The sequence below is a fragment of the Camelus bactrianus genome, chromosome 10 (assembly GCF_048773025.1).
Source record: "Camelus bactrianus isolate YW-2024 breed Bactrian camel chromosome 10, ASM4877302v1, whole genome shotgun sequence".
NCBI lineage: Eukaryota > Metazoa > Chordata > Mammalia > Artiodactyla > Camelidae > Camelus > Camelus bactrianus.
In genome coordinates, this window is record NC_133548.1 from 67,995,596 (window position 1) to 68,572,311 (window position 576,716).

General features: G+C 39.4%; 2 protein-coding genes, 1 long non-coding RNA gene and 1 other non-coding gene across 14 annotated transcripts; 3 read left to right on the forward strand and 1 right to left on the reverse strand.

The window, feature by feature from the left end:
- The first annotated feature begins 74,219 nt into the window (after window positions 1-74,219).
- Window positions 74,220-325,533, forward strand: ARHGAP42 (Rho GTPase activating protein 42). 7 transcript variants are annotated; one of them, XR_006721255.2, is made up of 24 exons: window positions 74,220-74,916; window positions 139,820-139,915; window positions 166,356-166,417; window positions 218,067-218,138; window positions 253,729-253,830; window positions 260,507-260,617; window positions 269,569-269,673; window positions 271,377-271,506; window positions 277,024-277,124; window positions 278,837-278,946; window positions 281,618-281,696; window positions 283,088-283,127; window positions 294,509-294,571; window positions 295,520-295,594; window positions 296,308-296,392; window positions 296,940-296,998; window positions 299,513-299,618; window positions 303,326-303,485; window positions 304,677-304,821; window positions 306,043-306,426; window positions 306,806-306,962; window positions 309,184-309,246; window positions 319,684-319,782; window positions 320,147-325,533. XR_006721255.2 is itself a non-coding variant. In XM_010973325.3 (24 exons), the coding sequence occupies exons 1-24, from the start codon at window positions 74,763-74,765 to the stop codon at window positions 320,233-320,235; spliced, it is 2,628 nt and encodes an 875-aa protein (XP_010971627.2). In that variant the 5' UTR covers window positions 74,221-74,762; the 3' UTR covers window positions 320,236-325,533. The 7 variants fall into 7 exon arrangements, 6 of the variants coding, with proteins under 6 accessions (XP_010971627.2, XP_074229030.1, XP_045364999.2 ...); XM_010973325.3 differs by having other exon boundaries at window positions 74,221-74,916; window positions 319,703-319,782; XM_074372929.1 differs by lacking the exon at window positions 74,220-74,916 and adding an exon at window positions 75,843-75,861 and having other exon boundaries at window positions 319,703-319,782.
- Window positions 325,534-339,423: 13,890 nt separating this feature from the next.
- On the forward strand, window positions 339,424-339,496 carry TRNAP-AGG (transfer RNA proline (anticodon AGG)). Its single transcript has one exon. It is a non-coding gene; the product is annotated as a tRNA-Pro (tRNA).
- A 3,061-nt stretch (window positions 339,497-342,557) lies between these two features.
- PGR (progesterone receptor) lies at window positions 342,558-437,443 on the reverse strand. Of its 4 annotated transcripts, XM_074372923.1 has the most exons (9): window positions 430,778-437,438; window positions 429,385-429,536; window positions 394,918-395,034; window positions 382,368-382,661; window positions 372,510-372,654; window positions 371,110-371,240; window positions 362,778-362,935; window positions 359,979-360,130; window positions 342,558-357,741 (listed from the first exon to the last, which is right to left on the reverse strand). In XM_074372923.1, the coding sequence occupies exons 1-9, from the start codon at window positions 432,391-432,393 to the stop codon at window positions 357,705-357,707; spliced, it is 2,802 nt and encodes a 933-aa protein (XP_074229024.1). In that variant the 5' UTR covers window positions 432,394-437,438; the 3' UTR covers window positions 342,558-357,704. The 4 variants fall into 4 exon arrangements, with proteins under 4 accessions (XP_074229024.1, XP_074229026.1, XP_074229025.1 ...); XM_074372925.1 differs by lacking the exon at window positions 394,918-395,034 and having other exon boundaries at window positions 430,778-437,441; XM_074372924.1 differs by having other exon boundaries at window positions 342,558-360,130; window positions 430,778-437,437.
- Window positions 430,353-570,112, forward strand: LOC123613808 (uncharacterized). Of its 2 annotated transcripts, none has more exons than XR_012509801.1 (4): window positions 430,353-430,782; window positions 486,726-486,864; window positions 491,127-491,317; window positions 566,358-570,112. It is a non-coding gene; the product is annotated as an uncharacterized LOC123613808 (long non-coding RNA). The 2 variants fall into 2 exon arrangements; XR_012509800.1 differs by lacking the exon at window positions 430,353-430,782 and adding an exon at window positions 431,059-431,196.
- The last annotated feature ends 6,604 nt before the right edge of the window (window positions 570,113-576,716 follow it).

Here is a 576,716-nt window from a genome sequence, read left to right on the forward strand (position 1 = left end):
AGCCAGATACCACAGGGAAGCGCTTGTCCCTCAGAGCTCTGACCAGTCGCACTTCACCATTTAAACTCAGAACAGAACAGAACTTGGCACGTGCATTCAATATCCATTTGACTTGCACCTTTCTCTTTGGCTTCAGCCCTTTTCATTTGCTAACCAGAGTATCACTCAATAAATGCTCAGTGAATGAGTGAGTGCCCTTGCTAGACAAGGTAGGGGATAGGCTTTGCCTGAAGACGGCTCAGAGGAGAGAATCCAGTACCATTCTTTGAGTTAGAAAAGACAGGAATAAAAGGTAGGTTTGGATGGAGCAATGAGATCCGCTCACGACACATGGGATTTGCAGTGACTTTAGGACCCCACCCAAGAAAAGCGTCTAGACTCAGCCTAGTGAAGTGATGCCAAGGACGGCCGACACTTCCCAGGTCACCTTTGCATAAACTCCCTGGATAACAGCCACATCACCTACTGTGAACTTTAATCATGAATTAAGAAAAAAAAAAAAAACCTACATTTAAGAGTTATCCAGGACTGGAAAGGGACTATTTCCTGCTGTGTGTTGCTATGGAGAGTGGGTGATTGCTCAGAAGGATGGAAAAAGGAATGTTGCACCAAGGAAAAGATTGAACTCCAAAATTGTATAATCCTGTAATTACGTTATCCAGTAACAATAGGCTATATTTTTGGCTAATCTTAGACCCACTATAAAAAACAAACAGAAGCCTCAATTTAAAATATTTGGGTGGCCAGAAGGGGGAGCTCTCCCAGAATCCAACAGGAAGAAGAAAGGCTCCTCTTTGCTGGCAAGGACTCAGTCAATGAATAGCCATGGACCCTCTGTTTACTAGAACCCTCCCCGACTTTGTTTTCACCTAAATGAAAGCATTCTCCTGCCCTTGCCATGCAGGGGCTTGCACATGACTGGCCATGGTTGCAGACCCCAAATTGCAATTCTTTGCTGATCCCAAATAAATCCATTTTTGGCAGGAGAAATAACTGGCAGTTTTTTAATTGTAGGTCAACACACCTCATGCTCACAGGATTCTAACTAGGAAACAAATGTAAAGTTTCCAAAATTGTGGCTGAATTTAATGCTGGCATCACATGCACTGACGTTCAGGGCAAAGGAATTGGAATGGAGTGCAGAGAGGGTTTACAATAATTTCACCAAAGTGTTCCAAAGACTTTCTTGAGCATTAATCCATTGTTTCAAGACAATAATTTGATGACTTAAGAATAAGTAAATCAGAAGCATATGGATTAAATTTTCCTTGAAGTACACTTGAGTTCCAAAGTAAGAAAAAAAGGCATTTGGCAAAATCAAATCTGCCTCTGCCAAACCAAAAGTGTTTGAAAAATAATTTGAGAGGTTTTGCCAAACCCCAAATGCCACTGTGTTCTTGCATCCCACCCAGACCTCCAAAAGTGCAAAGCTAATGTCTCTACTCAGCATTCTAAGTGGGCCCGGGCATCCTGGACAGACACCAGACTGCTTCATTTAGAGCCTCTGATGAGATCTCTTAACATTTTTAGAAAGAAATTTTTTAATTGAATGATATTTGCTCCCCATCCCTGCTCCGATCTCTAAAATCTCCATCTCAGATTTTTTTTTTTTAATTGACTGGTGACATTATTTTGAATTGTTAGCAAAAGGAATTTTAAGCAGAAAAATTATTAACTAAACTTTACCTGAAGTGCAGCCATGTCTTCCTATTGGAATCGTGTAAATGTGTGTGTGTGTGTTTCTCTTTCTGTGTATTCACAGTGCTAACAACCTGAACAGTTTTTATTTAAATCATCTCTGAACTAAAATTAAATTTTGCAATTGAAGCTGCCAACGGGGAATTCCCAGGAGCCTGAATCAGGTCATGATTGAACCAGCAAACAAAACCTTTGAGAAATCTACAGCATGTATTGGAATGTGTGTGGTACAGACAAGTCTTTTCACCTTGCAATGACTCTTTATTTTTAAACAGTAATCTTAGCTGTGTTGAATTTCCACCACATAAGGGTACTTGTTTCTGGAAGATTGCCAGTGAATGTCTGTCTAACACACTTCGCATTTGCAAAATGGCATTTCCTCACCTAACAATGAGGAATCACTGCGGCACAGCTCAGAGGGCTGTCAGTTCTTAGGGAAAATATTCACGAGCTTTTAATTCTGGGCCTGAGGCAGTTGACAGTCTTTGTTATTTTCTTGCATTTTATTTATTTTTAATTGTAATAAAGGCCTGAAATTGTTATACTTCATATTATCATGTCTCAAACGTTGGTTGAAATTTCGATGAGAAACCCCAGAGACATTTTGATTGTTCAGAAATAGCTCATCTGGTTTTAAAATCATTTTTGGTTGAAATAATTCATTTTCCTCAGAACTTAAGATTGCTTAGAACACATTTTACTCAAGAAAGAAGCATATTTCTATTTTTTTTAACTCAGTTATGAATGACTATTCTTCACCTTGGACTTATATCCCTCCAGGAATGGTTTACTATAAAAATAGTTCTTTCTATAAGAATAGTTCCATGTTGTCCAGTTTTGTGTTGTAAGAACTAGCTTTGCTGAAAATGTGACCCCAAAGGCAATTGCTTCTGTTCCCCACATGCTCTTATAGAGCCAACACAAGGGATCAGCAACATGGCCTGCAATGCTGTCTTACAGAGATCATTTGGTTGCAAAGATGAAACTATTCAAATTAGCTCAAATATAAATAGAGCAATTGGAAGGATACAGTGGAATCGCACAGAACCCAAGTGCAGAAAATACAGTGGGTCCTCCTGCAAACTAAGGACTTCAAGTAGATACTTCCCCGCTCTTCAAGGAGGCAAATAATCTCTTTTCTCATTCTCTCAGCTCCATTCTTCCTTCTTGTCTCCAGACTAGCTAGCTCTTTTATATCGGCTTGGCATAACTAAATATAGTCCCAGGTCCTGAAACCACATGACATTTCTAGGGCTTACCATCATCAGAATGCGAGTTTCCCAAGGCCAGACTCCCAACAACCATGGAGCAGGGCAGAAGAGGAAATGGTTAGAAAGGTCCTGGTGGCCTACAGAGCCCATAAGCTGGGGTGTATGTTATCATTTTCTATTATATTTGGTGCCCCTGTTGTTGTTGGTCCGCATGATATACTACCCAGAGGGTAAATAGAGTCATATTCTTTTATTTCACCAAATTTTATTAAAACAAGCCTAAGATTCCATCTTTAGATTGGCAGATACACTAATTACCTATTGCTGCATAACAAATTCCTCTAAAATTTAGTGCTTTTTAAAAACTATGAGCACGTATTATTTCATAGTTTTTGGGTCAGGAAGTCGAGAGTTGCTTAGCTGTGTGGTTCTGCCTCCAGTCTTCCCATCATGTTGTGGTCAAGGTGGCAGTGGAGCTGCTGTCATCTGAGGGCTTGATTGGAACTGGAGGATCTGCTTCCAGGTGGCTCATTCACACAGATGTTGGCAAGATGCCTCAGTTCTGTTCCTTGCTGATTCTTGGCAGGTAGGCTCAATTCCTTGCCATATGGACCTCTCTGTAAGGCTGCCTGACAGTCCTCATGACTCAAAGAATAAGTGTTCCATGAGAGAGCAAGGAGAAAGCCTCAATGCCTATTACAATATGATCTCAAAAGTCACACATCCTCACTTCCACCATATTTGATCAATGAGAAACCAGTCCTAAGGACAGTCCACAGCCAAGGTGAAGGGAATTAGGTTTCACCTTTTGCATGGAGTAGTGTTGGAGAATTTATTGACCTGTTTTAAAACCACCACATCAGAAGATCCATTTTTATCCTTTTGTGCCTGCCCTTGTCTGCTGTACAATGTAGTACCCCAAAAGGACACAATACAAACATGAAATCTAGTTAAAGGTCTAGCCAAACTGGGGAGAACTCTGGCATCTCCCTGGCTATTATGATGGTTATCTCTGCTCCCCTAGGCTTTGCAGAACCTCTGTTGAATGTTAGATGGGAACCACTCCACCATCTCCTTGCCTCACATCTCCACATAGCCATCTGCAGAGCAAGTGACTCCTACATGTCCACTTTTGGTGTTGATCATGCCGCCACAAGCCCCCTTGTAAGTTTCCCCATCCTCTTTGTCCCTCACGCAATATTTCTCCTCCCAGGCCCACTGTGCCCATGTTCAGATTCTCCAGATTCCACTAGTGCCCTCTGCTCCCCCATGGAACCCTCAGCCACTATCTATTCTTGAAGTTCTTGGGATTTCTAGGGGAAAATAAGATTCTTTTTCAATATTAAAGTGTCCAGGGAATCTCTATCTCACACACACACACACACACACACACACACACACACACAGAGGGCAGTTTCACACAAAACTTCTGCTGGGCTAGGTAATAATTTGCTCTTTGGATAAAAATAATAAAAAATCTTTTGTTTAAATGACAGGTGATTGGGACTATTAATTTGTGTTTTTGGAAAATCGCACATGGACTAGAGAGAGAAAAAAAAATGCTCAAACGCTTAGATGAGGACCTAAATCTTTTTCAGCCAGGCAGCTTAATTAGATTAAAAATCCCCTGGTTTCAGAGACTTTTTGTGGGCCCATGATGCAAGACATTCCCCGTATTGCAGTAAAGCAGCTTAAGTATTAAAGTTCACTGGTTAGCCTCAGCTTACCAGGTTTTGGAATCATTTTTATAACCACCACCCAAAAGCTGAAGTCACAGGATTAATTTTGGGCTGGGAAGGAATTTAGAAATCATCCGTTTTAATTATTTCATTTTACAGATGATATTAACTACACTGCTGACTAAGCTGATGCTCTCTGCTGTGCACATGAACTTGTGACTCTGTGTCATGACAATTTATTACCATGTGAAGGTACTTTATATTGTGGCTAATGTGTAGAACAGTCAACTATCCTGATTTACCCTGACTGAGGGATTTCTCAAGACATGAAACTTACAGTGCTAAAGCCAGGAACCTTAATTAAGGGCAAAAAAGGATGATTTAGTCACTCTACTGACATGTATTTGTTATCAACTGCTACATAACAAATTATCCCAAACCTTAGTGGCTTAAACCAATGCATATTAATTTATCTCTCAGTTTCTGAGGGTTACAAAGTCAGATGCAGCTTACCTGGGTGGTTCTGGCTCAAGGATTCTCATGATATTGTTGTTAAGTGGATGACCAGCAGTGCAGCCATTGGGAGCTGAAGGGTTTATTCTGAAGATAGTTCTTGACTATGATGGTTGGCTGGAGGTCTCAATTCCTCACTATCTGAGCCTCTTTTCCGGATGTGGCACCAGACTCTCCCCTGGTTGTCCACATGGATGACTATGTGGAGACCTGGGGCAATGAGTTGGTGCAGAGTGAATGATCCAAAAGAGAAGCAGAAACCATGAACTTTTTGAAAATGATGCGACCGACAAGGGATTAATTTCCAAAATGTATAAATAGCTCATAGCTCAATAAAAAAAAAAAAAAAAAAAAAAAACCACACAACCCAATCAAAAAATAATCAGAAGACCTAAACAGATATTTCTCCAAAGAAGAGCAACAGATGGCAAACAGCCACATGGAAAGATGCTCAACATCACTAATTATTAGAGAAATGAAGATCAAAACCACAGTGATACATCCCCTCACACCAGTCAGAATGGCCATCATCAAAAAGTACAAATAATAAATACTGGAGAGGATGTGGAAAAGAAGGAAACCCTCCTACACTGCTGGTAGGGATATAAATTGGTGCAGTCACTATGGAAAACAATATGCAGGTTCCTTAAAAAACTAAAAATAGACTTATCACATGATCTAGCAGTCTTACTCCTGGGCATATATTTGGAGGAAACTCTAATTTGAAAAGATACATGCACCCCAGTGTTCATAGTAGCACTATTTACAATAGCCAAGACAAGGAAGCAGCCTATGTGTCCATCAACAGATGAATGGATAGAGGACGTGGTGTATATGTATATATAGTGAGGTATTAATCAACCATAGAAAAGAGTGAAATAATGGTATTTGCAGCAACATGGATGGACCTAGAGATGATCATACTAAGTTAGTCAGACAAAGACAAATATCATGTGACATCATTTATATGTATAATCTAAAAAAAAAATGAACTTATTTACAAAACAGAAATAGACTCACAGACATAGAAAACAAACTAATGGTTATCAAAGGGGAAAGGACATAAATTAGGAGTTTGGGATTAACAGACACACACAACTATATATACAATATATAAACAATAAAGGCTTCCCATGCAGCACAGGGAACTATATTCAACATCTTACAATAACTTATAATGGAAAAGAATCTGAATATATATATATATGTAAAACTGAGTCACTTTGCTGTACCCCTGAAACTAACACAACATTGTAAATCAACTGTACTTCAATGAGAACATTTTTTTAAATTCAGTATCATTTCTGTGATATTCCTGCCAATCCAACCTAATCTTAACATAATCACACACACAAAAATAAATATCTGACATACCCAGAATGAAGGATATTCTTAAAAAAAACAAAAAACAAAAAACTGAACCTGTGTATCTTTGGAAATGTCAAGGTCATGGAAGCCAAGGAAAGACTGAGAGGCTGCTGCAGACTGAAGGAGACCAAGGAGACTTGCTGTGATTCTGGACTAGACTGGACTGTGGCATAATTGGTGAAGCTTGGAGAGGACCTGAGGATTAGATAGTAATCCACTTTATTTTCTTTTCTCTTCTGTTTTAATTTCAGTTTTTGAAATTGAAGTATAATTGGTTTACAACATTATATCAGTTTCAAGTGTACAACATAGTGATTCAAAATTTTTATATATTATACTCCAAAGTTATAAAATGCTAGCTATGTTCCCTGTGCTGCACCATATATCCTTGTAGTTTATTTATAAAGTTAATTTTCTGATTTTCTATATTGTGTTATATTGGAAAATGCCCTTATTGTTTTTTTTTTTTAATACACAATAAAGAATTTGGAGCTGATGAGGCATCTTATCAACAATTTACTCTCAAATGGCTGGGTACGTAAACATTCTTAATACTGTTCTTAAATAATTTGTGTAAATTAAGTTTCTTTTAAAATAAATTATTTTTACAAAGTAAAACATTTTCACGACATCTTTTTGTTTCCCCTCTGTGATGACTGATTTCTTTAACATCAAGCCTCTACATCATGTCCATTTCTGGTATTCTTAGGCTGTTGGGGAGTACATTTATTTGTTTATTCATTCATCTGTTAAACAATTATTGATCACCTATGTCCCAAGTAACTGGCTGGACACTGAGAATTTAACTAAGGACAAGATTCGGCATCTGACTCTGAGGAGTTTGGGATAAATGGGAGGCAGACAAGGAAGCAAGTGACCATTGCGTGTAATGTGACATGTGCCATGTTTGGGGAAATACCCGAGGATACTGACACCCAATATTAACTTGTGACTCTGTGTCATGACAACTTATCACGGTGTGAAGGTTCTTTATGTTGTGGCTAATGTGTAGAACGGTCAACTGTCCTGCTGACTCCAGCTGTCTCCACATTCCACTAGTGGTATGAGAGAACAGAGGGGAAGTATGTTAGGATGTATTCAGAGAAAACTTTCTTTAAAAAGATGGATCTGGCATCCCATCACGGTGTACTTCTGAGACTTGAAGGAAAACTAAAGAATTACCGAGGAGGAGAAGCACAGCACGTGTGTGCCAGCAGAGGAAGCAGCATCCAGAGAGGAGCTGCAGGGAGAAGCAGGAGCCTGTCCTATTGCAGACACTGCCAGCAGCTGAGAATAAGTGAGGCAGAGAAAGTGCAAAAGGAAGTGTCAGGACACAAGCCTGGGGGCAGGGAGCCCAGAGGATGACCTTCCGGAAGCGCCTGAAGCACCATCAGCACGTGCACCGGCTCTCTCACCCAGGTGATCACTGCCAGCTCCAGTCATCCAGCCCCAGAGCCTGCCGCACACAGACCTCCACCCGCACCCCCTCCAAGAATGTGACTCTGTGGAGAGCGTGGCTTGGCCAGCTTAGGAATGTTTGATAATAGCAAAGAGAAGCACATCATTTGCAACAACTTCCTTGACAATGTTAGGTTTCTTAGCCAAGTTTAGACAAGCGTTTGTTGAAAGAGTTACTGACATCCTTGTTCACATATAATCTTTCATCCCTGGATGGAAAGATATTTACAAATGATGTCTGGCAAAATAGAATTGGGTATTTTTTACTCTTCCTAAAATACTCACTCTGTTCTAAACAGCTCATCACAGTGCCTGTCTCCTTGGCAACCCTGTGGTTCCCTGAATACACGCATCCAATTACCCCAGCGGTTGCTCTTGCACTGTGGCCAGTTTTCACTTTGGATGGTAGACCTTCGTTCCCTGCTGTTCACCCAACAAGACGTGTGCTAATTCCAGAACTCCTGAGCAAAGAATTCCTCCAGGTTTAGCCGTGAGCATTATTGTTAGCATAAAAGATGTTTGCTTAATAGAAAGACTGCTTTTGTGTACTTAGAGTCGTTAGAAACGAAAAAGAGACAATACTTGGTGAACTGATCTTTCCATCTGGTTAGGGCAGGAGTATTCCCTGTGACAGATTGGCTGTGGTCAACTATACAAACTAAATGAAGTGAAGCCCAGACCATCTGTGCATGAAGCCATTTTTGAGTGGTGAGAGCAGACCCCCGGATAAGCACTTGCCCTGAGCAGTGGGGTTGGGAGCACCTGACGTCTTTGTGATTTGTCCATCCAGCAGCTGTGGTCAGTTGCTCACTGGATCCAAGACCAGACTATAAACAGAATGTCCCGGGTTTCTTCCAGTTCAGTTTACAGCGTGTCAATAGCTTGTTGCTGGCTTCCTCTTCTTACTATTTAAGCTACATAGTGTAAATGTGGGTCTTTGCCACTCCGTTACTTAAGTTTTAAGAACTAAAGAAAAAATGATAACTGGGACATTGTGCTGTATGCCAGAAACCGACACACTGTAACTGACTATAGGTCAATTTTAAAAATTACATTAAAAAAGAACAAATGGTAAAGCAAATAATAACAATAATTGCTGCCTTTTTATTGAGCATTTACTATGTGCCAGGCTTTCTGCTAGATGATTGCATCATTTCTAATTTTCCTAACAAGTCTGTAAAGCAGTTATTATCCCCATCTTATAGTTAAGGGAACGGAATTTCAGGGAGGTTGACTAGTTAGTCTGAAATCACAGAACTATGATCTGATTATAAGCTGTGTTTAAATTCAAGGCTGCCTAACTTTAAGCTTAGGGTCTTTCAGTATGCCACTGCATCTCAAAGATATCATTTGGTAGCTCTCCTTTGTTTACTTTGTATTTTTAAAATAAATATTATTGAGCAATTATTATATCCATCAGTCTCTGGTTTAAGATACAAAGAAATTTAAAACGTGGTTACTCTGTCTGAGGATCCTACAAATGAAATGAGGTTGGTAGACACACAAACAATCAGTGAAATCATATAAAACATGATGAAATCCACAAATGTTGTGCATAGTACCAGAGACATTCAGGAACGAGACATCAATTCTCAGCGAAGTGACCAGAGAAGGCTTCCCAGGGGAGCATTTGAGGTAGATCTTAACTACATTCAGATGGTAAAAAGAAGGAAATTCTGGTAGAGAGGCAGAGCGATTGTGTAAAGGCAGGAAAAAGCAAATGTTTACCATCCAGGAAACAGCCAGTACGTTGATGTGGCCGGGATATAGGAGATGCCTTATCTAGCACTGTCTGGCTTACCTGCTACTCTTTGCTTCTCCACTTCCTTCACAAATGCATCCGCGGTAAGCACTGTGTCTCAGTGTTGAAACATAGCTACTGATAAACTTGGAAAACACGGACGAGTTGAGAACCAAACAGCACGCAGAGTGGGTGCTGGACATGAGAAATGAGAGGTAGGGAGGCTACTGTCAGATCGCTCTTGCGGTCTCTCCCGTAGTTTTTCTTTCAAGCAGGCAGCTGAGCCCTGAGAAAGATTTTCGGAATCACGCTCAAAGGTCTTCTATGAATTCCCGGTAACTGACCCCGAAGGAGTGCTCGCTCACGTTCCACGACGCTGTCGGTTGTCGCTCACTGACTCCCAGCCTTCTCCCCACCACCGCTAAGCCAAACCATTGCCATGAGCGGTAAGTGTGTCTCCGGGAGGCAGGTACTGTCCTCACGAGCTGCTGGGACTCCACCTCCAAGCTCTTCTGCACTTGCTGTCTCCTTTCCATATCAAGTTCCTTTTATCTTTCTCATACGAACTTTTCCTTCCCTCCTGTCTTAGAGAAAAGGACTCATTCATAGTCATTGTTTCCAAAATCAAACTCGACATTTTTTTTTAATTATCTCTATCTTTTTCTAGCGAGCCTTCTGAGCCCTTCATTCTTTAATTGTTCTAATTCCTCTCTGGTCTCCAATCTCTCCCTTACTACTTCTTCTCAGTCTACCAACATGCTTAGATCTCATTTACAATTTTTAAAACTCATTACAAAACTTCCCTTTATCCTGTTGTTCCTTCACCAGCCACCATGTTTCACCTTCCTCTCCCTGCCAAAAGTCTAAAAATAAAACTGGCCTAAACCAGAGTTTTCCACTTCCTCACTCCTCCTCACTCCTTGAAGCCCTTATAATTTGGCTTGCAGCCTCCCGCCCCTCACTGAGGTCGCTCTCTTGACACCCTCCAGTGGCCATCAAATCCAGGGGCTTTGCCTCATCCATTTCCTTAATTGCCCCTCTGAAAATCCGGCCATGCTAAATCGGGCAGGGCCCTTTCATCGGCCATTTGTACCCTAAGTTACAGCACTGTTCTTGCTTGGAATATTGCAACAGCCTCCTAATTGCACACTTGCACTCCTGCTTCTTGTCTTGTCCTCTAATAATCCATTATTTAAAAGTCTGCCCTATGCGTGTATTTAGTCACCTCGTGAACTCTCCAACATGCGTATCAGGAACTTCATGTTCTGGCCTGTGACTCCCAGCTCAGTCCAGTCCCCTTTACTCTCCCCCTCTGCCCCCACTTGTTATACCACACTCCATGTCTTAATTTACAGCTCCCTGAAGGTGCCATGCTCTCTCGTACCTTCAAGCCTTCACATGTTCTACATTCTCTACCGAAATTTCTCTTTCTAATGCCTTTCCACTGGGTGATTCACACTCGTTCTGTAAGAGTCAGTTCAGGTGTTATCTCCTCTACCACATCCAAACTGACCCCCACTCCACTCCGTCCCAGAGCCTCAGAAGGGAAATGCTGGTCCTACGTAACCCCATGAATCTCACCGGGTATCTCTGTCCTAGTCATCATCACCCTGAATTCTGATCATCTGTGAAGGCTAGTGGTTAATGGCCTAAGTCATTGGTAAGAACACCAAAAATTAATTTGAAAAGAGATTTGGTGAGTAGTAGTGTTACTGAGTCCAAACTCATTCTGCTCGCCGCACAACAGGCCAATTAATCAGGAGACGAGGTGCTGGGGCAAGGAATAACTACTTTATTCGGAAAGCCAGAAGGCTGAGAAGATGGAAGACGAATGTCCTGGAGAACCATCTTCCCCAAGTCAGAATTCAGGCTTCTTTTATACTATAAAAGGGAGGGGGTGTGCTTGTTGCAAACGTCTTGGTGTGAGAATCCTTGTTCCTGCGCCTTTTCTTCTAAAAAGGGAAGGAGTGTGGATGGTTGTTGCAAACCTCTTGCTGTAAGGATCCTTTGTTCTTGCAGCCGTCCACGTGGGCCAGGTCATGGTGTCCCCGTAAACCTCCAACAAAACGGATGTTATTTTCTCTTCTGCAACTTTCTATCTTTATATGAATGGAAAATTGTTAATACCCTTAAAGGTCAGAGCCTTGAGAACAGGCTCTCCTGTCTATTTCAGGCTCTAGGCAGCATTCTTTCACAAAAGGTGCAGAACCAGCCCAGGAAACAGAGCAAAGGGTTAAAGCCAAAGGAGCAGATCTAATATGGAGTCAGATTTGTTGTTTTCTGTTACAATAGTTTAGAAGTAGTGGTCCCTAACAGATACTGGATGCCAAAATTAAGACAGTCCATCTACCCAATCCAAGCTTTCTCAGGGGAGTGGCAGGGCAGGGGAGAGAGAACACTCACACCCACACACATGACTGTCTTCTCAGGTGGCGCAAAGAAGGCTCCCAATCTAACATCTAAACTCTGTGAAATGAGTTCATACCTCATGTAATAATGGATCAGCCTGGCGTGGGTGGGGAGGTTATTTTGTTCTGCGATTTCTTGTCATTCCACTTCGGATACATTTTCAAAGTGCTGGGATTCTTGCAACAGCTTCCTCCTACAAATTAGGCACCTAATTCATGAACACTACTGAATAGAATTGGTGTCATATCTCTGCACACAGTGACTACTTGCTGAACAAGTTAGTGTTGGCATTCCTCATTCTGGCAGATAAGGCAGTTGAGGAGACCCCCTGGGTGTGATCTGTTCTTGTGTTGCATCAAATGTAATGCTTCTTGTGTGTCCCCCAGTATAGCCCGCAAAGTATTGAGTATATGGAGGGGCTTAAGAAACGCTTGGTGTTTGATTGATTTCAAATAGCACCTGAAGCAGAAAATGCATTTTGGCAGCAGATTAGACAGGAGGCAAAGTGAAATCAAAAATGGCTCTGAGGTTTCAAACCTGAGACACTATGAGAAGGATGCTGAAAAGATAGAAAAATCAGATAGAGGAGTGGTCTTCAGGAATGCAAATGATAAGTTTTGACTACAGAAATATTATATTTGTAGTACCAATAGGATATTCAGATATAGGTAATATATGTAATATAATATATGGAGATATACATCTCATTGGTTTTCTGCTCACAACACTGCTGATGCCAAACGTGTGGGTTTTCCACACCAAGTGATTCTCCAGTTCTCTGTGGACACCAGCTGGATTATCCATAATTTATTTCATTCTGACACGCCCCAGAGTTGGTGCAGACAAGTTAGGGCTCAGTTTCACAAAATATCCTCCTCTTCAAACACTAATTGCAAGAACTCGGTCCCCCAGGTTACCCACACTGCTATCTGACTTGGCTATGACCCCCTCCTCAGGTTCAATAATTTCCTATAATGGCTCACAGAACTCAGGGAAACACTTTACTAATTACCAGTTTATTTACTATTACTGATTTATTATAAAGGATACAAATGAACAGCCATATGAAAAGGCACATGGGAAAAGGTCCAGAGGGGTCCTGGGTACAGGAACGTTTGTCCTCATGGACTTTGGGGTGCACCACCCTCCTGGCATGTGGGAGGTTTCCATACTTCTTCATTTAGGGTTCTTAGGGAGTTTCTGTAATGTAGGTATGATTAATTAAATCACTGCCTGTTGGTAACTCAGGGGATGGGGCTGAAGTTCTAGTCTTCCACTCACAGGGTTGGTTCCTCTGGCAACCAACCTGCATCCTTCATCACCTCATTAGCATAAAGTCAGGTATGGTTCAAAGGGACTTATTATCAAAGAACAAAACATGCTCCTGTCATCTCTATCATTCAGGAAACGGCAAGGGTTTTAGGAGTTTTGTGCCAGGAACTAGGGACAGAGACCAAATACGTACTTATTATATCACAATATCACAGCTGGCGTTTGCTAAGAGATGGTATGCAAAGTCCTGGGCATGGACGAATACAAATTTTCAAAAGTAGAACATATGTGTACATGTATCCTTCATGAAAATTCTTATTTTTAAAGCTATTCAAAAACATGGATTTTTTAGCTGTAATACAATAACTGTACCCCCAAAAATGTCAATATACAGCAGACATTTTCAAAGTAGACAAGTCAGATTCCTGAAAACCTCAATTTTGAAGAAGATAAAAAATGATAGAAAACAGCGGTAAGGAAACTGAAATCATAACTGATTTTGTTAAAGTGATTTATAGACGTGCAAATATAACAACATTCATTCAAATAAATTAATATAGAGAGCACATTGAATAAAGAAAATATCAATGATTCTATTTTATATTCAATTACTAGCAATGGAAACACTAAAATTAATTATTTATTATTTCTTCGTTACCAGGAAATTTTATAAACTTCTCCACAATGCCAATAAGATGCTTGTAATTTCATTGCTTTTGTAACCAATAATATGACTAAGGCATTTTTCCTATCTCTGTCTCTATATGCAAATGTTCATTGCCTGTCTAATATCATGGCTGCCTTGATTGCTAATTCCTCAATTTTAGCTTTTCAAAGAAATCCCATATAGAGGTAAATCATATTTTGATTACAGCGGCTGTGAAATTCCCAAGGCTGCTGAAAAGGTATACTGACATAAAAGTAATATATTGTAATTTCAATAAGGAAGACTTCATAGAAAGGTCTATAGGTCTAGTGTTAGTCCTTGATCAACTGTGGTTAATTGGTAAGAATGGTGATGTTTAGCAGACTGAACTGAACTCTTCTGGAGAACTACAGAAATGTTCATGGGTCAGAACTCAGTTCTGGATTCAAATTCACATCTGTAGAAATAGCACTCAATTTTGAGTTCTGTAAATTCACAAGAAAATACACTTTCAGAGAGTAAATTAGTTCAAACATATCTCAGTGTTTTAGCACATAGTCAGAAATGCCAGTGTAACCTAAGGACTCATTAACTTCGTCCAAAAATTATGTGAAAACTATCTCTTCTTGATAAACTGAGATCTCCTTCACCTCTTTCGGATTCTCTTGGAAGTAAGTTATGCTGTTTGGAAAGATGCATGGTAATTCAGAAACATCCAGGGGATTGCAGAATAATGTAATAGTGTCTTTCATTCTTCAGATCTATAAATAACTTCTGAAATTGTAACGCTGTATTTATCAAATAATTCTACATTAGTTCAAAATCCATGTTTCTTCAGAGAAGAAATGGAATTATCAAATGGAAACTTATCCTCCAACTGCCATTTGTTCTAAGCTGCATGGCCCATGTGTGTTTGAATATGTGCACTTCCACAATTGAATTATCACCACTCCTTTTTGAAAAAAATGTAGCACATTAAGGTACTGTATCAGTTAGGATGCTTTGGGTTGCAAGTAAAAGAAGCTTAACAATAACTTTAAAACTGTAGAGAATTCATTTTGTCACATAAATAAAATATAACAGGTCTCCAGAGTTGGTCATTTCTAAACTTGATGACATTATCAAGATCTTGAATTCTTCCTGTATGCCACTCTGCCATCCTCAGAGAATTGGCTTTGTCCTCAGTCAAGATCAGACAAAATAGCTGGCATGTTTCCAGGAGGAGAAAAGCCTATTTCTTCCTAAGGATTTCTTTTTATGTGAGGAAACCATTTGCAAAAAAAATAATAATCATCATCATCATACTCTTTTATATTTCACTGGCCAAAATTCTATCACATGCCTATCACTAGGACTAACACTGGCAAGGAGTGGCTTGAGCTAATGAGAATTTATCCTGAGTTGGGGCTAGGATCACCTTCCCTCAGCAAAAATCTTGAGTTCACTAATGAAAACAAAATGTGAAAAAAAGAATATGTCAGCTACAAGTGTCGTGAGCCAGTTAAGATCTAAAAAGCTGATACTCTCAAAGCAGCTTGCTTAATTTCCTGGACATCATTTATTTAGCAATGCGTATTGATGGTTACTTTGCTCCATACCCTCGACCGACCATTTGACCTACCAATATGACTGCATGAAAATAAACCAAATTCTTATACTCTGATTCAGCCACGTCCAGTTTTGCCATTAACTCCTGATGGTGACTGTAGAAACAGAAGGAAAAGTCACAATCTTTATTCTTTCCCTTCTCACATCAGGGGGTAAGACTCACAGGAAGAAATCACAGTAAAGGCTGTGAGAATGCTGCCAAGAAACCTAGAAAAAGAGCTCCTCTCTAAAAAAATAACTCTTGAAACCTCTTTTTGTTTCCCTCTTTGCAGTTTGCTGATGTGTAGCAAGTAAACTGCTTTTCCTATGTTTCAAACAAAAGCTTCTAATTTCTTTTTTGTTTGTTATCTTTTTTATTATTTTCTTTTTTAATTTTATTTTGTATTGAAATGTAGTTGACTTACAATGTTAGTTTCATGCTTACAGCAAATTCAGTTGTACATATACATACATATATATTTTTTCTTTTCAAATTATTTTCCATTACATGTTATTACAAGAAATTGAATATAGTTCCCTGTGCTATACAGTAGGTCCTTGTTGTTTATCTATTTTATATATAGTAATGTATAGCTGTTAATCCCAAACTCCTAATTTCTCCCTCCCCCTCCCCTTTGGTAACTAACCATAGTTTGTTTTCTATGTCTGTGAGTCTTTTTTTGGTTTGTAAATAGAATTTGCATCACTTTTTAAAATACCTCATATAAGTGATACCATATATTTTCTTTCTCTGTCTGACTTACTTCACTTAGTATGATAATCTCTAGGTCCATCTATGTTGCCACAAATGGCACTATTTCATTCTTTTTATGGCTGAGTAATATTCCATTGTGTGTGTGTGTGTGTGTGTGTGTGTGTGTGTGTGTGTGTGTGTGTGTACACATCTTCTTTATGCATTCATCAGCCTGTGAGCATTTAGGCTGTTTCCATGTCTTGGCTATTGTAAATAGTGCTGCTATGAACATTGGGGTGCATATGTCTTTTCAAATTAGAGTTCTCACTGGATACATGCCCAGGTGTGGGATTCCTGGATCATACGGTAGCTCTATTTTTAGTTTTTTTAAGGAACTTCCATACTGTCCTCCATAGTGGCTGCACCAATTTACATTCCCACCAACAGTGTAGGGGGCTTCCCTTTTCTCCACACCCTCTCCAGCATTTACTTGTGGACTTTTGAGTGATGGCCATTCTGGCAGGTGTGAGGTGATACCTCATTGTAGTTTTGATTTGCATTTCTCTAATAATTACAAAAGCTTCTAATTTCTTATCAAGTGGTTATGTTGGACTAATTCTTGTGAGTTGGCAAATGTTGTAAAACATTCTTTTTTTTTTTTGCCAGAAACCTCCAACAGATCACAACGTTGGTTTAAACGGACTGCACTTGACTGCAGGTTCCATGAGACATGTCCTTGGAACAGAGAAGACAGTCTAGGGAAAGCTGACGTTTACTGGCGTTCTTCCGAAAGTAGAAAGAGAACACCCAAACCTTCTTGCATAGTTCTTTCTTTCAATTAAAAACACCAACACTTCTGTAATTCCCATAATTAGACTTGGCATGTTTTCTTTTTCTCCTAAGATGTCAGAATCATGGAATCCCTGCGATCATCTGGAAAACACAATATACAAAAAAGGAATATGACAACTGTTCTTTATCTGCAAAATAAACATATTACGTGTAAACAATTCTAGAAGGAAGAACACTCATGCTGGCTCCAACTTTCCCAAACATCTGAGAGTTTAACTAAGAATAAACACGGATAGATTATATGTTATAAAAAAGATTTTAAGACTTCTGTGGAAATTCACAATTTACCGACATGATTTAGAAAATATCATTAAAACAGTCTTCCACTAATACCGTAGAAATCTATGAAATGATGAAGAAAAAAAAAAAGAACAAGGAAGCACTTTATGTCCTTGATAAAGAAAGCTTTCTAAAATATATGGGAAAATGGAGTGAGAGATAAAAGGATCAGGACAGTGTATATATTAGGCCACCTTTTTTGTAAAAAAGCAGGGTAAAAAAATCTGTATTTATCATTTCCTCATATACATATGAGGAAACTCTGAAGGGATAAAAAGGACACTATAGGCAGAGGCAGAGTAGAAATAGGGCAGAAGAGGAAGAAAAAGAGATTTTTTTTTTTTTTACTAAATATTTTGTTACACTTTGTTGGACTTTGATCATGTTAATGCACTATTTATTCAAAATATGAATTAGAAAATTTGCAGACTTCAGCTCCAACAAAAGTGAAGCAAATGTACATTTGCTTTCACCAAATATAACTAAAAACCCTGGATATTATCTGCAAAACACAGGTATACCTCGGAGATATTACAGGTTGTGTTCCAGACCACCACGATAAAGTGAATACTGCAATGAAGTAAGTCACACAATTTTTTTGCCCAGTAAATATAAAAGGTATATTTACACTATACTGTAGCCTATTAAATGTGCAATAGCATTGTGTCTAAACAGTGCACATACATTAATTTAAAAATACCTTATTGCTAAAAAAAGTGCTGTCAGCTGAGCCTTCAGTGAGTTGTAAACCTTTTGCTGGTAGAGGATCTCTCCTTGGTGTTGAGGGAGACTGACTGATCACAGTGCTGGTTGCTGAAGGCTGGGGTGGCCGTGGCGATCTCTAAAAATATGAAAACAACAAACTTTTCTGCACCGATTGACTCTTCCTTTCATGAACCATTTCTCTGGGGCATGCAGTGCTGTTTGATTTCAACAGTCTCTACAGTATCTTCACGAGGAGTATATTCCATCTCAAGAAATCACTTTCTTTACTCACACGTAAGAAGCAAATCCTCATTTGTCCAAGTTGTGCCATGAGATTGCAGCAACAGTCACATCTTCAGGCTCCATTTGTGATTCTAATTCTCCCACTATTTCCACCATATCTGCAGTTACTGCCTTAACTGAAGTCTTGAACCCCTCCAAGTCATCCATGAGAACTGGTTTATTTCTGGGCTCCCTCTTCTGTTCCACTGGTCTAGGTGTCTGTTTTTCTGCCGGCACCATACTGTTTTGAGGACTATACTTTGTAATATGGTTTGAAATCAGGAAGTGTGATGTGTTCACCTGTCTTAAGATCACTTTGGCTATCGAGGGTCTTTTGTGTTTATCTCTTTTTCAGAATTCTTCCTTCACTATCCAGTTGCTGTAGTTTCTTTTCTTTTTAAAAACTTTTGAATTATTGGGGGGGTAATAATAAAACAGTCGCTGTAGTTCCTTAAATTCCTTTTTCTAGTTCTTCAGTCTATAAGGCCTATCTATGGGTTTTCAATAAACAGTTTTAGTAACCCCACTAGGCACTGACTGTCTCCACCCTCAGGTTAAACGTCATTAAAACAGGAAACTCACCATTATCATTTCTCTTCCCCTTTGTCCACATGCTGATTTCCTTCTTTCTTTTGATCACTCTCCAGTACCTTCAAGTTTTGTTTGTTTGTTTGTTTTACTTATTTGTTTTATTTTTGTTTTGTTTTTGTGTGGAGTTTATCATTGCTATCTGCAGGAGACTTGACATAATAGAGGTGTGTTTAGCTATCCTGGACATTGAGTTTCAAAGAATACTCTTTCAGGAATAAAATTTACTTAAAATTTGTGTTTCCTTGATTTCAAAGCACTGAAAATGTATTTTAATGAGGGACAATAGTTAATGTTTATTATCAGCCAATATCGAAGTCTTTTTTTCCTTCAAGACTTTGGTTGGACTTTTAGAATTAAAGATTATAGAAGAGTTTCATAGTTTATCCTTATCTGTAACTTGTTAAATAGTATTTTCTTTACTGGGTTTAATTCAGTGACTATTATGCATGACATAGTCTTTGCCCTTAGAGATACACTGAAGGGTAAATTAGAAAATCTGCCCCTTGTGGAGAAAAGGTAACCTTCCTACGCTGTTGGTGGGAATGCAGTTTGGTGCAGCCATTGTGGAAAACAGTATGGAGATTCCTCAAAAGACTAAAATTAGACTTACCATATAACCCAGCAATCCCACTCCTGGGCATATATCCAGAAGAAACCCTACTTCAAAATGACACCTGCACCCCAATGTTCATAGCATCACTATTTACAATAACCAAGACATGGAAACAACCTAAACGTATATCAACAGATGACTAGATAAAGAAGTCGTGGCATATTTATACAATGGACTACTCAGCCATACAAATGACAACATAATGCCATTTGGAGCAACATGGATGTCCCTGGAGAATGTCATTCTAAGTGAAATAAGCCAGAAAGAAAAAGAAAAATACTGTATGATATCACTCATATGTGGAATCTAAAAAAGAAGAAGAAGAAGAAGACAAGTTAACTTATTTATAAATAGAAATAGACTCACAGACATAGAATACAGACTTGTGGTCGCCAACGAGGAGGAGGCTGGGAAGGGATAAACTGGGAATTCGAGATTTGTAGATACTGACAGGTATATATAAAATAGATAAACAAGTTCATACTGTATAGCACAGGGAAACACATTCAATATATTGTAGTAGCTTGTGGTGAAAAAGAATATGAAAATGAATATATGTATGTCCATGCATGACTGAAGCATTGTGCTGTACACCAGAAATTGACACAATATTGTAAACTGACAATAATTCAATTAAAAAAATTAAATTAAAAAAAAAGAGAATCTGCCCTTAAGAAGCTCTATGTAATAGAGGCGACCAATACATCAAGTGTTTTAACACAGGTTATTAATTGTTATATCATAGGTAGGTCCAAAGTGCTTTAGGTACATGTGGAAAGGGAAAATTAGCTTCAACTGATAGAGCAAGCTGTGTGGTGGTATTAAGGAAGACTTCATAGGGAAGATAATATTTATAAACTGAGTCTTGGAAGTTTATAACAGTTTACAGGTATTTCCGAAAGTGATTTATGTATAAAGGATCAAAAAACATGAATAGTTTGGCCCTACCTTTTCACGACTCTGTGCATATTATGTAGCTGTGATTTTAATTAATTTGATACTGTAATTGACATTTTAGGAGAGAACGGGATTTCTTTCTGGAAGGCAATGATTTCTTTAATTCGATTTAAAACCTTTCAATTTTGAACTATGATACATTTGCAGGAAGTTGCAAAGATAGTACAAAGAAGTTGTGTATATTCTTCACCCATCTTCTCTCAATGGTGGCATCTCACGTAATTACAGTACAACATAAAACCCAGAAATTTAATATTGGTCTAATGTGTGTGCATAGCTCTGTGCCATTTGAACACAAGTATAGATTTGTGAAGCCACAACAGCATCAAGATAGAAAATTATCCCATCACCACAAAGACGTCCCTCATGCAACCCCTTCAAGCACATGACCGTCCCCCACCAAGTACCCCTAACTTCTGAAAACCACTAATCTCTTTTCCATCTTTATCATTTTTTCATCTTGAGTTATATAAATGGAATCACAGTACATGACCTTGTGAGACTGGCTTTTTTCACGTCACACAATGACCTTGAGACCCAGCCAAGTTATTGCATGTATCTATATTTATTGCTACACATTTTTTCCCTCAACATTAAGTGCATTCCTAAATTTTGATAAGTTGTGTTCGAATCTCAGTAAGTTCAATATATATTTTTATTTCCCTTTAGACTTCTCCGCAACTCAAGGATTATCGTCAAACTGTGTTATTTAGATGCCAAGTGTTGTAGATTTCCTGTAACCATTCTGATAGTGATATTGACTTCATTCCATGGTGTTCAGAGACCATACCCTATACAAATCCAATTCTTTTAACATTTGTTGCGGTTTGTTTTATAACTCAGAACATGGTCTGTGCTGGTGTTTGCACTGGTTTTACTTTTTGCCAGGTATGTGCACCAGGTGTGGTCAGAGACTAGGTCGGGACTGAAGGAGTTGGAGCCATACTGCTGAGCTGTTTCCACTTGTTCCCAAGTCTGCACCCAGATGCACACATGCAGTGGCAGCCTCTGCCCTGGAGCTGGTTCCACTCCCTCCCAAGTCTGTGCACAGACTCTCGCTCTGGCAGTATCTGCCTTGCCCTAGTCAGAGGCAGAGTCAGAGCCTGAGCCAGCTCCACGCCCTCCAAGTGTGCACACTCTCCTTGGCAATGGTTGCCTCCACCTTGGTGGGCTACAGAGCCGGAGCAGGAGATGCTGGAGCAGGAGCGCGCTGTGGGCTGGTGGGTGTGCTGGGGTGGTCCTGGCAAGCTGGCCAGAACGCCAGGTAGTTTTCAATCTGCTGCCTCCGTGCTGCTCCCGTGAGTGAGCAAGACTGCGTACGTGCTCTTCCACAGCAGATTCTCAGTTTCTGACAGCTCTCCTGTAAGCCCTTCTGGTTTTCAAACCAACTAAGGGGCTTGTCTTCCTGGTGTCGGACCCCATGGCCAGCATGTCTCATATATGGCTTGAACCCCTCTCTGCCCAGGGAAGATCCCCCAGCCTGTGACATCCCCTTCCTCTCCTGGGTCACCTGCTAGGAATATAGGTCCCAACTAGATCACTTCTTCTCCCCTCCTATCAGACCCAACGTGGTTCTTTCTTTCCAGCCTTGGTTGTAGAGGAGCTGGTCTGCTAGTCTTCAAATCAATTTCAGCCAGAGTTGCCGTGTATGTCGTTGTGGTTTTCATGTGTTCATGAAGGGAGGTGAGCTCAGCATTCTTCTGCTTCACCACCCTGATCCCGCCAAGTAATATGGCCTTCATTTTGAAGGCTCACTCTTCCTATGACTTAGCGCCATCCTTTTAGACTGTTCCAGACCACTGCTCGCTTTATTAGTCCCTCACTCGCTTGCGTCTTCCAGCCAATTTACTTCTGTGGTGCTTTTCTCGGGGTTTATAAATATGCACTGGGTCTAGTTCCTTCTGCTGCCACTGAATGCGATTACCTTCCAGAAGTCTGTCCTTGAATCTCTTTTAAGATCCATATGTCAGTGAAATCAGTGCATCCTAAGGCAGACATTTCTCAGAAGGTTGTCCCCAGACCAGCAGCATCCGCACTTGCCTTGTTAGAATGGTAACTTACCTGGCTTCACGATCTATTGCATCAGAATCCTTAGGGGGGAGGCCCAGCAATCTGGAGTTTAACAAGCCTCCAGGTGATTCGGACGCATGTTAACATTTGAGAACCACTTCCCTGAAGCACAGGGCACAGACTACCTGCAGCAGAATCACTGGGGCGCCAGTGGAAGGTGTGGATTTCTTGGCCTCACCCTAAGCCCACTGAGTCAGAATTTCTGAGGTCACAGCCAGCAGCTCCGAGGTGTTCTCATTCCCACTAATGTCTGAAAATCTGTCCTCTCTACCTTCTCTCCTGGAAATCTGCTAATAAACCTTCAGTTATAGTTTCTGCACAAATGGCACCTCAACATGTACCTCCAGGCTTTATTTTCAATTTCCTATCAGATGTGTCCACAGATAACTTTTGCTACCACCTCAAAGCCAAATATTCTAAAACTATGCTCATTACTCCTCTCTTCCCTCCCTCAGACGACTTCTGACTTTATTTCTGCTTCCAATCATTCTGGCCTGAATCTCATTAACCAGGAGCTGGATTTGTGAAATACAGCTCCCTTGATCACAAATCCAATGGGTCCTATTGATTTTTTTGCTTAATGACTTTTCTAAAATACCATTTGCTTTTCATGAATACTGCTATTACTCTATTTCTGGGCTAGAAATTACATCACATTTTCTTTCAAGAATATTTTCTGCGATGAGAGTAAATAAAATGCTAAGATACTGAGTCCATTGGACCCAACTGGATTTAGGTACAAATGATGAATTGTTGAATCCAGGACTGAAACCCAGGTCTCAGCTTCCAAATCTCAGTTTCTCTGCAGGAACCCACGCCCTGCAAAATGTTTGGTTTTTGAATAGCTGCTCTTGACTCATCATTTGATGCAGAACAGAGTCTGGTATATAACCACCTGGCTGGACTCATCCATGGGGCTTGGTCATGACAATACCAACTAGGCCTCAGACTATCCTCCATAAGAAATGTTAGCATGTATTATTTTGGCCAGAGCAACCTTAAATTTGAATATAGTACTGCATGGCAATTAAAGAAAAAAAAATAGGGTAAATTTCTCCATTGACAAATAGTTTGGGGGGGAGGGGAGAAAAGAGCTTCATAAAAATATAAGAAAACTTATTGACATGGAGTGTTTTGCAGCATTCATGATGTCGCTGTAGTATTACCACAAAAATGCTTCATATTTTTGAGCAGCTTTCCTTTATTTATATCTCTTACTACTGTTATAGTAATTACATTCCAGGTCCGTCAGAGTCACAGGTGTCAGGGTCGAAGAGTACGTTGGAGGTCATCTATTTCCCACTCCGCTTTGAATTGATGAAGGAAACTCAGGGTAAGGACGGTAGGTGACAGGACTTGCCCAAAGTGAGGCAGCTGGTCAGTGACAGAGCCGAGATTATAAGAAACCCAAGTTTCTTGACTGTCAGCTTTCTGCTTTATGGGCCTTCCTTTGTGAACAGGCAGGAAACATGACAAACACAGAAGATAGAGAGGAAGAGGTCAGGGGGACAAGCTGTGAGGCAGAGCGACGGACTGGATAATCAGAGCAAAGACAAAAGGAAACGTGTCACTTACGTCACCAATTATGAGAACAGAGATGTGGGGGGCAGTACTGAAATCTTCAACAGTTCTGCCTTCAATTTCCCAAAGTAAATAGAGAAGACAAAAAAATATCTGCACTTCACCCTAAAAATACCCAGACGTGTCTCCACGGTGTGGGATTGTGCACATGTGACAGCCAGTGCTGACTGCCACCAGCCCTAGCTCTGTACTGTGGCCGATAGACCAAAGTTAGAACATTAATTTGACCTTCCACAGAGAGCCTCAAAGGAGCTATTACAGGTAGTCCAGGAAATAATGTATTTCATGGAAAGATTGTAATTACAGTGTTCCTTATAAATAATGTGTGCTTTTAAAGTCACAATTATGCGTAGAATAACACAATATAATGACTAGATACTTTCCTTTCCCCATGTGTACACAGATTGTGTTTTGCAATATTCTTCAGATTCCCAAATTAGATCCCCAAGGTAACTGTCTGTATCTTTCTCTCTCTGCTTTTTATCAGCCCCTTGAGTACAGAGACATAACAAGAGATAGTTGCTCTCTGCCCTTCTCCAAATACTGTAAATAGCAAACGGGGTTAAGATTTTCAACGTTTGTGTATTCTGTCTCTCTGTCACACACATACACACAGACTCACACATACATGCACACATACACTCACACACACCAACAAATCTATTGCCAAGACTCCTGAAAACCAAAAATCTTTTAAGACATGGTATTGGTTCTACACTGACAGGCCTGGACATCTTTCTGAAGGCAAGCATCTCCTGGGACATTGCTCCTAGCCCTCCACTGTACGTGCTGTCAGATGGTAGAGCTAGGAGCCAACATTAAACTCACCATTTGTCTTTCCACAGTTCATGACAGACTGCATGGAAACGAGTCATTTTTATTCCTCTACCTACGAGGGAACACTGTGAGGAAAAGTGCAGAGGCAGGAAATTTGAAGCAATATTCAGTTTCTCCACGGGTCGATAAGCACCTACAATTCCTCTTCAATTTTGTTACTGAAGTCGGTGGCCCAAAATGCAGATCTAATCAGCTCTGCCATTTCCACGTTCACAAATTCAGTAACTTGCCACTACCTGCAGGAGACAGCTCCACCCCCTCACACATCATCTTAGGTCCTCCTAACCTACCCGAGGTCCGCGTCTCACAAAATCCCCAGAGGCCTCCTCACCACACCAGCTTCTCACTCACAGCAGCGCTCACCCACCCCTTTGCTTCTGCCCACCCGTCACATGTGCGTGCTCCCTTCTTTCGTACTTCACCTGTGGGAGTTCAGAGCTTAAGTGCCCTTTTTTCACCGGTCGGAATTAACCTCATCCTCATGCTCACTCCCAAGCCTTTCTAAGAGTTTCCTTTCTAATGTAGGCATCCAAGCCCGTGCATGCATCCAAACCCATGTGTGCATCCAAGCCCGGGGGCCCCAAGGGGGAAATACACAGGCTTCAGACTTATGGCCCAGACGTCCATACACATACACGCCGGGTACCTCATAGTATGGGATGGTGCCAAGAAGTAAGGGGAAAAAAGCACTAACTTTTGTTTTCTGGCTTGAAGGATTTATTTTAAATATTTAGGCACATAGTATGTGGGCTTCCTGCTTTGTCCCCCAAAACGTTAAAGGCAGACATGGATGGAATAGGGAATTTCGGGAAAAGAGTAAGTTCCTTGCTTCTGCAAGCATTCAAGCACGGATTAGGCAGCCCCTAGGCTGGGATGGTTTTCTTTTTCTTTCTCTTTCTTAAAACTTGTGGATCTAGCATCATGGGGACCTGAAAGGCCAGGTTTGAATTTAGAATTCTCTATGGCCCATGGACCGGCCCCCAGGCCCACGGCGTGGCTTCCCCTCATCCTCTTTCCCTCTTTGGTGCCAATCCAAGTTGTATATACATGTTTAGTATTGAAAATTTCACATAAACCTCCAAATACTTGTAATTCCATCATATACAAAGATACATGTACAAAAAAGTTTTTTTTCATTTCTTTCTCAAAAAAATGGAAAGAACTAGATATCTATCAATGAGTTAGATAAATGAAGTATCTTACAGCCATTCAATGGAATATTGTTAAAAACTTAAATGTATATTTCACATAAAAAATCCACATTATATTGTTACATTTTAAAGTTGGTTAAGTAGAATACGCATTCTATAATAAAGGCTCAGGCTGGTTTGTCATAAATCAGAAAATATACAAAGCAGAAACAGATTTGCAGACATAGTAAACAATCTTACGGTTACTGGGGAAAGAGGGTGGGAAGGGATAAATTTGGGAGTGTGAGATTTATATAAAAATAGATTTTAAAAATTTTTTGTTCTGTATAGCACAGGGAACTGTGTTCAATATCTTGTAATAATCTTTATCGAAACAGAATATGAAAATGAATATGTGTAGGTATATGCATGACTGGGACACTGTGCTGTGCACTGGAAATTGACACATGATAATTGACTGTACTTCAATAAAAACATAGAAAATATCATTAAGCAAAAGTAAACAAACAAGCTAAAATTAACCCTGAAATCCCACTGCTCTATTTGTTAAATAGGGTTTGTTTAATCTCATTAAACCAATATTATTTGTTAAATCTTTTGATCTGTCCTATTTCACTTATTGTGTGGTGTGTGTGTGTGTGTAGGAGAGAGAGAATGAGAGGGAGATACTATGCTAGGCACTTTACATATATCGTTTCCCCAGAAAGAGAAAGAAAAATACCATATGAGATCGCTCATATGTGGAATCTAAAAAACAAAAACAAAAACAAAAAAACAAAGCATAAATACAAAACAGAAATAGACTCACAGACATAGAATACAAACTTGTGTTTGCCAAGGGGGCGGAGAGTGGGAAGGGATAGACGGGATTTCAAAATTGTAGAATAGAGAAACAAGATTATACTGTATAGCACAGGGAGATATACACAAGATCTTATGGTAGCTCACAGAGAAAAAAATGTGACAATGAATATATATATGTTCATGTATAACCGAAAAATTGTGTTCTACACTGGAATTTGACACAACATTGTAAAATGATTATAAAACAACATATATCATTTCCTTAAATATTCACAAAATTTTGTGAGATAAAGTATGATTAATTTCATTTTATAGATGAATAAACTGGGGCTTGGAGAGTCCTACAGTGTTACATAGCTGCTAGTTAAGAGGAGGAACCAAAGAAGTCTGATCAGTCTCAAAGCCAATACCTTTCTCACCATATCATAACACAGCCATGAGAGCACGCTGCACACAGCATAACCAGCCTTTTAACTGAGCAATATAACGTGACTATTTATGATGCTGAATGTGCATTTTACAAACGTGGGGTCACAGTAAGCACAAGAAGCACCTCAACAGGTGCCTCCAGGCAGGTGCAGGTTCTCTTCTCCTCCTTTCACTTTCTTCCCTTATGTTTTGATGGTTTTCTTTAGTCGTTTGCTCGTGTCCCTTTCCCTTTGGTCTTTGCGTACCTACTGGAGGTTTTTAAATTTGTGGTTGCCGTGGGATTTGTATGTGGTGACCTATAACGATATCTACTCATTTTAAACTGATAGTCATTTAAGTTCAAACACCTTCTAAAAGGTTTCTATTTTCTATTTCTTGCCACCCTCCTCAGTATTTTGTGTTTTTGATATCTTATTTTACATCTTCACATTTATCCCTTCACTGATGATTGTAGTTAGAGTTGATTTTCACTTATTGCCTTTTAATCTTTGTACTAGTGTATTTAAATCATTGGTCCTCAGCCTTTATTACGTATTTGCTTTTACTGGGTTTTTTTTCCTTTCCTATAGATATTTAGTTATATTTATAGTCTTTTCTTTTTCACTTAGAGAAGACCTTTTGACATTTCTTTCAGGGTAGGTTTAGTACTGACGAATTCTTTCAGTTTTTGCTTGTTGAGAAGTTCTTTATCTCTACTCAAATTCCAAATGATAATCTTGCTGGGTAAAGTATCCTATGTTGCAGGTTTTTCCCTTTCAGCACATGGAATATATCATCTCATTTCCTTTTGGCCTGCAAAGTTTCTGCTGAAAACTCAGCTGATAGCCTTATGGGAATTCCTGTATATGAATATTTGTTCTCCTCTTGCTACTTTTAGATTTCCACCTATGTTTAACTTTTGTCAATTTAATTATGATATATCTTATCATGGGTTCATCCTTTGGGGACCCTCTGTGCTATACGCGGATATCTATTTCCTTCTTTGGGTGTGAGAAGTTTTCAGTCATAATTTTATTAAATACATTTTTGACACTTTTCTCTCTCTTTTCTCCTGCTGGAACCCCTATAATGCAAATATTGGCATGTTTGATGTTGTCTAAGAAGTCCCTCAAATGGTTCTCATTTTATTTATTTATTTGCTTTTCTTCTTGTTGTTCTTATTTGGTCCTCTCCATTGTTTAATCTTCCAGATCATGTATGTAATCTTCTGCATCATCTAGTCTGCCATTAATTCCTTCTAGTGTGTTTTTTGTTCCAGTTATTGTATTCTTCAGTTCTGACTGGTTCTTTTTCATATATTCCAGTTCCTTGTTAAAATTCTCACTGTGTTCATCTATTCCTTTCCCGAACTCAGGTAACATTTTTACCATTAATGCTTTGAACTCTTTACCTGGTAAATCATGCAATGCTGTTTCATTTGTTGTTTTTTTCAAGGGTTTTCTCTTGTTCTTTCAATTGAAACACATTCCTCCTCTGTCTTCTTATTTTGCTTAACTTTCTCTTTCTCTATGAAATTTGATGAAACAGTTACCTATTGAGATTTTGAAGGGGTGTTCTTGTGTAGAGGTGGCCCTATATAGTCTGCATGCCCAGCAGCTTTGGTGGGAGAGCTTGATCTAACATGAGCATAAGTCACATCTTTCCCGTGGGTTGCTGGCAGCTATCGCCCTGGTAGGAGGTGGGGCTGGAGATGGAGTGACTGGAGCTTGAGCCAGGGCTTCTTTTCTCCTAGAGGCAGGGGAGGGTCCCCAGCTGCTGGAGCGGAAGCCATCAGGATCAGATCTGATTGCTCCATTCCCTTTAAGTGTGTGTTCTCCCCCTGTCAGCACTAGTGCCCTTGCCCCAGAGGGGAGCGATGCTAGAGCAAGAGGGGCTGGTACAGGTGCTCAGTGTCGGACTGGACATGTGCTTTGATGGCTCCAGCTGCATTCAGATTGCTGGGTTGCTTCAGATGCACTGTCTCCTTAAGCACCAGTAATGGCTGCCCCCACCCTGAGCCTGAGCCTCAGCCCAAATTTATGAGGAGAGAAATCAATGAAGGATGAAGACAGAGTAGTTAAAATAGTGATTCATAAATTGGTAGCCCAGAGGGGAAAAATTCTTCTGTGCTCACATAATGGAGCAGGTTAAAAAATTTAACACTTTGGTGTGCAAAATATGTAAATTTTTCCCCGATATTGCTTTTCTTAAATAATACTCTAAGTATCTAAGTATCTCGGGAGGAGTAGGGAGGGAAAGAATATTAACTTACTTATTAACAGTACATATCTTAGTCTCTTTAGATAAGTGTTCTTTCAGGCTCTTATTTCCTCCCCCATCCCTTCTTAATTTGGCTTCCATGTATAGTTTCTGCCTAAAAATGGGGTTTACGTGAGATGATTATACACATCTCTTCCCAACTCTGTGTTCAGTGATATAACGTTGGTAGCTTAAAATCAGGCCTGGTGTATTTATACCAGAAGCTGTCATATGCTGTAAGTCAGAACTTTTTTTTCTTTTTTTCTTTTTTTTGAGAGCTGGTTAGACATTTACCAGCACGTAACTTTTTACTTGCCTCATGGCAGTGAACAACAGAAGGGTCTCTTACTGTCTTCTAGTTTCTCTGATCTCCTCGGAGATGTCCCTTGTCTGCCCAGTCAGGGGTCAGCCACCGGGGAGCCACTGGTGATGCCTGCAGCTGGTCAACCTAGCCTCTTGGCTTCGTCAGGATCTGGGGGTCTTCCCTTGCTGACTCAGCCTCACCTCACTCTAATTAGTAAAGATAACTCTGAAAACTCACATGTGTCCTCTTGCTGGCAAGTCTCCTCTGTCGGTCTCTGAGATGGCTCACCCTGCCTAGTGGCCTGCCTCACTCATCTTCAGCAGGAGGCCTACTGGCTCTGCACAGAGCTATTGGCCTCTTTCCCCACTGGTCTTATAAATACTCCTGGGACATTTCTATGCCATTTGGGAACTAAAAGAGGTTCCAAGGTTAGACTAAAAAGTCTGCACAAATGCTCCACACCGCCATTTTTACTCCAGTGACAAGCCTCCAGTTGGTATAGTGATGTTCTCCCCGAGTTCTGACCTGAACACGGTGCACAAGACCTTCTGGTTTGACTTTTCCTCATGGCAGAGCTTCCTAGCAATCCTCCGCCATAAGATCTTAGCCCAACGGTGAAGCCATTGCAGACGTGTTCCTCTTCCCTTCAACTCTCTTCTTCCCCACACTCCTCCATTCAGAAGACTCAGGCTTTCTTCCTTAAGACTAGGACGACTGTACCTCATCTCTTTAGATCTCGCCACCAATGGGGTATACAGGAATCTCAACTTTCAACAAAGTGTGCTTCTCAAGACTGTTGCCTTTCTAGGTGCCCAAAGTAAATGTTATTTGACAGTCAGAACTGCCTTTATAATTCTCATTCATCCCACCCCTCCCCGAAGCACCAAAACTCATTGCTTCAAGAGGTAGGGACCTTGAAGCAGCAATAATTACAGGTATGGAAAAACCTCTGTAAATATTTTTTAATATTGTCCCTTTATATAAGTTCTGGAAATGAGCTACTAAGTAAAGTTAAATAGATTTCTTTAACATGCCAAACTTTTAAGGTGGTTCATATGCTAGTGTGCATTGTAAATTTCCAAGACAGCAATATAGTACGCAGTCTTTTCCAAACTTATTTCGTTAAGGAAACTTTTTAAAAGATCACCTTATGGAATTAATTTTCCATGGAACAAATTTTTGGAGACACTGAGTTACTCAGTAGAACCGAAATAACATAATATCCAAAGAGACAAGAAGGGAGAATTTTCTAGAAGCGAAGAATAGCTTTTTGTTGGTGGTTTTCACTTGTCTCCTCCTTGGTCTCAAAAACCAAAATTATTTCTGTTAGGGAAGGTAAAGTGACATCGATTAAACAGATCCTCCAAGCAAATATATGTGCTACTTATTACAATATTAAGGGCTTTTAATAGCTTCATTACTTTTTTTTTCTGCCATAAAGACTTAACAGTGTAGTAAGTTACCCCTTAGCTCATCAACAGTAACTTCACAGATTGAATATGTTAATGGAACTTTAAAAGTGCTTAGTTTAATCCCATTGAGCAATTTAAGCAACGGGAAAATGTGAAATAAGGCAGCTCTATCAGGGATTAGACAAAACTTTCAATTATCTGCTTTATGGATTACTTTCTTGGAGCCAGGATCACTGTTTTGCGTTCATCTTCTCCGACTTTCTCACTTGCTGATTCCTACTGGTATCTGCAACTCGTAGGCACTATACGCGGAGGTGTTAGGTGGCTGTTATGGTCGACTTTTGTTTTAGTAAACGGAACGATTCAACTATCCTGCTGGCATTCAAATGAATGTGCACAGCTCTCCCCATCCCCCAAAGTGTTCAACCACGGCAAGCCTGGAGCAGCATAGATTCACTGGTTTGGTAGTGTGGTCATGTCCCCAGAACCAAAGTTAGAGTTGAACTTCTACTGAAATCCCAACTTTGCCATTTCACTGAGTCTCCCCTTCACTCCAAGGAGAAGCATCTGAGTTCAGTGCCTGTTTCCCTCTAGTCTCAGCTCTGCTGTGCGCCTCAGATTGACCTGACACGTGGGACAGCTGCCTCTCACCCACCCTGTCCCCAGAGGGTTGCCGCGGAGCAATGATGCTGGCTATCGGCCCAAGCTCACAGAAAGGAGGCATTCTGGAGAGAACTGCAGTGTTCCAGGGACAAAGGGAAACCCTCTTAGCATGCGAGACATCCCTTGCACAGAAATACTAATTTTTTTTTAAAAAACAGTCTTCTGCCACGCTATTGCTGGGCATCCAAAAATGTCAACAGAGCATCAATAACTATATAATTCTGATGCATCCAGCTAGAAAACACTGGCCTTCACTGGTAGTTTGGCCACATGCTTTTTCCAGAGATTATACAAATACACGACATACATTATATACAACATCAAAAATGTGTGAATAAATGTACGACTATGCAAATGTTTTATAGATAAATGTGTTTAAATGCTTGCCTAGGTCTTTAGAGTTTACAAATCTCTAGCTCAATGACACAATATTGCATAAAAAAGAAGGAAGTTTGTCAACCCAGATCACACTGAGGACCCTGAGAAGAGGTGTTGCCAAACTCAAAGTGCAACTCAGGCAAGATACTCTCATATACGAACGTGCAATTTTTCAAAAAATGTGGGTGATATTGTCACGAAAAGAAAGTATTAATTTATTTTAAAGCCGTACTTTAAAATATCACAGTAGTTCTGTGTCCATTACGTGTTTGTTCAATCACGATATTAAAAGTGCAACTATTTTGCGGAGAATCCACATGAGAAGAAGCAATTTTATAATATGATGAAATTAAAGTTGATTTCAATTTTCTTCTTTTCATTTGTCTGCATTTTCTAAAACTAACATGTGATACTCTTATCATAGGGAAAAAGCTTTACTCAGAAACTTTGGAAGCCAAGACAATAGGTATCAGGACTGAGGCCACGAAACCCACTAGGTGGAAGGATTCTTTGGTTTGAGGGTGTTCTGAGCAAATGGGCCAGCGTAGGAAACAGATCACCAAGATGTGGGGAGTAGGTGTGGCTTAAGAGGAATTTTCAAAGGAGGGAAAAACAGCAACTAGAGAAGTGATAAGAGATTAGTTTTCAGTAGATGAAACAGGGGCAGAGAGGCGGTTCTGCCTGGAGACCAAAGGATTTTGGAAATTTTCAGCGTGCGTATGTTCCCGTAGGAAGATAAAGACACGCTGGTTAGGAGTGACCAGACTCAGCTGAGCCGTGAGTGCATGGCATTAGGGGATGGAGGGCTATTAGAAACACTTTTATCCAGACAGTGATGTATATACAAATGAAAAGGTCAAAGGGATAATAAAACACACACAAAAAAAGAGACAGCGCAGCTCCAGCCAGGCTGCTATTTCTCGTGTGTGAGGATTGAGGCAGACAACCACCCACGTGACTTAACCACTTTCGTGAAGTACACAGGAAATTCCCAGCCACCTCTGGGTTAAATTATAGAGCCTCTTGTTCTGCTTTTAAGACTTTCACTGACTTGCCCCCCACAGTCTCCAATACCGTCAAATCTCCAGGGTGCCTCTCCATTCACCCCAGGCATTATATTAATCACTCCTGGCCGCCCTCCAGGACCTTCCCCTTTCTGGAACGCCACCTCATGTGTTTTCACCCATCTGGATCCACACAATTCCAAGAGCAGTCTGAAGAGTGGGACAAGTAGTCTGGAGAGAAGACGCCAGGAAGGTGTTCCAAGCAGGTGGTCCAGCCTGGAAAACAGATCACAAGGGGGAGAGGAGATTACTGTGTCTCAGACAATAAACTTTGAGCAGATACTCTGAAAGAGAGCCAACTTTTCATTAGCGGTAGAGACGGGGGTGGAAGGGTGTGGAGGCCAGGCAGCTGCCATCAAACCACCAAAGAATGAAGTTAGCCTTTATGAATTTCATATCACCTTTTTTTTGTCTCCACTCTTTTAGTCATTCATGCATTCAGAGTCCATTTACTGGGTATCAGAAGTCACCCACAGAACACAAAGCACCATCTAGCTGTGGGAATAACTAATTAGAGTAATGCCTAGAAAGATTACTCCTGAATGACTTTATTCTTTCTAAAATATTTATTTATTTATTTATTTTAATGGAGGTACCAGGGATTGACCCAGAACTTCGTGAATGCTAAGCATGTGCTCAACCACTGAGCTATACCCTCCCCCTCAGATGACTTTATTCTTAATGCAGCTTCCTTTCTACGTAATGGCAGCCATAATAAATCACAGTCATATTTGTGAAATGCTCTCATATCTATCAAAAGATTGCATCTCTGTTAGAATGCATAAAGGGTAAAATGAAGGTCAAAAATTAAAATGCGTTTCACACACGCACTGCACAAGTTCACAGTCCCGCTCACATGGCATTCTGTGCGGTAGAATTAGAAAGTCACAGCCTGCAAGATAAACCATGGGACAGTTTCTACAAGAGAAAGTCGAATATCTTGATGAACCACAAAGGATTCAAGGTAAAGTCAAAAAAAAAAAAAAAAAAAGGAGCAAAGAACTGGACGTCATACATCTTTGTGAAGGAGAACAAATCATTTATATTTGCTGAAGTGCCTTGTGCGTGGTAGGTCTTCAGATATTGATTAAATAACCCAAACTAAGTCCCAAGCAGCTCAGGGGCCAGCAAAGGAAAGGAGGCGGGAGAACCAAACTGACCAAATGAAGTTTCTGCTATTCAAGGGAATGGTGCCTGCAATGAAAAAATAAAGTTCAATTTCTTACCCCTGATATTTCGGACTGAAATTCACACCTGCTACAACGCAGTCACATATATCATGTTAATCACTATAGTAACTCTGAAAGGAAAGTGTGACAGATATTGTTATTACAGAAGAAAAAGCTGAGGCTAAAGGACTCAAATCCAGAACTCCTACTCACTTTTCCTTCTGGTTACACCTGCTTTGTCCTGTTCTAGTCACCTGCGTCCTGGGGGAGCCCAAGCTTCACGGCACAGTACTCCCCTGTGAAGGGAAGACTTTGTCTCTCCAAGCCTAGCCCAAGTTCTCAGTTTCACCCCCTGGATCTCTAGAAAAGGAAGGTGTTTTGTTTTGTTTTGTTTGGGTTTGGCTCCAAAGTTTACCTGTCATAACATAGGAAGGCTTAGTTATGAGCTATTTTGCAACATCATTGTCATGGTCCAGAGGGAAGGTGGAAAGTACCAGGAAATTGAGGGCTGGGGATTTGCAATAAACCTAATAACAGGGTACAAAGAGGTGTGGTGAACTTGTCCTTGATTCTATCTACTATCTAGTTCATGGGGATTCATTCTGGAGAGCAGACCACAGCAGCAGACAGCTCTACGCTGTCTAGGCAGTGGAAACAATGGAAGTCATACAGGCTGCAGCATATCAGAGTTTAAGAGCTCAGTCTGTTGAAAGAAGGACCGAGCCAGAACCAGCAGGTGGGAACATATACGTTCAGGTCTGGCCATGAAAATAAAAGAACTGCTCTGAGCTTGGCGTCCTGCCAGGTCCCCAGACAAATGAGTTGATATTCAGGACAGCATTGCAGTCCAAGTGCGGACAAGCATACTCAGTAGGGAACGAGGTAGCCTGGACGAAATCCCCACACACTGTGCGCAGGGGCTAAGGGTCTGTGTTAAGAACACATGATCTTAGCAGAATTCAAATCCTGACATGGGAAAGAGAGGCCAAAACACGCAGAAAAGAAACACAAGCAGACACTATTGAGAAGATGGGGCTCAAAAGTGGGGTGAGTATGAACGCCAAATCCTTGTTTCCCATAACAGGAAATAATTAGATACTGTCAATACTTAGAAATATTAAGTATTTAGAAGTATAGAAGTGAATGCCAGAAGGAAACAGAGTAACAAATGGTTAACTCTAGGGACTGGAGCTGGAAGACGGGAAGGAACATGGAGGAGGGAGGCAGCTAGTTTCTCTTCCATGCCTTTCAGGACTATTTGTGGTAAAATATATATGACATAAAATTTACCATTTTTAAATGTACAATTCAGTGGCATTAGTATATTCATAATGTTTTACCATCATGACTACTACTCTTTTCCAGAACTTTTTCATCATCCCAAAACAGAAGCTCTGCACCCATTATATAGTAATTCTCCATCCTCACCAACCCCCAGCCCCCAGTAACCCCAGTGTTCCATTCTCTGTCTCTCTGAACTTACCTATTCTAGGTAGCATGTATCAGTGGAATCATTACAATATTTGTCCCTTTATGTCTGACTTATTTCACTTAGCATAATTTCTCTAAGTTCATTCCTGTTGTAGCGTACCTCAGAAATTCATTCTTTTTTATGGCTAAATAAGATCCCCTTGTATGATTACACTGTATTTATCTATTAATGAACATTTGGGATGTTTCTACCTTTTGGAAAATATGAATAATGCTGATGTACAAACATCTGAGTCCTTGCTTTCACTTTTTTTTTAACATATAGCTAAGCTTTATTTCATTTAAAATGTTTTTCAAAGACATTATGGAGGTTCCTTAAAAAACTGAAAATAGACTTATTATATGATCCAACAATCCCACTCCTGGGCATATATCTGGAGCAAAATCTAGCACTATTTACAATAGCCAAGACATGGAAGCAACATAAGTGTCTATCAACTGACGACTGGATAAAGAAGTTGTGATGTATACACACACACACACACACACACACACAATGGAATAGTACTCAGCCATAAAAAAGGAATAAAGTAATGCCATTTGCAGCAACGGGGATGGACCTGGAGATTGTTTTTTACTAAGTGAAGTAAGCCAGAAAGAGAAAGAAAAATACCATATGATATCGCTTATATGTGGAATCTAAGAAAATGACAGAAATGAACTTATTTACAAGACAGAAATAGATTCACAGACATAGAAAACCAGCTTATGGTTACCAGGGGGGAAGGGGATGGGGAGGGATAAATTGAAAGTTTGGGATTTGCTGATACTAACTACTTTATATAAAACAGATAAACAACAAGGTCCTATTGTATAACATAGGGAACTACATTCAGTACCTTGTAATAGCCTATAATGAAAGAGAATATGAAAAGGAATACATACATAATTGAATCTCTATGCTGTACACCAGAAATTAGCACAACATTGTAAACCAACTATACGTCAATAAAAAAATAAAATATTTTTCAAAGAATAATTAAGGAAGGGAGGAGGAACTAAGGAATAAAGCAATGAAAGAACAAAGGAGGAAAGGAATGGGTTGAACCTGTAAGTGAAGACCCCAGATTACCAGGTTGGAATGTCCCGGCATGTTGGAGAGAGGAGGAAATGGTGACCTATGCTCCTACCGTCCCCTAATTCCACCCAGAGCAAGTAACTGACACAGCCGTGAGACAGGCTATCTCAGTTTTGAATCTACATAGTACCTGTGGGAATACAAGCAAATTACTTAACCTCTGACACACTCACTTTCCTCATTTGGCAAAATGTTCAAGTACTTTGTTTGTTTCTGGTCAAGCCTGCATTCAGTCCTCTCTGATATTTCTTACTTTTAATGCCAGTAAACATTAAGAATCTCTGTGTTCCTTGACTACGGCTAGGTTCTAGAAATAAAGAAATGAATAAATACAGTCCACGCCCTCATGAGGCTTACAGTCTGGCAGGAAGATGGCCCTGCGTATAGATACATGCCAATATGTGTGCTGGGTCCAGCGGACACCACACAAGGATGGGCAGATGCACTCAGGGCTGACATGCGTGCTACTGGACATCAGGTTGTTTCCATCCGGTGTCTATCCTGATTCCTTAGGGCCCATGTTGTACTAGCTGTTAAGTTCAGCACTTTAAACATTATCAGTTTCACCAGTGCATTATCAAGGAAGAGATAACAGAGAAGGAACATGAGTGAGAGTGTTGAAAGATAAGCATCATCAGCCAGAAGAGGGAAAGACTAGGAGGATACTTTCTAGGCAGAGAGGTCGGTAGGGTTGTCTGCACTTGAAAACAGAGTCAAGGAATAAAGCTGACAAGTGAGGAGGCTGGAGAGGAGCATCAGGTCCGAGGGGCCACCATGAACTACCTTGTACGCCAAGTTAATACTCAACATTTTCCTAGAAATGCAGAGGAGCCTCAGAAGTCTTTGACTGCAAGGTACGGAATGTCTGGTGGAAGAGGCCAGCTGGAGGCTGCAGGGGGACTTCAACTGAAAGATGAAAGGTTCCTGCTGCCTCCAGAGCGACAGCAGTAAGCGACAATCAGATGACCCCTGAAAAGAGTGTGTCTGGTCTGGTAATTGCAGAGTCATTGTTGCCCTTGGCCAGTGGTGAAGTGGAAGACACATCGCTGAAGGCTGAAGATGATTAAATGGCCCAAAGCCCACACCAAGCGTTCACCCCTGGGCCTCTTCTAATCTTTCACGTGTTCTGGGGGCAGCTGACATGTTTCCTGGGAACCTTTAGCTCTTGAGCAGCTACTCAGATTGAATTAGTTCAACGTACAGATCTTTTCACCATCTTGTGTACACTTTCACATGGAACCAAACTTCCAGTTCCCCATAAATTCTGACCTTGCCTTTCCCGCTCCAAGACAATACCAAAATTCTGTTGAAGTGAGTCGCTTCCTCACTGAGGGAAGCAATAAACTCAGCTTTGTCTTGTCAACAGGTTGTGTAAGTGATATCTGGGGACCCAGACCTGGACCACTCCAGCCCAGCCATAGAACTGAGGCCCTTTCCTTCACTCACATGCACACGTTACTAACACAGGGCGTTTGTGTAAATAGCTGATATCATTAGGTTGTGGTTTACATCATAACACTGCTTAGATCCCACCCACCTCAAAAGCCTCTGGTCTCTTGCTTATCCTGAACTCGCAGACAAGCCTGTCCCCTCGGACTCCATTTGATACCAAAAACAAGGCGATGTAACTCTCCAACCCCTCCCTACCACTACAGCCACTATCACCAGTCTTGGGATCTCCATTTACAAATCTAGGGACCATTTAATTAAGAGCCTTGCCAAATAGCAGTTCGCCATCCTTTAGCAGGCCTAATAATCTGTCAGGGGGCTGGAAATTTCTGCCTTGAGCTCCTTACAAGGGAAAACAATAGCATGGATATTCATTTTCCCATTCAGATCTGCCAAATTCAGTAGCAGTCCTTAAGCAAAAGTGGCTACAAGTCATTTTAGGTTTAAATTATGAGTTTGATATATATTTTTTCTGTTATACCACTCAGTATAATTGCTCTAATGGATGTGTGCACAAGCTCAAAGGAGCATAAAAGAAGTTACCCAAGGCAGCCTGCAAAAGTCTGGAAAAGCTTCTCAAGGAGCTGAGATGTGGAAAGTGAATTGGCCATTTGTAGCAGAGGCAAGAACAGTCAAAGGATTAGAGATGGAAATAATAGAATTGCTAACGCTTGCTGAGCACTTCAGGTGTCAGCTCTGTCCTAAGCATTTGATTGTCACTCTTTTAAGCAAGCCATTGAGTTCCCTCAACCACCACGGGAGGTCAGTACCATTTTATCATTCTCATTTTACGGATGGGAAAGTTGAGGCAGGAAGGTGCTTTGAAACCAGCTCAAGGGCACACATGTAATTTCTTGAGTCCAGGATTCAAAGCCAGGAGGCAGGTGTACGCTGAATCACAATGCAAATCTTCCTCCTACTAAAAGAACAAGATGAGATTTTTAAAAAATTAGAGACCACTAAGGGGCTGGAGCATCAAAGACAAGAGAAATAAAAGAGGGAGATAAAGTTGTAGAGCGCTATCTTGCGTCTTCGGGGTTTTGTCATTTACAGACTTCGTAGATTTTTCCTTGTGATTCTTTTCAATTATTTTAGGAAAAGAAAAGAGCGCAGGATTCTTGTCACAAGTTGAGACCAGGCGGAGACGCGCACGATATAGGGGAATGGTTGACTGGGTTAGGTAGGAGATTCGGGGCTGAGACAGAGCAAACTCTGGGACTATTAGCAAATCTCAACTCTCTGGTGTGCAGTTTCTTTACAAAAAGGCAAGGGTTGGAACTCAGCGGTCTCTAAAATCCCATCAAGTTCTGTATTCCTGTTGCCTCCCGGCAGCTTGCACTTGGACCTCTCTGCTTGCCGGCTGAGTTTCTCATATTCGTACGCTCCTTCTCCTCCTCTCCCTCTGCTCTCTGGCATCTGCTGTCTCCCACTGTTCCGGCACCATCTGTTGTTTTCATATGTCCTGATAACTCAAGACAGAGTTTTTACGTGGGAAGTTCCTCCTCTGTGAGATTAGGCTGTCCCTAGGAAAGATACTTCAACCAAAAAAAAAAAAAATTATGAAAGGACTCTTTTCATCATGGTCATTTTCTGGCCTTCAAATCTTGATTTTTCTTCTTTGTAGCACTTACGATATCCAAAATAAATATACATATTTATTATAGCAAAGTTAGAAAGTATACGTAAGAAAAAATTTTTGCATGTCTTTTAGACTGATACACATTTACTGTTTGTTATTTTCAAATCCCAATTCCTGAGAAATTTGTAAAAACTCCTATGTTAATTGTAAGCAGGGTTTCTTCTCAGAAGTTAAAAGGAAAGTTAACAAGAAAAAGCAAACAGACAGGCAGAAGAAATGTATGAAATCTTGGATAAAATCATTCCCAAAAAGAATGGATCAAATTTTGGTCTTAGAAATGCACGCCTCACTTTAGCATTTGTAGTCTTGTAAAAAAATGAAGACTGCGCAGTACGTATGCATGAATGCCCTGTACCACGTCCAAGAAATGCAAAGTGCAGTGTAGATAAGATCTCATTACTTTTCATCAAAACCGCAGAGAGCCCCTGCCTGCAACACCCGTTCTCCCCGCTTCAGAGGTGTGTCACGAAGCTAAAAGTCACCAAACCTGTTTCTGGCCTACCATTTTATGCTACTTTGGATTAGGGAAAAAACCCTACAACTTTATTCTCTCTACTGTTAAAATAACCTTGAGTCTATACTGTCTCTCTTTTTGAAGGATAAATTCCATCGAACTGCCGGACAAGAAACAGATCACAAAAACATTCCAATTTATTCCTGTCTCGGGGACTCCAAGCAAGCTATCAATGTAAATGTCACTAAAACATTCCTAGGTCCTTAGATGAGAGGTGTTAAATAAACACGTTTTTTTTCACTGAGTCTGGAAAATGTATTTGCTTACAAACTTCCTCTGCTATCCCGTCTGCTCTCCAGGAAGCAAGAGACACGTCTCTCTCCATCGCCACAGGCTTTCTCCGGAGACTGCCTGCGCTCGCTCCTCGGCTCTCTCGACATGTGACCCACTCTTTGAGAAGGCTGTTTGTTTATGCTGTGATACATCATCAATTTTCCCACTGCTAAGGCTGCCTCCGCTCTCATGTGAATCCCAGGCTGTTGAACCAGCCCTGACCCAGAAGTCGGCCCTGTTCACCCTCCCCGCCATCTCCTATCTCCTTAATAGATGACTTGCTCTTATGTTTTCTTTGACTCTCTGTCCTGCTTTCTCCCCCAACCCCGTGCTCGCTCTTTTTTTTTTTTTTTCGATTAAAGCATAATCAGCTTACCATGTTGTATCAATTTCTGGTGTACAGCATATTATTTGAGTCTGACATATTCATTTTCATATTCTTTTTCATTACAGGTTACTACAAAATGTTGAATATAGTTCCCTGTGCTATACACTAGAAACTTGTTATTTATCTATTTTATATATAGTAGTTAATATTTGCAAGTCTTGAGCTCCCAATTTATCCCTTCACACTCCCTTTCCCCCAATAACCATAAGTTTGTTTACTATGTCTGTGAGTCTGTTTCTGTTTTGTAAGTGAATTCATTCATGTCTTCTTCTTTCTTTTTTTAAGATTCCACATGTAAGTGATATCATACAGTATTTTTCTTTCTCATTCTGTCTTACTTCACTCAGAATGATGATCTCTACGTTCATTCATGTTGCTGCAAATGATATTTTTATTCTTTTTCATGGCTGAGTAGTATTCCATTGTATATATATACCACAACTTCTTTATCCAGTCATCTGTCAATGGACATTTAGGTTTCCTTTATGCTCTTTCTTTTGGCCCAAACTTCTCTACCACTTCTGACTCTGCTTTACCCTACTTTATTTTATTTCTTTTAAGTGTCAATAAACTTTATTTTTAGAGCAGTTTCAGGTTCATAGCAAAGTTGAGCAGGAAGTACAGAGATTTCCCCTATGCCCTCTGTACCCCTCCCGCTGTACACAACTTCCCCCACTATGAACATCATGCACTACACTGGATATATTTATTACAACTGATGAACATACATTGCCACATCATTATCACCCAAAGTCCATAGTTTATATTAGGGTTCACTCTTGGTATTTTACAGTCTCTGTGTTTTAATAGATGTATAATAAGATGTATCCGCCATTGTAGTATTATACAGAATGGTTTCACTAAAAACCTTCATGCTCTGCCTAATTACCTCTACCTCCAAACCCCCCACTCCCCAGAAACCACTGATCTTTTTACTGTCCACGTAGTTTTGCCTTTTATAATGTCATATACTTAGAGTCATACAACCTTTTCTTATTGGCTTCATTCACTTAGAAATATGCCTTTAAATTTTCTCCATGTCTTTTCATGGTGTGATAGCACATTTCTTTTTAGTGCTGAATCATATTCCATTGTCTGCATGTACCACAGTTTATCCATTCACCTACTGAAGGATATCTTGGTTGTTTCTAAGTTTTTGCAATTGAAATAAAGGTGTAACAAATATCAATGTACATGTTTTGTATAGACATATGTTTTCAACTCTTAGGTAAATACCAAGAGCATGATTACTGGATCACATGTTAAGAGTATTTTTAGTTTTATAACAAGCTGCCCAACTGTATTCCAAAGTAGCTCTACCATTATGCCTTCCCACCAGGAATGAAAGAGAGCTCCTTTTGTTCCACATCCTCGCTAACATTGTTCTTCTTCAATATTGAATTGGTTATTCTGGGTCTTTTGATCTTCATATAAATTGTTCTCTCGATACCACTAAATATCTGGCTGGGACTTTGATTAGAATTGTGTTGAATTTATAGAACAAGCTGGGAAGAACTGACATCTTGACAATTTTGAATCTTTCTATCCATGAACAAGCCATCTCTCTCCATTTATTTTATTCTCTTTAGATACCTTTCATTGGAATTTTGTAGTTTGCCTAATATAGATCTTGTACATGTTTTGTTAGGTTTATACCTAAGTATTTTCATTTTGGGGGGTGATGTAAATGGTAGTGTGTTTTTTAATTTCAAATTCCACATGCTCATTCCTGGTATAAGGAAGGCAATTGATTTTTGTATATTAATCTTGCATCCTGCAATCTTGCTATAATCACTTATTAGTTCCAGGAGGATATTTTCTTTGTTTTATTTTTTATCAATTCTTCTAGATTTTCTACATAGAGAATTGTGCCATTGGTGAACAGAGACAATTTTATTTCTCCTTTTCTAGTCTGAATGCCTTTTATTGTTTCCTTTTCTTGTCTTGTTATCTTAGCGAGGACTTCAAGTATAATTTTAAAAGCAGTAATGAAAGTAGACATCCTTGCCTTATTCCTGATCTTAACAGGAAAGCTTCAAGTTTCTCACCATTAAGGGTGATGTAGCTGTTGGGTTTTTTTCGTAGATGTTTATTTTATTGAGTTGAAGATGTTCCTCTATATTCCGGGTTTGCTGACAGTTTTTATCATGAATGGGTGCTGGATTGCGTCAGATTGTGTCAGTGTTCTTTTTAATGTGACCATGTGATTTTTCTTCTTTAGCATGTTGATGTGATCGGTTACAGTAATTGATTTTTGAATGTTGAACCAGCATTACATACCTGGGATAAATCCCACTTGGTCATACTATATAATTCTTCTTACACATTTTTGAACTTGGTTTGCTAATATTTTGTTGAGGATTTTTACATCAATGTGCGTGAGAGATATTAATCTGTAGTTTTTTAATAATGTCTTTAACTGGTTATGGTATTAGGGTAATGCTGGTCTCATAGAATATGGTAGGAAGAATTCCCTCTGCTTCTATCTTCTGGAAGAGATTATAGATAAATGGTGTAATTTCTTCCTTAAATATGTGGTAGAATTCACCAGTAAACCCAATCTGGGCCTGGAGCTTTCTATTTTGGAAGGTTATTAATTGTTAATTCAATTTCTTTAATGAATATAATTTCTTCTTTGATCCATAGGTTATTTAGAAGTGTAGTTTTAATCTCCAAGTATTAGGGATTTTCCAGCTATCTTTCCATCGTTGATTTCTAGTTTAATTCCACTGTGGTTTGAAAGTAGGCATTGTGTGATATCTACTCTCTTCAATTTATTAAGTCGTGTTCTGTGGCCCAGAATGTGGTCTAACTTGATGAATACTCCATATGAGCTTGAGCAGAATCTGCTGTTGGATGAAGGAATCAATAAATGTCAATTACATCCAGTTGACTCTTGGTGCTGTTGAGTTCAGCTATGTCCTTACTGATTTCCTGCCCATTAGATCTGTCCATTACTGACAGAGGAGTGTTAAAATCTCCAACTATAATGTATTCATCTATTTTAGTTCTTGTCTTAAGTATTTTTACACTGTTGTTATGTATATACACATTAAGGATTATTATGATTTCTTGGAGTAATCACACTTGTATCATTATGTTATGTCCATCTTTATCCCTATAACTTTCCTTGCTCTGAGTCAGCCCTGTCTGAAATTAATATAACTACTCTCACTTTGTTTTCGACTAGTGTTAGCCTGATATATCTTTCTCTGTCCCTTTACTTTTGATCTATGAGTTTTTATATTGAAAGGAGGGTTCTTGTAGACAACATACAGTTGGGCCTTGGTGTTTAATCCATTCTGTTTTAATTGGTTTATTTAGATCATTGATATTTAAAGTAACTGATATAGTTAGATTAATATCTACCATATTTGTTACTGTTTTCTATTTGTTGCCCTTGTTCTTTCTTCCTATTTTTGTCCTCCACACTTTTTTTTGCCTTTTGTGATTTTCTTTTTATCTTTGTATTTTTATTTATTTTTTTAACTTTTTTTTATTGATTTATAATCATTTTACAATTTTGTGTCAAATTCCAGTGTAGAGCACAATTTTTCAGTTATACATGAACATATATATATTCATTGTCACATTTTTTTCTCTGTGAGCTACCATAAGATCTTGTATATGTTTCCCTGTGCTATATAGTATAATCTTGTTTATCTATTCTACAATTTTGAAATCCCAGTCTATGTCTTCCCACCCCCTGCCCCCTTGGCAACCACAAGTTTATATTCTATGTCTGTGAGTCTACTTCTATTTTATATTTATGCTTTGTTTGTTTCTTTTTTTTTTTTTTAGATTCCACATGTGAGCAATCTCATATGGTATTTTTCTTTCTCTTTCTGGCTCACTTCACTTAGAATGACATTCTCCAGGAGCATCCATGTTGCTGCAAATGGCATTATGTCGTCAGTTATTATGGCTGAATAGTATTCCATTGTATAAATATACCACATCTTCTTAATCCAGTCATCCGTTGATGGACATTTAGGCTGTTTCCATGTCTTGGCTATTGTAAATAGTGCTGCTATGAACATTGGGGTGCAGGTATCATCCTGAAGTAGGGTTCCTTCTGGATATATGCCCAGGAGCAGGATTCCTGTGCTTTACCCTACTTTAATCATATCAAGAGATCACTCCTCTTCTCCTCACCTGCTAAAAGAAGGCAGGTGAAATCTCCAAGACTCCTGCACTTGTTTTATCTCCCCAAGCTCTCCCACCTCCCAAACAAAAAGAAAAGAAAATTGTACAAAGTTCCATGAGGGCAGAAACAGTGAATTAGATCTTATTCAGATTTACATCCCATCCCCGAATCTCTGAGTAAGGTGACTTGCAAGTAGTAAGTAACTGACATTCAATTAGCTCTTGGATTGAATTTGGATATCTTGGTTTGGCCAGATAATAAAATTCACCACAAGTTATCACAGTATAGATTATAACCTGATATCTACGGTTCTGCTCTTTCCTTTGTTACAATCATCTTTTGCATGTAATGCACCATTGTTGAAAATAAACTTTTTACACTAAGAGATAAAAGAATTTAATGTTCATTTAGGGAGCCAAAATCCCCTGCCAGTTGGATGCTCACAATTCCTTCAACGTAAAAAGCGTGATGTCACCATGTATCCACAATACTAAGGCATATCTTTCACAATTTAGCATTTCTAAAATGGTGATGAATTTTATGTTTATAATTTATATGATTACAGTTAATGTGATAGAGCTGATTTTCCTCCTCAAGCATTGGTGCTCTTTTTAATAATCAGTGGAGTCTTAGAATCAACAAATACAGTGTAAAGTTTGGATTTCGGTGCTTCAAAATAGCTTTTTTGAAAGAATGCTCCTTTTTATTTTTTTTTTCATTTTTCCCTCTGCTCAGTGAATATTTTTCTCAGCAATAAGATCATGAATTTTTAGTCCTTGATTAATTTACCCTGAAGTATAGAATTAAATGTCACCTCCTCATAAAATAACCAATGACACCTCTTTCATTTAGTGCCATCAATTGTTTTCTGCATTTCTAATTTTCCAAAGCGTGCTATAAACTGATATATATTGTTAGGGCCCTTGCCAGCTTGTGCTCCGTCCGCAGCTACATTTGACATTTAATTTAGGGGTTGAGTAAATGCCAGCTGCTGCAGGCTGTGACTACCTGTAACACGGAAGCTAATTTAGATCGAATCAATAGCTTTTGCTTTTTTACTTCCCAAAGAATTATCAAAATTACAGGGATTCTAGAATTAAATTAAGGTATTAAAACCCCGCTTTACCCTCTTGCTGATACGAAATAGGTATCATCATGCCCAGAATATTAAATTAAAAAGCAGCATACTAAAGCGCCTTGCTTTTGTATTTAGAAAGTTATGTATTAAAAGACAGAGGGTATTGTTATCCTCCTTCCTAAGGAAATACGCAAATCATTAAGAAAGTTTTGAACACGTTTTAAAAGAAAAGAATGAGAGACACGACAAATAACTCACCAAAGAAATGTAAAGGACCAATACATATGGATAAAGGAAAGCACAATATCAATATTAATTGAAAGCCACTTACCACAGCTACCACTTTTCCTTTTGCCAGTCTAGTTTTCCACTAATTTTTTTAAATTGCTTTACTGAGAGAAGTAAGCCAGAAAGAAAAAGAAAAATACCATATGACATCACTCATATGTGGAATCTAAAAAAAAAGATATAAATGAACTTATTTACAAAACAGAAACAGACTCATAGAGAACAGACTTATGATTACCAAGGGGAAAGGGGGTGGGAAGGGATAAATTGGGAGTTCGAGATTTGCAGGTACTAACTACTATATATAAAGTAGATAAATAGCAAATTTCTACTGTATAGCGCAGGGAACTGTATTTAATACCTTATAGTAACCTATAATGAAAAAGAATATATGTGTTTGACTGAAACATTATGCTATATACCAGAAATTGACACCATATTGTAAACTGACTATAGTTCAATTTAAAAAAAGAAGAAAAAAGAGCTTTACTGAGAAAAAGTCACCATTTTAAAGTTCACAGTTCAGTGGTTTCGGTCACCAATGTCTAATTTGAGTGCATTTCATTGTCCCTGAAAGAAACCACGTGTCCACTAGCAGTCTCCCTCCATCCCTCGTTCCCCCCAGCCCCTGGCAATCACTGACCTACGCTCTGCCGGCATGGCTTTGCCTGTTTTGGACATTTCACATAAAGGGAATTGTACAACATGGGGTCCTTCATGGCTGCTTTCACTAAGCACAGTGTTTTCAGGGTTCACGTATGTTGTAGCATATATCAATATGTCATTCTTTTTATTATTCCAGTGAAGCTTTGACAGTGTTCTGGTGAAGTTAAACTTTCCAATATTATTGTTGGGATGATATACTGATTCTTTAAGAAGTCCTTTCTGCGGGGCACTCTGACAATCTGTATTTAAAGGTCTTTTTAAAAAATATGTAACTTTTTACCCCAGAATTCCGTTTTCAAGAAATTACTCCAAAGAAACAATCCTGGATGTGCACATAAATCACCTGCAGGGGGATTGTCTGCAACACTGTACTTGACCAGGAAATACTTAGAGCAACACAATGCCCAACCATAGTGAGTATGTTTGGTAAACCATGACATGGAGATACTGTGGGATACTCTGCAATCTTCAAAATGATGTTGGGGACTGTGCTGTAGGAACTCGCGTGAGTGCCCTGCAGCTATGGGGTTGCCACCCCATAGACTATAATCCCTTTTCTAACTAAAGAAGATCAGTTATGCTTTTTTCAAAATGTAGTGTAAAATCTGACCACATAATAGATAAAAGGGTTATGCTGCTTTAAAAATTAATTTGAAAACAAACCTTATAGATGAATATTTAAAATTGCAGAAAAAGATTAGTGACATAAAGTTGAGTGACAAAAGCAATTTAATACGCACTATGTACTGTTGGATCCCATTTTTTATTAAAAAGAGGTATATGTGCTTATGTGTATTAAAGATATATAATAAAGACGTATGTTTTTCTTTTTTGCCTTTCTGTGTCTTCTGTAACATTTATGACTATGAAAAAATTCAATTTTTCTTCACTCTGTAATTCAGACATATAGAATATTTTGCTTCTTTTTTTAATATATCTTTTCTTTTGTGCACCATAAAGAAGTTTCTTAGATAGTTTATTGCTTTCAGAAACTGAAATTTGAATTCAGATTTCACTGATTTTGAATCAGTTGGCTTCACTTCAGTATTCTCCTCCACGTTCTGGCTAATCATAAAATTTTCTTCAGTCAGGGTCGAAAGAAGATTTTCCCCCCAATTCCATAAGACAGTTTGTACACACATTCTAAAGGGGACCTTGGTCCCCAGAACCCAGGCCTGTACCCTGACATCGCCAGGGATTTTTCAGTCTCTTTAAAAGGGCAAGGAAAGGGAATGAGGGTACAGCTCAGTGGTAGAGCATGTGCTTAGCATGCCCGAGGTACTGGGTTCATTCCTCAGTCCCTCCATTAAAGATTAAATGAATAAGCAGGGGAGGGGTAAATTAGGGTTTGGGGATTAACAGACACACATTACTATACATAAAACAGATAAACAACAAGGCCCTACTGTACAGCACATGGAACTATATTCAGTATCTTGTAATAGCCTATAGTGGAAAAGAATCTGAAAAGAAAAAATACATATGTGTGACTGGGTCACTTTGCTGTCCACCAGTGTGGTTCCTCTGCACAGTGCTTTCGCGAGTGAGACACTGTTTTGCGGGCTTTGGCAGGCTTCCATGCTGCGATGTGGCTTTTGGCTGGCTCACCATTGCTGTTCCTCAGTGAATTAGGCCCTGCCCTGATCTGGAGCTCTCCACCTGATGCTTCACCGCCCACCTGATTATATGGGGACTAAATCGGACTTACCTGCCTGGACCTCATCTAAGGTCACATCCTGTTCTCTTCCATTCAACCCCCATCTTAGGTATCGTCTCCCTCCACAGGGACTGGATATAGAATGATGTCTTTCTGCCTCTAATCTTGATCCAGTTCTATTATATATAAAATCTATATCTTGTTTCCTCCAGTGCAAATCTTTATTCTTGATTTTTCTAAAAAGCTATATGGAGACCAGAGAATTTCTAAGCTATAGATAAAATTTTGAATGGTGCCAGCTTTATCGCTGATAACTGAAGCTTTTGTTTTGGATGAGTTTTCCTAAGAAAAGAGCAAAATGAGAAGGCTAGAAAGCCTTGAGGGTCTCCGAATATTCAACATATTAAATATTTAATTACTTATTAAATTATAGACATCATATATATTTTAATAATAAAATTGAAGTCTTCTTTAGGACGCTTCACAGTCCCTTCTGATCTAGAGATTCTATGATTTCCTGAGTTACCCTCAGATTACCTGAAAATTACTTTCACCCTTGAGGAGGAAGAATTGATCGAAAAAATGAACCACAGGGATCGGTTCAGCTGACTTAATGACTTAGTTTGATTATTGTAAGTTGACAGTTGCTGTAAATCTCACTAAATCACAGCAAAGGAAAACTCGTGCTGTGATAGTGGCGAAACTAGTAGTATTAATTAGGGGACTGGAAATAACTTCCTTTTTCTTACCGCAAAACTAAAAATTTCTTACAGGAAAAGAAACTAGAAATGCAGAATATTATAAAGGAGAAAATAGTCACCGTCCACAATTCCACTCCAGAAATAACCTCTCGACATAATTAGCTGTTACTTTTCCATGATTTATTCTAAAAAAAATTAACTAACATGAACAGTAATGCAAAAAGATACATAGATATAGATAGATACGATATATGTATATAACATATATATGTTTATTATGGTATCATCATACTGAAAAATTGAAAACTACCCCATATATAAGGGTAAAGAAATCATGGGCCATCTGTGTAAAGGACTATAATGTTAGAAAGCATGGCAGGTTTGCCTGAGTTAGCACTTCATCACAATCAACCAGGGAAGACCTTAACTGTGATGGCACTCGGCACTGCGTGCCGTGGGTTACTAGTACTTCCCTTCTTCTTGGCGATGAATCTAGCACCACATTCAAGACCTAGGACATGGCTGAGCCAATCCCCAAATTCCATCTTTGTCGGGTTTGGAGGAACCACTGTATCAAGTACAGAATCAGTCTGAGTCAAAGCAAGAAAACAAAAACCACAGCAGGTATGACAATAGAGAAATTTTAGTCAAAGGAATTGAGTAGATACTGGAGAACTGAAAATGTGAAAGAAGGACCCTGAGGTAACAGAGAGCTAGCAATTTCAGGAAGCCCCGTCACCCCAGCGGCAAAGGATACAGAGAGAAAAGGCTGAGTTAATTGGCACCCAAAGCTCAGAGGAGAGACCCCACAGAGCTGCCACGCAGGTCGCCGGAAGAGAATTCTGCCCCTCTGTGACGGTACCTGTGGCTTGAAGGAGGGGGGCCTGCAAAGTGGGAGCATTCCATTTCTTATTGTTAGGTCTCTTGTGTGCATTAAATGAAGTTACACACGTGAAGCTCTTAGCCATTACCACTGGTGGGAGGTAATGTAGGCCAGTCAGACCGCCTGCGTTCAAACCTCATGTCTGAGAATTACTAGCCATTTGTCATAGAAAGTCTCTTTGCTTTCTTGTTATTATAATGACTGTAAAATTTATCAGTATTCATTAAATCTTACTAGAATATCAATCTGGATCATTTGTGATAAGATGGTATAAATTCTTAAAACAACCCCAAAATGTCAGTAGGATCCTTCTTTCCATTTCGCAGATCAGAAAACTGAGGCACGGTGAGGTCAACTACTTTTCCCAAGGATACTTAGTTCCTAAGTGGTAGAACTTGTATTGAATCAGGATTCCCCATAATATTAACCACCATATAATACATTATGTATTTTACTTATCTCTCCCTCTCCACTAGGATATATGCTCTGTGAGAATAGCAATTGTTTCATTTTATTTGTTTGTTTGTTTATTTGTTAGTTTATTTGTTCACTGCTGCTTTCCCTGCCCTTTGAACAGCATGGCACATAACAGGCACTGAATAAATATTTGTTGAGTGGATAGGAACCAAGCAGGGAGCCCAAAAAAGAACCACCTACGCATGTCCCCTAACTTCATGATGGCCACAAGGCTGAGAAATAGTAGGGTACATATTATTTTATTTACTATAGAAAACAATTTCAAAGAAGTGAAAGTAATTCTTTAAGTCATATACTTAGAGGACCCACTGCCTCTGGATAAGCAGCCCATTGCTCTAGTGTATACTTTTAATTTGGGACAAAGGTCAAAAGAGAGAAGCAGAGAAAGGGTTAAAAGGAGGAGCTGGGCTCACGATAAAATCTTTGTGAGGCCGGTGTCCTCTGTGGGCCAGTTTGAAGCCTTCCAGGCTGAGTGCTGTGGAACACAGTACAAAGAAGGCGGTGTCTCGCTACAACCACTGCAGCAAATTGAAGATGTCAACAGAGCTTTCCCACAGACCTGAATGTTCGTAAAGATGTCATTTCAACCGTAAGTCAGAGTTACTTGGTCAAATTTTCTCTGGCTCTTCCCAGAAATCATGAATAAAAACTTAGTTTGAAAACCATGGGAACCAGATAAGAATGAGTCTACTTCAAGCTTCCCATTTAGCAACATGAGTTATAATCACTAGTTCAACATTCAAAGACTTCAAAGCAGCATTTAGGGAAATAAGTGGTTAAACACAACCTGGCCATTGTACTTGGAACTTCACAGGGTTTTGTAAATCTCAATTAATTAGTGTTTATAAGCTACCATGAGATCATTGGATAAATAGTAGATAATAATAATTAAGCGTTATTACATGAAATGCATTATCACATTTAACTATCGTGAAAATTGCCAAAATGAAAAAGGATGCCAAACAGCAAAGCTCATAAAAAATTATTTTTAAACGTCTGTAGCTTCTTTAGTCTGAGCCCTGAAAGATGTTTGAAACTGGTTACCTGCCATGAAACGTTGAAATGTTTTCACGGATGTTGAAATAGAAACACAAAAGAGATAAACAGAACAGCTAGAAGCAAAGCATCATTTTCCTTGATCCCAGTCTTTACGTGAATCTGGAGCAAAGACTACGGAATCATAATTGAGGCGAGACCAGTAACTCACACAAGAATAAAGAAACAAGTTTGTGACTGTTGTGGGATCTAGTTGATCGCAATAAGCGTACATTTTCTTTGCAAAAACTAGTAGGCTCTTGTTCTTAAAATAGCTGTTTCTACTGCTAAAGTCAGAGTTACTGGGAGTTTTCACCTGCTTCCACTGATGTTGGAAACAAATGCCAGTGTCGGCATGTCTGTTTATGAGCTGTAAGCTTGAAAGGTTTTCCAGTTTTGTAAAACTGAATGCAATCATCTGTCTCAGTGTAGTGCTCAGATGGTTTGAAGAGTGACTGGGGCTGGCATAGCTCTCAACTACCGCCCGGTTCCTCAAACAATCCTCATGACACATCCGCTCTTCTCCCTGCATCCCTTAAGAAACAGAGAAATTCCTCTATTTTTAAACAGGTGAAATGCCAAGAAACGTATGAGAGTTAAGTTTTCGTTAGTCCACAGTGCTTTCTACAAACGATGGCCAACGCCGTGTTCCAAGAGGGATCAGGAATCTTCTGTTCCTACCTGGAAATCGGGGGCTTGAAAGTTTATCAATCAAGGGAAGCACTGAGCAACAGGTGAGCTAAGTTGTCAGGCTCCGTCTGCTAATGCTTTGTCCTCAGGTCACTCCAGGTGTGTCACTTGCTGTGAACATCCGTCAGCCACCACCTGGACGCTTGAATACGTAGTGTTGCTTCAGGCAGCAGAGAACTCTCTGGCTGTACCAGAATGCAAATAAAACTCCAAGGATGAGACTGAGGTGATAAACCTTAAACTTTTTTTTTGAAGCACTGTTGGTTTTCCTCCTGCTGATCTTGGAAATCAAAATTGATCTGATTTACACAAGAAGAGTTGGCATAGACCACCGTCAGCTACTAAAAAGTAAATTTCAGAAATATTTTGAAAGATTGATAAATAAAAGGTGAAATAACCAAGATTAAAATATAAAATAGGTAAATAAAGATCTACTGTATAGCACAGGGAACTATATTCAATTTCTTATAATAACATAATGGAAAAGAATCTGAAAAAATATATGTATGCATATATATAACTGAATTGCTTGGCTATGCACTTGAAACAAACATTGTAAATCAACTACATTTCAATAAAAAATAAAATTAAAAAAGAAATAACCATGACTCATAAAAAATGTCCATTCCTTATTTAAAGTTATGTTCATGGAGATTTGAAAATACGTGAAAACATTTAAACCAACACATCTGTAATTTATTGTTGTATATAAACTTACAGACATTGTCCAATTTCTACGGACAACATGGCGTCAGTGTATCTTTCCCCCAACTGATATTGAAAATAGTATTTATTTTAAACCACGTGTAGCACTTTTTGATTCTCATGTGCCCATTTTTCTGAACACCGAAAACATTGTCCCATCTCCAGAGTAAAAAGCCACGAGACTATTTTAAGTACTAGTCTATTTTTGAGAAGTCTCCCTAATTACGTGGTTAAAAAGCTCTTACTGCTTATGGAATATTTCTAAATTATGGTCATTTTTTTTCTTGGTCAGACCTCAAGATATGTGACACAGGAATTTGCTTCCCCAAAACCATATACTTAACAATTTATCTTGGTTTTTTATTTAATAAGGTTTTTCATAAAGTCTAACTCTTTACAAATCAACATCGTAAGCCCACTGCAGGGAGTTAGGCTCTTTTTTTCCGCAGTCTGATCTAACACTGGTATTCTTGTCAGTTACCTTTTTCACAAAACTTCTATCAATGACTTTCCCAGTTTTCATTTTTAACTTCCTTCTAAATTTCCTGAGGAGATAGGCTGATGCTTTTGATGCTTGTTAGGGAATTTTATAAAGCAAGATAGCTTAATGATACAATTGTACAATAATCATTGTGTTAAATTTGAATAAATACTTCTTGATAATTAGGCTTTGGAGATTCTAGGATTTGAGGAAGAACAATCCACTGGGTTCCTTCTTTGTCTCCAGGAGCAGATAAAGCACAAGTCAGGTGTGTACACTTAGCTTTCTGACCAGACCCTGCTTGACCTCTGTTACTACCTTTGTTCTCCTGGACCTGGGCTTCCCCTGGCCCCAGATCTGCATGAAGCTACACTTTAACAAAAAAAAAAAAAAAAAAAAAAAAAAACCCTTTCTTTACCTGGTTCTGCCCTTTCTCCTATGTATTTTGACCCATCTCTCTCTGCCGCCCCACCCAGATATCCCAGAAGAATATTCATGGGAAAATGAAATCAATGCAATAGTTTTTTATAAAGCACATTGTACTGTTTTTACCTTTTAGGCACATTGTGTCCTGAAAGGGGCTTTATTTTTTCTGGTGGTATCATTTTTCAAATGTATTTTTAAATGATACTAACAGTAAAACTTGAAATTATAATTTTTTTAACAGATCGTTACTATCAATAAGTAGAAAGTTACAGCAGAATTTTTGTACAATTCCGTTTTTCTTTTTCACAATGCTGTACTGTATTTAAAATGAACTTTTGTTGTTGTTTGCAACTGCTTGCAAAATATTCCAGATTTCTTCCTAAGTCATAAAGTGCAAAAAATTACTCTTTTACATTAAAATGGTAATTTTATGTGCCTATCTACTTGTCCCTTCCATAGAGAAGCAGAATTTTTTAAAGTGGTTACTGTGTTCTCTTATCTGAAGATCAGCAAAAGAAACAAAGTAAGTTAGAAGATTTAGTTTAGCTACTTACCAGCTGGGTGAATTTTGGCAAACCAATCTCTCTGAGCCTCTAAATTAGGAAAAACAGTACCCCTCATAGTGTTTATGATAACAGAGTAGACATCTATTGTCAAATTCCCAGCAATCCTTTCTCCCTCAGAGGACTGACCCTCTCTAGCCCATGCAATTCTGATCTAATGGTTAATTCCAAGAGCCTCACCAATCTCCAGACCACAAGTTTTGCAAGTGACAACAACCTGGCCAATCAGAATACCTCAACCTTCTCTCCATCGTGATTGCTCCCAGAGGTGGGCGCATGACCCACAAAGGGCCAACTGGACTCCTCCTTTGAGCTTTGATCTACGAAGGCACAGACAGAATCTCTCCTTTTCTAGGATAACAAACGCCAGGAAACATGTGAAGCCAAAGCTGGTGACTTTGAGTCATCAGAGAGAAAAGCTGACTGCGAATTATGCAGTTAGACACATTAATCCTGCCATGTTTAAAGTCAGCTCCGCCCCGGAGGTTCTCAGTTAAGCCATGACCCTCCAAAAAAGACCCCCGCCTTTAATGCTTACACTAGTTCAGGATGGTCTTTCTCACTTGCATCTGAAAGAGTTCTGACTCACATAGAGGATTAAGTGAGACAAAGTATGCAAACTATAAAGATACGTACAAACATTGATGTCCAAGGACGACAGGCCCCCAAATTATCATGAGTAGAAACTGGCATCTGAGGAATAGAGTCAGGACCGTACCACGTGGGGGTCACTTGACAAATACAAGTATACTCAACACGTGATCTGCTATCATATCCCATAACCAAAAATAAGGGAAAACTTCCCTCCTGGAGAGCACTTTGGAGAGCATTTCTGGAGATAGCATATGGATAAAGAAAGTTCCAGCTGAGCTCTGATGAACCACACCACAGGATAAAAGGTTCAAAAGCCGCCTTAAAAAGCCATCATCTAGATAGGCTGTCTACCACAGAATTGCTCCTATTCCCTTAAACAGTGTTGTATAAACATTGTTTTAGACTTCAGTGCAACTGTTCAAAGAACACAGATTGCTCTGATGTTTTGTATTTGTGTTTCTCCTATGACCGTGATGGCTTTCTTCCTCCTCTCAAGTATTAAATTGGGTTGTTACCTTAAAAGGCAAAAATTAGTGACTATATTTGTCCCTGTTGTAATAGGGGATAAACAAACAGTTGTGGTTAGTGCGTGGGCATCTAAGATGTTCAGAATGCAGATTGTGGTTTAGATATCTATCTCAAAAATGGGATTCCCAGAGCAGAAGTCCATTTGGAAACGTACACAGTGTACAGGTAGGGCAAAGACATCAAGAAAAATGAAGTCTGGAAGTCTCGCTCAATTCTGTTATAAATACAATGCTAGACAGTAAAATACACGGTGCCATTAAATAACCCTTCTCCTCTGGCATGTGGGTTGAACAATTTTCTGACACATCAGAAAATAAATAGGACGAATCTGTTTTTGTTCTGTGTGTTTACCTCTTTACCAGATGGAAAAGGGCCTGTGATTTTGCACCGAGGTCCTGTGTGACGCAGACAGCAGTGCTAGTGCAGTAACAGGAATGCCACGTCCGATTTAGCACGATGTAAGGAATATCTGAACACACGCTCGCTGTGTGACTGGAGCGGGAGGGGAGAGCAGGCACACAAACTGACTAATAGTCTATTCCTGAAGAGAAGAATCAACAGATGGACAAAAGAGAAATTTCTCTGCGTGGCCATATGGAGAAAAGAGGGTCTGATACACCTTTTGACTCTTAATCAAGTGCTCTTTCCACTGTTGCATGGGTTTAAGATTCCACATGTCTCGGGGGTTGGATGTATAGCTCAGTGGTAGAACTTATGCTTAGCATGTATGAGGTCCTGGGTTCAATCCCCAGTACCTCCATTTTAAAAAATGTGATTTAAAAAAAAATTCCGATGTCTACATTTATGAACTCCGTCTCTGTTTAGATCAGCTCAACAAACAGAGTGCTGCATGTTAAGTACCCTATGAAGCCTATTTTATAAGACATAAAATGAGCCTAGAGGAGACACTGAGTAACTCTCCCTGGGGATGGCTGGGAAGCTTTCTGAAGGAAGTCATATCTGGGTAAGGTTTTGAAAATATGATTCTTCCTTGGATGATGTATTAGGTTTCTCCAGGGAAACAGAACCAATAAGATAAATATGGAGATTTAGAATAGGCATTGGCTCATGTGATTGAGAGACTGAGAAGTCCCATGATCTGCCATCCACAAGCTAAGCTGGAAAACCAGGACAGCCTGTGGTGTAATTTGGTCTGAGTCCAAAGACTCAAGAAGGGAGGGCAATGGAAAAGGAAGGGAGCAATGATGTCGGCTTCCATGGAGTCCAAAGACTCGAGAACCAGGAGCACCAAAGTCCAAGCGTAGGAGAAGGTGAAGGTCCCAGCTCAAACCCAGAGAGCAAGCTCACCCTTCCCCCAGCTTTTTGTTCGTTAGGGCTCTCAGTGGATTGCAGGAAGTCCACCTCCTTGGGAAAGGCCATCTGCTTCTCTTCGTTTGCCAATTCAAATGCTCATCTCTTCTGGAAATACCCTCACAAATACACCCATGAATACTGTTTTGCCAGCTCTCTGGGCATCCCTTAGCCAAGTCAAGTTGACATGAAATTAACCACCATAGATGGAGAGGGACATCCCAGGAAGAGGGATCCGGGAAGAGGTAAGAAAATCATGATGAGCTTGGAGTACATTTTGAGACTAAGAGAGTAAAATAAGTAACTCTGAAGGAGTTGGAAAAGAAATTTCCTTCTTCCATTGTTTATTCTAAGTTGAGAAACGTCCAATTGAAGCCATAAATGAATTAACTCTACTCCAAAACCACTGAGCCGCACAAGTTTCTATGGCTTCTGGGATCAAAGGAATATTGTTCCGGTAATGAAGTGGCAGTGGCTACACATGAAATAAAAATCTAGTTTTGTACTCTACCAGCCCAACTTTCTTCCATCAAAGCCATTCTCTCGAAAAGTATTTGCTAGCACCACGGTCGTATTTGTCCATTAGAGACAGAATTGAGTGGAATCCGCTTTAGGGTTTTCAGCTCCTCATCCCGACCCCAACGCCACACTGTTCATCGTCCTGGTTAATGACAGAGGGTCTTCTCAGGAAGTAGACCTCTTTCTCTATATAGACCAGGAAATTCGTTTCATTATCAAATAAGGGCAAATGCACTTCAGGCTTTGTCCTGTTCTTAGAGGTGAATTGAACTTCACTCCATCTTTTAGCTCCAGTGAAGATGCTAACCAAAGTTGAATGGCAAAACCAAAGCACAAGGAAGTTGGGGCCAGGAGACTCTATGGCCTGCAGAATTTATCCTGCATCACTGAAAGCTGAAAGTTAGCCACAATTCCAGCTCACCCATATTGTTTAACCATAATTTGGCTGGAAGTTCGAGTAAAGACTTTTCAGTCTTTCCATTTTTTTTTTAGTTCTGATGATGCATCACGAAAATGTAATCACAACATTCTCTTCACATTATTTTAAAACTCTCCAGGCTTTAATGTCAATAAGCAGATCTCTTATAGCACAGGGAAATATATACAAGATCTTGTGGTAGCTCACAGGGAAAAAGAATGTGGCAATGAATATACATATGCTCATGTATAACTGAAAAATTGTGCTCTACACTGGAAATTGACACAACATTGTAAACTGACTATAACTCAAGAAAAAATGTTAAAAAAAAAGCAGATGTCTGAAAAATTAGTGAAAATACAAACCTTTCAGCAGATTCTCTAGGCATGAGTAAGGCGTTTGAATGACCATATTGAAAGGAAATTAGATGTTGAAGGGTATTATTATTATTTTATACTTTTAATTTTTTCACCCGCAAATGTGAACGCATGGTTTGTTGATACACTCTTTCTTTCTGTCTAGGAAGGAGCGAGCCAAGTTTTATATCCATCCATGCATTCAAAAAATTTTATCAAGCGTTATGTGCCAAGCACTGAACAAATACAAGGAAAACAAGAAGACAAGGCTTTTTTTCTTGGGATACAAGAGAGAGTCAACAAAATAAGGAAACACTTGCAGCCAAGCGTGCAGCGACATGTTATACAGGTTATGAAAGAGAATAGAATAAACACAGTTGCAGCATGACACTGGCCATGGGTCTCTGCAAAGGGGCCATAAGGAAAAGTAGCTGTTTTCTAGGTGTGACGGAAGGGCGGCAAGGTTGGCAAGGGCTTAGGGAAGGGCACTCCAGGCAGAGGTGACAACAGGAACAAAGGCCAAGAGGTGTGACTGGACTTAGTCCAGTGTTTCTCAAACTTGGGTCACACTTAGACCCCTTATAACATTTCTGCTGTACCGTAACGTCAAACTAAGTTGTTTTCTTTAATGGAGACATAACACTAAGCAAAAAAACCCCTAATGTTTACAGCTATTATATAATTATAAAACCAAAACAGATGGACAAATTAATTATAAAGAAAAATACAAAACTAATGTCATTGCAAATAACAATTCAATTCAATGGTATAAGGGATACTTTTTGTAGCAGCAATATTGTCTAGACTGCTATGAATCTTTCAAGACTGACATGCCTATATATTGCTTTGTGCTAAATGTCATCACTTTTTTTGCCTAGAATCATTGCCAGATCTTTATTCATACAGAAAGCTATGACATCACTTGGTCTTCACTCATAATGAATGTGTCATTTAAAATATTGTCTATCTCTCTTCTTTATTCATTAATCCATGACAATGGGACAATTTTGTGGTCACAGTAAGAAAGTGATTGTTCTGGATCCCTGGTACGCAAGATGTGGTCCACAGTGGAGCAACATTGGCATCACCTGGGAGCTTGTTAGAACTGCTTCAGACCCCACGGGACTTACTGAATCAGAGTCAGCCCCGATACGAGATCTCCAGGTGATTCCTGGATACATTAAAGTTTGAAAAGCACTGTTCTGGGTGATTCAAAATACACTTACATATATATTTTTAATCATCATCAGAATTAAAACAAAATAGGAAGCTTATCATCGAGACCCTTTGAACTCCTGATGGTCTCTCTCACTAGCCCATTAGTGGAATTTAAAGAAATCCAGCTGGACTGAAGCATAATTCCAGGGGCAAAAGACATGGTGATCAATAAGGCTGGAGAGAGAAAAGGGGCTGGTCTGTCAAACCAGGGAGCTTGGACTCTATCCCTTAATCAATGAGGAGCCACGGAAGGATTTTAAGACCCAGAGAAAATGATGAGATTTACTTTTTTAGAAGGATTACTCTGGCTGCAATCATGGATTAGAGAAAGGCTGACTGGAGCCATGGAGCCACGCGGAGGGCTTATTTTAATCGCCCAGGCAACACGGGCTGACCCAGTGCTGGAGAGAGGAGGGGGCGGGCACCAGAGATAACAGGGTGGTAGCTTGGTGTCTGATTGCATGTCACGTTTCTTTCTCAGCTAATCAAGGCAGGAAAAGCAATCTGCGGGGCAGGTTTAGGGGGAAGGATTAAGCATAGCAAAGTGTACGTATTGGGCTTGTGGTAACTTTGGAATGTCTGCTGTGGCAAAGTCCAGGGAGCAACAAGGGTCTGCCTGGACGTACAGATTTGGGAGAAGAGAAAGCCATTATAAACACAGGCATTGGGGAATCACTTATGGAGAAGATGTGGGATTTTAAATGATTGCCTTGCTTTGCCATATAATCTACATATTAAAATGGATTCTTTGTGTTTACAAAATATCTACTTTAGTTTTATACTCTTGACCAAAATTATGATACTTTTCATACTGTCACAGTTAAGGGTCTTGTTTCCTACATTAACAGGAGTAAATGCATTTTTAAAGAAATGATTTAGCTACTAATTGGTTTTCTCATTTTTGAAGATGCCCTGAAACAGCTTAGTAGAAAACTGTGATTTTTTTTTTCTTATTTGAGAAAAAAAAATTAACATTAGGTGATACTTTTTCCTGCTTAAGAGGAAGGAGTAGCAAGCTTCTTTGTACATAAACCAGCCTTTACTTACTCTCTGGAAGGGCAGAAAGAAACTATTATCAGAAATAAAATCTCAGCAACAGATTAGTAGGGATGCTACTAATGACTTCTAAGAATGGTGCAAAACCATCCTTCACTTTTCCCGTTAAGTCACCACCAGTCACCTGGAGTCCACCTGAGATGCAGGGATATCCTGGAAATCCCTCCTTTGTGTTCTCCTGTCCTTGTCAAATGCCTTCTTTCAGTATTTTTATCCTCATTTTTCCCCATCTTCAACTGTCCCCATCCCCAGCATGAAAGGAAAAGGCAGGACACTCAGGTTTGGAGTCATCCTTCTCCCCTCTGAGTGAAGCACCGACAAGACAAGATCTTAACATACCAGCTTCAAGCTGACACTGACCTTCAGCCTGACCCAGGGAGTCGTGGAAACAAATGTTCTTCCTTCCCTGTCTTACCTAAGTTTTCTTCCCAAGGGAAAGGACTGGGTCAGGAAAAGAAACCCATCCTGTCACCCAGCTGCACCTGTCATTGCTGCCTAGTCCCAGTCTCATTCTTCTTGTGCCTTCCTGGCCTCTCTTCCAGAACGAGTGGAACCCAGCTGGATGGCAGGTCAATGATTCATAAGGCGTCTTCTGCTTCCCCACGCAGTAGCCTGTGAACACCTGGAGGGTGGCCCTGTCCGTGTTTAAGGGACAACTTAAGACACTTTAGGGGTTAGCTTGGGTCACTATGGTCAGTCTACTCCTGATGCGGAAAAATGCCTCACGTTACCTCCATCCTTCTCATCAATGAAAGAACTGCCTTGTATCAAGGAAACTGGATGAACTACACCACTCCTGCCTGTTCCATTTCCCAGGGTTTCACCTGATTCCTGCCAACCTCAGACTCGTCTAAACAGATTTTTTTTTTTTTTTTTGGATGAGCTGGTTACACTCCCAGTGTGGGTCTCACACACCAAAGCTGTTCTCCAAAACCGACACCTCTCTATGGTTTTAAAAATAGGCACACTGCAGCATGATAAGAGATGAGACACAGATGGGCACGTAAAATAGCCTCATGAATTATGATTGCAAGTCAGATTGGTTTGCATGAGATATTCACAATTCAATCAGATGGCATTTTAAGAGTTGTAAGCCCCAAAACATAAGAAAATGCAAGAGTTCAATTAAGTTAATTTTTGTATTTATGCGTTTTTAACAGAGTCTGTCTTAGTCTGCTCAGGCTGCGATAACAAAATGCCATAGATGAGGCGGCTTAATAAAGAGAAAAGTATTTTCTCACAGTTCGTGGAAGCTGGAAAACCCAAGATCAAAGTTCCCGCAGGGCTCGGTTTCTTGTGAGACCTCTGCTTTTGGCTTGCAGATGGCCGCCTTCTTCCTGTGTCCTGACAGGATGAAGACAAAAGAAGCTCTTTTTTTTTTTTTTTTTTTTAAATCAGGACTCCAGTCCTATAGAACTGACCTCATTTAACCTTCTTAAAGACCCTATCTCCAATATGGTCACAATGGGAGTTAAGGCTTCAACATATGAATTTTGGAGAGACACAGTTCAGTCTGTAATAGCATCTGAAAATACAAATTCAATTTAAGTGATCACTCTGTACAGGCGGTGAAGACTTCTTTGAATAGATATAAAAAATGAAGCATCGTGGAACTTCTCACAAATGAGAATTGCTTCTTACAAATCTATTTTGTGAGCTGGAACCAGCAACAGCTTGTAAAAATTTACATATATATATAATTATATGTGTATAAAATAAACCTCAATCATACGAACGTGTTCATTTCTTTTTATATGAGTTGAGTCAAACATTTGGAACGCCCCTGATACAGTGTGTATAATTTTAATTCAGGTTCATGGCTCATGACCACCTACTTGAGTTTGGAAGAACAACAGAGTAGCTATGAAAAAGATTACCCAGTGAGTCCCATTCTGGTTTTGAACAAGAATCTAGTCAGTATCAGGGCTGAACTACCTGATCTAAATAACCTCCGATAACTGAGATGGTAAGCGTTCCTAAGTGCTAAATGTATCTTTTAACCCCAAGGGAATTTAAAATTTAGTACATTGAGGAAGATTTAAAAGTATGAAAGCTGTAGTATTAAATTTTTAGGTAAAAAGTAGTTTGTTAGATTTTTATATACTTGTAATGTTTATGAGAATTTGGTTTTTAAAAATAACTTCAATGTAGAAGGTTTAATTGACATACAGAGTTAAATTAAAATTTTAAAAAATTTATGGAAGTATTAGAATGCTTAAGAGAACCTACGGTTGGCCATTTTATAGTTGGGGTCCTGAATTTATATAACTGTTTATCATTTAGAAAGATTTTGTTTAGGTAGAAGGTTGAAGACCTAAAAAGGGGAAACATAAATATGAAATGTTTAAATGTTGGCCCATTAAATTGATGTTAAGTGGAAGAGTATTTAAATTTGTAAATGAAAACAAGCATGATTCATAAGTTCTTTAAGAATGATTGCTAACATTTGCTATGCTTAAATAAATAGAATAATACCATTGGTGATTTGAACCCAGAAACCTATTATAAAACCAAGTTTGTAAAATAAATTGTACAGACACACCCCAGAAATATTGTAGATTTGGTTCCAGACCATTGCAATAAAGAAAATACCACAATAAAGCACGTCACACAATTTTTTTGTTTCCCAGTACATATAAAAGTTACGTTTACACTGTACTGTAATCTATTAAGTGTGCAATAGCATTATATCTAAAAAACAATGTACATATTTTAATTAAAGAAATACTTTATTGCACCCCAATGTTCACAGCAGCTTTATTTACAGTTGCCAAGGTATAGAAAAAGCCTAAGTGTCCATCAGCAGATGAATGGATAAATAAGACGTGGTATATACGTATGTATATATGTATATACACATAAACACACACACGCATGTGCATACACAATGGAATACTACTCAGTCACAAAAAAAAAATAAAATTTTGCCATTTGTGACAACATGGTTAGACTTGGAGGGCATTATGCTGAGTGAAATAAGTCAGACAGAGAAAGACAAATACTGTATGATATTACATGTGGAATCTAAAAAAGACAACAAACTGTTGAATAAAACAAAAAAGCAGATTCACAGATGTAGAGAACAAAACCACTGGTTACCAATGGGAGAGGGAAGGGGTAGGGGGCAACACGGGGGAAGGGGAAGGAAAAAGGGTTACTATGAGATCATATAAAATCATGTGTGTGAAATTTTTGAAAACTGTAAAGCACTATAGAATTTAAAGAAAACTTCATTCAATTAAAAGTATGTTATTGCTAAAAATGCTAACTATCATCTGAGCCTTCAGAGAGTTGTAATCTTTCTGCTGGTGGAGGGTTTGTAACACTGTGAGAATTAATAAAATGTGACACTGGGACACTGAGGAAGCAAATGCTGATAGAAAAATGGTGCTGATATCTTTGCTCAAGGCAGGGTTGCCACAAACCTTCAATTTGTAAAAAACCGTAGTATCTGTGAAATGCCAATAAACATAGTAAAATGAGGTGTGCCTGTAATTTTAATAGTGTCAGTTATTAAAATTTTTAAAATAAAACACTATGATCATCTTTTCTGCAGATAAAAACTATCCTGAAGTGTACCAACACTTCATGTCAACAATGAGAGTGAAAGGGAGACTATGAGATACAAACAATTACAAATAGTGTGGTGAAGGTTGGCTTCTTTATCGCCAGCTCCCAGACCGCGTTGGCGTCTGCAAGCATCTGCTCATCATTCCACTCACCTTTCCTCCCCTTGTGTAACCTTTAAGCTATGCCCTCCACTCCCTTTTCTAAGACCCCTCACCTATCCCAATGCCTACTAGGGATTGTTCTAGATCAGCTGCTCTCACACGTTAGCCAGCATCGGTACTACCTGGAGAGTTTGTTAAAACAGACACCAGGTCTCACCTGGAGCTTTTGATTTCATAGTCAGAGGATGGAGCCCCCAAATGTGCACTTCTAACCAGTTCCCAGGTAATGTGGATGCTGTTTGTCTTACGTTCCCAGTACTCCATTCATGAATTTAGTCAGAAAATATTTACCGAACCCCCACTCTATGTCGGACAGCGTATTTTGTGTAGCACTCTCTTTCTCTGGGGCAGTCCTCTCCGAGAAGCCCCCAGGGACAAATTCAGGGGTTCAGGGATTTTGAAATGATTCTAGTCAAGACAGTCTCATCCCACTAATCTGATTAGCAGACGTTTTCTTCTGGACAGTGTGACGGGAAACCTCATATAACTTGGGCTCATTTATTTCAAATTCTGAATCAGTGGAGTGATGACTGAAGGGCTTGTTTTTGACCCTCTGAAATAGTATTTTGCCGTTATAGGGGCCATTGATTAAGACTGAGTTTGGAACATTGGCTAGATTGTTTTACTTTTTTTTTTTTTTTCATAAGCTATGGAGAACATTTTTGGAACAACTGGATATTTGATGACACTTTTATCACATGTTAATTTTCTTTAAGTTTTAATTATAGTTTTAATTATGTCTATTGTTCGGTAATGTGTGTGCCAGGATGTGTAATATTTACTTTAAATTTTTCAGAAAAAATATACATATATAGTATATCTATATTTATATATCTATGATATATATAATAGATAAAATGTTTTATATATAGATATTCTAAGATTGATAAGTGTAATACATTATATATAGCATAACTATATATATATGAAATTGATACCTACATGCTCCCCACCTAGATTCAACAAATGTCAATATTTTGCTATATCTATTTATCTCTCTTCTCATTTTACACATATATGCAAGTGGTTTGAGCATTTCAACCAACTATATATTTATATGTACACACATAATGTTATTTTTTCCAACTTTTCTGTATGTTTGAAAATTTTTATACTACAAAGTTTAGGGGGGAAGTAGGTTTGGAAGAGTTACAGTCGTTCATCAGATATTTACCTCTCACACCAAGATTTTCGCTACATGGCAAATGTTGTTCTATTTGACACCGTGATGTAACAGAGCTCAGAGAGCTTCACAAATCTTTGAAACATTCTTTGAAAGATCACAGAGGAAAGGATTAGACACGTGAAATGTGCTGCAGCATTAAGTGAAATTGAGGCTACATTTACTATTATCTATCTCGTAAAGTCTAACCTGTGTAATTCACTTCTGTCTCAATAAAAGTTTGATAAACTGGCAGCTGGAGGAAAGAAAAAGGAATTCACCAATAAATGTAAACATAAGAACTCACCCTTTCTGGAAAAAATAACTGTCATTATTACACGTAATTTTGTAAAATTTTCTAATTCCATTTTCAGATACAGTTCACCCCGACAGAATCAAGGTTAATGCACATTTTCTGGGATAACAGCATGTGCTTTATTTCTCATAAAGGAAGTTGCCCCTGTGACTAGTGGGTGCAGATTCTCTCTCAGATTTGGTCTCTTTTCCCGCCTGAAATGCTCAGAGCATCCAGACTGGGGCTCTGCTCTTTGTCAACGGCCCTTCTTATCGCGTTGGCTAGCGTGCTTCTCTCTGATTGAGTTATGGCTTTTCTCCTTGCTGGGCGTGGACTTGTTTATTTGAGTTAGTTTCCGTGAGCTCCTTCCGGGCTTCTTGTTTCCTCAGCACCCTTCTCACCGCCTTCCCCGCGGGCCTCGGCGCCAGCAGCGGGAGCCGGACACGCTCCTGGCCCGCAAGCGCGGATGATGCGCTCCACGCTGCCGCTCAAGCCCAGAGCGCCCTCCGCGCCAAGCACGAGAACCCTTCCTCTGGGTGCCTAAGTATCCGCCCAGGCGCCTCCACCGGAGAAGCCAAGAAACACAGCTAAGAAGATTCTAAGGCACTCATGCATTCAAACATTTGATGGGTGTCCTCTGTGGGCTGACAGTGTGTGAGGTGCAAGAGATACAAAGCAAGACGTGGTCTACAAGTTGAGAGTCTAAACAAAGGGTGTCAATACTATAAAAATATAGTATATGCTTGTATGTTCAGTGTTCTAACAGAAACGTTCACTGTGGGTCTCGGAGTCAGAGTCAGCTCTATTTATCCTGGAGGGTTTCTTTGCTGTTGGTGGGTTGTCTGTCTCAGTGTCCTCAACCTCACCGCAGAATATCTCCCTCCAGAGTCAGAGTGAGGCGTGATGGGCCTCGGTGGGGCAGGGGCACCATAGCTGCTCAGTCCTAGCTTGCTTCTTCCTGTGTGCTCAGGGTTGCTGTGGAATCCAGCAGCCACCACCATTTAAGGGTTTCAGTGAGACGTCGGCAGGCACAAAACTTCCTCTCCAAAACAGCTGCCAAGTCCACTATTTACAATAGCTAAGACATGGAAAAAACCTAAACAGATGACTGGATAAAGAAGATGTGGTATATATAAACAATGGAATACTACTCAGCCACAAAAAGAAGGAAATAATGTCATTTGTAACAACATGGATGGACCTAGAGTATATTACATTAAGTGAAATAAGTCAAAGACAAATGTCATATGATGTCACTTATATGTGGAATCTAAAAAAGATAATCCACATTTTATTTACAAACCAGAAATAGACTCACAGACACAGAAAACAAACTGTGGTTACCAGTGGGGGAAAGGGATGGGGAGGGATAGACTAGGAGTTTCAGATTAACAGACACACAGCACTATATATAAAATAAACAAAAAGGACCTACTGTATAGCAAGGGAACTATATTCAATTTCTTGTAATAATATATCATGGAAAAGAATCTGAAAAAAATATATGTATGTTTGTCTATTATAACTGAATCACTTTGCTATATACCTGAAACTAACATTGTAAATGGACTATACTTCAATAAAAATAAAAATTAAAAAAAAAAAGGCTGCAAGTCTCGAAGTACACACGGATGTCAAAAACACTCTAGCCGTGGTTAATTCTTATCCAAAAGTGTGGAGGAGATGCCTCATCCTGACTCTGAGGCACAGCAATGTCTCAGGTGTAGAGCTGAATAGGACCTGAGGGAAATAAGAAATGTGAAGAGGTTAGGACAGTGACTGGCACGTTGCAAGCACTTAAGAAATAATAGCCATTATCTCTGTCACCCCTGATCTTATAACTGGGGAAGACAGAAGGCTTGAAAGGTAGATCTCCCTGAATCACACGGCTAATCAATGGCCTTTGTGCGGCCACTTAATGCGTGTCTCTGCTATGACTCACTAGACTGAGAATTTAATTTGAGCAGGAATGAGGTGAGTGTTTACCCTTGTCTTCTCAGCATCTGTGGCAGCACAGGCATATAACAGATCCCTATAAATAGTTGTTTAATGCATCTGGTTCTTTTGAGCATGGCCTTTGTAACTAGTTAGACCTGAACTGAAATCCCAACTTCAGTACCGCCTAGCTACGGAAATGTAGGCAAGTTAACCACGTTCAGTCATAATTGGCCCCCCTGTTAAAACTGAGGCTCGCAGTCCTTACACAGCACCTATTTCACAGGCTTGTGGAGAGGCTTGGGTGAGGCGATATACGCAAGCCCTCTGAGCGTCAAACCCAGCACGTGGAGGTGCTCAGGACGTCTCAGATCCCTTAGCTTTGGCGCTTTGTGGTTTTCTGCCATTTTTTGTCAGCAAACATCACGGTTTGCCACAAGGGGGCAACACTAAATGGAAATCAAAATCTATACCTAAAAAAACCAGCCCAAACCAAAAACTTCTCTAAATTCAATCAATTTATTTCTCTCTCTCTCCTCCCTCATAAATGTAGTTAGTTCATGGTGCTTTCCTACTTAGAATTCTGTTCTTTTCCTTCAGCCTTTTCTTCAGAAACCTGTCATCACAATAAAATCTTAGCTCTAGACAGGACTCTGGATGCCCTATTGTCAGGGAACAAATCCTACCATCTCCAGTTCCTCCTGCTCCCTTAGTGGGTGCTTTTGACTTGCTGGTCCCATGTCCCCTCTGATAAGCAACTCTTACAGTCCAGAGCGTTAACGCTGCTCTTCCTTCCGCCCCCAGACAGCACCGCTTAGTGAGACTTTGCCTCAAACCTGGAGTTATGTTGGCTTTCTGACTCATCGTGAAATCATACAGTGTGTTTCCTTCTTTTATTTAATCTGCTTATTGCCCATTTCTTCCCCATTCTCATGTCTGCGTACCTTGCCCAAATCCCCTCTTCTTGTCTCCGAGCCATTGCTCTTCAGTCCAAGTGGATAAGAAGCACTTGGAGTCAACACTTCCATACAATGTGGTCTATGTTCTGTGCTCTTCCCAGGAAAGACTCAATTCTTTCCTCCAGACAAAGTGAAGTTTCTTTTTCAACTCAAGCTACATTTAGCATTTGTCTGTGTTTCATGACAGCAGTGGACAGGAAGCAGGGAGAGTAGTATGCACTTGAGAGGAACTCCACAATTTATGAGAGCATTTTTTAGCTGCAAAAGATGATGTTAGCAAGTCATATGTGTTGCTGTCATTGGTGATAAGATAAATGTGTGTGCCCGTCAGAGAATGCAACGTCATGTACATCAACCAATCAGACAAGAAACAGTGATGTTAAAAGCATTGTGTGGGACCAAAAAAAATTTTTTTGATAACGCAAAAATAAATAATACCTGCTATGGAAGGGCTTAATCTGATCTTATTTTTTCTGCTAGCAGAAAAATATCTCAGGAAGTCTCTTGAGTCAAAATGGTTTTAAAAACAAATCTGAGGGAGGGTATAGCTCAGTGGCAGAGTGTGTGCTTAGCGTGCACGATGTCCTGAGTTTAATCCCCAGTACCTCCATTAAAATTAAAATAAAAAAACCTAATTACCTCCTCACCCAACAAAAACAAATCTGATTATTATGTCTTCTTTGCTTTTCCAATTAATAATTAAATCATTGAAGTGAAATAAGACAGACACAAAGACAAATACTGTATGATTTTACTTGTATGAAGTACCAAGAGTAGTCAAACTCATAGAAACAGGAAGTAAGATGTGGGTGACCAGAGACTGGGGAAAGGGGGGCGTGTGGGAAGCTGTGGTTTTGTGGAAGCAGGGACTTAGCTGAAGAAGATAAAAAAGTTCTGGAGATGGATGGCGGTGACGGTTTGCACAACAGTGTGAAGGTACTTAATGCCACTGAAATGTACACACCTAAAAATGGTTAAAATGGTCAATTTTATGTTATATATATTTTTTACCACATTAAAAAAGTTAAAAAATTGAATCACGTGTTTTGCTCATTTGGATCCAATGTTGTTTCTCTAGATGTGACTTAAGGTTGAACTACAATAATACAAAAGCTACTCTCAAGGAGAACTTTTTTTTTAAATTTTTAATTGAAAAAGTCAGTTTACAATGCTGTGTCAATTTCTGGTGTACAGCATAATGTCCCGGTCATACATATACATACATATATTCCTTTTCATATTGTTTTATTATAGGTTACTACAAGATATTGAATATATTTCTTTGTGCTATACAGAAGAAACTTGTTGTTTATCTATTTTATATCTAGTAGTTAATATCTGCAAATCTCGAACTTCCAATTTATCCCTTCCCACTCCCTTTCCCCCTGGTAACCATAAGTTTGTTTTCTATCTGTGAGTCTGTTTCTGTTTTATAAACAAATTCATTTGTGTCTTTTTTTTTTTTTTAAGATGCCACATAGGAGTGATATCATGGGATATTTTTCTTTCTCTTTTGGCTTACTTCACTTAAAATGACAATCTCCAGGTCGATCCATGTTGCTCCAAATGGCATTATTTTATTCTTTTTTATGGCCGAGTAGTATTCCATTGTATAAATATAACCACAACTTCTTTATCCAGTCATCTGTCATCTGTTAATGGACATTTAGGTTGTTTCTATGTCTTGGATATTATAAATAGTGCTGCTGTGAACATTGGGGTGCATGTATCTTTTTGAATTAGAGTTCCCTCCACATGTGTGCCTGGGAGTGGGATTGCTGGATCAACCGGTAAGTCTATTTATAGTTTTTTGAGGAATCTCCGTACTGTTTTCCATAATGGTCGCACCAAACTACATTCCCACCAGCAGTGTAGGAGGGTTCCTTTTCCTCCACACCTCAAGGTATATGCTTTGAGATAACACAAGGGTGGAAATGCAGTCAGTGACTGTTCACGACATTCTCACCGTGGGAAGGGCTATAGCTACCTTCACCTTCTGTTTAGTCATCTCTTACCAGGCCTGAATTTAGCCTCAGAATATCTGAATCTGCAAGGCCTATGTCTATAAAACTAATTAAAAAACAATAAAATCCCAACAGTGACACTTACTGAGTACAAATTAAGCATGAGGCTTCCGTGCCAGACATGAAATAGGTCAAGAAAAAAGTTGTAAGAAGATTTACAAATATCTATTAGTTTACTAGCCTAACCTCACTACTTTGCTCTTTAAAATAAACAAAGCCCCACACATCCCATTTCAGAATTAAGAAAGCCAACAGACATTGCTCTGTGCCCGTAACCATGCCAAAGAACAGGTCAGCCAACAATATTTGTGAAACTCATCCTGCAGCTGACGGGGTCACATATTGTGAAGTGGAAATTTTTGAAGAAGTTGTATTTCAATCCATTAAAATTTCCTATGAAAAAGAGTTTGCAAGTATAGACACTGTTTATGTAGAAGGGCTATTCTTTTAGAATCTGGTTCCATTATTATGGAAGGGAAATAACACATGAAAACAACAGTTCAAAACGAACCATAAATCCACCTTAAAGCAAAACCATGTCTGGTGTCTCTCCAGTGGCTGGATTAATGTGGCATACGAGGAAGCCTGACTAGCAGGTATAATTAAAGCATGAATCACAGGAGTAAGTCATGGGTAACTCTGAAAGCACCTACAGGGAAAAGTCCATTCGAACATACACAGCTTTAGAGACTAAATGATAAAGGGTAGGAGGAAAAATCGTAATTCCATGTAAATGCAATAATAGACCAAAAAAAAATTTTTTTTTTAAATGGGGAGGGCATAGCTCAGTGATAGAGTGTGTTTGGTACACAGGAGTCCTGAGTTCAATCCCCAGTACCTCCATTAGTAAAAAAATTTAATTACCCACCCCTCACTTCCCCCAAAATGACAGCTCTGAGTGGAAATACATTGATAATGGCCTCAGTGCTTTATTGGTACGGCGTCTACGTGAGGCACTGTCACACAGCATAACCAGCTGCACGTGATACAGGTACTCATTTTCTGTTTTCTATTCCAAAAACTGCTTGAAGTTAGGTAGGATGCTTCGTGTTTTTTATCTTTCCATGTAAATCACTTCTCTGCCTAGATCCTAATCATGTATTGAGTAGGCATAAAGCGTGCAATAACCTACATGAATGGGTAAATGATAACCTGTATCTTAGAATCTAGAATCAATCTGTCCTAACATACAAGACTTTCAGAAAAAAAATGAAAATGGACACCCAACTTATTAAATGCTCTTTATCAAAGATTGTTGATACATTTTTAAAGAATTAATCACAGGACTTTCATTGAATGAGAAACAGGAAGAGATTGTTATATTTGACCCTGTTTCATATCTCAGCAGGTGGCATTGGATTTAGTTGCTTGGAATGGCAACATGGCAAAAGTTGAAAGGAAACTATTTGTTTGGCCTAATTTTTTGTCTTTCAAGCTGTGTGACGAATAGATGTAAAATCACATCAGGTGACAAACAGCCCCTCTGCATCTCCTATGACTCCATTAACTGACAAATAGCATTACTGCCAATAACCCCACCCCACCTTCCCAAACGAGAAGTATTCAACTGACAGACAAGAGTCAGGCAGATAAAGTTAAAAGGACTCTAGTGATATTGGCCATTTTGCCAATATTTTGAGGTCTAATGATGTAAATATGGATGGAAAGTTAAGTTAAGCCAACTTCCCTGGCTCATAAGAATTAAAATCCAGACCATCAAATATACTGTTTACATCCTCTTATCAGTCTTAGTTTAAGGTTTCCATGTTATTTTTAACGTTCATGCGTACTTAAAAAAATGAAACTAAAAGTCTTGACAGATTCTGACACTTAATTGGGAAAAATGTAAAACACTTTAATGGAATTTTTCCCATGATCTGCAGAAGAGTTTTTAAACAGATGGTTCAAATGGACAAAGCAATGAAAACATAGAAATTAAAAGCAGATCCTTAAGAAAAATAACCGACTTCTCAGAAATCCTATAGATGCTGGTGGGACTAGATGTAAAGCAGCAGTTTCTCTTGCTGTCAAGGTTTCGAGAGAACAGAAATTTATTAGGTGATCCCTACCAGAGGAGGGGTAACTGCCTCTTGGTACGAATTAACTATTCATTTGGAACTTCAGCCAACTTCAACAATCTGAAAATCTCCAGGCTTGTAGGGCAATTCCATCCAGATGGTGATAAAAGATACAGTATTGTCATACAAATAGGTATTCTTCTAGAAGAAGAACGTCTAAGTCCAAGGTGCTTATTTGGGAAATAAAAATGACCTAAAGTCTTCCCACCTTCACAGCAACTTGGAAGAACTACAGCACCCACGAGCAGCCCAAGGCCCATGAAGCTTTTCGTTCTGAATAGGAAAAAACCTGACATTCCAGGATGAATGCAGTGAACGGTGGGAAAGAGACAGGAGAACTTTCCGCCTGGAATTTACATGCGTTCAGTGGAGACTCTCAACTAAGTAAAATCTAACCAAGTAAAATCTAATTAAACCTAAGTGAAATCTAAGTAAAATCAAATAAAATCTCAACTCTCTGAAGTAACATCTTCCAACAGGCTTCAAACTTCAGGGCAAGGTTTCTCTCCCAGACAATTCTAGGGAGTGGGTGGCGGGGGCGGGCTGGGAGTTTGAGACCGTTCTGTGGAGTGAGGACCCCCGCAGTGTCCCGGCGGGTCAGTGGGAGCCGGGCGCCCCGGAGAGGCAGGGTTAACCGCCCCCCGGGCGCGGGCAGGAACGCAGCGGCGCCGCAGCCGCGCGGAGCCCGGGAGCGAAGTGCGGGCGGGCGGGGGCAGGAGGGTAACTGGGAGGAGGGGCGGGGCGGCGCGGGGTGGGGGCGCGGCGGCGGCGGGAGGAGGGTCTCCGCGCGCGGGCCCGATCTGCGAGCGCTCTGAGCCTGCGTCCGCCGAGGGGGAGGGTTGCCCCGGCCCGGCCGGAGGGGCGGCTGGGCGCTTCAGGCTCACAGCGCGAACGACTGTCAAGGGAGCAGGAGCGCGGAGCTGCCGGAAGTGTCTGCGCGCCGCGGGGGAACTTTCCTGCCCCGGCCGCGGCCCGGAGCCTCCGCCGCCTCCGCGCTCGCAGCGACGATGCGCCCGGGTGACAACGACCTGAGCGGACCCGCGCCTCGGCCCACCGCCTGTGTCTGCGCTCGCCTGGCCTCGGCGGAGGAAGCCTGAGCCCGGAGGCGTCCGCGCGCCGCGGAGCCCGGCGCAGGCGGCGCGACGCGCGGGACCCGTTTTCCCCGCGCGTCTCCTCGCGTCCCAGCTCGCTCCCCGCGATCGCGCGTCCCCGGCGTCGGCCGCGGTCGCCGGCTGTCCCCGCCTCGACCGCCGGCCCGGACGTGCCCCCTGCGGCCGCTGGCAGTGCCTGTGCCATGGGGCTGCCGACTCTGGAGTTCAGCGACTCCTACTTGGACAGCCCGGATTTTAGGGAGCGCCTGCAGTGTCATGAGATTGAGCTGGAGCGAACCAACAAGTTCATCAAAGAGCTCATTAAGGACGGCTCTTTGCTCATCGGGGCGCTGAGGAGTAAGTAGAGCTGGCGGGGAAGCGCGGAGAGGGTGCGGGGATCTGGAGAGGCTCCACGGGGTGCGGGTCTGAGGGGTGGGTTGGAGGAAGCCAAGCTTCTTTTGTTTGAATGGGTTTGGGGACAAAAGCTGAAGAGCTCCCCTGCTGGTGGCCAACAAAGTTTGTTCGTAGGTGTTCTTGACTTATTTACTTCCAAGTCTACAGAGAAGGGAAAGTTCTCTACTGGACACTGGAGCGTATCCCGAGGAATGTTGTTCAAAGTCATCTGTTTGTATTACGCTCCTGGAAAAATGTGGGGGACTATTGGTCTTTTTTGTAACTTTATTGTGCCTAGTTTGGACACTTTAAAAATGAAGACTTTAAGGAGGGATTCAAGAGTCTGTCTTAAGGATAAAATGAAGCTAGTTTATTTAGTGGTATTCAGAGAAAGTGATTCATTTCTTATGTACATCAGTGGCTTTTCCTTGGGCACGATCAATCATTGAATGGGCCTTTAAAAATTTATATATGTAGATAGGTTTGTGGTTTTGCGATTTAGTAAGATAATTGAAGACAGCATGGCACTCGTGGATTTTATCTCTGTACAAGATTGTGCGTCTTATTTTTGGTTTGTATTGTAACCATGGTGTTCATCAAAAGTCATTGACTAAAGACCAATCGTTACTGATGATGGACTGCAGAGAGTAAAGACCGCCTCTAGGGCTTCTCCCACGTCCTTTTCCCACATGCCTTCTGATTCCCTCCTGCATCCTCCAGATCTTAACTTTCAGTGACTTAAGACCTAAGGGTCTTAGTAAAAAGAAACTCTGGAGTTTCTCTTACAAGATTGACTCACTAAATAAGGCTTAATTTGTTACCTACCCCAGGACCTATTTGCACTTTAATAGAGGCTTCTGAAAGTCTTAGCCGCTGAAATGAAGTCTTGGAAACTCTGACCTCTGATAGGTAAGTGAGTGAGGGCTTAAGGTGGAGAGGCCTTTGGGTGACCTGGCTTTCCCCAGGACAGCTGTAGGGGAAGCATCATTGAATATGTCAAGTGCAGAGTCAGTAACAACTTGATGGAGATGTGCATGTGTCTGAAACTAAGATATTAGCATCTAGTCTGTCTTTGAAGCATGTATTATGGTAAGGATGGAGCTTAGCAAAATGTCTTCAAATTGGTGTGCTCCCAAATCCTTTTTATTTGAACCGTCTCAATTGCTAAAACATTTACTTATCACTTTTATTACTTAACCTGGGTAAAGAAAATGTTTTATGTCTACATTCACTTCATTTCTGAATTTGAGGCCACTACTGATAATAATAGTATTTCCTGATTTGTGAAAACATTACTAGTTTATCTGCAGTTTTTTCCATCCTTTGTGTGCACAAATGTGAACACTGGTTTGCAAATCCCTCTTGAGGTCTCCAGACAGCCTCTTTGCATCTTAGCATGATGCCTCTCCAAAAAGTTTCCCCATCTAAGAGCGCTGAATGCCAGGCTGACTCTTGCTGGAGCTGCCAGATGGTCTGCAAATGACATTTTCTCCTCCCTCTGCTAGAGAGCAGGCCTAGTGTTTCAGAAGGTGAACACACTTAACATAGCTGGGATAAAAGCTCTGAAATGCACATCATTTTACTAGTAATATTATAAACTTTATTATGATTATTGACATCTAGCCTTTCAAAAAAGCAAGTGATTCCCATCTTTATAGAGTTGTTCTTGCATTTATAAGTGAAGAAACCATGAGAGTGTAAATTCCTTGAACATACAGACTGTGCCCCATAAACCTGGCCTTGTACGCTTAAATATGCAACCTCCCTTTCTAGGATTCTTAGGTTTTTGATGAGAGTGTGTATTGTGTTAACTAACATTTGATTATTACTTCTCTCACAGTGGAAAGAAAACGTTTTAGCCCTTGTTGAAAGAATTCCCAGCATTAGCTTCCAAATGGGAGAATTTTGGAACAGAGGAACCCTTGAAGTCACACGTGGCCCTGCTTTTTCCCACCAAGCCACCTTCTGTCCCTTGGGGAGGATGCCCTGTCCCTTGGTGAGGATGCACTGAGGCTAGCCAGCAGCTGCTAAATGCCTGCTCTCTGAAGCTGCTCCTCAGGGACTTCAAGCTGGCGTCCTTCCCTCCCCGACCCATCAAGGAGCCCTCCCTTCCCCAGTCCTGACCCTTCTGACTGGTTTTCCTTTCTGCCCGAAGAAGCCTTCACTTTCCAAAACTCTAAACTAGGCCTCTCCATTCTTCAGTGTATCCATTGCCCTTTCAGTCTTATTTTTAGCACTTTGGTGTCATTTTCCTTTATAATGAATGCTTTCTTAATCTGACTTTCCTGAGCTGACAATCGCTGATGCATTTCTAAGCATCTTACAGTATTTCCAACCTAGTTGATAACTTTTCTGGTTAGAGTCTCGGCATGCTCTCTTGGATAATACATGCTTTACTGTTCCAGTAGGAGTCACACGTGCTCCTTAATCTTTGATTCAGGATGTGCATTTCTTTAGTAGAGAATTGTCAGGATCCATATAAGTGAAGAATTTGACTAGATGATTTGAATTGTAAATAATATATGTAAGATACTTCATGTATTTTTAAGATGTATTATTGCATTTCATATACACATCCACTCTGAGAAAATGGATGACAGTTAACTGAGTGAGTTAACGTAGTGAGTTAATGAGGACCTGAGTTTAAGTTCTGGTGCTGTCAAGTGCTGTGTGATAACTGGCAAGTAACTTAGTCTCTGGGCCTTACCTTTCCTATAAAATGAAGGAACATCTATAAAAATCTTATCACTAGCATTACTTGTTCACTTTGTTACGTGCCATATTGACATTTGGTGAGTGATGTTTGAGGATGTTTGATGCTGGTGAATCGGGTTTTAGTTCATGCTGTGTGACTCAAAATCTCCACCCTTTTTATCAAACATTACTCAATGAACTTTGTTCCTTTAACAGGTGCCAGTCTTAAAATTTGGTGAAATTACAGGCTAGTTTTGCTGATTAATTTTCTCCTTTACAGATCATATCCAAAGAAACATTTGAAAATGGCTTTCTCACATAATTCTTTTTATGCTTTTGAATTCAAAGAACCATCTTTAAGTAGATCTTCGTCTTTGCAAAAATAGACAGACCCTCCCTCCCCTGAAGAAAAGAAGGAGGGGGCGGAGACTAAATTAGAATTGTACTCCTGGAATGGAATTGATTGAATTGACTGGGTGGAGAGAGCATATTAACCTTCTTTCCTTCCACCTGCCCTGCAGCTTCTCGGCCTTCCTTCCTTTCTAATCACTCTACTTCCCCTCGTTGCCTTAAGGTGGAATCGACCAGCTGCTTCCTCTACCTTTAGCCTAATGTTTCTCAAACTCGTATGTCTGGGCTTCTTTTGAAGGAAAAAAACATGTCAGCGGACTGTACTATAATTTTGTTTATTTATTACAGTGAAATAAACATATACACCCATGAAACTACAATTCTTATGTTTATTCATACAATCTTAAAAGCAAATCCGTTTACAAGTTACATATAAATAATACTGTGAAACCAGTACAAAACTACATGTAAGTGATCTAATGGATTTTTTTTTTTGCTGAAACGAAGTTTCCTCTCATATAAAGACTGCTGATAATACCTGTGTATTGTCGATTCATTTTTTCCACTGCTTTTCCTGATTGAAAGTGAAGTTCTTCAAAATCTGCTTTCCTGATGATGGCCTTCTGTCTGCCACAAATTTTATTTGTTGGTCGTATTGCCTCTGTTCTTAAAGCATTTGTTTCTGGCACTCGCGATCCCTGACCCTGGTAAGAATTTTGGGCACCTGTTTGGGTGGCAGAAGTTGGTTGCTCATAAATTGATGTAGAATGCGCAGTTAATTAAGACATTAGCAAGAGGGAAGTTCCTTAAAGGGGTCTACCCTCTGTGTCCACAGACCCCAGCGTGAAGTGAGTGCGCTGCCGTGGTACCCTTGTGCTCCGCGGATAAAGTCGTTGTTTATAGTGAAAGAAAACCCTTAATGCAAAGGCCACATGGAAATACCTTGGAAAGGCTGAGCCACTGCTGCCTTTCATTTGCTGTGTGTTTCATTTGGTTTTCACTTTAAGCCAGCCTCTATTTTGTGTGTGCTCAGGGCCCACTTTGCCACCAGTTTTTGGTGGTTCAGGGAAGGAGTTCAATAAAAGCGGGGGGGGGGGGGAATGACAAGCTTAAGAAATCTGACAGACTTCCTGTAGTTATGGCACTATTGGTCATCCTTCAGTTTTTGGTGAGAGCTGCTTTTATTTTAGGCTCCTTTCGGTATTTAAGCGTGCACCTAGGATTTATTTGGTTTTCTGACACTGATTGTAGAATCTTGTTAGATTCTTGTTTACCCTGCAAGAGCTACCTCACTGCTGCTTACTCCACTCACGTTGTTTTGGTTGTCTGACTGACTGGGCAGCCTAGTCAAAGATGTGAATGTGTAATTACTTCCACCATTCATTCGCTTCTTTTAGTCATTAGAATTTGAGTTAAATGAGCAGAAGCAACTGTATCGTTCAAATGAACTGTAATTAATTTAGGAACTGGTAGATTAGGAAGGTGGTGCTTGAAGGTTCTGCTTCAGAGGCGGTACAAGTGAGAGCATTTCTACTTGTGTTCATTTAAATGGGAGCCTTGGGGCTCATCAAGGTGGAATTAAATTGGGCTGGCTCAGTACTTCCACCTGCCTCTCTACACAAGCTTAACAGGTGCCCTTTAACATCATCTTTACTTCCATTGGATTTCCTTTTTCCACAGGTAGTAATTGAGGGGCTGAACTGTTAGAAAGCCAGGGAGTTGGGTTGCTGGGAGAACAGAGAATGTTTCCTGTCTAGCGGAGGAGAGCGGCTTAGCAGTAACCACCTCTTACCCTGCCTGCTGTGATCAAGATACTCTGAGCGGGCAGAAAACTCAGGTAACCACGAAACTTTTACGTCACTGCAAAGCCTCTGTGACAAACCTGCTTTCAGTTATTAACATTTCTTAGAGCACAGTGTTAATTGTGTTCTCAACGACGCGTGAGCATTTCTCAGATTATGTAAGAAAAAATAATCGAGCTTAACGTTCATTGCTTTGGTGCCAAGTGTAACTTTATTCAAGTAATGTATACGGAGAGTGTGGCAAATCTCTTCTCTCGGTTTATAAAGAAAGAGAAATGGTACAGTTTTCACTGTTAAGCCATATTCAGTAAACATTATGCAACAATGAAATGTTTCTTGTGGACAGATGAGAAAGGGTGAAGGAAAGGGGGGTTTGAGGCTTGGATCTCGTTCGTGAGTATTGTTGCTTGCAGAGCTGCGGTTGCCACCTGTTCTGGCCCCAGCCACCCCTCTGTCTGGATGGTAATTTCTGTGCATTTCAGCCTTGTTGGCAGGTGCCAGATCCCCATGGCCCGGCCTGCTGCCCGCCCGGTTCAGTTTGCTTTCTGCCAGTCTGCCTTTTCCCTCCAGCCTGCTGAACCTCCGCCCAGCCTCTCATCATCCTTGCAGCCTACCCCCAGTGGACATGGCCTTATCAGCCAAGGACTGGCTACCTGCTTCTTGCTGATTTTCATCCCGAAAATTAAAACCAGTTGCCGAGCACCTGGCTCTCTCTCGTTCAGGGACTCTGCGCTTCATCTTTTGCAGCTGCCAGATTCTGAGTTTAATGGCTGGCTTTTGTAGAAGTGCAGGACTTCCATAATGTTTGTTAATCTTAATGGTCCTTAGGGCAGGATGATAATGGGACAGGCAATAGAAATGTAGTTATTTTATTTTATTTTATTTTTAAAAATTTTGTTATTTATTGAAGCGTAGTTGATTTACAATGTTAGTTTCAGGTGCACAGCAAAGCGATTCCGTTATACATAAGAAATGTGGTCATTTTAAATGTTTTGTCTTTGGTCTGGATGGTTCCCGTAACGTAGAGACTATTTTGTAGGATTACATCTACCTGGAATGATTGGTTAATCAGAAGACGCCACTGTTTGCATCTGCGGTTTTCTGATTTTATAATCAAGACTCCAGTTGTAATGCCGAAGAAAGTGTTACAACAACACGCGCATATGCAATACTCTGAAAAGGATGTGATGTGTTTCAGAAAAAGTGACTTGGGGAATGCATAGTACAGTTCCAAACAGCAGCTGATAATCTGCCCATTTTCCACCCTTTTTCCTTTGTTACAGAGGAGTGTATGCATCAAAAAGGAAAATATAAGCCCTCCTTTTTGAGGATTTCAAGTCTTCCATTTGAGAATAATTTGTCTAATTGTACTTTTTACATGGAACATGGTGGGAAAAGATGAGGATAAGACTAATAGTTAACTCTTTGTAGATCATTTTATGTTGATTATTACAAATTTTTCACTTCCAGTTTTTAGATTTTTATGGTAGAAGTCTCCATTCCTAATGGTATTTTTAAAAATACTCAAACATGACCTTTTTATTATGTTGTTGGTTTATCTGGTTTGGGTGGTTATCAGGTAAAAATGGAGAGCGTCTCGTATTTTGTGAAGGTTGAGGAATTATCCTGGGATGGTTCTGTGTCAAGTGGTGTGAAAAAAAAATTGGGAGAAATGCACCATGTGTGTAATTTTACTGTATTAATAGTCCTCCCTCCTGAACCTTGGCTTTACTCTGGGAAAGTGGGTAGTCCCAAAATGACCCCTTTCATTTGGAAGCCTGATGCACTTCTCAGTAGTGGAATTTCTGCAATATTTCCTCATGCAAATCTAAAAAGCAATACCATACTGCTTGCTAGTTAATGAAAAACATGCCAGTATTCCCTTATGTGTAAATATATACTGGAGGTTATCCAGACAAAAGACCCAGCTTCAGTTTTCTCTTTAGTACACAGGAAAAGTGATGATTTAATTTAGAAAATTGGTATGTGTTTGTGTGTGGAGGGGAATAATGCTAATAGAAATCAGTGTTCCATACAGCGTATTAATCCCCTTTCAAATGGAAGCGTGTAAATTGATTTTGCTTTGCTGTGGTGAGAATTTTCTTTTTCATTTATTTAGTTTTCTTAAAATGTCTGAATGAAAGATGTGGCCAACAACACAGCAAAACAAATACGAAAGGAATGGTGGTAGTGGTGGGAGGGGTTAGCAAGGAGAAGCAGATTGAAGTGAGCTGTGAAAACAGTTTAAATATGGTGGTTTGGGAACTTGTATCACACTTTGTGTGCCTTCTATGAAAAAGCTATCATGACACTGGAGAGTCGAAGAAATGAGAGATTCTAGTTGTTTAAAAAGTTGCAGATTTGAGGGCCAATGAAAAATTGTCAGCATAAGAGAGAAGAGATGTGAATTTTTAAGGGGTGCGCTGTTTGGGGAAGATTTGGGGAAGTTGTGCACTCGTGAAAAAACGATGTCAAGGGAGGAGGGACTTCCTCAGACTCGTACGGACTGCGTATCAGTCGTGGTTTTCCTTCCGTGACCCTTTCTAATGTTTTAGCTTGGTCAGGGTCTCAGCTCCATCACCACACCTTTTTCTCAGCACGTGCTGTTTGCCAAGTTCCTCTCCCTTATTTCCTCCATCTCTTAAATGTTTGTAGTGTGCAAGAATTCCTTCTTAGCCCTTTTGCTGTTGGCTTTCCTTGTGTGACGGCAGCATCTGCTCCCCAGGCCGCAGCCCTGACCTCACGCCCCTGGGCTCTGGGCCTGATTTTCACCAGCTGGCTACCTGTCACCCCCTGGCTGTGCCGCCAGCACCTCGGACTCTGTGCCCAGGTGAAGCTCTTCCTTCCGCAGCCCGTGCTCTGTGCTCTCATCGGCTCCGTTATCCTCATCACCTGGTCACCTTAGAGAGCAGCCTCGGAGTCTTTCTAACGCTGCCCGTGTCCTTCCATGCCAGTTTTTAAACTCCAGTTTTAAACTGGAGTTTTTTCATTCCTGCTAGATCCTCACATTTGGTTAGTCCTGCAGCTGTAAGCTCACAATATCTCAAATTTGATCTTCTCTGCCTGCATTAATACTCCAGTGTGTGTGTCTCCGTGTGTGTGTATGTATATATGCGTGCATGTATGTAGATAGGAAGTAATTTTTTTCCTCAGCTGAGAAGGACAGAAATTTGATCTCAGAGTTCTGGAGGCCAGAATCCGAAGTCCGGGTGTCGGCGGGGCCATGCTCTCTCTGAAGGCTCTGAGGGAGGACCTTTCCTTGTCCCTAGTCTCGGTGTTGTCAGCAGTCTGAGACGTCCCTTGCCTTGTAGCTGTGTCACTCCGGTCTGTGCCTCTGTGGTCACACCGAGCACTCACTGTGTCCCTGCTTATCGGGTTTTACTAGCCTTTTCAGTATAAACTTCTAGGTGCCAGAGTTTTCTGTATTCTAATTAGCTCTGATTGCGTTGTGGGTACTCGGTAATTGTGAACGCGAACGTGTTACTAACAAGATGATACAGAGGAGGGTTTTGATTATCTGGAGTGAATGAGCCCGGGAATTGGGATGGTAGGTTTGTTCCTTAATATTTCACCCATCAAGCTTCAAATGGTCATACGGACATGCAGGGCTGGGTAACCCAGGGGACAGTAGGGAGTAGCACTGTTAGGTAGTTAGGTAGAAATGAGCACTGGGCAGGGGGAGAGGCAGGGTAGAGGAACAACCCAGAACACAAGGGGCCTGAGCTGTCAATTAACCAGAGCAGGTGGAACTTGAGCTGTCAGTCAACCAGAGCGCAGGGAACCTGAGTTGTCAATCAATCAGTCACTCACTCAATCAATCAATCACAAAACCAGTATATAAAAACAGGAGAAACAAAGGAACGGCGCCATTTACCCTCTCTTGGCTTGGCCCGCTCCCAATTCTCAGGAGTGTACTTTCACTATTTTTTTTTTACTTCACTACTAAAAATCTTGCTTATATCACGCTTTTTGTCTCTCGTCAAAAACTTTTTTTTCGGGGGACTAGGAACCGAGGTGATTCTTATTTCCTTTTCCCGGTAGCAGCGCCAGGAGTTAGAACTTCACTCTGGTCCTGCTGCTGCCGCTGACTGCCGCTGTGGGTACCAGCTGTTTGCCCCAGACCCTATTTTCATCAAAAATGGGACTAGCATTTGCTTTTCAGTCCTTGTGGGGTTTTCATGTGGGCCAATGGAAAAGATGCGTAATAGCGTAATATAAACATGTGGCATTATTTTCGTTTGCTTTCGGCAGGATCGTAGTAATCCAGATGATTTCAGCTTTTTCAAGGCATAACTTTAACCTGCTAAAATATCTGTCAAATATTTCTGTTAAAATATCTCTTGTACTATCTTACTGCGTAGTAACGTGATTATCAAGGTGGAGAAGCTTTCCTGAAATGCTAAAGCCTGTGTTGGTTTGTTTCCTAAGGTAACTCTTCTCGGTAGGAAGTGATTACAAGATATGGCATGGTTTTGATTTAGCCTTTTCTCTTTTAAACAAATCAATAATTATCTATTGTGATCTGGGAACCAAAGAACAAGGAAGCATCTGGTTGGCACCTAAGGATCATCCTGAACGGGCAGTGTAGATTTTTGAAACTATGGATGTATCTGCTGCTGCTTTGATTCTGCGGGCTCAGGTCAGCGGTCTATAAAAGTTGTTAAAAATGGTGGTCAAAACTTGCACTTGTCAGAAGTGAAATAAAAACTTGGGCAATTTCACGAAATATAACAGGCCGGACTGCAGATGAGAGATCTTTTTTCCAGATTGACTTCTGCATTGAAGGCAGACAGTGGCTTAGAAAAGTGCTTTCCTAGGCGTTTCTTATGCTGCACAGATGTTTTGTAAATGTGATTATGTTTGGCTAGTGGTTATTGGTGAGAGAAGAAAATGATGAGATTGGTAGGGCGTTGCTGGAGGGTCGGTGAGTGAGCAGGCAATGATGGGGAAGAAGGACGTTGAATTGGGAAGTGAAGAGGGAGAGTTACTTGGCCCAATGAGAAAGCTGAATTGAACCTGTGGACTAGTTGATCCAGGAAAGGTGGTGTGATTGAGTTGGTGTCAGAATTGGCAGGAGAGGATATTTAGATGGTACCCTAAGGACAAAACAGATTATTAAAAATATATATATATATATTTCTTGAGGGGTTGGTGAGCTTCAGGGAAGCTCTGCCCTGGGGCTGGGGGAAGTAGGGAATGAAGAACAGGAAGTCTGGACTTTCGGGGACAGTTTGGAAAGCGAAGCAAGGGCTGAAAAAGACCAGTCTCAGGGGATAAAGAAAGAAAACGCAGATCCTGAATTATCCTGAACAGGAATAGTAGGAGCAAGTGAGTGAGGACTTTCAGATTTGTCAGGTTTAAATTCTGTTGGATGCATGGTTTTTTCCTTCCCATTATTGCCTCCATGCCTCACACTGACTGCTCTTGTGGAAGTTAGAATTCATTTGGTTTTCAGGCTGGTGATGTTCTTTGACACCCACTGATGAGGGAAGGAGTTGGGGTGAAAGGAGGACACAGACCCAAGATGTCAGTTGCGAGACGCTCTTCCCCATTCAAGTCCTCAGGTTATGGCTGAGACTGACCTGTTTCTTGTTCATTGCATTTTGCATTTCCCTCAGAACGTATGTTGATTTAAGCTAATCCCAATTTATCCAAGTTACCTGAATATTAAATCTGGCTTAAAGCAACAGAGGGGTTGCTCTTCAGCTAAGCTTAGCGTTGTCATTTGCACGCGTGCTGTGCTAATCACGTTGACTTTCATCATGAGAACATTTTAATGTGAAGTAGGTTCACTGATGATTTAACATCAACAGCGGTCAGCCTGGTAATAGAAAGAGCCTGGGCTTTAAAATCAGAGCAGCGCCCTTTTTTGGTTTGTTAGTGGAGCTACTGGGGGTTGAATCTAGGACCTCATGCGTGCTAAGGATGTGCTCTAGCCCTGAGCTGTACCCACCTGCCTCCATCCCCAGAGCAATGCTTTTCAGCCCCAGTTCTGCCACTTATTAGCTGCATGGCTGTGAGCAAGTCACTTGGCTTCTTTTGTGATTTTCCTTGTCTATATATGGAAATAATACTTATTTCGTATGCATATTTGCAGGATTAAATAAGATAACACATGTAAAGTAGCTAGCACGATGTATGACACTTGGTATTAAATATTAATTTCTCGTCTATCTCATTTCTAGCTAATGTTGAGACCAAGTTATGAACAACCACCACTGCCATATTTTACTCAAAAATGGGCGTGATGTACCTTTTCTAAGCAAAATCTTTACCTTATCTGGGCAGAGGTACAGTAGATGTTGAGAGAGCACTGTGTTTAATGTCGATGTGGGCGCTGCGGACCGGCTGTCATCACCTGGCACCATGAACGTGGCTTGCAGTGAGAGAAAGCCACTGCTTCTTTGGAATGGTGTAGCTGTCTTTTTGAGGACCTTTCCACATCAGAGATTTTATGATCTTGTCAAAAAAAAAAAAGGTGTTCATCATGTTTTATTTTGCTGATTTTATTGTTTGCCTGTTTTTCTCTGTAGAAAGTCAGGGCCTTAAGAGTTGGTACCAAGTCTTCAGGACTCTGGAGCCAGACGCAGGATACATTTTTTGTCAGTACCTATTACATAACTAATGGGCACTTATGGGAAGTCATGTCAAACTAATGTTTGGAGATGCGGAAGTCCACAGGTTGTCACTGACCATTTAATATCGAAACTAATTCCAAAATTTTCTTTATAAGATATATATCATAGTGAAAAAGCCAATAGCATAATATGTAGATTTGCCAGAATGAGAGTTAGTAGAGTAGGCTTATTCAAGGAGTAGAAATTTGTATTAAAGAATGGATTTTCTCTTCAGCAGTGACAATAATATGTTAGTACCTCAAATACAAGAGATGTTGCTAAGAAAGTGTAATTGTACAAATGATATGTGTTGTTTCCTGTTTGCGTTATTTTCCAGATGCCATTTCAAAGTGTTGATTTTAATTGGATGAAAATGCCCTTTTTTAAAAATGCCATTCATTGTTTTGTTTTTTTAACTTTTTGGGGGCGGGGGAGGTAAAAAGGTTTATTTATTTATTTATAATGTCAGTGCTGGGGATTAAACCGAGGACCTCATGCATGCGTGGCATGCACTCTGCCACTGAGCTGTACCCTCCCCCTGCCATTCATTTTTTAAACAGGATCCTTGAGGTACAGTTCAATGCCATAAAATTCATCCTTTTAAAAGTGTACAATCCTGTGGTTTTTCTTATGTTTACAGAGTTGTGCAACTATCACCACTGTCCAGTTTTGTTAAATTTTTTTTCAGCTTTATTGGGGTATAATTGACAAATAAGTTTAAAGTGTACGTAGTGGTGATTTGATACAAGCATGGATTGTGAAAGAATTCCAAAGGATTCCTGCCAGCTAGTTAGCCCATCTATCATCTTGCATATTTATTTTTTAAATTTTTTACTTTTTGGTGAAAACATTTAAGTTCAGCTCTCTTAGCAAATTTCAATGATATAATGCAGTGCTACCAACTGTAATCACTGTGTTTTTTGTTACCTTCTCATACCTTATTCATCTTATAGCTAAAAGTTTGTACCCTTTTACCAACCTGTCCTATTTCTCCTACCCCGTAGCCCATAGCCACTCCCAATCTATTTTCTGTTTCTATGAATTTGATTTTTTTTTTAAGATTTTACATAAAAGTGCTACCATGCAGTATTTGTCTTTCTCTGTTTGGCTTACTCCACTTAACATAATGCCCTTACCGTTCATCCGTGTTGTCACAAATGGCAGGATTTCCTTTCTCACGGGTGAGTAATATTCCATTGCACGTATGTATCTCTGTCCATGCATCCATTGACGGACACCTAGGTTGTTGTCATGTCTGTAAAGAATGCTGCAGTGGAAATGGGAGCACGGATCTCTCTTTGAGGTCTTGTTTCATTTCCTTTGGATGTGTATCCAGGAGTGGGATTCCTGGATCATATGGTAGTTCTATTTCTAATTTTTTGAGGAACCTCCATACTGTTTTCCCTAGTGACTGAACTGATTTACATTCCCATCAACAGTGCACAAGGGTCCCCTTTTCTCTACATTCTTGCCAACAATTATTATCTCTTATCTTTTTGACGATGGCCATTATAACAGGTGCATCGTTGTGGTTTTGATTTGCATTTCCCCAGTGATGAGTGGTGTTGAGTGTCTGCTCATGGTCCTCTTGGCCATCTGTGTGTCTTCTTTGGAAAAATGTCTATTCAGGTTCTTGGCTTATTTTTAAATCAGATTTTTTTTTTTAGGTTATTGAGTTGTATGAGGTTTTTCTTAAAATTAAAAAAAAAAATTTTATTTTGGAACCACTGTCTAATTTTAAGATAATTTCATCCCAAAAAGAAGGCCCACACCCATGAACTGTCGTCACTCCTTACTCTCTCTCTTCCCTGGCCCCTGGCTGCTGTTACTCCCATTTTGTTTCTGTACATTTCCCTGTTGTAGACTTGTGTAAATGGAACTGTACAATCTGTGGCCTTTTGTGACTGACCCCTTTCACTTAGCATGTTTTCAGGGTTCACCTGCATGTAGTATGTGTTGGTGCTTTAGTCCTTTTTATTGCCAAATATTCAGTTGTGTGAACATCCCCCCACGTTTTGTTTATTCACTTATGAGTTGATGGACATTTCGGTTATTTCCCTTTTTCTTTTTTTGCTATTATGAATAATGCTATAAACATTCGTGTACCTGTTTCTGTGTGGACATACGTTTTTATTCTCTAGGTACGTCTCTAGGTGTGGAATTGCTGAGTCATATGGTAACTGTTGGAACTCACTGTTATACAATGGAAATTTAATGGGCTTATGAGCATTTACATTACATTCTTATGATGGAAAGCAGTTTGAGAGCTAAATGTACATTTAAAGCAAAGTTATAATAACTTCCCACAGCAAATTCAGATATGGCCTTTATATTTTGTTGGAGAAAACAGAATAACTTGGTAGATACTTAAGGAGGAAACATTCCCCTTCAATTTTCCTTCTAGATGGATAAATATTTAAAAATCTCATAATGGAACTATGGGACAATAACAGCTTTTACGCGTGTGCCAAGAATGGCAGGAGTGGAGAGGAGAAATGAGCATGTAAAGAGCATGGTGTGATGGGCCAGAAGAGGGGTGGAGAAGAAAGAACACATGGCATATTTACTCACAAGCCCATTCAGCGTGTTTAGTTAGCACTTGCTGTGTGTCTGGTACTGTTGTCGGCCTTGGAAATGCAGAAGGGACAGAGGCCCAGCTCCTCCGGGTTGGGTCACTGAGGGCATGTTGCTAACACTGTGCGGAGTGTGGGTTGTGACTGCTTGGCGTTAGGACTCAGGAGGTACCATGTGCGCCCTGTCTCTCCTTGACCGCCTTTCTCTGCTTCGCAGGTAACGTGTACATACATCCATTATAGCAGCCAACACAGCGTAGGGATGTCATCTGAGAATGCGAATGTCCATCCTTCTTCCATCCAGGTCTGTTCAGGAAACACTTAGGGCTCACCTGCCGCACTTGGGGCACTGATACACTGTGTGTTAAGTACCGCGTGTGTGTGTGTGTGCTTGTATGTGAGTGGCCCCAGTAAGTCACTCTCCCTCCTAAGCCCTGGTTTCCTCATTTTTACAGTGGGGATAATAATAATAATGAATCCCTACTTTTTTTCCTGAGGATGAAGTCTCTCGGGAGATATACTTAGCATAGTGCCTGGTACATGAGAATCAGCAAGATGACTGACATTATAATCCCATTATATCTTTTAGCAGAAAAAGTGAAATAATCTCAATGTAAAAAATATTTAAAATGGGAAACATTTTCACTGCCCTTCTATGATGATAAACTTTTTTCATTTAGCCTTCCATGTCCACATGAATAAACTTGATTTATGTATAAACACTGTATATATATATATATATATATATATATATAGTTATTATATTTACTGTAATGTCAAATATTTTCCTTCTGCACATTTTTATTACTAGCATGTTTATGGCTAAAAGTCCTCAGGTTGAAGGTGGTACTTATGTGCAAGTAATTAAAAGCAGTCTGCATATGAAGCGTAAGCGAAACCAGAGTGGGTCCCCTTTTGAGGAAATGTAAGTGAAACCAGAGTGGGTCCCATCTGCAGTTTGCTGCAGCTCAGCGAAAGGAAATTGGATCACGTATCAGCTATGTGAGTGAAGAGAACTTTCATCTTTTAAAGAGTTTTTCCTGCCCGAAATCTGCATTCATCTGTTGTTCTGAAATGAAGCCTATGATATATACATTGTGACATGCATTTGGGGAGCCCCAACATATTCTGTTGTTGGAGCCCAGCTGTGGCATCCACTGAACTTGACCAGAAATCAGACATAGCTACTTTTAAAGCTTTTTCAGACTCACATGTTTAGATTGCTTCTTTTCTTCATGTGGACAACGTAGTTCTTGTATGTTTCTTTTCAGGCGCAAAATTATTAGTTTATTTGAATTATAAATTACTTCATCTTTTATATATTATAAACACTGTACTTTTTAAAGGAGTTGCTTACTACATTAGTCTGAGAGGAGAAACTCGTCCCTTAAGGGCATCTTTTGGCTTTAGGTGCTTTCTGACACTGCTGTTCCAGCCCCCTCAAATATTACTCGTGTGCGCACAGTCCTATCTGGGTTCCTCTAAACTGTGGTCTGTATCTCTTTATGTCTAGCACTCTGCCAGGTACACATTTATGGCCAGGCAACTATGGAATGAATACATGCTTATGTTGAGTTTGTGGAAACTTAACACAGATATTCTAAAGCTTAGGGCTCTGGTGACCACTTGTCAAATCCAAGGGATGCTGTGGCCATGATGCTTCTGGATTGTGGCGTGTTTGACCCTTCTGGCCACTCCTTGCTTCCTGAAGCTGCTTCTCCCTTGGCTTCTGTGGAGCCGTGTTCTCTTACTGATCTTTTCATCAGTTTTGTAACTTTTTCTGCGTAGTCTTTCAGGCTTCCCTTACCTCTTCCCTCCTCTTGAATGTAGGTGTTCATATTGCACAACGAGAACTTTTTCTCAGTAGATGTAAATTGGCGAGGAATGTACATCTGAGACCTAATGGTTTGTATCTGTAAGATAAGTGGGGGAAGAGGAAGATTAGGAAGCCTGTAGGTGAGTGAGCGCTGGGCACAGGACAGCCGATTAGCCAAAGGATAAACACAGCTGTTAACCTTTACCAGGAGTCAGAGAAATGCAAATGAATATGAGTAAGGTGTCTATTTTCTATCTATTAAATTAGCTAAAAAATTTTAAAAATGCCTTTTGCTAGTTATGGTTACCAAGACTCTTACTTTCATTATGTTGCTGATAGTATTGTAAATGACTAATATGTTTCAAGAACCATGAAAAGTTTATACCCACTGCTGCAGTGATCCCTATTATGGTACTTTTCCTGCAGTGGGTAATACTGATTTTCCACCCAGATTCTGTGCCCTTTCATTCTTTCTGTAAGAACCCTGAGTTTGCACAACCCCAGATCAGGCATAAATCCTGGTTATCTGAGTCATTCACAGTAATCCATTTTTCTTTGCCCATGACCCACTTCTAACCCATTTGACAAAAGGGACATCAGCTGTGTTTCTGTCAACTTTAATGAACAGCGCCCCCCTGAGTTTGTTGTGATACTGCATGCAGTTGGGGAACCGTGGTCCCAACCTATACAGATAGATAATTAAAATTTACTTAACAATAGAAAATAATTACCAATGACTTAACCGGTGTAGTAAACTTTAATAGTAATTGCTTCACTAGCCAATTAAACGCAACACTTGTGACATAAATCAAAGGTAGAGAAAAACAGTGTACAGAAATGTGTACTGCTTTTGTTATTGTATGAGGACAAAAATATGCTTGTGATCAAATTTACTACCAGGAAGAAACGCTGTATGTAAACGTACTGGGGTGGTGATACAGAGGGGTCCTGCTGCCCCTCCTTCCCCGCCCCCAGTAAGGGGGTGGAGGAAGTTAGTGAGGACCTGGTGGGAGGTGTTGGAGAGTGAGTCCTACTGGTTACCCCCTCACCCACACTCAGGGCTTTGCAACTGTGATTCCAGGCGTGCTCACTGTTTTCTGGCGGGGCTGGAGGGGTTACATTCCCTGTAAGGAATTTGCTCTGTCAGTGATTATTTGTCAATCATTTTCCTTCATTTGTAGTCCTCACACCCTTTTCCCACCTGCTTCCCCACCTCCTGTTTCTGGCTATTTGCTTTGCTTTCTCCTCTTTTATCCAGTTCCCTTGGAGCAATTTCCCTTTGGCTTTCTTTAAAAATATCATATTGAGGCTATTGGAAGACACACACATCCAGGCCTGGACTCTTCTGTTTGGTTGTGGTAAGCACACTGTTTTCATGGACAAATAAATTACACCTGGTGTTCTGTTACAATATAAGTAGTGTTAATAACAATGAGGGTACTCCTGGAAGACAGATTGAGCTCTTAAAGGTGTTGAGAATGTAGTTCTGGTAAAGGTTTAAGCAACAGAACCTATGGTGAGCTTGGTTTCTTTTGTAATGTTTTATGAACTGTCAGGAGCAAGTCTAATTCCTGTGAAAATGCCTTGTGGGAAAATGTGACCCTGTTATCATCTCTGAGGTAATAAGACACTGGGGCAGTTGGGTCAGGACTGGAAGGAGAAAGCTTGATAGTTAAATCCATCCATTTATCAGATCACTATGAATCACCTACTGTGGATCAAACATTGTGCTAGAAATATAGCATTTTAAAGTAAATCCAAATGATCATCTATTGGATAATAATAAAATGATAATTGGGTTCTCTTTAGTTTTCTGCTAAAAAAATCTTGGAAATTTTAAAGCGTTTGGTTGAGAAGAATTTGGAGTCATAAAACATCAGTTATTTATTGGCTATACTTTTGGGAATTTTTTAGGAGATCTGCAAAAATTTGTTCCTTTGGAAGTATTACCGTAAGTGGTCTGCTGTATTCATTGCCTTTCCATGCCAAGCTTAAATTTGATGCATTCTCTTTCCTTTGGTAATCCATGGTTTTGTATTCTTAGTGTGGTTTGAATTTTGTTATATTTTTTTAGTCATCCTTTCTAACAAAGTTATTATGCCACAGTTGTCTTACCCATTCTTTTTTTTTTTTAATAAAAAGGAAGAATAATCTCAGGCAAGAATTTTGGCCACTGGGCTGTGTCTGGCCCCTCTGAACAGGTATGGTTTTGTAATACTGTGTCAGTATCCTGTGCATTCTGTTATTTAAATCATGAGCAACCGTAGTGGGCAGAGTGATGCAAAGATTTCTGAAATCCTGTTTTTGTGGAAATAGGCAGAATCTTTTTAGCAGAGATTTTAAATGATCTAGAGAGACTCTGAAATGATTTGCTTACAGAGGATCAAAATGTATTGACCTGTGAAGTCAGTTCTTAAATGCTGCAGTGTGAAAAGGTTTTTCTTAAGGGCACTGCACTTTCCTAAATCTGCTAAAGTTTATAAAAACACTTCAAAAGATGAACAGAAAACTTACAAATTATTGCATATGTGATATTTGGATAACTTCCTGCCATCTAAAGCAGCCACTCCCTCGAACCCCTGCTTCCAAAGTTACTGAGAGCCTTTATCTTTCTTCCACTGCCAGCCGGAAGGGAAATTCCAGAAGTCCAATGTGAAAGGAATTTTCTCGAGCAGCTGTGACAGCCGGTCCTCTAACATCTGGGGATGGTTCCTGGGCCCGATGAAGGGCTGTTCAACAGCAGTCGGAGAAGAGGGGAGATTCCTAGTGGGGCTTCCCAGATTCTTTTTTCCTGGTCGGGTTGAACTCCAGGAGACAGACCTACACGATTCTTATTTACCTTTGACTTTGGGTCCCAAGTTAATTACGCCCTCGTGCAATCTTGTTTAGTCTTGTCTCCAGTTGGAGGATGAGGGGAAACGAACTTTCCTCTTTCCATCCTCAAAGTCCTCAAATGTGTGGGGCTGGGACTAGACTTAAAACATGGGGAAGTAATAAACGCCCTTCGGAGGGACTCTCCTCCGCATCCCATTTCCTGTTCTGCTTAACGTGCTGCTTGGGAACATGTTTATCTGGAGACGGTAACAAGAATAAACAGTGCGTTTCCTGATGGCTCTAGGTATATGTTCATTCCGATTTATTAGATAATCATCTCTTTTTCATACCCCGGGCCATGTTAAAAAGTTTTTTCTTTGTTAACCCCATAATTGAAAGGGATAACAAAAATCCCAACACAAGGAGAACTAAGTACCAATAGGAATCACCTAGTCTTCACCAGGGAGAATAGAACTATGCCAGTTGTTAGGGACTATGTAAGAATTAGGAAGCAGTGATTTCTGTTCCTGAAAAACCTGCAGCCTAAACAGAGCACAGATACGTGCACAGAGCTAAAGCGGATGGTTTTTGGCGGGTAGATGTCACTGGGAGAAGTACTGTCAGCATAGCTTGGAGCAGGTGATGCGCATGGACTGGACAGGCGTGGGGAGAGGATGCAGCCGGGTAGGACAGCGCGGGAAAAAGCACCAAAGTAGAAATGCAAGGCAGACAGGTTGATTTCTTGTGTTAACTCAAGCAGCTGAGTAAGAAATGAGAAGAGAACTGGGAAATGTGTACTGTGAATGTCTTTGGAAGGTGGTCTAAGCTAAGAGTCCACTGGGTGTAAGCTTGCTGGGGACCTGTGCCCGTCCTGTATTTTGATTCACTGCACTTCCTGTCTCTTGAATTGAGCTGGGTGCCCGAGCAGTGCGGAGTCGGGTGTTGAATGCGTGCCATGACCCAGCAATGCAGCATCTGCCCGTGTGTGCGTTGTCGTTACAGCTTCATTGTGGTTCGTGTTTTTAAGCTTAGATAATTAAGACACCAGTATTTAATTATAGGTAAGTAAATGAAAAAAGTGGGTCCTGGGTCAAAGAAATGCTATAGGTAATTAATGGAGATAATGAACTTGAGTACTTAACTCAAGAAATAAATCAATAGAAGTTTTCTAGTTAGTGAATTTACTAATTGTTGATTTCTGAAGCATCAGTTCTTTCTCCTGGCTTACTCACATGTCTGTTACATGAAATAGAACTGTGCTCTTACAGTTTCATATGCTTTGGGGTTAAAGCATGTTTCATTAGGGTGAAGATGATTAGTAGGAAGTGACCCCAGTTTCTTTGTAAACACGGACCAAAATGTAGAAACTCAGCAGTTTTATTTTGTTGGTAGGTAGAGCTATAATAAAGAAGGACGTTAGTTTAAAAAAATTGTTTCTTGGGAGAAACTGGAGAAATTTCAGGAAGGATAAGAAAGCCCGCACCCCCTTAAGCTGTCTCAAGGTTATTTTGAGAATGAATGTGTTGAATGGAGCAATAAGAGATACTGAATAGCAAAGAGAGGAAGACAGTGGGTATCGGTGCAGAGCCCCTGAACGAAGGGCGGCCAGGAGGAGAATTCCAGGATGAGCTGTTGAGGTATTCAGGCTACAGAGTTAAGTGTTCATGGGGGATTTCAGCAGCTTGGACATCTGTTGAATAGCAAATATCCCTAAACATTTATCATCTCGGGATGATTCTGGGTTATGCAGAGGACAACTTCAAAAAAAGGAAACCATGGACCAGCAGTCCTGGTTTTGTTTCTTGCAAGTGGGGAAGGAAAAATAATTTGAGCTTGATGTGGATTTAGTGTTTACTCTTTACATGAGCTGCCTTGAGTATATTACCCTGGCATTCAAGTTCGCTCACATAGGATATTATACATTCAAATGTCCCAGTGGTTGTCAGACTGTGGTTTGTGATCCTAGAAGGTTCTTGAGATGGATTTAGTGAGTTGAACTGGTAATAGGAAAAAAAACAGAATAAGTAAGATAACACCGTGTAATGAATGTATTAAGGGAAAATATGGTTTAATGAAACTTGTTCCTGTTTTATAAGTACGTATGAATCAGTCGACAATGTTGCGTTGTAAAATGTAGTTCTTATTGAGCCACGGTCAAAAATGTAAAAAAAAAAAAAATCACAATGATTTTTCAAGAAATGTAAAAGAAAAAAAAGGGGGGTGATACTATTTCATGAATTAAGTTGTATCTAGGATGTATGTGGTGAAGCTTGATTTAAGTTTTCTTCGGGCAGGTGTGTGGGCAGATGCGGGGGAAGAGAAATTCTCTGGTGCCGTGGAGATGTTTTGAGGTCGTGGGGTTCTTGACAAGTGGCACATCGCATGGGTCCCGTGTGGCTCTTCAAAGCAGGTCCTGGTTGACCCCACTGCAAAGAGCTCTTGAAGGTGGTCATAGCCACTGTATCAAGCAACTGATATTAAGGTCAAGAAAGAGAACTTATCCAGTTCTTGGAAACAGACATTTCCTGTGCAAAGTCTTATACTTCTGAAAGAAACCGTGTCTTTTTATCTTGTTCAAGTGAGAATATTTCAGTTTTGGAGGAGCATAGCTGGGTTGTTAGCAAAAGGAGGATTGAACCTAAGCGAACGAGTTTGAAACAGAGCGAAAGGTCATTTTTGAAGGTTAGCTGAGGATAATAAATTAGACAAAGTTTCAAACACAGCAAGAGTGAAAAAAATATAAGGTTACATGTAGATAGGATATTTAAAAATGGATTTCAAAGAGGAAAGTAAAAATGAGTCTCTGAAGAATAAGAATTTGATAAAACAGAAATAGTAATTTCTCACTTAAGGATATGCTTATGTATTATAAAAAAATGTGAACTAAATTGAAGCCTACATGAGTCAACTATCATGTAAATTAGTTTCTTGCACAAGTAACAGTTCAGTATTTTATTTAACATAATTTCTTTAGATATGCATTGCATTTGATAGATCCTATGTTACTTGATTCAAGCTTTAAATTATTTAATGAATGGTGTTTGTGATGGAGAAATTTAGGGGAAGTTGTGATGATTCACTGCACATTTTTAAATTTATGTGACTTATTGGATACAGTGAATCCCTAATAGATTGAAAGGACTGTACATCTTTCAAGCAAACTGATATTACTGGAAAAGTATTGGAAAGACCCTCAGATTAAATGAAAAACTAAGAATGAGTACTTGGTGCTGGAGAAACTTTAGAAACGTCAGGGTGCAGCTAAATGAGCTCAGATTTCTTGTTTCCTAACCTAGTTCTCCATCTTCCATTGGACATTTTCCTTTCTTTCTGCTGAAATACCAGCCATGTTGAATGTTATTGGGAAACAATTGCATATTCAATGATAGTTTCAAGTTAGATAGATTTTATTGCAGAGTAAGACTATGACTACAGAATATACCCACTTTGACTTAAGTTGGAAGTTTTGGCCATGATAATTATTTAACATCAGTCTTCATGGCAGTAAGGAGGAGAAGTCCCGGAAAATAAGCAGATTGATTCAGAAGAACTTAAGTGGTTAAGTCCAGTAGGAGCCAGTAGCTGGCCTTCTCTGGACATCACTTAGCATTCTCCTTCGCTTGTATGTCTGCCTGCACTCTGCAGCGGGCTGGGGGTCAGCGCTGTGCTGCAAACATAGCCCTTTGCTCCAGATTCTGGTATTTGCTTGCGGGGAGCTTCACCCACATCCCTGCCCCCCTCCCCTTCTTGCCTTTTTCCCCTGTGTGTGTGTGTGTGTGTGTGTGTGTGTGTCCGTCCGTGTGCAAGCACACGCGTGCGTGTGTGGGCAGGCTCAGAATAACAGATGGTAAAAACTGGCAGCAAAGGGACGCTCTTGGCCATAGCAGCTCTGCCTGCCTTTCACGTATTGCACATCCTGAATCTGTTATTTCACGAAGGAGGAAAATGAAGCCATCTCTTGGATTCAGAGAGACGGGAGCTTGGAAGAAGAAACAGAAGCGGAGAAAGCCCATCAGCAGTGATTTACTGCTGCTGCATCCCGGGCCCTGTTCCAGGCCGGCGTCTCACCCCCAGCCTCGCCTCCTGCGACCAGTTTGTTCGGTGCAGTTCCTGCTGTTGGATGAGTCGTCGTGCTCCAGCTGGCCTGGTGCTGCAGCCAACGTTGATAGGCTTGCAGCGTTGCTGATTCGGAGCAAGATCCCTGTCCTTCATCTCTCTGGGGGGACGTGGTCTCCGTGCTCCGGTTGTGATGGGCTCTGTGGTGTGGTTCTTCCTGAGCTGGAGTCTGCTGGTGGGGAACCTACCGCAGGAGTCACTCCGTGGTTGCTGTCCATGCGGTAAGATGACTTGGTGTATGTGAGACTGGGAAATCCAGACAAGTCACCCCTTAATTCGGTTCTCCAGCCTGTTACTGAGTGCTCAGAAACTAGATGATCTGCCAAATTAAATGGATTATTTTGCTTAAGTGCTAAAGTGAGTGGGAAGTTTAGGTTGGCCTTAAGGGATTCCATGTTTAGATTGTTAATGTGTAACAATCGTTAATAATGGTGGGAAAAAAATGGAAGATAATTCACAGGCTGTTCTGATGATGCGAATATGGGAATATAGTTTTTTTTTTCCATTTTTCTTTAATGATTCATTATTGCTTATGTAATAATAGTGATAGTTTTTAATAGTAGTAGAACTAGTTTTATTCTCATGGGGGAAAATAGTCCAAGTTGAGAATTGCACATTTATAAAAGTAGAAACACACCTAGATTCTTGATCTTGAAGAATCTTTCTAAAAGCAAACAAAAACGCAAAAAATGTAACAGTGTGAACTTTTTATGTTAATTTTATCTGACCATTGAGGTAACATTGTTTATTTTTTGAAAAGCCGAATATATCTATTATTCATTGAGCACATGTTGCTTTTAACAATTTAAAACATAAATATGAATGGTCTTCTAACTAGGATTTTGTTTTATTAAAAATTTTTAGTAATTTTACCATAAACATTTTAAATGTACTCAAAATTAGAGAGACTATTATAATCAACTACTGTATACTTATCATTCAGGTTCTAGTCACATTTGAAAAAAAAGCTATTTAAAAAAAGTTGAGCACATAATACAGAGTCCCCATGTTACTCCCCCTTTCCCAACATACGCACACACGTCATAGCCCCTGTTATTAACATCACGCATTAGCGTGGTACTTTCACTAGAATGAACGAACAGTGTTGATATTATTACCTTACAGGCCGTAGTTTACATTACTGTGCGCTCTGTGTTGTATGGTTCTAAGGGTTTTGACAAATGCATAAGGTCATTTACTCACTACTGTTGTGTCAGGCAGAGTCTCTTCCCAGCTCTCAACTATACCCTGTGAATAACCGCCTCTCCTTTTCTCCCAGACCCCTGGCAACCACTGATCTTTTTATTGTCTCCGTAGTTTTGCCTTTTCTAGAATGTGATATCTAGCCTTTTCCGATTGGCTTCTTTCACTTGCCAATATGCCTTAAGATCCTTTCATGTTTTTTCCGTGGCTTGATAGCTCATTTTATTGTTGAATAATAGACCATTGTATAAATGTACTACAGTTTGTTTATCCATTCACTTACCTAAAGATATCTTGGTTGTTTCTAAGTTTTGGCAATTGTAAGCAAAACTGCTATAAATGTGTGTGCAGGTTTTTGGGTGGATGTAAGTTTTCATCTCCTTTGGGTGAATGTCAGGGTGCGTAATTGCTGGATTGTATGGTACGTGTATGTTTAGCTCTGTAAGAAAGCTAAACTTTCTGGAACTGTCTTCCAAAGCGGCTGAACCACTTTGCATTCCCACCAGTAATGAATGAGTGAGTGTTCCTGTTGCTTCACATCTTCTCCAGCACCTGGTGATGTCAGTGTTTTGGATTATGGCCATTCTAATTGGTAGGTAGTGGTATCTTACTGTGGTAACTTACAGTTTCCTATGATATAATGTGGAGCTCTTTTTCATGTACGTGTTTGCTGCCTGTGTGTCATCTTTGGTGAGATGTCAAGGTCTTTGGCCCATTGTTGAACTGGCTTGTTTGTTTTCTTATTGTTGAGATTCAGGAGCTCTGTGTGTATTTTAGATACACATTGCCCTTTATCACATATATATTTTGCAAATATTTTCTCCCAGTCTGTGGCTTACCTTTTTATTCTCCTAGCAGTGTCTTTCACAGAGCAAAGTTTTTAATTTTAATGAAGTTCAACTTATCCAATATTTTTTTTCATGGATTGTACTTTTGGTGTTGGATCTAAAACATCATTGCCGAAGCCAAAGTCATCCACATTTTCTTCTGTGTTCTCTTCTAGAAGTTTTATAGTTTTACATTTAGATCTAGGATGCATTTTGAGTTAATTTTTTCAAAGAGTAAGATCTATGTCTAGATTTCTTTCTTTCTTTGGGGGGTGGCGTATGGATGTTTGGGTATCATTTGTTGACTGATTCTTTTCTCATGTCATACAATACAATCCAGCAGTTATACTCCTTGACTGTTCTTTTTCCAATTGAATTGCCTTTGCTACTTTGTCAAATTCCACTTGAGTTTACTTTTGTGGGTCTATTCTGGGCTCTTTGTTCTGTTCCATTGATCTGTTTGTCTTTTGCCAGAACCACCCTGTCTCAGTTGCTGTAGCTGTGCGCTAAGTCTTGAGGTTGGGTAGTTTCAGTCCTCTGGCTTTGTTCTTCTCTTTCAGTATTTTGTTGGTTATTCTGGGTCTGTTGCCTTTCCGTATAAGCTTTAGAATCAGTTAAACAAAATTACTTGCTGAGGGTTTTGATGAGGGTTTTATTGAATCTGTGGATCAAGAACTAACATCTTGACAATATGGAGTCTTCCTATCAGTGAACATGGAAGAGCTCTCCATTTAATAAGATCTTCTTTGATGTCCTTCACCAGAGTTTTGTGGTTTTCTTCATTTAGATCTTGTACAAATTTTGTCAGATTTAAAGCTCCATATTTCGTTTTTTTGTTGCTAATATAAATACTATGTTTTTTAATTTCAAATTCCGATTATCCATTGCTGGTATATGGGAAAACAATTGATTTTTATGTGTTAATCTTGTATCCTGTAATATTGCAAAATTTCTTCTTAGAAAGAGTCTTTTTGTTGATTCTTTGGGACAGTCTACATCAACAGTCATATAATCTGTGAACAAAAGCAGTTTTATTTCTTCTCTGTGTGTGCCTTTTATTTCCTTTTTTTTGGTCTTATTGCATTAGCTAGGGTTTCTAGCGTGGTATTGAAAAATAGTGTGAGGGAGCGTCCTTGTCTTGATCCGGGAAAGCCTTTAAGATTCTCACCATTAAGTATGATTTTAACAGTAGGTTTCTTTTAGATCTTTTTAAAATCAAGTTGAGGGAGTTCCTCTCTATTCCTAGTTTACTGAGAGTTTCAATTATATATGTGTATTGGACTTTGTCACATGCTTTTTCCACATCTGTTGATTTGATTATATGAAATTTTTTTTCTTCAGAGTGTTGATGTGATGGGTTACATTAATTGCTTTTCAAATATTGAACCAGCCTTGCATATCTAGGTTATGTCTCCAGTGGTTGTTTTATGATTGTTGGATTCAATTTTCTAATATTTTGTTGAGAATTTTTGCATCTATATTTACGAGAGAAGCAGTTTTCCTTTCTTGTTATGTCTTTGTTTGGTTTTGGTTTTTGTGTAGTGCTGGCCCCATGGAATGACTTGGAAAGTATTCTTTCAGCTTCTATTTTCTGGAAGAACTTGTAGAGAATTGTTATAATATCTTAAATATTTGGTAGAATACGCCAGTAAAACCACCTAGACATGATAGTTTTTCTTTTCCTTTTTTTGGTAGATTTTAAATTATTGATTCACTTTCTTTAGTAATATTGGTCTATTCAGATAATCTGTTTCTCCTTATGTGAGTTTTGGTAGTTTGTATCTTTCAAGGAATTAGTGAACCTTACCTAAACTATCAGACTTGTAGGTGTAGAGTTCATATTATTCCTTCATTGTCCTTTTAATGTCCATGTTACTAGTAGTCATGGCCCCAATTTTATTTTTGATACGGCAATTTGTGTCTTTGCTCTCTTTCTCTCTCTGCCCAGCTAGAAGTTTAGTAGTTTTATTGATCCTTTAAAAAGAAAAAAAGCTTTTTGCCTTATTGATTTTCTTCCCTATTGATTTTTCTGTTTCTAATTTTATTGGTTTCTGTTATAATATTTATTATTTCATATCTCCTGCTTGCTTTCAGCTTTTATTGCTCTTCTTTCTCTAATTTCCTAAGGTGGAAACTTAGATGGTTGATTTTCAGATCTTTTTTAATATTTGTATTCAGTGCTATAAATTGCCCTCAAAGCATTGCTTTCCATTTTTAATAAGTTTTTTTTTTCATTTTCATTTAGTTGAAAATATCTTAAAATTCCTCTTGTGACTTCTGTGACTTGTGTTACTTAGAAATGTGTTGTTTAATCTCCAAATATTTGGGGATTTTATATGATTCCATTTTTTTTCCTCTCTCACATACCATTGTATTTTCTTTCTACTATTTTTAAAGTGGTTGTTCTGGAATTTGCAGTAGACGTTTATAACTAATCCAGGGCCACTTTCAAATAACACTAGACCGTATCGCTAGCAGTGCCGTTACCTTATGTCTGGGTAGTTTCAGTTCCTCCTTCCTGTCCTTTGTAACATTGCTGTCATTCACTTATCTACATGCTGTAATTAACCAGTACATTGCTACCTAGTAGATAACAATTTGTATCTACTAGGTGAATTAAGAAGCAAAAGAAAAATTTTATTTTATGTTTATTTCTCTGTTTCTCTTAGGACTGAAGAAATAACATTTCTTGCAAGGCAGGCCAACTGATGACATAATTCCTCAGGTTTTGTTTGAGAAAGTCTTTACTTCTCTTTTCACTTTTGAAGAATAATTTTACTGGATACAGAATTTTTGGTTAGTGGTCTTTGTCTATTAATACCTGTTTATATTAAAGGTAAAATTGGTTGTTAATATTAAGTAGTAAAGGTAACATAAATTACTTTTTTCATTTGGTTTTTTTTGCAGATAACAAATAACATAAGTATGCAGATAATAGGATAATTAACTGGGTTTTAAATAAGTCATAGTTAACTGGGTAGAGAGTGCTGTATTTTTATCAGCATGACATACATGAATGCTTGTCTATTTTCTTTTATTTTCATTTGTAGATGAAATCTTGTCTGTGTATTGTTTATACTGACATTCTTCTACATAACAATATAGTATCCAAAAACAGAAATTGTGGCAATATGGTAAAGGGTGGGACCTCTTCTTGTCCATTAGTTCGGTTACCCTGAGTGTTTTTGAAAAGGATCACATGATGAAATTGGAGCCTTCCAGTATGCCCCAGTGTTTGCTACTTGAACAATTTTCTGCCAGTGTTTCATGTCTGAATGTGTTCTATAGATGTAACTGTGTATCTACTGCTTACTTAGTGTATATCCCCGTGGATACTATGGGTTAAATAATTCTCTTTAAACTCTTACATGCATGTTTCATTTTCAGAACAATGTGGAAGTGTACCATTGTCTTCCATTATAAAATGTAAGCAGAATCATGGAAAGGAGTAGGAGACATCAGATATTTGAGTGCCAACTGCTTGTTATGGTGTGAGATCAACTGAAGCAAAAATGGAAAGTGGAGGCGTAACAGACAAGTTGAGTGAGCACAGATGGAAAATCAAGGGGTTTCGTTGTCCCGGGTTAATTGCTGGGCTGTAGAAGTAGTGGACGCTGTGAACTGAGGACGTGGCTAGATCACTTTGGCAGCAGAGCTGGTCCCTACAGACAAACCCGAGAGGCCCTAAGTCAGGAGAACTCACCACAGTATCGAAGTGCTGAAATTGGAATCCAGAGTGCTAACAACTGACCAGCTTCCCATTCCCAAGTTGCTGTCTCCAGGCTTTCTAAACAGTTTGTCCAAGTTGTTGCCCAAAAGATTGATTAATTAATTATAATTTAATAGAACAGAGAATTAAGTGCAGGCTGAGTTAAGGGGGTAGAAATAAAAGGATCTTACCTTACAGGTTAAAGTGATATACTCTGGAGGAGGTCACAGAGCAATGAGCACACTCTCTGGTTCTGCCCTCTTGAGAAAGTATCTCCCAAGCCTGACGCTTAAGGCAAGGGAATTGCAACACAACGCCTGTAAGTTTCTGGTTCTGCTCTCTGTTAAATGTGGAGATAATTGATGATGCGGAGAGGCTAGGCTGATGGAGTGAGATGGGGGAAGTAAAGTAATTAAGTCAGTGCTACATAGCAAGTCCTCATTAAGTGGTCATAGTAGTAATAGAACTCAAACTCAGGTGTGTGCCACATCAGTTCTGGATACAAGATACCATTTTGTGCATTTTTACTGAGTATAAGCTAGTAAGCTGCTGTCTTCTTTAGAACTACTATGGCATGCAAATGAAAACACGACCAAAACTTTTTTTTTTTTTAAACTCTTAAGGAAAATGGAGTTTATTTGCAAAAGAAAGCATTATTGCTTGGGGAGTTGTATTTCTGTATCTGTAATGTACATGGAGCGCTACCAGAAAGTCATTATAGAGCCTCACTAGGGAAGCCCTGCATGTTTCAGCTCCTTCAGGGGATGATGGAGTTGCTGCCATCTGCGTTGTTGTGGAGATGATTGGAACTACTTCCTCTTAAGTGGCTGAGCTCAGCTGGGTGAACGTCTCTGTGGTGCTTTTGTTGAGGACTATATCTGTGCCAGCCGGGCTTCATCTGGCATTCATCTGACCTTGCTCAATTTGAAATCATTATTCCACTTGGGAGGCGAGGTGATCCTAGGGGGGCTGAAAGTTGAGGAATGCTGCAAAATTGTTTTGTCAATTTAGGGGAATGATTTACGCGCATGTGGGTTATAATCCCTCGGCTCCTCCCAGCGATCAGGAGAATGAGTTCCTGCCCACTGTCATGTGTTTGAAGAGTCATAGATGAAAGAAAGGAAGACTGAGAGGAAATTATTACTGTTTTATTCTGAAAAGTGTTTCTTTCTGTTTTTCTCATAAATAGTTTGATTGGAAACAGTTTTGTGCAGTAAACCTGGAAAATCACTAATGTTTATTGAGCTGGTTGATACATGCTAATAATTGCTAAACTGCAGGAGCTTAGTTGATACATTTTGTTCCCTTCTAAGAAGACAGCGTGTCAACAAGCCTGCTAAGATTGAAGCTCCTTAATCGATTGAAGCTCCTTAATCTTACAGTCATGCAATTGGCAGCTGGACTATATATAAAAATAGATTAAAAAACCAATTTTTTTCTGTAGAGCACAGGGGACTATATTCAATATTTTGTAATAACCTTTAATGAAAAAGAATATGAAAATGAGTATATGTACATATATGCATGACTGGAACATTGTGCTGTACACCAGAAATTGACACGTTGTAACTGACAATACTTAAATTGAAGGAAAAAGAAAAAAAAAAGGCTGCACCTGGGCTTACCTGTAGCAGGGGCAGAAGTGGAGCAACCCATGCTGGGTGGTGATCTGGCAGAGACATGGAGGCCCGTGGAGAGGAGTGCCAAAGTTTTCAGATGTAGTCACGGATTCAGTGATTAGAAGCACTTTTGTTGGGAGGGAGAAGGATGACTTAGGAACACTGGGGGGAACACTGACATTGAGGAATGTGGAGTTGCCCTTTTCTCCCTTCCCCCTCTAGGGGAGCAGTTGTCTGTTGTAGCCCTTCTCTGTGCATTGCAATTGTTTACTCATCTGTTTTCCTCACTGTAAGTGCCATGGAAGTAGAAAACTATCTCAGCATGAAGCCGCGTGTTTGGCACATAGTAGGTCCACATAAATTTTGAATAAGTGAAATTATACGAGCAACTTTATTTTTTTTCTACCTCCCATAATGGAATCAGAGAATAAATAATTGAGAGTTTCTCTTAGTTAGCCAGCCTTTTAATTGTATGCTAATCATAAGAAAAAATAGACTCATTTGTTTCATTCGTATTGTGGCCAAAGGATGTTTGGTAACGTTTAGATGACATGTCAAACTTACTGAGTAGGTGTAAACCTTGAATCTTGGCATTCAACAAATGTTAATAAATACATGTCTACACATTTTAAGAGGCAAAAGGAAATGTGTGTATCATAAAGTTGAGAATTACAACATACCGAAATCATGGCTCCTCCTGCCAGGTGGGGAGACTGTTCCTGTCGTGGATTTGGCCTGGATTTAGAGAACGCGCCACGTGCTCATGTGGTAAGGGGGAGGGTTAGACTGAAGCCACATTTCCAGTCCGTGAAGATCGTCTGCCATGCTTTGTTGTCATGCAGACGTGCTTCACATCAGCTTACTCGTCACTGATGGGAAACAAAGTGTTATGCACCTCAATGTTGTAGATAAATGAAACTCGCTTTCAAAAAGTAGTCATTTAAAAAATATTTCTGAAGCGGCTTGCTTGCATTCAGGTTATCTAAAGCGGAGTCTACTGAGTAGGAGGAAACTTTTGGCGACGGTGTCAGTGCACGAACAGCACGCGACGCCGTTCTGTGCTGATGTCCAGCAGAAGTCTCGGGAAGTTACTGGGGGCTCCTGGCCCCCAGCGCTGAGCCCACCGTGCTTCCTCCGTGCTGTGGTTCACTCTTCCCTTTTTTTCTTGTCCGGCATCACCTCTCTTGCCAGCTGTGCCTTGGGCTGGATCCTCACACTGCAGCAAAAACGGTGCAATTTTCACTTTGTATTGATTGATGCTCTGCAGATAGAGAGGTATTTTACAGAGTAGACGCCTGGAATTTTTTCAGGTGGCATGTTATTGAGGTTTACTCTCATTGTACAATGAGTGGAGGTAGCTTTTACCTTTATGAAAAACTGTCTTTATTAATTATTAGTAACATCTGTTAAATATCAAGACCCGGGGGTTTTAAGGACTATAAAGGCCCTGATTGGTCAGTTTGTCATCTACATCTCAAATCAGATTAATTTGACCGAGTACACAAGGGGGTCGTTTTCTACTTAGGGAAGCTTTCATGGACTGTGGTTGTGCAGCTCTGTTTCCCACCTGGGTGCCGTGATTTCTTTCCTCCAGTACACAGCAGGGAGAGATGCGTGAAAACTGTGTCCTGGGTTTGCTCTCTGCGGCATGTCTCTCTGCTCGCCGCTGAGCACCTGCAGCTGAATGCTCTTCAGGAGAAAATCAGCCGTCTTGCATTTGACCTCAGAGGTACGCAGGGCCCGTAAACCTTTTGTGTTAACGCAGCGGAGTGTGTGGGTGAGTGCAGAGATGTCCTCTGACCAGGGATGGCCTCTTCAGCCTGGGGTTTCATTACAGCTGCAAAGCCAGAGCTGCTTTCTCACAGTGAGATGGTAAGAAACGATGAATCTGCACATCAGAGCTTGAATTCCTTTCTTCCCAAGGACTATCAGGATGGCGTATGTCTTTGATTAACTCTTCATGCAAATGCTGACATAGACCATGTCAAATACATTGGAAAGTTTGAATTGCATTTTTTCCCTTGAAGTGGATTGCTTAAATAATAGCTTTTACTCTTTTTTTCTGTGTCATTTTGTGCTGTCTTTCAGTATTTTTTCACCTTTCAATAAAATGACTTCTTTAATACTCTTTAAAGTAAGGAATGATGCTTTGCCTTACAATAAATATAGCCTAGATTTGCATCTTTGTGTGCTTTCAAAGGTCTGAGGTCAAGACGGTCAGGAGGGTTTTATTCTAGTGATTCTAAATAACTGGGCTCGTCTCTTCATTTTGCTGGCTGTCCAGCTCTGGTCTATGGGAGGTACTGTTTCTGAGAAGTGCGTTCTGGAACTTGGTGAGACTGGCTTTTGTGGGCCACTCTGAGGGCCCTGGGAGCAGGCATGGGTGGGAGTTGTCTGTTTGGGAAGCGGATTGCGTTGGGGTGACTTTTGCTGAGTCTCTAAATAAAACTGCTGGGAAGAAGAGAATCTTCATGTAGCCAGCCACCCAGTTTAGTTAGCTGTTAGTGAATGCCTGGTTCTGTTCGGTGAATATTGTATTGTTCAAAAGTCACTTTCTCAGAGAGACCAGCCCTAGGCTTCTTAAAGTTGAATAACTATCCACTCCCCACTCTCACCCCTCTGTAGAGTACTTATCACTGTCTGATCCACTATGCATCTTACTTTATGCTCTCTTTCCATTAGAAGGTAAGTTCATGAGCACAGGGGGCTTTATCGCTTGGTACGCTGAATCCCAGTAGCTAGGACAGTGCTCAGTAAATGTTCGATGAGTGATGTTTGAATAGCTTCCTCTGGTTAGAAGCCGGTGATGTCCGTAGTCTCCATCTGTGCAAACTCATACCAGAAGGTTTATCTCTTCAGACCAAACGTAGCCAAAATTGTGGGCCTTTAGTCCCAAGGAAGTGCAAACAGCCACGTTTGGCTGGGAGGATTCCTCATCTGGGTCCCTCGATACAATGAGCCAATTCCTGGGTGAGAGTTTTTCTCTAAAGCGGATGCTGGGACATTCCTGGGACCAGATCGTTAGGTTCTGTGATCAGCTTAAGTGGCCAGAACCTCTGACATGGAGACAGGCCAAGAGACTCTAGATGTGGAGAGCTGGGCCCATGACAGTGTTTCATTCCTTATTCGTTTAAAGATAAGGAGCTGTTATTCCTCTGCACATCAGATACTTAACCTTAAGCAGAAATGTTACCAATGGAGAAGTGATCCCATCCTTTCTATTCCAGCCTGAAAATCGAGATACTATATATATATATATATATATATATGAATCATCTAACATCAAGATGTTGATTTATTTAGGACACTTCTGTTAATTAGCCAACTCCCAAATATTGTTGGGTTAATTAATTCATGCACTTCATACTACTCAAAATGAAGTATTTAATATCACCACAAATCCGGTGTGAAGCCTGGGACTTGGCATGCATGCAGCTTATGTGAACCAGGTGTAACAAATAGTGGCTGAGAGCTCAGATTCTGTAGTTTGACTGCTGGCTTCCGATTTAGGTGCAGACACTCACTAGCTGGGCGGGTGATCGATAGCAAGTTACTTAATATATCCGAGCCTCAGTTTCCTCATCTGTGAAATGGAGGGAAAGCACTTAACTCATGGGCTTGTCACAAGGATTATGTCAGATTTCTTATAAAGCCCTTGGCAAAGTGCTTAGCACATAGTAAGCACTCAGTAAATGTTAGCGTGAATTTCTTCACCTGTCACAGATCTTTTGTGTCTATAGCACTGTAAAGTTAAAGGAAAGAGACTTGTAAATCCAAATTCAAAGTACATACTTGGGTTATGAATGGTTCGGTGAGTGGGATCCCATAGGCTGAGATTAAGAACAGAAATTCTTAGGAGATCAAGCTCTCCTTGTGTGTTTAAAATGAACTTTATGCATATTTACACACACAATAGTTTCCAGAAAACTCCTTATGTAGTAAAGAAACTATTCCAGCAAAAGCAAAGGTTCTTGGATTGTTCTTTCTTTAAACGATCTTTGTCATTAAACCAAAGGATTTCTTGCGATCTGGAGTGCTTTATTTAGCTATCTGATTTTTAACCTCTGTTGAAATGAGAAGGGGGGTAAAAAGGGAGAATATAGGGCTGATTTTCTGGCTTTAAAGTAGCAGACCTGAATGCATTGAAAGTCGTAAAATATGTGGATATAGTTTCTGTCTCTGTTTCTGCCTCCTTCTCTCCTCGGTCCTTCTGCCTTCCTCCACCCTCCCTCACCCCTAGGTCTCACACAGACACCTGATCAAGGAAGCATTTACTTTTAGAACTTAGCAAATTGCATGAGTTTTTTGTACTATCATGTAAGTGTAACAACTGTTGTGTAACTATCAGCTGCGTTATGCAGTAACGTTTTTTGTTCAGTAGGGTCATGCTTGAGATGAAAACAACTGCAAGATGACACCTACAGTTTCGGTATTTAAAATCATCACTGAGGCCAAGTTCATGAACATTAAACTCATGGAGTGTAGTGGGGCCTGTGGAGTTATTTTAAGAGTCTGGCATTAGTCCTCAAGTAAGTTCTCATTTTAAAAACACAATAGTAAATGTTATGTCCTGTTCAATTTTGACCAGGATTGAAGTAGCCTACAGTTTTTTTTAATACTCTAAACAAAAAAGCTTAAATTTCAGAAAGATATTTATCAAATAGTATATAACTTGTTCATAGAAGATAAAAGATTCCCTAATAGTGTGGACATAAACTTGCCTGCTGAAATGTTTCATTGATTCAACAGATTCTTTTTACATTTGCTACCCAAAGTGAGTCAGTGAATAAGATGTATTTTTGCTTGAATGATCTCTCCCTCTATCTCTGTCTCACTTGGTAATGTGTATTTGGAAGAAATGTTCAGAAAGTGCTTGGCCCTAAATTCTTCAAAAAAAAAAAAAAAAAAAGAAGAAGTAAATCAGGCAAAATGATGTCAACCGAATGCCAGGGAGCGGTAGTGTTCCGTAGAGTCTTGCTGCTCTAACTGTGGTCCATGGACCAGCAGCCGCCCCGTCACTGGTAGCCTCTGTTTGATGTACTGAGCTCATCAGGACCTGCGGCAGGTCTACAGGATCGGGATCTGTGTTTGACAGGATCCTCCAGGTGATCCTACTGCACATTCAAATTTGAGGCTCACTTGGACTCTGTAAGAGAGAGTGTTCAGGACAGTAATAGTTCTCAAGCAGATGTGCAGTGCAAAAGGGTAGTGCAATTTTGCATGCTTTTGATGGATCTGTGAAACCTGAATATCTTGTAAGTTTGCTTTTTCTCACACACAGGTGTTTCTCCTATACTGAGACATGTATTTTTGGAAAGCCTTTCCTTCTTCAGATACTGCACGCACGAGTGCGTGCGCGTGTACACACACACACACACACACACACCTGCAAATACCAGGACTTAGTGGGAGTAAATAGGATTAAGGGCTGATAATTAAACACCTCTGCAAGTTTTAGCTAGAACATCAACAACAGCAACAAAAAAAAAAATGATTCTGATAAAAATACCAGCAGAATTACTCTGGCATTTGTACCCCACACCAAGAGATTGCAGGCAGCCTTAGACTCTGGGGCTCTGGCTCCCTACTGAAAAATCTGCTCCATGGTGTTACCTTCCTTAATTTCTGTTTTTAATATAAATACTCGGGATCAGCAGATGCGGCTTCAGCAAGTAGCTTAATGTTGTGGAAAGTGTAGTGGATACTGAAACAACTAAACCCACCCCTTGTTACACCAAGGGAAACCCCTTCTTCTGCAGGATTTTTAGCATTTCTCTCTAAGTCCTTACATATAGGCAGAATGCTTTTTAATTGTGAAAAGGCCTGTCTCTGATGTCAATGTGTTGGAAAAACAAACCACACTTGAGCAATGTGACTTCCATGTTATACCTTGTCTGCTAATTTGAATGGCTTAAACGGATATGTGTATGTATTTGTATGACGGGGACATTGTGCTGTACACCAGAAATGGACGCATTGTAACTGATGGTATGTCAATTGAAAAAAAAAAAAAGAATGGTATGAATGGCTTAATTCACATTACAGAAGACTGAAATTTTCAGTTTTCTAGTATTTGCAAGTGTCCAGTGTGCTGTGAAACCAGATACAAACTTTTCATTTAATGTATAAAGAGGTAGTTGGCTCACAGTGATGAAAGATACAGAAGTGGAATTGAAATACACATTAAGGACAGCGTGAAATAGCTTAAAAAAAACAAAAGACACTGGCTGTGAAACTTTCCTCCCGACCCTGGGGGCCCCATATCCCCACTGTGAGGTGAAGAGTTAGGCCTGATGAAACAATCTCTAATTTCCCATCTTGCTCTGATTTTCTCTTGTAAATACTTTTTTTGTGTGTGATTCCTTTCAATTTATGTGTTTGGAGTTTAATGCTAAGCCAGTGCCAGATCAAATGAATTCCTACCCCTTCTACTCTGGTTTCTCTCTGTGTTTGGAATCCCCCCTTTTGCCTCTGGTCTCTTTAAGAGGCTTGCTAAACTCTGGAAGGGCGAGTGCCAAAAATGACTATGATGCAAAGTCACTGTACGTCATTTTGTCTGTCACTGCTTCTTGAGGAAGAAATCTGCATGAATCCTTGTCTTGCAGGGGCTTTTGAGAGTTAGAAGTAAGGAACAACACTGGGTAAAGGCCAGAGGAATGAGTAAGGCGAAGTCAGTGACAGGACAGTGTTTTACTTAACACCACTGAAGTGTTGTTTCGTATACTGTTGAGTGGCTGTCTTTGCTGACGTGGGTAATGTGGAAAGGCCATGCATACATCTGGTGTTCAGAAATCAGAAAAGGAAAGGAAAGTGATAGAAAGGAAGGGTGAGTTTCCAGAGCTGGAACATATTTTTGTAAAAAGCCCTGGCCCACCATTTTCCTGGGAACCATCTGGACCAGGGCAGCAGGAGAGGACGGACTGCGGTCGACCCCAGGTCTGCTTGTTGGAAACCTGAAGCCCCAGTGGATTTGAGCAGGAAAAAGGGCAGAGCAGTCTCATTCTGTGGAGTTTTGTGAGCTTCTTTCATTCTTCTACTTCTCCATTTTCCACAGCAGTCTCATAATTCCTGTCTTGTGGGTCCAGGCCGAGGCCTTCCCAGTTATCCCTCGAGGATGGCCCTGGTGAGGGGGAAAACTTGGTGGAAATCCCCTGAGCTGCCTTCCTGGAATAAACCTGGGTTGAGAAATCTGTGGGGCTCTGGGCACACAGATGATGGCTGGTAGACAGATCGGGGAGTTGCTGCTACCATTTCATCACATGTGATCAACTGGGACCTGGGTCGTAGACACAGAGTCACAGCCCAGGAAGGGGTCCTTGTGTGTGTGTGTGTGTGTGTGTGTGTGTCTGAAAATTCCTTTTGTTCAGTCTCAGTTCATGTTAAAAACAAACAAACAAAACAAAACCCTGAGCAAAAACAAAACAGCAGGAACTCTTGTCTCACCTTTTCTAGGAAATAGGGTGATTTTAAATACTTAGATCTGGTGAGTACAGATTAATTTCTCTAAAAGGATCTTGGTTTTTATTGTTATAATCTAAACAGTTTGCCTTTTTTTAAAAAAATAAAATAGGTTATGTTGATTTGGCAAATATAAACTTTTTTTTTTTTCTCTGTCAAAAAAAGAAAAAAGGGACAGGAGAATGGACACACTTGTTCTGATTTTCCTTCGACCTTTGATCAGGCCTTTATGCAGAACTTCCTGACTCCAGGAAACACCAGGGATAGAGGAGCACGTTCAGCAGCATTTAGAGGAAGTGCTCAGCCAAATCCAGAAATGGGGACATCCTACAGAACAACTGAGCCGATTTAGTCAAGGGTCAATGTCTTGGGGAAAGAAGGAAGAAAGGAACAGGGAACTATTCTATAATAAAAGGGATTTGAGAAATTTAACAGATACAAGTCAATGCAATGAGTAGATTTTGCCAGGATCCTTATTGGTAAACAAGTAGGAAACAAATTTTAAAGGGAACTGGAGAAATTTGAATGAGGACTAACTTTTGATGGGAATAAAGAATTCTTGTTCACTTGTTTACAAAGGAGAACAGCCTTATGGTTGTGTAAGAATGCCTCCCTCCCAGGCCCCCGGATGCGCACAAATGGGGCATGTCCTTTAACCTCTCCCAGCGTCAGTTTCTGCATCTATGAAATGAAGATGATTGTTGCAGGGGCTTTTATAGGGTTGATGTGAAGGTAGAGTGGGGCGGTATTAGGGCCGATTGTCCAGGGATGGTTGTGTTTCGTTGTTCTTACTGCTGACATTATTACTATTACTACATGGGGTCCAGGTATCCTTTTAATTCTAACCTGAGCTTGTTCTTTAAAACTTCTGTGTGCTCCCCAGTTGGTGAGCATGCTGGTGTCCTGTTACTCAGTCCGTTGACAGTTCTCCTAGGTGGCCTGTTCCACAAGGCTTAGACGTCTTGGCCGGTCATGGCTTTGCTCGTTATTTGCTCTCAGCACCAAGTTCTGTACCAGGCCCAGTGAGTCGCCGTGAGTAGATACTTTATTACTTGTTGAATGAATTAACTCTACTTTCTATAAAACTGATAGCAGAAAAATTAATCTTTATTGAAACACTTCTTTTTGGTAGCAAACGATAACAGACTTATACTGACCAACCTGCTGGGCGAGGATTTAAAAGGGGCCAATATCTTGGCACTGTAGTGGACACTGGTGTCTGGCTCTCACACTGGTGTTTCAGTGAACCCGTTGTTGCCCATTCCAGCCCCTTCTTCTTCCTCTTCCTCAGAAAGTACTCCTGTGGCCATTTCTTTCTAATTATAAATTATTTATTAGATGAGAAGGAATTCAGATTAGATTCCCTCTTAGTATCATACACAAAGTAGGCTTCTTACAGACAAAAGAAGACTGTGTTTTTGTACCTGAACTTTTCTTGGATATCTTGATGGGGAGTTAGGAGAATCTCTGGGGTAAGAAATGATGTTAGGTGATTAGAGAATGATTATTTAGCTGTAAAGATGCTGTGGTAGCCTGTAATTTATAGCTGTCAATTACTGACTTGTTATAATGATAGTGCTTCAGAGGCAACTATTTACCTATGTTTTCTCTCTTCATCTTGAGTATTAATAATCGGGGTGGGTGGGAAAGGGGCATTTCTTTCATGTAGATTCAGTAGGAAGAGCTGAAATCCACTGAAATAACAAGGAGAGGTTAGATGCTGCTATTTCAGAGAAGCTCAAGGTACTGTGATTAATGAGGGGAGTGCTTACCTCCGAATCTGACAGCTAAGTGCACCTTTGTTTTAGATTTAAAAGAGTATCCATGCAAAGGATCTGACATTAGCTTGAAGACATAAAACAAGTGTAACTCAATAATTCTTACAGATTTTTTTTTTTCTTTTCTCATTTTGCTGTTCAATCAGAACATTGCTTGCGGGCATCTTGCCTTTTTTTATGTGTAAGGAGAGGTTTGGATTTTTATCAGTGAGAGTATTATGTGTGAAGCTGAACAATATATTCCCCTACATAAAGTGATACAGCGTGTTACAGAACTACTGCTGCTACTGATGACTACCAGAGATAGGTACGGAGTGGAAATGTTATGTTACAAATAAAGTGAACGTGTAGGAATCTGTATGATTACATTTCATGTTTGAATATTTTATTTTCTTTTTAAGAAGAAGTGGGGGTTGGGGGCAGGGGTGGGGGGGTGCAGACTATGCCTGCTACAGCCCACGCCAAGGTCAGTTCTCCGTATTTTGTCTGGCTGTTTAGTTTAATAACACTCAAGCGTAGAGGCGATCAGGAGGACCTCTCCTTGGTAAATCCATAGTTATAAAGAAAGCATGTCATTCAGAATTTTTTTTTTTAAAGCTGTTTTGTAAACCTAGACCTAGTTTGAGATATTTTCGAAAAATGCTTATAATTTTCCAGAATTCCAGGATTAAGACAAGGAAACAAAACAGAAATATACAGATCTGGCAGTGGCTTTTCCCCCTCTTAGGTTGAATTGTCTTAGACTCCTCTTATAAAAAGAGGCGGCTTGTGTTAGTTGTGTAATTTGAGACTTGTTAACTGGTTATCTTTAGTCTGTGAGTTTTAACAAGCTGATTAAAAAGTGTGGAGCCGTTGACCTATGGTAAATAAAATGCTCTTGTATTTTACATCAATTCCAGGATACAGCCACCTCCTTCTTAAACAATCTTGTTTTAACATGAAGAGCTCTGGATTTGAAAGTTTGAAATCCCAAGAAATATTTTTTCTATGACTCTGAAAAATAATTTCAATTTGCATTTTTTTTTCCTGAGGAGGATAAAGTAGATACATCATGATCGTTTTCTTCCTAATTGAGTTGCATTTGTGGGATTGACTAATAAAGATATTCCAACCTAATTCAGTTTATTACAGCAATAGGGAGATTTTGCACAGCGAAGTACTGGTATCTAAGCCTTTTAGACTACTTCTAGAGTTTTAAAATAAAAAATTTAAACGTGTCAAATCCGTGTGTATGCATGTGTGGATTCCCCCCACCCCCTTTATCTAACAAGCCCGTCTTTTCTTGTTCCATCTTGTAAACATGAGTTGCTTATGGCTTGTGTACTGAAAATGCTGCCAGGAAGTAGGGTGAGCAAAACTTCTTTTCCCATGACCCTCACTCTAATGTTGTTCCAAGGGTTCCCTACTTAGAAATGCCTTGATAACCACATACATTCCTGACACACCCCACCCCCAACACACACAGAACTGCTGAGAGCCATCTGACCCCAGTCCAGCTGCAGCTCTTTGCAGCACTGGTGGAGAGAGGGCTTTTACCTAGAGCAGTGAATAGCTATGAAAAGATTTTGCATGTGATGTGTTGCATGCGTCTAGAAAATTAAAAAAAAATCAGTTACTTGGTGTGATCCTGGAAGCTAAAAGTTAATTAGTGACTGTTTTCTTCCCTCTAATTTTAGACTCATGCTAGTGTGGATATCTGTGCCTGTACACCCTTTTTGTATTATTTCTGGAAGTTTTGCTGCTGACAGTGAAATTAATTGCTATGACATACATTAGAGTCCCTCATTCTGGGACATTCATCATGCATATAAAAGTTTTTTTTTTTTTTTGACTGGGTTATGCTGGTCACAATGCACTCCGCCCTCCACTCTGGTTCTTACACGATGCACTAGATTTCTTTCTTTGGAATAGAGGGGAGAGAAATATATTTATTTGAAAACACCAGGGCTCTGAATTTCTCTAAACTTCCCACTAACACTGTGAAGTAGGCAGTAGCATTCCTTTATTACATACAGAAAATTGAGACTGTGAGGAATAGGTTAAGTAGTTCGTTCAAGGTAACAGAAGTCTAGTCAGTCGTGGAATTAAGATTTAATACTGATGCTAACGTGCTCTTCTTTGCCATTTGATGATAATACTGTTCGAACTGCAGATGTTCGGAGCTTTATGGTCTAAGGGCAGGTGAACGGAGGGTGAGTAGGAAAAAAGCCTAGAAGACAGAGATCTGTATGGAGTGGTCCTGAAAGTGGAAGCAACAGAGGCCAGGAAGTAAGGGTTGGGGAACACCTGCTCCTGGTAGCAGCCCGCCTGCTTCCTCTAAACTCGGCTGCTCCAGGGAAGATTCCTCCAACCTAAATCCAACCCTAACCCCAACCCCAACCCCAACCCGAACCCTAACTCCAACTCCAACCCTAACTCCAACTCTAACCCTAACCCTAATTCTAACCCCAACCATAACTCCAACCCCAACCCTAACCCCAACCCTAACTCTAACCCCAACCATAACTCCAACCCCAACCCTAACCCCAGTGAAGTTTTGAACTTGACTTTCTGTATCGTTTAAGAACTGTGTATGTAGAGTAAAGGGAATGGTTGTGGTTATACTTTATTTCTCCCGTCCCGAGGAGACAGAAGCTGCCAGGCTTCTGTATGAAGTGTGGTTATTCCTGGAGCAAGGACAGGAGGCCTCGTTCCAACCCCCTGGGCTTGGGTGGAAGAGAAGGCCGATTTATTTGACTGACAGGGTCACTTTGTGGAGTGCGTGTGGTAAGGGAGGAAAGGAGGAGCCTGGTTCCTGTAGTCAGTGACCTGGGACGCCTCGTCACAAGCTGCAGGCCATGAAGGTTAAGTGTGTGAACAGAGGAGCGAGAGGGGTACAGGAAACTCCGCTGTGGCTCGTGTCCTGTTCTGGCCTGTCCTCTGTGTCACCGACCTTTACGAATCCCTTGGCTGCTCCCTGCAGGCCCTCGCCTGAACTGAAGAACACGGAAGGCTGGGCCTCCCTGTCCTGGCTCAGTTCCTAGGAATCTGCACTCTGGCCACCCCAGTTAGATGCTCTGAGCCTGAAGGAAAGTGTTAGAGGACCCTGGTCCCCGAAATGCTGCCTGGAAAGCAGGTTTCTTTTCTGGGAGACTTCCCCCCGCCTCCCCGTGGTATTCCGCCGAGAAAGGAGAGATTAATTTTGGTAAAACCACTTAGTATGCAAAGTACTTCTTTTAAGCAGAAGATGTTATTTTGTCCCGAACCAAGTTTGGAGCAAGGATTACTTTGCATTTGTACTAGTGACTGCAGTGTGCAGGTCTGGCCTGCCCGGGCCTGGAAGGACAGCCACAGGGTGGTCCGCTGTAATCTGAGATGTCCAATAGTTATATTCTTTTGAGGATTCAAAAAAAAAAAATAACCGTAGAGGAAATCATAGTGATCTCTTCAGGAAACAAAAAGGGACGGGTTAGAATTTGTTCTAAACAAATTATAGCCAGTTTTCTCCCCTTTTCTTTCCCTAGGCAAACTTCAAACTGTCTCCTTCTGCCTTTTACTCACTGTCGGTCAAAGACTATCATCACCCCAGTCCTATTCGTGGAAATAATCTCTCTATTCTCCGCTAGGCTATTAACTCCTGGATGAGAGGGGTCTTAATTTTTGTGTAACTGAATAGGTAGTAGGCCTTTGTGTTTACAGTGTTAACTGATGATCGTTGCTGAACTGGACTCAGTGCCTTCCTTCATTTCTGTGCCGCTTTGTGACTTTGCCGGGGAGCTGGCCTTGGGGCTGTTGTGGCCATAATGTCTCATTCAGCGACGAGTGTGCCGTCGATTGTCCTGTAGGGACACGGTGCAGAGCAGTGAATGTGAGGTGCTCAGGGCTCTGCTCTTCAGTGCTGGGGCTCGCTGAGTTTTCAGGCATGTGACTTGTGGTAGGGGGTGGCGATATGTTTGAAGTGCTTTCAGGTACCTTTGGAAGAGAAGTGTTTTATAGTTGGAGCCAACAGATCGTATTAATTAGAAAGCCTTCTTGGGTGAATTACTGAGCACTGGTACCTGTCACACAGTGGTTCCCTCTCCTTATGCCCAGAGAAGTCATCGCCTAGCAACTTGTCACACAGGGTCACGTAGTCAATTAATGCCAGTGGAACTAGTTCTACAACCCTTGACTTCTGACACACTGTCCAGTTATGTGTGAGTAATAATCCAAAGTCTGCATATTTTTAAGTCCCATGAGGTATAAATGTTTGTTGTGTTAGATGAGCATTTTAATTCTAAATCTTTAACTTTTGAGTTAATTCCCTTTAAAACTGCTTATAACCACGTGATAAAATGAGTATAAATGAAGTTTAAGCTGGCTGATTTGGGAGACTTTAAAAAAAATTTATTCTCACCAAATTGGTAAGTTTCCTGGAGTGCTTAACCATAGAAGTTTAAATGGATAAATACAGGTTTTTTTTTTACCAGTCATTGTGAACAATGGCACTAGTAGACTGTCGGGGAGCATTAAAGAATTCTTCCTCAGTTTGGAATTAAAACTGAGCACTGACCTAGAAGTCAAACATATTTAAGATCTTTAGTGGGGGAAGAAAGACCGAAAAAAGATCTTTCACGTAACAAATGCTAGCTTTACGATGTAAAAAGGCTTTACAGTCGATTGAGGATGGCCTATTTCGTTTCAGAAACCAACTGGTACTTCACAGCACTTTGAGTTCAGGCTGTATCCATCTTTATATCTCTTTTCTCCCTGGCTAAGTTCTATTCCATACTTGTAGGAAATAAACTGTGAAAATTTTAGTCAGATGACTTGATTCAAGGTAGCTGTAAAGAAGCTTGCTTAAGAGTGGATGCATAACTGGGAAACCTTTTTTTCTTTTCAGGTGTATTAAAAAATGCAATCGTTTCTATTGATTAGGTTTTAATTTCAGCATATAACTTCCTATGCATTCCTGCAATGTTACTCCCGAGAGGAAACATACCCCGTTCTACCCACCTACCCCTCTTTCCCGATACGACTCATCACTGAATAGCTCCCTTCTGCCTATCACAAGCCAGACTTTCTTTCGAGTGTCTTTTTAAAAACTTTATTCCATAATGTGTATTTGTTTTCATATGCAAATAAAGGGTTCTGCTTACATAGAATAACTATGTTGCCCCACTCCAGGATACACATACACTGTTTTAAGAAGGGCTCTATTAGAGGATCTTACTATATGCTTTTATTCTTTCATCTGTGTATGCAAAACAAAATATTTTTCACGTGCCAGGCCCAAGTCTGTTTGTTAAACAGTGGACAAAGTAGGCAAAAATTTGTGCTTTCATAGAAATTATATTTTAACTGGGAAAGACACATTGATTAATAAAATGGTATGGATCAGGTCAGCATCATGGCAGCATAAGATACCCTCTTAGTCTCTTCCCTTCAGTCTACAACCACTAAAACATCCATAATTCAGCAAAGGTTCCTCCGTGCAACACGCCAGGACACCAGAGAGTTCCACACGTCTGTATGTGTAAAGGTGGGGGGACTGGAACACATGGAGGAGGCGGAACTGGGGGAACAGCAGAGGTGGTGCCTATGATCCTGGCCATGCTGGCTGAGCCCATCCCCCAGAGAACCCCATTAGTAGCAGCTGGGGAGGTAGTGTGGACCAGTCTGGCTTCCTGGCTGCAGTGGCACCCAGGGCCACAGGGAACCAGGTGGCAGCAGGGCCTGTGACGCCATCGCAAAAGCTACGCAGGTGCCTGCAGCTCCAGCCCCGCTGCCCACAGCACCAGGACCTGCGTACCCTGGATGCAGCAGAGGCTCCCCACCCTGGCCCATGCAGAGAGCCTGTGACCCAGGCAACGCAGGACATGGGGGAAATGCTGGCCATTTTGGTCCCCAGGCAGCAATGCCAGTGACAGTAACAACACCGGCAGAATAGAAGGCACCAGTGACCCTGGAGGCACAGGTGACACCTCTAGCAGAGGCAGTGGAGGATGGAAAGTACTGAGTATCTAATATTGCCAGAGGCAGTCACATAAGAGAAACCAAACCGTATGCTATAGCGCCACCTACTGAAGAAAGAAGACAGGCTTCTAATTACCAACCTGTTGGGTTGTTAGAATCAAGTGAAAAAGAACTGTACCGAAAGAAGAAGGGTGTTTCTACTTCAAATGCACTAGCCAGAGGAGCAGCTTATCAAGCACCAAGCACAGTACCATGGTATCACAGAAAAGAAAATGATGATTTCCCAGAAACCATACTTAAAGTCAGGCTATTGTGATCTGACTTACAGAGAACTCAAAATAGCTGTCATGAAGGAACTCAACGAGCTACAGAAAAAACTCAGAAAGGTAATTCAGTGACTTCAGAAATAAAATTATCGAACAGAAATCATACTTTACTGAAGAGATGAAAACTTTAAAAAAGTCAAAGAGAAATTCTGGAGCTGAAGAACTCAATGAATGAGATGAAGGATGCATTTACACAGCATTGGAAACAGAGCAGACCATATGGAAGAGAGAATTAGTGAGCTTGAAGATGGAAATCTAGAAATGTTACATGTAGAAGAGGAGAGAGGACTAAGATCTAAAAAAAAAAAAAAAATGGACAAATTGTGTGAGACCTATTTAGCTTCATTAGGAAGGGCATCATAAGGGTAGTGGGTATCCCAGAAGGAGAAAAGAAGGAGCAGGGAACAGAGAGTTTATTGAATAGCTGGGAACTTCCTAAGCCTGGGGAAGGAACTGGATATACGAGTCTGTGATGCTGAGAGAACACCTAATTATCTCAATGCAAAAAGACCTCCTCCAAGACACAATGTATTAAAACTTTCAAAAGTCAATTGCAGAGAAATAAATTTCAAGGCAGCTAGTGAAAAACTGTAACCGCCAAAGAAATCCCCATTAGGATGTCAACAGATTTCTCAGCAGACATTCTACAGCCAGGAAAGAGTAGGATCACATACTCAACATGCTGAAAGATAAAAATTGTCAGCTAAGAATATTCTGTCCAGCAAAGTTACCATTCAGATATGAAGGAAAAAATAAAGGCTTTCCTAGGCAAACAAAATCTGAGGGAGTTCATGGCCACTAGACCTGCCTTGCAGTAAACGTTGAAAGGAGCTTTTCCACCTGAAATGAAAAGGTGAAAGTTCATAAAACTCTGAATAAGGTAGTAAGGACACAAAATCGGAAAATTGCAGCTCTGTTGGACTAGGTTGTTAAACAGTTAATTATAACATAAAGGTTAAAGGTAAAACAGTAAAAATAACCATAGCTACTTCAATTTGGTAATGAGCCCACAACATAAAAGGGGAAGAGGAAAGGAATGGAACCCATATAGGCAAATGAAGATCAGATGCTATGAGCAAAAAAAAGGACCATATCTATGACACATTTTACACAAATCTCATGGTAACCACAAAACATAAATCTAGAGCAGAGACATGAAACATTAAAAAACAGAGGAAACCAAGGAAAATATAATAGAAAGCCATCCAACTAAAATGGCAGACAGAAACACAAAGAAAAACAAGGGGGATGGAGAACAACCGGAAAGCAAGAAAAGATAAAATGGCAGTGCTAAGTCTTCATCTGTCATTGATCACCTTGAATGGAAGTGGATTGAATTCACCAGTCAAAAGACACAGAGTGGCTAGATGGATTAAAAAATAAGACTCAACTATATACTGCACCCAGGAGTACTCCATGCAAGCGGCAGCTGAAGGAAAACAGGTATAGCCATGCTCGTATCAGACAAAGTAGACTTCAAGCCAATAAGGGTAACAAGAGACTAACACGCTTCCAAAAAATTGAAGAAGGGAGAACATTTCCAAACTTGTTTAACGGGGACAACATTACCATGATACCAAAACCAGACAAGAATAACACAAAAATATAGAATTCCAGGCCAAAATCTCTGAGGAACAGAGATGAAGAAACCCTCAACAAAATTTAAGCAAGCCAAATGTTTGACAAGATTCAACACCTGTATATGATAACTCAGTGAGATGGGTATGGAATGAATGTGCTTCAACATAATAAGGGCCATATATGACACACCCACAGGTAACATCATACTCAGCAGTGAAAAGCTGAGAGCCACTCCTCTGATGCTAGGAACAATTCAAGGATGCCCACTCTGCCACTCTGGTTCAATGTAGTATTAGAAGTCCTAGCCAGAGCAATTAGGTAAGAAAAAGAAATAAAAGGCATCTAAATTGGAAAGGAGGTAAAACCATCACTATTTGCAGATGATATTGTCTTACATACAGAAAAATCCTAAAGACTCCACCAAAAAGTTATTAGACATAATGAATAAAGTTGCAGGGTACAAAATCAATGTACAAAAATCTGTTGTTCTATACATTGTTAATGTTCTATACATTAACAATGAACTATCAGAAAGAGGAATTAAGACTATAATACTATTTATAGTTGCATAGAAAGAATAAAATACCAAAGGAATAAATTTAACCAAGGAAGTGAATAACATGCACACTGAAATCTATAAGACATTATTGAACAAAATTGAAGACACAACGGAATGGAAAGATAGTCTGTGCTCATGGGTTGGAAGAATTAACATTGTTAAAATGTCTACAGTACTCAAAGCAACCTAGAGGGTCTGTGCAATCTATCAAAATCCCAAGGTTGTTTTTCACAGAATTAGATTTAAAAAATCCTAAAAATTTATACAGAAATATTAAAGATCCTGAATAGCCAAAGCAAACCTGAGAAGAAAGATAAAAAGTGGAGGTACCATACTCACTGATTTCAAATTATATTGGAAAGCTATAGTAATCAAAACAGCATGGTGTTGCCATAAATACAAATACACAGATCAATTCAACAGAATCGAGAGCCCAGAAATGGAGCTACACATATACGGACAATTGATTTATGACAAAGGAGCAAAGAATAAACAATGTCAAAAAGGGCAGTCTCTTCAATAAACAGTATATATTTATGGTATTTATGTATAACCGGACAGCTTTGACATTCGTATAAGCAGTGCCTTTTTTTAAGATATGTCTCCTTAGGCAAGGAAACAAAAGCAACCTTAAACAAATGAGACAACATCAAAGTAAAAAGCTTCTGCCTAGCGAAGGAAATCGACAGTAAAACAGACAACCTCCTGAATGGGAGAAGATATTTGCAAATTGTATATCCAATAAGGGGTTACTATCCAAGGAACTCATACAACTCAAGAACAAAAAACCAAACAACCTGATTTAAAAATGAGCAGAGGATCTGAAGAGGCATTTTTCTAAAGAAGATGTAAAGGAAGTGATAAGATGCTCAATGTCACAAATTATTAGGAAAATGCAGATCAAAACCACCATGAGATGTCACCTCATGCTCATTACAATGGCTGTTATCAAAAAGGCAAGAATTAACAGGTGTTGGGGAGGATGTGGAAAAAAGGGAACCGTCATACACTGTTGGTGCAAATATAATTCGAAAAATTACAAAGAATAGAACTACCATATAATCTAGCTATTCCACTTCTAGATATTTACCAGAAGAATACAGAAACACTAATTTGAAAAGATACATACACCCTAGTATTCATCACAGCATTAATTACAGTTGGTTAGACATGGAAATAACCTAAGTGCCCATTGACGGATTAATGAATACAGAAAATGTGGTGTGTATATATATATATATATAATTCATATATGTATATATATGAATTCTACTCAGCCATTAAAAACAAGATGAAATCTTGCCAATTTGTAGCAATATGGATACACCTTGAGGGTATTAACCCAACTGAAAAAAGTCAGAGAGAGACAAATTCTGTATGAGTTCACTCATATGTGGAATATATACATATATATAATAAATAAATAAATGAACAAGCAAAACAAAAGCAAACACGTAGATACAGAGACTGAAGTGTCATTACCAGAAGGAATGGGAGGCCGGGGGAAGGTGAAGTCAGTAGTAGGGGTCAGTTGTATGGTGACGAATGGAAATTAAACTTTCGGTGGTGAGCACACTGCAGTGTATATAAAAGTCAAAATATAATGTATACGTGAAACCAGTGTTAAAACCAATGTTACCTCAAAAAAATATAAATCCAAAGAAATATGTCATAGGTTAGATGGTGAAGATGCTACTGAGCAAGATAAATTGGGGAAAGTGATTATTAAATGTGAGTGTGTGTGCTTGGGGTCGTGTTCTGTAGGGGCACATGTAGGTTTGATTAGTTGCAGGACCTTGCTGAGAAGGTGACATTTAAAGACCCGAAGGGAGTGAGGGAGTGAGGCTGCGTTTAGATAACTCAAGTACCAATTTCTTCTTAACTTGAGGGAAAAAGATCTAAATAAATTCTCACTTACTTGAGTGATTTTTAGCTAGCTGGTATATACTGTCAGCAGTCACCTTGCACTGCCTTTAAGATCCAGAGGTGGTTCTCCATGAAGTGGTTAGACAAGTTGACAGACTCCTCAGACCTGCTTGAGTGGGGCCAGAGAAAGTAGCTCCTTCAGTGTCTTTAATTCTGCAGAATTTGTTGTCCACCGTTCTGTAGGAGTCAAGGAGCAGTCTGACATTGCAGATCACTCCAGTTCTTAGCCAAAGTGTCTGGGTGACAGGAAGTGGGGTCTCTGTAGACCCAGTGATGTAGGAGTTTCACGGATAAGGAAGTAATACATACCGTTTGATTGACTAAATGAGCCCCTGTGGGAACGTTTTGATAAAATGAACCACTTTATTTTTTTCATCTATTGCTTCATAATATTTTCAATAGGAAACTCAATTTATACTTAACTGTTTTAGAACTTAGTGCAGTTGCAACTGATGTGGGGTTAAAATTTACACTTGCTTAATAAGCAGACAGTTTCTCCATGGTGCAGGTACATCACACAAAGATTTGTTTCCGGGATAACCATCGAGGTATTTAGGAAGAAAATCTCTCAAGCCCTTTATAAACTGCCGTTTACGTGTATGTGATACGCTGATTATGTATCAGGTTTACAATTCATTAGAGTTGAAACCCCAAGGTCTTCTACTTGGTCAGTACTTAACTTTATTCTCTTGGTTCCGAGAGGTTGTGATTGAAGAAATACACCATTTCATTTCATTGAAATGAGCTAATAAGGTAGATGCTATGTTAGTCTGCTATTCTGTGTGACTTTTTGCAATGTTGCTGCAGTGGCGGGTGTTAGTCATGACTTCGTAGGCATGATTTCTAGGGGTTCTCAGAGAGAAGTCTAGGCTGTACCCTTCACTATTCTGATGTGACTATATTAATCAGCCGAAGACGGTGCTTACCTGTGTCCCAGCCTTGTGTTAACCAGTGCACAAAGTGTAGTTCATTTACCATGAGCGTCGCTGACCTTGACGCACAGTGGGCTGGCTCTTTGAACTGCGCTGCATTGGAACCGAATGTGAGTCTTAAATTATAGAGAATTTTTTTTATACTTAAAAAGTTCAGGTCAGGGAGCACGTGGATCAGATAAACAGAATACACAATTTCACTTCTCAGTTTATCTCTCTTCTCAGGACTTTTCTTCCTGAAAATACAGAGAGAGATTACAGTGCCCGCCTTATTCACTGTCCGGAGTTAAAACGTTAAAACGTTGCCCACACTCCCACGGTTCTAGCATTTCTGGTGGTCTCAGGTGGCTTTCGTGAGCGAGCACACAGCAGCTGGAAGCCCCGTGCAGCTCCTGTCTTAGGCCTGGAGCCCAGAAACAGGCCCAAGGGACTGGGTGGCCTGAAGGTTCCAGGCCCATTCTGTGCCTAAGGAATGAGAAGCTAAGCTGGAAAAAGCTGATTTCTTATTTCCCCCTCTCATAGTGGCTAGGGACAACAGAGATCAAATGTTTCTGGAACAGGCTTTTCCTGGTGTTGAGTTTTTGTGGCATTCAGAGGTAGGAAAAGGTGATTGAGGCAGTGTGCTGTGTGCCGTTTGTTTTGTTAGGTTGTTAGCTCCTTTTTTAATGTAATTAATTATTATTTTTTTTAAATTGAAGTATAGTCAGAATGTGTCAAAGTTTATTAGCTCCTGGAGGTTAGGGACCGTGCTTTGCTTTACTTGACAATGTCCGATGCTGTGACAGATGCTGTTGTCCAGTACGACTGAGTGAAATAAAAATATAAAGATGCCCTGGGACTCACGGAGCCAAAGTTGTGCTGTTTTTATATTAATATTGCAAAAATTGGGCTGGGGGCTTACAGTTTAGCATCTTAGAATGTGTAAACCCTGGTAAGTAAAAGTTACAGCACCTTGAAATGTTAGTAGCTGAGTAACTAACGTTAATAAGTTTTGACATAAATAAAAAATACCAGGTAAGAAGGGTTGAAAGGCACATATGTAATAAGTTTTGAATTGAATAGTGGCTTCATCATGGGCTGGCTGTGTGCTGTCTAATAACAGCCTGGCCTAAATCGTGTGTAGCGTTTGTATGAAAAGTCCCTTTATTTGCAGCAATAAAATAATTAGAGACAGCATGTCTTCCAGAGTGTGGGAAGCTCTCAAGCCAGACATAGTTGCACAAGTTGCCACAGTTGGAATTCCTCAGCTCTGATTGCTAAATAAAAGTCTCTGCTATTCGGATGAACAGCGGGCGGCTGCTGACTGGATGGATCGTGGAGATGCGTGTCGGTAACTCGAACAGCATGGTGTTTATGTGAATGAGTTTTAGTTTCGGGGATAAAAGGTTGAGATGAATCTTTGTGTTTTTTGATGAGTAATTAATTATCCCTGAATAAAAATAATGTGCCTTGTGTGTTTAAAGCCACTCGCTTAACTGCATTTTTATAATGACCATTCTGTGTAAGTATACGATACACCAGCAGTGACACTAGTTACCTAATGGAGATACAGGAAGCTCCAGAGAACTGAAAAAAATGTCAAGAAAGGGGGAACTGTAAATGATCTGGTAAAAAATTTTAAAAATGTTTACTCCTGGTCTAAGCCCAGTATGGTGGAATTGCAGGTGTATGAGGATTATTTATTTAAGATGGTTTGGAAAGAGGAGGGTTGACCTGGAGTGGCGATTAAGGTTCCAGCTCTGATTCTGTTGCTTTGAAAAGTCACTTAACCTCGGGCCTTGGTTTTCTCATCTCTAAAATGTAGGTAATTATCTACTTGTCTGTTAGCCCAGTAGGGTTCCAGTGACATAAGGGATAAAAATATGATTTGAAAAATCTCACCATGTGTATTTAAGATGGTGAGATGACTATAGCTAGGTCAGTTTATTGAAAGCAGAACACTTGGAACTTACAGTATTTCATTACTTTTTTGTTCTAAATTATCCCACCAAAATTGTCTGGATTGTGATACCTTAAAGATGGGATGGGGTGTTGGTTCTAAAGGTGCAGAATGGAAACTACAGTGTTAAAGTGCAAGTTTTCCTGAAACAGTCTGAAACACTGCTTTAATGTTTCAAAATGAGATAGGAGAGCAGAAAAATGAAGTCTGTAAACATGTGGGATAGCAAGTTTATTGAAAACAACTTGCAAAACAACATTGTATAAATGGAGAATAATCATCTTTGTGCCCTTACTTCTCTGGCAGCCCAGGCTCGACCTTGTTTTGCAGTGTTGTTCTTTTGTGTCCGTTTTGGAAGAACAAGGCACGATGCCAACATCCTTCCCCATCTTGTCCAAGACAGAGGCTTATGTATTCGGCTTTCAGTTACAGTTCATTCTAAAGTATTTCCGATTTTTAAGGGGATGTTAGTCGTGTTGTTATGTGAGAAAGTTACTTTGCCATAACCATGCTGTTCGTGTATAGCCATATTATACGCTTTTGTTTGGCCAAAGAAAACAAATAAAAATACAAGAGTGAAAACCCAAACATGCAGCCACAATAAACATAGCCAGCCACTTAATGCTATAGCCACATTCTAAGCTCATCACTCCATTTAAATTGAGCTGAGAATATTTTTGGAGGTTCACATATGTTAGATTGTTTCTTTGCTTGTTTAAGCGGATTTCATTCTTGGGTCTAGCCGTGTTTTCTTAAGGAATACTGGAGTGCAGATAGCCATGAATCACTGCGATGATACTTTGAAGTTTTGTCAGAGGCAATGAGCGTTGTATGACTTTTCTTAATGGTGCATGATGCTAAAGTGCCGATGGGAAAATGCACTTATGTAAATGGCAAACTTACCTTTTGGAATAGAGACGACTAACTGTGATGCTGTTTGGTGTCACTTTAGTGCTTCCTTGGTTGGCAGGCGCTTTGGCTGCATGGAATTTGCTATCATCATGTAATGGAGAATTATCTTTTAGGTCCTGAGAGGCAAGCTTAACATACGTCTAGTAACCAGGAGCCAAGGATAATATGTCTTTTTAGTCAAGGATTTCTGATACCGGTAAAATGGGTTGTGAGAGGATGTTCATGTCCCAGGTCCCAGGCAAGTCCCTGGGATGCAGCCCATCAAGTAAGGGTCCTTGGCTTCATGCAGGAAAGAATTCAAGAGCGAGCCATAGTAGAGGGAAGGCAGATTTATTCAGAGAGATGCACTCTCCATAGACAGCACGCGAGCCTTCTCAAAAGGCAAGAGAAAGGCCACGGGTGCGGGGTCCCTACTTTTTATGGGCTCAGTAACTTCCTATGCTGACAAGTGGGAGGATTATTCCAATGACTTCAGGGAAGGGGCTGGGATTCCCGGGAACTGGGCCATCACCCACTTTTTGACCTTTTATGGGCAGACTTGAACCTGTCCTGGCACCTGTGGGAGGGCCATTTAGCAGCTGTTGTGTTACAGGGAGTGTATAATGAAGCTCAAGGTCGCCTGGGAGTCGAATCTTCCACCATCTGGGGGCTGACTTCTGGGTCATTCTTTAAATGGTCGTGCCCTGTCCCCTTCTCTCCTCTCCTGCCTCATTTCCTCCTTAGAAACAACAGTAGTTATACTTACGATGGTTTGAAAGCTCTATGTGCTGAGTGAGCCCTTTCCACGCGTGATTTCATTTGGTCATTGCAGCAGTCTTACGAAGTAGGTATGTTAATATTATCCTCATTTTACTCATAAGTAAATTGAAACTTGAAGAGCTTAAATAACTTGCCCATGTGGCAATACCAGTCATCTTTCTGACACCAGAATCCTTGCCCGTGTTCTTTTTAATGGAAATTCTTAGTATTAGAAGATGAGGCAAGGACATAAAATCCCGCATGAGCTTTCTCTCTAGTGATGTAAGTTTGTGGAACTTTCAGGTTTTTGTTTTTTGTTTTTAAACTGAACGCTCTCCCCATCAAGCTTGATGAGTTCACCAGAATTCTTTTTAGAAGTGGAATTCTTCTATAGCAAAGCTGAGTTTTAGGTTTGCACCTAAAACATCTGGGCTGCTTTTGTCAGCTTCCACTGCGTTGCTTTTTGCAAAGCTTGCCAACAGATCCTAAACAAAAGAACCTTCCAGCCATTCTCTCTGACCCACTGATCTCACCTACTTGACTTGACGTCCAGATCGTTAGGTATGGGGCTGGGGATCCTCTGTTCCCATAGCATCTTTTATAGCTAGAGGCAGGTGTGAGTCTAACCACCTGGCTTCTTATTTCTAATTGCTCTTTGCCAGTTCCTGAAAGGCCTTACTGTACCTTTCCTAAATACTCTGAATTCTTGCATTGTATTCTGTTTAACAGCTTCCTGTTTTCAAGGCCCTATGCCAGAGGCAGTAAAGACTGGAGAGGTTCTCTGCCCTCCAGGGGCCTACTGTTTGGTGAGGGTTATGGGACTTAGACACAGATATGTATAGTAATATAATTATAATGTGGGGTATGTTAGTAGACATTCAAAAAGGAGCTAGATTACAGTAGCGTAGTACATCTCAAAATCTTCTGTCAGAGGTGGGGAGAATTGTACCCTCAGTGGTCTGGAAACGTGGCCCAAACTAGCTGCCTTAGTGGAAATAACAAGATACAAGTTAATTCATATAAATTCTGCTGTACCCACAATATGTGCGTTTTAAAAAAATGTAAAGTAGGATAAAACTACTTAGCTAGCTAGCGTCTTTCCAGTGTTCTCATTTAAGTTGTAGCACCAGGAAGGTACACTGAGAGTATCCATGGCTTTCTGAACTCCTGGCCCACTGCTGTGCACAATAAGCCATGTCAGTATTTGGTATCTAAATCAGCAGATGTGTTGCCCTGGTGGATTATTTAGAGTAGCTTTTGGATTAATCTAGAAAGAGGGAGGTCTGAAAGGTGCTTTGAAAGGACTCAAGGAAGCTGCTACATGTCCCATCCTCAAATAAAGCCAGATGCTGCTGTAAGGTATAATCCAGCCTCGCAGTGGAACCGCGAGTACCAATTTATTTGAAGGCATCTGAAGGTCACGGCAGAGACAAAGGGCTGTGTCCAAACATGAAGAATGACTTTGTGTATGTAGAGGGAGTTGAAATTTAGATTAGTCTGTTTGAAATATAGATTGAAATTTAGACTGACTGTTTAGATTGAAGGTGCAAAGAAAAAAGATGGCCTGAAAGACACAGAGGAAAGATGCTATGCTGGAATTGCCTAGGAGGTAACAATTTAGTGTGCTGCTTTTAAAAGGAAATTAAACGAGTCAAATCTTGATTTTATTTTGGCATGTGATGCCAGGAAGGAGTTGATGGAAAAAGGAAGTAAGTTTTAAGAGTTGGAAGTAGGCTGATATGTGACGTGAAGGATAAGCGAACACCCAGTGCTCTTCCAGAGTCATTTTCTTGAGTAGATAGATGCTTCAGGTGACCTGGAGAAAACAGGGAGGGCTGGGAGTGAAGCTAGAACACTGAACACTTCGCATTATCAGAGCTGTTGATAAGAGTGTTAAGTTGTAGATGCCCAGCAAACAGTGATTGGACCAAGGAAGAGGTGATGAGTGGGAATGTCGACCAGCAAGTCCAGGACAACGTGCCAGGCCATGCCTGTGTGGCTGGGAAGATGAGGAAAACTCCAGGGTTCTCCATGTTGGATAACTCACTGTTGTTTAGTTAAATCAAGCAAAGGCAAGGGAGATACTTCATAATATTTTACTTGGAATTCCAGCATCCAGACTTAAATTACCACTTACGAGTTGCCTGCATATGGATAGATAGATAGGACTTTTTATGAGAAAACATGTATTGAGATAAAACAAGGTGGCTAAAGATAAACCCTCCTGAAGGTAAGAGTGTGAGGAAGGGAAATCTCAAAGGAGGTGGCGAAGGAATGCTGATTGCGGCAGGAAGGGACTTCGGAGAAACTGCATGTGCCATTATTATTTCCTTAGCCCCCCACCCCCCAAGTGTTTCCCCCCCGGGGTGGGAAGATGGCTGGTTTACTTCATCCTTTGAGCTTTCTATTTTTAAAGTTGGGTTGTAGCAACAGTGAAGTCTTTGTGGTTTTTCGTTTTTAATTTTTATGGAATTTGTAGCTTTATAGAAACTGTGGATAAAATCTGGCCAAGTGTTGGTTCCTGTTTGTTGTTTTTAGGCTGGAATCTTCTGGAACTGCTTGCCAGACGCATATCATTTATGGGATTACAAACTGTTTGGTCTTCATTAGAGGCCAGCACTGCTGTTTATTTTCACTGAAGCTCTCCTGAAGATAGTAATTTAATACACAGATTAAATATGTTATGCTTACAGTGAAAACATTTCATTTTCTGCACTTTCCATCATGATAAATAGTGGTTTAATAGTTGACATTTGTGGAGGACCAGAATTTGAAGTTTCTGTTCTATACCTGACACTGTGCTAAGTCCATTTCATGTAACATGCATGATGGTCTTATAAGAGATTAGTATCTTCCTTTTGTGCATGACGGGCCTGAGATTCAGAGAGGCTAAGTGCTTGCTGAGACATGTTGCAGGAAGTGATGGCCCCTGGATTGGCATCTGTGTCTGTCCGAGTCTTGTGCACACTTGGTCCATGACATCAAAGAATGATTGATTCTAAAGAAGGATTTCTTCTCGTATCTGAGCATGTTCCTCGCATAAGACTCTAGTTCATCACCGAAAACAGATGCTCTGACTTGTATTGCCTGCCAGAAGGGTGGACGGATCCACTGCAAAAAAGGATGCAGGAATGAGACCCCGAGTACATAGCTGAGGTCGAAATGATTGAGGCCAGCTGAAGCCGGGGAGCCACGTTGTTCCGTCCTAGACTACAGCAGGGTTGTTCAGCGGCCTGGAGAAGTCTGTGACTTTTTGCATTTCCAGGGGGATGAGGAATGGCTTCAGTGCCCCATTGTCCTCTGGTGACTGTCTCCAGTCACCTCCCGGGGACGTGGCAGTGTTTCTCTAGGCCTTCAGGGAAGGAGGATTCCTTGATCCCATTACTGTTAAGTCACTCAGTTCACTTCACTTCAGCTCACTGTCCATTTATTGAGTGATTACTGTACCACGCTTCATCCTGAGCCTTCTTTGGTAAGACTTGTCTTTCACTGATAATATCGGATAACATGATTTTCTAGCCATTTATGTAAACTAGAAAAGAGCAAAGTGGGCATTTTCAAATTTTGTTCAAATAAGAGCCATAGGGATGATTTTTATTGACAAGAAGTTCTCATCGTTTGTGTTTATGTTTTGTTTTTTTTTTCCCCAAAACTTTGCCACACACCCAGTGTCCTTTACCTCTGACTTTTCTCCGTCTAACAACCTGACACTTGCAGTTCTCTGACAGAACATTTACAACATAGCTGCAGGTATTAAAAACCAAGGCTTACTTGGTAATTCCTTGACATATTCTCCTGTGTAATGTGTGGCATGTTTTTTATTACGTGAAGGCTTGCAGTTAACTCAGGCATGTTCCCAGGACCGTAAGCTTTTCAGTAATTTATCTCCAGTGGGTTCTTACAGTATGAATGTGACAGTAGTTGGCGTACACTCTTCTCTTCCTGGTCCCTCTGGTCTCTTTGGTGTCTGTTTTCTTTTGGGCAGTAAGGGCAAAGAGAGATGGAGAGTGCATATACCCACCTTTAAGGAGCTTAATACCTAGAACCTTATTCAGTTACCGTGTGGCATCAGAAAGGACAAGAATGAATGTGCATTTCCTTTGACTTTGAGACCATCTAATGTATGTTTGTTGCAAGCTTATTCCATGCTAATAAACACCCCTCGGTCACTGTCACGTGGTCCAATGCAGTGAGTCTTATTATCTTAGAACGTATACAGTAGGTAAGTAGATGCCTAAAAGCCACACCCTCTCTGGTTTTTAACGCTTGTTACTTTTTGGGAATTGGCTATGGTATGTAGTGGGAAGAGAATCCAGTTTGGGAAGCAGAGGACCTGAACAGGTTGGAATACAGTTCTGAGACTCTGGGCAAATTAAGTTATTCCTTTTCAGAGCTTCAGCCCTCATCGCTGTGTGAGAATTAAGAATAATGTAGGAACTTTGAAAGGGTGAAAACATCTTAACCAACATTATTGCTCTCATTATTGTAAATGTATATAACAGCCTCTCGTAAATGGTAAAACATCTTATTATTTTGGGAAGTGGATAACTCGTGTTTTACAAGTGTATGAAAAAGCCATATTAGGGGCTTATAACAGCATGAGCAGGAAGAAGGGGAGGAGAAAGGCATCCGGAAGTTCGGAGGATTTACCCACCTCGCGGAAATTACTGGCCTCAACAGTTGAGCTCCTGTTGTGTACAAGATGTGGCGGTGGATACTTGGGTCGTGTTCATAGGTGGTAAAGTTTTCTACCTTTACAACGCTATTTAAAAGAAGACGGATAACCTAGGTTTATGGGTAACTGGATAGAAGGTAACATAGAGAAAGCCCAGCAGGAAGGTCACAACATGTAGTGGGAGCTGCGAAGGAGAGGACAGTGCCGAGTTGGAAGGGGTCAGGAAGAGCCTTTTGGAGGAAATGGGGACTTGGAAGAGAGAGATCCTGAAAGAGAACTTGGGAGAAGGGTATATCCCAAGAAGGTGGAGTCACGATATAAAAATAAGTACAAGGGACTGGCTGGTTTGTTCCTGGTGGTAACCAGTGCCTCAGCTTGCTGAGGTGGTTGGATATGTAGGTAGAAGCTGCCTGTTGAAAGGCTCCAAGCATCTCGTTAATTTGGCCTTGCCCTGTGTATCGTCATGTCTTTCAAGTCCCTGTTTCATTGATTCCTCTGAGAAGCCTTCCCCCATGCGCTCCAGCCAAACTGATAGTGCCTTCTTACCTGCTGCCCCTGTGTGTGGAGCAGCAGTGTGGAGCTGTGGATGAGTGGGGATTCAGGGACCAGGCCCCCTGCGTTGAAATTCTTGCTCAGTTATTTACTAGCTTGAACGACCTCAGGGAAGTCACTTAACCTCTCTGTGCCTCAGTTTCTTCATCTGTAAAATGGGAGTGATGATACCTGCTTTCCGTGGCTGCTGTGAGGATTGACGGTGTAATTGACATTAAGCGCTTGGAAAAGTATCAGGCACAGAGTGCTCTCCGTGGTGATGATGTAGTTACTGCCTCTGTCGGAGACTTTGTCCCTTGTCCTCTGATATGACTCATTTACGTGCCTCCCATTCCTACTGGACTGTGCCTTTTTGGAGGGAAGGATGTATCCTTTTTTTACCTTTGTATTCCCATTGCTTCATACAGTCTGCCTTCTGCATGGTGGGGTGAAGACAAAATGTCTGGATATATTGCTCCTGTGAGACTTGCGTAAATCTAACCTCAGAGGACTGCCTTTTACCAGTGGACTGGCTGGCTGTACGCGTTCTGACATAAATACAGCTCACCTACTCAGCTGGCACTGGGAAAGTAATTCCACTGACACTTCTAAAGTGGCAGGGAACTCCAGCTCTTAGGTCTACGGGTAAGAAGAGCTGTGATTAAATATTTACTAAGTGTTTTGTATTTCTCTAATGAGGATGAAGTGTTTCTAATGAAATGAAGTTTTAGTGTTTCATTAGCATCATCTCATCACGGATTAACTCTTTGAAGTAAAAACATTGCTGACTAATGAAAGCCTACTGTAATTTCTTCCAAGTTATAATGTGAATACAGGTGAAGACACCCTATGCTTAACTTCTTGCAGTAAATTCTTAGGTAAATAGGAAGGATGTGGTATGGGTGACACCTGTAGCATCTTTACTATGTACGACTTGACTAGCTAGTAAATGTTACGCGTCTATGCCTCACCTTAGAATGCAGCCAGGGTGGCTCTGACTGGGATCTTTATCTTACTTGTCTTCAAGTTCTGATAGTTGGGTAGAAATACACAATTAGATACTTTAAAATTCAATAACATAGTTTAAGAACTTAATTAGGTTTTAACTTCAGGATCTGTATAATCTGATGTGAGTCAATTAAAAAGGGTTTAGAACGAGTATTTCTGTTTTTGCATCTGGCCATCGCTTAGAAACTTTAAGTGGTTCGGGAATCGTGCATTTCGTGGAATTACAGGTCAGTGGAAGGTGCTGTACTTTCTCGATCGGAATTGCACTCAGTAGGAGATGGAGCCAAGCTTAAAAGTGAGCGCTGGCTTCCTCGTTTTTCAGACCGAGCAATGTTACTGCCAGAAAGTATCGGAAATTCTTTATGTTGGTAACGTTTCTGACCTTATCATTGCTTTGGTTTTTGGAAAATGAGAACAAATAAAAGGAAAATCAGGAACCCAGACCCTCGAAGTTGAAAATGCCTTTTGAACTTCCCCTCTATTTCTGGAATTATCTGAACTAGTTGAGAACCATATTTGCTTGGACAGTCCTGTCTCATTTTGCTTAAAAAAAAATTATGAAGGAATCACTCACGCATTCTTGATTCCATCCAGCGTTGAAGTCGACACCCATCGCTTGCACGGAAATGCTGAATAATCAGGTTGTCTGTGTCACGGCGTGATTGCAGCGCACCAAGAGAGAGTTTGAAACTGCAGTCAATAGCCTGTCTTACTGAGCAGCGTCCAGGGTTGTCTAAGTTCTAACAGCTGCCACCTTCATTCCTGAAATTTTACCTTTTGCTTTCTTTCCTGAGATGTTCCACCTGGAGAGAGCCAACTCACCTGACGTGCTTAGCCGTGTGTCAGACGCTGTTCTGAGTGCTTCATCTGTGTTAATTCCTATATTTATTCCTCATAATAACCCTGAGGATGGGTTCTGTTCCACTTAACAGATGAGGTACAGAGAGGTTAGGAAACCTGTGCCCAGTCGTGACACTGATTCGTAGAAGCTGGAAGCTAAGATGTGCTCTCCCACGAGAGCCCCTGCTCTCAGTCACTTGGCTGTACTGACAGAGGGACTACTGTGTTTTTGTTTGGGGACGGGAATTTTTATCGAATAGTCACTGTGATCTCGGTGAAAGGACAAAGGGCTTACCTTTCTTGGTAGGGAGCAAGGCCTTGGGAAGCAAAGAATGGTCTAGAAGAAATGTGGGGCTTTGTGTCAGGAGTTCCCTAGGACGGAGCTTCCAGATGGCCCCCCGAGGCTGAGGGGAGACTCAGAGGGACTCATGGTGATGAGGGAGAGAAGGAACAAGGTTCCTAAGCATCCTGACCCACCATATCACCTGCCATCCCAGCTCTGCTGTAGGAACTGACTTCAGATCCAGTGTAGCATATGGCCTTTATAGTGTACATAGGAAAATAAAGGGACTTTAAATGGAATGCTTTCCCTGACTCTCAGGGAGAGTACCCGCACACAGCTTGGCTTAAAATTACCCTAGGCGCCTGCTTTTTCTTTTTTGTCTTCTCATAACTCTGCTATGGTGTTACGATTGCTTTCCCCTTAGCCAGAGCTCTGTGCTGTTGGATACACGCCTGCTTTTGCATGCACGGGGCCCTTCTGTCTGGAAGGCCAGTCAGCTCCCCGCCTTTTGAGGTGGGCTTGAACAATAATAACCGATGCCATGTACTGAGTTGCCTAAGGTCCCAGGCACGGCCCTCACTCAGTCTTTATAGCAACCCCCTGAGGTAAGGATTCACTCTCTGGTGCGCAGGTAAGAAAAATGAGTCTGGCGAAGGCTGAGTGATTGCCCAGGGCCTCACAGCCAGCTGGTGATGTCTGGTTCTGATGAAGACTTCGTTTTTCCACGTTGACTACTAATCCACTCGGGGGACTCTTTTCAGCTTTCTTCCTGAGAACCCAAGCAGAACTGTTATTAATAAGCTCATAGACCTTTCCCCTCTTAAAGTGACAGTGCCTCTTAAGTAGCATGTGCAGCTGGCCCCAAGTTTTAACCCTCTTGTAGGAAGAGGTTAGTCTGTGAGTACTAACATCCCCTTCCTAGTGCGTGATTTAGTTTCTCAAACAAGATTTTTAAAAAATCAGTTTCTCTGTTGTGTGTGTGTGTGTGTATGTGTCGAGTTTTAAAAGTCTCTCTCGAGGCCTGTGGTCTTCAGAACTGCCATTGGTGAGTTCTTGGTTCCCAGTGGTGCCACATGTTCGGAGACCTGTTCACTCGTGGGTGCTTGCTGCGATTGGTACGTGGGCGTGGGGTGTCGTGTGTGCTGGGTTACCACAGTAAGTCCTGGTGTCACGTCTAGGCATCGGGCCCCGTTTGTTCTCTCCAAGGAAAAAAATGATTCTGACACTGGCTGACATGTCAAGGAGGGCTTTGTTCAAGGCTGTTGCTGTAGGTGTCAACAGCCTCACAATAGGGGAGGGAGTCCAGGCCCCACTCTGCAGCCAAGGAGAATGACGGGCGGAGGTGGGTTTGCGGGGACTTGACCTCAGTGGATGGAAAATTACTAAGAGGAGACCCCAAGGTAGGAGGAATCTTGGTGAAGGCAGGCCAAGGACTTAAGCATCAAAGGTGGAGGGCGAGGAACTCTATCAGCTATTCAGGGTAGGGGATTCTCTCCAAGCTAACGTGGCAGGACTTTTGCTAACGCTGAGCTCTGTAAGCCTACTGAGGGCCGGGGGTCATGGTAGAGGCCTAGTCAAGAAGACGGCTCAGAGAACCTGACTGAGGATTGGTCTGGGAGAGTGTTTGTCAGATCTTATGGCCTGAATTAAATGTTAAGCATTCAACGACAGATGACTGGATAAAGAAGTTGTGGTATATTTATACAGTGGAATTACTACTCGGCCATAAAATAGAATAAAATAACGCCATTTGCAGCAACATGGATGGACCTAAAGATTGTCATTCCAAGTGAAGTAAGCCAGAAAGAGAAAGAAAAATACCATATGATATCACTTATATGTGGAATCTAAAAAAAAAGAACATAAATGAACTTATTTATAAAAGAGAAACAGACTCACAGACATAGAGAACAAACTTACGGTTACCAGGGGAAAAGGGGTTGGTAAGGGATAAATGGGGAGTTTGAGATTTGCAGATACTAATTACTATGTATAAAATAGATTAACAACAAGGTCCTACTGTAGAGCACAGGGAACTTAGACTCAATATCTTGTAGTAACCTATAATGAAAAAGAATATGAAAAGAAATGTATGTATGTTCATGTATGACTGAAACATGCTGTACACCAGAAGCTGACACAACATTGTAAACTGACTAGATTTCAATTAAAAAAAAAAGTTAAGCATTCAAGTTATCAGACTTGAACCCATGGGAGATAATACTAAATGAAGTGTAAAATGACTGCCAGGAAAATACGTTTTCCTCCTGGCACAGACTTCCACGAAGGATTGGCTTGGACGATCACAGTAGCCCTGAGAGGTGGGACGTTTTGAAGCTTTAAGTGCGGCACTGTCAGCTTGATTTATTTTTAATTTTATTTAACAAACCTAAATAGTGCTTGTTAAGTGCCAAGCTCTGATCTACATGCTTTGAAAACGTTAATTTAGTTAATCTTCAAGACAACTCTGCAAGGTGGTTACGTTCTTGTTTCTCAGCCTTTGCAGATGAGGAAACAGAGGCCCAGAGGAGTTAAAACCTGTGCCCATGCTCACATAATGAGTCACTGGCAGGGCCTGGATTTCCACGCAGGCCGCCTGGCTCCAGGGTCTGCCTTGTTCTTAATCACTGTTAGGTTGCATCCTAGGCTTTTGCCTCCCAGGGATTCACTTCTCATTACTCTGGGCTTTTCTTTATTCTCTCGACAAATAAAGAATTCTTCTTCCGGATTTAGTCACACTCTGGACTTTGTTCAGACTGAAGTCATGTTTAGCTTAAAGTCTCCCAGAAATCACAAGGTTACTAGTAACAGCTTTTCAGGTGGCCATTCACCTTGGGACAGAGAGTGTGTTTATTGATAAAAACATATTTCCTATCTGCTCCACAGTCTGGGTAGGTTAACAGTGATGACCTTTCTAATCAAAGGTTCACTTTTTTTCCCTCCTACCAACAACCTCAGTAGCATTCCTTTTTTTTTTTTTTCTTTTTTAAATAAATGCTCCATTTATAGGGAGTGAATGGTAATTCTTTGATAAAGGCTTTGGGAAATTTGCTTCCGGATAATACATAGCTGGCACCAAAACTTTCTTAAAGGGGTAAATTCCCTTTGCAAGCAGAGGATACCTAATTCCTAAAACATTTCTTTAGTAGTCTCTTTAAATTATGCCTAAATTTGTCAGGCTGGTATTTTAAAAGGGTTCTGGTTAATGTAGTATTAATGTCAACATTACATATTACCCATGGAAACTCTTGAGTATTCCATGGTACCTTCAACTTAACAATTTTTTTTTTTAACTTTTAATTACAGATCTGTCTATGGCAGTACAGAAATTTTCCCAGTCACTGCAAGATTTCCAGTTTGAATGTATTGGTGATGCTGAAACAGATGATGAAATTAGTATCGGTGAGTACTGCTGTTTTTCAGTATTCTAAGTAATACTTTTAAAAGTCTTACTTGAGTTAATGACTTCATTGAAATCAACCAGATTCACACACCCAAATACTAAACGTGTAAAACATTCTGACTTTGATAAAAGTATAAGGGCGGTTTTTGGTTGCTGTGGAGGAGGGTATTATAAATGGTTTTAAAATTGAGCTCTGTGGTTTGTTCCCATAAGGAAATTACTTAATCATTCTATAATCCAGCTCAGCCTTTTGAGAAGATGTGGGTAACACTGTTTTTCTCTGCCTCAAAGTGAATCATTCATTCAAAGAAAAACATGTTGGGCATCTATTATATAAATATAAAAGGTGCTGGTTTAAGAATTAGCTTACTTTTTTAAAACTTAATACTGATTGCTCTTTTAACTTGAGTTTTTGTTGATAAAGAAGAAAAAATCAGTTGTGACGTATTAAACCAGAACATGACTAGAGATCAGGAGGCTTGAGCCCTGACCTGATTTTGCTGCAGTTACTTAGCAAAATAACTGACCCTGGGGGAGGCATGCCCCTTCCTGAATCAGATGGTTTCATTTCTCCTAAGTGGAGAGGCTGAGGTTATGTGATCTCTGAAGTTTTATCTGTATCTGAATTTTTACTGTTTGGAGATCAGATTCATGTAGCATTCTTTTCCGCACATTTTTTTTTACAATCTCCACTTGCCGGCTTATAGACATGGGGTCCATTTTTAGGGTGGATTAGAGACATGTCACAAAATCAGAAGACTGTTTAAAATGTATGTGATATTTTAGAGAACAATACTAAGTGTATTCACCTAGGTAAATAAAAAAAGAATATTGCAAGTATTTATAAAAGTGACTTCCAAACTTTAATGTGGATATGATACACCTGTAGATCTGCCTAAATGCAGGTTCTGATTCAGAAGGTCTCTGGTGGAGTGTGTGATTCTGCACTTCTAGCCACTGGAAGGGGATGTCGGTGCCTCTAGTCCATGGACCACTGTTTGAGTAGCAGGGCTTTGGAATCCCTGACATGCTTCTCCACAATCACATTTCTCTCCTTCCTCTGCCTTTTCTTTTTCTTCTCGGTTTTGTCTGTTGAATATGTATTTCTGAACAATATATTTGTATACTTTTTGGAAACCTAAGTACCAAGTTCAAACCCAGCTGTGAAAGGAATTTCGGGCTCTCGGGAGAAAAACCGAATGGGTTTCTGATTCATGGTAGGGCTTTAGCTCGTCACCTTCACGGAAGCTGCTTCTGGAGCAATCCCGTGTGCAGTCCTTCGACGAGCTGTTTCCGCGTGCGGGGTTCACACTGTGCAGACACCGCACAGGCAGGCTGGCCCCTTTTGGAGGAGCTGTGCCTGTAGATGGCCTGATTCACCTGCTCCTCTTGGAGTGTTAGGTGCTCTGAGGGGGAGTGGAGGTGGCCAGTCTTGGGATGGTGGTGGCTCAGCCTGCCCTGAGGTCTGTGGTGGAAGGTGGCTGAGCCTCACTTGGCTTAGGTGCGGGCAGGGAGCCTCTAGAAGGAGGCAGGGGACTGGCACACGGGCCTCAAGCTACAAGATTTCTTCCTCTTTACAGATGGATTCCCATCTGTAAGAGCAGCCTCAGTGATCACCCGCCACTGACAGTTGGGACAGCTGTCATTTTCTGTGCCACTTCTTCACCTGTGTGTCATAAATGTCCAGTCACGAACACAGGCTTTGTAATACACACCTCACCAGGGAAAAGCCTAGATTATATTACTAAAATGTGAACACAGTCACATTATTATTTAGAAAAAAGGAAGAACACCACATACTCACTTAACAGCAGTTGTTCTCACTTAGTGATGAAACTGTAAATTCCAAGAAAGCAGAGGCCAGACCTTTTTTTTTCCTAAATCATTTTGCTTTAGCACCTGACCCAGCATCTGACTCTCGGTTAAACTGTTGAAATAAATGACATAAGTTTCCTTATATGCTTAATTTTTTTCACTTATGTGTATGTCTTATTAATATAATTGTATATTATACATAATTATGTAATTTTTTCTTTATAAAAAGGATTATAGCAGATACTTCTGAGTTTTTATAAATACTATAATTTTTAACGATTTTATGACTTTAAAATATTCCATTAGGTTCACATGTATGAATTTATGAAATAATCTTTTTGGGGGTACACTCGGGTTGCTTCTAGTTTGGTCTTTTACTTTTTAAGAGTACACTAAACATATTTCTGCATATTTCTTAATTTCCATTAAGCTTCTTACTTAAAATACCTTCTTGAGGCCACGTAAGTGTAGAGGTGAGGGCGTCTGATCACCGTGCTGTTTGACCTTGCAGGCAGGTGGACGGTAGGCAGTCTCCCCCGTTTTGGTGAACTTAGATATCTCAGCATTGCTCTGTCTCATCCCACTTTAGCTGAATAGATGTTCTTGTTGTGGCTCTTGCAGATTAGATTTGAAAGGTGTGAATTGATCAGTATGTGAAGGCTTATTAGAGGCAATGGTTATTAAACTGTAATGCTCTCAGGGCTTTGAGGAGTGAGATCAAAGGTTGGGGAGTGGAGGATGAATTCTGTATAGGGTAGATGTCATTGCTTGCTTCTTTTAAATCAGGAGACTTATTTAGCTTCTGTTATTGGGAATCTGATTTAAACACCAATGCTTTGTTAGGAAAACCTAACCTAGAGCACTGAGATTTATAAACAAAAATTATTTCTGAAATAACTTATGTAAAAATCCAGTTACATTCCCATATCCTCACCATCCAACACTTTACCCTTTTACTCAGCTCCCAAATGCAATGTGAGTAGTTAAAAAGAACTATGTGTATAATAAAGAAATGTATTTTTTTTTCTCTATGTATATGCTCAGGAGTAGGATTGCTGGATCATATGGTAAGTCTATTTTTAGTTTTTTAAGGAACCTCCATACTGTCCTCTATAGTGGCTGCACCAATTTACATTCCCACGAACAGTATAGGAAGGTTCCCTTTTCTTTTTGAAAATATAATTCAAAAAGACACACACACCCCAGTGTTCATAGCAGCACTATATACAGTAGCCAAGACATGGAAACAACCCAAATGTCCATCAACAGATGACTGGATAAAGAAGATGTGGTATATATACACAATGGAATACTACTCAGCCACAAAAAGAATAAAATAATGCCATTTGCAGCAACATGGATGGACCTGAAGATTGTCATTCTAAATGAAGTAAGCCAGAAAGAAATAAAAATGCCATATATCGCTTGTATGTGGAATCTTAAAAAAAAGACACAAAGTATTTATAACTTAGGTGATTGATTTCTTGAATATGTGTAAAAACACATTTGACTGTCCTTTATCTTTGGATTACTGCGTTGTGTTGATTCTTATTTTGTGGTTGACTTTATTCCTTTGATAACTATGTAAGTTTAAAAAGCTAAAGCTCTAAACTATTCTTAGAAACAATGAACAATACATATATATAAATTTAAAACTTTTATCTCTCAAGGAGTTGCTCTTCCTAGAATAAACTTTGTTTACCCAAAACAAAACAAAAAACCAAAAAAACCTGGACTCAGGACAAGACTTTTATATCACAAAAAGTTTAAGGAAACTGAAAAATACTTAAACATATTTAATTACATTGTTCACACTAACACTGCTATTAATGATTTTTGTATCATTAACAAATAAAAATAATTTTATTATATTTCAAAAAAAAAAAAAAGAAATGTATGAGACTGAATAAGCATTTCAAACATGGAGAAATGATGAGGCTAACCCAAGCTATGTACCAAGGACAGTGGTCTGGGAATGTATCCCTGAGAATAATGAGTAAGTCTGGTGTGGATAGAGTGCGGGAACTAGTCCCCCCCTCTTCATCAGCTTTAGTTCCACGTTGGAGGATACAGTTTCAGCTGTCTTCAAAATAGCCTGTTGAAGCCTCAGTTTCAGCTTCTTCCTTACTCCTCTGATGTAATAAAGCAGGAATGAAGTGGAGACAGCTGTGACTCTTAGCCCTGAGTAATAGCCACACCACTCTCAGCCAGGGCAGTCTTGAGACCTACCCATGATGTAACCACTGGGGATGATGGCCGACGAGAAAAGCTCATCTTTTGTAAGTGCGCGATGTCAGTGCAAAATAACTCGGAAAGTCAAGACATTTGCAGACTTTCTGTGTGTCAGCTGTGGTGGTGGGGACAGGTGGGAAGAGTCAGATGTCTGCTTTCAGTGTCCTTACAGTGGAACAGGGGGAAACAGATTTTTGAGCCAAGGAAGGAAAAGAGGGTGCTGCTCCTATATCCGTAGAATTAACTTGTGGAAGCTGTTCCGGGAGTTTGTAGGATGCGTGGGCACATGTCTGTCATACCCGGCGGCTCCACTTGTCAGCTGTCCCTGTCAGCTCCTGCCCTTGGGGCCTTGTGCTGGCCGGTGTGCGTGTTTGTGTTTTGGTGCCGGTGAGCCGTTGCTGGCTGGGAAGGCGGCAGAATGGGATTCGTTGTCTGGGGCCCCGTGGGGAATTCCTGTGGCTCGGATAGCAGGTCAGCTGTTCCCAGAACTGAAGTCCCAAGCAGGACAGCGTCCTGTGCTCCCCTTTGAGCACCTCCTTCCCATTTTAGAGCAGCAAGAGGCCCCTGCCCCCACCTCTCTGGGGATGAGTGAGCAGCAGGTGAGCGTTTGATGGCTTCCATTTACCTGCGCGCTGCTGCGCTGGCCCAGTGGGAGTGCAAGCCACTTGCCTCCCACAGCTGTTCTGATTGCCCACTTTTCGTGCTGCTGTGGTTGTTTGAACTGAGTAAAGACTTTGAGTTAGGAGTAAGTTAGGAACTGAGTAGCTGGACCCTTGGGGCTTAGAAATTGGTGATGGACAGGAGAGGAGCGATTACAAACTGGTACAAGAGTCAGTCCTCCCTGAGGGTGAGGAGAAAAGGGAACCCTCCCACACTGCTGGTGGGGATGGAGTTGGTGCAGCCACAATGGAAAACAATATGGAGATTCCTCAAAAAACTAAAAATAGACTTACCATACAATCCAGCAATCACACTCCTGGGCATATATCAAGATGGAACCCTAATTTGAAAAGATACATGCACCCCAATGTTCACAGCAGCACTATATACAATAGTCAAGACATGGAAGCAGCCTAAATGTCCATTGACAGATGACTGGGTAAAGAAGTTGTGGTATATTTATACAATGGAATACTACTCAGCCATAAAAAGAATAAGATAATGCCATTTGCAGCAACATGGATGGACCTGAAGATCGTCATACTAAATGAAGAAAGCCAGAAAGAGAAAGAAAAATATCATATGATATCACTTATATGTGGAATCTAAAAAAAGGACACAAACTTATTTACAAAACAGAGACAGACTCACAGACATAGAAAACAAACTTATGATTACTGGGGAGAAAGGGGGTGTAGGGGGTGGGGAGGATAAATTGAGAGTTTAGGATTTACAGATACAAACTACTATATAGAAAATATATAAATATATATACAAATTAGATAAACAATAAAGTCCTACTGTATAGCACAGAGAACTATATTTAGTACATTACAATAGCCTGACATGAAAAAGAATATGAAAAGGAATACATATATGTAACTAAATCACTGTGCTGTACACCAGAAGTTAGCACAACATAACATTATGAATGCAATTAAAAGAAGAAAAAAAAATCCAACAGCCCAAAAAACAAAAAAGGATTTAGTCCTTCTCAAATAATGTATGTATTTGGGTAGACTGGATACAAAATGTATCCTTGTTTAACCATAATTGCACAAAATACAGTGCCTCCTACATCAGTCATGGCACACGTTTGTGCATGGCAATGGGTAATGCCATGTGCCCAGCCTTAAAACCTGACTTGTAGGAACTAAAAGACTATCTCTACAGGAAACAAAACACTGTTCTTTTGAAAACACTGTTTACAGTGGTTCATTCAAACAAGTAGAAGGTCAGATATTGAATCTGTCGGAGGCAGCTGGCTTTTGCTAGGTTAAGCTTAGCATGTTAGAGTATGAGATAATAAAAGTCCGTGAATCTCAGTCTATCAGAATTTACGTTCATCCCAAGGTCGGGGTCTGCACTTACTGCATTTCATTCCTGTATATACTTAGTGCCTGTAATTTGAAATCACTTTTAACCAAGTCTTAAAAGAAGTCTAAATTTCAAAAAAATCAGATATTGTTAGTCACGCTGAACTGGTGCCAGTAAAAATATTAGTCATTAATCTGAGGCAAAGCTCGTTCATGGTGTGTAATCTTGGAAACCATTGGGAAGTCCAGATGTGGTCGTTCATAAACAGCTTGGCCGGTGATGCTGTGTGATGGCCTGTTATAGCTCTCAGGCAGGTCTTGGACATCGTGAACTTTGCACTCAAGAGATTAAACCAGGAAGAAGAGTCAGTTTGCTAGTAAACATTTTAGGTGGGGACTTCATTCCATGAGACACACCTAAACAGAAAATTCCTGTGGTAGAGACAGGCAGTGTACAACCAGCCCCTTGTCAGCTGAGGTTATGGCTTCCCACTCTGAGTGGAGAAATGAGGCCGCCAAGTAGGTAATTCAGATCAAAATAGATATCACACTAATTGTACAGGTGTTTCTGACATAGCTCCTGTTTCCTGTTCAGGTATTTACTCTGCTTTGAATGCAGGTAAGCAGGTGTAGCAATAACAATGGCTAGTGCTTACTAGTTCTTAGAATGAAGAGCATGTTGACATCTTTTTTTTTTTTATATTTATTATAAAGGAAATCTGTGTACAAATTGTATGTATACAGATTGATGAATGGTAACTTGAACCCAATCCAAGTTTTGTATTCGGCACTGGCTGGAGTGTGCCCAGTGCTTTGGGTTCTTTTCCTGTTCTCTTTTTAGGAGAATGTGTTGAAAGTTGAGACTATAGGAGATGAATTTAAAACAGTGGCATTTTAAAAAAGTCAAGGGGGTTTATCGTGTCTTCCTGAGCAAGCGGTGCTTTGCGCGAGTGCGACCATGTGTTGTTAGCTTGCTTCTCTGAAGCTGGGTGTGCATCAGGGTGCCTTGGTTAAGTGACTCAGTGTGAGCCCGAAATCGCCCTCATACACCGTTGATGCCTGCTCAGAGAGTGTGAAGTAGACAACGCTTTTCAAGGGAGTAGTTGAATATTTGTTTCCATTTTCCTACTTAGAGGAATTACTGGGGGGGAAAATCCGTAAATTTTTCCCTAGATAAATCCATACACTTTGAGAGTGCATCTGTTGGGTCCAATGGAAAGGGAATTTGGTCGAATTTTTTCCAAGTGATAAAGAATAGAGCCTACGGTGGAAAGTATGGCAGACAGTTTGCTTGGTGTGTTTTGAAGGAATTCCTTTCTCGTATAGAAACACTTTGAGAGGTGATAACCTGTATTCCAGGTTAAAAAGAACTGGTATGTTTGTAAATGCACTTACAGGATCACGCAGCCCCCACCGCGCTCACGCCGCGCCACGCTTCCCGGCGCCCGGCGAGCCGCGGGCCGGCCCCGCTGCCTCCTAGCCGCCCGTGCCCTTCCCGGGCGCGCGCCGCGACGGCCCCGCTCGAGCGGGGCTGATCTCGCCGCCCGACCGCTCGGCGGCCCGCAGCCCCCGGCCCTCTCCGAACCAGCCATGGCGAAGCCGCACGATGTGCTGATCCGGCTGCTGCCGATCGATCGGGGACGCCGGGGTGGGCAAGACCTGCCTGCTGTGCAGCATGTACACAATTTCTCACCCCACCACCCCCACCCCCCGACTCCTGGCTCCCGAATTTAAAGATGTGGACCAAGGCTCGGGGGCACTACAGGGGCAAGGAGACCCCGAGGCTGACCACATACTCCAGAAAGGAGAGCGTTTGGAGATGAAGGACCGGCTCCTGTGTATCAGGTTAAGAGCCAGGGACAGTAGGCTGGGATAGCAGTTTGCAAACGGGAGAATTCAGCGGCAGCGGGGCTTCCTGGCCCCATCTTCCACTTCTTGTGTAAGAAGGGCGTTTCCCACCACCCTGGCAGGTGAGGCGACAGAGCCATGTATACCATGGTCTTTCACTAAGCCTAGCCTTCAACTCTCAAGGTTTTCCCGAGACCCAGAGTTCTCGGAAGAAGGGCAGGGGGCTCACGGGCAGAAAGCAAACAAGCCCTGGAGAAGCATGCTGGTGCTGTTCCCTTCAGCTTCAAGGCCAAGTGCTCATCTTGCCCCCTTAGCTTCTGAGTCAGAGGTCAGAGGGTTTGCCAGCTGTACTGTGGCTGCAGGTAGAGGGAAGCAGACTCCCGCCTCCAGGGCTTTTGTTCAGGAAGAAGTTTCTTTAACCCCAGATGGTCCAAGAGTAGCTTGAAGGAATGAACCAATCAGGTCCCAGCCTAGTAGGGCTCCTCCTCACCTTCCCAAGACGGGAGAAGCCTAGGGAGCAGGATCAGTCTTCAGCTGCATCGCGTGGCTGGCGCTGGAGCAAAGCAAAGAGTTGGGCATCGAACATTCACCAGCTGAGGACCGAAATCCAGACACACACATGCGAAGGATTCAGAGCCCCATGTATTTACTCCTCCCGAAAAAGGGTGGGGGTTGAAATCACCAAACCTTTTTCCTCCTGACTCTTACCAAATCAGAAGAGAGCAGGAGAGGGTAACTCAGGACGTAGAAACAGGGGATAGGTTAGCATAGTGGAAGGAAAAGGAAGGCAGGAATAGTTATAAATAGTCAGCTGATGAGAAATTTAGAAAACTGACTCTTAAGTATGAAGTCACAACCCAGCTGAGGATGCTGCTTTGAGGACTGACTCCTCACGTATCAAGACGGATGCAGCATCACACTGGGGTGGGGAGGTTGGCAGTGCCAACACTCAGTGTCCCCACACTCAGTGTGCCCTCACCCAGGGACCTGAGGAAGGGGAGGTTATGCTGGGCATTGGCTCCAACCTGTGGATCAGTACTGCCACGTTCCCTGAAGATCAGGCAGAGCACCATTTCTCTCCTAGCCCCCTCAGGAAAGAGGGGCCATGTTTTTACTGTACCCTTGGGGTTTTGGAAGGGAACACTGGGGTTGGGATTCTATGGCCTGATAAGCCTCATCCACAAGGGCCACAGCTGGGGACACATGAGGGCAGGAGGGGGGTTGGGATTTGGGGGTGCAGCTCCACTCACCAGATGCCAGAGTTGGCCTCTCACCCCTAAACTTATCCAGTCCAGGAGGTGGCCTGGGACCTGGCCTTAGGCCCGGACTGTTGCCTGTTGACTCCGCACCACCTCCGTACATGCTGTCTTGAGACTCAGCGCAGCCCCGGGCACTGCACGTGCTCCTGAGCCCCACCATCTCCCTGTGACGGGTGGACTTGTGTATGTGTGTTGGGTCCAGTACATGCACTGTAAGCAGGGTTCATCTATTTTAAACACAGTTGTTTATAAAATAAAGAATATTTCAAACCAAAAAAAAAAAAGGATCATACAAGATTTTAGCTAAAAAAAAAAAAAACGCAACCACTTTCCTCAACTTAAACTAATAAAATTCAGCTATTCTCCTATTAAATTGAAATACTTTGTAAAGATGTTCTTCATAATTTAGTTATGAGCTACCGATACTCATCTGTACAGATCATGACTACCATTCGTCTCATGATACTGGAATGCATAAGGTAGAGTGAGGCTGTGAAACTCTTGGACATTTCTTAAGAAAAAGTTAGTAAACCAGAGACAATACCATTACCAACCGTAACTGAACTCTTCAAAAAAAGACCTGTGATTTTATTAAATTCTGGGAAACAAATTAGCTTCTCTTTTGCTCAATCAAAAGGAAATCCATCAGTTATTACAAACCCTCATTACGATCCACTTACATGTGGTTATATAAATCAGGAAGTCCTCTATTAAAGTGGAACATTTCCAAATGCCTAAATTGTTTATACAAATAACATTTTCTTTTGAACTCTGTAGAGGAAGCATATTTGACTTTTTATGGCTCTCAGTTGGACAATTGAATTATTGTTTCCATTTTTTTTTTAACCTCCCTTATTTTTGCACCCACACAGAAACCACCCACAATTAAGGATTGAAACAGCTGGGAAAGTTGCACGTTTCAGGTGGAGGTCTCAAAAAAACATGCTGTTTGAGAGAGATGTTTTCATCATATTGGCTCTGTATTTTAAAGAACATTACTTGATTTTTTTTTCTTGTGGCTACAACATAAACTTTATTTTATTCACATTTTTAAGGTAAACTACTAAAAAAAAAAAACCCATATGATTTATATTGCAAACAACTTTATCTTTGCAGAGCAGTATTTGATTTAATTTAAAATTCGAAGGCTTAGATTGTTTTCTAGAGTCTGAAATAAAAAAACCCCTGAAACTTATCATGTTAAAACTCATGTCTCAAAGAAAAAAAATTTGTCTTTTAACTTATTAATATATGTTACTCCCCTAAAACCCCTTTTGTGTCTTTTTTGATTTGTTCTGCTAAACAAAAAGTAGTTGCCTTTTTCACAGACGACTCAGTCTTCTCCTCCAGCAAATTATATGTTCTTTGCGGCCAGAAAGTTTTCTCACATTTCTATTTCTGCAAAATATTTTAGAGCTTTATTTGTAGCAGAAGCTTAGTAAATATTTGTTGCATGAGTATTCCCCTGCAAAGCCTAGGAAACCTTTATAAAAACAAGCCGCTTTAAGGTACATAAATGGAATTTTAGAGTCATATATTAAAAGATACTATATGTACGTATTTGAATATATCTAGAATGATTCTTTTCAATATGGTAATAAACTAAATTTTGAGAGGAGGTTTCCTGGGTACCAAAATCCTTAGATGGTCCAGTCCTTAAGGTAAAGTGGTGTGGTATTTGCATATAATCTACACACACCCTCTTGTATACTTTAAGTAATCTCTAGATCAGTTATAATACCTAATACAGTATAGATGTTATGTAAATAGTTGCAAATACAATGCGAATGCTTTGTAAGTAGTGGCCAGCATGTGGCAAATTCAAGTTTTGCTTTTTGCAATTTTTTGGAGTTGTTCCCCCACCACCCCCCAGGTATTTTCAGTCCTCAGTTGGTTGAATCTGAGGATACAGAAGCCAAGGATACAGAGAGCTGACTATTTATATACCAATTTACAAACACACACATATATGTTAACTTTTGCATATAATTGAGAATGATTTAGAACAGATATCTTAATATTTGTAAATATTTCAAACCAGAATTAAAGATTTTAATATTCTTTAGTTAATTCAATGTTTATTGATGACTGGTTAGGCTGCCAAGCATGGTGCCCATCCCCGGGAACCTGGTGTGAAAAGACCAGTCAGAGCTTTTGCCCTCATGGAGGGTATAGACTAAAGGGAGGTGGTAGCAGTAGCCTTCTTCTAGGATAACTAAAAAAGGCTGGTGGATGGAGGGTGAGTGGTTAGAGAGTGAAGGAGAACCTTCTTTGATGGTTAGTGACTTACGATAGCTCAAAAAATTCAACAAAATGACTAGACAGTGAAATAAATGCTGTGGCCCAGTATAACTTGGGATGCAGGAGTAGATGGTTGATGCTCATTATTCACAAGTTCTCTATTTGAAAACTTGCTTACGCTACAATTTCTTGGTATCCCCCAAATCAGTATTTCTGACACTTTTGTGCTCATTTGTGGTCATTCGTGGTCACCTGCAGACAGGTGAGAAATTTGAGTCTCCTGACTCTTGGAGAATCTGCTGGATAGAATGTGGCACGGGGAGGCAGCCGTGACTTGCTGAAGACTTGACAGGGTAGGTTCTTGCTCTCCTGTAAGAGCAGTAGGCTAAAGCATGTTAAAGATCAACTTCACCAGTTGAGTAAAACATTTTAAACAATTTTTTAATATTAAAATTATTTGGTTTTAAAAATTTGTTTATCAAAGTATAGTAAATACACAATTTTATGTAAGTTACAGGTGTATAACATAATGATTCACAGTTTTTAAAGGTTGTAGTCCATTTATAGTTATTATAAAATATTGGCTACATTCTACGATTTAGCCTTATAGCTTATTTCATACATCAGTCATAGTTTATACCTCTCCACCTTCTACCCCTATATTACTCCTCTCTCCTTCCCTCTCCCCACTGGTAACCACTGGTTTATTCTCTGTGTCTGTGAGTCTGCTGCTTTTTTTTGTCATATTCACTCGTTTGTTATTCTTTTTAGATTCCACATACAAGTGACATGATACAGTATTTGTCTTTCTCTGTTTGACTTCCTTCACTTTAGCGTAACACCCTCCGAGTCCATCCACGTTGCTGCAAATGGCAGAATTTCAAATTCTTTTATGGCTGAGTGGTATTCAATTGAGTAAAAATTTTAAAGATCTTAATTGGCTTTATTCAGCGTCCAATGTGGTGGGTAGAAAGGAGTTGTGAAGAGCTGCACCAGGTAAGAGGTTTTTAGACCAAAGTGCTCCAGAACAAGGAAGTTATACCCGGCATTTGCTGGTTACTTTCCTTATATGGGCCAAAGGGATTTTTTGGAGCTGGATTAGGTAATTTGTGCTGAGCAAGCAAGTGGCATTTGGTTGACCTAGACCTTCATTTTCTGGGAGAGCCAGCGTGGAAACGTAAGTGTTGGTTTGCTGTGGAGTTTTTGCACAAGCGACTCCGTTTTGGGCCTAACCTGGTTACTTTAACTAGCAAAAGGACCACAGCTTAGAGTCAGGGACTTAATTTTGTAGCTTTCTTCTACTCTTTTTTACCTGTTTGTGCTTGTGTCTCCTATTGGTGAAACTCATTTATTCCATAAGTAGTCAAGTGCCAGCAGGGTCTAAGGCACCGTCAATGGCTTAAGTAATTTATATTTATATTTTCATTGGGTGGCCAACATTAAAAATCCAGTTACCATTAAGTCCCAATCGTGTTGAAAGTGCATCATTGCTAAGAGAGCATATTGGTAGACCAGGGCCTCGTTGGAGGAGTGGGAAGCTGAGGGAAAGCCAGTCTGTGGAGGTGATGTTCAGATCAGATGTTTTAGAAGTGATAAGTGAAGGGGGAATGGGGGAACATTCCAGATCGAGGGAAGGGATGAATGACGGCCTTGAGAAGGAAAAGGAGGCAGCCAGGGGGGAAAACAGCACATGTGAAGGTCACGTGCAGGTAGAGAAGACCTAATGGGCCATGTTAGGGGTGTGGAGTTTTAACCTGAAGAAAGTGCAGGGTGTTAATCAGAGAAATGACATCATATTTGCATTTTAAAAAGGTAACTCTGACTGCCTTATGGAAGATTTAAAATCTTAAATGTTCTTAAAATGTTTTTCTTGGCCATTTCTCTGGGTTTGTGCCCAGGAGAAAATGGGGCATGGGTAGCCTGACTTTATAATGTAACCTATGGACACCTGGGTGTGTGTTTGTGGGTTTTTTTTGTTGTTTGTTTTCTTCTGTAATTCACTTGCATTGACCCACAGACCCATGGTTGGAGTACATCTCTTTTAAGTATGCATAGAGTGGTCCTGGTAAAATTGCAATCATACGGTTAGTTTATAATTTCAAGTCTGAAGCATGGCATACTCCTGATGACATTTTCGTCACATTTTTTTGCATAATAACAAACATGTTTTATTGCACACTGGTAAACATCAGGTATCAGAAAGGTAAGTGGTAGTGGCCTGTGTGTGTGGTGGCACGCAGTTTGCACTTTTGTTAGTAATTTCCTACTTTGCTTAATAGAGTTTATCCACCATGTTGAATATCATGTAAATTATGCTTCCACTTTGAAAACAGCTTTCTTTCAAAGATAGTATTATGTCACAGGTGTCTTCTTGGTTTGGACTAATTTATATTGTTTTATTTGAGAGCGGCGTTTCTTTAGTTCTAGGACAATTCTGTACCTTCTTTGTGTATGTGTGGGGGTGGGAAGTTGCAAAGGCTGCTGTTTTTTTTGTTTTGTTTTGATTTTTGAATTACCAAAAAGGGCTACGTCTGACAGAAATGTTGGCCTGGTTTCTTAGAATCCCAAGTTTAGTATCTTAGGGTAGAAAGAGACCTCGGAGAACACCAAGGTTATTTTGCTTTAGATCCAGTTGAAATGATTTTCTAAAGTCACACAAGCGTTAGAACCTTTATCGCCTGGCTCCTAGGTCATGAACTTTGAGTCTGAGTTTACTTGTTCATGCATTCAATACAGCATCTGAGTTTGTCAGGCACTGGTTTGGTGCTGAAGACCCATCAGTGTGCAAAACAAACAAAAATCCCCACCCATTTGTCAGAGGAGTTCCATGATAAAATACATAGCTTTATTTTACATTAAGTTAGACTATGATATGTGCTATAGAGATACAAGAGGAAGGGAGATTATTTAAAATTTTTCTTCACTATTTTTAATATACAGAGATCTAATTTTAAGATAGTGGTATTACTATAAACTGCTTACAAAATGAACCTCAGTTTACCCTCCATTCCCTGTGTGATCAGTCACATTTACATGACCACTTAAGCATCGATCTATTTATGGATTTGAAACGATTTGGTGCAAAAGGTGTGAAGTTGTCTTCTTAGCTGGACTACAAGGATTGAGAGCCAGAGACTGTCTGTTGTAGAGGGTTTGCTGGATGGTCTCAAGTTTAATTTGCATGTCCTCAGGAGGCACTTGAGGCTTTTGATTAAAAGTTGCCCTTCAGGATGTTTATTCTGGATTCAGTGTAAGTGATAAATTATAGCCTGGAAGTCTTTGCCATTTCAGAGCTGAGTCAGAGATTGCCTTCATCAGCATTTTTTAATGGACCAAGAGAGAACATTACTAAATGTGAATGGAATAATAAAAGTACAGCTTCAATTTTGACGTAAAATCTTTGGGCCAGAAAGGCAGTCATCCTGGAGACTGTATCTGAAAGAGGTGAGTTAGGAGGCAAGACACGGGCACCCAGGGACTTTTGGAAAACTCACTGGCAAAAGGCACGGACAGCAGGTGTGCAGTGAAGATGGACTTGGGGTGGGGGTGGGGGAGGAAAGCAAGACAATGGTTGACTAACAGACCTCAGAAAGAAAGAAAAGCCAGCCTTGGACAGTTCTCAAGGAATATGTGGCTGGGAAAAAAAAGAGCTTAATTCAGAGTAAATTCTCTGTTGTAGGGACAATTCAGGATAATTGCTGAGTCATGATTCAGTGGGCGGTAGAGAGAAGAGCTTTTGAGTCATGCTTGGTTCTTGGGGCTCAGACATTCCCGTTTCCTCCGTAACCACGAGGGCCACGGATAGTACTTCTGCCATGAAAAATGCAGATGAACTTCAAACAAGGAACATACTTGCAAATCTTATTTTAAAAATTACATATGCATAAATGTATACTTTTTCTATTTAAATGTAGTTTTAACTCTTAATTCCTCACACAAAGCATGCATTCCTTCCCCCCGGCCCCCCAAAGTCAGCAGTTGCCAGACTGCCAGGCATCAGATTCAACTATGGGGAAGCTTAAGAACTGGGTTCTTGGGCTCCACCCTAGACCCCTGAACTAAGACGAATCCCCTGGGTTCATACTTCAGGAGCCTTTAATTTTTTGGAGATCCTTGGTGTCTGATACAGCCTGGGGAAAACCATTACTCAACAGTCTACCTGTGCTTTATCCCGAGGGAGCAGGCGCAGCTGGGGAAGGTATTGAAACTGGGAAAAAGTCGGTCCAGAGGTGTGCTTCTCAGGTCACCAGAGCCCGGATGCCCCGCATTTTGCCAGCGGAGCCACTAAAGCTGTAGAACCCATGTGTTTGCGGGACACCTGGTCATTTGTTGCCACATTTTCTTTCAAAGCCTGAAAAAAAGGGTTGGTTTAGTAGAACAAATTGATACATGTACCCTGAGAATGAAATCTGGCGTCCATGGGCCAGTCTAGATGTTGTGAAGGTTTCTCAGAAATGGAAGAAAAAAAAATTAGCTTTTCAAATTAAAATCACATGCAAGATGTGACTCAGTTCTTGTTCGTATAGACTTTGGATTCTCTAGAATTCCCTGCTGATAATGGATGTCTTCCCAACGCAAAGAACCTTATGGGCAATTTGATACTTGCAAACGTGAATAAGGTCTTGTATCCTCATTAGGCTTATGAAATAGAAGGGAGTCAAAAAACAGCATTGTGATACAGTCACTGTAATGCTCAGGAGACTGTGCTAAGGGCTTTAGATACAGCAGCACAAACAGAAATGCTATGAGCATCAGAGCTGAAGAGACATCAGAGGATGCTCAGATGGTGGGTGTTATCTGAGCTGGATCCTAATGTCTAGGTAAGATACAGTGTAGGGAATGCAGTTAAAAGAAAGACATGGAAATGGGATACTGTAGGGATGTCTAGTCATTTCAAAGTCGTAAGTTAGAGATTAGAAGTGGTAGCATCTCAGGCGAACATACCTAGTTGGAAAGTTACCTGTGGCCACATCATGGAGTCCCAAGTCACTTGCAATATGGAGTTTGGACTTTACTTACTTATCCAGGGTTTTGAGTTGAATAATGATGTAATCAGAGGTGCTCTTTAGGAATTTGATTCTGACCATTAGTACATATGGTCATTTGGAGCTGTGGGAGCTCGGAATCCAATAACTGCAATGGTCCTGCAGAGATGAAGTGGTACCATTCCATGTGCATGGAGGAAGGGGAGAGGAGAGAGATCACCAGTGCTGTTTGAGTGTTTGGAAGGAAGGGCTGAGGATAATCCATCACTTACGTTAGTAGGAGAATGGTGTTATGAGCCCCTTTGTGTCTTTATATGTGGCCTGGGTTGCTGGGGGTAGAGCCAAATTATGAGTTAAGTTTTGGTACGTGTTAAGTTTTGAGATGCAGGCAAAATTTCTAGTAGAAATTCCCAGGATGTATAATTGGATTTGTTAAACTTAGAATAGTGAGTTGGGGTTGTGGGATTATGTTTGGGGAGTGAGAGAGTGTGTACATTTCAGGTGAGCTAATTTGAGTTCAAAGTTTAGCTCTGGGAGCCATTAGCTCCATGACCTGGCATATTATTTAACCTCTGTTAAATTTCTGTTTCATTATTTGAAAAATAGGAGAGTGGTGGTAGATGATTTGGGTGTTTTATTTCTGGGTGCCTTGTAGGGTAGTGTGAGGCTTAAAGAGCGATGCGTAATGTGGGTGCACGTATCCGGGCTCCTCCCCTCCCCACCCCCATGTCGTCCTGCTCTTCCTCCTTCGTGAGGATGGGAGGCCACTGGAGTGAGCTTGTAGACCTGGAGAAGGAGAGCTGGCTTGTGAGGAGGGAAGAGTGATGGTGGGGATAAGAGAAAAGGAGAGAGAGAGAAAAATGTAGCTAGAGATGGGAAAGGGTGAGATGAGAAGCTTCCTGGGGAGTTGTTAGCCTTTTAGAGGAAGAGGGTGCCTTCTCTGAGACAGGCAAGTCGAAGAGAATGAATAAAGACCATGTTGATTGGAGGGTCTTGAACTTCCCTCACAGCAGCAGGAGGCCAGGCCATCTGGTGTGAGTGAGGGAAGTTTGGGGCTGGGCTCTTGAGAAAGGAGAAAATTCTTTTTGGATAGCTACTGTGGGAAGTAAGATGGGGAGGAAACTAGAGTCGGATGAAAGGACTGCCAGGCAGCAGAAGCAGAGGGGTGAGATGGCCTGAACTCTGAGTGTCCTCGTGGGTGTGTGAGATACAGCAGAGGGGAGGTCGCTGGAGGTTAAGAGGTTGTGGAAAAGAGAAGCTGTGTATTGGACGAGGAGGCGGATGTGGAAGCTCAGTAGGGTGGTGGCCGGGGGATTGGGTGCCGCTGGGGAGGAGTGTGGATGGGTTGCTTCAGTCTTTGTGGAATGTGAAGGCGTGCTGGGAGGTCAGTTCCTGATGGCCGTAAGGATGGGGGCGGTGTACTCGGTGTAAATGGTTGTTTGTCAGCAGCACATAACTGACCGTTCCCTTTAAGGCAGGCCACTTGGCGCCTGGGTATCCTTGGCGCACAAATAGCTCTGGCTCTGTTTGCCTTTCAAGACGATAAGCCTGTTCTTTTCCTGTAATGTAGCAGGGTAGTAGGCTGGCACTGCCTTTTATCTGCCCACCCCCTCCTCTGGCAGGGGTGGTTTGCTGCGAGAGACTAGACTTTGGAATCAAACAGTCAAGACCAAATACTTGCTTCTCCACTTACAACTAGCTGTGAGAGCATGGGGCGGGCTACTCCAGCTGGCTGACTTTCTTTTTCTCATCTGTGGAGTGGAGGTAACACCGACTTCAGGACCTCCTATCGTGATGTGGGCATTAAATTAGACAGTTCACCTCACCTCTCAGTAGAGCTGCTCCAGAGTGTGAGAGATGTACATCTTGGGAAAATGATTTCTGAATGAGGAGTTGTTGTGGCTTTGGAAAACAGGTCAAACACCACCAAACCAAACCAAACCAAACCCCTGAACAAGGCAACATCAGAATAGCACAGTTCTTCATTTTCTAACCAACGTATATGCTTGGAAAGAAAACAGTAAATACATGTGACTTGCAGACTCTGTTAGGCACAATAATGCTTACTGGATCAACACAAAATCTCATATTTAAAAAAAAAGTCTTTACTATAATTCTGATGAAATTCATTTGAAGTAGTGGTGAGTAGTGATGAAGTCTTGGGAGGAACCACCTGGAGTCTAGTTTTGGAATTGTGTAAAGTTGAAAGGCTGCCTTTCTACATTTGTGTGTATTCATTTGGCACATTTTGGCCTTATGTGAATTGTTGTATATTTTATATCTATCTAACGTAACGAGCCCTGTCTGTATCTGTATCTGTATCTGTATCTGTATCTGTATCTGTATCTATAGCTACAGAGAGAATGTTAGAACTACCTTGTAATCCGGCAGTTTCAAAGCAGTTATTACTAAAAGGTCCTATCTCTGTTCAGAGAGAGTATATGAAGGAAAGTCATTAGACTTAAGCCTAGAATTACTTCTCTGCATCCATTGTGACTTTTATCTTGGAGTAATATTCTCCTCAATTCTAGTAGGTGTCTTAATCCGTGTCACTAGCAGTAGGAGTGGCTTGTAGAATTGTAGAATAGACTACACTGTATAGCACAGGGAAATATACACAAATGTTATGATAACTCACAGAGAAAAAAATGTGACAATGAGTGTGTATATGTCCATGAATAACTGAAAAATTGTGCTGAACACTGGAATTCGACACAACATTGTAAAATGATTATAAATCAATAAAAAATGTTAAAAAAAAAGAAAAAAGAAAAACCAGACTGAGTCTCTAGTTAGACCAGAAAGGAGTGAAAGATTGACAGTTTGGCCACAAGTTCTGAATCTCAGCCCAGAAGTGCGTGGTGGTCAATGTTGGGACCCACATTGACAGAGCACATTAAGGCAGAACACAGGTTCGTGCCTGGGGACCCAGGTTTTCGGGGGAGGCACTAGAACAGGAGTTGGGAATTTGAAAGGAGACTATATTACAGGTTATAACTCCCGCAGAGAGTCTGAGTAGAATGGTTAGAGGATAAACAGGAACAAGAGAAAACGGAGAGAAATCACTCGATATTAAGCCGGTAGATTCCAAAGTGGGGATTCTGTCCGTGTGTCCTGTTCAGAATCCGCATTGGCATCTGAGCACTGAATGGACCAGTTGTGGCCCAGCTGATGGAGATACAGAATAAGTGATGAAGCAGAGACAAGGCAGCTCCCAGCTCTGGGCAGCGTACCTGATCGTCTGGATAAAGGTTTAATTTTATGACTGTTTTCATTTGTAGGCTGTGCCTTTCTTATTGTTCTCTAATGCTTAATTAGAAAGCTGTACTATAATATTAACTTTTTATTATGAAAACAGTATCTAATATGCTTTACCAACTTGATATATCTTATTTACCTAATTCATTTGAATACAGTGCCATACAAGGATGAACTTGGTAGGCTATAAAAGGAGAACTGACATGCAAGTTTTCAGGGGCTTGTTTTCAAGATTAATCTTGCTTTTTGATTTGTTTGGCAGTTAAAATAAAAGACTGAGCACCTGGAGAACATTGTGGAGAACCCAGTAGAGTTACGTCAAAGAAGACTAAAATCGCATGTGTTTTTGTGAGACCTTGGATTCCACAGGCCTGAGCAACGCTAGGAGAAAGATCAGTACCTTTGAGGACTAGGGTGTACTACAGTGACCTGCCAGCATTCGGCAGGGGGCTTGTGACCTTTTTTTCTGTTGGTTTAGGAAGCAATTTATTGGCTTTGCAACGAGACATCCATGGAGCTTGAAGCCACAAATGGAGTGGAAAAATCTTACTTGATGTTTTGGCCCCCAGAAAATAATAACCAGAGTTTGTGGCTGCAAACAACGCCGGGATTGCAGACAGAGCGGACAGCCCATCAGGAGGGGTGTTAATTGTTACCAAAGACTCGCAGAGCCTGGTGGGAGAGTTGGTGTCAGTTTCTGCATCACTCTGTCTGTTTTGCAGACAGAGTATTTATTATGCTGCCATACCGCTACCACGCGCTGACCCTGCTGCTTGCTCTGTTGATGGGTTAAATTGTTTCTGAACTAAAACTTTCCATCAGGTCCTTCAGCCACTATGCTCACTTTGATCTTTTAAGTGTTCAGAGAATTAAAACTCCCTCGGTGGGGGTTCCAGGCACGAACTGGCGACGTGATACTGTGCTAGATCACTGCATGCTTTGTAGTGTAATTAGTGCTGGTGTCCCCCTGGCTGTGTAGGTTGATTCTACTCTAATTTTTCTCCTCGTGTCCTGGAAGGACATGGCAGATTTACCTGCCCTGGCTCATACCCTTAGTTAAGTACTGATGTTTTTCTGCCTTGAAAAGTCAGTGCCAGAAGGACATGAGAAAAAGCTTGACAAACTCACACCCAATAGAAAAGTAAGGTGTTGGGGCGTCATCAGGACTTATAAACGATGATTGCATGGGTTCAACCTGGCTTTTATAGGCGTTTACAGGTTTTCACGTTTTCCTTGAGATTTAACCGAGTCTAAATCCTACTGCTAACCCAGTTCCTCCCTATTCCTCAGCATATCTGAACTTTTCTTTTAGCATATCTGAACTTCATATGTGATTTGCTCACTCTAACAAAATAAAAAAAAATTGTTTTTGACATAATTGTATATGTCACTGAATTTGTGAGCTGTACTTTTTTTTTTTTTTTGAGTATGTGTTTATGCTATTTAGGTTTGAGGAGAGACTCCTAGGAGAAATTCTTAACACATCATTGTCTGAGTATGATATAAATGGTTAGATGCAAAAGGGTCATGCTTTTTCAATTCTTCTAGTTGTGAAATCTGTAAAGCCAAGCTTTTTAATTGTTGAAACATTTAATAGTATATAAAGCTTAGTACTTAAGGGAGCGTAGTTATGTCAACAATGAACAGTGAGTAATTTTCTTTATTCTCACTCATTCCTACTTCCAGACACTAAACAGGTATCCACCATCAAAAATAATAAGGTGAATTTAAGCCTGCTGAAAAGATTGTTAGAGGATAGATATTTTATTTTATTTTAAAATATTTATTATTTTGGGAGGGAGGTAACTTTATTTATTTTCTTATTTTTTTTAAATGAAGGTACTGGGGATTGAACCTGGGACCTCATGCTTGCTAGGCATGCGCTCTACCACTGAGCTCTACCCTCCCCACCGAGGAGAGATATTTTAGACAGTTTAGGAATGTTTCAGAATTTATGATGTTGGTAAATATAGAAGCCATTATCGTGTTTCCTCATCGTCTAGGTATAATCCAGTGGTTGTCTTTGTGAATGTTTATACTCTTGGGACCTGTCATAAAAGCATCTGAATTATAGATTTCTTTTGTTCCAAGAGTGTTTTTCCAATTTCACATTGTGGAGATAAAAAGGGAACCTATAGCAGCATTCTCGACCTCAGTAATTTTTTGGAACGTTAAAATTTATATGTAAAACTATATTTTGATTGTTCTCCAGTAATCTCATGGTCCAGATGGTCAGGAAGGGGAAAGATTATTATGGGTGAATACAGCCAGGAAAGTTTCATGCAGGTGGCAAGAATGTGGAGAGCTAACAATTTTCCAAATTATCTGGCCTGTCCATTTCATAATATCTTATGAAGTCTAGAATAAGAGCTGATGTGTTTCTCCTTATAGAGCAGATGGACTGTGGGAATGTATTGTTAAATTTATCTGTTGGAAGTCCACTACTGTGTAGTAATGACGTTTTTGGAATATTACTCTCACTAAATCAAACTCCTGTCGTACCACCCAGGTAGGGTCAAAGTCTATAATTGCAGAAGCAGCTGTTACAGTCACTGTTCATCTGGACCTCCCCCTTCTCCATCAGATAATGCAATGGATTTTACTTGGTAAATGTTAATATTAAAAAATGAAATATGGAACATCACAAATATTTGATTCTAAGAGAAAATATTTGGGTATCAGAAATTTGCATGTAATAAAAAAATACTTTCAGATTTTGCTTAAGGAAAGTCTCAGAAAAATGGCTCAAACGGTCACAAAATCAGTAGCTGTTTGGTGTAAGGCTCTGTGATGGGTGCTGGGGGAGTCATTTGGTATATGTTTTGTGCCCAGGGTCTGGTGGAGAATAGTTTTCATGGTCTCTTAAGGCATTTGTGGCCCCCCCAGCAGATTCCGCTGCTGGCTTCTGATCTCTAGAGTGTTGGTGGGTACCCTCGGCAGTGGGTCTGTCTGCTCTGCATCCCAGGTGCCTGTTAGACTTCGAGGGTGGGGCAGGCAGGGGAGCGACTGGCTGTCCATCTGCCCTTTCTCCTAAAACACAATTTATGTGATATCTTGAGTTATTTTCTCCTGGCCTTATTGCACTGTTAATTCCTGTTTTCTTTCTGTGTTACACTGTGCTTAGGAGACTATTAATGTGATACTTTGGCGTCATTATGAAAGAAAAAAACTTCGGGAAAAACATTAGCTATAGATTTAAAAAGTTAGTAGGCCGCTGTCACTAATCCATGAGATAAATATTTGTTGTTTTCGACTGTTTGTTTCCTTCCAGAACAAATGATGAACCTGAGATCTTCATTTGGACCAAGAAGCATAGTATACTTTTATAGACCTGAGGCTGTGACAGTTAAAGAGAACAATTTTAGTTTTTTTGAAGTCATTTCCCCAAAGAATTGACCAAAGGAAAAGAGGGAACAGAAATTCTTGTCAAATTGGGGCAAACCCAGAAAACCGCTGGAGGGAGAGAGGTTTTTTTTTGCGAGGAACCAGACGTGCGGTTGCTTTCACATGTTAAAATTTCTCCTCAGACACTCTCATTATCATCTACTATTATTGTACTGAGTCTATAAATAGTATTTGTATGGGGAACAGACCAGAAAACCATCCAAGTAAAGCAGAAAACAGCATCATTTGGTTTTGGACAAAGAAGCACAGCCGCGAAACGAGAGCCTGAGTTTCCTTCCTTGTGACAAAAATCCGATTAAAGGCAACTCCGCAGTGTGCCGTTGGGGTGTGGTTACCGCGAGGAAGCCTGGGGCCTTCCAAGTCATCACAGTACAATGCTCCCTGGGACCGCTAGGGGCGCTGCTGTGCGGGCCAGTGCGCCTTTCCTGGGTGACCACGTGGGAGGTTCTGGTGTATGGGCTCCTTTATTCCAGAGACACCTGTTGCTAGGCTTGTGTGTGCTAGATACTTATTTAACCCTTTGAGAAAGTTAGTATGTGATCTGTGCCCTCCCAGGAAGTAGGCTGGTAGGAAAATAAAGCATTTATAGGATGTTTTATTTTTATTTATTTATAAACTTAGAGGTTTTTTTTTTTTTTTCAGGCTTAGAAACTAACAATCTCCTTTTCTACCAGTCCCTGCCACTTAATTCCCCAGAAAGACCACTCTGAACTTTTAGCCATTCTTCTGTTTCTTTCCAGACTGTGATTACCTTTACTTCTTTTTTTTTCCCCCCAGTGTTAGTTACCATCTTTTTTTCACTTCATACTGTTGTCACACTATGTCTTCAGTTCATACTATCTTACATACTGCTTTCCCCTTCTCTCAAGAGAGTTAAAACTTAATTTTGGCAAAATTAACTTAATTTTTAATATTTGTCTTTCAGTGACTTTGTACATATTACTCATGACTCAGTTATTTTAATCATTTTGTGTTAGTTGTAGAACTTTGTTTTTCCGAGAGTTAACACAGTTGTCCCTTCATGTCTGCAGGAGATTGGTTCCAGAATCCACGAACGCTCAAATCCCTTGTGTGAAGTCATGCAGTATTTGCATATAACGTTTGCACATCCTCCTGTATTGCTTTCAGTCATCTCTAGATGACTTACAATACCTAATACAACGTAAATGCTATGTCCGTGTTGGCTAACATGCTGCAAATTCAAGTTTTGCTTTTTGGAATTTTCTGGAATTTCTTTCTCCCAAATATTTTTGATCACTGACCATACTTGCCTTTGAGTTTTCTTAAAAAAAAAAAAAAAAGGAATGTAAATTTTCTCTTACTGCATTTAGACACATCAGGATATTGATGAATTCCATCTTTCTTTGTCTGGAGACATTTCCTGGAATTTCTAACCTCTTGCTCTAGTTTAGACAAGATCCTCTCTGGACCTTTGGTACAACTGTTGTCCTGGAATAGTTCTGTGTTGTCCTGTGAATTCCGTTTGCTTCTTTGCTTTTCCAAAATTCATCCTCTTGCTTTGTTCCCATGGTTTGTTAAGAGTGCGTTAACCCATGGCTTCTGATAAAAGGAAGCATATGAGAGTAAGATTTTTCTCTCTCTCTCTTTTTTTGTATTTATTGAAAAGATTGGGAGGCCTTGAGTTAAAAATCTGGGGTAAAAGTGCTTCTTATACAGACTTCCAACTAGTCTACATCTGCCCTTATTTTCTCGCCTCAGGAGTACGTGCTGTCTCGCCAGTTTCTGTAGCCCAAACTGACGTACTTCTTGGCTTCTTTCTCTGTAGGCATGTTCACATTACCTTCCATCATCCAAAGTTTTGTTGAGTTTTTTTCCAGGCTCATCAGCAGATCTTCAGTGTCAGTAGATCGCCTCCAGAATGGTGATTGGATTCTTTTTTTAACAAAAGCACAAAAATATAATATGCTATTTTTGCACACCCCAGTTAAAATCTTCTATGTATTTGGAAAATGTTAGTCTCTTCAACTTACTGTTGTCAAAACTGGGTTGGATTGTAGTGTGGATAGTTATTTTTGCAGAAATTAAAGTCACATTCTCTAAACAAACAGTTAAAAAAAATTACACTTACTCTGTGGGCATTCATGTGTTTATCAGATTAATCTGAGTCTCCCAGGTAGTCATTTGATTTCTGTTTTGGTAACTGAATGAAATACAGTGTGAAGTATCATAGGAATAGCATTTCAAACCAGCTTCATTAGTGTAAACCTAGTAGTTCTGAACAAAGAGAAAAAAAATTCCTAGATTGTAATTTTAAATTCTTGTTTGGAAAACATTCTCCCTCTTCCTTAATAAGTTTTGTTGGTGAGACTTTTGATTTTGCTGTTCTCACTCACCTGCCTCTATTGTAGACTTCGAGCCAGACTCCCCTGGACTTCTGGTCTCACAGGATGTCTTGGCGAAGGAGGAGGTGGGAGCCTGAGGAATAAGGACGTAGAAGGGAGGGTTCAAGGCTTAAATCAAAGTGATGTTGCATTCACCTTGTTTGTTTTGTTGGTTTTATAATCCAGACATTCCGACTTTAGTTAATCATTCGTATTCAGGATAAGGTACAGAAGTTCATGTGGATGAATCACTTTCACAATTGCTGTGGGGCACTGTGCAATTTTTAAGAATATGTTCCTGTAATTCCCTACTTGTTTATGTTTTGGTTTGTCCTCCTAGAGTTTCTGAATACTTGATCCTTTCCCCAAGCCACAATATAGGTGCAGATAGTTTTCTAAAGCAGTGCTTTTCAGCCCTAATGGGCAAAGGGATCACCTGGGGAGTGTGTTAAAAATGTAGATTCTGGGATGAAACCTAAGAATCTCTATTTCTAACAGGCTCCCCAAATGCTGATGCTGGTGGTCCTTCTGACCACTCTGACCAGCAAAGGTCTAAAATGCCTTGGGTAAGAGAGAAATAGAGAAATACAGAATACGGAACCTGTTTTCAAGTGTCCGTAAGTGCTGAGCTTCCAGGATGAAGTCCGTGGGAGACCTTGCATTACTGGCTGCTATTTGGTGCCTCTGAATATACTGGATTTGTTGCTTCTTGCAGATTTAATATACTTTTTATTATTTGTGGGATTCTGTTTAAAAGTGATTCCTATACTACATTTTATTTATTAATGTGTAAATTTTATTTATTAAATATATAACCTAAATACCCCTAGTGGCCCTTGAAGAAAATTTATTATACTTGATACGTCCTAAACTTCAACTTGGTGCACACAAACATCTCTCATCTATAGCTGTTAGTCACTGAAATCCTATTGTATATACTGTTTGATGCTTATAAAAACATAAAACCACAGAATATATACAAATGTATAAGTATCTTTATTGTAATGTTTATTTTTGTGCAATTAGATATTAGCAGTGTAAAAAGGTTAATTTTTTTTTTAATTTATCTTCTAAATAGCTCAGTCACTGAAAGAATTTGCAAGACTACTCATTGCAGTAGAAGAAGAAAGGAGAAGACTGGTAAGTCTCTTCCCCATTTCTTAAGAATAATGCTTTTTGAAAAAAATTATAGTCAGTTACAATGTGTCAGTTTCTGGTGTACAGCACAATGTCCCAGTCATGCATATACATACATATATTCATTTTCATATTGTTTTTCATTCAAGGTTATTACAGGATACTGAATATAGTTCCCTGTGCTATACAGAAGAAATTTGTTTTTTATCTGTTCTTATATATAGTAGTTAATATTTGCAAATCTCGAACTCCCGAACTTATCCCTTCCCACCCCTTCCCCCTAGTAACCATAAGAATGTTTACTATGTCTGCGAGTCTGTTTCTGTCTTGTAGATGAGTTCATTAGTGTCTTGAAGAATAATGCTTGTTTGGACATACTGAAAAAAGGAGTAGACCTTCTGAATTAGACTTAGCCATACCAGATTTTATAATTTGATACATGTATTGAATGCTACAGAAAAGATTTGTGACTATGATTATCAAATATTACTAATAAGATATACCATTTCTTTTTATTTCCTTTGTTCAGTCAAATTACGTTCATTCTGCTTTCTGTTTAATTGCTCTGAAAATTAAAAATACTGAACGGGGCTGCCACTAAGAAACCCACCTAACTGAGCAGACTTCTAAATAATCTCAGTGTTACAATAAAAACACATATAAGTATTGAAAACAGTTCACGGGAGGAATAGCTAGCTTTGCCAGGATGTTAGCAGGAAACTTTCTTGAAAAGGTGACATTTGAGTTGAGTCTTGAAGGCGCAGAGGATTTTGCTGGGCTGGAGAGAATGAGGAAAGCATTCTAGGTCGACAGAGTAATTTATGCGATAGTATGAAAGCATGGTTACTGGTATCCCTTCACAGATATAATTTTGTGCCCATTGTGTTCAAAGTCTGTGAAGGCCCCTATCAGTGACCTAGGCTGCCCATTTGTATATGGAAAAATAGTATATACTCCCCAGGATTGTTAGAAACATTTTATGACAGCACCTGGCACATAATGAATAAATGTCTCGATGGTGGTAAAGATGCTGGTTATCAGTTACAGTGAGGGTTACAGACTCGTTTAAAGCATCAGCTTTGATATCACTGGCTTTACCGTTCTGTTGGGGAATTATATATACACATAAGCTAAATGCTCAGTGTGCTAGGCGTGCAGCACAGTTTGGGGTCATTTTGCTCAATGGATGACGGACAGCAGTTAGAGGGGGGTGCTCTTAATCTTTTTTAGTGAATTAATTTTTTATTGAAATATAGTTGGTTTACAATGTTGTGTTAATTTCTGATGTACAGCATAGTAATTCAGTTACATATATAATATATTCATTTTCATATTTGTTTTCATTATAGGCTATTACAAGGTATTGAATATAGTTCCCTGTGTTATACAGTAGGACCTTGTTGTTTATCTTATTTTATATATAGTCGTGTGTATCTGCAAGTCCCAAACTCCCAGTTTATCCCTCCACCCCCACCCCTTTCCCCCCTGGTAACCAGAAGTTTGTTTTCTATGTCTGTGAGTCTTTCTGTTTTGTAAATAAGTTCATTTGTGTCATTTTTTTAGATTCCATGTATAAGTGATATAATATGGTATTTTTCTTTCTCTTTCTGGCTTATTTCACTTAATATGCTGATCTCCTGGTCCATCTATGTTGCTGCAGTGGCATTATTTCATCTTTTTATGGCTGAGTAGTATTCCATTATGTATATACATCACAACTTCTTTATCCAGTCATCAGTCGATGGACATTTAGGTTGTTGCCATGTCTTGGCTGTTGTAAATAGTGCTGCTGTGAACACTGGGGTGCATATATCTTTTCAAATTAGAGTTTCCTCCAGATATATGCCTGGGAGTGGGATTGCTGGATCATATGGTAAGTCTATTTTTAGTTTTTCAAGTAATCTCCATATTTTTCATAATGGCTCTGCCAAACTACGCTCCCACCAACAGTGCAGGTGGCATCCCATTTCTCCACACGAGACGGGTGCCCTTAAGGTGGCCCTGACTCATAGTGAGCTTGCCTGAGCTAAGGGAGAATCACACAAGGAGGGCATGGTAGTCATGGAAGTGACCTTGAGCAGAGGCCACAGGTGGGAGGAAGTTCTGAATATGTTTGTAGAATAAGGCAGTGTGTTCCCAGAAGGTACTAGTAGAAGATTAACTGGTAATTTTGAGCATATGTGGGGTTTAAGGGCTGGGCAAAGAAGTTTTGGTGTTTGTTATAGGCAGTGGGAAAATTGCTAGAAGGTTTTGGATAGAAGCCTGGGATTGAGGAGAGATTAATTTGGTGGCTGTGTGGGAGACAGGCTGGGTGAGGAAGAAATGTTGTGGAGAGAGGTGACTGTAGTTACAGTGGAAACATGAGCCTACCAAGAGGTCTGGTCCCAGCATCGGAGAGACAGCCACACAGTGTGATCCGTTCTAGGTATAGAAGAGCCGTTGTGGGAGATTGACCCTCTCTGGAGGGGTCGGAGAAAGCTTTTCTGTGGAGGTGACGACACTCTTAAGTGCTTTGTCCATACGCAATAGAAGTTTAAATTCCATGGGGGAGACGTGGGTAGTGTGTATACTTATGGCCCAGAAGAGGAGCTAATGGTGAAGATGGGAAAGGGTGGTCAGAGAGAAATGGCATGGGAGCCAGGAGAATGCAGTTGACTCTGGAACAACACGGGTTTGAACTGCATGGGTCCAAGCACATGTAGATTTTTTTCAATAGTAAGTACTACACGATTCACCGTTGGTTGAATCCGTGGACGCAGAGAGCCGACTATCAGTTATACACGAGTTTTCCACGAGGTAGGAACCCCTACCTACTGTGTGGTTTAGAGGCCAACTGTATATGGTTCTGGGCTGAGCGATTCACATCCTGTGCAAAGAGTGAAGGAGAGTGATGTCAACTAGGATGGGCTATAATTTGAGAAAGTGTATAAAAAATATGGGAAAGTGTTTTAATATGCGGGAGGAAAAGGAGTCACAAGGACGTTCTTACAGCCCTGAGGGGAGACCTGTAGGCCCCAGGGAAGAGGTCCGCCTCTGTGCGGGGACGGAGAGAGGACTGGTTAAAACACAGAACTTCGGGCGGGAAGCTGGCTGGTTGGACAGGCGATGAAGTGTTAGGAAGGAGCGGTCATCTGCCGTGAGAGGAGTTTGTAGAAGGAGTTTAGAACAGCCAGGCGCGGGTTATATAAGAGAAGAGGGACTACTGGTCAGGGAGGAAGACACTGAAGTTGAAGTTAGACCTTGTAAACAAGTCAGGGAAAGATGAATGCCCACGTTTTCGTAGGTTTTTCTAACAATACCCAGGGCACTGGATAGTGCGTGGCAAGAACAGCCGGGAGGCCGGCTTCAGGCCGGAGGATAGGCACGGAAGACATGCTGTTGGAGAACGGGGACACAGATTTGTGTGATGTGAAAATGGGTCCTGGTCGAGTACAGCGTCAGAACAGAAATACTGGCTCTCCTGAAGCTTACGTGCTGTGGGGGAAAACAGACATTTCAGCCAGTTATGTCTGATGGAGGAAAGTGCCAAGAAGAGGAATAGAGCGGCTAGCAGAGTATGTCGCCCTGTAGTGGGATGAAGGAGGAGGTGGGGAAGAGAGAGTTAAATTTTGAATCTATTTAGATGCCTACTGGGTATCTAAGTGGCCCTGTCTAGGGAGCAGCTGGATATATGAGTCTGGAGTTCAGGGGAGCAGATGGAACTGGAGATACAAATTTAGACGTTGTCAACATGTGGAGAGTATTTAAAGCTGTGGGAATGTATGAGATCACCCAGTCTGTGCGCAGACGGAAGAGGAAAGGTAGGAGGGTCAGGCCCTGAGGCGCAGAGTGCAGAGCTTGGTGAGATGAGCTGGAATCAACAGAGGAGACTGCGATCAGTAAGAGAACCAGGAGAACGTGCTTGGGTGGCTTGCTCAAAGTCCCTTTTATTTCCCATTCATTCCCTTGACTCTAGAAGAGATGTAGGACAGTAATAAATAGAAACTTCCTGGATGTGGACCAGTGGCTCCAAATTGTCTGGTTTACCCTCTACCCCTGCCCTGGGTCCTCTGAGACCTTGACTTTGACAAAACGAAATTTTTTTTTTTTGGTATGTGTGTTGTTTGTTTTGAGTGTGGGTGTGTATGCATAGCAATGTAGATTTTTAAAATCTGTGTCACCAATTAAGGAAGCCACAACTTCGTAATATTTTAAAGCTAATATTTATCTTGAAGAGTTTATACAGGTGAACTTATTTCTTATAGTTTTCATTTTGATTAATGTAAGAAACTTTTTTTTTTTTTTTACTGTTACCACCCACAACATTTAACATTCACATCAGACCTGTGTAAGTTACAGATTTTGCTTTAGGTTTCCCGGAATTTATATTCTTTCTCTTCAGTGCCGATGTTCGTCTTTTTCATCCTTGGACAAAGAAGGTGCTTTCCTGAAATGGGCTAGGTGTCTGGGTATTTCTTTGGAACAACGACAACAAAAGAGATGAGGTATTGGAACGGGAAATGTGTAACCTTAACATTCACTTCCTTGGTAAGAGTATTGAAGCCCTCTGCTTTCCTCTGTTACATGTTTTTTGTTTGTTTTATTTTGTTTTTTTTTTTTAAAGCATAGGCAGTCCTACCTAAGGGTTAATAGGGGATAAAATCAAAATAGTTCTAGATCTTTATTAAGAAAGGAAAAAAATGTGCCAGAAATATGAATTAGTTGATTATTGATGTAAGATTTGGGGCTCTTATGTGAGTCTTAAGAGACTTGAAGAATGTACCTGTGGTGTCCGTTACACTGGACGTGAGTCACCTGTGGCTACTGAGCACCTGAGACAGGTTATTGGTACGTGGTTTGCATTGTATTTCCGCTGTGAAGCGCTGCTGTAGATGGTGACAGCTGACCCTGAGCATTTTTAAGGCACCAGGCTCTGCTCCAATTGCTTTATGTTTTTAACTAATTTAATCTGCACAGCAGCCCTTTGAGGTGTATGCTGTTAATAGCTCCATTTTAAAGAAGACCCAACTCAAAGGCACATGGTGATAAATGGTACCCAAGGGTTTAAACCCAGAGCCTTCACATAACACATAATGTCACAAAGTAAGACTTTTTAAGTGAAAATTGCAGAACAGTAGCAAAACACATTTGTTAATATAGTATATGAGATGCTCTATTAAGTGCTTTAGGTGTATTATTTCAATATCTTACAAAAACTATGGAAAGGCACAGGCATTGTAAGTTTTGAAATTAGATTAATTTCCAGTTTCTTCATCCTATTCAAACAGGCATACATTTCAGCACAAGCTTAATTCATCTGTCCGTTGACAGTTCCCTCATCAACTTTTGGCATCTGAGAGCCCACTGAAGTCTTTCCTCACTTCTTCTTTGAACCAAGGATTCATGAAACTGAAGAATGTTTTAAACGTTGAGAAGATTACATGTCTCTAGTTCTCTCGATGAAAGATGAAAGATTTTCCTTTGTTTAGTGGAAAATTTGCCATAAATTTTTGCGTTGCACGTGTGCGGTCGTAGGTGACACTGATTAATCTCTGAGTTTCTGGCATTGATGCTGTTATAAGCTTGAGTCCAATTGTCTGTGAAATAATCCAGTTTCTTTTATGATCTCAGATAACTAAAGCACAGTATGTCAACATTCCACATGCATGGGTATGAATTACATGTCTGGTGTGTCTTAGGTTAACTTTTATTAGAAACAAACTTTAGGTAGGCTGGCCTACATACCAACATTTTTATACAGTGATTTCACCTGAAATTAAAAAAAAAAAATCTCAGTGTTCTCCATGTACAAGGTTCTGATTTTCACATTTATTGACTTGCAGAGGCTTCCCAGGGTTTCCCTGTTTGTCGGTTATTTGAAATACTAAGAGGTGGAACGGAGAGGTGGCGGATCACACGCAATTCAGCATGACTGCAACGCTAGTGGCTTTTACTTTTTATCGGTAATAGTCCTAGTACTGATTTGTGTTTTTTAGAGTGTGCAGAGTGCTTTTATGTATATTTTTATTTAATCCTCCAACAGTCTGAAACTGAGCTCCGACTCTTAAGTAGGTTATTCAAGGTGATCTGTACCCAGTAAGACTGAATCGAAGATGCAGGGCTCAATTTCAGGTCTTTGGACTTCAGCCCACTGTTCTGTTAGGCCCTGTGTGTTCTCTGTTTTATTTACATTCTAAACACTTCAAAGGCAGAGGCCTGATCTGCTTAAAAATTTTTTTCCCTTCTATCTAATAGGTGTTCTGAAAGCCATCTCGGTTGTGCAACATTTAGAATAGAGCATACTCCTTCGCAGAAGGAGAGAAGGTGGCTGTTGAGAGTTACCATGGCTTTACTTTACCATTCTCAGATGGTTTAACTTACTTCGTTCTGGTTAACTCTAAAAGAGAAGTAAACTTTCTTTGAGTAAAACCCGTTAATTTTGTGTGAAGGACTTGAATAGTGTAATTGCTAGGAATTCAGAAAATACCTTAAAGTGTTCATATTTCTGAATGACATCTTTTGACACTATCACTGAAAAAGACGTAGGACACGTAATGATAGCTAGAAACGTCTGTCAGAATCCTGAGAATGTCTCAGACTAGATCTGGTGCAACGGTCAGACAGTGGAGCTGTCTTGGCAGGCGGCCTTGGAGCCTGTGCCCTGCTCCTTCACACTCCTCCCCTGGGGTCTAGGGAAGGGACTAAAACAGAGAAGACAGGCTTGGTGGGCATGCTCTGCCCCCTACTGTACCCGCTCTTGTGAAGGAAAACCCGGGGAGACAGCTTGTACCTTCTCTAGTTAGATGAAGGCCTCTTTGCTCTTCTGAGTTCTGCTGTCGTGGCTAGCAGTCCTCAGCGGGAACCGAGGTGGCGCTGATTTTGAAATCGATCTACATCTAGGTGCACCGGTTTCATTAACCTTCGGGCATACATTTTTCTCTTGTGATTGACGCCATGCTCACAGCCGGTATGTCATGGCTTTATGTCAGATTGCTAGATTTGAAGACTTGTAAGTGGATACGTGACGGTAAACATCCAGTCTTTATATTTTCCTGTTTCCCAAGACCCCTTTATTTTTTTAAGATTAACCTTAACTGTACGGAAGGGTTTAAGGGGAACTTGTCCACCAGATAGTACTATTTTGAAAGCAATCAATTTAAAATAGGAAACTTGAATAAAGAACTTGCACTTTTTAATTTTTCTCCTGTCCATACACAAACCTGCATTGAAAATTTCCTTTTCAGCTTTGCTGCTTTGGCATATCTTTGGGTGTTAGATTTTGCTTTTTAATCATTTTTTTTCTTCCAGTTTTACTGAGATGTAATTGACATGCAGCACTGGATACTTTTGTGCGGGGAGGCAATTAGGTTGATCGATGATCGATTAACCGATTAATTGGAGGTACTGGGAGTTGAACCCAGGACCTTGTGCTTGCTAGGCACGCCCTCTACCACTGAGCTATACCCTCCCCTGCGTGTTAGATATGTGTTGCTTATGGCTCTAAATACTCAATGAGCTGCGAGGAGCCTTCTGCCAGACACAGCACCTCTGCCGCCCGTCTCCTTCCTCCCACCGGTAGTTCTTTCATCTTCCTGACTTTGCCACTCACCCCAGTTGTGTCGGCTTTATTAGAGTCTTATAATTAATCCATACCGTATTTTCAAAGACACATTTATTCTGTGGCATCAGTCACTATTTTTCATTGATGCAGTTGTGGATGTGCTGGTCCTTTGCTACCTTTATGAAACCACGTTTTGACTTTTCTTTCTGATAGGAAAGCACAAAGACACTTTGGTACCATAAATAGTAAATATGTATAAAGTCATTGTGTAACCATCCCCCCACAAAATCTTAAAACTTGGATGGGGCACTTAATTTTAAAGGGAAGAAAGAAAGAAAAGAAAGCTAAATAGACATAAGGTAGACAAGAAAAACAGTGGTACAAGATAGCATAAGGGGAAATTTTACATAATGTGCAAGCTGTTGATGGCTGGCAGATACAAGGAATAATACAGAGAACTTCTGTGTATTCTTTACCCAGTTTCTCCCATTGGTAACAGTTTGTAAAACCCTACTATCATGGCTTATCACATTTTACGTTGTTATAATGCTAATCAAAAATAACAATGAATTGATAAACTTGTCATTTGTCCTGGAATCAGATTTCATAATTGGAAGACAGAAACCTGCCTCCTAGTGGATTCTTACCAAGATGCCTCGTGTTGCTTCCAGGATGGGACGTGTTGTTTGTGTAATACCCACCACGCCCATTTGCAGGGCGCCCAGCATGTTGGCTGGGAGGACAGTGGGCATCTCATTTATCTGGGCAAAGGGCCATGTTGCCAGTGGGATTCAGGAGCAGCCAGAGTCATGAACTCTCTGAAAAGAGAGGGCGGTTTTTTTTTGTTTTTTTTTTTGTCTTTAACTTTCTTTTGCGTGTCAGCTTTATTCTCTTGGGTGGTTTCTTCCACATGTGGGTCATAAACATTGCCTCCGTAACTCCGAGAAATTATTTCTGGAGGAGGCCTGTCTAGTTTTCCATTGGTAAACTTCAAAAAAAAAAAAAAACCCAAAAACAAAAAAAGAAAGCTTAAAAAAGGGCTCTGATTGGCCCAATTATGATCATTTAAAGACCCTTGACCGATCTCAAGGCCAAGGGGACTGAGTAGGTTGCATGTGTTCCTCTAAATATGAGGACTGTTTTCAGAAATGAGGAAATTACTGTGATTTAGGTAATTACCCAATTCTTGTCAATGGTAGTGGCCTTAAAAAATTTCCAGTTAACATTGTCATTTGAACAAAATACTAGGATAGTGAATTCTGTCTCAAATTTTACAGGAGTTAGAAGTCATAATATTCATCCTCTAAACATTAGAAACATTCACTTTAAAAATTAGATACCAGGCAAGGCTATACACCACTACTGCTTAAATTCTGTATTGCTTTGGAAGGCACCTAGTCTGTGGAATAGAATATTGCCTAAGGCATAGAAGAGCTAAGACTTAATTTTGTTTCTTTCCTTCTATAATGTATTGATGTGATTTTCCCACATGAAAATCCTAAATAATCTACAGAGAATTTACTAGAAATAAGAGTCTAGCCAGGCTGATGGATATGCATGAATTCTGTTTCTGTGCACCATCTCAAAATTGCAACAAAAGAGTAAAATACTAAAGAATTTCTTAACTCAACAAAGAATGTACAGAACTTTTATGTGTGAAATTACAATGCTCTATTTTAAGATATTAAAATAGAACTAAATAGAAAAACAACACAGTGAATCAGTTAAAAAGAATGATTTTAACCAACATTCTCTCCCCACCCCGAACTATACTAGAGAGTTTCACTGTAACAATCTAAGCAATTTAATCAACTTTTTACTAGCGTGGTGGTGAACCACAGGCCAGTCCTGAAGATAGTGTGTTTCCTTTTTTCTTTTGGGAAATGTGGTCACCCTGTGAAGACCTTACTTTAACCAGATTTCCAAACTTCTGCCAAACCTTTGGATCTAAGATATATTCAACAACAGAAACACTGCTCTTTGAAAAATGGATGTAACTCTTCATGCCTAACTAAGTTAGTGGCAGAAAAGTGTTCTCCGTAGTAATTATTGTATTTCCGTTTAAGTCTCTCACGGTAAAATAGACGATCCCCACTGATGTGTGACCTTTAATTCTGTTCGCTTTCTATTTCACCCACAGTGTAATTTCTGCTGGCCACACATAACGGAATACTGTTTAAGTGATGCAAATAAAATGTGTTTTCCCTAGTCAGCGTGAAATCAGAACACAAAGTTGGGAAAGTCTCAATTCCAGTTAATTGTTGACATAAAGTGAAGCACTAAGCTTCTCTGGATTTTGTTTTCTTTTTTTATAAATGAAGAACGTTCTGTGCTTCCCAGAGTGTGAAATGGAAGCCACCAAGCAGTGTGGTAGATATTAAACACCATGTGAATGAACATCGTACATGTCAGTGCTTCCATATTGATTTTAAAGTGTATTAATGAAAGAACACTCTGGATTTAACAGGAATTACTGCTTTGCAGGCAGCTTACTGAAGGAAGTGGATCAATTTGTAGGGAAAAATGTAGGACAGGGATGTGGCCAAAATCATGGAGGTAGTGTCTGGGTGACCGAAAATTGGGACTCCATGGAATAGGTGATACATATACTTTCAATGTTTTTGAATTTGATTGTCTACTCTGACTGTGTACTCAGCTGGCCACAGCTGATGACCAGTCTCCAAGTTCATCACTTCATTTATGGAGCTTATATTAAAAAAGAGAACTATATCCAAAGCTATGTGGTCTCTCTTCAGTTTCTTATGGAAGAATAAGCCTTCATTTAGTGAACACATTAGTGATGGGATAAGCTAGGTTCTGGTTACATCTTATGCTAAAAGATTGACACCGTCAATTGTAGAATTTGGGTACCTTTATAAACAAAGCAGGTGGTGGACCAGTATGTATAGCATGATTTTTTTATTTACAAAGCAAAACTTAAGTAATTTTCTTTTTTTACATTTAAATAGTTGGGAAAGATGGCAGTGATTTATTCAGCAAGTACTGATTTTCTTCTCCAGGAGCTGAGAATATAGCTGTGGGCAAAAAGAGTTCCTGTCTTCTAGTTGGCAGAGAGAGACTTGCCCAATAATCGAGTCAGTATGTATTATCAGACGGTAACAGGTGCTCTGGACAGAGGAGTAGGAGGGAGGGTAGGTGGGGAAGAGGGTGGTAGGTGTGTTTTAATGTAGGGTAGTCAGAGAAGCCCTCGGTGATTAGGTGTCACTTAAGCTGAGACCAGACAAGAGAGAACAGTTAGTCCTGCCGATCTCTGGTGGAAGTTCTTTTAAGGTAGCTCAGACAACCCAACAGCAAGTGCAAAGGCCCTGAGGCTGGAGAGGGTTGGGGTGTTTGAGGAACAGCAATGAGGCCTGTGTGGTTAAAGCACAGGAGCAAGTAGAGGGTACAGCTGGACGGTTATGTCCTAACTAGGGATACCAGTCGGAAGGCTATTTTAGTATTTTAGTTATTTGCACCAGGATGAAGGCAGTGGAAGCAATCAGATTCTGGGCTAATTCTGTAGGTGATGCTAACAGGATTTGCTGATGGATCCGATACGGATTGTGAGAGAGAGGAGGCAACCGTGCCTCGCAGACAGGGCTTCTCCACCTCAGCGCTACTGACATTTTGGGCCTGATAAATTTCTGTTATGGAAGTCTGTCCTGTGCCTTGTAGGATGCTCAGTGAGGTCGCTGGCCTCTGCACCCCTGATGCATTCCTTCCCCTTCCTCCCAAGTTATGACAGCAAGCAGTGCCTTCAGACGTTTTATTCCCTGAGGGGCAAAGTTGACCTACTGAAAACCACTTACCTAAGGTTTTTGGTCTGATGGAATCCTGAGGTGTAGTGATCATCAGGGGAACAGGTGTGGTGGGTGTGATCATAAATTTCTTTTCAGACATGTTAACTGTTAGTCAACTGGAGCTGCTGAGTTAGGAGTCAGGGGAGGAGTCAGGGCCAGATTTAGAAGTCATCAGCATGTAGGTGGTGTTTAAGTCTACTGTTGGGGTTGGATGAGATGATGCAGGGAGCTGGTCAGGTGATGAGATGTAATTGACAAAACTGTAAATATGTAGAGAATTGTGAGTTAATGATTTCTAGAACTGATTCATTAAATATTAACTTTGTGTTGTTTCAATCATGGTAAAATACACACAATGGATTTTTTCACTTAGGATAATGTCCTCAGCGTTTGTTCTTGTTGTAGCATGTGTCAGAATTTTTCCTTTTTAAGACTGAGTCATATACCATTATATGTATATACCTCATTGTATTTATCCATCCATCCGTTGATGATTTTGACTATTGTGAGTAATGCTGCTATGAATATGGCATGTAAGGTTTTCTTTGAGACCCTTCTTTCAGGCCTTTTTAATTTTTTGAGGAACCACCGGACTGTTTCCCGTAGTGGCCGCACCATTTTACGTTCCCACCAGCAGTGCACAAGTAGTTCACTTTCTCCACATCCTGCCTAACTGCTACCCTAATGCCTGCCGTTTTCTGGTTTTTTGACCGTAGCCATCCCAATGGGTGTGACAACTTTAGGATGTAACTTCGCTTTGAGATGTGGTTGGCATGGGTGGGATATATGCTTTATATCCATGAATTTACAGGGTTAGCAGATAGTCACCATTTCCTGTTGCTTTAAAACAGTCACTGTTTCAGAAGACACCGATGTTGATAGAAACTGTGTTATCACACTGTTTGTGATAGGGCAGACCACATCAAAACATCAAAAAGAATTTTTTTTTAGCCTGTGTTTTAAGTTGTTACATGATCAAGAAAGATGATCACTGTGGAAACAAGAGTGTAATCTAAAGTATGTTTACACAGTGGATAATTCAGTCTTTCGAAGCTTCATTATTTTAATTGGCAACAGTTAGGTAACTGCAATTTTCTTTACCTTTTATTCTTTTCAGGCAGAGGTTTGAAAGGTTTTACTGCCAGCTCCAGCAAGCAGGCTATAAAAAAATTGAAATAGTTTGATACTTTCATGCAAACCTCTTTGTTGTTGTAACTGGAGCCTGAGTGGGGCCGAGATGCCGCAGTGGGGGATGATCGAAGTGGGGGTTTGGGCTGCTTCGCAGGGTCTGACCGTGGCCTCGTTGGGCATGTGGTGACACGCGGAAGGGTAGGCCTGGAACAAAAGGAAGATAAGTCCGCAAGAGAAACAGCTGTTGCACAACACTGGCAGAGTTCCACCCGGCCAGAGCTTCAGGAAGCCTGTCTCCTCAGCAGTGAATCAGGCAGTGGGTAGAGATGCGAGGGCTGGGCCTTGAGGGCAGAGTCACTCGCAGTTGGGTGAGAGCAGGGATTCTCGACCTGGCACTGTTGACATTTGGGGCAGAATGATTCCTGGCTGTGAAGGGCTGACTTGAGCATTACAGATGCTCTGCAGTATCTCTGTCCTCTACTAAAGGCCGGTAGCAGACATCTGCCCCGACGCCACCCCGCTGGACAAGCCAAGATGTCCCCAGACACTGCCGCATAGCTCCGGTTGAGAACCAGTGGACTGGGTATTCCCGAGGGAGCTGTTTCTAATGTATCCAGTAGGATGATCCTTAACACGATCTGACTTATTATGGTAAACTGGGGGTGCTTCTCGGTCTCCTCTCCTGGACTGCGTGAATTCTCAACTCCTCTTTCGTCCCTATCCTTGTCCATCATATACTTGAAGCTCAGGAAATGGTTCCTGAATTGAATTCAGATGAAGTGTTTTGACAAGTGTAATCTTCTCCAACTTGATTATAAATTTCTTTAAGTCAAATAACAGTCTGTACATGTTTGTAGAATAAGTAATGGTGCTTAACCCTTTCCTGTCTGCCAGACACGGTGTTAATGAGCACTTTGCTTGCACACGGTTATTTAATTGTCACATTGACTGCAGGAGCCAAGTGACAGTATTGTCCTGACTTTACAGATGGAAAAGTTGAGGCCAGCCTATTGTTGATGTTTGTAAGCAGCAGAACTGGAAATTTAACCTGTATCCAGAAGCGCAGCTCTAAACCGCAAACAGGACTGCCTTTCTAGCTGGCTCCATTCCAGACAGTTCGCAGGGCCTTGCGTAAGGTGTTCGGTAAATAGCTACATGGAACCAAGCCGATAGTGTAACCATCTGTCTGTAGGAATGGCATCAGCGTTCCAGCTCGGCATGTCAAGAAGAGCTTTCATTGCTTCCCAGTAATTGCTTGTGTGAAACAATAACTTCAAACATTAACAAACATTCCTATTAGCTCCAGTAGACAAAGGGCAGGTCTACCATGGGGAGACCACAGGAGAAGGGAATTACCTTGCCTGAAAGAGGCTGGGAATGCCTGCTGGTCTACCTCTCCATGCACTTCTGCCCACTCCTGCCATCCTGCCTCCTGGATGTTACCTGGTTCACTTTCTTTACTTTTGTTAGCTTCTCGATCAAGGACCAACATGCATAAGTGCAATCACCCATTACCCGTTATTCACCCATTATCATTATTGTAGCACAGAGGCCATCAGATGATGAGTGTGTAGGAAATGAATAAAGCAAGTGTCTGTTCTGAGGTGCTGAGTTACTGGTGGAGCTGTCCCTAAATCGTGTCAATAATGTACCAGGTGGTGAATGCTAGAAGACTTGCCCAGGTGAAGTGTTAGGAGGATTCAGAAGAGGGAGAGGTGGCTTGTAGCTGGAGGGATGTGGAGGAGACAGCATCTGCGCCAGGTCTGAAATGATACTTGCCAGCAACAGCAGATGGAGGAGAAGGGGGAGGCAGGAAGGGAATGCCGGGTACAGGCAGGTGTGGGGAGGAAGGACGTTCAGCTGAGCTAGCCCTTCCTGGGGTGAGTATCAGAGAATGTATTCATCGCAAAGGATAGACTTAAATGTGCTTTTGTAAATGAGAGCTTGTTTGCAAACAGGAAAATGCCAGGCAGACTGACACGTCCTGTGTGACTCAGGGTGCGCTGGTTCTTTGGTCTGTGGGAAGCTGCCTGTGGGAATATCTGAGAGAGTGGACCCTTGGTATTTGGACAGGATTTCAGCCAGACCGTACGGAGGTGGCAGAGCTGGTGCTGTGACAGGAAAGAGAGCATGAGCAAATGCAGGGAGATGGCAAAATATGGGTGGCTTTGATAGGAAAGACTTGGTTTGTATGAAAGGGTAGGAGAAACAGATCCACAGGACGGAAAACCCAGAAGAGAGGTGAGGAGTTTGGACGCAGTTCAGCACACAGTAGGGTTTCAGGGAGCATTTTCAGTTGACATGATCAGAGCTGGAGAACCTGGCTTGTCACTCCCTCAGCAGCAGGGCTTCGATTCATTTTTCCATTCGCAACACTTAGCAAGGAACCCTGATGGCTAAATGCGTAGTGGATTAGTCAGTTTTATGGGTTGTATCTAGAACAGATCACAGAAAACCAGAGGCAAGCCAAGTTAATTATGAGGTCCTAAATGCTAACTCTACTAGTGGAGATGGACAGGAAGGGATGGAAGGAAGTGGTGGGTGGAAAAAGAATTTAAGGACCAAGTCCTGATTGTGTGGGGGGAAAGGGCAGCCGGTTACTTAGAGGTTGGGGATGCCATTGCATGTGGAGGGAATGCTGGATTGGGGAGGGTGAGGCGATGTGTGGAGTTTAGCTTGGGATGTTCTAGGAGAGACATCCCAGCGTGATGTAATGGTTAAGAGCACAGAGGGCGAAGTGAGTGGACCGCCTGTCTGATTAGCCGCGTGTGACCTCAGACACAGTAACATTTCTGCGAGTCAGTGTCCCCGTTAGTAATAGACCACCCCTACCAGTGTAGGATTAACTGAATTATTTGTAAAGTTCTGAGAACAGTGCCTGCTACATTAAGGCAATATCATTATTTGTTAAATAAAGTCAAATTACTGTGGAGCTTTTCAAATCTGTATCCAGATTTGAAAAATACAGAATAATGAAGAGGATTAAGGACAGAACATAAGTGACTTGATTTTTAAGCCAGTGAGCTACTTTTTTCTTGATATTCAGGAACTTTCGACTAAAGAATATTGCTTTGGAGTTTAGCAGCACAGGATTGCTTTTCTATCCTTGGCGTTTCCCATTTCTTTTTGAATATTAATACTTGGGTATTTTTATATGATTTCTCGATTTTTCGTGGATAATTTTTGGTGCAGGGTCCTGCTCTGCCGCTAGTGCTGCCAAGACTCTTGGGAGCAGTGGGCGTGAACAAACAGCAAAGCCACAGTCAAGTTTCGTGTTCACATTGATGGTCCCTAGACAACCCCTGTTAGTTAGCAGAGGATGGTGTTCTTTCCCCTGATTTTGCGGGTATCTCTTAATTTGTAAAGACACCACTTTCACACGTGCTTCGGGGCTACCACTGAGGTTACTGGGTAGTTCTGAAGTGGGGAGTGTTGTGATAGGGTGAGCCGGAGACAGGTACAGACCAGAGTCCTAGTGTGATGTCCTCAGGTGTTTCAAGGCTGCCGTGGCCCCTTTGCCCACTTTGCTGAATGTCAGCTGGAGAACATTGTTCTCAGCTGTAGAGAGACGCTTGAGTGATCCTTGCTGCCATCTCCCTGGCCATTTGGAATGTTACTGAGAGGAGGAGGCATCTATTCAAATTTCCCTGGAAAGGTTCAAAGAGGCCTTAAAAAGAAAAGGGGCTTCAACTTAGATCATTCTTTAAAAAGACGTTTTTCCAATTTAAGAAGGAGAAGTTAAATTATGTTTATTATAGCTAATGGGTCAGTTTGCGTAAGTCAAATTTATGATGTCACAGAGCTGTGTTTGGGTATTATTTGAACCCATCAGTGCTCCATTTTGGTACAGTGGGACCCTGTGTACTTGGTATATAGACAAATACTTGGGATTTAGAATGTATTTTGACTTTTTTTTTTTTTCAGTAAGGTAGAGGCTTAGAGTGGTTAGTTCATTACTTTTGCAATGTATTGTTGGTTATGTCTAAAGTCATTAAATATGAGTATAACTGTTGATTATAGGTCCAGGACAGAAAGGTTCAGTGTATGATTTCCAGGAATAAGTTGTAACCAACGCACAGGTTGTCTGTGTTTTGGAAGATAACTCTTTTGATTAATTTATCAGTTATCTTTTTTTTTAAACTTTTATCTTTAAAACATTTTTATTAAGCCCATCCCTTTCTGGCTCTGAGGGGAGATGTGAGAAAGGATTTGACCTCACCTCGGAGGATGGCTTACCGTGTAGTTACAGACAAAAGCCCCATGCAAGCATGGGACATTTGGAAAGCACTTGTGAGGCTGTGTAAGTACAAGGGGGTATTGGAAGTGGAAAGAGACCTTGTGGTGACCAGGACTGGGTAGGATTTTGGCTCGAAAAGGGCAGGTGGATTCTAGGCTCTTTCGGGTGGGAGGAGCCAAGGCCCTGAGGAAACAGGGAACTTAAACGTGTTTGGTAATGAGCTTTGCCTCCTAGAGCAAAGTGTCGGCAAGGGAAAGAAATGACAGTGTGACTAGAGCAAGGCTTCTTTGTTATGTGGCGTCGACTGAAAAAAAAAAAAAAAGCACAACATGAGAGTTGTAAGTTAAGTTTTATTGGGGGCAAAATGAGGACTGTAGCCCAGGAGACAGCCTCCCAGGTACTGAGGAGCTGCTCAGAAGAGGCAGGGGAAGAGGAGCAAGGACACGTTTTCGGTTGCTGCTGGTCACAAGGGGCATCTGTCTCCACGAATGATTTTAGTGCTTTTCTAGATAAGAGAAGATGCAAGAAATTGGGCTTATGAAACCATCTCCTGAAGATATCTAACTATCTGAAGGCCTGCTCAGCCAGTTTTCCCCAGAGCCCAGAGCGCCTCATTCCCGATCTCCACCCTGAACTCCTCTCAGGGAGTGTTGGAGGTCAGCGGCTGCAGTGGCTCGTGACTTCATCCTTGTAGAGGCAGATGGCGAGTGACAGTTTTTAGTTGACAGTCCTTCGGAAATACCATCTCCGAGTTTGCAGATCACCAACTTTTGAGTGCTGGTAGGCTGTTGCGGGAGGACGGAGCTTGTATGATTTTTGGCAGCCTGTTCAGAGCAGTGACGGAGTCATCCCTTGTTCCGTCAGTAGGACTAAGACGTGACTGTACAATTGTGCTTGTAAGCCTGAGCAAGTCACTTTCCTCCTTTCCTCTCCCCCTTCCCCCCAAAAAAGAGTAAAAGGTAAAAGAAAACTGAAGAAGCAGCAGACATCTCTCCCTTTTATTGCCTTTTTAAAACTCAACTTAGTTATCGTTTTTACTGTCTTCTTTTTTTATGTAATGCTTCCTTTTTATATATTTACATGACTTTTCCTTCCGACACAGTTTGAAGCAACACTTTGTTATGACCCCTGAAACAGCTTGCACAATGTGTTCGCGCGCATCATTCTTATTTTACCATGTTCTAAACCGTTGTCCTTCAGTGGTAACTTAGGGGTGTTTCAAGGGGTTATTGATGGGGTTATTCCTAATGACTCTATAGCTTAAATGATTTTCAGAGGAGGAACTGTATGCTCTTGATTTCTTTATCTAGATAGATACTCCCCGGATGGTGAATACCCAGTGCGTGTCCTTGGAAATACAGAGAAATGTATACATAAAGCATTTGACTGTGTGAAATTGTTTCCCCCTTTGCCTAGATGATAATCCTTCTACAAGACTTAGGTAGGGTCAGGAACTCATCTAGAGGTGGGTATCTGATACTCTTTGAGTTGAGGCTACATAATTTTCCACTTGTCCAGAACAGAAATATTGTCAGTAATTTGGCCCTGGAATAAAAATTGGAATTTCCTCAAAGTATAATCTTAAGTCATTTACAAATTTGAGGGTGTATCTAGAAAAATTTGAGAACTTACGATGGTTGAGTATTTGTCAATACTTTTTGTCCTTTGTTTTTCTGTTATTATTGCCCAGATAAATTTCTGCTGAATCACTGCATTATACGGGTCCGTGGTGAGTAGGGGCATTAAGTTTTATAATAGTAACAAAACTGATTACTATTTTTTTCAGTGTCATTTTCCATAATTCCATTGCTTTTTTGTTGTTTAAAAATGGTTAGTTAGATCTTACTTCCAGATTTCTTTCTGAAAACTCTTTATCCTTCCATGTCCTCAGCCATGGTGGAAGTGATTGAATTATTTCCACAGCATTTGTACACTGTGGTGATTTAATCTGAAAGACTTCCAGATACTCTGAGAAGAGCAGTTGTCTATCATAAAATGCTTATTAGCTCTGTGCCTGTATGAACTGTGTGGTCTCATTCTACAGTGTGCACAGTTCTTTTCTCCCCAACAGATGAGTAAGTTTTGCAGTCGATAGGCATAGCTACTTAAGACCAAAGGGTGAGAGATCTTTAGATAATTTAGTAGCAGCAGAAACTGCCCTCCAAGGATGAATGAACACGTTCATTGGTGCGTAACAGTCTTTGATACAAAAACTATGATTTGCTTTGTTGGTCAGAAGTGAAGGAGGGTTTGAGAAGTAGCGTGACCACTGGAAGTCCCAACTGGTAGAGGAAGAGCCTGGCACCCAAACAGGTGACAGTCACTCCGCCGGTGGGGGCTATAGCTGTGACCGGAGACGTCAGTTTTCCAGCTCTTTCTTCCCACTGGACTGGACCGTTTCAAAGCTCTATTTTTCTTCCAGGAAACTATGCTCTGGCAAATTAAATGTAGATATTAAGCTCGAAGTCCCAGACAGTGGGTAGGGTCACACTAAAATCTTTCTGTGAAGAAAGCATTAGAGTCCAGCTTATACCTTTGCAGTCAGGGAGCACAGTGTGTTTCATTTAATTTGGTTTGTTTTCCTAGAAACCTTACGTAAGATCTTGCCCTGAAGGACAAGGTGCAGGATTGTCTCTTTTGTTCTGCCTTTTCCCCGGGCTTCTCCGTGTTCATGGTGGACCACCTCTTGATCCGGAGGCTTCTCAGGGATACGGGTATTTCAGAGCTGTCTCAGTAACCAGAGTTAGTGTAGACGGTGTGACGGTCTATTTTTCTTCTTTTCTTGGCGTCCCTCTGCCAAATTTATGTGATGGAGGGGCTCACACTACGTCTGGTTCAGCTTTATATTACAGAGGCTGTGTCTGGTTGAGGGCTGCAATTCCCTGGTGTCTTAATTGGCCAAAACACCCAAATCACCATTTTAATCCAAGTATTACGAGAGGGTATGTTTTCTTTGGAGTGTTCTGCAAGCCCTTGAACTAAGCAATAGCCATTGAAGTCTGAGATATTTTTCTAACTGGAAAAAACCCTCTTTTATTAACCCTTCACTCATGAATCTTGCAGATTGTCCATTTAAATATTGCGATTATTAGGTCATAGGATATAACCATGCTTTGTCTTCATAAGTACTGTCCTCCTTTGAGAGGCTCTACATTTGGTCCTGTGATGAAGTCATTGGTCAAAACAAGGAATTGCCTCTAATAAATGGTCATTTTTGTTCCTTCAAAACCACACCCATGCTTGAAGATTATAAATGTCATTTTTGAGGGTATTTGAAAAGAATATTCTCCTCCGAGGATGATTTCAAAAGCAGCTCATACGACTTAATAAGAAACAACCAAACAACCCAATCCAAAAATGGGCAAAAGACCTAAACAAGCAATTCTCCAAGGAAGACATACAAATGATCAATAGGCACATGAAAAAATGCTCAAGATCACTAATTATAAAAGCACATTCTAAAACAAAGATTTTCAATAAGTAAAGCATTGCTGGAAAAAATAAGGACGTCATTTAGCCAAGAATTTAACCACTAGTTTATTCGAGTCTGTTGTAATTAAGACAACTTTTGCACACTAAGCGTGTCTGAAGACAGGCAGGGCGGAGGGAGCGTTGTAACCTTTGGAAGTGAAGCTTGAGGGCAGCGTGTCTGTGAGAAACCTCCCAGGATTGCGTTCAGTTGTTGTCCAGCTGGTAGGTGGCCACGTCTCTTCTGCACGTGCTTACGTTGACTGTGTGGTCTGCCCTTGGCCTTTTTTCTCCAAGTTAAAGTTCACTGGTGCTGACTTTCAGGCTGCCCTCATTGTTTTTCAATCACAGCCTGCTAACAGCTCAAGTCCTTTCCACTGAAAAAGGGATGACAGGAAAGGTTAAGAGACACAGTTTAGAAATGAGAGTGAAAGGACAGGGAGGCATGAATATTTCAAAGTGTCAGAGTGTGGAGAATATCGCCCTAGCTCCTATGCACTCTCTCCAGAAGGAATGCAGATCTGGGAAGCACAGGAATCCAGTAACGTGCTGCGGGGATGATGGTGGCTCTTTGTGAGCTCTTTTATGCAGCTTGATGCAGAGAAAAGAACATAGAATGTCTCAGCATCCGTTATTTCAGCTGAGACTCTGCCACCGATCAGCTGTGTAATTGTAGAGGTTGGACTTGATTTTGGAGTCCGTGCGCTTTAATATTGGGGCTTTAAGTAATTTCCCTCCCTGCGTCATGAGTTTTCTATACACTTAAATAATGTCTGTGAGAGCAGTTTGAAATATGAGACGTTTTGAATAACATGTAACACTCTGTTGTATGTTGTCCTGGTTTTGTTGTCATTGCTTACTGGTTTGTTTCCCGTTCTAAGCTATAAGCTCCCTGAAGCTGAATTACGTGTTTCAGAAGCCTTAGCCCATGGTGAGCTAGGCTCAGTCATTTTGATGAGTGACTATTTCCATAAATGAGCTAATAGGGAAACAAAGGAAAACAGTTATGAGGATCTGGGGTATTGCACATTAATCACGAGAAATGATGTAACTGAAAATAATGGTAATGGAAGTGCCTTTCGGAAAACATTTGGAGCATTGTTTTCATAAAATTAAGAATGGATAGCTCCTGGAAAATTGAAATACTTTGTAATTCATCAACTAATGTGGACTGACTACTCTTATTTAATAATTGCTAAATAGTGTAAACTCAGATTTTTGGGGGGGGGATTTCTTTCCATTTATTTAGATCTTAAATTTCAACTCAGATTTTAAATGGTATTTTGTGTTCATATTATGTACTATGTTTGTTTCTTATATGATACCTTGTATCTTACCCAGTTGTATGTTAATTCTGATGACATTTCGGAGAAGAGGGCATACCCATTTAAGTATATAAAGGGTTGACACAACTGTAATTTAGCTTCATAGAGCAATTGAAAATTTCCCAGTAAGTCTTTGGAAAAAGTTAGCTCTAAACCCGTTAAATGTAATGACATTAAAGTGTTTTGCTTATATCAGCTCTCCGAATAAAAACAACAGAATTTTTATTATATCAGGAAAAAAACCCCACTTTTACCATTCCCTTTCATGCCTAATTTGTTTGTAAGGAATGACTGGATCTTGGCATCTGGCATGTGTTCTCAGAACAGAGAGCCCAAGGATGGTACCTCTCCTTCTCTTGTGCTGTGTTGCCCGCGCGTACAGTCCTTTTCTGCGTGGATGAGGTGAGGGTGCCGTGTGTGTTACGAGGTAGCATGCTCCTTAGATCTGCTTCCGAGTGCTACTCCCAGATTTCTTCTGTTCGTCATTCTTTCGCTGCCGCGGTCTTTACAAGTCCAGCTTGTGTGGGCACGTACCCGCCTTCAGTGTGCCTGTGTTTTGTGGCTTCAATTTAGGCAACGATTTTTGTGTTTATTTATTTATTTGGAGGTGCTCAACTTTGCCAGAGAGCTCAGCGCGTAACAGGTTGAGGAGAACCATGCGGTGACTGAGATGCTGTGATTGTCAAATGTTTCACTTCACTGGAGCCTTCGATCTCTACATTAGAAGCTTCCCTCCAGGATTAATGAGTCTAAGTGATGGATGCGTTATGTTTATTCTAGCTGGTGAAGGGCTGTTTCTTTCAGATGCTTCTCTCTCTCTCTCTCTCTCTCTCTCTCTCGTTCTGTCTCTCTCTCTCTCTTTTTTTGAGAGCATGGCATTGAAGGAATCCACCTAACATTGATGCCAGGGTTTTAATGATTCTGTGCAAAGTATTTTAAGAAAATATTTGTGTGGCTTGCTGTAGATACATCCTATCATTTCCTTTTGGGGAAACACATGAATAATAAGATGGCTATTGAATATTTATGTTATCCGTTTTGTGGCCTTTCTGTAGTTTAATTCTGAAATTCTAAACTGACCGCTCCTGTTAACTAAGAATGCTTCTGAATATATCTAGCCCCTCTGTACACATCCCCTTTAAATTAGAGGTGTGTTTTCTGGATATCCAAATTAACCTTCGTAGTATTAGGGACAATAGCATTAGAAAGTAATTGATAATTACGCTGAAACATTTCATACTCAAGACCAAACAGATGTAAATTTGGACCACTGGTGGCCATCACTGATGTCTGTCATTAAGAATTTATTATCTTGTATTTCAGTAAGCTGAGTTTGTGTAGCTTTTAGCGGCTTTTGAGTATTAATAAAATTGTATTAATAGTAAGAGCTCATGTTTTCTATGTTTACTGCACCAATTCTCAGATTCCACGATTTCCAGACCCTCAGAGTCCTTTTTCTCACCTGGCAGTTTTCAGGAACCCCCAGGGACTGTCTCCTACATTTCCAGGGAAATAATCTGCTGATGTCAGCTCCGCCTCTCTGGAGCGTGCCGTTCTTTCTGTTGCTCAGCTGGGAAGCATGTTTTGCTATCAGGGCCCTATCCAGAGGTGAGATAAGAGACCGGGCCACAGATTTTCAGAGGAAGTTTGCGAAAACTAACTTCACAATTCTTAGATTCCACGTGGATGAAAGAGGGTGGCCATGGAGGGAGGGTTTTGTGAGAGAGATTCCTTGGCTGAACTTGGCAGTGAGTCTTGCGTCCTCACGTAGAGCGGTGGGGGACTCTCAGTGGAACCAATGACTCTTGATCTGATTTTCCTTTAGTTACGGGGACATGGCGGTCTGGTACCCAAATCATGCTTTAGGAAGTGGATGTAGCCTGTGACACATGGAACAGACAGCTGATCCTGCAGGGCAGTGACTGCGTTTCTAATTGGTTGCATATCAAAGGTACACGAATGCCAAGATCTGTGGGGGAACCCAGCATGGAAATGTTTACTTGCAGTCATTTACAAAAGGGATCATGCCAACAGAGGAGGGACTCCAGCAGTAAGAGGCTGTAGGTATGCTTCTGGGTCTGGAAGCTGAGGAGGGTCAGGAGCGATTAGCCAAAGGAGAGACACTGCCGTATTAGGGAAGCCATGAGTAGGGGGTTTAGGGGGTGAGTTTCTGAATAACCTGTATAAATACCCAGAAGAGAGAGTTAGTTTTAGCCACTTCCCTGGCCCGAGAATAAGAGTCTTTTGTTGTTAAGTATCAAGTGAGAACTTTCCTACCCAGTAACCCAGTCATCCTGGAAAATGGTTATTAACAGAAAGAAGTCAATGGAAAATGAGGTATGTGGAAAAGAAGCCAGCTAGCGCTGACCCTTTACAGAACCTAGGTTCTCTCCTGCACCAGCGTGGAGTGGGTGGGTAGGGGATTTAGAGACTCTGATTTCCTGAACGTCCAGAAGAGCCATGGGGACTGCCCAGAGCCCCATCCTGAGAGCAGATGTAGGGCTGTACCCACTGAGCGGATTTGGAGGGACACCGGGAGGTGAAAGTCAACTGGCTCTTAACGTGACATTCCAGGAGTCCTGCTCTCAGGGTACCTGCTGTTGTATCAGCCGTTATCAATCTCCAGATTTCTCACTTGACCAAAGCTGGTTTGTAACCGTTAGTGGCAAAGCATGTGGGTGAGACCTTTCTCCCTTTATCTTACATCCTCTAAAAGGACCCCAGAGAAGTTTTGTTTTATTTCCTCAGTGCTTTGTAAAGTTCAGTTGAAGATGAACTTTTTAGTGCTATTTTAATTTCAGGCTTTCAGAGCTGAGCCAGAGACAGATTTGAGAAATTGCTATCATGCAGGCTGTACTCAGAAATCTCATACAAGCTTGCATTTTTGTAGTAGAGTACATCTCAGTTTTAAATATGCAACGCATGTGCACTGTCTCACCAAGGAGAGTAGATAGTATGTAACATTTCCCAAGCTTACTAGCTTTGTACTGATCAGATGCTCTTTGGAAAGCACTGTCCACGAGGTAGCGACAAATTCAGGAAGGCGGTAAGTAAAAATACCAATTTGATAGTGGCAGTTTAGGAAAGTATGCCATGCCACTTAAGATTAGTATTGTCAAGCTGGGACTGTCAGTTGAAGAGCTGCGCTTTTCTCTTTCTGCCGTGAACAGAGTGCTTGCTACTGAACTTGTATGTAGCAGCGTCAGAGCCAACTGATCACGTATTAGAAATGCAGCATCTTGGGCTTGGCCCAGACCCACCGAACGAGAACCAGCAGTTTAACAAGATCCCCAGGTGTTTCTTGTGCAGTTTCAAGTCCGAGAAGGCCTGATCTAGAGAATAACATCTCAGATCATCTCTGATACCCACATTCTTGTCAAACTGTTGTCTGGGTAGAATTTTCAGCTTTTGATGGTCAGAGAATGAGCCAGTTATCTACTTGGCTTAGTGCCAGTTATAACAATAATGTCACACAGTGAGCTGTCATCTGGCATTGTTGAGAAGTGGTGTTCAGGTGGACGGTTTGTCAGCTCCCACAAAGGCAACATCCTGCGCGGAGCAACCTCAGTGGCACCACAGGGTACTGTTTCAGGACCAGAGGGAAAAAGCAGAGGGAAACATTTTTCTTGGAACATAATCTTTTTTTTTTTTTCCCTTCTCAAAATATCATGAGTAATGGGTGAGGCAGAGGAAATATAGGAGATGGGTCATACTTTAAAAATTTTTTTAAAGATAATTTGACCTGATTTAATAAAGTGCTTGCAAATTCTATTAGCTGGAAATTTCTGTGCTTACATTTTGGAATCGTATCTGCTCTGATGGAATCTTTTTTTCCACTATGTTCTAATCATGTGATTTTGGGCACGTTACCAAAGTGCCCCAAGCCTGAGTTTCCATATGTCCCAGCTAGGATCAGTAACACCTACTTTGCAAGGCTGTTATGAAGATTAAACAGAGGAGTGTACCCTCTAAGGGAAGGCTCTGTTTACTGTCATCGGTGTTCTGAAAATCATCATTACGTTATTAAACAGGGTTTTAGTCACACGATGGGTTTCTGAGTTCCTGAAAGGAACACACAAAAAACACTAAAAACACAGAACTGACTTAATTTGAAAGGAATCATCCACATTATTGGGGCATTATAGCATTGTAGTAGAAAAATTAGTTAATAGGTTTTTTTTTTTTTTTTTTAATTCATGAGAAAACCTTTGTGTGTGAGTGACTGCTGAGTATTCCGTAAGCACAGGTGGCCTTTGGGAAGCTCACGCTCCAGCCGTCTGAGCGGCGGCTGCTGCTGTGGAAGATGGGGTCCTCCTGGTGGTCTTGGTCCTCTTACTGATGCTGCAGGTGGAGAGTTCCTTGTCTCTGCTGCCCCCTTGGTGCCAGGGCACGATGACCTGGAGGTGGCGAGTCTCTGCTCTGCCTGACCCACTGGGAAAAGGGGGAAAGAGACATTCCCAGCTTAAATCCGTCAACTGTAAATGGTTTAAATGCGCCAAGAACTAATTTGAGCACATGGCAAATATATTACTGCAGTGGGAAAATGCATCCTATGCTCTAATCATACTGGAAGATCAAAACTGCCATGGTTGGTGAACTTTTAGGACAAAATCCACTTGGAAACTGAGGAATCTCTTTTTTCCTCATGGCTCAAATAAGCCATTTCACAGAGGATTTGGATTTTAGTGGACTTGGAAGTTGGCCTCTTGTTGCCTCCATCAGGTCCCTTACCCCAGCTGCAGCTCCAGCTCTAAGCCCAACCTGATAGTCGGCCCTCTTGCCACAGGTGGCTTTGTGAGCGCACGGCCAGGCCGTCCAGCGTGTGACACCCCCCCGGCTGGCCGCACAGCCTCAGCTGGCGTAGTTGGGCGCACGACAGGGATCTGGGTCTGGTTGTGTGGGCAGAGGCGTTCTCTTTACTCTGCTGGGTGTGAATGAGGGAGCTTCTGGTCTCCTGATAGCTCTGCCACAGGGAGCTGTGCGAGAAAGCTGACATTCTGAGCCCTGGAGAGACTGGAAGAACCGGGATCTTTGATGATATCTTTGAATTTCTGGATTAGCCAAACCTGAAACTTCTCCTACCCCTCTGTCTCCTGTTTCGTGGACTGATACGTTTCTGTGTCCCATAAACCACGTCAAATTGGGTTTTCCATTTCTTGCTTTAAAACCTGGTACCTGATACAAGAATTGGAATGAAGTCCTCCGAACACCACATGTGGACAAAATCTTTGCAGATCTAGTAATACAGAAGTGTCGTGAATTCTCTTATGAATGGAAAGTTTAGGGAAGTGTTTCGTTTACTAGAGTGTCTGACAAGCTGTGATTCACTGTCACAGCTCCCTCTTCAGTGTCGTTTCTCCCAGCTAATTCATGCTGTTCCCTGGTTGGTAGAGTGTCCCCTCTCTCCTCTTCCCTGCTGTCTTGCAGAAGTTAGCTGGACCAGAGGTGGTGTCCTCCTGGGCCCTGCAAGGACGCAGGATGTGGATTGGAAGGAAGTAAGCCTGTTGGTAATAAGTTCCTTTCACTGAAAAAGAAAAAAGACTGGACCTGAATCCAAGCAATTGGTTGTGACATGTGATGTGGAAGGCTTCTGATCAGTGTGCTGAGCAGAAAGCAGGGCTCCTTTTCCGTTTCCCCGGAGGGAGGCGAGATGCTTGGCATCACGGCTGACTAGAATATGGGTCTTATATGCTGTAAATGCAGGCTGCTGACAAAAAAATCCAGCTCCATGTTTCTGCCTACTTCTGCATCTTAAGTTGTCTGAACATCTCTCCTTTTTTTAGCCAAAGGTGACTTTGACTCTTAATGCTTTATCTCTGCTGCATAATCCAACATTGAAAATCAAGTTCTTATCCAGAATGGAAACTGAGATTTGTACATTTTGATTGGAACAAATAGGACCAGCCTGTTGCTGAAAGTTCTCAGCTGTAGGGAGTTTTAATACTTTCTTAAAGAATGTTACTTTTATAAATCCCTTACGACTGCTGTCCAGTCCTTTAAGAAGATATAGATAGGATAGTGTTCTGATTTTTCCAATGCTGTGTAACAAACCTACTCAAATGTTAGTGGCAGGAGACAGTGTCATGTGTTTTGCTCATGAATCCACAATTTGGGCAGGGCTCAGCTGAGACACTCATCATTGTTCCTCTTGGTGTCCGCTGGGGTGGCTGGAAGGCTGAGGCTGCAGTCATCTGAAAGCTCATTCACGTGTCTCCTGGTTGATGCTGGGAAGACTCAGACGGAGGCTGGCATTGGGTTCTTTGGGCATTTCTGTGTCTGTGTTGCTGGTTTTTATTGTGATGAGAACGTTTAAGATCTACTCCCTTAGCAACTTTCAAATATATAATACAATGTTATTAACTGTAGTCATCATGCTTTTCATTACATCCCTAGGACTTATTTATAACTGGAGGTTTGTACCTTTTGACTCCCTTCACCTATTTTGCCCCCCTCCCACCCCCTGCCTCTGGCAGTCACTGGTCCGTTCTTTGTATCCATTTTTTTTCTTTTTCTTTTCTTTTTTTTTTTTTTTTTAAGATTCCACATGTGAGATCACATGGTATTTGTCTTTCTCTGTCTGACTTATTTCTTAGCCTAATGCCGTCAGGGATGGCTATGTTGTTGCAAATGGCAGGATTTCCTTCTTTTTCGTGGCTGAATAATATTCCTGTGTGTGTGTGTAAGACACATCTTTTCAAAAATCCACTCATCCACCAAAGGACACTTAGGTTTTTCCCATATGTTGGCTATTGTAAATAATGCTGCAATGAACATGGGGGTGTAGATATCTTTTTGAGTTACTTTTTTCATTTCATTTGGATGAATACCCAGAAGTGGGATTGCTGGATCTAATGGTAGTTCTATTTTAAAATTTGGGGGGACCCTCCATATGGTTTTCCCTAATGGCTGCACCAATTTACATTCCCACCAACAGTGCACAGGGGTTGCCGTTTCTCTGCATTTTCATGAAAAGTCTGAAATGTGCCAAGTAGTATAGAGATTCATCTTTACATCGGTGTATTTTATACTGTTTACAAGGAAAGCCCCTGTCTCCAGGTGAGAAAAGTGAGGAGATCAGTCTCTGAAGTCCCTCCTCTTACATGCTATGCTGTTCCAGCTTAATATCCCCCGAGAGACCTCCAGTTTTGCATTTATTGTTGAGTTTCAAAGGAATTTAAATGAATTTCTGCCTTTTGACATTCTGTGTATACATTCCCTTTGTTCATAGTTATGCATGGACACTGTTACCTTCTGATTTAATCCCAAAGATTCGTGGTGATAACACCTTCCTGAGACCCAAGATGATCTTGACTTTGTGCCTCATCATATTCTTAACATGAGTTTTGTGATGGTGGTGCTTTCTGTTCTTAAATACGGCTTTGCATTGTAACTTTCCTTAAAATCATTTTTCCCCCCTTGGCCAGATTCATTTCATAGGAGATTTGAACTGATGAATGTACGTTCTCAGGCACAACATGGGTGTTGATTGGGAAACTTGTGGTAACGCTACCTGTCACAGCAAAGTACACATTATATCACGTATGTCTGAGAACATCCCGGAAGGGGTGCGATTTAGGTCATCTTTTTCTTAATTATATGCATACAGCTATACTTTCTTTTTTTTTAATTTCAGTTAAATATTTAGTTTTCATTTGGTTATAACTATTATGGTGCATATTTACATAGATCCAAGTTTATATATATTCAATTAGATCTCTCGTTGCTAGCAAAAGCTAGTTGCTCTTACCTTCCTCCTTGATTTAAGTCAGTATTTTGCCAGAAATACATCTGACGTTGAATTTCACCAGTGTGTTTGAATGTTTCTCATCATATGGTTAATTGTGGGTTTTCAAGCTCACCCTATTCCTGTAATTATTTAGTTGGTGTGATTATAAAGGCAGCCAATATGAGGAAATCTTCTTGTGAGGTTTTGGGTCATTCATCAAAACCAAGAGAAAAATAGTTGATAAGAGTGCATTTAAGTAAGACTGACAAGTCATTAAAGCTTTGAAAATGACTCATGAGAAGTGAGTTAGTTTTAAATCACATCGTTTTATAAGATGAAAAAATTGAGCCTCAGAAAGTTCTAGTGATTTCCCCCAAACCTTTCAGCCAGTTATTAATAGAGTTTAATCTTCTAATTTCACAGTCCAGATCTTTTTCCTAAATTGTTCGCAGGTCAACCTTTAGTTTCCCATGCTAATGGAATTGTGTGGGTAATATGAAACAGTGGATTAAACTTTGTCAGTGTTTCCTGAGGGAAGGTGAGAATTTTACATTATGCAGACCTTTTCTAGGTAGAATGCAAACTTTCCATCATGGACAATCAGTCCTTTTGCTAGGTTAAATGTCAGTGTTTAGGTCTGAAATTGACCATGCAGTATTTATGACATTACGAGAACTCTGAGTTAAAGAAATGTGAAGCACAGTTGGAAAATGTCAAGTTGAAATGAGTCGGAATTTATGTTCCAATGTTCTGCCTTTTCTAATAATTTAAAATTATAAACTTTGCCCTGAATGGTGACTTTGTGAAACTTTTTGTGTATTTAGGCTTTTATTGTTTGTTGTAGAGTGATTAGGGTTCTCATTTAAATATAAACCTGGTTTGAGACACGTAAGTTTTCTTTTTAAGTTAGACTAAATGAAAGACCTCAAAATATCCATACGTTAAAAAAAATCCCACTAAATATATAGCTTCTGTAACTTAAAACATTTTGCTATGATTTTCAATCTGTCCCTTTTGTATGACTTGAGTGTTAGCAATTACTTTCTATTTTCTATTATCTGTAGGTAGATATATCATGACTAAATGATTGGTTGTAGGAAAATACTTCTGGTTTTGTGGAAATACAGAAACATTATGAGAAGAGTGTTCAAAATTTTATGTTTCTTGTATTTTCATTAGCAATTATTTAAAATCTTTAACTTTTTATTTTGAAATAATTTAAATTTTATAGATATTTTTCAAGCATCGCACAAAAATCTCCCATGTACCTGTCACCAAGATTCACGAGTTTTTAACATTATGACACATTTGGCTTAGTACTCTGGCTTTCTCATGAGAATAAGTTGCTTTTTTTTTTAACTCCTAAATACTTAAGCGTATACTTCCTAAGACAGAGACAGTCACTTATGTAACTGCAATGTAATTATTCAACTTTGGAAATTTAACCCTGATAGCATCCTATTGCTATAGACTTTTTTTTTTTTTCCAAATGTTGCTAATTGTCACAATAACGTCTTCATAGAAATTTCTTCTTGACCCTGAATGTGGACGTCTGGAACGGTTCTTCCATCTTTTGTTTTTTTTCATGACATTGCCATTTTTGAAAAGTCTAGGCTAGCTACTTTGTAGAATGTGCCGCAGTTTGGGTTTGTCTGGTGTTTCCTTGTGCGTAAGTTCACATTGTGCGTTTTTGGCAGGAATTGAGGCACCTCATGTCGCTTTGTCTTATTTCTGTCGATCTCTTGATTAACATGGTGTCTGCACGCTTCTCTCTGTAAAGTTACCTTTTCCCTCTTTGGAATTAATAAATCCTTTGTGAGGGGAGACTGTGTATGTAGACATCCTGTTTTCTCATCAGACTTCCACCCACTGAGTTGAGCATCGCTTAATGATTCGAACAAGGGATATTTTTCATGCCTCTCAGTTTACAAAAAGAAACACTGAAGCAACCATGCACAACAGGAGAAACATTTAATGATTTTCATGTTGTCTTTTTGGTGACACAAAGGTGATCGGCATTAAACATTAGATCATGCCGCAGAAAATCAAAGAGGGAGCTTGGGTGCTGTTCCACGCAGGGACTGCTGTAACGTGTAAGCCGGAGCTTGTGCCATTCTCTCCTTCTCTTACAGGACACACATTCTGCTCACTCATGTCACATCACCATTCTGTCTTCCCATCCTTGCTCTCCTTTTGCATTATTTTCATTCCTGTTTTAAAATTATTTTTCCTTCCTGTGTTGCAGCATTTTTGTAGGATATTTAAAGATTTTCTTTAGGACATGATAGTATAAGGGAAAAAAAAAGAGACATAACATTTATTTAGCCTGTGTACAGAGTACGTAATTCTTCATTCTTCACTGAGGATGGACTGTTGAGTGGACTGTGGGCACGGACAGGAACAGAGTATGGCGTATTCATCAATGGCCCAGCTCAGTTCCTTGGAAGCCATCCTGATCTCCACCTCCTTTTGCTATGTAGTCTTGCACTAGCATTCACTGTTCTGAAACTTTCTCTTCCTAGTGTCTCAGGGAAATGACAGCCTTGTTTAGGCAAGTGTTGTGTACTGCTTCCCTGCATTATTTACTGAGGCAAGCATCCTGCGTGTCATGTGCAGAACACAGCTACAGCGCACTAGCCTCACACTGCTGAGTATCTGGTAAGGTGTGGCAAGCGGGTAGTGAGTGCTGATAACTCCGTTCTTACTGAATTAGGTGAGAGTGAACTGACAACTCTAGGCCAGCTCTCAGTGTTGTTTATGACACTTGTGTTCCTGAGATGTCGCAGTATCTGCAAGCCCTAAATCTGTTCCATTGAGATTTTAGGATCATTTAGGTAAATCGTTAACGGAAGACAAGGGTCCTTTTTCTCAAATCAAAGTAACCTGAACTCTCCCTGTAGTCAGTAAAGATGAATGTGAGTGACGGCAGCTTGGCGATACCATCCCCTGGGTAACTGGGATACACATATTGGGACTCCCACTCCTCAGCTAACCAGAAGCACTCTTGATAGGCTCTCCTGTAACGGAAATGGAAAGGAGTAACTTGAGGATATTTGGAATAAGGTCCTGAGGTGGTGCAGAGCAGAAGTGCCGCTGGCCAGGGGCGGAGTCGACACCACGTGAACCACCACCATCCAGAGTAACTGATAATTAGGCCGTGTGTTCAGTTTTAGGTCAAATAATTGGCGATTCTTAAGATATAAGGAGCAAACTAAGGGGCTAGAATGATTTATAAAGACAATATGAGACTAGACTGTTTTGTTAACTCTTAGATGTGTGATGTGGCACAGAGGCCTTCGTGTCACTTTGTTAAGTTAAATCAAAAGTAAGAAATATGAACTAATCTTTAAATTTTTTTATACTGTTAAATAGTGTGAAGTAACAGTGTTAGAAAGGAGGAAACAGCTTCTGAAAGCATATATTGAATGTGTGCATTAAACGTGCCCTCCACGATCTCTTAATTAAAATAAATGTTTCTTATGTTGCCTATAAAATGCGCCTGCATCCTTTGCAAAGGGATATCACAAAGCACTCGCCCCTTGGGTCCTTGTCTCAGCTCACCAGCGGTCCCTGTCACGCTGTCAGTAACAGGGTCTTTCTGTTGCAGAGATGTTCAAAGGGGAGATTGAGTTTGAAAATGTTCCTCTATTGCTTGAGCATTTCCTCCCATGGGTGGCTCAGTTTCTGCTCAAGACTTCCTACTCTTGAACACAAATATAAGGACCTTGATATTCAATCAACAAAGTATAGACATTGGAATTATCTATCTTTATAATGCTAATAATACCAGACATTTAATATTTAATGCTGATTTTTAGAAACTTCTTTGACTATATATAAGTTGATTTTAAAACATGTCAGGAAGAGAAGATATGACCAGGGTTACCTCCTCTCTCTGCTTCTCTTACCTCCCTGCCCCACCCCGTCCCCCCTGCATATGCTGCCAGTTGGGAGTGTTTAATTAAAAAAAAAAAAAAAGGAAAAGGAGATTATTTTAAAGCAGGGTAGCAGAGCATTCATCTTTTAGGAGTCTCATATTTTTGTGTAAAGCTGTCTATCTCTAATGTGTTACTCAATTGCTTTTGTTGTTGTTGAAGTATAGTCAGTTACAATGTGTCAATTTCTTATGTACAGAACAATGTCCCAGTCATGTGTGTGTATATATAACTGGGACATTGTTCTGTACATAAGAAACTGACACATTGTAACTGACTATATATATACACATACATATATTCATTTTCATTGAAGGTTATTACAGGATATCGAATATAGTTCCCTGTGCTATACAGAAGAAATTTGGTTTTTTGAATCTGTTTTTATATATAGTGGTTAACATTTGCAAATCTGAAACTCCCAAATTTATCCCTCACTGCTTATTGATAATGTAGAAGACTGTCTCAAATTGTCCGCAGATTTGTATTAAAATGTTAATAGATGATCACTGAGTGAGGAGAGACACGAGTTCATTTCAGTTCAATAGGTACAAGGCGGTATGTTAGTCTTGGATCTCCTGTTAAATATCTGTGCAATTTTCACAGCTTTGGGCTTCAGCCTTCTAAAAGAGGCAATAGGAGCTATGATTATCTCAGTGCTGCCCCTTAGCCCTAGATTGTTTTCAGTCTAGTTTAACTTGACGTGAAAAATAGATTCAGCTTATAGATAGGCCATGAAATATAGTCTCTTGACAAATCAAGACGAATACACTTTGTGTGTACAGTCACGTACTTTGTAGTTAGGTGACATTGACTGGGATAAACCGAAAGTCACCACTCAGGCTGATTCAGATGCAAAATCCCCTTTCTTTCACCAAGGAAGCAGTTGCTTTAACCTTGTAAGCTCTTGTCTGTGTAGAGTCAGAGATAAAAGCTGTGAGTATTTGGGTTCATTTCACGGGAAGTTCTAGGCAGTTAATACCAAAGGGTTTTTCCATAGTTCTTTTTGTTGTTGCTTTTTGGTGTTTGCAGGAGTTGAGTTCACTTTAGGGGCAGAACCTCCCTTCAGCTCTCAGTGGATTTCACTCTCTTTTGCAGTGACAGTAGCTTTAAAAATCTCAAGAGGTACAGCACGTTCATCAATAGTAGTGGCATGTGACAGTGCAAGTGTGCGGTCTGTGTCGAAGATCATTTGCGTTCTTCGTCATCTTAATCATACTCTGTATTTCTGTGATAGCTAACATAGGATGAATTTAAAATTCCCCACTGTGGTTTTCAAGGCCTTACGTGCTCTGGACTCTGCCTTAATCTCAGGCCATTCTCCCTTGCTGTCCCCTGCTTCAGTCACGCTGGCCTTCTTTCCCTCCATCAGCATGTCAAGCGTACGTCTGTCTGAGGATGTCTGCACTTAACTGTTCTTCCTGCCTGGAACTCAGCTTCTGGATCTTTGAGTGGAAGTTAGGGGGTGAGGGGTTACTTTAATTCATGCCTCAGTCCCCAGGTACCTCTTCCTGGAGCCCTTTGCTGACCACTCAGTTTAAATTTGTATTGTTCCACTGCTGTCATCTTCTGTCACATCAACTCATTTTGTTTTTGTCATGACTCCTGTCTTTATCTGATGTGATCTCATTTATTTTTGGCCTATTGGACTGTCTTTCTGAGTTAAAATATAACAGTGGCATGAGAGCAGGGCCTCTGTATTCCATAGTAAATATTAGCTTGAAAAAAACCCTTGGAGTTACACGAACTCATGAATTTCAGCCTAAGGATGAAAAGTATTTTAAACTAAATCATTGAAAACTTCTAGGTTTAGTTTACAAGCAGTTCATTTGTGATTGACTTTAAATTCTCACCTGAAAAGTTATGAAAAATCATTTCTATGTTGCTTCTGGTTGGAAAATAACCTTCGCTGGGCATGTCTCTATCAACCCCACATCACTCTCATCTATAGATATAACCAAGAAGGGAACATTACTACCATGATATCTTGATATGAGCCTAGTCGAAAATAAAGTTGTCATTAGTTCAGGCAAGAACCTGTGCCCATTTTTCCCACACGTGGAGAGAGGGTAGGCAACTAGTTTTTCATCGACCAGGTTCTCACTGGATCATCCATGGCCCTGAAATCCCCACCATTGGATTGTGGGGCTCTGTTACATTTCCCGAGGGCAAATAGCTTTCAGAGTAACAGAAGAAGTTTAGCTCTTGGCAGGAAATAAGATTTACTAGTTGTTAGGAAGCATGGGGAAAGGTCTTGATGAAGGAGGCTAGAGAAGCAATATTGGTGGGCCAACCAGTGTGGTTGGAAATATTGAGGATTCCGGTTCCCTGGGAGCATAGTGAGGGGCTCCAGTGGGAGAGAAGAGGGGATTGTGGTGCGTGGCCTGAAAAAACACGCTGGAATAAGGGTCAAGCAAAGCTTCTGGAAGGGCAGCTGATGAAGAGGCAGACGTTTCTGAAAACGAATTTTCTCCACCTCACAATTTTGACTTAGGCTGGCCCTTATTTTTTCTGCCTTTTGGCCGAAGTGTCCTAAGTGTAACACAGTCGTGTAATTTAGTACCTTGTTGATGTAGATAATATGCTGCCTGGCTGGGAAGCTCAAAGACCACAAGGAGCTGTGTTTTTCATTCCTCATTCTTTCAAGGGTGTTTATAAGCCTAATTGAAGTTTTGGCACAGACTAGCAAGGCATCTTCCAGTGATAAGACAGCAAGCGTTGGTGATTCATCCCCAATAAAAATCGAGGGATCGGGTGGTTTGCCAAGTAGCATTTAGCTTGCCTGTTCTCCCTCCCCTATCCCCAGCCCTTACTCAGGATTTATTTTCAAAATGGTAACTAGAGTAGATAAAGAATCAGAATAAGTTACAGACGATACTCTCATCCATTCACCTTTTAAAAGTAGAAATGAAAATTCAGTGATGTGATTAACCTTGGTTTGCATATATAGTGAAAATCTATAACCTAGCGTGCCTAAGGGGAAGGTGGGCTGCGTTCACTCATGTTAATATCTCCGTTTGTCCCCAAGGAGGCAAGGGCAGGGGGTCCTTAATACTGACATCCATACACTCCCGTTGTTCTCTTCTTCACACCCAGCTGCTTGTGAATGAGTGGACTGTTATTTGAGACTGAAACCAGTATGTGAATGGGAAGATGACATTTGGTTTTCATGAATGCCAAGACCAGCCTTGTTCATCTTACTTCAGTTTGATTTTGGCATCTTCTGTTCCCTAACTTCTGACTCCTTCCCCTACCTGCTCCCCCACTTCTGCTTCCAGCGCGTGGGCTCGGACTGTGAAATGCTTCCTGGCCAGTGCCTCAGACACTGCTGGGGTCTGGAGGAGACAGGGATCAGATACACTCATCGTTTGGAGAGGAGACAGACTGGCGCGGTGTGTGCTGCCGTGCTCTGTGACCTGCTGTGATTGTGTGTGACCACAGCCCTGTGGGGGTTTGAAGAAGGCCCTGGAAACTCACCCTGGGAGGGTGAGGGAAGGCTTACCAAGGACAGGACTCCTGGGCCGAGGTTTAAAGGATGCTTGAGAGATGCTTAGGTAGGGAACGGAGCAAGTGAACAGGGAAGGAGAACTTTGGAAGAGGTCCCAGTGTGATCCAGGGCTTCTAAGTCACACCATGTGATGGAAGAGAAGACCTCCCCTGGGGGAGTGGCCGCAGAAAAGGTTATTAAGGAGCTGGGGGCAGGGTTCTTCATTAAGGATCTTGGGGTAGTGGGCTAAAGAAAGGTCTTCTGTATTGCAGGTTGTGGAGAGATGATAAAAGCTGGGACTTGACATGCTCTTTTTTAAGAGACTATTCTGGCAGTGGTGCAGAAAATTAAATATGAGTGGGTTTCGAAGCGGGTGCTGAAGGATGTGTAAGGTAGATGGTGCTGTAGCCCTAGGGAGAGGCGATGGGATGGCTCCTAAGCCAGTGGGGAGATCGTGGATTGGATGTGGAAGTGGGGAGGCTGCGGGCTAGGAGGATGAGGCAGCTGGCTGAATTTGGTTCCATTCACCGGAAGGAGACGATGGAGAGATTAGAGGAGGCGGGGCCTGTCTTGTGGGTGTGTTTTTGAGGTGCCTGTGGGAATGGGACAGACGCTCAGTTTACAGATAGGGAGCTTAGCAGAAATGTCTGGGCTGGAGACAAGATTTACAAGCCATCACTTCACGTGATATTTGAAGCATGAAACTCCATTAGGTCACTCAGGGATAGGATGTAGTTTTATCTTGAAATGCCAGATAAAGATAAGTTGGTAGAGTCTGTCTTTGCCCCTTTTACTCTGCAAGAGAATTCTTGAGAGCTCATGAAGTCAAAAGGCCACTGAAGATGACCTAGAGATACACCTGGATGCCCTCAGGACCATGTGCTTGGGAAGGATGAGGTGGAAGCTTTAGGGTACTGATTCCACCCGCTTTGTGTCTTTATTTTTAATTTTTATTTTGAGGGGAGATAATTAGGTTTTTTTTTTTTTTCAATGGAGGTACTAGGGATTGAACCGAGGACCTCGTGCATACTAAGCGCACGCTCTACCACTGAACTACACCCTCTTCCCTGTGTCTTAGTGTGCAAAGCTGTTTTTCTTTGGATAGTTGTAACATACAGCCCAGCTTTATTACGTATTCCTGAATTATCTGAAAATGCATATTCTCATCAAATATTTTCAGATTCATTAGTGTTTAGATTAATTAAAATATGCCTTAACTCCGGTCATATACTTGCTAGATTATGCTAGGCAATACTAAAAGCAGAAAGTTCCAAACAGGATTTTATTGTCAGCAGTCAGATTGATGGGGACTGTCTTGTCGTCAGGTTTCTGTCTGGGAACCTGGGTAACGTTGAGATAAGAAGTGGAGTTTACAAAACAGAAACAGATTCCCAGACATAGAAAACAAACTTGTGGTTACCAGTGGGGGAAGGGAGGTGGAGGGATAAATTGGGAGCTTGAGTTTTGCAAATAACAACTACTGTATATAAAATAGATAAACAACAAGGTCCTACTAATCAGCACAGGGAACCATATTCAATATCTTAGAATAACCTGTAATGAAAATGAATATGAAAAGGAATATATATATATGTATGACTGAATCACTCTCCTGCACACCAGAAATTAACACAATGTTGTAAACCAAGTATACTTCAATAAATAAATAAATATAAAACAAACAAACAAAAACCAAAAGAGAAGTAAGGTTTTACTGGCAGCAACATTCTTTTTGCTTAATGTAAACTGGGCATCGGAGGTGTGAACTTTCTTCTCCACTAAATATATAGCATCTCTTAATTTTTTAAGAGGAAGTAAGAAAAGAGAGAAGCAAGAGGTATTTTTCCCCCTTTCCTTGTCATAGGTGTGATTTGGTGTCTCATGACAGAGATCTTTTGCTTTACATTGTATTAGGTTCTGCACATTATCGTGAACGCTCTAGAGTCTGAATGTGTCAGGAAGGAAAGTCATTTCCAAGCTTTATTTTCTGGGAAAGAATCTTAAACTTCCTTATACCTAGTTCTATGAACTGAAAGTAATTCAAGCCATGGCCTGAGGGTAAGCCTAAAAGAGGTCAGATGCTAATAATTTCTTAAATGATTGTGTTTTCTACTGGGACATGCTTTTCACAGATAAGGAAGAGTGTATGGTTTGTTCTGTTTGTCATGTGTTGTAAAGAGAATTTCTCTAGTCCTGATGCATCACTCGTACTTCACATGATATAAGACCTCACAGAAAGGGCTGGATGAGATTCTTTACTTCATTGGGTAAGAAGTTTTTGACAGCTGTACAGTGTGGTAAGCTAGCCCATAGTTCATGACCAGATCTGGCTTTGGAAAAGACCAGGAACGAGAGTTATAACATATGGAACTTATTTGGGAAGTAATTCTTAGCTATGACTAAGAGACTGTGCTCAAATGCCTGGGAAAGTTTAAAAGAAAATGTTTGCAAAATAAATCATATCTCTTGTTTGCTAAATTGTAGGACTTAGATAACTTTGGGTTACTCATGAACTTCTGTAATTCTGTATTAAAGTTCCAAAGGTTTCTCTTTTCATCAGTTTTTCCTGGTTTTATTTTTAACAACACTGATTCAATTTGTTGGTTTATTCAATTAAGGAATTATTTATTTCGAAAGATTGTCTTCTCTTCCCCCAGCCCCCAGAGATCTTTAAAAAATTCACAGTCAAGCCGTCACTACAGGGGTAATTTATAGGAAAGATAGTGTGTGTTTGGGTATTAGCTTCTGGTGCTGTCTTTTCTTAACTGTGAAAGTCCCAATTACAATATTTCCTGTGTTTATTTGTATCAAGGTAATATGTGACATAAACATCTCTGGGTAACAAGTAAGTGTTGCCCAAAGAAAGTGAACTAGGAAAAGGCAGTGCTGTGATGGTTATGTTTCTGAAAGAACACTCCTTTTTTTTTTCATTTCCCACACTTTAATTGGACAGAATTACGTGAGGGTAATGCTCCTATTTTAAGTTAATAATTGCAGTAATCTCTTCCTAATTGTCCCTGTGACTACGACGATTCTTACCTCACCCCTGTGTTATTACAACGTAGCGTTTTGTGAGCCAAGAAAATCATCGCTGTTCAACTTAGCTTGACTTTTTGATCACACACATGAGTATGGTATCAGCACGATAGTGAAACTGTTTGGGGATGCGAAAAAATGTGGATAACGTTTTCCAAAACAGATGTGTCATTGAGAAAATAATGTATCTACATTTCAGGATTTAGAAGTTAGAAAAACAGGAAACTAATAATTCATCACTCGAACTCTATAGCTCTTTCTTTGGTTTTCGTTGTTTTTTTTTTTTTTTTAATGATAGCCTTACGCATATTTCATACAACTTTATTTGGGGGTAAGACTTATTTTTGGCCCTTTATTATCTGAGAGGGGTGTAGGTGGTGTATTTGGTAGCACGGTTAGGAATTCCAGCTCTGGAGTCAGACTGCCTGGGTTCACGGCGTGGCTCCGCCACCCACCAGCTATTTGTGCCCTTGGGTGAATTACTTAGCCTCTTTGGGTCTCAGTTTCCTTAACTGTAAAATGGGAATAATAATAGTACCTTCTTCACGGAGCCGTTGTAAGGACGGAAGGAGAGCCCCCTTGGCCCACGGTAAGTGTTCATGAGCTACTGTCACACGTGTCCTGTGGAAGCCATCTCCCCACTCACCTGATGGGAGTGGCCTGTTTGCTTTTCTCCTCCATCCTTTCGGGCCCTGTTCTGTAACATCTCTGCCCAGATCCCTTTCCTGGTTTCCAGCTAAAATCTAACAGAGCCATGTGATTTTCCTTCCCGGGTTTTCAGCTTATCACAGCAGTGTGGTCAACCTGGAGGAGGGAGGGGTGGGGAGAATTCGGAAGGTGCTTTGCGTCTCTTATTTTTGAGGGGTTGCTGCCCTTTCCATTTTGGCCATTTGTGTGATAAAAGTCTGCCCCTTGCGGCATTTTGACTTGAAGTACTTTTTTTTTTCCTTTTGGCAAAACTAATTTATAAGTAAAGAACCTTGTGTGAATATAAGAAGTCATTGTAAATTGATGGTTGTTTTTTCATGACTGATTTTTTTTTTTTCCTAGAGATAATATTGGTGAGCTGAGCTTCAGATTGGTACCAGTACTATACAGCATATATCGTACATGTTATAGGAATATTTTTCTTATTTTCAAAAATATTTAGTTTCCTTAAGTAGATTGTCATCCTCAGTAGTACTATGAGGAGCAGTATTAGTTACAGTAACTCACTGCAGATACAATTATGCCTCCCCGAAATAACTTTATCAATTTAGCAGCAGTATGTTGAGTTTCCACTGCGGCAAAGCCCTTTGCTAGGCAATGACTATTAAAGAATCAATAAGACATTATCTCTGCCTTTACAGGGCTGGAAATACAGACATATAAATAACCTGCAGCATGAGTATTGCCACTCTTGTTAGCAAGAGATGTTTACAGCCAACATTTTATTATCATTCCTTCAGTGTCCAGGGTCAGCTTCAGAATGCTTCTCAAAAGGGGATCCCTCTTAACACTGTCAGTGGGAATATAAATTGGTGCAGCCACTATGGAGAACAGCATGGAAGTTCCTTAAAAAACTAAAAACAGTTAATATATGATTCAGCAATCCCACTCCTGGGCATACATCTGGAGGGAACTCTAATTGGAAAAGATACATGCACCCCAATGTTCATAGCAGCATTGTTTACAGTGGCCAAGACATGGAAGCAAACCTGAATGTCCATCCACAGATGAATGGATAAAGAAGATGTGAGACACACACACACACACACACACACAATATATATATTATTTAGCCATTAAAAAAAGAAATAATACCATTTGCAACAACATGAATGGACCTAGAGATTATCATACCATGTCAGACAGAAATACAAATATCATATAATATCACTTATATGTGGAATCTAAAAAAATGATATAAATGAGTTTATTTACAAAACAGAAATACACTCACAGTCATAGAAAACAAGCTCATGGTTACCAATGGGGAAACGGGTAGAGAGGGATAAATTAGGAGTTTGGGATTAACAGATACACACTACTATATATAAAATAGATGAACAACAAGGACCTACTTTATAGCACAGGGAACTGTGTTCAATATGTTGTAATGAGCTATAATGGAAAGGAAGATGAAAAAGAATATATGTATGTGTGTATATATATGTAATCTCTGAATCACTTTGCTGTACACCTGAAACTAACACAACATTGCAAATTAACTATACTTCAAAAAACAAAAAAAAAAGAATCCTTCTCAGGCCAGCTCTACAGAAGTCTACTATCACTCGGATAAAACTTGCGAAGCTTAAACCATTGTCACTGTGGAAGCCAGGAAATCCAAAAGCCTTGTTTTGTGTAAAAGTAGGTTTAAGCGTAAAGAAGTACAAATGAATCTAACCTCTTAGGTGCTGAGAAAGGCCTGCTACGTTGGGGATGTTGTAAGCCCACGTATACATGTTTTAAAGAGATGCTTTAATAACTTGATAAAAAGCAATCTTGCATAGTTAGCACACTTTACCATTGTTTTTAGTTTAATGTTGGTGCCGTCCAAATACATGTTTAGCTGTAAGCGGTGATGGGCTGGTCATAGTTCACTGCCAGCACTTGGGTAGGGGTGTGTGTGCATGTGTGTTGACAACCCTGATTTGCAACGCTTGCTGATTTCCGTGGCGTGAAAGGCTGCACTTTAGCTCATTTCAACCCAAGTCACTGAATGCGGGGTGGGAAGAGATGCCACGTAACGGTTCTCTGGAGCCCCCGTGAGCCTGCAGCACACGGCAAGCCCGCAGTCCGTCTTCCTGACCTCCCTCAGTCACGCCTTTGTTTTGGTTAGGTCAGTCTCTGCTTTGTTTATTTGCATCTCTATCCTGTGACATTCCTTCCTTCTCTCCTCCCCTCTCCCCCTCTGCTCCTCTTTCCTTCTAGCTCCTCCCCATTATTGCAAAGCTGTGATAAGAAATTTAAGAAATTGCATATCCACTGGGATATCTTACAACTTTCTTCAGGTTTTAACAGTCTGCCATTACACAAATACTGAGCAATTGTGATTAAAATACATTAACACCCGGCTACTAAAATGTAATTGCTATAAATTAACTGTGACTCCATGCATTTATTTAATGAATTTTCATTTCTTTTCTAAACTGACAAAGGCTGTTAGAAATTTGCCTAAATTCACAAATGAAGAATTTAAAACAGATGAGTAATTCTAATTTCTCTCCCAAAGATATTTTTAGTAGTGAGTGGCAAGAAGGGTAGAGGAAAATTAACAAGAAGAAATAGCATTAAAAGAGGAGGAGGAGATAAAGATCGAATTACATATAAATTACCAATTTGTTAAAGCTCCCTTTCCCTGCCCTCACACAGAAAGCCACTGTGACCCCTCTAAGCTAGGGGATAAAACCTGGGTAAAAAAAAGGCCATAATTGGCTCAACTCAGGATATATTCAGTGTTTCTGATTTTTAAAGTGGAGGGGAGGGAAGGAGTGTATTTCCATCGGCACGAGGACATTGATACGGGACAGCGGTGCTTCAGGAAAGTCTCTGGCCATCTCCCGTAGAGTTAACAAACATGAGGGTGTTACTGGAATGTCATAGCAGTGCCACCCGAGGTACACAGGTTCAGCAGATCCTGGGGTTTCCTGAGAATGTCCCGAGGTAGAGGACTGGCAGAAGTAACTTCACCAGTATCTTTGCACAATGTCCTACCTAGTCAAATGCAGGAGCTGTTATTTAACACATTAACAACTGGGGTTGCAGCATTTCTTATATTATTTGGAAGCCTGTGTTCTCAAAAGGAGATTACACCTCAACACTTCTCCTTGTATGACCTTTGAGGTAATGCAGCCATATATTCTCAAAAAGTGTTTTCCTAAATGCATGCTTTTTGGTCAAAATCAAAAGAAAAGTTTGTTACAATGAATGAACTTACGTGCAGGATGTTTGGAGTCATTGTTTTAAGCTGCTTTTAAGATGTCAATTTTAATTTGACCCTTCACATATCTTGTTATTTATAGCTGAAATAATTTGACCTTTCTTGCTGTTTTTTTTTTAAGCTTCCATTATTATAGTTATAAATGAACAAGTAGTCATCAGGATGGCATAAGTAGACCCAAGTTTGTGAGGAAACAATATGTTATGGTTATGTCTATTGTTTATAAAATTTTTTTTATCCATGGTGCTTAAATGCTTTAAAAATAGTCTTAGCTCAGCCTCCCATTAGAGACTGCTGGGTAAGAAGGAATAAAGCAAAAGTAGTTTAAGAACAACAAAAAAGCCAGGAAAAATAACTTACCTTTCTGGTCCTAATAACTCACTATTCAGAGAATTTCATTTGGTACAACCAGAGTTATGACATTGTTAGATCACAGTGTATGAAATTTTGCAATTTACCCCTCTCTTCCACTGTCTCAAGCTAGATTCTGTGAAAATGGTCAGTTGCTTTCCTGGATGAATACTTTTTTTACTCCCTCATCTTACAAGTGTAAATGGTTTTATTAAAAAATTGTTAACTTTAATTTGAGTTATGTTTGGTGTCAACAGTCATAAGCTGTAGAAGCAGAGAGGATTGCTGGCCTGCTGGCCTTGTAACCACTGTGTTCCATTTTAGAAACCTTGACCTGCAATATGTGCTGTTGAGATTTTACTCTTTTATAAAAAAACTCCAAAGGAAACTTCCTAAGTCATTTTAAAAAGTGATATATGCATTACAGTGGACCTACTCCAAAGAATAAATTTAATAGGAAGCAGGTACGACTTTGTATTAAGAAACTCTTATGATCATGATCCATAAAATATAAAAATTAATCTCTGTACACAGGCAATGATATAAAGGCATATTATCATCTTCATTCTGTAGAAAGGGAAGCAGATGGAGAGAGTTTAAATAACTTGACCAAGACTGCACAGTTGTCAGGGTGTAATTCAAAAATGAAATACAAACCCGTGCACTCTCCTGGAGAGTGTACTTCTGCTTACCTTCTGAAATAAAAGGTGAGATTCATATAGCACCGTTCTCCAAACACTTAAATTTCTTTTCCCAAGTATATTCCTATAAGAGAAGTAATATTACTGGTAAACGTAAAGGTGAAAGTATGATTAAATATAAGAGAGTTAGATCTAAATAGATGAGGTCCAATGAAATAGGATTCATGATGGATCACTGACTTAATGCGTAGAATCAACAGATTCAATATTGAAGTAGTAAGTGACATTCAAGTAGAAATTAAATGGATTGCTGTGGTCCCAGGTAACCTTACCTTTTTTTGTTGGTTTTTTTTTTAAAGATGAAGATGATTTTTCAGCATACTTGGCTGCCATGAAAGAATATAAAGTAAAATGCATTTAGCCTGTGATTTCATATTACGTATTATATGAAGGTCTTATTCATATGTCTGTCTTCCACACCTTCTGTGAGATTTGGCTTTTGAGTTCTAGTTTCGGAGAGCTGTGGGTTGACTGACTTGAGGACTGTCTCTGGTGAGTTGCCGAGAGTTAACTTGACCCGTATCTAGAAGTGAGCCTCAGGCTGTCCCTAGACAACCTGCCGGAGCTTCATCCTGGGAAGCTGTTTTAGAGGGGGTAGCTGGTCAGGGGTTGGAACAAGCAGAGGAGAGAGACTTGCCTGTAGTCCCAGATTAGGACTCTGATCTGATTTTCCCAGCTGCAATACCAGTGGGAAAATAATCCAGTCTTACCTCAGAGACTATGTGTAGGTGTCTTCCACATTGATTGTGTTCAGTCTGCTCGTTATGACGGACCACTTGGTGTGGATTGGCTATCCTAGGCATATCACCAGGAAATTATTTTTGCAATAAGCTACATCATCCATGTTTTGTTTCCGTAAACAGCTTGGGCTGTTGTAGATTTCTCTAACAGTTGCTTTTGATAGCACTGTAGAATATCATTCAATCTTCTCTTCAAAACTTGGAGTCTTTCAGACCTTTGGTGGTTTGAGGCAGAGAGTTACAATCTTACATCCTGGCGGGACACTGTAAACACTGACTAGTGATGAGCTGTAACTGGTACCAACAACACTCGAGTTTAACCAAAACTTGGAAGGGGGAGAAAAAGTAAAAATGTGAGCAGAATTACCTTTCAGATTTGTTTGATTCCATCACTACTCACTTCGTTGGACAAACAAGTTATGGTAAGGTTCTCAGCCGTGAAAAGCGAGCCCTGAAAATTCCTATAGGATAGCACTTAAAAATCCATGGTCTATAGAGAATTATAATTCACATATACTTGGAGGAAAAAAACCCGAACATGTTTGGATAATCATTCTTCTAACCACATAAAAACAGTTCTAGCCATTACTTTTGAGTGATTTATGAGCACTCCCTTGTGGCTGTTTATTAGAACCACTTAAAATAGCAAAAGAAGAGCAACAGGGAGCTAAATTGCCTGGTTTAATGGAACACACCCTCAGTGAAAGCGTGTGGACCCAGTAAGTGCGGTATCGTCACGTGTTAGCCAATATCAGATTTGCTTCTCTGCTGCGGAAAGTAAGTGAAATAACTGGTAATAGTTTTTGAATTTTAAAATGGGCCAATATCTATAAAAAATAAGTTGTTTAAACCCAAGGTTTACAGGTAATGGTTAAGAATTATAAAGTAGTTAATTGTGCCTTAATTACTGAAAGACCTTTTCAATAATTTATATTATCAGTATCTAGGGAGCATTAAAACTGGTTTTGTATTTTTCCTGAAGCCTCTGTGAGGTCATGCAAAGTAACACATCCTGCAGATATTATGGGAGCCTGAATCTCCTAACTCTGTGACATGATCTCTCTGCCCTCCCCTCTCCCCGCCCCTACCAGGGTTACCTTCTGGAAGGAGTTGTATCGAGCCTTTTGCCCAAATCTGGGGAGAAAGAGTTCCATGTGGGCCCGAGCTCCATTTCTCTAGATTCTTTCTCAAACCTTATGAATGTTAAGTCATCAGAGATGCATCCTGGTTCACATTTTTAATTAGGGTTTTCTATCATTTTGTATGTTATTTTCCTTTATTATGCAGTAGTAATAATTTTTTTTTGTGCGTGACCCTTTTTTGGCTATATGCCATTAGAATCAACCCCTGTGTCTAGATGCCCAGGGTTCTCTGCGTGTTGGCTTCAGTTGCATGCCTACCCTTCTGGTGGGAACATGGGGGGGAGGGGAGGACATTGCAGCTGAAAACCTCATCACGTAACGTACCGTTATCCCAAGAAAAACTGGATACGGTAACTCTTTTAAATCCACCAGAAATTTAAATACCTGCCTAACTTCACACTTGCGCTACTGCAGAATTGAAGAATTTCGTCCATGTGGTTGACCGGTGTGAGGGGATGAAAGGCATGTGTTCCCTGTGGGGGTGAACAAAGATGAGGGTCAGAAGCAACTATATGGGGTTGTAAATCCACTTTGTGCCCTTTGAGTATTGGCATTTCCATTTCAGTCTCTTGAATTTAGACCCACATCTTGTGAACAGCAGCCCATCGACTGCACACAGAAGCAGCATCATATTTCAGATGTAAAACCACACATGTATTATTACGGTTTATGAAAAAATTTAGATTCCTGGTTATCTAACCGCTGTAGATGGGTGCTCTGAATGGGTCTCTGTTCTGTGAAATTAACCTGGATTTCCATTTCTACCTTTTGAATAACTACATTTTACATCATCTTAGGAAATTCTAAGGCTGCTTAGGAAACTTCTGAACACAAAGTTGACACTGAGAATTCTGTGAAGAAGCGAACATCTGTTGAAAGCCTGCCATGTGCCAAATCTGTGCTTGCTGTTTTAAAAAGGCATAGATCTTTCCTTTAATTTTTATAGAAACTGTAAGAGGTACAGCGATGAAGACATTGAGTCTTAGCAGTTGGGGCTGCCAAGATTCAAAATGGAACTGGCTCTAACTTTAACACTCACATTCTTAATCCATTCCAGGTGATTTTTCCGTTTCGAACTTCATTACTCATATAAAATCGACTTAAATCTCCATTGTGAAGGGCTTGTTCTTGCATATAAGTAAATACTCAGCAAATCACATCTCTGTTTTATCTCTGTCACCCCATTGGATGTTTTTCTCCCCCTTCGTTTTTATCCATTTGGTACCCCTGGAACTTTGGTTTTATCCTACTCTCATTAGTAGAATAAGAGTAGGGTGAAGAAAGAGGAAAAAAATGAGCAAATCCGAAAACAAAAGGAAAAAATGAAAAGCTACAGAAGAAACAGCTAGGAAGTAATAGTTGCCCCATAGGATGGTTGTTAATGATCGCATTTGGTTTGTTATAGCCTCAGGTTTTGTTTTATTCCCAGGTCGTATTTACATAACAGCCCCAGAAAGGTGGTGGCAGAGATTTAAACTATTGGATATGAATGTGAGTGCCAGTGTCTTAGTAAATGGCTCTCCTACCCACTCTCTTTTCTCATCTTTCCCTTCCCAATAAAAAAGTTTCACTCATACTGATTAGTTCTGTCAATTTGAGGTGAGATACTCTGCTAAAATATTTCTCCGAGTCTTCCCATGGTGTCCAGCATAAAAGGTCCAAAGGGAAATCCATGGTCTTCATTCTTTCTCTGCCAAACATGCTCCTACCTCATTTACCCTAGTTCTTGTTAAATAGCTTTATGTTTTATTTATTATTTAATTATTTTATTTTGGTGGAGGGAGGTAACTAGGTTTATTTATTTTTAGAGGAGGTACTGGGGATTGAACCCAGGACCTCATGCATGCTAAGCAAGAGCTCTATCACTTGAGTTACACCCTCCCCCCATTGACCCTAGTTCTCAATGTGATGCTGAGGAAGAAAACTTAGTGCCATCTTTGATTCCTCTCCTTCTCGGTCCTTTTAAGTTTTCAAAAAAAAAAAAAAAAGAAAGAAAGAAAGAAAAGAAAAGAAAGGAAAAAGAAAAAACCTACCTTTGTAGTTCCCTGCTACCCATCCATCAACACCGCAGGCACCTGACCTAGTTATCACTTCACACTTGCGTTCTTCTTGCAGCCGTTCAGCTGGAGTATCTTGCCTTATCTCTTCATTCTCAAACCATCCTGCATATTACTTCCTAGAGCAAGTTTTTACACTAATCCTTTATTTAGAAGCCAGCAGTGATCCCTTGCTCAGGCTACTTTGCTTAGATTGTGGGTATCCTTTCCTTACTTCTTCCATTAAGTTCCCTACTAATAAGGGACACATTTCTCCAGTTGGATAACGTTATTAGTTAATAACATAGGGCACGTGCTATGTGCCAGAACTGTCCAGCATACTTCATAGTCACTGTAAAATGTTAACCAAAGGCTAACTTGATCAGGGCACCCACAATCAGAATGCACTCTTAACGAACACTTAATAAATGCTTTCTTTTTCTGCAGTGCACTCCCCCTTCCCACATGCCATGCTTAGTTCTGCCCCTCAGCCTTGGTGATCCCTGTTCAGAGGATATTTTTGCTCTTTGGCGTATCCAGTTCACATGCACCATCCAAATACTACCTGGACTCATTTAGTTCTCACGGACCTTCCCTGTTGTCAAAATCCTGATGTATTTATGCGGAGTTGTGTATAGTTTATCATGTAACTGTTCTCAATATAATCAGTTTTGTCTCAGTTTTCCCAAAAATTTTTAGCAGGGCTTTTTGAGCATTAAATACTTGTTGAATCAATTTTTTTCTTCCTCTCTTCTTAAGTAGACATCAACTTTCTGGAAGGTTTAGCCCATGCCTCATTTTTTTTTCCCCTTCCCCACACAGCTCACCATTGTGCTTGGCACATATATAAATACTTAGTGATTGAATATGAGAAAGTCTAGGCCACCTGTCTTTTGTGACTTTCATGGGAAAAATACCTTCTCATAATGTGCACGTAAGATACACTCCAACCAAAAGGGTAATACAGTAGGTTCAGGTATAGAAGTGAATCAAATAGGTAAGTAAATACAGAATGACATGTATTATCTATGTTTATTTGGAGATATTAAAAGCTCTAAATTTTGAGCACTTCCTAGATGTAAGGCACTGAGCTAAATGTTGTACATTCATCATCTTAGTCCGTAGAACCAAGTTGTTGGATAGGTGATGCAGCTGATACACGGACTGGTTAAATACAGCCCATACGCAATGGAACCAGGCTCATTTGAAATACATGCACTTAAGTTCTGTGCTGCATATGCTCTTATTCAACCTCGTTGTTGGAGTTTTCACCACTTAGAAATATCTCTCTGTTCAAGTTCATTAGCTTTAAATACATTAGATCATGCTTGTTTCCAGCATAAAGTAAACATTCAGTAAATGTTAGCCTTTATCGCTGCTCTTTTCTCCAGCTTGCACGAAGGCACTGTCCTTCCCCTTATGCACACTTTAACTTTAAAGGCAGAATCAGCTTTTCGTTAGCTCTGTAAAATCTGGAGAAATTAATGTGTCTGTGGGCATATATATATGTGCCTTCATGAGGGCAAAGAGGATTTAGAGAGTGAGAATTAAAAGTGAACTGCTTTGCTACTGTTTCCAATCCTCTCTCTGTTCTAAGAGTCCTGCTCAGTGTGTCTGGAGGGGTGCCTGTCTGAGCTCACAAATGGGAAGCAGGTGATGGATGTCGGAGGTATCTCCTGCAGCCCTCAGTGTCTCAGGAAGGATTCTGACTATTGATCTACATTGGATGTTTTCACAGAAGAGGATTTTAGGTCCTCTTTTCAAGATGTCGTCTCGGTTTTCTGCAAACTGGTGAAAGACAGAGTCATGGAAGACACTACTGTAGTTTTTATTTTCGCGTGTACTGTTTTTGTGTGTTTAGATTATGGAATTTAAGAAATAAAACTTGACTAGAGAATGACCAGTTTACTGGAAATAAGTGAAAGCAAAACCCCTTTATTGAAACTTTAAAATTTTGATATAATCTCGGAGAAAGAGTGTAAAGAAGAACATAAGGAACACCTATACACCCTTTAACCAATTTTAGAACAGAGTGACTTATTTGAAAAATAGGTTTTTCTCTTCATCTTAGCATTTTCTAATTACATAATAGGATAGAATAAATGATAAATTTTGTTAACTGGGCCTATCCCCCCTACCCCAACTTTACTGAGAGATAATTGACATACAACATTGTGTACGTTTAGTGTACAACGTGTTGATTTGATACATTCATGTATTGCAAAACGGTTACCAGCATGGCACCAGCTAACCTCCATCTTGTAACATCATTACCATTTCTTTCTGTGGTGGGAACATTTAAAATCCTATGTTTAATTTTGATGCTTTCTAATTTTTTTTTTTAAATCAAGATTTTCCTTTTGGCATAACGTTGTATTTAGAGGTGTCTCCGTGCATCCAGTCCCTGCTCCCACACTATCCACCCCACTCTTTTCAAGACTCTTACAGATCTACAGAGCAATTTAAAGATTTATCTGTTTTAAAGCTTAAGTAAATCCCAATGTGAAGTTTTGGGATAAAATATAGTTCACTGAAGTGGAATGAGATACTATTTTAGGGGAGTTGGAAACATGGGAACATTCAGGCAAATCCCAAGTGTAAGGAATCTAATTAAATAGGGGAAGAAAATGAGCCTTATTTTGCAGTTGTAGAATTATAACATTCTAGTGGCAAGATAGAAGAGCTTTTATGTGGCTCAGTTTTAAAATGATGCTTCAACTGACTACATTAAACCAGTGTAATTAAAGATATTTTAAAATTTAATATCTGATGTGCTATTGCTGAGTTAAGTCTTAGAATATGAAATTTAAATATTTAAACTAAGATTCATCATTGTATACTTGTTTCACATGATTCACATTATTGTTGGGCTCAAGTGAAATAATTTGTGAAAGCAACTTAATTATAGAGTAGAAAAAGACTATATGACATGTGAAGTATTTTTATTTCACTTTGAGAAGCACAGGAGAACAAAAGCTGTTTATAAATAAGTTGAATAAAGAAGCCGTCTTTTTTCAATATTATTTGTGTGAAATTATACAGAATGTAATGTACTTGCATTTTTAATTTCAGATTCAAAACGCTAATGATGTACTAATCGCGCCACTCGAGAAATTTCGCAAAGAGCAAATCGGTGCAGCAAAAGTGAGTGTTGCATTTTATTATCCTTTGGATATTCTCCTGGTTATTAAAAATGATGCAGTTTAAGATGTTAACATTTTTGAAGTTAGAATGACCTTTTAAAAAATTCTGTACGTCATTTTGAATTTTGCACAGAGCCTATTACAAAGACTGGAATTCTTTTAGCATAAAAACAATATTCTTCTACTGAACAGAGAAAAAGTCAGCATGTTATGAGTTCCTCACATCTCAACAGTTGTAGGGAATTAACTGTTTTAAAGAGAGTGAAGTTACAATGAAATTATGAAGAACATTCCTAACACATGTATAAAATAAAAATTAGGCACAAAGTTATGTGTGTTGAAAATTAAGGCAATAATCATAAAAGAACTCTTATTATTTTTTGTATTTTTTATTATTAATAAAAATATGTGTTTGTGGGAAGCTTCAGACATGTTTGTCAAGCCTCTACATTAATATTTAATTGATTATGGACCAATTAAAATTTCCATTAACCTAATAATTTCTGAGATTTACTTGCTTCCTCTTTCTTAGATTCACGTTTACCTACCTTCTCAATGTCTTGTAAGGACATAAAATTTTGGATTTCCAAACAGAACTCATCATCTGCCATCCTTGCCCCATCCTTTCTTTGTTTTGGTTTCCTTTTTAATCAATGATAAACTCCTTCCCCGTTGGAGCAATGCTTTTCATCTTCTTGCAGAATTATTTCTGCTCCTTGCCTCCTCCCTTCTGTCTGAAATACTGAAATAGCCTACTGGTTGGTTTCCATGCCTCCATCCTAATCTGTTAACACATTTTTGCCATCTTTGATTGTCATTCTTCAATGATGAGACCTTCAGTGGTTGTCTTTGAGAGAGACAGTTAAATCTCAATAATGAAAACTTTCCACAATGTGGCCATTTGCTACATTTCAGACCTCCCTCAACCCACACAGTTGTCTATTCACCGATTTCTGTATATATCCTGACTCCATCCATGGCTTTGCCCAAACTTTCCCCCTCCCTGGAATATTTCTTACCCTTCACTTGTTGACGTCTCGCTAGCTCTCCATGGCTTATTTCATGTCCCAGCACCAGAAAGAAGCCTTCCTTACATGGTATTTCCTCATATATGTGTTCCCCTTCCAGAATTGATTCTTTTTTCCTCGTAGAATCAAGTAGTTCTCACGTGCTTATTTCCTGTAAAAAAGCTATCACAGTCTGCCTTGAATTAGAGTTTTATGTGCGTTTCTCCACCAATTATGAACAACTATCGAATCAAGGACTAAACCAGAGCCATTTTTGTGTTAATTAACTTGGCAAGCATTTATCAATATCATGGTTGCCCACCTGTGGCAAGTATGGTGTGTTCGATAAGATTAAGGGACACAGTGGTAAACAAGACAGACAAGCTCCTTGCACTTGGCCTTTATTATCTTTTGTGTACTTAACAAATGCACTGAGGATTGTGACACAGAAGTGCAGGGTGCTCCACGAGACTATGATTAATGGAACTGGCCTTGTCCAGAGAACCGGGCAACACTTTCCAGAGGAAGTCTTGGTTAAGCAGAGAACTAAATGATGAGAAAGAAATAGCTAGAAATGAGGATTCGGGGGCGGGAAGGGAGGAACCGTCTTTACATTCTTGAAGAGGGAACAGAGTAGGTGTGAAGAAAGGCGTTGAAAGAGGAAAGAGCGGGCATTTTAGAGGAAAAAGGTTTAATGCGTTTGGGGTATAGAGGACCATGGGCGTGGAGGACGTGCGCTCAGCTTTATTAGTGGTTCATGGCATTTTACACCTTATTCTCTTTTATGCTTATTCACTGATAAGCCAAAGAAAGGTTGTATGTGGAGGAGTGATTATAATCACTGTAGGAATAATCACTGTAGGTGCATGTCGTGCACAGATTGGAGGAGGCAGTGAGGGAAAACCAGTTTGGGTTTTGAGCAACAGGACATTTCAGGGGTGACTCCCAGGGTTCTGGGTTACAAATTTGGGTGTTTTCTGGGGCCACTTACTGAGACAGGCAGCACTTATGTTTGGATGGCAAAGATGGTGAGTTTGACCTTTAGACATAACGAATGAATTCGAGGTTTCTCCAAGACGTCGAAGCGGAGATAGTGAGCTGGCAGTTGTGTGTTCGGATCTGAACTGGAAATATGTTTGGGAATTTTCCTCTAGGGAGTAATTAAAATCATGGGGCTAGATTAGATCCCCCTGGGAAAGAACAAGAGTGAGGAGAGGACCTAGATCCTATATAAGCTGAGAACTCTCAACATTTAATGTTTGGGGAGGGAAAAAACAAGACAGGTAAGGAGTCTGAGGAGGAAGCAGCAGAAGAAGGAAGAAAACACAAGAATGGTATCCCAGAGCAAGGAAGAGCCTTTTCCAGGATAATAATAGCTACTGGTTCTTGACATCTGTACTGTGGGGGCTTTCACTGAGCTCTTACGCCTGTGACCTCATTAAATCCTCACAAGCAACCTGTGAAGTGAGTCCAGATGTTCCACCTGCTTTACAGTGAGGAGAGTGATCAGGTCACCTACGTGCGCCAGGTCGCAGGGCTGGGAAGTCAGACTGGGTCTGAAAGCAAGCCGTTTTTCCTTCAGAGCCTTGAATTACAGTATTTCATTTCATCAGTGATACTTTTATAAAATTGAAGAGCTTTGCGAAGAATTCCTTCTCTGGTACAGGATATTCCAAGTTTTTGCTTCATTTGAAGTAGTAAATTTTACATGTGTATTAGGTTCTTTTTTAATTGAAGTATAGATGATTTACAATGTTGTGTTAGTTTCTGGTGTACAGCATAGGGATTCAGTTATAAATGTGTATATATATATATATATATATATATATTCCTTTTCATATTCTTTTTCATTATAGGTTATTACAAACTATTGAATGTAGTTCCCTATCCTATACAGTAGGTCCTTGTTGTTTATCTATTCTGTATATAAGTAGTTCGTAATCTCAAACTCCTAGTTTATCTCTCCCGTCTTTCTCCTTTGGTAACCGTAAGTTTGTTTTCCATGTCTGTGTATCTGTTTCTGTTTTGTAAATAAGTTCATTTGTATCATTATTTTTCGATTCCACGTATAAGTGATATCATATGATTTGTCTTTCTCTTTCTGACTTACTTCACTTAGTATGATAATTTCTAAGTCCATCCATGTTCCTGCAAATGGCATTATTTCATTCTTTTTTATGGCTGAGTAGTATTTCATTGTATAAATATACTACAACTTCTTTATCCAGTCATCCATCCTTGGACACTTAGGTTGTTTCCATGTCTTAGTTATTGTAAGTGGTGCTGCTGTGAACATTGGGGTGTATGTATCTTTTCCAATTAGTTTTCTCTGGTTATACGCCCAGCAGTGGGATTGCTGAATCATATGGCAACTCTATTTTTAGTTTTTTAAGGAATAGCCATACTGTTTTCCATAGTTACTGCACCAATTTACATTCCCACCAGCAGTCTAGGAGGGTTCCCTTTTCTCCATACCTTCTCCAGCATTTATCGATTGTGGACTTTTTAATGATGGACATGGTTATAGATTCTTATTCAAAGGTTTAGGTTAGCTACAGTCAGAGTATCATGAGCAATTATACCCGTTTTATTTTGTTTTTTAAATATCTCAGTTGCTGGACAGATCATCTGTGAGCACACAACAGTGTAATATACCTTCGTCTACTCATTGGAAGGTTAAACTTGTGGTTGAATTGATTCAAATGAAATCTTGAGCATAAATGTTGTTACACTTGGTGGTGGTAATTCTGTGTATTTTATCTACCCGATGGCTCTTAGTACCGTATTATTTCTAAGTTGCTTAAGTAATCCCTGTTTAGTAAAGTGAAAAAATAGCAGGCCTTCTCTGATGCACGTGTAGGTCAGTTTTCTTCTGGCGTTGTGAAAACATCTTGGTAGGAATACAAACCTTGAAGGAGGAGGGCAATAGCTCAGTGATAGAGCACGTGCTTAGCATGCAGGAGGTCCTGGGTTCAATCCCCGGTACCTCCATTAAAAAAGAAAAAAAATCTTGGAGATGTTGATTTCTGTCACTTTACTTCCTGTTTAATTAGGTACTTTCTTCTTTGGTAAATAAATTTATTCTACTAATGACACTGCCGCCTTCCAGTCCTGACAGTGGAGGTTTCCCACAGTGTGTCCAGGCCAGTGGACCAGCTGTGAGGCAAGAATGCAGTTACGTGTGGAGCCTCCCGCTGCAGCTGGGACGCCCTCAGCTTGGTCCAAGTGGAAAACAGAGTCAGAGGGGCCCTCTCCTCAACGACCTGTTTAACCTACTTAACTGAAGTGGATAAAATCCATGGACCACAAACGTTTCCTTTGTAGTGTGTTTTTATGGAGCTTTGAGACACCTGATACATTGCTGTGGAAGCGAGGCCCTGAGTGAGATACAGTTGTGGGGGAGAAAAAAACAAAACACTGTGCGTCTGCGAGAGGCAGTAGAGAAGATTAATGATGGGGTTGTTGAACGGAAGGACAGAGGAGACGGGTCCTGCATTTGAATAGCTAAGGATTAGAAAAATTATCTGTAAACAGTTGTCAGGAATGTATTTATTTAAAGGTTCTTCATCTGGTGGTGTGTGCAGAATGGGGTTGTGCCACAGGCCTGCCCTGTTCCGTGGGTCAGCGTGTAGAACCGAGTGTTTGGTTTCTTTAATTCATCTCCTGATACACTGCTGCGTTAAATTCTAGAAATGAATGGAAAGTAGGCATTCAAAACGATCCACGCCAACCAGAATTTCCACAGTATGAATAGATCTGGAGCAGCATTATTTTAGAGCAAGGGGAACTGTAACTTGTTTTCACACTTTTTGTGTTAACTGGCAGCTGTATTTCATTGCATTGGAGGTTCCTCCTTGCCCCCAGAGGAATAAGTTGTACGTCCTATCTGTACTTTGCACACTTGTTCCTGCGTGAACTGGCTGACTCCAGAGTGGAGGTAGCACTTCATATCTGAGTTCCTAATCAAAGATACTCACATTAGGGAGAAATATGTGTGTGTAAACATGTATACACGCCATACTGTTACATACTTTCAGAGACAGAACTGGCTTCCAGGAGGCCAGGGGCTGACTTCCCGCGTGTAAACAGACTGAGAAGCTAGTTGGTGGCAGAGTGAGGACTAGAACTCAGTTCCTCAGACGAGCAGTCTTTCGATTCCTCCATGCTGCTCTTTAGAATACTCTTTTGTGAGTTTTTTTTCCTCTGTTTTCAGCACACAAATGATTTGATGTGAAATATCTTAATTATAAAAGTATTTCAAATATGCCTAGACTTGCCCACTTTGAATTAAGCCCGTTGAATACATGTCCCTTGATTTAAAAGTTTCACAGCACACACTAGGCAGTTGGCATTGGCTGCTTTTATTAGACAAAAGAAACTTGAGAAATGTTGCCCATAAACGTTAAAAGGTACATTTTCACTTCTATGGGAAATGTTCTTAAGACTGGTTTTCATTTTCAGTGAGACTTTACTAGAAATCATGTGAACATTCTTCCATGGTTTTAAAACAAAAATAAATAATACAGTATTGATCATGCAAAAATAAAACTTGATTTTCTTTATGTTGATTTCATATTGAAGACTGGAGTAGACCTGGATAACTCTTGTCCCTTTGTCTGTCCATAGTAGAGTTTGGTTCTGACTCTGAACATTTGTTAATTTTGTGGCGAGGCATGTTTCAAAATAATAATTTTAACATGTCATATCTTTGAAAAAAATCTGGGGAGAATTGTTGTGATTAATTCCATTTATAGGCTTAAGGTTTCCTTTATGTGAAAAATGGCTACACATACTTGGTTCTCTCAAATACCCAAATGCTTTAGGGAATCTAGAGGAATTACAGATACTGATTGCACGTTAAAAAGATTTTGCCACTGAACTGAGTTACTCATCTGATGTAATGGGTAATAAATACTTGGGATTTATGATGAGAACAGTCCAAAAGAAAGTGGTTTATAGGGCGGATTTAGGTCACCCTCCACCTTCGTCCTGTTTTCAACAGGTCCTGCAGGGAATGGTCAGGATTGGTTTCTCATGAGCGGCTGATGCCTGCTGAGCCCAGTCTCTCTCAGACAGGTATTCTCTGGCCAGGGCTGTATTTGGGACTGAATTCTCTGGGCGAACTATAAACCATTTGATAGTTTTCTTGAACCTACTTGTAACTCTCTATATCGTACCTTCTGTCAGAATCTATTACATTATATAGAGTTGCAGAATTACTGACTTTGTTATTTGATCACGTTTTTGAACAATAATAGTTCCCCTTTTGTGACAGTTAATCAAGTGCTGCCCGCAGCACATTACGTGTAAACTCATTTAACTCTCACAACCAGCGTATGAGGTAAGTGGACTGCTAACACGCACAGAGAAGTGATGCAAATGGGCTGAGGTCACATAACTAGGAAGGGAGTTAGATTTTAAACAGAAATGAGAGAAAGCCTATAGAGTTCTTTAGTAGCACTACCACGTGTGTAATGCTCAAGAAATGTTAACTAGTTCCTTTTCCTTATTCTTAAAGAAGGAAAATTGCCTGGTTATCTCATTTAGAGAGCAAGGTAATGTCTTATATTCATTTAACAACTAGTTCTGTGGAGTCATACAAACTTGAGATCAAAATCTGGCACTTAATACTTACAGGAAATACTTAGGTAAGATAATGACCTTTTAAAGCCTTGGTCTCACCATCTGAAAAATGGACAGTAACAGAACCATCTTCATAGAATTGATATGAGAAGTATCATTTGACATTTCATATAAATTGCTTAGCATAATTTATTCCATGTAGGTACCAAGGTGTTCATTTCTCTTGTTTTATAATTAATAATAATTACTGCTATTATGTACTTACTGTCAGTGTTGCAGAATACTACCATATTAAAGTATTGCAGTAAAATAAGGTCTTTGTTCATGTAGGTTAGTTTGCCTTATTTTGTTCCCTGGACAGATACAAATCCAAGTTGCTTGTTAAATATTTAGATAGAGTGATTCACGGACGTACCAAGCAAGAGGCGTGAGATGGACATTCCTTATAATTAATAACAGTTTACAGTCTATGCAGCACTGTTACTTACAAAAGTCTTACAAAGCAGGGAGTATCATCATTTTTCGGATGACTGTCTGAGACCCAGAAAGATCAAGTGCATTGCCACCAGCCCAGAGGTGCCCGTGTGCTCTGGCTGGGACTCAGATCCAGCCTCCTGATCCCTAATTCAGTAGTTTGGCACCATACCATTCCTGCCTCCTTCACGGGAATGTAAACCTTTCTTTATTGTTTATTGTGTGTTTTCACCATCTTTTACAGCATTCTTACGAGGTGAGTATCAGCTCTGATTGACCCCGGTGCCACCACTGGAAAAACACACAGATCACATTCCTTGGAGACAGTGAGCCGGTCACAGTCTCTATGCTTGACAGGTGGAACCATTCGGTGTCTCCACATACTTTGAAAATTCTGAGGGTAGCATGTTTTTATGGACGTTTTAGAACTTGCCATTCATTGGAAACGCTGAGCCTCACGTAGAGTTAGAATTTTGGATAGGGTTGTAACCCAAAACCATTTTGCTGAACAATTCAACTTACATATATTACATCTTTTTATGTTACATGTGTATGAGTGTTTATGTACAGATATAGATGATTGTAACTTTAGTAAGTGGCTACTGTTTGCTCAGATAAGAGGAGGATATGCTCTTTTTTCCATTTCAAAATAAGCATTTTATTTTATTTTTTAAAAATACTTTTATTGAAGTGTAGTTGATTTACAATGCTAGTTTCAGATGTACAGCAAAGTAATTCAGTTATAATATACATACATATATATTTTTTCTTTTCAGAATCTTTTCCATATATACTATTCTAAGAAATTGAGTATGGTTCCCTTTGCTATGCAATAGGTCTTTATTGTTTTATCTGTTTTCTATATAGTAATGTGTGTCATTTTAATTAGTTTTAGATACAGGAAAGTTGCAAAGATAGTACAGAGTTTCGTTTCCTCAGTTTCCCGCAGTATCAGCATATTATGTCTCCATGATACATTTGTCAAAACTAAGAAATTAACACCGAAAAATCACTGTTAACTAATATATAGACTTTATTCATATTTCACCACATTTCATTTTGACTCAATACTATTGTTTTCAAACATGAAGGCATCTTGTTATTTTTTTGATACAGTTTTTAAGGGCCGATATTTTGAGGTGGGTGAAGTTCAGCGGACATGTATTCCTACTGTGGGAACATGCTCAGGAGAAAGTTCTGAAATGGGAAATGTATCAATCAGAGCTTCTAGGTTGGAGATCCGGGGACAAAAAGGCTTGGCTGGTAGGGGCTGGGGCCAGCTGTCAGGGGTGAGAAATGGGTATGTGGAGAGAACTAACTGGCGGATGCCAGGGGAGGGAGGTGTAGGGGGTTGGACAAAATAGGAAAGAGAGGTACAAACTTCCAGTTATAAAATAAATAAGTCACGGGGATGTAAAATACAGCGTAGGGAATACACTCAGTAATATCGTCATAACTTCTATGGTCACAGATGGTTCCTAGACTTACGATGAGCCCTTCATAGTGTATATACATGTTGAAGCACTATATTACACATCTGAAACTAATATAATATTGTCTGTCAACTGTACTTTAAGAAAAAGTTGACAGTAAAGGAAAGAAATGAGTATGTGGAATGGTTTTATATTTTACTTAAATTATTCCAGTCTTCTTGCCCCACCCACTGAAATCTCTCTTAAAATATGTCTCAGAACCTGTGTTCCCCACAGAGCAAAGCCCATTACATATGGACTTGGCAGTTCATTCTCTTCAATTTATTTGTAGTTGTTTCTGTTTGGTTTTTCGTTCTTTTTTTTAAATTGAAGTATAGTTCATCTCCAATGTTGTGTTAGTGTCAGGTGTACAGCAAAGTGACTCAGTTATACATATTTATGTATATTCCTTTTCAGGTTCTTTTTTATTATAGGTTATTATAAGATATTGAGTAGAGTTCCCTGTGCTGTACAATAGAGATGATATGGTCTCATGTTATGATTTGATTACAATAAACTGTGGGTAAATTATCTCTATTTTCTCTCCTAATTATTCTTATGTTGATGCCTGAAGACTGATAGTTAGGAAACATTTTGAACTTCCCTACAAGTTGTATTTTTACAAAAGATCCTTATAGCAAATTTTCAGGTTAAATATGTACTTCAACACATTTTCCACACAATTTACAGGTGCCATGCATAAATAGGAAGTGATAAAATACAGTGGAGCCTCACTTACAAACATCGGTGTTGAAATCAACGCCGAGAGGTCTGGAGAGTGAAATCTGCTGTCCAGTCGTAGGATTCTTCTCATTCTTCAGTGCTCAGCCTTTTTCAGTGAGAGTCAGACCTGCTTCCTTGTAACAAAATCTTCTCGGTAGCAAGTCCAGTTACTCAGGGTTAACCTGGTGGTGGGAGAAACTCCAATTAACTGATGAAAATTTTGTAGGGTTCTCTTGCTTCTAAAAACGGAGCAACAGTCCCACCTCCATGGAGCAGGTATCCCTGGTGAACTTTGTATCTTCCCGTGGTAATAAGGTGGTTTCCTTGGTTCCAAGGCTGGTGTCTTTCTTTGTAGATACATTCTTTCCTCTACCACGTGTACTCAGTGCCCTGCTTGCTGCAGAGGAGATTCCTCCATGAGAGTTGATGCTTCGGATGCATTTCACATAAATTACGTTGGCTCTGAGCGTTGCTGTGTGTGTTGCCGTTTTTACTCACACCTTCAATGTTCAGGATCACTGCCTTCCCTGTTCTTGGGGTGATTAGGAAGCAAATTATCAGTGATTTCTTTTTTTTTTTTTTCCAAATTGAAGTGGTTAGAAATATTCTGAAATACTTAGATTTCATACTGACTTCTGTGGGAAACTCAAACAAGAACACGATAAACTTGGAAGCATTTTATTTTATGTTTATATTTTAGAATTCAAAGCAAGTTGCAGATATAAACAGGAATACATTGCAGGCATCAGGAATAGGTGAGTTTGCGGTATTTGATATGAACCATGGAGATCTGATAAGATGACTAACTGTCATCAGTGAGCTAAGCCGTCTGTGTTTGATTTTACACTGTAACAGCTGCTTATTTGTTGAAAACAAAAACACAAAAATATTAGACTTTATTATCAGGGTGCTCTAAAAAAGAAAATGAAAGTTGAAGGACTTTCCCAGTCATTATTATTGAATACTTTTTTTTTTCATCTTATAATCTATTCTTTGGGTTTTTTGCAAATGAGTCATGCCAGCATTTGAATTTCAGTGATACTTTATTAGTCCTTTCCTATTGCCCTCACCTATATTTTACGTGTATCAAATTGGAATTAAAACTTTATAATACACATCAGAGTAATTGAAAACCCTCTAAAGACTATGAATCAGTGTGTTAAATATTTAGGAAACACATAGATTTAAAAATTATGAAGAACCTCAGACTACTTCCCCTACAAAATTAATTAAAACCTTACGTTACATCTGAAATACAGAATATTGCCACATATTGTCCAGCAAAAAAAGAAGAAAAAATGTATTGAGTACCCAGTGTCAAAATTTCCAGAGTCAGAATTTGTCTAGAAGCATCTGAATTTGTTGAACATCCCTGTTAAGTTTAGTTATTTTCAATAGGACATTGTTTTAACTTACCAAACTCTTCTTTTCTATAAACAGCTTCAGTTTTTCAGTGTTCTTGTTAAATTTAGCACTGAAAATTGAACATGAAGCCCCAGAGAGTGTCTAGTTGCTGTGTTATAAAAAGTATCAATATTGACCAATACAATTATTTACCTTTTCACTGTTAATGTCACATTGTTTATTCAGATCAAAGTAGAATCTCTGCACCTCTTAAGGTGGAGCTCTTTGGTTCCATACTTGCCTGGCCGACTTTTTGGATCTGATGGTGAGACGTGTAATATGTTGTTACTTCATTCCAAACTCATGACATCTAGATTTTATCACCTAATTTATTGACAAGTTCTCTACCGTCTCATCCTCCTTTCCAAGCTCTGAGTCATTAGGAATCTGATGAGCACGCCATCATTCATCTTGCCTTAAGTCACTGACACAAAAACGTTCGACTCCACGGTGTTGATCCGCTTTGCATCAGGCATGGTGTTCAGTCTTGCAGACACGAGAATAAGATACGATGCTTGACTTCGTGGAGCTCACAGCATCGCCGAAGAAGCCCCAGAGAAACAGATAATTGAGATGGAATGGGATTAGTGGTAGATGTGAAACATGCCTGCAGTAGTATGTGAACACAGTGGAAGAAACCCTTTATTCCGCCTAACCAGGGGAGGCTGGCAAAGACGTTTGTGAAGTTTCGGTGCAGTTTAAAGGCTGGCAGAAATCTTCCAGTTGGTGTAAGGGAAAACAGCATCTCAGGCAAAAGAAGAGTCACAGTGATATATAAAAAGTTTGTGATGTGGCTTAGAAGCTTGATGTAGTGTAGTGTGATTAGAGCTGTTGCTTTTAGCCTTAAAAACAAAACAAAACAAAACAAATGAACCACATTAAGAAATGTACTTTACATGAATTCAATGAGTGTATGTGTTAATGTACTTCTGTTATTATATGTGATGTAATCTGGGTTTTTTTTGTTGTATTTTACGCTATTTCATTAAAACAAATGCTGGTTATAACCCATGAAACTGATTGTATAATCCACCAGTAGGTCATAACCCATAGTATAAATAAATATTAGGCCAGAGCTTAGCATGTTTATGGAGTGTGTGGGCAAATTAGTGAGAAATGGGGCAGGAAATATTCAGCTGGGGCAGCATAGTGGAGAGTTTTGTGCTGCGCCAAGGAGTTTTTTTGGTTAATGATAGTAACCGTGATGACAATAATGATGGTCAAGATATTGATCATATTTGTCAGACAGTTTCAAGGCAGCTCCCATATTTTTGTTATTGTTGTTTGCGCTTTATAACAGGGCTGTGAGTTACGGGCTCTTACTTTGTGAATAGGAAATCTAATTTACCGAGGATTGGGCAGTAAGTACCAAAGCAGGTACTGAACCCAGGCAGGTTGGCTCTGAGGCGTGCGTTCCTCATCACGGCAGCGTTCTCACGTGGGCAGTCTTGAATCTGTATTTTGAGAAGATGGTTTCTGAGCATTGTGAAAGGCTAGAGTCAGAGAAGCTACCGGTCAATAATTCATCAATATTTGCAGGAGAGTGTGTGGGATAAATTTTGTTCCACCATCAGGGGACCCAGCCCTTTCTGTGTTCCTGCCGGCCGCACAGGGCTTAGTAAATAGAAAATCACGCCAGCAGGAGGGCCACGGGGTAGACAGCCTCAGGCCCGCGTCCAATCACGGAGGCCCTGGACTCTGAGCTCCCACTGGTCACCCTGCAGCACCTCACAGCTCTCTGGACTCCTGGTCTTCTCCAGGTTCACACGTGAGCCTCTTTGTTAACCCTCCAGTTTCCTCCCAGCGCCACTTTGATTCAGCAGCTCCTGCCATCGTGATGCTTTTCTTTTAAGTCAGTATAATTCTCCAGTCTACCACATCTTTCCTTTTAAAAATTTACTTCTGTCCTTCCCTTTGGGTGGTAGCAGCTTATCTCCCTGTCTGTGAAATCTGTCACCAAGTTCCCAAAGGAAGGCAGGCACAGGAGAGGGGGAGCCCACCCCTCTCCTCTGTGTGGCCTTTTTACCAGTTCTCTGCACCAGCACAGCACCAGCTCAGACCAAGTAGCGCAATGAAGGCCCAGATGCTCCAATGTCTTCTCACAAAGTTTTCCACCCTTTTTAATTTTTATGCTTTATGTTTAAGGGTTGGCAAAGTGGGCCAAATGTGGCCCACTGTCTGCTTTTGTGTTGCCCAGAAACTGCAAATGGTTTTAAATTTTCAGTTTCTTTTTTAAAAATAGAAGGGTGATCTTTTGTGACAAGTGAAAATTATGTGAAATCCAGATTTCAGTGCCCATAAATAAAGTTGTATTAGAACACAGCATTGTCCATTTGTATTTTTCTTGGTGCTCTTAACAACAGCAGAGTTGGGTAGTGTCAGAGACTGGCCCACAAAGCATAAAATATTTATTATCTGGCCCTTTGCGGAAAGCACTGCAACCCCTGGTCTAAGGGCTGACACAAATTTTGTTTCTCACCTCTGTAGGCTCATAGGTCTTTGTTCAAACAGGGCCTTCTCTGATATCATAGAGTTAATCACATGAGCTTGAGGATTTGGCTTCCTCTGTTGGAAAAACCACAAAATTTACAGTAAGATAAATTTGGGTGTGACTTTCAGCAGATTAGTGGCTAAAAGTCAGATTTGTAACACAAACAGCAAAATTTTCATTTGAAGTATATTTATCTTTATGGGAATCTTTTACCTTTGAAGCCAAATATATATTCTCAGTTTATGGCTATGGTTTTGGCACATGAGCAATTTAGAAGAAGCAGATAAATCCTTTTTACCTCCAAAGAAGAATGTGTTTAAATACATAAGAGAAGACCATGTAAAAACCACTTTATAACTGCATGCTTTTGTTTAGGTTTCAGGTCACAACCTGCACTGCTAAACAGAGTAGGCGGCCCTCCTCCCAACAGTGTTATTTTAACTAAGAACGCAGTAAACCTCATTATAGATTTAACTTTCTTTTGTCTGTGTGCTCGGTTCCTTACTCTATGCCAAAGCAGCCAATTAAACATGGGGAAAAAATTGAGAGGATTTTTGCCAATAAGATGATTCATTTGTTAACCAAAATTATTAAACATTTACAGGAGGGAAGGTATAGCTCAGTGGTAGAGTGCCTGTCCAGCATGCCCAGGGTCCTGGGTTCAATCCCCGGTACCTCCATTAAATAAACCTAATTACCTCCCCCCTCCAAAAAAAATACATATATGTATAAATATTGTGGATGTATTTGTGTAGACTTAGTGCTAGATAACATGTTTGTGACTGGTCAAATATATTAAACTAAGGTCTGCCATTTTTATTCACAATAGTAAACAGCTCTCACTGACTTTAATAATAGATTTTGCTTCATACAGCTCCCTGCTATTCTGCCTTTAGAGTAGATCTTGTGTCTTTTTCTTCTAAATCTAAATCCAGTCAGTAATAAAGTGAAGCCAAACTGAATTTTCTCCTGAGACCATGCAGCCCACGTTTGCATTGAGAGCCTGGTGATTTACTGGCCCCGAGTAGGAGAGATGACCTGTACAATTACCGTAGAAACCCAGTGAGAAGTGAAGTGAGCTCACTGTAGAAAGATTTTAAGCATTGAAAAAACTTGCCTTATTTGGTAAATGTGGTTAACTGGTCCCAGCTGGCAATGCTGGTGAGCTCATTGTGAGATACACTGTCTCTTTAAGCCAAATTCCTGTATTCTTTAATCCATTAGAATTAGAGTGTTAAATGGTATTTGTTTAGGTTTCTTGATACGCTGTGGACTAAATCAAATATGAAAGAATTGGATTCCCTGTTGAAAATTAAAGCTCACAATGCATTGACACTTGATCAATTTTCTGTATGTGTTTTCTGGTTTATTATGTTGTTTACCTTAGGCTTTGGGGAATTTTGGTTTTAATGTTTGCCTTGAAGAACAAGACTCCTTTGGGAAGCAAATTTGTGTTTACTTTTTGGCTTTACGACGTTTTACTCTATGCTCATGTAAGTTTACTCTGTACATTAGAATTTTAGGGTGGGATCTGTTAATTGCATTTCCTTCAGTTACCACGTAGCACTTCATGTTTAGAAAAGAAAGGCTACAGCATTGTGTGGCTTCTCCTTAAAATTCCTGCCTCAGGATTGGATGTTTCCTGAAGTTGACTTTTCTGAGTTAGATGTTTTTAGAGGGAAAAGCACAGCCTTTTGAGTCAGACAGACCTTGGAGCCAGGAGGGTGTGAATTTGAGGACTTCAGAACAGTTCCTAAACGTTCAAGGTAATGAAAAGTGATACCTGTTCTTCCCAGGATTTGTGAAAGTTAACGTGTGTGGAGGTGCCTAGTACAAAATTGATACTTAATAAATGTCAATTCCCCATTCACTCTGTTCCAGCAGTGTACTAATTCCAGCTTTTCCTTGGCCTCACTTTACACAGTCTCCTTTTAGATTATATTTCTATAATCTGGCGGATCCTCTCTCCCCCTGTCATCAGTTTCCCGTTTTCGTAGCAGGAGAGAAAGGATTCTCCATATCCTTGTCATTCAGGCTGCAGCCCAGCAGGGCCAACTAGGAGCTTAATAGAAATCCAGTCTCTCTGGTCTCACAACAGACTCATTGAATTAGCATCTTCTTTGTAACCAGATCTCTAGTTGATTCAGATGCACAATAAAGTTTGAAAAGCACTGCTCTGTATCACTTCCTGGGAACCCACAGCTCCTGTGAGGCAGGTAGACCTCTCTATGTTGGGGAGTGTCCCGGGGTTTTGAAGTACTTAATTGGCATCAGAGAGATGACCCAAGAGAGAACTGAGAAAGAATGATTTCCCTTCTGTGCTTAACGCATCACTTCCGCGCACCTGTGTGGACTTCTCTGCTTTTGCCACCAGCACCTCTAGCTGTGTTGGGACTGTAGACTCCTTCAGGGAAGGACCTTTTTTTTTTTTTTTTTTTTTCGGTAAAGATAGTAAATGCTCACCTGTGTTGCTGTGGGTTTCTCCTTGGGGCCGAGGACTGCCAACTCTGTCATCACTAGTCCTTTTGGACTAATGCCCGTCCTCCACCCTCAGCCCCACAATGTACATCCCCTACTTTGCCACTTACATTCCTATCTGGCTCTGGGCTTGTGACTTTCGGTTGGTTTTGATTTTCTCTCCTCCTGCCCCGGTTGTCCTATAGGAGCTTTTTCTGTCCTCGTTATGGTTTTCAGGTGAGAAAATCATCTTGCCAAAGGATTAAAATCTCAACCATCTGTTGGGCTCAAATTACAAGATCATCTCTTAGCCTGAGGGGTCTGTGGGCTTTCGCATCACTGAACCCTCGTCCTGCGCAGCACATAGCCTCTGAGCTGGGCAGTAATTTATCCTTCTACGTGCTCATCTCACCTCTGGACTGAGCACCTGGAAGACATTATTTATTCAGTTTGGTACCTCCCGAGCCTGGCACAGAGCAACGTGCTATAAATGCTGGTATTGCTGTATCATGTCTGTTGGCTCATCAGTCGCAAAATTCTGAAGACTGAGGGGCTGGCTGTTGGGTTTGGGAAACCACATAAAGAAGATTGTTAATAAAAATACTTAGTAAGACCAGAAAGGGTCTAAGAGATAGGCTTAGTCATAGGGCTTCACGGGAAGGAAGGTGGGACTCCCTGGGGGTCTTTGTGGGGTGCCTGAATAGCTCTAGAGGTGGATGTGGTTCTCTGATTGCAGGATATTTTCAGAAGATAATATCCAGGGTAGTTTGTCTTGTCTGTGCAATGACATTTATGACAACAAGTTGTGTGTGGTTTTCATCCTTGAAATACACTGCATGAATATTGCTATTTTAAGTGTGATTAGAATGAGAACCTAGTGGGTATTTTTGCTTCTACACTCTCCCTTTCATTGGTTGGTTTCTTTTTTTCTAGTTGCTATAAATTGCTCGTTATTGTTTGAGCAAAATTTATAACAAAAATAGTAATTAAAACTTACATTAAAAACAGTTAAGGTTTTTGTTGGTGGTGGTAGCGGTTTAAAATACGCCACGTAAGTCCTTTGACTCAAAACGTCCCCAAATCGAACCTGAGGCTTTGGTGTAGCCTCCTTTCTCTCACTTTGTTGTGTTTATTTTTCGGGGGCTAACATTTAGCAGCTAGAAATTTATTTTGATTAACAATCCTGTAAGTCTAATCAACTTAAAACACATTGAAAGTAATCGTTTAATAGCAGCTGGCAAATTGGTACAAATGTGTTAAATAGAAGCCAAAGTAGAATCACTAGATGATGAAGTCACAGAAACGGAAATGAAAATGTCATTGGTGACAGAAAACAGATTTACAGCGCTTTGCCTGCTGTTTAATTCAGGTTCCGTCCTCTGTTCCTACCTCTCTCAAATTCTTTTCCCATTATGACTTGACTTTAGTGAAATTGATGGTTCATATTTCAGAATATCTCCAAATCCTTCCCGGACACTTTCCTCTAGAGAACTAACAATCCGAGAAAGCCATTTCTGGATCCAGGAGACGTGTGGGGTTTTCTTATGATACAAAAAGGGGGCTGAGTCCTGCTGCGAGGCTCCACCCCAGAAAGAATGCCAAGAGCAGCAGATCTTACAAATGCCAGACTTGACTGAGAGCCTGGGGGGCCATATGACCACAGTGAGAAATAGGAAATTTTTGGATTGTATGTCATTTGGGTGTCATCGCAGATTCAGATGCAGCCAGTTCTTTGCGCCTGCTCCTCCCTGGCCGTGAGCCTGCGGTGAGGGTGCAGGAATTATTTTACTCAGAGTACTGTTCCTTCCCCTGTGAGTGTTGGCCTGGACGCAGGTGCCAGATTAGATGTGACAACACCCAAAGCTGGCCTGGTTTGGTCACAGATAGATGAAGAATTTATTAGATGCGGAGCTGGGATGTGGATTCTGATGGGCTCGAAAGCCCTGGTGCTTCTGCCGTGCCCTGCCGCCCTAGCTTGAGACGAGGGAACAGCAGCCCCTTTCCTTCTATGCCTGACAGGGCATCAGGGCAAATCAAGTCCAACAGTTCAGAGATGGGGCCCTTATGAGCTCACTGTCTCTATCGGTGCCAGAAAGTTTTAGAGAGCTAAGTGTATCAGTTATATTATCCCAAATTGATTCCCTGCAGAACCGTACGGAATCTTTAATGTCACCAGTTCCCTTAGGTTATTCACATAGCACTTGCCCTGCTGCCTTCAAACTTGGTGCAAAGCGAGAGTCAAATTCTGGGTATCATCGAATCAGTTTAAATCAGCCCTGTTATTTCCCCTGGGATATCAGCTGCTTTTGTCCTACCTTCCCCTTAAATAAAACCCTTTGTTTTTGAGCCTGAGCATATTTAGATTTGAAATTGGCTCTCTAAAGTCCAATGCATAAAGAGTTTTTGCAAAACTACATTTCTATTAACTTCTTGAACACATTTTGTCGTTGACTTGGAAATACTAGCGTCAGTTTTAATAAATGAAACAAAAGCTCATTGTCCGAAACTATAATTGCCAACTTCAGATTGAATTTTCGTAGTTTTGTTACCCATGCAAAGATGCAACAGGCAAGAGTTAATAACGTATTTTTAAATAGGGTAAGATGAGTGGAACCAAGATGAAGTTATAAGTGTATGTAGACATAGTTCAAATGACCAGATGTAAATCCTTTTCAAATTTCTACCAAAAGAACTAATTACGTACTTTGGGAAAGTAAGTGTCCTGTTTCTCTCCAATAGCATTGTGAGTTAAACAGTTCACAGTGGCGTAAGTTTGAAGCCAAGAGGACGAGTTGAATTTTTATTTACCTCTTTCAATGGGCGGCATCTCCTGCATGTGCCCGGATCCTTAAGTCTTGAGGTCTGCATTTTTCATGCTAAGACTTTCTAGGCGGGTACCTTTGGGCACGTTAATATCAAAGGCTACGTTTCATATCCAGCTCTTTGTATTTTGCGAGAATCAAGTGAATTTTCTCATGTGAAATGTCTCGAGACATCTGAAGTATTACTCAGTTGTTAGTTATTATTATTTTTTCCATTATAATAAACCTATTTCCAGCTTGTCCTTTCTCAAAGCAAGCATTTTTCTTGTGATTTATTTCAATCCAAAAAAGCAGAGCCATCCTACAGGGAACAGACTCCCTTGAAAAATAGTGAGGGGAAAATTTCCTGCAGGGGCTGAGTAATCATCTGTGGGGAATGCGGCACAACGCATTGCTTTATAGAATTGAACTCTCTGACCTCTTCATTTCCTTCAGACTCTAGGGTTCTCTGATTGCTTAATTTTATAAATTTTTTACAAAGATGCTCCCTTTTGTTTTTCCTTGGTTTAGAAATTTTTTTTGCATGACTTTTGGGAGTAACTCTTGATTCCTTCTAATTTTTTAATGATGATCACAGAGAATTTGCTTTTGTATCTGAACTAATTTTGCTTAGCACAGTGAAGCCCGTGCCACTGTTTGGGGGCTACACATTATTACAATTATTGATGCATTATATTGAAAGTTAATCGTAAGAAATGACTGTTCAGCTCAGTGCTAGCCAACCCACCTAAAGCCCAATTAACAATAAGATTGCAATTATTTGCAAGACTGCAATAATGGTTCAACTTCTTTGAGAAGAAATAAATTACTGTGGGCCAAACACTGAATTGGATTTAGACTTTATTTAGACCAGCCTTGATTTAAAATAAAGCTGATCTCTTTCTGTACTTTGTTATTTGTTCAATTGGGTAGTTTGAAAGAAAAGCACTAGTTAGAAATTAGGAGACTTGGATTTTGAGTCATAACCTCTCTTAAATGGGGGTCTTCACATGTAGACCAACTGCCTGTCTGACACTCACAGCCCTTCACAGCCCCTCCACTCGGCAGTCACCCTGTCTTGTGCTTCGGCCAGGGAGGGAGAAACTGCTCCAAGGCCATCCATTTCAGCTGTTCCCAGCTTTGCGTGGAAGTTCTTCCGTATTGAACACTTCACCCCTTTTAGGGACCCAGTCCTGTGCTGAGGACTGGACACACATCAGTGGGTAAGAGGCCGTCCTTGGCGTTCACCTGTGCAGTCCAGGCTCTGAGGAAGCTCAGCTCTGGTTCTCCGTAGCGTCCCTTCTTAAGGCTCATGTAGGACCAGTGGAACGAGTGCTGTGCCCCAGGATGCTCCATCAGATATTTATCCCATCAGCTGTCAGCTCTCTCTCCTAACCTGCATGCGAACCCTGTGAACCCTTTGGTCTTTGTTTCCTGCCTTTTGAAATGACGAGGTTACTTAATTTCCCTGGGCCGTTCTGGCTCAAGAACCTCTGCCCTTCTTAAATGGTAATTTTAACTTTTTCATTTGAAGCACTCACCTAACTAAGATGTAGGCTGTGATGCAGTATAATTGTGTGAAGTTAAGTGATGGATACAGAGGCACCGCTCAGAGACCCTTCCTCTGGGTGGAAAGGCTAAAGACAGACATGTAAGCATTTTAGATGAGAAGGTCCACTCACCGTGGAGCTGAACGCCCTGCACGTCACCCAGAGCCGTAGTGTCTTTGACTGCCATGAAAAACAGTCTTTTCTTTTTTAATGCTCTCCCATAATTTAGCTTGACGTGGGCCCGCAAGCCGCAACAAACTATTCGTCAGTAATGATAATTTCAGTCTTTGTAAAGTGCCTGCAAAATGACAATTTAGACTTCTATTTTAGAGGAAAGTGGGACTTTGTAGTATGAAGTGTTGCATGGGGATGAATGGAAGAGCTGACCTAAAACAAGGTGGGGGATGTGAGTGGGGGAATGTGCAGATACTGGTGTGAAATGTGCATATTATTTTTCCTTTTATCTGTAAAATTTTTTGATCAGTTTATTAAGATATATTTTTAGTCCGTGTGGAAAAAAGTAAATTTCCATTAAGTTCATGACATTTAAAATGATTCTTGGGGTGAGGGTATAGCTCAGTGGTAGAGGACATGCCTAGCATGCACAAGGTCCTGGGTTCAAGCCCCAGTACCTCCATTAAATAAATAGATGAATAAACCTAATTACCTCCCTGCCTAAAAAAAGATTAATTAAAAAATAAATAAATAAAATAAAATGATTCTTGACCAAAAGGAACCAATTTCTTGTTTTATCATAGAAAGGCTAAAAATAATATTCCAAGTAATTTACCTTTTAGAATCATAAAAATAATTGATTCTAATATTCTTTTTTAATTCAATTTTTTTATCAAAGTGCAGTTGACTTACAGTGTGATATACATATGTATATGTGTATATATGCAATGGAATATTATTCATCTAATATTCCTTATAGGGAAAGAGGGATTTAGGAGGGTTCTTGAAGAATGTGTAACATTGTTGAAGAAGCAAGAGCTGTGTTCCCCCTGGTATGTGGAAGGGCGCTGGTAAGACAACAGTGGTGGTGGTCACAGTGGTGGAGGTGGTGGCGTTCCGGTGCCGCCGTGTTTCTGTGATGTGTTAGAATCTGCTGGGTGTGGTGTTTTCACATATGTTCTCTCACTTCTTCCCAGTGAGGCTTCTAGCATCACCACAGCAGAAGCCAGGCTCTTATCCTCTAAGTTCTAAGACACTTTATCAAAATTTCTATTGTGGTGTTTACTGTGGTAATTTCTGCTTTGAGTCGTGGAAGTATATGTGCTGAACTGTCTTCTCTACTTGAAGATAACAATCTTCAAAACAAAGCCGTGTCTTAAATAGCACAATTAGAGGGCGTAGTAAGTGGTCAGTAACTGTTTAATGCATCACTGAGGTGGTTGAATGTGTTGGACAAAATGAGGAAAGTGCAGGTCAGAGAGGTTCAATGGCGTTTCCCACCTTAGCACATTTGATAAGTGGTCTGGTCTCTCCACTCTGGTTTTTTGGTAATGAGAGGGCTCTTAGCATCTCAAGGCAGACAAGGTAGGTGAGTGGTGGGTCTCTTTTTTATCCACAAACACTTCTTGGCTTTTAGGTTATTTTCTGGATGAATCAGGTAGCTGATTCTTCTGAGGCATGTGAGACAGATGAGAAGAGAGAACACTCTGCTGACTTGTGTCTGTTTCCTACACTATCAGCCAGTCAGTTCTTACACTGCCTGCAGAATGGTGTCAGATCCCACAGGTTCAGGATTCAGTCCCACAAGTCTGTGCTGCCCAACCTCACCCTGATCCCCAGACACCAGCGGCAAGTTCAGGTTGTCTCCTGCGCTTCTGACCGACTAGCTTTGGATTGGGAGGTCCCCACAACCCTCTCCTTGGGTTTGATTAATTGGCCTGAGCAGCTTACAGAACTCAAAGAAGCATTTTCCTTACTAGATGACTAGTTTATTAAGAAAGGATACAACTCAGGAACAACCAGATGGAAGAGGTAGGTAGGGCAAGGTATGTGGGAAGGGGTGTGGTGCTTCCATGCCCTCCCAGAACCTCCACGTGTTCACCAACCCTGAAGCTCTCCAAACCCTGTCCTCGTGGTGTTTGTGGATTTGTTCATTACATAGGCACAACTGATTGCACCATTGGCCATTGGTGATTGAACTCAAATCTCCAGTCCGTCTGCCCTCCCTGGAGGTAGGGTTTGGGTGGAGAGAAGGGTGAGGGACTGAAAGTTTCAACCCTCTAATCACATGGTTGGCTCCACCAGCAACCAGCCCCTATCCTTTGAGACTTTGTAAAAAGTCTCCTTATTAACATAAACTCAGGTGTAGTTAAAAGGGGTTTGTTATGAATATCAAGACATATTTATTATTCTTATCACTTAGGAAATTCCAAGGGTTTTAGAAGCTCTGTGCCAGACATGGGCATGAAGACCGAATGTATATTTCTGATTATAAATCATAATGTCACAACTCTCAACCCCTGAAAAAGAAGCAATACCAAAAGCATGGCTTTATTTTAGTTCCAAACAAATGTTTTACAGGGCTTTTGTTCATAGAAAAGCAGGAACAGAAGTCTGTGTGGCCAATAGCATGTTCCTGATGGTCTCCTGTCCTTGTCTCTGTCCCCCCTACATCCCCCAGCTCTCCGGCACTATCTACATCCTGTCTATATACAGTCTTCAGATTGTTCAGTCTAAAAACATTTATTAACCTTCTGTATGGCAGGCAGGCATTTTTCTTAGGCCTGAAGGTCCAAAGATGAGTCAGTTCATAGGAAATAACTCAAAGTCAGCAACTGCTGATGGGTGAAATAAAGATAGTTTATGTGTATGTCATGATAAATGCCAAGTTAGCAGTATACGTGGGGACACAGTGCTTTGGGGACGCAAAGCAGCTCTTGATCTAATGTGGAAGTCTGGTGTCTGAAAAGGTGATGCCTGAGGGGAGTCTTGATTGATGAGTGAGAGTCATTAGGCAGGGAAGAAGGCGTTGCGGGCAGAACAGGAGCATGGGTGGAGCAGGCTGTGATGGTTTGTGGGAAGAACTCCAGGTACGCTGGGGTTACCGGATCCTAAAGTGTGAGGTTGGAAGTGTTGGAGGTGAGACCAAAGAGATGATCTTAATGCTGCATTACTGAAGGCCTTGTTTGCTTTGCTGAGGGTGGGCTTTGTTCTGTAGCTTTGGGAAACCACTTGTATGGGGGAAATGTGATAGTAAGAACTGAGTTTTAGATTAATTATTCTAACTGAAATATGAATAACGAATAGGGAGAAGGTGCACTGTCTAGGGGGAGGCCAGGTAAGCGTTACTGTCAGCTGGGAGACCTCAAAACCCTAAATTATTGCAGTGATTTGGAATATGAAGGTAGACATGTTGAAATACGTTGTGAAGGCAAAAGTCATAGGTAGGACCCGTGGTCGTTTAGGAAACCTGAAAGAATGGCAGGTTTCCCTGTGTTAGTTCCTAGAGTAACCAGAAACACGTCCTGTTTTTTTCGAGCTTCGTCATCCTTGCCACCTCCTGTCACCCCTCATGTCCATACAGTCCCCACGTCATGAAAGATTTCCTGAGTTGTTCTCTTTGTACTTATTTAACTTATTTGTTAAAATTCAGGCCCCAGTCTTTTCTTGCCTGTATCTCCCCTTTCAAATGCTTCCTTCATTTTGCGACCAGAGGACTCTCACTGAAAATCCACCCACCTGATCTCTCTCTGCCTGCCTCCAAATAAAAATCTAGGAATGGTGTAAACAAAGTGTGGGGTCTAGAGTCTGAAACTGTTCAGATGTGCAGGGATTTTATTCTTGGGCAGCTGTAATTTACCTTCCAAATCACCTTTTGGCACTTGCGGGAAGTCTAATAATTTTTGGTCCAGGCCCGCATCCTGATTTACATCGACCATGCACTGGTCACCTTTGACCATTTTACTCATTTTATTGTCTTTGTTTTGCTTTGTCTCCTTCTGTAACTAGACTGTGAGGAGGGCCGTGAGCTTAGGCAGTATGTTTTTTTCATGTTTGTCCCTTAGTGTCCTGAGTGCTCAGTATTCGTTGAGTGAATTAATGAGGCTGTTTGACGGGGTGAGGGGAAGGTACCCTTTCTTAGATCACCCCTAGAGAAAAGCACCAAAGAAAAAAATCTGTAATAAAATGCCCTGAACCCAAAGCCTTGTGTGATGTGGGCAGACACCGGACAAGTTGCAGCATTCGAAGTATCTGAAAGATTTGCCTTCACTTTACGCATTTTTGAACTAGCACCATCGGGGCGAGCTCGCTGTGTCCTAGGAGTAATCTTGTTCTGAAAACAGATCCTCAGGTGGCTCGACTTTGTATTAGATTTTTAACCAAGAGCAGTCTATTTCTCAGCGATTCTGTTTACTGATTGGTAAGTTGTGTTATACTGGTGGATTCAAACTTCTTAAAAAGCGGTTATACTGATGGATTCAAACTCTCAAAAAGTTGAGTTATACATGGATGCAAGCCCTCAAAAAACCTCTCTGTAGGCTTATCCTTAATTCACACTGTAAAATCTGGTGTCTTAGTCTTGTGTTTAAATAGTATGATAAGAATAAGTCATCTTTGTAAGTACAAGTGGAACTGATTGGATATGATACCTGCCTAGAACCAAATGAAGAGGAAAATGAGATTCACAAAGAAGGTCTTACAGCTGCTTCTAGAAAAGTCTTAAAATGCCAGGTTTCTAGTCAGTCACCATAATTCCTATGTTCTGTCAAGTTAGCTATTGATTTCTGTTTGCCCTTAAAGCAGAAACGCATTTTATTTCTGGTTTTCTATGTACACCTGATGACCGAGCTCTCAGGAAGAAGATTCCTGGCTCGCTCGGTCACATTTGTTAATTGTTACTACCTCATGTCTATCAGCATCATCAAATAAACTAAGTCGTTTAAAAATTCTTCCCTATGACTAACCTAAGTGTCTCAGATTTAGTCCATTTCCTTCTGCTGTTTCCTCAACTGGTAACGGAGCACAGGTGGTCACCATGTGAAATGCTTGGATCTTACAAGCACGAAAGGAACTTGTAAATCACTTCATTCACCTTGGACGTCCCTCCTGGTGCTCATCGTATGTTCATCAGAATGCCAGGAGCATTCAAATAACATGACTTCCGTGGAGGGCTGAGGGATCATTTTATGAGAAATGACAGAATCCTTATTTAACCCGTGCTGCTCTTTAGAGGAACGTTCAGGTTGTGTGTGTGCGTGTGTTTGTGGGGTTAAGTTAGGGCTTTTGAGTCTTGGGGTTTTAAATTTCACCTTTATGCCATTTTAAACTAATTTTATTCGACTGAAATAAATTTATTGAACTTATGATTCAGGTTCGAATTATGATATGGAGAGAGAATATTTGGATTATAGGAAAGAACAAATAGTTAACCCCCCTATTCTTAGCCTTTGCATTAAAATAAACTTTCTAACTAACTCTAAGAGTATTGCTAATAATAGACAAATAGATTAAGTTGGGCTAAACTTTTCCTTTTCACTTACTTGAAATGACCAGAGTGAATGACCCAAAGGCCATTAATAAGAAGTAAGGTGAGAGGAAACTTAGACTGACAAATAATTGACACACAGCACAGACGGCTACTCTTTTAATTTAATTAACTGAAAGAAAATTGTGTCCTTTGGTATAAAATTTAACTTCCTTTGATAAATCCATGTCTTTGGAGATTCATTTAAATCTGTGAAAATCACAGTACTTAAATACTTACACTGACTGGCATGTTAATAGTTGGAAGAAAGAATAATACAAATTATTCATGTTAATTGATTTTGAAGTTTTTGTAGCCGCAGAACTTAACTATTAAGAATTACTTGTGCTAATTCTATTTGGTACATTCTCAAATAAAGGATAATTCTGTTTCATAAGTCAAGCTCTATGTACACTTGGTGGAAAAATTTTACTTTGGCTTCTCTACATTGTTCCGTTTTACAACTTGGTTGTTTTAAGTCTCAAAACTGGATGAAGATCATCATTAAAAACTGTTTCTTAAGAAATAGTGAACCCCTCCATGCCTAGGAGGTAGCCCACGTTTTACTAACCAAAATCTTTCTTGTTTTTCTCTGGCATTCTTTGATAAATAGGAAAGAATTAAGCATTGTTTGTGAGTGACAATTTTGGGTTCTAGCATGGTCGCTTTGCCGTGAAAATAAGAGATGTTTCCATTGTCCACACTTCTACTCTTACATTCTGAACAAGTGTCTGAATGTATTCTGCCAGAGAGTCCTGCAGGGTGTTTCAGTTTAATAGAATTAGGTTTGACCAGCCCTCCCTCAGTTGGCATCATTATAAACATGGTCTAGACTTCAGTGAATTTTAGGAGTGGTAACTTTGATAACGTCACAAGCGGCGAGATAGTGACTCTAGACTACATCTCACAAGTGTTCCCATCACGTGTATATGATGCCACAGAGAGACTTCGTGTTTATAAAGCAAAGGTGCTATGTAGCTCCTTAAACGTCAGGCACAAAAAGCGCTGAATGCTGAACTAGCACAGTAGAGTTAAAAAAATTTTTTCTAATGTGTATTTTGTGAATGAAAATTGAGATTTGTTCTTAAGTTTGTGGCTTAAGTCATATGACTTGAAAATTACCAAGCAGTAGCAGTGCCATCCAGCCTGCATGGGTGTCTGCCGAGTTGACAGTTTTCAGTGCTAGTAGCCCTTGGTGCTTTTCTCTCCTTCCTTTAAGATTTTCATTGTTCTTACCAGTTAAGGTGCCATTTTGAGGATGGGATCTTTTTTTTTTTTTTTTTAAGAGTTTATTTATTTATTTATTTTTTAGAGGAGGCACTGGGGATTGACCTCAGGACCTCACGCATGCTAAGCACATGCTCTGCACCCCAAGGATGGGATTATATCTTTGGAGTCTGAAGCCCCAAACTAAATGAGACAAAGGACCAGCTAAGACAGTGCTAGCTGAATGTGAAAGAGGAGTTATTTCTTGCTTTCCCTACCTTTCTAACCGTCAGTATTTATATTTTTTTTATTGGAGTTCACCAACTCAAAGGGGCACACCACCAGTGGCTAAGGCCATCCCTCTGGGGTATTTCTTATGGTGGGTGTACCCAGGAAAAGCTTTTATCAAACAATGCCAGAGAAATAACCACGTTTGTGCTTTAAATAATCAGCTACTTCTTTATACTCTACTTGCTTCCAGAATGTTTAGGCTAAAGTCATTGAATCCAGCTATTAGGTGACAGATAAGATGACCAAGGCCCCAGAGTGTCCAAGGTAATAAGACTGATGAAAAAATCCAGAGGCTATCTACAACTGTGTAACAGTGTTAACAGAATTGGCTGATTATAATTCATTCATTAAGCAGGTACACACTGAGCCTTTTTTACCTGGGGAGGACCATGTTAGCCTGTAGTCTAGTCCAGGATTTATCAACCTCCACACTGTTAACATGTTGGACTGAATAAATCCATCAAAATCAATGTCTCTGACTCTTCTTCCCTTTCTCTCTCATCCTTATCATGGGAAGCCCTTTCAGTCTGGTCTTAGAAATTAGACCTTAGACAGAAAAATACCTGCAATAGGAACTTTTTCCTGGAACTATTCTCATGAAAATGCCACTCTTTTTAAGAGTTTAACCGAAGGTCGAAAGTCAAGGACGGAAGGGCAGAGAAAGTGAGGAGACAGGGGATTCTGCAGTGCAAGATCAGCCCATGTTCTTCCCTTGTGGCGGAAAAGTTGAAGGAGGAGCATGAGGTATTTTTGGAAGCCTTCTGAGGGCTGCCTCCCAATGTTCCTGCTCATACTCTTTTGATAAAACTTAGTTACATGGACGCATCTCATTGCTAGGAAATTGGGAAATTATATTCTTTATCCTTGGCGGCTGTGTGCCCTGCTGCCATTTGGGGGTTCTGTTATTGTGGGGAAAGGGTGGAGCTCTGCCAGAAAGGGCTTTTGATAAAAAAGCAGTAGAAATAAGGAATTCCATGTGCTGATCCTCAGGAGAGGGCTGTTCCAAGCTCTGGCTCATGTGACTAATTCTGTGACATTGACCAGGGCACTTCAACCCTTTGGAGAATGGGGGTTATTTTCCTTTAAAATGTTCATGCTAAGCAATTGTGCTATTTATGCTGATGTTGAGAAAGGTCTTGTGTTTGAGTCTGGACTCCACCCTTTTGCTGGTTGAGTGGCCTATAGTTAATTTCCGTGAACCTCATTTTTCCACTGTATTACATGGGCGTCATGATAACACATGATTTCTTTCCTATTTATAAACATGATCTTCTTAAAAGCCCTGTGATGGCTAAATATACAAAACTGGCTCAAGAGAACAAGGTTGTGAATGAGTCTGCACCTCCCTTAAGAATGTTCCATTTTCATTATCAAAGCTCATAAAGAGAGCATGGCTCACTGAAGATAAAATCTTATATCCTGACTCAGGAATGTGTGTTTTGGTATTGGGCCCGGTTTAGGCCCATCCCAGGCCCTCAGGGTTTGCTCAGAAGGTAACTCTGGCCTAGGATTGTCACCTCCTGTTCCTTACAGGGTGATCAGGGCCTGGCTCCAGCCGGGCCCCCATCGCCCTGCTGCATTGGGGGTTGCAGGGCTGTGGTGCAGGAGCTGGGGCGGGGGTGCTCACTGGCTCATCCCATCACGTCCAGACTCTTGATGGAGTCCCGGGGGAGCCCTGGGCTCTGGCCTCTCCCACAGCTGCTGGAGGGGCCGGAGGGCAGCCTGAAAGAACTCAGGAGCGTTCCTGCCCCATGGAGGGGATGCTGACCAGTTACAGGAGACACTGGCAGAGAAACCCTCACTTCCTCTTTGCTTACCCAACTGAAATGCCCTGAGGTGTGTTGGTTTTGCCAAACCTAAACGAGGTGTGCCTTATTGCATGAACAGCTGGCTGTTTTTCCTCCGGCTTCTGTGGTTAGTTCAGTCGCAAACACGCATCTCCCTCCCACCTTTCCTGTCCCTCTTCTTTTCTTCTTCTCTTGCTCCCTAAAGGTTGTGTACAAGCTACAGCAGACAAGGCTTGCCTCAGGCTCCGTTTTCTAGAAATTTTGAACTGCAGAAGTATAATATTAATCTAATATGTAAAATTAATTTCCACTTGCTATGGCTCTCACCCTGGGAGTGAGGGAAAAATGCCTCACTGTTGCAGTCAGATACAGTGTTTATCATAAGCAGCCTCTGTCATGACCTTAGTCTTTTGTCCCCATGTTTGTTCTTGCTTCCATGTTATCATTGCTTTTTGGGTTTTGTTTGCTTGTTTGTTTGTTTTTTTGTTTTTGTTTTATCAGTGTTTTTTGAATTTTGTGGTTGAGAATTTTATTTCTCCAAGTCCTCTGTCATCCAGGAAGAACAGAGAAATGTGAATGCTGGGCATGAAGAAAAGCTTTGGGTTACTTTTAATTAGGAAATCCCTAAGTTCACCCTGGGTAATTTTCCAAGCATCCTGCCTGGAGTGTGCAGAGTTGTGTAACTTCAGTTTTATCCATGATGTCATGCCAGAGCCATAAGATTATAGCCACTCCAGGCAGTATCCACCCTCCGGATCCCAATCTTCTCTGTCTTCACACAGTCCAAGAGAGGGTTAGTAATCAAAAATCATCAAAAACTTCCAGTAGCGTTCTCTCTCTCTCTCCCTTTCTCATCTTGGTATGTTCGACTACATCAGATACCTTCTCCATTTTTTCTTTGAGAGACATTCCTCCTGGAACTCTCATCTTAACTGATTGCTTTAAAGTCCACAGGCTTATTAGTTAATCTGCTTTTATGGAGGGCGATATTACCATTATCTTGGGAATTTTCTTTGCCTCTTTGAGCTGTTGCTTTCCTAGATCTCATGTCTTACTGTTTTGGTTAATTCCTTCATTTCAGTGCACCAACATCCCTCCCTATCTTCCTGAGAAACAGTGCATAGGTAGTAACATTTTTGAAAGCCTGTATGTTTGTAAATATGTTTATTCTACCCTCAATCTAGATTGACAATTTGGATATAGAAATCTAGGTTAGAATTCATTAATCCTTAGAATTTTGGAGGCCCTGCACCATTTTTTAAAAAAATAACTGTGATTTTGTGGATTCAGTGTTGATTTCTGATGATTTTTATTTGACCTCTGTTTTTAGGTTTCCATTTTTATCCATGGTTTTGTAATATTTTACAATTCTGTGGTTATTTTCTCATTTATTGTGCTTTCTACATATTGTCCCATTTTAATACAGATACTTTTATCAGTTCTGGAAATTTTCATGAACTATTTTTTAGGTAATTCCCTCCCTACAGTTTTTCTTTTAGCAGTTCTGTTAGTCAGATGTTGGGTTTCTGGATTAATCTCCTAATTTTCTTATCTCTTCTCATCTATTTTCTCTTTTAGTTCATAGCTGTCTTGTTTTATTCATTTACTCATATGTTGTTCACATTTTTTTTTAATGTGGCAACCATTCTCATAATTTTAACATGTGTATTTTTGTCTTATGTTCTTACAGAAATGGTATATTTTTTCTATGCATGGCTTTTTGATTAACCTAAATGATTTTGTGTTTTTATATATTTTGTGTTGTGTGGTTTTCACTCAGAATTGTGTTTTAAGATCCACCCACATGTAACATTTAACTTCATGCCTAGCACTGCATGGCATGCATCTGATTCACTTTATGTCCACCGATGAATACCACAGCTAGCATCCTGTTCCCACAGGTGCGTATCCTCGTTCGTGTTTCCTTATGGACTTTTTGGTGAGGATCTTTTTGGGATGTACACCCAGAAGCTGGTTCTTAGGGCACACTTATGCCACTTAGAAATGTTGAGTGCAGCATTTCTCTTTAGAAAGGCTATACCCCTCTACAGTCCCACCAGGTACAAGGGTTCCTGTCTGCGTGCTCTCGACATGTAGTGTTATTCAACTTCCTAATAGTTCTTGCCAGTCAATATCTGATATAATGTGATATCTCAATATTTTAATTTGCTTTTCTCTTAATTACTAATGATTTTGAAAAACTCTTTATAATGCTTGTTACCCTTTTGGCTTTCTGCTTCTGTGTCTTAATCCTTTATATCCTTCACATACATTTCTTTCTGTTTGTTTTTCTACCTTTCCAATTTGTATGAGGTTCTTATAAAGGCAAATATGAAGACTTTGGGTCTTCTGCATCTGATCACCTGGTGGTGGTAGTGGTGAGGTAATTGGAATGAGGGAGATGTGATGAATTATGCTGGTGCAACTACCCAGGAAGGAGCCCTTTTGGAATGTCTGTATTTCAGCAGATCAAGGAGGAGGGACTTGGTGGGGAATGGCTTTGGGAGACTGCGTGCAGTCACCCACAGGAGGGACACTGCTGTGAAAGCTATCCTAAGGTTCTCTAACAACCTGGGTTTCTGGATATCAGGAATCTCTTGGGCCTCAGGAAACTCCTGTGTAGCAGGTGGATGGAATATCCAAGCATCAGGCCCTACTAGGACTTAGAAATGGTGATGCTACCCCACACTGCCCTTCTGAGCAGTGAGTAAATCCATCATCAGAGGAGGAAGAAGTCTGGCTGGATTGGTAGTTGAGGCTACACCTTGTCCTCTCAGTGTCTAACACAGTGCCAGTTTATAAGAATTACTTGTGTTTCTGAAATGGAAATTTAGCTATTGGTATTTATTATAATTATTCTTCACATTACTGTTTCTCCTACCATGCATTCACTTGAAGGATTTTCAAAATACCTGCATAATGCTTCTTTAGCTGCTGGTTATACTAACATGGTGACAAGTAGTTGCATGGGAAATTTTGCAGTATCCTGTGTGGCAATTATAACCTTGAAATTGCCTTAAAAATCTGATGCATAAATCCTAAATGCATGCTCCATTTTTAAAAAAGAAATACAGAAACGATTTTTTCATTTCCTTTATTTAAAAAAAATTATCATGGTAACATTAAAATAAAGGTTACTATTACTATATTTAAAATAGATAAACAACCAGGACCTACTGTACAGCACAGGGAACTATATTCAATTTCTTATAATAACATATAATGGAAAAGAATCTGAAAAGAAAAAATATATATGCATGTTTATATATAACTGAATCACGTTGCCGTATGCCTGAAACTAATATTGTGAATCAGCTACACTTCAATAAAATTATTTTTTAAAAAAGAAAAATTTAAGAAAAATAAAGGTTGCTAAGAACAGTTGTTTAAACAAAGCTTTGCAGTAGTATTGTATAGGAAAATAAATGCAATTAGATAACAGTTTGAAAATTTGTGATTTTCTAAATGTGATAAAGTCCACTGTTCATCTTTGGTACCATCTTGTGGCCAATGGAAGGTGTTGGTTTGGCCTTGTTTTTAACAATTGTGTGCAGTTCAATACTTGTTATCTATGAGATAGAACTATAGTTTGTATGAATATTTGACTTTTCTATTTTATACAACAACGAAGAGTGAAATTGACACTTGGAGTTTCCATCCCATTTGTTACTTCCGGGTGTGCAGTGAAGCTGTGGCAGGACCACAGTTGCTAATCTTAGAAGTTCAGTGATAATGGGATCATGTGCTCAGAGTAAATGCAGTGTAGTTAAGAAAACAAATTTGATTGCAGACCCTGAACTTGTTGTACACCTTTGCCAATTCTATAAGTTTGGGGATTAATTTGCTATTTTTGGTGGTATATTTTAAGACTTTACAAAACACACACACACATATATATCACACATATATATGGCTTCATTGTGTGTGACTACCTAGTTCAAAGGCACTTTTTGTGGCTTTACAGGAAGCATCTCCCATTATAATGTAGTCTCCTTTGTGAATCATGCTATGACAATAAGAAAACAGTGATCACACACAGTGTTCAGTAAAGACGCGTGGGTTATTTTTCCCTTACTTCTGCAGCACTGGTTTTGGAGAAAATTTATGGCTTGATACCCACAACAAGTAACACGAAAGACAAGAGGTAGCTAGCTGTGTGGTATCATGTTACGAAATCCAAGTAAGACTTGACTTCCGTGAGCGGTCAGTCACGGGTTCTGGGGGAGATGTGAGCCGCACGAGGCGCTCTTTGTTTTCAGGAACGCGCTCCCCTCGATGGTAGTTGTCCTCCGTGTGGCCTACTCTTTCTACTCAGCTCTTTAATTTAATGCTGGGACTGAGCGCGTTGTTGTCGTCTATAGCGCTGGGACCTTTGAGTAGATCTGCTTCTGCTGGCCTGGTGGTGTGAGGGGCCAGGGTTTCAATAAGAATCCAGGAAGTGTCTCTGGGAGTGACTTTTGTATTGCCAGGAATGCTGATGTGTTGGCACTGGGTTAACATGTCCAAAAATGCCATCAAACACTGACCAGAAAACAAAGACACAAGTGTACTCGCCACAGCTGTGTTCTCTTCTCCCTTAACTGGTTTCTTCTATGCGCAGAGAGAAATTTTAAGCCCCTTCTTGTGAGAGGAAAGTGAGTCAGTTTTGTGTACTATACTGGAAGGCAGCCGGTTGGCCCCCAATGGTTCAAGTATCGCTGGGATGGAGTTATGGCCACTTGTGCAGAATTGTCCCTTGTATCGTGGATGTTAGTTTTTTGAACAAATATAATGTTTGCGAGGGTCTGTGGTTGCCCAGTTTTGTAAGAGGAATAATCTCACTTGTTCATTAAATATTTATTGAGCACTCTTTCAAATTTTCAAATTTGAGGAGGATAGGGTACGTGCATAAATTTCCCTGTGACTATATGGGACAAGAGCACTGTCAGAAACCCATGTATCAAGCTATGTGAGCATTCAGAAGGGAGAGAGAGTCGATGCAGGGGACTCGTGCGTGAGGTCTGTTGAAGCTGGATGCTAAGTCTAGCTGTAACTTGAATATGTGGGTGTTGGAAGAAATGAACGTGTGTATCAGAGAGGAGGTGGTCTGTAGAGGAAAAAGAACAGGAGCTCAAAAGGGCTCGTGAGATTGACTTCTGGAAAGGCTGACCGGGCAGGCCAGTTGTGGGCGTGAAATGCCAGATTTGAGAGTAACATCCACTGAGCAGACAAGGAAACGTTCACCCAGGTGTCTGTTTCAACAGGAAAGGACGGGCTCCTCCCATCCTGAACCTTGGGCTTCTCCGCTTCCTTTTGGGGTCTGCTTCTCTGCGTTTTGTTACATGATCTCTTCAACAGACCTTTTTTGGGCTTTTTATTTTCCAACTGTGTTTCTCCTAGGAGGGTCCCATTTTCTCCTTAAATAATAGTTATCCTTTGGCGATTCTGACCCCCCCCCCCCCATTTACAGGTATACACTGTAATGTACAAACATATCAGTACCTCTTCCAAGGTCTCAGAGTGACTGGAACTTCTACAGCAGAAGCCTACTTTCTCTTCCCATTCAGTGCAGTGCTACTAGTTAAGTTTCTGAAGTTCCATATATGCAGCTAGATCAAGATGGGTTCCTGGAAATATAATTAAGGAGATAAAAAAGTTTAGAGTGTCAGTGGATCAAAATAGGATTATCTGGCTGTAATAACCTGGATCTGACAACCTCAGAGTTATGAGAAAGGGCAGAGGCCTGCCTGGTGTCTCCTCTCTTCCTCATCCATCCATCCATCCATCCACCCATTATTTTTGATTAATCTCCTCCGAATACTTACAGAAATAATGAAGCAAAGCTTTATGCCTAATAATCATAGAGCTTGTTAAAGATAACAATGTCTGAACCTCTATATGGGGAAATAGGAACCTACATTTTGAATAGGCTTAAAAAGGCTTGACTCTGTTGAAAGTGATCGTTGTAACTCAGGAAACACTGAAATGAAAGCAAGGAATGGCATGTCTTTGGCCAGCGAAATTTATGCATGTGGGCAGCTAGTGTTTATGTCATATGGACCCCAAAGTGGAAAAAAAGCATACCTGATGGGTAACAGATTTATAGTTAGAGAAGACTGTACGCCCAGGCATGTCCTGTTCTCTTTAGGATTTTATTCTCTTTGCATTTCTATAGACGTCTCCACAGGATGAAAGGCACTGTATCCTCCTCCTCTGCAAAAGGCCAGCCTGGTTACAGCTGCCCCTACAAAACAGTGACGTTTCAGGGATGTGCCAAGGTCTGCTATTAGAGGGCTGTTGCGTTTATGATACAGTTGTTGCTCATCCATTTGAGTTGTTGCTCATCCATTTGATTTGACCTTGAACTGTTGTAATTCTTTCACGCTCCCAGCTTCTGAGGATCTGTTTTCCTTCCTATCAAGAATGAGTTGTTTGAAATATTGGCCATCTTTTTTGTGGCTCCCGGGAAATAACTACGATTCTTTGTGAAGAGCGTACGAGTGGTTTTCAAAATTGACGGTACATTAACTCATCGTGATCACCAAAAAGCCCAAAAGAGACATTTTCTCTTGGTCCTTACCCCAGATTTACTAGGTCAGAATCTCCCGCTGAGAACCAGTTATAAGTTGCCCAAAGGGACTCTACTGTGGTCGTCCACGGCTCTCCCTACGATCGTTCCAGGAACGTCTTTGAGAGCAGAATACGTGTTCAAGTAATTTTTGTTTCACATCCTTCTTCCTACTCTGTTCCATCAAGTTTTGCACATAGCTGAAGCTAACTAAATCTTTTTTCAAATAATGTTATTGAATGTTTGATGGGGATGGTGAAAAATCAAGATTTTCTTGATTCTCCAATTCGAATGTTCTGTCATTCTTGTGATCTTCTAGGATGGAAAGAAGAAGTTTGACAAGGAGAGCGAAAAATACTATTCTATTCTTGACAAGCATTTAAATCTGTCTGCAAAGAAGAAGGAGTCTCATTTGCAAGAGGTAAGTTTTTTCCGATTGAAATGTGGGAAGGGCATTAGCATTGCCACATGAAGTTCAAATTTTCGAAAGTTGGGGTTATCTCAGAAACTGCTCTTCTTTAATAAAATAATGATAATAATTATATTTAAGCCAATTGAGCGCTTACTACGGACAGGCACTGAGCTGAGCATTTTACATAGCATTTAATATTAACAGTTCCAAGGGAGAGATTAATATTTCCTTCAACAATGAGAAAGAGTAAAACAAGACTTTTTCCTTATCTTCCTTTTGGGCATATTTTAAAGAGCAGGACCTATCAAATTCATCTTACAGCTTTTATATTAAGTTAAAATATCTGCTTTTAAGTGTTGCATCAGCATCAGGGGAGAGAAAAGATAGACCCTTGCATGATTTAAAATCTCATGTTATGTCAATTTTCCTAAAGGACACATCAACAGAAATAGTTTACTAATGTGTACAGAGTATTAATGTAAGGAATCCATTTCTTCCTTTTTTCTGGACATACGTTCTTCTCATTGGTCGTCTTTTAACTATGATTAGTCAGATCAAGTAGTCCTTTTACTAAAGAATATTGCAGTCCCCTTTCTTGCGATGAGATATGTTTAAAAATAAAAAATAAAAAGGGACTCTCTCGTCTTTCACTTTGGCAGCAGGAAAGTCTCACACCACCACCCACAGCTTCCCCCACCGAAGCAGGCTGTGCGTCAGGCTAGTTCACCTGCAGCTCGTCACTGCGCTCCAGACCCTCCTAGGGAGTCTTGTCCCTGCTGAGCATCCTCTAGTCCCCTTCTCTCTGTCCTTCTGGGAATTGCAGGGAGCACCTCTTTCAGATGCTCCATCTTGATCCACTAGCAAAGCCACCCCCCTTCCTGAACCACTTTTCAAGTTGAGCCTGGCCCTCGCTCTCCTCGCTCCTCACTTCTCTGACCTCCGTGTTCAGCCTTGCTTGATGAGTTGGGGTTCAAATGCAGTGGAACTGTAGTCACAAAGGCACGGGGAGGTTATTTTTCATTTCTGATTCCTTTTTTCTGTACTCTGGTGTTCCCCGGGAGGGAATTGAATTTCTTCCCTTGAAAATGTTTAATGTTGGGAAGTTTTGTGAGTTCACCATGTGTTCATTATAACCAATGTCTTGCTATTGACACCTGCTGTTAAAATCGGATGATTGAATATACAGTTGGGTACCTGTGGAAAGGTTTTGTGGCTGAGTGAAGTGGAGAAAAATCTGTTATTAAGGAAAAATTATATTTTTAATATTCATGGGCATATTTAATCTTGCGAAGTAACTATGCTGCTTAATATTATGCTCACATATTCCAAACTGCTTGAATGTTCACAGATCTCCTTAAACATTGCAGGAGAGTAAACCTAAGAGAGAATGCAGTATGTAGATGAAGTCATGTGTAGAAAACGCTTCCCTCATTATCGCCAGGACATCATCCTCTGCTGGGCCAAGGGCCACAGCCCAGTGGCTTTTTAAAAATTGACTGCCTCCGAATCCAGGGTGGCTTTGAGCCTCTGAAGGGCTGTAAGTTCATCAGGTTCTTGGTGAATATGAGAGGCCGCCGTCAGACAAGACATTGCTTAAATCATGAAGCAAATGCTAACTTTATCAAAATTTTTAAAGCCCTCTAGAGGGTAAGCTTTACTTTTCCCTGACAGCCTAGCTCAGTCCTTAATACAGTTCGTGGCCCTCAGTCCCTTAGACTTATATCCGTTCTGGTTCTGTATTTAGTTGGAGTCTAGAAAAAGCTATTAATATGGTTAGTAACATCCTCTGTTTGCCCCACTCCACTCACACACACGCGCGCGCGCTTTTTTTTTTTCCAGAAAGCACAGTCCACAATTAAATACAACACAAATATTGTGCAAAGCAGCAACTTAAAACACATAATGTAGACAAGGAAACACGTAGCTTGTCTTTGCCCCCCACTCTATCCTTCCAGGAATCAAACCGGTTATAGGGCGATGCTGCCACACGTGTGCTTAATCCTGTAACGTGGCATTAAAAGTCACCTGTTCCTTCCAGAGCAGCTCTGGTCCGACCTCCTGTCAGCACCAAGCTCATTGACTTGACTTGTTCTCTGAAAGACCCCTCTGTGTGTTCTCGCCGCCACAGCGGACTCCTTGTTCATTTTGTTCCTGGAAAATAAGTGAATGCCCGTCACCAGGGTTGAATTCAGGGTCAGATTGTGTGGATAAAGCTCCAGGGCTCAATCAGACGGATCATGGGAGTAAACAGAATGGGAAACAGACTTGTCAAAATTACAGGCTTTTCAGTAGAAAAGAAGTAATATTTGATATGTGAATGGATAATATCTTTTTAAGCATAAAATAAGAGAAAGAGATCGTAAAGGAAATGTAGAAAGACCAGAATGAGAGAAAGTATTCTGTCTATTTCAAAAGATTTTAAATAAATGAAAAGGCAAAGTGTTGGGGAATTTATACAACATATGACACAGAGTATCCATATCTTATATACAAGATGGGTTTGCAGATCAGTGTGAAAAAGATAAAAACTTCAGTGGAAAAAATGGGGTAAAAATATGAAAGGGCATTTCATCAAAGAAGAAAAATAAACCATAATAAATACTGTTCCAATGTCACATGTGTTAAAAATGCAGTTTAATAATAGCAGGATATTAATTTATTGAAAGATTATAACCATTGTTAGTGAAGGTGTAAGAAACAGCACACATTTGCTTTTCCAGTAAGAATATGAAATCACTCAATCATTTTTGAGGTGAATTTGATATCATAGTTCAGTCAACCTTACACGTGCAAGATAGTTGAAATGATTTCTATTGACAGGAATTTCTCCAGAAGAAGTGATCAGAAATGAGCCTAAAAATGAATTGTATAAATATATTGGTCCCAGAGTTATTCACAATGCAAATTTTAGAAACATCTAAAAAGGCACAAAAGATTGATTGGGGTAAATAGACAAACAGGGCTGGCCAAAATCGAAATTGATATGGCTGCAACAAGTTTTACTAGGAAAATCATTTAAAGACATTGGGAAATGTTTATTATCCTTAAGGGGGAGGGGGACCAGGGTTTAAACCAGAATGTACCCTATTATTCAGGGTTTTTAAAGCAAGTGTGCGTGTGTGTGTGTGTGTGTGTGTGTGTGTGTGTGCGCGTGCGCGCGCGCTACACATCAAAATATTAATGGTAGGTTTGTAATTTTCATCATCTTTACATTTCCCTGTTATAATAATGAGCAGTGGATAAGCTTACAGTAATGAATTTGTATCGCTTTTATTATTAAGGGAAAAAGTAAAGGGGAAAGTTTTCCAGGTTTTAGGAACCCAGATTTTGAGTTTCTGCCTGTCACTTAATATGCTTTCAGCAGGTTCTCTTCTCCCCACCTCCTGAGTGAAGGGAATCCCTTAGATTCTGCCCTTAAAGCGCTATTCTTATCCTGCCCTAGGGTCCCTGACAGCTCTTCTCCTTCCCCACTGTCTGCAACATCTTACTGTCTCCCACCGTCACCCTAAGCCACCTTTGCACTGTCCACCGACCAGTTACCAGGACTTCAGACCACGACTTCTTAGTGACACATGTGAAATCTCACACATCGCCATCTTCTCACATTTGCTTCGGCTTCTCATTTCTTTAATTCTGCTAATGCTGGTATCATTTCTTGCATCAAAATTAATTATCTTTGACTTGATTTTGTTCCCCCTTGCTTCTCATGCCCACATCCTTCAACCCCTCTTACTGGGATCTACCAAACCCCTTGCCTCTATCAAATAAGAAGTCTTAAATTCACACGCAGCCAGCTCCACCGTTTAATCCATATATCCTGCCGTGTCCTCACTTTAATCTTGAAGTTCAGCTTTGATCTGGTCCTCACTTCCCTCCAGCTTTTGCAAGGTCTGTAGGATGACATTTACACTCTTTCTCTCTCTCTCTGCCTTGGCTCTCATTTCTGACTCTGAAATGAAACTTTTCGATCTACCAAGACAGAACTTCTTCTGGCTCCACTCCCTCTCTAAAACTTCTCCATTTATCTCCCCCTACTCCAGAATCCAGCTTTAATCCCTCCTCCTCTGGGAATGATTCACCAACTATCACCTGAGGCTCTTCCCTCTATTTTACTATTTTTTCCCTCCATTTTACATTGTAGCTGGGGAGGGGTGTAGGTTCCTGCAGAACCGTGTGGTTTTCTTATGTGATTAACTTAGTTTCTTACTAGGATGACTTTGCTACTCAAACAACAGTTTATACCTGTAATTCTAGCACAATTACTATTCCCTTTTTGTTTTTTTTTTTAATTTGAAGAGTAAGTTCCATAGTTACCCTACTTCTCCAGCACAAAATACTTGACAGCAATTGCCAGTGGGCATATAGGCAAGTGTCTGCTAGTGAACCACACACTGTGAGCTTAGCGCTAAAGGGATTCATCTCCGGTAAAAGAATGTCTGTCTACGTCTTGTATTGGAAAAGGATTAAGCTGTTGCATTCTTTTAGCACTGTGAGTTCTGCATGACCTTTCAAAGCCGATTCTGTATATTGAATTTGGTTGTCTAGATTGGGGGTGATGAAAGATACCTCTAACTGGCAGATGGCAAGAGTCCTTATTTCTCATCTGTCGTTCTTTGCCACCCCCTGTCCCTTGCATGCGATGGGATTGTGCATGGCAGATAATTATGTCAGAGGCTGCCAAGGCCACCCCCAGGATTGGTGATTTGCTCGGAGGACCCACAGCCAGGATTTATCACAGTAAAAAGACATAAAGGAACATCAGCAAAGGATGCATGGGGTGAATTCTGGGGAAAAGCCGGCACAAACTTCTGAGAATCCTCTCCCAGGGGAGACACACAGGACTTAATCCCCAGGAGCGAGTTGTGACAATATGTGTGAAATGTTTACTAAACATTCATAGACTGAGTGCCCATGGTTTCTACTGGGGGCTGGTTGCATAGGCACCCTCTACTCGTCATGTGCCCAAATTCCAGACTCCCAGAAAGAAAGCGGGTGTTCAAATGAACCATGTTGTTTGCACAGACGGTTTCGGCATAGGGAGCTGCTCTCACCAGTTAGGTTCATTTTAGGCTCGAAAGGTATCTCAGCTTTCTGGTTTGTTCCCATGTGCCAGTTGACACAGTGACTTTATCTTTTAAAGTAAATGAAAGCTTCAGAAATAACTTGTGGAACAGACTGTTGCCTCTGAGGCTGAAAATATTCTTGCATCCTTTACACCCAGGGCTGTACTGGAGCTTTCTCTTGGAGAGCCCACTTTTCTCATTTCTTTCTCATCCCTCATTCAGTGATGTTGGGTTTGTGGTTTGGAACTGGCTATTTGGGGAATATTTATATCACAGAAAGCAGCAAATACTGCAGATCAGGCTCCCCCCGTCCATGAGAGAGCCAACTGTTAAAAACATTTTTTAGCAGACTACCTCCGTACCATGTGTTCTATAAATAGTGTGTTCCTCTCAGCAGTGGTAAAAAGGAAATATATATGATTTGCGTGGAATACTGACTGTGGGTGCTGAGAAGCTTCTGGTCCGAATTTCCTACCTGGTCCAATTTAAATGTGCTTCTCATATATTAGTTTAGAAACTTGGAATTCTCAAGTTTGAAAATCCCTCGTGAGTTGCTCATAATATTGGGCTATTTTAAATTGTATAAATAATTGCATAGTAAGTCGTAAGTATATGTAATTATTTTTAAAGGTCTTTCTTTCAAATGAAGTTTTACGATGCTGTGAAGTCCAACCCAGCAAACCTCATTTTATCTTTTTTTTTTTTTAAGCTTTTGTTTGCTAAATTATCGTTGTAAAATGGCTGCAAAGCAGTGTTCTGTTCCCAAATTGTTGTTGGCATATACTTAGTATTCTGGAGAGCCCATTCTTTTCATCTGCTTTTAGTAATCTCAGCCGGCAGTGAGGAGTGTGACGCTGGACAAAAAAAGTAAAATCACGTCTCCCTGCTCTGAACCAAAATCAGCTTTAAAGACAGCATCCGAGGCCGATGGTGGGCAGGGAGGAGGGACGAGAGCGCGCCTGGCGTTGATGCAGCAGGATTCCGTGGTTAGAACCTCTGCATTCGGGCGGCTCTGGTACCAGTAGTGTTGTAAGCCACCTTATGCTGTGGCCCCACTGCTTAATATTCTCAAATGATTCTCCCTCAGTTAGAATCTAAGCGTTACGCAGTTTTCAAGATCTTTGATAATGTGATTCCAACCTTGCTTCTCTCTCCTTAACCTCCACTTACTCTGAAGCCAGACTCTGTCACTCTTTCATGCCTCTTTTTCACGGGAGTGACTCCTTTCTTATCTTTGACCATACATAGCCAGTTACTCATCTTAAGGTTCAACTTCCCCAGAATTTAGTCTCTTTTTCTGTGATCCCATAGATTTTCATATATACTTATAGACCTTTATTATAATAATTTTTAATGTAATGAGTGTTGTATGCTTACTACGTGTATGTGTATGTGTTTTTCTTCTTCCCACTCCGTACATAATAAGCTCTTGTGGGCAGAGTCTGTGTTTTCCTAGTCCCTGTATTCCCAAGACATAGTAATTGCTATAGGCAACCTTTTTTTTTGATAGAACTTCATTTTGCAAGAAGGTTTCAGAGTAGAACAGGGTTTGAGCCCCTCTCTAACACAGAAGCTTCAGTAGCCACCCCTTGTGGCCTGATTTGCCTTTCTGTGCTGTTTAGGCGGATACGCAGATTGACCGAGAGCATCAGAACTTCTACGAAGCATCGCTCGAGTATGTCTTCAAAATTCAAGAGGTTCAGGAAAAAAAGAAGTTTGAATTCGTTGAGCCGGTAAGACTCGTTTTGCCTGTAAAATCGGTGGGTTACAGCACCTCTTGTGGAGCAAAATTTGCAGTGTTTTTCTGTTGAGAATTATGACTTTTTTAAAAAATGAAAGGAGAGAGGGGTGGGGGAGGGTGAGTAGGTGGAGCACAGATCACCTCAGGGCGGTGAAACTAATGGTGGCTACACGCCATTGTCCTCACACATTCGTCAAAACCCATAGAATGCGCGGCTCCAGGAGTAAACGCTAATCTAACTGAATTTTAACGATGTGTCAGTATCGAGTTATCATCTGTAACAACGGTATCACACTAACGCAAGATGTTAGTTAACGGGAAACGGGGGGGGGGGTAGGAGCGAAGGGGCTGGGTGTGGACGCTGTCATTTCTGCTCGGTTCTTCTGTAAACCTCAACCTGCTCTGAAAAATGGCCTGTTGATTAAAAAACCTAAATTTAAAAATAAAAGCGTGTTTATTACGTACACCTAAGGGGCTACACCTCACCACTAAGGTGATTCATTTACCAAACCTTTAGTTGAAGGAAGAAAGGCTAAGGCTGCATTTCTTCCATTGTTCCACCCCGCTTCCTTGCGAGGCTGGGACCTGCCTGACTTTCCAATGAAGTCATTTGTTTTCCCAAGTCAGGGTAAAAAGTAATGGATTCCCTAATGTAAACTGCATTACAGAAAAGAACAGGTGGTTGGCTGGTCTTTATAAGCTTACTTCGTTTTCTTAGCATTTTTTTCCCCGAGTGCTACCCTGAGACGTTACAGGTTTGCCCGACTGGGCATCTCCGTGAGGTATCCTCTGTGATGAGCAAGGGCAAGTCCGTAGTCAGGACAATCTTGTTCACCTGTGGTGCTGAGTTCCCGTGCGCTGACAGGGTAAGCGACAGTAAAACACACGAGTAATCAAATACACCACTCAAGCCATACTGTTCTTCCTGTGCCAGTTTATTAAGAATCTATTTATAATGGGAAATAAAATACCCTATTCCTATTTAGTGGAGGTGATGGGGAGAAGGGAAGATACATTTTAAAATATATTTGAACAGGTCATCTCCTTATGAAAACCCATCAGTGGTTCCCTGAAGATGACGGGAGACTGAGACAGAGCCGAGGCTGGGAAGAGCTACCAGCCCCTGCCTGGCCCGCGGCCCCTCTGCTTGGCTCCTTTCCCTCTCGCTGGAGCCACCTGACTCTCTCCTGGGCACTTGGCAAGCTTCTAAGCCGAGCCCTCCAGCTAGAAGGATTTAAGGAGCTGGAGGCCACACCGCAGGCTCAGGGATCTTGTACCCTCTGTTCGAGATGACAGTCTTGACTCAGGGCTCTGTTTGCCAAACAGCGAAGTCCTTCAACCCCTAAAGATGAATTGATAACCTCTTACTTAGCTGATGCTTTCTTAGGGGGCTTTCTGAAACTCATCTGGGGTTCATGGACCACGGCTCAGCCCAGCAACCCCTCTTCAAGGAAGATGACTGAGACTTAAAACCCCTACTTCCCTGGTCGTGGGGAAAGTCCTGCCTCTGACTCCTGTCGTGGTTTTCAGGCCTCTCTCCGTGCAGCAAGCTTTCTCCTTACAGCCTGCCCCCTGGAATTTCTGGCTTTTAGCTCTTGGTCAGAGTATCCATCGCTTCCAACTCGGATGGTTTTCCTACATACGACTTCCTTATCCGTTCCCCTTCCCTTCGGAGGCTGTGCTCACCTGCTGGGCAGCTCTTCCTCGCATCTGGGATGGTCCTTGCGCACCTGTGGCACCTCTCTCTCACCTGGAGAGGCATGCAGGCAGCCTGTTTCCCCATCTAAGCCTTTTTTTATAGCCCATCCTGTCTGGGAACAGTGCACTAGACCGTTCTGTAAGATGGCATCAGGTATGTAAGGAAAAGGCTGTAAAACTGTTGGCTCACAGGTGACTGAAGGAATGATAAGAATTTATGAATTCATGTGATAATATGGGTAGAAAAGTGAAAACTACCCTTCACTTGAAGTGTATTTTCTTCCTTCCCTCTACCGTCTCCCAAACTGGGATGGTCTGATAAATCTTCTCTAATACATGCCTTTCTGGTGACACCACGATCAAGGTCGATGTTAAATTTGTCCTTCTTCCAAAATATTTTCCTGGCTGCTGTATTTTTCCTATTAGAGCGTCTGGCCAAACCAAATAGCACTGTCAGTTTAGTCTCGTTCTCATTTCCAGCCGCAAAGTCTCATCCGTGCGGTTTTACTTAACTTCCACCCCAGTGATGAGAAGGGTAGAAATGGGAGCAATGAAACACGGGCGTGCTGCTCTGTAGGTTAAGCGCTTGCAAATTAATTTGGAGGAAAAAAGCTTTTAAAATTTGAAAACCAAAGCTCCCAGGAGCTATAAACATAAAAACACACAAGGATATTTTAATATCTTTCCAGTTTTTTTCCTGCAGAAATCCAATTCTTGTTGCATTCCTGTTTCGTATTGCAGAAATGGAGCAGTCTATTCTGGTTTAGCTGAGATTTATTTAACAAAGAAGCATTGGGGTAAAGCAAAATATCTTAGGGGTGCAACTCATCTCATACGGATGGTAAGATATCAAGTAGGAAATATAAGTAGTCCTGGAGATTCCCAGTAAATGACATTCTTTATGATGATCATTTGAGGTAATTTTACATTGTTTCAGTCAATGTCAAGATCCTACTACAGTTGATCTTTGAACAACATGGATTTGAACTGTGTGGGTCCCATTTACATGTGGATGTTTTTCAGTAAATACTAAGTCCACTGGTAGATTGAATCCATAAATGCAGAACCTCGGATACCAAGGCTGGACTGTAAATGTTTCAATGGGTGTGTGTGTGTGTGTGTGTGTGTGTGTGTAGGTATCGGCGTTCTTAACTCCTGAGTTGTTGAAGGGTCACCTGTACTTGTGATAAAACTTCTGCAGATTATTCAGGCGGTATTAGGAATAAATGTTCTTAGAGTGTCATTATTCAAGGAGAAGCTGGGTCTAATACGTGGTAAAAGAGAGGGTTTTTTTTTTTTTTTATAAATAATGTTATTATTATTTAGAATATACAGAAAGCCAGCCTTTTAAGACCCGTTTCTCCATTTGCTATGATTTTAATGGCCTTTTCCCCCTGTTTACCACATTCTACATAGACAGTGATGGCAGCTAACTTGTGATCGCTAGCCCTGTGTGTGCTCTCCAGCGTGGTAGCAACTACTTGTGTGTGACTGTCAGACCCTTCAGATGAGACAAGTCTAGATTCAGATGTATGTAAGTGTAAATATGTACAAGATTGCAGAGAATTGGCACCAAAAAAGCATGTGAAATATCCCATTAAAACCTCTTTTATGTTGATTACATGTTGACATGATAATCTTCTGAATATATTATGTCAAATAAAATGTTAAATTTCACTTGGTTTACATTTTTGTCCCATGTGACTGCTAGAAGATGTAAAATTCCACGTTGGTTTGCGTTTGTGGTTCACGGTGTGTTTCTGTCCGGCAGTGCTAGCTTGCATCCTTTCAGATTTGCCAACAAGATACGTGAGTTCAGGTCTGTAATGGAGAAAAAGAGATCAGAGAGGCAGAAACGGCATCTCCTGATTCTTGACTGTGAGATCCTCTTACCTCTCAGAGTTGCCCGGAGCTTATGAGAATTTTCAGGGACTGGGAGAAAAAGCTTGAGAAGTAGCTGAGGGTGAACGGCTTCCTCAGATTTGAGCCCCATTGTGTCAGAAGTCAGTTATGGTACATGAAAGTTTGTGGCTCAGAAAACCAAAAGAATCTTTTTTATGCATTCACTCCCTTATGGTTCATTCAGGTACACTTTGTGTACATTTTGATGACATCCTTTGAACATGCTTAGTTGGAACTACTGTTTTGCGAGCAACTGCGATGTGTCCTGTGTTTTCTGTGTTCTCTCACGTGAACCCTACCACGGCTTTATTACTGGTAGTTATTACCCTTCCAGATGAGGACCTTAAGTCACAGAGAGATTATTAGTTGCCTGAGGTCACAAACCTAAGGAGGGGGAGAGTCAGGAATCCAGAACCCGGGTCTGAAGTCGCTGTTTCATACCACCTACTGCCTTGATGACTGCTGGCTTACAAAAATTCGTTCTTCTTACTACTTGCTCCGACCAAATAAAATGGATGACCCTAGCAAATTTTAATTCTTTAAAATTAGAAGAAGAAAATAAGAGAGTGACCTCTACCTGGGTAAAGGTAATCAGGTCAGTGCACGTATCTGTCCATTCATTCATCTGCTCTCCCATCCATCTTTCTCTTCCTGTCTTCCCATGTAGAGACAGAAGTATAATGGCTGAGTGGCAATAAGATGGAATCTGGCTCCAGTCTTAAAGCTGTGTAGATTTGGCCTGCTTTTCAAATTCCGTGTGCTTGAGATTTTTATCTGTCAGTTGGGTATAAAAATTGTATGCAGTTCCCAGGATCCTGGTGAGGCTCAGCCCATGCGGGTGATGCGCAGAGAAAGTGCCTGGTTTGTCATTAGCATCAGCTGGGCACCAGCTACTGTGAGCTCTCACGTGGGCTGTTAGCACTAGATATGACGTTTATTAGTATGGCTTCAAAGCCAGACACTAGCGTTTTCAAAAACACATTTTCAGTTTTAACGTGCTTCAAAAATATACACTTAAATTCTCTAGGAACGTTTTTATATTAGAGTATTACATTTTTCATATTTTAATCTTCTCATGTTATATTTACAATTAATATAAAAATGAAAATAAACTATTACATATAAACGTAAAGCACACTGCTTTTCATACCGTTCTCTTAGTCTGCTAAGTTTAATTTTAAATCATTTTCAGAAGAAAATTTGAGGTAAGGCTCTTTAGCTTACTGTATAATGAAGGACATGAAAAGAGCTTTTTTTTTTTTTTTTTTTTTGCATTCTCCAAAGCAGTTTGAATCATTTCAAGACTGAACAACAGCTACTTACTAAGTTAAAAAAGTCGCTCAGGCAGCGTATAGTCCTTCAGGTCTTGACAGTTAAAGCTTTTTGTGCCCTTTCTCAACTTTGTTGGTTAGCTCTAACATAGAAAATTTAATTTAGGGTAAATTCAAGTGGAAAAATAAGACCATGTCATTTTTTTTTTAAAATGTATTACTAAAGGTTAACTTTCTATCCTGCTGAAAACCAAAGTGCAATCATTCTATAAAAATGAAACTGTGATGCTCTGCTCAGGTTGCATATTTTTAAATAAAAACTATGTTGGCCTTTGATTTAGTTTGAGATACTGCTGTTGAGAATCTGAACCTTGCAGCAGCAGTTAGATGAGGAGTAGAATCGTGGACAAGTAAGAAGAACGCGTTTTGTCTGTTTGGCTGCCTCGTCCCCTCACACGTCACCTTAGAAACGCATCATGTCAAGGCCTGGTCTAAAGGTAGCGTCTGCTGGACCTCATCACCTCGGCGGCCACGTGACCCTCCTCGTTCCCAGTTTAGTTGAAAGGACAAGCTGACTGTTCCTCATTGCCTTGTTCATTTACCACAGAAGTGTACCTCTGGCCACTTTGTCTGAATTCCATCCCCTGGAAATCTTAGAAATCCACCTTCAGGAACTCTGAGGAGTCTTCACTGCTGATGCAGTTAATAGCCAGGCTTCAAAAGCTTTGGCTTTTTACATTAGTTGACTCTGTGTTCTTCTCTGTTCATTCATCCATTCTTCGTTCAGCATCCTCTTTTAAAAGTTGTCCCCCCAGGCTGCAGTTGACTGACCACTTTCCATCCTTGGCTCTCTCCTTTTCTTGGTTTTCTCATTTATTGGGTTAGATTTTGATACTTTTCCATTCCCATTCAGTAAACTCTGAACCTCTAGGCATCAGACTGAAAGCACTCGTGGCCGTCCCGAGGCTCCCCTCGGAGGCGTTTCTCCCTGCTTCCTCCAAGGAAGGGAGCGCGGACTGCAGGGTGTGGTCTGGCTGCCTGTACAGGCTGAAAACTGATGGTGCCTTTAGCCCACATCTCCAGTCTTCTTAGAAATTTCAGTGGCCAAACATAGACGTCTACATAGGATTTTGACCTTTTTTAGTGCATTATGATGCTCTGTGTATGGGAAGTTTTTTTTTTCGTTTTTAAATAGGCTTTTGGGGATGTAATGCACGTACCATTCAGTTTATGCAGTTTTAGCTGGCTTTTGTCTGTGGGAAAGTTGGTGTCCAGCTCCATCTCTCACGTGGCTATCCAGTGGTCCAAGAATCATTTGCTGAAAAGGCTGTTCTTTACCTATTACTCGGCACCCTTGTTGAAAATAAACTCATTTATAGGTGCATGATTTATTTCTAGACTCTCAGCTCCCTTCCACCGATGCATAGGTTTATTTGTGCCAGGGTCCCGCTGTGCTGATTGCCCCAGCTGTTCTGCTCAGGTTGGGCAACGGTCATCTGGAATCGCTGGACTTGCTCCAGATTGCTCTGGAGTTCTTCCCCTCACCCCCTGCTACCCCTAAACCCCCTTTTCACTCTTCTCTGCCCTTCACAGTATCCCTGGTCACTGTGGGCCCTGAAGGCTTGAAACCTGGTGATCAGTGGGCTGGGAAATTATGAATAGTTGTCCCTCTGCTGACTTGTAATGGGTTTTGCTAAATGATTATTTATCTGTGTAAGTGTGGTGTCAATTTTTACATTTGGTCAGGTTGTCGGAGTGGCAAAGTCATTTGATTCTAAGACCCTTGGGAATAACAAAGCGCTGTATGAGTTTTCCTGATGATAAAAGTGACTTTCTTAATAATAAAACCTAATCTATCCAGTAGTTTGTAGTTATTGTTACTATTTTAAAAGTCAGGTTTACTCGAAGGTAAGCCGAGACAGTAGACTTTTCCCCACCACTCCACCCACTCAGGCAGATTGAGCAAAGAATGTGGCACGGGGGAAATGCAGTTCTTAAAAGATTTTCAGGCTTGAAAGTTAAGGCTTGAAAATTAAGTTCCCTTGATTGAGCATCCTATATTTGTTGAGGCGAAAATGGACTAGAAACGTTGAACGTTGCTGCCATCTAGAGGCAGTTATTTCATAGTGCTGTCTTCATTAAACTTTCCCAAATGCCGCTTCTGGAGTAGATACGGAACAAGAGCAAAAGGTGGTGCTTGTTTGTATATAGTTTTTTGTACCTCCCAAAGAATTGTACTTCCCTAGTGGTGCCCAGCCTGCAGTGTGAGATTAAAACCTACTTGTTTGCTACTAAACAAATGTGAATTCTGCTAGAAGTTGCCAATAGGAGATGCATCTCAGGGAATCGGGTGTTTTATAGGAATGTTTATTACAGATGTTCTTAAAGTGTCTTCTTTATAAGTTAAATTCATTGTACTTAGCATGATATTAGCATCTTTCTTTCATGGCATCCAGTTCCTAATGAGAGACAGTTTAATTGTGGAATAATTATAGACATTAGAACATGAAACAATGCTCTTCCTAACAGCTTCATAAACTATTCTTCAGGTATGTAGAAGGCTACTGTTGCTTAAATCCTTCAAAAGTGTTTTCTTATTTTGTCTCTAAAATCCTCCAAATCTACATATCCAAGCCTCAGTTAATTCATGGTATTTTTAATCCTGTTTTAAGATACAGTTCTTTTTAATTGGGCCACAATATATGCAGACTGCGTATCCTAAATTCTTGGATGATTTAACAAATGCAGCGTCCGTTTAGTAAAGTGTAAGCTATTGAGTAGTTTTGATAATAATGATCAGTTGATATAAAATTGACAGTGTAAAATCATTCTAAAATTTGCAAGCGATACATTTTGGCACATTATCAGGACCGGCTGAACAAGAGAAGGAAATTCTTTAGAATATAACAGCAGAAAACCAATTTGAAAGTGTATGCTTCCCGAAATGAACATTGTTTTGCAAGAAGTAGACTTTAGGAAGAAAAGCATTAGGTCATTGTTTTCAGGTAGAACCAGTATTTATCTGTTGGAAATTATAACACACATACCAACTGGTCCTTAGCTGAACCCTCCTCCTTCCCCAGACACAGGAAATGACGGGATGCTATTCACATATGAAAATGGTTTCAAATTGTGTTTTTTCCTTAACTTTAAAATAATAGTTTACAGACATACTTTGTTTTTTGAATTAGACATTAGCCAAGTCTCAAAAATATTTTCTAACTTTATTATAGGAGGAAGTTGCGAAAGAGATTGAATTGGTGGACATGTCTGTGGAATAAAATCCCAGTGAATTAGATGAAAAAAAATTAAACATTATTTTCCAGTTATAGTTTATTTCATATAAACAACTGTGTTCTGTAACTCCATGGAGAACTGTTCTCACATTGCAAATAAGATCATAAATAATTGCATATGAATTTTGGATTAGAAGGCTGGGGTCATAGAAATTGTGCTTTCCTAAAAAAGATTTTACTCATAACTCTTACATGAAAAATCTGTGTCTAGCTCCAGGTTTTTGTTTACCTTTTCCCTCCGTTTTCAGTTCTCCCCACTACTTACTAAAATGTTGTCAGTTTAATACCCGAATCAGCACTGCCACCTTGTGATGTTTCCCTTAATTTCATCTGACCAAATCCTTATTCCTTCCCTTGGGTACTTCTTATTTCTAACTTGCTGGTTTAGTCTTCTCACATCTGCGCATGTTTTATTACCCTGTTTTGATCAGAAGCTCTTCTAGGGTAGGACCTGCATTACCTTCATCTTTTTCCCCGTTAATTTTCTCTCCTGGAAATTTTGTCAAGGTGTTTGAATATTAGAGTCGTTAACATGACAACCGTCCATGACAGGACTTAAAAATTAAATCACTGCCTACCAATGAGAAAGCAAAAATGAGCTTCCGTGGCTTCTGTTTCATGTGCATGATTCTGGTGCCTACTTGGCTAAGGCGATTCAAAATTTATTAGCTTGAGGGATTCGAATGCAGGATAATTTCTCTCATTTATTACATTTGACGAAGATCTTTTTTGAAAAACGTGTTGTCATGGTTTCTTATTTCTCTCTGTTTTTGCAGCTTTTGTCTTTCCTTCAGGGTCTATTCACTTTTTACCACGAGGGATATGAACTCGCCCAGGAATTTGCACCGTATAAGCAGCAGCTGCAGTACAACTTGCAGAATGTAAGACACCTATCCTCACCGCTGTCCTTCGGAACCGGGGGGGGGGGGGGGTCACAGGGCAGTGAGTTACGGCCCAGCCAAACCTTGGAGTCTTTCAGAAAGTTATCCAAGTACAGTAAAACCTCACTCATTTTGAAAAGCCACTTAATACATTTATTAAAAGTTCTTTTCTAACTGCTGGTTGAAAGTATGCATTCATAATAGCTGCTTGAAAGCTTAAGGGAGAAATTATTTACAAACATTCTGTCTACTTCTATCAAGGTTTATTTTGTGAAGTTGTCTCATCAGTCCTTTGAATATCTGATTGCGTAATTAAACAAATTCTGATTTACAGATTCTGAGTACCAGTTACATTTTACAAAAAGGTTAGCCAGTCCATTTCTGCTTTATCAAATGTGACATATAACAAAATCTCAATTGTTGAGGCTTTTGTGTAAATGTAGTTATTTCTGAAACCCTGACTGTCTCTATAGCTAAAATAATTTGTGAAGGTTTTACTTAATTGTCTATAAAAAGCTTGCCTTTCACTGCTTATCTGATTCTTGCCATTGTAGGGATGTTCAGCAAATAGAACTATGGAATCGGCGTGCCCCGTGAGAAACATGTAATTGGATTTATCCGACTTGCGTTTTGACTTTTAGCTTTTTATTTAACCTAGATTTTTTTAGGAGGATCAATTTTCACAAGCAATTTATTCCGTTGTTTTTCAATATGGAATGCATTTGGGCTTCTTTGGTAAATACTAAAAGGGAAAATTATAAAATCCAAAGTATTTTATGATTTATTTATGTATTAAATGCAATTATAATAAGATTCCTGGGATTTGAGAACAGGAGAGGGGTAAGGAATTGGAAAAAAATATTCTGATCCTTGGGTTTAAAAGAGAAAAATAGCAAAAGTGGCAATCAAGAAAACTTTCCTGACTTACTTTGATATTCAGGTATTTTATTATAGGCCAGAACAAAATCTTAGAGTTGAGTGGTGATGATTTTTATGTTTCCAAATGCATATTTGTTGAGATAATGTGGCTTCAGTGCAGAACTGACTTTCATTGAGAAAAGCCTTATGCTTTCTATGTCTTCCCTTACGTAAACGTGTGAATAAACTATTTCTTACAATGCAAGCAGTTAGAACTCAGGAACTTGTTCATTTTTATGAGTTAATTTCTGCATAGACCTCTTGTAACTATGTCAGAATTTCTGGAAACCAAGCTAAGTGCTGTTTCTTCAAAAACATGTCTGGAATAAAGGTGATGAACTTTTTCCTTGATAAGTGCCACGTATATCAAAAGTATATGAATCTAATTTGTTTTTAATCCCCCCTCAAGAAACTAAGTCCCTGTGTATATGCTTTTTTACCTGAAGTATTATGGAATATAAAACTCTAATTGATACTGCATATTTATAAAGCTGTCATTTGCCCACTAGGTAATAATGTTAGAGGGGGAGGTAGAATGAAGGACATAAACACACACTCACAGATTCAAAGAGAAACATGCAGAAGATCATTCAGAAAGACCTCACTTAAGCAATTCACAATCAGACCATGGAACTCAGCGTAGAGGGTTGTGGATGTTGCGAACAGTCCTGAAAGAACCAACGTCATCCTTTGCCCCCTCTGCAGTTTTGAAACATTATATTGGTGGTTCCTCAGAACTGGTAGAAAACGATGAATGAAATTGTTGTTGTTCTTATTTACTTAAGACAAGGAATAATTTTGAAAGCACCCGACAAGAGGTGGAGCGGCTGATGCAGAGGATGAAATCTGCCAATCAGGATTACAGGCCACCCAGCCAGTGGACGATGGAAGGCTATCTTTACGTGCAGGAGAAACGTGAGTCCCAAAGACATAAGTTAACGTCTCTTCTGATAATATTCTGTTTCCGTCAGATGTGACTTGGTTAATGTTTTTTCCTTCAAGTGGGAAGACTGAAATTCCCCACAATTTTATCACATTTAGTCTGCTCCGCCAGCCACCGCCACCAAAGTGTGGACGTTTTCCCACATTCCACCCCCAGATGCTTTAAGTGGGTATATCACTGAACTTACAGTCTTCACGGATGGTAGCTACAGTAACATGGGTTCAGTTTTAGAATTTAATTGGGATAGCTAATCTCAGTTTAAAGTTTCATAGGAGATTGACAATCAAAGCCTTTGTCAGGAGGAGTCATCTTGGTGACGGTGGTGATGGTTCTCCCCTCCGGCAGCATCATTTCATTTAATTCTGTGCTCCGTCCGTTTTCAGGAGTAAAACTGGCAGTTATACAATGTCAGATTGGCGTCCTTTATTTACTTCCTGATGTTGGAAATAAGCATCAGACCTAATAGAGCACTGTTAGAACTGCCTCACAGTAAAAAGGTTGTTTGCACAAAAATTAATAAAAAGCCATTCAGACTTGTAACTGGGGTCCTCTTCTTGTCAACCAGTCTGACTAAATGAGCCCCTATTTCAGACCAGAAGGCCCTAACACTCCCTCTTACTGTTGGCGGGGTACAAGAACAGTTGCTTTTATTTCCAGTCCATGATGGACCAGTGTCTTTGTAAAACACAAAATCATGTGCTTGGCTTGGCAGTCGTCTCAGATTGCTGTAAAAGTTTTGAAATCATTATTCTCACTTCCTGTACCTTTTCTCATCATTTGGGCCTCGCAGACCGCATGGTGTAGCACTGTTCTGAGTCTCCCTACAGTGGGCAGTAGATCAGTGAAACTGTTTTGGTTCTATGATACTAGAGTTAAAGGGTTTGAGACGAGGAAGCTATAGAGATTGGGTTGATTGTGAGCGTTTTTTTGACGTAATGCAACATGATCACTAAAATGCCACTGCGTTTTATATTTGACAGGCCCAGGAGATGCTCATTTGCTTAGCTGTATACAAGCAAATAAGAATTTGATCCCAATAGACTCAGCAAACATTTATTACTGCCTGGCCTGTCTGGTAGAGGGCTGCTGGTTCAGGAAATCCAGTTCCAGGATTTTCTGTCTCATAACTACCTACCTTGACCAGCCTGTTGTTTTCAGATGTTAAAAGGATAAATCTAATGACCCGCCTGTCTAGTCTAAATTAGAGTATAATGAATTAGCTTTCAGCAGAATTTCATGAAAGAGGACCGATTCTTTGGTCACATACGGGGTAGATGGGTTTGACTCAGGGCTATAAGGAAATGTTTGAATACTGGAAAATTATTTCAGATTTGACAGCCTCAGCGTGAGACGGTGCAGTGAGAAGAGCTCATGTTTCGTGTCAGTAAAGGATATTGCTGAGTGGAAGACTGTGTTGACAGTGAGATCTGTTCAGACCTGCATCTAATGGAAGCACCGTCCTCTTGCCTGAAGATTTTCTTGTTCATTGTAACTCAATAATATTTTGTTTCTCGAGGGTCGCCCCCCCCACCGCAAAGTGTTAACACAGTTGCTAAAATCTGCGTGGGTGTACAGTATCTTGTTCTAAACCAAAAAGCTTTGGATGAGCTAGCAAAATTCAGATCTGTCTTGTTCAGTCCCTACTTGGTAGTCCATCATTGGATGGTGCCATGGTTTGCTTACCCGTTCCTCACTGTTGGACTTTTGGGTCAACCTATAAACATAAACCCTTTAATAATTTGGGGGCTGGATGGCTGGACCAGTTGCAGTGTTTATGCACCTATCTGATGGTGGTACGTTTTGTTCTGAGATATCTGACTTCTCCTCTCAGTCAGTCTGATCTGACCGTGAAGCCCTCTGTGGCACTGACCTTTTCCCTGAGGGTTCCTGTTTCTCTAATTGATAACATCTCTTCTTAGACTACAAAGCTTAGGTAAATCTTTAACTCTGGTGTGTCTCTGTAGCCTGGGTCCAAGTCTGTTCATTTTACCTCCTTGGTGACCTTGGAACCCACACCTTCCCTCCATCTCCACAGCCTCGCAATGGCCTCCTAACTGTTCTCGCTTCACCTCCAGGCTTGTCCACCTCAGTCCACTCTCAGAGACCTTCCAGCATCTCCCTCTACAGTTCTTGCTCGGTTGTGCCTCTCCTGTGATGGCCGCTGGCCGTGCAGGGCATTCGGGGCTCTCACATTTGGACCCCCCTCTTTTTTTCAGCATCCTCTCTTATCATGTTGCCTTCCCAGTCCCACAACAGTTTCCATCTTGATTTTTCTCAATATCTGCCTGTGTTACCTCTATAGCTTTAGTGAGGTGCACTTGGCATGCAGTAACTTGCAAATTGTTAAAGTGTACAGTTTGATAAATTTTGCCAAATGTGTGTACCTACAAAACCATCACCACTATCAGCATAATGAATGTATTCATCACATTCAAAAGCGTTCTTCTGCCCCATTATACTTCCTTCCTCCTTTCATCCTCAGTTACTGTTCTCCCCTCGCTTAGGGATTTACAAAGAAAAATAAAGAGATTATATGTTGTTGGGATTATTTTTCTATGAGGGACAAGTATTCAGAGCCCTTTCTACTTGGAATCTTCGAGAGCATTTATAGTAAGGAAATCTGACCAGCCCCCTAAGACGTATTGATTGTGCGCTTGCTGTCTGAGTAAGTTCTGTCGGGGACAGAAAATGAGATGAGGAGCGTGGCTTCAGGGTGTTTGTTCTGAGCGGAAAGCTCAGGCAGACGCACACAATTAGCAGCCGGCGATCAATAGTAAATATCAGGGCTGTAAATTGAGTGATAAATGGACATGGATGTAACGGGGACGGCAGCAGACTATTGCCATTGGGACACAGAGCTCCACTTTATCTGGATTTGTGGGTTTTGTGCTGCCCACCTCTAGGCAGACGTTAAACTGCATTCCAGTGGACTTCAGTTTCACCAGGAAGAGCGTGGGGTCGAGTCGGACAGATCTATGTCTGGATTCTGTGCCGCCTATTAACGGGGTGATTCTGGGTGAACAGCTTTCTGAGCTCAGTCTCCTCGTTTATAAAAGAGGGGTATTTATACCGATCTCATGATAATGTTGCAAGAATTAGAGGTAATGTGTGTAAAACGTCTCAGTCATCAGTAGTAGTGCTTGATCATGCTACGGTGCTTCCTGGGAGCCCTTACCAGTCTTGCAATTTGTGTTTATCTCATTTAATTCTCAAAACAACTCTTGGGAAACATTATCGCTTTAAAAAGAACGACTCCAGCCCCATGCCCTGTTGAAAAATGTAGTACCATCTGCAGCTTTTAAGCTTTGTTTCCTTCTATGTAAAATGTTCTATGTAATGTCTGACTTTAAAGGTTCCTAGCTAAAGTGCTGGCCCTTAGCAGGTGTTCAGTGAATGTTAACGCCCTCCCATTCCACCACCATCATCTCAGCGACCACAGCTGATTACTGGGAAAGACAATTAAACTTGGCTTCTTTTGCAACTTTAGAGCTGCAATAAATTTTATTTCCCTGGAATTTTTTTTTTCCCCAGGACTTCAGAATTGCCTGCCTAAGTACATCTGCCCTGGGCTGGTGCCAGGCAGCTTTAAAGAAAGCAACATGTGTGCGCAACACACGGAAAGACTAAATGCATGAGGTTCTGAACTCAGGATGGAGGCAGGAAAGAGCATCTCGGGTCTGAAATGTCATCAGAGTGTTGCAGCAGTTTTATTTAAAAATCATAGCTAATATTGCCTCATAAATCGCTTCCTAAGTGGTAAAGTCACTGTGAGGATTTCCATCCAGCCACTTTCCACTAATCAGCTCTAAGCCTTTAAGTATTTTGCACTGCGTGTAACAGAATTACCGACAAGTATTGTTAAGTATTATAGAGTGAAATGGTCCCCAAACAGAATTGAAGTTAATTGCAATAATCCTTGGTGATTACCAAGTATAGAGCTGCACCCCGTAATTTTAAAATCTGGAGTGGTTTAAGTAGAAAGGCTAAACATGACACCAAGGGCACTGTTATTACAGGAAAAAAAAATTCAAATGGCTCATGAAACACTCTTCTCAAGAGTTGCATTTTTCCATTTCAGTTTCTGGCTTTTGGATATATGGTTATAAAACTGAGCCAGCAATGGCATTGTGCACAATTGTGGCTAGAGAGATCCAGGTGTTAAGCAGGATGCGACCCTACCTGGAGACGCTGTATGGGAAAGCAGTTCCGTTTTCAGCCCCCTCAGCCCACTCCGGCATTTGAGTGCAGATGATTGGCTTCCCCATGGGAGAACTGGAGGTCTTCTGCCTTGTTCGGGGCAACGTGGAACTCATTATGCGTCCCTGTGCCGGAAGCAGCAGCATCCAGTTGTTAAGAGTCCTGGAGGACAAGTGATGTGCTGTGGGAAAAGGATGCACAATGTTTACGGGCGGCAGGGAAGAAAGTGAGCATTGTACACATACATCCTTTTAATACAAAGAGTAGAAATTATTTTCATTTTAAGCTGTAGTTTGAATTCACCTTTTTTCAGATTAGTGGTAAAAGAAAATAACTCCATGGTCACTTAAGTCTTAGAGAAAGATGGGTGATTCATTTATTTATCAAATCTTTATTGAGCCATGACTGTATATCTGGCCCTGTTCATCACTTATTCCTGCTCGCAGAGAGCCTTAGCGTCTAATGACAGAGACAAACAAGAAATAGGATAAATTAGTAAAATGTTAGCCATAGCAGTGACAACTGCTGAGAAGAAAGTAGAGCAAGAAAGAGAGATGAGAAATACCAAGGTGGGTGTTGCGATGTCCAATATCTCTACAGAAAACGCCATATTATAAAGGTGACATTTAAGAAAAGACATAAAGTGACAGTGCTAAGTCATGCAGCTATCTGAAGGAAAAGTAGTCCAGTAAGTGCAAATGCCCTGGGGTAGAAATGCATGTGCTGTGCTCAAAGCCTAGCCAGGGGACCAGCGTAGCTGGAGGAGAATGTATGAGTCAAAAGGTAGTAAGGTCAGTAATGAGGAGCCAGATCCTGTGGGGTCTTCAGTTTTTATCTGGGGGTAATGTGGGAAATGCTGGACAGTTTTAAACAAAGGGGTGAAATGATCTGGCTAAATTTTTAGCAGGGTTCTTCCGGCAGTTCTGAGAATAGAGGACGAAGCTAGAAGTGAGGAGACCTGTTGTAGTAACTCAGACTATTCTTTCTCTTTCTTCCTACCTCTCTGGGGTACAAGTGTATCACTTTTACAGATGAGATGACTGCAGTTCAGATCTAAAGTAACTCTTGAGTTTACAGAGTGAGTGTCCACACTGCAAATAAAGCCGGATTGTTTGATGGCAGGACACTCTACCCTCCACCACTCTCACACCAGACTGACCTCACTCGCCGTTAACAATCCCAACTTGCACGGTCTATGGAAACACTCATTTGTGTTTCAGAGCACTGAAAACTGTACAAACTTGTTACAAATCATTTACTAACAGTCTGTAATGTTTCTTTCCTTACATTAGGACCACTTGGTTTTACATGGACAAAACATTACTGTACATATGATAAGGGAAGTAAAACATTTACAATGAGTGTTTCAGAAATGAAATCCGGTGGGAAAATGGTGAGTTTTTTTTTTTTAACTGATCTTGTTGTTTAATTAATGGAAATAAAACAAACAAATAAAAAGTCTTGTGTGCTTGTTTTTCTAATAAACATGCACACGATTTTTAAAAATTGGAAAGTCAAAAAAGTTTCTCTCGCTTTAATGACACTGATGAAAGCGTGGCCGGGATTTTTGTTTGGCCACAGAATGTTTCTAAGCAGCGTTATTAAATGTAGGGACATCTCAGCTGGGGTCCCCCCACATCGCTGGCAGCAGAGTTGTCTGTGCTGCTGGTTGGCCAGCAGCCCGCAGAGGCTTGTCGGCGGCTGGACCAGGCTCAAGGTGTCTGCGTCTTCCTTCCTAGTGGTGCCTTGGAGGTGGGTCTGCCCCCGCGTGCCACTTCCTTTTCTGCACCGTGTACTGTTTTCTGAAATGCTGGCCAACAAAATTACTCACAAGAAAGTGCTTATTTACCCCTAAAGTAAATTCGTCACTGAACGTCTCGCAGGAGTAGCAGACAGTACAGAACAAAGTGTACTTTGTTGGCGGAAGTGCTGCGGAAGGTTTTGAGGCACCTTTATTCCGTGTAGCGTACAGTCCTTTTGTGAGTTAAGATACGAACATGGCGAACGGCTGAACTTACCAGTTAGATAACTGAGCCATCATCTAAGAATCCTAGAGCTGGGGGTTATTTCAAAGATTATTTTACCCAGATCATGGTGTAGATCATGGCAGAGGTAAATGTTGACCTAACTCAGATGTTCAGGTACATCAGCAGAAACTTAACCGTGCGTGGGCATTCATTAGAGTCTTACTATTCAAACTGAGAGACATAGAGTAAAAGAGAACGTACTAGAGGAAAAGAGACCTTAGATTGCTACCATCATGGGAAAGTATTAATGCTACGATCATGCCTAGATTCTCCTCTAAAGGTTTCATCAGAAAAGAGTTTGTCGGAGGGAGGGTACAGCTCAGTGGTAGAGCGTGTGCTGAGCGTGCACAAGGTCCTGGGTTCAATCCCCAGTGCCTCCATTGAAAAAAAAAGAAGAAGAAGAAAGAAAGAAAAGGTGTTGTCAGTTTTTGTGGCAGTCAAAGTTTTGTTAATAAATGTATGAGATTTGCCATCAAAGATCATGGAATTAAGCAGGCATTAGGTAAATATTCCCCTTTAAACTGACTAGCATCTCAGGTACAGAAGAGAGTTATGAATGAAGCCTGTGCTGGATCCTGTCCAAAGAGGTTCGGTTTTAGTTTTAGTAGCAGAGACCAGCAGTTGGTTACCAGCAGGGGAGTCACGTGCTGTGCGTGATCGTGACAGCGCTATAGCAGGTGGCTCCTACAACTTTCTTATTTTGGTAGCTCTCTTGAGGTTTTGAGGCAGCCAGCATTTAATACTCGACAGCTCTGGTACAAACACACAGACATAGTACAGTACACGGTAACATGATGAGTAGATATGTTGAAGGGCACTGGACAGGCACGGCACAGAATTCTTTGAGTAAAACGTGTATATGTGATTAATAACAAATGGTTTGATGTATTAGTCGGGCAGTTAACATTAGGCATAAGTCTTTGTATTTATAGAAACACTTAAAGGATGTAATTATGATCCTAATATATAAACTGTACTCTAAGTTGGCATTTTAATATGGAAACTTTAGATGCTGTGTTTAATGTATGTTGATTCACCTTGTCGTCGTGTCAGTAATGTGCCCCGTTTCTTGTTTCAGAATGGCCTTGTTACTAGCTCGCCAGAAATGTTTAAATTAAAATCCTGTATCCGACGAAAGACGGATTCAATTGACAAACGATTCTGCTTTGACATAGAAGTAGTTGAAAGGTTTGAACTTTCCACTTTACATTTTTTAATAAGCTAAATTATTTGTTTCTTTCTCTGTACAGATACAAATAGGAAGCAGCCTAAAGTGCTTACTTTTCAGTCTCTCTTTAAAAACCAGTATGCATGTCTGTTTCATTCTTTCACTTGTTTGTTCAACAAATGTGTATTGCATGATGCTTTCCCAAAAAAATCAGACACAGTCTTACCAAAGAGTAATGTCGCTCAGTGGAAAATCTGGAAAATCAATAAAAATGACTGCATTCAAGGAAAGTGCATGTCGTGGACTGAGTCCCCATCACAATGAGGGAGCCTGGTAGCATTGTTCATGGCTCCTGGGTCAGCCTGTTTAATGACTTTGAGACCTACTGGCCTTGCTTCTGAGAAATGATACAGCTATAAATACCATAAGCTTCCTTCCATCAGTGAGATTCAGTGCGTACCATGTGCAAAACACTGTTCTGGACATTCTTAGCCATAGGGTATTGGGAGAGATGTAGAAGTTGTACATTCAAGTTTATTATCGAGGGGAAATATTTAGCTCTCCTCCTCTATTGCTTCAGTGCAAGCAGAATGGAAACAAAATAAGGATGGATATGCTTCTCGATCTCTGTTGCATTCTGTTATCTATTTTCTTCCCCTGCGTTACCACCGTACTTTTCTGAATACTCTAGCTCTGTGTGTTGGTGTGTGTGTACACAGTATGTAAGGCACTGTGACGTGCTGTAGGTACTCGTATATACCATAGCTCACACACACTGTAGCTTATAACTATGTGGTAGGGCAAGGCGCCGTTCTTACACGTCTTTAAATGTAAACGTCCATGGAGATGATGTAAAGTTGCTTGACTGGTGCACAGAGGTATCCACATCTAATTTACAAATGTTAGCCACTATATATAGAAACAGATTTTTAAAAAAGTTTCTGCTGTATAGTGTAGGGAGCTATGTTCAATATCTTGTAATAACCTTTAATGAAAAAGAATATCAAAATGAATATATGTATGTATATGCATGACTGGGACATTGTGCTGTAGACCAGAAATTAACACATTGTCACTCATGGTACTTCAATAGAAAAATAAAAAACAAACAAAAAATTTTTTTTTAATTTTAAAATTAAAAAAAAAAAACAAAACCTCGGGTCAGCTATTTTGGCCCTGTGTTCTTACACTTTATAGATCTGTTTATTAAATTTCTTTTCTCTCCAGAAAGTCCTTTGGGATTTTTGACTGGAGTTCTATTAGAGTTATTAATTAATCAATGGAGAGTTGACCTCTCCCTAAGATTTTATACATTTTTTTTTCAGATTTATTTTTGGGCATCTTCTTTTTATTGAAATTTTGATTAGAATTCTTTTCATTAGTAGACACTCTTGTTTTATGGTTGAGACTGTGGTATAGAAAGGCTGTTAAATTTGTTTATATATCAATCTATGTCCAGCATAGTGGTTGAACTCTATTGGTTTTAGTAGTTTTGTAGTAGGAACTTCTGGATTTTCTATGTAGAAAGTATTTTGTTGGTATATATTTACATATTTATGTATATTTATATTTTCTTAAATACCAACATATTAGTGGTTTCCCTTTTTTTTTTCCCCAACACTTTCCAGATATATAACCTTGGAGCACACTGTTAACCTCTGTACTTTGGTTGTTTCATCTATAAAACAAAGATAATCAGTACCCATATCAAAGGGTGGTTGTGACAAATAAATGAGATAATAAGGGAAATGTGACTTACAACACAGTGCCTGGCACACAGTAAACAACCAATAAGTATTGGTTGTTGTGATTATTGGTGCTTTAGACTGGCTTATATTCTCCAAGATAAAATTACCTTCTTCTATATAATACATTTATTCCTTTTCCTATGAATCTAATGAACTGCTTTCCTGTTTACATGAGAGATGTATGTTTTTATCACAGTTTTAACTCATTCTGGACTTTTAATCACACAACATTTGAATGAGATTTCCTTCTTGATGCCCCTCTTCACAGAGCCCTGTAATTTTCTGTTCATCTTCTGAACAGCCTGCACAGTTCATTAGCTTAATTTCACTTTTTCTAGATTCTTCATCTTTTTCTCTCTTACATTGGTTTCCTCTCCCCCTTTGATTTCTGTTTCTTGAAGTACATCCTCAAGTAACTCTTTCAGAATGAGTGCATGAGAGACAGTTGTTTTCAAATGTATTAACTATGATATGTGATTATTATATATATAAGCACTTTGGTTTTAGTGTCTTTTGAATAATTAACTGCTTATGGTATATAAGACTTTCTGTATTGTTATATACTCATTATAATTATTTTTAGTGACTAGATTTTACCGCATTGGAGTCATTATCTTAATTATTCTCATATTGTGGAATGTTTAGGTGGTTTTGAACTTTAGTGAATGTAGCTCTGTCATCCTTTTTGGTCATTTCAGGGGAAATTGTTTGAAACTAGCCTCCTTCAGATGGTCTTATACTTAAAGCACTTAATGATTTTCTTTTCATTTCTTAAAATTTCTTCTTTTTTTCTTCTCTTTCTTCTTTTCTCTTCATTTCTTTTTTCTCGTTCCTGAATTTTCTTCAAATTTTACTTTTATGGTTAACTAAGAATTTAAAAAGTAATAAATGTGTCAAGGCATAAAAGTAATAAATTAAATATATGAAATGTTTGCTTTAACAGGCATGGGATCATCACGTTGCAGGCCTTCTCAGAAGCTAATCGGAAACTCTGGCTTGAAGCCATGGATGGGAAGGAACCGGTGAGAATATGACACATTCTATGATTTGTTTTATTGTTCTAATAATTTCAGAGTACGTCTGAAAAAATTTTATGTGCCTGTAGAGTATTTGAAAATATTAAAATAGCAAATCAAGGGAGTGGAGGCTCTTAACTGTTTTTCTAAGGTTGCGTCCCTGGTGCTTAGCACCAACTTTCTGATTTGTTTCTCAAGGAGACTTCCAGGACTAATTTAAAACCCCAAAATGACTTTGAAAAAATTACTTGTAATCATTAATTTGGCTGCATTGATTGCCTTCCCTTATTTAGTTAGTAATTCTTGAGTGCCCACTCTTTGCTAGGCCCATGCTAGGCTATATGATCGTCAGCGTGACGAGCAAGTTTTAGGGTAGGAACTAATTCTAGTCTAGACTATTGTTTAAAAGTCTCATTTGATAAAGCTGTGGCGTGTCATTTTCCTTCTATCCAGGTCGCCATTTTACTAGTAGCTATTTTGATGTTGGCATAATTTACTTAAAATTATCAGGGAGGCTTATGTAAAAAAGGGAATAAATCACTGAAGGCTTTTGTGAAGAACACTGCACTAAATGATTAGAGGGATGAACACACCAAGCTAACAGAAGGCCCCAGTGTGTCCCTTGAAAACTGTCTTTTAAAATGGCAGAGAACTTGTGAACCTCCTTGCGAGAAGTACCTGTACAACAGCGGGGCCACACAATGTGTGGCCCCCAGACTTTGAGGCTGTCCTGACTGTTGCCAGGCAACAGTAAGATGAGTGCAGAGATGATGATCAAGCGTCTGGAAAATTTTATAACCATTAGAAGAAGTCATGTTCCATTTGTTGGGAATTTAATAATAAAAAGCTTGGACTCTGTATCTATTACGTTTATTACATTTAAATTGTATTGTAATTTTACAAAAATGTCAGTCAGCGACAGATTAAAAATTAGAAACGAAACAGTTTGCCTCTTTACCACTAGTAGTTGAGAGGCAGGCCTTGATCAGTCTGGAGGACATTTAGAAGACACTGAGATAGCGCAACAAGTACAAGTTAAGAATTGTACACATTGAGAAAAAAACACTAAGCCGATGATTTGAGGAAGGAACAACCAGGTGAAACCCATCGTGAGATACTTCCTGAAGAAGGGAATGGATGCATCATGTTGGAGAACAGAATGAGACACTTAGGTCACAGAGAAAGGGATAAAACTTTGCTCAGGGCAGGACAGCCAGGGGAGAAGGAGTGGAAGACAGGACTGGATGATAGGGTGGGGAGATGGCATTGCGGACACAGCAGTTGTAAGACCTCGAAATTCGGACACTCCCTTTGTGTATCACTGTTCCAGTGTGACTCTGGTAATCTGTTCTGGGTCATTAATTGCAAGTAACTGATTGACTCCCTTTGTTTTTTAGATTTATACCTTGCCTGCGATTATTAGCAAGAAAGAAGAAAGTAAGTCATTTTAATAATTCTTTAAAATGTTATCATGTAGTCCTTTTTTTTTTAGTTGAAGTAAAGTAACATTCTGTTAGTTTCAAGTGTACAACAGAATAATTTAATCTTTGTATACACCACAAAGTGATCACCACAATACGTCTAGTACCATCCATCACCCTCCAACTGTCCTCCTTCACCCATTTCACCCACTCCCCTACCCCCTTCCCCTCTGATAACTGTGAACCTGTTCTCTTTATCTGTTTGGTTTCATTTTGTTTGTTTGGTTTGTTTTTTATATTTCACATGTAAATGAAATCTTGTGGTATTTATCTTTCTCTTATTTTACTTAGCATAATGCCTTTGAGGTCCACCTATGTTGTTGCAAATGGCAACATTTCCTTTTTTATGGCTGTATAGTAGTCCATTGTGTGTGTATACACCATATATTCTTTATCCAGTCATCCACCAATAGAAATTTAGTTGTGTCCATACCTTGGCTATTGTAGCTAATGTTGCTATGAATGTAGGGGTGGATGTATCTTTTTGAATTAGTGCTTTTGTTTTCTTTGGATAAATACCCAGAAGTGAAATAGCTGGATTATATGGTAGTTCTCTTCTTAACTTTGAGGAGCCTTCCTACTGTTTTCCATCGTGGCTGCATCAGTATATTCCCACCAGCAGTGTATAAGGGTTCCCTTCTCTCCACATCCTCTATGGAATTTGATATTTCTTGTGCTTTTGATAATAGCCCTTTTAGCAAGTGCGAGGTGCTATCTCATTGTGGTTTTGATTTGCATTTCTCTGATGATTAGTGATGTTGGACATCTTTTTATGTGCCTATTGGTCATTTTATGTCTGTTTTGGAAAAAAATCTCTATAGGTCCTCTGCCCATTTTTAAAATTAGGTTGTTTTTTGCTGTTGAGTTGTTTGAGTTCTTTATATATTTTGGATATTAACTCCTTATCATATATATATGATTTGCAAATATCTTCTCCCATTCAGTAGGTCATCATTTCCTTTTGTTGATGGTTTCCTTTGCTGTGCGGAAGCTTTGTGGTTTGATGTGGTCCCACTTGTTTATTTTTGCTTTTGTTGCCTTTGCTTTTGGTGACAGATCCAAAACTTCCATGCAACACTGATATCAAGGAGCTTATTTTGTCTTCTAGAAAACAGGTCTAATAGTCAAGTTTTAATCTGTTTTGAGTTGATTTTTGTGTGTCTTATAAGATGGGGATCAAAATTCATTCCTTTGTATATGTCTGTTCAATTTTTCCAGTACCATTTATTGAATAGACTCTCCTTTTCCCATTATATATTCTTGACTCCTTTGTCATAAATTGTCTATGTGTGTGTGTGTGTGTGTGTGTGTGTGTGTGTGTATGTGTGTGTAGACTTTCTAGTTATTTGCCACCCTTTATCCTTGTTTAGTTTAGGATTTCATATATACTTTATGTAGTCAAATTATTTGACATTTAAAATTAATTTTCATATATTTATAAGGTTATGTATATATCCTTTAAAGCACTTTCAAATTTTATTTAACTCACTTGAGTTTCTCTCATGATGCCTAAATTTATTTTTAAAACAGCCTTATTAATCCTGAGTTTTGGATTGTTATTAACATACAAGTTAAAATGGAGTAGAGATAAAAACTGGAAAAGTACCCATTTGAAAGTCATAAATATTGAGTGTATGCAAAAGCCTTTTATTTTAACTGAATGAAATGCTTCCTAGTAATTAATTTCAGAAATTATCAAAAGGAAATGCATGATTTAAAATACCTTTTAAGAGTTAAAAAAAAAATCCAAGTTTTTATCCTTGTGTTTCTTTCCTTACTGCTAATCAAAGAGTGATTAGGAGAAAATCTTTCATTGCCAATTTTTATCTAATCACAGAAACATTAACCAGCAGATAAGAGGTTTGTAAGTGCTGAATATTCATTCTGAACAATTACCTAAAAAGTAATCTGAGGTGTAATTTGCATCTGAGTAGAGTTTGAAATGTGTTTTCTAACATTGGTTTCATTGTTCACATCCAGCATATAGTCTTTTCAAATTCAAATGAACGTACTCAAGGACAAGTCTTTCTTGAAAAACAAATGAACATACATATGATATTGAATAGAGCTTTTGAATGAGGACATGAACAAGTCAATCAGAATATATTTGATACTTAAATGTGCCTCTGAAACTAGAGTTTCTGTCGTAAGTAGGAAATGTGAATGAGAAAGTTGTCCAATGTCCTTAGGCTGTGATGGAGGGAGACTGTGCTTCTTCGTGTAGCAAAGACTCACCCTTCTGGAAGTCATCCTTCCTGTCGTCTTAGCCCCCAGAAACATCACTGTGCCACCGTGTGTCATCATCCATCGGTGTGTGTTTCAGACAATGGCTGTCCGAGAGTCCATGTGTTTGTATCATGTCTCACATGCTCTGGGTAAATGTGTTAGTTTTCTACCCAGTTCTCTGAGCTCCTTGTGACAGACCCCATCTCTCCTCCAAACACAGGCCTTCCCTGAGATGTGTGCGTAGCACAGATTTGTTCTGATTCTTACTCTTAGTGCCACGAGGCTTTTATTACCCAGGGGGAGATTTTGATCATAGAAAGGAATATTTCAATGACCTTTGCTTTATTAATGGTAGCACTTGAAGTTATAAATCTTAACCCTATTTTTGAGCTTCATTTTTATTATTTTGTCTTCAGCCATAATTTTTTTCTAAGCCTATCAGTCAACTTAACAGCTCTTATTTATAAATGTACCGATGTTAAAAGTAAGTCATTTTTACTTCTTTATTTTTTCATAAATTTGATAGCATTCTCTCAATGCACATTTAATCAACCAAGCTCATAGAGACACGCCAAGTTGTAATCACAAAGCTGGTAAATTTTATTCTCTCAAATTCAGCACCCTAATAAGACAAATTTGTGATTCTGGCAAATACAATCTTCCTAAACACCAGACCACTTCTGTAATCTAGTAAATGTGCCTATAGATGCAGAAATTAATACCTTTCTAAGTATTCTAAACATTCTAAATAAATTACATGTGAAATTGTGTAGTTGTTTCAGAAGTTCTTGCTGCATTAATATAAAGCCAAGTTATCCAAAATTACACTTGTTTTTGTTTGTTTCTACACATTCTTGGAGACTGAAATTTGCTCACTTGAACAGACTCACCACTCTGTTTAAAAGTCAGGACTATGGTCTATGCCACCAGTAAAAGAACCCCTGTCTAACGGAGGCACAGAATTGAATGCACCTTCTAGAACTAAGTTCCCCATTGCCGTGGGGTGGACTTTTTGGCATTGCCAATCTGCATGAGCAGGACTTTCTCAGCACTCTTTGTTCCAGCACGCAATGACGTGCCTTTCCCTGGAATGATCTGTCTCTTAGACTCGTCAAAGGGCTTTGCAGGTCCTCAGAACTTCATCTTTCTTATGTGTAATTTTGAACAGTCTACTACATCACGGCCTCAGATGTATTCATGGAACTTTGAATCTCCTGCTCAGGCTCTAACTTTAACGCTTTCTCTTTTATCATGTGTCTTAGCAGCCACTATCTTTCCGGTGATTTAATGACACACAGGATATACCTTTATGCTCAACAGTATTCCAGATTCCGGCACATGCCCCTGTGAAGAGCAGCATTGCGTTTTTCTTCCTAGTGATACATCCAGAATTGTGTTTGTTTCAGTTCAAAATTACATTCCAGTGACTGTGAAGTTCTCAAACCTTTCTCAAATCTTGAATAAATCATGTGAGTTCATCGCGTTGTGAGTTCAGAGCAGCTTGTATCTTTATGTTCGCCCCTTCCACCATTTCTCTGCACATCATCTTGGTTTTCTGACATCTGTGTCCCTTTGTGGCACTTGACTCTCCCCCAGAGTGGCGCTATGTCAGTTTTAGTCTGTAACTTCTCTCACAGTTGGTATCTGAAGCCAGTACCAGCCTTGATTCATTCCCCACCTCGAGAAGCGCTTCTGTGTAGCCTTGCTAATTCAGAGGGACTCCGTTTATCTTTGGTTATTCCTGTTATCCTTTGGAAATTCAGTTTTGCGAGGAATGTATTTGTGTTTTTGAACTGCTGCAGATAATAACGGATCTTAGGATGGTAAAATATAAAACTCAGGTAAAAAATTGTTTTAAATGTCAGACACTGGAAGTAGTTGTGTGTCTGTGTTTTCACTGAAGACCCTAAAAGCAACAAAGTAAGAACTATCTAGTGTCCTGAGGAAGGACCGTGCTGTGAACATACAGAGAATATGTGCCACGGACGTGAGGCGTGAAACTGTGCTGTGACTTGCAGTGTCAAGGCTCTTTTCAAGGCTACCCTGAAGAAGCCTCCCCACTTTGTCATTACCCTTAGTTGGTCATCGTCAGAATACAGATGCCGTAAATGAGACTAGCATCCTTCAGTGGAGAAGGAAAGTTTGACTCACCTTTATGGAAAAAGCATCAAGTTAAAAAGCTAGAGCATTGGTCAGTCACAGGATGTGAAATCCACAGATACTCCTCTGGTTGTGAAATATGCCACAGTATCTTTTTCTTGACATTGTAAGACTTTGGGGCTCCCCTAAATTACATCCCCCTCCTTCAATTCAGTATGTTCTTCTCAAGGCCTCTGATCAAACAGTTTTGTTTCCACCACTGAGACCCGGAAGAGGGTCAGGGCTCAAGTTCTCTTCGTGGGCAGAGCAGAGCAGAAGGAAAGACCAGTTTGGGCCAGAGCTGTGGACACATAACTGCTCATCCTTTAGAAGAGAAAAGGTCCTATGCAAATGACAAACGCCAATAAATACACTTTTTTTTCCTGTTGAAGCCACATGTAGTATGATACTGGTTGTCTATGATGAGGGCCTTTTAATCTGAAATGGAAGATTAGGAGTGCTAATACGGAATTAAGGACAAGTGTTGCTTTGTTCTGACAACCCTGAGCGCGTACTGTAAAGCCAAGGAGGTGACATCTGGCTTTTTAATGACCAGGAAGCTGAAGGTACAAGGACTTTGGCTTTGTTGGATGTATGGAAGACTTTTTCTTCCTTCCTTCCTTTCTTTTTCTCGTGGCTGTTTGAATTCTGTTGAGATTAATAGCTTTTGTGCTGTTAAATTGCTTTATGGAAACTTTATTTGGGTTTCAATAAAAATTTTAGTCCTGAATAGTTTCTGGAGGAAAAAAATAATGTTTATACTTAACTTTTGATTGAATAAATTAAGTTCTTTAAGTCAGCCTATCTTCTGCTTTACCCTTAGGCCAAGGATCACTAATGTTACAGGATTGTCGGATTTAAGTGCCGGGGAGTTTGTGGTAGTTGTGCTCTGCCTGTCCCTCTGGTCCTCTCTACAGAGAGATACAGGCCCCGGGTAAGGGCCCTCGGAGGGAACCGACCAAAGTTAGCTGATAAGCTCTAACCCTCGTAGAAGCCGTCAGAGAGGGTACTTGAGGAAGCCAGGTACAAAGCAGTGACTGGCAAGCCACCCATCACTAAGCATTTGTTGGCTGCCGGCTCTGGGCCCGGCCCTGAGCCCTGATCCAGCGATCCACGTTTCATACTGAGGGGGCTGCTCCCCTCAATCACTTGCCCTCCACTTGAGAACTGTGATGTCAGCCTGTAACAGTGTGATCTGATTTAGGGAGAACCCCTTCCATTGACATTTCATTGGGATACGAAGGCGTTCCCCTGTTTGTCTTTGTTAAACTATAGTGACCTGTTCTTGAATTCTCATTAGCGCTAACATACTAAGTGTAGTAAGCCCTTCGTGGCTTTGGAAGGCTGGCAAGTGCCCTTTGCAGAACGTGCTCGCCCCTGGCTGCCCGCAGAAGCACCGCTCCTCGTCAGTCACTGGGAGACAGAGAGAGCTCAGCAGAAAGCGCTGGGCGCCTGCGCCAGGCACTGTTACGTGGTCGTTTGTAAGGCAGCCCTGGTAGGGCACTGCTGCTACTGCCCTTTGCTGCCTTTTTATAAGACTTGTCAAGTCAGTAGCTAAAAAAAAAAAAAAGATATATTTCAATTAAGCAGGGAAGAGCTAAGCATGTGGGATTGGCTTTATTTCATTTCGTCCTTTTTGCCATAGCAAACTGTTGTGCATCGTTAGATCAGAGCTGGCCGGGTGATGCTGTGGTCTCAGAGACTTGACCACAGTAAAGGTTCGTTTCTTGATCGTGCTGTGTGTCCATTCAGCTCAGCTGTGATTCTCTTTATATTTTTTTTAACATTTTTTATTGATTTATAATCATTTTACAATGTTGTGTCAAATTCCAGTGTTCAGCACAATTTTTCAGTTATTCATGGACATATACACACTCATTGTCACATTTTTTTCTCTGAGTTATCATAACATTTTGTGTATATTTCCCTGTGCTATACAGTGTAATCTTGTTTATCTATTCTACAATTTTGAAATCCCAGTTTATCCCTTCCCACCCTCCGCCCCCCTGGTAACCACAAGTCTGTATTCTCTGTCTGTGAGTCTATTTCTGTCCTTTATTTACACTTTGTTTTTGTTTGTTTGTTTTTGTTTTTGTTTTTTAGATTCCACATATGAGCGATCTCATATGGTATTTTTCTTTCTCTTTCTGGCTTACTTCACTTAGAATGACATTCTCCAGGAGCATCCATGTTGCTGCAAATGGCATTATGTTGTCGGTTTTTATGGCTGAGTAGTATTCCATTGTATAAATATACCACGTCTTCTTTATCCAGTCACCTGTTGATGGACATTTAGGCTGTTTCCATGTTTTGGCTATTGTAAATAGTGCTGCTATGAACATTGGGGTGCAGGTGTCATCCTGAAGTAGATTTCCTTCTGGATACAAGCCCAGGAGTGGGATTCCTGGGTCATACGGTAAGTCTATTCCTAGTCTTTTGAGGAATCTCCACACTGTTTTCCATAGTGGCTGCACCAAACTGCATTCCCACCAGCAGTGTAGGAGGGTTCCCCTTTCTCCACAGCCTCTCCAGCATTTGTCATTTGTGGATTTTTGAATGACGGCCATTCTGACTGGTGTGAGGTGATACCTCATTGTAGTTTTGATTTGCATTTCTCTGATAATTAGTGATATTGAGCATTTTTTCATGTGCTTTTTGATCATTTGTATGTCTTCCTTGGAGAATTGCTTGTTTAGGTCTTCTGCCCATTTTTGGATTGGGTTGTTTATTTTTTTCTTATTGAGTCGTATGAGCTGCTTATATATTCTGGAGATCAAGCCTTTGTCGGTTTCACTTGCAAAAATTTTCTCCCATTCCGTAGGTTTTCTTCTTGTTTTATTTCTGGTTTCCTTTGCTGTGCAGAAGCTTGTAAGTTTCATTAGGTCCCATTTGTTTATTCTTGCTTTTATTTCTTCTAGGAGAAAATTTTTGAGATGTATGTCAGATAATGTTTTGCCTATGTTTTCCTCTAGGAGGTTTATTGTATCTTGTCTTATGTTTAAGTCTTTAATCCATTTTGAGTTGATTTTTGTATATGGTGTAAGGGAGTGTTCTAGCTTCATTGTTTTACATGCTGCTGTCCAGTTTTCCCAACACCATTTGCTGAAGAGACTGTCTTTATTCCAATGTATATTCTTGCCTCCTTTGTCAAAGATGAGTTGACCAAAAGTTTGTGGGTTCATTCCTGGGCTCTCTATTCTGTTCCATTGGTCTATATGTCTGTTTTGGTACCAATACCATGCTGTCTTGATGACTGTAGCTCTATAGTATTGTCTGAAGTCTGGGAGAGTTATTCCTCCAGCCTCTTTCTTTCTCTTCAGTAATGCTTTGGCAATTCTAGGTCTTTGATGGTTCCATATGAATTTTATTATGATTTTTTCTAGTTCTGTGAAATATGTCCTGGGTAATTGGATAGGGATTGCATTAAATCTGTAGATTGCCTTGGGCAGTGTGACCATTTTAACAATATTGATTCTTCCAATCCAAGAGCATGGAATATCTTTCCATTTTTTAAAGTCTTCTTTAATTTCCTTCATCAATGGTTTATAGTTTTCTGTGTATAATTCTTTCACCTCCTTGGTTAGATTTATTCCCAGATATTTTATTACTTTGGGTGTCTCTTTATATTTTTAATCTCAAACCCAAGTTCATGGAGTAACCTCTCTCTATAACATTGTTGATCTTGTGCCAGAGGGGAGAAGGCTACTACATACCAGCCCTTCGTGGCTGCTGGATAAAACATTGTCACTTCCATTCATATTTCGTTGGCTAGTGCCTATCATAGGGCAAAGCCTGTCTTAGAGGGAACTGAGAAACAGAATTGTCCCGCAGGAAGGGCCAGCACATATGGATGGACTGTAATCCCAGGCTGCTGTGATCTGAGTTCAGTTGCAATGAGAGGACGTGTTTGTTCATTGTGATTTATTGAAGCTTCATGAGACTAAAAGGACATGTATCTTAATATCCAACTTGTCTCTTCAGTGACCAGCTAGATTCACAGTGCCTGAGTGGTTTAGCCTTGATCTCCACTTGTTTAAAGAAACAGATCATTGCTCTGGCTCCAAGTATTTTTAAAATAAGTAACATGGTATGCCTCTTTGAAGAGTAACACTCCTGGCAGAGGGTGCCTCAAGCCCAGTGACTTCAGCCAAGCCCAGAGTTACCTCGTAGGTGTGATTTACACATGTAGATTTCACATCCTCCCCTAGCCAATGAGGATGATGATGGCAATAGCCAAAACGTCCGTAGCACTTACCGTGTTCCAAGCAGTATTCTGGGAGCTTTGCAGATGTTAACGCGTTTCATCTGTGAATAACCCTTTGCTGACAGTGCTGTTATCCTTGTTGTATAGAAGAGGAAACTGAGGCAGCGAGATTAAAACTGTGCCCAGTAATAAAGCTAGCAAGTGGGAGAGTAACTGCTGTCTCTTTCATCCTAAAGCAGTGATGTGTGGACGGGAGCGCGTGGAAAAGGGGACTAGCATCTAATTAGGCTTGTGCCATTGACGCTCTTCACTGCTTCACGTGCTTTTGTCTTCATCTCACTAGAGCCCTTTGATATACGCGTGGTTGCTCCCCTGATGCTACAGATGAAAGAAACAGAGTCCCTCAGAGTTAACAGGCACACTTCCATCGCAGAGCAGTAAGAACCCCAGGTTTCCCTGGCTCTAACCAAACTGGGTGCTCCCTCTGCATCGTGGGACCTCCCTGTACTCTTTCAGGCAATGGCAAAGCACGTGCAAAGGACACAAAACAAAAATGCATGGTGATTTTTGACAACACAGTATATTCTTTCACATCTCTGAGTTGATTGATAGTGTTTTACTTACTCGTGTGGAGAGAGCTAAAGCCCGAGACTGATGGACACAGCAGGACAGCGGCACCCATGGAGTGACCCAGCGGTCAGACTGGGTGTAAGGTTCTCTTCTCCATCATGAGCCTGTGACACAGCTTTATTAGGATGGAACGGGGCATTGCTGCCAAATATCCCAGTATTCCTTCAAGACAGAGCCTGGTTACTGCTTATTTTTCTCAAAATGGATACTTAGAGAAAGTCTGTTTTTGTATATCACAATTAGTCATTTAGCCAAGAGCAGGTTTTATTGAAATTTTTTTAAAAAATGGCTTTCTCTTTCTTTTAATCTTTTTTATTGAAGAGTTGAAAAATGTGACTTCAAGAACCAAATGGTATAAATGTCGTGAACTTACAGCTTTAATTGATACAAAATGCTAGTGTATCATTTTTACCAGGGTTACGTGTTTTGGCTCAGTTTTTATTGTTAAAGATGAAAATTAATCATTGGTTCCTTACCTCTCCATTCACCTGTTTTCCTATGTTTAATAAACATTTTAAACTATTTGAATATACTGTAATGCTGTGTTTGACATTTTGGGTTATTGGAAGCAAACCAATCACTTCTTGGTGTCCAAAAACTCTCCCTCTCATGTAGGTAGTCACTGCTAGTAAGGTGCTTGTTGAACAGCCTTCTTGTCTGTTGCGTTCACCTAAAGCATTCACTGAGTTCTGTTCACTTGACCTCTAGAGCACTGGGGACACACAAAATATAAATGAGCCAGTTCCTATTGGTGCTAACATATATTTTAGTTTTGACAGTTTTACATTTTTAAATCTATTTTTTATTTCTAAAAACCAATTTTTAAAAAGATCAGTTACAAAATCCAGTGAATAAAAATGACAGTTTCTACCCTCTATCATTTTCTTTCTTACTGGAATTTGCGTGGATATGTCTAGAGCTTTTTCCTAGGAAGATAGAAACATTGATACCCTCAAATTTTATGTTTTAAGAAATTGGGTCATCCTGTCCTCCAGACTGCGTTTTTCACCTAACAACACATAATAGTCTTCCAAGTCAGTATCTCTAGTTTGTTGATTTCTCATTTCTCATCTAAAGTTTCTCAAAACTTTCAGTCAGTTCAGTTTCAGTGATTTTCTGTTCTAGGATTTCTTCAGTCTTTTAACTTTTCCTGGCACCCTTTAAAAAAGTTTGTAGTGTAATTTTTTGGTATATATTTTTCGTCTGTGGATCTGTATAGTTACATGGCTGTGTTTAATCCACCATCTTCAAATGGAAGCCAATTTTCACTTTCTATTGGTTTGAATTGTCCTCTTATATTATTTGGGAATATTAAGAAATACCATATTTCCATCATGTGATTAAATTTTTCATTATAGTATGAAAAAATGTTTTGAATTCTTCCTCTGGATGTTCTTTGGTATTCTTAAATCCTTTCTCTTTAAACAAGTAATCTAATTTGATCTGGCCCCCAAACCTTAAGAAACTTTGAATAGATTTAAAGGAAATCTGGCAAAAAGCAATGAAAATAAATTGCTATTTTGCAATGGAGGATCTTTGGAGAGGTTTTAGTGGACCTAAACCTATTTTGAATTATTTCGAGCATGATACAAAATCCAGTAGAATGAACATTGGACCTGAATTCAGGAGAACCGAGTTAAAATGTGGCTCTAGGTCTTGAGAACAAAGAAAAACTAAGTTTTCAGCATTCTGATGAATCATCTTAAGATTGCAGAGCTTTCTCTCTACCTCATAATGTTGTTTTGAGAATCTCTTGGGAAAGAATATGTGAATAGCTTTGTAACATAATTATTAACACACAGTAAAAGTTTATTTTTATTGCATTTGCTTCTGTCATCTGGAAAAATATATAGTAAAGGATATTGCTAATTTTAGGGAAAATGGATGGGATCAATTTAACCTATTCCTTTCTGTGAAAAATCTCTGTTTCTAACTAAGCAAATTGATATGAAAACATTAGGGAATGTGAACCTCCCTCCTTCACTTCTACCCCCAAATAAAAGTTCAGATGCCAACCAAAATATTTGATAAGCTTAGTAACAACCACTCTGCCATCAAGTCATATAACAATGGAGCCAGCTGAAGCAGGAATGTAAGTTCAGCATAAATAATTAATATGATTTTTCTTTCACTTTCAGTGTACTTAAATGAAGCAGGGTTCAACTTTGTGAGAAAATGCATTCAAGCTGTGGAAACGCGAGGTCAGTGTTGCCTGACGGGTACACCATCCCTGTCTTGTGGTCCCTTCTGACGTCGAAGCTGCTTAGAAAATGGGGATGTATTTAGTTATTAACATGAGGTTAACTTTAAGAAATATATGAATTATAAATTATCCAAGCACATAAATAGCTGTAGTTTGAACTTGAATTTACCAGAGTCATACTATCAACATACTTTAATGAATTTTTATAATATAGCTTCACTTCACTTCGTACTGATGGACGCTGTATTATTATTATTTTCCCCAAGCTTTACGAAGTTAAGATTGCTAAAGAGCTTGAATTCAGCTCTCCTCTTTCCCTGCATTATTTCCCTTAGTGATTGTAACCATTGTCCCAACTTCAGCACCTTTCTTCCCCTCTAGTCATGACCTCTGTCCTGAAGTCCACTGTGTTTGCCTGTTTCACTTCCGGGGAAGCTAGTCTAAAACAAAACTCCTGTTGGGCTTTGGCGTTCTGTAAACTTGGCTCCCACTTAGAAGTCCTGAGAAGTTAAGTAGGTTCCTTAAATTCTCGGAATCAGTTTCCTCACCTTTAAAGTGAACCTGTCAAAAAAAAATGAAATAAATAAAATGAAGCTGTCAGTGCTGTGGAAGTGTTGAACTTCCCTGAACGTTCCCATGATTGAGGGAACGGAATATGAGACATACTGACCATCCTTTCCCATCTGGGGTGCTTTTTATATTCACATAGTGGTGAATAGGCAGGTGTGCTTTGCCTCTTTGAAGCCCTTCATAGACTTTCAAATCACTGTTCAGTGTCTGCTCGGAGCAGTGTATGTCTGATGGGTGTTTCCAGGGTAGGTGTGCTAAAGTGAAAGTGAATACATAGCTTTCAAATTTTAGGTAAGCATATGTCTGAGTTTTTAACACTCTGTACCTGGGAAGCTGTGTTTTAAGCTGCTTTCCTGTGATTTTTCCTTCTCATCAGGTATCACCATTTTAGGCCTTTACCGAATCGGAGGAGTGAACTCCAAGGTTCAGAAACTCATGAACACTACATTTTGTAAGTGTTGGATGAAGCCAATTACTTAATTTTTATATTCATATAGAAAGTCCAAACCATAGGTTTCCTTGAGATATAGATTATTGCTTGTCTGAGTATTTTCAAGTCATATTTAAAATTAATATTTGTATCCTGTTTTTAGTGCCCAGTTATGATAGATGAACAATCAGAATTTGAGAGGGGGCCTTTTATTTATAATATTGGGCTTTTCCTCAAGTATCCTTTGATTAGCTGGAGGTACAGTAAGATTTATGGATGCTGGGATTCAAATTGCATGACTTGGAATCCTAACTTGGCCAGTTAAGAGCTTTGTGACCTTGGGTAATTTGTTTAACCTCTCTGTGCCTCCACCTCCTCATTTCTAAAATGAGGATAATAATGGCGCCTGCCTCATTAAGAGCTGTAAGGATTTGGTATGTTAATCCATGTAAAGCACCTAGAAGCATTCCTGGCACACAGTAAATGCTCTGTAATGTTAGCAATTAGCAAACATGTGACATGAGAAACTATATTCCACACGAAATCTTTGAGGTTCAGTGTCAGAGTGGGCTTTGCACCACCTCATGCAAACAGCTGTCCTGAGGTTAATTCCATCGGCATTCTAAGAAATAAATGCCTCTCTTTAACTTACCTATGTTTGTGTCCATTTCCTTAATGGTGAGGGTGACATTTCGAATTGCACAGTTTAAACATCTTATTTTCCTTCTTTTCAGCTCCTAAATCCCCTCCCGATATGGACATTGACGTTGAACTGTGGGATAACAAGACAATAACAAGTGGGCTGAAGAACTACCTCAGGTGAGGGGGCTGGGCTCCTGCTGCCCTCGTGTGATGGCTCGGCCACCCCCTCGGCGGTCACCGTGGGTTCCGTGAGCTCCACTCCTTAGCGTGGGTCCTTCACTTACGGTGGAATCGTACAGGCTGAGGACCTTTATGTTTAGTGTTCTGGAACCTATGTGTGGTTGTTCAAAGAATAAACCAGAAAGGCTGCAGTATGTTATGAATACTAAATAATAATTTCTGTTTCATATTATTTTGAATTAGGGTTTTCAATACACAAAATTGAAATTGAAAGGTTTGTTTGTTTGTTTTTAACTATTGCCCCCATATCTGAGAGAGATTTTAGTTCTGTGGTCCAAAAAAAATTGTCTTCCAGCCTCCCCTTGTAATACAGTGATGCTAAGGGACATTGGTGTCTCTGAAATCTGCCTTTTAGAGCTGTCTGCAGCCTCCCTGCTAGGACTTTGTCATACACCTAGTCACCCAATTCTTAAAGGAGCCCTGAAAGTTCAGGGACAATCAGAAGATACTGCCATTCTAAAATTTGCTTCATTCTCCATTGTAGGTGCCTTGCGGAACCACTGATGACTTATAAATTACACAAAGATTTTATTGTTGCTGTTAGTAAGTACATTTCCATTGGACACACTGTAATTGCTGTGGTTTTATGCTGTGTTAGAGGTGTAAGTTTAAACCTGCTAGTTAACGTGTTCCTACATACTGCTTAAGAAATTGTCACTCTCATATTTAATAGCCTACAACATGGTCTATAAACAAATAAGAAATGGCAGAATGAACTAAAATAATTTGTTACTTAAGAAGACCTCATTGGGGTGATAAGTATTCTGTGATTAGAAAGAGCTGTGAGGAATTATTCTAATTTTATTCTGCTTGATTGATGAATGTCAGTTTCTTACAAGAGCAACTTCATGGTTAAATAGACAAGACTGCAAATAAATACAGGCAGTTATGTGACCACCCCCAGCATACACATCCTCACATGCTATATTCCTAAATCTGGAGAAACAGTCAGATATTTTTGGCAGGTGACAAGCTCTTCCATCAGTCCCCTTCCCTTCATGTGATATTTATTGGTGATGATCACATATCTATGTTATTTCTTTAAATCTGTGACTGCCATAATATGATATAAATAGATAGGTTTAATTCAAAAATTGTGGGGAGTTGGGGAGGAGTCAGTGAGAATCACATAGACTGAGAAATTCGAAGTGTGTCCTTGTAATACATTGAGCTCAAAGTACCAGGTCGCCGTGTGGAAGCCCATGGCGACAACTAGTGATGGTTAGGAGTTGTCACTTCCTTGTTCAGATGTATGCAGTGTGACTGTAACAAGAGTATTTTTCACAATCCAAGAAAGAAATCAGCTGCATTAGTTTATTACCACACATTGTAATGTCACAGGAAACATCTGCTGATAAAAGTGTCAGATAACGTTGAATGACCTTGGTTTTGAGCCGAGGATACACGACTGACCCCATGATCTCATAAACATCTATACTACTTAGCTTTCTCCTGAAAGCTTTGCACTCCATGTCCTCTTTACAATAATCTATCTTCGTGGGAAGAACAAAACCTTAGAAAACATATAATCCAACCTCATTCTATTAACCAGGAAATCAGGACCCAGAGTGGGCAAGTGACTTTGTCCAAGGACGCTAGTAAATTCATGGCAAGATCAGGACTACAAGCCAGCTTTTTGATTCTTAACCTAGAACTCTTTCTTATAAAAACTGTTGTTTTGTAACAAATTGTGTTTGATCCACTTAACAGGAATGGCTCAATGAGCCGGTTGTTTTGATGCAAACAGCAGGTCGCAAGATTTCTTTTTCTCTCCACTTCTGTGGCAAATACTGAACATATATTCCCTGCCACAATAATGTGTCTAAGAATTCATCTTTTGTATGGGATACTAGTAACATTTAGTAACATTTGGTATTATTCGGCTTCAAGCAAGAGAAGTGCAGCTCAGGGAAAAGGGGAAGTTATTCAGAGACGAGGGGGAGTCTCAAGCTGCATCCTTGGCAGAGGATGGGTCATGCCTTCCGTGACCTGCACCAGGAACCGTGAACTTTAGGATCCTCTGCCTGTTCTCCCCACTCTCTTTGGAGGGTTTCTCATGTCTGTTCTTTGCTGCATGTCTGCCACATTCTTTCCTGACAGATTTTCTTGGCTTTGAAGCACATCTGGTCATGATCTGCCTGGTTTTACATGATCTGCCTTTCCCCACATCCTGCAGACTGAGTGTTGGTGTCTGTCTCCATTCCACCTCCTGGGAGAGACCTCATGTTTGGCCCAGCCACAGCTGGGCTGTTTCTCCACCTCATGTCCAGGCAGCCACACCCAGAAGAGATGGGGGTACCATAATATAAACCCTATGTGTTGGGCACTTTCTGGAGAAAGGTCTGGTTAGGGTGGACAGTCCCCCCAGCATTTGTTTATCATGATAAGAGAATGTTAAATAGGTTCCTTGTTCTGAAGCATTCAAAGTTTTTCTAGCAGGCATGTCAGCATCTTGGCTTTCGCCTTGCAGCCTAGACTTGCTTTAGATGATTTTTGGCTTTTCAGATTTACCCTTGTCAGTGTAGGCTTAAAATCTACCAGGCCTTTGTGCATGCAGTAATCCTGACACCTCAGCAAAGTAACTCCCTGCTGTCCTTGAATCTGTAAAATCTGGAAAGGAGTGCCCGCTTCCTCTGGTCTGATGGAGTCACTCGGAGGTTTCGGTGTGACAGAGTGCACTACGGTGCCTCACACATGAGGCAGTTTATAACACCTGCTGGGATCACTCACCTGGCTAAAGGTTTTATTCTGTCCTTGTGCGGTGAAACCCAAGCCGGAGATGCGTTACGGTTGTACAGAAGGATACAGTTCAGGGGCTGAGAGCTCAGGTCTGGATTAGATGAAGCTGGGTCTGTTTGCCTTCTCTGCTTACTAATTTCAGACTGTGAACAAGTTACTCAATGTCTCTAAGCCTTAAAAACGATAGTGAGAACACTCACCACATGGAACAGGACTTACAGGCAGGAGGTGGAAGTGGTTATGATGTTTCAATCACTGACGTTTAAGTACACATCTTAATGCAATTAAAATTCAAACATTTGCAACCTTCTGTTACAGAATCTGATGACCAGAACTACCGGGTGGAGGCTGTGCACGCGCTGGTGCACAAACTGCCGGAGAAGAACAGAGAGATGCTGGACATCTTAATAAAGCACCTGGTCAAGTAATTCTCTGACTTAACATTGTTCACTTAACTCCTTGTTCCCCCGTTAAGTTTAAGCATGTTTATGTCTTTTTAAAGGGTGCGATGGAGCCGTAGCGTTGCCACTGTAATGAGTCCCATCAAATGTGCTGAAACAGGATGTGGCAGTTTCTTTTTAAGATACATCTGTATGTTTGAGTGTGTGCCTGTGTGTGTTTACAATACGCAAATAACTATATCCTTTGCACCAGTTGTACTAACGATGAAAAATTTACATGTCAACCTAAAAATATATGGAGTATTTAATTCTTTCTTAATTCTTGTAGTTGCATTGTAAGCTCTAGCTCTGAAGACCAGTTCTCTATTCTAGTAGGGTCAGCAGCTTCACCCCTGCTATGCTAATGTTAGCTTCCTTCTCCAGAGGCATGGTGTCTCTTGGTCTTTGAAGATTTTTCTTATTCTCCTGTTAGTTCATCTGTGTATTTAAAAATCTTGATAGATAGATATTGTATTAGTCACGTTTCTCCAGAGAAGCAGAACCAGTAGGATGTGTGTGTGTGCACATACATATACGCATATATAAGAGATTGATTGATTGCAAGGACTTGGGTGCCTGATTGTGGTTGCTGATTTCAGGGCAGGCTGGAGACCCAAGGAGGAGCTGACATTGCAGCTCAAATCCAAGGCAGTATGGAGGCAGGATTTCTTCCTCCTCAGGGTATCTCAGTCCTTTTCTCCAACTGATTTTGGATGAGGCTAACTCGCGTTATGGAGGGTGGTTTGTTTTACTTAAATGTCTGCTGATTTAAATGTTAATTTCATCTAAAAAAATACCTTCACAGAAATATATAGAATTATGTTTGACCAAGTCTTCGGATACTGTGGCCTAGCAGATCTGACATATAACATTAACCATCACAGACCTGTCTGTCTAGAGTCACACATATGTACACACTTAATCCAGAAGATTTTTTTTTGCCATTCTGCTGGAAACAATAACCCAAATGCATAAGAATTCCCCCACAGCCTCATTTAAAAATAGATTTTTTTTCTCTTAATGAGAACCACTATTTGCAATCAAATGATTTATTCTTCCTTGTTTGCTACAGGTAGTGGCCCAGTTTATGCTCTTTTGAGCCGTGCACATTGGAGATACTGCTAAGTATTAGTGTCTCATTTTAATTTGCAGGCCTTGAGATAACATGAATTACCCCCACCCCTTGAAATAAGAAGGAAACCCACTAGGAATGACATCCAGTTCATTATTAACTATTGCTCGTGGCAACACCTCTTTTAGCTAATGAACCAGAACTCAATATCCTTGGTCAGAATTATGTAGTCTTGAATTATATTTTTGAGTTCTTCATGAAACTTAACCACATTGTATTTCCTGAGCATCTCTTGCTGTGTTCAAGCGAAGTTTTTAGTAAAGCCTTTTAAAATGGACTTTTTTTAGAGCCTCATGAATGTCACGTAAAATGTTTTTGCTTAATTATGCATGAACACAATCCTTACCATTAATTATGAATTTGATACAGGAAATAGCAGAGATTATCTGGTCACTGAAGAGTTCTTAAAATTCTTTTGCTCAACCTTCACCACTGTTCCTGAATTTCTCTTAAACCTGTAAGAGGTCAATCTCCGTGCACTGGGCAGTGGCCATAGAATGTGTGCCCACGTCACCAGTAACTTACTTAAGTAAACTATTAACAACTAATAACACTCTTGGTCCCCGGCCACCTTAGTGGCTTAAAAAGAATTTAAGGTGAGTGACGTAGTTTGGCCAGTGGTCTAAAGGATCCAAAACTGGTTCCAAATCTCCATCAATCAGTGTTAGACATGGTATCAATCGTTGATTTCTTTTTGAGAATACTTTGTCTGTAAAATGTGGCCATCTGTGGTCTCTCCTATGACTCAGACTGTAAGTATTTAGAAGTGCAGTTGGGTCTCTGCTTCGTGCCCCAGAGGGAGTGAGGTGCAGAACTGGCTGAAATGTGGGATGGCAGGGGTCTGTACCACCTCACTAGCCCAGCAGGAAGGACAGTCAATGAAGAGAAGATGGGTGATGAAAACAGTGCATCTTCTGAACAACATATTCACCACCTCTTCTTTTCAAAACAAACCAGTTTTTGTTTACAATTTCTCAATTTATTCCCAGTGAGCTGAATATTAATCACAGTCTAGGTTACTTAAACTCCTAGAACTTACATTTTAGCAAGTGTACCTAGAGCTGATTTAATTACATAGAAGAATATTACTTTAAGATCACATTTTATTCAGTTTAACTCATTTAATTCTCTCAACCCTGCTCTGAGGGTTGTTATACTTCATTGATGAGGAAACTGAAGCCTAGAGGTAGTAAATAACTTGGCTGATTGCACCCAGCTTCCAGGTCAGAGGGACCCAAGCTTTGAATCCAGACAGGCTCACTGCCTTTACAGATGACTTAGTAGATTCTCTAATGCGTATTAAGCAATTAACATATAACATATGATTGTATAAAGAGGAAACTTAGAATGAAATTATTCTTATACTAACCAGGAACCTTCTTAGCTAGTGCTGTCTTGGGCACAAGGGAAAAAATTCAGTCAGTGGGACAGCCAGCTCTTCCTGTCTTACACCAACAACTGCATGGATAATCCAGAATCCTGGATTCCTGGTAAAAAGTTTCCTTTTGCTACTAGAATGAAGGTAGTGTGCACGCTCACTCAGTCAGACATAAACGTGATCTTGTGTTGTGCTCCGTCCCAGCACTGTACATCCTAACAGCCTGGCTGGGAGTAAGATAGAAAAGGCAATGGTTAACTTAGAAGATTGGTTAAATAAATGAGGTTTCCTCTTAAGAATGCATCCAGTTTCCAAATTAAATTAGTTAACTAGGCAAAGTCATTTTTGAGAGTTTACTTGGATTACTTTGCTAAGGTCAGTAATGTCAGAGGCTTTTCATTTCATTTTCCTTTTCAAGTTACCCCTGAGGCTACCGTATCTCCTTGTCTTATGCTGTTTGCCTAGCACAGTGCTCAGCACTAGGGAGGCACGTGGGAAGGTTTTGGATGGGTGGGTGGATGGATGGATGGATGGATAGATGGTTAGATAGATGGATGGATGGAAGGATGGAAGGTAGGATGGAAACATACCCTGACCAGTCAGTCATCTTATGAGCTCAGGAACTCTTGATTTAGTCAGGAGATCTAATTTGAAACAGAATCTCTTCCCCTAATTTGCTGTGACTTCAAGTACATTATTTTTACCTTAAGAACTTCTTTTTTTGTTTTTTTTTTTTTTAATCTGTACAATGGGAAAAATTGACTTCCTGGGAGGATTAAATGCAGTATTATCTATGAAAATGCCTGGCAGTAGGTTCTCAATAGTATGTTTGGTGACAACCAGTCCCCTCTTAAGAATCTGTTCTAAAATAAGTATATAGGACTGTAGGAAATACCAAACAGCTGATAGCCTCTCTAGGGCAACTGTACTCGATTTAGGAAATCAAGATTTTTTTCCTCCAATAGATTAATCTTTGTAATTATGTTTTAATTGGGCTAATGTTAACTTTTTACATCTTTTTAGACTCTGCCCACTAATGCCAATTGGGAGTGGCTGAACCTATTTGGGAAAATCAGTCTTTAATGACATATTTCTATTTTATGCCACCAGTTTGATAGATGAGGACATCTCATAACTATTAAATGCATAACTTAAAATGTTTTTATTGCTCTTATTTGCAGAGTGTCACTACATAGCCAGCAAAATCTCATGACCGTCTCAAACCTGGGTGTCATATTTGGTCCAACTCTAATGAGAGCACAGGAAGAAACTGTGGCTGCCATGATGAATATTAAGTTTCAGAATATCGTGGTTGAAATTCTGATAGAACACTATGAAAAGGTAGGCTGAATTTTCCTGTGGAAGTATGATATTTTGTTATCTTGCTTCTCAGAAGGAATTTTTGCATTTGTATCATCTGTGATCTTCACATTGTGATCTTGGATTCCTATGGAGTGAAAGGCTTACAAATTTTGTATAAATTACTTCCTCATGAGGACTTTGAGTTTCTTTTAATTTTTTTTTCAAGTTTTTAAGTGCTTCTCAAAATCCCGCAGGTAGATGGTTTCCTTTCTTTCTACATCATTTACTTGTCAAGATAAGAAACTTCTTTAGTATTTATGTAACTTTTTGCTCATACTCAGAAGATACTTTAGAATTGCTTTGTGGTTAAGTCTATTTTGGCCTTTTTATCTCTTTGGAGTTAGACCCTCATTACACAGCAAAGCTAACATTCTAAATTAAACAAAAGAAACAGAAAATCAGGGAACAGTCTTGAAATCCTCTTTATATCCAGTCCCTAAGGAGGATTTGTTTAAAATAGTGAGATCTTGGAATTGACTATGGAAGACAAATTGATTTGATTATGAAGCAAACTCAGCCATGAAGGGTCTGAGCATGGTGATGCATTTATGTCAGGTCTGCTCCTTGTGAGAGAATCGCTGTGCCTGCCTCCTTCCCCAGCCCCTTTCTAATGACTATAGAAGAATATCCTTGTGCTTTTCCAAGGCTGACAGTGCTCTTGCAACCCAGGAGTGCACGGCTGCCTCCTGGAGCTCTGCCGGCCCTCTGCCTGCCGCTTGTCAGGTTTCTTGACGGCTCCGGGCCAACAGCATGGCAACACCTTCTCCTGAGAAGCAGGGGGCTGCTCTGCTGGGAAATCGATACAGAATGTTCAGCATGAAGGGGAAAAAGAATATCCCAAGAAAAAGAATCAGTATGTCTCAATGTAGACATTTGTTAATATTTGAAACCCTTCTTAAAATTATTGGAAAATCTTCTGAATTTCCCAGTTGGGGAATGGGAAAGAATAAAAAAGAAAACCCAGAGGAGAAACATTACTCAGTGTAAATGGAAAAGAAAGTCATAATTGCCCCAGGATATTTACTGTTTTGTACCAAGCATCTCTTGCTATGCAACTTATCTGAGTAGCATATAATTCTAAGATAATTTAATAACTCTCAATGCTTGTTTTATGAGGAAAGTGTCGGTTTCACCCTTTTATTGGCCTCGCTCCATTTTTCTTCCATGCAGATTTTTCATACTGCCCCAGACCCAAGCATTCCTCTTCCTCAGCCTCAGTCTCGATCTGGATCCCGAAGGACACGTGCCATCTGCCTCTCCACGGGCTCCCGGAAGCCCAGGGGGAGGTATACTCCGTGCTTGGCAGAACCTGACAGTAAGTGTGCTGGCCTCGGCCAGGTGCTTAACTCGTTCATTCAGCCATATCTCACCTTCTTGGTAATTAGGTAGAAATAGCTGTTCATACTGATGCTGTCTCCCCTGCGTCTGCCTCCCCCACCATTGACATATTCTCAGTCAGCATAGTTAGACGGTACCTTGGACAAGCAAGTTCATTATTGCTGCAAAGGGGAAAAACTAGTTTGCTCAATACCATTTTTTTTTTCCTGTAACTGATTAAGTACATTGGGTGCTACTTTGTAGCAGGTTCTGTCCTGTTGTCAAAGCAGGAAGAAAGTCTGGCCCAGGCAGTCCTTTTCTTCCTTCCTTTTTCACATGATGTCCTTAAAGCATCATCTCTTGGGTATCAAAGTGTCCAAATGAAAGAGAAAAGAAGAAAACCTGCATCACACATTATCACTTACTTACTATTCTGGGCCAGGCACCATCATGAGGTGGGTGGCAGCTTGAGACCAAAACACATGTTAAACTGGCCATTTTCACTTCAGTTTATGCTCCCCATCCTCCTCATCCTCAATTCTTTCCCACTGTCAATATTTAAAAGCACTGATTTTTAAATGAGATATAGTATTTGAATACGTTATTAGTTTCTGTGATTTTTTTTCTTACACATTACTTTCATGAACATTAAAAAATACACCCCATGAAATAGCCAGTTTTCTCACGTTGCTATATTCTAAGCAGGAAAAGAAGAAAATCCTTTCTTTAAAAATGGTGAGCAGCTTGTAATTTGCAGCTGACGTTTAATGGTGCCTTTGAATGAAGGAGGAAGTTGGATAAATTCTAACCCAGAATCACTTCAGATCAGAAAAGTGAAAGAAGGCGGAAATTTGTCTCAACATCCCCCCTTCCATGGCTTTCTTGTAATGTCATCAAGGAATCTCTTCTCTTCCTTGTGAATTCGGATTCAGAAGCAAATTTTGTCTGAATTCAGGTCAACCCACTAATGCTTCAAGAAGTAACATTATTTCATAGGGGCAGGGCACATACAAAACCTCCCTTGAACAGTGTGGGAAAATGCATTCACCGGGTTCAAATGCATAGTTGAAAAGCTTTTCTCCAGAACTGAGGGCATTTTTCCAGCACAGGTAAGGCCCTCTCACTTCAGCGCGGTCAGGTGAGTTGGAGACCAGGAGGGTTTGGCGATGCTGTTCTCAACCAAGAGCCGCTGCTCTGTTCTCTCTCCCTCCCCCGCCAGGCGACTCCTACAGCAGCAGCCCGGACAGCACACCCATGGGGAGCATCGAGTCACTTTCCTCTCACTCCTCTGAGCAAAACAGCACCATGAAGTCCGCCTCCTGCCCGCCCAGGGAGAAGTCTGCAGGGATCCCTTGGAGTGCATCCCCGTCGCCTTCCAACGGACAGAAGAGCCTGGGGCTCTGGACAACTAGTCCCGAGTCAAGTTCTAGAGAAGATGCAACCAGAACGGATGCCGAATCCGACTGCCAGAGCGTTGCCTCGGTCGCCAGCCCGGGGGACGCGTCCCCACCGCCCACAGACCTGGCCAAGAAGGGGCCGTACGGGCTTTCAGGGCTGAAACGAGCCTCTGCTTCCTCCCTCAGGTCCATCTCGGCCACTGAAGGTAAGCGGAATGGAGCCAGGTAGGTAAGATGTCATTGTGTCCATGTCACCTGCTGGATTATTCGACGTGATTAAGGAGGGAGAAGTGAATCGGGAAGGGACAGACAACGCTTATCTGCTTTGTCCCTGAGCTAGGATTTTTTAGACTCCTGTGTGCTGTGACTTTTTTCCTGGCTCCTTCCATCTCTGTGAGGTGATGTCTTTGTAATTACTGTGGATTGTGATCTCCCCGAGTGATGGGCGGCTGTGCTCAGAGAACATTCGGTACCTTCTCATTTGGGCTCAGAGGAGAATGCCTCCTTTTGTTATGCGCAGGGACTGTGTTGTTGCTATTACTTCGTCTAATAGCACCTTGCCTGTTTTCTTGGCTTTCTTTTCAGGAAACAAGAGCTACAGCGGATCCATTCAAAGCTTAACTTCCATAGGTTCCAAGGAGACGCCCAAAGCCCCACCAAACCCAGACCTGCCTCCAAAAATGTGCAGGAGGTTAAGGCTAGACACTGCCTCCAGCAATGGCTACCAGCGACCCGGCTCCGTGTAAGTGACAGGCGTTTGCATTTGCTGTGTCTCCCAGGGACGGATACACGGGGGTTGGGTAGGTGCAAAAGAACCCTTAGGATTCCCACAGCTGGATGCTCACCTGCAGGGAGGGTGCAGTCAGCTTCTGCAGGACCCGATCCTCCTCTACAAGTGATGGGAAAGTTCGAGTACCCTTAGGAAATATGTATAAAATCTCATGGGAGGCACTTTCCTTAGGAGCAGAGCCATGGCTTCATTTAAGGACTTGAAATGAGATGTATGATACAGCAGTTGTGGGTTTTGAAACTAGACGCCTTCCTGTAACAGCCGAACATCCACCACTCAGCTGTGGGGACCCCAGATCCCCGCTGCCCCATCTCTCTTTGTTAGAAATAGAACCGCTTTCTAGCTGCTGAGGGTCGGTTTCCCCCCGTCTCCATCGTAGGTCTCTGCTCCCCGAGTCCTCACTCACTGATTTAAAGGAGCTCACAGAGGACAGGGAGCGTGAAGGGCAGAAGGGGTGCTTCTCATCAGAGGAGACAGCCCGGAGGCAGAGAGGCTGCCCGGGTCGGGTGTGCAGACAAGAACAGAAGGGGCAAAGACGAGAAGACGGGGAGCTGGTCGACAAGGAAGCAGGCTCTCAAGGGGAAAGGTTTTCTGCCTTTCCTTTTATTTTCCTGACTTTTGCTAAGCTTTTCCAAATGCCACCTGAGCTGTGACTGAGCGTCTGTACATATGCTGTTCCATTTAAGGTCCACAGTGTCCCCCTGCAGTCGGCAGCACAAGTCTAGTTTTAGAGATGCTCCGAACTAAGGCCGGAAAGGCGGGGAGCCAGTCCACGCATACTGAGCGCATAAGTGGCAGAGCTGGGGTTCTTCCCAGGGTTTCCTGCTCTTATTTCTGTTATGCCATGCCCACTGGGAACACCCTGGTACTCCTGATATTTTAGTTATTCGCTGAAAGTCCAGTAAGGCGTTTTACGAAGCCCGTTTCCATAAGAACAGTGTCTTAAACTCCTTCGTTCATCCCTTTCTTTGACAAGGCCCTTTGGTTTCAGAGTGTGTTTCACCTCCAGCCTCTCTCTAGGTCAGAAATCCAGCTACCACAGTGTAGACAGATAAGTCTGTGAATCTGTCTGCTCCCCAGTGTGCCCAGTCTAGCCCTTAAGAGGAATTAAGTTTTAAGCCAAATATGTCGATGGAGATTGGAGAATATAAACTCTGTCCTTTGTGAGGGAGAGGGAAGAGCTTCTGTTTTGTGATTTTACTGATAGTTAAAGTAGAAATTAAGTTGTAGAGAGTGGATGTGTATGTTCTGTGTTAGGTGTAAAATGATCCTTCAGATTATCAAATGGCCCGGCTCTGGGAGACAAGTTTGTCAACTAAAGAAATAAGATTTTAAAAATCTAGTTTACTACATCATTCGGGGGGAGGGTATAGCTCAGTGGTAGAGGGTATGCTTGGCGTGCACAAGGTCCTGGGTTCATTATATAAGTAAATTAATTAAATAAATTAATTAATTTTTATTAAGTAAATAAATATACCTATCCACCCCCCAAAAAAGAAAGAAAAAAGGTAAAAAAAATCTTTGAAAGAATTTTATATTCTCTTCTAGTAAATGTAGAAACTTTACAAATTACCCAGGGTGCCTTAGTTGTCATTGTTCCACTCTCTGCCCGTAGTCTGATCTTTTCATCCAGGTGCCCTTCCCTCCTCATGATGTGAAACAAGATTTGAAGCCACAAATGTATTTATTGGCCGTATTTTCAGAGTTTTCTCTTTTCGCCTTATAGGGACTGTGTTCAAATATTTTAAAAATATATGAAACAATTTTAGAATCAGTTCTGTCTTCATTATCAGAATAAAAACCAGTTCTTTTGTCATGTTGATATGACTCCCTACAGGAGTCAGCAACATTACTTCCAGGAGCAGAGTTGGGAGAAAAAAATGTTCCTTTTTACTGTTCCCATGGTTTTCTGAGTTACAAAAAAGAAGGACAGTAAGATCCCCAGAGGAGGTGGCTGTAGGTTTATGATAGTCTGGACTCTGAGTCAGAGACTAGATCTGAAAATTTCTTCTACGTTAAAGCTTCACTCAATTAAAATTCAGGTCACATTCGGGGGACAGTTTTTAACTAACCATTTTTTGTTTGGGTTAACTGATAACCCTGAATTTCACTTTGAGCCAAATGATCTTCTAATGGATTTTAATGCAGTTTGCATTTTTGAATTATTTTACAGCGTGGCAGCGAAGGCCCAACTGTTTGAAAATGTTGGTTTGCCGAAGCCAGTTTCTTCTGGGCGGTAAGTTCTCAAGACCCTTAAGGTAAAAAAAAAAAAAGGGAAATAGTGGTGACCTTGTCACGTTGTTGACACGGCACGTCACCTTTGACAGGTCTGTCCCTCAGTTCCGCAGGTGGTCGCATCCACGTCTGCCGTCTCTTCACGGGAAAAAGCTTAGGACCACATGTAGCATTTAGCATCTCAGCTGTTACAGCGATGCGTTGCTTGGTCGAACCGTCACAGAGGGCGGGTTCTAAACAAGCAGGTTTTCTAAAAGACACAAGTGGCCGTAACAAAGATTCCTTCGATCATAGTTTGTGGAAAATTTTCAAACATATATCCTTTTTTGCATTTAACTGAAGTATAAGTGGTTTACAATGTTGTGTTAGTTTACGTTGTACAGCATAGTGATTCCATTATTTTTATACATATATATATTCTTTCTTAAATTCTGTTTCATTACAGGTTATTATAATTTATTGAATATAGTTCCCTGTGCTATACAGTAGCTTGTTGTTTCTGTTCTGTATTCAAACATGTTCTTGACTTGTCAGCATTATAAAACTTTTTTCTGTGACAAGCGTCATGCATGAAAAACTCTGCTTATTCTTAATGGCACCCCGTGCTGCTGTGGGGCAGGTCGCCCTGGGTGGCCCTGGTGCTGAGGGCAGTCCTTCATTCAGGGTTTCCAGATTTTGCTTCCCGCTCCATTGTTAAAAGGACACGGATCGTTACATCTTGCTGCTATTAATGTGCTTCCTTCTAAGGTTTCTGCTTCCCCTTCTCTCATTCCAAATTGATTCTTCTCGTCTGCAATGGACATTGGTTTTTAATTTTGAATATGTCTAAACGAATGGAATTTCTTGGTATTTTGATATTTCTGATTTTTTTAACCATCAGTAACTAGTATAGATCGGAAGCATTCAGTAAATGCTTGCTGAAAGAGAGTATAAATGGGAACATCTAAAGAACAAAGTTTGATTTTTTTTTTTTTTTGGAGGTACTGAGGCATTTGTGAGCGTCCCATACCCAGCCGTGAGGGAAGGGAATCACAGGTGATTGAAGGATTGCTGTGTAGTTCTTTAAAAAGTGATTCAACCATAGCATTTGTATTGACCTTATAAAAATATGTGAACTTTTCCAGCAAGCATTCATTAAGCACCTACACAGTATTGGACTTCTCCTAGTTACTACGGATAACAATGACCTTCAGACCATTTTCTTCCAAAGCCTAGTGAGGGCCCCCATGTATCAGTCCTGCACAGAGGAGAACCACTCTGGTATCTTACTAGGATGATAGTCAGTGCCTTGCGGTTACGTAGCAGATCCCAGAGTACTTCCATCTGTCTGTAGCATCTTCACCATCTTCCCTTCTGTCAGGCCTGGTGAAAACCAGGCAGCATGCGTGTCAGAGCAAACATGGTTTCTCTGAAACTGCCACCAATGTGAGGCCGGAGCGTAAAGGATTTAACCTTGCCGCTTCCCTCTGTCTTACTGAATGGCTGAACTGCTCCACTAGGTGGAGCCCTTTTATTAGAAAGCTCCAAATAATCTGTTAAGTAAGAACTCAAGTACTAGAATCCGAGATAATCTTTTAAGAGCTTTCAGGAAGCAAGATATGAATGAGGCAAATCAGTGTTGGACAGTAAATTAATGCAGCTGTTATGTACTAAGTGTACTCAGATGTTCAACAGTGAACCTGTGCATTTATAATATGCTTTCACATTCTGAATACTCTAAAGTCACTTCTAATAAGCTGTCAGCATAAACCTAGAGTCACTCGGTGGTACACTGAGCGTACAGTCTTCTCTGTCAGCGAGTCCACAGCACTTGTGGACGGTGTCATACCCTTTCACCTGCCCTTTCATTTTGCTTAGCTTGGCCTGCCCCTCTGGATTCAGCTGAAACAGTTCCCTGCTGAAGTCTCCAGCAGGCGATCATAGGTGAGTGCTTCCCTGTGCAGACGGCACGTGCCCAGTGTCTTTGGTGAAAGGGCTGGATGTGACGTGGATGCAAGTCAGGGTTTGCTGGTGGCTCTTCCTTGGTACGGGGTGTGGCTGGTCCTGGAGAGACTAAAGCCTGCACAGGGTGTGAGGCAGGGCGTCCGCTCTGCTCAGTGGCCGTCACTGCCCTGTTGGGGGCAGGGTCTGATCCCAAATTACTGGAGCCCTTTAAGTCTGTGTTTTCCGCACGCCCTGCTCCAGGACCCTTGCCCCACGAGGGAAGTGCTGAAGCGAGTGGGGCCATGCGGGCTCTCAGCTCGTCTCAGCCGTGGACAGAGGTCTGATGCACTGATGCCCGTGGCTCTGCTCAGACACAGCGTCCCATGCAAGTCCCCTTTTTCCTCTCACAGCCCCAGCCTCTGCTGCCCCCACCTGTTGTAGAACGTCTCTGCAGGGCAGGTGGGCCACACGGACTCTCTGTGGGGGGCGGGGGGGGGCGGGGGTGAGCCCTGGTGGGGCCGCTGCCATAAGAGATCTGGGCTGCTTGTGTTGCGCTGCTTGAGTAAGTGCCAGCAGTGGCTGCCCCAGCCCCACCCAGGCTCTGCCCCTGGACTAGACCATGCTTCCCTGTGATGTGGAGGGGGCGGGCTGGAGCGCTCATTCGCCGGGCTTGAGCTGGGGTGCATGGTGCAGTTGCAGGACACCCAGCAGCCACTAGGGGAGCCCTCTCCACCCTGCCCGGAGGCAAGCCAGTGCACACGCTCTCCTCCAGAGAGGAGTCCAGTCCAGGATCTCCACTGCCCTCTGCTGGCCCCCGTGGTCCTCCAACCAGCCAACGGGGCTTGTCTCCCTGACATAGGACCCCAGGACTGGGGCACCTAATCTGTGGCTCGAACCACTCACTCCCCAGGGAGGCTCTCTGCCTGTCCAATCTCCCTTTGCCTCTGAGTCCCCTTCCAGGGGCAGAGGTCCCAACCCGATTGCTTTTCGTCCCTTCCTCGCCGATTCTGCGTGCATCATTCTTACAGCCTTGGTTGTTCAGGAGTCCTGCCAGTTTCCAGTTAGTTTCCACTGAGAATTCTTCCACATGTAGGTATATTTTTGATGTATTCGTGGGAGGAGGTGAGCTCCAGGTCCTCTTACTCTGCCATCTTGATCTGAGCTCTGGGAAGTCTGTTTTCTTTATCTGTAAAATGAAGATAATAATTCTGTTTTTTACAAATGGTTGTAGATGTACGTAGCAGCGTATTTGAAATACACAATAAATTCTCTGTAAATGGTCTCTACATTAATAACCAATATTGTTAGTGTTATTAAAACTGCTTAGATATTCAAGCTTCTAATTAATACATGAGTGGTATTTGAACATGAACTCTTAACAGTCACTTGATATCCTTTTGTACCATTAAATACGACTGCACAACAGTGAGAAGTTGAGGGCGCGTCCCTTACTAGCCTCCTACGACGCCTAGCTTGCTTTCTTCTAGAGAATTAAGGATTGCTCTTGAATTGGACCTCGAAGAACAATAGGACCCGTCGTGGGTAATGAGAAGACTGGCCATGTTTGGGAAAGAGACTGGCTGGGAGATTTTAGTGGATAGTCTCGAGCAAGAGAAAAGTAAGACCCCTGGACTCACTGCAGGCTCTGAGAGCCACTGGGCAAAGAGGTGGCCTAGTAATCAGTGATGTGCTCTGTCGGATCGTTCACGTGGCTTTTCTAGGAGGGTGTTGAAGGGGAGAGAAGCATTTAGAGTGGAACTGGTGACATTTAAAAGACTCTAATTAGGGCGCTCACAAAAGCATGGAAAACCAAAAGGAGAATTTTATGGATAGAAGTAGGACTGAGCAACTGCCTTGACACGGGAAATAAGAGACAAGTAAAGAAGATTCCAGGTCTTTGTGCCAGAAGGAATGGTAATTTAGCTTCTGAGCTCAGCTTCTGAGAGTACGCAGAGGGGCAAGGAACGTTTTGGCCACAACTCTTGAGGAGGCTGGAACCAGGAGAGAGCATGAAGTTTGATGCCGTCTGGTAAACTTCCACTCAGTGGGTACACTGCACAGATGAAGGCGAGGTTGCCCAGCCATGGGGCTTCCTGAGTGAAAAAGGAAAAGCGGCTGGGTGTGGGTCTTTGAGGAGTGGCTTCATTTGAGGGTCAGGCAGAGAAGAAGGTGGAGGAACGAGCAGGAGGAGAAGGCGAGGTCAGGGTGGTGGAAGCTGCAGAAAAGTCAGGGGGCTCGTGAGAGGAGCCACTGGTTCTGGCTCTCAGGCATCACTGGGGATCAGGGGAGTGGGAGGGGCCCCTTGACCTGCAAGACTTGTTAACATGAAGCTCCCTAAGTTTGCCATCGACTCTGTAAACCAGAACATATGAGACTGAGGCTGAAGAATATGTATTTTCCACAACCTCCCCAAGTGATTCTTACGTACAGAGAAAAGTTTGAGAACCACTAGAATAGAGAAGAATGCCATAGTTCTTAGCGTGGACCTACGCAGACATTGGTTATTTTACAGTTATTTTTCTTAACCTGCAAAGTGCTTTCAGGAGCCGCACGTCCCTGGGCTCTGCCTCGCCACTGCAAAGGCCGGCAGCAAGAGTGCCTTTAAAGTGCTCACCTCGGTCTCTGTGACTTACGCTCGGGCAGTGGGGAAGAGCCACTTTAAAGTGGTGTCGCATGGGCTCTGCCAGTATCTTCTGAAGGTGGACTTGAGAATTAAGAGAATTAATTGAAAATTGGCCCATTGTAAGCCATCAGGTATTTGTTATGATCATTTAAAGCCAGCATTTTGTTTACAATTGCAGAGCACCAAAACAAAGCTCAACAAAGTCTTCTGTTTTAGTGAATTTGAGTTTTTAAAAGGCAGTCAGTCACTGGTTCACAGCACAGTGACACGTAGAAGACACAAAAGATAAAATGCTGTGGCACACGTAAGAAAGACAAAAGAAGCCATGGTTATTAAGAATGACTTAATTTTTTTTCTTTTTTTAGAGAATATGGAGACTATTAATAAACTAAAAAGTGAATGGAGCCCACCTAAAGATAACCACATTCTGGTGCACAGTCATCTAATCTCACGTGTTGACAGTGGTTCTCAACCTTTTTGGTCTCAGAACACCTTATACAAAGAGCTTTTGATTATGTGGGTTACATCTACTGATAGCTACTGTGCTAGAAATTTAAACTGAGCCATTTTTTAAATGTTTATGAATTTATTTAAAATAAGAGTAATAAGCTCATGCAACTAAAGGACAATAATAGCAGCATTTTTGTTAGAAGACCCGGGCGTGGTTATTCGCTCTTATTAACAGTCAAGTATTAATAGTAGAATTTATTTTTTCTGTGACATTATCTTGAGACTTTACAGATGGAATCTCCAGATACGCACTGTATCAGACAATAGGAAATGTAGATTTTAGCCTGACCCTGCCATGATGTTCATTTCTCTTTGCCTTTATTTCTACACGTAGAAGATGAACCAAGGAAATATCTGGATTTCCAGACTCATTATATGACCCACATCACCTGGATGGTCACAGATTCCCCAGCATTTGAGGGTCACCCCTTTCTGTAAAGCCAAGTCAAACAGTTTACATGCCTACCCCCAAGTCACAACAGGGCCCATCCAGCCTTCCCATCTCTCCCCTCATCCGAAGGCCATGTTTCCGATGTCTTTAAGACAACAGGTGTAGTTTCACATCCAGCTCTAAGCTAGGCTGCTCCGAAGCCAGCTCCCCTGCTGTTGCCCTACGCCTAACAGGCTTTGGTCGGCTTCCATCCCTTCATGAAGGTCACTGCCAGAAGTGCGGGAACTGACACCATCTCCCTTTATCCCGCCAAAGCACCATTACCACCATAACATTTGAAGAAGCTCATTACATGTTAGCATTAAATTACATATTTTATGAAAAGTAGTATTTCCTAAAACAGAAAGAGTTGCATTATTTGACATTTTTGCAGATCTCTAATGTCTGGCATGAGAGGAAATAAATGGATTCTCAGACGCATTCCATTAGCTCTCAGAGCAGGGTCCTCTCAGGGGCCCGCCGACCCTCCTTCCCGGTTCGCCTTGACTGCACTCTGAGAACCAGTCCTCTGTGATAAACACAGAAAAGGAACCATGATGGTGGTGTTTACTGTATTGTTCCGACCATAGTGCCCGGCACAGAGTAGATGCTCAACAGAATTGATAAAATACACAGTTTAACCTAAAACGACTTTGTCATTCAACTTTTTCAGTGCATTTTTAAGGGAGTTGCAATATGCATGTCTTTGACATAAGCAGCTTTAACTCTCCAAGCCTCCTGTAAGAGGTTTTTAGCATTGAGGCATCCAATACTCAAGACACCTGAGCCATGCGCAGCCCATATTTTGTTGACAAAAACCCAAGAAAAGAATATGTGACTAATTTTAAGAAATCTCCCACCAGTGTCCAAAAAGCAAATGTGTGCTTCTTGCATTATTTGTAAGTGTTTACTGCAAATTGTCATGGGCAATTTAGAGGTCTTGTCAATGGCAAGATTTTCTGTAAAATGTTTGTTTTACATGAGAGCACTGTCACATGTCATGTGTCCTACAGCAATATTCATAGTAGCTCTACCTAATAATTCACTGGATTTGGTGTATGTGATTTATTAAATCCTCTACTGATGAGCAGTTAGATTTTTGTGATTTGTTTGCTTTTAGCTTTTCTGTATGTTACTTCTTTGGCATCTTTTATACTATATCTTCTTACTCCCTTCAGAAGTGTGTTCATGTTCTCTTCCGAGGTGAAATTCTCAGCATACAAAAAATGTGTGTTTGAGAGAGAAAGGAGGGGAGAGGGAAAAAGACAGTTTGTATGTGTATCATCATTAAGTGACCTCAGAAAACACGATCAATTTTGATTTGGTGAACTTTTTTACTTTGTTTATGATTAAGGTAAGCATTGCGAATTTTGCACACCGACCCTCTCAGACCCTACTCATCAGCACTAGACAGTCTTTAGAATTAGGAATGGGGCTTGTGAGCAGATCATCTTCCAAATGACAAGGGGAAAAATGGCTTTCCGGACAGCGAGCATCCTTACCTTGCTCTCCCATGCAGCAAGAGGCAGAATTTTCGAAATCCTTTTCAAAGGATATTCAGATCTTCTGAAGAGAGACTCAGTAGGTGACAGTGTTATTTTCACATCTTCTTCAATACACCAAGGCAATCAAAGAGGAGCCATTAGCACCTGGAGAGAAAACTTCACTGTCACAGAATTCTACATTAAATCATCACAGCTCTCTGCTGAGTTAACACCTGTAGGTACAGATCACAGCCGAGGGAAATTATTCCTGTCTAGTCACATGCACAGATAATTGACAAGTCATGACAGAAACTGTTTTGTGCTGTATATTTTGACACATTTAACAGTAGCCATTGATTTAGTGATAAAATTTTTTGGCCTGACTTCCCTCACCATCCCATCCCATAAAATACAATAAGGAGAACATTCATGTCTGAAATATAAATAAAAATAATTTGGTTGCATTTTAAAGTGGAACATGAAAAATTGTCCCATTGCAAGGATTATTATATCTCAATCATTTCTCTAACTCTGGAATTTGTTTCCGTATGCATCTCTTAATTTATTTTAATGATGCAAAGTAATAAGACAGTATTTATTAGTAGAAATCATTACTGCTAGAAAATTGGACTTTTTAAAACATCTGTACATATTTTAAGAGAAATGGCCCAACAATTCTCAATTATATTATAGTAGATCAGGTCAAATTAGATCAGGTCAAGTTATACCAAATTATATCCAATCAGATGATTGTACTTGACTAAATGATTTATAGGAAAAGCTAATATTCTTTCTATTGAAGATTACCGTAGTATGATTCTGAGAGGTCTTCAGAACTTGGTAGAATCCTCTCCCCCACCCCCGTCCGTGTCCGCCACGCGCACACACTCCCGAGCGTACACGTGCACGTGGCTCTTCTTTAGTGTAAAACCCTGCCCTTCTCCAGGTGACTCCGCTGCCTCAGTTCTTCCTTGGACCATGTTTCACTGGGAAGTGCTGTTGTGCAGGCCAGTGGTCATTGCCAGCTCCTGTGTCTCCTAGCAACGTTTATGAAGGTAGAGCCTGAGACTCGACTCACATGAAACAGACTCCAGGGGCAGGGCCATACTTTTCCTCTGTAAGCCTTCCAGTCTGCAGATAGCCACTTGGGAACCCTGGTTTCAATGCCCTAGCCTCATTCTGGAAGCTGGAGATAAGAGCCGGCATCTGGCTCCCACAGGGAAATGAAGTGAGTTAACCCAGTTGCTTTGAGAGAGCCGCAGATGACAAGGACTCCTGATGCCTCTCTGCAGATGAAGTCCTGGGACCTCAGGGAGGAAACACAAGATGCCTTGAATCTTTAAATCTTTAACCCTAACCCTAACTCATCATTTAGAAAAAGAGCCCAGAGCATCTTCCCTCCCTTTTTTTTTCCACTCATTCATTAGGCAGATTTTTACTGAGTTACTATTTAAGCATCAGGTATTGTTCACGGAGGTTACATTCGAGTTGGGGGAGACGCTAACAGAAACATCAACTGTAACAACAGAACGCCAGATGTCAGTATCACGCAGACTTAAAATAGAAGAATGTGATAGCTGCCTGGGGGGCTGTTTTTAGAGTGCGGGGTCAGGGAAGGTCCGGCCTGCAGTGAAACTCAGGAAGTGTAAGATAAAGTAAAGGCCACAGCCAAGTGAAGGTTAAGAAAACATCTCGGAGCGAGGCCCGGCTAGCCCTGGGGGGGTGGGGTTTGGCATGTTTGAGGCGGAGAAGCTGGGCCAGTGTGACTATAGGTGAGTAGAGGCAGGGACAGAGGTAGCAGATACGGCCAGGTGCCTGATTATACACAATGGGGAGCCTTAGTTGCAAACCAGTTGAAGGGTAGTTTTCAGGGAAGTCATGTGATCATCATGCGATCACCAGAACCTCTCAAACTGCCCTCTGGCTGCTCTGTGTAGAATGGATTGCAAGGAGGCAAGAGGAAGCCCCAAGGATTTAGGAAGTCAGGGAGCTATAAAGTGAGCTACCCCAGAAATGATCTGGGCTTGGATGCTGGTTGTGGTAGAAGCAGGTGGAGCCAGGTAATTGCATGTTTCAGAGTGAAGGTGACATCACTGGTGACTTGATTAGCAGTCTCAGATGATGGCTTTTTGGTGTTGGCTCAAATGGTTTTAAATAGCTCTCCTATAAAACTCTGAAATTCTGGCTTCCCTTTAAAAAAAAACAAAACAGTATCTGGCTAGACGGAGCCTGAATTTCCATATGGTAGCAGCTGTCAGAGCTGAGTATTGGCTTCCCTCTTTAAAGAGTTGGGTGTACTCTCTGGTTTGCAAAGACATGTCCCCATGGCTCCCTGACAATGAGGTTATTGTTGATTATCACTTATCATCAACTTATCCTACTGTCTTTCTCATAACACACCCACTTAATTCATTACCGTCCCCTGTAGACCGTTCAGTTTTTGGATCTCACCTCTGATAATCTGAAATAAAAGTGGCAAATAAGGGAAGCTAGAGCTCAGTGGTAGAGTACGTGATCAGCACGCACGAGGTCCTGGGCTTAATTCCCAGTACCAGCACTTAAAAATATTAAATAAATAGGTAAATACACCTGATTACCTCCCCCTTCCAAACAAAACAAGACAAAAATGCTATGCTACAATGTGGATGGACCAGGAGATTATCATTCCAAGTGAAGTAACCTAGAAAGAGAAAGAAAAATACCATATGATATCACTTATATGTGGAATCTTAAAAAAAAAAAAGACAAGTGAATTTATTTATTTACAAAACAGAAACAGACTCACAGACATAGGAAACAAACTTATGGTTACCAAGAGGGGGAATGAGGTGGGAAGGGATAAATTGGGAGAGCTCGAGATTTGCAGATACTAACTACTATATATAAGGTAGATAAATAACAAATTACTGTATAGCACAGGGAACTACATTCAATATCTTGTAGTAACCTGCAATGGAAAAGAATATGAAAAAGAATATATATACATACATATATATATGTATGTATCTGTATATGTATGACTGAAAATTTATGCTGTACATCAGAAATTGACACTTTGTAAGCTGACTATACTTCAATTAAAAAACAAAAACATTTTTTAAGTTGCAAATAAATAAAGTAATAAAACTTCAAGGTTCCTACGAACCTCTCTAAAGCTGCAGAAATAGCCTGGTCAGTGGCAGGCTAATGACTAAATGATAGCCTTCTTTGAAACCGGCTCATGTTGTTCATTATAAGCCCGGTGGCTCCCCTCGGGGGCATTGACTGGAAACACAAGGCAGGCTTTGGCTGCACTGTCGGTGTTCTCTGGTTACACAAGTGTGTTCAGTTTGTGAAATGCACTTACGCACGCTTACGTGTCCACGTTATGTATATTATGCCTCAATTAAAACTAAAAAGTAGTATCGTTTTTTTAAAGGATAGTTTTCAGTGTCATTGTACCTGAGTTGAGTCTTGTGGATTTCACAGAGGTCCTTTGCTCTTCCAGCCAAGCCAAAGCCATGTACTCCTGTAAGGCAGAGCACAGCCATGAGCTTTCCTTCCCCCAGGGGGCGATCTTTTCCAACGGTGAGTACACCCATTCCCTTCGCTGAAGTCCCTCGTCCTGGGGAGGAAGGAGCAGTGTAGCAGGAAGAGTCTCAGATAGAAGCCAGGAGGCTCAGAATCAAGTCCAGGCCCTTCCTCTCATACCTATGCAAGTGAACACATCATATCCCTCTGGACCCTGGTTATTGCCCCGTGTAAGAGAGAAAGAGTGATTGATTATGTGAACGCAAAAGACCTTTCCAGCGTTACAGGCGCTGTGACGTTGTTTGGACAGCTTGGGTGTATGCATACAATCTGATGTGGATTTTTGCCCATCTCTGTATATAGTTATTTAAAGCTAACATCCACTGAGTGATGCTTATTCATTTATTCTTATTTTTGCCAGTGTACCCGTCAGTGGAACCAGGATGGCTGAAGGCAACTTATGAAGGCAAAACAGGACTGGTCCCAGAAAATTATGTTGTCTTCCTCTAAGACTACTTAGTGGGTGGCAGTATCTTCATGGTATCCATGGTAACAAGCAATAAGTGCTATGATTTTTATCTGACACAGATATGGGGATCAGCCCATTAAAATGAGAACAGTCCATTTCTATCAAGTTCTACACCAGCAGACTATGTAGCTCCCTATTAAGAGAAAGGAAAATGATGTTTAAATTGTTTGCCGTTCATTTTTCTTTTTTTCTTTTTTGGCTGGTTTCTTATTTCGAAGTAGCTTGCCCCCTTCCTTTTTTTTTTTAGATAAGTAACTCTCCCCACAATGTCTCTTTCATAACAATTGTAATCTCAAATGCTGTGTTAAGTACTACTATATCCCCAAAATTTGGAAACCAGAAATCTGCTATAAGACTTTTGAGATCTGCCTGTTACTGTCTGGTGTTCTCTGAGAAACCTTGAAACCATTACTAAAAAATGTAATTTAAATTGTTCATTTATTATGATTTTTTTCTTAAAAATATACTGCTATTATATATGATTGTTTTGCTGGTCCTAAACATTTCAAGGAAATAAGGCTTTTTTTTTAACATAGATTTATTTTTATTTGTTTACCAAGTAGATGATAATATTCAAAAGCAATAATGTATATGATGTCTGTAAATGAAACCGAATTAGGTCATACACTGATTCTGCTGTAAACGCTCCGTGCAGCATTCCAGACACCTTCCATGGGCTTAGAGCAGGGACCAGCAAACTATTTCCGTAAAGGCCTGATGGTAAATATTTTCTGCTTAGCAGGACCTGTGGTCTCTGTCACACCAGTCCACTCTGCATTGTAGCAGAAGGTGGCCAGAGACACAAGTAAATGGGTGTGGCCGTATGCCCATACAGCTTTATTTCAGGACGCTGAAATTTGACAGTCATGGTTATCACGTGTCATGAAATATTAAGCTTCTTTGACTTTGAAAAATCCATTTAAAAATAGAATTGTTCTAAGCCTATGGGCCGTAGACAGACAGGTGGCAGACCAGGGTTGACTCCTGGGTCACGGTCTGTTGACCCCTGGTTTAGAGGATGTGTAAAATGACCTTTATAACTTTGAGATTTTATGAAATTTTATTCCATTAACCTATAAATGCTGGTAAGTCACACGCACATATCCTCTGGTAGTATCATTGTAGTGGTGTCACAAATGTGTAACTGCAGTAATAGGAAAGCAATTTAAAGGCGCCGTGTACAAGCATACAACGTAAGCTCTACCTGCGGCTCTGTAAAGTGTCAAAGTCTTTTACTGATGTCTAGTTTGGGGTTTTGAGAAATTCTCCTACAAGTGATAAGGATGCTATTTTAAGACACTAGTAGAGACATGCCTTCTAAAGTCTATGCTTAGTTGAAACAGAATCCAAACTCTTTATACAGGATTCTTAAATGGTTTTGAACTGGGGTTTGAAATTGTTACATCATCTCTAGCAAGAATAAAGTCATACATGATTTTCGGGTATGCCTTTCGGTTTACAACCTTTATTAGGGATTTCACTGAATTTATAGAGCATAGAAATAGATATTTACTACCCATTTATATATACCATCAACATCTGGCCATGCATCCACCATTAGTTCTATTATTTCTATTTGAATAATTCTCACATTGTTTCTATACATAACTACGAGTGGCAAAGAGCCTTTCTTCTAAAGATTCTCAAAAGCTGGTTCCCTGCCATTGACTGCCACAGTGCTGGCCCCTTGGCCATGGCATTTTACCTGTTGCTTCACAGTTCTTCACTGTACAGACACTCAGGTATCGACTACAGACATTTCTTCTTAACGTGATATTGTGATCTGTAATCTCAATCTCTTCTACTTTAATGTTTCTAGAGTTAATAGGTTAAATTATACATGCCCACATGCACAACTATGCCTGGGAGCATTTGTGCTTTTAAAATTAAAAATGGAATAATGGATGAGAATGTAAAAGTAAAGAGAGTAACCGTAGACGGACTCGCAACCAGAAGTAAATATCAGTGCATTGAAATAAAGGGATGAAAACTATTTAATGTTATAAAAATTAGTAATATAATGACAAAACCTGATAAGTTTGTTGCCTTTTTTTTACCTGCTGCTGTTGACTTTTATACACGATGATTATGTGTTGTTAGAGCTTCTTGATCTCTGGATCCTCGGTGGCCCTCAGGAGTAGTAATCGTGCTGTTCACACCCCGACTACCCTCTGCTGGGACAGAGGTGGTCTTTCTTGTGGACCAGTCCCTGAGTCTACAACACCCTCAGTTTAAGCGTCCTGGCTAGCATTTGGCATCTGACTAAATGAGAACCTTTGAAGACAAACTGATTTTCTTTCAAAGACCAACTTGAATCCAAAACGGTGATTCCTGCTTCACTTGCTGCTGCATAAAGAAATCTCAGCCTTCATTTGATTTTAACACAGGCCGTAGTGTCCCTGCCTCGGAGCTGTCTGTGGGCTAATCCCACGGATGCTCAGTGAGGAGACAGCACGGGCTGTAACGGATGTGCGTGGGGAGCCCTGCTCCTTTATCCTGGGGAGGCAGAGCTGGGGCCAGTCCTGGATAGGGTCCGTTTTTTGAAACAAGCGGCAAAAGTGCTTGTTCAAATTGTGCTTTTACTTGCCGTTTTAATCTCACAGATTTGTGAGGATGGCTTTCTTCTTCATACTGACTGTGTGTGGAAGCAAGTCATGGCCATGTGCTAGAGACAGGCGGAAGCTGCTTTTCCCTAGAAACGTTGCCAACAGATAATGTATTTGTGGGCGTTGAGAAAAATCAGGACATGTGCTCTACATTCCAGGGAATATTACTTGCACCAGAAGGCAATGCCAGCCGAGAGAAGATGATCACATTTGAAATCGTAGCAGCATTTCAGTAATGAAACCTTAGCTTTGCAGAGACATAGTGAAGACCCGCTAGACTTCCCACATTTGACACACACACAAACGTGGGCGCCCCAATCACTGCTGCCAGTATAATCAGGATGAGAAAGAGACTGATGAGTCAGTCAGTCTTCTCATCTGTTATGTGAAAATATCGTCAAAGACAAAACCTTTATGTAACTAGCAGGTGACTCCTCTGTTGTGCCGTAACCCCGCCAACTTTATAGAAACTACTAGTCAGTCAACCGAAGGCTTTTTCTGTTGTGTTACATGTAAATGTCTGAGCAGTTGAACCATCCCTGTATTCCTCTGAAGTCTGTGGCAGATGAGGAAGTGCCACATCTCCCTATTCGATGGGAGTGGTTTGCCCAGCTGTGTCTTCTCCCTGTGCTTTGCACTAAGTGGGTGCTACCAGGCTTCTCAGCAGTGGCTCCTTTGCTGGCTCTTTCAGGAATGGTTGAGATTTTTTAAAAAATGTTCTTTACAGTTCCATACTCTCCAGGTTCCCAAATAGGAAAAATAAAAGGACACAATTTTTTGTTTTATTTCTGCAATCGTTGACTTTATATAGGGTGGCATGTTTTCTAAAAATCCACCACGATGTTAAGGAAATAAATCCAGCCCTGCAATCCTGGGAAGATAGCACCTGCTAACCTCCTCGCTCCCAGCCTCATCTTCAGGTCTGTCTGTGTCCTACGTGAGAGGGTCTCGTTCACATGGATGCTGCTTTAGAAGAGTCCCTCAGAGCCTTTCTTCAAACAGCTTCAATGTCTAGTATGCCCCTACCAGTTATCTTTTTGTGATGCTTTCATCAGCATTTAGAACCCCAACTTGATTTGTATTTTACTGACTGAAGGTAGAGCAGTTTAGGAACAGATTTTGTTCTTTGGTTTTAGAATACATTTGTAATTTGCAGCTGTCTTTGTGACCTAACAGCACAGGATTGGACCCCAAAATCATATCTCTTGGTAAAAAAAAAAACAAAAAAAAAAACAGAGACTTGATTACTGTCCAGAAGTTATTTGCCTTTTTACTAAAGATTTCCCACATAGGGTAGAAATTGCTGTTTACTTTTCCCTCCTACCTTGTTTGGTTAGTTTCCAAAATCAAAACACTCTTTGCAAATGAAGTCTATTGAATAGTCTTCTGCCTGTTTCCTGTAGACCCACAGACTTAATTTCAGGTATTCATCTGCGAGTCCCATATCTCCTGAACGCATTCAGTGTCTCCATTCATTGTCACAAGTATCTCCCTGCCTCAAATCTCGGTGGTAGTAACCCCGGACAAATTCAGGCTTGTGAATGACATGGCCTTTGAAACAATCAGATCAACAAACAGGATTTTTCATTTTTATAGGGCAGTTACATCCACTGTTTTGAACCAGGAATCTCAAGTAAGAATGCTGACAGCACCCACAGCAAGCCCCAGCCAGAATACTGATTTACATATTCTAGCCCAATGTGTAGAAGCTGTTGTGTGAATTAGGGAGCCCAACAGGTCATCCTTCCTCTCCTTGTCACTCATGAGAGAGACGCCAAGTTCAGAAGCTGAACACTTCTTTCTTGGTGCTGTAGGGAGAAATGGAATCTGTGTGCCTTCTGAGGAGCCCCAAAAGGCAGGGGCCATTTACAGTTATCACAGACATAAACATCCTTCGTCATCCAGGATGTTCAGGTTCAGGAGCACTTGAGGACCTTAAGTGCTGGAGGTGGGGGGGGCCACAGGTGCCTCTGCCACCTTAATTAGGTGACCCCTTTCTCCCCTTTGTACCAGCTCTTGGCAGCGTTTCCCACGGTCTTTACCCTTCCAGGGTTCAGAACGGCCGACTTTGCCTTGAACCCATTGTCTCTTGGATTAAAAGTGTGCGTTGTTTTTCATACAGCAGCATGTTAGAGATTTGATCTCTGCCTCTCTTATCTCCAGTTATGATCTATGCTTAAAAGCCTAGATGTCATCACATATTTGAGGGCTGTGATTTCAAGAGTCCTGTTGAACTCTGAGCTGAAACCTTTACAAATAAATAGGGAGTGTGGCAGGGAAGGTGGGGTTTTTTTTGTTTTTTTGTTTTTTGTTTTTTTCATTTTTAATTCAGAATCCTATTTATATACTGTTAAAATTTGAGGTACTATAGTTTATATAAAAATTGAATATTTAGATGATCTATTTCAGTACTAAGAATTTGCAGCCATTAACATGACAAATTAAGTGATAAATATGAAAATGATTGTCAGTAAATTATCATATTGAATTTTTTGTTTATTTTGTAGTGTTTTTATATTTATCTGCACTTTGTGTATATATATACACGCATACATATACAAACATGTAAATAACCTCATGTTATTCCTTATCTAAATTGCCACAATATCTTTAATGTATGTTTACACTGTATTTTAAATTACTTTAAAAATAAACTATGTAAGCACATTTTAATTTAGTCTTTGTACTTGAAGACCCACTGTGCTGGAGGACAGCTGTCTTGGATTCATACAGAGAAAAACCAAAGTTTCAGGTACTGTGAATGGTCATTTTGGGTGTGGCCAAGTGGAAAATTGTAGGAGAACTGATAACCTTTTCCTAACAGTTGGACCTTTTCCTGAGAAATTGGCATTCTGAAAGATCAAGAAACTGTTAATGTTGGTACCTATTAATAATGCAGGTGTCTACAGGAAAGAGAAGTAACAGACTGTGAACAAATTACCAGATACAACAGGTATGCAGGCTTACCTGAAAATAAAAGTCTGTGAAAGTTTACAAGTGTGCTTCATCAGCATACAAATAACTTCCTTGGATTTTTATTAGTTTTAGGACCCTCTTGGTCACTATTTGACTTCTAGCTAAAATCTTGCTTTTGCTTTTCTGCATGACAAAAAGAGATCTGTGCATTTATTTTGTGCTGTTAAACGGATTATTAGAGTGCAGCAAATCATCTTGCCAAAACTAAGCCTGATGGCTTAATAACAGGGCCATTGGGCATACAACCTGATTTGCTTACATGGGTTGTAGATTTCTTAAGTATCAGAGGAGAAGTAATACAGTTACGACACAAGACTTGTTGAGACCTGTTGATGTGAATAAATTCCAGTGTGATTAAGCAGGAAAGGACTGTTAGATATTAGAGATTATTGTGGGTCAGTTACCGTTTGAGAGTGTTGAGTTTCGGGAACCGACCCAGATGGAAACCCTTACAGCTGATATTTCAAACATAATAAATACAAACTAGCTCCCAATAGGCCAAGCTGGAATGGATCCAACAACAAAATAAGTCATGCAGTATTGGGTTATAACCCAAAGTGTAAACTGTCCATGAATCCACACAGATACAGGTAAATGACAGTAAATTTCATGTAGATAAATGAATGTAAAATAGGAGAGAAGAGACAAATATTCTTTAGGGAAGAATTTCAAATAACAAATGGAATTTTTTTACTCTTCCCTCGCGGGATTAAAGTTTGGAAAAGCTATTGTACCTTTACAGAGGAGGAGCCTAGCAGTCACTCTTAGCCAGGTGACAAACGTTAACATCATCAGTGACGCCCTGTGGTTGTGTTCACCGCGTAAGATGGTACGATGGGGGCGTATCACCTTTGTGGTTTTCTTTCCCCAAACCCGTAACTCCAGTCTAATCATAAGAAAAACATCAGACACATCCCAGTAGGGGACATTCTACAGGACAGATACAAGGCCAATCTCCAGATTTGTCAAGATCATGCAAAATAAGAAAATAGAAACTGTCACAGATCACAGGCAACTTGGGAGATTGGACAGGTAAATGCAATGCGGACCCTGGGATTAGACCCTGGAAAGGAAAGAAGACATAAATGGAAAAACTGGCGGTGTTCAGGTAAGCCCAAAGTTTAGTTAGTAGTGAAAAAAATTAAAACAGTGACCAAAAGTAGCCAAAAGATAGTGATATGAACTGGAGACACCTTATTTCCTTTTTGAAATTTATGTTGCTTTTATTCAAGGCTTAAATACTCACTTGTTTCCCCACTAAATTGGGATGTGTGTATGGGACATGTTGCCTGTTCGTTCATCTCGTTGAGTCCCAGGCACTAGATCAGAGCTTGGTCTACAGTAGGGCCAGCCCCTTTCATTAAATGAATGAGTTCATTAACAAAGGAGCAATCCATAAACACTTACAGAATTTAGACGATCTAGTTGTCGGCTTGTGTTGTTTTTGTGTCTGTGTCTCCTGGCCCAGGAATAGTGGAGTTAGTTCATTCTTTAACAGCCTGTGAATGCATGGTTCTGGTATTACTTATATACTGATAGAGAAAGCATACCCCTCTCCCACACCCATGAATATTGTATGTTCTTAAGGACGGAGATTACCTGAGATTTGCTCTTCTCACTGCTAGACCTGTTAGCACTTGGATTAAGCTGGGTAATGTGGGGGTGATGTTGAAGAACTCAGTTTTTTCCACCATTAATTACAAAATAAGCCCACATTTTGAAAATTAAACTACGTTAAACTTACAGTTGAATTTCTTGGGCCAAAGAAGTTGTTAAAATTGAAATTTTGCATAGTCAAAAATCGAGAAGCAAAAATCTTTTCTAAGTTTCTTATACAGCAGTTCTTGTTATTTAAAAAAAAAGGGGGGGTGTAAATGAGAACATGGGAAACCTCTTCTTATGGGATGCCCTTGGGAACACAAATCCAAAAACTACTGATTGAATGCTTACAAAAGCTGTTTCTGAGTGTTGGGGTAAATGAACCAAGAAGCATGGCACCCAGCAGGACTCTGCTTGTTGACAGAAGTGAGTCTGAAATATCCTACCTTTCCAAATCACCAGCAGCCAGTCTACTAAAAAAAGATTCCCAAGGTCAGCCTGGGCTAGAGGAAGGAAAATAAAAACATGTATCTCCCAGTACTCATTATGGGTTTTGATAATCACTCAGTCACTGTCTACAGACAAAGATTTTTCACAGAATGAATGAGTCGTAAGCTGCCTTAGCAATTACACAATTTAAATGGCTTTCAACCACTTTGGAGCAACTGAAGCAGAATCATCTCGTCAACTGAATCTTGCTTGGAACCCAGTATAAACAAACAGGAGCCAGGCTGCTGGTGTGTGCATTTGCGTGTGTGTTAGAGAATGCCTTCCCTTACCCCATCCAAGCCCACAGCCTCCAGCGTCTCCTGGAACCCTTAGGGCTTTTCAGAGCAAGATTTGGAAATGGCTTACTAGAAAACCGAGAGCCATGTCAACATGTTTTCAGCAGAATCATGGACGCCTATCTCTGCTGGGATCTGACGACTGACTTTTTAGATGTGCGGGGAGGGCAGCTTCTCATGCTTTGACCTTTGAAAAGTCTAACTTTATCTGGAAAGGATATCCTCTAATGAATGATGTCTTCTCTGATGGGTACACATGGAACAGGAAAGGCGAAAGGTAATACTCAGCCAGCATTGGCTGTTATAAAAGGAAGAAAAAAAATTCTCAGTGTGTGAAAATTTCTGAAAATTAGTTATGAAAGATCTAGCCTAGTGTCTTGTACCTAGAAGATAGTGCTAGGTAGCAATTGTTATTAAAGACTTCAGGTGTTTGATGGTTGAGCAGGCAGCTTTCTGATGCAAATGGTAAAAGATCCAGTGAAACCTTAAACTTCAATCACAGAAGTTAAATAATAGCTCCAAAAATACATGGTACACAGCCACAGCCCTTACAGTGTCACGTGATGCTCTGATATCCCACCCGCTGGACGTAGCCATTGGCTGTCTGGGTTTTTTTCAGAAAAGAAAACTGAGACTGAAAGATTTTCTCCAGCTTACTCAAGGCCACATAGCTGGTTCTGGCAGAGCTTGGACTTGAGCGCAGGCGTCCTGGTTTGAAACCCAGTGCTCTTTACAATGAACCACGTTTCTACTGCACCAAGTGGAGCGAGGTAAAGCTTTACACAGCACCACGCTTGAAAGAGGCCTTTGGCAAACTCACCCTTATCCAGAGGAAAGATGAAGATGGTGAGGGAATTCCAGCCCTATCCTGTGAGAAGTGTTTTAGACCAGAGTGTTGCTACCCTACGTGCGACCTTTAGACCATCCAAGAGCTGTTTAGAAATGCAGAATCTCCGACCTTCTGAATCAGAATCTGCATTTTAACAAGGTCGCAAGATGATTTGTATGAACGATGCGTTTTGAAAAGCTCAGGTTTGGCGGAACTTCGAATGAGGCCTTTGGGGAGCTATGAGAGCAGGAAGAGACAGGCCTCAACATCTTATTATTCCAAAGGTCAAAGATAGGACCTGTTAGAAAAAGTCATAAATTTGAGATAATAGGCTTTTAAAAAGGAGTTAGGCTTTCAAAAAAATAAAACTCACAAAGCAGCTTTCCGTCATAGTGTGTAAGTGCATCTGGATGACTCACCACTTAGCATTTCACAGAGGCACCTGCAAAATTAAATGGGAATTTAGACAAGTCTTGAAAGACAATCATTGGGCACCAGGACCGAAGCAAGTCATTGGAGATCCTGAGGAAATTAGACATTATTCTAACTTTCAAGAGGACCATGGTTTATTGGGTAACAGATAAGTAAAAGTCAGTGAAATGAAATATGATGAAATGCTGAAAAGAGCAAGTATTGGGTGCTCTCGGCATGCAGAGAAAGGGCACTGTTCTGAGTCCCGCAGATGGCAGGGGTGATGACAAAGCATACAGATTGGATGCAAAGAAAGAAGAAGTGAGGATGATTGTACCTGGGTGGACGGTGCCATCATCCAGCCGAGTTTGGCTGGGGTGACGAGCTGCGGGGAGCAGGGTGCCCGGCTGCAGGGTGGGACTTCACCTCGCACAGAGGAAGGGCTCGTGGAGGGGGTGGGGAGAGGGAAGGGACGGAGTCGGGGATGGGGAAGGGCTGGGATGAGCTGCGTTTAGCCTTCTTTTTGTCTTCATCTTTTCCACTAACATAGCACCAAGAGCCCTTCTGGTTGCTCACCATTTAAAAAACCTAGATACGATCTTCGTTCTCAAGGAGTTCATAGCTCAGGGAGGGAGACAGACGTACGAACTAAAAACGACAGTACAAATGAGGTAAGTGTGATGCAGGCACAAAGCGTGAAAGGAGTAACAATGGCCTGACAGCACAGAGAAAGGAAGGCAGAGGAGGTCGGAGAAGGTTTTACACACGAAAGGAAACGTCCTAAGTAGCCCTTAAAGGATGAAACATCTACGGGGAAAGGAGGCATCAAAGACCCAGAGCCTTAAAACTGAATGGGGTTCCTCACGGATTAAAGCCAGTTCTAAGAAGCTGGGACGTCGCCAGCTTGCACTGATGTATTGGCGTGAGATTGTGGAAGGGGCGGATGAGGTTAAAAATGAGGAGGGCTGATGGCAGGAGCGCCGATCTGAGGAAGTAGAGAGGGTTTAGGGAGAATGGTGTGAGCAGATTTACCTTCAGGAAGATGGGAATGGAGGGTGAGGGTGTGTCCGGGGCCCTGCAGGAGTCGGGCTGGGGAGGCAATGTTGCGTCAACCCAGAAAAGACGACCAGGGCCGGACCGAGAGAATGACTCATTCCAGAGGTCGAAGTGACATGACATGGCCACTGTTCTGAATGAGTAATTTAGGGGATTCAAATGTGGCTCAGGTGTCTGTGGGCGGGCGGACTAGCAGCAGTGCTTAAAGATTGAGAGGCCTTAGCCTGGGTGTCAAGGATGGAATTCAGGGATCAGGGAGCTGTGAATTCACCAATTTGAGTCTGTAGATGTATGTTGTTTTCCCTCAGGAAGAGGGTCCATAGAATTTATCAGACTCTCAAATTTCAGCCCCTCCATTGACCCACCTCCTCCCCAGCCCCGAAGAATACCAGATGGCTGCTGTGTAGGTGGTCGCTCAAAGTGGTGGTAAGAGTGTGTTGGTGGGGTAGGATACAGCTCAGTGTAGAGTGCGTGCCTAGCATGCACGAGGTCCTGGGTTCAATCCCCAGTACCTCCATCAAAATAAATAAATAAGAAACCAAATTACCTCCTCCTCAGAAAAAAAAAATTAATGATTAAAAAGAGAATCTCTCAGAACCAAGGGTGGGCCCTGGGATGTTGTGAGTTAACTGGAGGGCAGCTAGATCTAAGGACTGAGGCTCAGCTCACTAGGCTTCCAGGCTCAGGGCAGCCTGCTGACTGTGCCTTCTCGACCAGGAGATGCTCACGGAAGCTGCAGGGGGGTCAGAGCAAGGAGGCCAGTGGGTGCTGCAGAGCTTAGACCCCCATGTCAGTCTGTTGCCTGGGGCCAAGTTATGACGTGGATGTTGAGGACGTGGCCTTTCTTCTGCCTTGTGAACTCACAAGGTCCATGAGCCAGAAAATTTTCTGGCCATTGCCAAACAAAAGGGCCTTTCATTCTCTCCCCCAGGGGCCTCTTGAGAATCCAGGGGCAGGCCAGTCTTCGCTCCACCCAGGGAGCACTGAGAGGGAGTGTGTGAAACACAAAACTTAGAGGGTGTACAGTGAGAGAAACTGAGTGCAGCTGGGCTCTGCTACCAGATTTATGACTTTTATTTTAATTTTAGTTTTGCCATAGCAATACTTACGAAATATGGCTTTGATGTGTTAGCCATTTTTTCCTTAATAGATGTTAAAAATAAGTATGTAGCTGCAAGGTCTGTTTAGGTGAGAAACATTGCCTCAAATAAAGCAAATAACCAAATAAATAAATTAAATTAAATAAATGCAATAAAATAAACAAGCAAATAATAAACTAATTTAATTTAAATAAAATAAAACAAAAATAACCAAAATAAAACCAAATGCCTCTTATAATGGAAGCTCTAAAAGGCTTGATTTTTCTCAGTCATAATGAAGCCTAATGAATAAAAACAGTGAGGAATTGCTTAAGGAAATGCGTCTCTTCTGCCTGTTACAATTGTCAGGGGTGGAGGGGAGGTGGGAAGGAGAGGCAGCAAGAATCAAAATTCTAAATCGTGCGTGATGAGCATGGTAGGTGGTCTTCAGGAGGTGGCCGACGGCCCTCAGCACGGTTCCTTCCTCCTCCCTGTAAGCGCACGCCTCTCCACCCATCAGGAATCAGAGCTACTAGCCCTCCTGAATCTGTGCTGGCCTTACCACTTGCCTTGACCAACAGAATGCGCTCGAAGTGTTGTGTCAGCCACGGGTCAAGACTTGAAGTGTTTCAGCAGCTTGGGGAAGCCAGCCACTCACTATGCTGTGAAGACGCTTGGACTAATAGAATCAGTTATTTGAAGCCACAGGAGGGGAAGGGAGAGGTCGTGGTGTGGGGTCGCACCATCCTGTGCTCCAGCCCAGGGGCCAGCTCTTTGTGGCCCCAGACAATGCCTGTGTGCAGAATAATGAACTCGCCCAAGTCCTGACACAGAAAATCATGAAAAATCATCATCTTAAGCCACCAAATTTTGGCATAGTTTATGTAACAATGGGTAACTGAAACAATAATTATGGGACCATAGCATTGGAAACCCCTGCATTCCTCTGCTTTGCAGCTGACTGTGGTGAACACTGTTGGTTGTTTCCCAAGGCTCTCAGTGTTCTCCTTTCTCTCCCAGTAATAGAAACCCAGCCACACAGCAGCTCAAAAGAAAGATTACATCCCCATGTGACTAAGTTCCAGTAAATGGGATGAGAAAATAACTTTCTTGTTGGATCTTAAAGATAGGAGACAAGCTCTTCTTCACCCTGTTCCTTCATCCTGCTGCTTGGAAGACGAGCGATTTTGTGCTGCACAAAAGGTGCCCTCCCTAGGTTTGACGGAGCAACGAGATGGAAGTCTGGGTTCCCGCATGACTTCATGGAACAGAACTGCCATCCTCCTGGACCATCTGCTTGTTACATGAAAGACAACCTTCTACTTTATGTAAAACCTCTGTCCTCTGTTGCGTATGTGGGCACTGGTCTGCTAACTAATACACTTGGTTTCCGCAGACCCACAGCTCTTGGGAGCAGTGCTGCCAGGAAAAGGGACACAGGGGCCGTAAAAGCAGAGGCTTCCCTGGTAGCTTTCCATAAAGTCAAAGTGCTGCCAAGGGAGTAACTGGAAGTAGGTACGATTGGCTACTTAGCTTGGGGAGTTTGTCACTGGCAAGTGTTATCCTCGCAGATAAGGAAGAGCTGTGTCCCCCAGTTGAGTATGCACGGCTTCAGTGTGTGCGAAATTCAGGAAATGGACTCCAGGTCTTCTCCCATTCAGGGGCGTGCACAGCGACCTGAATTGTCATTTCATCAAAGCACATAATACCTGGGTTGCTTCTGTCTGTTACCTATTTGTGGTCCACTAGGCTGTGAGCTGCGGAAAACCATATTCTATGAGCCCAGGGAAGGAGCTCTCTGTAAGTTGCCTCCCCCAAGTCTGCTCCCCCTCCTTCCTTAGTGAAACTTGGATTTTGCTTAAGGCAACAATGTACTGCACTTTCCGGACTCCTCTGCAAGAGGAAGGCTATCTGATACAGTTTCTGCCACTGGGTGGTAAGTAAAAGTTATAAATGGGAAATTTCTGTGAAAGGTTTATTTTTTTGGAATAAGTGCTCCCTTCTCCTTCCCTGTGATTTCTCTTCTTATTCCTCCTGCCTGGAAGATGGATGGAAAGCTGAAGGTAGAGCGACTAGCCAGAAAAGTGACAGCAAGAAAGAGCCTGGGACGTCTACATCATCAGGGAGCCCTGCACTCCAAATTGTGCTGTTTTGAGAGGAAAACCCCACATTTGGTTAAGCGCTGTTGAGTTTCAGTTACAGTCAGCCAAAAGGAATACCCTTCTGCTCCTCGTTTTACTCAGCAAAACTATTTGCAGAACTAAAGAATATCAAGCCACACTTGACACGCACAGCAGCTGAGTACTGCTGAGTTCGCCTGTGCCTTTCAAGGAAACAGAAACCCTGCTATAGAAGGGTCGATTTTGGTGACCTACGACTCACCATAGACACGTAAGATTTATAAACGTACCCATTTTCGACCTTCACTGAGTGATGCTTCTTCCCATTTACATGTTCAATGGCTGAAATCACCAATCCGATTATATAATACAGATTTTTAAGCCAGTTAACCTTAAAAATGAATGTTTTGTTAATAATAGGAATTTTGTTTGTGGTTCCCTAAGACTGCGATGACTGCTTTAAAAGTTGTGCATGGCAGAAGATGGCCCGGAACAACACCCTTCGTCTAGATACAGTGCCCTCTGAGTAATAAATACTTTCTCTGGATGCATCTCTAAATGCTCACTTCCCAGTGGGATGCTCTACTGCAGATGGACTGGACGGACTTATGGACCATTCAAGGCCGGGGAGAGTGCTGGAGTCAGAAAAGGAGGACTAGGGGGTGGGGGTGAAGTGGAGATGAGGGAGAAGGAAGAGAACATCTAAGGGAAGCAGAGTGACAGAGATGAAGGCTCTGCATAGGGCCCCTGAACAGAGGATGCTGCCACTACGGCCAGAGACTGTTACAAAACCTTGAGCACACATGGAGGCTCAGAATGAACAGGACATTTCATTTGACAATGTGAGTGTCACTGTGGGGTCTGCACCCCATCTCTCAGCTTTCAGCCCGATGTTACTCTCTGCAGTTGTGCAAAGCCTCAGCTCACTCCTTGTCAAGGAAGACCTAATTCCTCCGTAGCTTTACATAACATTTCTACTTGCTAATTTCTAAGTATAAACTGTATTTAATATGTGTGTTTATTGTCATAGACTTTTAATTCTTATAGCTTCACAGGTCAACAGGAAAATGGAAATGAGGCTAGGCTTAGGGTCAGAAAACCTGGTTGGAATCGTTGTTAAGCTGTGGACTTCGATGTCCACATAATTTTGTGCAACTCCTATCTATAAGCCTCAGTTTCCCCACAAGAAAAAACAGAGATAATTTCTAGCTTATAGTTTGTTATGAGCTTTTATAAAATAGCATACAGCACTCTCCAGCAAAATTGAAGAAATGAAAGATGGAAGCATCCGACAAGGCTGTGGTCAAGACTACATGGGTTAGCAGGGGTCTTAGACCTGACCGCTTACTGGTTAAGTCAGGTCATATAAAAGTGCAAAGTGAGCCGGGTGAGGCTGTGATGATTCAGAGAGTGCTTGGACCTATTAAGCTCCAATTAACTGTTGCCACTCAAAAATGTAGGCTTAGATTTTCTGATTTTTTTAAGAGATGCCAAAATCTGGTTGTTTGTGTATAATCCCTGGCTTTCAAAACGTTGGCAGATATTCCAGAATGTTAAAAGATTTGTTGGGCCAAACAACACAATCTTGGATGTAGTTGGTGAGCTACCAGTTTGTGATCTTTGGGTTCAGTCAATTTTAGGGGAAAGCTTTAATTTTTCTTTTCTGTTCTCCTGGCTGAAGAATAGGTCTTGGATGAAGAAAAATCATTGTTTCTCCTGGCTTAAGAATAGGTCTTCTTGGATGAAAAAAATCTTAAGCTCTTGTTGCCAACACAGCTTCCTCATTTGACTTTCAAGTAAACAGACAGGCTCCATTAAAAAAGAAAAAGTTTACTTGGCAGAGTTTTGAGCATTGACAGCTGCTAACAAGTAAGAGAGGTCAGCAGAATCTAAAGATGTTGGGGGAAAAGTTGCATTATTTCATTGGAACAATGAGTGGGCAGAGGAAATAGTGGCTTCATGTGTGAAGTAAGGATGATTGAATGTGACCAGGAAGTGGCCAAGAACAGGAACATTTAAAAAAGGTCATCTAAGGGGAGGGTACAGCTCAGTGGCAGAGTGCGTGCTTAGCATGCAGGAGGTCCTGGGTTCAATCCCCAGGACCTCTGGTTAAATAAATAAATAAATAAATAAACCTAATTTAACCCCCTGCAAACAGACAAAAATAAGTTAATTAATCATGCTTTAAAAAAAAAAAAAAAAAAAAAGTCATCTAAAATAGGCTTAGAGGGGCCTGAGGAAAAAAACTTGAATTTTTTACCCAGTATCCAACAACTTTCGATCTGAAGTCCTCAGGCTTGAGACCAATTGTAGTCAGTATCATTCGTGAATGATCATTTGTGTATTTGAAGCAGACTTCACTGAAATCTTATGGCCTGAACAGTTTAATCCTCATCTCTGTGTTTTGTTTTATTATTAGGACCATCATCTCTGGGGGAGGGAATAGGGTCTCCTGCTGCTGCTTTGGTCTGGTGAGGGAGACCACATACATAGGCTGAGTGGGGATTTGACAGATGCTTCTTAAAACACAGATTAAATCTAGCAGAATGAACTCTTTGAAAGTCCAAATTCCTCACGGTGTGGAATCGCTTGTTTTGAGTAGGGTTGGGGCAGTTATGGGATGGAGAGTAGCCACTGCAAAGGAAAGGAAGGACCAGACCTACTGGGTGCTGGCTCTGTTCTAAGCCTTTGTGCTAGTCTATATTTTATTTTATTTATTTTATTTTATTGGTGGGGAGAGTAATTAGGTTATTTATTTATGTATTTATTGATTTAATGGAGGTACTGGGGATTGAACCCAGGACCTTGTGAGTGCTGGGCATGTGCTTTATCACTGAGCTATACCCTCCCTCCTAGTCTGTCTTTGTTAGTAATTTCATTTTGGGTGTGTAGATTTCTGAGACCCTTCTGACTCAAGAGAAGAAACTCTTGTTAGCTGCTGATTTCTTTCTTAATAGAAGGATAGGAGAAGGGCTCAATAATAAAAAGAGGAAAAAAAGCAACTTTGTGTTCTCTGGATATAGACTTCTATATTTTTACATTTTCATAGATTTCTCCTGCTTGAATTTTTTTCCTCTTGTGAGAGCCACCCTGTAATGGTTTTACTCTGGGTCTGTATGTGACCTTCCAGGGGGCAGAGGGAGTTGCGTTTAAACTCTGAAGTTGCACTTTCTGGATTTGAATCCTGATTTTCTAAACCTTAATCTTTCCAACTTGTAACATGGGGACACTAATAAGATACCTCATCGATTATTAGGATTACCTAAAATGGTCCTTAATACATAGTAGATGCTGTAATTATTATTAGTTTCTTATATCAATCGTAGAAAAAAAGTATTATCTAAATTTTACAGATATGAATGAACTTAAGAAACTTCAGTAACAAGAAAGTATAATAAGTTTAAAAGCCCTTTGTTTTTCCTTCATAACCAGTGCCTCTCATGGGAAGTTACAGATTTTCGTTGCTTGTTTTAGCCCTGGTTAAGGAACAGTTTCCACCAAGACTGATTTTCCATTTCGTGATGCCAAGATGTACTAACATGTACTGAGTTTCTTGGCGGTATCAAGCGATTTGGCTTAAAAATACATTACAAGATATGAATTTAATAAGTGTGCATTCTCAGGTGCATGATCAAAAATGCTAAATAAGAAATGTTGCTCAGACTGCTGCGTGGGATATCAAAGACAAACAAACATGGTTTTAAATACCAGACTTTCAAAACTTGTATTTAATGGTGGAGGAAAGCAAACACCACTAGGTACACTTGTTCAAAGCCTTTCACATTGTTTTAAAACACTTTCTAGAAAACAATTTAAATTTAAAAGTTAAATCTCTGTAGTAGACAGCCTGACTGGCAGCTAGTGTCTCTACAGATGTTACAAATAGAGAATTCTTATTGTTCTCCAAACTGATCTGCTCTGGAAAAAAAAAAAAAAAGAGGCTAGTCTAACCTCTAAGCAAATATGGAGCTAAAAGAAGGGAGGAAAATGAACGAGGAGTGTGGCTGAGACCACATTTCCTTCTCAAGCTCAGCTAGTTACCATTGGATGAGGCATAATTCCTCTCTGGTCTTCCTTTTTTGTGTTTCAAAAATGTAGTGGTAATAAACACCTATTTTCTGTCGGGGATGTTTTTCCAGATGAGATAATGCACAGGAGACACTGATTGTGGAAGCTTTTCAAATGGTAGCAGTCAATCCAAATGTGAAGAATTATTAATATTTCAGCTGCTGCTTGAAAAAAGTAAAGAAGGCATGCTAAATTAAAGTTCTGTTCTAATGGTATAAGATTCCATAAACATTATGGAGGGGCACAAGTTGAATTACTACTTCTATGTCACTGTAAGATTTAGTATCTGTTTGGTTTTTATGTCGGATGCTTTAAACCTCAAAGGTATCTGAGCCTTAAGAATAAACTAGTAACCCTATAGGAAATGGAATGTTAATAGATCAGTGGAAGAAATAGTGTGAGGTAGGAGGGACCATCTTCAAGTATTTGGATTTGATATTTCTTCCAACTTTTAAAATTCTTACCCAACCTAAGAATCTTATTTACTAAAACCTTTCCATTGAGCTTAATAGAGATTTCATGTGATATTTTAATGAAGAGTCAGTGATGTTTAGAAGAAAAACTGACGGAGTGTTTGCCATCAAGCCATCAGCAAAGCTTCTCTAGTGTTCCTTAGTCTTCTGTGTCAACTTTCTGTGGCTGCCATATTTTAAAAAAAGGGTCTTCCTAGGAAGGTGAGATTATTTACCAAAAGGGTTAGGGAAATCATCATAGGAAAGGAGACTTTGGTTCAGTCCTTAAAGGATGAAAAATTTTAACGACAAAGAGCAAAGCAGAGAAAGACACATTGTGTCAATGGTAAAGAGGAGATAACGTAAGTATTCTGACGCTCATAGGAGACTGGTAGGTACCATTGATTTCATTGTTCTTATTTCTCTCTCCTTTTTTAAACTTAAGAATTCTACCTAATTTAGTATGTCTTCTTTGTACAATTTGCCTAGTCACGTGGGCAATTGGTATATGCTAAAACTTTCTTTTATGTAGCAGAATGCAAGTGTTGCCTGAATTAATGTACTTTTAAAAAGCATTATTTCTAACAGAAGCACTTCTTTTTGATCTTTAAGAAGAATGAAAAAAATCAGAGAGAACCAGAACCTCCAGGAATAGACAGAGCGGATGGGAGGTACTGACTAGGTCCTTGCCACTCTGAGCTGAGTACTGGTTCACTCTGAACTATACTTGGTCCCTTCAAAACCCAACTCATAATACCCACAAATCTGTCAAGGGTGAAAAACAAGGTTCGACTTTGGTTTCCTTTGAAACTTCTTAAGGTTTTAAGTTCTTTACTCAAAGGGCAAAGAGGAATGGTCCCAGTCCTTGTCTGCCCTAAAGCTTGTTATTTGTAAGATGTTTGGTCACTTTGAACAATAAACATGAATTGTGGAGTTGAACACTTTTATTGCCTCATTTATCTCTCCAGATCTCCAACAGACCCCTGAGAAATAAATACACATTTATGGAGAAGTGTTATTGGGGTACACTTGTGCAACAGTTTAATTCTCATTGGAAAATGTTTGCATCTGCTCTCATGGCTGTCATTGGAGAGACTTTAGACCTTAATTATTCTCAAACTATTTCTAGCCATAGTCACCCTCATCCTCAAAAAATATGATCCTTTCAAAAATACCTTTTTAGCGGGAGGTGGGTATAGCTCAGTGGTAGAGTGCATGCTTAGGATGCACAAGGTCCTGGGTTCAATCCCCAGTACCTCCATTAAAAAAAAAAATTTTTTTTTCATTAACCTAAATGTCAAGATCTCACCACCCAAAAAAACCTCTCTCCAAGAGGCCTGTGCCTGATAACAGAAATCACACCATTTTCTATGGATAAGACACGTTTTCTTTGAGAGACAGATGTCACAGGAAGGTGCATTCTTTCATTTATTTACTTCTTAGATTATTGCTTGATCAGCTACTTCCTAATGAGGCGGTTCTCTGAGCATGGGCTCGCAGGGGGTGAGGGTGGGCAGGTGCAGGTGTGCAGCAAAGCGCTGGGCTGGGGGAGGCTGGTGCAGCCTGGGCTGACTGAATTCACCAGGACCCTGAGGACACATGAGAGATGCCCTAAGGAAGATGGGAGAAAATGCAGAACAGTTATTGGTGCCCAAGAGAAATCTCTACTTCCACAGCTCTCTCTGGGATCACTTCTGAGTCCTTGGATGCCATTCCTAAATGTGTTCTTTCATTCTTTAGCGATAAGGTAAAATTAGCTAGCTTTCAATTGTATTTCCAATAACTACCTAAAAAGCCCAGCTAACCCAGAGCCACGTCCTTTGCCAAAGTTCACAGTGTACTTTGGATATAAACACACAGAGATTCATGGGAATGCTCATTGACCTCCAGAGCTAGAACACAGAGGAGTCTTCAAAGTACTGTACATAGGAAGCCGAAACCTTTGTTGATGTAATTGAGAAGCTGATTTGTTACATTTTCTTTCAATTGCTGTTCCTGGCAGTGAATGGAATATGACCTTATAAGGGACCACGATCTGCCATGGGGCTCCCCCACCTCCCCCAACCCCCTGGAGTGCAGACGCATGTTCTTTGTTTTTCTTTGGGTAGGCTGCCCTCGTAAAGTGAGTTGCTGACTTGTTGATATACTTTAGCTTGAGTTCCTCAGATGTTGAAATTTTTATTTGGAGAAGAATCATAAAAATAAGTCGTAATAGCAGCAACAGATTTTCGAGAAAGAATTAGCTATTAAATAATTCCTGAACAAAATGCCCTTGCAGATGACTGTGGGGACAAGATTTATTTTGGGGGGCATTTTTCATGTGACATGATAGTTTAAATTTTTTTCTGAGTTCTATGTTTTACTTTCTCTTTCAATAATCTTTCCTGTTTTTCTTATTTATTTAACATCTTTTTAATGACACTGTCAAACCATAGTAGTGTTCCTACTTAATATAAATGTCTGAAGCCCCTGCCTTCTTGCTAAATTTACATCACTGTTTCTTTCCTTTGCTTTGGGTTTTTTGTTTGTTTGTTTTTTTGTTTTTAATGGAGGCACTGGGGATTGAACCAAGGACCTCGTGCGTGCTAAGCACGCGCTCTACCACAGAGCGACACCCTCCCCCTTCACTGTTATTTTTATAATATGAAGTTATATGATTTGTTATTTCCCTTTTTTGTCAACCTATCCAACCCCAACAGACTCATCTCCAGATTAGGTTCCTTTGGGCTACACTAGCCTCTGTCTCTAAACTTCAACACTACACTTGTAGCCTGTGATTTAAGATTTACTTATAATATGGCTTAAATGTCCTTGCATTTTTATCATGCATGCAACATTCTTCAGCTCTGATAAGACCATGATTTAATTATGGGGGGGAACTGCTTTCTAGTTAGACCACCCTCTAGGTTCTTGAACAGCATGTGATACAAGCTTGATGTCTGTTGAATATTGTGTTGGGGACAGTGAGGGGCATTCCCTCCTGTCATTTTTCAGGTCCTTCATTGGTCTGAAGACATATTTTCTACTTCATTCCCTCCAATCATTGTAAACCACTTTAGGTCTTCATTCATTGAAATAGAATTCTATTTTAAAGATCAGTGGACCAAGTATTTAGATGATAACCTACATCTTTTTTTTTTTTTTAAATCATGGTCACTTTTGGAAGATACTGCAGTTTCATCCTGCTTCCAGGCCTACTAAACCACAATTTGAAATATTTCAAAACAAAAGATATATTATAGAGATCATTTGTCTATTCATTTTATATTTGGAATCACCCCACTGAGTTATGTATAAATTAGTGATGAGCGATGTAGATAAGACACAAATTTTTGGAACTAATGAAATCTTTGTTCAACTTTATTCTGAACTTTGTTTTTATTTTATTTCTCTTGAGCTTGAAAAACTAGTAAAATTAAAGATTTCACATATTTCCTACTGAATAGATCAAAGATCATAATCAGTGGAGCAGAAACGCCTACTGTCATTGCTTTCTGATTGAGAAAATAGAATGATAGACGTCTATTGTGTCCTCCATTTATCTGCAGAAATAGGAGAAATTCAATATTTCTTAAATCCATATTTTAATGCATAAAATATGGATAACAGATTATAATGGCCTTACTGTAGTGTAATCATATTGTGGTGCCAACTGAAATGAGAGGTTAAATTCACTGCTTCAATTCTATGTAAATAAAATTAAGGGGGGCCCACAATTTACTAGCCTCTATGTCAGCTGATAACCCACTTCTGTTGGGGGTTCTGCCAGATCAAGAATGTTCTGTGGTCAAACTACAAATCAGCGGCTGGCTCCAGCTCTCATGTTCAACCCCTCCGTGACCTTGGATGAGCTGCATAGTCTCTTGAGTCTCAGATTCTGTTTGTAAAATGAGGTGATGGAATTGACTTGTTTCCTGATGTGCTGTTTGGTTGCTGAGCCCTCTAAAAAGTTAATGAAAGCAATGGAAAACACATGTACACATGGACACGAGAATTGTACCCAGACTGTGTTGGGATTTAAGATGCCTCACAGCCAGTCCTTGAACTACAAAGAACCCATGGAGTAGATGATTTTTAAAGGCTGGTGTAACTCTAACACCTTATGACTCTCTGACCACATTTTTATTTTAAATCAGCTTAAGTAGTACAATGAGATGAAAAAAAATGGAAGAAATATATACTATTTATAAGCAAAAAGATATTTCAAGTGCAGCACATATCTGGCTAAGAGGTATCAATTTAGATACAAGATTGTGATGTTTGAAATGTGAAAATAATGACTTCGATGTGTGGAATTGAATAAAATACATCAGCACTAACCATGCATTTCAACAGTAATGTTTTATATGATAAATTTCTGTTTATTACAAGATGAATTAACTTATACATCCTCTAGAGATACATGTTCTTTTCATATCATTCAAAAATTCCATATAGAAAAATATACTGATTCAGAGAACAGTTATAGCGTAGTGACTTTCAAATTAACACAGAAGACACTATTAATCTGAAATACATACTTTGAAGACGATTTTTAAATAACTAATTTTTACATTTATCATGCACAGTGTTAAAATCTTCAGCTGAAATTATTTCACAATTAACTTTGGCTTAACCAATAAAATGACTCCCACATTTCTGTCTGAACCATTTATCCTTAGGGTATGGTTCAAAATTATTTGCTTATTATTTGGGGCAGTTATAACAATAGAATTGTCTCAATATAGCTGAGAAGAATTAAAATGCAAATTAACATTTTGAATTGTAATGTTAAATTCACTTTTAAGAAAGCATAATGGAAAACATGATTTGTTTTTCAGAACTAAGGTGTTGTGAAAGGGAACGGGCAGAGAGGAGATGGAAAGACAAAAGGACAATTGCTTTTGCATATTGAACAAAAATTGCTGTTTCAAAGATAATTAAACTTTACTGAAAACAGAGTACAGAAAAAAATGGTAAGTTTTAATGCAGGGAAAAAAATACATTAGGGTTGAAAGCATCACAAATCAAGGACCAATATTTTAAGATTCATTAGTGTTATATACTACAGCTATCCAATTTTGGACCTCAGAGGGTAAAAATCACTTTGGGAAATTTCTGTATCATAAATTACTTCAGATTATTGATAAATGTGTAGGAAATAAAGAGAGAGTAATTTTTTTCCTTTTTCAGAAATTAAATGAAAACACTCAAGTTCAAACTGCATGAGATTAAACCAAGACAACTACTAGGAATGTATAGAATAAATTAATTAAAAATCTGTTAAAAGTTAGATTGAACTACTGTTGTCCAGATTTCACTATAAAGACAAGACCAAGTTAAAGAGTCTAAAATGAAGTGACTAGTACTACAAATTCCAAAATTTTTGAGATACATCTTTATCAAGTGCCCTCATTTCTCAGCTAGGGAAAATGAGGTTCAGAGCAGTTAGGTAGCTCACATCAGCTCAGTGAGAAGTGTCAGAGTGCAGTTTAGAACACAAGTTTTTTCCTTCAAACATCCAGTCCCTTTCCCCTGTATTTCAGCCTGCGTTGATAACCTTTGCTGTCTTTTGAAAGAGAGACGTTGCTACATCTTTCTCTAGGTTGCTGTGTACATGAGCTTACACTCATGTGTGCATGCATGCGGAGTTAGGAACAGACATCTCTTTATCCCAGAATAATTTCAGTATCAGCCCTGCTGAAGCAGAGATAACTTGAGATTGCAGTAAGTTAAAGAACTATAGCTCCACATGGTCTATGGAACTTAATCCTATGCGAGGATGTTAAAAATTTGAAAATGATGTAACAAATGAACAGCCTCTGAATGTAAGTTCAGCATTTTCTTAGTTTGGGGAAGGAGTATACTTTGTAATTCCGTAACAATGTGAAATAAACCACCAGACGAGAATTTGAGATAGCCAAACCAGATAATTTAGGAATAAACAATAACCTCTTCCTGTCCCCAGATCACCTCTACTTAGGCCGGTTTCCCCACTACAAAAACATACTTGGTGTTCAGAAAAAACTCTTATTAACTGAGCTACTTGTAGAGATTTTTTTTTTTAAGAATACATGAACTTTAAACATGAAAAGATTTTATTTTCATAAAATGTGCTTTAAAGTGAAGGCACAGTCATAAGTATGACTCTATATTTGGAAGGAGGAAAAGTTCACGGGGATGTGCAAACTATTTATGACATGTTTTTTTTTTCAAGAAGCAGCCCCTCCGCGATCTCCCGTCAGAGAGCATGGTCTACGCAGACAGTAAGCTCTCAAGCTGCACAGGAGAGCTGAGCAGGCTGCTGGTCCTCAAAGGACACGGGTTCCCTTCCTCCAGATGGGCTGCCGTGCAAACTGCCTTCTCTCCTGTGCTGCTTTGCCAGATCAGCATTCTAACTTGCAGGGGGAGGGTTATCATTTTTCATGGCTTTTCAACAAATGAGTAGCTATATCAGTAAGTTCACTATGTTTGGGTTATTAAAAATATATTTGTTTGGTCACCAAGATTAATTTATGAACATTAATTACCTATACCCTAGAATATATGTTGTAACCATTAAAGATTTTTAACATGTGCTTACCTATTAGAAAAAATGTCTGTAGAGTGTTTTATAGTGTGCAAAGGAATTTAATAGGCACTCTCTCATTTAAAAGCAAAGCTCTTTGTTGAAATATTCTATGCTAGACAGGTGAAGACATCGAGGTTCAGAGAACTGAAGACAGATTACTAAGATCACAAAGCGTTACATTTCAGGGAAGTGACAAACCTATCTTTTAAAGGTGAGTGGAGTATTGCTGTTTGTTTTTCACATGTACTTGTGTGATATTAACGACAACCTGAAATTGATGCTTGGCTTCCGGTTTAGGAGATGCACAGGTTTGCACATTCTGGTTCACTACCTCCCTCCATTCTTAACCTCTACACCTTGGCCTTTTATCAGCCAGGCCATTACTGATTTTTATTTTTTAGAGATTCTTAGTGGTAATTATCTTTTAATAAATAAATAAACAACAAACACTTCCACCAAAACTCAGAAATCTGACCAAGCTAAATGCAAATATTCTGGCTAAACTAGTGTGAATATTACACATTAGTCCCCCCCCCCGCTTAATTTTGTTGCATAATTTATAGATTTTTCACATTATTCTATATTTTCTCACACTTTGTGGGAATTTAGATAATATGTTTTTCTTGCTATGCATAATTTCAGTAATGTAAATATCATGTAGGAACTTGAATAATTGTAATAATGGTTTGTAAATTAGAAGAATTTTCACAAAAATCTAACAAGTTTTTGGAATCAACCCAAGTTCTTAAAATAATTCTTTCCTTTGATAAATTATTCTTGACTTTGTAATGTTTCAGCAAGAACAATGCATTTTTTTTTTAAAGAACTGTACATCTTTGAATCATTGTCATTATCAGGAAATGTGTAAGATTTGTGAAGATCAAAATACACCTAACAAATAAAAACATTTCCTCTCTTCTATATGATCCAGGTTAGTCTGACTTAAATCTTATTTAAAGGAAAAATTTCACTGTGCAGTTCTGCTAAAACTGTTTTAATAAATTAAGGAAAAATTAATTTCAATATTTAAATATTAATAATTTTATATTTACCATATTTTTCTCTATGTCCAGCGCATGGCCCAACTTTGACTATTTTTCAACAGAAATACCTTGTGTCTCTGTCTTACCTTTAACTAAATATTAGATGATTATTTATCTTAACCTTCTGGTACATAGGGATTAAAACATAAATATAAAGATATTGGAAATAGGACAGGCACTAAAGCATTGATTTTATCAGAACCATTCAGTAAATATAATAATGGAAATACTGAGAATGTGAATTTTTCCTCAAATTTCCAACCATTAAAAAAACACTCTTTACCAAGGCACTTGGAGCCACCCTGAGGCTATAAATCAGAGAAACTTTGACTTTCAAAGATGATATATTTATCATTCTTTATGTAATGTTGCCTAATTTCACTCTGAGTAGGAATTTAAGATGCATTTTCTTTAAGATGTGTATATATCAAAAGGCACTGCATTACGGAAATTTTTATAGACCTAGAAGTTATCAGCTAACTGTTTAATCCAAAGTGATTTCCCTGTCAACAAAGATAACTGTTTTTACAATTGCACAGATCAGGTCAATTAATTGCTTGCACAAAAATGTTGTGTATGTGTCTCTCTCTCCATATATATATATATATATATATATATATATATATATATATATATATATATACGTGTGTGTGTGTGTGTGTGTGTGTGTGTGTGTGTGTGTATTTCCAGTAATTAAATCTGACTCAAATACTTAGTTATAAATTTACTAAGGGGGAAGTTGAATTTCTTTTGATATTTGATGGATTCCTTAGGAGAGGCTGTGGTGTTGGGAAATTGGTGCTATTTATATTTTGGTTTCCCCAGAAAACTGACTCCCCCCCCCCCAGAAGCTTTTCATAGTTTTATTAAGAATTCCAAAACCAATGCACCTTGATGAGGCTTAAACAGACAGCACAGCACGTCTGTTAATAAGGATTATTTTAAGTTTCTTCATTTCTCAAATAAAAACTATTACAAAAGATTTAATATGTATGCTGGGAAAATTCATTTGGAAAAATGTGACAGAATCTCCTTTCCTTTCTGGAAGAGCAATAGGGCAAGAAATTGTTTTCAAATGTAATGAACTCCTCTGAACCTCTATTTCCTCTTCTGTGAAAGGGAACTTGCAAAGATTACTGTAAAAGCTAGAGATAATATACATAAAGCTCCTCTCTAGTACAAGGTCTGGTGCATAGCAGCTCTGCAAATAAGTGACAGCTAAAAAAAACTGTAATGTTTATTGAATGCATGTTTATTACTGGTCTAAGATAAATAGGAATTAATATTAACACAGATTAAAAGAAGTGCAATTCTATGAATGAAGGATGAATAGACACACACACTGTGTTTCATCGACGCTAGGGATGTTTTCTGATCTTATGAGGAGGTGTCAAGGGAAGGTCTTCACAAGACTTGGCTGATGCCATTGTAAGATCACATGAATTATAAGTTGCATCCTGGTTTTATGCATCTTAAAATGTGCAAAATCAATGAAAATAAATGACAGTTGGCTTCTGCCATAGGAAAGAAAAATACACTAGGCGCGTCAAGAAATACAGTACCCACCTTACCACGTACAATGGTAAGAGCTGGTTAATGCTGGACTTTATTTTATTCTCCTTTAAACATATTTCATTCACAAATCTGGCTCGAGTTTTATTTGGAAAAAAATGGAATATTTAAAATTTTTAGAATGTTCATGTAACAGGACAAGAACAAAATAGTATTTCTCAAAATAAGGAGCTTTCTTTTTGGTTCCATAGTAATTTCTGAGATGTAAATAATATTGAAGTCCTTGCATGCCAAAGGAATAACATTTTAGATTTATAATTTAAAGTTAAATCTATTTTATAAATAGATTTTCTAATATTACTGTTTTATTAAGCATATGTAATAGATTCAGAAGTTCTTTCTTTTCCAACGTATTGGGGAAATTTATTGCGGAGAGGGAGACAGGCTGTCAGTCTAGTTGCACAAAAATGATACAGATTTGGTTAGTCCAAGCTCCCTTAAATGGAAACTGTCTCAGGTACAGGAATTGGAGAATTGTGGCTACTTAGAACTGGTTATTTTATTGATTGATACCTGGTCACTGTTCACTTGTAATGGTCCACCCTTAGTCTCATTTGCTGAAAAAAATTTACTTCGAGCAATATGATGCTACTGAATTTCACATGACCTAAAAAACTAAAAATTACTGCTGCTATTGAGTTTATGTAAGATAAAAATCTAAATGCCCTCTGTACCCTTAATCATCTATTAAAGAAAAAGCCACTTACGTTGGACAAAACACCTAGAAAGTGTGTGCTATGCCAGACACCACTCTAAGTACTTCATACTAACTCAGTGACTCCTCAGAACACCCTACGAGAGAGACACTACAAGAAGGAAGCTGAGGCAGAGCAGCAGGAGTTAGCAAATGGTGCAGCCTGGACTCAGACTGAGATGGTTTTGCTCCAGAACACGCGATCTTCAGTACTATGCCAAACCTCACTGTGTATCACGGCATCGTTATGGGCAGCTGATTTAATTCAGGCACGAAAATGGTTTGCTTTTTCAAAGTTGTTTAAACTTTACGAATTCCCAACTGCTCACAAATCACAGATCTCTGCATTTTATAAAGTTAAGATATTCTATTTGTTTGAAATAGGTCATTTACAAGATAAAATTTGACCTCTTCTGATCAGATAATCTATTATTCTACCATTTAAATAAAATGCTGCTTTAAAAAAAAAAAGTAGGTTGAGTATCTCTGCTTTAGCTTCTAATCGTGACTCTGACACCAGAGAACAGAGTTCCACATGCATTTACACTCACGGCCATTTACCATGTTTTCTCTTTACTCATTAAGGAGTTAAATGTAAATTAGAAACCCCATCAACCACCAAAATCAGATATTTACAAAAAATATAGCATATTATTTTATAGACAAATATGAAGTTTCTCAACATCACTTAAGTTTGTGAATCTGAATATCGAGACATGTTTAATTCAAAAATAAAATACAGTGTTAGAAGAGATGATGAAATCTTTTTTGATGTTATAGGAACATGCTCATGGACAAATAATTCAGTTAAAACTTTCTGGTTTCTCCAGTCTACTCCAAATGTATGTGAGCGAGTAAGAAAAAAATTATGTTGACGTTTCAAACGGTACCTGACAGCTTATCACCTGGAACTTAAAAGTAAAAAAGCTCTTCTACTCTTTGTGTCTCCAAAGGCTGAGTATGGCTCCTTTTATACTCTAGGCACTTATTTTTTTACTAAAGGAGCATATTTGCATATTTCCAGTATTAAATTGTATTTATAGTAATGAAACCAATGCACAGTAATAGTCTGAAACACTTTGTTAACAATTAGATTACATTCTCTTTCACCTTAATGTTAAGTGCATTAAATTTCGTATGAAAATTGATAATATTTGTATAACAAAAACCAAAACTTTTACTTTGTCAGCAGGAGTAACCAAAACACTGCATTATGTCTAACACTTGAGTGTATTTTGTCTTCACCAACAACTAGTTGGATTCTGTTTAATTGTCTGAAAATCAGTCCTCGCTTTGTTAAAATGTACACCCAGCCAAGGATACTGTCTATAAAATGCCAACCATCCATGTTGGAATCTCACCTTATGCCATGTACACTACCGTACAAACTGAAATGTTGGTTATAAATGTAAAGTGACAGATGCAAAAGAATGCACTGATGATTGTATATAATTGTATTAAGGTTTGGGGAGCTCTAATTCATTAATAAATATATGGAAGTATTTATTCTGTATTATCACACAAAGTAGGAATAAGAATAATAAGAATTAGTGATAAATTGTTTTTAAGAAACATATTATTTGAAGATGATTCGTTTCAAACCATCAGCCAATTTAGCATCAGACAGCTGTCAAGTGGAGCAGACTGTTTTTTCACGTGAATCACAAAATACTTCCCATGAAGCCTACTTTTAGTTTAAAAACAGAGGTGGGACTCTGAACATTAGATTGAAAATAAGTAATACAGTGATGTTGTCAGGCGCCCACTCACCCAATTTTTACAGCTTTGCATCTGTTACCCGACCATCATCACCAGGGACCCAGGGCCAGGCATGCACAGACGGAGGGTCTCACCTCCTGTGCAAAAACCTCAGATAAATTTCTAAAGTACTTTCAAATACTGTTCTCTGCTTAAAAATGAGGAGCTACGTATATGAAACTGGACTCAAGTACACAGGGGCTAAATATCTTTAAAAGCGTAATTATGGTGTATTCACTTAGCGCCTGACTATTTTACTCAAATGAGAGGAGCAGCAATGGGAAGCAAAAGGTGTTTGGGTCATGAGAGAGAGAAGTGATGAGTTCCTGCATCTCCTGCAAATACTGTTACTAGTTTTACTTACAAGGAATAGAAAGGGTAACTGACTATTTCATCAATTGCAATGTAACAAAATGTAAAAACCTACCATATGCAAAGAAGTCTGCTAAATATTTCAGGCAGAGTACAAAGCATCAGATTGAAAATGAGTCTGCGAGGACGCTGTGATGAGTCCACTATCCCCTAAGTTTTACAGCTTTGCACGTTACCAGCCAGTACGAGAATGGTTAGGCTTACACAGAGGGAAGGCGAGTCTCAACTTCTTGATGGAAAACCTTGTATGAAATTCCCAAAGCACATCCAAAGAATATTCTTATTAAAATATATTAATCTTGTGTTTTTCTTTTTGGCACCGGACCCTTTCCTCGTCAGTTAGAAGTAGCCACGTTGCTTCAAGAAGAATTCGAATTGTTACAGCAGAAAGGCTTAAAGGAAGTTGACACTCAGCTTCTGACTGCCACAACTGGTCTTTGATCTAGAGCAAGACGCATCTGGAGAATGGGGCTTTCTCAAGAGGAACAAAAAAGATCTTAATCTCAAAGATCTCTTCAAGAAGTGGACTCAAACAGAGAGAGTTACTAAGAATAGGTGAAGAGAACTCCATCTAAGACCCAGGGCAAACCTCCAACAGTGAGGAAGAGGAAGTAAGAGGCTTCCGTGATCCGTGATTCAGAAGAAGGAAGGGTAAGGTCAGATGACAGCATCCCAGTTTTGAAGGAAGTGAGATGGGCAACAGAACATCCAGGCAAGCAAGGGGAAGTCCAAGAAATCTGCGGCTTTTACGCACAGCTGTAAAGTCTACAAGCATCTCCGAGAAGCCTGGACTCAGTATGGTACCAGCTGGGTGGGGGCTTAGCAGGCAGTAGTGAGCCATGGCTCTCCTGAACGGGCAAGGTGACCACACACAGAGGCCAGGCTGGAAAAGCAGCTTGGCTTAAGAAGGATATGCTGAGCCAACAAGGCATGGAAGATATAAAGTCAGACAAGTGACAGGACCTTGCAGTACTGGAGAAGAGAGAACCACGTTCATGAGCCAACGGTTTAAACAGGAGGTGATAATGGGCTCTTATGACCAAGCATGGCGAGGGGACTGGCCAGTGAGGACCAGGAGGAAGACGACCCCTCCCCACCCCCGCTGCCTGCGCATAATAAGCATCATCCTCGTCACAGCTGTCACTGGATAGTGGAAGTGAAAAGGAGGAACCGCCCTTGATGGAAATGAATGAGGTAGTTTAAAATAAGGCTCTTTGAAACTAAAAGCAATGGATAAATTACTCCCAGCTGCCAAGTTTGCTCCCGATTGTATCACTCTCCAACCCTCCTTCCTCAAATCCCCACGCTCTGGGAAGAAGTCATGAAGAAGTCGTGAAGAAGTCTTTGTGAAGAAGACATCATGAAGTCAAGACTCCTTACAGAGAACTAGGCGCTTTTTTGTGTTACCATTTTTTTTATAATTATGCTTGATAATGACATCTGAAGAAGGAGCTACACAAAAGATGTGCCTATTTTTTAAATTAGTTTAATACAGCTCAGTCTCCTCTTTTCCCCATTTGCTGATTCTTAAGCTGCTCTAGTCTTATCTTTGTGCAAAAACCAGGATATTGACATTTGACAGACATGCAAAGGTGAGCATGTTGATAGACGAGTAGAGACTGTTTTGAATAGACAGGATTCTAGAACTTGGTAAACTAAGTTTCTTAGTTTTTATTGTCTTTCTTGATGAAAAGATTTGAAATTTCAACAGAGCAGCGGAACAGACATCCAGTCTTGTGTTTGACAGTTCATATGACTTATTTCACCTATTTCTGTAAGTTTTGTCAATACTTTTATGTTTTTTAAAACCTCTGGAAAACTAGGGAGGCGGTAATGAACACCTCCAACTCTTTATGCTTATGACCATCGTTTTCCATCAGAATACTGCAACTTCCTGAAAAATGTTCTCTCTGCCTCCAGGATTAGCCATCCTCAACTCTGTTCTCCATAGTACAGTTAAGGGCGAGTTTTCTCATGTACCAATCTGAACTATGCTGCCCTCCTCCTTACAAAAGAATCACAACTGCACAATTTAACATGGTGTACAAGACCATTAATGACCTGGACCTTGTTTTCTCCCTCAGCGTCATCATCACTCCCCACACCATACTCTCTCTCACCATCAGCACCATCAGGTCTGTGCAAGGGCTGGTACCTTTCTGCTTGGAATACACGTCTCTCCCTGCCTTTGGCATCTTCTGATTCTGTGTGCTCGGCTAATTCCCAAACCACTTCCAGATCCAAGAGGCCTTTGCCCACTCCTAAAGTCAAGCTCGGTGCGCCAGCAGCTCCCTGTACTTCCTCTACTGTGACAGTCAACATACAGTATTGTAACTACCTATTTGCCTGCCTCTAGTCTCCACCACACTGCAAGTTCAGAGAAGGCAGGGATGCTGTCTAATGTATCCACTGGTTATCTTCGCAACCTGGCGGAATGACTGACATACAAAAAAAAACTGCTTTGTAACTAGTTGCTGAAGAATAAAATTACTCCTAAAAAAGATACATGTAAAAAATGACTCCTAAAGCAAGACTTTTCAACTTTGCAAAAAATCCCGCAATTTTTTGTTTTTGTATTTCAGGGCTTTCCCCCTACTTCTGTTAACATAGACAAATGAGAGTTGGCTACTTTATGTTGATGTAAATTATTAACAAAATTTTGTAGTTTCCAAGTTGAAATGGATAATTTGGTTCTCATTGTTTCCCTCCCTCCTTCCTTCCCTCCTCTCTCCCTCCCTCCCTCCCCCTCTGCTCCCCCCTCCTCTTTCTGTCTCTCTCTCCCTTCTCCTTTCTCTCCCTGTTTTTTAACTGTTAAGACACCTAACTGACAGCTAAACAAAGACTTAAGAGATCAGGGATTTTTTTCCTCCAGGTAGCCTGAAATTAGAAAATGGAGACCTTTCTTAAAAAGCAAAAAGCAAGCTTCTGAGCACATTTATGTTTTCTATACTTGGATAGTGAGTGATAACAGCATTCTTATCATTGTAGACAATCACTCATGTCTTCTATCATCAGCATGACAGGTCAGTAATCAAGGCGAAAACATTTAAGCTACTGTTTAGAGGAGTTCTCCATTTCATTCTTTTAAGTCATATTTACTGCTTGCAAAGTACAAAGAAGTTTTATATTTTTTCTTCTTTTTTCCCCAAATTTCAATGAAAAGCTTTTTTAAAAAAACTGCTCTGATTTTTCTTGTGAACATGCATCTATCGGAAAAAGTTAAAATGCACATATTACTCAGGTCATAAAAAGATACTTAATTGGGTAAAGAGATGAATTCTAAAGACTGCCATGTGAATACCTCTTTCTACTCCCAGTTATATCAAATATAGGATTATTTTAAGTAAATTCTGGACAGTGTTTTTGCCCTATGGAGAAAAAGCAGAGTTGCGTTTTTCTGTTTTGACAAGAAAACGGTATGTTCATATTAACTCTACACAAAACTTTTCATGTTTCTCATGAATTCTAAAGCCCTTGGAGAAAGCTAGGATAGGTGTCCATTGATTATTTTGCTACTATATATTAAAAAACACAATTTTTAATTTACCAAGTTAATGCTGCACAAAACACCCATGAAATCAGTGTGGACATTAGGCTGGTCAGCAACTCTAGTGAATACGTCTTTGAATAATAAAATATGAAGAAAACAAAACAACTAGTTCTTAATAGGAATACTTTATACTTGGTGGGGAGATACTTTAAAATAGAAGCTTTTTCTGAGGGGGGGGGTTAGTAAAAGGGATCTTTAAAGGCAAAAGGTTTTAAATCACCATGTTCAACAGACAATTCATAACCACCACTTAAAAGCCCCTCACAGGTAAGTGAACTTCATAGAAAAAGAGATGTTAAGTTTTATATTTAATTAACTGAAGAAAACATTAAAGTAGGTTTCATTTAGAAGTAAGTCATGTTTGGTAAATTGGATATATCAGGATTTGATGTATTAAGAGCAATTTCAAAAGATTATAAAAATGAAGCTATGCAGTGTATGCCCTAACAACTATCCACAGTACCATTCAAATATTCATATATATATGAATGTCAGCCATGGTCAACATTCATATATATATGAATATTTGAATGGTACTGATACCACTGCAGAGTTAATAATTTAATTTTATTTAAAGCAATGGACAGGGTAAGCTTTCTTAGCTGCTTAATTCACATTTCTCTGAAAGTCCTTTGTCAGTTGGAGCTTTCAACTGGCTAAAAGTAATGCTTTCCCCATCTCTCCATGAGGGGAACAAAAGCAAACAAACGCATGTTTAACAGTAAGGTCAGCGTGACATAAAGCAACAAGAGCCAGTAAACTGAAAATGAGGTTGACATTCTGGGACTAATCCAGCAGTCCTGCAATGCTCTTCCAAACTCCACAGCTGCATAAGGCTGTGGACAAGGCTGGGCGCAGCCTCCCGGCACATGCCCGGAGCATTGCCTTGGAATGGGATCAGCTCCGAGAAGGGGAACGGATCCCTCCATGTTCTCCCTTGCTTCGGCTACAGGCTAGTTAGATAACGCCCACATTAAATCCCTGCTACTGTGAACTGCTATTTACCAGTGCCCCCCGAGTCCTCAAATCTTCTCCAACGACAGGGAGGACAAATCACTACAGAAAACTACTCTTGGCTTTTTTTTTTCTTCCAATTTTTTAAGACCACACTGTTTCCGACCTAACTCTGGAGGTACAGGTTTTATTGGCCCCAGGTAACTGATAGATTGAGCTTAAACAGGGATGTGGTCCAACCTGAATGGAATTATCTAGGCCCAGTACCTATTCTGGATTCATATTATGAATGTAGACCAATCCAGGTGGGGTTGGACTCCACAGTATGAAGTGAGAAGTCATTTACTTTTACTGCTTTGTATTCAACTTTTGGATTTGATAAGGACCAGGGAGTGTGGAATAACGGTGCATTAAATAGATAACAGATGGTAAGTGGAGACAGACACTGTCTTTTTCGCCAAACTCTGAGTAAGGAAAACAATGAAACCACAGAAGTGACATGCTCTTCATTAAAATCATTGTGTGACTTAGTCTAGAGTGGATAAGCAATTTTAGACTTGGCAAACTTGTGAGATTATCTGGCTACATATTTCCTTTAAACTTTTAAGAGAGGTGAAATTCCCCATATCCAATGGTTATTTAAAAAGCATACTTTGAGGAAAAGAAAGTTATGCCCTTTCTTGGGTTGTCTGCTTGTCCATTTAACTCGATCAGTGGAGACATGGTTGCTGAGTTCTTCAACACAAAAATGGGTTATCTTTAAATCTGAAGAAAAAAAAATTTTTTTTGAGTTTTGAGTGCTTAAGCACAACCCTCTGGAGATCGTTTAAAAGGATTCATGTTCTATCTTGGAATCTGGTGTGTAAAGGGTAAGCGTACAGGAGAGAAATTGCTCAGGTATTCACAGAAAAAACTCCAGAAATTTAACAGTTATCTCACCAGAGAATGCAAGATCAAGGCAGACATGAAGATCTTTTCGGCGTGTTTTGTATCATAGCCTCAAGAACAGGAATGTTATTTATGGCGTTGATCGCTTCATCATGATTTCTAGACCTACTGTTCCCTTTTGAAGGATTATTACCATAGTAAACATAATCTGAGTATGTAGTATATAGTATAGGTTTTTGAAAGGGCTGTGTCTTAGTTAAGCTCTCTATATTTTAAAGAAATACTTTTTTAAAAAGGTTACAATCAGTACCATTATTCTTAATATTATAATGAAAGGGTGATAAACTCTTTAGATTTTTGATAAGGCAGGCCCTAAACCCAAAAGACTACATTTTTTTTCAGGGGAAGAAATTAATTGAATACTTCAAACTCTGATTTCAAGTCCAATACATCAAATATTCATATGTCCATAGATATAGCAATAAAGCAACCACATTTTCTAGATTCCTTGGTTTCACTATAGAATGTACCAGATTAATTTGATAAAAGCATACCCAGAACTGTGGCTTAATGAAAACATAATAATAGCAGTTGCTACTTCTGAACACCTGTATACTTTTTCGTCTTCATTTCTAGTAATTGCAAAACAAAGGAAGGTTTCATCAGAGAGGCTGATGACTTGCTCAGCTCATCCAGGTAGTAAAAGGCAGAGGAGAGGAGGGCAGCCTGGACCGGCTCTCTGCACAGTGCCCATTGTCACATCTATCACTGTAGCTGTGGATAATTTAGAAGCCACAGGTTCACCTGCTGTGGCTACCTGAAAGGCACTGTTTTCGCAGAAAACATATTGCCTATCATACTTGCCTATTATCTGTGTAGCAACAAAACTTATTTTAATGTTAAATGTGAAAAATAATAGTACTGCCTAATTTAAACGTGCCATGCTTTTTAATAAACACACAATTGTTATGTAACAACTGGCATCAGATGTATAATTGCTTTAGGCTCAAATGACTTCCCAAATCTTTTTAAGGGAAATATTTTTATTAACTCAGTCAACTATTTCAGGAGCCTTCAAGTATTTTCTGATATATAACCTGTCTTCTTATGATTTAATTTCACTTTAGAGCCACCAGAAAGAACATGACCTGTAAAATTAAGATAAAGGTTATGATGACTACACAGGAATGGAGACATTAGCAGGCAGGAATTCGCAGAGGACAAGATTTACAGGCTAGATATCTTCCATTTGGTTATGTCATGTTCTTTTCCAAAAGCTTTTTAAAATTCTCTTTCATTTTTTAAACCTTAGTGTGAAATATTAAATCCTAGTATTTAGACATCTACATTTTCTTATGCTAATAGCAGCTACTCAGTAAATATTTATTGAATGAAATCAGAGATGAGGAAAATTTGTAAACTGAGTTTTATAATACAAAACAATTTAGTACTACTTAAATATAAAACAATTGCGTTTGTGGAATTCTTCTTAGGGAGGGAAATAATACTACATTCAGTTTTAAGATTTAGAACAGGGAGCATAAAATATGTTCTTCTTTTGTTTTGTTTTTTTTTTTTAATGGAGGCACTGGGGATTGAACCCAGCACACTAAGCACGTGGTCTACCACTGAGCTATTACCCTCTCGCCATGTTCTTAATAAAAAAAATTGTACTTGTATTCTCCTATGTTCTAGTCAGTACAAGGAGAGATCCCACAAAGTAGGAAGAAAAGGTGGAAAATTTACAGAGATAAACACAGGAACTACGGGAAGAGAAAGGAATAAAGTCACGCATACAGAGACATGTCCTGATGTCACAAAAGAAAGCTAGAAAGTCATGGCGACACCAAACCCAGGGAACATGTCATTCACCTCCCAGCCGAGTAATGACGCCGCTGTCCTACCTCAAAGTGGCTCTCAGGCCAGCAGTAGAGCAAGAACTGCGGAATGACACAGATGCGCACAAAGTACCCGGGGAACCTCAGAAGGCAGCAAATCACTGTCTGGAAGATGCAGGGAAGACGTGACGGAAGTGATGTTTGGCTGAGTCTTGAAAGTTGAGATCGGACTGTTATCAAAGGGGGAGATTCAGGCAGAAGATGTGATGGCAAAAAGATCTGTGTGGCTGGAACATAAGATGCATGTAGGACAGTGAGGATAAAGAGAGTAAAAGTTACAGGAACTGGTGCTTCAACACCATTTCAAAGTACTGCTGTGCGCCTGCCTAGTAAGAGTGGACCAATTAAATCATCATCTCTGAGGATGCAGCCGAGGAAAAGGTATTTTCAGACAGGTCACTTTGAGATGCTAATGTGCAGCTAAAGTTGAGAAACACTGCCACAGGTGGCTGGATGTCAGCGAGCATTTTCAAGCGAGGAAAGGCAAAATTAGATCCTCTTTGGGAAAGTCACTTTGGCCCGGAGAATGGAAAGAGAATGTGTGTTTAAGACTTTCAAGGACTAAACAGCAGTCAACAGTCTATTGTAATCTATGTATCCACAGACAAAGACATGTAGATAGACAGACTAGGAACAGCCCATTTTTATACTAATGTTCAGACTATTTGGAAAACTTGGGTCTAACTCCTATTGAATGTTATAACCAAGCAGCATAAAATTTGTACACTTCCTATTATATTTGCCAAGTAGACCTAAAGAACCCTGGTTGGGGCTTGTCTTAATCCCTGTTTCAAATGCCTTGCAAGGATTCACTATTTATAGATACTCCATAGCTAATTCATTTTGTAAACTGAAGGAGTTATTGGTAAGAAACAGTTATGGTAATATTATCATGCCAATTTTCTGATCAGATGAAATTATTTTACCTTGTTTTTGAGATCATATCAGTACTAAGATTAGTCGATGTTATTGTCCCTTGGTAAACTGCCAGTATTTATCGTTGAAGAAAATAGGTCATTAAAAATGCATTAAGAAATCAGAGACTTCAGTCAGCATCTTCTATTTTGTTTTCAAAGTTACTTTGATGTTCTCATTAACAACTATTAATCTTCATAAGGTGGTATGTTTTATTTGTAAGGTAATGTCCAATTTTAAAGAAATTTCAAAAAAGAACTAGGTCTACTAGCTTCTCTGAGCTGTTAAAAATTGTATGTATATATACATATATGTCTAAAATTGGTATCAATTATTTTATCCAGAAAAAAAGTGATTGGTTTTGATTGAATTTTATTAGTGTTTCTTCTTGTTCCATATGTGTGTATGTGTATATGTATATACAGATATATACATATATTTTTTAAAAAAATGGATCTCCAGTGATACCTTCGAAAAGAACTCTTATCTGTCTCCTAAAGGAGTACTTTCAGCTCATATAGCAATGTGAATTGTGTGTTTCTGTAATTACATTACTGTAATTGGCTGTATTATTGTTAGCCAGTATCTAGTATTTCCTTAGAATTGGATCCGAGTCACTCAAAAACTTTCAACCTGTGATTTGTCCATTATCTCGGACCAAAAGGAACATTCTGCAGGAAAGTTACAAGACCCCAGTGTTAAAGGTAAGGAAACAGAGACTCAGTAAGGTGAAGTGCTTTCCACACGCCCTAGATGTTAGGGGCTCTTCTGACTTCCTATTTCTATTCGAAATACCTTATTAGAGGACAATTCCCCAAACAGGTTAGTAAAAAACTACAAAACCCATAATTCTCTTATAATAACATGGCTTTACTTAATAACTTCCTTAGAGGTTTGTGTTTCCAATCTGGGAAACAGTCTTAACATATGAGCTGGTTTTCCTAGCTTGAGGAGCTTCAATCTATTTCAAAAATTTTTAACTCTTTTCTAAAATATTTTTTGCATTAAAAACTCTTTGGAAAAATCTGATGAAGGTTATAAAATTTCCTCCTTGCAAAAATGTACATACACTCATGTAGACAAAATTCTGCATACCATCTTAAGGTTTCTGTTTTGTAAATATTATCAGGGAGACAAAGGGAGCTACATAGAAAGAGCACATAATAATAGCTTTTTATTTTTATGTGTTAAGATTTTTTTTTTTCCTCTAAAGTAGATTTGTTAGATGTGAAAGTTTAAAATCTCACCTAAATGGTAATGAAATGATACGGTTAATATTAACTTTAGCAATCAACCTAATACTTTTCCAATCTTGTAAACTCTTAACGAAAATATGGTTACACAGAAACATTAAAAATTCAAGTTATGCTTTATAAAGGAAAAAACTAAAACCTCACAATTTTTCTCTGAAATGTACACAGTATGATATGTTATAAATGTAAGGCTTTGAGAAGAATATTTTAAAAACTCAAGACCTCATAATCCTGACGAAAACAAAAACAGACATACCACAAAATTAAATTTTTTAAAGATTAAAAACGGCATTCACTTTTTATGAAAGAGAAGAGGTTTCACCATCCCTGCCAAGATCTTGGGTAACTGGGCGGCAATAACCTCAGACATCATTTCTGGAAATTCAACACTCAGTGCCCGGGACTGGATAAACGTATTCAAGCAGTAAAGATGAAGCTGTTTGACAAGCTGTTGGTTTAACAAATGGATAAGAAGCACGTAAGAAAAATAATAAATTCATATACCGTTCAAACATGGCAGCTTATTTTTCTAACAACAGAAATACTTAAAGATATTTTCTTCTAACCAAATGAAAACAAGTCTCTCCACTTTCTAGAATAATATGTAAAATATTACATACTCATGATGAAATACTCGAATATACAGAAGGATTTAAAGAAATGGAAGTAATTTTTGGAATCCTCCAGGACAACCATTGTGAACATTTTGGTGTATTTCAAGTTTTTTTTCTTTTTTATACGTACTCAGGCACATACATAATACGCACACATGCATGTATTTCCTAAAAGGCAATTATTTTATAGTCTATTCCTTAATCTAGCTTTTTCACATCACAATATAAAGACTCTTCTATTTCAATACAAACAACCCAAAGTCATTCATTTTAATCTAATTTTAATTTTTTCAAAATGATTTATGTACATAATTTTGAAAGTCAACCAGTACTGTAAGATTTACAGCAACGAAACAGAAGTAACAACGCACGTGCGACCACTTTCAACCTCTTTAACCTGAGTTGTTTGATATTTCTGTCTGTATTTCTAATAGATTTTGTTTTCCAGACTTTACATTATTGATTGAGTTTCTATTAAATGAGGATTTAGCTCTTCTGTACTATAACCGCCCCCTCCATCCCCAAGTATACACATGTTCTTCTCCTATTCTCTATATAGTTCTATCTCAATTTTTGGCCAAATCAGTATCTAGCATTTACATTATCGAGATTTTTATTATTTCCTGCTGGATTACATTTCCTTTCTTATGTGACTCATTTTAATCTTGCTAGGGCTAATCACCTCATGTTTCTGTCTCCTTTGTTTCTTCTTTTTATCTCAAAGTCATAGTCAACTTCTCTGACAGAGCTGTAAAAACTCACTTCAGTAGGTTCAGACATATTGGTAATCTCTCAGTTCCATCTTTTTTCTCGGTGCTAGTACCCGGAAACCCTCTGTACTGCTGCTCCAATGGCGCCTAAGCGCAAGTCAACGTGCTGACACCCCTTTGCATCTGTCCCGGCTTGAATCTTCATTGTCTTTGGCTCACTCCAGAGTTTTGTTGTAAGAAATCCTGTAGACGCCCTTGAGAAAGTTTGTATTCAGACCTTGCAGGTCTGAAAATACTTTCAGGTACTGTTATTTGTTTGCTGGTATGGCTGGTGTAAAATTCTTTGAAGATTTTCCTTTCCTTCAAAATTCTGAAGGTACTGTTCCATTGTTTCTGGGTTCCAGTATTGCTGTTGAGAAGTCCAGTATCATTCTGAATCCTGATGATTTGATGTGACTTATCTCTTTTCTCATTGGTATATTTTATAATTCTCTCTTTATTCCTGGCATACTGAAATTTTACAATACTGTGCCTTGGTTCAACTGTCCTGTGCTTGTACACTGGGACCTTATACCCAGAAATATCCTCCAGTCCCAGCAAATTTTCTAATTTCTTACATATTTCCTCTCCTTGATTTTCACTTTCTTTCTTCTGGAAATTAATATTAATTGTAGAATGGAACCCCCTAGAAAAATCCCCTAAATTTGCTCTCACTTTAATTTTTCATATCTTTACCTTTTTTGTTATTTTTTTCTGAGTTTTCCTGAGGTTTATATTTCCCAAGTTTTGTATTTATATTGAATTTTTAATTTCTGCTCTTCTTTATTTAATTATCCAAAAGTATTTTCTTGCTAAATGTTCCTTTTTAAGTGTTTTCTATTCATGTTTCATGGATGCAACATCATTCTTATTTCTCTGAATATCTTAATTTTGGGGAAGATTTCTTCTAGTCTCTGCAACTGGTGCCTTTTCTTTCAAGTTACTTTTTTTTTTTCTGTTTATTTTGCTTTCTGTCTTTCATTTTAGAGGCTTTATCTAAATGGCTAATGATCCTTGGCTATCTGTTCATATTCAGGAGTAAGGCTTCAAATCCAAACTGATGAAGAGAGAGCTTTTCTACACCTTGACTGTTATTTTAGTGTGGTTTCTAAACACAGTAGTGATAAAAGCTTGTACACAATATGTCTTAACTAACCCCATGTTTCTTATTTTATTAATCCAGTTGTGGTGTTAGGCACTTCTAAGGTTTTTTCCCCTTCTTGTATAAGCATGCTGCATATATATCTTAAATACTTGCCTAATTATTTACTTAAGATAAATCCTAAAAAGTGGGAATTTGAAAAGCATGTAAATTTTCAGTTTTGCTGCATACTGCCAGACTGTCAAATAGCATTGTTACTGACTTATAACTCCATGCAAAATAGTATGAGAGTCTTAATTTCCACATCCATAACTTTGCTTTTCCTGTATACATAAAATCTTTTCTAAAATATTCTAGAGCATATTCAGGAAACTGTGTCACAATTCCTATCAAGCATTAAATTATTCTCAAATTATACAAATACTAGTAAAAGGATATTTGGGTGACCTACACTGAAAATGAAGAAAGTACAATATAAATTCTGAGCAGTGTGATGAAAGTACTGTTTTAAAATGTAAGAACAAATATAAAGAAGAAACCGCAGGAAGTAAAATTTATATATAACCTTTAAAAAGTTACAGATATAATTTAGAATATAATTCCTGATGTTCTAGACAACAAAATACTTACATCATGCAAGTTATCAAGAAGTTTTGTAAGTTGGTAGAAACGCTGTGAACTCAGGACAACACCTTTCTGCCTCAAACCAATTGCCTTGATGAGCTCTCTAATGTAGCTTGATCTCATCTCTTCAAACTGGCTTTGACTTCTGAGTCCTTCCAAAGGAACTGTAAGAAAATAATTGTAAGTGACAGTTATGTTTAAAAAGATGACTCTAGCTGTTTATATATAAATTTCTGAGCTGTATAATGATTTCTTATGATATGCAACTCTTGAAACAAACATCTTACATAGGAAAGAGTGTTACTGATAGTTTTAGGGCACGTGAACTTCTAGTTCATTTGAAGAATATGATAAGAACAATTAGGTAAGTTAAAGAACATTTCAGCTTACCTATTTTAGAGCTGTTATCAATGGAATATGCAGCTGACTTAGCAGGTGCTCCAAAGAGCGCTTGACATAATTCAACACTCCTGTCTCAAATACTTGGTTTTGACTCAGTCTACAATACATGTATGCTGGGTCTTTTTCTTCCTCTCTTTTTAAACAAATACGTGGATCTCTGTAAAGTTTTGACTTTATATAAATCTGAAGTATTCCTGAATATTATTCCTGGACAATTTATCTTTTTTGTTGTAATTCTAACACTGCTTCATTAAATTTCCTCACTCCTCCCTGCTGATATGAGAGAAAGATATTGATATTTGAATTTTCTCTTTTATTCAGCCACTTGGTTATACTCTACTTATTCGTGTCAGTATGTATGTATGTATTTATATTTTAAATTTGAACAATTTTTGTTTATTTATTTTTTCTTGGTATTTGACAGTGCTATTTTCAAATAATATCCTCATTTTCTCCTTTCCAATACTTGAAGCTCTCATTTCTGCTTCATGATTTAGTGCATTATTTAAGACTCCCAGAACAATATTCAATAATAACAGTGATGGAAATAACCCTATTTTGTTTTGCTTCTGATTTTAGTGAGAATGCCTCTTATTCCCCTTATGATGTTAACTCGTAATGTACACATTTACCTCTGAAATCTTTAATTCATACATCCAAATCTTAAGCACAACTTCCTGTTCTTATGGCTAGTTCTCTTATTTCTACTACACTGCCAATTTACCCATAGCTTTTCTCCTAAATCTTTTCGGTGCTTCTGTTGTCACTTGTCTGAGATGTCCTGGTTGATTTCTTTAGCAACTCTATTACCAGAACTCCCGATTTCCTGGTTTCCTTTTATTTTGGTTGCACTTGTCCTACAAACATTCAATCTTAAATGAAATTTCTGACTTTTCCTGCAACTATATAGAAATTGCTGAAAGAGAAAAATCACAGAATCTCTGGATCATACAGCAATATTTCTATAAAGAAGTGTACTTCATTTGAGTAAAGTTAATGGCATGAGGCCAGCAAAGAGAGAGAAAGAAATCTTAAAAAAAAAACTCCTACTTTATTCCCTGTACCCCAACCAGACCTTGGCTTCCACTTCCCTTGAAACAAAGGTGGTCAGAGATAACAAATCAATAGAAACCAAAAGTTAACTCTCTGGTTATGAGCTTTCAAGAACTCAGATCCTGAGTATGAAAGGGACTTAGAAAGGTCACTTAGGTCATATGAGATTTTTGCTCCAACTGGAAACTTAACTGTTGTACATACATGTGTATGTATGTGCTGTGTGTGTCTATGATCTCATCCTCCTACTTCAGACAGCGACTATTTTAAACATCCATAACTCTTTCTAAACTTCCCGACCAATTCTCACGTCCCCCTCACTCTTAAACATGATTATAAAATTAGTTTTCCTTCTGATTATTGAAGTATGGCTTTCCCACTGGGTTTTAAAGAGCTGGAAAACTAGTAACCCAGCACCTTCACTCTGTCCATCTAAGTGTTTAGGACCAGAACTTGAACCACTCATCCTCTTTAAGAGAAAAGCAGATCTAACCCCATCTGCCTCATCCTTTCAGTACCAACCACTAACAACACACTCCCAGGATACGACAGTCCAATCACGAGGCTCTTATCCTGTGCTCCTTGGACAGCTCTGAAAATTAGCCTCCTTTCTTATTCTTTTCCTTAGATTTCAGCTCTATGATGAACCAGCTCTCCAAAATATTTCTATTTCCTTTGACCTCTTTACGTTCATTATTGTTTTCTTAATTATTGCATCCAACATTAAATGATTCGAGAATTTTCTCTCAGATTCTTGTTGATTCCATGTGTGAGTTTTTAGGATTTCTTGTAAATACATTAGAGGTAAGTTGGGAGAGGGTGAGTCAAGGGTAGTTAGCAAGATGCTATTTTAGATAAGAACACTTTAAAAAAATCATACTTATTTTTGGTTTAGCTAACTTAAAAATAATGTATATTCACTGGAAACATTTTAGAAAATACAGAAAATACACAGAAAACTAAAAATCACCTGAGATCCTACAATCTAATATTTTAGATGATTATTTAGACATTTCCTAATATTCTATTGAGAATATTTACTTGTATCATTCAAAATTCTTCAAAAATGAATATTTTAATTCTCACATAAAACATATCACAAAAATGTATAGGAAATACAATGTCCTTGTTTTATCATTTGGCATTTGGAATATTTTAGTAGTCTAAATAATACTTACAATGAATGTTGCTTCTGATTTTTTAAGAATATATTTTTAGAAGTGGAATTATTATTATTAAACTGCTTCTTACTATATAACTGTTTTGTGGCCATGATTGAGTATTTTCATTTTAGGCAATATTTGCTTCTTATAGAGAAAAATAAAATATCATCTCATTTTAATTTCTCAAATTATTAGTGAGGTTGAACACTTTTTTTATACTTACTAGTAATTTGGTTGTTTTTAAATTTTTTTTTGTTTTGTACTCATTTATTTATAGGGCCCTAAGCTATATTGAAATATTTTCCTAAATTTGTTGTTTAAAGCATAATTTTAAAATATTTTATCAGTTTTGTGATTTTATAAGGGGAAAGAGAATTCCCCTGGGCAACCCAAATGTTCTCATGCTCCAGAGGCAAACACTTTGAATTCTTTCAACTATTTCTTTCCATCTTTCCTTCCATAGCTTTAAGTAACATCCTTGTAGTGCTGATATTTGATTTTTCATTTTTACCTTTTGACTTTCCAGTATAGAAAGTGGGGCTGTAGCTCTATTTCCATATTCCAGATCTATCTTCACCACCACACCACCAACACACTCACACATACAGATTCCTATTCCTCATCTTCCTGATACAATTTTCACAACATTGGTCAGATCACTATTCAGTGTTTGTTATTTCAGCTATGTAAAACGCTACCACAGTCAAGTCATACAGTATATGCTCTGATTTCTTTTCTAGCATAGTTCTTCGTTTTTCTAAGAGTAAGTAATCATCCTAATGGGCATGAAGTGGTATCACATCGTAGTTTTCATTCATGTTTCTCTAATGATTAGTGATGTGGAGTATCTTTTCGTGTGCTTGACGGCTGCTTGTTTCTTGTGAGAAATGTCCATCAAGGCCTTTATCCATTTTTGAATTGGGTTATTTTTCACAGTTGAATTGTAGGGTTTTTTTTTTTTTTTTTTACATATTCTGGATGTTAATATTACTTTAGCAAACACATGATTTTCAATGTTTTCACCAATTCAATGGGTTGCCTTTTTACAGTGCTGTGTCCTTTGATGCACAGAAGTTTTAAATTTTAAGTCTTCTTATCTCTTTTTTTTTGTTGCCTCTTTTCAGTGTCATATCCAAGAAATCACTGCAAACTCCAATGTCATCAAGCTTTCCCCCTATGTTTTCTTCTAAGAGTTTCATAGTTTTAGGTCTTACATTTAGATCTTTGATTTATTTTAAGTTAATTAAATTTTTATTGAAATATAGTTTATGTACAATATTATGTTAATTGCAGGCATATTATGTAATGATTTGATATTTACATACATTATGAAATGATCACCACAATAAGTCTAGTAACCATCTGTCCCGATACAAAGTTATTACAATATTACTGACAGTATCCCTATGCTAAATATTACATGCCCATGGCTTATTTATTTTAAAACTGGAGGTTCGTACTTCTTAATCCCCTTCACCTATTTTGCCCCTATCCCCTCCTCTCTGGCAACCACCTATTTGTTCTCTGTACCTATGAGTCTGTTTCCATTTTGTTTTGTTTGTTTTTTAGATTCCACATATAAATGAGATCATTTAATATCTGTCTTCCTCTGTCTGAATTATTTCACTTGGCATAATACCCTCTAGATGCATCCAGGTTCCTGCATATGGCAAGATTTCTTTTTATGGCTGAATAATATTTCATCATATATACACATGCCATATCTTCTTCATCCACTCATCTGCCAATGGACACTTAGGTTGCTTCCATATCTTAGCTATTAAAAATAATGCTGCAGTGAACACTGGTATGCATATATCTTTTTGAATGAGGGTGACTTGGGGCTGTTGCCTGTTTGCTAGAGGGTAGGTATGTCCCTCGTGCTAAAAGTCCAGAGAGAGGATTCCAAAATGATACTTGCCAGCACCTGGGTTATCACAGTAGAATGAGCTCTCTAAAATGACTGCTGCCAGCATCTTTGTTCCCAGGGGTAGTAGCAGTTGCCTCCTGACTCTCTGGGAGGCTTTCCAAGATCAGCAAGTGGGTCACACCCAGGCTCCTTTCAAATTCACTGTGCTAGGACTTGGGAGTATGCAAGATTTTGCACATGCCCTTTAAGAGCAGAGTCTCTGTTTCTTATAGACCTCCAGTTCTCTTAAACATAAGGCACACTGGTTTTCAAAGCGAGCTATTATGGGGGGGTCATCTTCCTGGTGCAAGATTTCAGGGCTGGGAAGGCTGATGTGGGACTCAGACCTCTTGCTTCTTGGAAAGGACCTCTACAATTGTGATATTCCTTCTGTCTGTAGGTTGCTGACCCAGGGGTGTGAGTCCTGACTATATAATGTCTCCATCCCTCCTACTCGTGTCATTGTGGTTCCTTATTTATGTGTTTAATTATGGAAAAACTTTTCTGCTAGTCTTCAGGTTGTTCTGATAGATAGTTGTTCTGCCAGTCGTTGTAATTTTGGGGTCTTTCCTTTCTTTGTGTTATTCCTTTTTCATGTATCCAGTTCTTATTTTATGGATGCACTATGTTCTCTTACATTATAAAGAACGATAGGTTTTTTTTTAAGTTTTCATCTCCCTATAGTCTTGTTTCCTCCGTTTTTTTTTTTTTTTTTTTCTGTTTTGTTGTTGTCTTTGGTATCAAAGACCTCCCTCTGACGTCTTGGCTATTTATTTATATTCAAGAGCAGAACACTAAGAAGCTGACTGATAGTTCTGTTTCAATGGGCAGTCCTTATTGACTGTGAGCTTTAGTTCAGGGCAATCTGGCTGAGCTGTGTCAAAGAGAAACTCTTAATATTAGTATATTCAGTTCTTTTTCTTTCTGGCTAAACAAATTCTATAGAGAAGACTCTTTCATTTTCCCAGCTGGAGGATGCAAACATGGATGACAGTGTTCTAGAAGACAGGTGGGTTTGGAGAATGGTGCCTCAACATTTGATATATAATCTTAGTCTATTTCACTATAGAACCCCTCACTAATATCAGTGCCTGCTATCCACTAATCCAGCTGCTTTCTGTTATATACTATTCAGAGAATAAATCTACAATCTCTGCCTCAGTTGTAGAAAAACAATTACATGGTTGGGTGATATTTGGAAACAGATTTTTAATAGAAGTTGGTGTTTTCAACTCTACTTTCACTCTCATTAAAAACAAAACACTGTTGTCAGTAATTGCAAAACATGCTGGATGTTCAGTGATGCAATTAAGATGCTTCTTGGCTTTTCTAACTTCTGGCATAGAATCCACCTTCTCAGGTATGCCAAATTAGTTCTGCTTGCTGGCTTCCAGAATTTTATTGCTACTGATTTTTCTTCCATTCTCTTTCCCTTTTATTTCTTAAAAAAAAAACAAAACTCTTTAATAGTATTTTCATGTAGTTTTAGAAGGAACAATGGTAAAAGTGTGTATAACCTGCCATATTTTCCTGGAGATCTGTCTTTGAATTTTTAATGGCAAATGTGAGGTTTAAATTCTTATCAAGTCAATAAACTTCCTTTGCCAACTTTCCTACTGCATTTATTTTTAAAAAGGTATTCTTTACTTGAGATTTCTAAATCATTTGTATCGCTTTTAGTTTGTTTTTTAACAACTGACATGTTTACAAATATGTGCTCTTTATTTTAGAGTATAATTTGAACTAAATATCCGAACTAAATATCCAAACTAATTTTCCCCAAATATAAAGTGACTTTTCTCAACAATATTTATTTGTTCCCTACTCCTAGATTTGTGATGTTCCCATTCCAGTATATTAAGCTCTAGTATGTACTGTCTGACTTGACTAACAATTCAGTGTATGTATTCTTCTTCCACACCCTTAATTATTGTAGCTTTCTAGTTCTCTCCTAAATTTTTATAATACTTATCTATTTATTTTTCAAGACTTAAAAATTTTTAATAGCTTTGCCAAGTCTCTCCTCAAAATTTCCATTGGGATTTTGATTATAATTTGTGTAAATTATATCACACAAGTTATTATATGTAATAACATATATTCATAATTATTTATAATATATATTTACAATATATGTATTAAGTACTATCCAATAAATAGGTGATTTTTCCCTTTTCTTGAAGCTGCAAGTGGCCAAGAACCTTGCTTTCTATGGTACGTGAGTGGAAGTCATTCGTACATCCCTTCCTTCCCTTACTGCTTCCCTTTTTTTCTTTAACCACTGCTCTAGTGATTAGGGAAACATGTGTCGAGATGTCGCCTCCATTTGTCTGGACACCTGAATGATGACAATAAGCCTCTCTGTCAATCTGCACTGGAAATATAGTGAGAATAATAAATACTTAACTTGTTTTTGATAAGCTACTGGGATTCTGGGGTTGTTGGGTCCCCCAGCATAATGTAGCCCTCTACATAAATACAGAATTATGTTAATGATATCAACTAATTTTGGATTTCTAGGACTATTTATGAAGTATCTGCTGTAGGAGCCACTACTGTCAAGAAGAGGAGGGCAGAAGTTAACTGCTGTATTACTAAATTTATTCCAGTTGACTCCCTTGGCCAGCCCCGTATCAGTGCTGTTAGTCCGCTTTATACTTTGTCATCAAATTAGGCTTGAAGAGTTTCCAAGGGTGAGGGACAGGGCTACGGATCCTTAGATTCTGTACTGGTCTGTGTTTGGGCGTAAGTTTCATGAGGTAAACTCCCTTTTTAAGAGTTCAGTTTTTCTGCCTTTCCTCTTGCTGTATACCTCCCTACTCCCCCAGCCCCCCCATTTGAGATCGGTGGCCACTGGAAAGTGGTCCCTGCAAAGATGCTGCCGAGACAGACCCTTGGCGCACCTTCTGCCTAAGGTCCTAGCTCCCTGTGGTTCCCTTTCAAATCACTATGAGTGAAGAAAGGATCAATTCAGACAGTCAAAGGCTGAAACTACCTGTGCATGGAAAGGGCACAGAAAGTGTAAAAGGTAAAAGCAGTTTCTAAAACTTACCCACCCAGATCCTTGGCGATCCACCGAGGCAGAGGTGCATGCTTTTTGTGTATTAAAAAGAATGATGGATATGCCTGTCCTTCTGGGGACCAATGCTGTTTCATAATACACCATTTTCTTCTTCAGGGTATACAGGTAGGGTGCCAGCCTCTCCTGGAGTTAACATGGGCCATGGAATGTGGGTGGAAGACACTTCCAGGTTTTGCCTCCAAACCTTGCCTTGCTCAGTACTCATCTTCTAATCAGATCCAAGGGAGGACTCCAAGCTGCTTCCAAAGGGCAGAGCCCCTGGATGAAATGAGCCTGGGTTTTCTTGCTAACCCACTGGACTGACTGTGGGTGATAAATAACCTGCTATTGTAGTATGCTACTGATACTTGTAGTTGTTTGTTATAACAGTTAGCCTATCCTGACATAAAGAGAATAGCTACAAATAAAACTGTAAACTTTGTAGAACAAATCCTTTTTGTTTATGCAATATTAATTGGTTTATAATATCTTATTGGATGAATATGAAAAAGTCATTTAATCATGTTTTATCTAAAAAGGAATAGAAACTGGCTGAATTGATAGGCTATTTTAGTATTAGGTGACAGGTGAAATCTGAGAAACATGAAGTAATTTATTATAGTCTACAGATGTTTCCATTCCGCAATTATAATTAAGATTCATACCTCATCTATAACCATATGACCCTATTGTTGTCTGAGACTTTAAGGAAGTACATTATCTTGGATTAAGTTACTTGCGCTCACTCACTTGTATTAAGAAGTAGCAATACTTTCATACAGAGGAACTCTTCTTGGCTAACTTGAAGCTTCACAAACTCCTGTGGGATCTGCCACATGGTAAGGCATAATGAGTAGAATGATGATTCCTTCATCCGCTGTCTTGCATCACACACAACACACAAAAGGAAAAGCAACAGGAAAGCAAAAACAAAAACAAAAACACACAGTGTCTTAGCCAGTTGATGTAATTTATCAGAGAATATGAGACTTAGTAACTACCTTACTTAATGAAAATGACTTTTTATAAACAAACTCAATACTTGGAATTTTAAATGTCTTCTAAATTTTTTCACAATGCTGGATTTTTGAGGTTAAGAAATTTTAAGGTTAGAAAATTACATTCAATACACATTAACTAAGATTAATGTTGTTTCTCACTTTTATTCCCACATTTTAAAAACCTAAACCAAGAAAGGAGAGCAAAGTTGTCGGAGCTGAGACATGGTGCTGAGGACCACTCAGGAAAGGCTTTATTTATTCATTAATTTTTCCTGTGGGAAAAAGTACATAAAATTTTGTGTACAGTCCAATGGGAGAGTGAATTCAATTCACAGAAACTGAATGGTATAGAATAGTTCAGTGTATTCAGTTTAGAGTATTCAGTGTTATACTGTGAACTTTCCTGGAAGAAATGTATGGTGATGGAGGAAGAGAACATTAGCCACATTAAATAACTGACAAGACGAACACAAATTCTGAATGCTGATTCCTTACCAATTTCAAGGGATTGTAGAATAAAATAGATTAGAGTGTATGAAAGTTACCTGTAATCTCTGAAGACTTATTTATACAAGTGTAATGATCATGTTATGTAATTCTGAGTCAGTATGCACCATTAGAGCAGTATAAATATTTCCATGAAAAGATTCTTATTCAGTTTAAAGTTATATGTAGAAAGTTAATGACAGTAATTTAAATATAGGCAAGCATACTGAAATATTTATCTTTCAATGTTTTAAATAAATTACAAGTTTAATTTTTCCTCTGAGAAGAGAGAATATTTTTACCTTTTGAAGATAAATCAATACTTTCAAGCAAAAATATTCCTCATTTATTTCATTATCTTCATTACTACCAACGTACAAAATTTTAATTTGCAGACTAAATATTTACTTTTGTCGTTAAGTATATTTCTTGATACATTTTTGAAGTTTAAAAAAATCTGATTTGAGACAAATACTATACATTGAAAGAAAAAAGCTCCAAATATCAAATTACTGATAAAATAATACAATTCTACTAATGTTGTCATTTCAAGTAATATCCTTAGAAACCTTTCAGGAAAATTCTGTCATTTAGGACGCTAGATGTATAAGCCCACATATATACTGTTGATAACAATAACGACAAAATCAAGTTATTACTTACTCATTTAGTATTAGATCGGGTGCAAAATACAGCATCTGTCCACTGACATGTTTATAGGACCTCCATCCTAGTGCAAACACCATTAAGCTCATCCAAGAGTACTGGATGAGGGTTATCTGGTCATCAATATGTAAGTTTCGAAACCCTGCAGAACAAATTAAAAAATAAAATGATCACAAAATAGAGAACAAACTAGTGGTTACCGGTGGGGGGAGGGAACGGGGAAGGGGCTGTGAGAATAGGGAAGTGAGAGGTACAAACTATTACGTATAAAATAAGCTACAAGAATATTCTGTACAACATAGGGAATATAGCCAATACTTTATAATAACTATAAATGGAGAATAACCTTTAAAAATTGTGAATCACTAAACCGTACGTCTATAACGTATAATACTGTATAGCAACTATACTTCAATAAAAATAATAAAATTTTACAAAGAATTATAAGAAAAAATAAGAATAAAAAATAAAATGATCACAAAAGTCACTGTGTCAAAAAAGCTTAAATAAAAATTTGAAAATAGATATAAGTAGGGTAATATAATGGTTTAATCTCAATATATTTACATTAAAAATCAGGAAATAATTATAATAGAGTTTGAAAAATTAAAAAGGAGAAGAGATTTTGAAATTCATTAAAATTAGTCACTAAGACTTATCATTCTGAGGATTCACTAACTGAATCAAGCGTCAATCATTCATCCAGTGATTCAACACTGCTTTATTGAGAGTCAATCGTATGCACGGCACTGTGTTCAAATGCTGGGGTTATGAAGATGAGTAGGACACGGTCCTTGCCCTGGAAGGAAGCTTGCCACTCAACAGGAGAGACAAGCAGATCAGGACCGTGATGGAGAAGGTGAAGAGGGAGCACACCAGGCAGCAAAGAGCTCGGGAAACTGTCCTAAAACGGACACAACGCCTGAGCAGGACAGAGGCAGTCTGCTGAGGAATCTCACTTCTTTGGGATTCAAACATGAACTGGTTTTCTAAAATCACTGCTTTCAATTGTGTTGTAATTTTTCTTTAACATTCTTTAACTAAATCTTGGGTAGATTCCATGGTTTCTGGTCACTTTTGCCTTCTGAAACTTAATCCAGTCTCGTTCTATAGTCCCATAAGGCTTATTAAGGGGTTTACAGTCTGTGTGTATGGATGTGTGTAGGGGTGTGTGTGTGTGTGTGTGTGTGTGTGTGTGTGTGTGTGTGTGTGTGTGAATGCTCTGGTCTTTCATGCCTTCACAACCTCCCTCTTTTAGGCCTTTCTCTGGTGTTGATGGCAGAGGAAGAATGGCAGAAAAAGGGCAAATCTTGACTTACGTAGTCAAAGTTTTCTCTCCATCTCTTTCAAATTCTCTTCTTGCCTGCTTGGGGGAAGATGACCAGCTCAGCACTGACGAACTTAAAGGAGGGAGAGGCAAAGAGGTGTTTGGAAATGTGGGACCATACAAGACTGATGGGCTTGTATGCCTATTAAGGAGCAATGGGAGTGATATTTTATATATATATATATATATATATATATATATATATATATATATATAGCCTGATTTATATTATGCATGGCTTATTGGTTGCCATGTGGAGGTGATTCAAGGGAACAGGTCTAAAGTTAGGGAGAGAAGATCAGAGCTGTAGCCAAAGGCCAGGAGAGAGATGATAGTAAGCCTGAAATAAGTCAAGACGTAGGAGCAAAGAAGACAGACTGCATCAGAGAAATGTTTAAAGAGTAAAAGCAAAGAAATCTGGCAACTGACTATATATAGGTGAGAGGAAGAGGGAGTCAAATAGATCTTTCAATTTATTTTTTAACTTGCACAGTGGGTGATGATAACATTACTGAGGTAAAATAAAGGAGGAGAAACAGGCTAGAGAGAAAACAGTAAGTTTGGATTTGTTTGAGGAACCTTTGGAATATCCATATACCTATGAATTAGAGGTATGGGGAGATACCTGAGCCAAAAATACAAAATTTGAAGTTCATGTCTATATATTACCTCTCTGTTTTTTTTTTTTTAAATTATGGATCACTCTTAATACAATAGAACTAGTACAGAAATGCTGCTTATAAACGGATTATTTTACAGGCTTTAAAAAATGGGTAATTAATTCTTTGACAAATAAAAAACTTTAGAATCATTTGATGAGACATAAATAAAATTTCCAAATTTTTGCAAAGCAAGATGCCCTCAAGGAGGCATATACAGACTTGCCTACTGGTGGTCCGTCTCATCAGAAAGGAAGGGGTTCTGGAGTGAAGGCCGAGTCCAAGCTCTGGCTCTACCGTGTACTGAACGCTGCCTGGTGCAAGTCATTCAGGATCAAAGAATCTAAATTTCCTTGTAAGTAAAATCACAATGATAATGATAACTAGCTGACAGAACTGCAGTGACACTCAAATGCGTCATTAGGCACATTTTAGAGCGCTATGCAGAGGTCTGTTACTGGTCTACCAATAGATCCTGTAACAGAACTTCTGATGGAGCAATGGCTGCAGGAAGGCCATCAATCAGTCTGATGGAAAACCACTAATATTAAAACAAAATGAGATCTAGGAGGCATTTTATATGTATATATACGTATTTTTAATATATTTTATGTATTTATATATCATGGAACCTGTATGACACCACTAAACTGTAAATGTTATTAACAGCAATAAAATTCAAAATGAGAATTATGTATCCTATCTGGAATGTATACTTTCCACAATTAACATTTCATATATGTTTCATACATACCAGCAAATACATATTTGTCAAATATATGTGTTTAGAATATACATATTATATGTTATTAGATAAACATAACAAATGTTATATTTCACATATATATGAAAAATGGCAGACTGGCAGAAAGTTAAGTTGAATTACTCTGATGTATTAAAACATTAATATATTGTTCTCTGTCATCGCCAGAAATACATTTATTATCCTCCATACCTTTCTTAGACAATTTTATAACTTTCTAAACAAAGTGTTTTATAATACCTAAATATTTGACTTACTACGCTACGTTTTCCTCTCTAGACCTTTGTTTTATATTAATCTCTAAGCAGTTTTTAAAATTTTATATGATCATATAACAATTGATCTGTTCTTTTTTTAAAAACAAAGATTCTACTTAAATGTACATTTACACTACCCTATCCTTTGTTGTGGGGTTTTTGTTCATTTTTTCATTCTGGGGTTATTAAGGACTAGAAATAAAGGAACATTTTTAGTATATTATAGTATCAAAGGCAAATCTTGCTGAAATAACTTAAAACTTAAGAAATTATCCAAATTAATAGTAGAAAGTATATTCTTTCCATAAAGAATGGAAATGGAAATGTTAAATGGAAAACAGCTCAGAAAATAGCATTATTTACTCTACCATTTTGAAGGCTTATCTGAGATAAATGTACACTGTTAAATTGACTTGAACATGCTTGGTACAGAAGTGCAATTTTTTTTTTTTACCATTAACTAATATCATTCATTACTTTATACTGAAACAAAGACGGGAACACTGAGATCAAATTCCCACTGGTGATAATGATCAGGTAAATGCAGTACATTTCAGATGACGATCAAAACGAAAACCTTCACATGGAGAAGTGATGGATGACCTGCAATTGTGTTCAAAAAGTAGTAAAGAAAAATGCCCTTTCCTTTTAAAGTGACTTGACCCAGCAATTTCTGACGAAAGCCCTGTCACAAGCTGTCTAATCCTTAATGCTTCAAAAAAAATGGAAAAGAAAGTGTACAGTTACACATGGCTTATATGACCTTCCATGGTTCTCCTGGCTTAATTCCAGAGTTCTGATAAACTGTCCAGTTGTGCGCCTGTAAAAACTGTCATGTACTGAAACAGTCTGCAGCAAGGGTCTCAGCACCTTCTGACACAAAGTGTAAACTCTGAGGAACACGAAGAAGCTTCAGCACAGTGTGCAATCACCAACATGTGTTTGATGACCCTATGAATAAGGACTTGATGGGTAATGATACATAGTAGCATGGTCCTTTCCTATCAATTTCATAATTTTGATTTCTATAAAAATTCTTTGAGCACCCCTTTGGGATGGAGTAGGTCATGCTGGCTTGGAAGCTCACTTTGCAACGAGATATAAAGACTAGCAAGATGTTGTTTCTGCCTTTAACACTTGTAGCCTGTGAGACAGACAGATAAGTAGAACATAACTACCATCCAAATATGATAGCGGTGTGTTGACAAAGCAAGGGGAGAGTGGTGGGGAGTGGTGGAGCAAAGACGCCTTTGGCTCAGTCTGGGAAGGCTTGGGGAAACTGCTCTAAGGAAAGTGATGGATGATTGGCACCCTCGAAGGGCATCCAGGTAGGGAAAGCAACATGGACAAAGGAAGGCAGGATATTGTGCAAAGAGCTTTGTGGGAACTGAACCTTAAAGGTTCCTGAAGAGGCAGAGTGAGAGACAATGTTGCAAATTCAACACAGAAGGGCCTTGGATATTAAGGCTAGGAAGTCTGGGCTTTGTTCTGAAAAGGATAATATGATTGACTATACTTGTTTTTGCAAAGATGATTCTGGTGGCAGGACTGATGACTGTTTGGGGGGCAGCGTGAAACTGCGGGAATAGGGTCCGTGAGGGGGCTCCAACCAAAATCTAGGGAAAGGGGATGAGGATCTAAACGAGCTCATGGCGGTAGCAGTGTAAGTAGCATGTATAATGAATCCTACATTCGATAAGTAGAACTGACAGAATTTGATAACGAAGCAGACAGGAGGTGAAGGAGAAAAATGAGCTGAGGATGACACCCATGATTCTGTCTGCGGTGCCATTTCAAGATACAGGAAAAGGTTTCAGGCTTAAAAAGTAGGTCATGTTGGCTTGGAAGTTCACTCTGGTGGAAATGTGAAATAAGCAGTAGAAATATATGGCCCACTAGTTTCGTAGAGGGTCTGGGTTGGGACCATGTAATTAGGAGTCATCAGAATACGGTGGTAGCCGAAGACAAGGCTATGAATGAGCGCATCCAGCTTGCAGAGTGAGGAAATACTGGACTAGAAGACGGAACCAGGAAATGCTGAATTCATGGTATGAGTGGAGGAACAAATCCACAAAGGAAATAGATGTGTAAATTGAGAGAAACTTATCTACCTGGAAGGGAAGTGATGGCCACCAAAGGAAGAGTTCCAGCAAGAAAGGGTTACTTTGTCAGTGGCCCCAGATGCATGTGAAACATGGTGAGGGCTGGACGTATTCATCTGGTTTGATAGGTAAAAAGTTTTGGTGACACTAGCTATAGGAATTTCAGTGGAAGGGGATGTTAGAAAAATCACTTTTTCAAGTCTTTATAAAACCTGACTTAACTCCTAGTAGACTAATCTCATTTGTTTCCCATCGTTTCTTTCAGGAAAGTAATTTGATTTATTCATTTGATTTGGAAAAAAGAAAAAAAATCCCTCGTCACACATGCAATGGCCATTAGTGACTCAGAAGGTATTTTGTGCCCTACACTGGAAATTGATGCAACATTGTAAACTGACTACAACTCAAAAAAAAAAAAAAAAAAAAGATATTCTGGGATGCTTAAAGGCATACAACCAGGCAAAGGACTTTCCAGTCTTCTGATACTGATGATACACTGGCTAACCAAGACCAAGAAGAAAGATATGGTTAAAAATGTCAAAGCATTGACCTGAATAGATTTTCTTTTTTTTTTTTAACAAATAGAAGAATCAAGAATAAGTATATAAAAAGGAAATACTGCCCCCAAACCTCTCTGTCACATCAACTCTGCTACAATGTATTAATATACAGGGTGGAGATATTGAAAGATGAAATTGGACTGGGGATAAACACTTACTCAATTTCCAAACCCTATCCGGACTTTCAAGACCTTCCTTGATCAGCCTGTAACATATGCCTCTACATTTATTTTCTGCCATTCTCCCCAATATAAATTTATTGTCAGTTTTTTTTTTAATACTTGAAACCCCTAGGAGGCCAGTACTTATTGTAGTATTGTTTGAGAAACCATATGCACAAATGTATTTTCTCAATCAGCAGCTATTAAAAGTTTTAATTATGATGCTGTAGGGGAAGATATGATAACATATTTTATGTTATTAAGGGACCCTCACACTTGAAAAGATTGAGAACCATGCTTAGGCTGCTCTCATTCATATTTACCAAATCTGTCTCATAATTTCCTTTTTATTACACCACCAGCCACACTATTCTTTCTATCCGGAATGCTTCCTCTTCTTATCATGATTTATCAAAGCCTCATTCTTCTTTCACGGTATACTTTAACTGACACCTTGTCTCTGAAGCCTTCTCTTGTCCCTGATACCAAAAATGTTCTTCTGGCCCCCTTTTATAAAAAAATATCTGCATCTAATGTCACTTTCACATACCTCTACAGTTGACCCATGAACAACACGGGTTTGAACCGCATGAGTCCACTCACACAGGGTTTTTTTCAGCACTACAGCACTACATGATCTGCAGTTGCTTGACTGGGTGACTCTGCTGATGCAGACCTGGGCTGACTGTAGAGTTACGAATGGATTCCTGACTGCTCAGAGGGTCGATGCTCCCAGCTCCCGAGTTTTACTAGGGTCAACTGTATAGCTGTGTATCTCATCTATTCCATTGGACTGAATGTTCCTTAACAGAACGAATATTGCTTGGTCTTTTTTCAAACTTAGCAAATACTGTGTTGCTTTAAGTTTCAAATAAGAAAATACTACCCACTGAAGTTACAGTTAAAAGACAATGTAAAACCATTCATCCATAGATGCAACATGTCAGATGCAATGTGTCCTAAGAGATCATTTATAAATGTACCGTCCTGAGGCTAAAGCATCTTGCAAGTCTCCTTGTATAGAAACAAAGATATCTCTGAAATATTATGGGAAAGATGTCAGATAAGCTACAATTGCTGTAACAGGTCTAAGATAGGAGAAGAGCATAGACAAAGATGAAACGAGGAAGCCCAGACCGGGCAACGGTAATCCTCTTGGGGACCTGCAGATGCACACTTTGGGGCCCTCGTGCATGCTGTCACCTTGGTTATGATTATCATTCTGCATCTAACCTTTTTCTTTTTTCTCTGAGAAATGTTAAAATTATCCTTCTCTTGGCAAACTTAAAGGGCTTTGGTTTATTTGGATAAACATATGTAACCTACAGATTTTAGGTCTTAAACACTTATTATGTACAGTGTTTTAACCTCAAAACTCTACAGGTCTGCTATTCAAATGAGCTAAACCAGATAATGTTTGACCTTGTGAAGAAGTGTCCCTATTTAGTTTAGGACCATCATTCCTTTCCCCAGATGTTCGAGGCAGATTTCTCTCCATCAAGGCCTCAGAGGGCCTGAAATCTGCATCTGATCTTGAGCTGACTTCCAACTACAGTCTCCTACTGTGAAAGAATGGCGTGATCTGTCATGTTTTTCTAGCAGTATCTTTTTTTTTTTGCACTATAAATAAGTAAGCCGACATCCTGGCTATTAGTAAGCTTCATTTAACAAAGTCCATCTTTCACAGACCAACAATGTGAGTGAATGGATAAAATAAGGTTCTCTTACGTGCAAAACTAATGCCCAGATGCTAGGATGTGCTGCACCAAAATCCATTCACATCATCAACCCAGCCTTCTGGCTTCTCTTTCTAACACGACTGTTTAATTGTTAGGTCTTGCACACAGGAAGTATGCAACAGACATTTGTTGAGTGAATCAAGGGAATAAAAACTACTCTGAATATTTGTAATAACTTACGGTGAAAGAGAACATGCAAACAAATACATGTATGTTCATGTATGACTGGAGCATTATGCTGTACACCAGAAACTGACACAACATTGTACACTGACTATAAACTTCAATAAAAAATACACATGCAGAAAAAAAACCTACTCTTGTTTATAGTCAACTAAAAGTTTCTGAGTAGGTAATGATATCAGGTTACTTTATACACACACGTCCCTCTAGATCCTTTCACAGAGGTCAATACAGTCACTCTGGTCCATTGACCCTTTTCATTATTCATTCTGTTAGAGTTACTCCTAGAATTCAGACCATGAAAATATGGTTTAAAAGACTGTGGGCAACACCATACTTCGATAATCTTAGCACTTCCCTTATTACACAGTTAGTGAAAACAGTACATGTAGTTCTGGTAAAGCCATCATTTTTGTTCACTTACACACAAACTACACTCTGCAATATTAAAAAAAAAGTTGCCACCAAACACCATGTAAAAATTTGCTGTCACTCTTTTTGAGGGTGTGTGTGGGTCAAAAATCTAGACAGATAATAGTGTTTCAGCTTAAGACGCTCACTTAGCATTTTTCCAAATTTCCATAAATTATTTTTGAAGCTGTAACTGGTTATTTCCTAACTTTGCCAACTGATAATAGAATCTTTTTAAACAATAGAGAATGTACAAAATGCAAACAAAAGAAATATGAACCAAATCAACAAAAATCAAAGAAACAACCTTTTCCAATAATAGAAAACCAGAAAAGTTATACATATGTAAACACTCATATTTTTAAATAGAAAAAGGTCATCAATGCTACAGTAGTATTTTAATTTAATAAAGGTCTATCAAATTTGCTAACCAGTTTACAGTAACTTAAAAAAAAATTCAGAACTTTTACAAAGGAAAAAATATTACCTGCCCAAGGCCTTTCAGCAAGAGTGAAGCTAATTAAGAACCTGGGCATTTTGATTTTCTATAGTGAAGCTAATTAAGAACCTGGGCATTTTGATTTTCTATAAAATTACTTTAACTTCATTAAAATAGTGAAATTTATTAACTTATCTCTACATGTATTTTTAAAAGATTAAAGAAACTGGAATCTATTTTTCTTTCTGTCTCATGTAAACTTGGATTTTCAATAACAATTCATCTATTGTATTTCAAACCTTTCAGGCAGAATAATAACTGAGAAATAATATTAAGGCAAATTGGGAAATGAATTCTCTTTTAAAAAGACCATTAAATTTTCTTAAAGACTAAAATGACATAAGATGTTTAATTCTTGATCAGATATTGGGAAAACTAAACTGGTCTAAAGGAGTATGAGGATATTATCGGTGTAAAGGGAACGTAATTTTTAAAAATGTCCTATTTCTAATTACGAGATTAATGTCTCCACAAGTCACTGCTGCCCACCCATGTATCCTCTTGGCTTTGCAGCCTTAGGTTTGGGCAGGTAAGAACTGCATTCCTGTAATCCTTTCGATAACCTGGCTGCTATGGAGCTGTGCTGAGAGGAAAAATAGCTTATAAAGTGACTGAAATCCTTTCCTGATGATATAATCCAAGCCTCACTGTCTGGGTATAAATCAGAGAAAATAGCAGTGGGGGTTTCTCTATGTCCAAATTATTTGTTCATTTATGTTTAGGAATTTTATTTCTTAATTGACTTTAGACACCCTGCTATATACCCTGAATATCATTTTTATTTGTTAGATGCATTTAGTTTTGCCTTCAACCGTTTGAGGTTGGTTAAATTAGAATCTGGAATGTACTAGACATTTTTAAGAAGATGGTCAGTTTGTCTTTTTCTGAACCACTCTATTATCGGTGGTTGAACACATAAGCGTACGCTGTTCCTCAACTGTCTCAAGTGTGTAATTCTTATTTCATCAACAAGACTCAAAGTGTTAGCTATGTTTTTTTGTATTTCCGTAGTACACAGTAGGGTCCTAGACAAGTAACAGATAATACAGGGTCCTAGATAAATATTTTGAACTGCTGAAATATATCTTGTTTACACTATATTTAATTTATTGCACAGACTTGTTTTATATATTCACTAGAATAAAACCACAGTAAAGTGTTCATTGCATGCTATTATATACAAATTATTATTACCTGGCAGTGATTTAGACCACTTGACTACTGAAAGGAGTTGCCTCTCGCAGAGCTGATTCAGACTGGTCAGTAAGGAACTGGAGGTGTCAGGTTTGGTGTTGTCATGTCCCGCATAGACCACGTCTGGTTCAATGCTCATGAGCAGGTTGATTAGTGGGGGGACCAACTGTAAGTCTTGATTTGGTGAAAAAGTGATTCTCTGGCTTTCATTTGGAATGCTCACTGGCTGTGGGAGAGCAACAGCATCCAGGGCTCTCATAACTCTAACTTTATTAAACTTTTTAAACTTTCGACCTACAGAGAAAAAAAAAAAAAGACGACGAAAAGAAGGTCATTTAAACACATATCGACTAAATATTTCAGCAGAGAATTATTTTCTTAAGTCTTAAAATTGTATCATTGCAGGTTTTAGCATCAATCTAGTAAAATCAGATCAAATAAGTGAAAATGTTAGGTCTCCGACTTGGATTAAAGAATGAATTAACATAGGTATTCACTGGGGTGGGGTGTGGGTAATTATACCAGATGCAATGCAGGGTTACGGAGCTTTGCAGCAACATGTAGAGAAGACAAATGGCTTTTAGGAGAGACTAAGCTCTGTACTGGTCAATATTCTGACAGGATTGCTTTCCCAAAGCTAACGCTACAGACTACATTCATTAAAACACAGCTTTTAGTAAATGTTGAATTTTCTTTGGTAAGGTAGCAGGATATAAGATTAACATACAGCAATCAGTTGCATTTCTTAACACTAACAATGAAATATTAGAAAAAGAAAGTAAAGAAAAAAAATTCCTTTTAAAATTGCATTAAAAACAATAAAATACTTAGGAATAAATCTAACCAAGGGGATGAAAGACTGATATACAGAGAACTACAAACCACTGATTAAGTAAATTAGAGATGGCTTAAAGAAATGGAAAGATACCCCATGCTCTTGGATTCAAGAATCCAAAACTGTCAGAATGGCCACGCTACCCAAAGCAATATACAGATTTAATGTGAATCCTATCAAATTACCCATGACATTTTTCACAGAACTAGAACAAATAATCCTCAAATTTATACAGAATCACGAAAGACCCAGAATTGCCAAAGCAATACTGAAGAAAAAAAAAAAAATAACGCTTCCAGACTTCAGACAATACTACAGAGCTACAGTAATCAAAACAGCATGGTACTGGCACAAAAATAGACATAGAGAGCAGAATAGCAGGAACAGAATAGAGAGCCCAGAAATAAACCTACAGACACACAGTCAATTAATCTTTGACAAAGAAGGCAAGAATATAAAGTGGAGAAAAGACAGTCTCTTCAGCAAGTGGTGTCCAGTGATAACTGGACAGCAGTATATAAAACAATGAAGTTAGAACACTCCCTCACACCATGCACAACAATAAACTTAAAATAGCTTAAATATAAGACAAGACATGATAAACCTGCTAGAAGATAACATAGGCAAAACATTTTCTGACATAAATCTTATGTCTCATAGAGCAATGTTCTCCTAGAGCAATCTACCCAGGCAATAGAAATAAAAGCAAAAATAAACAAATGGGACCTAATTAAACTTATAAGCTTTTGCACAGCAAAGGAAACTATAAGCAAAATAAAAAAGACAACCTATGGAATGGGAGAAGATATTTGAAAAAGATGAGACTGACAAGAGCTTAATTTCCAAAGTATATAAACACTGCATACAACTTAAAAACAAAAAAAACCAAACAAGCCAATCCAAAAATGGGCAGAAGACCTAAACAAGCAATTCTCCAGTGAAGACATACAAATGGCCAATAGGCACATGAAAAAATGCTCAATATCACTGATTATCAGAGAAAGGCAAATCAAAACTACAATGAGGTATCTATCGCATTACACCAATCAGAATGGCCATCATTCAAAAGTCCACAAATGATAAGTGCTGGAGAGGGTGTGGAGAAAAGGGAACCCTCCTACACTGTTGGTGGGAATGAAATTTGGTGCAGCCATTATGGAAAACACTATATGGAGATACCTAAAAAACTAAAAATAGACTTACCACATGATACAGCAACCCCACTCCTGGGCATCTATCTGGAAGGAACTTTAATTCAAAAAGATACATGCACCCAAATGTTCATGGCAACACTATACACAACAGCCAAGACATGGAAACAACCTAAATGTCCATTTATATATTTATACAATGGAATACTACTCAGCCATAAAAAGAATAAAGTAATGCCATTTGCAGCAACATGGATAGACCTTGAGATCATCATTCTTTTGGAGTAAGCCAGAAGGAGAAAGAAAAATACCATATGGTATCACTCATATGTGGAATCTAAAAAAAAAAGAAGAAGAAAAAAGAGGACACTAATGAACTCATCTACAAAACAGATAGACTCGCAAACATAGTAAACAATCTTATGGTTACCAGGGGAAAGAGGGTGGGAAGGGATAAATTTGGGAGTTTGAGATTTGAAAATGTTAACCACTATATATAAAAATAGATAAAAAACAAATTTCTTCTGTATAGTACAAGGAACTATATTAGTTTCTAGTAATAACGTTTAATGAAAAAGAATATGAAAATGAATATATGTATATATATGCACAACTGGGACACTATACTGTACATCAGAAATTGATACTTTGTAACTGATTATATACTTCAATTAAAAGAAGAGAATCTGTTAAAAGATAAGCATCTACATATGCAACTCCCACAAAATCTTATACACAATTACAGTGGACTCATGATCATGTGAAATTCTTGAAATCAATACATGGACTACTATGAAATCTAAGGATCCAAAATTAAGAATCCCATTTCTAAACTAAGGGTGGGTAGCATTTATACCCTGTGCTGGTCAGGGCACATCTGTATTTCTGGGACAATCTCGAGAATTTCTACTTCGCTGAATTGTGATGTGTTAGGAAGAAAAACAGTCGGACAGTGAGATCAGTAAAAATCTGCCTCACAAGGAGTGTTTGAAAGAGATCCTAATCACCAAAACCCAAGCAAATAAACAAACACAGGCTTCTACAGTCATATATGTTCAAGCAATAGTGTATGAGAAAAATTACAGTGATAGCCTTCCCTTACTTGGGACTGTGCCACAGAACCTCTAATACACTGTACGAATAAATCTCTAAAGAGAATAATATTAGTATCTAGTGTTTTCCAAGAATATCTGGCCTTTTTACTTGATGAAAAACCTGCTAGAATCTCATGGAATTAACAGTTTGGAAAACACTACTTTAGAATATTTTTCTCTATGAGGTTTGCATATGGGATCAAGTTTGTGAAAATTTAAGAGGACATCTAACTGGAGAAGATTTTCTTTGCAGTCAGTTTACCATACTGGTACCCCTGTACCCTGCCTTCTCTTCTGTTACAATGCATGACCTGCCTGTGCTGCTATCATTTCAGCGTGAAATATTATTCCTTCTCATCTATTCAAGGACTTTCCTCTGAAGTTATCTGCCCTCTTGTCCGCATCCTCTAATGGTCCCTCTCGTACAAAATCCATCCCATTCACTCCTTTTCTTCTCCTCCCATTTTCCCTTAAACCCATTCCAGTCAGGTTTTTCTTCTCCCTACTCCAGTAAATTGTTCTTGGCAAGCACACTAATGCTTTTCACTGGTCAAAACACAATGGTCAATACTCACTACTTATCTTAATCAAACTGTCAGTGGTACTTGACACAACTGATCATTTCCTTCTTCCTGTAAGACTCTATTCTCTTGGCTTCCACATACCTCACCCTTGTGGCCACCTCTTTAGTCTCTCTGGCTTGTGCTCAACATCTTCTTAACTCCTAATCTTAGAGTTCCAGAGCTCAGTCCTCAGACTTCTCTTATATAGCTACACTCTCTTTTTAGGTATTTGCATCTACTCTTATATCTTTAATTTCATGTTGATATGGAATGTTTACAATTTTATAACTCTTGCCTCAACTTTTTCTGAGAACTCTAGACTCAGCTATCTAGCTGTCTAGTCAGTATCACCACTTACATGTCCAATAACTCCCCCCAAAACGTAATACGTTTAAAGCAAAACTTTGATGCACTCGCCCCCAAACTTCAGCTTCCATTTTTTCAACTCCATTTACACACTTGCTTTGACAAAAACTCTGATATAACCCTTGATACCTCACTTATTCTCTCACTTCATATCTAATTCATCAGCAAATCTTAGTGGATTACCATGAAAGTGTAACCTGAATCCAGTCATTTCTCCCCATTTCCACTGCTCCCGCCATCGCTGAAGCCGCCATCATCAGAGCTGTACTATTGCAACGTGTGTCGGCTGGTCGCCCAGCTTTCATCTTTGTGCCTCCACAGTCTATTCTCTACCCAGATGAATGAGCCTTTAAAACTTCAGTCAGATTATTTCACTCCTTGCTCAATACTCTCAGTGACTTCTCATCCTACTTAGAATGAAATCCAAGTTTTCTTAAATCAATCAGCTGTTGATGTGTACTCGTGTTGTTTCCATGTCTTGGCTATTGCAAATACTGTTGCCATGAACATTTAGAATGCATGTATCTTTTCAAAGTAGAGTTTTTGCCTTCTGACAAGAGGATAATATTAAAAATACACAAACAGCTCATACTACTCAATATCAAAAAACCAAACAACCCAATCAAAACATGGGCAAAAGACCTACATAGACATTTCTCCAAAGAAGACACACAGATCACCAACAGGCACATGAAAAGATGCTCAGCATCGCTAGTTATTAGAGAAAAGCAAATCAAAATCACAATGAGGCGTATCACCTCACACCTATCAGAATGGCCATCATCAAAAGGTCTACAAATAATAAATGCTGGGGAGGGTGTGGAGAAAAGGGAACCTTTCTACCCTGTTGGTGGGAATGTAAATTGGTGAAGACACTATGGAGAACAGTATGGAAGTTATTTAAAAAACTGAAAATAGAGTTATCATATGATCCGGCAATGTCACTCCTGGGCATATATTCAGAGGGAAACTTAATTCAAAAAGGCACATGTACCTCAATGTTCATAGCAGTACTATTTATAATAGCCAAGATATGGAAGCAACCTAAGTGTCCATTTACAGATGACTGGATAAAGAAGATGTGGTGTATACACACAATGGAATATTACTCAGCTATAAAAGAAAAATGAAATAATGCCATTTGCAGCAACATGGATGAACCTAGAGACTTATACTAAATGAAATTAGACAGAAAGACAAATATCATATGATATCACTTAGTCATGGAATCTAAAACAATGATCAAATAAACTTATTTACAAAACAGAAACATACTCACAGACAGAAAACAAACTATGGAGGGAGGGTATAGCTCAGTGATAGAGTGCATGTTTAGCATGCACGAGGTCATGAGTTCAATCCCCAGTACCTCCCTTAAATAATAAACAAACAAACAAAAAAACCTAATTACTCCCTCCACAAAACAAAACAAAAAACAAAAATACAAAACAAAACAAAATAAAACAAATCAAACTATGGTTACCAAAGGGGAAAGGGGAGGTGGGGAGGGATAAATTAGGAGTCTGGGATTTATACTACTGTGTATAAAACAGATAAACAACAAGGACCTACTGTCCAGCACAGAGAACTATATTCAGTATCTTATAATAACCTATAATCAAAAAGAATATGAAAAATAATACATATATAAGTGAATCACTTGACTGTACACCTGAAACTAACACAACATTGTAAATCAACTACAGTTCAATAAAAAATTTAAAAAATTTCAACAAATATAGAGAAAATATTGCCTCAAATGAGCAATTGTTAGATAACCAGGAGAATTCTCAGAAAAAAATGATACATGCCAGAACATAGTAGACTATGATTGTTAAGGTGCAGAGGAAAAAAGTCAACTCCAAATCTTACAACCAGCAAAATTTTTACTCAAAAACAAAGCTGAAATAAAGATATTTTTGTGGAAAAAAAACGAGTTTAACAAATTCCCACAGAAGGAACTTATAAAAAATTTATTTCAAAAATAAGGAAACTGAATGCAGAACTGAATTGGGAAAAAATTGAGCAAACAAACAGGTAAACATGGAAGAAAATCTATTAGACTGAATAAAATAATAATGACTATTATTTCTAGGTTGTGTTCTGAAATGAGTGCAGTTCACTTTGCTGTGGCCTCTTTTTTTGCTGCTTGTTTTCATTTCTGGTAGATTGTTTATATTGAGTGGAGGACAAAATGTACTCGTGTGACGGTACAGGACTTGCTGCATAGAAGCAGAGGAAGAATATTATGTTGGATACTGAAATGTAAGGTATACGGCAGTCAGAAAGCTTTCTGAGAATCAAGTGGGGAAATAGAGGGTAAAGATCAGCAGACAATTAAGTAATGGTGCAAATCCTTTGACATTATGAGGATCATAATACGCATCATTATAGTCTGGGTGGACTTGCAGGCAACCATCCCAATCACGGCTGTGAAACATGATGTCTAGACACATGTTACTACTTTGGATACATAAAGGACGATGCTGCTGGAACCAGTCCACTGGGACTAGGCTCTCACAACCCCTTATAGCATTGATTTAGCTTGCTTTTCCTTTTTCAGCAGCCACCTCTACTTCCCATATCAAAATACTTCAAAAAACAGTAGATAATAGGAAATATAAAATTAAAGTATGTATTTACCAAACAAGTATATTAGAGTTGAATTTTTTAAAGAGTAAATGCCTCCATCTTTCAAACAAGTCAGATTGCAAATGGACAATCATTATATCCCTCAATCTTGACTTTTTACTGAGTCTAGAGAATACAAGATACTGACAGATACAATTGAACGCTTTGGGCTGGAAGTCATAAAAGCAGGCCCCACAAATTCCCATAAAACTTTAAGCAAAGAAGTGAGAATGAACCCTCTAAGGAACATTTCGATCAAGTGTGTATGGGGTGGTGTTTAGGGTGAACAAGCAGGCAGTGACCAGCGTACATTATTTAGCTACAGGTTTCAGTGCAGTGAAGTGAAGGAACAGTGGGAGAGGTACTGTCTCTGAGGGGTGCTGATTCAAAGACCAGGGTTTGGGTGAAAAAGGAGATGCTCTTAAGAGGGAGACTGTGAGAGTCTAAAGAGGTAGGTGGCAGGCATTACCCACAGCAAATCCTGCCTTTGTTGGTGCAAATGATATTATTTTTTATAGTCTATGCCCATTAAATGCATAGAGTAGGCTTCTATACTTCCCAAAAAGGTACTGTTCAGTGTCCCAAATTCAAGAATTATGGAATTCCTCAGGAAAGAAATTGAGGTTTTGTTGGCTTCAAGTGTAGAATGAGGGAAAAAAAAGAGGAAAAAAAGCCCATTTTACCATACAATTGTACGCTGCAGCCCAGAAAGTCATTCTCTTTGCATAGAGAATGAGGCCAATCTAGGTGTAGGAGGTAAGAGAGAAACTGGCTTTCTAACATAACCTTTTAAAATTTGAGGATAAGGCTCTTGACCAAAAAAGACAAAATAAAACAAAACAAACCTATAAAAAATTGTCTCCAGCTTAAAAAAAATCAGCAAACATAACTATGCATTTAATCACTCCCTTACGTAGAAAGCCACTTGTTTTTGAGAGAGTTGATTACCTTTATAATAGTTGAGCATTTTTACCACAAATGCAAAATCCAGAGGTGAATTCATTTCAGAAATTTTTTTTGTGAGTCATTACACAAAAATGTTTTCTAAAGGAAAGAAGTTAGAAGCAGAACCATCCTTCAGAGTCTGTCTCTCCTACTTAGTACTGTACAGCAATGAACAAAATGTAAAAGTTCACTGTGACCTGGTGAAGGTAAGGGAAGTGAGTCATTTAAAACAAGAATCATATGCAACTTAGAGACCCAACAATTCAAACCGAATTCTCATAAGCACAACATAGCTGCTGAAGAAAATGAGAATAGCTTGCAAATCAATGTCATGACATGACAAAAACATCAATATCTCTGATCTCTGACAGTCTACCATAAGATTTTATTAACTCCTAAAAGTTTTCCAATGTTTTCTTTTTTAAATTGAGATATAATTGACATGTAACATTATACTAGTTTTAGATGTACCACATAATGGTTCAGTATTTGTGTATATTGTGAAATGATCACTGCAATAAATCTAGTTACTACCCGTCCCACATATAGTTACTAGAATTTCTTTTTTGTGATGAGAACTTTTAAGAGCCACTGTCTTAACATCTTTAACATAGACAATATAGTAGTATCAGCCATCATTACCATGCTGTACATCTCCATGACTTATTTATTTTATAACCTGAAGTTTGTAACTTTTGGCCATCTTTACTCATTTCACCCTCCTCTAGCCTCTGCCTCTGGCAACCAGCAATACGTTTTTTGTATCTTTGAGTTAGCTTTTTTTTTTTTTAGATTCCACAGTTTTCCAAAGAAGACATACAGATGGCCATGAAAAGATGCTCAACATCACTAATATCAGAGAACTGCAAATCAAAATCACAATGAGATAATACCTCACACCTAGCAGGATGGCTATCATCAAAAGGACAAGAAAGTGTTGGCGAGAATGTTAAGAAAAGGGAAACCTCATGCACTGTTTGTAGAAATGTAAACTGGTGTACCCACTATGGAAGATAGAGGTTCCTCGAAACAATTAAAAATAGAAGCACCATAAGATCCAGCAATGCCACTTCTGGGTATTTATCCCAATAAAATTAAAATACTAACTCAAAAAGATACATGCACCCCTATGTTCACTGCAGCATTATTTAAAATAGTCAATGTTCTCTTTAGTTTCGTCTTTTGTTATTCATGCTGTGATGCCCCCTAACCAGCTGGGAGGTGAATGGGGACAGAAGGGGAGCTTCTGAGGCTCGGAGGGGAAAGAGGCAGCCGCCTGGCAGACAGAACTAGGAGAAGCTGGCACAGGGGGTCCCTGCGATCCCCAGCCCTAGATGTGAGCCAGCAGGGACAGGCTGGGACTGGCTGCTGGAGATCAGTGATGAGCCTGGGTAGAGATATCAAAACCAGACAAAGACACTACCAAAAAAGAAAATTACAGACCAATATCACTGATGAACATAGATGCAAAAATCCTCAACAAAATATTAGCAAACAGAATCTAACAACACAAAAAAGATTATACTCTGTAATCAACTTGGGTTCATCCCAAGGACACAAGGATGGTTCAATATATGCAACTCAATCAACGTGATACACCAAATCAACAAGCGAAAGGACAAAAATCACATGATCCTCTCAATGGCTGCAGAAAAAGCGCCTGATAAAATTCAACACCCATTTATGATAAAAATTCTAACCAAACTGGGTATAGAGGGAACATATCTCAACATAATAAAAGCTATTTATGACAATCTTACAGGCAGCATAATACTCAATGGTGAAAAGTTGAAAGCCTTCCAGCTAAAATGCGGAACAAGACAAGGATGCCCACTCTCACCACTTCTACTCAATGTAGTATTAGAAGGACTAGCCACAGCAATAAGACAAGTAAAATAAATAAAAGGGATCCAGATTGGAAGGGAAGAGGTAAAATTGTTACTATATGCAGATGGCATTATACTCTACAGAGAAGATCCTAAACACTCTACACAAAAACTACTAGAACTGATAAACAAATTCAGCAAGGTAGCAGGATACAAGATCAACATACAGAAATCTGTTGCATTTCCTTATACTACCAAGGAAATACCAGTAAGAGAAAGAAAAAAAAATCCTATTTAAAATTGTATCAAAAAATAAAACCTAGGCATAAACCTGACCACAGAGGTGAATGACTTATATGCTGAGAACTTTGATAAAGGAAAACACTGATAAAGGAAATTGAAGATTCAAAGAGTGGAAATATATCCCATGTTCCTGGATTGGAAGAATTAATACTGTTGAAATGGCCACACTACCCAAAGTAATCTTTAGGGACAATCTACGTGGACAATGATAACTACCTGCTTGTCTTTCTGCCTATTTCTCATTCTAATCTCTGGAGCTGGGTCCATTTGGTTCTGAATTCAGCTCTGCCCAATAATGGAACCAATTATGCCCTTAAGCAGAAGAAATATAAGGAAACTGCAGTCAATTACAACAGCAGAGCAGTCTTGCTGCTGACCCATCTCTGATGCTACTTTAGTCTGTGTCCCTGGAATGGAATCCTCTCCTTTCATCCCAGTTCTGAGTCCTCCCTTAAGTTCTCTTCTTGTTACTTCGTTTCTTACTGAGCATCTGTCTTATTGCTGGCTGGGAACCACATCTCTCCTCTGAATGAACCCCAGCTTCTCAGTGACCAGGTGTCTCCACATTTTTACTTGGTCTACTTCAAATCACTTTTCCATTATAACAGTAAGACCATAAAATAAATGCACCTACGGAACGGAGGACTGCCTCAAGGGCTAGCACCCTTCCTCAAAGTGAAAAACACCACCTTAGACTTCATCCCCTTTTCCTCTGCCAAATACCCTTTCTGTGTCCTGGAAATGACTCTGGATGGACTTCGTGTTCAAGAATGCATAGACACCTGTAATTCAAATGACTTCAAAATATCAGTCACAAATATTTAATGAGCACATCTTAAACAAGTACTTTGGAGCTGAAAACACTAAAATGAAGTTCCTGCTTGCAAATGACTAATCTTGGATAAGGAGAAAATCCTTGAATGGGATACCAGTACATAAACAGTTATAAAACAACAAGGTAAGTACTACAATGAAGGTAGATAAGATATGAGGGGAAAGGAGAGAGAAAGCGAATTCCCTGTGCCTTACATGGGCTGGGATGGGAGTAGGGTGGCTGGATCTCATCACCTCCACTTTGGTCAGTGTTCCGTTGTAAGGGTAGACATGCTGAAGTAAGCACCGTCAGGGTAAGGGCCGGTGCAGGCTGGCTCAAGGGCTTTCAACCGCCCCAGGTATAAAGACCACTGCACCAAACTCTGTCGCCACAGAACCTCTCCGCCTGCAGCGACTGGGGAGGTGGGAAGATTTCACACACGGAAGAATGACACTTGAACTTAATATGAGGGATATGTAAAAGTCCACAAGGAGTGAAAGGAGAATGGTGCGGGCAAAAGCAAAACGCGTGCAAAGACAGGTGACAGTGGGTGACTGCAGGGTAGGACTCCCGAAGGCCCGGGGACAGAGAGCAGCTGCTAGGTGATGAAAGGGCCCGGGTAGTGCATTTAGAAATTTGGGCTTTGCTCCATGGATGGTCCACGGACCACTTGTTAGAAAGATCACTGGTTCCACTGCACACAGAAGAGAGTTCAACTCCAATCCTAGATCACCCAAGGTAACTTGCAAGCTTCATTTCTTGCTATTCCTGTTATTAATTTGCTTTCCAGAAAAACCATCACTGGAACGCATCATATTTCTCACTGTAAATACCTTCCACTGTAAATACCTTTTTCCTTTTCCACTTACAAAGTTTCTTTTCATTTTTTTTTAAATGGAGGTACTGGGGGTTGAACCCAGGACCTCCTGCATGCTAAGCAGGCACTCTACCCCTGAGCTATACCCTCCCTACGATTCCTTCCTTCTTTGAAAGCCTCCTCTCTGAAGCTCTGGTGGCTCCCTCTGATAGAATTAATCCATTCCTTTGCTGTACTTGCATAATGATGTGTGGTACCTCTGTTAAACCACTTACTGTTCTGTGTAATAATTATTCTACTAGTGATTAGACTGTATCATGCTCATGGGCAGCAGAGACGGAACTAAGCAGGGTGCTTAACACAGTGGGCATTCAAAAATGTTGGCCTCATACACTCCTTCTCAGAAGGTACCACATACCATTTATGGCACATGAGCTGTTTTAGGTGGTACCCTGAATGTATATTTAAACAGTTGTAAATGTCTTAAACGTGTTTTAGAAAAATTGTAACTACCACATCAGACTCCGAATTTCAGGGATGTTATTGCCAGAAAGGGCTAAATGAAATGAAAATATTAGTCAGAGTAAAGGGTTTAGGAGTGGCTCCCTCCCTGGTACTCCCCATTAACTGACCCTGCCTGACGGGTTCCACAGCCCTTCCCATCACTTGACATGTATACTTACTGCTCCTCCCCGAGAAGGAAAGCGCCATGAGGACAGGCATTTGGCTGCTGTACTCTCAGAACTTACAACAATCCCTGGTAAGTGCAAGGGCTCAGTATCTAGTTACATAAGGAGAGTGAGGGAGGGAAGTAGAAAGGGAGTGACTGACAGAGAGAGGACGAGATGGAGATTAATGTGCTTCACCAACTCACAGAATCAGCTCTTGAGCTGGAAGGGACTTCAATGCTCTCATTTTACAAAGGGTTGGTGACTTACTCAAGTACAGATAGGCAGCACGTAGCACAGCCTTAACGCCAACCCCTGCCACTTAATGAGAAGTCGGTGAACATCGCATAGGCAATACAGACAAATGGAGGTTTATTACTTCTCTGTAACAAACCTCTATATGCTGGAAATCCTTAATTTAATGAGACAGAATTGATTGCCTCATTCAGACATCAATAACCAAGACAGAAATAAGAAAACCCAGTTTTACAATGTACATATCAGACAGTACATTACTGATGAAAACACCAGCGTTACCTCCAAGGACCATGCCGGCTTGACAACACTTTCTAAGGCGACATGCCGGGCAGTTTTTTCTACGAATTTTATCAACAATGCAGTCATTTCTTCCAGCACACAAATAGTTATGCTGCCCTAAAAAATAAGAAAAAAGTAAAAATTACTTACAGTGTCTAAAGACCGCTAGAAATTCTACACAATGACAACTGCAAAAGAGGACAGGTATACGTTTGCAGGTGCATGACCGTCTCAGCCAGCCTCTTGCTGGACACAGCTGAGGGCTGGCAGTGCTCCGAACTCAATACTTCACCTGAACCTTGAGGAGCCTAAATGAGGTGAACACAGCTTAGAAACCAATTCAAGGACTCCTTCAAAGATCTTCTGTAAAAGATTTCTTTGCCTCTTCTTAACGGAGTCAGCATCGGAATGCCCTTAGACCTTTCTGTCATTTCACGATTAGTTACATGTTGCTAAGTAAGCATTAACATGCTAAGATAGTCAAGCTGTAGTGAAACTTTTTTCTTTTCTGACATATAAAACTTCATGAAAGCAGGTGCAGATAATTAAAAGGAGCCTCTAGAATAGACTTTTTAATAAAACCTATGTGCTTAATTCTTTTGGAAACTCCTGGAGCTAGCACACTCTTTGAGGGTCTCATGAATTTGAACAGCATGTAAAAAAATGTGACTGACTGTACTGACTTTATTGTCTGGTCTGTTCTGGCTACGAATTAGAAAACAGGGTGAACAGAAACAATGATAACAGGAGAACAATTCAAAACAATGAGACGAACTCAATGAAGGAGAGGACAGAAGGATTACAGGAGAAATAAGGGTAAAATATGTGACCCTGGGGTCATTTTGTGCAGAGGAAGGGTATAAATGGTTATACCCTTCAAAAAGTCTGGAATAAGAATTTAATATTCAACAATGATGAATTTAAGTCAAAAACATGTTACATTTAATAAGGCATAGAACAATCTAATTTATTTAGATTGAACAAAAATGAAAAAAAAACATCAGCTTAAACATGTAAATATTAACTAGAAAATTTACTGCTTTGGCACACCTCATTTTCCAATAAATTCCTATAAAACAGACTGTGAGTCTTTTAACATCATCAGCTTACTTATATGTAAGCATAAAAAGTAATTTTAAAAGATTATGGAATCTTCCTACAGTATTTTATATTAGTCGACACTAAAACCAGATCCACTCTTCTGGCCAAAGTTCTTGTAGGAAAGGGACACAGAAATACCTTAAACATTTGCTTAACTGAGCAGGGAAACAGCCACGTCCCAAAGGTAAATGGCAAAAAGGCCACGCCTATGGGATAGGTCATAACGAAGCAGCTCGTTGACCTGGGGTGTTTTTGGAAAAGCACAGAGAAGGCTTTTCTTAAGAATGTATTCCTCCACAAGCTGAAACTCACGTCCTCTCACATACAAGTGCCCACTCTTGTTCAGCAGGAGTCCTGGGCGTCTGGCTTTCCTCCTAATAAAGGGAGGTTATGAAGCTTCACAGCGGTGCCTAAGAAATGTTGCAGCCAGCCAGTTCCAACTAGAGTTGACTAAGATAATTAGGCATGGGGCCCCATCACAACCTCCATACCACAACACTTGGCCAGGACTCAGAGCCACCAGGAAGGCAAGGAATGCAGAAGGAACCACTCCATTACATGTGTCAATCCATCAAGTATCTGGCTATATATAAGATGAACAATGTTCACACCCAAATGTATTGGCTCTGTTGCAACATTATCTGGGAAGTCTGCAAAATATTAAGCTGTGGTGGTTGCAAATCCAACATAAGGTCTACTGCTATCACTTTTCTTCAGACAATAGTCCCAAATTTATATCCTGGCTTCAAAAAACACATCCATGTCCAGACCTACTTGCTTATTCCTCATAAATCACAGATTGATGGCTCAAACTGCACATTGCTGCTGCTCCACAGCCCAACATAATATTGTCATTGTACAACAAGTCTACGAAAAGTCACTCTATTAAACCACTCCATGCATTCTACTTTCTAACACCCTCGCTGTCTACCCACACCTTCACCACCAGGAGTTACGAGACACTTAAGAGTATAAGCTATGGGCTACCACAAACAGGATAAACGGCATAATGGAAAACAACAGAAGCGTTCACCTCCAAAAAAGAGATAATATTTAGATCTCCCTCTTAATATATGCATCATTTGTCCCTGGTGAAACCCGGGGAACTATCATGTGAAGTCTGTAATAGAGCGCCATGTTTACTTCTCCTTGGAAAACCTCTTATTTCCTTTATGGTGGGAAAAGCAAAAGGTGAGTACTAATTACCAGGTCTTTTCTTTTTAATCACACACTCTTTTTTATCTTGTTTATACTCCAGCTGTACTAACATCATTGTACTTGCCCAAATTCTCTCATGTGTTTATGACTCTCCTTTTTCAAATTTATCTGCTTGGTAAACTCTTACTCATCTTTAAAATCTGGTCTTACCTGACTGATCCTAGAAAGGTCTGGATGTTTCATCTGTGTGCCAATGCACATTCAATATATTCCTCTTATAAATGCTGTGTGCCTGATTCCCCTACATTCTGTGAGAATGTAGAAACTAGGTTTTTAGATCCTGGTAATTCCTGTGTCTAATAAAGGTTTGATAATATTTGTTGAATACACATATACCTAATTATATGTATTATTTCATTAATAGTCCTAAATATATTTATACTCAACAATATAAGATCTATAGTAATTTTTCACTTATTGTCATATATAGTAAATTAAAATATCACTTCTTCCAGTTTATTATTTACCACTTTTCAACATTTATTTGTATTATAGAATGCCTTTTATTTCAGTAAACTCCTTGCCTTTTTTTTATTAAAGGAAGGCGCTATTTATTTATTTATTTATTTTTCTGATAGATTGTTTTAGTAAGTTATGGCTTTGGACAGTATTTCATCATACCAGATACCAAGATGAAAATTAATATATATAGTCACTTACGTTCAATTGCCAACTATTCCATACATTTGTTATTTAGTGTTTTTTTTAAACATTTTATATTGATTCATAATCATTTTACAATGTTGTGTCAAATTCCAGTGTAGAGCATAATTTTTCAGTTACGCATTAACATATATATATATTCATTGTCAAATTTTTTTCTTTGTGAGCTACCATAAGATTTTGTGTATATTTCCCTGTGCTATACAGTATAATCTTCTTTATCTCTTCTACAATTTTGAAATCCCGTCTACCCCTTCCCACCCTCCGCCCCCTTGGCAACCACAAGTTTGTATTCTATAAGTCTGTTTCTGTTTTGTTTGTTTGTATTTGTTTTTATTTTTTTTTTAGATTCCACATATGAGCGATCTCATATGGTATTTTTCTTTCTCTTTCTGGCTTACTTCACTTAGAATGACATTCTCCAGGGACATCCATGTTGCTGCAAATGGCGTTATGTTTTCGGTTTTTATGGCTGAGTAGTATTCCATTGTATAAATATACCACTTCTTTTTTTTTTTTCAGTGTCCTAAATTTTATTTATTTATTTTTTTTAACATTTTTATTGATTTATAATCACTTTACAATGTTGTGTCAAATTCCAGTGTTCAGCACAATTTTTCAGTTATTCATGGACATATACACACTCATTGTCACATTTTTTTCTCTGTGAGTTATCATAACATTTTGTGTATATTTCCCTGTGCTATACAGTGTAATCTTGTTTATCTATTCTACAATTTTGAAATCCCAGTCTATCCCTTCCCACCCTCCACCCCCCTGGCAACCACAAGTCTGTATTCTCTGTCTGTGAGCCTATTTCTGTCCTGTATTTATGCTTTGTTTTTGTTTGTTTGTTTTTGTTTTTTAGATTCCACATATGAGCGATCTCATATGGTATTTTTCTTTCTCTTTCTGGCTTACTTCACTTAGAATGACATTCTCCAGGAGCATCCATGTTGCTGCAAATGGCATTATGTTGTCGGTTTTTATGGCTGAGTAGTATTCCATTGTATAAATATACCAACTCTTCTTTATCCAGTCATCCGTTGATGGACATTTAGGCTGTTTCCATGTCTTGGCTATTGTAAATAATGCTGCTATGAACATTGGGGTGCAGGTGTCATCCTGAAGTAGGGTTCCTTCTGGATACAAGCCCAGGAGTGGGATTCCTGGGTCATATGGTAAGTCTATTCCTAGTCTTTTGAGGAATCTCCACACTGTTTTCCATAGTGGCTGCACCAAACTGCATTCCCACCAGCAGTGTAGGAGGGTTCCCCTTTCTCCACATCCTCTCCAGCATTTGTCATTTGTGGATTTTTGAATGATGGCCATTCTGACTGGTGTGAGGTGATACCTCATTGTAGTTTTGATTTGCATGTCTCTGATTATTAGTGATATTGAGCACTTTTTCATGTGCCTTTTGATCATTTGAATGTCTTCCTTGGAGAATTGCTTGTTTAGGTCTTCTGCCCATTTTTGGATTGGGTTGTTTATTTTTTTCTTATTGAGTCGTATGAGCTGCTTATACATTCTGGAGATCAAGGCTTTGTCGGTTTCATTTGCAAAAATTTTCTCCCATTCAGTAGGTTGTCGTTTTGTTTTACTTCTGGTTTCCTTTGCTGTGCAGAAGCTTGTAAGTTTCATTAGGTCCCATTTGTTTATTCTTGCTTTTATTTCTTCTAGGAGAAAATTTTTGAAATGTATGTCAGATAATGTTTTGCCTATGTTTTCCTCTAGGAGGTTTATTGTATCTTGTCATATGATTAAGTCTTTGATCCATTTTCAGTTGATTTTTGTACATGGTGTAAGGGAGTGTTATAGCTTCATTGCTTTACATGCTGCTGTCCAGTTTTCCCAACACCATTTGCTGAAGAGACTATATTTATTCTGTTGTATATTCTTGCCCCCTTTGTCAAAGATGAGTTGACCAAAAGTTTGTGGGTTCATTTCTGGGCTCTCTATTCTGTTCCATTGGTCTATATGTCTGTTTTTGTACCAATACCATGCTGTCTTGATGACTGCAGCTCTATAGTATTGTCTGAAGTCTGAGAGAGTTATTCCTCCAGCCTTTCTTTCTCTTCAGTAATGCTTTGGCAATTCTAGGTCTTTTGTGGTTCCATATAAATTTTATTTTGATTTGTTCTAGTTCTGTGAAATATGTCCTGGGTAATTTGATAGGGATTGCATTAAATCTGTAGATTGCCTTGGGCAGTGTGACCATTTTAACAATATTGATCCTTCCAATCCAGGAGCATGGGATATCTTTCCATTTTTTAAAGTCTTCTTTAATTTCCTTCATCAGTGGTTTATAGTTTTCTGTGTATAATTCTTTCCCCTCCTTGGTTAGATTTATTCCTAGGTATTTGATTACTTTGGGTGCTGTTTTAAAGGGGATTGTTTCTTTACTTTCTTTTTCTGTTGATTCATCGTTAGTGTAAAGAAATGCAACTGATTTTTGAACATTAATCTTGTAACCTGCTACCTTCCTGAATTCTTTGATCAGCTCTGGCAGTTTTTGTGTGGACCTTTTAGGGTTTTCTATATATGGTAACATGTCGTCAGCATATAGTGACACTTTTACCCTCCTTGCCTTTTTGTAGCAGTAAATCATGAATTACATGTAGATCTTTTAACAAGCTTGTTTTTAATACCTACCTTTGCAAAAACAGGGAATTTTTTTATTATCCCTAAAATTTTATGTTTAAATATCTTAAAAAAGGGATTATTGAATGGTTATATTTATATATTATTTCTAATTGGCTTCTATATTTAACATTTTAATATAACTCCAATGTTACTATTTATAAAAGCATGTTCTGTGAAAACAAAAGCACTATTAAAATGCAGTCATTTTATCTGCCTAGTGATGTGTAAAATTTTACATACAAGAAAAATAAAATCCCATTTTTAACTGAGGTACAGTTGATTTACAATACTGTGTTAGTTTCAAGTGTACAGCAAAGTGATTCAGTTTTATATATGTATATTTTTCAGATTATCTTCCATCATAAGTTATTACAAGATACTGAATATAGTTCCTTGTGCTATGTAGTAAAGCCTTGTTGCTTATCTATTTTATGTACAGTAGTTTGTATCTGTTAATCTCATATGTCTTTCTCTGACTATCCATGTTGTTACAAATGGCAATATTTCATTCTTTTTTATGGTATTCCACAGGGTGTGTGTGTGTGTGTATGTATGTGTATATATATACATATATATACATATATATATGTGTATATATATATGTATGTGTGTGTGTATATACACATATATGTGTGTGTGTGTGTGTGTGTGTATATATATATATGTGTGTGTGTGTGTGTATACATCAGCTTCTTAAACAAACAATCTGTTGATGGGTACCTGGGTTGTTTCTGTTTCGTCTACTGTAAACAGTGCTGTTATGAACACTGGGGTGCATGTATCTTTTAAAAATAGAGTTTTCATTTTTTCAGATACATCCTCATGAATGGGACTGCTGGATCCTATGGTAAGTCTATTTTTAGTTTTTTAGGGAACCTCCATACTGTCTTCCATAGTGGTTGTATCAATCTACATTCCCACTAACAGTGTAGGAGGGTTCCCTTTTCTCCACACCCTCTTCAGTATTTATTATTTGCACACTTTTCGATGACAGCCATTCTGACTGGTGTCAAGGCATCCCTCATTGTGGTATTCATTTGCATTTCTCTAATAATTAGCAATTTTGAGCATCTCTTAATGTGTCTTTGGCGATCTGTATGTCTTCTTTAAGGAAATGTCTATTAGAACACTCCTTCACACCGTATACAAAAGTAAACTCAAAATGGTTTAAAGACCTAAATATAAGACACGATACCTTAAAACTCCTAGATACGAACATAGGCAAAACATTCTCTGACATAAATAGTAGCAATATTTTCTTAGATCAGTCTCCCTAGGCAAAACGATTAAAACCAAAAATAAAAAAATAATACCTAATCACACTTACAGGCTTTTGCACAGCAAAGGAAATTATCAACAAAACAAAAAGACAACTTATGAAATGACAGAAAATATTTGCAAACAATGCAACTGACAAGATGTTAATATCCAAAATATAAAACAGCTCATTCAACTCGGTATCCAAAAAAAAAAAAAAAAAAAAACACCAGACAAAAAAATTAAAAAATGAGCAGAAGACCTAAAGTCCAATTTTAATTGAAATGAATCTCTCTAAACTAGAAAAAGATTTACCTTTAAAATAAGAAATCTTTTTTTGTGTGTTGCCTCTCAAGTAGAGCACAAGTCAACACATTTCACTTTGGTTTAAGAGAAGTCACAATTTTTCATGCCTTTTTATGAAAAGGAGAAGGGAATATGTAGGAAAATGACAGGGGAAATGACTATATGCTCAACAGATAAAGGAATAAAGAAGAAAAAGTTGGATCTAAGCCACACACACACAAAAATGTAGGCTTGAAGCAACATGAGCTGGTACACATGGGGTCACTCTTTCCACCACAATCACAAAAATGCTGAATAAACTATGATTGAAGTATAGTGTCAAATTATAGTCAAGGGCAAAACACACAAAAAAGAAAATCTTGCAAGCCAGAAAAAAAGGAAGATGTGAAAGCCAGGGGGGTAAACTTGAGTGAAGTTTGCAGTAATCCAAAAAAAGTTTTAGATGCAGATATAGGACCTAGGATCCAGAAGCTGGGGGTTTAAACCTAGGAAGGCCTGGGATATGTGACATCAAGTCTATGTGGAGCAAGGGGCAGGAACTGAACTTTGCATAAAATGGAGAATCTCAAAAGGCTGTCTTATTCATTTAAAACATGCTGGAAAACAGTACAAAGAATATGCCATCGAAGACACGAGTCTCCAAAACTTTGAGTTGGGAGAGGAGTTTCTCATGACTAAAAAACAAACAAACAAACAAACAAACAAACAAGCAAACAAACATCTTGGTCTTTAAGGGAGGTGATTTTCACTACCCCATGGTGTATAAAACTGCACCATGGAACAAATGCTTGTCTAGGACCAGTGAAATTCCCAGGGTCCTGAGAGAGGCAAATGCAAAACTTATCATGTAAGGACAGGTATGCACATATCCAAAAAAAAATCTGTACAAGAATATTTATAGAAACAGTGTTCATATATAGCCCCAAATTGAAAGCAACCCAAATGATCATTCATGGCATAACATATAAACAAATTCTATTTTATTCATTCAATGCATTAGACAGTAATGAGAATGAATGCCTAGCTCATGCAAAAACATCAATGGACTTCGTAAGTATAATGTTGTGTGAAAGAAATGGACACAGAAAAACACTGTATGATTCTATTAAGTTCCCAAACAGTCAAAAACATCTATGATGTTAGAGGCTGGGATGGTAGTTACCTTTCGGGTGTGGCTGAAAGAGATGCAAGGGAACTCTCGGAAAGCTATGATTCTTTTCAGTTTTTGATCTCGGTGATGGTAACTATTTCATTTACTTAATGATCAATCATTCATTATTAAGCTCTATGCCTTTATTTATTTGTTTATTTATTTATTTTTATGCCTTTAATTAGAGCACTTTTCTGAGAACATCTGTCAATAAAATTTTTCCTTCTTTCTTTTCTAAAATGGTTCCACCTGAGAGAACAGCGTAGAGGCACTGTGAACCAACAGTGGGAGTCTGTGTAGGGCTGACCGCTGGACGTCCAGAGGCTGAGGAGTCCAGAAGAGAAGAGACACATCACCTGCAGTACAGGATTCCAGCTGGGGCTTCCCAGTGAAATATCCCCAAGAATCCCACCAAAGTATCCTGCTAGAGAAACAGTCCACTATATTCATCCACCAAACGCAGAACTCCAGTGACAGTCGTATACGTGCTTTGTACAGCTGTGCAGCTCCCTGCAACCCCTCTCTCCGTGCCTTAGCCGTGAAAAGGTCAAAGTCGGCTGCTAACGGGTCTTCCTTAGTGTGAGCAGGTGAGAAGGAGGCGATCTTGCTCCTTCCTCCCTGCAGGCTTCAGGCCCCACGCAGTGCTGAGCTGGGGCAAAGGAGAAACCCTAAATTAGATGAGTTTGTAATTTTTACCATAATGCTGGCCTGTGGATTTTGATTCTGAAATGAGATTGTTCTTATTAAAAACTCTAGGACTGAACTAAGAGTTCACGCAGAGGATGAAAGAACTAGCACACAGAGTAGGTTGCGTTGTTAGAGGTCATGCGGATACTGATATTTTGAAAAAAAAAAAAAAAGAAGTGTGTGTGTGCATGTATATGTGTATATATGGATGAAACAATTAAGGAATTATTTTAATGTTGCCAGAAATAAAAATGTAAATCAGTGGTTCTCAATGGGAGGCAAAAATTCCCACCCCCACTCTGGGACATTTCACAATGCCTGGGGACAATTTTAGTTTACACAACTGCAGGGTTAGGTGCTACCCAGGAGAGGCCAGGGATATTGATAAACATCCTACAATGCACTGGACAACAAACAATTAACTGGCCCCAAGTGGTAATAGTGCCAAACTTGAGAAACCCTGGTGTTAATTCATGATTGCTCCACTTTTTCAAAAAGACGTATTTTTTAGATGTATTTTTTAGGTCTACTGAAAATGCCCAGAAGCAAAGATAATGGTAGCAGCAGTAAACATTAGGATCTAGACTGATCATCATGTCTAATGTCATTTTGATCCAAAAGGAATCAGGGCTCCTTGGAGAAATGGCTGGTACAGGACTGGGACAGGAAACATTCAAGTTGAGCCTGGGAAACTTTGCTGTGACAGAGTTTGATGTTATTAAACTTGAGAGTTACTCAAATTTGTCAAAGCCACATTGTCCAAAGATAAGACAGTTTGAACATCAAGAATTTAAATGATTAAAACACACTGACTATAGAAAAATACATGAGTACATATGATACATAAGAAAGAAAAGAAGAGAAAGAAACAAAATGAACCCATTGAAAGCTACTGGAGGTTGACAGGGTGAAAACTCATTACTTTGAAAACTGATAATTAAAAAGAAATAATAACGCATCTAATAGGTCTTCCACTATAAATTCTCATATTACCAAGTTGCCTTTTAGAAGACAGAAAAAACTGTTAAAAAAAGCTGTCCACTCTCACCACTCCTATTCGACATAGTCTTGGAAGTCCTAGCCACAGCAATCAGGCAAGAGAGAGAAATAAAAGGGATCCATCTTGGAGAAGAGGTAAAATTGTCACCATATGCAGATGACACGTTACTATATACAGAAAACCCTAAAAGGTCCACACAAAAACTACTAGAGCTGATCGAAGAATTCAGGAAGGTAGCAGGTTACAAGATTAACATACAAAAATCAGTTGCATTTCTTTACACTAGTGATGACTCAACAGAAAAAGAAAGTAAAGAAACAATTCCCTTTAAAACAGCACCCAAAGTAATCAAATACCTAGGAATAAATCTAACCAAGGAGGGGTTATATACAGAGAACTATAAAAGGTTGATTAAGGAAGTTAAAGAAGACCTAAAAAAATGAAAGATATTCCATGCTCCTGGATTGAAAGAAACAATATTGTTAAAATGGTCACACTGCCCAAGGCAATCTACAGATTTAATGCAATCCCTATCAAATTACCCAGGACATATTTCACAGAACTAGAACAAGTCATAATAAAATTTATATGGAACCACAAAAGACCTAGAATTGCCAAAGCATTACTGAAGAAAAAGAAAGAGGCTGGAGGAATAACTCTCTCAGACTTCAGACAATACTATAGAGCTGCAGTCATCAAGACAGCATGGTATTGGTACAAAAACAGACATATAGACCAATGGAACAAAATAGAGAGCCCAGAAATGAACCCACAAACTTTTGGTCCACTAATCTTTGACAAAGGAGGCAAAAATATACAATGGAATAAAGACAGTCTCTTCAGCAAATGGTGTTGGGAAAACTGGACAGCAGCGTGTAATTCAGTGAAGCTAGAACACTCCCTTACACTATACACAAAAATCAACTCAAAATGGATCAAAGACTTAAACGTAAGACAAGATACAATAAACCTCCTAGAAGAAAACATAGGCAAAACATTATCTGACATACATCTCAAAATTGTTCTCCTAGGGCAGTCTACTCAAGCAATAGAAATAAAAGCAAGAGTAAACAAATGGGACCTAATGAAGCAAGCTTCTGCACAGCAACGGAAATTATAAGTAAAACAAAACGACAACCTACAGAATGGGAGAAAATTTTTGCAAATGAAACCGACAAAGGCTTGATCTCCAGAATACATAAGCAGCTCATACGACTTAGTAAGAAAAAAACAAACAACCCGATCCAAAAATGGGCAAAAGACCTAAACAAGCAATTCTCCCAGGGAGAAATACAAATGATCAATAGGCACATGAAGAAATGCTCAATATTACTAATTATCAGAGACATGCAAATCAAAACTACAATGAGGTATCACCTCACACCAGTCAGAATGGCCATCATTCAAAAATCCACAAATGACAAATGCTGGAGAGGATGTGGAGAAAAGGGAACCCTCCTACACTGCTGGTGGGAATGCAGTTTGGTGCAGCCACTGTGGAAAACAGTATGGAATTTCTCAGAAGACTAGGAATAGACTTACCATATGACCCAGGAATCCTGCTCCTGGGCAGACATCCAGAAGGAACCCTACTTCAAAAAGACATCTGCACCCCAATGTTCATAGCAGCACTATTTACAATAGCCTAGACATAGAAACAGCCTAAATGTCCATCAATAGATGACTGGATAAAAAAGAAGTGGTATATTTATACAACGGAATACTACTCAACCATAAAAACTGACAACATAACACCATTTGCAGCAACATGGATGCTCCTGGAGAATGTCATTCTAAGTGAAGTAAGCCAGAAAGAGAAAGAAAAATACCATATGAGATCGCTCATGCGTGGAATCTAAAAAAAAAAAAAAAGAAAGAAAGAATAGAAAAAGATAAATGAACGTAAATACATAACAGAAACAGACTCATAGACATAGAATACAAACTTGTGGTTGCCAGTGGGTAAGGGGGTGGGAAGGGACAGACTGGGAGTTCGAAATTTGTAGATACTGACAGGTATATATAGACTAGATAAACAAGATTATACTGTATAGCACGGGGAAATGTATACAAGATCTTGTGGCAGCTCATGGTGAAAAAGTATGCAACAATGAATATATATATGTTCCTGTATGACTGAAAAATTGTGTTCTACACTGGAAATTGACACATTGTAAACTGACTATAACTCAATAAAATTAAAAAATATATATTCTATAGCTGATGAAATTAGAAGGAATAATAGAAGCAGAGTATCTGCCCCTTTGCAATCTTTAACAAAATGATGACCACTTGTGAAGTCTGAAAAGACAACTAAAAACTCCTCCATTTTCCAATTATGTATCTGTGTGATCCACATTTTCTTCGTATGCTGCAACCAAAACAACATATTGCAACAGATTAAATGTAGATGGAGGTATGAGACACAGCTGCGTTCTATTAAGGCAGACATTAAAATGACATTTAAAAATGTAAAACAACATCACTATTGTCATTAAATTTGTTTTGGTTTGGAAAATTAACTTCTCATGGGCTTGCCATTTTTTAAATGAATTAATAAAAAGTTTAAAAAATTTTTAATTTCAACTCTAATATAACAAATACCGATACATATAATCCATATAAACAAAAACTCTTTGGGCTCTCCATATATTTTAAGCATGCGAAAAGATCATGAGACCAGAATGTTTGAGGACCACTGGTTTGTGTATGACTCGTGTCAAAATATTTAACCTGAATCTAGTCATTTGGAAAAAAATCAGACAAATCCAAACTGTGGGAATTTCTACAACAGCTGGCCTGAATTCCTTAAATATCAATGTCCCAAAAGACATAAAAAAATAATAAGGTAGGAGATCATTTTAAAGACTATAGAGACTTGTTAACCAAATGGAATACATAGTTCCTGATTAGATACTGCATGAAAAAACTATATGGGACATTTTGGGAACAATGGGAAAATCTGAATACTGGCTATACATTAGATAAAATTATTATATCAGTTTAAACTTCGGGATGTGGTAATAATATTGTGGTTATATTCTTCTGGTCCTTAGGAACACATTATGAAATCCTGAGAGGTGAAATAAAAAACCTGTAACTTACTTTCAAAGAGCTGAATACAGATATTCATTTACCAGTATCCTTTCAAATTTCCTAGAAGCCAAAGTATTCCAAAGACACATATAGAATGAGATAAAGGTTTGGACCAGTTGTTTTGTATTAGCCAAACTGGGGCTGGTCATAGTTCTTGACCAGAGTGAAGAGACAGGAGAAGAATGAATATCTGGTAGAGTGTGAAAAAGAGCTGGAGAGTAATGAACCAGTAAGTTTTAAAGTATCTTAATGTAAGATTCAAGGGTTTTTGATTAAAGCGAAGGGAAAAAGGTCGGGTGTGGTGGGGAGAAGGTAGGAAAGAAAATTTCACTGACCCATACTATGGGTAAGTATACTAGGAACTTAACTGGTTTACTTCATGTAATCCTTACTAACACAATAGACATTACATGGGTATTCAGTTTTCTTAAGGGGAAATGGCTAGTCAGATACAAGGGAATACCTAAAGACAGAGTAGACATAAAGAGTCTTGGGCTGGGAACAGAGGGCACAGAAAACGTCGTTTGAGAACAGAGACCTTGTACTGGGCACCAGACAAGAGCATGACACTTGAAAGGGCTGCTCAGGAGATTTACGTCACACTGACGGGTAGCAAGGGCTAAGGAATGGCACCTCTCATCTCCTACACAGTGCTGGTAAGCTTCCTCCTGCATCAGAGGGCACCCCAGGAATCCAATTTCCCTGAAGTATCAGACAGACATGGACTTCAGCAGAGGTTGGCCATATTGCTAAACCCTGACGCATACATGAGAATGTATGTTACATTCACCCAAGAAGAGCATTCAACTTGATGCCAATCCCAGAATTTAGTGCTTCAAACAGGAAACGTAATGTCAGCCCAACTTTTATTTCCTGATAGTTAACCACTTTTTTTTTCCTGTTTAAACTCATGCAAAGTGTATTCTTTCCACGTAAAATGAAAAAATGCGTTCAATAATGCAAAGGTATAGCTTTTCACATAATACTTGTTCGGGGCACAGTGAGCTGTTTTTGATGTACAGAGTAAAATTTTTATTTAACTGTTACATTTACTTCTGTTATTCAAATTATACCACCGATGAACTCTAAGACCTTGTATAAATCATTTAACCTCTTGGCACTTCATTTTCCCCATCCATGATACAGTAGTTCAAAAGTTGACAGTGAAATAAAACAATGTGCTAAGACATTGTAGCACTATGACAAACACAGAATAAACGCCTAACAGGTAATAATTATAACAGCTCAGTAAGCAAATACTGAGTATCTCCCATGTCCTCACATGCTGGTGATAAACTCCCAGGAGCTGACTTTTCATAATCAGTTAATAATTTTGCTTACATTGGTGTCAGTTTCTTATTGAGAAACACTGATTACTTACTTACAGGTTGGATATCTGCTCTCTGTTCATCTTATCTGTTATCCAACAGCACCATGATAAGGCCATATTCTTTATAGACTTCCACTCAAAATTTTCTAGTTCCATCACTAGCTACATTTTGAAAAAATTTGTTAGTTTACTCTCCCATAAAGTGGAAATAAACGCTATATAAGACTGCTATATGGATCAAATGAGCTAAATTAGATAAAATAGCACACGAACTGGTACATAGTAAAAAGAACAAATCACAGCTTGAAATTTTCATCAGTTTGCCCTTTTTCCTTCATCATGAAAGAACTCTTTAAATATAAACTTTACATATCTGATTTTTTCCCTGCTTTTTATGGATTCCAATATAGAGTTTAACTCTGCCATTACATTTTCTGGCTCTTACTGTAGCATTTTCTTATCTCACCCAGCTACATTTTCACCTCATCTAGTTCTTTCCTACGAAACTCCTTCCTGTTTTGCAGACACTGTCGTTTTTTGCCTTAATAATAACTCAGCCCAGATCATTACCCCAATTTTCCTCCTGTTTCTTTTAGCAAATCAATTTTAAGTATGCTTTTTCCTCAAATCAAATCTATGTATTACTGATTGAGGTGTTAAATCAAACAGCTTGTCACACTCTAGTAGGGGGATATGAAAGTTAAATGAGAGACTGGAAGTCACCAAAGTGTGCTGTGTCCCAGGTAAGTCACTGAAGCTGGAAGTCCAAATTAGCTGGATGAGTGAGAAGTGTCAAGAAATGGAATTAGAGTGGAATGAGCCAACTGCCAACACGCTGAGGGTTGGCTTGGACTGTCTGAGGAAATGAGTAAGCTTAGAGATGTCTGAGCCAGTGGGAAGAGACGTAACAGGGCTCAGCTCCTGTGGAGCCTTGAAGACCACTGTAAGAACTTCGATTTTCCTCTGAAAGAAATACAGTGCCAGAGTTTGAGCAGAGGAGTGACATGATCTGGCCTAAATTTTAACAGTACCACCTTGGCATCCAGGCTGAGTACAGACTCTAGGAGGGCAAGGGTAGAAATGAGACCAGTTAGGAGGCTGTTACAATAAAGGAAAATAATAGTGGTCAGTGGAGGTGGTGATAACGTATCAGGTTCTGGATATATTCCGGAAAAGGAGCTGATGTGTAGTTTACAGAATCTTACCAGGTGACGTTCCAATATTTAACTTTTTAAAGTCTTCGATGCTGCTATTCAAAATTGTTTGCTCTTCTTTCTTCTCTCCACCTGTTTTAAGTCTAAGTTCCTTCTGACTATGGATCCATTCTTCCTGAGGCTGGTTCTACCGCTCCCTTCATAAACAAGACGATGGCTCTGGATCTCTTCTGAACTCTCTCCTACTTGTCCACATATCTTTTAAGTTATAAAAATTAAATGGTATACAGTATCTGACTAGTTACAGCTGGTACTTTTAATTATCTATTTAGACAACCTGTAGGCATTTAGGGATGGTAAGGGATTACATATAAAATTTTAAAATCCATACAATTATTTGACCTTAAAATTTCACATATGATGAGAAGTGAGGTGTTTAAGACATCTACATGAAAATATGAAAAAAATCACAAAACTCTATGTCACCAAGGTTATTTAAATCATTGTACTATTCTGATGCAAGATTATGACTTTACATATCTATGTAAATGGTTCTTTCCCTCATGTTTATGTAGTTTTTCTCTTGAGTATAGTAATCCTGAATTTATCAATGTTCAACTTCATTACTTTGTTCAAACACCTGTTTAGGCTTTTCAATTGACCGAAGATTCTGTTATGATTCTCAGTCACCCTGGTCTCACCTGGTATTAGTTTCATAAAAATTAGAACTGTATAGACAATTAGCATTGTTAGCATTAGCATCTTCCTACTTGTTATTTAGGTTTTGGCCCCCAAATATTTAAGACTGCACTACTACCAGATTTTTTTTTAAACTCTTTTTTATTGAGTTAGAGTCATTTCACAATGCTGTGTCAAATTCCAGTGTAGAGCACAATTTCTCAGTTATACATGAACATACATATATTCATTGTCACAATTTTTTTTTTTTTTTTTTTTTTTTTTTTGCTGTGAGCTTACAACCAGATTTTTAAGCCTTTTATGATAAATCCCTTATCAATGACCACTACTGTGTCTTACCTCAAACACGATGCTGAATGGCGTGGCTAGTTTGTGGAGTCTGGCAGAACCAGCTTCACCACTAACTGGCTGGGTGACCTTAGGCAAGTGACCTTCCCTCCCTGTCTTAATTCTGCTATCCGCAGAGAGCGGATGGCAATAGTAACTCCTCAACTGAGAATTAGAGGAGATAATGAAAACCATGTTTCTATTGTGCCAAGTATAGAATAAGGACACACGAAGAGAGTCTCCATCCTCTCTCCCTTGCCTTTCACATTTTTTAGAATTCTTCCCAGAGAAGGGAGCATTCTTGGTACAGGCAACTGCCCATTTGCCTTCCACACTATAACTTCACTGCTTTAGGGAATGAAAAGTAGCTTCTCAGAAAAGTGAAAGGCCCCTGATCTAGATCAAACAGTATTTTAAATAATCTCAGAACTGCCCTCCTGGCATACTTTTCTGCCCATCTTTGCCAGTGCTTCTACAGTTACCTTCTCAAAAACAAAGCTGACCATGGTACCTCCCAGCTTAAAGACTCTGGCTCCCCTCTGAGCAAAGCAGTACTTTACTACACACAAGAAAAAGCTGAATGTTTCACCGAAATGCAGGTTTCTTAGTCCTTTTTCCAGATGTTTTGATTCCGCATATCTGGGGTGAGGCTCAGAAATCTGCCTTTTAGACCAGTGCTCCAGATGTCTCTGAGGCGGAATGGTTTGAGGACCAAAATGGGAGGAACACTGGCTTACCAAACGAAATCCAAAGTAAATTAGGAGCTAACTTTTGGACTGAATAGTTTGAGATGTTCAATAGCCATCTGTGAGGATATCGGTTTGACAGCTGGACCTACGTGTCTAGAGTTCAGCGGAAAAGTCGCGGCTAGAGATAAAAAAGTAGGGAGTGATCAGGCTATGGATGGTTTATCTAAAGTCATGAGACTAGATCAGATCTCCAAGGAAGTAAGTATATATAAAATACATATAAACAAAAATATATATAAATATATAAATATAAATAAATATATATATATAAATATATATAAACTGAGGGAAAGGGTCCAAACACTGAACACTGAGCCCTCCAAAGTTAACAGCTAAATGAGAAAGAAGATTGACTCATGTAAGGAGAATCAAGAGTGCCGTGTCCTGAAAGCCGAGTGAAGAAGGCATTTCCAGGAAGGTGAAGTGATCGACTGTCAAATGCCACCAACAGATCAAGTAAGACGGCACTAAGAACCGCCCAGCAGGTTTTGCAATGTGGTCATCTTGACCAGAGAAATTTGGATGAACTGAGTGGAAGCGACAAAAAAACTGACTGGATTAGGCTTAAGAGAGAATGGGAGGAAAAAAATTTGGGGGGAGTTTGGCTACCCAAGGAGTAGAGGAATGCTTGTTAGCTGAAGGATGTGTAAGTATTTAAGTATGTTTATATGCTGATGAGAATGATCAAGCAGAGAGGGGAAAAGTTAATGATTTGGGGACGGGGCAGTTGCTGCAGCCCCCCTCCTTGAGTCAACAGGAGGAGACTGACCTAGTGCATTAAGGGCAGGAGGCTGGCCTCAAGGAAGAAAGCAGAGCCCCACAGGCAGGAGGAAAAGTCGATCGTGGGTTAGATGCCACATGAGTACATGGATGGTGGCAGCTTGTGGACGTCTTCTCAGAAAGCGAGAGGGTCATGGGCTGAGATTGAGGCTGCGGAAGTGTGGGAAGGCTGAGCAGGGGGAGGAGGCAGAAGATGGTCATCCAGAAGCCACGGACAACCGACGGACTGTTTGCCGGACAGACTACGTAGTCATAGTACTCATTTTTCGATCCCACCTACCTATTATGCAAAGTTTCTTTCCCCTTGAAATTCCAGCTAGCAAATTTCTACCCTCGCTGATGTAAATTAGTTTTCATTACAAATAATTAGGACAAAGAGACACTAGATAATTGGTAAGAAGTAATGTAATAGATAAGAGAGAAGATTCTCTGGGTTCCAATCTCAGCTTTGCCATTTATTCATTATTTGCCTGTGCAAGTGATGTAGCCTCTTTGTGCTTCATGTAATACGTATAGCCAAGTTCCTGGTATGTAATAAGTGTTACATAAACATAAGTGTTACACTATTATTATTAAATAATGGCTTCATATAGGTGTTAGCTAAGATCTCTAGCAACCCATATTCTTAGAGCAAGGTTCATTTTTAATAATAATGTATACAAATTCATATTTCAAACTGTTATCTTGGTAATTTCTAATTTTTTCGATTTCTTGATAGATCTGACTACACTGTCTAGAGCGCTACACCTGGAGTTTGGAGGAATTCCAACTCTTCCATTTTTCTTGTTCACTGTACTTACTTGATTCGTATTATCTTTATTCTGTACTTTCTCTGTGAATCCAGCAAAGCTGCAGCACCTTGCCATACTCTAAGCATGAATTAGGGAGCGTCCACTCATCAAAGCCTCTGCACCATGGAACTTGGGCACTGCCATAAGGAGGCCTTTCGCTCCATAAGCCTCTGATGTGTGCTTTGAGAGTACGCACTAGGACAGATACCACTGACATCAATGAGTCACTTCTTATTTTTGAATAATAATAAACATAAGCTCTAACACCTTCTTCACCCATCTCAATGTACAGCCCCTGGGGCGGGTGCACCATGTTACAAAACTGGCGGTCTAGTACGTCTGGGGAGAAGTGGCTCCCTCCAGCTCTAAAAAAAGTGCTCTTGGCTCATCCTGTTGTAGTCTTTTCTTTCCAGGCTCTTTTGCCAGACATACTGGACATCACATTCCTCCATTTCCCCAAAGCAACAGGAAGACAGGGTGATTATGTAAAGTGAAAGTTCATGTAAGATTTCAGGGTGGCCAGAGGTAATGAAAACAAAAGGCAGTAAATAATTCCAAATTTGCTGTCAGACATCACCATGCCAAGGGATTTACCACACATTACCTCTAAGAGGGAATTTCTCACCGGCATTTATTTCTCTGTATCCTCGCCCCTTACTTTGCTGTTAGGCCCTCTCTTTATCCATTCCTCTGGGCCACCACTCTGGCTCAGGTCCTTAACGCACCATCCCCAGACTGTTCTCATGGACTCATAGCTTCCCTGCCTGAATACTTCCTATAGACTGCTGACACATTAATTTTCCTAAGCTAAATATTGGAGTATGTCACCACAGAGCTCAAAAGTCTTTAGGGGCATCTCATTCTCTAACCTAGTTAATTGCCAAACGCCACATTTTGTCATTCCACATTTTTTCAACCTTCTGTTTAATAAAAATTCTCACCATTCCTTTAGGGAAGTGGTACCTAACTTTTTTCGGGGGTGTCACGAATCCCTCTGAAAATCTCCCTTTGAAAACCTCAGGAGAACAATCACTTCAGAAAAAAAAAATTAAAATGTTATATACAATTACAAAAGATTCTTAGATCCTTAACCATGTTCTGTGCTTTAGCCAAACTGTGCTTCTGCTCATTTCACACTCTGTTTATAACAGCCATTATCACAACTCTTGCTATCAGAATCATCCAATTTCAGCAATCCATCTAATGCATTATTTTCCACACAAAAACACTTTTTGGTCTCCCTAATTCAATATGGTCTTTTTTCCTCTGAAAATCCAAACGACATTCAGTTTATGTTACCTATGTTATACTTATGAGGCTGTCTTACCTTCCTGATGGAATTAAAAAACTCTGTGAGGTTAGGTATTAATGGCTTACGTATTTATCATAGCCTTTTGTGGAACCCAGCATAGTAGTAAAAGTATAGGAAGAATAAATATCAATAATTGCTTTAATAAACATTTAATGTAATTTTTCAGGGCTGCTACACTGCAAAACTCCAGCGGGCTCTATGTTGAACTCATCTATGAATTTATTTCTTAGCACATGTTCAAATGTCTTAACTAAAACCATTTTTAGGTCAGATGTGTTTCAGAATTCAGAACTGTTTGAATTTTAGAGAGCTGACATACAGCAAATATTCATAATAAAACACCTTAATATTCATGCAGCAAAATGTATGAATATTCACACAACCTACAAAATATGAGTTTGGGTCAGGTTCTGCTGCTACATGACTTCAGGTCAAGTCAGGTCAGGTGTTACTGACAAATGACTACAACAAAGCTTTTGTTTGTAGGGTTTTTTTGAGTGTGAAGGTGGTAATGAGGAGATGTGGGCCTCTATCAGTTTTGGGCTCCATACAGTCAGGTTAGATTCCCTAATTCATGATGCAGGGTGACCTCAAGCTTTTTTCCTGAATATTTCTGCCACAGTATCATTCTCTGTTGGTCTCTTTCAATTTCCTTGGGTGCCTGAAGGTCAGAAGCGGTGCACTACAGCACTAGGGGAGCAGCACCCAGCTCGCACTAGGCAGAGCTGGTGTGCGGGGAAATCAGGCACTGGGTTGACGGGTAATAGTGGCCTCTCAGGAAATTCCTGCCTCAAGAACAAAGCATATCATCATATCACATCCCAACAGTAAGCAGTTTGGTGTGTATATATTTTTTCAGATAGTTTTCTATATATTGTAATGTCAAATAGGTGAAATCATTTTTACTCAAAATAGTATCTTTCTGCTTTTTCACAAAATCACATATTTTGGATACCTTTTCATATCTGTAACATAGACAGCTACCTCATTCTTTTTAAATGCCACAGAGTAATTCATTGCAAGGGTGTATCACAATTTAGTAATCTATTAACAGACATTTGAACCATTTTCACTTTCTCAGTATTGCAAATAATGTAGTAATCAATATCTACCTAGAGGTATTTCTACACATTTCTAGAGTTTTTTTCCTTTAAAAAAGATCAGTTTCTGGAAGTAGAATGGTTGGGTCAACGTAATGGACATTTTTAATAGATAACACCAAACTGCCCTCCAACTTTCAAATGGTTAGTTTTCACTGTTTAATCAATCCGATTGTTGGCATGCCCATTATTATTTTAATCAGTGATAATTATTAGCACACTGAACATTTTTCAAACTTATGTAGACTATGCTTTATGAATTGTCTTTACATCTTCTGTTCATTTTTCTTTTTGGCTGTTGATCTTTTTTTGTTTGTAAGAACAAAGGTTTGTAAAAACATTCTGCATTTTAGCAATAACATTCTTTTAATTTATATATGTGTCCCAAATAGTTTTCCACTTTGTCCTTTGACTTTTTTTCCTGCCTTATAGAAAAAGTTTGAAATTTATTTATGCAGCAGAAATTGAGCAAATTTGGTTTTGAATTCTGGATTTCATGTGAATATTAGAAAGGTTTGTCATTCCAATTTTATAAATACCTATTTCCACCTTTTCTTCCCATGTGTTTGAGTCTTTTTCCTTAAAAAAAAAAACAACAAAACACTTAAATTGTTGACCCACCTTAAATTTTTCTTTTGTATAATAAGCCAAAATTCCAAGACCATTTATTGAATAACCCATCTGAAAATGGAAGCTCCTTAACTCCCAACCTTCATCTAATTGTTAAAGGTTGTGAACAGATCCTAGAAAATCACCTTTTCTAACTATTCCAGGGCAAAATAAATAAGCTTTTCCAGCATTACCTACTACTTATGTTAAGTTACTTAATTTGTGAGTCTCTGCTAATGTACCTAAAAAGTGGGGATGAGAACAGAAGTATGAACATCAGTCACTTAGCATGGTTCCTGTCATATACAGGCAGTCAGGAGTGATAGTGACTGGCACCTTGCTCCCTGATGCTCTTGTAGCAGCCGAAGGCTGCATCACACAACTGAATCGGGCACTAAACCGCACGCTGCCTGCAAGCTCCTTGAAGCCAAGGCCAGTACCTTCTACTGCAGAGGCTGGAAGGGTCCAGTACAGACTAAGAGCGTGGGCCCCAGGAATTGAGTTCTGCTCTACTTCTTAGTAACGGGGTGAGCCGCATCTGTAAAGTGAGGAAAACCGCCTGCCTGAGAGGACTGTTGTGAGGGTTAAATAAGTTAGTACATGTAAAATGATTAGGGGAGTGCCTAAATTTAGTACACACCAAAAAGTAACAGGCATTATTCTTACTCTTTAATTTTATATATCCTCCAAATGTCACAGCACAATTTTGAGCTCATGGTCCATATTCACTACTCGCTTACTCAACCTCAAAAATAAATCACCTTGTCTTAGAAGAGAAAATAACATTGAAAGTAGTTTTTCCTAAAGAAATGGTGACTATTGTTGATTACTATGCTTCAAAAGAAAAATTATATGATTTCCTCAAATGTGTATAAAGTATGTAACACCAGAGGCTGTAATAGCAGTTGAGAATGGAACCAGAAATCTAAGTTAACTACATTTTTAAAAATTTAGCATGAAAATTTACTTCTTTGCTTTGTAGAAAAAAAGTAAAAAGGAAAACAGAACAGGCAGATAAATTATGTGAGGTACATATTACGTAGTTTGTTCCAAGAGGGTCGTCCAGCAACAAGAAGGATATTGTGCAGGAGGTAACTTTAATTCGAAAAGATACAAGCACCTCAGTGTTCACAGCAGCACTATATACAATAGCCAAGGCATGGAAACAACCTACATGTCCATTGACAGATGCCTGGATAAAGAAGTTGTGGTATATTTATACAATGGAATATAACTCAGCCATAAAAAGAACAAAATAATGCCATTTGCGGCAACATGGATGGATGTGGAGATTGTCATTCTAAGTGAAGTAAGCCAGAAAGAGAAAAAAAATACCATGTGATAGCACATATAAATGGAATCTAAAAAAGAGACAAATGAACTTTTTACAAAACCTAAACAGACTCACAGACATAGAAAACAAATTTATGGTTACTGGGAGGGGAAGAGGGTGGGAAGGGATAAATTAGGAGTTCAAGATTTGCAGATAATAACTACTGTATATAAAATAGATAAACAACAAGTTCATACTGTATAGCACAGGAAACTATATCCAGTATCTTGTAGTAACCTATAATGAAAAAGAATATGAAAAGGAATATATGTATGTGTATGTATGACAGGGACATTACACTGTACACCAGAAATTGACACAACGTTATAAACTGACTATAGTTCAATTAAAAAAAAAAAAGGAAAACTTATGGTTACCAAAGGGTAAAGGGGGAAAGGGATAAATTAGGAGTTTGGGATTAGCAGATATGAACTACTATATATAAAATAGATAAACAACAAAGTCCTACTATATATAGTACAGGGAACTATATTCAATATCTGGTAATAGCCTATAATGAAAAAAGAGTATGAAATGGCAAATATATATATATATATATATACACACACATACACACATATATATATAACTGAACAACTGTGCTGTATACCAGAAATTAACACAACACTGTAAATCAAGTATACTTCAATAAAAATAAAATAAATATAAAAAAGAAGGATATTGTGTTCACCTACTCTTCTACAAATTAGATACGGAAGGTTATAGAGGATGTGACTTTCTAATGTTCTACATGAGGATAAAGTTTAAAAATCCTGGGAAGTAAATAATTTGTGTGCCTGTTTTGGAGTCTCTGTCTTAAGCATCATTTATTCCAATCAATTCTTTGAAGAAGTTACTGATGAAATATTTCCTGCAGTTACTTTGTTTTGCTGACAAAAGAGAGAGCTCTATAATTTATATGTGGTTTTCAGGTGATAAAGTTGATATTCTGTTAGAACACTGAACAGTTAGATTTGAAATCTTGACTAATGTTCATCCTATCTTTGCAGAGATGTTAAAAAGCTTTCAGCAAATAAAGTCAAGAAACTGTGTAAGATTGGCTCAAGTATCTGAATAAACACTCAACTGCAGCCTAAGAGTTTCCTGTCATAATGCAGCGGTATTTAAGGAAAATGTTGGCAGAGAATTCTATGTTCAAATAAAATCTTAAGTGGAAGAGTCAACTAAATAAACAGAGAAAAGCAGAGCTGTTCTGGGCTGAAAAGAAATGGGACTGAGGTACGGAGCACAACTTGAAAACCAGTCCCCCCCAAATATACCATGTTTCTGTGTCTGAAAAATTATACAGTAACTAATATTTGTTCAAATACAAAACAATCTGTAGAGACAATGTAGAAGCATGGGAAACACAGAAGGTGGAGTCAGACGCCCTGGGTTTGAATCTTGGCCCCTGTACTTTGCAGTGACTGCTAACATACTCAGTGGTGAGATACAAATAATCAGTGTACCTCCACCTCATGGGGCTCTCAGAGGGACTGAATGACTTAACCCAGTAAAGCACTCAGAACACTGCCCAGGTCATAGTCAAGGGTAGTAAAGTGTTTGTTAAATGAATAAGCCTCTTACATAACATCAGAATATGTTACTGGAAGAAACCGCAATCCTTCTCGATTTGCCTAATTGAATGCTATGGTATATCGTGGGCTTCACTCATATCCAAGTATGCTCATGCTCCCTGATTGTACAACAGGATTTTTGTTTTGTTTTTGTTTTCTTCTTCTTGGTTTTGTGCACATCAAAGACAGGCACTGCATACATACTCATCTTTGTAGTCCCAACACAAGTATCCTCTAAATGCAGTAAGTATCAATGCATGTTTTCTGGAGTGAATAAATTAATGAATTATATCATTTTTGCAGCATGAAGCAAGCCAATCATCTAATTCATGTAGAGTTAGGTATCAAAATACTTAATTATATTCTAGAAAGAGAAGCAAGGCACGTACCCAAGGAGGCAAGTGCAAAAAAGTAATGTTCAAATAATGGCCTAAGAGTGATGTCTTAATTAGAGGGTTTTTCATTTTATGAAGTATTATGTAACAGTTAAAAGAACAAGCTAGGACTGTATATAAACATACAGGGCTTCAAGTCATTGTTTCATGAAAAAAATAAGATGAGGAACGATACACAAATTATAATCTGTGATACCGTTTATGTGTTAACATATCCAAAACAACATACCACACACACACACACACACACACACACAAATGTAAAAAACTGAGGTAGATATATAGAAGAATGGTAGGAAGTGAACAGATTAGAGGTATTGATCAAGAGGATTTAAGCCTCATTGGTAATGTTTTAATTTTTTAAGAAGCATGTATTTTTGCATTACATACTTTGTACTGTAAGTACAACTCAAAGGCTAGAGCAAGAGCACTAGCTGTTAGCTGAGCACGTATGTTCATACCAATACTTCCTCTTCACGTTCTTGCAGTAGATTTAAGACGCAGGTTCTGAAGGAATAATAATAACTGGGGAACCCTCCATAACCAAATATTGAGCAGATAACACCAAATGCCATCTTTCTCACCATTTCTTTCCCAGTAAAGTCGAGGCTTACTTTAATGGGTCTTAATGCAAAATTCTGCTTAAAACTACTTTACTATTTATGCTCAATATTAAATTGAGAGACCTTCAGCTTGAGAATTAATAATCCAGTTTATTATTTACTAATAATAGTGTTTATTATTATTTATTAGAGTTTAGAAGTAAAGTCCAGTGAATTACTACAAGTTTATTTTTAAGATAAAAAGGAAAACTGCCATAAAGTAGACTCTACTAAATATAAAATTAAATTAAACAAGATTACTGGAAAATTATCTTCTCAGAGGCCCAAATATAAATCAAAGAAATTATAGTGGAAAGGATTGTTGAATAATTTTGTGGCCTACAAAAGATGGAAAAAGCACTATAGAGCTCTAAAGACAAGAAAAATCATAAATTTGTCAACAAAAATGTAAATGTACAAACAAAGCAGACTTTAAAGCAAGGAAAATTATTAGGAATAAAGAGGAGCATTACTTAACGATAAAGCAGTCAATTCTACAAAAAGACATAATAATCCTTAACGTGTATGCATCTAACAACAGAGCATCAAAATTTTGTGAAGTAAAAATGGACAGAACTGCAAGGAAAAATAGATGAATCCACTATCATAGTCAGATACTTCAACACCGCTCTATCAGAAATGGACAGATTCAGCAGAAAATCAAAAGGACATAGCTGAACTCAACATTGCCATTCAACTGGATATAACTGACATCTATAGACTACTTCATCCAACAGTAGCAGAATACACCTTCTTCTCAAGATCACATGAAATATTCACCAAGATAAACCATATTCTAGGCCATAAAACAAACCTTAACACATTTTAAGAACAGAACTCATACAATATCTATTCTTAGACCACAAAGAAATTAAACTAGAAATCAGTAACAGACAACTAGAAAATTTCAAAGTACATGAAGATTTAACACACCTTTAAATGACAAATGATTTGAAATTTCAAGAGAACTTCTAAAGTACTTTGAACTAAATGAAAATGAAAACACAAACATCAAAAGCAGTGCTTAGAGAGACATTTTTAGCATTAAATGTATGTATTAGGAAAGATCTAAAATCAGTCTTCTAAACTTTCACCTTAGGGAACTAGAAAAAGAAGAGCAAATTAACCCAAATAAGTAGAAGAAAAGAAATGATAAAAAAAATTAGATCAGAAATCAATAAAACTGAAAACAGGAAATCAATAAGGAAAAGAAATAAAACCAACAGCTGGTTCTTTGAAAAGATCAATAAAATCAGTAAGTCTCTAGCTAGGCTAACTAGCAAAAAAAAGAGAGAAGACACAAATTACAAAATGTTAGAAGTGAAAGAGGAGATTGCACTTTAGACCTTATGGGCATTAAAAAGGTAACAAAGAATGCCATGAACAACTCTATGCCTACAAATTTGATCACGTGGATGAAATCGACCAGTGCTTTGAAAGAAACAATCTGCCAAAACATACAAGAAGGAACAGACAATCTGAAGAGGCCTATATCTATTTAAGAAATTGAATCAATAATTAATAACTTTCTAAAACACAAAGCATCATTTCCAGATGGGCTCACTAGTGAATTCTACCAAACATTTAAGGAAGAAACTATACCAGTTCTCTACAATCTCTTTCAGAGATGAAAACAGAAAGAATGTTTCCTAGTTCATTCTACAAGGCCAGCATTACCCTAATACAAAACCAGACAAAGACACTGCAAGAAATGAAAACTACTGACTAATTTCTCTCATGAACATAGATATAAAAAACCTCAACAAAATCTTAGCAAATCAAATCCAAAAAGATATAAAAATTATTGGGCATCATGACCAAATAGGATTTATCTCAAGTACGCAAGTCTGGCTCAACATCTGAAAATTAATGTATTCTACTACATTAACAAGCTAAAAAAGAAAAATCACATGAGCATATCAACAGAAGTATGAAAAGCATTTGACAAAAACCAACAATCATTTATGATAAAAACTCTCAGTGAACTAGTAGAGAGGAACTTTCTCAACTTTATTTTAAAAGATCTACAAAAACCTACAGCAAATATCATACTCAATGGTGAGAAACTAGAAATTTTCCCATTAGATTAGGAACAAGCCAGAGATATCTCTTCTCACCACTCATTTTCAACATTGTAGTGCAAGTTCTACAAATGCAAAGGGAAGTAAGAAATATACTCATTGGGAATAAAGGGATAAAACTGTCTTTGTTTGCAGAAAACATGTTCTTCAATGTAGAAAATCCAAAAAGTACTGACAGGACAACTCTGGGAACTAATAAGCAATTATGGCAAGTTCACAGGATACAGGCTAATACACAAAAGTCAGTTGCTTTCCTATGTACCACCAATGAACAAGTGGAATTTGAAATTAAAAATAATGCCACTTACATTAGTGCCCCCCAAAATGAAGTACTTAGATATAAATGTAATAAAATATGTATTCGATCCATGAGGAAAACTGTAAAGCTCTAATGAATGAAATAAAAGAACAAAATAAATGGGGAGATATTCCATGTTCATGGATAGGAAGGTTCAATATTGTCAAGATGTCAGTTCTTCCTAATGTGATCTCAGATTCAATGTAAGCCCAGTCAAAATCCCAAAGGTCATTTTATGGATATTAACAAAATGATTTTAAAGTTTATATGGGGAGGAAAAAGATCACAACAGGCAACACAGTATTTAGGTTGGAGGACTGATACTACCTGACTTCAAGACTTACTATAAAGCTACAGTAATCAAGACACTGCAGTATTGATGAAAAACTAAACAACTAGACCAAAGGAATAAAATATAAAGCCTAAAATCAGACCCACAGATAAATAATTAACTTATCGTTGACAAAGGAGCAAAGGTAATACAAATGAGCAAGGACAGTCTTTTCAACAAATAGAGCTGGAACAACTGGACATCTGCATGTAAAAAAGCGAATCTAGACACAGACCTTACACTCTTCACAAAATTTACTCAAAATGGATCACAGAACTAAATATAAAATGCAAAACTAAAATTCCTAAAAGATAACATAGGAGCAAATTGAAATGGCCTTGGGTTTGGCAATAACTTTTCAGAGATAACACCGAAGTCGTAATCCACGAAAGAAAGAATTGAGAAACCAGATTTCATTAAAAATAAAATTTTCTGCTATCTGAAAGACACTGTCAAGAGAATAAAAAGACAGAGTGAAAGAAAATATTTGCTAAACACATTTCTGATAAAGGACTTTTATCCAAAATATACAAAAATACTCTTAAAAACTCAACAAAAAGAACCCAATTAAAAAATGAGCCAAAGATCTTAACAAACACATCACCAAAGAAGATGTACAGATGGCAAATAAACATTATGAAAACATACTTCATATCATACTTCATCAGGGAAATTCAAGTCAAAACAATAATATGCTACCACTACACATCTATTAGCATGGCCAAAATTTGAAGCACTGACAAACATAAATGCTGACAAGGATGTGGAGCAGGAGGAACTCTCATTTATTGCCAATGGGAATGTTAAATGGTACCACCACTTTGGAAGACACTTCTGTGGTTTCTCACAAAAATAAATACATTCTTATCATATGACCATGCAATTACACTTCTTGGTAATTGTTCTAAGGAGATGAACATTTATGTTCATACAAATGTCTGCACACAGATCTTTAAAGCAGGTTTATTCATAATTGCCAAAACTTGGAAGCAATCAAGATGTCTTCCACTAAGTTAATAGATAAATAAACTGTATTATATCCAGGCAATGGAAATTTATTCGGCACTAAAAAGAAATGAGTTTTACACCTGGAGGAAGCTTAAATGCATATTGCTAAGTGGTTGACAGGAGTTGGGGGCAGGAGAGGATGAACAGACCACACAGGTTTTGGGAGGGGGCAGTGAAAATACTCTATGATACTATAATCATGGATACATGTGATTAAACATTTGTCCAAACCCACTGAATGTGCAACACCAACAGTAAACCCTAATGGATTTAGGCAATAACGATATGTCGATGTAGGTACATCAGTCGTAACAAATGTACCACTCTGGTGGACGATTTTGGTAATGAGGGAAGCTATGCCCCTGTCAGGGCAGGAAATAAATGGGAAATCTCTGTACCTTCCTCCTCAATTTTGTTGTAAATCTAAAATTGCCCTTAAAAACAATAAAATCTTAAAATTTTTTTTGAATGTTCATTATTTCTCTTGTGTAAGTCATATGAGGGAGAACTTTGCTATGAAATCAGTTATCATTTTTAGGCTATGACAACAACTCTACTCCACTTCAGAAAGAAATAGATTATTCTTTAAAGTGTTTAATTTTTTTGTCTATAGTCCACTTATGACGGTATCTTTCTAATTCTAAAAGGCTTTTCCCACTGTCCTTATTTGTCAGAGGGGTCCATTCTCTAGTTGTCCAGGCATAACCTCTTCATTTAGCACATCTATAATTCCTCACATGCATGCTAACTGATAGACTGTCCCCTTCCTTCACTACACTAAAAACTCCAGCCAGGTCTGCAGCCAGCCAGGTCTATCTTACTTTACTGCTTTTCAGCTGGCACCTAGCATAGTGCCTGGCATACAGCAAGTGCTCAATAAAAATCTGGTTAATTAATACATGATCAAAAAAAAATTAGATAAACATAGAGAACGTTACACTAAGGGAGATAAGCCAGACAGAGAAAGACAAATACTTCGTGGTGTCTTTTGTATGTGGAATCAAAAAAATAAGCTGAATTTACAGATACAGAAAGCAGAAAAGCGGCTGTTAGGGGCTGGATGGTGGGGGAAATAGGGAGAGGCTGGCAAAAGGGTACAGACATTCAGTCATAAGGTAAATAAGGTGGGAGGACCTCATGTATAACATCAGACTATAGTTGATAACATTGTATTATAATTGAAATTTGCTAAGAGAGTTGGTAGGACTTAAATGTTCATGCGAAAAATATAGGTAAATAGGTGAGGTGACAAATATGTCAGTTAACTAGAGGGTGGGAAATCCTTCCACTATGTACACATACATCAAATCATCGCATTGTACACTTTAAATATCTTACAATTTTATTTGTCAATTACACCTCAATAAAGGTATACCTATGTAATATATAATCAAAAATCGATCAATACCTACTTAGCCTAGTGTCTTCCAAAAATAGATTTCAACTGTATTATAATATTTCTCAGCCATATTCCAGCAAATGTGTTCACTACTCATGCTGTCACAATGCAAAACATGCAAAGAATAAGAGCCTGGCATCATCTCTCATTAGCTCCTTTAGCAAACAGTTCTTCATTGAATGTTTAGTATATTCCTAGCACTGAGCTAGTCACAGTGCATACAGAATAGACTAGTGAGAAATTATCTTCTCCTTCTTAATACAAGGCCACTAGCCTGTATTTATAAGGCTGGCAGGTCATTCTGACTTCTTGAGAGGTACCGAGACAATTCCTGACCTCCTGATTCACTCCAAGTCTTAGTAAAGGGATGCAATGGGCTATTCAACCAGTTGCTTTTGCCTAATTCATTTTTTTAACTTAAGAGAGGTCATTTCTCCCCTCTTATACCCCCAGTTCCTAAGTGGTTTCTTTTTCCTCTGCCTCTTCTCTTTTCAGTCTCATACCGAGAGAAACCCAGTCTTCTTGGGTGACTTCTTTATAGGCTTTATTGTCTCCCACTCCTAACTTGGAGGAAAGGTGGGGAAACTGGATCTTGACCCCTGACTGCCTTTTCATTGCTGCCCTAAATGTGAAGTTAATATCACCCATCCATTCACATCACACACTTCTAATCACCCTTGGTCTTGCGTTCTCCTTTAGAATTTACCTTTACTTCCCCAGATGATTTATCACCTGACTCATAGTTTTTCTTCCCACCTTCTATTGTTTCTCTTTGGAATTTAAACTGAACTTCCTATTATGAGAAAGGAAGTATGGTGGTGAAGGGCACACACTCTGGAGTCACTCCACTTGGATTTGAATTCTACTCTACCACTGTGATTATGGCAATTTAACATCTCTGGACCTTAGCTTCATTATTTGTAAATTAAAAGTAATAATAATGTCTACATTATAATACTTCAATGAGTTAGGATCCATAAAGCACGTAGTCACTAGTACATAGAAAGCACTCTAAAACGCCATTACTATCATTATCCTTGGCAATATTAACACCCATATTGTGGACTCCACACATAGTTCTACCTTGAGCCAACTCACCACATAGCCCTACTTTACTCTTAAGATTCCAAGCCTGGTATTTCTCTTCAACTATAAAAATTCTTCTATTCATCTTTCTCACTCTTGAGAACTCCCAGAACCTGCTCTCTATTTTCTTGCCTTAAATCACTGATTCTCTCCCAATTCATCCAACACTGCCAATCAAACTCCCTAACCTTTAATTCTAATTATTTTCTAGTATGAATCTTCAAGTCTTAGTCTAATCTTAATTGCTTCACTCTTCTTTGAACATACACACTTACAAGCATTCCTCAATGCCCAGAGATCAATAACCTTACTTGTCTTTTAATAACCAATGAATGATTTATCTACATCTTGAGCTCCTCTTTGTAAAGATTGCTGAATAAAGCTACTTCATCTCTACTTCTTGAAACAAAACCAGAACCATGCAGGGGTCCAACAAATGCTTTCTAAAAGTAAATCTGGGAAGGCATCTTTTATGTTTGGGGTGCTATTCTGATAATCATGATGTGTAAGCATTTGCATTTTAATTGCAGCACTCTTGTAAGTAACTTCCAAGAATTTCTGAAATAACTTCCAAGAATTAATCAGTAATTATCATATACTTACTTTTGCACACCCTATCTGATTTATAAGCACTGCAATTTAAAAAAGTCAATGTTGATTAACAATCAGCTACTAACTAGCTATATGCTCTTTAGAAACCCAGATTTATGTCTTTGGGACTGTGTTTCTTTAGAAAAAGGGAGCTCGGATAGAATAAGCTGGTTTTAAGGCAATTCCAAGGGGGTCATTCACTTAAAAATTAGACTAAGGAGACTGTAAGAATAAAGGAAATCATACTAGTGCAAAAGAGGATGTTCAAGAAACCAGAACCAAATTCAGATGGGAACAGTAACTCCAATTACATACTGGAGAATTGACTGTTCCACACAAAGGTCTTCCATCTGTAACAATGACTAAATGATGTCAGCGGGAAAGTGAAGGCCAGTCTCAGTTGCCCCATTTTCTCACATACCCTCTTTTTGCAGTACCTCAATTAATTTAAAGCACAGTTGAGACTCCATGAAGCTGAATACACATGTTCAACATCAGTTAAATACATTCATCCTTGGTGGGGAAAAAATCATGTTCTAGAAATATACAAAGCAATTATTTTTTATGAAGGGGTGGGGGTACATAAACCATTAATAAATAGTTGGGAATTATTTTCATCAAAAAGCATAACAGTTGGAAAGAATGATCTGCTAGGTATCTACAGGGACAGTGAACTTCTTTGATAAATGTCTTCTTGGTTAATATTCTTTTGGTGTAAATGTGCATTAAATATACATGTCAGCTCCTTTGAAAGCCTCCTTAAGGTAAAAACTCCCTACTCCCTCTTTTCCTACTTATAAGTAGAGGCTCTTGAAATTGGAAAACTCACAAACAGAAAGCTAAAAAAAAGCAGACATTAAGATCTTTGGTTCCTTGTCTACATGTGATCTCAGCACTCCACAGAGAAGCCTAAAACTGATGTCAGCTTGTTACAAAATACACTCATTGCTAGAATTCAATGTGAAATAATCTTTAAATGTATTTCTATCTTCAAATATAAATGTGTTTGGCTGCTTAGAGTTTGGTATAGATAAAATGAGGAATTGAAAATATTTTCTATGAAAGGTCAAGTCTGAAATACTTATGCAAGTCAACCCAAAATCATTAGATAAATACATAATTCAGATTATTTTAAAAACAGGAAAGCCTTAATTAAAGCAAAATACTTCTTCAGATATTATATTACTGTGATGTCCAGATTTTTCATTTGCTTTAAACGGTTTATGCCTATCCCCCATATACACTTACAGAAATTAACAAAAAGGGAACCTTAAGAATTTCTTTAGAATTACCTTTAAAATTGTATACAAGTATTACATAAATATGCGTGTAAAGAGAAGACAGTCATGTAGAAACTATGTACCTATGTCACATGTATTATATAAACATATATATATATAAAACGGATGACTTTTACCATTTTTCTTTTCAAAGAAATTTTGAACTGTATGTTATATATGATACATATGATGGAAATGTAAAAATACAATCAAAACAATGCTGTTTCTTTAAAGTTAAATAGTTAATGAACAACGGGAGCATCGTTCCCACGATTAATATGACTTATGTGTAACATTAACAGTATTAGCCAAATAGCATGTAATTATAATATCCAACCACATCCAATATGGAGTATTATAAATAAAAATATATTGTTAAAACATCACGTTTTAAGTTATATGGAAATATCACCATTTCTTAGAAGCAGCAAGGGCTAATTAAAGTCTGTAAATTAGATGGCCTGTATTTATGATGAAAGAAACAAGAAAGGATCAGGGGAAAGGAGCCTACCTTCCATTGCCCTTTTAAAGAAGACCTTACAGCTCCCACAGGTGAGGACACCATAGTGACAGCCTGATGCTTCATCCCCACAGATTAAACAAATCTTCTGAGGTAATGACTCGAAGCTGTACTGTGGGCTCTGGCTGGCTTCTGAATCCGGCCTTGAAATGCAAAACAAAGTACTCCATTTATTTTTAGGTGCACCACTATCTAATAACTAAAGTCTTCTCAACCCAGAATTGACAGACTGAAAGGGGATTTTTCAAATAGAACTGTATCCATACACACTTGAAAGACATACAAACTAAACTTGATGTACCACCTGTTAATGGACTCACCAGACCTGCAGGTTATTTGCTATTTATCAGGAGTACCAATGTGAAAGAGTAATAATTAATATATAATTATATATTCAGAAGAGGTCTATTGGTTACAAAAAAAAACCTTTCTAAACTCCTTATAGAGAATCAATTTAGTCTTTGACAAATTAAAAAATGCTATGGCCTTCTTGTACGCTGGGTAACAGTAAATGTGGTTTTGCTTTAAGAGTACAGGCATCTTTCGCAATGCTTTTGCGTTTTCAAAACTTAACTCTGTAACAATTACTTAAACAAGTATATGTGTTTGCCATTTGAAAGCACTGTTTAATATACTGACACTTTTGACTAGCCACAGCACAAGATTCCAAACCGAGAGCATTCTTTCTCTTTAAAATTCCATTACTCTCATATGTAAATTGTTTTTAAAACCTGTATGAAAAAAGTTGTAGCGAACCCGAAATAATATTAGAATACCGTGCACCGCAGTAATTGATGTTCAAAGCCGTAACTTAAACATATAATAAATTAATTTTAACCTTGAGATTCGTATGAAAATGAAGCCGTTAAGGGTCCAGATTCCTAAAATGGTTCTGCTTTTGGCTCTAGCCCGCTACCCGCCACCCAGTGCCACCCCTTCCGGGAGAGCGGTGCGTTAAAGTCTCTCCAGGACAGACCTTCCCTGTAACTGTCCTTCTACGAAGAAAAGCATTTTATAAAGCCCCCTACTCGCCGCACCCTTTCCGCTCCGCGGGCTACAGCGGACCTGGAGTGACGCTGCACTTTTTAAAACCACGGCTGGTCTTGCCTTGGAATCGCGCAGATTTGGAAAGTTTAGAAAGATATTTCCGGAGAGGCACGCTCCAGAAGCAATATGTTCTGCTCCCCCTTGGTGTCTCCCCCCCCCGCCCCGCTCCCCCAAAAAGAGGAGCGGTAAGGAAAAGGCCGCCAACCTGTGCTGCGCCCCGCCCCGGCCACCCACCCCTCACCGCCACTCGGGGGAGCGCGAGCCGGAGCCGGGAGCTGGCGGCGGCGAGGCACCGCACCGCACCGCACCGCGACTCTCGCGACTCTCGGGCCCTCACCTCAGGTAGTTGAGATAGGGCTGGTAGACCTGCGGCAGGCCCTCCTTCAGCACCGCGGTCTGGTAGCCGAGCTGCGGGAGCCCGTTGAGGCCGAGCGGCGGGTAGAGCGCAGGGGCCGCCCCCGCGGCGGCGGCCGAGGCGGAGGTGGACGGCAGGCTGTCCCGCGGCAGCAAACAGGCACCCACGCCCGGCGCCTTGCAGGGCGGCGGCGCGAACGGGCTCTGCTGGGGCGGCGCGCCCTCCGCCTTGTACAGGATGCACTCCAGGGTCGACCCCGACGAGGACGCGGACGAGACCGAAGCACTGGCGGGTGCGGCCGTCGCCGCTTCCACGGGCCTGGACGACGGCGCTCGCGGAGGCAGCGACGGCGGCGCCAGGGGGAAATCCGCGAAGACGCCAGGGTTGGCACCCGCCAGCAGGTACGGCCGCGGGGAGCTCGCGGCGGCCTCGGCGCCTTCCTCCTCCTCCTTGATTTTCAGGGTGGGCGGCTGGTAGTCGCCATAGAGCGGAAACCCGTCGTCCCTGGGCTCGGCGTCGGGGGGGTACGCGCAGTCAGGGAAGTCGGAGGATGAGGCAGAGGGCGAGCCCCGCGGCGGGGCAAAGGCGCCGACAGCCTCGGCCCCGCCGTCATAGCTCTCCCCCTCTAGCAGCTGCCGGGTGCGGGCGGCCAGGAAGGCCGAGTTGAGCGGCAGGAGGGGCACGTGGATAAAATCCACCACCGCAGTGGCCAGCGGGGAGCGCCCGGGCGTCGCGGGCGCGTCGTGCTCCGCCAGGGCGACCCTAGGCGCCGAGAAGCGGGCATCTTCCTTAGGGACCAAGGCGACGCCTCCTACAGCGGTCCCAGGAGTACCGGTCGCGGCTCCTCCGGCCGCCGTGCCTCCCGCAGGCCGGGGTTTGCCCTTCAAAAGCGGACCCACGGAGCTCTCGGACTCGGAGCCATCCTCCTCCTCCTCCACCTCCACCACAGCGGGCTGCGGAGAGGGCTTCACTGCGGCCACGGCCCAGTGATGGCTTCCGGAGGTCGGGGGCAGCAGCTGCCGGGACGGTGCCAGGCCCCTGGGCAGCACTTTATGGGCAGGAGCCATTCCGGGGCTGTCGCCATCCTTGTCCTCTGGCCGGCTCATGAGCGGGGTCAATATCCCCTGGGTGGCAGGGGCAGCCCGGGCGTCTGGGGGAAGCTCGGGGCCAAACAGGCACCAAGGGCTGGTCGCCTCGCAGACAGGGGGGCTAGTGTGGCTCTGCCCCGGACCTGAGGGCGCCAGGAGGGTGTCCAAGACACTGTCCAGCAGACGACTGTCCTTTTCTGGGGGTCCAGAGCTACCACCTCCAGCACCCTCTGTGGCTGCAACTCTGGGATAGGCCCCCTCCACGTCTGACAACGACTGCTGGGCCTGAGTCTTCCCGTCCGGGTCCTGTCCCTGGCAGGGCCGAGGGAAGAGCAGCCCGTCCAGGGAGATGGGTATGGCCGAGGCTGCGGGCGACGCGTCCGAAGCCTGCCTGGCCTGATAGGGGCCTGTGTCCGGGCGTCCCAGCAGAGGGGATCCGTCCTGGGTGGGAGAGGGCGCTCTGCCCGCCACGTGGGGAGCCCGGGGATCCTTTGCCTTCAGCTCAGTCATGACGACCTGGACTGCACTTTTCTCCTCCCCTGTCTCTGGGGAGGAGGGATAGGGGAAAGACGAGGGGGTGTCGGGAATATAGGAGAAGCGGGAGGAGAAAATAGGTGTTGAATTTGGCTGGACCGGACAGTGGAGGGAGGGGGAACGAAATCTCCTCCTCCTGGGTCGGAAGGGGGCGGCACCGGTCAGCTTCTGCCCTCGGCCTCCGTCTGGTAGGCAGGGGAAGGGTGGCAGCGGCTCCGTCCTTGAGGCAGGTGGGGAGAGCAGGTGAAGGTGGTTGTCGGGACCTCGTTTGCTAACTGGGAGAGTTCTTCAAGAGAGTTCCCGACTTCGTCTGAGGACAGGAGACGCAGAGTACTCACGAGTCGGCACTTGAGCGGCGGCGTCTTCGAAAGCAGTGACAGGCGGCTCTCTCTTCCCGACTTTTTTCTCTGGCTTCAGTGCCGTGTTGCTCCCAGTCCCTGACTGCATTCCTCTTCCCTTCTCGCTGAAACCCTGGGGCTACTTTGACCTCTGGGCACAGCCCATCCTGAAGAACAGCCTCGTGTCTGCCGGCTCCCTATAGCGACAGTCATCTCTGCAGCTCTCACATTTCTCAGCAGTGCGGGAGAGGGGACGAAACGCCTGTAGTGAATGGCAGATTCCACTCCAATTCTCACTGAGAATGCTGCTCACACACCAGATCCTTGTACACTCAAATACTACAAGGCTTAAGTAGTGACAGCCTTCGGCTAGCCCCACAGCTTTCTATCAACGCCTCCTCCCCATCTGGAGGCCCCGCCCAAAGCCCCTCCCTACCCCAATTATGGACCAGATCTGAAATTCTGGAGTTGGTGTTCCCAACTGCTAGCCTGAGTAACAGGTACTGTGGAATGGAGCTTCATTAGCATACTAGATTTTATACTGCCAATTAGGAATTATGTCTCATCTAACTGAAGGTGAGAGGATCCTATCGGAAGATACTTTCAAGATTTCAGTTTTGTTAAGATTTGTAACATAGAGGAAGATATGTGGCTGTATGTATTATTTTTAGAATAAAAGAATCAAGGATGATCCTAAATAACAGGAACTTAGGACTTCCAGAAGAGTGAGTACTTTTCAGTTTTCTCTTGCTACAGCAGACATGTCCTGCTCCTCTTGAATAGCCCTCAAGGTGGCAGAGAAATTTGGGAGTGGAAGATCATGGATAACGCTTCTCTACCTGTGCAGGAAGTTTGGATGCTGTGTGTTCTGCCCTAACTCTGACTTATTTTAAGTGTAAAGGAGTTAGGCAGGTAGAGGATGAATGAAGAGGATTCCAGGAAGCAAATATAGTATATTTACACATCAGATAGGAAGACATGGCATGGGAAGCTATTATGGGTAGAGCATAGAGTAAATGTGGGAATGGAAGGGCATAAGGCTAGATAAATGAACTAATTCATTATTAATACTGTTACTGTTGCTTTGGGGCTTTCCTCTTTCCAGTCCATTTTAAACCACTTAACATGCTTTATTGGATGTAATTAACAGACCATACAGTTCACCTGTCTTAACGTGTACACTTCAATGGAGTTTTTAAAGCATATTCACTGTTGTGTGACTATCACCGCTATTAATTTTGGACCATTTACATCACCCCCCCCCCCAAAAAAAAACCCATACCCGTTAACAGTCACTCATTTTCCTTTAAAATCTATGAGCAGCCACTGAGTCTACTTCTCTTCTCCCTGGATTTGTCTATTCTGAACGATTCATATAAATCGAATCATACCATATGTGGTCTTTTCTTCTGGCTTCTTTCACTTAGCATAATGTTTTCAAGGTTCAGCCATGTGGTAGCATGTGTCAGTACTTCACTCCCTTTTATTGCCAAGTAATATTTCATTGTATGGATTTACTGTTACGGATTTTTTATTATAGCCTTCACAGTGTGTGTTTGTGTGAAGTTGTATCTCACGGTGGTTTTGATTGACATTTCCCTGATGGTTAGTGCCATTGAATCAGTAGAAGTTGTGAAATCCAGATAGCACTGCCAGGTAATCTTTTAAGACCTTTACATGTATTAACTTATTTAGTCTTTCAACGGTTCCATTTCATAGCTGAGAAAACTGAAACACAGAGTTGCCCAATATTATAAAGATAATTGAGTACCAAAGCCATATTTGAATCCAGGTGATCAAATGCTAGCCTTCTTAGGAGTGTGATTTTTAAATAGCACATGGCTCAGTATGTGGTTTGCAGGTTGCTGTAGTCATAAAATTGGCACTAAGTCTCATTTTACATGGCAGACTATATTTGATTGGCTATAAAAATTCCCTCAAACCAGACAGTCTGACTACGTTCTTTCCATAAGCTCAAAAATCTTGAAGAGAGAAAACAATAATAGAGATGCCAGATTGTCCAAAATCACCATTATGCCATGAAATCTGATGCTGGTTAATTAGCATTGTTGGCACAAGGGTTCCCCAATATACAAATCTTAGAGTGAAACAAACTCACTAAATACACTGGTTAAAAATAGAACTACTACATAATCCAGCAATTCCACTCCTGGGTATTTATCTGAAGAAAACAAAAGCACTAATTAGAAAAGATATATGTACCCCTATGATCACTGTGGCTTTATAATAGCCAAGATACGGAAGCAACCTAAGTGCCTGTCAGTAAATGAAAGAATTAAAAAGATGTGTGATATATTTTATATATGTATATTTATATATACATATATATATAAAATGGAATATATAGTTATATATATATATACATAATGGAATATTTCTCAACCATAGACAAGAATGGAAGCTTGCTATTTGTGACAACATGGATGAACTGTGAGGACATTATGTTAAATGAAATAAGTCAGACAGAGAAAGACAAATACTACATGATTTCACTTATATATGGAATCTAAAAAACAAAACAAGTGAACAAACAAAACAGAAACAGAGTTATAGATATAGAGAACAAACAGGTAGTTGCCAAAGGGGAGGGGGGTGAGGGGATGAAAGAAATAGGTAAGGAGATTAAGTGGTGTAAACTTCCAGTAATGAAATAAATGAGTAGCAGATATGAGATGTACAGTATAGGGAATATAGTCAGTACCTATGTAATATCTTCATGTGGTGGCATATCATAACTAGACTTATGGTGATCAGTTTGAAATGTATAGAAATGTCAAATTACTAGGTTGATAGAGTGAACTAACACAGTATAGGTCACTTATACTCAAAACAAACAAACAAAAAAGCAATCTCAGAAAAAGAGATGGGATTTGTGGGTACCAGAGGAAGGGGAAGTTGGATGAAGTAGTACCTGTCAGTTTTCTACACTGCACAGTTACTCTCTTTTCCCTCTTTCCATATTGTGGCCTTTGGAAGGAAGTCACTCTGAATAGCCCACACTTAAGAGAATATAGGGGAGTAAGGAGTTACTCCTTCCCTCCTTTAGAACGGAGTATCTACATAATTTACTTGGAATTCTTCTGTATGGGAAATTTACATCTCCCCCATTTACTAATTTATTCTATCTTTTATTTATACCAGTATGGACTCATGGATTTTTTTTTTCTATACTCTGAGTTATAATCCAATACTATTTTTTGGCTCAAGTTGTTCCACCTTTGAGCATTGGGATCTCATGTGTGTGTTTGTGCATGTGCACGTGTGTATTTGAGCACCTTCTTACTTTCTGGCATTACAAAATGCCCTATCCTCATTGGAACCAAGCAGGACCCTATTATCATCAGTGGCAATGTGGTATCTGTAACTGCTTGGTTGTAGTTAATTTTGTAATAGTTTAAATGGCTTTGCCAACCAGGGTTGGGCTGAGGAGGAGGAGGGACTTGAGTGGTCCGCCCAGTCCCTTCATGGTGCTGCATATGGGGATCATGCTCAGTGCCTTGCCTTTGTTCCCAACACCTCAGAAATGGTAGTTGAGTGTTTTGCACATTTTGTTGTTCATAACTTGCCCTAACTGCTCATGTCTGCAGTTATTTTTAGCCCCTTGTGGTTTCTTTGTATTCTGTTGTTTGAGGTGCAAGTCGCAACACCCCTGCAGCAAGAAGTCCCAGACCCTGGCCTGCCTAAAATATTAGAAGCCTTTATTAACCTGACTTTAAACTGCTTAAGTTTTTCTCTATAGCTCTTTTCCACGGAGCCCCTTCTTAAGCACCCTTTGTTTCTAGGCACAAGAATATTAAAAGAGTCCCAAAGCCAGAGGTGAACTTCATACCCAGCAGAAGGAAGGAGATCTTTGCAACCGCAAAAACAAAAACAGCTTTGCAACAATTGGTCACCCTGTATGCAATCTCTATGGAAACTAGCAGCTCCCCTTGAACTTTTGAACTTTTACTATAAACCCCCCAATTTTTCTCCGCAGCAGGCTCACAGTCTCGGAAGCATTAGCTCACTGTGATTTCTTTGCCTTGCAAAGAAATAAAGTTGCCTTTTCTACTTCATCCAAAACTCTTTCTTCAAGTCACAGTTTAGTAAGCACAGTATGGAGGCTGACTTTCAGCAACATCATCTTGTCTATTTCCTGTCCCAGTCCTGGAATCTGCCATGTAGTGGGAAATGACATTAGAAATGAAGACCTGGGTGCTGAATGTGTTACACATTCATTTTTATTTCTTAGAACCTTATAGAATACAGCATATGCTTTTTTTCATCTAGCTTCTTTCACTCAGCATATTTATTTTAAGGTTCATCTTTATTGTAGTATGTGTCATTGGCTTATTTTATTTTTCACATTTTTTATTGAGTTATAGTCATTTTACAATGTTGTGTCAAATTCCAGTGTAGAGCACAATTTTTCAGTTATACATGAACATATATATATATATATATATATTGTCACATTTTTTTTCACTGTGAGCTCCCGTAAGATCTTGTATATATTTCCCTGTGCTATACAGTATAATCTTGTTTATCTATTCTACACTTTGAAATCCCAGTCTGTCCCTACCCCCTGCCCCCCTTGGCAACCACAAGTTTGTATTCTATGTCAATGAGTCTGTTTCTGTTTCGTGTTTATGTTTTGTTTTTTTTTAGATTCCACATGTGAACAATCTCATATGGTATTTTTCTTTTTCTTTCTGGCTTACTTCACTTAGAATGACATTCTCCAGGAACATCCATGCTTGGAACCCTACTTCAAAATGACACCTGCACCCCAACGTTCATAGCAGCACTATTTACAATAGCCAAGACATGGAAACAGCCTAAATGTCCATCAACAGATGACTGGATAAAGAATATGTGGTATATTTATACAATGGAATACTACTCAGCCATAAAAACTGACAACTCAACGCCATTTGGCTCATTTTATTTTTTATTGCTGAGTAGTAATCCATTGTGTGGATATACTGTAGTTTGTTTATCCATTTACCTGTTGATAAACATCTGGATTTTTTCTAGTTTTTTAATATCACAAGTAAAGCTACGAGGAAGATGTGTGTATATGTCTTTGTATGGGCATATGTTTTACTTTCTCAAGGATAGATACCCAGAAATAAAATGTCTGGATAAATTAGTACTTGTAGATTTAACTATCAAACAATTTCCACAGTAGTGGTATCATTTTACATTCCCACCAGCAGTATATTACAGCTCTAATTCTTCCATATCCTAGACAACAATTGTTGTTACAGTAGTTTTAATAATTCTAATAGATGTATAGTGATATCTTATTGTGGTTTTAATTACATTTCCCTAATGACTATTGATGGTAGTCATGTTTTCATGTGCTTATTTATTTGCCTCTGTGTAACTTGCTTTTAAAATATTTTGCTTGCTTTTAAAACTTTGAGTTATTTCCTTAATGTTGAGTGTTGAGAGTTCTTTATGAATTCTGACGCAAATCCATTGCTATATACGTGATTTGAAAATATTTCCTCCTAGCTTGTGCGTTATCTTTACATTTTCTTAATATTGGTAAAGTCTATTTATCCATTTACACTTTAATGAATTGTGCTTTCGGTGTCATAATTAAAAATCTTTGACAGACTTAAGGTGGTGAAAGTTTACTCCTGTGTTCCCTTCTGACTTTATAGTATTTAGATTTACATTTACATCTATAAATCATTTTAAGTTACTTTCTAATGTGGTGTGAGGTAAAGATCAAAGTTGTTTTTTTCCCTTGTGGATATTCAATTGTTCCAGCACCATTTGCTGAAAAGAATATTCTTTCTTCATTTAATTACCTTTGCAACCTTGTTGTAAATCAGTATTCATATCTGTGGTGGTCTGTTTCTGGATTCTCCATTTTGTTTGGTTGTTCTACCTGACAGTCTTTATGTCAGTAACACACTGTCTTGATTGCTATAGCTGTGTAATAGGTCTTGGATACTTGAAGTATCCAAGTACAAGTTGAGTACTTCACCAACTTTATTCTTTTTCAAAATGATTTTGGTTATTCTAGGCCCTTTTCATTTTTATATACATTTTAGAATCAGTTTATCAATTTCTGCAAACAAGCTGCTGCAATATTGATTGGGATTGAATGGAAATAGATCATTTTGGAGAGGAATTAATGTCTCAACAACATTAAACCTTTCATCTTCCCATGAAGATGATATATATACATTTTCTTAGGCCTAATTTCTCTTAGCAGTGTTTTGAAGTTTTCACTGTACAGGTCTTTCACACTTTTTGGTCAGATTTATCTTTAGTCATTTCATATTTTTGGTGTTATTAATAATGGTATCTATATAAATTTTCTATTTCTGAGAAATAAATTACCACAAACTTTGTGGCTTAAACATCACCCAGTCATCATCTCACAGTCGAGAATCTGACTGTGGATTAGTTGGGCTCCCATTGCTGCGATCAATGGATCAGCAAAGACTGCATTACCATCTGAGGCTCAGGGTGCTCTCCCAGGTTCATTCAGGTCAATTCGGCTTTCGAATTTGTGGTGGCTTCCATCTTCTTTGAGTTCAGCAAGAGAAATGTACTCATGCTTTTTAAGAGCTTCTGCCTGATTAAGTCAGACCCCAAGATAATCTCCATTTTAATTAACTCAAAATAAACTGTTTTGGGGTCTTAATTACATCAGCAAATTTTCTTTTGCCAGAGATGTAACATAATCTGGAAACGCATCATTTTCACCATCTCATTCACACTCAAGGGGAGGAAATTATATAAATCATGTACACCATGGGGAGAGAATTTTGGAGACCACTTTATAATTATTCCTAATTTTTGTTTTATATTGTACATTTTTAGTATTTGGAAATACAATTGATTTTTTAAATTGGAGTGATGAGGGTGGGCGTCTTTGGTGGTTTCCTGATTTTATGGGAGGAAAGGTTCCATCTTTCATCAAGTATGATGTTAGCTGTGGATCTTTTCACAGATTTCCCCTTATCAGATTGAGGAGGTACCCCTCTATTCTAGTTTGCTGGGAGGCTTACTAGGAGTGGATGTGGTTTTTTGTCAGATGATCTTTCTGTTGAGGTAATACTATGTATTGTTCTTCTTTATTAGTTTGTTAATATGGTGAATTACACTCATTGAGGTTTGAGTGTTAAACCAATCTTGTATTCCTGGGATAAACCTTACTTAGTCATGATGGTAATTTTTATATATAATATTTGGCTTGTTAAAAACTTGGTAGATTTTTGTCTCCATTCATGAAGAATATTGATCTGCTTTCTTTTCTTGTAATGACTTTGGTTTTTGTATTATTAATTCCAAGAAATAAGTGGCATATTTTCATACTAATAGAATAAAATAAAAAGTACGATAAAATTTAGGGTCTCTCCAAAACATGTATTTTGTCACAAGCTGTTCTTTGGTGTTCTCTTCACTATGGTAGTGGGCATAGCATGCCAAGAAAGCCATGAAGCTTTTTTAAACTTGAAAAGATGATTGACTTTTGACAAGTTTACTCAAGTTTTTATAGTGAGCAAAGGAATCATCCATTCATTTTACAAACATCTGCCCACAGTATATCATTCAACAGTTTGCTTTGTATGTTATTTTACTATATATACACATATATATGTATATACATTTCCTACACTATCACATACAATGCTCAGAAAACTTCATTGATAAGAGTATTATTGTCTAACTTTGCAGATGATAAAATTGAAGCCTGGAGTCTTAGACCCAGTAGTTGCTAGTGCCAGAACTCACTACTAGGGCTTTTAATTTCAAAGCTAGTGCTATTTTGACTTTACACGTTGTGCTCCTCTTTCATAGTTCATAGTGTTGGTAGTTCACAAAGTTCACGGACTAGCCTAGAAACATTTACTTGATCTGAGCCCTCAGAAATATAAGCACATTCAGAAAGTCATGCCAGGTCACTTAGACCTATGATTTGGTTAGTTTTGATTTTTTTTTTATTGTTTATACAACTTTGAGAGCTAGAATTCTTCTGTATTTACAAAGGGATGATTGTAGGTGAATGTTGGCCCTTGAAATAACTATACAAAGGTCACATTTCTAACCTGCTCGACACATTCCTCTGGGTTCTGAGTCCAGAGCCTGATACAACTCTTGGGTTATTCAAGCCCCTCCACAGATATACTGACCACCCACTAATTTACACCTGCTTTTTATGCCCATGTCAGTTAGGATATCTTTTGGCTCCAAGTAACAAGAGTACTCAACAAAAAGTGACTTTAATAACAGGTATTTATTATCTCACATGACAAGAAGTCTGGAGGAAAGTAGTTCTAGGGCTGGTTAATCAGTGGCTCAGTAATGCCCTCAAGGTCCCAAACTCTCCATGTTTCCAATCAGCTGGCATCAGAGGCTTGAGTTCTGTCTTCTTTCTTGTGCCCTAGTGCCCAAAGACGGCATGAGTCTCAATAACTGCATCCAAAGTTAGGAATAAGGAGAGTTTCTTGGGGCATGTTTTTTCTTAAATCAAGGAAGAAAACCTTATCCAGAGGCTGACCCCATAGACATCCTATCAAGACTTACTGGCTAGAACCGGGTCATCTGCCCACCACTAAACCAGTTACTCAAAGGGAAATTTGATTAGATTAATCGTGATTCATCTCCTGCAGCTGAGTCCACTGTTTTGAGTACTTTGCGACTAAAATTGAGGTTATGCTATAAAGGAACAGAAGTTGGGATGGGAATTCAACAAATAGTATCTGAGTCTCATTTTGCTCAGAATCCTCAATAATGCTTAATCTAAACTGAGAAAGAAATTCACACTAATGTATGACTGAATTTAATAGACTGCTTATTTTCATAAATATAATCTTCCTGATTTATCTAAACAATAATTATTTTTCTTGCATACATTTGTGCATACTTATGATTCTTATTATATGATTCTAATATAATATTTTTAAGTGACTATCAATTCAGAATATCCTTTTATGTACCTTGAATTATTCTTCAACTCTGTGCACTGATTACTGTCTCTGGCATTCATTTGTTTTGGTTCCATATTTTAGCATATAGTTGTCCTTACACATAGGTGCATTTGTTACATTTTGTGACCTTGGATCTACATACACTTACATACATCGCTTGTATTACAGTTCTGAAATATTTTACTTTTAATTTTGTACTCTAGCTTTCTCTTCTTAATGTAATATGACTTAGGAGCTTTTTCAAGGTATCACTAAAAGTCTGTATTTTTATGGAATGATATAGGATGAGGAATGATTGGCAGGTATAAGTACTAAAGAGAAAGATCTATCACAGTTAACCTGTAATTGATACTGTTTAATACGAGTCACTCATTAAAACTTTTATTAATTATATGAACTTCAAATTTATCTTGGAAGGGAAAAAGGAACATTGACTCTCTGTTTCAAATTTTGTGATAGATAGTGTGCCATTTTGATATGAAGATTCAGTTATTTTCTGTTTTGAATCATAATTTGAAGTATTCATTCTGTTTCTCTGTTATCTTCTTTGGAGACTCCATTTATACAAGTATGGAGTCTCTTTTGCCTGCTTTGTATATTTATTTTCTATTCTTGCATTTCTTTTTTCTTTTCGACATTTACCTTTTATAACCCATATTGTATTTTTCATGGTATATTCATTTCCTAAGGTTGCTGTAGCAAATTACCACAAGTTTGGTGTCTCAAAACAACAGAAATTTATTCATTCACAGTTCTGAAGGCCAGAAGCCTGAACTCAAGGTGTCAGCAGGGTCATGTTCCATCTGAAGGTTCTAGGAAAGAATCTTTCCTTGCCTCTTCCTAGCTTCTGGTGGCACCCAGAGATCCTTGGCATTTTTTTGACGTTTATCTGCATCTATCTGATCTCTGCCTTTGTTTTCACATGGCCATTTTCTCTGTGTGTCTCTGTGTGTCCTCTCCTTTTCTTCTAAGGATACCAGGCATGAGACTTAGGGCCCACCCTAATCCAGGATGATTTCATCTCAAGATCCTTAACTAACTACTTTTCAAAGATGTTAATTCTAAATAAGGTCACCTTCACAGGTACCAGAGGTTATGACTTGAACATGGCTCTTGGCAGGGATATAGTTCAACCCAGGACACATAGTGTCAATGCTCTTTGTTTTCTTCCAATTAAGAAAGAAAACTTTTCATTTGGAAATAATTTCAAATATAGAGAAAACATTCAATCAGGGTACAAGAAAATCCCATATTCCCTTCACCCAGATTCCCCAACATTTTGTGCTGTTTGCTTCATTGTTCACTTAACCTAATCTAATCTAATCCATCTGTCTAATCTGTTGCCTTATATCTATTTATATATGTACTAATACAGATATACATTATTTTCTAAACCATTTGAGACTAAGTTGCACAAATCATGTAGCTTTACTCCTAAATACTACCGTGTGTATTTCCTAAGAACAAGGACATTCTCTTAACATGGTATGATTGTCATCTTCAGGAATTCAACACTGACAAAATACTTTACCATCATATTCCCAATTTCTTCAATTGATCAAATAATATTCTTTATAACGTTTTTCCCTTAGGATGACGTATTACATTTAGTCATCAAATTTCTTTCATTTCCTTTAATCTGGAATAACTCCTCAACTTTCCTTACTCTTTCATGACTTTTTTGGGGCAGATTGGGGAGGTAATTACGTTTACTAATTTGTTTTATTTTTAAAGGAGGTACTGGGGATTGAATCCAGGACCATGTGTATGCTAAACATGCACTCTACCACTTGAGTTATACCCTCCCCCCTTTTCATGACTTTGGTATTTTGAAATAATACAGGTCCTTTTGAAAAAGAGAATATTCCTCATTTTGGTTATTCTGGTGGTTCCTTATGATTAGAGTCAAGTTAAGCATCCCTAGGTGGAGCCCTGCAGAAATGTTACTGTGTCTTGAGAACATCATTTTCAGAGGGCACTCATGGTTTATGTGCCCCTCGTAGCCATGTTCATTCTGATCATTTGGTCAAGGTTTTGTTCAGTTTATCCGCCACGTATTTGCTCCTTTCCCTTGCAGTCTTTTGATTACAGTTGAAATGATTTATTTTCCTACTCCAGTTTTCTGTCTACCTTTATCGGTTAGCATGCTCCTTCTCTTTTCATGCAGAAAAGTTCTCCCTCATTCATTCATTCATTTATTCATTTCTCTGTTTACCTGCCTACCTATTTATTATCAAAATGGATTCATGGATTCCTATTTTTTTTTAATTTGAAATTTTTATTTTTCAATATTATCTTTATTTGGGTACTCAAATTATACCAGATTTGGCCAGTGGGAGCTCCTGTACACCATCTCCTTTGTCCTTTTACCAAACCCCAATCATTTATTTTCAACATTTTCTTATTTTATAGGTAAGTATGTTCTAGGGTCACTTTGCATTCCCTGTCTAGCCATTGAATCACCCATTTCTCTGAGGACACTTGGTTTATTTTAGTGGGAAATGCAATTAGAAACCAATAACTAGGTCCTCATTGTGCTCATTGCTACTGGAGTATCATCTTTGCCCTTCAACAGACCAGATTTAAAAATGTGTGTGTGTGCACATGTGTGTACATATATGCATATGTAATCTATTATACATGCATGGTCTGTATAATATGCATGTACTGTATTGTATAATCTAATCATCTCTCTATGAAGATACCAGAAATCATTAGTTCTTACTGATATATCCAAATCCAATCCATCTCCATAGTTTTCCTTGCCTTCTCCCATTCTGTGTTTGTATCTTCCTTCTTCCACAGTGAGAACGCTGGTGCCTAACAACATGAAAGCATTCAGAGCCTTGATTCAATGTCCTTAATCTAACAGTGTACCTAAAATAATTTCAGAATTGTTTCATCTACATAAACATCTACTATAAAAATACCCATAAAAAATGCAACTATTTTTTGTTGTTCATCCCCTTCCCTCCCTTCCTCCCTTCTACTGAAGAGCTACAGTTAAATACCACGTTTAAAGTTTGTTTGGATTTATTTATTTATTTTCTTTCCAATATTATTGTAATTCATTTTAAATACAGTTTAATACGTTGGTTTTAGTTTTAGCTTTACTTTTTTGCTCCTCCACTCCTTGCTGATTTAATTTTATTTCTAGAATGTGTAGAATATTAACATGCTTCCAGAAGTCATGACCATAAAAAAAGTTATACTTACTCAGAGAAATGTCATGTCCTCTTTTGTCCTTTCACCTTCATCATCCCCCACCCCACATAGGTAACCAATTTTATTGTTTTCAGGTTTATCTTCCTGTGTTTTTTTTTTTTTTTTGTAAACATAAGCAGATAAATTTGCTTTTTAATTTATCCTTATTTACCATACCAAAGGTAACTATTCACTTAATAATATGTACTGGAAATCACTCTATAAAAATTTGTACAGATCTTTCTCATTGATATTTACAGCTGCATAGTACTCCATTGTCTGAGTATAACTAGTTTATTCAAGCAATACCCTTTATTATTCTCATTTCTCGTTTTCTAAAAAGTTTTTAATTGAGAATGAATTTGAATTTTGTCAAAGGCTTTTTTTCAGTATCTTCAAATTTAGTCTCATTTCTGAAGATTCTTTTGGCCTTTTTTCTTCTATTATTTTTAACCTCAGTTTTTCAAGTTCTTCATTCCTTTCCCCCTATTGTCACATTATAACCTACTATTTTCTGGCCATTTCTTCCCTGAGGTTTTGTATTTCTACTTTGTGGTCTTCCTTCAGAATAGTGATTGCCTTATTATTTCCCCAAGAAGTTTGGTTTTCAGTTTTCATCTGTTACTGGTAATATTTTCTGGTGATTTTTTTTTCTGTAGCAAAGTTTTATTTCTATTTTCACATTTTAAAAACATGGTATTGTTGTATGCATGTGGTATCTGTTCCTTTTCTGTTTCTCATAGTTGTTTAAGTTTATTTTTATTGCCCAGCTTTTTACAAGAAACTCATGCTGTCTCCTCTAATTCTTGAACCTGACCTGGCTTAGGGAGGTTTCTATGGCCACACCTGAATTTCCACAGGTTCTCTTCTGCCATTGCCACGAGGGGACAGCACCTGCCTTTTGGGAGATGCCCTAAAATTTAGAAGATGTGTTTTTGGTTATTTTATAATCTGCTATCCCTTGGTAACTTCTGAGCCCTCTCTCTGTCTCCCACTGTGCTCCTCAACCCTGCTCTTAGTGGATCCCCTTCAGAGTGGATCCTTCCTCAGGGTTTGTTGTGCTGATGACTTTTTTTTAGATTTAAGTGTCATCAGTTACAGTGTGTCAATGTCTGGTGTACAGCATGATGTCCCACTCATGCATATCCATATATATATATATTCATTTTCATATTCTTTTTCATTAAAGTTTATTGCAAGATTCTGAATGTAGTTCTCTGTGCTATACAGAAGAAATTTGTTTTTTATCTATTTTTATATGTAGTAGTTAATATTTGCAAATCTCAAACTCCCAAATTCATCCCTTCTCACCCCATTCCCCCCAGTAACCATAAGATTGTTTACTACATCTGAGGCTTGTTTGTTTATGAGTTCATTAGTGTCTTCTTTTTTCTTTTTTTGAAAGATTCTACATATGAGTGATATCATATGATATTTTTCTTTCTCTTTCTGGCTTACTTTCACTTACAATGACAATCTCTAGGTCCATCCATGTTGCTGCAAATGGCATTATTTTATTCTTTTTTTTACAAATATACTACAACTTCTTTATCCAGTCAGATGTTAATGGACGTTTAGGTTGTTTCTGTGTCTTGGCTATTGTATATAGTGCTGCTATGAACATATATCTTTTTGAATTAGAGTTCTCTCCAGATATATGCCCAGGAGTGGGATTGCTGGATCATATGCTAAGTCTAGTTTTTCTGAGGACTCTCCATACTGTTTTTCATAGTAGTTTCACCAAACTACATTCCCACCAGCAGTGTAGGAGGGCTCCCTTTTCTCCACACCCTCCCCAGCATTTATCGTTTGTGGACTTCTTAATGATGATGTGTGCTGATGACGTTTGAGGTCTGCTAGTCTGTCTTCCACTGTTTTCTGTACTCTTCCCCTTGGCTTTACACATACCCTGTCACAGTTTTCTGTAAGGCTTTGCTGCCAGTTTTAAGTTGGGCAGCGTTTTATACAGAATTTGTTATTTGGAAGTGTTTTCTCTGTCTCCTGCCTTTGCTGAAGATCAAATTTGCATTTTTCTTTTTGTCCTTGTTTCCTTATGGCCTTTTGGAGAAGTGGAATGATTCATAACTAAGCTGCCACCAAGTTTTCACTGGAGGTAGAAACCTATTTTGCAGTATTTCCTCTGTTTCACTCGTCATATGACTCTAGACCAGTTGTTTAAATTCTTTGTACTGCTGTTGTCTCATCTTCAAAACGGGTTAGGTAATGTCTAATAAGGTTCATGTAGGAATACGCTGAGATACTAAAGCTGGTATACTGGTATGTGGTAAGTGTTTAATAGGTTGTATCTGCTAATTATAATAATCGATGTTGATGATGGTCCTGGAAGTTCAAGTCCATGGATACTTACTGATAGAAGAGATGAAGACCTGGTTTGAATTAATGTGACATTTTTAGGAAGGATATTATAAACTTTCCACTCTACCATCCTTTTCTTTCCTTTCATTAAATGAATCTAGAAATACTTGGTTTAATTGGGTAAAAGTAATACCACAAATAATCATATATATTTGTGGCTAATTACCATGTAGAAATATAAAAAGTAAGCAATAATTAGTGATATCAAATTAATTTTATGATTTATTTCATTATAGTACCAAACCAGCTTATGTTACATCACTTAGCTCAACTCTAATTATATTTGCCTCTTTAGAACTAAGTGCAAAACCAATGAGATGTCTCTGTCTACGTTTATTATGATTTGAAAAAAAAATCCACAATTGATGATGGTTGGATACGTGAACCAAGGAAATTGTTTTCCTCCCCACTGGAATGCCATCCAGTTTCTGTTTTGCAAAAACATTCACCAGAGCTTTCAAAATCACTTGCTTGTGTCCAGTTTTTCTTTCCTTTTTATCGTAACTACCTCTCAAGAGATTTGGAAGTTAGCTGTATTTGAAATGATTGTGTATATTTTCTGTGTTTATATATAATTTTAACTTACAAATGAGAAATTCTCCATAATTCCATTGGTATCTCATCTTAAATAGAAGTATCATTCCTTTTACTCAAAGACTAATACAAATATCACTTCCTCTGTGAAGCCTTCCTTGACTCTCCCAGTGCAACTAGAGAAGTTTATTTTTCTACTGAAACACTTTCCACATTGTGCTGTGTTTTGTGCACAGCACATGGCATTTAGAACAAGATACATTTGTGTCTCAGTTGTTTATGGGAAAACTTCTTGCATCTTTTCACACCTTCAGAACCTAGCATAATGCCTGACTGACACTGAGAGGCACTCAATAAATATTTGTCATATGAATGGATGCATTCCTGGAAAATGCCCCTAAAAGTACTTTTCATTCATTAAAGTTTCTTTCCAGTAAGTTTCATGATAACATTGAAGATATGATTCTCAACTCTAAAACATAACACTGGCTAGATATATGACCCAGGCAAAGTAATGCAATCCCTATGGCCTTCACTTATTCATTTGTAAGATGAAAGGTTTGGCTAATATATTCTTTAGAAATCCTTATGGCTTCAAAATTTTATACTTATAGCTCTAAACTTTATGATGCTTAAGAATTGAATAAATTGGAGAGGGTGGTGTAAGCATATGTTTTCAGCCCGACTTTTTTCTACCAAATTCTTTCTGGAATGACAACATTAAAATAAGCCCATGTATGTTGGCTGGAAAAATCTAGGTTTCTTTAGGCAATGTATTCTTGGGAAAAGAGAGCAGATAGGAAAGCAGAGTCAAGAACCCCTTTGAGAGTTGTTTGAATGAATTGTGAGACTGTCAAATGATGGAATATGCAGCTATTAAAAATTCAAGTAGAGACCACAATGAGATATCATTCCACAGCCATTAGGATGACTAGTATTAAAAAGACTAGTAATACTAAATTTTGATTAGAATGTGGAACAGCTGAAACTCTCATTTATTTTTGAAAGAAATATAAAATGCAACATTTAACCACTTTAAAGAGAAGTCTGGAATTAAAAAAAAAAAAACTAAACATAAGATTCAGCAATTTCTCTTGAATATTTTTTAAAGGAAACTAAACATACACCTGCCCGATGATCCAGCAATTTCTCTCCTCAGTCTTTTTTAGTTAATTTATTAAAATTGGCATTCATTAAAATTGACTTTTTTTATCATGGAGTTTTATGAATTTTAACACATAAATAGATCATGTCCACAATCAGGGTATAATCATATTACATGAATTTCTTCATAGTCACGCCCTCCCCCCAGCCACACCCTTGACAACTACCAATATCTTCTCTGTAGTTATCATTTTGGTTTTTTTTCTCCCAGAATATCATATAAATGGAATCATACGGTACGTAATCTTCTGAGGCAGGCTTCTTTCACTCAGCATAGTGCCTGTAAGATTCATCCAAGTTGTTGCATGTATCAATACTTCTTTTTTTTTAAAAGACTCCTGAGTAGTATTTCATTTTCTGAATGTACTATGGTTTGCTTATGCATTCACCCATGAAGTATATTTGGATTCTTTCCAGTTTGGGGTGGTTATGAATAGAATGGCTGTAAACATTTGTGTACAAGCTTTTGTGTAAAGGTGAGTTTTCTTATAACTATTTCTCTAGAGTAAATACCTAGGAGTGGGCTTGCTGGGTTATATGGTAAGTGTGTGTTGAACTTGATAAGAAACTGCCCCTCTCTTTCCTAGAATGTCTCTACCATTGTGCGTCATCACCGGCAGTGGATGGGAGTTCCGGTTGTTCCACGTGCTTGTCCGCCCCTGGTGTTGTATTTTTCTATTTTAGTTATTCTGTTGGATCTGTAGTGTGCTCTCATTCTGGTTTTAGTGTGCGTTTCCCTAATGGCTAATAATACTGAACATTTTTAAAATGTACTTATTTGTCATCCATATCCTCTTGGCGAAGTGTCTCTTTAAGTCTTTGGCACATTTTTTATTTGGGCTGTTTATTTTTTTGCTGCTGAGTTTTGGGAGTTCTATATGTACTCCGTCCTTCATTGGTTATGTGATTTGTGAATAGTTTCTCTCAATGTGTCATTTGTCTTTTCATTCTCTTAAAAATATCTTTTACAGAGCAAACATTTTTATTTTGAAGTAGAATTCATTTCTTTTTTCTTTCATTGATTGTGTTTTTATGTCATATCTAAGAAATCTTTCTGAAAGTTTTACAGTTTTACGTTTTACATTTAGAACTATGGTTAATTTAGAGTTAAATTTTGCATAAAATGTGAGGTTTCAGTCCAGCTTGATGTTGTTGCTTGTGGATGTCCATTGTTTCAACAACATGGAATGAAAAACCATTCTTTCTCCTTTAAATTGTCTTTTCATCGTTGTGAAAAATCCACTGGTCATCTTTGTCTGGGTCTAATTTTTACCCCTGTTGTGTTTCATTGATTTATGTATCTATTTCTTTAGCAATACCACACTATTTCATAGATTACAGATTGTAGTAATTTTGAATATCAAGTAGTATGATTCCTCCAACTTTATTCTTTTTATCCCCCCAGATTGTTTTGCCATTCTGGGTTCTTTGCCTTTTCATATGAGTTTTAGAATCAGCTCATTTGTATGCACAAAAACCTTGCTGGGACTTTGATTAGAATTGCATCATCTGTAAACTAATTTGGAGAGGATTGGCATCTTTATCATATTGAGTGTCTAATCCATGAACACAGTCTATCTGTCTTTATTTGTATCTTTAATGATTTCTTTCATCCATTAGATAGTTTTCAACATGCAGGTCCTGTACATTTGTAGGATTGAGACCTAAATATTTGTTACTATAAATGGTATTTTAAAACATTTAGTTTCCAGTTGTTCATTACTAATATATAGAAATGCAATTGATTTTTTATGTGTTGAACTTGTATCTTATATTTCTAAATTTATTTAATACTTCAAATAGCTTTTATAGATTCCATTGAATGTTCTATGTTCATAGATATGTCTTTTGTGAATAGGGGCAGTTTTATTTCTTCTTCATCAATCTATATATCTTTCTTCACTCCCTATTTTTCTCCCCCCCCCCCCCGTTTGCACTGGCTAGGACTTCCAGGATGATGCTGAATAGGAGGGGTGCGATCAAGCATTCAAGAAGATAAAAATAAACCCACAGCAAGGACAAGGAAGGAAATAATAAAGGTTAAGAGCAGAAATCAATGACACTGAAAACTGAAAAGCAATACTGTGACAGGTTGCCCATTTTAGGAGGGCAGCGTTGTCTTTCACCATTAAGCATGGTGTGAGCTGCAGGTTTCCTGTACATCAGATTGAGAAAGTTCCCATCTATTTCTAGTTTGCTGAGAGTGTTTTTCATGATGTTAAATAGATGTTAAATTGTGTTACTGTTTCATGCTTTTTCTCCATCAGTTGATATACTCGTGATTTTTTTTCCCTTAGACTTTTAATTTAATGGATGATATTGATCAATGTTTGAATATTGTGCTACCTTGCTTTTCCTGTATAAACCTCACTTTATCGTGGTGTACTATTATTCTTATATATTGATGCATTTGATATGCTAGTACTTTGTTTAAGATTTTGGTCTATAGTTTTTTGTACTGTATTTGGTTTCAGGGTAATGCTGGCCTAATGCAATGAGTTTGGAACTGTTCCCTCTTCTGTATCTTGGGGAAGAATGTGTAGATTTGGTGTTAATGCTCATGTATACACCTGGGTCTAGAGATTTCTTTTTCTCAATATTTAAAGTATGAGTTAAATTTCTTTAATCATTATAGGACCATTCAAGTTATCTGTTTTCATCTTGGATGAATTTCGTTAGTGTAAAAGATTCCTGAAGAATTGGTTCAATTAAGCAGTTGAATGTATGCATATAGTTGTTCCTAATATTTTATATTATCCTTTAGTGTCTGTTGGATCTGTAGTGATAGCCTTAATTTCATTCCTGATATTTGTAGTTGGTTTCTCAGCTCTCATCTCAGTCTTGCTGAAGGTTTATTAATTTAATGATTTCAATGATTTTCTGTTTTATTTCTCAGTTTTCAGTTTCACTGATTTCTGCTCATATCTTTATTATTTCCTTTCTTGGTCATTGGTTTGGGTTTACTTTTATCTTTTTGTATTAGTTTCTTAAGGTGGAAGCTTAGATTGTTTGTGACCTTCCTCTTTTTCTAATATACGGATTTAATGCTGTAAGTTTCCTTCTAAGCATTACTGCAGCTGTATCTCATAAATTTTGGTGTTTCATTTTCAATTTCATTCAGTTTGAAATATTTTATCATTTACTTTGAGACTTCCTCTTTGACCTATGGATATTTTAGAAATATGTTTCTAAATTCCAAGTGTTTGCATTTCCCCTTATTATCTTTGTATTATGATTTCTAGTTTGATTTCATTATTGTCAGAGATTATCCTTTGCATGATTTCAGTTCTTTTTCATTTAAGTCTTATGACTCTGGGTAGAGTCAGCGGAAAGCTCCATGTCCAGTTGAAAAGAATACATATTCTGCTCTTTCTGGATGCAAAGCTCTGTAACATTTCAGTTGGCTGATGCTCAATTCTTCTACATCCTTACAGGTTTTCCCGTCTACTTCTATTGACCATCAAGAGAGGAGTGTTGAACTCCAGCTTCAGCTTTCCTGCTATATGTTGGGCTTGTCTGTCTCAAAACTAGAGAGATTCTCCTGGTGCTCTCTCTGAGTGCATCCTGTCCCCTACCTCTGGTTTGGGCTCTCTTGCATTCAGGCTGGGGAATACTGAAGTAAAAATGGGAAACCTACCTCCAGTTAAGTGGTGCTTCAAATTTTGTTCTTTTTTTCCTCCAACTTTCCTGCTACCATTTACTTTTCAAAGTCCTCAAATAGGTGCTCCATGCATTACATTGAGATTTTATATCTTCATGCAGTGGGAGAGACAGGATGGAGTCCGCGTAGTCCACCTTAGTGAAAGGGTCACTGCTCAGTATTTATCTAAGAAAACAGAAAACGTACGTTTCAAAAATAATTTTCTAATTATGCTCATATGAGCCTTACTTGTTCTAACCAAAAGCTGGAAACAGCCCATTGTCTGATGAACAAATGCAGCATAATCATTCAACAGAGTATTATTTAGCAAGAAAAATGTACAAATTACTGATTTATGTAGCAGTATAATTGAATTGCTAAAATATTACACATAAAAGAAACCTTCCTGCAGTATGATTCCATTTATATAAAATTTATAATAGACAAAACTAACCTGTGGTGGGAAGAAGAATGGAGTAGTTGTACATGTGGAATGGCTAATAGTAATATTTTGTATTTTGATAGGAGTTTCGGTTACACAGGTGTATATGCTTATCAAAACTCAAAGAATGGACACTTCAAGTTTGTGCTATTAATTGTATGTAAATTTAACATCAAAATTTAAAACTATATTCAAATATTAAACTCTAATGAATGATACATGTATTAAAAAATTTAGGGGGGAAGATGTATTGATGTTTGTAGTTTACTTTGAAATGCGTTAAAAATGAGACGTTTTGTAGGTGGATAAAGAAACTGAGAGGTGGTTAGTATTTGGTCAAGTAAATATAGTACAATTTAGTAGTTGAATCCAGGCAGTAAATAAATGAGTATTTGCAGTAAAATTCTTTCAACTTTGTGGTTTGTCTGTACATTTTTATAATACAATTGGAAAAGGCATTTAAGTTTTTCAGATCAATAGATGTAAATGTTCATGTCACACTATTAATATAAAAAATCAAGTTCTAATATAATGTTTATATTTGACCCTACTTTCATAGAAAAGGGAAGATATATATATGTGTGTGTGTGTGTATATATGTATACACACATACACTAATGTTTAAATGAATACAATATGATGGAGTGATGGAATGATATTTTTAATATTAACTTAGCTTATTAAAGGGAGTAAGAGTGGCATGAAGGTGAGGAAGTTTATATATTTCTTTATACAACTCTGTATTATTTGAGTTCTTACCATTAGTATGTATTACTTTTGTAACTTGGAAAAAACTAACACAATATAATGTATGATAATAATACATATAGTATATTATATGTAATACAATATGTTGTAAAGGTAAAAAAAGGTTTGTGTAAACTGATTTGGATTGCTGATTGAATTTAAAAATTACATATACACACACACACACACACACACACACAGTATATGTTTTAAATACTAAAAACAACTCTCAAGCATGAAATGTCACTGTGTCTCTGATAATAGTTTAAAAAGTTTAAAGGAAATTTGGCAAGACTTAGGACAAAGGGAAAAAAACACTCATCCAGTACTGAACTGGTTATTCAGCTTTTGTAACTCTTACTTTCTTCAGCAAAATAATAGTTCTCTTTCATTTCTCACATCTGTCCTCTAGTACCCTTTGGAATTATTGTTTTTTAGAAATGAATACATTGCTCTGGCTGAAAGAGGGAAAAAAAGAAAATACTGAACCTAAACATCTCTAAAAATCTAACTAGAATCAGTAATGTATGAATAGAATAATGAAGATCCTGGTATCTATATAGCAGTAAATAAAGATGAAGGAGGAATGTTCACCCTAGCATATAACAAAAAGGATATGTATGTGTGTGTGTGTGTGTGTGTGTGTGTGTGTGTGTGTGTATGTATATATAAACTCAGAATTACTATGCATATATATGTTAGCCTTTCATACTTTCAAGATTGTCTTTATCTCTCCTGAGACAATAAGTGGTTAAAATTTAATTGTACTTTAAAACACATTGCATAACTATAGACAACAGTTTTGTACATGTTTTGAGTTTCTGTTTTTCTCTTCCACCTACACCAACAATTTACAAAGTCCTGAGCACATAGGAAGTCCAGTAAGTGTATGAATTGAGCTTTAAGAGGTGATTTCCTTGTCTCCTTTCTTGAGCCTTAGCAAGCGATCTCACTCTTGATCAGAGCTGATCTCTCTGCCTATGGTTTCAATTCCATCTCCTTCCCATGTCTTCCAGTATCTTACTCCCCCTTCTCCCTATATTTTTTATTTCTCCATTTCCATGGGCTCACCCTATATACATTTTCAAGTTGCTCTCTTCTTATAAGAAAAATAAAATAAAATCTTTCCTTGACCTTTAGATCACATATTAGACCAGTTGGACTTAATAGGTATCTACAGATAGTCCATCCAAAAACAACAGAATATACATTTCTTTTAAGTGGATGGGGAACATTTCCCAAAATAATCACATGCAGTTCACAAAATATGTCTCAATAAATTTAAGAAGATTGAAATTATATCAAGTATTATTTCTGAGCACAAATGTATGAGACTTGAAATCAACACCCAGAAAAAAACTAGAAAAACACAAACACATGGAGTCTAAACAACATGCTACTAAACAACCAATGGGTCACTTAAGAAATTAAAGAGGAAATAAAAAACACCCAGAGACAAACACAAAAGGAAACACAACTTTCCAAAAATCTATGGGTTGCAGAAAAAGCAGTTATAAGAGGAGTGTTCAAGTGATACAAGCCTACCTCAGGAAATAAGAAAAATCTCAAATAAGCAATTTAACCTTACACCTAAAAGAAGTAGAAAAGGAAGAACAAACAAAGCTCAAAATAGAAGGCAGAAAATAATAAAACAGATTGGAAATAAATGAGGTAGAGTTAAAAAAAACAATAGAAAAAAATGAAACTAAGAGCAGTTTCTTTGAAAGATAAAATTGAGGAAAAGCCAGACTTATCAAGGAAAAAAGCAGAAGGGCCCGAATAACTAAAAGCAAAACTGAAAGAGAAGTTAAAACCAACACCACAGAAATTCAAGAGATCATAAGAGGTTACTATGACCAATTATATGTCAATAAGTTGGAAAACTTAGAAGAAATGGATAAATTCCCGGAAACATACAGTCTTCGAAGAATGAATCAGGAGAAATAGATAAAATGAACAGACCAGTTACCAGCAATGAAATTGAAAAAGTATTTTAAAAATCTCCAACAAACAAAAGTCCAGACCAGAAGACTTCACAGATGAATTCTACCAGACATTTAAAGAAGAGTTAACACCTCTTCTTCTTAAAATATTCAAAAAATTTGAAGAAGAAGGAATGCTTCCAAACTCATTCTACAGGGACAGCATGACCCTGATACCAAAACCAGACAAAGACACCACAGAAAGAAAATTACAGGCCAATATCTCTAATGAACATAGATGTAAAACTTCTCAACAAAATATTAGCAGACTGAATTCAATAATATGTTAAAAGGATCATACACCATGATCAAATGGGATGTATCCTGGGGATGCAAGGATGGTGCAATATCTGCAAAGCACTCAACATGACACTCCACATTAACAAAATGAAATATAAAAATCATATGATACTCTCAATATATGCACAAGACTTTTAGACAAAATTAACATTTATTTATGGTAAAAACTCTCAACAAAGCAGATATTGAGTGGCATACCTCAACATAATAAGGGCCATATATGACAGACCCACAGCCAACGTTATACTTGATCGTGAAAAGCTGAAAGCATTTTCCCTAAGATCAAGAACAAAACAAGGATGTCTGTCTTACCATTTTATTCAACATGATTTTGGAAGTCCTAGATTTAGCATCAGACATTAAAAATCAATAAAAGAAATCCAGTTTGGAAAGGAAGAATTAAAACTGTCACTCTTTGCAAATGATGTGATACTATATGCAGAAAATCCTAAAGATGCTACCAGAAAAACTGTTAAAGTTAATTAATGAATTTATTGAAGTTACAGAATACAAAATTCATATACAGAAATCTGTTGCATTTCTGTACACTAATAACAAACTATCAGAAAGAGAAATTAAGAAAACAATTCCATTTATAACTGTTTTAAGAAGAATAAACTACCTAAGAATAAATTTAAACAAAAGGGTAAAACATTTATATTCTGAAAACTATAAGACATTGATGAAAGAAATTAAAGATGACACAGGCAAATGGAAAGATGTACTTTGCTGGAAGAGTTAATATTGTTAAAATGACCATACTACTCATAGCAATCTATAGATTCAGTGCAATTCCTATCAAAATATCAAAGGTATTCTTCACCAACTAGAACAAATAATCCTGAAATCTGTATGAGAACACAAAAGACCCCGCTTAGCCAAAACAATCCTGAGAAAGAGGAATAAAGCTGGAGACATCATGCTCCCTGCTTTCAAACTATCCTACAAAGCTACAAAAATCAAAACAGTATGGTACTGGCACAGAAACAGATGCATAGAACACTAGAACAGAATGAAGAGTCAAGAAATAAACCTACACTCACATGGTCAATTACTTTATAACAAAGGAGGGAAGAATATAATATGGAAAGAAGACAGCCTCTTCAATAAATGATGTTGGGAAAACTGGACAGCTATATGCAAAAAAGGAATAAAATTGGAATAATTTCTCACACTTCATCCAAAAACAAATTCAAAATGGATTAAATACTAACTATAAGACCTGAAACAGTAATACTCCATGGGACAAAAAAGGCATGTGCTTTTGACATCTGTCTTAGCAATATTTTCTTATCTGTTTCCTGAGGCATAGGATACTAAATCAAAAATAAACAAATGGGACTACATCAAACTAAAAGTCTTTTGCACAGCCAAGGAAATTATCAACAAGATGATAAGGCTACCTAGTGTATGGGAGAATATATTTGTAAACGATATATCCAATAAGGGGTTGTATCCAACATATACAAAGAACTCATACAACTCAACATTAAAAAAAAAATTCAATTAAAAAATACACAGAGGACCTGAATAGACATTTCTCTACTAAAGACATACAGATAGGCACCAAACACATGAAAAGATGCTCAACATCACCACATCAAGGAAATGCAAATCAATACCTCAGTGAGCTACCACTTCACACCTGTCAGAATGGCTGTCATCAAAAACAAATAAACAAACAAATAACAAGTGTTGGCAACACATGGAGAGAAGGGAACCCTTATGCACTGTTGGTGGGATTGTAAATTGGTGCAACTGTATGTATGGAAAACGGTAGAAAGTTTCCTTAGAAAGTTAAAAATATAAATGTCGTATGATCCAGCAGTTTATCTTCTGGATATTTACCCAAAGAAAACAAAAACACTAATTTGAAAATGAACATCAATGTTCATTGCAGCATCATTTACAATTGCCAAGATATGGAAGCAACCTAACTGTCCACGAACAGAAGAATGGATAAAGAAACAGTGATAGCTATATCTATATAGATATAGATATGCACTTGAATATTACTCAGCCATAAAAAATAAATGAAATCTTGCCATTTGCAGCAACGTGGATGAATTAAGAGGGTATTATGCTAAGTGAAACAACTCATACAGTGAAAAACAAATTCTGCATGATCTCATGTATATGTAGTATCTGAAAAACAAAACAAACAAAACAAAATGAAAACAGACTTATTGATATGGAGTGGTGGTTGCCTTCCACCTCTGCTAATAAGCCTTCACTGATTTACTCAGTAGGTTCTCTAGTCCTGCGACTCCCTGGTATGACCAAACATAAAACAAAGAGGGGATTTAAAAATCAGATTTCTGGCGGGGAGGGTATAGCTCAAGTGGAGAGTGCATGCTTAGCATATACAAGGTCCTGGGTTCAAGCCCCAGCACCTCCTCTAAAAATAAAACAAGTAAACCCAATTACCTCCCCCCATGAAAAAAAAAAATCACAGATTTCCATGCCCCCTTCAGATTTACTGAATCTGGGACAGCGCCAAGAAATCCAGACTTTTAAAATGCTTCCCACATAACGATGCTGTCAGCCCACACAGTTTGATGCAACCCTTCCACCAATATGGCTTAAAATTATTGTATTTTATTTTGCATTGATGTAATATGTTTGTTATATCTTTGTTAAGTAATTTTAAGATAATTGCATGTATCAGAACTTTTTGAGATAATGCCAGACACCCAGAAGGGTGATTGTTCCATGTTTCTCCGTGGTCGCAGGAGAGTATTTTTCTATCTTACACCTTGAATGTATTAATTTACTTGAAATTCTTTCATTTTAAAATCTCTGCATGGCACCCTTTGGATCCTAGATGAAATCTATATAAACATACACATGAAGCAGGTATCTTTCTACTTCTTGCTAGAACATATATTTTTACATGATCATATTATTATTTTAGAAAATACAAAAACATTTTTATCTTGCCATCTGTGGTGCCTTATAAATCTGGCCAACGCAGAGTCTGTCTGGGCTGAGGCCAACAGAACTGTTTTACTTCTGCCCTGTTTGATTATTAACAACACAGCTAATGTCATCATGGCTTTATTTGCTCTTGTTCTAAAAAAGCTAACCAGAATCCACGGAGATACCTATAAATCATCTGTACTTTTTTTCTGCACCATTAAGAAAGTGTTGACATTTTTAAAAGGGAGATACTTTTCAGACTAAAGTAATTTTGACATTGAGCATCCAAATCATATTTAAGTTGACATTATACCTTTTAAAAAAGGTTCTGCTTTGTGCCAGAACACCATTTCTTTTTCACCAAGTGTAGCTTAATTAAATGAGAAACTTGCCTTGACTTAACCTCATAAACTTCAGTGTCTTGACATTTTGCCATTGAAGCATATTATCATCTATAGGACATGTTTTGTGCTTTTGTTCCCATTTCCTTTGTTATTACCTTGGAAAACCTAGCATTTCTTGATGCAATAAATGACTCTGAGTCAGTAATGTAAACATAGTTTTCTGGTGATTCCTCAACACTTCTGGAGCTACTATGATGTCATTTCAGATGATCTTACTAAGTATTTTATATTCTCAGTACTTTCAGATCCAAGGTTTATCACTTGTTCCTTCTACAAGTGTGCTACTTCCTTGGGCTGAGATCTCTGAAGCTGGTCATGTTAATTTCAACATCCCAAGAATTTCCTGTCCATCTCTCAAGTGTGACATTTCCCAAATAACCTCCCAGGAGCATCTTACGTAGAATGTAAGCACACTTCTGGAACAGGTTACTCCTTTCTTACCTATTTTTTCTAGATGATATTTCCTGGATGGGATGAACCTGTCTCTGCTGCCCTGTCCAGTCACTTCATGGTCTTGTCATCTAATCGCCCAGGTCACTGCCTTGGTGTCCCTGCCTCTACTCTTCCTAATTTTACTCTGTCCTCTATACAACTGCCATGATGACTTTTTCAAACATTAGATTTATGTCATTCCCTTGATAACTCCATTATGGAAATACTTTCTTTCATATTAAATCAAATCTGAATTTCTCAGTCGACACTTCAGAGCTCTTTAACAAGAGGCAAATTCAAGACCATTCTACGTCACTCTTTGTTATTGCCTGTGTGCTCTTGGTTCCTAGTCAATCAATGTTACTTTAAATTTCTAAATTTGTTCCCACTTTCCATACTCCTAGTCATGTTCAGTGCATCCCATCTTAATCACTCATCGTTCTGTGCTCCCTCAATGTTGAGCAGTAGCTAAGGGAGAGTTGAATTCCTGAAAATATTTGTGAAGCTCCAAAATTAGCAAGGCAAATCACAATGTGAATTCACTAGAGGGAGCTCAATATTTAAAATAGCCTTCCTAGAAATTATTCTATGTAAGAACTTAGGGTGTCCTTTTAAGGATTAAAAAAATCTATTTTTTTCTGTTAGTTTGAATCTTTATGATTTTTTTTCTATAAATAAAGACTATAGAATAATAGAATATTAGTTTTAGAAGATAATTTAATCTTCTTTGTATTTTTTAATTGAAATACAGTCAGTTTACAATATTGTGTCAATTTCTGGTGTACAGAATAATGCTTCAGTCACACGTAAACATACATATATTCTTTTTCCTATTCTTTTTCACCGTAAGTTACTGGAAGATGTTGAATATGGTTCCCTGTGTTATACAGTATGAACTTGATATTTATCTATTTCATATATATTAGAAAATGAGATTCTATCATCTCATTATTAGTGAATGTTATATAATGTTACTTATATGTTGCCTTGTAATCAATTTCTTAATATTGTTTCCCTCCTTGCTTCTCCTGTATTTTCCTTGACAGTTAATGGCACCATCACCCATTCAGTGGTCTAAGCCAATAACTTGGTCATCAGGATCCACCCTGTTGCTCAACTCAACACTAGAATCTCTTCGGCTTGAGGGCAGAGATAGCGCCTGTTTACCATCCGATCTCCCCTGCTTAAATACAGTGCCTGGAATATAGGAGATAGCCAATAAACACTTAAGTTAATAAGAATGACCCTTCTCTCTTCCCTTGTGTTTAAACTTTTATCAAGTCCTTTTGACTTTACCCTCTAAATAGTTCCTTGATCTGGTCTCTCTTCTCACTCCTGTTCTATTCACGACCTTATCATCTTATACTTAGACTGTTGAAATACTCTCTGTATCCAATCTTGTTTCTCCCTACCCCCACCATAACCACTTTTCAAAATGACTCATCTTGAACTAAAATATGTCAGTGCTACTGTTTGCTAAACCCTTCGATGGCATTATATTACCCACAGGGTGATCTTTAAGCCCATTAGCATTGGGACAAGGTCCTCTGTGCGCCGGCCTCCTCCTAAATCTTCAGCCTCAGCTCATGCCACTCTCATACTCTTATTTTCAAATAATACTGAACTAATTTTAGTGGTCATATACACTATGAGTTATCCTTATATAGCTGATGACCTCTGAGCCTAGCCTGAAGGGTCAGCAGATTCCTGGAGAGGCAGACACATTGGAAAGGTCTTGAAAGATTAGTAGGAGTTCATGGAAAGAAGACTGAGTCTTAGAGAAAAAGTATTCCATTTTGATTCTTAGTTACAATTTTTCAAATCTAGCAAATTTATTGCCTGAAGTATAAACCCAATGCTTCCTGAAGCCTCTTTTTCGTTAGGTCGTTGTGGGTGGCTGTATGTGCTTTCAGTCACTTACTCATCCAGAGGTTTTTCACTAAGTCCTTTTTATGTGTCAAGCCCTGTGTCAGACAATAAAGGTACAGAGGTGAGAAAAGGAGGCACGTACCATGATCTCATGGAATTTAGATACAGTTATGACTGTTACCCTTCAAAGCCTCTGACATAAAAGCTTAATTGGACTATAAGAGATGATACCAGAAATTGCAAACACGTATCTTTAGCCTCTTATCTATGTGACCATTGTGCTAATTCTATAAGGAATGGATAACAATTCACCTGCTTGGTAGATGTGGTAAGAATAACTGATACTTTTAACTCTTTTCCAGTGATGTCATCAGATAGATGAACCATGAGAGATCAGTTTAAGAGTCATTGTAGTAATGGCTAATGGACAGCTTTGCCTTCAAGCTTGGAGTCAGCCTAAGAAAAACTTAAAAGCTTTTTAAATTCATGTCAGTATCATCACAGGATTTCTTCTTTAGATGGAACTGATATTTACTATGCCCTTTAAGCAATAATATAGCACTATAAAAGGCTTAACACATCCTTAAGAATCTCTTTTACCATCGTAAATGCTCTCTGCTGGATACATGTGTTCAAGATAATGTGGTTTCAATGTGGAAAGTTTCTTTAGGGTAGATTGAGACACAGAAACTAGCCCTGAAAAATCCTGATTTAGATTTATCAGAGAGCTTTGGATACTCTTAGATGTCATCTCTGTAAACAATACAGATAAGGTTTAAAGCTCTCCTGTGTGGCAAAACTCATTAAATACAGATTTTAAATTTACAAGCTTATTTATGAATATCAAGAGCATATACAAACAGTATACTCGCTGCTCTTCTGGAAATATTTCACTTCAGATCTGATGTGATCAATATACCATATTATTTCAATTCCGTATTTGGAATATCTAAAGAGAATTCTTTACTAAAATGTTTCAATAAAATGAATTTCAATTCCTAGTCAGTACTTGCTGATTTTTAATTTTATTTCAGTATTTTTTATATGTTTAACTTATTCATCTGGGAGATATGCCAGATCTTTTAATAATCTTTTATGTCCATTTTCTTCATTATGAAATTAGGCATATATAGACACATCACTTCACAAATAAAAAGTATGGGTGAACTATATTTTTGGGGGGAGAAACCAGTAACAGGGAGATGTAGACATGGGGGAAGAAGATGAAATAGAATGTATACATGTTCTCAGGTAGGTATTAGAAGCCAAACACAGACAAAGAGACAAAGTAATTCTTTACTGGATGTCAGAGAAAGAAATGAGGTCCAGAAACTGGAGAATCAAATCCAGAGCCAGGTGTGTAACTATGGTTACTAAGGTTACTGAATGTTCCCTTAACCAAGAGAAAGAAAGACATCAAAAATCCAGTCACAACTAGGAGTATATGGTATCAAAACTCAGTAAAAAAAGTTGCACCTGGTTAAAAAGTAATAGAATTATGGCTTGGAAAATGAGAGAAAACAAAAATTACAGGAAAATCAGCATTCTCTCATTAGCACCTCTGCCACGACCATCATCACCCTTACTATTTAGCCCTTTTGGGGCTGTACATGTATTGGAATATACACATTATAGTACCTCGATTTTGATGAAAATGTTCAGTTTACTTGCTTTACATGTGAAAAGCACTCATCAGGCCAAGATACCTGCCACTATAAACTAATAAAACTCTCTTAATATTTTCTTGGAATTCCAAAACCTTTGAAGTAGTATTTTTCTCATTCTTTTGTAATTAGTTGGACTGAAGTAAAAATCTACTTGACCCTGGAAAGTTTCTGCAGTCTTAACACTGAGATGAAAGGAAGAGTGGATGATTTGGAGCAAAATTTTTAAATTTAGCTTGTTGGTAAAGGTTATGATATTTGTAGTTGGATTTATCTGAGGGTTATCCAGTGCAGTGAAATCAGTAATGATCATATTTTGTCTGTTACAGGGTTTTCTTTGATATCGGTGAGCTATTGTGTTTTATGAATGCTTTAATATCTCAGAGCAAGGATCTATGTCGTGTGTTCATATTGGGCTTTAGAAGCAATAACATGAGGAAAATTTGAAGAAATAAGACCAGGAGAGTGGTTCTGGAGAGAATCTGTTGTGTGCCGTGGGTTAAGTGAGCCAAAGGTGCCATCCAGTAAGGTTTTCACGGATGAACAGAAGCAAGCCAGAGACACGGGCATAGAAATGTGAAACAGTACATCTAAAAATAATGACCAAGGCAGCTAGAGTTTTTCATACACAGATAAGAGGCTCCTAGTTCTGTGAAGCTGAGCTAGCACAGAATCCAAGAACTTAAGATAGATAACGGGATGAAATAGAGAAATATGTCCACAGGCTCAGACAAAGGTCTAGGTAAGAGTGGACAATACTTATAACAGTATAGGAAAGTGAATGTTAAGAGTGAAGAGTCAGGGAGAGGAAATAACACATGCTGTTTCCATGTACATAGAGACAAGAAAATAGGTTCAAATGAATTGTTGACTATTAGATACCTAACCAATGGAGATGGAAGAGTCAGATAACACAAAAGTATTAAGCTTTGTGATTGGAAGAACGATTACAGAGAGAAAGGTTAGTGGTTAGTGGAGCCAAACATTAATCCAGTTCAGGATCAATTTAAGAAGCCAATTTAAATGTTTTGAGGGTAGATATATGAGAGCCTTAAGTTCCAAAGAAGGTTTGTGTTTTTCACTTTGCAGACAGTGAGAAACTAATGAAGGGCGAGCATAAGAAAGATATGTTCAGGGCATTGTTTTGGAAAATTCACCATGCATTCATGTGCAAGACAGATTGGAGAAAAGAGGTGCCAACAGGTAGAAAGACTAATTGTGAAGCTATTGAAATTATTCTATATTATATATTCTTGCACACATGTACTATAATACTATGTATAGTGCATATAAACACTGGGTTCTTCCACTAATTTCCGTCTTCCCTTGTGTCCTCCCTTCTTTCATTTCCATCCTCCCTTCTTTCATTTTAACTATATCTTCTTCCAGAAAGACTTGAAAATGCTTATACCTTGTCATTTAATTTCAGTGTTATCCTTTTCTCCCCAGTTGTTTTGCTTGTTTGACATTTTAAAACAAATACTGTTTTTTTTGAAGGAAATAAGTTCATTTGTGTTTATTTGCTTGACTATTTTCACTATATCCTTTTATCTGAGCTATGATTTTGAAGGACTGTTCATCATACACTTGAGTTTATAGGTTGATTAAGATTGTTGGACTGTGAGCGGGAACTTGAACAAGAATAGGAGCTAATTTTGAAAATAAGATTTGGAATTTTTCCACGGAACTTAATGTTTACAACTATACATGAGTCAGTGAAGACCTTGGCTGGGGAAGTGGCAATGAAAACGGAGAGAAAGCGATACGCTAGAGTGGGAGCTTTGACTATGCTTGTGGACTAAATGGATTTTAGACAGAGTTCCTTGTGAACCTGAAGGATTAGGGGAATGGTGTTGACTGTTTAAAGAAAAGGGAGGAGGATGGGGAATTGAGAGAAGACAACACTTCACTGAAGTATTATTTTATAGTTCTAATAAATGCAACTTGGTTTGGCAGTGGATATCAGAGTGGCAATATCCAAGCAAAAGGCGCTGGAGCTCAGGGTGGGGATTAATGGTGGCCATGTAGATGACAGAATCATTTACATAGAGACTGGCAAATTTTCTGAGGGTGTAGAGAGTTAAAAGAAGACATATCCTGATGGAAATGCACCTTACCGTTTCAAAATCTATAGCAAAATTATTTCCCTGGTGTTTGAATTCGGTACACGGAGTCATTCTGATAATGGTGGAATTTGTGTAATAGTTTCTCATGTGAAAGCTGACACTAAGATAAGCAATTGCATGCACCATGCATCATAACAGCTCCACTGACATATCTGTCCAGAAAAACCAGGATTTGGAAACAATAATGAAATTGTTCAATGTGTGTCATATACTTCCATGGCTGATTTTTGCAAATGAGGTCAGTGTAAGTGTAACTAGATTAACTCACTCCAATGTACTTATCTCATTGTAACACAAAATATAGATTCAGGAAGATCAACTACTCTTATTCATTAAACATCAAATCTAGTTGTGTAATTTTTGTAGTTATGTTTCAAAATAATGGAGAAACAAAAGGCAAAATTATTTCTTAATGTACACACAAATTCCAGACAACAAAAAGCCCTTGATTTACTATGACACAATTTCCAAATTACCTTGTTTGATATTTTTGTACTTCATTATTAGTTAACATAAATAATAAGATATATATTTTTCCAAAATATAAATTTTGGAAAGCTGTGGTTACTCCTTAGTTTAATTTTTAAAGTATGTTTTAGTGGTATTACTTATTATGTACTCCTTTAAATAACTGGAGATGTGGCACTTTAATGTGAGTGTATGTTCTTAAACAGAATTACGGCTTGGCTACTTTTAAGAGAAAAATTTGGAAGATTTTCCATGAAGCCTATGTTGTACATGTCTAATTTAAATGTTCTATAGAAGAACATTTTTTCATTTTAATACATGAATCATTACAAAGCTACAGTTAAGTATAAGTGAAAATTATCATATTATCAATATGTACAGCATAGAAAGTTAAACTCTGTAGAAGGAATGATGATCTACTCTGTTAATATTTAGGGAAACTAGATAATAATGCCATTAAGAATGACACGAATCCAAATTTTAACAGTGCTATATGATTTCTTAGTGTTCCGTCTTGTGCTAGAGAAGTCTTCTTGTCTAACCTTGATTTAATTGTACTCTGTGCATAAGCAGTAACCTCATTTGGGTCACGAATGTGAATCAGTAGAGTAAAACATACCACATTTGACCTTGCCGTAATGGCAAAACTTTAGATACTCAATATTGTATTGTTTATTGAATGTACTAATTTCACTCGGAGATAACATAACTGTCTTCATCTTTAAAAACATAAGTGAATAATCAATTATACCAAAAACAAGCATTTGAATCATCTTTTAGATTTTAATGGCCTTAAGATTGAATTAAATAGAGGCAATGTGAGTAAATTACACTGATATAAAGAGTAAATTTATGGTGCAGATTTAACTACATTCTGTTACAAATTGTGCCTGCAAAGTTTTATAGTTTTGTTTTCAAGGAGGTAGAATTAATAGGAATTGCATCAGGAATACCAAGCATTATGAGGTTGAGGAATCTCACATTACTGTTATGACTCTCTTCTCTGCTACCTAGCAATGATCAGATATTCAAGGAAAGACCCTGTTAAGTAGGCGCTAAGAATTATCGTTGATTAAACTTAATATGAACCAACAGTAAGAAGTCTCTCAAAATGATTATGTCCCCCTTGATTTTATAAGAAATGTTTAAAAGTACTAGATTTTTTTTTTTTTTTAAAAAGGGAGAACTAATAATTTTCTTGAACTCCGACGTGGCCCAACCCACACCACTAGTGCCGTGCTTAGCCGTGGGAGCTGGGTTCACAGCAGGGCTGGTGAGCTTGAACAGCTCTGTTGGAAGGCAGACAGCAAAGTAATGCATCAAAAATGACTTCAGATTTTAGTCAGGGAAGGAGAAAAGTGATGGGACCAACAGAAAAGCCATCAGGAAGCAGATGTTCTTAACTCGCAGTTGTCCCCGCCTTGAAAGCAAATGCAGCCTTTTGAGGTTTGATCACTGGAAAGGTTCAGGCAAAGCTGAATGAATTCATTTCAGGAAAGTTGTGTATCAGATTTTGCATTAGGTAGGAGGATGATAAATAAATCACGTGTAATCCAAAGATTTTATAATTATTTGGAGGTATATATATATATGTATATTTATTTATGTGTCTTTGTTAAGTTCTGTTTTAAAATGAAATTCAAATAAAAGCCCAAAACCACCTAACTTAAGCAACTATACTTCTCAAGCATACCCATGACATCTTAGAAACTTCACTTGGGTCATTACCGCTCCTCCCAGCAGTCCTATGTGGTATATATTATTCCATTTTTCAGATTAGTGCCTCATAGACAAGAATCAAGGTCTCATAACTACTAACTGACAAACGTGGGACTTGAAGTCCATCCATTTCACTACAAAGGCTGTTATGTTTCCACTTACAATCCCTTGTTTCCCTCATAATATGTGTATTAGAGTAATAAGATAATTTTTTTTCCTTTTCAAAATTTTTGGCATTATAAGTTGTAATTCTGCTTAATTGCAACATCTAATTTTATGGTACATAGAAGAAATAACAATTTCAAATTCAAAAAACTTGAGGGTTTTGCTGATACATGGAATTGTAGCATAAGGATTAACCTAACAATATTATAGGAGTTGAATGAGGATTCACAAAATTTCCTGGGTTGAACTTTGGCTATGATTTAACCACACCAAAATGATTCTGGTGATCAGATGCTAAACTTCATATTGATTTCCATTCTCTACTTTTACCGTGGAAGGAAGCATAATGAATTTGGTTTCATAGTTATAGGAAATATGTGTGTCTAACGAGCGAGAATCTGCAGAACTGTCTTCAAGACAGCTTTCTCATCTCCAAAACACCATTGTCAACTTAAAAAAATAAGCTTCTATTTCTGAAAAATATCACTTACTTAATCTTTAAGATAAAGGGCATTCAGTGAGCATTGCTAGCTCTCACTCGGTGTGAAAAAATCACATTACAATTTTCCCCCAGTTTACTCTCCTTTGAAAGAATAGGAGTAAGAGCGGAAACCACTGCTTTTGCTTTGCTCACAGCCTTGTCATGATGGCAGGGGTTGGAAGAAGAAGCATTGGAAAGTAATAGTCCTAAATTAGGCTCCTATTTGTCGCAGTCATAAACTCACCCAGAATGCATATTCACAACCAATTATCCTCTGGCTTCCTGGACTGCACGTGTTCTTGAGACACTCAGAGAGAAGCCCTTTCCTGGTTATGCCATGCCAAAGCCATAGCTCACCATGAGCTCACATATCAGATGCATATTTACTAGATCATCTTGAAGGTCTCAAGTGTAAAATTAAATTAATTCTGATAATTGAGGTTAGTGTAAACATAAGTCGTGCACTGTTGTAGGGCTTTAGGTGTCCCACCAATTCCCTTCAGTCAGTGTACCAGTTTTAAATAATAAGTGGCTATTATGGAACAAACCCAGTATTTTTAATAGGTATCTCTCAAGGTATTATGAGGCTGCTGAATATTTTATCATGCCTAATGATACATATTTATGAATGTATCAATATCTATTTATCTATTGAGAGAGAGATAGATGATCTGTAGCTACCTAGATAGATAGATAGATAGATAGATAGATAGACAGACAGACAGATGATATAGACAGACAGACAGACAGACAGATGATAGATAGCCAGACACATGGGGAGATGCATATAGGTGCATATGATATAAACATCTACACATAAACAATAGCATTATGAGAGAGAAATAGAAATATACTGAAACAGCCTAGATTGTAAACTTAGGTTTTATATTGGTCAATATTACCAACTGGAAGAATTTTTGAAAATGAGCAAAAAATAAAGTACAGACGTTTAAAAAATCAGTTCAGTCTGATTCAGATCAAACATTCACAAAAGCATGTTTTATGTATATACTTTATGATTGTAAATTTGTTCTCCTAAATGAATGTATTCCTGACTCCAGTATTAAACTTTGATCCCCTTGGGTGCTAGGATGCTTTCGTGTCCATGCCTGTGCATGTGTGTGCATGTGTGTGTGAGTATGTGTGTATGATCAGAGCAATAATTAGGTATGGTTTTAAACTTATCTTGAACGTCATCTTTTGCTTGGGTCCTTAGTCATTCTGAAGAAACGCATCCAGAGTTAGGTTCAGATCTTGGCTCTGACAGTTACAACTGTGCAACTTCTGTAGTCAGTTAATCTCCACAAGACTCATTGCATCGCCTCAGGAAAGTAGGAATAGTGTTGATGCCTCCTGAAAGATTATTGCATGGTAGAAATAGTGTATATAAATTGCTTTGCACAGTACCTGAATATTTTTGTGATTTCATACCAAGTGAGAACAAGTAATTGAAAAAAACTTATTTTCTACATACAACAGCAAATAGATCTTTTCACTGAACTTATTAAATCTTTTAGAGATTATGAGGTATGAAATAAATATGTAGTAAAAATGTTTAAAGCTTACTTCAAAGTAGGCTTTCAGAAATCTAGTCAACCCATAATCTCTTGTGTGCCAGTTAACGATCTCTTGAACCTAGGTTTAAAATCCATTGCATTATGTGATTATAGTGTAATTTATAAAAAATCTTATTTAGCAAATCTTTTTGGCCAATAGCTGTGCTGAAATCCTAGCATATTATCATGTAATGGAATATTATTATTGTATACTAGAAAAAGACCTTGTTATTTCCCACAAGTTACAACTGATTTCTGATAGAATCTGTCACTTTTATATATTTAATGAATTTGATAACTATAATCCTTGCTTATTAAAAAAAATCATCTCTTTTTCTACTGCCAAATAATTCCTTTTATACTTTTTCAGGTGGAATTTTTGGTAATAAAATCTCCCCCTTTATTCCCCCAAGGATGCACTATTTTTACTGGTGATGAAGGTCACACTTCTTTGCTTTCTTCTCTCTTTGTCATTGTTCCTTACTCTATCACTTCGTCGTGCACTTCCATGCTTAATTTTTCACCTTGTTCTCTTCTGTTTCATACTGAAACAGACCTTTTATGAGATCTCCTTTCTCTGATACTGCATTATTTTCCTTAAAGATTCCTTGAAATTAAAAAAATTTATCATACAAGCGTATTGTCATTATTCCAGTGGTCCTTCTAGACTGTAATCACCCCAAACCAGATGTTTTCTTTTTCAAAATTTGCTTGTCCCTCACTGTGTCTATAGTTAACCTGTGAGCTTTAATCTCTCACTATACCCTGGCTACCCGTCCCCACTACCAGCCACTCCGGCTAAACTAAGGCCCAATTTGATGTTCTTATTCATCATGCTAATTCTTTCATAAAATGCTTCCCCTCCTTCTACGCAGCCCAAAGATCATGCTCTTCAAGAAGTTTTGGGTAAATCTGCCTTTCTGCAAAACTGGCAGTATGAAATTTGGTCTACACTTTGCATTCTGTATTCTTTTATAATCTGGTGATTATGTGTTTCTGAGAACCACCATATCTTTTTGCTTCCTCTCCCCCATCTCAGTCTAGGTTCATGACACTCTTCTTTATGATACTTGAATTCTGTCTCCATTTAAAGCTAATCAGCATGTGCTTCTTGACCTTAAGGTAGTTTCAAAATATGCCTGCAAATGTTTTAATGTTCCCCCCACAAAAATTGTAGTCTGATTTCCCTCCCCTTGAATCTGGGCAGTCTTCATGACTCACTTCTCATGTGTTGGACAAGAAGCAGAATGACTTCTAAGGGCTGGATTGGAAAAGGCAATTCAGTTTCAGCCTGTTTCCCTCTCTTGAGACACATGTCTTGGGAGCTCTGAGTGGGCATATGAGAAATCTGGCTACCGTAAAATGTCTGGCTGCAGAGAAGGCATGTAGAGCTCTTGAAGAGATGGAGATACCCCAGGAGCTCCAGCTGTTCCAGCCTTCAATAGTTTGAATCTTTCCAATGTCAACCACCAGACACATGAGTAAACAAAAATCTTCAGATTATTCCAGCCCGCAACTTTCAAGCTCCCCCAGGTGACTGAGTGGGGCAGAAGTTAAGTGTCCTGAATGAGTCCTGCCAAAATTGCAGATTCATGAGCAAAGCGATATAAATCCTCTAAATTCCAACTGCTTCATTACCCTGAACTCCAGTCTCTTAGTTCTCAGCATGGTAAGATCACTGTTCTGTTTGGCTTAACCTCCAAGTGCCATAGTCTGAACGTGCCTCCATGGAACTGGCCGGATGAGTGTGGTCCTCCATGTGCCTTTCTTTTCTCACAAATCACAACCCTGCACTTTTCTGTAGCTGTGTACGGCAGGAAGGTGAGTTCACTATCAGTTACTCCATTATGACAGGAAGTGGGGCTTTTATTAAGACAAATTCATAAAACATTTATTTACTTTGATGAAGATAAAATTGAAAGGCAGAAATCTCGTGCTGGACAGGAAAATGATTATATTTTGGAATCTTTTTAATTATTACAGGAGATTACAAGAATGACTTCTTAGTAATTTTAATCACATTAAAAACTTTTCTCATCTTGTTTCACTCTTGCAAAGTAGCAATAAATAAAATGTGGAAGTTAATTTTTCCCCCGTAAGAGATATGAAAAACTGTATTTTGAGAGTTTACTCACACATGAAGGTCACCTTGGCATTTTTATGAGCCATTTAACATTTTATAATCTAAATTTTTAATATACAATTTTTATCTCTTGCTAAAAAGTGGTGAAACACGACAGTCATAGGTACAGTGTCACTTTTCTACAAGATGTTTAGAAACATTATGTTTTGAAGTTTTTCCATTTTACATACAACTCAATTAAAGTTATTACTTCTTTCTTTGAAATGACTCTCTGAATTTAATTGCTGCTAAGCTAATTTGCTTTTCAAAACTGTTTTTGCTGTTATAATTGTAACCTATTAGTTATATGCTAAACAACCAAGGTGATACACAGCTCTTCTAAATTCTGTACAATAATTACACCAGTTGGAAACTGGAGCTCAGGAAAGATGGGCTGTTGAACGAAAATTTAGTAATTACTAAAATCTGAGTAAAAACTAACCATTTTATTCAAGGTATAAATCAGATCTCTCAGTTGACAAGACCAGACAAAGAGTTTTAAATGTTTTTTAGTTTATCAGAGCAAGAACACAAACAATTTGGTGAAAGTATCTCATTAGTAATTATTACCAGCACAGGGAGGCATTTTGAAAAGTAATACTAAATGCCCTAAAAATGAAACAAAAAACTAAACAAAATAAAACAGTCAAACAGATAACCAGTCACATAGAAAACAGTATTTTTAACTAAAATATAATTCCAGACAGTACAAAGAATGAAATCTGGAAAACTTACATAATAATGAGTGTCCTATATCTGATTAAATGTCAGAGAAGGACTGCCCCTGTGATGGTAGGTTGAGGCGGCTCTGGGCTGCAGGTTAAGAGGCACATCTCATCACTATGCATAACTATTTCTTCAGTGCAAAGGGCTGAAATTGTAATTGTTAAAATTCTGCTTCTAGAAGTAAGGTAAATTCTGAAGGTCCTTCTGCTACAAATCAACTAGATGCTAAATAAACCAATTTTCTAATGCGTTGCTGAACTCAAGGAAGTTAAAGGAAATCTCCAAGAATAATTTGCTAAATACCCAGACAAATATTCAAATAAATTTATGAGTTTAGGCTGGAGTAGGAACAGTGAGAGTAACTGGAAAACAAACTGAAAAAGTGAGGTTGCCCCAAAAGAAAATGCTAATGTTAGTGAAGCAATCAGAGACTAAATTCTCTTTGTCAGTTCCAAGATGGGAAATCTGATATTTACGCATTAGAATCCTTAATGTGAGTCCAAATGATTCCAGGTTGACAGCAACCCTTGGCTCTTAGCAGAAGCCAGTGTAAATCCTCTCTGGAAGATAGAAAATTCTACGTAGACTGCAGGATTTTCACAGATTGATCTCAAGCAAATTTATGTCACAATCAATATCAATAAAAATACTAACAAAGAAGTCTTCGTGACTGAAATTTAGCAAAAATAGTATTTCCTCAAAGACTTAAGATACTGAAATTACCAGAGAATACAATATAACTATGAATGAAATGGTTCAAGATATATAAAAGAGAATAAAAATGCAAAAGCAAAAAGAGACTTCAAAAATGACCAGGAAGATTTGAGAAAGAAATCAAATATAAACTTTGGGTATAAAATATATAATTTTTACAATTAAAAATCAGTGTATAAGTTGAACAGCAGATCAGATGTAGCTGAAGGAAGAATTAGTGAACTGAAATAAATTATTCAGAATACTGTACCAAGAAAGGCAAAAATATGGAAATATAAAAGAAAGCTTTAGAGATATGGAGGATAAAATAAGGTGTAATATAAGTTGAAGGAACTTCAGAAAAATGAGAAAAGAGAAAATGAGAGAGAGGCAATATTTGAAGAGATAATGACTGAGAATCATAGCATGAAAAACATGACTCCATACGTAAAAGAAGCAAAGTAAATAGCAAGCAGAATAAATTTAAAAAAAAATTTTCACCTTTATGCTTTGTGATAAGACAACGTAAAACCAAAGAGAAGCTCTTAAAAGCAGCCATGGAGAGGCAAGGTGGATCATCTACAAAAAATGACAACAGTAGAAGCTGTAAGATAAAGGGATGTCTAAATGAAAAAATGATCACAGACAGGAAGTAAGTTCCCCTGGCCTTCAAAGCCAAATGTTTTGTGGGCTTGTCTCCTTGGTGCAGGGCCCTGCCAGGCTTGGGAGCCTGATGTGGGGCTTAGAACCCTCGCTTCTTGGGGAGAACATCTGAAAGTGTAATTATTCTCCCATATGTGAGTCACCCCCCCCCCCCCCCCCCCGTGTATGGGTCTTGACTGCACCACATCTGTGCATCTCCTCCCTGTCTCATTGTGGTTCCTTCTTTATATCTTTAGTTGTGGGAGATCTTTTCTCCTAGTTTTCTAGTCTTTCTCATCAACAGTTGATCTTTAAGTAATTGTGATTTTGATGTGCCCGGGGGAAGGGGGCGGAGGGGAAACTCAGGGTCTTCCTACTCTGCCACGCCCCCTCAGTGCCAATGGTAAGTTCTGAGTTAGGTTGATTAATTCCATAACAGAGGCTTGGCTAGACTCAATAAATGTGGGGCAAAGTGGCATAGCTCAAGAGAAAGCTTATCTGCAGGCAGCTGATCCAGTTAGTAAGCGAAAGCAAGAGAAGAAACGCCCCCAGTGGTTGTAGCTGTCGTCTGGTTACCCAGCTCACATTGCCAACGGTGGCCACCCTCACCGTAAAGACTCTGCAAAGGTCAAAGATCTCCTTTCTTATCTCTTTGTTGCCATTTTCAGACCTGCTTGAGACACACTCCACTCTCCCCCACAAATCTCATTATGTGAGCAATAAAAGAATTTTTCAAAGTTTTAAAAAACTTTTTAAAACTTAAGGGAAAATAAACATTTATAAACAGACCTCTTTGTGTGTGTTCGTGTGTGGCATCATGATACTTGACATCTGCACCAAATTTGGGGCGGTCCATCCTTTTGCTGCAGATTAGGGGCAGCAGTTGTTCTAGGGTGGGACCTGAGTGTGAGCAATTCAGACGAGCTTCCAGATGAGGCCAGTGATGATGGTCCCTGGACCACACTGCAGGCAGCTCTGTTCTGGGGTTCTTTTATTATTTGAGGACTTAAGATGCTGATTAACTTTAGCATTTTAAAGGTAAATACACATCATATAATTTTTAGGGTAACCACAAAATAAAGAGTGTGTAACAGCCAAAATCACTCAATGAAAATAAAACAGAGGAGTAATAGAAGCGTATAAATATAACAATATATCTAAATATAACAAATCCAAATATATCATGATCAGAAACATAAATGAAATAAACTTGACAGGTAGACAATAGAAATATTTTATGTTATTTTTGAAGATCTAGAAATGTATGGACATAAAGTAAGATTGGGAAAAGATATGTCAGGACTACTAACCAAAAAAGACAAAGAAAGCAAGGATAGCTTTATTAACATCAGAAAAATGTATCTCTGATAAAATGAATTCTTTGGCATAGAGAGAGTCAATGCATAATGATATTTGGTTTAATTCACTAGGATTGAAAACAATTCTAAGCTTATATCCCTAATAAAATAACATAAGTAATAATAAATAAAATAATAAAATAAATAATAAAATAAAAATCACTATATATGTGTAGGAATAATAAGAACTCTGCTATATATTGTTGGTGGGAATGTAAATTTGTGCAGTCCACTTTGGAGAACAACGTGACTAAAGTTTAACAGTCTCATATAATATGACTCATATTCTTGTGAATTAACAAGTTTAATTATACACCCTAAGGAAAATCTTGTAAATGTACTAGAATATTCATAGAATTATCATTGTGTGTGATAGCAAAAAAACTAGAAACATCCAAAATGTTCATCAACAGGAAAATAGATAAATTGTGGTTTATTCATGCAATGGCATATTACGTAGCAGCAAAAAAGAATGAATTTCTGTTACACACAACAATACTGTAGAAAATATTATTTAGTGAGAAGTTCAAGTCATTGAAGATTCCATGTAGTATAAATCCACTTTTATGTATCAACGCAAAAGGAGATGCATTGTTTAGGAACAGATACATATTTGAAAAACTATTAACAATTTTAAAACATCAAGAGAAGATGTATCCAAAAATTAGTGCAGTAGTCACCTCTGGTGGCATGAAAACTGGAGAGAATAGGAACACTTAGGTGGTGCTTATGTATTTATTATGCTATTATTTGTGTGGTGGATTAATGGGCATTCTTTTATTAATATGTTTAACTGATAATATGTTTAAATGATACTTATATTCTCTTGTAATCAGATATTGTATTATGAAAATTTTAAATTTAAAAATATATGGGACATATTCCATGCCTAACATACAGCAGATGACACAAAATTCTAGCTTTTGCTGTTGTTATAAATAAAGAAGAAAATCTCCAGAGAATTAAATTAAATCATTGCTGACATTTGGAGGAAAATTAGCCTTTACTAATATGAAGGCCAACAGTAAAATGAAAGCACAGGGAACCTGTTGGGGTTTTGGGAAGGATGACAGCTGGGGAGGAGGGTGGGTTAGAGGACCTGGAAAGGGAAAGACAGTGGTGGTGGACATCCTGAACGCAAAAAAACTTAGCATTTTCCAACCACATCCGCCTTACAACACTAATCCTTTTATTTGAGATGTTCACATAACTTTGGAAAACGCTCTATACGACATCTAGCGCAGACCCATTTCCCAATTCACAATGTACATTAACATTTTCTGAACAGTGCTCATTAACATTTATGAGAAACTGCACCAATTAGGAAATAAAAAATGAAACCCCATTTAGCTTTATTTAGCTGAACATTGCCCCGTTTAACCATGAGGCTCTTTTTACCCCGCTATGTGACAACAATTCACATCTTAAAGAACTGATTCTTCTTTAGAGCCTGAATTGAAAAAGGCTGACCTATGGAATTTTATCTAAAGCCAGTAGAGGTGTAGGGCCAAGTGTCAGCCAGAGATCTGAGGGGAATTGAGACAACTTGGCGTTGCTTGGGAGAGAATCTAAAGAATTTAAACTTAGACAGTTAAATCAGACTTTGGCATAACTACCATATGTTGGTTTACCTATTAAAATTCATCTTTATGCTTACCCTTGTCATAATACAGACTTACTCTATGCTTCTGAAGGAATTGTGCATGTGCGTGATTGTGTGTGTGTGTGTGTGTGTGTCCGTCCAGGAGAGGGTGTATGTATAGCATTCTTTTTTCTGTTAAGTGAACTGACAGCAACATGTAGCCAGACATATCATTTCGAAATCTAAAATTGGGAATTTAAGTTATTAAGGGGTTTGGTGACCTGGAACAAACAGTTCAGCTGGTCAAGCATTTGGAAGAATGCAGTTAAAGAGAACCCCCCCCCCCCAAAAAAAAGAAAACCTCTTCCTTCCTGTGATATGTGGTAAATAGAACCTTTTAAGCTACTAATTTAAACCTCTTGTGTTTGGGGCACATAATATTCCATTAAAAGTCATTTGAGGCTTCTTCTCTAATCTCCTTTGCAATCTTCAGTTTTTCTGTGCTGTTTATTTGGATGAAGTAAGGCTGGAGTAGCAACTGCTTCAAACCAGACAGGCTTGTGATTCTTTTCTAAAACAGAAATTGCCTAAAATATTCCTGTATTTCAGTGCCCTGGGTCATGGTGCTCTAGAGTGAGGTCAGGCACGCTACAGGAAACTTCCAAATTGTTTTCTTTCCCACTTTTTTTGTACCTAGAGTCTAGCAGAAACAGTTTCAATCTTTCGTCAATTATATACAGCCTATTGTAAAAACTTAGTGCTAAAGCATTTTTCATCTCACCATAAGGAACTTGGAATTTAGGCAAAATATATGATCTACAACAATAGAAGGATATGAATGAATGGGCCTAATTAATGCTCCTTGGTAATTTTTTTCCCTCAAATTTCCTTAAAGACCTTTACAGATGTGCTGCTGCGAAAATTGCCTTCCCAAACTAAATTCTTACAGTCTACATTCTATGTTTTCTAACTCTGTGTTGCTCAGCTGGTGTGTCTATTCTGGGCTCAGAAATGTTACTGCAATGAAAAAGTAGTTTCGTTCAGAAAGCAATATATAACAGTAACTGGAGAGATTTTGTGCTTTGGATTTTGTGAAAAAGGAAAAAAAGGGTTGAGAAGGACTGTACCAACTCTTGTTGAAACCATTGCCAGACAATCAAAAGCAAATTATGTATAAGAAACTGTCCCAATGTTAACTTCAAGTTCCCTTCCATCACCACAGGACAAGCTATGCCTCACTGAAGTGGTAGTATTTGTTTATATCAAGAAGATTGACTTGATCTAGGTTCTCCTTTGCTATGCATCCTAGGCTGGCCTCAGCCGTAAGCTCCTTGGGTCTCTTTCCCGTGACTCTAGTAGAGCCTTGCAGTTGGAATTCAGTAAGTGCAAGTTGAATGATTGCTGCCTGCATTTGCTGGGATAGTCATGTTTCACATTACAAAACTTGTTTACCCAAAACTTTCTGTCTTAGCTTCTGCCTTTCTTCAGAGTTCATTTTAGAAACTTTATTCATTTTATCAGTAGGAAAAATTTGCTTTCTTCCTCCTGCTCTGCATAAGTATCTGGCATTAATTATTCAGAAATGGCCTTTTTCTGCTCATTGCACTAGCACCATCTGACATGAGTGCTCTGTGTGTTCCACTTGATCAGCATTCTGTATTCTGCATTCTGCCTTGGTGGGCATGTTGCTTTTTTGGTGGAAAAAGTAACATCATTATTGAAGTTTGAGCTGAAAATAGATTGCCCATAATTCAAGGAACGTCTGGATGCCATGACACTTCCTGGTCAACATCATTAAATATCTCCCAGTGGCTATTTCTTAGCCATTTTGCATCCAGTATGACATTGGCTACCTCTTCATATTTATTGTCTAATTTAATGCTCTTCCCACATAAAGTGAGGTTCATATTAATACTATTTTCTATTTAAAGAAACTAAAACAGAGAGATACTATGTAAGTTGAGTTCTCACAGTAAAAGTCAGACCCTAGATTCTACTCCTATCGATTATCTGGCTCCAAAATCTGGCTTCCTTCCCACCATAGCATATATATATACATATATATATATATTTAATTGAAGTACAGTCAGTTACAATGTGTCAGTTTCTGGTGTACAGCATAATGTCCCAGTCATACATTTATACATATATTCATTTTCATATTCTTTTTCATTAAAGATTATTACAAGGTATTGAATATAGTTCCCTGTGCTACACAGGAAATTCAACCAAATTTCTTAATGTATGTTTTAAGTTGAACACATTGCTTTAAGATGGTAACTGTCCTAGCAGTATGGGAGGGGGACTCAAGATTGAGAAACTGTTGAAAAGAAAGCCAGCTCATGCATCTCCTTCCTTGCTCACTCTTTCTTTCCCCTTCCTTCCATCTGCCTCTTTCCTTCTTTCCCTCCCTCCCGTCCTCTTTCCTTTCTTCTTCCTTCCTTCCTTTCTCTCTTCCTTTCTCTGTCCTTCCTTTCTTTCTCTCTTTCTCCCTTTCTCTCTTTCTCCCTTTCTTTCTTTCTTTCTTTCTTTCTTTCTTTCTTTCTTTCTTTCTTTCTTTCTTTCTTTCTTTCTTTCTTTCTTTCCTTCCTTCCTTCTTTCCTTCCTTCCTTCTTTCTTTCTTTCTTTCTTTCTTTCTTTCTTTCTTTCTTTCTTTCTTTCTTTCATCTATCTATCTATCTATCTATCTATCTATCTATCTATCTATCTATCTATCTATCTATCTATTGAGTAGACACCATGTGCTAGACCCAGTTCTAGACTTTGAAGGTATGAAAATGAGTTAAAAAGAGCCTTTTACTCAAAGTGCCCATTCTCCAGAAGGGGAAGCAGGTAAGTTAATCCATCATTATGATGTAGTGAAGTATGAAAAAGATAGGACAAGTGGTATTTAAGTAGAAGACGATGACAGCCTGCAGCAAGGTTCTAGTAATGGGAGAAGAGGATACAGTTAGAGCCAGGGGATCATCCTAAGGTAGAACCTGTATGGTTTAATAATAACAGCAGTGCCCATCATAGAGAACAGTTACGTTGCAGCCAGTATAAAACTGTTCCTTGATATGTGTGGGATGTATGTCTGTGTGTGTGTGTTTAATCCTCATACGCACCCTGTGATACAGTATATTTAATACTTATTTTATACAGTAAGTACAGAGAGGTTAAATTTTTTTTTAGCTGAGATCGCAATGCTTGGCAGAACCAAGACTAAATAAAGCCATTAAGCACTGATTTTAGAATCAGTGTTCTCAAATGATGGAAGGTACGAGGGGTAGGGAGGAGTACATGAGGACCATCAGGTTTGTAACTTGAGAAACTGGGTAGATGGCAGTTCTGTCCACTGAGAGAGAGGCTATGTGGAGAGAGGTAGTGAAGGAGAAAGATAGTGAACTCAGTTTGGTAATGTTAAGTTCGAGGTTTCACACTTAACGGATATATTCAGTAAGCTCCTGGAAATGTGAGTCTGGAGCTCAGGGTAAACACGTAGGCTGAGCAGGAGACGAGGAGAACAAGGCAGGATGAAGTTCCAGGTGGGCTTCTGGGCACCATCCTCATTTACCAAGAGGGCACAGGAGTCCTCCTGAGTTAACGCCCAGTCACTGTAACTTACTCATGCAAATCCAATTTCTTGTCATTTGAGTATTTCTAAATTGTATCATTACAACTATTTATGATGATTTATTCTATGTCTACAATGATTTATAATACTTACAGACACACACATGAGTTGCATTTGATTTTCATGACACTCTTTGGAGACAGACAAAACAGAAGGAACTGAGATTCAAAAAAGTGTTGTGATTTGCTCAGACTCACACATATGTCTGAACCTGGGCTCAAGCCGTATCCTCTGACTTTAGTTTTAGTACTCTTCCATCACATATGAACATTTTACCCGTATCTCAGTGAATGCCTTCTATCTATTGCTTCCCACAGTGTGTAATTCACCTGGACACCTGATCATTTTTAAAGGATAATAACTTAGCTGAAAAGGGGATTGTTTTATTTTACCATTTACAGTTACTGACTACCGTATTTAGAGTCACTACTAAGTTATAGCTCAGCATTTATCCGTGGTTACGTTTGTAGTATCTTGTCCATCCTTCCTATTTAAAGTTTCAGAAATGTGGAAGACTAGGGGCACAATGTTATCTCAGAGTTCTGAACCAACAATACATATATATCTTTCTAACCACTGATTAGAAACAGATCTTTTTCCTTTTCATGTTCTCCATTTAGAATAAATGCCAAAGTTCTTAAAGTAATCCACAATGCCCTATTCCATCTGGTCCCCTGTTGTTGCTGCGACTTATATTTATTGTCACGCTGGGGTTTTTTGGCCCTTCCTTAACCCCTCCCTGTACATTCTTGCCTTGAAGTCTTTGCACTTTCTGTTTTCTTTGTTTTGAACTCCATTCCAAGTTATCCTCAAGGCCCTTACCTCTGTTGTTCACGCTTCTCCCAGCTTCCTACCTTCCTGGCACTCCCAACTTCCCTTCTTTGCTTTTATTTAATTTTTAATAGAATTTACTACTTTTACACTTGTTACCGCTGTACATTTATTTTTACTGTACATACGTATTTCTCCATACTAAAATGAGGCCTGAGATTTGCATCTGTCTTGTTCACTGCACGCTCAGTGTCAGGAACGGTACCGGGCAAGTCGTAGGCATTCATTAAGTGAGTGCTGAAGGGATAAACACACACACGTGTATAGGAATCTAAGGATTAGAATGCTTGTCATTCAGTGCTTTGGTCATTATGCTGATAACCTGCAGTGTTCTCCTCTGGGCTTCCTCAGCTCGTGGGAGGCACCGAAGGTGAGAGAGAGACGGCGGGGAGAGTGGGGGCATCAGGGGCAGGTCGCCTGTCTTTGATCTCCACCTACTGCCCCCTAGTACCTTTACAGTCTTGCTCAAATCGCTGAACAGCTTGGATTTGTAAGCTTAACTATGTTCAAAATAGCACCCTGCAGGGGCCAGGACTGAATGTGATAGCCATTTGATTTGAAGAACATTCTGATAAACACCCATTATTTGAATTTGGTTCATCTTACTTGCTAATATTTTAATTGATATGTTTTTCTTTTCCCTGGTATTCACTAATTAATTTTATAGACGAGTATAAACAAGGGTTGAACTTGGGGTTAGAATATTAGCATAGTATGGATTTTTGTTCATGGTTAGAATTTTTCAAATTGCGTATTTTAAATTCTTCCAGTTATAAATCCACTCCTAATGTGATTTTGGATTTTTATAATTTTTTAAAATTATGAAAGAAATCTCCAGAAACCTTGTTAAAATTTCCTTTTCATACTCTAAAAAAATTCTTAAGATATATTCCATATTTTTTTTAATTTCCAAACAATTCCTCATTCCTAGGCAGATATTTTTAGTAAGACTCTGACTTCTTATTCGTGCTGTGATAATCACCTAGCTGAATCTCCTTTTGTTCTCCTGAAGATCCAGTGTCTCTATCTTAGATAAACATAACTAGATTGGCTGAAACACTTATAAAGGGGAGAGAATAAATCAGAAGTGGTTCAGAGGTATGGTAAGTATGTGGCCAACATTCAAATGATAATAAATGAGAGTAATGACGTTTTCATCTCAGTAGCTGGGTAATTGATGTTCTTGGTTCAACAGCCTCACAGTGAACAGTAGCTGCCCCTAAAGAAGACATTATAACCCTAATCACAATGCTGAGTTTTGCAATGGCAAAAATATTCAGTTTAATTTTAGAATATTCATCCTTTAATTCCAGCTATCTAATCTACTTCTAGATCTCAGTGTCAAATTGCCAACTGGTTCTATATTTTCATAGTATAACTGCTCACATGCATTGTTTATTAGCTTTTGGATGTAAACCCTCACTATCTATTATAGCGTGAGTAGAACTAACAAATTCACTGGGTATCAGAGTAGTCCGCTGAGAAACTTTGTGATATTTAATATCAAGATCTTGGATCTAATTAGGCATTTACTTAAAATGTAAGAAAAGTAAGTGGAACTTCAGGCTTTGAAGAGTCTGATGAATACTTCTGGTAAAATCAGAAATATCAGATTTCTAGATCACTTAAAAATCTAGAAATAGTTTAGTGAACCAAAAGTCTTTAACTCATCCCAGATTTTTAAACCCAGGCTTTAAAAACATTGAAGTGATTACTTTTAAAGCCTTAGCAACAATAGTGAAAAGATAACAATCAGTGAAATTATATATTGTGGACAAAGAATTTTTTTTCCCTATAGAGAAGTCATGGATCATAGATTAAGAATAATACTCTTTGTTCCTGGGGCTTCGTGCTCCCCAAATCACAATAATTAAATTGGTCAAGAATATAAATCTCTCTCTCTCTCTTTGGATCTTAATTAATCCTGTATAGTTTTATTTTCACTTTCAAGACATATATTTAAATGAGCAATTAAAATTGCTTTAATAATGGATTCATCACCTATTATCCGCATAGTATACAGTAATATCTGATAGTGTTGCAGATACCACATTTGTTGACTCACTGTAATTACAATTATAATGCATCCTGTAAGAAATTTAAGAACCTTTTAAATATCTCAGATGGCAAATATGCAGTGTGAGTGCCCCTCCTACATCCATAGTGGGCATTGATAATTATCCAAGAACTCGTTCCTGCGGACCCTTGGATAGCACCAAAGACTCTTTGTCAACATCTCCTTGCACTTGGTATTCGTTCAGCAGCAATCAGGAGATCCACAAAGTTGTCTTTAACTGTCTTTAATCTTTAAATGTCTTTAATCTTTAAATGCAACATGATTATTTCTTTTATCTGTTATCGAATGGCTTAATAACAGAAAGTAGAAACTCAATCAACTTTTTAAAAATGATGGGTTATTAACCCCCGGTTTCTGATTCATTTGGTTGTAATGGTGGATATAGATCTTGGCATGTTTGGTTGCCCTGATAAGTGAACCAGCATCAAAAGCTTATAGTCGCCCGATTGGCTGCAATAGATGGGATAATGTCCTACATCACTCCCTGCTCATGACTTGTAGAGTGAAGCAAGGGTGCATAACCACCACGGTAGTTTAATCTTTGGAGTCCTTTGTAAAGATAAGTCAAAGATGAAGAAGTTGGAATTCTCTTTTCATGTATCTGTGAGCCTCTGCGATCTCAGTAGAAGACAAGGGGCATCTCTCAGTGAGGGCATGTTGGCATTTGGAGGTGACAGTTCCTCATTGTGCTGTACTGTCCCCCACATTGCAGTCTGTTCAGGCTCTCCCAGCTGTATTCCGCAGATCCAGCAGTGCCTCAGTCTCTGTAAAAATCCAGAAGTTCACCAACTTGCATGTCTGGGTTGCAGGCATAGCAAAAAGAAAGAGTTGTGTGATTCCAATAGCTGTGCTCTTAAAGATAAGTGCCAGATGCTTCATAAACAAGTTGGTACATCTAGCCAAAGGTTTTTATTAGGCATACTAAGGTAAAAGCAAGCATCAACCCTGAATGTATGGTGTCAAAACTGGATGTTCTGTGGATAAAGCAGTGAATAATAAAAAATGAGTTCAAATTTATTTTCAAATAAAATTCACCATACTTCTAGGGCTTTGATAGATGAGTCTTTCACATGCCTCCGTGGTTATTTATTTTAAACTGACTCCATACATTCATGCTTTTTCTTATCAAAGAAAGATGCTTTCTGCTCTGGTGTGTTGGATGAGTAACCAGTTATGACAAGGAGAGAGAATGGTTTCTATAAGGTTAGTTCTGAGGTACAGCTGAGATACATTTTTGGTTGAGAAAGGATATGGAGGAAAAATAAAGTTTAATGATGGAAACATAACACATTGAATGTATCACTTTTATTTCCTATGTAGCTTTAAAGAGCTAAACAGTCATTGTAACCATGGTGAGGAGTTGTAAAACCACATATGACACTGTCACTCCTCCCTTCTCTGGGATGCTGAGTTGTTCATTGTTCTGTCAGACTCAGGAGCTGACTGGTTACAATAATAAAGTAATTGGTAATATTTATGGACCTCTGTGTTCATCTTTTTATCTGTTAATCCCCATGTAACTCTTGTCTGGCTGCCCTCCAGGGGGCAGCCTCTGGTTTGGTTCTGCCTCAGCCTTGATGTAGAACTCAGGGCTTTGCAGCATCTGCCCCCAAAGCAAACCTCCTCCGTGAAACACTGAGCAAGCGAGATTGTAATAAAGATTTCACGTGGGACTGAAAAAAATAAGTTTACATCTCACACTGCAGAACAGAGCCAACAATTTAACAATTCCTCATTTGATATTTTTGTTTTCATCTGAAGTTTCTTGTTTAATGATCAAACATGAGGGTTTCGCTCTCTCCTTTCCTGCCTCTTACATCTCTGACATTGTATCAAACAACCCAGCTCTGTCCTCAAATTTGTCAACAATGCTTTGCAAAACAAAAAGCCCTATAATTACTGGCATCCTCCCTTTTAATAAAGTGGTTCAACAGCCATCTAAGCTTAACCCATTGGTTCCTTGGGGATGTAGGCATTAGCTCACGTACCATCCTTGCACACACACCCTTTAAGTGGCTTATCCAAGTTCTCATCACTGTACCAAAGAAGCTCAAATATTCCACTCCAGCAAATTTTGAGCAAAGTCTTGAGCCCTAGCCCTGTAACAAGACTATCGATTTACTCAAGAGAACCTGTCTGAGCAGTAGTTTCTTCTTTTAAAATTTGAGCCTAATGTGACAAAAATGCTTTGAATGTTTTGCCCCATTTGATCCTTGCAACGCCTTATCATACAGGCAGGAAAAGTACCGTCCTCAGTTTACAAATCAGAAAATCAGAGAGGTGGAGGGAACTGCTCCAGGATACACAGCTGTTATCTGGAGGAGGATTTGATCCCAGATATCCTGATTTCCATCAAGGGGTCTTTCCACTCTATTCTGCCATTTTTTTGGGTAGACAAATGAAGGTAAAATGTGTGCTAGACATTAAAAACAGTAATGTCAGAAGCAAACGCCCTAGAATCCAAGCGGAAAAAGGTGGGGAATCTGTTATTTTAGATTTAAAACTGAACTGGAAAATTCCATAGTTCCCTTCATTTTGTTTTCACGAGAAACAAAGTTTTTAGTCTCATGAAGTTTTATTTTTGCTTTTGTTTCCTTTGCCAAAGGTGACAGACCTCCCCCAAATTGCTAAGACCAGTGTCAAGGAATGTACTGCTTGTTTCCTTCTAGCGGTTTTATGGTTTCAGATCTTACATTTAATCTTTAATCTATTTTAAGTTTATTTTTGTATATGTTTCAAGAAAATGGTCAAGTTTGATTGTTACGCATGAAGCAGTCCAGTTTTCCCAGCATCATTTATTACAGAGGCTGTCTTTTCCCCACTGTATATTCTTGTCTCCTTTGCCATAGGTGAATTGCCCATATAAATGTGGGTTCATTTCTGGGCTTTCCATTGATCTATGTGTCTGTTTCTTTGTGTGAGTACCTTACCGCTTCAATTACTATAGCTTGGTCGATAGTTTGAATACAAGAAGCATGACACAAACCAGATGAGTTGGAGACAATTGTAGACTACTTCAGGCTCAAATTAGTAGTAACGCAAATTGCAGCTTACTTAATGAACACAGAATCATTGCTATAACAGATTAAGAAGGCCTCAGACATACGGTAGGTGGCTTTTGATTTGACAAATGCATTTTTTTCTTCTTCTGAAACAATTCGCATTTCTATTCAGGTTTGCCCTGGGGCCAGGTTAACTCCGTCACCCCTCACCCTTGGTCATAATAGAGTCTGAAGAAATCTGGACCATTCGGACATCCTGCAGCATGTAATATTGGTTTAGTAAACCAATGGCCACAGACTGATTAGGCAAGGTGAGTAAGAGCTGGTTAGCACGCTGAAGACCTTGATAGGACACACATACTCCTAAGGGTGGTAAGCGCCCTATGGATTCAAGGACTGGCTATGTCAGTAAAGATTTGGGGGCATTGTCAGGGGCATGCTAGCATATCCCCTCTGAAATAAAAGACTAGCATTGCCTCTTGTGTTTCCTGTTACAAATAAGTGAACACAGCACCTGACAGGCCTCTTTGAGTTGTGAAGGCGATAGGATCCAAACCTAGAAATACGGCTGTGACCCACATACCTATTTCCAGTGTTGAATGGGGCCAGAAGACGTAAAGGTGCTATAGTAGGTTTAACTCCAAATAGAACCCAGCAGCCCTTTTGATGTTAAAAATTTCATGGGTAGAAGAGAGATTCAGGGTAGAATTAATGGCAAGCCCCCGTGGAAGAACCACGATGCAGGCTCCTGGAATTCTAAAGCAGAACCACGCTGTCTACAGCAGAGCGTTATCCACCTTTCTAGTAAGAGCTTCTGGAGTGTCACTGGGCCCTACTGAAACAGAAAACTTAACCCTGGAGTACCATGTGACCCTGTGTCCAGAACTGGTGACTGTTAGCAGAGTTTTGCTGAAATTAAATCATTAAAAATCAGTTAGGTCTGGCATCAGTCCATCGTAAGAATAAAATGAAATGGTATCTACCCCCCAACCCCGACCCAGTGGGAGAACTTTGTGTCTCCTCTCCTGACAGCTCCAGGCTGTGTGGGTTTAGTGACGCTGATCTGTGAAGGGCGCATACTCTCACCAAGGATCCCACGGAAGCACCAGCTATGACTGTACTTTGGATTCTTTATGTATAAGAATCATCAAAAGGGTGGGTGGGTGTAGCTCACTGGTAGAGTGCATGCTTGGCATGCATGAGGTCCTGGGTTCAATCCCCAGTACCTCCATAAAAAAAAAAATAGATAAATAAATAAATAAACCTAATTACCTCCCCCCACCAAAAGAAATAAATAAAAGATTTTAAAAAAGGAATCATCAGTTAAGAAGAGTCACTATTTTGGGAGAAAAGATTGCTTCTGATAAACAGGAGCAGATAGGGTTGCTTATGGAGGTGGGGAGTAATGTACTTGGGCCTGGGTGATCCAGTTGGACGTCTCGGTTCTCCCACACCAGTTGTACCTACCCGTGCCAATCATGGCTCCCACGCCAGTTGTAACTGTAATACATCAGCAACCCTGGTCTAAGAAGGGTATTGTTACCCAGGGCCCACTTGAGAATGAGGGCTTGGATCACACCACCTGGTAAGTTCCCAAGACCTGCAAAGGTGATAGTTGAGAGAGGAATTTAGAGTCAATGATGGAGGAGGGAGAAGGTGCGAACCTGTAGCAGCGGGTGCTGTATTTCATTCTGCGAACTTCGCTTTTCTAAATTTCCTCTCAGGTAGAGAGGCATGAGAATCATAAAGGAGCCTCCCTTGGTTATGTATAGATGTGTGGATCTTTGCAGTGCAAGGGGTGGACTGGAAGCCAGGGACGGCGCACCGCTCAGATCTCTAGGAGGGCCTACAGCAAAAACAATTGTTGGAAGGCGGTCTCCAGGTCTTCTGCAGAGTTAAAGCTGAGTCATGTGCTCCCTAGCGGTGCTTCTAGCCAGTGACTGGGCATACTGGGGAGACCACAGCCAGGTTATTCCATTCCATCCTCCTCAGGCAGAGTTCCATGCTTCCTCTGCTGGTCCCCTGTTGTACCTTCTACCTTCCTTTGTTACTATATGCATAGCAACACTCTCGCAAATGTGGGGAAAATCTGCATGAAGATAAAAATAACTGTTGTTAATATTTTGATATGTTTTCCCAGTCTTCGCATTTTGATGTATTGTTCCTAATTTTTTGTTGCCCATATATGAATTTGTACACAAGTATTAAATGAGTGTTTTTCATCTGACATCTACAGTTTCATGCCATGCTGATTTTCACTTAACCTCAGATAGTGAACATTTTACTGTTCAATGTTCTCTATCTTCAATTTTTTAATTTATTGAAGAAATTGTGAGATATTGTATTTGAAAGAGTAACTTTGAAAGGAAGAGGAGTTATTAGAAGGGAAAGATATTTTAAGACTAAAATAAATTGGAAAATAGGTAAGGATTGGAGTGGAGTGAGCAGTGATGTCCTGCCACTTCAGTGCTAGTGCCTTGAGGAGGAAAGACATGAAAAGGGGTGGCCATACGATGTGCCTATGGATGCTGGATTGTGCTTCACCCTTCTTGGCCTTGGGAAAGATTCCGGTTTCAAATAGATAGTTCAGAGCAAAGACCGTCTGGCCTTTTAGATGCTGTAGGCTTCGAAAGGAGGGTGTCCGTAGTGGGCATTGTGGACAAGAGGCTGGAGATCCTTCCTCTTCTGTACAAGCACCACTTCTTTGGATTCATACTTTCTTGGGAGATACAGACTGAAATGGTGTTTCTTGTCAAGTGAATGATTTGACAAGATCAGATTTAATTTGACTAAAATAAAACAAAGGGACCTGTTTTGCAAACTTGCATTTAGAGACCAGGACTGATACCCACTGTAATCTTAATCTCTAAACCAGTCCTGCTACCTCCTAAACCAAGGTCCCCCTTTACAGACCTCCTGCTACCTCCAGTCTGATCCCCAACCTTGAAAACATTTTACTCTTATTTCTACAGTTCTGTAAGTTACATTTCTCCTAACCCCTTTATAGCTCTTCACAAGTAAATTGTATGGTAAAGATATTTATTATTAAACAAAAGATAAGATACCTAAATTAATTTAAGTATATTCTTATTTTCAATCCATTAGATTTCCTAGAATTGTGTGTGTTGGATGGAGGTGGTGGTGGGAGAGAGAGATTTAAGCTTATTATTCTCCTCTTGGCATAAGTCTATCTCCCAGACTAATCTTCCTTTTAGCTAGGGTAAGAAAATCATTGTCCAAAGCAGTGGCTTATTGGAGTTGCATGAAATGATCAGAGAACCTGGGGTGAACAGCAGCCTTCCTCCTGGGACTGTACTTGGGCAGCACATGCAGTCCCAATTCAGTCTGTGTGTTGGCTGAGCACAAGGATGCTCTGATCCCACGCTGGGAGTCCAGCTCTCTGTCCTCTGGGAACGCTGTACACACCATCTCTAAGACTTTACAAAACAAAGGCACACATGAAATTCAGTCCATTTGCCCAAAGAGGCAATAGAGAGATGGAGAGAACGAGGGTTGAGATGAGATGAATCTAGGCAGAACACCTGGCAGTGAAACCTTGGAATTGCTATCTACACTCTCAACTCTACTATCTTTGCTTGTAACATGAGAATAATCACATTTATCTTGTAGGGTTCAACAGTCGGAAAAGTAAAGGAGACAAAAAGATAATGAAAAAGCTAAAGGGACAAGTGCAGCGCATAGTATATAGATAATAATTATTCAGAATTAAGGGATAGTCATCTTTAAGAAAATAGTAATAGTAATAATAACATGTTGAAAGTTGACTGTATGATAGATACTGTGGTGAGCGCTTTACAATCACATAAATTCCGTGAGATAAGTCTATTATTGCATCGGTTTCACAGATTAGGAATTTGAGGCGCAGAGAAGTTAAATAATTTTCCTGGTACCCCAGAGCTAATAAGACTTCAAGCCCAGATACTCTGCCTCGAGAGCTATGCTGTTAATACCACGCCAGGTAGTAATGCCTCCTCCTTTCACAGAAAAATAACAAGTAGAAAGGAGTTAGATTATCTAAGGACATTAAAACCATAAAAAGACTTCAGTACTCCTGATCTTCAATTTAGCATTGAATGGAAGCTCTTCCTTTGAAGCCCAAAGGGAATATTGAAATGCACTTTGGATTTGGAATTATAAGACCTGTGAACATTTTCCAGTTTTAGCACTTACTGTAAGTCACTTAACACATTTGAGTTTCTTCATATATGAAAGGAAATAATCTTCACTTTGTTGAAGGTATGAATGAGGAAGTAGGCATGAAAGTATTTTATGAATGTAAATGCTTCACTAATGTTAGTTGCCATTAGTAAATGAGTATAATTTTACACTGTTATAAAAAATCTAAAATTGGAATAAGAATTACAATAATTTTCTCTTCTTTTTGAAAAAAAGCATCAAATTATTTTTATTGCACTTCAGTATGTAATATATAACCAATTCAAAATTATGTCTGAATACCTAAATTCCTAGAACCATTTTAATATTAGAAGATTCATGAGGATGAAGATGAAGAATGAGGCCACCAATAAATGATTTTTCTTTATTTTTATAGGATGTTTCCCATGAAAGGATGCGAAGCAACAGGTATCCAGTATTCTGAAGGGTACCTAGGAGATTCACTAGGATGTATTATCATGTTCTGCTTCATATTCTTTTGGAGTACATAAAAATGGGCAAGATGAGAAACGTGGAGACCTTTTGGAAAGAAACTTGCATCATCATCACTGTAATCAAGAATGTGAGGTGATGTATTTATTCATCATTTTTTCATTTATTTATTCAATCGTGTTAGACATGCTCTGCCCATTGCCCTGTACTAGATGTTGAAGGAGGTGCATTCAGTCTGCTTGAAAGTACAGGATATACACATGTGAGGTAAATAACATTGTAGAAGCGTGTATCGTTAATTGACAAAGTAAGTGACGTAACTAGTAAGCACAGAGAGAGTTCATAGCAGGGAGTAATCAGTGTGAACAGGGCAGTCTGGGAAATCTTACAGGAGTGAGCACAGAGACTGGAGGTCAGGAATGACTTTGGCTTTGCAGTTTTCTTGGCAGGAACATGGTGGGTTAAGGATAAGGAACATCCATCCAAATAATTCAACAAGTGGAGTATGTTTGATTATACAGAGCTTTGAAGATAGGCTGAGGAATGTGAAATACATTCCGAGTGGCAGTAGTGTGGAAGAACAGAATCCCCCTACCCCCTCAGAAGTCAGCCTTCAACAGTAGAAGGTAACTCGTCAGGGTTGTGTGAGCTCTAGATCCTAAATATATGTTATAAAAAGAGTTCACCTTTAGGTATCACCTTTAGCTGACAGTGACTTTATACACATAGGCGTGCTTGCTTTTCATGTAACAGAAAGGCCGCAAAGAGACATAGGCAGTCAAGGCTGGTATGAAGATACAGCAGTGCTACAGGACTTGGCTCTGTCTCACTGTTCTGCCGGCCGTACCGTGAGACCTTTGTCCTCAGGATGACAAGGACATGATGATAGACGCCGTATTGCCAGACAAGCAAGAAGAAGGGGAGAGGGCAAATGAAATGGGTAAAAACACGTGCAATGAGACTCTGCCACTTAAAAATGCTTTTTCCTGGAAATTCCACCCACTTAATCCCTGCTCACATTAATGGGCTAGAATGAGGTTATAAGGGCAGTCAAAAGTGACCATTTTAGCTGGACAAGCTGCTGCTAAAAGCAAAGTTGAAGGTTATTTGCAAGGAAGAACAGATATATATATATATATACGTATGTATATGTATATAATATGAGTGTCTTCTCTTTGGGAGTTCGGATCAAAAGGCAGTGGTGATGATGTGAAATATTTTAATATATCTTTTTAAAATGTGTCTGTTTTATGTGGTAACTCTTAGAAAAGTAGGTGAAAAAAAGCCCAAGTGGATTTTTTTCTAGTTCTCTCAACTGAATAGTTTGTGGATAGTCCTTCCAGGTTCTCGTATTACCTGTATCAGTCTAACTTTTCTCTTTTCTCCTGTCTTTTTCTGACACTTCAAAATCTATATTATGACCTGGGAAAGGGACCATCAGGGCTTGAAGCCTGGTTTCTGGCTGGCTTGTAAAAGCCCCTGTGATGTGCTGATCGCCATGACCTCCTCCAGGAACTTGAGCACTTTTAGCATCTCAACCGTCTCTTCTTGTTTAGACTGCAGGGATCTTTGTTTCTTCAGTTCTTGAAGCAGAGAATTGATTTCCTTCCTCGAACTCAGGTTGACCATCATCAACTTTCTGCAAGTGTCAGTGAGGCTGGTTGTGTTTACTGGCTCCTTCTCTAACCTGGCATTCTTTAAAGTTGTCTCCATCTTGGCACACTCCTGTTTAGACACACAGAGCTTGTCGATGAGGTGGCATTTGTCCTCAATCTGTGCAGCCAGTGTTTTTGCCAGTTTCTTTTCACATCTTCCATTAAGTTGACTTCTAACAGACTGAATAAGTCTGAAAGTAAATACGACACCCACCAGTAAGCTGAGGATAGGTAGACTCAACACTGTCTCCCTGGGGAGGCTCTGGAACATGGACTGAGAACAGGCCGTTGGGGAGCTGCAAAACCAGGACCGCACTCAGCTTCCTAAGGATCAGCCCAAAGCCAAGCTCCGTAGAGGACGGCAGCCCCTCCATGGCACTGACCCACCCAGGGCTCTGCACGGTTACCGTGGAGCCACCAGCCACAACAAGCCCCAGGGGACAACCCAGCATTCCACCTGGAACCCAACCAGCAACTGACATCCTGGATTGGCCAGTTATCTGGTCAGTGTTGGTGGGGAGGGGGGGAGGTTGCAGAGGAGAGGGTTATAACTAAAATGTGAGTCTCTCCATTACTGTCTGATGGTAATTTTTCTTAACTCTTTATGTGTTTATATCAACATAAAATAAAAATATAGTGAAATGTGTCCAAAAAAAGCTATATTATGAGAAAGTTGGGAAAAGCTGCGCTAAGTGATGCCAGCCAGATGCTGTTTTAAACCAATATTTCATAATTTCTCAGGTTTAATTGAATATTTTTCTTCTCTGTTTGATCTAAACAGAGTAGAATTTTAAACCTCATTTATGGATTTTGTTTTAATGTGAGTTCTCATTTCTGGTTTTATTACCTCTTGCTTAATTTGTTTCTAGAGGTTTTTTTCCCTCCTTATAGATATTTCCAAGCATGTTTTCTCTAGTCTTACACTCAGTAAGCCTAGCTGTTTTATCACTAGAAATTCTAGTACGTCTGCTGTCTCAAGTCTTCGTGAGTTCGTTGCATACGCCTCGTTCTTCTGCTGGTTCTCGGCCTTCATGGGCTGTTCTCTTGGCCATCTGGGTGGTGTATATACAAGCCACACATCTCCACAAGAGCTATTTTACTTTCAATTCACCCTTCCTCTGAAGATGGAGCCCTTTGGAAGACAGGTCAGACCTTGGCTAGTTTGAAGTGGATTAATTGCCTTGGGCTAGCTTTGGCTTTTGTACTTCTTCCCTGCAAATCCCTCAAAACCCACTTTGCAAAATGCCTTCAGGGAAAAAGGGGGCCTAGAAAAGTAGGCTTCCTCTTAATGAGCTTCTAGCTTGGGGCGAAATCATTCCTTCCTTAGCTCTTTGATACTTTCAAGATAATTTTTTTTTCTTTTTTCTTTTTTTTTTTTAGTTGCCTTCAGTGAGATGGTTAGTCCAAATTGCCATGACCACCTTTACCAGAAGTTAAAGTCCTATTTCTCTTTTATAAGCCTTTCTTTTTCTCCCTCACTCCATTTCTCTTTTCCTCTAACTCTTCCTTTTTCCCTTCCTTCCTAGTTTTGAAAAATGTTGATTTAGCACCTACCATTCTCAGTCATTTCTTGTATTATTGTTTATATTTACTTGACATGTATATTCATGATTTCTTTCATTTTGCACATTTTTGTGACTTTGTTTTTGCAGTTGTAAGAAGCATATGGATTGTGACTCTTTAACCCAGTATGGCTTGTTTTTCTTTAAGAGGTCTATCATTTTATGTTTTATGTCATAATACTCTGCTGTGAGTTGGGAGGCAAACATAGTTCTTCATTCTTAGCCATGCGTTCTTGTGCAAATTAATTAACCCTCTTCACTCTCATTTTCTTCATCTCTTTAATCATTGTCTTCATCTCTTTAGTAAGCATAATAAATGTAATTTCTTCATAGGATTTCTCTGAGAATTAAAATAGTATATTTAAATATTGTAACCACACTGTTTATAAGATCAACATATTCAATCTGTTATTCTAGCTATCAGTTTTATTAATTATAAGAAAGATTAACTCACTTACACTTATTATAATTGATATGTTTTCCTTTATTTTTGTCATATTTTTTATACCTTTAAACATATTTTTGATATCTCTTTGTTTCCTGTCTTTTGTTTAATACACACACAGTGATTTATAGGAACTAATTCAGAGTTAAAGCCTACCAGTGGTTTACATGTAAAACATACATAATTAAAAATGTATTATAATACACAATTAAATGAGTACAATTTAAATAATTAACTGATGGAATTAGAAGTGTAATAATGTGGGTCTAAATTTTAAATGCTTAGAAAGAGATACAGAAAATTTCTATCCTTGTTTTCTGGCCACATAATTCCTCTTTTCAAAGTTAACTCATTTTTCAGCTTTCTTAAGTATCAGTCAATATATTATTTTATGTATTTTTAATTATATATCTATAATTTTTACACATATATATTTTACACATTTTAATTATATATCTATAACGTTTACATGTATATTATTAACATTTTACACATATTACAATGTGTGAATTTTACACATATATTTCAGTTATATGTGTCAGTTTTTCTTCTCTCCCCCCTTTTATACAATCATATACTGCATACATTTTTCTGTTTTATTTAACACGCTACAGTTTGTTACATATTAACGTAAAAGAACATCCTTGTATCATTTTTTACAAATTCTGTGAATACTATCATATGGATAGATCATAGTTTACTTAAACTATTTGCCTATTTAAGGACATTCAGATTTATCCCAACCTTCTCCTATACAAACTATGTTTCAATAAATAACTTTATACATCTGATATCTTTCATATATGGAAGCTAATTTTAGGTAAAATCCCTACAGGTGGAACTGCTGCATCACGGGACATGAATATTTGAAATTTTTAAAATATATTTTATTGACATGTAGTCAGTTTCCAATGTTGTGTCAGTTTCTGGTGTACAGCACAATACTTCAGTCATATAGGAACATATATATATTCATTTTCATATACTTTTTCACCATAAATTACTACAAGATATTGAATATAGTTCCCTATGCTATACAGTATAAACTTCTTGTTTATCTATTTTATATATAGTAGTTAGTATCTGCAAATCTCGAACTCCCAATTTATCCCTTCCCATTCCCTTCCCTGCCTGGTAACCATAAGTTTGTTTTCTATGTCTATAAGTCTGTTTCTGTTTTGTAAATAAGTTTGTTTATCTTTTTTTTTTTAAGATTCCACATATAATTGATAGCATATGGTATTTTTCTTTCTCTTTCTGGCTTACTTCACTTAGAATGACATTCTCCAGTTTCATCCATGTTGCTGCAAATGGCATTGCTTTATTCTTTTTATGGCTGAGTAATATTCCATTGTATAAATATACCACAACTTCTTTGTCCAGTCATCTATCGTTGGACATTTAGGTTGTTTCCATGACTTAGCTATTGTACATAGTGCTGCTATGAACATTGGGGTGCATGTGTCTTTTTGAATTAAGTTTCCCTCTGGATATATGCCCAGGAGTGGGATTGCTGGACCATTGGGTAGGTCTATTTTTAGTTTTTTGAGGAATCTCCATACTGCTGCACCAAACTACATTCCCACCAGTAGTGTAGGAGGGTTCCCTTTTCTCCACATCATCTTCAGCATTTATTGTTTGTGAACTTTTGAATGATGGCCATTCTGACTGGTGTAACACCTCATTGTAGTTTTGATTTGCATTTCTCTGATAATTAGCGGTATTGAGCATTTTTTATGTGCATATTGGCCATTTGTATGTCTTCACTGGAGAATTTCTTGTTTAGGTCTTTTGCCCATTTTTGGATTGGGTTGTTTGTTTTTTTCTTATTAAGTTGTATGAGCTGTTTATATATTCTGGAGATTAAGCCCTTGTCAGTCTCATCTTTTGCAAAAATTTTCTCCCATTCCGTAGGTTGCCTTTTTGTTTTGCTTATGGTTTCCTTTGCTATGCAAAAGCTTAGAAGTTTAATTGGGTCCCATTTGTTTATTTTTACTTTTATTTCTATTGCCTGGGTAGACTGCCCTAGGAGAACATTGCTGAGATTTATGTTGAATAATGTTTGCCTATGTTTTCTTCTAAGAGGTTTATATTATCTTGTCTTATGTTTAAGTCTTTAAGCCATTTTGGGTTTATTTTTGTGTATGGTGTGAGGGAGTGTTCTAACTTCATTGATTTCCATGCAGCTGTCCAGTTATCCTAACACCACTTACTGAAGAGACTTTCTACTCCATTGTATATTCTTGCCTCCTTTGTCAAAGATTAATTGACCAAAAGTTTGTGGGTTTATTTCTGGGCTCTCAGTTCTGTTCCACTGATTCATATGTCTGTTTTTGTGCCAATAGCATACTGTTTCAATTACTGTAGTTCTGTAATATTGTCAGAAGTCTGGGAGATTTATCCCTCCAGCTTCATTCTTTTTTTTCAGTATTGCTTTGGCAATTCTGGGTCTTTTGTGATTCCATATACATTTTAGGATTATTTGTTCTACTGTGAAAAATGTCTTGAGTAATTTGATAGGGATCACATTAAATATGTAGATTGCCTTGGGTAGTATGGCCATTTTAACAATATTAATTCTTCTAATCCAAGAATTTAGGATATCTTTCCATTTCTTTAAGTCATCTTTAATTTTCTTGTCAGTATTTTGTAATTCTCCACATATAAGTCTTTCACTTCTTGGTCCGATTTATTCCTAATTATTTTATTTTTTGGATGCAATTTAAAAGGGATTATTTCTTTACTTTCCTTTTCTAATATTTCATTGTTAGTGTAAAGAAATGCCACTGATTTCTGTACATTAATCTTGTATCCTGCTACCTTGCCAAATTCTTTTATTAGCTCTAGTAGTTTTTGTGGGGAGTCTTTAGGATTTTCTATATATAGTATCATGTCATCCACATATAATGAGAATTTTACTTCTTCTCTTCCAATTTGGATCTCTTTTACTTCTTTTTCTTGTCTAATTGCTATGGCTAGGACTTCCAGTACTATATTGCATAGAAGTGGTGAGAGCAGGCATCCTTGTCTTGTTCTAGATTTTAGTAGATCCATGGTGCGCTTCAGGGTCAGCGCAGACCCTTGCCCCGCATCCACATATGATATGCGGGCCCACTGTTAACACCAAATCCATCCTTGCTGTGTGCCAGAACTCCACTCGCTGCTTAGAGTTGGGTCTTCGAGACATGAGTCCACAAAGGCAGCAGTGGAGCAAATCTGCCAGTGCTGCCTGGGACTGCAGTGAAATCTGTGAAGTTGTGGGACCCCTGGGTTTGACAAGAGATTGCATGCATTCCTTAATGTTAACTTGAAGATCCAGTGGTCCAAATGTCGTAACTCTGGATAGCAGTGTTAAGTTTCTGAAAGACAGTGAAAACTGCTAGCACTTCTTAGGAGGTTCCCTAACCTATTGCCAGAGTCTCCTCTGCCTTGGCAATTTTTAAATCTCACAGTGTCCCAGTGTTCTGTACTGATATGTTCATACATATATGTACAATAGAGGAGCTGCACCCACACCTATAAGAAATTAATTAAATCAGAGCTACAAATACAATGAAATACATGAGATCACAAGCTGGAAAGGTTTTGGCTCTGCTTTATTGGTTCAGACAAGAAGAGAGGATGCTCTTTGACTAATCAAATCCTGGAGAGAAGAGATATGAGCTATTAGGAGAGAAGAAACCACAGCATGGGAGGTATGCAGACGAGGGTGGATGATTGTTCATTTTCCTTGGTGACAGCTGCCGCTTCAGGCTGACTTTCCTTAAGTGCACCGATGGCTTCACCTCTATCAGCATCAGGAGTGATTGCTGAGCATTTTTGTTGAGTGAATTACATACTGTTATGTCGGGCTTGCTGAAGATGAAGCAGTTAATTAGACAAAGTCTCTGCTCTCGTGGGTGAAATAGACAGTAAACCAAAAACGAGATAGGTTCTTCTGCCACGTGATAAAAATTGTCCTAGAAATACTCTTTTATTAGAAATAGTTACTATGAGTTCAATCATATGTATCAGGGTGATTTTACTTTTCTGATTCTTTCTAAAGGGACAGCTGCCTGAAAAATATTTTGGATGAGGGGAGGAGGGGAGGGAGAGCACAGTGACACTAAGGATCAGCTTTGACAGCTCTGACTTCCACAGCCAGTGGAAGAGAGAGGCCAAAAGGCTGTTGCCTTTCGGGCAGTATTGCCACACTTACCTGCTGCAGGTACGGACTGGGTCATGATGACACTAACCTGTGAACGGGCATTTTTCAGAGTTGACTAGCCTGAGCTGTGGCTTCAGTGTCATATGAGCAGCACTCATAATACTACTTTGATATTTGGCTCTAACTCTAACAATGAAACCTGGCCCACTCCAACCCACCTCCTCTTCCCAGAGGCTTTCAAAGAAGCCTGTGCCTCGGGTAGGCTGAGAAGTCGTCTTGCCTCTGTAACCCTGAATACAGTTTAAGTACAATAAAAGAAGCACCACAACCTGATGTAATAAAAATTCCTAAGGAATGTTTTCATGTTAAATCCACTCTCTCATGTTTGATTCCCTCAGGGCCTAAGAGATTGTCAAGACCCACTTTTGTTGTCACATATCAGGTCAAAATGTATAAATGCAAGTGAATCAAAAAGCCAGGGTGACCTGAGAAGTCTCTAATCAATTGTCTTGTATTCTGTGGGTATCAAAACCTTATTATGCCAAGAGCATATTTAACTGATTGACGAGCAAGGAGTGAATTTTGAGCTTTTTCCACTCATCTATTTGAAGCATAAAAACTACTTGATAATGTTAAGTTTTTGTCACTTAACTTCAAGCCTGGGGCAACAAAGGGAATGTGTTTTTCTGCAGTTTCTGTATGGATGTAGGGTTTTGGTTAAATATTTCTCAAGCTTTGTCTAACTTGTGGAAGTATCCCTTTAAGTTATGGAATTATAGAGATAACTATTATATTCACAATTATCCAAAAAACAATAATCATTAAACATTTTTATGATAGTTTAAAAACTGGGGAGCCCAATGCCTTAAAATGCTCAAGGAACAAGGACATATTTTCCATGTATATTTGTATATGCATGCATTTTTCTAGTATTAGATATATAAAATATTTTAATCTAAATATGATTATATCATGCATATTGTTCTCAGTGTTTAATTATGAAGTTATTCATAATGCTCATCTCTCTAACTTAATTTAATATATATGTTCATGTATATATATATATGTTTAAAAAAAGAACCCTAAAAGAAACACACCACCCAACTAAAGAAGTCAAGAATCATCAATATCTTTTAAGCCTCCTATGGGTTTCCCACTCCACACGGCTTCCTTTTTCTAATGCTGAATGCTAATCACTATTTTTAAGTTTGGGATACATTCATATATTTTGAAATAATCTTAGTATATATATATATTTTTATACCTTTTATTTATTTATTTAAGCATATACAAATAATTGGTATCATAATGTTTGTGTTTTTCTACAAGTTGCTTTTTTCGCTCAACATTATAGTTTGGGATTCAAAGACTATTCCTTTGTACCCCAGCCTCACTCAAGTCTGGCCGCCCCCGGGAAGATTGTGACCTTGGGCAAAGGAGCTTTCTGTAGCTGAGACAGATCCTGAAGGAGCTGACAGCCAGTCTTTATTTCAAATGTAACATTTTTACTGTGGATTTTTGTTACTTTTGATTTTCAAACTATTTCATTAAAATCTGATTGAACTTGATGGCTGAGTTTTTTGATGCCCCTTTAAATTTTATGCCTCCGACAAGTGCCTCGTTTTCCTGCTTGCCCTCAGTCTAGTCCTGGCCCTGACAGCTGGGAAGCTGTCTGATGGCTCTGCTCCCTGCAGCTGGCAGAAAGTAATTCCTGCAAGAGGGTTCTGGGCAATGCATTTTGGTTCCTACCCCAAAAAATTTGGACATTCCCAATGGTGATTTTTTTTCTCCTCCTGCATCACTAAGTTAGTATGACATGAAACAGCCTCTAGCCACCCTGCACAGTGAGAAATAAATCTTTAGTGTTTTAAGACTCTGAAACTTTTGGGATTATTTATTTCCTAGACCATCTTGACCTGTACATAAATTGTTATTCAAAGTAGGATATCTAACAGCTACCTAAAATAGGTAAAGCAGTTGGCACTGTCTTAATAATCAGGCTGTGTGTAGTGAGAAGATTGCTGTTAGAGGCTGGAACGATGATAAGCCATTTTGTGCAGTGGCAAGACATTTAGTGAAGTCAGCCCCTTTGGTTTTGGGGGACGAAGACCTTGTACCCTATAAGCTTCTTGTTATAGAAGAGGGGATCCGAAAAAAATTTTTGCACGTTGTGTTGGTTTCTATGTCTGTCTTGGGTAAATTAAAAGAAAGACATGCGCTTAGGAAAAACACTGGTCAGTTTACAAGCAGGAATGAAAAGGAATGGAAAGAGCCCACAGTTCTTGAATAGACAGGATTAGAAGAGGCAACTGCTTCTCAATCCCAAATAGTAAAAGAGAAAACTGAGAAGAGCTTAAAGCAATAAAGTCTGGTAAAAACCTGGCCTTTCAGCAAGGGTTAAATTAAAGATATGATTGATGTACCTATCATTAAAGTACCTTAAACTGTAAATGTGTGAAATCCAGAAAATTATACACTTACAGGTTAATATTTATTTTCTCTCAGCCTTTAAAAATGTTATTCTTCAATTTTGAGCTTCCATCAGTGCTGTTGAGAAAGATAGCCTAATTGTCTTTTCTTTTAGAAGATTTGTGCCTCCTCTCTGTATGCTTTGATTATCTTTTTTTTTTTTGTCTTTATTACCATGAGATTTGATTTTGGTGTGTCCAGGTATGGTTTTGTTTATATTTATCTTTCTTGATACATTTTGTGCCAGTGGATTTATTTCCAGCCATTCTCTATTCCAATATTGCCTTTCTCCCATTTGTTGTCTTTTGTGGAATTGCAATTGGAGATATGTTAGACCTTCTCTATTTTTTAGGTTGCTTACTGTTTTTCTATAGTCTTTTATCTTTTCATACCTCTCAGCTTATTTAGAATAACAAATTTTTAGATTTATTTTACAGTTAACTAATTTATCCATCAGTTATCCTACAAACGAACATATTCAATCATTATATTTTTATTTCTGGAGGATCTCTTGCTATGTTGTCATTTATGCCTTGTTATTTTTCATAGTGTATTGTTTCTTGCTTATTTGGGGGGAAATTCTAGCCTTTCTTTAAGTATGTTAAATATAATCATTTTATATTCATCTGAAAATCTCAATATCTAAAGTCTTGAGAGTTCTAAATTTATTTTTTGTTATTTCTGCTAACTCTTGGTGAATTATTTATCATGTGTTCGGTGACTTTTTATTGTGATATTGTAACTAATTAAACTTGATCTTTGGGAGTCTTGAAAACCTGGATGAATATTCTTTTATCTAGAGAGGATTTGATTCATTTCTGCCAGTGGCAAGGGGGAATTGTCAAACTGGGACAGCTTAAGTTTAACTTCTCATACTAAATTTTTCCTGACTCCTTCTGCAGTTTAATTTTGATATAATTTATATTAAAATCATTTCAAGATTCTATAAAAGTTGCAGTATCTGTCCTTCACCAAGATTTCTGAATTCTTAATATTTTACCACATTTTCCTCTCTCTTTATCTATCTGTTAATCATTTATTGAATTCATCTTTTTAAGAATCACTTGAACAAACTTCAGACATGTTGTACCATCACTCATAAATCCTCCAGGGTATATTTCCCAAGAACAAAGACCCTTTCCAACATCACCATCATAACCATCCAAAGAGGAAGTAACCAATGATGCAACAATACCATCTAATTCACAGAGCCCACTGAAAATTTTCTACTTGTATCAGCAGTCTTTTTTCTTTCTGGTCCAGGATCTAATCCAGGATAACAGAATGTATTTCCTTTATTTTATTTTAATCTGGAACAATTCCTCAGCCTCCCCCTTCTATGAGTTTGATAGTTTTTTTTTTATAATTTCTACCCATTGCTCCCATTTATGCCTATATCATCATATAGAATAATTAAAGTTTTCATGTACTGCTAGGAAAATTGTCCTTAAATCTCCTCTTCTCCAGACTAAATATCTTTAATTGTTTTAATTGTGTCTGTTATGTCTTATTTTCTATTTTGGTTATTCATCTTTTAAAATATATATTTCAGTTGTTCAAAAATGCTTCAGACTGCCTTGATTAGAATAAACAAAGACAATTTTGTAGATTAGACACTGATTTGCAACCAAAACTTAAGGGAATTTTTGCCAACAAGAGACTAAATATGATTATAGGAGGTGTACTGGTATGAGAGTGTTTCCTCTTTGATGTTTGATAGATTGACTTTGTCTTTTTCACTTCCATCTCAGACACATCAAAGAAAGTATTAAAATTAGTTGAATTAGGGTAATGGGTTATTAAATAGTTCTTCCAATCTTTATTTTAGTCCATATGCTTACATAGTCTACTTAGTTATAATTGTGTGTATTCCAACTTAGTCTGTTGTTTTCAAGTAACATTACTTCATAAAACTTTGCTCTGTTGCTATATGGGGTTCATAAGTACAACTTTAACATTTCATAACACTCCATAAAACTAGTTTGCCATAATTGCCCTAATATGTCCTTATTACTCTGTATAGTTGTGGATTATTTTATTATTTTCTACCATCATGGATAATTTGGTGGGAAAAAACCTTCAATAAGATGGTTTTTTCCTCATTAAAAATTTTCCTTAAAACATATTTCCAAGAATGGTATTATTAGGACAAAACAGAAAGATTTTTACAGTTCACATAATTACTTTCCTCAAGACTTGGAACTAATTACAATGCCCCTAGCAAAGAATGAGTGTACACATTTCACAAGCAGTTCACAAAATCAGGTTTTTATTCATATATTTTTATGATATGATCTTCTGGATCTTTTTAAAAAACTGTGATAAACCATCATTTTTTTTTTTGGTTCTATTTTCCAAGTAATTGTTATCCGTGCCAGTCAAGCAGTACATTTTTTCTTCTAAGATTCAGACATAGATGATTCAGGTTATAGAAAAATTTGTGATAAACTGTGATGGCTAAACTTATATGTACTGTCAGCCTCTGCTGTAATGAAAAAAAAAAATCTCAGTATCTTGAAACAACAAGCATTTGTTTTTTGCTCATGGTGTGTGGATTGGTTTTGGTGCAGCTCAGCCTGGTTACGCTGTTTGAGTTCATGTATATCCTCATTCTGAGATCCAGGAAGAAGTAATGGTCCCTGTCTAGGACGTGCAATGTTTGTGGCAAAGGGAACAACTGTAGGAGACAAAGCCAAAGCGAGCAGTTCATTTTAAAGCGTTAGCTTGTGATTGGCACAACATCACTTCTGCTCATATTCCATTGGCCCAGGCTAGTCATATAGCCAAGCCTGATAATGGAATGGAAAAACACACTCCACCGACAGATATGTACCTCAAGTTACATGCATGTGGATGTGGATATAGGTAATGCTCACGTGAAGTGAAAAGATAGTTGAGGATAATCCCTGAAGATTTATTTGCTTCCATAACACTCCTTCCCTATGTATTCCTTATCATAGAATTTAATCAGCTTTATTGATATTATTTATTTCTCTGTTTATTTCCTTGTGCAGACTACAAGTTCCTTAGGGGAAGAATTAGTACTTTACTCATATTTCGTAAATCCTCAGTGCCTAGGACGCAGCATATGTAGGTTGTCAAAATAGGTATGTTGTTCTGAATGGTTTTAGTCTATGCTTCTTCTGGAATAATGATCAGGTTCCGTGTTCTTTGGTCTTAGAACTAGAAAAAGGTAATATAAGTTAATATTTTCCAAAATTACTGGACTCCCTGATGTGTCTTTTTTAATGGAAGAAAAGATTACTACTCATATTTATTTTTAAATTCGTTTCAGGACTGCAGGAGAAAGAGCAGGCTTTTCATCTGTACTAGGTAACAGGATGAGGAGCATGTTAACACTGCTCTCATTCAAAAGCTCAGAGCACATTAAACTGCACTCTCTCAATTCAATAGAAGCTCTGTGATCAAGCCAGGCTCTGCTTGAGAAGAAGACAAATGTATAACAGGCTGACTCCTCTACTCTCAGAGAGAGAAATTAAAAGTTTGCCTGCTGAAGAAAGGAAATTTTTTTAGAAAACTGTAAAAACATCATTACTCAATAAGTAACCCTAACAGTCAGGGCCAACTTGTTCGCTGGGCACAGAAGGAACAGTGCCTGGGGCTCATGATACTTATAATGATCCATAGAAATATAAGTCATTTTGATATTATTTAAATTTGAAGAAAAATGAAAATAATAAGTATATAATAATAAATCCAGTCAGGAATATAGTTGTCTTTATTACCAACATGGTCATAAAATATAGTTTTCATGCTTTCTGGAGGAAGGGCCCGCAAAGGCAAAGGTGCCCAGGGCCCACCAAGGTCATAACACAATCCTGTTTACAGGGAGTAAACCTTTTAAAGTAGGAGGAGAGGATATAGAACCATTGAGCTGAGCAGAGCCCCCAGTAATTGTAGGCTTGGCCTCATGCTCACGGCTATGGGTAGAATGATTTTTATCCTTTCCAACATTGTTTCGTTCTTAATGATAGAGCTGATTTGGGGCAAAATCCTGAAGAAAATTATTTGAGGGGCCTCCAGAACCTTTATCTCCCTCCCTCCCTCCCTCTCTCCACACCCCCTCTGTTAAAAGATAAACTGAGGTATATTAAAATTTTTAAGTTTGAGCAAAAATCAGTTCCAGTCGGGCAGTACTAAGCTGGAAGTGGTTAGAAACACTTGGCAAACAGGAGCCAGGGGAAAGACATATAGAGAAAGTACAGAAACAAAGAAAGAAATTACTTAATTGGCTACAAGTAAAAGCCTAGTTGGCTGTTTTGGCTGTTTGTGATTGATTGTTCTTAGTGTTTTGGTTTTGTAAACGAGTCATTTATAGGCTTAGATTTTGGTTTGCTTACATAGGCCACCACAGCATGAGAGCCCCCCCACCCAGTCTAATAGCCTTCCTGTTTAAGTGATTTAACAGCATGCATGTGTACACACACGTATGTACATCACTGCTCATGCAGTTAAGTACTCACCGAGTACCTCCTAATGTGTTGGGCCCTGTTCTAGCCACTTAGGACATATCAGGTAATGAAGAAAGAAAGAAATCTCAACAGACTCTACCCCCTAGACCAGTGGAACTCAAAATGTGGTCTGTGAAATAGCGGATGGTTTTATTCTGTTAAAGTTAATGATATATCTCTCTGTGGTTTAGCAATTAGATTGTACATTTATTGAAAAGAATGGCTGTGAATTTGCTGTGGTTTTCATTACAATGAAGATAATTCAAAGAAGCATTTGTGTATTTCCTCCCCCCTTCCATTTTTGACTTGAGAATGTGAGTGGGTGGGGAGTTGAAGAGAGAGGGGGTTGTGTGTGGGGTGGGGTCACAGAGGAAAAAGAGTGGTGAGAAAGGGAAGGACCTGGGAGAGAATAAAGCACTGTTCTGTTTTGTTTGTTTTTTAGAATCCATATATAAGTGAGATTGTACTATATCTGTCTTATTTTATCTGATTTATGTCACTATTTCACTTAGCATAATACCCTCTAGATACATCAATGTTGTTGCAAATAGCAAGATATGGTACATATACATACATACAATATGTATCTCACATCTTTTTTATCCATTTGTCTTAATGACCTTTTATATTGATTCCATATCTTGGGTATTATAAATAATGCTACAATGAACATTAGATTGCACATATTTTTTAAATTAGTGGTTTTGTTATCTTCAGATAAATATCTAGAAGTGTATTTGCTGGATCATATGGTAGTTCCATTTTTAATACTTTTAGGAACATCCACACTGTTTTTTCCATAGTGACTGCGCCAGTTTACAGTGCCGGCAATAGTACATGAGGGTTCCCTTTTCTCCACATTCTGGGCAACCCTTGTTATTTGTTATCCATTTGATGATAGCCATTCTGACAGGTATGAAATGCTATCTCATTGTGGTTTTGATTTGTATTTTCCTGATGATTAGTGAGTTTGTCTTGATTGTGAGTTTTTTCCTTTCATCATTTTGAATATATTGTTACCAGTCCCTTCTGGCCTGTAAAGTTTCTGTTAAATAGTCCCCTGTTAGCCTTATGGGAGTTCCCTTGTATAACTAGTTGCTTTCCCCTTGCTGCTTGTAAAATTCTCTTTTTTAAAAAAAAACTTTATTTTTTTCTATTTCAATTATAATGCATCTTGGTGTAGACCTCCCTGGGTTCATCTTGTTTGGGGTTCTCATTCTTTCTGAACCTAGATGTTTGCTTCCTTTCCCAGGTTAGGGAAGATTCAGCTATTATTTCTTCAAAGACATTATCTCCCTCTTTTTCTCTGTCTTCTCCTTCTCAGATCCCTACAATGCAAATGTTATTTTGCTTGCTGTATTCCCAGAGGTCTCTTAAACTAGTCTCATTTTTTTAAAATTATTTTTTCTTTTTCCTTTTCAGCTTGGGTGATTTCCACAACTCTGTCTTCCAGTTCACCGATTCACTCCTCTGTATCATCTAATCTACTATTGTTTCCTTTCAGTGTATTTTAAAATTTCAGTTATTGTTTCACTCAGCTCCGTTTGCTGCTTCTTTACATTTCTCTTTGTTAAATTCACTCTGTGCTCTTCTGTGGAGGTTGTTGACCATATTTATGATTATTACTTTGAACTTTTTATTGAGTAGATTGCTTATCTCCACTTTGCTTGGTTCTTTTTCTGAGGTTCTGTCTTAATCTTTCATTTGGAACATAGTCCTCCATCTCTTCAATTTTCCAAGTTCTCTGTGTTTATTGAAAGTTTTTCTTTCATTAATTTAAATATGTTATTCTAGAGTCTTCTAGCTTGCATTTATTCCAACAATAAATCTGCCATCATCCATATTTTTATTCTTTTTGTGTAACAAAGTCTTTTTATCTCTGGTGGCTTTTAAGACTTTTATCTTTATTACTAGTTTCAATAAATTTGATTCTGATATGACTTGGTGTAGTTTTTGTTATATTTTTTGTCCTTAGAGGTCAGGTTTGCATCAGATAAGGAAAAATTTTGACCATTGTTTCTTTAAATATGTTTATGTCCCTCTCTCCCCTTCAGGGATAGCAATTACGTGATGTAAGGCTGCTGGAGTTTCCCCGTAGCTCGCTGATTTTTTTTTGAATTCTTTTTCATCCCTATACTTAATTTTTGATAATTTGTACTTTTGTGTCTTCAAGTTTAGTAATCTTTTTCTCTGCAGATGTCTTCTAATCTGCTATTATTCCCATGCACTGTGTTTCTCATTTCAGACATTATAGTTTTTATCTCTAGAAATTTGAGTTTGTCTTTTTTTATATTTTCCATGTTACTACATAACTTCTTGAACATATGGAGTACATTTTTATAAGAACCCACTTAATGTCCTTGTCTGCAAGCACTAATATCTGTGTCAGTTCTTGGTTTTTGATTGATTTTTCTCTTCTTCATGATTCATATCTTTTTATTTCTTTGCGTTTCTACTGATTTTTGAATAGATGCCTAGCATTGTGAATTTCACCTTTTGAGGTGCTGGGTATTTTCATATTGCTATAAATATTCTCGAGCTTTGCTCTGGGATGCAGTTAAGTTACTTGGAAACACATTGCTTCGTTTTGGTCTTGCTTTTTAAATGTGTAAGATAGGATAAGAGCGGTGATTTATCCAGCCTATCTACTCCCCAACTACTGAGGCAAGACATTTCTGGTACTCTACCTAATATCTCATAAATTTGGTATTAGTTATATAAATTATAGTCTGGCTGGTGGGGAAAAGGCATGATTGCCATCCTTGTGTCAGAGCTCAGCAGTGTATCTTTTAAGTCTTTTGGGTGTTTTCCCCCTGCTTTGTATAGTTTTAGAATATACATGAGTTTATTAAGACACTGCTGTAGGCTTAAAAGGACCCTATGGAGACATCTAGAATTCTCTCTCTCTCTGCAGATTATTCCTCTGCATCACTCTGTCCTGTCTACTCCAGCTGCTTTGATCTCTGTGGACCTGTAGGTCCATCTTCTCAACTCTAAACAGCCTCTGCCTTCTCTCTATTGTAGCTTAGAAACTATCTCAAAGTAGTAAGCTAAAGAACTTGTAGGGCTTCCCTCATTTGTTCTGTCTCCATCCTTCATTGCCTGGTATTCAAGGCTTGATGCTGTTGTTTCATATATTTTGTCCAATTTTTGGTTATTTCAGACAGAGAGGTAAATCGTATCCCTAGGAGTTTATCTTGCCCAGAAGCAGAAGCCTCTTACTCTTTTATTGCTAACTTTCATCAGCTCAGAATAAAAAAGAAAGGGAAAGTACCTACCTTTTTTGCTCTTTGCTAATTTGTATATTCACAAGATAACTTTCTGTCTGTAGAATTTTTTATATGTTGGAACAAGAACAACTATGTCCTCTCCAATGTAGCAACCCCACTGTCTAATACAATTATGAGGATATAATATTCCCCCTATAAATGATAGATTGAATAAATGAATAAATGAACCAATGTATAAAAATCCCAGCCGTACTGAGGAAGGGAGTTGCAATAGCATGTTTATGTAACACACACTAGTTTGAAAATTCGCACAATAAATTTGCTATAGAAGTGAAAAGGGGGATGTAAAATGCAAATGCAAGAAAGACTTGCAGAAGCAATCCGTAATTGCTTAGAAGTGGGGTTTAGAACCTAGGATTCCCCAAAATAATTGGAGCATGATGTGGGTCAGAATTTTAACAGTTACCCATCCCAAGGGAGTTCGGGTACATACTTTCAAGTCCATCCATTTTTTTCATTTCCACTTTAAACCCTTCTCTTTCTCTCCTACTCTCTCTCTCCCTTACACCTTGAATATTGCATGTGCTTTATTTAAGGAGCCTAAATCTCATTAGTCACATAATTGTGTACATTAGGTTTGGTGGGGACTAGACAGGTTAAATACAAGTCTAACAAGAGCATAAGGTGCTATATGTAATTGAAAAATTGGACAAGATTAGCTCCAAGGTCCTTCCAGCCCTATTTTTCTCTTTATCTGGGGGATCCAAGAAGAAGTGAGCAGTACTCTAGATCACATTCATTTACTACTTACTATTTACAACATAATTTCACCCTATTTTTCTCTTAATTTGGTGTTCCTCCAAAGGATTATTTTAAGATATCATGAGTTTAGAAGCATTTCATATTTTAAATGCTGTATTTATTATTTTGAAATGTTAATTTTCCATGGCTGCATATTTAAAGGTAAATAAAGCTTAGGAGCAAAATCACATTACCAAAATGATGGTTGTACACGCAAAGGCTGTGGTCTGCATTTTATTTCTGTCAGTTAATATAGCAATGTTCCCAGAAAACAAAATGAAACAAACCACAAAAATCATTGCCTTTTTGAAGTTAATTCGTCCGTGAAAGCCATGATGGGTCAGGACACCCTTGTGTATTTTTATACCTGCCCATCTTGATATATGTCTAATATTTTTCCCCTGCCTGAATTCTGTAAACATTCTATTCTTAGTGCTTATTTTGATGCAATCAAATCCATGGCACACCTGTCTCTGCGGATGAAAAGAGTGAGTCATTTGGGAGGAGGACGGTCACATTAACTCTTGGAAGACACAAAGGATAATCTATGAAATTGAGTTTTGAGGACATAACATGATGCCCTCACGACTGGAGAGGACTCAGGGATATCCTAAAAGAGGTCACCTCCTGATTCTCACTGAGGAATTGCAGGACCATTAAATGCCAAATTCAACTCGACAGTCAGTGCTGTAGACTTCAGCAAAGCAGTTGTAAGTAGCTGCAGTGAGTAACTGTAAGAACCATTCAGAAGGTTTATTCTCAGGCTGCTGCTTTGTGGCTGCAGATCAGCTTGGTTGCACATGTTTGTACCTTGTTGTTCTGCTTCACTTTTGCAAATGCACTTTTATCGTCAGTGTCAACCCCATCTGTGTTTTAGGGACACAAATATGAGTCATAGCCAAACCAGTATCACTCCACTGAGTTGTGGGCCTTTGATTTTCAGTGAAAACAGCACACTTCATTTTGTCACTGAGTTCTTTCCCTAGTTGTACACTGAAAAGGGAGAACCCCCCCCAAAAAAATGAATTATAAAAAGCCAGCCCTCCAATGGACCAGGGCAAAGAGAACCCGTGTCAGGATGGCATTTCATAATGATCAGGAAAACGCTATTTGCTCATGTAGGTGCATGCTTTATCCCCTGGGGGTGTGTAATGTGAAGAAGGTAAATTACTTTTTCCTGGTACCACTTGGCATCCAAAAGGAGATAATTTACCTCATAATGTCAAGACACCCTGCTGCTGTGAAAGCGGTTATATCTCCAGCTTGCTGGAAGGAGAGTGCTTGGCTCCCAGTTGAGCTGGTCCCTTCATAAATCACCCAATCCAGGGCTGAGTTGTTTCAGAGCATGAGAGCAAGTGTACAAGTGAATAGATGCCTTTTTTAGGGGGTCACCAGAAGTTTGCTTTTCAGCCCCTCCAGTAGCTGCAATTTAACTGCACTGTTCCCTTGGAAACAGATTTTTTTTTTTTCCATTCGAAAATGATTAAAAGGAAAGTAAACTTTCCTCGCTGGCCTGTAGGACTGCAGTTCCAAGGCTCCACACGTGGAAAAGGGAGGGTTGAAGACCCTCAGCTAAGTCGGCCTCATTGTAAAGTGGCTGGTAACAAGAGAGCGTCTTATAAGCAGAACATTATTTGAACTCTTTCTTTATGACTAAGGAAATAATTTATCACTGGGCTGGGGGTTTATTACTTTTGCTACGTCTTTTGAGACAGAGCTTTAAAGAGGGTAATACTGGGTATTAATAGTCATATGAAGACATCTTTAAACAAACAGTCACCCTGCACAAAGCCACTCAAAATGAGTGTCTAAAGCTCAGCTTTGGCACATCTGTCTTTTGTAAACGAAGTCTACACTGCCGCTTTTTTCCCAAGGTATGTGTGAAACTCAAGGGGAATGGATTGCATACACAGATGGAAAGTTGGGGTATCATTTCTTCATTCATTTATTTATTGTCCATTTACTACATGTTTATTGGGAGCCTACCATGTACTAGATACTGTGATAAATGCTGGAGCTAAAATATAAACAACACAAACACAATCCTAATGCTAACATCCCGGGCCTCCTAGTTCAGCAAGGTACATGGGCATTAGGGAGGAAACCATGCAAATACTTAGAATTGTGGTAAGTCCTATAAAGGAAAAGTAGAAGATGCTTTAAAATATGTAGTAGGGGGGCTTAATTTAGTCTGGAGCCTTCAGATGTCAACAAAAGCCTCCCTTCTTAAGCTTGGCCCAAAGAATGAGTGGAGTAATAAGGATGAAGTGGGAGTTGGAAATTTGGGGTAGAGAAATTTAACTGAGCATAGGTGCCAAGAGGAGAACAAGCTTGAAGTAGTTAGAAATTGAAAGGGAGAATGTGATGGAGAAAATCAAATAGGGGAAGGGTAGCTCAAGAGGAGATTTATTGATTTATCTATTTAATAAACACTTATATAGCATTTATTCTGTGCCAGCAATAGCTGTAAGTGCTTTACCAGTATTTATCCTTTTAATCCTTGTGATAATCCTATGAGATATGTGCAATTATTAGCCCTATTATATAGATGTGGAAACTAAGAGAGTTTTATAATGAGATCAGGGAATATATTATCAAGGAACTGAAAAGCTATGCAAGATATTAAAAATTTTGTTCTAAGACTATTAAGAATTTATTAAATGGTTTTAAGCAGAGGAATTTCTTTATCAAATTTTTATTTTAACTAGATTTCTCTGATCAATGCCTGAAGAGAGACTGAGAGGGAGGGAGTCTAGCAAGAATGGATGAGAAGAATGTAGTTTGGTGCAACTATTATGGAAAACAATATGGAGATTCCTAAAAAAAAAAAAATAGACTTACCATACGATCCAGCAATCCCACTCCTGGACATATATCCAGAGGGACCTCTAATTTGAAAAGATACATGCACCCCAATGTTCATAACAGCACTATATACAATAGCCAAGACATGGAGACAAGCTAAATCATTGGTAGCTTAGACTCTGACTTCCAAATATTGTAACAGATTAGGAAGACACCTTTATTTCATCCTTACTTTGAACTTCTGGGGAACAGAATCCCTAATACAGTTCACTAATACTGTTCCTAATACAGTAATAAATTAAACTCCCACTAAAAGCTTTCTCCTAAAATCAAGATGCAGGGAAGAGTGATGTATTATTCACCATGTATATTTAACATGAGGCGTGCTTTTACTCGGCCAGATTCCATCCTGAAGAGCAGTTTAGGTCATTTTTTTCACCATGCCAGGCTATGAAATGGAGCATCAAATGAATGGATCTGTAGAAAAAGTAATTCCACCAAATCTGTTTTGTGATAAGCTGTTCCCTTGCAATTTATGGCATCTAATAGCATTGTCTGAAAAAAGAGCAAAATTTCAGAAGCCACTGTCCTTCCTTAAATCCTACAGTCTCTTTGCTTTATAATCTTCTCCTCAATTCATCCCCTCCTGCTTTTCTATCTTCCAGTAATTTTGGGTTTTCCTATATCTTCCCTTAAGCTTTTTAATTTTCTTCTCCTAGTCCATTAATAGCTATGTGATATTTTACTGGCTAAAGAAATCTCTGTTTAAAAAATGGTGTGTGTGCGTGTGCATATATGTGTGTGTGTGTGCACATATGTATATACAACTCTGTATTACAAATTTGTTTATAAAAATGATAATAGATAAACTATCTGTCTTTTTATTGAATGAGCTCTGTTCTTCTAATCATCATGGAGTCTGAGGGAAGATTCGCAGGGTCTTGAATGTGTGCTCTGTGCTCTGTGAAGTGGGTGGAGGGCTATGTAAGAAGTCAGTTACACTTTTGACTCCATCAGGTAACTTCTTGGGCCTTCATTTCCTCAAGAATTTGGCCAAGAAGGTCTGCAAAGTTCCTCCTAACTCTAACATATGATGATTATTTTTCTGGGCAAAGTACTGTTTTATGATAAAAGTAAAATAAGAAAATCAGCTTTCAGTAGTGGAAGGATGAGCCTTAGAAGGGAGGAGGCCTAGCCATTCTTCTGAAAGTTAGGAGGACATATTTGGAAGTGAGTGTTCCAGGTGGAACAACGAAGACCTCTATTCACTCTGTAAAATAAGAAGCAAGCTCTGTGCCATCTCACCATTAGTTTCAGCATTAGTTTCTTCTAAAGGGTGGGGGCTTTGCCATTTTCACCTTGGAGCCCCCAGGGGCTATTATGGTGACTGGTACATAATATGCACTCAGTAAATATTTGTTGAATGATCAGAGGCAAGTAATACATTAAAGTGACAAAGACCATCTCCAGGAGCATCCACGTTGCTGCAAATGGCGTTAGGTTGTCAGTTTTTATGGCTGAATAGTATTCCATTGTATAAATATACCACATCTTCTTTATCCAGTCATCTGTTGATGGACATTTAGGCTGTTTCTATGTCTTGGCTATTGTAAATAGTGCTGCTATGAACATTGGGGTGCAGGTTCATAGCAGCACTATTTACAATAGCCAAGACATGGAGAATGTCATTCTAAGTGAAATAAGCCAGAAAGAGAAAGAAAAATACTATATGAGATCACTCATATGTGGAATCTAAAAAAACCCAAAAACAAACAAACAAACAAAACACAAATACAAAACAAAAACAAACTCATAGACATAGAATACAAACTTGTGGTTGCCATGGGGGTGGGGGATGGGAAAGGATAGACGGGATTTCAAAATGTAGAATAGATAAACAAGATTATACTGTACAGCACAGGGAAATATACACAAGATCTTATGGTAGCTCACAGAGAAAAATATGTGACAATAAATATATATATGTTCATGTATAACTGAAAATTGTGCTCTACACTGGAATTTGACACAACATTGTAAAATGATTATAAATCAATAAAAAAAAATTAAAAAAACAAACAACAAACAAAAAACAACAGACACCCAACTGAAAACTGGATCCATGTCATAAGTAGATGATTCAAATTTACTTAAAGTCAATAGTAAAAAATACATTAAAATTGACTACACTTCAAAAAAAAATTCTTCAAAATTTGAAAAAAAAAAAAAGTGACAAAGACCAGAAGGAAATGGAGCTCAGTGGGATTTTTAATGAAAAAGCGAAAGATTTGAAGATTAGGGGAGGATAAAAAAGGGGTAGACCCTTGCCTGAGTTCACAAATGAGACAAAATGGCAATGACCTCTCCCTTTGGTGATTAATCTCCATCAAGGACGTTATCATTTGAAAGGGTAAAACAATCATGTGTAAATGGATACCCAGCATGGGGACACTTCACTCGTTTGGAGGTCCTGGAAACAGGTGCAGATGTTGAAGGGCTTGGAGAACCACAGGAAACAGAAGTGCCAAACTTTTGGAGACGGGAAACACTAAACCACAGCTGGAGAGAAAGGAACACTAGACACAGTTATGATCTGGATACCCAACAGGACAGTTTTCAGCAGAAGCTTAGAATGGGTGTTAGGCAAAGCAAGACTGACTTGGTTGCATGCTGGCTGTACCTATTTCCAGCTGTGTGGCTTTCAGTGAGTCAGCTAACCTCTGTGTGCCGCAGTTTCTTCAGCTGTAAAATTGAAGTATCTACCTTAAAAGAATGCTGTGAAAATTAAATTCTCTTAAGGCATGTCAAAGATTGTAGCCACATACTAAGTGCTCTATGAGATTGGGTTATTATTTTATTATTATTATTTTTTAAACATTTTTTATTGAGTTATAGTCATTTTACAATGCTGTGTCAATTTCCAGTGTAGAGCACAATTTTTCAGTTATACATGAACATACATATATTCATTGTCACATGTTTTTTGCTGTGAGCTACCACAAGATTTTGTATATATTTCCCTCTGCTATACAGTATAATCTTATTTATCTGTTCTGCATATGCCTGTCATTATCTACAAATTTTGAAATCCCAGTCTGAAATCCCTTCCCACCCCCTACCCCCTTGGCAACCACAAGTTTGTATTCTATGTCTATGAGTCTGTTTCTGTTTTGTATTTATTTTCTTTTTTTTTTTTAGATTCCACATATAAGTGATCTCATATGGTATTTTTCTTTCTCTTTCTGGCTTACTTCACTTAGAATGACATTCTCCAGGGACATCCATGTTGCTGCAAATGGCGTTATGTTGTCGGTTTTTATGGTTGAATAGTATTCCATTGTATAGATATACCACATCTTCTTTATCCAGTCATCTGTTGATGGACATTTAGGCTGTTGCCATGTCTTGGCTATTATTATTATTATTATTAGTATTAGTATTAGTATTATTAGTATTATTATTATTCCTACCACTCAAAAAGGAAGTGCTATCACCAGGGCATATCTCCAAAAAGAATAAATAACACTTTACAAACCCATTTTCAATGTTTTGGAAAAAGCTGTTAGATTGTTTATTCAAGGGCACTTCATAGATGTGTTTGGATGATAGTAAAGCCCCTTGATAAAGTCTTCATTGCTCTCCTCATAAGGACAGTGACGGCATCCATTTGTGAGAGATGTTTAACTGGAAGTATATAACATTAAGAGGGCAAACAAGTTAGTACACGTTCTACCCTTAAAATCTATACAGAATACTGGAAAAGTCACAGTTAAGATTTATGCTCATTATAAACAACTTCATAATAATTAAAATTTCTCCAAAACTGTTAGCATTTAGAGTTGAAAGGAGCCCTCCAAAAGTACCTTTCAGCCCAAATGTTCATAGTATACCTGAAAGATTGAGGACAAGAAGGTCTAGTGAATTGCCCAAAGGCACATAGCATAGCTGAGATTTGAACTTTTTTTTTTTTTGCCAACTGTGTTTCAGGCTACCTCCCGGTAAGAGGGAAGTTAAGGCACAGTTTGTTTCTCCCTCGAAAGGACTATATCCTTACCACTCAGTAATATAAAACCAAGGTGCTGTTAATGTCCCTTGACTGACCATCCTGGCAGAGGTGGTCGGTCTTGTTACAGGGACTGTCTTGCCCGTCTTCCCCACTGAAACATGACCTGGATCCAGCGGTGCTCACTAAGGGATTTATGCACTTTTCCTGAAGCTACACAGAAATTTAAGGTTTGGGGCATATTTGTGTATCAGGTGTATTTCCCAGACTAATACAAAGCACAAGGTTTTGATGCCTGGGCTATCAGTTGCAAACTTGTGGTCATTTTTTTTTAATTTAAATGCCTGTGAATTATACAAGCTTTCTTTGATCTGATAGAGACTCCAGCACTCCCTACCTTTTTTGTCTCTTGAGCTCATCTGAGTTGTGATCCCTGACACACAACTCCAGAGGTGTTCCACGTGGACTCACCTTTATCTCCTTCACCTCCAGCATTTATTAATGTAATCTGCTCTTCCTACCCTCGCCTGTTGTTCCTAGCCACACCGTTCCTTTTCAAGCTATGTGCTACTTCCTTTCTCTATGAGATTCTGAAAATGTCATGGCTTGGGACAACTGCAGAATGTAAATGCTTTTGAGGACAAGGGTGGGTTCTGTTCTCAGTGCTTGTTTTGAGGAGGATCAAGGAATGCTATAGCTAGGAGAGCAGAGCAAAAGATTGTGTGATGTCTTCAACTCAGGGCTATGACTGCACTTTTCCTTCTCAATTGAAAGATTAATCTATATCTAAAATCAAGCACACTTCACCACAGTACAGATTATTTCCCTTCTGAAATTCTTATTGATTCTATATGAGGAGCTCATATTTTTAAAATCAATATAATGTTGAGACCCCTTCTTGGGATAAAATAGCCCCCCCCCCCTTTTAGTGTTAAGAACACATTAACCTTCTCACTGCATTGGGTGTATTTGTAAATGTCCTTATGTTAACAGCCAATGATCGCCCCCTGGCCCAAGCTACTTTTCTCTAAGCTTAAGTTTAGCTTTACAGAAAATGATGAAAGAAGTTTTAGGTCACCCTCACTCCACTACACTAACTTATTTTTAAAAAATATACTGAATGCCTGTTACGCTTTGGGGGCTGTGTTGTTTATCTCTGCATTCCCAGTGTCTAAGGCAGAGCTCCTGCCCTGGAGGAGATGACAACATTTCTGTGGTTTTCAGATTTATGAAGTCCAATGAAGAAGGTCAACCAGAGCTGGGAGAGTCTGGGAAAGAAAGCTTCATGAATCAGCTGAGGACTTCAGTGGACTCTGTGGGATTTGGATGCGCAGAGGAGATAGGGAAGGCATTCTAGATAATGAAACAGTATATGGAGGCACGGGGATGTATGTAGCTGGCAATGCAGGAGGAGGGGACATCGATTCTAGAGGAAGGTAAGCGCAGTATTAAAAATTAGCAATGGAAAAGCTAGGAAAGTCGGATTCAGAAGTTTATCTTGAATCAGTTTATATGGCCCTAGACTGTGCTTCAGGAAACTAAATTCATTTGCTTATTCGCGATTTCCTGAACATCTTCTGTTTGCCAAGCTCTGTACTAGAGTTTCGGAAGATAGTGGTAAATAAGATGCAGCCCCTTCCATTAAGCAGCTTGCAGTCTAGTGATGTGAATTCAGTTCAATTGATTCTTTCCAAGTGCAATATTGAGGACCCTGCCTCCCACCCCCAGCCCCATCCACAACATTGTTTTGATCAGATGGCAGAAAAGGACTTGGAGGAGGCTAGATATGGGGTAGAATGCCATTGTCTACCTAGTGAGAAAAATTTCCCCAAGACTATATCATGTTCAAACCTATTCTAGGCATCAGATAATAAACAGTACCATCCAACATATCCTCCATTTGGTTAGCATTCACACAGTCACTCATTTTTAATTTAAAATGCCATTCTTATTGTGTGTCAGGTATTATGCTAAATTCTAGGAATCTGGAAATTACCAAGATGGCCATATTATGATATCATCCCATATCTTTCTTGAGTTTATAATATGTTATGGCTGGAAGATGTTCAGAGTATTACAGTGATACATGAGAGAGACCCATGAGACACAGATTTAGGCAGAGCAGGGAGAGAACTGGGAGGGTTCCACGGAGGAACCTCAACTGAGGATGAATTAGAATTTTCTAGGCAAAAAAAAAAAAAAATAAGATGAAAATTGTCCTAGACCTAGGGAACAGCATGTGAGAAGATCTGAAGAGACGGTAAGGTACATTTGATGGAACTCAGAGAAGTTCATTATAATATGAATAATCTAGACGTTCTTGCTTTTGTCCTCAAGGCCATTTCAATGTAGTGATGTATTCAAAAGAAACAGAGTGCTTGTATCAAAAAGCTTGGAATTATAGTAAGTCACACAACATACAGCAAGATTTCTAAAAGTCCCTCTAAAACGTTGTCTCTGCTCTGGTGCCTGTGAAGCAGAAAAGCAGAATGTAAGGCAGGGATTGGGGTGCATGTGATTCATTCAGGGAGAGTTCTTCAGGAAGAATCAGTAAAGGAGAGCAGGAGGACAAAGGGGATAGAGCTGAGCAAGGATGTGGTTTCAGTTAAGATCTAGCCTTGGCCCGATCTGCTTGATCTGCTGGAGGAGGGCTGTGTAGCACATACCACACCAGAGAGTTGCCTTCCCACTCCCTGAAAAAAGGAGTCCTGCTTTTTTGTACCCATAATACCCAGTCATTGGCACAGGCATAATGTTGGGAACATAATTTTTTTTGTTCTGTTATAATTTTAGCCCTTCCTAGCTTCTTCGTTTGTCTCCATAATCTTGACCACGGAATGGTGTCCATAGCTAAGTGATACCCAAGCTCAATAATACCAATACAGACACCTTCTTAGAAAGTAGAGAGGAGAGGAAAGCAAGAAGGCTTCTAACTGTGATGTTTTTGTCATCTTTGCTGGAGGACAGAGTAAAGGGTGAGGCCTGGGGAGAAGCAGCCTGGAGAGGTCAGTCAGAGCCAGGTGATGGGGCAGAGTGTCCAGCTAGACTCAGGGGGAACTGAGTAAGACGGACTTTCTCAGATGGAGGTCTGAAAATGAGGACTTCTCCATCCCAGTCAGAAGTGGAAGACTTGACAGTGTGTGTTGGCCTCTGATTCTTCCAAAGTGAATCATGGATTCCTGAGAGGGTCGTAAACTTAGTTCTGCAGTTGTCTGGAGGTTAGGACAAGGGGGAGTATTTTTCTGTCTTGTGATTGGGGTTAGACTGACATAGTCCTGCAGTGATTTTTTAGGGCCATAAAAATAGCGAAAGCTGCCTGGAACCACGTCTTCTACGTGTCTCCTGTGTATCCCTCACCCCCTCAAATTTGATCTTTCAGAAAGAAATCACTTTTTTATGTATTCTGATATCTGGATTTCCATATGTGTTTTATTTTCTAACCACACTGGTTGAATACCCTCTTTATGGTTCAGAACTCAAGATAAGGAAGTTCTTCTGTTTGTCCTTAGAGTCAATTACTTTTTATGATGATTGTTAATTAATAAGACATCTTTCTTTATGGATAGTACATAGAGAACCTAATTATGCTGTTTAGACAACCAGCTCTTAAAAAGTAATAGCAGTTTATTCAGTTGCCTGATTCTGGAGCATGTGGTCAGATGTGGATGTGTTTATAAACCACCTTTCAGTATCGTTCTTGACCCTTTTGGATGTTGTGATGGGAAAAAAAAATTGAAATGATTCCTACCTCTGAGGAAATAACAAACTAGTGGGAAGAAATAACACAATAGGAAGTTAAAATACTCCATATTCAAGAGCAAAGAAGAAAAAGTTACAAACTTGAGATGTCTTGTCACAAGACACCCTCAGTTATTTGAGGGGCAAATCTTAGTGTTTTGTTTCATAAAATGGAATGGCTAAAAGCATGTACCCTCGATTTAATAAAATATTTACCACTCAGCATTCTTAGAAACGATGATTAAATACCTTATGATATTCAAGGGCTCTGAAGTTGTTTTGGAAATAGAACAGATGTAGCGGATGTGTAGACATTTGGCGTGAGATGAGCTTGGTGTTTGCATTCAAGCTTCCCAACCATGGATGGGCACCAGGATTGCACATTTAGCTCTGAGAATAGAGTTTTCAAAGCTCACCCCAGACCCAGTGAATTACAATTTCTTGGTTTGAGGTTTGCATTTCCAGAAAGCCATACAGGTGAATTTGATGCTTAGTTAGATTTGAGAACCATACCCGAGGGGCTTGTCTCAAAGTTGCCATGTCTAGAAGACACCAGGGAATTTGTAATCAACCCAACTTCTGAACTCTCCGTCTTCCAAAGCTATGAGGGATCAGTTCCTCATTATATTCTGCATTTCCTTGTCGTATATCTTCCTGGAATCTTCATATGTGAATGGGGGGGAGTTTATAACTTACTCATTCACTAAACCATTTCCAGAACCAGCCAGAAGACACCCTAGAAATACATCCACTCTGAGGTTATCTCTGAACCTCAGTAAATCAATTGAAATCTCATTTCTTCATTGCCTTAAGGGAAGGAAAAATTCTGTCCAGTGTATAGCTTTGGGGTTCACTGAGCAGACCCATATCATGGAAGCGCTGACAGCTGCTACCAGTGACTCCTGAGTCCTGCAGCTTCCCTGGGACATGGCTGTAACAAGTCAAAGAGCTCCTGCAGGAATACCAGAAGGGTCAGGAGATCAGGCAGAAATAAGGCAGTGAGAGTAATTTATCTGGAAGGATTATGACCTCTGTTTTCACAGGAAAAATAAAAATGACTTGTTCAGGACAACCTGCTTCCACAAGACACAAAACTTTAATACTCCTGTTCACAAAGAGCAATAAAAGAAGTACCATGCATGGAATTCTTGTAAAAAAAAAAAAAACTGGGATAAAAATACTTGCAACATAAATAAAAGGTGAAGGAAGACTAGCCATAATATACTGAGTTCCTGTTTATTAATAAGAAAAAGGTAATAACCCGGTGGGAACATAGAGAAAGTGTATAGGCAGGTAACTCACAGAAGAAATAACAAATGGCCAAGAAATTGAATATGCCAAACTTGTTTGTGCCTAATTGTTTCTCACGTGCTGTTTCTTCTTCAAACCCCACTGCCTACAGATATTCACCTGACTCATCCTCTCACGTCCTTCAGGTCTCTGCTGGAAAGTCTTCTAGTCCAAGCAGCCTTCCGTACCCACTTGATATAAAGCATCATGCCCCCACGTGATTCTCTGTCTTCGTAGGCAAGGGAAACAAAAGCATAAATAAACCAATGGCACTGCCTCAAACTAAAAAGCTTTTGCACAGGGAAGGAAATAATCAACAAAAGTAAAAGGCAACCTACTGAATGGGAGAAAATATTTGCCAATGATGTATTTGATAAGGGTTAATATCCAAAGTACCTAAAGAAATCACACAAATCAACATTTAAAAAGTCCAACTGAAAAATCAGAAGACCTGAATAGACATTTCTCTAAAGAAGACAAACAGACGGCCAACAGACACATAAAAAGATGCTCAACATCACTTAACATCAGGGAATGCAAATTACAACCATAGTGAGATACCACTGCACACCTGTCGGAATGACTGTCATCAAAAAGACAACAAATACCAAGTACTGATGAGAATATGGAGAAAAGGGAACCCTCGTGCACTATTGGTGGAAATGTAAATTAGCATACAACGTAGGCATTCTTCAAAAAAATTAAAGATGGAATTACTGTATGATCCAGCAATTCTATGCATTTATCCAAAGAATACAAAAACATCAATTCAAAAAGATATATGCAGCCATATATTCATTGCCTTATTATTCAAGATATGGAAGCTATGCATTTGTCTATCAATAGATAGGTGAATGCATGAAGAAGTGGTATATATTTTACACACACACACACACACATATATATACACACACATATGTATACACACACACACAATGGACTATCAATTTGTCATATAGAGGAATGAACTTCTGTCATTAGTGACAATGTAGATGAATCTAGAGAGTATTAAGCTAAGTGAAATAAGTTAGACTAAGAAGGAAATATGCCCTATGATCTGATTTATATGTGGAATCTAAAAAAAGAAAGAAACAAACAAAACAGAAACAGACTTTAGATGCAGAGAAAAAACTGGTTACTGCCAGAGGGAGGACGGCAGAAGGGTTGTGTGAAATAGGTAAGAGGATTAAGAGATAGAAGCTTCCAGTTTTAAAATATATAAGTCACGGGCTATAATATATAGCATAAGAAATACTACTGTAGTAATTTTGTATAGTGACAGGTGATTGCTGGACCTGCCATGGTGATCATTTGGTTCTTAGATCATTATGTTGTACATCTGAAACTAATGTAATATTGTTCATCACCTATACTTCAGTTTAAAAAATGCACAGTAAAACTCAACAATAAGAAGACAATAACTCAGTGTTAAAAAAAAAATTCTGGAAGATTTGAACAGACAGTTCACCAAAGAGCAGATTCAGAGGTCAAATAAGCCCACAAAAAGGTGTTCAAAATCATTAGTCATTAGTAAAATGCAAATTAAACCACAATCAAATACTACTATACACCTACTAGAATGACTGAAATAAAAAATACTGTGTAAATACGACGAAGCAAAGGTGCAAAGCAACTGGAACGCTCATACGTTCTAGTAGGAGTGCAAAATGCTACAGCCATTCTGAAAACCTGTTTAGCAATTCCTTATAAGTTGATCATACATTATTATGTGACATAGCAAACCTACTCTAGAGAAATGAAAATTCACGTTCACCACAAAAACCTGTGTACAAATGCTTGTAGCAGCATCGTCAAAAACGAGGGAATGGCCAAACTGTCCTCCCACAGGTGAATTGAAAAACAAATTATGGTTTTGTCCATCAATGGATGCTCAGCAGCAGAGCAAAAGGTGCTCCTAATCTATTAATCTGTGCAACAATATTGGTTGATCTTATTTTTTGACCTTTTTTTAAAAAACATTTTTTTTTTATTGAAGTATAGTCAGTTCACAATGTTGTGTCAACTTCTGGTGTACAGTGCTATGTTTCAGTCAGACATGAACATACATATATTCGTCTTCATATTCTTTTTCACCATAAGTCACTACAAGATATTGAATATAGTTCCCTGTGCTATGCAGTATGAACTTGTTTATCTATTTTATATATATTAGTTAGTATCTGCAAATCTAGAACTCCCAATTTATCCCTTCCCCACCTGTAACCATACATTGGTTGCTCTTAAGCTCAGCTAGGTGATGGAACTCAGTCTCAAAGGTTCCGTATTGTATGATGCCATGTATGTGACATTCTGGAGGAAATGAAGCAATGGAGACAGAACAGAAGGTAGTTTCCTAGGGTGTGGTAGGAGGTGAAGTTGACTGCAAAAGGGACAGCACGAAGAGCTTTTTGTGATGAGGGAATTGTCTTGTGTCCAGGTTATGGAGTACCTATGACTCCATCCATTTCTCAAAACTTAACAGAAATGCCCATCAAAAAAAAAAAAGTGAATTGTACTGTATGTCAATTAAAAGTAAACTTAAAAATTATATATACAACACTATCCTTCCTGAAGTGTGAATGTAGAAACTATATACTATTCCATTATAAATATACAGTACTTTATAGTTTAAAACATCTCTATGTTCCATCAAATCTTGTAATTTAAATTGTACACCTCTATTTGTCTTGATTTTGAAACATTAAGAAACATGTTGATATGATGATAAATGTTGAATAGATCTCCTGGGACAAGAATAAAAAAGAATGAGGTAAATCTATATTAATGATAGAAAGTTCTCCGAGAGATACCTGTTGGATAACAAATGCAGAAGGATGATTCTATTTCTGAAGAAATTATATATTTCTATATAATACCTGCATGAACTCCACAAGAAAAACCCAAGAACAGCGCATGCAAAACCATTTGCAGCAGTTTCCTCTGGGGGAAAAAAAGATTTGGGCAAGGTTGGGTGTGGTGTGGGTATTGTACTTGAAATTGTTTTCTTTACATCCTTTCCTATTTTTAATACAATGAGAATGTATGTATTGCCTTACTTATTTGAGACATAAGGTAAAAGGGATAATTGGATCAAACAAGTTAATAGAAAATCTTGAGCTAATGAAGAATGCCTCCTACAGTTTTTATTACCACACCTTCAGGATGTGGGACAAAACAACGGGACTGCCAGTTCTGCTGCGTCAAAGAAGGGTTACGAGATAGAGTCACTTACGAGTAACTAAGGGAAGTTGCCTCTTCTCGCTTTGATGTTTGAGACCTTCACAGCCCTTCACGGGGACGTGCTGGGTCACTGTGCTCTGCTCTTGCCCCTGAACTGCCCTGATCCGTGGTCACTTGAGCATCTCTGTAAGTCAGATTTTAACGACAGAAAAATGTATTTCTTGCCAGAGAAAAGATTCTCCAAGGTAATTCTGGTCACATACGGGTAGATTTAGTAGCTTTGGGGGAGCAGTCTGAGAAAACCATTTCTTTTAAAGAATTCTAGTTCAAATAGCGTCTAGGGAGAAAAATCAGAATAAATATATATATTTATTATTTATTACATTCCTAGCAGAGTCTCAGGGTATGTAATTTTAGAAGACAGTTTTCACAAGCTGACCAGCCTGTGAACTCTTATAATAGAGTGACCCACCTTCCCCACTTACCTGAGACATAGGGATGTCCTGGGATATGGGACTTTGAGTGAAAACCCAAGAAAGTGCCTAGTAAACTGGGACAGGTTGGTTACCCTATAGGGGAGGAGAGGCTACCGGATTCGACAATTAATTCAATAAGTATTTAATAAATTCCAAGCACATGCTGTGCAATATGCCAGACACTAGAGATGACAGCATAGAACAAAACGTACACCTACACGGTTCCTGCCTTTGTCGAGAGTTAAAGTCTTGATTTGATGGCATAGAGAGTAATGCCGATTGTGCCTCAGTGATTTTCCCGTTATAGCATGTGATTTGTTTAAGTGCTGCTGTTGCTCAAGGACAGAGATCTCCAGTACCTGGGGAAGGTTTTTGTGGAAGAGAAAGGACTTGAGCAAATTCTCAGAGACATGACTGGGTTTCCATGGGCCCAGCCCCTGGCATATAGTGGAGCCTCAACAGATGTTTGTTGAATTAAACCAACATGAATTTTGGAACAAACTTTCTGTTCATCAGCTGAAACCTAAGAGGAAGAGAAAACCGTATGGATTGGAATCTGGCTTCTGTTTTGGGCAGATGCTCAGATGTTGCTATAGTTCCGTGCTCCAGAGTCTTGTCCTCTGATTCTCTGACTCAAGAAACAGAATTCTATCTGTTCATTTACTTAAGAGATACTGCACTCTGGGGAACTGATTCGAGATCATTTACATGTGGGTGTGTAGCTATTAGGTAGATTGAATATTTATGCACGATCATCTTGGCTACCTGTTTTTGAAATATAAGCAGCTGTGTAAACTGACTAACAACCAGAAGGATCTGGGAAGACAGAATGCCAAGTTGCAGCCCTTAGTGGATGATTTTCATCAAGCTGTGGTGGTCTGCGTGCCAAAACTGCCACGTGGACAGTATGTCGATGTCAGTGGTCAGGATGAGAATTGTGATGCAATGTACAAAGCACAGTGTTGAGACTTGGGGGCTGGGGGCCTAAGTGCCACCCAAGCTTTGCTGTCAATCGGCTGTGTGACTTGAGAGAAGTCACTTAACTTCTCTGACCATAGTTTCCTCATTTCTAAAATGACAGGGTTGAACAAAACCATTTATAAGGACAGTTCTACCAATAATAGTCTGGGTTTTTCTCATCTTTATTCTGAACACCTGCTCATCACTTTGTCATTAAATTACCATGCTTTCTCAGATTTAATAGACTTCATGACATATGACAGCATAATTTATGCTAACTGTACTTTATGATAGCGACTTCTTACTGACATGTTTGAAAATACTTTAATCTCATCAGGAACCTGCCTCCTCTTACACTATAGGCAGTGAAGCAGGGAAGGAGGAATGAAGATGAGAATGCTTGATCCCAAAAGATAATCCTTAAGAAGCTACATAAACTGCATTTCAGAATAGTACATTGGTAGGACGGAAGGGCAAAGAATTACCCACAATATTTCTCCGTTGGTTAAGGGTTTGCTCTACAGGGCACTGACACTCTTGTTTTTCTGTGTTATGCGTGTGTGAACATCGTGTGTGCTCCCACTGCGTCCCACCCCAGGGAGGAAGTGAGAGGTACGCTGCGCCTGTGCCAGCAGTAAACACAGTGCTTGGAGGCTGTCTTAGAGCCCATGAAGAGTTGGTCCAGTTGGGCAGCAGCTGGACCAGAGGACAGGACAGGGGGGGACTAGAGGGTGGAAGTGACACTTCAGAGGTTGCCGATTCATCTTTTTGGGGGGAGCTAGATGGGGTGATGCTCGTTTTAATCTTTGGAGGGAGGCTCTTCCAAGCATTATGAGTTGGAATGAGGCTACCCAATCCATCCATGAAGCTCATGTACAAAATTCAGCCGTGGAATCAGAGGGATCTGGGTTTGATCTAAGGTTCATTAGTTACTATTTTTTTTTTAACCATGGACAAGTCACTTAGATCTATAAAAGTGTTATGGAAAGGTGGAGGAGAAATCTTTGGATTTTGTGCCCAGCTCCTTCCCCCTGACAAACAGTATGTACTGGCTATAAGTTCCTCATTCTGTGAAAAAACAAACAAACAAACAAAAAAACGGATGGATGTTTGCCAGTATTCAGAATACGTAAAAATTAAGTTTAAAATCATGTGGCCTGCCAAGCTGAGGTACATGGTGTAAAAGTTTTCCTGGTTTGTCTAATAGATGAGCAAAGGGGATGGGCCTATAATATGTCCTGATTGATGTGTCCCTCGTGAGCATTAAGGGGGTCAACCACAAGGTCGTGATAACTGATCCTAAGGAAGATAAAAGCCTGACTCCAGAGAGTGGGCAGCGTGACGTTGCTGTGAGTAGAGACTTCGTCTTGTCCTTGAACTGAAGCTCCAAACTTCTTCTTGTCTTTTGTCTGTGTGTCCGTCGCCCAGAGGTGCTAGCCAGCCGGTGCCATTCAGTCTTACACAGGAACAGACTTCACTACCAACCTGAGGGTTACCTCCTCTCCGCAGTGAAGTTTATTTACACTGTGATGAATTGAATGCTGTACTTGTTAACTGATCCAAAGCCAAGAAGGCCTTTTGGCTTCTCTTGTCTGCATCTCTAGGCCAAAAGGAAGGTGTTAAGATGAAAGCAAACAGCTTTCCCTTAAAAGTTTTCATCTGAGTTTTCAGGCAAGAAGCATCAACTGATATAATGATGCTCATGAATTAGAAATCACAGATTAATCCTAAACTGTTGTCATTGGTGAGGATTCAGATGTTTCTGGCAGCTGATAGTTTGGCCCAACAGGTATCTGTTGAATAAGGAGCTTGCTGGGAGAGAACTTAGCCCAAGAAAGGCAGGAGCAGCCACCCAGTATTTGATTTTATATAAAAGCTTAAGTGGTCGGAGTGGAATGTAGCAGAACATGGGGAAAGATTTCTTGCACAGTGCCGCCGTCCTGGGTGTAGCTCCTTAACAGACCCCCCCCCCAAATTAAATGCAAATGGCTGCTGTTTCACTAAAACTTTGTTGGAGGTCAATGGAAATAAGTCCATGTGTGCTCCAGTATTTTATAGGCTGGAGTAGCAACTGTCACATAGCATTGCAACCAGCGAACTCCAGTGATCAGAAGCAGTGTGCAGCGGGGAGCCACAGAAGCATGGAAGTGTCAGCAGTGCCCACCAGCTCACTGGATTGTCTGTAGGCACTTACGAGATATCCTAAGGACTTCAGTTGAGGTTCTTTGTTGGTGAGCAGAAGCAGTAGCCATGAGATTTGGCTTACAGTCTAGGAAAAAGTGGGAAAACTGACTCTTAGTTCAGGAACACACAGCAAGCGAAAGTTCCCTGACACATATTAAGTCATGCAAATTCTTTCCTTTCCTCTTCCTCCTGCTGCCCACACGATGCTGAGAATGCCTGTATAGGCATGGAGCTAAGGCTGTAGCCAGCTTCCCTGTAGCAGCTGCCTAATGGTGCGATAGCTGTCTTGTTAGTGGTACGGGAAAGGACTCAAGGACTCGGTAGTCAACTGTGCTTCCAAATCTCTCTTATGCTCCCTGTCACAGAACCTTGGAGACCTGTCCTGCAAGGCCTGATCTGTCCATCTTATGTAAAGGAGGGACTTAAAAATCCCAACTGAGGTTCTAACTTCTCAAAAAGAAAAAGGAAAAACCTTCATCTGACATCACTCAATAACTATCCTATTAACACCTTCAGGCTGTTCAGATGGGATTAAATTCAACCGCATATAGCGAAGCAACTAAAATAATAGTTGTTTAAGTAAGATAGAAGTTATTTTCCTCTCATGTAGAGGAAGCCCCAAGGTAGGCAGCCCAGGGCTAATGGGGTATCTTGGTGGCCATCAGGGACCCAAGTTCCTTCTATTGATCTGCGTTACTGGCCCTTTTGTTTTCACAATGATCTCATGGTCCAAGATGGCTGATGGAGATCTGGTCATCGAGTCTTCATTCTAGACTGGAAGCTGGAAGAAGAGATAAAGGACAAACAAATCCTAGATGTTTATCCTCCTTTTCAGAAACCTTCTGAAAGTCCTACCCCCCAAAATTCTGCTTATAACCAAAATGGTATCACACAGCCCTGAATAACTTTTGGGGAAATGTCACTTTTAGGTGGGGTCATTGCTGCCCTAAACACAATCAGGGTTCTGTTAGTAAAGAAAAAGGGGAAAATGGGTATTTGGAGCCAGTTAGTGGTCTCAATCACACCAAGATCTCCTCCCAAAACCCTAAGTATTTATAATTATGCATTACACATTTTTGTGCCCTTTATGCTCTATTGAAATTATTAATTCTTTATGGAAAGGATTTATCTCTAATCCTAACCACAACCTGCCAGAACAGGTCCATTGCTCTGTATTCCATGCCATCATTCTCCTAGAATCCAAACAGAGAGGGATTGGGCAAGTTGTGTTGTTGGGAACTGTTAATACATTTTAGGGGTCATTACGTGTGAGGGCTGTGTGTGTCCTTGGGGGACGACTAATTTTCAAGTAGAGTAGAACTTACGTAGTACACCATGACATATCAGTGTGCCATTAACTTATTTGAAATTTGGGCACTGGGGAAATACAGTTGGGGCTATTTTAATTCAAACAATCACTCAAGTTACCTCATAGATACAGGAAGTTAATGAAAAGATCTCCTTAGGCTGAAATAGGCTTAGGACTTCAAATCCAGCAGCAACTTTCCTCTGCTCTCTTATGAGAAATGCAGACTCTTTATTCTGAAGCCCCACCTTCTCTACACATTAATTCTCTCCCTCTCTCTTTCTCTCTCTACCACTCTGTTTCCTCATAATTTCTGTAACCTCCTTATATGACCATCATGGTCTCTCCCTTCTCTTTCTAGGTCATGACTTATCACCTTTAGCTTTTTCATTTCTGATGTTCCTGGGCATCTTGGTTCTTTGTTTTGCACCAAACCGTATCACTTTCTTAAGTCAGGTACCCAGACTTGGTTCAATCCGCTATGGAGCAGGAAATCTGGATCAAATTCTATAAAAGCCAGCCTCCTGGGCCCATCCCTTTAGCCGTCATGGGCTGATGAGTTCTCATGGATACCACTGGTCAAACTTGAACACTAGGTTAGACCAAGAAGAAATGTATTGGACAATATAGGAGTGTTAAATAGGGATAATTTTCTGATGTAGATGTTGACATGTTGACAGATATTGTCAAGGAAAATTAAATCAGTCCAAAATCTCTGGGGTGGAGAGAAACTTGTCCTAAATTGAAAATGCCATTTAGAAATAGCATGTGTTGTGCTTAAAGCCAATTAAAATGTAAACATACGAGGCATCATAGTCTTCTTCTTTAGAACCCTGCTTTGGAATTAGCAAATAGTCACTTTAGCGAAATCCATCTCCCCATTCATTATTATCAATTACTGTATGTTTGTTTTTTGCAATACATGAAAAAATTAAATTATTCTAAGTATTAAATAATTGGCATGAAGTTGAACAAATGACTGTTACACAGCAATTTTGATCTCCTTTCAAGGCAATTTCTAGATCTCGTAATTCATGTTTTCTTCATAAATTTAATTCTAATGGTTTACGTGACAATAGGGAAGTTTTTTTTTTTTTTGTACCACAGCTTTCATATTTGTGAAGTGATCATGTGCAAATATCCTTGGAAAGCCTATCTACATTGAATGTATTGCTAGTATAATTATCATGTGTTCCTTTTAAATTCTGTCCTTGATTCAGTAAATATTTATTAAGGGTCTGATGAGTGATCACTGGACTGCGCATTCGCAATTTATATTATTTTAAGTGATTACTGGGAATTCTAAAATCTGGGCTTTTATGCTGTTGCACTCATGGCTGTCTGATTAGATGACATGAAAGTATTTTCTTCTTGCAAAGTCAAATCCAACTCTGTACATAATTATTTTCTGATTTAATGTGTGCAACATACTTACTAAAATGATAATAATTTAAAGGGTACTCTTTTGTAAAACTATATTTTCTTTATTTAGCCTCTCAAGACCCCAATTTCCTTATCTATAAAATACCTTGTCCAAAATACCACAGCTGAGATGAATGGAGCAGGGGTTTGAACCCCATTTTATCTGATTCCTAAGCGTAGGTTGACAACTACTACCACTATGGTGAGCTTCAAGTGTATGTTATTAAGCAGATTTTGGTATCAAAGGAGAGGAGGTGTTACTGTATACTCAAGATCAGGAATGAATCATTTTGAGTGTCTACTGTTCCAGAGCAGGGATAGCTTTAGAACAGCATTCTAAGCATTAATGGTAGGAGAGTAACTAGTTTGGGTGCATTTCTTGGACTGAATTCTTATCCTACTATATTCAACTGTTCTGACACATACCATTGTAGCAATTATTGTAATCTAATCTTTTCCTCATCTCTTGGAGAAGTAAGAATGAATTTTCAGAGCCACCAGACAACTGTGGATGACTAGTGAACCACAGGAAAACTCACACACTCCTTGCATCAGATGCAACACGCTATACATGATGTTTAAATTGTGATTAAATCCTTAATTCCATTATTATTTAATTATATAGACTAGTCTACTTGTCTTTCAGTTAGAGGCACTAAAAGCAGGCAGGTTGTGGGTGAGCAGCCAAAACTGAGATATTCTTAGACTTTATCCACTTAATAATTTTCAGGTGAATGGTTAGGCTTATGAGCCCTCCAGATTACATTTTTGGGGAGGGAGGGGATTAGGTTTATTTATTTACTTATTTTTAGAAGAGGTACTGGGGATTGAACCCAGGACCTCGTGCATGCTAAGCAGGCATTCTGGCACTGAGTTATACATCCCCCTCCATTTCACTTTTGAAGGAAGAAGGCACAAATGTTTTGAAATCTAAAAAAATTGCACTCCAGAACTTCACAACCCCAAAATATTAGGTGTCACAGTCTGAGAGGTTCCTGTCCGCTAAGGAAAGGACAAATTTGTGATTTAAGTATGGACCCTGAGATCATAACCTCATTTGTAGGGACTTTGCATTCCTCTTAGTCTTTTTTACAAAATAAACACAGTCTGGGTGATTCCTGCTCACACACAAAAATGAAGTTAATGTATTTCAGCAGCTACTTTGATGTTCATGGGGGATCTGGAGAGCTGCAAGCTTGTGGTATTGAGCACCATGAAATAAGCAAACCAATACAAGTCTAGAAAGGCAGAACTTAGAGTTTCTTTTCATTTAGAGAATTTCTACAAGGCCATTTTTGAGAGTTTGCTTTGTTTATATTGAGTAAAGATTCCTACAGAACATTTTGTAGGAGAACCAAGGGTTTAGCAATGTTCCATTGTTACTATGCTTCAAGGCTTCAAGGTGTACATAGCTACCCAGGAGGCAGTATGCTCTATAGGAAACAAAAAGACCCCTGAAGTCCAAGCTTCCATCCTGACCCCAGCTCTCCCCGACCTTGTGAGCCAGAGCTTGTTCAGCAGAGGAAACCCAGGCTTGTGCAGAGGGAAAGCCCCAGAATCCAGGAATCTGAATCTAACTCAGCTCTCTGTCTGCCACAGAGCAAATGACTTAACATCTCTAAGCTTTAATTTTCTGACAAATGGGAAAAATTGTGATGCCACGTTATCACAAAAGATTCCTGTGAAGATTAAATGAAACGATTATGTAAAGCACATTACAGAACTGGCTCATAATAATATCTCAATAAGTTACCTATTTAAGCATCTCAAAAGTTTGTTTCTTTTTGGCCCCGGAAGGTGGAGGTGACAATAGTAGCTGTCTCGTGGGGTGGCTGCGCGAATTGAATGAGGTTCTGTGTGTTAGACAGTTTTCTACTCTCAGACATACAGTAAGTTTTATGATCTCTTCTATCAGAGTCTTGGTGCACTGGGCCACTTGTCTAATCACAGCTCCCATTTCCCCACCAGCTTCCCAGAGTAGTGAGTCCAGACAAACCGGGCACTGAGGTTGACGAGGTTTCTGTCCAAATCAGTCCATCTGAGGGCCTATCTGTTTTACCAACACATAAGCCCTGTTGCAGCATTATGGCATGCAAGTTTCAGAAATGTACGGGCTTTGATGTGCTTCCAATGAGTACAATCATTGTTATTCCTGGGAAAAGATCTCAAATTCAGAGAAAGGTTATTTTACTAATTATAAATACTTGAATGAAATTTCTAGATTTTGGAAAATACTTCTGAGATTATTATGTATTCACTCTTAACTTTGTATGTCGGTGTTTTTTATTCTTTTTTTTAATTTTTTCAAATGTACAATTTGATGAATTTTGATAGATGTAGACACCAATGAAACCACTACGATAATCAAGACAGCTAACATTTCTGTCACTCCCCAGGAGGTGCAATAATTTTTCGAATTCCCAATTTATCCCTTCCCACCCCCTTTACTCTCTGGTAACCATAACTTTGTGGGTGCTTTTTTAAATAAACAGACATAACTTTGACAGTTCCATCCAGAGCAAACCACATGAAAAAGGTTTGGCATCAGAAAACTAAATTGCTTCTTCCTGTGGGAGAAAGTTTGAAAAATGTTGGGAAGAAAGTTCTTCACTTCCCAGTTGGCACTCGGCTCCCTGACACTTCTCACCTCGACTGTTGACCACCTCACAGCCTCTTGGACTTAAGGCTTGAAGTTTCTGAATTGTAAACACAGGAACAGGACTGAATGTGACTACAGGAGCCAATAATGTCTGTTGTAAATTTGAACCTTCTAAGGCTGCCTCAGCCTTCAAACACCGTTTGCAAGATACTGAAGAAAACAGGTTGCCAATAAGGAAGCAGGAAGAAGCATGCTGCCAGTCTGGAGAATTCTCTGCCAGTCAGGCAAGCACAGATTGGCTGTAGGTGTGTTCTGCTGGAGCAATAACAGAAGGAAACCCTTGTGGGTCCGGTGGCATTAAATCAGCTTCTAAAATATCTAGATTTGGGCTGGGCATTCACGGAATGGTAACTTTCTTGGTAGCACCAGGAGTAGAGAAATTATTGCAGAAACTATTGCTTGCAACAAACAAGCAAACTTCCTTGCCCCTTTGCCATATTAACATGGACAGGTTCAACCTTTAAATTCCATGGAATTATCTCCTTTGGAGTTTAGATGATTTTGACTGTTAGGGCTTCGCAAATACCTTAACTGTAAAGGCTAGGAGGGAGAATCTGAGTAAGAGTCTGCTGCGAGGAGGCCGTTTCTCATCTCATCCTCCTGAGAAGTAAATTCTTGGTGCACCAAGGAGTTTCCTCTCTTCTGTCCCTTCATCCTGGGGAACAGTAGTAAATTGCTATCGATAATAATTCTGGGCACTTTACATAGAACATTCACATGCATTATCTTGGTCCTGCCAGGACCCCTGACGTCAAACAGGACAGTTGTTACTACCCTAGTTTAGGAGATGAGGAAGTTGACTACCAAAATGTGACGTGATTTAATCAAATACATAAAAAAATAAAGGACAGTGAGGGCAAGATGATAATCCTTGCTTTCTGTCTCCAGAATCAGAGATTGCTCCACCAGCCCCTGCTGTCTCTCTTAATCCATTTATACGGATATATACAGTTACCCACAGAGCAAAAAGCACAAATTAGCCTCTATTTTGTAGGATTAACTAATGACTATTATACAGGTGGAGGAGGATACATTTTAATGGGGAAGAAAAAAGAAAAAGGTGATTCAGAGCACGACGGAATTCACTAGATTTTCTCAGAATTTACATGACAGTATTAGGAATGTGATGTGGGAAGAGGTGAAAATGGAACCATACTTCCTTCTTCCATTAATTCAACAAATATTTGAGTAGAAACCTGTGTTAGGTTCTAGGAATACATTGTTTTCACCCTCAGAGAGCTTACAGTAGAGAGAAATGTAAAAGTAAAGAGGTCATTTTAATATCGTGTAAGGCGTGCTACAGTAGGAGCGAGGGAAGAATGCCCAGGAGCACAGGAGGAGGGACACAGAAACACATCAGTTTCCCGGACGCAGTGAACTCTGAACTCTGGCATTTTTATTATCCGGGCAAATAGAGGAATGGTAGAGGCAGAGGAAGCAGCAAGCGCTCCCCATCACCTCAGCGCTGCATTCTGGAAGAGCTGCCGTGAGTTCGATACAGATGCAGCAGAGTATTGAGAAGAGACGTGATCAGCAATGAGGCTGTTAAGCATGGATTCAACCCCTGAAGGACTCTGCCGGCTTTGTTAGGAATTGTACTTTATCCTATGAGCACCGGGGAAAATGTGTTTTCCATAATCCTATGAGAAAAGGCAGCAGAGTTTGGGATTGTGGACTCTGTGTCTCCGTGTCCTTATCTGTAAAATGGGATGATAATAATAAAATCTCTCTTATAGGGTTGTTGAAAGATTGAACAACTTCAACCACATCAAGCACTTAGAACAGTACGCGGAAAATTAGTATCACCTCCCACTTTTGAATAAACTGGAAAACCAGTCCGCCTTCTGAGGTCAGAGTGATCGGTGTGTGTGGGTTGTGGCTGAGCAATGAGATGGAGTTCAGGGTAAACACTTTTTCGAAGTAAAAGAGTAAACTTTTCAAACTTTAAAACTGAAGAGAAACTTATACGATCATTTAGCTTTAATAGTCTCATTTAATATACACTGCGGCTTAGAGAGGTTAAGTGACGTACTTGAAGTCCCACAGCGAGTGAGGCAGATTTGGTTCCAAGCATCAAGTCCTTCAGCTCTTAGTCCGTAGCCTTCCAGTTCTCACTCTGTATCCTTAAAGGACCATGAGATGAGTCATCAGGCTCTGAAGTTTGTTTCTTGGGCGCCTCTCTCTCTGTGACGAGTCTCATTCACTGGGAACACTGTGCCCTGCCTTTAAATAACCTCCCCAGGCACTAAACCCGTGTTATTGAAAGGTTTTCATGGATTTTGTTTTCCATCTTACATTTCAAAAGATGAAAGGAACTCTCCATTGAAGATATTCTATTTTCCAATTTCTGATCAAATCCTTTAAGTGAAATGAAAAACAAACTACCCTCTTGAGTGCAAAGTGGTTGTTAGGGATGACGAAAACCTGGAGAATGTTTGTTTCCCAGACAGCGTCCCATAATATAACCTTTTAAGAACTGCTTCAAAAGCAGTATTTGTCACTGTGGAAAATGGGAAGCGAATCTGACACTACTTCCAATCAAGGAAGTTAGAGCAAGGAACTCCAGGCATCTCTGCTTCCCTCTCTCACCACGGAGGCATTGTTCATCGGAATGTCACAGATGGCCCTGTGTGTCTCTACACTGAGTGCTGGAATCATGGGACTTGGTGCCAAACTTCTTTGTTCTGTGCCTTTGAGCAAATTATTTGATCCCCTTTTGGACCCATTTATGAAATGAGAGAATAAGTGAGTGTTTTGTAAACATAGCTCTCTAGTGTGATATGACACAATGCATTCAACAGACTTTTAACTCAGAGAAGGGAGCTTTTCAGATACATTTTAAAAAACTGAGTGGTTGAAAACAGTGTCATCTTTGACATTTCTTGGGGTTATTAACACGTGAATGTATAAGACAATATTTATTATGTGGGTCTATTCCCATCTGTCTCTTGCCACTACCAGGTAACATGTTGGTGAAAGGCACTTATAAAAATATTGCACAATGAATATCAACTCAATCTGCTTGTCTAGAATCAAGCAGCCTGAGGAGCAGGGTTGGAATAATGGGAAAGGATAGAGGATGTTTGCCTTACGACCATACCTACTCAATTTGCACTTTCCTCCTCCAAGGTACAAATAGGATCTGCTGCCCCCGGAAAGGGGACCTCCGTGCTACCCAGTGTTAATTAAGAAACTCTCATATTCAGCATCCACCATAGGGTTAATAAATAACATTCTGAACCAGGCCCAGTGCAAAGTGTGTGACTAATGTTTGTTTTCTTAAGGAGGGAGTTCAGGTTAACAGAGTTCATGTCACATATGTGCAGACGTAGAAGGGAGGATGAGGAGAAGGGAACGTTTTCAGCAGAACAGTAGACGTTAACAAAAACGGTGTTGGGAGTTTGAGGAATATAAAGATACTATTGAGCTAATACTTCTATCATTCATTATCATATCATTGTTAAGCACTTCCTGTTCATGTATGTGTACGTACCATCAGAAGATTTTCTTAATGCCTTGCTGGCTACAGCACAGTGAATAGTGGTAGAGCCCTGATGGTGAGGATGTTAAAGGATGGCGCCCCTGACCCAGAATTCAGCATGCACTCCGAAGGTCAGCCGTTGCGTTACACATTTGGTAATTTTGAGGAGGAATGGTTCATTCATTTAAGAAAGATCCTGGGAAGATTCTACAATTAGAAGAGCTAATCACTGCCTTTGACCAACTGTGATTTTGGTACAGAAAGCAGTTCTCTCCCGCCTTTTCTCCACTGTGAATTAAATTGAATAAATCGTCAGTGTGACTGAAAAGCCTGAAACTTACCATTCTCACCTTATTGCGTTGAGTTGGGTTCTACTCATCTTCCTGACTATAAGCCTTCTGACTTTAGGCAAGTCATTTAACTTCTTGTTTTCCAAGGTCTCTGGGGCAAAGGGAGGGCTGGTACATAGATCGTGGGAGGTTTTGGAGAGCCTTTAGAAGGTTTGAACTCCCAGTCTGTCCAGGAGTTCGAAATTTGTAGATACTGACAGGCATATGCAGAATAGATGAACAAGATTATACTGTGTAGCACAGGGAAATATATACAAGATCTTGTGGTAGCTCATAGAGAAAAAAAATGACAATGAATATATGTATGTTCATGTATAACTGAAAAATTGTGCTCTACACTGGAAATTGACACAACATTGTAAACTGACTATAACTCAATTAAAAAAAAGTATAAAAAAAAGAAGGTTTGAAGCCTACAAATGACAAGGTTTGGCTTACTTTTTAAAAGACTCACTGTCTGCTAGGTTTGGAGATACAAAAATTCAAGTGAAGGCTGTTGAGGGCTCAGACTAGAGTGGTGGCAGGAAACATGAGAAGTAGTCAGATTCTGGTTATATTCTGAAGGTGCAGTCCACTAGGTTTCCTTGTCAGATTGTCTGTGGGACACCGCTAAAAAGGGAGCCAAACTTTACAAAGTTTGTGACCTCAGTAACTAAAATTGTGGAGGAATAGCAGCTCAGATGGAAAGGTTGCAGGTGAAGCAGATTGGTGTGTGCATGTGTGTATGGTGGGGTAAGGGGAAGGGTTGATCTGCAGCTCAGATCTGACACATTAAATTAGACATTTCAACACATTTTCTCCATGTTTTGGAAGATAGTCGTAGCCAAATGACTTCAAGGCTGTGAAACAGCAAGGAAGTAATGAAGAGACTATGGACATTAATCTCCTACAGATCTGAACTCCGGTGCCAGCTCATCTGCTCATTAGCTGCTCGGCCTCAGGGCTCCGAGGACTGGTGCCTGCTGGCTGGTAGCTCCTGGCTGGTGGGGCCAGGCTGCAGCACTGATAAACTAGAGGGAAGATTCCAAAATGGTGCTTGCCAGCATTGCAGAATGAGCTCCCCCAAACTGCCGCCCCCTGCGTCTGTGTCCCGAGCATGAGTCCCGGTTGCCTCATGCCTCTCCAGTGTGGCTCTCCGAGATCAGCGAGTGAGTGTAACCCGGGCACTTTCAAATGATCACTTCTGCCCTATGTCTGGAAGCGTGTGAGATTTTGTCATTGCCTTTTAAGAGCAGAGTCTCGGTTACCTCACAGCCCTCTGGCTCTCCCGAAAGGCAGCCCCACTGGCCTTCAGAGCCAAATGTTCTGGGCGCTCTTCCTCCTGGTACAGGACCCCCAGGCTGGGGAGCCCGAGCTGATATTGGACTCCTCGCTACCTGGGGACAGCCTCTGCAGGGGTGATTGTTCTCCCATTTGTGGGTTGCCTGTCCAGGGGTTTGGGTCTTGACCATGCAGTGTCTCCTCCCCTCCCACCTGACTCGTTGTGGTTCCTTCTTTATATCTTTAGCTGTAGATCTTTTCTGCTACTATTCAGCTCATTCTCATCAGTAGTTGCTTTATATATATCTGTAATTTTGTTGTGCCCATGGGGAAAGTGAGCTCAGTGTCTTCCTACTCTGCCATCTTGGCCACCTTATTTTAATGGGAAAAAAAAATGCATCTCAGCCTCTCCTACCACTTCAGTGTGGGCTTTTTCTTGTTTATGGATGTATAGGAGTTGCTCAGCTAGTTTTAGCTATAAATTCTATGTGTTCCTGAGGGGAGCTGAGTTCAGGATCCTTCTACATAACCATCTTGAACTGGAACTAGCTTTGTTTTTAATCTGTGAGTGTTGAGTGTAAGGAGTGAAATTTCTGTCTTTATCTTCTATATTCTGAAAATTATCTTATTTTTCTATTAAATGACTTTAAAAAATCATCTTCCTCCTGATCTCTTTTGCATATTTAATTTCACTCTAAGAACTCTGTAGTTTCACCAGGAAGTAGCCCTGTGTGGATACATACGTTTAGGATTCACTGAGCAGTTTTCGTATCCAAAATTAACATAGCAGGGCAATGCATTTCTATTTACTTACTTCTTCATTGTATATGACTAGACAAGCATGAAAAGTTTCATAAAAAAAAAATATTCATGTAAATTTATTATCCATTGGAAATTCCCTTGAATAGTTTCTGTTTTCTTCCTCTGATAAGGTTTCTCTTTCAAGGTTATTTTGTTCAAAACATCGAGACTGTACTCTGTGGAGCCTGTTACCCCAGATAAAGCACTCTAACCTATATGTTAAAAGACTGCCAGTCTGTTTTGATTTTAAGGACATTGGATTTGGATTTTACTCATTCATTTCAGCTCCTTGGAATAGTAATAAATTCTACAAGCTATTCATAAATCAACAAGCAGAACATATTGAACCCAGGATTTGTAGGTTGTAAGAATGGCATTTCTTAAGTTTCTGCTTTCTATGTGCATGAAAGCAATTGTTGGGAAAAGGAACACACCTATATCATCATGGATAATAAAGTTAATTAGGAGAAAAAATTACACATGCAATTCAGTAGTTTTGCTGATGAAATTGCTCATTTGGAATATATCCTCATCTTAAATTTGACTGTTTTCCTTGGAATAGTCAGATCATGTGCACTTGCCCAGATTTCTTAGGTGTTTTTTCTGACAATTCAAATTAACTTGTTTGAAATGGAATCTAGAAAAATATATGGACTTTAAATGCAAGACCCAATGAAATCTCAGCTTACTGATACATAAATCAGCTTTGAGTTAGTTAATAGATCTGAAGCCTCAGCTTAAATGAGAATATTAACGGTTGCAGCTCCAAGGGCTGCCATGAGACCCAGTATGTAGAGTGGTGCAGTGCTGGCTATGTTTGCAGTCAACATCTGTGTCCTGTACTTGGCCAACTTCTGCATCAGTTCCCAGTGGAAAAGAATTTGAATTAATTCCAAAACTGGGGAATAATCCTTACAGTCTTCTCCTCACTCTTCTGTATCAATTGATTCACAGAGATTTTTTTCCTGTCTCCTATTAGTTCTTGACTTGGTCTTCTTGTCCCCACTTCCAGTATCACCAAAGAGATTACTTCCAGCTGAACATTTCACTAACTTTAACTGGCTTTCCACATCTACTTTTATTACTTCCTCCTACCTATCTATTTTGGGGGCTTCTTTTGCTCTTATTTTTCCAATTTCCCAAGATGATGGCCTAGCTCAATAAATATTAGCCATTTTTCTTTTCTAATGTAAGTTTCAAGGGTGAAAAATTCTCTATTGCTTTAACCATGTGACACACATTTTGATAGTGTCTATTGAGCTCTAAACATTTTCTAATTTTCATTGTAATTCCCTCTAGACATAGGAATTATTTAGATGTATATTACTTAATTTCCAAACATACAAAGTTTATTTAGTCATCTTTTTAATTAATATTTCCAGCTTTAATTTTATTGATATCAAAGGAAAAACCTGTATTGTATTTAGAAAAAATGTCTTGTTTTATCGTCCAGTCTCGTTTGTTTTTGTAAATGTTCTGTGTAGGCTAGACAAAACAAATGTATATCCTGCTGTTTTGTGGTTGTGTTTTATATGTTGTGTTCATTAAAATTAGCTTATTATTTTATTCAAATTTTCTATATCTCACTGATTATCTGCTTAATCTACAAATTTCTTAGGCAAGTATAAATTATATCCTCAGCATATATAGAGCAAAAATGCACAGAATGGGGGAATAAATACGTGTGTAAAAATTTTCCACTGTTTGAAGTGACCAAACTTTTTACATAGTTAATTCTTGGTGAATTGAACTTAACAATTTGAATAAAGTTCTCATTATCATTTCTATGAATACCTTACCTCAAAGTCCATTTTATCTGATATTTATGTAGTTTTTGAACAGCTTTCTTTTGGTTAATATTTGACTAAAATATAATTTTCATTCTTTTACTTTTAACATTTCTGTATCCTTGTCTTTTTTATTCTTATCTTTCAATTATGTTTTTTAATAGAGTTTATACCTAGGTTTGATTTTTATATTATTTAATCTGTATTTTTGTTTTGTTTTGTTTTTAAACTGGGGAATTTAAGTTATTTATATTTATTGGGATACTGATTATTTTAGTTTGTAGGTACCATACCATTTTATGCTTTCTACTTTTTTTGTCTTTTCTATGTTTTATTTTGTTTCCTCACTAGTTTTCCTTTGGACCATTGAATATTTTTTCCTATTTTTCTCTACTAGTTTTGAAGTGTTACATCTTTTTTACTCTGTAAGAGGCTAAGCTAGAAATTATTATATGTTTTGTTTTAGGAAGGGAGGTAATTAGGTTTACTTATTGTTCTATCATTATTATTTTTTAATTTAACTGGAGGTACTGGGGATTGAACCCATGACCTCGGGCATGCTAAGCATGCACCCTACCACAGAGCTATACTGTCCCCACCTAGAAATTATTATATGAACCTTAACTTTTAAAAATCTAAAATGAATCAATGTCCTACTTGCTTTTCAAATGATATAAAAATTCAGAAGACTTTATTTCCACTTAAACGTACTCCCAAATTATATACTATTGTTTAATATGTTTTATTTTCATCTTTTCTAAAAAAAATGATGATGATGATGATTAATGGTCAATAAAAATTGATTTACCTTTATCTATATCATTAATAATTTATTTGTTCATCCTTCCTTCTTGCTTGTGCATGTCCTTTTATGTACGTATACTGATCTGTTGGTTATATACCTAGGAATGGAATTGCTTGGGCCTAGAGTGTGTGCATGTTCTGAAATTAAATAGATTCTGCCAAAAGTGTTCCAAAGGGTTTGCACCAGTTTGTACTCCCATCAGCAACAAATGGTAGCTTCACATCCTTGCCAACATTTGCAAGTGTCAGTATCTAAGTTTTGGAATTCTGATGGGTATGTAGTGGTATCAAATTGTAGTTTTAATTTGCATTTCTCTGATGGCTAATCTTTTTTTTTTTTTTTTTAAGAAAAATCTTCCCACAGAGAGGGTTTACTTTGCTTCTGTCAAGTAGTTAAGGTTGAAACAGATTGTTTCAATTTAATTAGAGATCATCACTATTTCCAAATTAGGCTTCAGGGTTTGCATTTATTTCTAAGTTAGCTTTATTCTTAGAGTGTAGCCCTCTGGGAGCTCCAACTGGCAATCTGGGGTGTTTATCAGGCCCGCAGCTCCTGGCCCTGAGCTCTGTTTCACCCCCTGCCCTATAAGACCGCTGAAAGCTCTGCTCTGCTTCTCAGTCTCTAATGAGCTAAAGTCAACAAATGCCTCAGTGAGAAAGTGACATGGATGTCAAGATCACTTCTCTGCACTTGGCCCCTCAGTTCCTGGCTGGGTAGGTCTTTGCTACCTTCAGACAGAGTTTTGTTTTGCTTTGTATTTGTTCTTCAGCATTTCTAGCTGTTTTGGAAGAGTTGACTTACAACAAGTTGATCTGCAATTACTGGAAACGTCCAATAAAACATTTTAGATTGTTTTTGTTTTCAACATATTGAAGATTTTGTTTCATTGTATCTTCCCTTCCATTGTGTTGCTATTGATAAGTCAATTCTCAATCTAACTATTTTCCTTTTTAAAAGTGTGTCTTTCTAGGCTTTTAATACATATCTTTGTGTTCGGTGTTCAGTAACTTCATTACGAGTGCTTAAATATAGACTTGTTTTTATCCTACTGGGAAATGATTGAACTTCTTGGACTTGTGAATTGGTGTCTTTTATTAGATTTGGAAACTTCTCAGCAATTATTGCTTCCAATATTGCTTCTGTCCTGTTCTTTTTCTGGAAGTCTAGATTGATATATATTAGGCTTTATCAATCTATCCTCTATGTATGTTAATCGCTCATATTTTCCATACACCTAGCCTTTTTGCTATACTGCAGATTTCTTTTTCTGCTCTATTTTCTTTAGTTTTGTCTCAGCTGTTGTTACAGCCATTCACTGATTATTTTAAATATTAGTTATTGATTTTTTTCTTGAATTTCTACTTAATACTTTCATTTTTTCTGAGCCACTTTAGTTTCATGTTCTCTGCATTGATATTTAAGTTGACTTTTATTACCTTAAATATAGTAAACGTAACTATTGTATATTCTCTGCCAGTCTGTTTTCAATGGTTTGTTATTTTGGCTGGTTTTCACTCATACTGCCTTGTTTTATTTAGTGTCTAATAATTTATTTTTATCATACTTTTACTGTGAGCTGGGCATTTTCATTGTAGGATTGTTTGTGGGAATTCTTTGATGTGTAGGATAAAGGTGATTTAATTTACTTCAATGCAGATTTGTTTTACTCTTCTTGCAGCTAGAGATGCTACCTGTGTGGGACCATTTTAATAGAATCACCACTAAGGTATTTCGCTTTGAGGTGCACATCCGTGAGAGAGTCAACCCATGTCACACTCCACACGGGCGTCTCCCCTTGTACTCAGTGCCATGGGTGAAACAGGCAGTCTTCCTTGACAAGAGAGGCATTGAGAGGGGATGAACTTATTTCTTATTCACTCTGATACTGAGAATGTGTCTGTTGAGGTACCAGCTTTCTGATGGTAGGGTCACTTGTTAGCTTCTTTATTTTGACTGGCCTCGTGCTGTGTCTTCCTTGGCCTGTACCCCAAAAGAACGAAGAATGAAGCTCAAGTTCTGCAGGCTTAGCTGAACTCTAGCCAAAAGCTGCTTTCTGTGCTCCTTTCTCTACCTGGGTTCCTGGCTTCATGTGGACTTGACCTCAGTGTTGCATGTATTCTTTCTAGTTCATCGATGACTTTATATTTTATCTAGAACTTTGAGTTATTTTTAGTGGGAGGTTGGGTTTGGTTACGAAGTCTAACAACTGGAAATGGAAAGTCCCTCCAAACTAGTTTCTACCGGCAGGTGTATGAACTGTTCTGTTCTGTTTTCTAATTTGTCATATTACATCAAAGCTGAAACTCTAACAGATTTCTGTTTCCCTGAGGATGAACTGAAAATGTTTTCCTGGCTTACAAAGGCCTGCATGAGCTGCTTTCCTAATGCTCCAGGGTCAGCTCCTGCCACGTTATCCCTTGACACACTGCTCTTTAGTTCCTTGCATAGCTTGTTCAGATGATTGGTGATTTTGATTGTGATTTTATCTGTGAATCGAAGAATTTCTTTTTCCTGTTTGGTAGCTGCTGGTTATGTGATCATGGCAAGGTATGAGATGTGCCACTAAGTGTGGCATCCTTCGGCTTGGCTTGTAGGAGTGTGATCCCTGCCTCTCCGGGAGCTCTTTGTTGCCCCTCCCACCCCTGTGCCTCCACAGAGTGCAGGAGGGGCAAGGAGCCAACTGGTCCACCTGCTTTGACCATACGGACCAAGGTAATAATCCTAACCATTTTCCTAAGGCTTCTTCTGCTCACTCTGTCTCTTGGTGCTGATGTGAAGAAGGTGGATTCTGGAACAACCTCAGTCTCACTCTTTTCCCCCATATGCTGTGAATCAGAATTCCCTATTTTCTGAGTGAATATGGTTGCTTTTATTATTTATTTTAAGAAATGTCTCAAATATTATCTGTGATGGTTAATTGTATGTGTCAACTTGGCTACACCATAGTACCCAGACATTTGGTCAAACATATTCTAGAAGTTTCTGTGAAGATGTTTTTCAGATGAGATTACGAGTAAAGAATATTGCCCTCTATAATATGAGTGGGTTTCATTTAATCAGCTGAAGTCCTTGATGGAAAAAGTAATATTCCCCCAAGAAAAGGGAATTCTGCCAGCAGACTACCTTCAAATTGAACTGAAGCAATGACTTCCTGGGTTTCTAGTCTACTGGCCTGCTCTGCAAACTTTGGACTTGCCGGACTCCACAGTCACATGAGGCAAATCCTTATAATTTTTGTCTCTCTCTGTCTCTATATGTGTGTGTGTGTGTGTGTGTGTGTGTGTGTGTGTATACATATATACATACACACACACACACACACACATTCATTCTTCATATGTATACCAAAAACTGGGATTGCTGGATCATGTAGAAGTTCTGTTTTTAGTTTGGAGTCTCCATCCTGTTTTCCAATTTACATCCTGTGCCAATTTACATTCCCACCAACAGTGTTACAAGGGCTCCCTTTTCTCCACCCTTTGCCAACTCTTTTTATCTCCTGTATTTTTGTTAACAGCAATCATAATAGATGGCAGGTGATATCTCATTGTGGTTTTAATTTGCGTTTCCCTGATGATTAGTGCTGTTGAGCACCTATTTGTGTGGCCATTTGTATTTCTTCTTTGGAAAAATATATGTTCATGTCATTCACCAATTTTAAATTGGATTATTTATCTTATGCTATTTAGTTGTATGAGTTCCTTACATATTTTAGATACTAACCTCTTATTAGACATATGGTTTGCAGATATATTCTCCCATCCTGTAGGTTGCATTTTCATTTTGTTAATTGTTTCTTTCGCTGTGCAGAAGCTTTTTATTTTGATACAGTCCTACTTGTTTATTTTTGCTTTTGTTGTCTTTGTTTTTGTTGCCTTTGCTTTTGGTGTCATAGCTAAATAATTGTTGCCAAGGCCAATAAAAATATCTTCAGTCTTCCTTTGTAAAGAATTAAATCTGTGTTTCACAGGAATGCATTCCCTGTCATTAATCCTTCATTCTGGATGATTCTTCTTCCCCCTGGATTCATAGTTTTGCAAGTCTTCTCAGTTTGGGATTGCATACTGATTTTTCTCCCTGTTTGGTAGAATCTTCTTGTGAACGCTAGACTGGAAGAGTATGAAAAGTCTATTTAACTTTCCACATACACTTCAAATCTAATATATCTGTGGCAATATTTACTTGTCTTTTCAGACTAGCCACGAATCAGATTACCGCTTTCAATGATATATTATAAAAACCATTGCACAGTACTCAGACAGCCCTGTTTTCTTTTGCACTGATAAATACAAAATGACTGTCAGATTTTCTACTCTGTTCCAAACTCCAAATGTGATAGACAGGAACACAGTGGACTTTTATCAAATTGCTCTACTGGTGACAGCATGATTTTTCTTTTAAGGGAAAGAGTGGTCCTTTTTCCACTTGCTTCAGTGGAGCTATCCGAGAGTAAGTTAGCACAACATTCTCTTGCTAAGATTGAATATAAATGGTAAGGAAAACATTTGGACTATGTACAGGTAGATTATAAAATAAAAAATATGTCTCTGCTCTGTTTTTTTAAAGAGAGAATTGCCTTGGAGCGTGGATGTCTCGTGAAAATAAATTGAAACATTTTCTTGAAATAGAGAAAAAAGTAAAAGAAATTAATTCGACAAACATTTGTTAAGTGCTAGTAGCTAAAATAATACTAAGTACCTAAAATAATAAAATCCAGCCTCTGTCCTTGAAAAGCTTATGGTGCATTAGAGGAGACATGACATTCAATTTTGATTCATTTGATATGTGATTTTGGCATTGCACTCTGACATATAAATGAAAAATGAGGAAATATGGCAGGAAGAGTGATTATCTCTATCTATTGAGTCGGGATCCTAAAAGATGTTCCAGATGTTGTTATATATGGGCTACAATTAGAAGGCAGAACTGGAGTTTATCAAGTTCCTGTGGCGGAGGATAAGTAGTGGTTGGATAAGCATTTCAGGCCAAAAGACAGATTTGTGCAGAGGCTCAGAATTGTGAAATAGCCTGGTACACTCAGGAGTTCAGAAACAGGCTGGTACTGTTAGAGCATAGACCTCCAGGGGACCAGGTTGGGAGACAACAGCCTCCTTGGTGACACAGGAAGGAGAGGTCAGGTCACGATGAGTCCTGTTTCCAGACAGAAGCTTAGATTTTATGTTTAGGACTATGATTCAAATCTTGGATGCACATTAGTCACCTGGGGGAGCTTTTTAAAAATTTCGTATCCCATTTGCAAAGATTTTTATTTAGTTTGTATGAGATGGGACACGGGCATCAGTATTTTTTGGAAGGGCGAGGTAATTAGGTTTCTTTTTTTTTTTTTAACTTTTTAAAAATCTGTTTTTACATATAGTGGCTAATATTTGTAAATCTCAAACTTGCAGATTTATCCCTTCCCACCTCCTTTCCCCAGTAACCATGAGATTGTTTACTGTGTCTGGGAGTCTGTTTCTGTTTTGTAGATGAGTTCAGTGTTCTTTTTTTTTCTTTTTTTTTTCTTAAGACTCCACATATGAGTGATATCATATGGTATTTTTCTTTCTCTTTCTGGCTTACTTCACTTAGAATGACAATCTCTAGGTCTATCCATGTTGCTGCAAATGGCATTATTTTATTCTTTTTTGTGGCTGAGTAGTATTCTATTGTATAAATATACCACAGCTTCTTTAGCCAATAATCTGTCAATGGACATTTAGGTTGTTTCCATGTCTTGGCTATTGTAAATAGTGCTGCTATGAACATTGGGGTGCATGTATCCTTTCAAATCAGAGTTCCCTCTGGATGTATACCCAAAAGTGGGATTGCTGGATCATATGGTAGGTCTGTTTAGTTTTTTGAGGAATCTCCATACTGTTTTCCATAATGGCTGCACCAAACTACATTCCCACCAACAGTGTAGGAGGGTTCCCTTTTCTCCACACCCTCTCCAGCATTTGTCATTTGTGGACTTTTGAATGATGGCCATTCTAACTGGTGTGAGGTGATACCTCATTGTAGTTTTGATTTGCATTTCTCTAATAATTAGCAATATTGAGCATTTTTTCATGTGTCTATTGGTCATTTGTATGTCTTCACTGGAGAATTGCTTGTTCAGGTCTTCTGCCCATTTTTGGATTGGGGTTTTTTTTTAACTTATTAAATCATATGAGCTGTTTATATATTCTGGAAATCAAGTCCTTGTCAGTTTCATCTTTTGCAAATATTTTCTCCCATTCTATAGGCTGTCGTTTTGTTTTGCTTATGGTTTCCTTTGCTGTGCAAAAAGCTTATAAGTTTAATTAGATTCCATTTGTTTATTTGTGCTCTTATTTCTATTGCCTGGGTAGACTGCCCTAGGAGAACATTGCTAAGATTTATGTCAGAGAATGTTTTGCCTGTGTTCTCTTCTAGGAGATTTATGTGTCTTGTCCTATATTTAAGTCTTTAAGCCATTGTGAGTTTATTTTTGTACATGGTGTGAGGGAGTATTCTAACTTCATTGATTTATATACTGCTGTCCAGTTATCCCAACGACATTTGCTGAAGAGACTGTCTTTACTCCATTGTATATTCTTGCCTCCTTTGTTGATTAATTCGATATAATAGGTCGTGGGTTTATTTCTGGGCTCTCTTTTCTATTCCATTAGGTTCCTTTCTGTATTTTTAATTAAATTTTTATTTTATTTTATTTTTAGAGGAGGTCCTGGGGATTGAACCCAAGACCTTGTGCATGCCAAACATGCACACTACCGCTGAGCTATACCCTCCCCCAGCATCAGTGTTTTTTTTAAAAAATCCTGAGTGTTTTTGTTTATTTGTTTTATTTTGTTTTACTTTTATTTTAATGAGCAGCCAGAGTTCAGAACCACTACTTCAGAAATTGATTAGTCAGTAAAGGGCAGAGAAATCTACACTCATCCGTGTGTCTTCAACTGTTCATTCTGGCCGTAGAGCTGAGGAGAAAATTTCGATTCAGGGGTCATGTCTGAAAGTAAGGGGAACAACTCTCTCATGAGCTGCTAATCCAGGCCCATTGACTTCCAGCCTCACCCAGTGTGCTAGAATTTCACTATGGACAGACACCTGCCCTCTCTGAGCCTCAGTTTCTGCACCCGTAGAACTGGGAATCAAGTAATATCCATCTAACAGCATTGTTATGCAATTATATATGTGAGAGCTTTGCTTAGGAGGCGCTCTTCCTGGGTAGAAGCAGTCTACAAGTTGAAGTAGACCGTGTTCTCGATTGTCCATCATCCTTATCCCCGGCGCATCATGAGATTTCCGTCTCCATTCTACAAGGTTTACTGCTCCTAAGAGAGATCCATACAGAGAAATGGTTTCTCCTCTTCCACTAGACCCTGTTATTTGGGGAGGTGACTCCCGGAACTGCTACAGCCACTTTGCTATTGAGAAGAAAAGGCGTATTCGGTGTACTTGAAGGCGGTGTTGAGGATGAAATGACCAACTCTGGAGCCCACACTACTTCGATGTTTATTGTTACATGAGATAACACATTTCCTTGTTATTTTGCCGATTTGAAGGGGGCTTCTTGCAGCAAAAAGATACACAAACTATGGATCAAAAAATAAGAGCATTCTTGGAGCAGATACCCAACTTGTTGAAAGCAGACTTAATTTTATCTTAAGCTTGAAAACAGACCCAAGGAGTCTGCTTTAAATCTCATTTAAACTTACTAAGAATGGAAAATTGATCCCAGTTAGATGGGAGAAGTTCCAGGACTATAATGGCGCTTTAAGGACACTTGGGGGAAGCTGTGAAATCCATTTAATCCTAGGTCCCCGGAGGCAACATGGCTTTACTTTTCCATGTACCCTTGGAATACCAGCCTCCAGGGAAATCATATGACATGATGCAAAGCACAAGTTGTAGGGGATACTGATGTAGTTTAATTCCGTTGCTTTCCCACTGTGTGACCTCGGAGGGGTTATTTAACCTCTCTGAGTCTCATTTTCCTTAAATATAGCATAAAGAAAATGTAACCCACGTCAAAGAGTCTGCTGTGACTATTAAGTGAGGTATAATAATAATAACAACAAGAGCAGCAGCAGCATTGGTGGGAACATCTGTTTATTGAGTACTTAACTGCAGAGGAAGGAGCCGTATTTGGCGGTGGTGACTCCGCTAGACTCGTCCCAGACTAATGTCTAAACAGACTCGATCCCCAGAGGATGCGGTAAGGAGCACGAGCTGTCTTCTTTCTTTGAAATGATAAGTGGCTTGGATATAGGAGCATCCCTTTATTCAATATAAAATTTCTACAGGGAGCTTTGGAAATCTACTGCTTATATAAAAACCAAAAATCCCAGGAAGCAATGATAACTTCACACAGGAACGATTTGGTACAAAATTAAAATGCATGATTTCCTTCGACTTGATTTTTGGCCTCTTTCCTTAGACTAACAGTCTGAATTTCAGGAATTAAGGAGTTACAGTGATTAATGTCCCACATGCTTAAAAGATGTTCAAACTCTGAGAATTCAGATAAAAAGATGAGATTGTCCTGGGAAAACGAAAAATTATTTTCTTCAAAATAAAATGGCAAAACTGTACAGTTTGATAGGATGTTAGGGCAGATAATATAAATATAAAATATGAATATCCTTTGGCATAAGAAAGGATGTTTAGAAATGAATACTGTTACTTAGGAATTAACTGAGATGATAAATCTTTTAAGAAGACACATGGTTGAGCTTTAAGTCAAAGGAAAGCAAAGTTCCAAGAACAGAAAAGTCTGGAATGAGGGGTATGGATGAACTGTTAAAAGGAAAAGGTGAAAGTAGTAGCTTTAAGGAGTGAGATTCTGCCTTTTAGGATTGTTCCAGCCTTCTTTTTTCATTGTCATCAGAAATCTAATCTGGTCAAAATCCTTACTCAATTTAACTCCTGGGTGATGCTACTCAGCCAACTCTATAAAATCCTCAAATTATGTTAGCGTTGTCATCTAGCTGTGTGCATGGCACTGCGTAAACTATCTCTGGCTTCTGCTGAATGTATTTTAACTCTGCTCTGTAGCATAAAGGATTTCATCATGTAAAACTGGAGAAATGAATCTGGTGTCTTGTCTTTCAAATAGAAAGCAAATATAAAAATACACAAATTAGAAAATTTACATTTGGTAAAATCATGTTATGATTTTATTATAGTTTTTTTTTTTACTACTGTAATTAAAAAAAATATTTTCCCTGTTGGAATTAAGTTCAGGCATTCTTTAGTAGAACAATTATACATTTTAGATCAATAACATTTTCAACTAACTATAAGAAGGATGCTGGGATTAAGAAGAGCATCTGCTGGAAGACTCTATCAAAAGAAGCCTGTATGACTTAGTACATTTCAAAAAAAAATGTATGTATTTTGTGGACTCATAAATAATATAAATCTTGTAATCCCCCAAATTGTATATCTAGTTCTACTCCATCATTTCACTAATGAGGAAAAAGACCTAGAGAATAAAAAAAAGTCTTGAACAGGATCATATTGATCCCAAGTGAACCAATGGCCCACAATTTCTAATGTTTAAAAAACCTTTCAGAAATAAAGTCTGCACTGATTATACAAATATGCTTGATATTTTTTTTTACTAGAACCAAACTAGACTTAAAAGTGAATTTTATTTCAATAAGTTCATATTTACCTAAAAGGAATGCTTTATCTAAATATGGATCAAGTGATTATAAGGTAAAAAAACAGCATCAAAACTTAGATGAGTTCCCGAAATGTCATCAGTAGTTCTTAATCTTTGACTGAACCCAGCTAAGTTTAGTATAGACGAAGTCAAAGCTACCTTTTCTAGGCTTTTACCAGCAGAGAACTGTTACTTTGTGCGGTATTGGACTATTCTCCAAAAATGGAAATGTCTTTGGGAGGTTTGAAATGGAATCCCAGTAGGTTATTTACAGCTCAGTGTGATTCTTTTTAACGATTCATCTCCCCACTCCCACCCTAACGTCAAGCATAAGCTAAAATTATCTTGTTCTTTGGGGGAAAGATTTGATAGTAATGTGGCCAGTGGGAAGGGATGATTGCAGATTATTGAAAATCATCACGTGATGGCAGATTTGGGTCAGGAGCAGAGAGCAGTCAGGTAGATGTGGAACTGGGGGCACATGGACACGAGGAAAGAACTTTAGGAGGAGGAGAGGGATGGCTTGGTCTCCTACAGAAATGGCCCTAATCCCCTCACTCTGATAAATTAGACTCCAGTATTCCGTCTGAGCCAAACTGGTGAATAGCTGTCCAGCGCCAAAATGTTTCAGTATTATCCCTAACTTCCCTAGGCTTAGAATCAGCTGTGACAAAGCCCCCGTGGGCGGAACAGAAAAGCATCTTCAAGAGGTCAGGCCTTTGAGGTGAAGGGGCTCCTTCAGGGAATTGAGTGAGGGGTCAAGACAGCTCATCCACTGGCATGTTTAGGGGAAACTGACATGGCAGATGGCACTGGAATTCTTTCCCCCTGAAATGCAGCCTCAAGTCAAGAACCAGGCGTGCCAACCTGAGGTTCATGTGAAGGTACCCTCATCTCGTCTGTTCAGTGATGAAGGGGGAAGGGGGCCACAGAGCACACCTCCCTCTCCCCCAGCTTCCGTCTCCACGGCGCTCTGCAGCCTCCTTCCCCGCATGCTCTTCTCTCAGACTCCCGCAGTCCCTTCGGGTTTCCTCTTAGTGTGCCAAGCTCTTTCCTTCCTTGGGACCTTGAACCCAGATATATATATCTGAATCACTCTGCTATCCACCAAAAATTAACACAACATTATACATCAATTAAATTTCAATAAAAATAATTAAATAAATAAATTTCATTCAAAAAAGGGGGCTGCAGAATGGCAGGTTTAAAAGAGTAATGCTTAGACCCAAGAAGGGCTCTCCAATAGCAGACACACTATGGTACTGGTAAGCTCCCATCCTAGTGAGAGGAAGGCAGAGAATAAACAAAAAAAGCTTTAGACCTGGAATTATTTCCTTTAAGGTATTTAAATAATTAAATGGGGGCTGAGAAAGAAAATAAAGAGAAAATGTTTTCTAAATAGGGCAGCCAGGGAAACAGACATCTGTACTGCACAAACCTCGGGAGGGAGAATCCTTCTGTGCTGATGAGATGCCACTCACGGGATCTTCGCGTGGGCCAGCCCTCAGGCTTCGTTTCGTCTTGTCTTTTCCACCACCCTTATTTTGCATCTTATTTCCCTTGGTCCTCCAGTGTCTTCAATACCTGGTGATTTCTGCAGCATTCAAGAAATGTTACTATCCAATTTCTTGAAATGCTGTTAAATAGAATTAGTGGTGTTTTGTTTTGTTTTGTTTTGTTTTTTCCTACAAATACAAACCTTGACTAAAGCTCCAAGTTTGTTTTGACCTTTGACTGCCGTGGTAAGCATGCCAGATGTTGTCCCAACCTTTGTTGTTTCCTCTGTAAGGATCAGAGTGACAAACTGACAATTAATCCAGGTTGGCAAAGCCCACGTTGAGGTGTTTTGTTTGAAACTCACCTCTGTCACAAAATAATGTGTATTTCAAACTGAGTTTCTAAAAAGATCAGGGCACAAAGACAGAGACATACTCTTTAAAATTCAGTTATGAAAAGCATCTCTTGGAAGTCACTCCACAGTGACTTCCAAGCTCAACTATAAGCTCAACCATACACCATATCCTGTTATAACAGGGACAGATCCTAAAATCTATATATTTTCACTTCCACAGCCATTATCTTTCTCATTTCCACCAAGGTCCTCTGAGATAAGCGTTGTTATACCCTTTAAATAAGTAAATTAACTGAGGCAAAGCAAGATGAAGTCACAATGAATTTCCAAAATTAGGACTGAGATGAATCTCGCATCTCCGGAGCAAGAGAGCCCAGTGGTAGAGAACATAGATGTTGGAATCAGACAGAGCTGTGTTTGAATCACACTTCCATTATTAGTCGGACAGTGGGCAAGTTTCTTAACCACTTTATGCTTTGGTTAAAACAGGAATAATAACATGTATAACTGAAAAATTGTGCTCCACACTGGAATTTGACACAACACTGTAAAATGACTATAACTCAATAAAAAAAGGTAAAAAAAAAGGAATAATATGAAGATTAAAAAAACATGGTCTATACAGTTATTTATTATTATTACTAGCCTGTCTCCAGGTTCTTCATTCTTTCCAGTTCACCTCAGCTGCAAGTGAACAGTCCTGCCACAGTAAGAAGCTTCAATCCAGATGCTGGCAAGGGACCATCGCGCCATTTCCCAGGGTGCCTGGGGCAGACGTCTTTATTGTTACGGCAGAAAACGTTGACAGGGAACAGCACTGTTTTTCTCCAAAACTACTATCGCAAGATGAGAAACGTATTTGGTTCTGTCTTTAAGCTTAGGTGAAGGTGAACAAAATTTACTGATGCCAGGAAAACCAAGGTTTCTCACTACCTGCTAAGAGAGGTATGTGCCTTAAGCAGGCAAGACCCCCTGTATGGGTCATTTACAATTCTTACAAAGGAGTAAATCCCCCCTTGAAAGGAGTAAGTCCTCAACCACAGGCAACTGTGGCCCCTCTGCCTACAGAAAAATAAAGCTAAACTTCTTTATAAGAGCTGCCATGAGACATAGTAAGTCACGGTCATGGGGCTGGCAGATGACAGGGACCAGATCTGAAGTAGCATCTGGAGTGGTGGTGGGGCTGGGAAGAGCAGGGTGTGTGGAAGTTCCCCAAGGCAGCCCTGAATAAGGAAGAAGGAGACATTTTTAAGGCACCTGCTCCAAGGCCACGGTTGGAGGGCTGGAGGGGTAAGGGGGAGTGGGGGGGGCAGGAGTGGTGGTAGATACTCAAGACGTGATCATTCAAATGATGCTTGTGCAAGAGTAGGGGGCCACCTCTTACCCTGTGTACTGCTCCTGTCTCATACATGATATCCAGTGCTTCTCAGACTCAAGGACAAGTCCCAGGGGAGTCAGACTTCCAGGACTCAGTGTGGGCTGCTCCCAAAACCAGGAGGAATGCAGCAGGCTTGCCAAGAGATGAGCTGCCCCTGCCTGAAAGCAGAGGAAAACAGTTCTTTTTATTCTTTCCTTCTCCCATAGCAAAACGAAAGGCCACGGAGACCTGTTCGGCAGGACAACGTGACCTTTCATGTTCAAGCCTGGGCCAGGAAATATGGCAAAATCTGCCACTTAAGCTATGTATCTGCTTTTGGGAAATTATTTTCCATTCGGGTTTCTAGAAAATGCCACATTGCACACTTGTGTATTTTTTTAAGCTTCTCCATTTTTAAGATTCGATCAATGCGAGCATTTAGATATGCGATATAGAGATTTTGAAAGATGAAATTTGAAGTCTTCCTCTGTTTGATAATTTAATATCTTCTTCAATGACTTCTCAACAAACACGTGTAAATTAAGTTTAATTCTTCTCCCTAATTCCATTTTTATGTCGAAGTCAAAACGAAAGATGGTTAAAGCAGTCTAGAAAATTCTAGAAAATCAGTATTTAGATTCATGTTAACACTTTTGTCAAATGTTGATTGGTGATAGTGAGGGTCCATTTATGTCAAAGTGAATTTTAATAGGACAAGGCCTAAATTAAAATTTGACCAAGGTGAATAATTCCATTAAAAATGTTTAAGGCTGTCATTCTATTTTTTATAAATGGTAACATAAGACAAAGAAGTGAGAGGATTCCCAAATACTAAAAATAGGCCATTTCATTCTGATTCTGCACATCAGCAATGTCCTGTGTTGATGTGAATAATGTAATCCTTTCTTTGGAAATTGTTCTAAAGATAAAGACTATTGTGTTGGTCTTACTTTATTTTTAAGACGAAACTTGAAAAACCATTATTCACACGCCACGTTAATGCTGACAACGTGAACTATACTGAAATATTTAAATTGCTAACGGGCATCGATCCTCATTGTACGAAGGAGCTTCACGGGCATCAGTCCTCATTGTACGAAGGAGTCGTCCCTAAGCACACCGATTGGTAAGCGGTGATTTCCACATGGGTTGCTGATGCAGCAAATGGAGTGAACGTCTGAGAAAAGATCCAGAGGATGAAAACTAGAGACATTGGAACATGAAAAACACCGCTAAAGCAGATAAGAATGCCGATTGCAAACCCAAAATGACTTTGTTGCCCTTTTTTGATCAATTACCTATCTTTCCAAAGACATCCTACGGCAATCAGCATTCAGTTTCAACAAGTTCTTCCCAAGGCCAACGTGGGCCAAGAGAACTACACCAGGCATGTTTATATATTTTACCCCATGTAATTCCCTTCACACACCTTTGGAGTAGGCTTTATTCCCCTGGCAACCCATCTGGGGATTGGATTTGTGCTCTCATTTGGGGGTCATATAATCTTGTACATGCCAGTTGACCCATCTTAGACAAGGGTTTTGTTTTATTTTACTTTGTTCGATTTTCCTACGGCTTTGTACTGTGCAGTCCCAGGCAGACATAAGTGGTGGTTCTCAACGTGGGTGATTTCACCTCACAAGGGACATCTGATGATGTCTGAAGGCATTTTTCACTGTTGCAGCAAGGTGAGTGCTACTGGCATCTGGTGAGTAAGGCCAAGGGTGCTGCTGGACAGACGGTAATGTCCCCCACAACACAGAACTACCCAGCTGAGACTGAGAAGCCCTGGACAAAAAGAAGAAATCAGGAGGCTAAATCATGAAAGAGTTAAGTCTTGAGTTGGCAGTGGTTCACGGTCAAAAGAACAGAAGCATAGCTCCCTCAGCTCATCCTTTCTTTGGACAGTCTGAAGATGCTTTCCGGGGGGAGCAGTGAATGCAGAGTTCCATTTATTCGATATTTATTAAACATTGAATTGTGTGCTGAATACTATCCATGAGAACATCAAAATAAACAAGGCTTAGGAAGTTCAAACTCAGATGAAGAGGGTGCTGACTAAAAACCCAGCTGTTTCTATGTAACACGTAAGTGCTGTGATAGAGGAAGGGAAGTCAGGGAACCCTGTCTGGGGCAGCAGAGAAGGCTTTCAGTGATGAAAAAACGGAAAAGAAACATTTTGAATTTTGACTACAACTTGAACTTTCCTATATGCTCACAGCAGCTCAGTCTGTTGGGTTTTTAACGTGCTTAGTAATTATGTACTTTCTAATATGTTTTTAAAATCCCAGGTTTCATTTCAAATTCATTCGTACGGGCTTATGCTTTTATCAAGTATGGACAAACTAAAAGTCGTTCTCTACTGTCTTTGTGACTGAGGTCATAAGTTAATAGCCTTTTTCTGTGGGAAATGGCCACTCCAATGCCAACCCACACTATTCAAATTCTTAGAATTCTGATAATGCATTTACTATAGTCCTTTTTAATGAAAATTGAGTCATGTTCTGTTTATTCAAATTTCTTTATTTCCTTAGCAGTTTTTATATCTACACAATTTTTTATAACCTTTACTAAGTAGCAACTTCCAGAAAATAAATCAGCATTTCTTGAGTGTCTTTGAGAATAAATATGTGTTGAGTGAGCCAATAAACAGTTCACAGAATATCCTATTATGTGACAGATGTTATGCTAGCTACTGGCACTTTGATGACATTCAAAGGAAAGAGACCAGTGACAGAAATAATATGATTAACTTGCTGTATGCAGTCCCCATCCCCTCCCTTCATCCGTTCCATCACCAGTCATGCTGATTTCTGCTCAGTACCTTTTGAACCTGCACACATCTCTTTAACTTCACTGCCACTACCCCAGCCACCAACATCCTTCTTGGTGTCATGCAATAGTTTCTTAACTGCCAACACTTTCTCTGGCTTCAGAATAAGGAATGCCCTGGATGGGGGATGGGAATAATCTCCTACAAATGCAGTTCTAATCACTTCACTTCTCTGCTTAAAACCCTTTAGAGGCTATGTAGGCTTTGGGGAAGAATTAACTCTTAGAAAACCTAAACAGATGGATGCTTGGCAAGAAGTCAAAATTTTATCAAAATTTTAACATGAGATAGATAACATTTTCCTATGAATTCATCCATCACATTTAACTTTTCAGATCTGTTGCCACATTTTTCAAAGTACTCAATAATTTCTGTAGAATCATTTTTTCTTTTATTGTTCAATTCTTTTGCCTGGAGTATTCTTTCTTTTTTTCCTGAGTAGGTTAGCTAGTGTCTTACGTATTTTAATGTGTGTACCTTTAAAGCATATCATAAATGTGTCAGTGGTCCTATTGTTTTTCTCTTTTCTTTTTTATTAAAGTATAGTTGATTTGAAATATCATATTAGTTTACGTGTACAATATTGATTCAATATTTTTATAGATTATGCTCCATCTAAAGTTATTATAGAATATTAGCCATGTTCTCTGTGCTGTACAGTATATGCTGGTTGCTTATTTATTTTATCCTTAGTAGTTTGTACCTCTTAATCCATTACTCCTCTCTTCCCTCCTGCCTCTCTCTCCCCACTGGTAACCACTAGTTTGACTCTATATCTGTGAATCTGTTTCTATTTTGTTATATTCATTCATTGTTTATTTTTTATAAGTGATAACATACAAAATTTGTCTTTCTTTGTCTGGCTTATTTCACTTAGCATAATACCCTTCAGGTCCATGCATGTCTTTGCAAATGGCAACATTTCATTTTTATGGCTGAGTAGTATTCCAGTGTGTGTGTGTGTGTGTGTGTGTGTGTGTGTGTATACATATATGCACATACACCACATCTTCTCTATCCATTCATCTGTTGATGGACATTTAGGTTGCTTCCCATGGTAATAGCTGTTGTAAATAATCCTGCTATTAATTGAGGTGCCTGTATTTTTTTTCAAATTATTGTTTTCATTTTCTTTGAATATATACCCAAGAGTGGAATTGCTGAATCATATGGTGATTTTATTTTTAGTTTTTTGAGGACACTCAATACTGTTTTCCATAGTGGCTGCAGCAATTTACATTCCCACCACCAGCGTCCTAGGGTTCCCTTTGCTGCACATCCTCAATAACATTTGTTATTTGTTCTCTTTTTGATGGTAGTCATTCTGTGACTGTATCATCCTGTGAAAGTGTAAGGTGATATCTCACTGTGGTTTTGATTTGAGTACCTCTAATGATTAGTGAGGGTGAGCATCTTTTCATGTGCCCTTTGGCTATCTGTATGTCTTCTTTGGAAAACATCTGTTCAAGCTTTCTGCCTATTTTTTAATCAGGTTGTTTGTTGTTTTTTGATATTGAGTTTTATGAGCTGTTTATATAATTTGAATATTGACCTCGTGTCAGTCATATCTTTTGAGAATGTTTTATCCCATCCAGTAGGTTGTCTTTCTGTTTTACCAATGCTTTCTTTTGCTGTGCAAAGCTTTTAAGTTAAGTTACGTCCCATTTGTTTAGTTTTGCTTTTGTTTCCTTTGCCTTAGGACTCAGCTTTAAAAAATATTGCATTGATTTATGTCAAACAGTATTCTGCCTATGTTTTCTTCTAGGAATTTAATGGTTTCTAGCCCTACATTTAGGTCTTTAATCTACTTTGAGTTTTTTTTATATAGTGTGAGAAAATATTCTAATTTAATTCTTTCGCATGATGCTGTCCAGTTTTCCTAGCACCACTTACTGAAGAGACTGTCTTTTCCCATTGTATATTCTTGCCTCCCTTGTCATAAATTAATTAACCATAAATGTGTGGGTTTACTTCTGGGCTGTCTACTCTGTTCCACTGATTTTTGTGTCTGTTTTTATGCCAACCATACTATTTTGATTATTGTAGCTTTGTAGTATAATCTGAAGTCAGGGAGTGTGATACCTTCAGCTTTGTTCTTTTTTCTCAAGATTGCTTTGGCTATTCAGGGTCTTTTGTGGTTTGATACACATTTTAGGATTATTTGTTCTAGTTCTGTGAAAAACATCATGGGTATTTTGATAGAAATTGCATTAAATCTATAGATTGCTTTGAGTATTATGTACATTTTAAAAATATTAATTCTTCCAATTCATGAACACAAGGATATCTTTCCATTTTTTGGTGTCATCCTTAATTTTCTTTATCAGTATCTTATAGTTTTAAGAGTATAGGTCTTTAACCTCGGTGGTTAAGTTTATTTCTAGATATTTTGTTCTTTTTTGGTATGATTTTAAGTGGGATTGTTTTATTTTTTTCTCTTTTGACAGTTCATTATTTGTATATAGATAAGCAACAGATTCCTATCTATTAATTTTGTATCCTGCAACTTTACTGAACTCATTTATTGGTTCTAATAGTTTTTGGTGGATAATTTAGGGGGGTTTGTATATAGTATCATGTTATTTGCGAATAGTGACAGGCTTATTTCTTCCTTACCAGTTTGGATTTCTTTTATTTCTTTTCCTTGTCCAATTGCTGTGGCTAGTGCTTCCAATACTATATTAAATGGAAGTAATGAGTGGGCATCTTGTTTTTTTCCTAATTTTAGAGGAAAAGCTTCTAGCTCTTCACCACTGAGTAAGATGTTAGCTGTGGGCTTGTCATAAATGGCCTTTATTATGTTGACATATGCTCCCTCCACATCAACTTTCATGAGAGTTTTTATCATGAATTAATGTTACATTTTGTCAAATGCTTTTTATGTCTCTGAGATGTTCATGTGATTTTTATCTTTCTTTTTGTGGATATGATGTATCACATTGGTTGATTTGCAGGTATGAACCATTGTTGGATACCTGGAATAAATCCCACTTGATCATGGTGGGTGATTTTTTATATATATTGTTGAATATGATTTGCTAATATTTTGTTGAGGATTTTTGCATCTATGTACATCAGTGATATTGGCTGATATTTTTATTTTTTATAGTATCTTTGTCTGGTTTTGTTATCAGGGTAATGGTGACCTATGGAATGAATTTGGGAGTGTTCTCTCCTCTACAATTTTTTGGAATAGTTTGAGAAGTATGGGTGTTAGCTCTTTTCATATGTTTGGTAAAACTTCCCTGTTAAGCCATCTGGTCCTGGACTTTTGTTTGCTGGGGGTTTTTGATTACCAACTCAATTTCTAATTGTCTCTTCCTATTTCACAATGGAAGACTGCAAATTTTAGAAATTTATCCATGTCTTCTATGTGCTCCAATTTGTTGTGACAAAACTATTCACAGCATTCTCTTATTGTTTTTTCAAATCTCTGTGATACTGGTTGTATTTTCTCCTCTTTCATTTCTTCCTTTGTTTATTTGGGTCCTCTCTCTCTTTTCTTTTTCATAATGAGCCTAACGCCTTATCAGTTTTGTTTATCTTTTTAAAAAACACAATCTTGCTTTCATTGATCTTTTCTATTCTTTAGCTCTATTTTATTAATTTTTTTACTTTCCTTATTTATTGTTTTCTTCATTCTGCTTACTTCTGGCTTTGTTTATTCTTCTATTTCTAATTCATTTAAATGGTAGGATGGTGTGTTTATTTGAGATTTTTCTTGTTTCTTGGGGGTAGGCCTGTATTGTTTTAAATGTCCCTCTTAGAACTGCTTTTGCAATTAGATTTGAAAATCTGTGTTTTTATTTTCATTTGTCTTGAGGTATTTTCTGATTTCCTCTTTGATTTCTTCACTGACTCATAGGTTTTTTTAGTGGCATGTTATTTAGTCTTCAAATGGTTTTTTTGTATTTTTCTCATTTTTACCCCTATACTTTGCTTCTAGTTTCATAGCATTCTGGTTGGAAAAGATATTCAGTATAATTTCTATCTCCTTAAACTCATTGAGACTTATTTTCTGTCCTAGCATGTGGTCTACCCTAGATAACATTTTATGTGAATTTGGAAAGAATGTGTGTTCAGCTGTTTTTGGATGGAATGTCCAGTAGACAGCTATTAAGTCTAACTAGTCGAATGTGTCATAAGACCAGTCTTTCCTTCTTTATTTTCTGTCTGAATGATCTGTCCATTGATGTAAGTGGGGCATTAAACTCCGTTACTATTATTCTATTATTGTTAATTCCTCCCTTTTGTCTGTTAGTATTTGCTTTATAAATTTAGGTGATCCTGTATGAGGTGCATATATGTTAACAAATACTATATCCTGTTTTTTTTAATTGATCTCTTTATCATTATATAATGCCTTTCTTTGTCTTTTGTTATAGACTTTGTTTTAGTCTGCTTTGTCTGATATGAGTATTGCTACCTCAGCTTTCTTGCCATTTATATTTGCATGAAATATCTTTTCCCATCCTCTCACTTTCAGTCTGTTTGTCTTTAGCTCTAACATGAGTCTCTTGTAAAGAGCATATACATGGGTCTTACCATTTTTATCCAATCAGCAGCCCTGTGTCTTTTGATTGAAGCATTTAGTCTGTTGACATTTAAAGTGATTATTGATAGGTATGACCTTATTGCCATTTTGTTACTTATTTTCTGCCTATTTTTGTAGTTCTTCTCTGTTCTTTTCTACTTTTGGTTTGTTAATTTTGTTTTGTGGCATGCTAGTGTTCTGTTCTCTCTAGTTTTTGTGTTTCTGTTGTAGATTTTTGATTTGTGTTTAACATTGCATTTGTACATGTTGACCTGTATCTAGTTGTTTTAAACTGATAGTCATTTACATTCAAACACATTCTAAAAGATAGATGTTTTTAGTTCCTGCCACACATTTTGTGGTTTTTGACATCATATTTTACATCTTCATGTTTATCCCTTAACTGTTGATTTTAGTTATAGTTGATTTTATAATTTTTGTCTTTGTACTTGTTTATTTTGTACTAATAAACTTGTACTAGTTTATTTTGATGTTTCAAAGGAATATTCAAAATTTACAACTTCTGAGTGGAATAATATCAGATGAGACCAAGTTCTAATCTATAGCCATGAGAGTGGTTAGTAACAGACAAGGTGATGAGAAGATACTGTAGTCAGATGTGTAAGCCTCCAGCAATAATTGAACTATATCATGAAAATATCATTGAGGAATTAGGAGAATGCTGGCTAGACCTCTGACCTTCTCCTATATAAAATGTAGGAGAATAAAAAGCTCTCAAGGAAGAGGACTTCAGAGTAATTTGCATCCTCTGGGGACAGCTATGATTTAGTTCAGGTTAAGGAAATTTAGGGAAAGTTCTTTAAAAACAGTGAGTATTTGCAAATGTTGACCACTATATATAAAAATAGATTTAAAATTTTTCTATATAGCATGGGGAACTATATTCAATATCTTGTAATAACCTTTGATGAAAAAGAATATGGAAACATATATATATATATCTATATATATATATCTCCATGAGTGAGACATTATGCTGTACACCAGAAATGGACACATTGACTATATTTCAATTTAAAAAAATAGTGAATATATAGATAGAATTGACCCTATATCCAAATTGGAACCCAGTCCAAATTGTTGCCTGGCTTAATTATTGTTTCCTTTTACTCTCCAAAGTGTCTTATTTGGAAGGTGAATTATATGATCACCCAAGGAAAAAGGGTGACCATGTAGGATTTTGAAATCCGTACAAAATCATAAAGGATTCAATGTGAATATTAGAAAAAGAACAAAGATGGAAGTACTGATCCAGGGACAGGAGGCACAGAATGCTTTGGAAATAAAAACTTTATCTCCAATTTTAAAGAGGAAATAAAAGCCAACAGATGGTAACTCTGTAAGTACTTTCACCAAGTTCTAGAATTCATGCCTGCATCCTTCCTCTTTCTTGCCCATTAAATAAAGAGGTATTGCCTTCCAGCCTAAAGATAAGCTCTTCCTCTCTACTCCTGCACGTCCTCTTATTTCCACAGATAACTTGCTTTCCTGTTTTACTGATTTCTCTCATCTCTTCAACTTGTGGCTCATCGGCATTTAAATATGCCTAAATGTCTTCTCCTATCTTAAGAATAATAACCTCTCTCCAAACTAATAACCTTCCAGCGACTATATTGTGGTTTTCTACGCCTGTTTTAACTTCTTCACTCTCCATTCACTCATCAACCATCTGTATTTTAGCCTCAGCTTCTTCAGCTCCATTGAAACGATAATCATCAAAGTCACCAATGATCTTCTTGCTAAATCCAAAGTCACGTTTTCAAGAGTTACACGACCACATATTGAAAGTGCTGACCACTCCTTCCCCCTTCTTGAAACCACCTCTTCTCTTAGGAACAGCACATTTTCTGATGTTCTTCCTAACTCTCTTAACACTCCTTGTTAGAGTTTCCTTTGAAGCTTTTCTCACTGTCCACCTTTGCAATATTGGTGTTCGTTAGGATTCTGTCCAGGTACCTCTTACTTTCTCACTCTTCCTGGTTATGCTTACTCATGTCGATTGCTTTAACTATTATATATATAAGCTTTTAACCCTGATGTCTGTATCTCCCACACAAATCTCTTGAAGTCCTGATCGGCATTTACAGCTGCTTACTGAACATCATCTTTCATTTGACTTTCCCACGAATACTTCACATCAGCCTGTCTGCAAATAAAATCGCAATCTTGTCCTCAAACATGCTCCCCCTCCGTGTTCCTCATCTAGGTGAATGGCATTGACATGCGCTCAGTTGCTCAAGCTGGAAACATGCAAATTATTCTGACTGTTCCCATTTCCCCACCCTCAATAGCCACTTAACTTCAGAGGACTTTTAATTCAATTCACTTTGCAAAATTGGTCTGTTGTCTCTATTTCCACTGACACCACTCCACCTTCTCACTGGTCTGCCTTCTTCTAGCTGGACTTCCAAATCCCTCCTCTCCTGCCATTTGCTCACACACAGACACGTTCACCTACAACCCACTCTCCACGTTGTGCCGAGTGATCTAAATGTGAATATGATCAAACAACCCTCTTCCTTAAAAAATCTGGCATCTCCTTATTGCCCTGAGAACTTCGAATTCTTTTAACTAGCTTTTTGGAGCGTCTCAGTTTGGAGGGAAATAACTTTGAAACGGCTTTAACTTTCTGCACTCATGGCTGGTGGGCAACGTCGACTCTCCTTTCCCTGCTCAGGAGCAGGGTCCTTCATGGCATTTGGGGCAGATTCTTCAACACCCGGGTTATTTGTATATATTACAAATCAATCGAGTTTAAAACCCAGACCTCCTAATGAAGATTCACCTCACTTTCTCCTCTGTTCCTCTGGTTGGTCAGTTGCGTGGAATTGGAGGAGGGAGCCTCTTTCTTGCTGTCTCAGCTTGGGTGGGACCAGAAGCAGCACTGTCTGCCTCTGGGCTGCTTCCTTTTCCTCTCTCTTTAAAATTCTAGCTCCCCAGCTATGCCAAGGCTGAGTGAGGGCAGGCAGCATTTGTCCTCCCCTAAACCATGTTGGTGGCTGTCACAGTCCTTTCTCCGTTGTCACAGATTCTCTGGCTAACACTAAGCCCGTCTTCATTTTCTGCCTTCTGCTTTGTTTTTCTTTTGGATTTTTAATTTTAATAGAAAAGAGGCACTATTCTCTTCCTTCACTTTTGGTTTCCTTCTTCTTTTACCACTTTATCCTGTGTCTTCCTTCTGCCTCTTGACTCCACCCATCTTTTATTTGGAGAGGAGTTGGCAGGAGTCAGTCCCAGGGATAAATCGTTGTGTACAGAATAGGCCTCCTCAAGGTGTGGACAGACACCCCTGGAAGGCTGCTTCAGTGTCAGCTAGGTCTGGAGGGCAGCTACACAGCAGCAGGGAAGATGTGATGCCATGAAAACGTGCCGCTCAGATCTCCTGCTGCAGGGAGTGTGACTGACTGGTGGCTCCTGGGCAGCATGCTAGGACCCCGCTTCCCATGGGTTCCTCCCAGCTAACAGATGAGCATCGTTGAGGAACTAATACGGGACTGTTCCTGCAAAACACAAGGCTCCTTAATAGGCGGCATTGCTCGAGAACTTCCAACTGACTGAAGTTGTCATAGAACAGTGCTGCAATCTGAGACTCTGACTTTCTGTTCCCTCTCATTTTTCTAAAGACCTTCTTCCCTTCACAGGTTGAAGACTTGTATTATGGCCTAAAAGGCTCTCCCTGCCTTCTCTGGTGTCTTCCCTTTAATTCTTAATTGAAATCTTCTCCAATAAATCAAATCCCATCTTGACATCTGCTTCGCATAGGAACTGAACTAACACAAGTGAATCCTGGTGAGCCAAGGAAAAAGCAGTAAGATGGCACTTTTGGACTAGCTTGCTCACCGTCCAGTGACCAGTGAGGACGCCGTCCTGGGTGGTATGCAGTGCATGGCTAGTCTCTGGCACTAGGTGGCCTCTCAGATGCTAAAGACGTCACAAGAAGTGACCTGGAGAAACTCTTGGGTGGAGGGAACATCATTGTAGGTACAGTGATCCAAGATTTTGAAAGGTATGGGAGTGCCATGTCTGTGGGCAGAGGAGTTAGTTGGTCAGTGAATGCCAAACTGTACTGATGCCTTCACAAGGATGATGAAAAACTGAGGGCCTTCAACACGCATTTAAAGCCTGAGTGTGAGAGCCAGAGAGCATCCTTAGTGCCTTAGCTCCCGCAGTGGGGAAGCTGGCACAGCTGAGCAGCCGACCAGAGATCTGAATGTTAACCTCGGAGCTCCTAATACGTTTAAATGGTCAGAAAGCTTGTAAAAGGTTGAGAAAACTTCAGATTCTGAAAAATGGGATGAGTATGAGGACGTTGTTGGCTCCGTACACACACCCAAGCCTCCTCGACAGTCCTCGGAGCTTACAGCAGCAGTAAGAGCTAACGCTCCGCCCATATTGGAGGATGCAACAGACTTCTTCTCAACCATGTGAGAGGTGCCCCCATTGGAGCTGCTCCCACCTCCTCGCCTGGATTCCAGACTAATAACCAGCTGAAGATATTCTGGGCCTGAGAAGAGAAGGAAGGTATTATATACTGCGAGGCGCCACCAAAGCGAGCTGGCCTATACCAACGTTGGGTTTTGAGGGTCTTTGATCCAGGGTGATGGAATATAAGAGTGGATAGGCAAGAATTCATTGACTTGGAGGAAACTTCTCAAGACACTGAATTGGACACCTTGGCAAGGACCCTAGGGGATGGGGCTAACTCACCACTGTGAGAAACCTGGAGAAAGTGATGGCCCAGGTTGAGTGAAGTACAAATGCTCGAGTTCTGGAAGACAGCACAGGAAGGAATAAAGAGGCTGAGGGATGTGGGCCTGCCGGCGTGGATGTATTCTGCGAGGCCAGAAGATACGGCAGAGGATTCTGTTTCACAGGAAGGTCCAGAGGACACACCAGTCACCAAGGTCATCAGTAATGCACTGACGACAGGGACAGCTGTTCAGCGGTAGCTCTGCGCTGCCGGCCGGTGAGCGAGGCAGTCACAGGCTGGCAGAGCTGGGCGCGTCAGTCTCCATGGGGATGATGGAACCTTGAGGTGTTAGAAGTTACGTGGTGGCCAGGAGACCATAATCACCATAATAACTGCAGGTACGGGGGGCAGCCGAGGCGGCCCGATCGTCAGGGCGTTTTGTAGATGGTTAATTGAGTGTATTGTTCCCAGGAGCAAAATGGACGGCAGCCAAAAAGGGTGCTGTAAAAATCTACAGCCAGAAAAAGGAAGAACGGAGCAGCAGGAGGCTGAGGACATTACTCCAACACAAAGTCAAAAGTCCTTGCTCCGTACGTTCCCAGACGTAAGCCAGATGTCAGATGCTGATGGACATAGCTCATCCTGGGATGGATGGTGCCACCGCTAAATACCGAAAGGCGCCAGGGCCGTGGTTCCTGTCACATCTCCATGTGAGTCGCAGTCTGGCCTCCGCAGAAACAGGAGGGGCCCTGGAAATAGACTGCAGCGCGCCCCCAGCTCTGCTGAGCGGTGGACCTGGTCACATTGACAACGGTCTGATCAGGATGAGGAGAAGGTGGCCCGCGCAGCGAAGACTCGTGCACTCCCAGTCCAGTGAGCCTCCTTCCAGCCCCCTTCCCCTCACAGGTGCCTCTGCCCACCTTCTCAGTGTCCCTCCCCTTCATCCTTACAGGTGCTTCCCCCCTAGTAAATCACTTGTGCAGCCCATCGTGTCTGGAGTCTGCTTTTAGGCGGGTCCAAACGAACACAGGACCCTTTTGAGCCCATGAGGGAAAAAGAGCAAGAAAGACCAAGAAACTTCATCAGGGCTTTTGTTTTACTTGAGGCGTTTTTTTCCCTTGGATATTTTCCCCAAATCCCTTGTAAACAACGTCAAGTCATGAGTTGTTTGTCCCCAGGCTGTCCCTGAACTCTCAGACTAGGAATTCTATTTCCCAAAGCTACTCCCGTCTGCAGCAGGGCCGTAAATTACCATCTAACTGTAGCAGGAACTGGAGTGCGAGCCCCAGCCCCGGCGGCCCAGGCCAGAAGGCACTCCTTTCATGCTCAGGGCTCCCATCCCAAGCCAGCTTCACTGTGATCATCAGCGCCAAAGGAGCGCTGCGGATCCTAGCCAGTGTGGTCTCCCTTCCTCCCTTCACTTGCGCTCTCAGTAGTGTGGTAGGTGGCCCCTGAGCGAGCCGCGGGCCTGTTCCCACACGTGGCCCACCCTCGGCGAGTCATCGTGTGGTTCTGAGAAGGTTTCAAGATCCACCCTGTCCAGGGCTTTTGTGACCTGACAGGAGGAGCCCCCTTGGGGCTTGGTGGAACTGTCTAAAGGCTAGCAACATCCCCTGCCCCATGATCATCACCTAACCTTTGAGCTGAAATTAATGATCACGTCCACCGGGCACACCCTCACTTGTAAGCAAGGAATGCCCTGGCCAGTACTGACCACCCACCTCAGTATTCCCTGAGGCTCCGAGAGCATGGATTTATGCAAGTATCCCTGAGCATCCTTCCTCACCCGCCAGTGGCTCTGTATCAGGTTAATGTGCCGTGTGAGGTGCGCGTCACCTCTGCATGCCTTTTTCAAAACAGGTGTCACCACTGATCAACTATACTTCAATTAGGAAAAAAAAAAGTGTGTCACCGAATACTCATTTCTTGAGATGTTCATAATTGTTCTGCAAAAGGGTTCTGTGGTGTTAAATTGATTAACCCAAGAGGCCATTAGCCTGAGGCGGCTTCCACGTCGTGGTGACCTACTTACGCAAACCAAACCTGTGAAGGATTCAAGGTGACCACAAACAGCCAGCTGGGCTTCAAGCCACAGCCCATCAATTATTTCCTCTTTTTTGTTCCTTTTTTCCTTCCTCTCTTTCTCTGTATCAGCCTTTCTTTTAGCTCCTGTTGGAGTCCTCCGAACCACTTCAGCTTGGTGCTGCCTGATACGAATAGATTTCACTCAAATAAACTCTTAAAATGTTCACTGTGCCCCAGTTTCATCTGTTAACCATGGTGAAAGAAATTTTGAAAATGCTAGACTAAAAAAATTATGTGAAGGAATACCAAAAAAAAAAATTAAATGTTTTGACTTCAGAACTTCTCAGAGGTTTTCAAATCATCAAGCATCATGAATCTTCCAGAGGGAGTCAAGGAGATAATATTTGCCAAAATTATTTATCATAAAACCCAGGGAGCCTCTACTCACAGAGTAGAGAACACAGCCTGAATCAAATGGAAATTCTGATCTCTGCAGGGTAACTTTCCACAGGCAATGCCTTGGGGACTGACACATGCAAAATTCAAAGTGGAAATTTTGAGCTCCCAATTTATCTTTCAGAAGTGTGTACATCTATCAAAATTCATCAAATTGTACATCTGAAATATGCGTAGTTTACTGTACAGAAACTACGCCACAATAAAGTTGTTTAAAAAAATGAAGGCCAGGAAATAAAATGTATTGAAGTGGAAAAAAAAAATCATGGAGTGATGAAAAGAATGCAGGGTGCCGCCCCCTGGCTGATAAGTCACACCTTGAGCTTCCAGCCTCAGCTGCAATGAGGCTGGTGCCTGGCACCCCTCTCCATGGAGCTCCCGGCAGCCCAGGCCATCCAAATTGGAAATGATTTGATTGTAAAGTCCTGGAGTCGTCTCTGGCAAAGGGTTTAGCTGGAGTCCCTGCCTTCAGCTTCACACACTGCCCGATCCAGGCTGGGAGGGACACTGTTAATTATTTCAGTTCCTTCTCCCCAAGATTCAACTGGGTTCCCTCAGATGACAAACTGATGGTGGCTGAGAATAGCAGGTCAGAGTTTGAATTCATTTGGCAACGAAGGCTACCGGATTATGGCCCTGAATATCTCCTCTGGCAACCCTGAAACTCCCAAGCTTTTGCTAAATCAAAGGCACCTGTAATAGCCAGGCGTCCACACTGCCCTTCAGCGTGAAGGCCACCTAAGTTGTGATCTGTATTCCAGCCTGGTGCACATCACCATCCGATGGTCAGCAAACCTCCAGGATACACAGACATTCAGAGGCTTCCTCGATTGCTTCAGAGTGAACACTTTTGCCAGTTCCTCTCTGGAGTTAGGTAATCATTGCCACATAGGTGAGCCTGACGGGCCCAAGTGGAGAACACGGCCTAAATCAAATGGAGAAGATTTAAGTGCTCGGCTGATACAGCGAATCCTAGGGATCCAGGATTCAGGAGGAGGGCCCTTGTGGGAATATTTGTTGTTGGCTTTCTGACAGTCTCGAGGCTCGGGATGACAGTTGGCCGTAATTCAATTTTTAAATACCCCATGGCTAGCTCGGGGACACGGCCTCCGGGGACTGTCCAGGAACGGAAAGGGACGTGCTGCCGCACGGTGGAATGTTGCAGTCATTACATGCAATTTCTTTTTAAAATCTCCATGAATTTTCTTCATTTAACAGGGAGCAGTTACTTCAATGTTTATTTATATTTATGAATTTATTACTCACTTCCTTCCATTAAGGATCTGAGAGCCTGGATTTGTTCCAAGAATGTGAGATTTTTTCCCAGATACACAGACTTGTTCTCCATCCCCGTGTTGCTTATTCTGCATCAGGGCCCCAAAGTGACACATTGACGTCCCTGTAGCAAAGGACATCAGAGCTTTCCTCTTTGCCGTTTTTTAACTGGAGAAGTATCAGGTGTTAAAAATATTAATTCATCCATCAGGACCACAAAATGGAGGTCGTCCCAGTGACCCAGCCCAGATCACAAATCTAAAGCTAAATCACCCTGCACTTGTGGGAAACACGTGTCAAGGAAGCTTAAAAAAGAGCAATTGCAGTTTCCATGTGTTGGCTACTGCAAATAGTGCTGCTATGAACATTGGGGTGCAGGTGTCTTTCTGATAAAGAAGATGTGGTATATTTATACAATGGAATAGTATTCAGCCATAAAAAATGACAACATAACGCCATTTGCAGCAACATGGATACCCCTGGAGAATGTCATTCTAAGTCAAGTAAGCCAGAAAGAGAAAGAAAAATACCGTATGAGATCGCTCATATGCAGAATCTTAAAAAAAAAAAAAAAAGAACATAAAATCAAAACAGAAACAGACTCATAGACATAGAATACAAACTTGTGGTTGCCAAGGGGGTGGGGGGTGGGAAGGGACAGACTGGGATTTCAAAATTTGTAGATACTGACAGGCATATGCAGAATAGATAAACAAGATTATACTGTATAGCACAGGGAAATATATACAAGATCCTGTGGTAGCTCACAATGAAAAAAAATGTGACAATGAATACATGTATGTTCATATATAACTGAAAAATTGTGCTTTACACTGGAATTTGAAACAACATTGTAAAATGACTATAACTCAATAAAAAAAAGTTAAAAAAAAAAAACCCAGCAATTACAGTCATCCAATTACCTTCCCCAGGAGACAGCACCTGCTCACCCTGCCCTTGACCTTCCGGCCAGCTACGCCCGGCTTCCATGTCGTTGCTTCTGACTGTCTATCAGACTCACCTTTGCCCCAGATCCCTCGGGCACTTGCTCCACTGCTTGTGAGCCCTGCACTCCCCCAAGCCGTGGATTGTTTCCCTGGAATCAAGGACAAGAGACTGTGACTGAAATGTTTTAGTTTTGTCAGTGGACAGTTTCTAGGAGGGGCCTTTGTTGAGGTCTAACAGGCAGGCGGGGAGAGGGCCTGGGAAAGGAAGGTGGGTGGAAAGGGACGGATTAGGGGGAAAGAGGACAGAGCTCCTGAGCATGTAAAGAACAACTGAAAGATGTCAGGAGACCCTGTGTATTTGACTCTCTAAAGGGTCACACTTAAGTACGTGCATTCACCTGTGGCTTAACTTCGTGGAGTCTGACAAAGCCCTTTTTTTTAGGGGAAATGTTGGCACTTCTGGCCTATAAATGGCAAGAACATTCTAGCTGAATCCATTTTCCAGGATCTTTTTTTTTTTTTTATGTCTAAAGGAAATCAAATGAAGATCACAATTTTGTAGGAGAAAAAACCATGAAATGAAGCTGGCCACACAGACACTCATGGCACCATCCTGGGGCCATGAGGAGAGAGGCTACCAGGGGAGAAGCCAGTGCAAGGAGCCTTACCCCCTTGGCATGGAAAGTAGGGGGTGTGTTGGGGGGTTGGGGCATGCGGGATGGAATCCACAGCTCTCTAGAAGAGACAGTCCTTTCAACTATCAGCTCTTTTCTAATCAATTTACAGGAGGGGAAAATTAGAGTTGTGTGCTGGAAAGCCATTTGCATTGCTTAGAATGGTATTCTCATGTCCATGAACTGAGACGTTTCCTGCAGTTCTTATCTGTGGCATAGACTCAACCGCTCCGTTATCTGTACTGCAGCATGTAGCTTCTGCTCCTGGATCCCTTGTGACGGTTACACCCTCTGTGACCACTTGTCTGCCTCCTGTATTAAACTGACCCTGGAGGCGTGGGTTCCATGCCGAATTCACCTCACCTCCTCCACACCCCGCACAGTGCCAGGTGTAAGCTCGGATGTTTCTCAGACTTAACTGAACTGAGAGTGGCCACGGTGGAAGTGGAGAGAGGAGACAGCCCTGTAAAACCTACTTTCTTCCTGTGCGCAGAAGGAAATTAAGGACAGAGCTCTCAGAATCATTAAAGCTTCATTTTCCCACCTGCAGCCAGCAATCTGTTAACTCCAGCTAAGCTTGCGCAGACATGCGAGCATTCCCCACACGCCCTACCTCCTGCATAGCTCAGGTTGAAAACCCAGGCTCTGCTCCATGGTCCACAGGCTGAACGAGCCAGTCTGGGTTTGTACCAGCCACCAGCTGCTCCTTGTCCTTGTCAGACAGAAAAGTAGATAAATGACCTATAGCTGTCACAAATTACAGTGCTCATGCTCCCCAGGATAGTACAAGCTGTTCTTTCTTTTCTCAACAGTCAGTCAACCTAGATGTGGAAAACCCATTAGGGTATCTTTGCTGTACTTCTCCTGGCTCTCGCATCCTCTCATTGCTTGCCTGCAAGACGGCCCCTGGGCCCAGCTATTTCTTTTTCTAAGTTAATTAAGGTAGGGGACAGCCACGCTACTGATGGGAGGCGATGACACACATGCGCAGATTTTACCATTAATCTCGCCCACTTAAATGGCTGCACCCTCAATTTCCCGTCCCTCCGTTTCATGTTATTCCTTATGAGAGCCAGCTCCTACTTACTTACTTCGTTCATCCAGTATTTATGTCTGTAACCACTGGCAGGAAATGGACAAATCGAAATGTCACCCATGCTTGAACTGCAACAGGATCACTGCGGAGAAGTACAAGGCAGAGCAGCCCAGGACCACAGCAGGAGGGGAGCTGGGGAAGGCTGCCACCACCTTGATGCTACTGGGAGTATTTAAGCAGAGATTTCCAGTCGTCCCTTCCTTTGTTCAACCAGCAGTTATTAAGTGCTCACTGTGGACAGAACTTCCTGTATTGTCCACTGTTTCACTCCCATGCCCAGTCAGGTGACTGGGTGAGAATTTAAGAGTTGGTGGCGGTGGTGGTTGGAAACGGCACTAGAGAGCACTCACATGTTATTTGTATCCATAAAGCTCAACTCCCTACTTACTTAAAGGAAAATGTTCTTACCGATCTCCTGAATTTCATGGAAATCAGACGCAGGGACATATATCCTCAGATATATATATATATCCCAGAAGTGTGGGGACCTCGCTCCTGCACCTCTTAAGGCAAGCGGGCGCGCATCCCAGGCATGCATCCCAGGCGTGCTTTCCCACGGGCACAGAGAGGGGCAATGGCGCCCTCTAGCGGCCGACTTTTGTCAAGCTGCTTTCTGCCTGGTAAATTGAAAGACAGTTCGTTCTCTGCCTGACTTCACTGCTGATGGACAGGAGCAACTTGACCTAAGCCTGATGATTGCTTCAACACTCTTCCTTTTGCAGATCGTCTCTCCTTTTATCGTTATGTAAAATGCATAAAGTACCAGCCTTGGCATTAAAAGAGATGAGATTAGAATCTGGGTCTCAAGCAAGAAAAATGTTCCGTCCTTCTTGTCTCTAAACCTCAGACTGGGGACTTCTGTGAAGACTGAAACAAACAAATGTGTAAGAGCTCACATGAAGCACACCCAAAGCAAAAATAGTACATATCATGCAGCTACTGTCCAAGGGGACTGCCCACCTATTTTTTTTTCTTACTCTGGGTCTCAGAAATTTGACTTGAATAGTCAAATGGGATCCAGATATATAAAAATGAGCAGAGGGGCACAGTGATTCTGACTTAACGTCTCTGTCATCTTTCTATAGTATTGAGTTAAATGCACTGCAAGGAGAATTGAACCAGACTTACGTGTACACTTACCAGAACCTTCTATGCGTATCTTCGATCGGTTGCAGAGCTCAGCCTCCAAGTCCTTCCTACTAAGGAGCTGGGGTTTGTTTTACCCCAGATGATAAGGAGCTGGAAGAGGATTCTAACTGGGCAAGCAGCAAAACTGCTCATGTATGGTAGCTTCGTGTTTTGGGACCTTTGGAACCAACCAAAGTAAATATTTCATCTTTGTGATCTCTGGACGCGGCAGTGCAGGGCGGGAGCCGTCGCTGTCACAGCCCCCGTCAGGATCAGTGCTCTCCAGTGTGTGGAGTGGGGACTGAAGTGGATGCTGAGATATGTTCCTCCATTTCTGCAACACTGTTTCGCCCCATGTGCAGCACTGGTTAAGTTAAACACCTGCAAACTGCCCTCCGTACACAGACGCCATTCACAGCTCTGTGAATTGCAGGCATTTTTAACTCTTCCTGCTTCCACAGCCCTGTAGGTTTCAAACCGACCTGTATTTCAGTCCTGACTCTCCACACGAATATGGGGTACAGCTAATGCTGTGTGGCTTTGGGCAAATTATTTGATCTAACTGAGCTTGAACGTTCTCATCTCTGATAAAATAATAATATCTACTTCCTAGGGTTGTCTGATGTTCACATGAGAGAATGCAGGTAGCGATCTAGCAGAGAATCTGGCACTGATGTGTGTTTAATAGATGACCACTGTTGCTGACTGACATGACTAAATCTTCTAAAAGTAACAAGGATTTTTAAATGACAAAAATGTTAACTAATAAAACAAAAGTTACCGTTAAAAAGTCGTTAAAATTTTAGAGGTGCTTCATGTCGTATTTGAACATGTTTTCTTGCAAAACTCAAATATCAGCACAGTTCCACGCATCTCTGGGGAAGATAACGTGGCAGAAAAACTTGTCCGTGGCTCTTGTACAAGTCAAGGCTGTAACTGCATTCACTCTTCAGGTTACAAGCACGGTTATTAGAGGCCACCAGTGATCTCGGAAGAGTCATGGAGCCTGCCTGTGTTACAGTGCGCAGGTGGCTTCTGAAGCCCTAAGACACGCTGGTCCTCAAGGTGGACAGCATCGCCCCTCCTTCTCCACAGAGTGATGCTGGAGGGTGACCTCGGAAGGCAGCTCATACTGGCCCTGAGTTGACACGTGCATTGAGTTTGTCCTGAAATACTGGCTCAAGTCAGTCAATTTCATGAGGAAAAAAGATAAGATTTTCTTCCTTCCTTTCTTTTTCTTTCCTTCCTTCCTTTTCCTCTTCCTTCCTTCCTTTCTTTCTTTTTTTCTTTCTCCCTTCTTTCTTTCTTTTTCTTTCCTTCCTTCCTTCTTCATCTTTCTTTCCTTTTCTTTTTTCCTTCCTTCCTTTTCTTTCTTTCTCTTTCTTTCTTTCTTCTTTTTTTCTTTTCTTTTTCTTTCTTTCTTTCTTTCTTTCTTTCTTTCTTTTCTTTCTTTTCTTTCTTTCTTTCTTTCTTTCTTTTCTTTCTTTTCTTTCTTTCTTTCTTTCTTTCTTTCTTTCTTTCTTTCTTTCTTTTCTTTCTTTCTTTTCTTTTCTTTTCTTTTCTTTTCTTTTCTTTTCTTTCTTTCTTGTCAATTATCCTCTTGGTCTGTGATTCCTAAGACAAACACTACTCTGCTTTTATTGTCATCTCTTGATAGAAGTGAGCGGAGAGGGCAGCACAGAATCGCCCCATTAATCACCGGGCAGCCT

Bases quoted from the DNA above. Each gene is read 5' to 3' on its own strand.
- PGR (XM_074372923.1), bottom strand. From the start codon at position 432,393: ATGACTGAGCTGAAGGCAAAGGATCCCCGGGCTCCCCACGTGGCGGGC. The intron at 371,241-372,509 runs GTAAGTAATAAC...GTGTGATGCAAG, and splicing joins CCCGATCTAATACTAAATGA to ACAGCGGATGAAGGAATCAT. The intron at 360,131-362,777 runs GTAAGTATTTTG...TTAAACCAACAG, and splicing joins TTCTTGATAACTTGCATGAT to CTTGTCAAACAGCTTCATCT.
- ARHGAP42 (XM_010973325.3), top strand. From the start codon at position 74,763: ATGGGGCTGCCGACTCTGGAGTTCAGCGACTCCTACTTGGACAGCCCG. The intron at 296,999-299,512 runs GTAAGTACATTT...CTTCTGTTACAG, and splicing joins AGATTTTATTGTTGCTGTTA to AATCTGATGACCAGAACTAC. The intron at 303,486-304,676 runs GTAGGCTGAATT...TCTTCCATGCAG, and splicing joins TGATAGAACACTATGAAAAG to ATTTTTCATACTGCCCCAGA.